General features: G+C 49.7%; 2 protein-coding genes and 1 long non-coding RNA gene across 18 annotated transcripts; 2 read left to right on the top strand and 1 right to left on the bottom strand.

Annotated features, from left to right (window-relative positions):
* Positions 1-111098: 111098 nt before the first annotated feature.
* CUX1 (cut like homeobox 1) lies at positions 111099-476073 on the top strand. 7 transcript variants are annotated; one of them, XM_037054842.1, is made up of 24 exons: positions 111099-111365; positions 188022-188132; positions 274775-274822; positions 305907-305985; positions 327729-327866; positions 331867-331990; positions 335767-335843; positions 337199-337265; positions 375701-375749; positions 383887-383991; positions 390834-391016; positions 400085-400143; positions 403963-404011; positions 404775-404871; positions 405878-406546; positions 407633-407698; positions 408988-409089; positions 411390-412240; positions 414063-414228; positions 414747-414803; positions 434435-434737; positions 438254-438442; positions 444843-445107; positions 450484-459684. In XM_037054842.1, exons 1-24 carry the CDS (start codon positions 111303-111305, stop codon positions 451151-451153), a joined length of 4587 nt encoding a protein of 1528 aa, XP_036910737.1. In that variant the 5' UTR covers positions 111099-111302; the 3' UTR covers positions 451154-459684. The 7 variants fall into 7 exon arrangements, with proteins under 7 accessions (XP_036910737.1, XP_036910736.1, XP_036910739.1 ...); XM_037054841.1 differs by having other exon boundaries at positions 390828-391016; XM_037054844.1 differs by having other exon boundaries at positions 111101-111365; positions 406181-406546.
* Positions 140343-146274, bottom strand: LOC118992838 (uncharacterized). The gene is made up of 2 exons (XR_005067723.1): positions 145708-146274; positions 140343-142101 (listed from the first exon to the last, which is right to left on the bottom strand). It is a non-coding gene; the product is annotated as an uncharacterized LOC118992838 (long non-coding RNA).
* A 1243-nt stretch (positions 476074-477316) lies between the features above and the next one.
* On the top strand, positions 477317-500196 carry SH2B2 (SH2B adaptor protein 2). Of its 10 annotated transcripts, XM_037054838.1 has the most exons (12): positions 477354-477442; positions 483199-483353; positions 487686-487818; positions 488812-488856; positions 488914-489569; positions 492749-492850; positions 494578-494669; positions 495661-495752; positions 495859-496023; positions 496452-496660; positions 498989-499160; positions 499684-500196. In XM_037054838.1, the coding sequence occupies exons 4-12, from the start codon at positions 488841-488843 to the stop codon at positions 500022-500024; spliced, it is 1845 nt and encodes a 614-aa protein (XP_036910733.1). In that variant the 5' UTR covers positions 477354-477442; positions 483199-483353; positions 487686-487818; positions 488812-488840; the 3' UTR covers positions 500025-500196. The 10 variants fall into 10 exon arrangements, with proteins under 10 accessions (XP_036910734.1, XP_036910725.1, XP_036910729.1 ...); XM_037054837.1 differs by lacking the exon at positions 487686-487818; XM_037054835.1 differs by having other exon boundaries at positions 488812-489569.
* Positions 500197-518595: the final 18399 nt, after the last annotated feature.

Here is a 518595-nt window from a genome sequence, read left to right as displayed (position 1 = left end):
CTTTCATTTAGAATGGAAGGACAGATAAAGTGCTTCTCAGATAAGGTCAAGTTCAAGGAGTTCATCATCACCAAGCCCTTATTATATGAAATGCTAAAGGGACTTATATAAGGAAAAGATGATGAATAATATTAACAATGAAAGGACAGCAAACACACAGGTATTAACAACCACACCTAAAACAAAAGCAAACCAAGAGGACAGCTAGATCAGGAGTGGAACCATAGAAATGAAGAACACATGGAGGGTTAGAAACAGGGGGATGGGAGGAGAAGAAGGGGGGAGAAGGCACAGAAAATAGCATAGATGGTAGGTAGAAAATAGAAGGGGGGAGGGCGAGAATAATGGGGGAAATATAGAATCTAAAGAACTTGAGACACGTGGTTATAAACTAAGGGGGGGAGAATGGTGGGGGAGGGAGTGTGCGGGTGGAGGGGAATGAAGGGGGAATAGAACAGCTGTAATGGTATAATCAATAAAATATATTAAAAAAATTAAAAAATAAACAAATAAAATCTTTAAAGTAAAGAAAAGTAGAACAGGATAAAGGGAAGTCAGAAATGCCTGGGAGAGAGAACGCATATGGCAACAGTAAATAAGACGCTCAGAGTAGAACTCACTGAGGATGTCACATGTGGCCCCAAACTGGTGAATATCTGAGGGGTGAATATTCTGGACAGAGTGAAAAGCTGGAGCAAAAGCCCTGAGATGAGCATGTGCTTGGCATGTTCAAGAAACAGCAAGGAGGCAAGCATGGGTAGAACAGAGTATGAGAAAGAAAGAGTACATGAGGCAATCAGAGACAACAGAGAAACCAAACTTTGTGGGGCTTGTTGTCATTGTCGACTTTGAGCAGAATGAGTAGCTACTGAAAATTTTCAGGCACAATGACACTTATCTGAGTTTTTAGAGTCATCATTCTGGCTTCTGTGTTGATAGCTGAATGTAATTTTATTTCAGCACATTGGAATAGTGTATCAGCCAATATCCTCTGGTTTCCACTGTTGCTCTTGAGAAGTCAGCTGTCAACTGAATTGCTTGTTATGGTGATCCGTCCTTGTGCTTTTCCTTTGGAGTTCTGCAGGTTCCCAGCAATGTGTCTGAACACATATTTCCACGCATCTTTCTTGCTTGGAAGTCATTAGAGCTCCTAGATCTGAAGGTTAGTTTTTCAATAATTCAAGAAAGTTTCTAGCCACTATCCATTCTCCCTTCTTCCTATTTCCTCCTTCTGGAACTCTGATTAAATGCATACTAGATCTTCATGTTCCATCCTTTATGTATCCTTTGCTTCTCTTTTATATTTTTCATCTCCTTTGCCCCTTTGCATTATGTGTTGAGTAATTTCTTTGTATCTCTCTTTCAGTTCGTTAACTTTTTTTCTTCAGCTGCGTTTAGTTTTCTTCTTCATTTGTGAACATGTTTGTTTTATTTTCAGTTATTGTAATTTTTGTTAGTAGAAATCCCATTTGGTTATTTGGTTATTTTTCCAAATGTGTTTGTTTCAAGTTCATATTTTCAAGCTAATCTTACATTCCTTTAAGCATATGGCCCTGGCTGGTGTGGCTCAGTGGGCTGAGTACTGACCTGTGAACCAAAAGGTTGCCAGTGTGATTCCCAGTCAGAGCACATGCCTGGGTTGCAGGCCAGGGCCCCAGCTGGAGGCTTGAGAGAGGCAACTGGTTGATGTTTTTCTCATACATCAATGTTTCTCTTCCTCTCTTTCTCCCTCCCTTCCTCTCTCTCTAAAAATAAATAAAATCTTTAAAGAAACATATAAACATAGTTATTTTGCATTTTGTTTAATAATTCCAGTATTAATATCGTTGTGAGTCCATTTTTGATATATTGTCCTGTTAGTTCTCACTTGTAATGCTTTTACTTTCTGTAATTTTTTCTCTCTTTTTTAATAATATATTTTATTGATTACGCCATTACAGTTGTCCCATTTCCCCCCTTTACTCCCCTCCATCCTGCACACCCCTCCCACCCACATTCCCCCCCTTTAGTTCATGTTCCTGTGTCATAAGTTCTTTAGGTTCTGTATTTCCCACACTACTCTTGCCCCCCCTGTCTATTTTCTCCCCACCATCTATGCTACTTATTCTCTGTACCTTCTCCCCCCTTCTCCTCCTTCCATTCCCCTGTTGCTAACCCTCCATGTGATCTCCATTTCTGTGGCTCTGCTCCTGATCTAGCTGTCCACTTAGTTTGCTTTTGTTTTAGGTGTGGTTGTTAATAAATGTGAGTTTGCTGTCCTTTTACTATTCATATTTTTTAACTCCTTTTTCTTGGATAAGTCCCTTTAACATTTCATATAATAAGGGCTTGGTGATGATGAACTCCTTGAATTTGGCCTTATCTGAGAAGCGCTTTATCTGCCCTTCCATTCTAAATGAAAGCTTCACTGGATAGAGCAATCTTGGATGTAGGTCTTTGGATTTCATGTGGAATACTTCTTTCCAGCCCCTTCTTGCCTGTGAGGTCTTTTTTGAGAAGTCAGCTGACAGTCTCATGGGAACTCCTCTGTAGGTGACTGTCCCCTTATCTCTTGTTGCTTCTAGAATTCTCTCCTTCATTTTAATCTTGGGTAATGTAATTATGATGTGCCTTGGTGTGTTCCTTCTTGGGTCCAACTTCTTTGGGACTCTCTGAGCTTCCTGGACTTCCTGGAAGTCTATTTCCTTTGCCAGACTGGGGAAGTTCTCCTTCATCATTTGTTCAAATAAGTTTTTCACTTGTTACTGTTCCTCTTCCCCTTCTGGTACCCCTATAATTCAGATGTTGGAAAGTTTAAAGATGTCCCAGAGGTTCCTAAGCCTCTCCTCATTTTTTTGAATTCTTATTTCTTTATTGTTTTCTGTCTGGCTGTTTCTTTCTTCCTTCTGGTCCACTCCATTGATTTGAGTCCCAGTTTCTTTTCCATCACTATTGGTTCCCTGTGCATTTTCCATCATTTCACTTAGTGTAGCCTTCATTTTTTCATCTAATTCGCAACCAAAATCAACCAGTTCTGTGAGCATCTTGATCACCAGTGTTTTGAATTGTGCATCTGATAGGTTGGCTATCTCTTGGACGCTTAAAAGTATTGGCTCTGGGGCTTTGATTTCTTCTTCTGTTTGAGCCATAATTTTTTGGTCAGGCCACGTCTGTTACGTATGAGGGGCAGAGCCTTAGGTGTTCACCAGGGTGGGGCAACCCAGTTGCTGGGTTGTGAAGCTGTATATGGGGGTGGGATTAGTGGGGGAACAATGGCGTTTATTCCACTCTCTCTTGGATTTTGGTCCCCTCTGCCTCTTCCCACAAGCAAATTGGGCCTTTCTGATGCTGGTTCCCGGGTGGGTGGGCTTGTGTACATTCTAGGACCCTGTGGGTCTCTCCAACAAACTCTCCTGTGAGGCTGGGAGCCTCTCCTGGTACTGCAACCCCCGAAAGTTTTTTCAATCAGTGCTTTTAAGCCTTACTTCCTGGCGCTGGGGCCCTGGGTTGCACGGTCTGTCTCACTGCCCATTTTTTGCCTGGTTTATCTGCATGTGAATGTGTGTCCGTGGTCAGCCACCACCTTTTCCTGCCAGACCCCTCTCTGCCTGCCGCTGGCCACCGACTCTGACCCTCTTACTGGTCTGGATGAATGGTTGTCAGACTTCCATACAGTTCAGTTTTCTGTCTGTTCTGGTTGTGTTTTTGTTTCTCAATCTTTGTTGTCCTTAATTTTGGTTGTGCGAGGAGGCACAGTGTTCCCACCTACGCCTCCACCTTGGCCAAAAGTCTACTTTCTGTAATTTTTGACCCTACGCCGCTCGTTTCCCTTGGAAACTTGTGAAGGCTGTTTGAACACAGAAGATGCTCACCTGAGAGTTTCCGGTGTCACGAGCTGACGCTGCCCCACTGGCACCCTGTGTTCATGCTGCTTCTGCTCCTCACCTCTTTGTATCTCTTTCCAAAACTCCTTTGTCCCTCTCTCGTTGTAAATGTGAGAATAATGCAGCCAATTTTCATTATTCCTGGTAGTTAAGCTCCAGAAAGTTGCCGTAAACACTGAGTGAATATTGCAACATTGCTCCTAGGAGAAATAGGTGCACACACACATGCACACCTCACAGAGATTATAGTCTTAAATCCTAAAACAACTCATCCTGGTAGACTTCTATTTTTTTATTTAAAACAGAGAAAATGAAGTTCAGAAGTGTTTGCTGACTTGCCTCAGGCAGCCCCACGAACAGGTCCCGAGCTGGGACTCCGGCTGACACAGGAAGGCAGTGTGGCCTCGCTCAGCCTCAGCGGGAATGTGCCGTGATGGGCAGATGAGAAGTTCCACCACCCTGCAAACATACCTGATGACAGCAGAAGCGCGGAGCGCACTGACTTTGGGACTCTGAATAGATTTTGGTGAGGAGGTGAATTTGTAAATATGGGACTTGCAGACATCCATTGTATGTAATCTTTTATCCTCTGTCACAAATTAAAGAATTATTTGTCTGATTCTTTAAGTGCATCTCCAGGGGTGGGGGTGTTTGAGCAAAGGGGTCTACACCTCTGTGCTTCGGGGTCTTCATCTATAAAGTAGGAAGGAAAACGCCAGCTTAGAGGACCAAGTAGCTTAATGTGAAAGTGCTTAACAAACAATGACGTACATGAAAGTGCTCAGTATGTGGTGTTACTGCTCCTTGTACTCGTGCAATAGTCCTGAACCCACAACGCAGTGACAACCTGGTCCAGGGCACCGCTCCCAGGGATGCCCACGGAACTCGGGTTTACGTGGTCTGTGAACGTCCTAGGAGCTATCTGAGCCTACTCCCTTCTCTCGTTGACCACTTAAGAAACTTGTACTGAACATGGATTATGAGTTGGACCCAGGGAGCTGCTTGGTGGCAAGAAAATCAGAGCTGAACTAAAGAGACAATCAAGTACCAGATCCAGACCTCGAAGGATGAGGTGAAGACAGACCTGTCCGCAGATGAAAAACTAAGAGAGGGGTCCGTCTACCCAGACTACCTAGGAGGAGGCGGGAGAATGGTCTGTCGTCCAGATAGTGCCCAGGCCTAAAGTCTGTCTGCCCTGCCCACAGGGACTGCTGCAGAGCAGCCGGTGGAGGGGACGAGAGTGCAGGGTCACGGAGGCCACATGGAGAATGTGCTTCCAGCAGGAGAGAGGCTGGTTGGGCCAAAAGTTACTGAGGTGCCCAGGACAATGCAGAGAAAGGCTCTTTGGATTCTGCGTGCCACCTCATTTCATCCTCGTGTGTCCCTGTGGAGGTGGGTTCAGAGGGACAAGTGTCTTACTGATGACCGCACAGGTGGGAAGTGCCAGAGGCGGGATTTCAATGCCTCCAGCTGCGGGCTCCCCTCCAGGCCCATAGCAGCATCTGGGTAAGAACCACACGGGCTCCATCAGGGACTCTGAACTGGCCACCCTAGGAGGACCGCCAGCCCGTGGCAGTCGAGCTTTCCCTGACTGCTGACCACCCCGCAGGCTTGGTTCCAAGGGCTTGGCCCATGCGGACTCTCGTTCTTCACAGGAGTTGCAGAACATTCTGTGAGGTGACACACTGGGCAACGTTGACATTGCCTTCTGAAGAGAGGTCTCAGGGTCCTGCCTCACACCCGTTTCACAGCTGAGGAAACTGAGGCTGATGAAGTGTAATAACTTGTCCAACCGACATCACTCAGCGTGCCAATGGCAGAGCTGGGGCTGGGGCTGGGGCTCAGGCAGTCTGGCTCCGGAGCTCGCCCTCATTGCCCTGAGCGTCAGTCAGGAAATGTTTCCATTTGTCCTTTCTGAGTCAAAATTTTCTTAAATGGCAGAAATTCAGCTCCTGCCTTGTCCTGTCCGGTCCTGAAGGTCTGGGCTACCCTATGAACCACCCAGGAGCCTGATGGAAAAGGGGAAGGAGCTGCAGATGGGAAAGAAAGTGCACTTGTCTGAAATAATCTTAGAGGCCCTTTGCTGCCTAGAGTGGGAAAGGGGGAGGGGTTTAGACACCCCCCACCCCCCACCACTGGCCCTGATCAACACTTGGGTGTTGATCTCTTGGGTTCATTTGCCTTCATGGTAAGGTTCCATTTGAAATAAGGGTTGTTGAAGTGGGGGGAGGAGGAAGGGAAGAGATCTGAAAACCAATGGCCTCATATTCATTAGTTTTGAAACTTGAATGTGATCAGGGTACGTGTTAACTTGCCCATGGGATGGGAACTCTCTCTGCAGTATAAGAGGCTGCAGAGGATTCTGGGAGGCTGGTTGGAGCCACAGGTGGGGAGCTTAGCCTCCTTCCTGATGGACCTTGTAGCTGAGGATCCCTGGGTTCTTCGGGGCTTCCACCCCTGGCCCTGCCTGCCAACACCCATACCTGAGCCCATTATTTCAGCTGCACCCAGGTCTCGCAGCCCTGGGATCGAGGGTGCCCCCTCCTCTGGCCAACCTGGCCCTGAGCTCCTGCAGATGCTCCTCATTAGTGACTGGAACGCCGGCCTCACTGCCTTCCAGACCTAGCAGGGGCTGAGAGAAGTTGAAACAACAACCCAGACCGCCTTCCAGCACTCCATCATTATCCCTTCCCTCCCCGGGTCCCACCACCAGGTAATTCTATTGTTAATTAAAATCCTGCAGCCTTTAATAACACAGTTCATAATTGCTGTTTTCATCAACCCTGGATTGGCTGTGCAGGCCTTGAGGGTGACTCAGGGTTTTGCTCCCTGGGGCTTGGCTGTGATAAAGCTCTCTAGCTATATATCCACCCACTCGCCCTCGGCCAAGAGTCCTCCACAGGCTTCAATAGTGGGGCGAGGGTGATCAGCATTCCCCACCCTGGGGACCACCCCAGCACTCGCTCAAAGTCTCCAAAGAAGGAGGCTGGCTCTCCACTCCCAGAGACAGGGCTCCAAGGCGCAGTACCCAGCTACACACACACTCCACACGCTGACTTCGTCTACACGCGGCCATGCTTTTTCTCCTCCACCTCCCCTTTGATGCATCCCACTGCCAAGCCCCCACTGTGCAAGTGAGGAAGCTGAAGATCAGAGGGGAAGGAGAATTTCCCCAGGCCACACAGCAGGCAGGCACCAGAGCTGGGAAGCCCGGGGTCCAGACCAGCTGTTCCTCGCCATGCTCTCTGCTCGTTGACTTGCAGGAACTTCGCTACTTCCTTGTTCCCAGCCGCCCCCTCCACCCCCTTTCCCACACACTCACTGCTCCCCACCCCAGCCCCTGCTTCTCTTCCTTGGCCATTCTGAGTGAGGACCTGGGGTCCTGCAAATGCCATAAGGAGAGCCAGGATGTGGGATGGGGAGGGAGAAAATGGAAGGGACCAGGAGGACCATGGCTAGAGGTCACGAAGGTCAAAGGTTGGGAGCCCTGTGGCAACAATAGTTAGGGCAGCCACGTTTGGCCCTGACTTAATGACCGACTGGAGCGGACACACTGCTGCCCCGTCCAAAGTCTCATTAAAATCTTAAGGATTAAGATTGCTGGGAAGGTGACTGAATTACTCTCTTCTGAAGACAGCCACCCCACCTGAGGCCCCCAAGGCTGACCCTGTCCTGGGGTAACCTGCATTTGTGAGAGATGGGTGCTGGGTGCTGGGCTATGAAGGCCTCTACCTCTAGGGACTTTTTACAGCGTTCCTTCCCTTTGGGAGTTCAGGTCCTGCTCCCTTCACCCTGCCCCTCCCCCAGAGTCTCCAGACGCTCCAGCCCACTGCCAGTTACCCAGGCCCAGCTCATGCTCCAGGACAGAGGGCATGGATGTGCTTAAGCTGCAAATAACCTCCAGGACGTCTAGCCAAAAGACTCTGAAAGCCAAGGACCCCTTCAGTGTCTATTATGGCTCTGAGTTCGCTGTGTCATCCCCGTTTTGAGGATGAGGGAACTGGAAAAGCAGCCACTTGGCCCAGTCTGCAGAGCCGGAAAGTGCCAGAGGTGGAGATCGAACCTGTCTGCTTCCCATGGCTCACAGCCTCGCCGACCCCCCTCACTCGCTGCTGGCTTTGTGAGGATGTCGGTCCCCTAACCGCCCAGCCCTCACTGATGCCTCAGAGGGAGGATCATATTCACTAAGGCTGCTTTCATCCATTCACTCATTCATTCACTCAACAGATACGTTCTGAGTCCCCACCCTGTACCAGGCTCTGTGTCGGTCATGGGGACACCTTGATGAAGAAGATGGGGGACAAAGTCCATGTCCCCCTGGAGTTCCTATTCTATGGAGGAACGCACCCAATAAACAAAGTAAATAAGCAAACTAAATAGATGACAGGTTAGATGGTGACACATGCTGAGGAGAGAAAGGTGACAAGAAGAGTCCGGGGAGGGGCAGAGGGTGAAATTCAAGATAGGTGGCCAGTGGAGGCCCCACCAGGAAGGCGACTCTGAGTACAGGCCAGCCGCAAGCTGGCAGGGGCTGGTCTCCTGAGCTCCTCCGGGCGGAAAGCGCAGCCTCCCCACCAGCCCTGCCTCCCCATCCTGTCCCCATGGGACAGCCAGCCAGGGGCGCAGCCACACCCGGGGGAGGCTGTTTCGAGCAGGCAGAGACTCCCCTGTTCCTGGGCTCCAGCCCATGCACCCAACTCCAAACGCTGCCCAGACCCAGCTCTCCACTCTGGGTGACCTTTCTGACACGCAGGACATCTAGTATACCCCGACAAAGGAATGCCTGTGGACTTCCTGCAGAGACCACTGTAGGACCTCAGGGTATGCAAAGAATCACTAACCCAGAGGTTGCCTGTTCCCTGGGGCAGATTCCAGTGGGCCCCAACTACTGGGCTTCAACCCATCTCGACAGCCTCCGTGAGCAACGTGCCTGGCACTGCCATCCTGGCCGGGGTTCCTAGGAGGCTCATAAGTGAGTCAGCACATTCTGCAAATCTGATTAGCTAGTTTCCATGTCTTCACCTCTGTCAGGCGCCCAGTGACGAGACCCAGTCCCAGACTGGAGCCTGGTGGCGTGACACTGGAGACCTTCAATGAAGCGGTGCTGGCTGCCCCTCTCATAGCTTACAAGCTTTCTTTCCGGAGGATCAGGGAGGAACGCCGAGCTCTGCCCAGTGTGTGAGCAGAACATCTCTTCAGCTCTTATGTGTGGAGGAAAGGATTGGAAAGGTGCGGATGAAGGTTTAAATGGAGGAGTGAAAGCGTGACTAATGCAAGACAATCTGCCTGGGGTCTTTTTGGAACCATCATGGGCTGATTCCACAGGGCAGAGTCATGGGCTGATTCCACAGGGCTTCCTGGGGGTTACAGGAAGCATTCTGCTCAAGACTGGAGGGCAATGGGAGAGGTTATGTCAGAGTGGATGACAGGCACAAATGCGTGGGAAAGGGAGCTGCCTCGGATTGGGTGGCAGGGACCTTGCCTTGGGATCCTGATGTAGAGGAAACCCAAAGAGTAAGCCCCTTTTCATTCATGAGGAAGCTGAGGCTCCGCGAGAGTCAGCACCTTTTCCCTGTGGTGCAGCGGGATTCACCGGCATTTCTCTGGCTTTCAAGTGGCGTCTCCTTTCCAAGAGCCGGCCAACACCCCCAGATGGATACCTCCTTGTGGGTGGGTGGGCCCTGGTCTCTGACAATGACCCTGCCATGAACCTTCCTCATCTGGGGTTGCAATGAGCTGCCTGAAAAATTGAGGACATGTTTTGTTCAGAACTGTCACGGGAGGCCCTCCTACGGCCAACAGGGTCACAGATGCCTCTTCACTCCATTTGTGTTTCTTTTCTCCATTCCCTCAGGCACCCAGTACCAGGATCTCACCCCCTCCCACCTTGACACCAAGGCCACCTAGAGTGCCAGCAGGGGGCAGTGTGGAGCGGAGGGAAAGAGCAAGGGCTCTGGAATCAGATGGTCCTGGATCTCCACGCTGTGCCCTCTGAGGCAAGTTACGAAGCCTCTCTGAGCCCCATTGTACTAGTTTCCTATTGCTGTTGTAACAAGTTACCACAAATTTAATAGCTTAAAACAACTCAAATTTACTATCTTGTAGTTCTGGAATTGGAAGTTTGCAATGGGTCTCACCGGGCTGAAATCAGGCTGTGTGTTCCTCTCTGGAGGCTGCAGGGAGAATGTTTCCCCACCTTTTCCTTGGACTTTCCAAGTCCCTGGCCATAGCCCCTTCCATCCTCAAAGCCAGCAAGTGGCCTCTTCCAATCTCTAACTCTGACTTCCCCTTTGTTTTAAAGGGCCCCATGATTTTGCTCGGCCCATCCTGATAATGCAGGATAATCTCCTAATCTCAGTGGTATCACTCTGCCCACCACGCCCACTTTCCTGCCTGAGGCTATGAAGTCCCGATGCCTTTGTAAAATAAGGGCCCGGAGCACAGGGCCTGTCTCAGTCCCAAGCAGATGTCTAATCGATGGCTGCTGTGAGTGTATGCTTTTATGATACATTATTTCAGGACAAACAGTTTAGAGAGAAATGTAAATGCACCAGGGAAATGCAAATAAAAGCCACCGTGTGGTAGCACCTCACACCCAAGCCAGCTGGCTCCTGGTCTCTGGAAGTTTTCGTACCTGGGGTCCGTCCACTGAGCCTTCTAACTCTTCCTCGGATATCTCAAAAAACCCTGTTCTAAGTGAATTTGCTAACTTGAGGTCTTGTGCATTTAAGGGAAATTCAAGCCATTGATTGTCACCAGGTTGTTTCACAAAAAGACATGCAAAGTCCTTGAATCTGTCAGTTCTTTTCCTTAAGAGACAGGACATCAGATTTCTCCTGTGAGGCAGGCCCAGAGCCTCCCAAGACGTAGCTTCATGGAGGAAGGAGAGGTTTAGGCTGCTCAAGTTCTTAATGCCAGGCCAAGCTTCTACTTGTGGCTTCCACGGACAGTCAGGTAGCCCGTGCCCGGCATAAACTACTCCCCCCCCCCGCTGCGTGTCAGGGGCCTGAGCATGGGGACTGGGGTTCAGCCCACACTGCACTAGCCAATGGCATTTGGGCCCCTGGGCTGGCTTCTCCCAGAAGGGGGTGCCTGCAGGCACAGAACAAGCTCAAACTCTGCTTCTCAAGCTAGACTGTCCATCTTGGGCAGTATGTGGTTCTTCTGCACAGGGCGGGGGTGCTTCTCGGGGCGATTGTGATGCATCTCGCAAGTGGACAGTGTTCAGTGTCATTGTGCACCATTCTGTATTTAAGGAGACAGGTTTCTGCCTCCAAGCTTAGTTGTCATGGCAATGTCCAATTTCTCTCCAGGTGTCTAGCCATGCTCAGCGTCTGCTGACTGGTCTCGACCAGTCAACTGTTCACATAGCCCTGGGCCTTGAAGCAGCCCTGTTCCCACCCCTTGGGCACCCCCCAGGGATAGCCCTGGGCCTCCTGACTGCACTTTTCAGGGGCTTGTCAGAAACCAAGGCCTGCGAAGGACTTGAGGTGAGGGAGGGCTGTCCAGCAGAGAAGGGCAGCGAGGCCCTCCTTCCACAGGTCCCCTGCACATGCTCTCATGGGCCTCTCAGCCGGCCCTGAGAGGCCGTCTCAGAGGAAACACAGGCCCTCTGCGCTCTCAGAGGCTGCCTGGCTTGTGTCCTGTTTGGGAGAAGGCTGATGTTAAAACCTCCACATGACCTTGGACTTCCGGTCCAGAGCCAGATGGCATCAGCAAAGCAAGGTGCTCTGGTTACCTATCACTGCATAGCAGGTCACCTTAAAGCATAATAGCTTTAAATGCTATATTATTTTCTCTCTCATGACTCTGTAGAGCTGACCAGGTTCAGCTGGGCGGGTGGCTCTGGCCTGGGTTCGCTCATGTAGTTGCAGGTGGGTAGCAGCCATGGCTGGAGTCGTCTACACGCTCAGCGGGGCTGAAAGTCCAGGATGGTTTCTTCACTCACGTGAGGCCTGGCCAGATCCCTCTGTCTCCCCTCCAGACATCCCCAGGTGGCAAGCTTGGGCTTCCTCACAGTGCAGAAGTCTCAGAGCAGTCAGACCCAGAGCAACCCCTCGCTGAGAGCCAGGTGAGAGCTGCAAAGCTTTCTTCTGATGTGGCCTTGGACGTCACTCAGTTGTGTCCACCACATTCTATTGGTGCACACTGGGCCAGCCCATACTCAAGGGGAGGGGCTATCCTAGAGCAAGAACTGCAGGAAGCATGTGGTTCATTGTGGGGGCCATCTCTGAAGATTACCTACCACTAGGGGGCTTCCGATGGCAGGGGCAGGGCTGAGGGAACAAGGTCAAAGGGCCAAGACAGGCCATCTCGACTGTTCCTTCTGATTCAGGACTGAGCTGGACTTTTTCAGGAATATTGTCATTCATTGATAACAACAATTCTCTGTCTCTTGCCACATCGATGACGACTCAGAGCCAGCCCTGTCCTCAGGATGCCCAGAGTTACCAACTCTTAGGAATATAAGTGCCTTTTCCCATTGCTTTATACTTATTCCTGTCTTCCCCACTTAATCCGAACCACTGACTCAAATCTGCAGTTTATTAACTGAAGCCTATGCCATGGTCCAGCTATCTCAGAAATACTCCCCCTCAAGCACAGTCTCAAAATCCTTTAACTCACTAGCAGGTTCACAGCCAGACCGAGGAGGCACACAGCTCTGTATCTGTCCACCCCTGTGATTCTGGCCAAGCTCTTCCCTTTCCAAGCCTCAGTTTTCTCCTGTAAGAGAAGAGGTTTGGGAAGAGAGGTGAGGTTGACCAGAAGACTAGACTCCAAGAGACGCCGTTGTGACCAATGAGTTCCAACTATCCCTATGGCCTTGGACAAGTCCCTGTCATGCTCCTAATCTCCCACCTGTAACACGGGATGTCAGACAAGATGGCTCTGCGCATTTTTCAGGCACCGTCGTTCTTGGATTCAGACTCCCATCTGGACCCACTTAAGCACCTGCAAGAATGTGTTTAGGTTTGGGATTCCAGCCCCACTGCTGAACACAGATTGTCATTCCCGGACCCAAGTGCCCAGCAGTTCAAACATTGCAGACAGGCAGACACTGCCACGGAAACCGATCTGGAATCCATTCACTGGCTCCCAGCTACAGGTGAGTGATAGGCTGGGGCGAGTGGCAGGTTGGTATAGGAGAAAAAATTAAGATGAGGGGTCATCCAGGCTGGATAAAAATCCAGGCTCCTATTTGGTTATGGTATGGCCTCAAGAAATCCCTTAACCTTTCAGAGCCTCAGTTTCCCCACCTGTAAAGTAAGAGCTATAATGCACACTTCCCAGGAAAGGCCCAAGGATTCAAGATCATGCCTGAGAAAGCCTGATATAGTGTCTGTTATTATTCAGACTGCACACTGGAAAGCGACGTCTGTTTCAAAGGCAGTGGTGCTGAATCTTGTCACCAGTGCAGAGCCTTCGGGAGATAATTTAGGAGGTCTGGGTTTGGGAGCGCCCCCCCCCCGCCGCTGAGCTGCCATCTCCCCTGCCGGCCGGGGGATGGATAGACTCAGCGGCCAGGCTGGAAGGACTGACGGTGCTGCCGCCTCCAAAGACGCCCTGGGCTGTCCCACTCTCCGTCACGCTGTGCTAAAAAACGACTCCAAAGAAAAGTAAGCAGACACGCCAGGCCATAAATATTTCAGAGCAAAATGAACGTCCTCTCCCCAGCACTGACTTGCCATATATATTATTTATAAATCCATAACTTGACTTGAAAGGTAGTCGGCGAAAGAATAGGCAGTCTCAGATTCACTTGGTGATTGGAAAAACTATCTAGAAGAGGGGAAGATTGTGTCTTGGCTAGACGGAGGTCACAGGAGGTCATCTGGCCGGGTTCCAGCCTGGCCCAGAGGGAGTCTGGCCAGAGTGGCCAGTCCGAACTGTTGGGACAGGCCCTGGACGCCAGCAAAAGCCTAGGTTCACTCAGCCCAGGGCCTCACTGGCTTTGGGGGAAGCTTCCATTAAATTACAAACGAAAGTCCCCAACTTAAAAGAGAAAAACCACCTTCCATCCACCTCTATAACAGGGAGTGGAGCTGTTGTGAGAGCAGAGGCTGAGAAGAGCTTCCAAAAGCTACTGAGTGAGCAGAGAGAGCCCTGGACCAGGAAGAGGGAGACTGGGGTTCTAATCCCGGGTCTGCTCATTCACGGCGTGACCTCTGGTAGGTCACTGTGTCTTCCCGGGCCCATTGTTCCCATCCATGAAGTGGAGAGCTCAGGAGTCCTCACCCCGTGAGACTCAGCTTTCCTCTCCTATTAGAAATGCCTTGTGGCATCTCCTTTTCTCTCCAGAAATAAAGTTCATCGATGATAATAACCTATCCGCATACATAATTTTACAAATTAGTAAAGTGACACCTTAACTTGCATATAAAGAAAAAATAAAAGGAAAGTGATTTATAAGCAAACAGCATGTGAACAGTGTGGAAACGCTGGGGTGCGTGCACACCAGGGGACAGAAGGAAGCAGTGGAACCCGGCACCTGCTCACACACTTGCCACCGATGCGGCATCTCAGACGCGGGCTGACGTCGCGCTGCCGCATCGGCCACTCGGACACCACGGGCAGCCTTGCGTTTGGGGTGCAGCTGTCTGAAATATCTGTGACAAAACGAAGGACAACCGTCCCTCCGTTTTCACCACCGCTGCGTTCTGGGGAGAGTCGGAGTGTTAAAGTTGTGCAAAGAAAACACTGTGTTAATGTGTAAAACAGACTTTGGTTCTAGGCTCACATTATTTTAAACAAAGTTTTCTCCCACGGGCATGTCTGGTGGGGACCTTTGCTGTTTGAGTGAGAGGTCGCGACCACTCCTCACAAAAGGGGGCCATAGGGCACACTAGGGTCCTGAGCATCCCCGTCCACCCAATGCCAGCCCTTCCGCCCCGGGTTGTGCTGACCGACCACACCCTCACGCACGTCCAAAACCCCCAGGGTGGAACAAGCCCACACAGAGCCACCGGAAAATCTGTCCCCAAGGCTTTTCTGCTCTGCTGTGATTCTGTGACACCATGGCTCGATGACAGACACTAACCTAAAGGCCAGATTGGCCTCCCGGTGACCACGTCATCTCTGCCCTGCCATCACACTCGGTAGCAGGGTGGCCAGACTTGCCAGACGCACCTGGCACTGCATGAACGGAGCCTGGAACCAGCCAACGCACGTGGAAGTGGTCCCTGATCCTGACCCTCTTCCCCTCTGCCTGCTCGGGCAGTCGGCACCTGATGGGCATGGAGGGGAGTCCAGCACCCCACAGGTCTGGATTCTGAGCTGTCTGAATACTGTGCCCAGAGGAGGTGAGGGGCCCAAGCCGGTCTCCTAGGCCGTGAACACCCTCACTGTCCACCCCTCACCCTGCCGCAACTGTCAGCCAGTGGGAGAGAGGGCAGGTGCCACGAAGAGACGACGCAGAGAGTGCAGGGCTCACCCTGAGCGCTGGCTGCCTGCTTGACTGAGAATGCTAACTCGCTCTCAGAGTCAAGGTGTCTTGAAGACAACTGTAAGTGTGCTCCAGAAGGTCCGGGTCTACGGCATTCTTCCTGAGAGAACGCACCCCCCCCCCCCCCCCCCCCCCCCCCCCCCCCCCCCCCCCCCCCCCCCCNGTCTACGGCATTCTTCCTGAGAGAACGCACCCCCCCCCCCCACCGCCCCACTGCCCCACCACCCTGCAACCCCAATCGCATCCACAGCCCCCAGCTGCCTACCCTCCCTCAGACGGGGCCAGGCACGCAGAGTCCTAGGGGCCGTTGTTCAGCCCCAGGAAAGGCTTCCGTGCCCACTGCCTCGGCTGGCTGGGCCTGGTTTTACTTTTTCTATGATGTGCTCATTATAAGGAACTTAGAAAATGCTGAAAAGTATGAAGTAGAAATAAAAGTCACCGGTAATTCCATACCCCAGAGGTAGTTCCAGTTACCATTTGGGGGGTGTGTGTGTAGGTGTGTGCGCACCTATATAGGTGCGTGTGCCTCTACACATATACACATACACACACATAGCTATCCTACAGGATAGTCAGCCTGAACTTGAATTAGTATAAACTGTCCCCGACTTTTGTTCCCATCTAAGGAGACGGTCACCCGGGAAAGCCCCATGGAGGCCATCAGACAGGCAAGTCCAGCGGGAATGCGGGCCTCCTGGTGGGAAGCGGAGGACTCAGAAGGCCCAGGAGAAACCGCTGGCCCCGAGGCCCAGCCCAACTGCTTGGGAGCTGCAGGACACGTGGGGACCGGCTAAGGGAGGATCAGGACCCATTGGGGTTCTCCTGGTGGCGTCCTGTTAAAAGTGAACTGAGCACCAGGCTGCTCAGCTTCCTGGCCAAAGAGGCTGCCCTGCACCTCCCAGCCTGTGCCCATGGTCCGCGAGCGCTCAGGACACAGGCACCGTCAGAGAGGATCCGGGTCTCTAGGAGCCACTGAGCAGTTGCCTGGCCCATGCCAGGAACCAAGAGGGTCCCCAAACTCCGAGGGTCTTCAGACCTGGGGCTCACAGCTACATCAGAGAGGTGACATGCCCATGACACCATGGAATGACAGCAGGCACGTGCCACCACGGGTAGCCAGTGCGGGGGTGCTCAGATGCCCTGCCAGCCACCAGTCACCCTCGAAGCCTCAGTTTGTTTCAGTCAGCTTTAAAATGGGCATAAAAATTGTGCCGACACCCTAAGTTTACCAGGAAGACCATGCATATAAACTGCTCAGTAAATGGTCTCTTATAATTATCATATCCAGAATCTCCCCACGTCTCTCCAACCAGTTTCTGTAAGAAGTCCTGTGTTTGTGACTCCCGGCCCCCACCCCTGACCGCAGGACCCCCCTCCCAAAGCCTGGCGCAGCAGCGGGAGCGCCACGCGCGTCTCACACGGCTCCTGGCCCCTCTGCTCCCAACGAGGCCATCGTGGATGCTGCTTCTCCCTCCCCACCAAGACCACCTGTCTATACAGAAGCCCCTTCCTCACGGCCAGAGAAAAGGGCCTGCCTCTCAGGGCACCCCATCTGTTGGCTAAGGTTGGAGATGCCTCCCCATTCTAAGCTGTCCCCTTCTGGCACTCAGGCCCTGGGCAGAAGGCCTGTACCCGGCTCTTCAGGGTCCCGTGTCCCAGGTCTTGCCTGCAGCTGCCTCCATGTGGACTGGACCCTAGGCCAGGGGCCAGGCTGGGTGTAGATTTTTCCTTTACCCGCTTGCTCAGACTGATGACCCCAGATGGGGGGCCCACCTGCATCCCAAGGGCTGTAACATTTGACCACGCCAGTGGACACACATCTGACATCCAAGGTTAGTGCATCGAGGTACAGAGCAGTGGGAGGTGGGGGAAGGGTAGCAGAAGGTACACGGGCTGCCAACAGTCCAGTCGGAAGGCTTCTCAGAGAACCTGGGCTGGGGAAGCCTGGCGCTGGTGGGGCCCGCTGCTGAGGGAGCATGGACCTCCCAGGAGAGGAAGGATGTTTACCCAGCCCCCAACCAGAGACAGATGTCATCCGGCCAGCTGGCAGCCCACGAGGCCACAACATCCCCCAGGGGCCTGAACTCTCAGGCTCTTTAAGATCAAACACCTTTCGTGCAGGCATTTGAGGGAAAAAGAGCCCTTGCCGTGCCGAGAGGTGATGGAAGCAGGGCCCGGAGCACTGTGCCGCTTCTCAGGGGCAGAGACCCTTCACCTGGGACACGGAGTCTGCGATCACTGACACTTGGGGCAGAGACCCTTCACCTGGGACATGGAGTCTGCGATCACTGACACTTGGGTCGGTTTGGGGACAGAGGCAGAGTGAACGTGCAAGCCGTGGAGGCAGGGCCAGGCCCCACAGGGCCCGTGCAAGTGACCGCAGGCTGGTCACTCACACACAGGCAGGCCCAGGGGCCACTTCCTGACTGTTACCTTCCAGCAATGGGACGACGTGACCCAGGGGCCTGCTTGCCCCAGGAAGCCTCACCCACTGGCTCACTGCAAGGCTCTCATGTTCTTCTAGTTGGTGGGCACAGAAACAAAAAAAGCGTCCAGGAAATGTGCTTTGTGGGCAACAACGTTCTTCAAATGTGTGTTTCCACCCCCACCCCCAGCAGGACCCGAGATCACGTCTTCTCTCAGAGCCTGTTCCCGGCAGCCCTCAAGGCCTCCTCACAGCAGCTGTCTCCGATCCATCCACCGCAGGCCTCTCCCGGCCTCCTCCCCATCTGTACCCACTCACCCCCAAATTAAAAAAAAAACAGAAATAAAAAAACTGGACGAGTTAATTTGCTCAAATGGAACAGAGTGCAATAACTGATTACATTTTCCCCCAAAGGAAACGAGTTAATTTGGCCGGTGACTCATATGCCAGGCTGCCAGTTACGACACCCCATCCCAGACACAACTCCTCACTGGACCCAGCTGGCAGCACCCGCCACTCCCTGCTGCAGCCCCAGCTCCCCTCCTGTGCGGGGTGGGGGCGGGAGCAGAGTGCCCACAGGATAAAGAGCTGTTTGTGGCACTTCTGAGAGTGCAAGACACACACGCACACATACCCATGCAGAAGCACGTGCTCCGACGAAACTCTGGCAGGGGCCACTCAGTAACTCACGCAGCGATGACCTCTGGATATTATACTGGGGGCAATCCAGTTAAACGAACTCGTTACTAAGTCATTCCTATTTTCCCAGCATCTTAAAGCTTCTGGGGAGAACTTTAAGGGGAAGGATGAGCAGGGTGCTGAAGTGACCTTTAGGTGGAAATCCCTGGCTCAGGATCCCGTGGGTGGAGGCCTCAGATGAGCTTCCGTGTCTGGGCGGCATGTAGGGCACATGGGGACCCCACTCCCACCACTAACACTCCTCATGTGGCCACGTCCATCACTGAAGCAGCACCCCGCTCAGGCGGAAGCCCTCAAGGAAGGCCTGATACTGAAGATGCCGTAGGCCCGATCCTGTCACTCACAAGCTGTGTGGTCCTGAGCAAGACAACCCTCTCTGAGCCTCATTTTCTTCTGTAAATTATCTTGGCAAAGAACAGGCTCCAAGTGGGTCCGATGGTGGTCGGGGGCGGAGAGAGCAGAGGGAGGCACAGCACCCAGGACCCGGTGCTATGGAGGCTAAGCCCACTACAGAAGAGAAAGCTGAGAGAGAGGGAGGAGGCCTGAGAGGTCGGCCAGAGCCTTGGGCCAGCCAGGAAGAGGGAGAGGCCACAACCCAAGCCCCTTTGCACAGGTGCAGGTGAGAGAATGGAGGCGCAGTCCACCCCTGAGTTCAGGGCTTTGTGTGGCCTTTCTGCTCATATTGTCTCTTGGGGCCCCTCTGTTAGAGCTCACGATGTGGGTCTCCCTGGGGCCCTGCGGGGGACTGGCTGATCTCCTAGAGGAACACAGGAAGGGCCCCGGTGACCAGTCCCAGACCTCAGAGTGGGAGCAGGGAAGTGGATAGGGATTGCTGGGAAGGGAGAAGGGTGGGGAAATGCCTGCTGCTTTCCCAGGAGGGCCTCTTGCCTCCTTGGGAAACCCAGGAGCTATTATCAAGGATGAAGGGCAGAGACACTGGTCTCAGAATAAGCTCTAAGAAAATCTCTCCCTGGGGACTGACTTTGTGGGGATAGTGATCCCAGAGGCAAGGCCCCTAGACTTCTGCCTCAACACGAGGCCCAAGGCCGAAGCATAGAACAGCGGTTTACCATGACATGGGGGCCCCAGGGTGCCTCGGCCTGGACAGCAGGCACCAGCTGTGCCTGCTGGTGGCATTTCCAGCCCCGCCCTGCCCTTCACATTGATTGCTGTTCCTGCCTCTAGGCACCTGCACAGCCTGAGGGTGGGTCAAGGCTGGCTCAAATCCTCCCTCTGTCCCTTACAGAGGGACCTTGGGCAAGGAGGTGTGATGGCCACCCTAAGGTGTGGCCCCTGACTCTGTAAGGGGTCACCTCACCGGGGGCTCCATGATCTACAGCCCTCAACCAGTGGGGCCCTCTCCCTCTGCCGTGGACAGCGGTGGCCTGCTGGCTCCTGGGAAGGGCACAAAACCAGGACACACAACGCCAGTCAAATCTGTGCTATGCGTCCTCCAGTGTCCACCACATTGTCACCTGAAGACATAAAACATGTGCTGACGTGTTCCTTCTTTTCCAAAAAACAGGCTCTGAGTATGGCCACAAAATGAACAGGCACATAGCTGCCTGTGTCCATGAGGCCCTACTGTGCATCTGGGTCTCCTTTCCTCCTCACTCTCAGGTCTGGAGGAGCAGATCCCAGCCTTCTCCAGGCCCCAGACACAGCACAAAAAATACTCTTGCACCTGGCTTTTGAGAGCACACAGCATATGGCTGCCGAAAATCCTCATATTTCCCACCTCAGTGTCCTCACACAGGGTGCTTGGGCTGAAGGCAGACAACCAGGTGGACCCAGAGCCCAGCTCTAAGGAGGAATTTCCCCTGGCCAAGGCCCAAGGTGAGCATCTGCTGAGAGTGAGACTGTGGGCAGGGCCTGAGGCATGGGCAGGGCGGGGCGGAAAGGAGCCCCCACCTGGAAGGTGTTTGTAGGTCCTTCTGGGAGATATAGGAGGGTACCCAGCTGCTCCAAGAAGGGGTGCAGGGCAGGGAGAGCAGGTTGCCCCAAAATGCATAGTCAAAGGGGCAGCTCTGCCTGGTGCTTCACTCACACAGGCGCACAGAGGTGCATTTGCACACACACAGACACCATCAGACTAATGTCTTAATGTCCTAAAGCAGATGTGCTTGGCCTCGCCTCTCACTGAGGTTCCAGCAGTAATGGGTTCCCGTTTACCCCTGGGCCCCTGCCCACAGGCACTTCCAGCCTTACCAGCAGGAATTACCCAGTGCCACACGCAGGGACTTTGCTAGGGAGGAACTGTGCTTGCCCCAGATCATGGGCAAATTCAGGGCAGAGCTAGAACAACCCTCCCCCCCAGCGTGGGAGATAGAGCACACCCCTCCCCCCATGACCCCCAGTACCAGGCTGGTTGTGCAGCTCCCATTGTTAGCCTCAGTGAAGATGTGTCCGTGTTTCTTGACTCAAACATGGTAAGTTCCTTGTGTAGGGAACAGAGGAGGGACCAACGCAGGGCAGGAGGATCGGGATAGAGAAGGGGCCACTTCCCAGGTCAGGGTTCTGTTAGAGGGGAGTAGGGGAGCACCTCCAGTCTCTGGCCTCTGGCAGCCAGCCAGCCCCAGGCAGGTCCTCGTCCTTCCCACCACCACCACCACCACACCCTCTGCCCCCACCTGCAGCCTGACTCACCCCTCTCTTCTTCCAGCCTCACTCCGGGCCCAGCTTTTGTCCAGAACTCCCCCAGCCCTGCTGCATCCTCAGAGCCTTTATTCCTCCTTCACCAGTCTGGACAACTTCCCTTTTCTCTCTCCTCCTCCTTCAGCCCAGAGGCTGGGACTCAGGAGAGGGTAAACCCCCGAACCGGGGTCAAGGTCAAAGCCTAGTGTGCCACCCAGCCTCCCTCCAGCCTCCTCCTCCAACTTCCATCCATTCAACCCTTTAGATGTCAAGTGTCACCTCCTACTCTTTTGATGAGGTTGGGGGCAGCCCCTATCTCCCTGTATCTTCACCCCTCTTTTTGTCCCTGGGGGCTCAGAAGCCAGAGGTACCAGGGACCCGCCAGCCAGCAGGAACGAGGTCACGCCGCCGCTTCCACAGGACGCCGCTAGGTGGCGCCGCGCCAACGAGGATCAGGACAGAAGGGACTGACAGCAATGTTGCAGCTAGGGCCGGCGAGCTAGGCGCTCCGCCCAGCCCTCCCTCCCTCCAGCACCCACCTGGGTACCCGTGCCTCAGGATCCCCATGTCAGCGACTCCGGCCCAAGCCCCACTCTAGGCCCCATGCTCGCCCTGAGTTTCAGGGCACACACCCTGCGGGTCCTCCATGACCTCTACTCCTGTCTGCCCCTTTCCCCTGAGTCCCCCAGGGCCTGGCACTGCCCCAGCCTCCCGGCCCCTGCAAGGGGAACCCTGCCCCTGGGGTGCAGTGCAGTCATTGAAAAACTAGGAAACTTGGTGAGGGAGATGAGCCTGAGAGTCTGGGTTGGGGCTCCCCACCCCCACCCCCACCCTGGTGGGTCATTCTCTCTCTAAACCTTAGTTCCTTTGGCTGTAAAGCGGAGTTGATCCGGTCCACAGCGTAGACGAAGTCAGCACGCACGAGTCCTGGCACCAGGCAGGGCACAGACTTGGCGCTCAGTAAGGGCAGCGCCTCGGTTTTCCGTTTGCATCTCCCTACATTGTACCTCACCTCTGCCGTAGCCCCTCGACTTCAGGGTTCTGGTGCCCCCAGCCTTTCTCGGGGCAGCACAGGCTGCAGCTCAGGAACACCTAATGAACAGCCACCTGCACCCCACTTTGCCACCTCTATTCTCCTTGGCAAAACTGGCTGATTCCCACCCCTCCAGACTCCAGAGAGACAGAGGGAGGGCTTTTGGACAGCACCCCCATTCGCCAAACTCATTCTGGCCTCTGAGTCTGTCCATCCCCACCTCGGGCCACAGGCTCCTGGGACAGATATCCATCCACTCGGTGTGGCCTGGCACCGGGAGGACACAGTAAATGCTCCACAAATGCTTGAAGTGGATTCACGTGACAAAGAGACAGGGCACTAACAAAACATGTGGGCCCTGCTCTGTGTCAGGCACTGTGTAAGGGGCTTCTTTAATGTATTTCTCACAAACATTCTGTGAGCGGTTTACCAACCAGGAAGCCGAGCCTCAGAGAGCCCCAGGTCACACAGGGGCCGGCAGGGGGGTTGAGGACAGACAGGATTGGAGCTCAGGTCCAGCTGACATGGCTTCCTGCCCTGTGATCATCCCCGGAGCCCCAGACATTGCAGCCAAGAACCCCTCCTTCCCTGCCTGAGACTGAACCCTGGGGCCTGGCTGCCGGGCCACTCTCAGACTTCGCAGCCTGCATTCCACTCTGTCTTCCGAGGCTCCTGCTTGTCCTCCACCGGGAAAGAGCCTTCCCGGCCTCCTCACCTGCAACGGGAAGGCTTCCATGACTAGTCCCTAAGTGGCAGCTTCAGTTGACCCTCCATGGGGCCTCAGCACCTAGCTGGGGTCCCTGGCTCAGACACCTTGTGGACCCCGCCAGCAGTCAGGAACCAGTTGATGCGGTTCAGTGGGGTGGTAGGCCCTGCATCCCAAACCCAATTTACACAGAAGCTTTTAGAAGGGCGTTTAGGGTATAGACTGATTGTGCCCCACCCCGCCCCCACCCCCACCCAAATTCCTCTGCCAAAGCCCTAAGCCCCAGTGGGAGGTATTAGGAGGCGGGGCCTCTGAGAGGTAATTGGGTTTGGGTGAGGTCATAAGGGTGGAGCCCTTGTCATGGGATTAGTGCCTTTATAAAAAGAAGAAGAAGGAGGAGAGACCAAAGCGCTCTCCTCCTGTGCACACAAAGGAGAGGTCAGGTGAGGACACAAGCAAAAAGGTGGCCGGCCATCTGTAAGCCAGGAGGAGAGTTCTCACCAGGAACTGAATCTGCCAGCACCTTGATCTTGGACTTCCCAGCCTTCAGAACTGTGAGAAATAAATGTCTGTTGTTAAGCCATCCAGCCCAGGAAATTTTTTATTACAGTGGTCGGAGGTGACCAAGCTGGGGACATGATGATGCCAGGGCCCAGAGGGAACAGGTGACCAGCACAGTTACACAGCACCAGCGCAAAGACTAGACACAAACTGAGGTCTGCCACCAAGTTTAGAGGAAGAAAAAAAAGAGTGGAGAAAAAGAAAGATGGAAAGGGATGGATTTAAAACACACACACTGTGGAGGAGCAAGACAAAGTTAAGTTGTAGGACGCGCTGAGTGAGGGGTGACTCAGTGCTGGAGTTGCCCTGCACTGGGCCCCAAGCCTCCATCACCCCACCACACATCTGTCACCATTGGCTTGTGTAACAGAGAAAGCTCTGCCTTGCCGTCACTGGGACTCATGCCCCTGAACACCGGGGGCTAGGCCAGCCCGAGCAGCCCACTAGCACCCACACTCTCAGGGGCACAGGCTGAGTCACTGGGCACCTGGACATCATGGAGCCAGTCCTGGGCTGGGGTTGGAAGCCTAGGTTCACGTGCAGCTTTCCTCCTGCTGCTGTAGCCTAGGGCTCTGCTTCGAGCTTCATCAATACCACACAGACAGCGAGCTTGGGTAACTGGGCTTGGAGAGCGTGGGCTGGAGGTGGCTCACACTGCGCTAGAGAGAGATTGTGTACATCTGGTTTTGGCAGGAGAATTTACACCATGAAAAGGGGCAAAACCCTGCTGCTCCCCCTCTCCCTTCCTTCTTTGCTTTCCTTCTTTCTCTCCTTCTCTGCCTCTGTCTCTCTCTCTCTCTTTAGAGCCAGTGTTATTCATTTACCTTCAGGGGCTAGGGGGGCAGCACATTCCTCCTCCCCTGACAGGACAGGCCAGCCCAGGAAGCAAGCCAGCACCTCCCAACAGCAGGCCAGGCCCCTCTGGTGCCTTGGAGCCCACCGGGCGGCGCAGAGGAAGGCGGCAACATCTGTTCTTCCACTTGCTTGATTTCTTCTTTTCCTTGCACAAGGATGGGAAACTGTGTTGATTCCCCACACCCCCCCACACACCCCCGCATTTGACATCTGCCTCAAGCGTGTCTGGTCCCAAAGAGTCCCTGGAGGAGATAATATTTTAACAGAGTCACCTCTGGGCCTCTCGGGACCATCAATCACAAGGGGGGATGGTTTCTGAGGTTCAACACAGGGGACGCAGCAGCAAGCCCAAGCCCAGGATAATCGCACACACTGCCCCCGGCGATTGCAGAGCTGATCAATCAGTGAGGTCGGCAGGCAGGGCTGTCAGGAGTTCGGGCAGCACCGGTATGGAGTTGGCCTAATTTGGACATGGGCTCAGCTCGAGCTGGCCTTTGAACACTCTAAAGGGAAAAAAAGGCTTAGCTAAGCTACAAGCAGGATCACAACAGAGATGCTTAACCTACTTAAGGAAAGTGATTGCTTTCAAACACTTCTATTTTAATGCAAGCATTCAGGTACACCGAAAGCGGGTACCCTGGTTACCGACGCTCTGCCCTTTGTTCCTCCGGATCGACACCCTCCTCAGCTCCATCTAGGAGGCAGAGTTGCTACTTGCGCCGAGCAGTAATGAAACCCCCGTTAAGAGTATTCAGCCACCCATGCAGCCAGCCGTCTTTCCTCTCATTTACTCAGCAGCATTTACTGAACGACAGCTGTGGCCAAGCCCCGTTGTGCCCTCACGCTCAGACACCATCCCTGTCACACAGCACCCCCCACCCCCCCCGTGTGGGGTGTGACTGCAGAGGCCCTGGGGGTGGGACCCGGTCAGACCACACACATCCCCGGCTGGCCCAGGCGCTGTGGCTGCCTCCCCACCCAGTGTCACTTCACCTGGCGGCTGCTCCCTCGGCGTGCGCTGGGTGAGCGCAGACGGCCGCAGCTCCTGGGCCAGGCAGGTGGCTGGCGGGGAGGCCTGGGGGCGGAAGCCAGTAAATGCCTGCTCTGGACGCAATCCGCAGCTTTCGTCGGTTCAGCAGAAGAACTCGCTTTACAAGTGAGGTCACAGCAGAAACCCAGGATGTAAAAGGAACGAGAACAGAGCGGCTCCAGCCGAGGTGCATCCAGCCAGCTGGCCCCACCTGCACCTTCCCTGGGTCTTTCAGCTGCGATGTCTTTGGTTTCCACTGAAGTCAGATCTTCCCTTCATCTGGAAGCCAGGTTTAGAAGTCACTCTAACTCAGCGATATTAAAAAATACAAGGCAAATAACTAGGTTAGAACACTAACCCCCGAACACCATGTTCCGCATGCCGCCCTCATCAGCTTCACCCTCACTCACTCCGTGGATACTCCTGCTCCCGGGAGGCCCCAGGCAGAAGCATCCTCTTTTTCCCCACCTGATGGAGCCCTCTCCCGCCATGGCCACCAGTCGCTGTGGCAATGATGCTTCTGGTTACAGCCTCTGCCAGACCAATGACTGGAACACTGACGCCTACAGAAGATACCATGGCCCTGTCCGCACCTGGGATGGACTGGGCCGAGGAGCCAACCCCCAGGACCACCCAAACAACACATCACTCAGTCTTTCATTCATCCGACCACACCTGCATGTGAGGCCCTGTGCTGGGCACCAGGGACACAGCGGGGCCCAGGTTAGACAAAGCTACTGCCCACATGGAATATCACATGGGTGCCAGGAAGGATGCAGGCAAGGTTACAGCCTGGAGTCTTATGTGCGCCTCTGAGGGCAGGGGGAGAGATTTGGAGCACAAGAGAAGAGCCTGAGGGGGAGGGGAGGCTCCTTTGAGGAGGTAGCCTCTGTGTGCCTGGAGGGTTAGCCAGAGCAGAGGGTGCAGGTGAAATGGGTTCTGGCAAAGAGAAAAGCATGTGCAAAGGCCCAAGGGCAAGCAAGAGTTAGAGAAACTTTGCCAGGCATGTGGGGGCTAGAGTTTGGTGAGGATTAGAATGAGAAGGCAAGACAAGGGGCCAGGCCAGGGAAGGCAGCGAGGGGCCTGCAGGCAGTCCATGCAGATGGCCTGGGGAAGGGGGAACCAGCCTTTGCAGTCAACGTTATTCTCTTAGGGCTCCAGCCAGGGTGTCGATGGGGAAGCCAAGGGCTGCAGCGAGCAGGGTGTGCCTCAGGAAGGACACAGAAAGAAAGCTGAGGACCTCACCCTTTGTGCTCCTGTGTCCCAGAGCCCTTGAGAAGCAGGCCTCCAAGTCTGTGCTGCTCTTCACCACAGCCCTCCCCTCTGCCTTGGCAGTGATCCCTGGGCTCCTGGGCACAGCCACGCAGCAGGCCTCGAGCACTTGCCCGTGGGTGAGGTGGGTCCTTGCTGCTCCAGGATTCCCAGAGTTACCGGCCAAAGCACTGCGACCATGGGGTTAGGCCCTCAAGCCAAGGGCTTGGAGAGGGGGCTGCCCATGCCCCCTGCAATGGGGATGTTGTCTGAGATGCTGCCTTCCGCCTGTCCCAGGCTCGCCTGTGGCAATGCACAGAAGGTCCTTGTCACAGGCTTCAGTCCCTGAAAGGAATGTCCCTCTCCCTGGTAGCTGCGTGGGTCCCCACAGATCTGTGGATATAACGACTGATCAAGTTCTCCTAATCGTCAGGCCCAGCAACTGGCATGCAATAATCACAATTTTAGGGATTGATTATTGATTTATTATTGGCTATATATCGAGGGCTTTATATCAATCGCTATGTAGACTGCTTTACAGGCTTCTTGTTTAATCCTCACACCAGCCCGAGGCCCCATGTCACCCACATTTTGGAGATGAGGGAGAGGAAACCACAGGACTTTGTGGACCCGAGTCTCCAACCAGCCCCTCAGCCTCTGCCGTCTTTGGCCCCTGGGGGCCTTCTCTGTCCTTTATCCCATCATCTACATGCATTTCTGTGTGACTGGTAAGCTTCTTTTCCAGACAAGTAGATATGACTAGGCAGACAAACAAATAAATGTAAAATGACGCCCCCCCACCACCACCAAGTACTGAGCCATCACCCTCCACCTAACGGTGTGTGTCTATAAGCCCAGGTGACTTCATTCCCGGGAAGCTCCAGGCTTCTCACGCAGACAAGCCCAGAGCAGGCCTGACCTCCAGTTCTCTGTGTGCCCCGACATCTCAGGGGGACAAGGCTTGGGACCAAGCTAGGATCTTCCTGCCTGAGCCATCCATTCATTCACTCAGTCACTGGTTTGCACAGCACATGACTGGCCTAGGGCTCCAGTGGGATCGCCACTCTGGCTAACCTGTGTCCAGAGGGTTGGGCCTCAGCTGTTGACTGTCGGGGACAGTGGGGGCAACAACTGCAGCCTGAGACAAGAATCACCGCGAGCCTCCAGGACCTGGGACTGTCCTAGGACCGCATCCTGAAGAAGACTCCCAGGTTGGGCCCCGGAATCACTAGTCCTGCTCCCTGCACACACCTCCCTCACCTGCTCAGGCAGCGCAGGGCCTCGCTGCACACAGAGCACCGACTTCCTGCAGCACCGTGGCAAGGCTTCCCCAGGGGTGGCTGCAAGGAGCCTGCCGGGACCCAGAGCCAAAGCATGTGAAGAGGATTGGAGACTCCCACCTTCAATCCTCCTCCTACGGCAGCCCGGCCCTCCGCCCCCAGAGGAGAAAGGTAGTGGGAGAAGGGAGACTTCCTTTTCTGCTTTGTGTCAACACACAGGCAAACTGGCGCTTGGCACTGCAGGACTGACTTCCAGGCCTGATGAGGACCCTCTCACAGAGCACGGCGGCACCTTTCCTGGGGCCCCCTCGACTGTGGCATTGAAGGCTGGGGAGAGGCCTCTGGAGGGGCAGAGCAAAGGCAGGCACGGTGCTGCCCAGGCCTCACGCTGGGCCGCCTGGGCCGCCGCTGCCTGGCACTCTGCTGGCCCGTGAACTCTGCGTGGCTCCTGGAGGCGCCATTGCCCTCATTTTCCAGGAGGGCGCCTTGCAGGCTGAGAGGTGGGGAAAGAGCGGTGCATTATTGTGCACTTTTTCTTAAGTCTGTGATAAGCTCCTTCTATTAGGCTATAGATCTCGTCACATAAAATAGATTTGTGGACTCGAAGCCAGGGAGAGCTGCGCTCCTGAGCTGCGGAAATGGCTCATTTTTTCCCCTCTTCCTCGAGTAACTGATGGTCATGAATTTTTCACCCAAATGTCACCACTAAAGATGTCACCAGCCTCCCACCCCTAGAGATTTTATGATCTGGCTCTAATGGGGTGGGGGCGGGGGCATGGGGAGAGGGGACGGCTGTTGGCCTGGAGTGGGAAAGGGGACTGTTTCGGTAGGGGAGTGGGGACTGAGGGCAGAGGCTGGAGTTTCACTTCTGGAGACAATGGAGTTCCGTTTGCTGAGCAGGTACTGTGGGCCGACCCTCGCCAAGCACTTCACTCCCACAATCTCCCCTTCATCTTCACAGCAACCTGGAGAGGCAGGTGGCAGATGGGCTGGGACTCAGGCTGAGAAACTTGCCCAAGGTCATAAAGCTTATTAAAGCAGCAGAACCACAGGCAAAGCCACCTCTCAGGGGCTCCGGAGCCTGGGCCATTGATCACTGTTTCCGGGCCTCTGTCACAGACTCAGGACCCGAGGCCAGTTGTCCACCTCCCTTTCTCTGGCTCAGGATCTTGAGGAACACGTCAGACAATCTACGGAACAGCGAGGCGGGGCGGTGAGACTTGCACTTGCATTTTGAGCTGGGGAGGAGGCGCGGGGGGGGGGTGAACTCTCACAGGGAGCAGATCAAAGTCACATTCGATGGAGAAGTAGGCTTTCCTCCTGCAGGGCTGAACTCTGAGAGCCCCAGAGGCTCCCTTTGGCAAGGTGTGTTTTCCTGTTGGGTAACTCGTTAGGGTGACCTCCATGGCTGTTGCTGAGGAGGGGGCGGAACCAGAACTGGAAACGCCATCCTTCTGCTCTGGGGACCACAGGCAGACTCCCCCACACCAGGGGCAGCCCTGGGGGGCCTTCATCGGCTCCTGCAGCACCAGAAAGGAGGGAGCCCTGACGCTGCATCCTCTGGGGAGGGTTAGATTGCCAGATTGAAAGACAGGATTCTAGGAAACAGAAAGAGACAGCTGGGTGGGGGGAGGAAAGATGTCCTTGGGGTACAGCTCCCCCCAAAAGTTGCCACCCAATACATAATCCTTTGAGGTAGGAACTGCAAGTCAGGGTTATTGTCCCCATTTTCCAGATGTGGACATTGGAGGTAGTGGAGGAGGGGGCTGGGAGAGCAGGGCTCTGCCCCTGTACCAGAGAACCATGCCCAGCTCCTGCTACCTCTTCTTTCCAGCTGGTTTCTGGCCCCACTGTGGGGTCAGCCCTGACCATTCTGTACCCTCTGGTCATGCTTTCCCAGGCCTCACGCCCCAGAGAACTGGCTGGGAAATCAGTTACCCAAGGAGGCCTGGGGCGGGAGGCAGGCACTGCCCAAACCTCCACGCAGCCTGCCCAGACTGAAGAGGAGGAGGCCCTGGTTCTAGTCCCTTCTGTCCCTCCACTACTCACCTTGGCTTCCTCCTCTGAAAGATGAAGGGGGGGGCTTCAAAAAAGTGAGGCCCCTCACCTGTATCCTCTCTGTCTCAATAGCAACCCACACAGAAACCCTTTGCAACCTGTTGCCCGTGAAGCTGCCAGGGCCTGGTGTTGGGGGAAGGGATGTGTCATCTGAACCCGTGGGACCCTGGGTAGGCCTGGTGGGCTGCAGGGAGGCACCCAGGAGGGAATGACGGTGGCCCCTCAGCTCTCCAGAACGAGGACCCAAGAGGACAAGCAGAGGTCCAGGCCTTCAGACCCTTTACAAAGCCTTCTCCCCAGAGATGAGGAGGCTCATCTGGGGTCTGCTTGGAGCCTGTGGTAGGGAGCAGCAAAGCTGAGGGGTGGGGGCAATGGGAAGGAGGAGATAAATCCAGCACCCACCCCTAAAGGGAACTAGAAAACGTCCTGGATTGATTGACACTTTACAAGAATCAAACACTTTGCACGTGGCACTCCAGGCTGCAGCCGTGTTATTGCCCTATAAATGAGTAAGAAGAATGTTGACTGATTCACGACCAGGAGGAATGGGGCCCGTGACAAGTAAACATGCGATTACGATGTAGCCCAATAGCTCTAATAAGTGCTCCAGCGAGAGGAGGCAGCTCAGGGTGTTGCTGAGCAAGTTACTAACCTGCCCACGGCAAGGAGATGGCTACGAGTACTTCCTGGAAGAGCGGACAAGTCAGCTAATAAACATTAGGGGCCCTTGGTCTGCAGCCGCCCTGCTGGCAGAGAGTGACTCACACCCTGAGGTGGGCCAGGGGGCGGTGGAGAGGGGCTGAAGGAGGGAGGGAGGGGCTGAGGGCAAGTTCGGACTGCTTGAAGGCTTCAAGTTTTATCTTGAAAATACATTTTCTCATTACTTATCACAGCTATGAGCAGACAGATCAATGGGACAGAGAGAAAGCCCAGGAACAGACCCCATAACACACTGGAACTTAGTGTTGATGGAGGTGGCCTCTTACACCAGGGAGGTACAGATGAAAACTTGGGTGTGTTTTTTTAAATTTTTTGTGTATTGATTAGAGAGAGAGAAAGAGAGAAACACTGATTTGTTGTCCCACTTATTTACCATTCATTGGTTGATTCTTATAGGTGCCCTGACTGGGGATCAAACCTGCAACCTTGGCATATTGGGGCAATGCTCTAACCAACTGAGCTACCCAGCCAGGGCCAAAGTTCAGGGTTTTGTTTTTTAATTTTTATAAGAGTTTATTTGAGTGAAACTGATGACATAGGCCAAGGAACAAGATCTCAAACACTCCCAAGAGGCTAGTGTTAATAAATGGTGTGAGCATGCCTGGGACACCACCCAAAGACCAGCGCACCTGGTCACAGGACTCCAAAGGGCCCCACACCCGGATGCAGAGACTAAAACTGTGACAGAATCAGAGGAAAACATGAGGGAAACCCTTCACGACTGGAGTGCGGGGAAAGTCTTCCAGTAATGATTCAAAATCCAAAAACCGGAAAAATGACAGTGAATTAATTTAATGATAAAGTTCTACATGATAAACAACACCATGAACAAATTCAAAAGACAAACAGGGAGAAAAATGCTCACAACTCATCTCATAGCCGAGAGGCCCATCTCCCTACAATGTGAAGCGTTCCTAGAAAACAAGAAGAAAAAGACTAACCGCCCCATGGAAAAGTGGGCAAAAGATTTGCACAGAGCATTCCAAGGGGAAAGACATCTGAGTGGCCCTTACCAAACACACTAAAATGTAGTCTACCTCATTTGCACTACGAGTTACATGAATCCAAACTAAACCAGGATACCATTTCTTACCTATCAGATCGGCTCACGTCCAAAAGCCTGACAGCAGAGCCTGCTGGCGGGCCCGCCGTGTTGGGAAACGGGCTCCCTCACAGGTTGCTGGTGGGAATGAAAAACAGGGCAGCCCTGGTGAAAGGTGGTTTAGTCATTTCTTATCACAGTTACAGAGGCATTTACCCCGGGACCCAGCGATCCCACTTCTGGGAATTTACTTGACAGATACACCTTGAACTCGTGAGCAATGACGTCTGGACCAGCTCCTCCACCACGGCTGGGTGGAAGAGCAAAAACCTGGCACCAGGCAAGCATCCATCCGAAGGACTAGTGACACGGACGATGGTACATCCACACGAGGGAACACTATGCAGCCGTGGGAAAGGAAGAGGAGAGGGGTAGAGAAGGGGCAAAACTCTCCTGTGTGAATCACTCGGTACAAACCCGAAAAGTGGAACCGCATATGTGTGTGCAAGTGCAGGTGATTTCATACATTTACATACAGAGCACTGGACGGACACACAAGGAACAAACTCAGTGTTTCTCTAGGATCAGGGGGATGGGATGGCGAACACATGAGTTGAAATGGAGCTTGTGATGCCTCTCGATGACAGTTTGGATTTTGAGCCACGTGAGTACATTGCACATTGAAACTTTGATAATGACATGAACAGAAACAACTTGTCATGTATTGTAAGTAATCACTGATGTTTATCAGGTGTGTGTCTGGTGGCTTGTTTGTCCCTAAATACCAAGGCCCAGACCCGTAACGACCTGCCTTTCCCCAGATTTGGGAGAAAGGGCTGCAGTCACTGCAGTGACTGATGGGCTCTGAGCGGGGCAGACACTCGGCACCCCAGGGAAGCCCGGGGCTCAGGACCACCAAGCACCTACAGGGCGAAGGGGCTATGGCCAGAGCCCCGGGGCAGGCCTGAGTCAAAGTGGGACTGCCTAGGGGCCCGAGCCCCCACGCCTGGCATGTTCACTGTCCAAACTCCCAGGAAGCAGTTAGGCACCCAGCTCCTGGCTTCTCTGCAGTCTGCTTTCGGCATTAAGGAAGACGGTTCTCTGATTTGGGGAGAGAGGGGCTACCTCAGTGGGCTTAAGTAAGCCCAGGGTCTAGGGCTGGGCTGGCCGGGCCCTGGGCCCTCAGCCCATATGATGCTGGGGGCTGGAGAAGCAGCTCTGGTGCTCAGTGGGGACCTAGTGGGCGTCGTTCTCCTCCCTCCCTTTCAAGATCAAGACTTCCTTCCAGCAGCAGACAAGGGATAGGCAGGGAAGAAGGGAGTCCTAGGTGGTTCTCCATACCCCACCTCCTTCAGGAAGCTTCACTGGGTCCATCGGGCTGGTGGGACACCTGTTTGAACCCCCTCTGCTGGGCCACAACCAGTCCAGGGCTGGAACCCTTGGTCCTGATGGCACCCCACCCCATGAACACCACCTCAGCACTGGCCTGTTGGTCTCCTGACCTGGAGCACCCAGCCCCTCAGCAGGGTGGGTGGGGCTCTGTCCTTATAAACACATGAGCAAGAACAATTTGCAGATTCTAAAGGGCTTTGCACGGACAGTTTCTTTGGGGTGGGAGGGAGGGAGGGAGGGAGAGGAGGGGCTGTCTGACTGTGGGTCCCCACCACAGGCCTGGGTTTTACTGCCCGAATTAAATGCCATGTTTGCTGGCACCCCACCCAGCGGCCTGTACACACCTGTACACGGAAGGCTATAATTTTTCTGCATGAGTCACAGGTAGGATCACACCCAAATTACCGGCACTCCGCTCCTTAGGGCGGGCTGGCCAGGTAGTCGCCTTTGTCTTCCAATTATGCTGTTTTTTATTGCTCTTTTAACTATAACAGAAACACCCAAAGAGGCAAGGTCTGGAGGGCAATTAATGACATATGGGAATGCCAGCCAAAGCCACCAGATTTGGCGCCCATTGAAGGCCCCGTGTCTGGCCCCAGTGCTGGCCTCTAGTTGGGAATAAAGAGGCCCCGTGGGGTAGTGGCTAGTGAGACCGCTCTGACATCCTGCAAGCTCGGTATGTTCAGGTCTGGGCTCTGGTCTAATCAGCTGTGTGACCCTGCACAAGTCACTCTACCTCTCTGGGCCTCCATCTCCTTTCCCATAGAGCTACTGCTGGTGGGTAACTAGGCTGACATTCCATCAACACTGAGTCCTCCGCAGGCCCTCACACAGTTGGTATGTTCAATTTGGGGGCATATTCCTTTTTCCTCCAACTTCCCATCATTTTCTACAGTCCCTGACACATGCCACACGCACAATCGGCACACAGGATAGCTGAGTGAGCACGGGCTTCTAGTTTCCAGCCATTCCGCAAATACTAACCAAAGACCTTAATGTGTCCAGTGCTGGGGGTCCAGAGAGCCCATCTCTGCCCAAAAGGGGCTCGCCCTCCCTGACCGAGAGNTACTGCTGGTGGGTAACTAGGCTGACATTCCATCAACACTGAGTCCTCCGCAGGCCCTCACACAGTTGGTATGTTCAATTTGGGGGGCATATTCCTTTTTCCTCCAACTTCCCATGGTTTTCTACAGTCCCTGACACATGCCACACGCACAATCGGCACACAGGATAGCTGAGTGAGCACGGGCTTCCAGTTTCCAGCCATTCCGCAAATACTAACCAAAGACCTTAATGTGTCCAGTGCTGGGGGTCCAGAGAGCCCATCTCTGCCCAAAAGGGGCTCGCCCTCCCTGACCGAGAGGAGACCTGGAGCAGCAGCAGGCGAGACAAATCGGGGGGACAAATCGGGGGGGGGGGGCAAGTCCCACCCTGGCAAGCCAGAAGGCATGCCTAAGGTGATGCGTGCCTGAGTCCAAGCCCTGGAGGAAGAGCCAGAGGGAGGCAGGACAGGACAGCCATGTTCTCGGCAGCAGAACGAATGCAAAGGTTTGGAGGCGAGACACAGCCGAGGGAGGTCTGGGAACAGCTGTGGGTTGGAAGGAAGAACAGGGGAAGATGGGGCTCAAGGAACCACCAAAGTCCAATCTGAAAGGGCCTTTTCACCCAGGCTAAGGACTTTGAGCTCAGTTGAAAGGACAGGAGGAGCTCCTGGAAGGATTTCAAGTGTTCCAGGGCTCTAGTGGTGAGGGTGGGAGAAATGCGCATCAGGAGGGTGATGGTGGAGGCTGTTGGGAAGCCGCAGCCGTGATCCAGGTGAGAGATGGACGGAGCCTGAGTCTGGAGCAACTTGGAATCTCTCCTCAGCCCCTTCCCAGCTGGGAGACCTCAGGAGAGTGATTTACATACTCCTGGCCACGGTTCCTCACTCCTAAATCACAGTAGCGATGCCTATTCCCCAAGATAGCAAGATTTAATAGGGATTAAAAGCAGTACTATGCCACACTGATATAAAAAAATTGGATAAATAAATAAATGGGGGGAGAAAGTATAGCTCTTCCATCCACCAGAATGCCAGTTAACACTGTAGAAGAAAATAGGAAAGGGATCTTTAGACAAATACCTGGTCGTAATTGTTGCAAATGATGTCTGCCAGCGGAGGCTACACGTAATGCACAGACGTCTGATAGAACACGACGTGCTTGGTGCCCAATGCGATGTGCTCAGCCTCAAATAGTCGTTCTCCAGTTACTGATAAAATAACAAGGGAAGGAGGACAGCACCTGTGTGGGACGAACCTGGTGGGCACACCGGAGCCAGGTGGTCAGGCTAACGCAACAGGACATGCTGCCATGACTCATGGAGAAGCATGCCACCCTTTGTCTCCAGTGTTCTTGCCCCAAACGTGTGACCTCACTCCAGCCATGAGAAAACACTGGACAAACTAAGATTGAGGGAAATTCGACAAAATAACTGATTGGTATTTTTCAAAAGTGCCAACATTGTGAAAGATGAAGGAAAACCAAGGAACAGCTCGAGACACAAGGAGAGTGAGGGAAAGTGACAGTGGGGGATGGAGTGGAGCCCTGGATAGGACTCTGGGACCAGACGGGGATGGTAATGGAGAGATAAGTGAAATTCAAGTAAGATCTGCAGTTTGCTTAATAGTGTTGTGCCAACATGAATTTCCTGTCTTCGATAATTGTGCTGTGGTTGTGGAAGAAGCTAACTTCAGAGAAAGCTGGGGAGGGACCTATAGGAACTCCACAACTATTTTTGCAACTTTCAGGAAAGCTAAAATTAGCTTAAAATGAAAAGTTTTGTTGTTGTTATTTCTTTCAGGGCTCTATCAGTGGTTTTTAACCTTGGAGACACACTGGAATTAGCTAAAGATTTTTAATGATGATGCCCAGGAACCTCCTCAGACCAGCTGGACCAGCGCCTCCGGGGGAGGGGCTCAGGCACGGGCAGCCTTTGAAAGTCCTTCGTGATGCCGACCCGCAGCCCCGGTGACGGGCGCCCTCTCTGTAAATCACCTGGCCCACGCGTGGGCCTTTAGTAAATCATCCCCGCATATACATGGGTCGGTTCACCAGCTGAAAGTCTTGTGCAGTCAACAAATATTGTCAAGTACCTACTATGTGCACAGTTAAGGATGAGCAGGAGAGACAAGATCTCCATATTCTAGTGGGGGAGACAAACAGTAAGTGTGAGATTATTGCACACATGACAGGGGCTTCTAAAGAAACAAGTGGGTATGACAGGGAGGAAGTGTGGCAGGGGGAGCCCATGGGACGGGCGGTTCAGAAAGACCACCCTGAGGATTTGGCATTTAGGGAGACATTCCCACTGGCAAGATGGAGCAAGAAGAGATGTGGGGTGGGCAAGGACCTGTATTTTGCTGTGAATAATGGACACTTTCTTGCCCAAATTCTTGGAGGAAAAATAAGGATGCTCATTACACATGAACAGTACTAATTCTTTATCTTATAAATGTTTCTTTTCTTCTTTTTTTTACTGTTGCTCAAGTAGGCTTGACTTCATTTTCCCTCCACCCTCTTATAAATGTTTCTAAAGCTTTTATTTTTTGCTTATTCATGAAAAGTATAATGGTAGAAAGCTATAATTATATCCACATGGAAAGGAATACCTCGGAATACAATAACTGGGTTTGTTTCTAAATATAAATATATAAATAATTGAATTTTAAAATTTAAATGGAAGATTTTTTTCTGAAAGTTGGGGCCCAAAGCATGGGTGCACATTGTACACGGGAGCGCATTATACATGGCAACATACAGACCAGGATACACGGAGAACAGCACGTGCCAGAGCCCTGAGGCAGCCTCGCAGCCACGGGGAGGGAGGCGGCATGGAAGAAGGACCATGAAGAGGAGCCTGGTTTTCACTTCAGGTGCAGTGGAAAGACTTCAGCAAGGGCTTAAGAAGGGTGGGCTAGGAGAGTGTTCTTTCTCTGATTTAGGATTTTAAAAGGTCTCTGGAAAACAAAAAGACCACTCTGGCTCCCAGGGCAGATGACCAGTAGAGGGCTCATTAAGAGGCTCCTAGCTCTGTTTGGGAGAGAGGTGGGGGTGGCCTGGACCAGGGAGGTGGCCACCGAGGAACTGAGATGCCAAGTCATTGAAACAGGCCTCTGCGTTGAGCCCAGGTTTGGGGTGAGCGGCCCCTTGGCTGTCCAGTCTCCCCTCCAGCCCCTTTGCTGGGCAGCTGAGCCACTGTTCCTTCCAGATGCAGTCAGAACCTGCTGTCAGAGCCCTGCTGTCCTCCAGACCAGTGCCACATGGCCATGCGACCCCCTCCTGCAGAGGCACGCACATCCCACAGTAACCCCCTAAGTCACGTGCTCTCTGAGTTTGTGGTACTAACAGGGAAACTGAACTCAGACAGGAGAAGGCATTTACTCAACATCACACAGCAGATGGAAGCCAGGGCAGACTGGCCCACTGGCCCAGACTGGGTCCCTGATTGGGGTTCACTTCCTCCCCTGAGCTAGGAGTCCAGGGGGGCAAAGGGACTGGCAGAAAGCTGTCCTGCTGCCCTTGGCAAGCAAGGCCAGACTGACAGCCCGAGCCAGGTAGGGTCCACACAGCCTGAAGATGGCAGGACTGAGAGCCCAGAGATATGGCTCTGGGCTGGTCTCTGAATCCCTTGACACCCTAGCCCTGAGAGATTAAGCTCCCAGGAAAGTCATTCTCACTAAGGTGTGAGTGACTGATAGATTGTCCTTTCCTGAAAGGGGAGAGAGGGCCCGTAGGGACATACATTGGGTTCCAGAAGCAGGAGAAAGGGAAGGCACTAAAGATCAAAACTTTGTCCCCCGACCCAGCTGTAAGCTCTTGGCAGCTGTGGGCCCTTCGGGCTCAGTTACTAGCTGCAAACTCCTCCACTTAATTCTCCGAATCAACAACAGATGCAGGAACTTGGCTTCTCATCCACCCCCCACTAATGCTGGAGTCCCCTCCACCATTGGTAGCTGTCCTTCCTCTGGCTTTAGATGCTTATGTTGTATGACAACTACTAGAAAAATCTCTTAGTACATGTGGGCGACAGGGAGAGGGGTATAAAACAAACACAGGGGGATCTACTGATCTCCCTCCTTTCAATGAGGGAACTGAGGCACAACATCACCCAGAAAAGAGCGGAGTTGGGGTGCAAACCCGGGCCAGAAGCCTGACCTCAGAAACCTGTCTAGTAGATGATGTGAGGGGTCCAGCCTGGCCTGCTTGCCCCATCATTAGCAACCCTTTGGGTGCAGGGCGCTCTCCCAAAAGCCACTGTGAGGTGTGTGTGTGCCGGGGGCAAGATGGTGGCACAGGTCCAAGGTCACAGGCCCAGTTCCACAGGAAACAAGGCAGGGATGTGGTCCTCAGGATACCACTTCTCTTCTCTGAGCCACGCTCTGAGCAAAGCTGGGCCCATATGCCTGGCTCCCTGTGAGCCAGATAGGACATTCCCTCTCAACCTTCCCCCTTCCCGCCATTCGGAGCACACACAGGGCTCCCTGGTGGAGATTCTGGGACTTTGGGATGAAGAGGCGATGGAGGCCCTGACCGCCCCTCTGCCCATTCCCACATTCCTCCAAGGCTGACCCAGCCCCTGCCCTGTTCTAGGGACTCCACCCGCCCCCAGCCCCAGCCTCCCACCCAGGCTCCAGCTACCTCGGTCCAGGCCCCCTCCCTTCCTGCAAAAGGCTGCGAATGCTTCTGAGGGCTGGAACATCTGGCTAATGACGGGGAAAGTGCTGAGACGACAGGTTATTTCAACACTGTCATCATCCGTTGGGTATTTCAACACTCAGTGCTTGTGCAAGAGACATAATGGGACCTATCATAAACTCACACTGTCTCAGAGCTCGGGCACGTCGTGGCGGGGATGATGGGGAGTCGCTGGGGTTTAGCAACAGGCACCGTCTTGGGGCCTGCAGCCACCTTAGGGTTATTTTGGCTCCACCATGGAAGGCCCCAGAGAAAAATCTCAAGGTGTCAGAGAAAACCCAGCGCAATTACCTCTGGGGTAATTAGATGGTGGCAGAGATAGATGGCCCACCTTACTGCCTTCCCGCTTCCCTCCGCCTGCCAAGGAGAGGGACAGGAGGAAGAAAGGACCAGCGGCCCCATCCACTGGGCCAGCCCCCACCCAGGCAGCCTCGTACATGTGGGGACCAGGCTGAATGAAGATGACCTCATGGAAGCAGAAGCTGTGACTCACGGCCCTGACCACAACTTCCCTGGGGGTGGGCAAGCCTGCGGGTCCTCGGAGGTGCAGCTCGACACCCACGGCGGACACCTTCCCACCATGGCGGCTTCCCCAGAGCTGCAGGAAGCTCCAGGAACCCGCAGAACTCTCCGTGGCAGACCAGAGTCAGGGCTTGGGCTCAGAACCCTCAATTCAGCTTCTCCCCAATCCACGATTTCACCTGGTTCCTGACCACCCACCCCTTCAGGAGGCTAAGTGGAGGGAGGAGGGTAGCTCAGCACCAGCTGCAATGGGAAAGCGAGGTCCAGAGGAGGGCGCTGCCAACCATGGGAAGCAGCTGCAGTTGGGAGCAATGTGGGCTCCCCGCACCATGTGGCGCAATGGAGTCGAGGCCCCGAGCTGAAGAAGCTGGAGGGATGAGTGATCAGAGACCCCCCCAAGCCAAGCGAAGCCCAAACACGGCACATCCAGGCTGAGAACCAGCCCACACCCTCATCCTGACCCTCCAATCCATGTCCGCCTTAACCCCAAAACACATCTCCAGAATGTTCTGGGAGAGATGGTTCTGGCTGGGTACCTGGCAAGAGCCCATGGAGATTGGGCTGGGCTGGGAGCCGAGGATTTCCGGATTTCCGCCCCTGGAGAGGAGGTGTGGCAGGTGCCAAAAGAGAGCGCCCAGGGAGAGGGATGAGTGTGGAGGAAAACATGGGGTCTTCGGGAATGTGATGCTGAGCCCAGGCAGGGAGGCCCAGAAACGTGGATCCCTGGGAGTAGGGAGCCACAGAAGGGCTTTGATCATGGGGGTTCCAAGTGCACCACAGTGCTCCGGCCCCTCACAGACTCTGTCTGGCAGCAAGAAGCAGGTGGAGAGTTCTGGGGAGGGTAGAGGAAGGCGGGAGGCACAGAGCATGACCTTTAGTCTGGACCATAGCCAGAATAAGGGGACAGTAGCCAGAACGAGAGGGGGAGGAGAAGGCAAGAGCGGGCTGTGGGCCTGAGGACGAGGGAGTAGATTTCCCAGGACTCAGTTCCATGCTGGGAGGACTGGGACAGTACGAGGTCCTTCTCAGAGACGGGCCAAGCAGGTGGAGAGGGTTCCCATGGGACCCTGGGTCCGTGTGGGAATGGGCCCCTCCACCAGCAAGGACGCTGGTTCACTGCTTCAATCAGAACTTTCGGAGCCAGTCAGACGTTCTCTCAAGGGGTCACGATATCCAAGAAAATGATTCTATATGGTTCTTGGTTTGTGCTCCAGGATGCAAACTGCAGACTCCTTCTCTGCAAACTCCTCTCTCCTGGTCCCACCTCCCAGCCTGTCTCCTCTTTCTCCGGTTTCCCCTCCTTGGCCTCTCCTGGGCTGGGCCCAAGGTGCCCCATAAGGTCACTAGGGCAGCCCCCCAGTCAACCCCCTAGCTGAACCCCACTGAGTCCTCAACACAACCCACGCCTGTCCCTCCCCTGGTCCACCCACCGCTTGGTCCCCACCAGGCCACCTGCTCCTCCCTGGGCTCCTACTGCAGCCCCCTGCCCTCCCCCACCCAGCCCCTGCCCCACCCTGCTCCCCTGTGGGAAGAGCAGCCATCTTGCCCCCTTGTCAGCAGGGCTGTCACAAACCCTCTGCCAGGCTCTTTTCCAGGTGCTATTTTCACAGGAGAGTGTCACCACCTCCAGACATAAAGGGGTGGGGAGAGGGACAGTTTCCTCTCACTGGTGGCCGGGTCTCAGTGATGCTCACCCCCATCCTACGAGGCAGGTGCCATTGTCATTCCATGGAACAGGTGAGGGCCTCGCCGCCCCTCCTTTGTTTCCTGGGTGGGCATCACTCAGGCCCACCCTCCCCAGCACCCCAGCCTGGCTTCCTCTCAGGCCCCTGCCGCCTCTCCATGCCTGACACCGCCCTGGCCCATGCTCACAGGCCCACAACAAAGCTGCTGTGAAGGGGGGGCCCGGCCTCGGGCTGGCAGGCCCAGCTCCACCCTGGACTTTTGCCTCATTGCCTTGGGGAAGTGTCTAGCTGTCTCCAAGCTTTTGTTTCTTATGTGTGAAAAGGAGGCAGTGGTGTGTGTCCAAGGCCAAGGCCATGCACAGTGGAGAAATGCCTCTGAGCGCAGGCTGGCTGGCCGGGTGCGGTGCAGCTCTGCCCCTGCGAGCTGGGCCCCTCGAGGCTCTGGGCCGTGTTTGCCCCTCTGTGCATGGGGTATAATAACGTCACTTTTACACAGAGCCCCGGGAAGGGGCCCTGTGACGGGGGTGCCGTGCAGTGTTTTCAGTGCTGTGGTCATGGTTCTATCTAGAACCATCTCTTGTTCCTTGACAGACGATCTCCCTGGAGCGCTCAGTAGCTCTGAGGCTTGACCCTCCCAATGCCTCGACAAAAACAGATCCGTGGTCTCAGTAAAGCTGCAGCTGCAAACCCAGAAATGAGTGCATTTCCCAGAAGCCTGCAGAAAGATGCAGAGGCCAAGCCTAGAAGGCTGACACTGCTGGAGGCTGGAGCTGGGCAATGGCTCAGCAGGCAGCCCATGCCCTGGCCCACCCAGCAGGGGGTACTAACTCCAACACACTCTCCCGCTCTCACTCGCCGCCTCTCCTGCTCCTCCCACCCCAATGGATGCCTCACGTAGTGCCCCGTCTCTGAACATGACCTATCCCCTCCCAACACAGGGCACCTTTGAGGGATTTGAAGCTGATCCGCACAATGACAAGACACCAGACACTAGGAACTCGGGGTGGGGATCAGAGATGGAAGAGCCAGCCCCACACAGGGTAGGGATGGTGGTGGACAGAACGGCCACGTTCCCTCCTGCTGGCTCCATGTCAGGCTCACGCTGGGCCCTGGTGCCAGAGGTCCCAGCTCCCCCCACCCCAGGAGACATTCTCAGCCCACAGGGGGCTGCAAACAGCGCGAGAAGAGGCCCCAAGCCCCATCAGAATGGGGACTCCTGGGGTGGCAGTGGAGCCCCCATCCGCAGCTGTGGTGCTGTGGGAGTCTAAGAGGTCATCCAGGCTGCCCTGACCCCTGGGCACAGGAGGAGCCTGACTGCCCAGCCTCCAGCTTGGCCAGGGGCAGCCGAGATGCTGCCGGTGGTCCAGGCTGAGGGCCTCCCATTGTCACTTCCCCCACTGCTCTGCCGGATGGCACCGTCTCCTAATGCATCTGCCTGTTTACATTCCCCCAACGAAAAGCAGCTTTGTTTATGGAAAAAAGGCTATTTTGGTTCCACGTTTTCTCTCTCAACTCCTCCGACTCTCAGGCAGAATGGCTGCTGCTCTCTTGGGGAGCTGAGAGGAGCCACGGAGCCATCCCCACCTCCTTGGGGAAGTGCCCCAGGGCTTCCCCAGGTGGAGACCCAGGACAGAGGACTAGGGCACAGGCACAGTGCCATCCCTTCCCACCAAGGCTGCAGGGAAAGGACCCCTGTGAGAGCCAACATTCTGCACAGGGCAGGCAAGTGTTCTCTGGGGGCAGAACAAGGTCCGTGAAAGCCAGTGACTGGGGACACCAGCCCTCAGGGCACCCCACCAGCCCTGGGCTCCTGGCACAGGCCCTTCTCCCCTGCTGGGTGTGTGGGATCATCCCCATTACACAGATGAGAAACTGAGGTTCCCAGAGGTGAAGTGACATCTGCAAAGTCACAAAGCTAGCGAGACCCAGGAGTTTCCCTCTAGACATCATGCCCCTTCCCCAGCATGTGCCCTGGGAGGGAGGGAGTTATGCATGTCTAATGAGGAAGTCCACGACATGGCCATCTCTATAAAAAGCCACAGCAAACATTTCGTTCCGGGCTCAGGAAACAGTGAACCAAGTGGGAGCAGGAATAATTGAGTCCTATGACACGGGCACTTCTCCAGAGGGAAGTTGCCACTTTCCAGATGGGGAACCCAGAGCTCGGCATGGGTAAGGGAAAATAAGTCACAACATCCTTCTGAGAAACAGGTGAGCTCCTTAGGCCTGTGCACCTGCCGCCCCAGAGGGAGAAGGAGTGCGGGGTGGCGGCAGAGGGCCCCACCAAACGTCCGCCACGCAGAACGCCTCTGCCGTCCTCCCTCCCTTCACAGCCACGCTCCCTTCCTCTGCGGAATGTGTGATTTCTGGTGCATGCACATTACCTGGACCACCAAAGCAGGTCAACAGCTGTCACCATGACAACAAAGAAAAAGAAAAAGAAAAGCTGATGAAGGTGGCACACCCCCTACCAGAGACTACAGGGCACCTTCCCGGGCACCTTCCCTAACTGCATGTGGCAAGAGCAGTGATATAGGCCTGGGGCCACCTGTTCTAGAATAAGGCCATCAGCTCTCAGCCTCAGGGAGCACTGCTCCCCTCAGGGCCTTCCACCCTGGACTCCTCTCGACCTGCCTTGCCCACTGAGCCATGTGCAAAACCACAAAGAGAACTTCCAGACCCTCGGTGGAGGGACACACAGCACTCCTGTTCCTTGGGCAGATGGGTGTCTACTCCGCAAAGGTGCTTGGAAGCCGCCCTGGTACCAAAGCAGTGCCACCCTGGACGCCTTTTTGCCATCCTCAGGTTAACCCCTGGAGGGAGAGGAATTGGGGTACATCAGGGTGACTCCCCTAGGCAGGGGGCAAACCTGAAGGGGAAGCTCTGAGCTCATCCGAGGGGCGGTCAGGGCTTGCTTGGTGGGACCTCGGGAGGTCACTGTGACTGGGGCAGCACCCAGGGCCCTTCTGGGAGTGACTTCCAGAGGAGGAAAGAGTGGCCCCCTGGCCTAGTGGCCTCCTGCCCCAGACATTCTCCCCAACAGTGAGTTTTTTCAGCTAACAGTGGGGGCAGCCAACCTGACCCAGGCCTTCCCAGCTCCGTGAACGCACTGCTATGTGCTTGGCTGACGTAGTTTGTAAGTCCCAGTCAGAGTCTCAGCCGGCCCTGTCCCCGCCTTGCATCGCCATGCGTGGGAAGGAGTTCTGTGACTTGGGAGGCACTGGGGCACACCCACATTCCATAGGCCCAGGGCCTTGGTTCAAAGGACCCCTAAACTTGAGCACAGCCCTCTGCAGTTACCGAAAAGCTGTCCCCTGCCTCCTCCCAATTCACCCTTCGAGCTGAATGAGGAAACAAGGTAGGGATGTCACACACCTAGAAAGCACAGCAGCAGAACCCAACTGCCTTCATTCACCTCAGCCCACAAGCAAGTGCACACGTGCCCCCTCAGGGCCTGGCGCTGGGGGGTAGAGGTTCGGGTGGGCGCAGGCCTGGCCCTGCTCCTGCCCCCAGCCCGTGCCATCCAACCCCGCATTCAGCAGGGGGATCCTGCCAAAATCTAGATCAAATCCCACCCCGGCCTGCCCAGATCCTTCAATACGCAGTTCCCGCTGCTGCGGTGATGCACTGAGTCCTCAGCCTGGGGTGTTGAGGCCCCGCACAACAGGTGCCTGCCTGCCTCCCCCTCTCCAGCTCCTTCTTCCTCACTTCACACTCTTTATTTTGGCCCAACAGACCCAATTCTTCCTTACTGAGAACTAATGACATATGGCAAGTACACCCTACTTCCTGTCCACCAGGACTATATTAAGCTGCCAGAATGTTCCCTGTACATACTCAGTGTGCCGCCCTCCAGGCCTTTGCCTGGAGTTTTGTGTTCCCCGTCCAGCTATCCATCCATAAATCCCCCATGCACTCCAATGCCCAGTTCAAAATTCTACCCTCCACCAAGACCGCCCACAATGCACATGACCACTCCCCTACCTCACAGCTGAAGTGGGTCACTTCCTGCCTGGCGTCAGAGTTGCCAGCCTGTCTCTCATTCCCCCACCAGATGATGAGCTCCTGGGGTGGCAGTGGAGCCCACAGTGAAGTATGTGACTCATCCCAGAGACCCTGGGACTCATCCATGGTCCTCCAGAGCACAACTGTTACTGATGATTGACCGAATGAATGAATGAATGAATAGGCAAAAAGAAAACTGAAAGAAGAGGAAGTAGAGTGGCCTGTGGCGGGACTTTGGGGTGTCCATCATACTTGGATCATGCCAGACAGAGGGCCCACCAACCCTCTGCATTACAGAGCACCTGTGCCTCATTCTTTTCCTTCCCCAAGCCTCTGAACCCTCCGCCAATGTCTGGAGAACTGCCCACCTTTTGAGTTTCCATCTTTCCTCATAGAGGCCCGTCACGTGCCTTCTGGCCTCACTTGCAGCTAGGGTTTATTTAATCATGTGGCCTGGGCTCCACCAATCACACACCCACCCGACTCAGGAAGGGGTGACCTGGGAAACAGATGCCACATGGAATTCATTCTGGCTGGCAAGGGTCAGCTCCCATGTCCATTTCCCAAAGGCAGTGCTGTGACTGGTGTGGGAACACACAGGGGCCAGCCTGCTATGTCCAGCACAGCAATCCTGCGGTGGGAACTGGGGCCCCACTCCTGGGTCTGGTACCCTGGCTTCCCAGAAACTTGGTGCTATGGAGTACCCTTGAATAAACGTCTGTCTGCCTAACCTGGCCAGAGTTGGCTTCTGTGTCTGAAATCCCATGACAGTGGCCCAGGAAGCCTCTGCAGAGCCCGGCTTAGAGAGGCATTTGTGCATGAGCAAGACTTCGGGCCAGGCCTTGTGTGGCGCAGCAGGCTGATGAGGGAGGGCACAGAGGTGCACCAGGTCAGGCCCTCCCTGGCCTATACATGCCTAACCACCAAAGCGGGACCAGGACAGGGGTCTGAGAGCAGTTGCCAGAAGTCCTGAGGCTGCCCCACTGCTACGGGCCATGGCTTCCCCTCTGTGCCTTCACTCCTGCTCTTGCCTCTGCCTAAAGACCCTCTCAGCCTCTGCTAGGTCCTTCTCATTATCCTTTAAGACTCAGCTTCTCATCATCTTTTTCAGGAAGCTTCCAGCCCCACCTCTTCTGGGCTAGGTGCCTCCTTGGTGGTCTCAGAGCTCCCAGCCAAATCTGCCAGTGCCCTCTACACCTATGATAACTGCCCATTGCCATGTCCATCTGTGTCCCTACTGGATGGAGACACCTAGGAGCAGGGGTCATGCCTGGGCCATTCTGAGCTGTCCATGCCAAGTGCGGTCTGAGCACACGGGAGATGCTCAGGAAATGTCTGCTGAATGAGTGAATGAGTGGGTAAACATGCTCACCTGTGGGAGGAGCTAGAGGTCTCGGCCCAGTGAGAACCAGGGGAGAGGCGGTTGCCAGGGTGGCCCTGGGGCTTGGTGGGTGTACCCACCCCTTCCTGACCCTCCAGGCCAGCGATAGCCTGCTTGGCTTTGTCTGAGCAGGGGATACGTAGAGCTGGTCAGTGCTGGCTGGTTGACACCCGCCACTCAAGCTTCCATGGGTATCTTAGCAAATCCGATGGAAAAAATATTTCCCAAGAAACAAATCTGGAGCTACCAGCTGGCTCCAAAGTCCCCCTTACCCCACCATTATTTGTATCTTAGAGATTTAAACCTCTCCATTTGTTTGCTTGGGTCCCTTGTTCAATAGATGTCAAGGAAGGAGACAGCGATGCTGATTCCCTGGGCAGCTGTGAGTGGAAGTCAACCCTTTGGAATAGCTCTCATCACTTCTCGGACTGTTGGCTAACTGAGGTCATGGGTGAAACGGCTCTTCTTCCCCTGACATGGGCGGGCGAGGGAAGTTCCTAAGGGGCTCCTCGGGAGCATCAGGCTGTCCCACTGCACCAGCCCCGCTGCCAAAGTCAGTACAAGAGTCCAGGCTGGAGGGCACTGACGCCCTGGTGTTGCAAGCTGGGGTCAGCAGGGTCATGCTGCCGTTGCGAGGCTGCAACAGCGTGACTCACAGCCCACCCCAGCTCTGGCTGGCGGAAGACTCTGAGCTCCTTTCCCAAGACGTCTGAGGAATCTTGAGGTGGGGGCAAGACTGGTCACATCTCATGGTTGCCCATGACCTGAAGCCCTGCTTCCACTGAATTTCGGTTTAGAGACATTCGAGGCTTCTTGCTCAAGATCCCGTAGACCTCCGCCACAGCCATGCATATGTGCGAGTCTTTTTCCTTTGATTCATTCCATCCCCAACCCCCTTCCAGCAGGCCTCCGTGTGGGTAGACACCTACTGGCAGCTGGAGACACAGAGATATCTGCTTTGCAACCAGAAGGCCCTTTCTCCCTCCATGTCCCTCTGTGGTCTCTGCCCTGGACCGCCTTCTGCATCCTTCCGCCCCTCAAACCGTGTCTGCTGTCAGAGCACAGCTGTCCAACCCCTGTGGTCCTGCTGTCTCCCCCAGAAAGTCTAATCAATTTTCCAAAGCAGGGACAACTCCTCTCTAAGGGGAGTTTGGTGCCACGTTTTATAACTACCGTGTTCTACCCCACCCCACTGGCACTGGACTCACCCTCACAGCTGACACTGTTCCTGGAGCCTCTTGCATTCCCGGGACCTGAGTGGGGCAGAGATCTCGACCTTGCAGAGTCCAGGGGACAGGGAGGGGAGCCCTAAGGAGACATGATAGGGTAGACAGGGAAATGCTGGGAGGGGCAAGCACGACATAGACTCAGAGAGGACCAAGGGGGCAGCTCCTTCTACCAGGTGGAGCCAGAAATGGCTTCACCAAAGAGGTAACGGGAATGATGACCTTCAAAGGGAGGAGGCATCTGGAACAGAATCTGCCACCAATACCTCTCTAAGACGCACCGCTCGGGCTGGGCTATGATCGTCAGTTCTTGTGTCTGCCTCCCCCATCAGATTGGAAGCTCCTAAAAGGTGATCTCCCTTCAAAGGCCAAGTTCAAGCAATCTTGGCCTGGGAGGAAGACAAGTAGGGGTGGGAGCTGTGGCAGCAGCATAGAATCCCTGGGCACCCAAAGCCACAGGGCCCCTGACACTGTGGCAGAGACAAGAGGTGGAATTGGATGGATTTGCACCCCACACAGGGCAGTGGACACAGTCACTTCAAACTGAAAGTCAGCAAGATGGGGGCTGTGGGTCCTTGGGCCCCTCCTATGAGAGGCCTTTCTACGAAGCACTTGTGAGCCACCGACAATCCCTTCACAATCTCTGCTCTGACATGAGCCACGTGCTCACATCCATTCAGCACTCTACAGTTAGAAAAAATGTTTTGAAGCCCATGAGCTCAGTGGAATCAAGGTGTGGACCCTATAGTCCGCTTATCACCCACAGAATCGAGGGAGGAGAGGAACAGGAAACACTGAGCCATTGGAGCTGTTCGTCAGTAGGTTTTCTGATCCCCTCAGCCTCCTTATTCCGGGAACTTCCAAATAAGAGTGGGCAGCGTGCAGTGTAACAGCTAATTGCAGGCTGCCTTGCATTGTACTCTAATCACTGTTTCAGGCCCGGAAGGCTCCTCACCTGCACTGGATCCTCGAGTGCAAGGATGTGCCTCCTGCCTCTTCTCCGTGCCCACCAGCCCCCTGCAGCGCCAGCCCCAGCTCCGAATCAGGTCCACCCACACCCTCAAAACCAACAGGCTCAGCTCATTCCTCTGTACATTAGCTACGCATTAGTATCATTTGGGAGGTTTGATAAAACACTGATCCCCAGGCCCCCACCTGCAAGGAGACTGATTTAACTGGTCTGAAGCGGGGCTTGAGCGTCGGTATTTTATTAAAACTGAAATGATCAGTTTAATGTGTAGCGGGGGCTGAGAACCTCTGCTGTTGCATCTTACACAATAAATGCAGCAAATGCCACTGGGAAGCATGTACCTGGAAGACTGGCTCTTGAGACTGTTTCGCCTCCTTTCCAATCTCACCCACCACATCGGATGGCTCCTAAACCTCAGTGTCCAGCCAGGGAGATTTTAGGCTCCAAAATAAACCCCACAGAGACAGGCGCACACAGTATGAAGCTCCCTCAGTAGTAGAGCCGGGGCGAATGGGCCGCCACTGTGATACACAGCTGCATTCATCATACCCTTTACGCTATCAGCAATGGGACACCAACTTGAACTAGTTTAGGCAACGGAAGGACTCGGGGTATCTTCTGTGGCTATGGGCCTAAGGCTCATTAGCACCCCCAAGAACCATATCTCTTATTGTGAAATATCCTGGAGAAGAGCCCTGTTCACCTGGTTGTGCCTGCTCTAGGCCAGTGGGCTGAGACCTGGGGCAGAGGTCGCATGAGCCGGACACGGCTGCTAGAGACAGAAATGCCATACGAGATGGCGAAGGAGATGGGGCTCCACAATCTCTCTTCCTCCCAAGACTAACCACTTACAGTTTAGATGAGTAACAACAACAATGACAAAATACAGAGAAGACATTTTTGCTAACTCGTGTACTAGGGACCTGGTAAGATCTCACACTCAAATGGAGGAATTGAAGGAGTGCAATAAGGCGACTAATGACAAAGCGGAGAGCTAAGAGAATCAACACGGGTGGTGAGGCACCCAAAGATTAAATGTTACACCCCCTTCCCAGGCGCGGAAGGGTGTGGGGAGGCCGGCTGCCCAGCTGGAGGCTGTCTCCGTTGGATGAATGCAGCCACAGACAAACTTAGAAGAGTGGGCGCTGGGGAGACACCACAACCTCACTCTCTGCCTGGCTTCTAGTCTCCTGCTGGTAGCTCGTTGGCTGAACATCACTGGAAGCCAGTGGGAGCACAAGTGTCACCACCCACAGCGGTCGGCCTTCCGGGCACGGAGCAGGTGGAGAAGCAGGGAAAACACATCTGCAGGAGCCAATGGGAAGCACCCTGCACGTGGGGCAGCCGCCCGAGCGGAATCCGCTCTCTGGCCTTCAGTTTCCCAGCAGCTGGAACTCTAAAGTCGCTCTTGTGTCCCCCACGGGGCTTCCACCCTATTCCATCACTAAGTCCTACTGATGTCACCTCCCAACACTTCTGGAGTCTGTCCACTCCCCTGTCATTATTCCCTCTCCCCTTGGACAATTGCAAATGATGTTTCAACTGGCTTGCTTCTCTGTGTCCAAACAAATCCACCCACCAAGAGGCAATTGACCCGACCATGGCCCTCTCCCGCTAAAGCCCCTCCAGGGCCCTGGCTGCCTTCAGCACAACAGAGCCACAGGCCTGCTCCCAGTGGGTCAGAGCAAGAGCACCGAGGTTGGTGGCAATCTGGCTAAGGAACCGGATCTCCTGCTTTGGGCAATGGGAAATAAAGGGAGCTTTTTGGAAGCAGGGTTTTATTGTTAACTTTTCATTTTGAAATAAGACGATCTAAATGTTAACATCTTACACAGCACAATGAACAAAATCAGGAAATGGCACCGCCTAACCCATATATCTCACTAGAATTCCCCAGTGTCTGTTTTCTGATGTAGGACTCAGTCCCGGATCCCCAGCTTTTCGTTGTCATGAGTCCATAGCCCCCTTTAACCTGGCAGAGTTCCTCATCTTGGCCTCGGCATTTTTGAACAGTTCTGGTCGGCGGTTTTCTAGAATGCCCTTCCATGCAGTTTTGTCTGGTATTTCCTCATGGGTAAATTCACGGTATTCATTTTTTGATAAGAAAACCACAAAAGTGCCGTTGTATCTCTTTCTCGGTGCCTCATACCAGGGGGCGCGCGACGTCGGTTTTCCTCAATATTGTTGACACGTGAATTCTGACTGTTTGATCGGGATGTCGCCTGCCCGGTCTCCCGGGGTAACGTTGCCCTTTTCCCTGTGTTGTTAATAAGTACCCTCTGGGGCAAATACTTTAGGGCATAATACCCTGTTTCTTAATCACTTTTTACCCACCAATTTTAACACCCATTCATGATTCCTACCTGAAACAATTTCTACTGTGGCATTAGCCAATGGTGATCTTCAAGACTGTCATTCCTTCTACATTTATTAGTTGAAATTCCACTGTAAGGGGAAAAAAAGGCAAGATATCCATTCACCAGAAGATGGTCTCCAGGGATTAAAACAGCTCACTCAATATATTGCAAATCATTTGCCTGATAAAGGACTCGTATCTAGGATATATAAAGAACCATTACAATTCAATAATAAAAAGGCAAAATAACCCAATTTTAAAATGAGCGAAGGATATGAAGAGACATTTCTCAAAAAAAATTACAAGTGACCAATAAGCACATGAAATGATGTTCCACATCATCGGGCCTTCGGGAAATGAAAGCTAAAACCGCAGTGAGACGTTGCTCCACCCCTGGCCAGATGGAGAAGGAGAAAGACGGATAATAAGAAGGGTTGGAGGGCAGGCGGCAAAGGCTGCAGGGGTCGACTCTGTGGTGACAGAAGGAGATTCGACTCGGGGTGGTGGGTGCCCACCGTGGTCTACAGATAGGGCACCACGGAACTGCACTGGAAAACTGTATGATTTTATTAACCAGTGTTGCCCCAAGAAATTGTACCGATGCAGCGTTGTGAGGGTATGGTGACACCGGACCCCTCACCAGCAGCTGGTAGGAGTGTAAAAGATGCAGTTGCTCCGGCAAACAGCCTTCCCTCAAAAGGTTCAATGTAGAGTTGCCACATGACCCAGCAATTCCCCTCCTCGGTGTGTACCCAAGAGAAATAAAAGCACATGTCCGCACAAAAACATGGACACAAATGTTCACAGCAGCGTATTCATGTCAAAAAGAGGGAACGACCCAAGGTCCATCAAGTGATAACTGGGGAAATAAGACGTGGTCTATCCATACAACGGAACGTTATTCCGCAACACAAAGAAGTGACATACTGGCACGAGCCACAGGGTGGATGAGCCTTGGGACCATTATGCTCGGTGAGAGAAGCCAGACACAAAGGACCACACATTGAATGAGTCCATTTATGAAATATCCAGAATAAGCAAATTTATAGAGGCAAGCAGATTAGTGGTTACCAGGGGCTGGGGTTGGGGAAGGAATGGGGAATGACTGTTAATGGGTACAGGATTTCTTTGGGGGGTGTGAACATTTTCTGAAATTGTGGTAATAGTTGCACAACTCCGCGAATATACTGCAAACCACTACATTGTGTAGCTTAAATGGGGGAGTTGCATAGTATGTGAGTTATATCTCAAAGAGCTGTTATTTTTTTTTAAACCACACTTACACACACACACACAAAAATAACCACCACCCGCCCTCCTGCATCCACACTCAGTCTGAGCTCTGCCTCCAGTGATTCTTCGCATGCCAAGGTGTTTGCGCCCAACAAGCCAAGCAGAAAAACAGCATTCTCTCAGGCTGGGCAAGCCCAGTGCCAACTTGACAGAGTTTCCTGTGATTAAGATGGGGAGATTCGTGGCTACGTTACGACCAGCTATCTCCTTACTCCTGAGTGAAATGCACTGAGCCAGACTGTGGTTTTGTGACTTGAAGTCCAAGGCCATGAATCAACATAATCTACTTATCAAGACCAAAGGCTGTGGTCCCCGTGAATGTAAAAGGAACAAGTCATGTTTCTTGGCGCCTTCAGGCCAGAGGGCTGGGCCGCACTCTGGCGCCCACTGGGAGCCGTGCCCGTGGATCCTGCTGGACTGACCACACGCCACCGCGGCAGCGCCTTTCCCACAGCTGCCGTGGCTGTGCCCTCGGAGCCCGGCAGTCCGACTGCCCACTCGCCCCACCAGCCACTCCTGGTGGGTCAGCCAGGCCTGGCCTGGCCGACGGTGGATCCTCTGGCTTCGGCTTTCTCGTTCTCGTTTACATCGCGGTGTAAAACGTGACTCCATGGAGGGCAGGCAGAGTGGGAGACAGGGGTTAAGAACCACGAATTCCCAGCTATAAAATAAATAAGTCCCGGAGTCTAGCGCATGGCGTGGTGACTGTAGCTAACAGCACTGTCCTGCATGTGTGGAAGAGGCTAAGAGAGCAGATATTAAACGTTTTCATCACAAGAAAAAAAAATTTTTGTGACTGTGTGGCGGCAGATGTTAACTAGACTCATTGTGGTGCTCATTTATTTCACTATCTATACAAATATCGAACCATCATGTTGTACACCTGAAACTAATATGTCAATCATATCTAAAAAAACCATGCACACACAATCTCAATCAGGGGCCCTTCCTTTGGCCTAAGGCCCTCCCAGGATAGAGACGGAGCCCCCAACCTGGCCCTGTCCTCGCCGAGCCTCTGCCAGCTCAGGGTCACCATGGAGCCCCCACTCCCAACCACACGGGCCTCACTGCAGCTTCTCCAAGTCCTCCACCCGCTCCAACCTCCCAGCCTCTGGACAACCTCCCACCCTGCTTTTCTGGTACCTAGTTAATTACTTCACTCTGTCTTGAGATCTCTGCTAAAACCCATCCCTCAAGAAAGCCTTCCCTGCTGCCGCGGGACTCTTGCATGTCTCTTTCCAGCACTGGTCAGCGTGTCAACATCAGTGAGATTATTGAACTAACGCCCGCCACCCCGCCAGGCTGTGCACCCTCGAAAACGGGGGCCTGTCTGCTTCACTCATGCTGACACCTCCCAGAGCCGGCCCAGAGCCGGCCCGGGGCAGACGCTGGAAAAGCTTTGCAGGTAGAATGAAGGAATGCTGTTCTGAAGTCTCCCTGGAGCCCCTTCCTGTGCTCGGCTTCCTGAATCGCCCCACTCTTCCCAAACATAAATCAGATCAGGGCCTCCTCGGCCTCCATCCCTCCAAGAGCTTCCCGCTGTGCTTATTACAATCAAATCCAAACTCCGCAGGGCCTGGCCCCTGCACCGCTTTCCCGTCAGCCGGGGAAGCACCTGGAGGGTCACAAGCAGAGAAAGGCCTTGCCTTCTGAGCTGGCACTTCAACCTGTTCGTGTCCCCGAGCCCCTCCAAGTTCATTTCCAACTCATCCTTGTGCAGTTGAGGTGGAAATAGATCAAAAAGGAGGGCCAGCCCTGAGCACAAGCTGAGGAGTCCCTGCAGCTGCCCAGGGACCTGCACCCAGGTCACAGCAACAGGCAGAGGGAGGGCGCCTGCCGTCCCAGCACAAGGAGTGTCTCATCACCCAAGCAGCGTAAAGGTGCCGACACAGCAAGACTATGAGCAGGCTGAGTCTGAGACGGATTTATTGTTGTTATTCAATTCCTTATGGTGACATGCCCCCCTCCTGCCCGCACCCAGGCAGGGCGGTCCCCACGCCTGCCCCACCAGGCAGGTTACTGTTCTGCAGAACAGCGTCCCCCCCGTCGTTCCCCTCCTGGTCAGGTGCAGGAAGAGGGGGGATACAACCTTAGGTTCACCCCGTAGGGGCTACTTGAAGTAGGTGAGGCAGACACAGGTGCGACTTTGATGTCACCCCACACGGCTGGTCAGGACAGTCCTTTCCTGCCAGGGAGAGTAGTGGGGACTCAGCCACTGGGTCACACTGCAGGGATTCAAGCAGTCTTCACGAGACAGGCTTTCTGGATTGGAACTTGGGAAGGTCTATGCCATTCACATAGGATCTGTGGGCTTTCCCTGTGATAATCATGAGCATTCTAGGCGCTTCCTTTAGCCCCTGTAGAAGTTAGGCTGCTGAAGGCCATGGGAGACGCTGTTCATGGGGTGGGGACAGGAAGAGCCTCTGAACACTCTTCCTGGTTGTTCCCTCTGCCCAGCCTCCCCTCCCACACCAGCCCCTACCACCCCTGGTTCCCGAACCTACACAAATCTCACCCTCGTGTCTGGGAGGCCGAGTTCCTTGATTTTTTTTTTGATAAGTAAACTGGGCATAATTGTTGCCCATGAGAAGCAGCTGGTCATGACGACTCCAGTGGGGGTCTGTGCAGTTTGTCCAACTGCCCCCACCAGGGCCTGCCCCTGCCCCTGTCCCCCTGCCACCCCGCTGCCCCACTTCCTACATCAACAGAGAGGAAATAAATGACAACAGGAGAAGAGGCAGGGTTAGGGTCCGGTTCTCAGAAAGGATCGAACAAGGTCCTGCTCAACACCAGTCAGTCGTGCAGTGGAAATCCCTGTGAACTGTAACATTTCAGCAGAAGCTCCAGGGAAGAAAACTCTGGCCAAGTGAGCAGAGAAGCCTTGGCGGGGAAAACAGCCTCTCAGTTCCACTTCAGCAGGGGGATTAAAGAGCTATTTGGCCACTCACATCAATCCTTTGCCAGGGGCCTGCCACTGTCCCAGGCGTGAGCATCCACACTGTGATTCATCTCGTCCTCATTGAAACTCTCGGGGGGGAGGGTGAAGAATGCCCATTTTACAGGCGATGGAACTGAGCCTCAGAGAAAGGCAGTAACTGTGTAAGGAAGATGAGCTCTCTGCCTTCCAGCCCAGAGCTGTTTTCAGGGAAACCGAACCCTGACCTCCCTACCCACCCTCTCTCCCAGCTCTGGTACCCAGCACAGGCTCCCAAGTCTTCCGCTTCACCCACCTGCCTGCAGGCCCGTGGCTGGCCACTACAGAAGGAATTCCAGGCCCCATCCCCAAATATTTTGTAAGAAGAGAGCTGCCAGAACTTTGGGCCCAACATGAAGGACATTAGTAAGTGTTAGAAAAAATAATCAAGTGTGAAATGAATTCCTGCAACCTCCCGGGCATGCTGAGAACCTTCATTTCGCCATCTGACAATCCCACAGCTAATAACTCAAAGAGGGAGGCCAGGGCTGGAATGACCAGAACAGAGCTGGGGCCAGATCCGCACGGAGCTGCTGAAGGGCCAGAGGGACTTCGCTGGCTGAGGTCCTTTCCTCTTTATCTCCGGCTTCCTGCGCTTTCTCAGTTGGAGGCCTTGCTCTCACAGGTGAACCGAGAATCTGGATAGCCAGGGCTAGGGTCTCCCATCATGTTGGGGTGTCAGGGCTCCTGGATGAACGGATCAGCTTGAGGGCCCCGAAGAGGGCATACCTCCCCCAACAGACACACCACACACACACACACACACACACACACACACACGCACGCGCGCTTGCGCAGTCTCCTAAGACATCAGCTCCCATTACTCATACTCCTAGGTGACCAAGCCCCACCCTGTCCCTTCTCACTGTAAGCTTGTCTAAGTCCCTGAAGCACAGATTTCAACCATGGAATTGGAGAGACTCGTCCATAAACTTACTTTGAGTTCCCTCCCTCTCTAAGCCCTGACATGCTGGGTCTGTGCCTCAAGGATGCATTTCCAAGCTGACTTCTCATGTGAACAGATGAATTCCATCCTACGGCCCACCCAGAGTCTAAGCTCTGTGAAGGCAAGCCTCGGGTCTGACCTACTTTTTGCATGCTAGAATGCCAGCTAGGGGCCAGGCTGTAGAAGGAAACAAGAAAGCGAGAAAAGAGGAAAGGAGAAGACAAAACAAGGCAGGTGGCTTCCTGCAGCCTGTGCTTCTGTTCAGTTAGGGCCATTCGAACACTAGAAACCATCCACTCAGCAAATAGTTACTGAGTGCCTACTGTGCGTTTCAGCGTTCTGTGGGTGCTGAGGTGACAGCAGAGGACAACACGAAGTTGCTGTTCTCTTGGTGCTTATATTCCAGCGGAACTTCCCAAGGGGCCAGCACTTAAAACGCTTTAGGTGCAAGTGACAGAAACCTACCCAGAGTAAGTGGAAGTGGAAGTAGGGAATCTTTTGACGCCGTCGACCTTATGTGGGCCAGGCAGGGAGGGGCTGGCCCCCTGGACGCAGGGCCTTGCAGGCTTCAGGCTCCGCCTCTCTCAGTGGGCCAGCCTGGTTCCCTCTCACCAGGGACCCCTGGCTCTGTGAGGCCAGGGGCGTGACCACTGGCAGCCTCAGACTCACTTCTGATTCTGCAAGCTCTGTGACCAGAACCCAGAGGGGTTTTGGTCTCTCCTCTCTAGATTTTNCGCAGGGCCTTGCAGGCTTCAGGCTCCGCCTCTCTCAGTGGGCCAGCCTGGTTCCCTCTCACCGCGGACCCCTGGCTCCGTGAGGCCAGGGGCGTGACCACTGGCAGCCTCAGACTCACTTCTGATTCTGCAAGCTCTGTGACCAGAACCCAGAGGGGTTTTGGTCTCTCCTCTCTAGATTTTAAAGTCCCAAGAAAGCATGGTAGGTGGTAGGTCCAGACAGTGTTGTGTGAAAACCCACTGGACCAATCGTGATGGTGAGAAGAACTGGATCAGTGAGAAGAAGCAAGGAAAGGGTAAAGGACAGAGAGACCAACACTAATACCCATGGGTATTATTTAGTGTGTGCCTCATGTGATCCCTTAGTCCATTCTGACTGATACAATAAAAATACCATAGGCTGCATGGCTTGTAAACAACAGAAATTCATTTACCACAGTTCCTGTGGCTGGGAAGTTCAAGACTAAGGCACTGCAGATTCTGTGTTTGGTGGAAACCCGTTTCCTGGTGCATGCGCAGCCTTCTTCTCAATGTGTCCTCACATGGAGGAAGGGGCAAGGGAGCGCTCTGGGCCTCTTTTATGAGACTACTAATCCCAGTCAGGAGGGCTCCCCCTCACAACCTAATCATCGTGAAAGGCCCCCTTCCAAATATCACAGTGGGGGTTAGGGTGCAATATATGAATTTTCGGTGGGGGGGACACAAACATTCAGACCACAGCCGAAAGCAAGAAAAAAAATACTGAGGCCCCCATTTTCTGGCTGAGAAACTGAGTCCTGGAGAGCTCTTTCCTACTACACTGAGCGGAGCCTGTGCCTGTGTCAGGCCCAGCCCCCGCTGGCCAGGCCCCCAGAGGGAAATCAGCTGGGACACAGCTCCTTCTGCAACTGCAGTAAGAGAAGGAAGAATGGATTTCAAGTATGTTTTGAGAAAATTCACCAAAATCAAAGTGGCATTTTCTAGCACACATCTCAGCACAAATGTAAACAGAAAGCCTCATTCAGATCAGCATCTCAGAGCCATGGATGCTAGCATCAGAAGGGGTTTTAGCAATAATATTGTGGGTAGCATAATACATTTAGGGGTAATACTATTATATGTTATACAATAGATAATTCTATTATATATTCTATACAATAATGTATGGGGTGGCCAAGGAATTCCATGCAAAGCTGGAAATAAGATAATAGCAGACACTGTTTATTGCATGCTGGACCCCCTATGCATTGGGGGACCTCTTACCACCCACCCCTGAAGTTTCATTGAGAGTACGGAGCCCCTTCTTCACTTCCTGCTCTCCGTCCACTCGGTGAAAAGGATGGACTCACCAGATTGGTGGGTTTGGTAGAAAGAAGTGACTATGTCCACTTAATCCCTTCTGGGCATGCTCCATTCTAATCAGCTGCCCCCAGAGAGGGTCTGACTCCTAAGTATTTCAATCAACTGGGTTCTGAACTTGGGAGGGGAAGAAGTTGTGTTTATTGGCCTCTGTAAATCTCTGGGCCTTTCTAGAATTTAGCCTTCATTCTTCCTCCATGGCACCTGCTCATCTCCTCTCATAGAACAGAACTCAGAGAACATCAGATGTCACTACTGACTTCTAGAAACTTGCAATGAAAACAGACACAATGACAGAAGTCATATCAGAAAAGACTGCCTGAGATGCTGTGTCCAACCTTGTGTAAAAACAGCCTCCTACCTAAACACTTAGAAATAGCCCCAGCTGCTGTGGCTCAGTGGACTAAGTGCAGGCCTGTGAACCAAAGGGTCGCTGGTTCGATTCCCAGTCAGGGTACATGCCTGGGTTGTGGGCCAGGTCCCCAGTAGGGGGTGTGTGAGAGGCAACCACACACTGGTGTTTCTCTTCCTCTCTTTCTCCCTCCTTTCCCCTCTCTCTAAAAATAAATTAATTGATCTAATTTTAAAAAGAAATCAATAGAAATAACTCTACCTACCTCACAGGGTAGTATATGAGCATTCACTGTAAAAATTCACACAGACACAATGATCAGATCTAGGCACGTTATGCAGTAAACATTCAATACAATCTGGCTCCTGCAGTTATTGTCTGTGTGGCCCTGGACAAGTCCCTTGCCCTCTCAGGACCTTAGTTTCTCACCTGCACAATCTGGGCAATAACAGCACCCAGTGAAGTGGGAGGTATGAGGGTCCTACAGAGGAAAGGGTGAAGTTGTTTGCAATGTGTCCGGCTCGGGGCAGCAACAGAGGGCTGGAATTCTGCCGTGTGCCCTACAGCATTGTTCTGCCTCACAGAGGGCCAGATAGCCACAGCCTGGTGAGTGTGGGCGATCCTGGTGCTCAGAGCACTGTGACTGGGCTGAGCGCTCTGTGTCACTCCATCCTCCAGCCCAGGAATGCCAGCAGGCGATTTCAGTCCTCTGATTCACGTTGGTTTCCCGAACCAGTGCGGGACCTGGCGCCAAGCTGGGGCTGGGTGATTAGCTATGAGTGAATACATGAATGAGCTGTCACTGTCAGTAAAGACTGAGATCTGCAAATATTTACTGAATGCCTATTATGTGCCAGGCATTTTGAAGTAAGAAGTGAGTGAAAATGGCCCTGTCCTTGCCCTCAGGGAGCTCACAATCTGCTGGGGTGGGATGTAACAATGCAAATAGATGTATCATGGAAGCCTTGTTGTCTATGGCAAGTAATTCAGATTTCATCTTAAGTCTAATAGAAAAGTTCTAGGCTGGGAAAAATGCCATCTGATTGAAATCTCTTTTAATAGGTGCTGGGGCCGCTGCAGTTGTCCAGATGATGGAGGATGGCAGCTGAGCAGGGAAGGTGGCCGTGCGGGTGCTGAACGTATCTTATTGCTGGAAGGTGAGGGAGAGGGATTCTTAGGCTTCTGGCCTGAGCAAGGGAGTAGAGGGTGGTAATATTTCCTGAGAGGAGGAAGAGAGTTGACTATGGTACCTGGGGAGTTGGGCACGCCCTGCAGCCAGGCAGCCAGGCAGAGGTGCTGGGGGCAGCAGGCACATGGATGTCCGTCTGGTGCTCAGGGGTGAGTGCCAATGGGCATGAAGATGAATGAATGACCAAAGGAATTTAAGGTGGGGGATAGATGAGTGGGTGCCATTGCTAGAGCCCAAGAAGGGCCCTGCTGTCCTTGGAATCAGCTCTTCAGAGAACCTACGAGGTGAGACTCTCCAGCAAGAGAGACGTGGTGGCCCTCACCCCTCCTGCCACATCCCACTTGTCACAGTCTAGGAGAACTCTGGATCCCACTGGGGACTTCTTCTACCATAGCGGTGCACATCCTACCTTTTTGGAGAGAGAAGAGGCACTGACTGGAAGGAAGTCACTCCAGGAGCAGAGGGAGGAGGAGAAAGAAACATGGAGCGGGCCTGGAAGCCCTTTCCTCATTCTCTTTCTGTAGCATCCAGGCCTATGGCTTGCGCCCCACTCCCTCTAGCTCCAGGGGAGAGCAACTTGGGGACTCTGGCCCTGGGGACCCTCTTCCTCCCTCCCCCACCCATGCCTAGAAACCCTCCCCTCCCTGCTCTCTTCCACTCACCTCCCAAGGCCTAGATCCCTTTCCCTCCTTTCTCTCACTTCCCCTCCTGAGTGCACGGTCCTCCTCTCTTCTCCATGCCCCCAATTGCAGCCTGTATGAGAGGCACCTGTCTCTAGTTCCCCATCAGACAGTGAGCAGTCGAGGACGCAGTCTGGGGAGCTCTGCCATCTTTTTTACCTCTCATCCTGCACACACTCGGTGCTTAATGAACGTTGGTGAGTGGAATTAAAACTGCTTGATTTAGACTTCCCTAGTTATGGCTAAGGTACTCCCTCCCTCTCTTTCTCTGATAAGGTGGTGTTCAGGTGAGGGGGCTCCTCCAAGAGGGCCGGCCCAGCCTCTGTATGGTTGTGGACATTGTGGGGGGTGGTTTAAAGATTTTCTTTATTTTATTTTTAGAGAGAGGGGAAAAGAGGGAGAGAAACATTGATGTGTGAGAGATACATCAATTGGTTACCTCTTGTATGCCCCCAACTGGAAACCTGGCCCACAACTCAGGCATGTGTCCTGACAGGGAATCGAACTGGTGACCCTTCAGTTTGCAGGCCAGCATTCAGTCCACTGAGGCACATCAGCCAGGGTGGAAGTTTTTTCCCCCCCACCAGATTCTAAGTCTGAAAAATGCACCAACCAGCCTACCTCCAGCCCCAGGCTTCACTCGGCCATGTCTGAGAAGGACAGCAGGTGCCCTTTGCTGGGCACTCCGAGTCCGGCAGGTGCTGTGCTCACCCCTTCACCTGTATTACCTTGGTGAATCCTCCCCAAAACCCCATGACCCGAGCACTCTTGTCACCTTTGCACAGTTTAAGAGGCACATTCTGAAGGGTCAGGGGACTCAGAAGAGCCCAGTGACTTCCCAAAGACACTCAGCAATTTCACGGTGACCCTGTCTGACCTCAGGGTCTCTGTTCCTGGTAACTTTGCCTCCTGACTGCGTGCCCCTCAGGAGTCCATCAGGAGAGGCCACATAGAGGGGCCTCGGCAGGACCCAGAGTGTCACAGGAGGAAACAACATCACTTGGTGATTCGGTCCCCTGGAACTCCTCCCCCAGGGGCACAGAGATCTCCACTCTGTGACTCCCCACCACGACAGCCTGGGAGCCAACGGCACAGCCTGGGAAAGAGAGACATCAATGCCAGTAACGGTTTACCCACTTGGTTTCCTGTTAGGTTTTTTCTTCCTTTCCTGCAGGGGTGTCTCTTATCTTAAGTTTCTTGGGGGGTGGGGTTGTGCTGGGCTGTTTACCATTTGGTGACAGTTGGTGCCAGAACCAGCCTCTTGGGAAAACTGAGGTAGAGAAAAGCCAGCCCAGGTGGGCCCTCCGCCATCCACACGGCTCAGGGTCCAGACCAGACCGGATGAGCAGGCTTCTCGTAGTCAATGACAAAGCCATGTCCAGCTGTCTTGCCGGTGTCCCACTCCATCTGCATGTGGGCCCTACTTAGGCAAGTGGAAGAGAGCTAGCTTGTCCTGAGCTCCCTGTGACTACAGGGAAGGGACAGGGAGCTGCAGATAATTCACCAAACAGACAGATGAGGGCGGGTGGGTCTGCTGGGCTAAGGGGCTTGCTCTGGTCCCTGAATTAGGATCTCTGGGTTATTCACGACTAATGCAAAGTGAGAGAATCTGCTGTAAAAACAGACCCTGCCTCATCTTCTCTCTCAGTTAAAGATCTGCTGCCCATAGGAGAGAGCTCTCTTTGAGCTGTGGCCCTGTTCCAAGCATCCTGTGTCCTCCTGGGGGCGCTACAGTATAGCCCAGCTCCCAGCCCTGGGCCCGTAACACCCGGGGTTTCAGCTTGACCTTGTCAACCTGCCCAGAACCCTTGGCAGTTTGGGACCTTGTCCATACTTGATCGTCCTTACCCCTCCCAGACACCACAGCCCCATTCTCCACTTCATTCAGTGCTAGGCTCATCGTCCTTCTTCCCATCTGCTCCTGCCTCCAGGTGCCAGTTCACCTGAGGGACCACCTCCTGACCAAACATTACTCTGCATCTCACCCTAGAAGGGCGAGGGCCTGGGGTCCTAATCACCAATCACGCATAGGCCAGCAGCTCCCAAGCCCTCCTAGTCATCCCCGTGGGCCTGTCCAGAGTCCAGTAGCTCAAGGTTGACCCAGATCTAACTAATCTTGAACTTCTGAGATTCAAGTCTTGAACTTCCACTCCTCCCAACCTGTGCAGTGTCTGGGGACTGTAAGGAACAGATGCAATTAACAAAGAGGCAGAGCTGACTTGGGTTTAACTGAGAGAAATTCTCCGAGAGCAACCAGGGGTGAATATGGCCTAGGGCTGTGTTGGCCCAACTCTGACTGGAGATGGGAAAGAGATGCTCTCCTGTGGTTGCCCAGAAACAGGATCCCACAGGCAGGTGGGACTCAGAGAGCCAGACCTAAGATGCCCAACTTTCATGGAGGTGCAACCAAACTCAGGGGATAGGCCGGATGAAATCCCAACAGCTTTACTAACCCACCGGATGGGAGCTCTGAGATCTAGGAAAGAAGTAAGCACTGAAGGGGCATACAATCTCTCAGCCCCCACCTCATGTCCTGGTCATGGAGAAGGTGAATTTTACATGAAAAGGCAATACCTGAGGAGGGAGGAGAAGGTGTGAGGGCCCCAAAAGACCATCCGTAGTGCCTCAGCTGCCTGGCTGCCCTCACAACTAGGCAGGGCAGTGCTACCCAGGTGACTGACGGAATGCTGAGAAATGCAAGGGAAAGAGAGAGACACCTGGAAATGTAGAGAGGGGTATTCACAGAGCACTGCTGCGAAGACACACATGGGCCTGCATGGGCCCAGGCCCATGCGTAAGACGAGGACACCGAGGCACCAGGGAATGGAAGGAAAGCAGGCATGCGTGAAGGCCTCTGAAGTCACTCATTCATTTTCCCATTCCTTCCTTCCACAAATACTTACTGAGCATCTTCTAGGTGTACAGTGCAGTGCAGAAATAAGAACATAGATTCCAGGGCCAAATAACCCAAGTTCAAATCCTTGCTCTGCTTCTTTCTTTCCAGTTTTTTTTATGGCAAAATACACACAACATAAAATTTACTATCTTAACTATTTTGAAGGGAGCACTTGATCACTATCTGTGCCAAGGGACAGTCTGGCTCCCCTAACAATATCTTTCAAGTGCTTTCTGTCTCCTCGTGGGCAAAGGCTGGGAATGACATATTATGGGTAGAAATCCTGGGCGTTGGGAATGCTCCAGCTCTGCCCCACTCTTGGGCAAGTAGGGTAGTGAGTGAGTGAGTGTGTGTGTGTGCGCGCGCGCGCGCGTGCATACAAGGTCGGGAGGGGGGTCCCTGCACTTCACACCTACATCTCTCCAGCCCTCAACAGCCCACCTAACTTTTAAAAAACTAACTTTGAAGAGCTCAGAGGCTCTGCTGGTAGCTTGAGTCAGCCCCCAACCTGCTTCTGCTCTGGAGGCAAAACAAGCCCCTGGGATATGAGGGTGAGGAGCCATGGCCAACTTCAAAGGGGCAAGGGAAGGGGAATGAAGAGGGCTGAACCACTCCGGGAAGGAAATCTCCAGAGGGAAGGTGGAGGGGGAGTAAGCAACAGAGCAAAGGGGCGTTAGGGGAGACAGGGATGTTTGGGGCCTAAGGGAGGAAGGGACATGTTAAACGCCCAAGAGGAGAATGATTAAAATGAGAGTGTGGGAGGGGCAGGGCTCCTCTTTCCCCAAGAAGCAGGGCTCCTGGCAACCCTTTGCATGATTGGAGCACTGACTGTCCAGGAAGGTGGATTTGGCCTCACTCGGGAGACAGACGCTCACCCAGAAGACGTCATTGGCTCTGGAATGTACAGAGAAGGCTGGGAAGGCAATGACAGAGACCTGGCAACCACAGGACAAGAGGAGGGCTCCTCCCTCCCTGCTTGTTCCCCACCCTAGGGCTGGTCCCTCTCCCTCCATCAGGGACACACCAGAAGGGACTCTCAGAGCATCCTCAATGGAAGTATCCTTAAAATCCAGCCACCTGTTTGCACAGACTGGGAAACTGGACTCAGTTGGCTCCCACCCCCTTCCCCGTGCCACTCCTACCCCGGTGTGCGTCTCCACTCTGCCCGCGCCAGGCAGGGGGCGCCCTTCCCCGCCGCCCTGGCCTGTGTTTGCTCGCGCCAGGCAGGTCCCCTAAGGAAAGCCTCTTAAAGAGTTTTTCCTTTCGCGTGAACTCACCGCCTCCATCCAGCCGCGCGGTCTCAAAGGTGAACATCACAGAAATGCGTTACAGATGTGCTTCCTCCCATTTTTGGCTACCGCCGGTGCGGCGCGCCTGGAGCGGCGGCGGCGGCGGCAACAGCGTGATCCAGACCACGTTTTCCATCCCGCCCGCCAACTTTTTCAGGCTGTAGTTATTTGATAATGATTTTTTAAAACCTCTCCCAATAATTGTTATCCAACCCGCCGGTGCAGCACAGGTGATGGGCACAGACTGCAGGTACGTCCTCCTTCGGGGGTACATGGCTGCCGCCCGGTGGGGGCGGGGGGGGCGGCAAAAAGCCACAACCCAGGCAGAAGGACTCCCAACAGCCCCCCACGAGGCCCCTGCACAACCACACTCCCCGCCCTCCCCCCCAAGGCAACCGTCCCAAACCCCCCTCTGCAGGGGCCACAGCTGTCTGATGGATGACTAACAGAGGATGTGCCAGAGTTCCGCGCTGCATTCATTGGGCACCCACTGTATTTACAGGTCCTGAGCAAAGTTATGGCCTCAAAAACAGCCACTGCCCTCAAAGCTCCCGAGTGGGAGCAAACTGGGGCCACACACCCATTATCTGAGAGGCTGAGAGGGGCTTCCAGGGTGGGACTCTTGCTCAAAGTGGCAAGGCTGAACGAGAAGGGCCCAGCTCACTGCGGACCATTGCAAAGCTCTCTCCCACTCCCATAACCTTCGTCCCTTCCTCCCGCCCCTGCAAAGTGTCACCACTGGCCTGGATGAAGGCTCCTCAGAGGCTCATAAAAAAACTACAGAGCTCAGAAAATTGGGCCCAGGTTGCTGGGGTCTCTGAAGCCACTAGCGTTTGGCAATGAAGCAGGCCCCCAACAGAAGCACTAAAGCCGTTTAGAGTTTACCCCCCAAGGGGAGGGGCAGGCCGGTAGCATGCCCGTGAGCTCTCCGCATCCCACCTGAGGACCACAGGTGTTGGAGAGAGCAGAGCCCTTTGCTGGAGGAAATGAGTGGACCCTCAGCTTGGTTACACTCCCAGAAAGCTCAAAATTCTTTAGTTAAATGTAAGTTAACTTTACTTTTTAAAAATATTTTTTTTATTTATTCTTAGAGAGAGAGAAAGTGAAGGAGAAAGAGAGGGAGAGAAACATCAATTGGTTGCCTTTTGCATGCCCCCAACTGGGGACCCAGTCCACAATGCAGGCATGTGGCCTGACTGGGAACTGAACCAGTGACCTTTAGGTTCATAGGCCAGTGCTCAATCCACTGAACCACACGAGCCAGGGCTAATTTTTTAAATGAATACATATGAGGTGGAATTTGGGCAGCCAGCAACAGGGGTGAAGGAGGAAGAAGTGAAAAAGATTGAGAAAGCAGTAGCTCAGTGGATTGAGCCCGGGCCTGCGAACCAATGGATCAAGGTTCGATTCCCAGTCAGGGCACATGCCTGGGTTGTAGGCCAATTCCCAGCAGGGGACTCATGAGAGGCAACCATATATTGATATTTTTCTCCCTTTCTCCTTCCTTTCCCTTCTAAAGATAAATAAAATCTTTTTTTTTTTTTTTTAAAAGAAAGGCCCTGGCTGGTGTAGCTCAGTGGATTGAGCGTGGGCCTGCGAACCACACGATTGCAGTTCGATTCCCAGTCAGGACACATGCTTGGGTTGCAGGGCAGTTCCTGGTTCCCGGCAGCGGACGCATGAGAGGCAACCATACATTGATATTTTTCTCCCTCTCTCCTTCCCTTCCCCTCTAAAGATAAATAAATAAAAAATCTTTAAAAAAATTTTTAAAAAAGAAAGAAAGCAGAGGGGTAGGGTTGGGGCACTGGTAAGAAAGGGGCACTGTCTTGGGAGCTGCCCTCTTCAGAAAAGAGTGTCGTTGGGTAGAATCAAAAAGTCCTTCCCCTCCACCCCTCTCACCACTGCCCTGACAAAAGCCCCCCACCCTTTGGAGGCATGGCACCCACCATTCCCCCATCCAATGGCCTGGCTCAGAGACACAATGTCCTCAAGAGAGACCAGCCAATCCCAGTGCGTCCAACGGTAGCTAGGAAACAGGATGGGAGGTGTGGCAGCAGCCCCAAGGATCATGGTGGGTTACCTGGGGTGGGGGGAGGGGGGCGCTTGGAAGGGCCCTATCTGGCTAACTGATGGCTCCTCATCCTTCATGAGATAATTCCAATGTGGCTTCCTAGGCCCCTCTTCCATCTGTCCCTTCGATCTCTACCAGCTCCTGCCTGGTCAGTGCAGTAGAGTGATAAATCCCTTGCCCTGGAGTCACATTGAATTCAAAGAAGGACATATAGTTACAAGAGCCAGTTACCACCTGAGTAGCACCTTCTCTGTGGGCACACCTGCATCATCACCCACTTCCAGGAACCCAGAACTCTAGCCACAAGGAACCGTTGCCTGCTCAAACGCCCCTGTGTTGCATTTCCTCAGCTCCTCAGGGCCAAATCAGGGCTGCTTCCTCCAGGAAGCTTTGCAGGCTTCCCAGGCTGCGTCAGGGCCTCTCCGCTGTGCTCACAGTCCCCAGGCTTCTGCCATTGCCACCCCAGCACACACTATTGGAGTTGTCTGTTTTCCCATCCCTATCCCTCACTCCTGAGCCCCTAAGAGTGGGAGGGAGGTCTCATTCCTCCACATCCCCAGCAATGCAAGGAAACTGTCAGGGCCCGCTGTGGAACCAAGCCTGATGATCAGGCAAGCCTAAGTGATTGTCGCTTGCTCCAGCTTGCGCCCTTGTGTCTTGCTGAGATAAGGTGTACCCAGCTGGCTGTTCACAGCCTGCCAACTCCCCCTAGTGAATGGTGGGACTCTGTTCAGAGCCTTGGAGAAATCCCTCACTTCCTGTCTCACTGGTTCCAGCTGTGGCCCTCACTGCCCTCCAGGAGGGGGCTCCCAGAGACGCCTCCCCCCACCTCCCGCAGTCCAGCCTGGAGGAGTGGGATCAGATGCTGGGCTGGAGGCCCCTTGTCTGTGCAGAAGCAGGATTTATCTCAGTTTGGGGAGGTTGGGGGCCCCGGAGCCCTAGATCATCATTAGTTCCATCAAAGAGGCGGCTATGATCTGAAGGGGCAAGATGCATGGCGCCCAAATTGGAAACAGCCTGGCAGACTACAGGGCAGGAGCCGAGCGGGAGAGGGCTCAGCTGCCCCGGGGGAGCCCTGGGACACTGGAGGAGTCCCATAGACAGTGCACAGGAAGAGGAGGAGGAGGAGGGAAGAGAAAACATTCCACTCGGGCTCCAGGGAAGAGAGCCGTGTGCTGTGGAGCGAAGCCAAGTCTGCAAGTCAACGTGACCTCCCCAAGGAGGCTGGGGAAGAAGAAGGCCAACCCCGCTCATGACACAAAGGGCCCCCTCATCTGGCCCCACGCCACACACCTGCGTGCGCCCTGTCTCACCTCCCACAGAAGTAGAAAGCATCCTTTTTGCTTTGTGGATGGGGAAACTGAGGCCAAGAAGGGCAATCTGATGTGCCCAAGGTCACCCAGGGTCCCTGGCAGAGCTGGGGCTGTGGCCCAGATGGCTGATCTCCTGGACCTGACCACCTCTCTGGAAAAGCAGAGAGCAAAAGCAATATTGTCTGTAAGGTTCTTCATCCTTTTCTCTTGCTGTTCGTGCCCAGCATGGAGGCAGTGGTTCAATTTTAAACTGTAGGTTTAACATAGAGAAATAAGACAGAAATATCTTCTAGATATAAGGAAATGGCAACACTAGTGGGCAGAAATGGAATTTAAAGACCACATTCAACTATAAAAACACGTTTAAAAGATGTCTCCCCCCCTACTGCTCCTTGACGGTGACTACCCTACGTGTAGACGCCCCATTCACTCCAGAGGATGTCCTGGAAGCCCTGCAGCTACACAGGCCTCTAGATGTCAGCTCATCCTCCCCCTTGTCAGCTCTCTACACATCAAGCTCGTCTCTCTCAGGGACAGAGAGCATGTCTGTGCCACAATCCTCAGTACTACCTGTGTGTCACCTGGGAGCCGCCCTGTGCCTTCCTGGGCTGCAGTGCCCTTCTTGTGTGTGTGTGTGGGGGGGGGGGGGGTCTGTCTTAGTGAGCTCTCCCTCCAGCTCCAGAGGGACCCCAAGTGGGAGCCCAGGAAAAATGTTAAAATGTCTGCAGGGCAGGGTGATGATTCTTGAGTGAGAGGTGTGGCCGGAGAAGTGCTCCCCAGCAGCCGTCCGGAGGGAAGGGGTGTGGGGCTAAGTGATGAGACTTCTGCCCAAGGCCGTTCCAGAGCTTTATTTATAGTGGCGAAGAATGCACTGGTCCCAGTTGTTCGTAAAACAACTGTCGCAACAAATGCATAGAAAAAGGCAGGAGGGAAATAAAATATTGCTGAGTTGTGAGATTTAGGAGTTAATGTTTCCGTATTTTCCAGTTTTTCTATAATGAGGGAATTTCTAAAACTCATTTTAATTAGTTACCTTTCCCTCAATATTTTATTATGAACAATTTCCAACATACAGCAAAGTTGAAATGGTGTCACCATAGGGGACACCTCTATCCTATCCTGTATTTATCCTAGAAGGATAAAAAGGATAAAAACCTCCCCCTAGGTTCTACCAGTAACATATCTTTATGTTATACTTTATTATATATCCATCTATCCATCCCCACCTCCATCCACCCATAAATCCACCTTGTTTTTTCTTATGCATTTTAAAGTAAATTGCAGACAACAGTATATGAAGTCTGTCTGGATAAAGTCCAACCATTGTCAATATAATGAGAACCATTTGTGTGACATCGATATAACCTGACAGCCAAGGAGAGTGGACAGGAATGCACATGCGTGAACAATGATGATTTCACTATGTTAATCAGTGGGGGAGGAAGACGCAGTTGAATGAGCATGTGTACTGTGTGGCCGTCGCATTCAAAATGACTGAGTGAGTAGAGCAATGAATCTGCATCACATTTTGTGTTAAGCTCGAACATTCCACTGCAGAAACTATTAGGATGATTTAGAAGGCTGCAGCTATGGGCAACTGGTGATTGGCAGCTTCCTCACAACAACATAGCTGCTCACGCCTCATGTGTGCAGAGTTTTTTGGAGAAACATCAAATCTCCCAGGTGACTCAGGACCCCTACAGGCCAGATTTGACCCCCTGCAACTTCTGACTTTTCCCACAACTAAGATCACTTTGACAGGGAAGAGATTTCAGACTGTCAATGAGATTCAGAAAAATACAACGGGGCAGCTGATGGTGACTGGGAGAACTGTGTGAGGTCCCAAGGTGCCTACTTTGAAAGGGACTGAGGTGTCATTGTCCTGTGTACCATGTTTCTTGTATCTTGTATCTTGTTTAATAAATGTATCGATTTCTCATAGTATGTGGCTGAATACTTTCTGGACAGACCTCTCATACTTCCCCCTGATGCGTGGCAGGAACCATTGTTTTTATTAGTCATCTAGAGGACAGATGCTGCCCTTACCTCTCAGCAAAGCAACCTCCAAGCCCATCCTCCTTGCAGCAGGCTGGTCAGGAGCAGCCCGGGCTAGATTGGAGAGGCACCCAGCCCTCCTGCCTTACTCTTTAGGTGAGCTGGTCAGTCCCTGGAGCCCTGTGACTTCTCCCCACCTAAGACAGGGAAGCTGCATGTAAATAAACCTCTCCTCTCCCAGTCACCCGAGGCTGTGGTGGAAGTCCCCTGGGAAAAGGCCTGCACTCATCTTGGTTTCTTGCTGGGATAGAGTGGTCAGATTTAGCAAATAAAAATACAGGACACCCATTAAACCTGAATTTCAGATAAACAACACATTTTTAGTATGAGTATGTCCCCAGCAGTGTGTGGGACACACTTATACTAAATAGAATATTATTTGGTCTGTGTTTTACCTGGCCACCCTATGCAAGATGGGAAATGAAAACTCCAGGAAGGGAAATGCATCAGAACTTAGGAACTGGGTTGGGGTTTCTGAGAGTCTAGTTTCCCATTTGTGCTATACTTGACAAAGTGGTTTTCTGTTGGCCAACTTACTTGAGATTCATTGTTCCTCTCCAGGAGAGTATTTTTATTCCCATTTTAGAGTTAGAGAAACTGAGGCTCGGGAAGTCCAGGGTCCCCACTCAGCTGACAAGGTGCAGAATTAGTGGGCCGCCATCCGGGGAGGCTCACCCCCATCATCGTTGCTAGTTTTGAGACCTCAGCAGACCACAAATTTCTACACTGCAACCTGCCCAAACTGGCCTGCACCACCTCTGTGATAGTTAATTTTACGTGTCAACCTGGCTAGGATATGGGGTACCCAGAAACTTGGCTAAACATTATTTCTGGATGTGTCTGTGAGGGTGTTTCCAGATGAGATTAGTATCTGAATCAGTGGACTGAGTACAGCAACTTGCCATCCCCAGTGTAGGTGGCCTCATTCAATCCATCCAGGGGCCCAAGAGAACAAAAAGGCAGAGGAAGAGAGAACGGGCTCTTTCCCTGACGCCTTGAGCTGGGACCCTGGTCTTCTCGAGCACGCAGACAGGGGTTTACACCACTGGCTGCCCTGGATCTCAGACCCCCAAGCTTGGACTGGAACTTACGCCACCCGTGCCCCTGGGTCTCGGGTGCAGCAGTGGCTCTCCTGGGCCTCCAGGTCACAGGCAGCAGATCTCGGGACTCCTTAAGCCTCTATAGTCACATGACCCAATTCCTAGAAAAAATCTCTTTCTATCTCTGTCTATATGCATCCTATTGGTTCAGTCTCTGTGGACAACACTGACTAATGCAATCTCCCTCAGAGGGAGGGAGGTCTCTGGGGGCCAGCTGCTGGCCCCATCCTAGGGAGCTAGGAGAAACAGATGTGCATTAACACTGTCCAGCAGAGGCCTTGGCAGGTCACATGCCACATGGTAGGGCTGAGACTCCAGGGATCATGGGGCAAGCCTACAGCAGGACAGAGGGCACATCTCAGTTTCCCATGTCATCAACACTATATTCAGGTTGCCTTCAGGCCCAAAATGTTGCTTCTGTGGGAGGACACAGCTGGCAGCGGTGGCAATATGGAGTGACAGAAGCTACGTGTCAAGGGCACACAAGCAGGCACTGCAAATGGAAAGTGGGTATCCCTCAGGTGGTAAATCCTGCTGAGTCCTCCTCTGAGCTCCCAGAGCCTGCTCCGTCAGAGGCAGACACTACCTGGAGTCCCGTGCAGCGCCCTTGCAGGAGTCAGACCCAAAATGTTGAGTCTGTGGAAAGGAGGGTGGGCCAGTCTTGCCCAGCCAGCCTGGCTCTCCTCCTGGGCCCAAGCTCTTTGGTCTCCAGCTCATCAGTCCTTTCTACCTGCCTGCAGCCCAGCCTGGGGACTGGCTCATCCATTCATTCATTCATTCAGTAGAATTTGTGTTTGACAGGCAGAAAATGACCATTAGCTTGGACACAGTGCAACTACCCTCTCTACTAGTGGCCCTAAATGAGAGGTAAACAAGATGTCTCTGGTTAACTATTTATCTAAATAGTTACCTTATTTGTTTATTAATAACCTGAAAACTTGTTCACAAAATAACACGGTGATTTCTATTATATCATTCCCACAACTACACCTCATTTACCTGAATCTGGGACAGTCCATCTGGGGAACTGAGAGTTAAAGTTTAAAGAATAAAGTATGAAAAAGAACCCCCCAACCCAGGGCCAGCTTCCCAGGTGAGAAGGAATTCATAAAGCCGCCCACTTCTCAGATAGTTCCATAAAGTTCTCCAAGGCACAACAGAGCTCCTTCCTATCCCTCATTTTGGTACCAACCCCTGCCCAGCTGTTCTCAGTGTCAGCTACCACCTCTAACATGGGGTTGGCAACAAGCCTCTTCACCTTGGTCAAGCCAGGGCCAAGTGCAGAGCCAAGATGCAGGCATGACTGGTTGAAGGTATCAACTCCTGGCCATCGTGGCACAGGCTGAACTCCGTGCAGCTCTGGTAAGACTCAAGTTCTAGGCTCTTTCTTACATCAGGTCTGCAAATGTATCCCATATGTCTGGTTAGCTGCATTTAAACAGTTATTTAAAATATAATTTGTTTTACTCTAATCATTTGCTGAAATGCATACATTTAAATTTAGCAATACAGTAACAAAACATTTATGGGTTGAATATTCTTGGATACTGTTCTGACAGAGTAGAGAAAAATTTACTATCTGCATTTCCAGGATCTCCCCACCGCCACACACAGAAGCATACACCCTGGCCGCACCAAGATTTTTCTTCTCTGAAAGGAGGGTTTTTTATTTTGCTTTGTTTTTGCTTTAAACCCAGGAGATTAGTGTTTGGCAAGTTTCCTTTGCTCCCTGCCCAATGGTTTTCAAATAGTCATCATTTCTCTGAGATGATAAACAGTGAAGATTGCTTTTACTTTTGAACGCCATGAAAACATGCCTATGGTTTCACTTTGAAGCTCATCAGGAAAAAAAAAACTCCTGTCACATTTAGCACACGGGCAGGAATCCTCGATTCAGGGGCCACCTGTGTGTCTGATAATCATTAAATGCTGCTTCCGAAGTCTCAGTGAGCTCCGGAAGCCACTCAGTTACAGCGGATAGAGCCCGGTGATGCATGACCCGATGTGACTTCAGCGAAATCTCCGGCGTCCCGCGTGCTGCTTCGTGACTCCTGTTACACGTGTTTGGGGTAACCGCCAATCTTTTCACAGACGAATGGATAGTGTAGAACAAAGAATTGAACACAGTGAAAGCGCTTCACATCGTTTTCCTTCTTCTGCAAAGGCCTCAGCTTCTCAAAGTCCGACCCATGAGCACAACAATATGCCTAACCAGCTTCGGCGCTTCCTCCGTAGGCCACTGCTGTGCTGCCAACTGTCCCCATGTTTATCAAGCCTTCAGCCGTGGGTCTAACCACCTGTGTTATGAAGCCTTCTTTGATTTGCTGCAGATGTCTTTATGACCATAGAGAGGTCAGTCTTAATCACCTTTTCAATACTAGCAAAATCCACGCACCTCTATAACTGGTAGTGATCGGAGTGTTGCTTACCTAAACTTACTGCGGTTCTTTCACTGCCCAGCCCATGGCCTGGCCACATCATTGAATCAAGAAACATTGATTTCATCTGGCATGCCCCAAAACATTTCAGGTTTTATTTTTATCGTGATTTCATTTTTTGAATGTTTATTTATTTATTTATTTATTTTTAGACAGAGGGGGAGAGGAGGGAAAAAGAGTGAGAGAAACATCAACGTGTGGTTGTCTCTCTCACACCGCCAACTGGGGACCTGGCCTGCGACCCAGACATGTGCCCTGACTGGGAATCAAACCGGCAGCCCTTTGGTTTGCAGGCCAACACTCAATCCACTGAGCCATACCAACCAAGGCCTATAGTGATTTCATTTTAAATTTGCTAACTTTTATAGGCATCGGCAGATTCCTAAGTTGGTATACCTCGCTTTATCTCTTCCAGCAACTCCCTCCAAATTGCCTTTATTCACAGATAAAATACACTTGTCATGACTTAATGATAAACACTATTTCCCAAGGAATAAAATATGTTTAACTCTAAATTTCAGGTATGTTCTAGTTTCCTCCAGCTGTTATGAGTGAGTAGACAATTTGGTAGTGACGGTTTCACTGGGAAATCAATATTCTCTGCCCCGCCCAATTGCAATGATTTCAGATGCATTTCACATCTTCTGTGTTTCTGAATTTTTACAGAAACTTTTCTTTTTCCCAAACAGAAACCCCTCGTGATATGTGAATGGTTTTCCTCTGCAGGCGTATTTTGTCAACAAAACATTGGCCTGAGTAAGAGAATGCTCTATCATCCATTTCCTACCCTTGCAAATCCAAACACCAGGAGTCCTCAACATTTCTAGATTTGCCTTAAACTTCTCATATATTAAAAATAATATTTAGGCTCTGGCCACTGTGGTTCAGTTGGTTGGGCATCATCCCACAAAGCAAAACGTCACTGGTTCCATTCCTGGTCAGGGCACATCCTTGGGTTGTTGGTTCAGTCCCTGGTTGGGGCACATACAAGAGGCAACCGATCGATGTTTCTCTCTCACATCAACATTTCTCTCCCTTTCTTTCTCCCTCCATTGCCCTCTCTCTAAAAATAAATAAATACATATATACACACACACACACATAACATTTAAAAAATAAATAATAAAATTTAATGTATTCATCACAAATGTCAAACTATGCGTGGTCTCCTAGCTTGAAACCGTATTATGGGTATTCCTGAGCAAGAGGTCCAACCCTTGAGGTCCAACCCTCAGGGTCAGGCTGTCCGGCACTCAGCGTATGCATTGGAGCCACATTTCAACCGTGTGCCTGAGTTTTAGATGGCCTGAGCTGAACCCTTAGAAATATGAACGCAAACTGTGATTTTCACATCTTTTTCCAATAATCGCACTTACCAAGACAGAAACCATAGCTGACCATGACCAATATACCTAATAATTGAAGGAGAGTAAGACATTTGTCTTTCCAGCAACACAAAGCTATGCCCTTGTCAACATGAACGTGGGGCGCACTTGCGCGAGTGGGCAGAGTGTTTGCCGGGAGAGCGGGCGTAACTGATGGATTCTGCTGCCGTGCATGTGCAGTGTTGGCTTTCATCTTCTGTCTTGTTGAGAAGATTGCTATTTTTTATGCTACTACAGCGTAAAGAGAAGCACGAATTGTGTTTCACGTGTATGGAGCTAATTCCATGTCTTTTTGACTCTTCTCTGTCATATTTCTGACAGTTCCAGCTGTTTTTCCTTCTCTCTCTTTGGGAAGCTTGGCGGGGGAGGGCAGCGCGGCTCTGTTCATTCTCTCACTCCCTGAGCTTTTCCAAAGCACTCCCGTGCCAGGCCCACAGCTGGGTCCTGGGCATGCTGGTGAACCATTCATCTCACGTCCTGGGGAGCTCCTAGCTCAGAGAGAAAGACAGATGGTGATGATTCGAAACCATTTTTACCTATAACCCTGACACCAAATGTGTGTGTGGTTTCTTTCCTACAACAACCAGTTCTTTGACTTTCTGGACACCAACCGGGTGTCCTACAATTCAATTCAATTCTCACACTGACTACCTGGGGTCGGGGCAGACCCCACAGGTTCAGGGCTCAGTCCCACCAGACTGCCCCCCACTTCAGATGTTAGTTACGTGTTGGGTGCCCAGGGTACCTACGTTTCTGTCGGAGGGAGCTCCAAAGGCAGCGGCTCCTGTGACCCCTCCTCGGGTTTAATAATCTGTTGAAAGGGCCTTGTTATGAATAAAAAGATGGTCCTATCTCTTTTACCACTCGGGAAAGTCCAAAGGTTTTAGAAGCCCTGCATCAGGTACCAGGTATAGAAACCTAATACATACTATATATTTCTCCCTGTGTCCTTGTGATAACTACAGAAAACAGGTCAGTCACTCTTTCTTTCTTTCTTTCTTTCTTTCTTTCTTTCTTTCTTTCTTTCTTTCTTTCTTTTTCTTTCTTTTTTATTTTTAAATTGTATTTTGTTGTTTATGTTATTACAGTTGACCCAGTTTTTCCCCTTTGCTCTCCTCCAGCCAGCCCCCCACTCCCTCGGGCAATCCCCACACCATTATCCACGTCCATGGGTCATGCACATATGTTCTTTGGCTCCCATGTTCCCTATGCTGTGCTTTTTGCATCCCCAAGGCTATTCCGTAACAACCAAGAGGTGTGTCATTTCTTCCCTGGGTAAGTTAGGGAAGGACAAATGAGTCAAGGGTGCACAGAAGTGACTGACAGCGCTGTCATCCATGATCCTACCAGAACCCCCCAAAACCTAGGACTGGAGTAAAAGGAGTGTGTAAATTCAGGTTCAAGACAAGTCCCCAGTCCCTTCACCCAACCTGATTTTGGCTCCGAGGCTCTCTCAGATACTCGTGTGGGAGGAGGGCGGCTGTCTCTCTCAGGACCTTCTGCCCACCACTGAGCAGAAACAGACTCCTCTGCTGGAACCAGGAAGGTGCTAGTGGTGATGACCTCCATCCTTCATATCCAGAGAGGAGCTCCGGCCCCCAGCCCGCAAGGGAGGCCATGACTGATGTAAGGCCATGGAGGCCGTGTTGCAAACACCTGGCCTGGCCCTGGGCTCAGACACTGCAGCAGGGTCTCCGGGCATAGGACCTGGTGTCCTCACTTTAAACAACTGCCCATTTACAGGTTATACCAGCCAAAGTGTGAGAACCTCTGCACAGGGCCTTCTGTTTTGAAAAGTGAGGTGGGTTCCCTGGGAAGCCCCAGGACTTCCACTTAGGGTTGGTGACTCCCATTCAAAGGCTGGAGGTTGCCCGAGAGTAGAAAAGCCTGCCTGGTTGTGACCTTGGGCTCTGCCCAGTTGCCTCACCAGGGAGAGTGTCCTCCATCTGGCCAGCCTGACCCCCACCCAAGTCAATCCACAGAGAAGGAGGAAACTAAATGCAGTGTCTGGATCCATCTTGCAGCTGGGCAGCTGGAGACCTTACCCACTTAGTGATGCATTTACCATGCTTCCATCTGGCCCCTCCCCCCCATTTCCCTCAATGCCACCTGGCCTCATCATCTCCTCCTCCTCGACCCCCATCATCTTCTCCTAGGGCCCTCTGCCCCTGGCCTTTGCCCCTCTAATTCGTACGCTTTACTACTGCCTGGGCAATCGTCCATAATACAAACTGATCTCATTTCTCCCCCATCTAAGCCTTAAGTGACTCCTCATTGTCTACATGGAGATATCCAGACTTACCAGCCTGACATTCAAGGCTTTTCAGAGTTCTGAAAGGCCTTCCTTGTCTCTTAATAACCCCAATTGTGCCCCGCCCACATTAACAGCCCCCCAGCGTGGCATCTCCCAGAACTGCCCGGGCTGTGCAGGCCAGAGCTCAGGAACTCAGCTCTGGAGCCGCACTGCTTGGGTCCGCGTCCTGGAATGCCAGTTACAAGTTTGAGGTTCACTTTGCCTCGCTGCCACACCTGTAAAATGAGGATAAACAATCCTACCTCATGCAGTTATAGTGAGGGCTAAAACACAGGTAAAGCCCTGGGAAGCATGCCTGGCCCACGGTAAGCCTCTAATAAATATTTGTTATTGGTACGCCTTTGATCGCATTGCTCCTGCTGTGCATATGCCTTTCCCTACCTCTCACTTTGTAACCTCTCTTCTTCCTTCAAAGCAAAACACAAAGTGCAGCTGCGGAGCCCTGTCTGACTCCTCTGGGCTATCTACTCACCGCTCCACCTGTCCTTCACCTCCCGGGCTGACCTCTACTCGAGCACGCGTCACACTGAGCCCCAAGTCCACTTGCTTATCTGCCTCCTCAACTGGACTGTGTCCTATATACCCTTCCCCAATGCCCACAGAGCCAGTTTGATGAATGAGTGGATAAAATTTAGAAATGGCGATGGTAGGAGGGTTTTATGTAGTATGGTCTTTGAGAATAAACACTGCTAAAGACCACATTACAAAGGAGAAAAATGATTTATATTTATGCAATCTTTCTTAAAACCATAAAGGACTATTAATGTTTCCAAAAACAAGAAAAATGTGAACTGAATAAAAGGTTGGATTTTTTCTTCTATCAGAGAGTGCCTTTGTTGTTTAATCATTATGGTCAAGGATCTGTGGGAAAACAGATGTTCACACTCACGGTAGAGACTCATCTATTCACTTACCACTCAATGCAGAGGTCAGAGCCTGGAGAGCCAGCCTTCGTCCCTTCAACGAGGGCTTATTTGACCATGAGTGATACGATGAGAACACAAAACTCAGCCTCTGCCTTCACGGGTATCCCAGGTGAACGGGCAACTTCAGCCCACCTGTTCTGACATGGAAGTGCATGGGGTTAAGGGAGCAGGTACCAGGGCATACCTGCACTTCAGTGGGGAGGACTTAGCATAAAGGAACATGAGATGGAAAAGAGAGGAGAAAAAGGTAGGGGCAAAGCCCTTGAGAAGGTTGGCTTGGAGGAGTGGGGGTGTGTTCAATAACAAAAGAGCATGGAGGAAATTTGGGGGTTGTGAAAAGTTCTAGAACTGAGTATGAGGAAAGTTCTAGAACTTGATGGGGTGATGGTTACATGAGTATATACCACTGCTAAAATGTACTTGAAATGGATATGTTTTATTGTATATAAATCACATGTCAATAAAATTGGATTTTAATGAAAGTTTTTGAGAGGAAGAGAACGGCGGTGCCACTTGCCAGTGCTGCGGGGAACCTAGGACAAGGGCAGGAGGGTGTGGAAGGGAAGACACTGAGTTCTGTTTCCCGCATGTTAAGGGTCAGGTTCCTCGGTCTTCTATTGCAAGAGCTGTCCCTGGACCTGCAGCATCAGCGTCACCCAGGGACAAAGATTCCAGGCTTGCCCGAAGTCCCCTCAGGCTCCCCTGAACTCTTTCAACCAGGCTCTGATGTTTGGACTTCCATGTTTGTCTTTTCTGCATATCCAATACTAGCACAAATTCTGCTAAGTTAATTTAACGGGAATCCCGCATCCTTCGTATCCAATCCCCCTCCAGCTCATCCTCTACCACCTCCAGGTAATGCCTGCCTTCAGCAAGAAGCCTGTTGGGTTAGTTGAGCCAGAACCCCGTCCCTACCATTCACCCCTGGTGTTTCCTCTCAGAAACTTTCCATCCACTGACCCTACTCTGCTTCTTGGTGATAAAGTCCCATGTTTCCTCACTGTGTTAAGAGCTGAGCCCAACCCCTCTCTCCTACTGCAAGCCCCCCCTGCAGCGGTCTGTACACCCAGCTCAATAGTGCCCCCTTGAAGAAAGTCTTCCTGACTATCTTTAACAAGTGTCCCTAAATAATATTTTCTTTAACACTGGGAGCTCTTTAGAAGTTTGGGATCTCAGGCACCACCCAGGTCTACTGAGCCAGAGTGATCACGTGATCGAGATCCCCAGGTGATTCGTTCGAGCATTAAATTCTGAGAAGTGCTGAGTTAAAGGCTCCTGGAGTGGCTCCTTAAAGACAAACACACACAGCTGTGAAGAACTTAAGGCTGATTAGACCCTGGCCAGGTAGCTCAGTTGGTTAGAGTGTCGTCCTGATGCACCAAGGTTGCGGTTCGATCCCCAGTCAGGGCACGTGGAAGACTCACACAATGAATGCATCAACAAGTGGAACAGCAGATCGATGACTCTCTCTCCCTCCTTTTCTCTCTTACTGAAATCAATCAGTAAAAAAAATTTAAATCCCTCAAAAGAAAGAAAAGAAACTTAAGACCACAAGAAAGGCAAAAGGAACAGACAGGCCTACGTGGGCACCCAGCCCTTGGTGGCAGCCTGGTCAAAGGGAGCAGGCAGAGTATGGAGTCCAGGCTCCAGCTTGGGTCCCAGTCATTTTCCCAGTAAAAACCAAGCCAGGTATAGGACGGTTAAGTTCACCAAGGGCTTTCCACGTACGTGGTCTCATTTGAGTCTGGCTTAACCCTGCAAGATCAGAAGGAGCCTTTTGTCAGCTTTACAGATGAAGGCGCTTCAGCTCAGACAGCACGGGGCTTCTCAAACGGCCCAGGCAGGGTGGCTGGGTACTTTGCCCTGAAAGCTGAGAGGCTGGGCCCAGTGGTGCTCACTGGGACCCTGGGCAGAAGGGGCCAGCCCTGGCTTGGAGGCCTCCCTGGAATAAGTCCTCGCTTGCCCAGCTGCCTTGCACCAGCTGGCTAGATTTCCAGAAATACCAGGGCAGCCCGTCCCAACCCCACTCAGAGCAAGAAGGCTTGCAGGTGTCAGGCCTGATCTGAGCAAACTACACAGGTGGCTGTGCCTGTCACCTGGGTGTACAGGGGACCTGCGGGAGCTTTATCTCAGCCTCCAATGCATGCTTGGAGGCCCGGCCCTGCAGCAGCCGAAACCTGGGAAAGGGAGGGGCTGGACTCAGCCACCACCATGGGGCATCTCTGTTGCTGTTGAGTGTTAGGGTCCCGTTTCAGCCTCAGCAGGCATGCATCTCACTGTCTGCTCCACTCCTAATCCCTGTGCCGCAGGTCCGTCTGCTGGTCTCCAGATTTCAAGCTCACATGTGTTAGAGCCCACCTGTGGTACTTAGGCTGACCCTTCAATGTGCAGAGACAGAAGTAGAGCCCAGAAAGGTAAAGGAGCCGTGTTTGTCACGCAGCAAGCTGGTGGCAGAGTCAGCCCCGCTGCCAAACTTTCCCTTTCACGGCTCCTGTCTGCATGTGTGCCCCAAGCCGGGCACAGCCAGGGCCCTGCTGGAGGGAACCACTCCGTGGGTAGCACTCCGTGGGTGGTGTCAATGATGGCAATGTTTCCTTCTCCAAACCAACGCCTGCCTCAGGGCCCTCACACCTCTCATTCCCACCTCCCAGCATCCCCAGGGCTTATTTATTTTCTCAGGGCACACAGGTCTCTGCTAACAAAGTCAGCTTATTGGAGAGGCCCATCCTCCCCCTGCTCTGTAAAACAGCCCCCCTCACCCACTGCTCTTGCTCTTCTCATCTCTGAACCCTCCCAGATATTATGTTTTATAGTAATCATTTCCTTTTATTTTCAATCTTCCCTGGCCTGAATATGAAAGGTGGAGCAGCAGGACTTTGTTTTGTTAATTGCCACATCCCCACAATGCCTGAACAGTACTTAATTTAGGAGGTGCTTACTAAATATTTGCCCACTGAGTGAATGAATTCAAGTGTCAGGGTGGGAGAGTAGTGGGGATTTCCCTCCCTGTTGTGTCAGGAGACCTGTGAACACATCCTCACTTCCTCCCTCCATTTCCTCCATGGTGTGCAGACCTCATCATTCCCAGGAGCCTGCAGGTGGGAGATGGGGCCACATGTTCACCCTGCCCTCAGACGGCTCATCTTTGCCTTCCCCACGCAGCCCTGACCACCAGCACTACGCCATCCCCTGGGTTCTTTTAATTAATTACTCATCTGAGACGGTCCTTCCTGCCTCCCCTGGTGAAGTGGCAGACAGTGTGTAGTTCTGTCTTACTGCCTATTTGATCCTCACAACCCCTCAAGGAGGCAGACACAATTACACTGAGAACCTGAAGCTCTGGAAGATTGAGTAACTTCCTGGAGACCACACAGCAAGTAAAGAGCCAAGTGGAGACTCAAACCTAAGTCCCCAATTCCAAATTCTGTTGTCTGTCCTTGTCTACGCCAGCTCTGGGGCCGGGCATGGAGGAGAGAACGCCACACTGACTCATCCCTGGGAGGATAAAAGTGAAGTGCCTAGTAAGTGGTGAGTGCCCAGCGAGGACCTGAGAACCCAGACAGGGCTCAGCTCCTCAGTCTGTTCTCGCGGAATGTTGTCTGACAGGTCTGGTAGCCTCTTCAGCCCCTGCCCCTAGAACCCCCACCAGGGGCAGGTGGGACACCGGGAAGGTGGCAGGAGGCTGCGAGCTTGTTCCACACTGGGTGCTGCCCTCCTGCTTCTTTAGACGACTCCAGTGGTCAGGAGCGAAGTGACCCTGGCTACTTCCCAGGTCGGGTGCACAAGCAGGCAACCCAGGAGAGAGCCTGGCCGCCATCCTGAGCGGCCCGTCTCCCTGGCTTCTCACACTGCAGAAAGGGGCCCCTGCCACATGTCCGTGACTAGCCCATCCCCAGCCTCTCCAGAGTAAGTGGTGACAGACAACTCATCACCCCATGGCATTTCCCGGCAGCTCTGCGGAGAAAGAATGTTCCTCCTTTTACTGAACTGAAGTCCTCCTTCCCAGAAGCTGTGCCCGTGGGCGGGCCCTTTATGGCCTCAGGGGTGGGAAGGTCTCCTGCCCCACTGAGTTTTCTCCCGGTGATGTGACCCTGGCTCCCCTAACCATTCCATACTAGACAGAGCTCCCTCATCAGCCTGTTTTTTCTCTGAGAACACCCAAGTGTTCTAGAGAACAGGACTGTTACCTCCCTTTTTATGGACACTAGGCCTCTAGAAATGCCACCTGAATTCACATTTGCTCTTCAGGCAGCCATGTCCTGGACCGTGAGAGGTGTGAGCTGAGCTTTGCAGAAGGACAGGATTTTAATCCAGTATCCAGCTCAGTGGTGAGCAGGGAGTGGGCCTCAAAGGTACACAGGAACCAGGCAGAGAGGAGGATGGTATGGCCAAAGCTGTGAGGTTGGAATGAACGGGGCCTATTGGAGGAAAAGTAAGTCTGGCTGAGCCAAAGTTTCATGATGGGGGTCCCACACTGAACAGGGAAGTTGGGACAAAGCATGCAAGGCCTTGAATGATGGGTGGGGAGGTTTGGACCCCTTGCAGGCATAGAGATGTGACTAACGGTTTGTTAGCAAAGTGACACATTGGCTCTGGATTCGGGATTATGGGACAGACTGTGGGGGTGGGGAGGGGAAGAAGGGAGCCCACATGAGGAGGCTGTCCTGCCATCCAGTGAAAGGTAAGAAGTTAAGAATGTCACCCTGGGAGACAATCTGTATCTTCCTTCATCCATAGGTGAAAAAAAATTCAAGGCTCAGAGAAAGAAAGTGACTTGCCCAGAGTCACACAGCAATCAAAGAACAGAGAACATGGACCAGACTTGATTTTTTTTAATTTTTAATTTTCAGCCCAGATGTCTTTCTATTACATCAGGCCCTCCCAGGGGGCTACTCAGAGTTTGGCATCCAGCAGGAGTTCAAAAAATGAATGTGGCCTTGTTTCCGTGTGTCACGTGGCCTAGGTTGGTGGCAATAAGGAGGCCTTACTGAATGGGTAGCAATGAGAAGAGGTCAGGGCAGCGCTTCTCTTGTCCCATACAAGGGTGAACTCATCCCAGAGGGTCTCCTCCAGGGATCAAGTTGCTAAGAGCCCTTGTGGGTCCAGATAGTCTCAGGGACCTCCCCAGGCCACAGGGCCAGAGTGTGGGCACACAAGGGCACATCCACCTGACCTCTGGAAGGAGGCAATGCACGCACTCCCCGGAGGGCCTGCAGAGGGACGTCCCAGGGCATCTGCAACCCTCCCTCCACGGCGGGGACTCCGAGGGGGAGAATGGACTTCCGCCAACTGAACCAGTGGGCTCTCTGGGTGATCTTGAGCTAATCACTTACCCTCTTTGCATCTTGGCTTTCTCATCCGTGAAATGGGGATGATGATACTTACCTACCTCATCGTTGAGTTATGGGAATTAATTAATGTTTATAAAGGACTTGGAGATCCACAGATGAAAGGCACTATAGAACTACAAAGTATCATTACTGTAATTATATTACACTATTATATCTCGGGCCAAGGGCCCTCTGCAGCTTTGCTTTATTACTGAGAATGGGCGATGGGGTGCAGATAAAACCCAATCTCCCCCAACCATCGCTCCAAACTCCAACCAAACTCCTTCTAGATCTAAACCCCTGGAGATTCCATCAGGCTTGGAAGACATGACAAGCGTCTCCAGCCCCAGAATTCCCCCAGGGGCTGAGAGACATCGAGAAAGACTGGCTTCTTAGTCTTCTCCTGAAAGCAATAGTTCTGGGGGTCTCAGGAGACCAGGGGCTCCTCTGAACTCACCCAGAGGCTGCACCCCACCAGCTAGGTGGACCCTGGGCCGTCTGGCCATGTTCCCCTTCTCTGGGGAACCTTCTCTTCACTGGTGCCTCTGTGGGGTCCCATCCCACAGTTTTCCTGGCCTCAAGTCAGACTCGACTTCCAGAGGGGAGTGAAAAAAAGGCCTCTTGGCCTCGAATGGCAAACTCTCCCGTGTTTACTGAATCAAACTTCCAACGATTCCTGTGCTCACCCATCATCACTCATTTCACAGTACCCCAGCCTGACCGAGTAGGCGAAAGCTAGATCAGAAAGAAATATAATTACCTTTTTACGAGCTTATGACACGGTTGCACACTCCTTGCCTGCCAGCTTGTCCAGTCACTCACAAATGATGATATACATACTATAAATTATATCATTATCGACCTATAATTACAGGCAACATATATATGAATCCCCCTGAAGGAGTCCAAGGCTCCAAGATTACGTACCCTCACCCCTCAGTCCCTTGGGAAAAAGCCGGCTGCCAGGAGGAGAGGTTATTTCCAAATTTCAAAGACGCTTGGTTAGAACAACAGAGACGGAGGCGCCCCCTCCCGTCTTCACGCACACACCCCCGGGCTCCCCCAGAACGTCTCAGCTCTCCCCACAGATCGCACAAAGCTCGAGGCGCTGGCATGAACGAATCTGGACATGTGAGGGCAAACTCGCAGGGGGAGAGCAGACGCAGAGGTACCTGGCTCAGAAACTCCAGGAGGAGGGCCTGCCATCCAGACAGCAGGAGACCCTAGGACACTCCAGCTGGGTAGCCAGGAGGCCTGTCCCTCCCCTCAAGCCCTGAAGGACACTTCCAAGGACACGTCTGGCTCCCAGGACTAGCTGAGCATTTGTGCCTGCAGAGATGTCCTCACTCCACTGGGGCAATTCCCGGGGCCTGGCAGTGGTCTGGCCTCAGGGGCATCCCTTGGGCGAGGTCAGGGCTAGCTCTGATTGGGGTGGGTTATGGACTCTCCTGGCCCCTTGGCTGATGGCAGGGAGCCGTGAGTCACTGAGCCTGGCTCCGTTTCTCGTGGGATCCCCTGGGCAGGAGGAAGATGATAAGCTGGGTGTGGGAACAAGATAAAGACTGCTCTTCTAGGCGTTACCCTCAGCTCCCTACCAGGCTCTGGAGCCAGCTATCCACTCCTTCCTTCCTTCCTTCCTTCCTTCCACAGGCCTCTTTGTAGCTCTGGGCCAGGCTCTGGGGGCAGACATGAAAGGACACAGGCCTGTCCTTAAGGAGCTCAGAGGGACTCAGCGAGAGAGGCTTGTGGCCACAGGAACACTTACACTGTCATAAATGTGATGGCGGAGCCCCTGGACAGGACTCAGGGTCAGGACGGGGGGAGGTGGGTGGCACCTGTCAGGGGAGGCAGAGTCTGGGCTTTGAAAGATCAGTAGGAATTTTCCAGTTGGGAAGGAAATTTTGAAGAGCAAGAACAATCCCATAAAGGCATGGAGGGTGGATGAAACAGCATGGGGTGTTTGGGTGTCAGGGAGAATTCCTGCAGGACTCACAGGGCAGCCAGGCAGTAGGGGGCGGGTGGTGCATCCTAGAGCCAGGCCCACCCGTCCCGCCTGGTCTGCTCTTCCTCATGGAAACCTCCACTCAGCAGACCTCAGCGCCCCCTCACTTCCCCTCTGACTCTGGGGGTCGTTCCTCCTTCCTCCTCCTGCCAACTCCTTCCTGCGGCCCCTTCAGGCCCCAGCCCTGGGCCCCCCTCCTCTGTGTCATCCCCTCCTCTAGGTCCCACCTGCGTGTCTGGTCCCACTTGGTGTGTGAGGCCCTGGGCAGTTCTCTGCCCTGATCTGCAAATAGCTGGGTGCTGGTCAGCTGTTGGAGCCAGCCCCCCCCCCCCCCCAGCAACAGCGAGGAGCTGGGACGGCAGGGCTTTGCCTGGAGTCACAAGTGGCGGGCTCAGGGTAACCAAAAGCCTCCGCCATCTGGATGGCAGAAGACCCCAACTGTGGTTCGTCCTCGAATCACATCTTGTAAAAAATCATTTGCACATTTGAATTCAAAGCGTCTTAAAACAGTATAAACACCACCATTCTGAGCACCATAAAAACCCCGTTGAGCATTTATGGAAACTAAAACATGTGTATTAACATATGGCAAAAATTTCACTTACTGCATCTTTTTAGCATTGGACTGATGCATGAGGCATCTGTGCTAAAAAACATTTGAATGGAAGCTTCAGAAAAGAGCAGAACGAGAAAAAGGCTGTCGCAAAGCCTGGGCTGTTGGCAGGACTGCGGGGAAGCCTGAGGACTGGTCCCTGGCGAGGGCTGGGGACTTGGGCAGAGAGGCGGGGGCTGGCCCGCCGAAGGGGAGGGCTGCGTGAGCGCGCAGCACGGTGCGTTCAGCCCAAACCCTCTGAGGCAGGCCCTCCCCACCCCTGCCCACCCTCCTTCCTCTTTCTCTTCTCTTATTTTCTCCTCCCTCCTCAGAGAGCAGGTGGGTCTGAGGGGAGACGGTGGTCATATTGGGAACCGAAGAGGAAAGCTCTGCTGGTTCTTTTCTCCCACCTCAGGTCCAGCAGGAGAGAGCTGAGCCCTCCAATGTCCCCCAGCCCCCAGCCCCTCCTCTGCTGAGGGTCCCAGAGCAGAGCTTTTCATCAGCTTCTACCTGGAACCAACAGTCCTTGCGACTTTTTAGGCCACTGCAGCCTCTTTAGTTGCCCATCCCAAAGACCAGTCATGAGCATTCCTTTCGTGGCTTAGAGGAGTGTTCAGGTTCTAGGGGACATGGAGTCCCCCTTACCAGGCAGGGACCTCGCGGTGGGCTCTGTTTCCAGGTGTGTCAGGTCCAGGTCAGACTGTCAAGGCCCTGACAGAACCCAACATTGTCCTGGTCTGTGGGTCTTGAGTACCCTCCCCACACGAGCCTCAGCCTCAACCTGGCAATTGGGGCCCCACCAGCCTTGCAAATGGAGGTCTGACCTGATTCCTCAGGCCTGCACGTGGGCGGGGATGTTGTGGTCAGGGATGCGCTGGTCCCTCTGAATTGCTTAGGAGGAATAAGCCATCTTGCAAATAAATAGCTACTGGCCCAGAGTGAGTAGGGCTGGGATGAGGCGACTTTTAAAATTCACTTTGATTTATTTTGTTACTGTGTGCCTTCGAGAAGAGGCCAGGTGGGCTTTCAACTTCCCAGTAAGTGGGAGACCACCCTGAAGGGGCAGTGCAGAGAGAGTCGCCGGCGGTGGCAGAGTCTGTATGCTGAGGGCGCTACAGCTGATTTGTTCTTCCATGTACTTGAACCTCAAGCATGGAGGTCCTGGAACCTCAGCACCTCAGTTTACACCTGGGGATGGCACTCTGCCATTTGATTGCCACCTCTCCTTATTCGAGGGGGGTGTGGGGAGGCGGCCGGTGAAAGCCGTGATCTCGGTAGCATTCTGGAGCACCACATTCTGGAGCCATCACATTCTGGAGCACCACATTCTGGAGCCATCACATTCTGGAGCACCACATTCTGGAGCCATCTCATGCTAGCTGCCAAGAAGGGCCCCTTCAATGTGGGTGTCAGTGGGCACTTGGGTTTTCTTGTCCAGGGCTGAGCAAATCTCTCTCAGGCGGCAAGACCACTGCCTAAGTTGGCAGTGTCGGGTGGTCAAGCCAGTCTGGAACTGGCATCCTCCACCAACTCTCCGTGATGGCAGCTTTCCAGGCCCGCCCAGATGATGTGCTCCATGCTGGTGTCCTGGTTGTCAACGGACGGTGCAGACTGAAGACGGCTGGCTAGCTGCCCAGCGCCTGTCGATGGACACAGAGGCGCTCCTGCCTGTGAGAACCGTCCTCGCTGCACCCAGACATATGGTTTGCAAAGTTTCACACTCAGGGTCACAGCTGAGATGTACGGTCACCCTGTGAGGGAGGCACCTGATGGTCATCTCTTCCTTACACTGACGAAACTAAGAATCAGAGAATTAAAGCGACCTGACTCAGGCCACGTGGTTGATGGGTGGGCAGGGGACAACACCCAGAAGTGTAAACATTGTGCCCTGGCCCATGGGCCCCTCTCTCCACCGATGACCCCCCAAACCGGACCTCAACTCTCCCACTGCAAGCCTATCTCTAGAGAGTGGATCTCAGCCTCCCTTCCTTGCACAGTGGGCACCAGCTGGTGCCTGCTAACTCCCCACCAGGAAGTGGCCTCTCACAGTCAACCTGATTGCCTGGTGCAACATCTCTTTAGCCATCAGAACCTGGCCTTGAGACAAAATATCCAGCTTTTCTTCCACGCTTCGATAAAGATCAAAGCCCCAAAGGTAAAGTCAAAGATCACCACCACTCACCTGAGCCATCTCCCCGATTTGGGGTTTACTACAGCCCCGTGGGGTCTCTGGCCAAGTGAGAGACACAGGGCTTCCCGCTCACTCTCTTTCCTGTGGCAGAGAGAGAGAAAAACAGACAGACAGACAGACCTGGGTCATAAGCAAGCTGTGAGGAGATAAGATGATACCCTCCAGTCATCCTCCTGGTGTGCTGATGCCCAGAGACGGAGACCCAGTGCTTACATTGGCAAAGAAAGTGGGTAATTGATCCCCCTTACAACACCTTTCAGAATGTGCTCCTCCCTGCTTTGATTTCAGCCTCAAGGTGTGGAGAAGCAGGCTGTTCTCTGAAAAACAAGAAAAACACATCTGCCCATTAACCAGTGTGCAAAATGGCAGCTGGCCTTTCTCCCACCTACAACCTGAGAGGACCCCCAAGAGTCCCCTAGTTGTCCAGGGGGCTTTTCAACTGGACCTGTCCCTACTTTTTCCTGCTGGGGGTTTTGTTCAGAGCAGTGATGGAAAGCCATACTGTGGTCTCTGGAACGAAGGTCTTAGACAAATGCATGGAAGGAGAAAGACAAATGTGGGGTGAGGAGGGGTAGGGGTTGCTGTGTCTCTGCCGTTTCCTGTCCCTTGTGATGGATGCCACATCGGGAAGGCAGGGAGGATGCCCTCCTGATTTCTGAAGGAAACTTCGTGTGACCTCATTGGAAGCGGGCACACAGGTGTCCAGTGGGTGTTTGCCACCAGACTGCATGCAGCAAAGACTGGACCTGGGGCATGGGAGGGGCCTCCTGGGGTACTCACACTGGAAGAAGGGCGCTGCACAGTGGCTAGGCAGGCTGGAGGGCCTACCTGGACCACTTAGCCTGCACTGTTCCATGGATGTGACATGAGAGAAAAAAGGTCACGTTAAGAACCACTGCTGACCACCACTGGCTGGGTGACCGCATGCCAGCAGGTTGGGTGTATGGCCTCGGTGACCTGCTCTGTCGATGGTAACTGCCCTTCTGGAGTCCCTAGGAAGCGCAAGCATGGTAGTGGGCGTGCAGGAGACTTGCACACTGCAAAGCCCTCTTTGAAAGTCGGGAGGAAGCCAGGGTGCATAGACTCCGGTTGAGAGTGGAGTGACATTTCTGGAGTTCCCTGAGGGCTCACCACTGTCGACATTCCTTTGGGAAGAACCGTGTCCTAGGACAGTTACTGAGAAGTGGACGGGAGTGGGCACGTTTATACTTTTCAGAGGAAAAAGATAAGACTTGTCTGTGCTGGCTCATGGTCACACAAAATTTCTGGGTCCTTCCCCGGCAGGCAGAGGCATCTGGTAACCCATTGTCTGCTGTCTGCAGGGAGGAAAGTGTTAGACACGAGGGGCAGATGGAGTTTGCCTAACGTGTCTGTTCTCTTCTTTGCTGCCTTTTCAACTCTTCTTGGGAATGCGGCAAAATAGCAGCTGTTCATAATTTCATGAATAAAGAACTATGTAAATTTCAACTATGAAAATGTGTTGCATCTCTCATGGGCAAAGTGTGGTGGATGCTCCCGCGCCGTCTCTATTTCCATCTCGTGTGCATCTCGGGTTGATCTGAACTGCATTCTCTGGGCCGCCACTCAGTTTCAGAAGCAGCCTTGGCCAGTTGGTGGCAAAAGGCATCAGGACCTCTCCCGACTGGCCGGAGCTAGAGCCTCGTGGGCCAGGCTTCTCCATTCTAATTCCCACTCCATCACCTCTGGGGAGGGTGTCAGTCTATGTGTGTTTTTTTAAACTGATCTGTAAAATGGGTATAATGACATTTTTCTCTTTCACAGAACACGTGCATGATAATTATGCATGTGCGAACTCACTTCCAGCAGCCCTTTGGACAGGGAAGCCAAACATGTTTACAGTTTTCTTCTAAATACCTGCATGAGGCCAAACTTGCCAGCAAAGGATTCCAACCCTGTTTGCGCAAAGCCTCGACTAAGTCTAGACAGGCACACGCAGCTCTCGAGCGGCCCCCCACCCCCTCCTCTACTCCTGGGGGCTCCCGGGCGGCCTCCAGACCCTGCGCTCACCCTGGGTTTCTGAGAAGCACGCCGCACCCGCAGGAGCAATCTTACCAGCTTACCCCCCACGTGGCGGGGGCGTCTTGCTTTCTTTGATGGCTGTCATGTGGCAGAGATGTGGAGCTTACCATGAACGGGTCCCAGGTGTGGAGCTAGGATCCACAGGTAGAAGCTGTAGGAATCCCGTTTGGGCTACCTAGAACGGGGGTCTTCTGGTGGCGTGTCCTAAGGGATGGCCTGGGCTGCCCTGGAAGGATGAGGGTGGAGGACTGACCGTGGTTGGTCAGGGTGCTGTGGGGGAGGACCTGTCCTTAGAAGTGCACATGGATCATCTGGGGACCTTGTTAACACGCAGGTTCTGACTCAGCAGGCCCAGTGTGGGGCCTGAGACTCTGTATTTCCACTCCGGCCCCACGTGACGTACATGCTGCGGGTCCCAGGACCACGCTTAGGGCTAGCTGGCCTTCGGCATCCCTTCCGGCCCCACGGTCCTACGTTCTGTGGTTCTGTGACTGGGTGGTTGGGGGATGTTCCTGGTGGCTCGGGCAAGAGAAGGCAGAAACAGGGGGGACACCAGTTGCTTCCGGCCCTCCTTGCTGAGGCCATGTGGGAACTCCTGGAGTCTGATTGCTTTGGAAAGCTTGGCCCGGAAAGGTTTCCACTGATGCTGGGGCTGGTGTGGTCAGTCCGCTTTGAAGAATGGAGAAGGCAGACTGAAGTCTTTCCACAGTCAAGGTGAACAAAAGAGAATAACCAGCTGACTGGGCCAGGAGACTTTCTAAACAAGACACTGTTTTTGCCAGTTGTCCTTTGCTGCCTGAGGCTCCCTCTGTTCTCCAAGCCCCCTCCCCGTCAACACTGAACTCCATCTCGCTGGTTGAAGCAAGCATATTCCAAAGGTTTCCCTCCCCTTGCCAGGCGTCAGGTCTGGGGCAGGGAGCACAGAGGTGGGCCGGGCACAGGGCACGTGGTGACATTGTACCACAAAGACAAAGTAACCAGTACGCAGAAAGAGGGAAGAAGATCCCTGTGGACTGGAATAATCAGGGAGGACTTCTCAGAGGAGAGGAAATTTCAGATGGGGCTTAAGGCTGATAAAAACCAAGACCATTGGAAACGCGGCAGAGCTGAGGACCAAGGCGAGGGAGTGCAGATGCGCATCCCAGAAAGACCTCCAGGAGACAAGCCTATTCAGGAAGCAGGAGGGTCACCCTGCTGGTGGGAACATCAAATGGTTTGGGAAAGAGTCTGCAGTTCTTCAAAAGGTTAAACACAGAGTTAACCTATGACCCAGCAAGTCCACTCTTGGCTGTGTACCTAAGAGAAAGAAAACGCATGATTCCACAGAAACTTATACACAAGCGTCCATAGCAGCATTACTTACAATTGCCAAACAGCAGAAAAAACCCAAATATCCATCACCTAACAAATGGGTAAACACATTGTGTATCACTGCAATGTTATTTGGCCATAAAAAGGAATGAAGTTCTGATACACGCTACAACGTAGATGAGTCTTGAAAACATTGTGCCAAGGGAAAGAAGCCACATGCAAACGACCAAGTATTGTGTGATTCCATTTTTACGAAATGCCCAGAATAGGCAAATCCATAGAGACAGAAAGTAGGTTGGTGGTTGCCAAGGGCTGGGCAGGAGGCTGGGGCTGGGGAGGAATAGGGAGTGAATGCTAAATGATGTGGAGTTTCTTTTGGGAGTGATGGAAATGTTTTAAAACCGATTGAGGTAATGGTTGAGTAATTGGGTGAGCATGCCAAGAATCACTGAATGGTACAATCTAAATGGGTAGGTTGTATGGTCTCGATATACAAATTGTATCTCAATAAAGCTGTTAAAAAAGAAAAGAATCAAAGGGTTGTTCTTGGCCCGAGTCATCACTCGTGCTCTTAGAGCTTTGCCCTGGACAAGCAAATTGTCCCCTCAGCAGCCGCTTCCCAGGCACCTCCCCTCCCACCTTCCTGCTCTGTCAGGTCGGTTCCCCAGGAAGCAGGCTCTGAGGCAGCGACCAGTGCACAGGGACTCTGCTGGGGATGGATCAGGACTTCCGGATCAGCATTTTTAAGGGAAGTAGATTTGAACAGGAGGATGGGTTGAGCTGTGATACAGCCACAAAAAGGCCTTGGGGTTCCCCGGGACTGGAATGACCCATCAGAATTGTCCCCCCTTGAGGCAAGGGAGCTGGGCCTCCACACCCTCGACACTGACTGCCATGGGGTCAGGCTGCCCCCACCCACACACAGACGGGTGTGACCTTGAGCAAGGTGGCCATCTGTGGGGAAGGGCGGTCTTGGGACAGGGTTCAGCCGAGCACTGTCAGCCACCAGCACTCACAGCAGCTGGGGGAGATGGAGGGTGCCCGCCCTCCAGCAGGGGCCTGAACAGTGCTCCCCATCACGCACCCCATCACACACCCCATCGCTCTTCCTGCAGGCTGGCTGAGCTGCTCTCCTTGCCAATGAGGAGTGGGCTTGTGCCCTCCGCTGGCACAAGTAGAACAAAAGAAAGAAACTTATTTTGAAAGATCCATCCATAGCAGGGCTATTGTCTAAAAAAGTTGCATTATGCGACACTTCTGGAACCCAATCCTTGGATTCTGTCCAGTTTCCCTGTAGTTTTATTCTTAAATGTTTATAATTGAGATAAAAGCCACATAACATAAAAATGTATTCCTTCACGCTTTGAATTTTTTTATTGTTTCCCCTTCTGCTGTTTGAAGCAGCAGCAACTCAGGGTACAGAAGGAGGGTCAATGGGCGGCCTTGAGAGGGCGTCGGCGACCACGGCGATGAGCCGCCTGGCTGCTACTGGGGAGCTGGTGAGGCTGCTCTGTATGCACAGAGATGGCATTCTTGGCAAGGCTATGACATGCCCCTCACGGGTTACCTTCATAAGCCCCCGAAACAGATCAATGTAAATGAAAAGAGGTGGCCTATTCTTTTGCATATTCTTTCACAAGGAAAGAGGCGAAACTGACTTTAGGATATTGTTGCAACTTAAAAAAAAAACAATACATGATGTTTGTTCCACAAATGAAAGCAAATTGGATCATCAAATTGCCTGAGTCACCTGAGAAACCACAATTTAATGCCATCTTCTAATACCCAGGGTTCTTATCTCTAAGTCAAATTAAGAAGAAAAACAAGTTTAAAAAATCCTTCAATAATTATGGAAGTGGGCAGAAGTTTTTTTTGTGATCGAAATGGTTGATAACGCTTGTATAAGGAGCGAAAAACATCTCATATAAAAATTTAATCTGAGTGTTTTTGTTGTTAAAAATCTCATGTGAATCATGAATTATGAAAAACATGACTGGGGAAAGCTGTGAACAAGTTGATTCAAGTGTCTCAGGCATCCGATGATCTCACGCCCCAGTCCAGCTTGGCTGCTGGGACCGTCGGATTTTATCAGGTTCAGAGCTCGCTGATGGCCTAATGCTGGCTCCAGGCCCCGCCCGGCTCCTCTCGCACCGGCGCCAGATGTTTGGAAAGTGCTCAGGAAGCTGTGGAAGAGCCAGAGCTGGGGCTGGTCACCAAGGAACACAGTGAGTGGTGGCTGGCGTCTCTCTCCCACTCTTCCACAAGAAGACAGAGAGAGACTCTGAAAATGAAGGGCACGGCGAGATTGACTTAGACCTCATGACCCTTGACTTTCGACTCTTAACTGAGGAGTGAACCTGACTCCTTCCTTCCTTCATCAAAATTTGTTCATTACCTATTATGTGCCAGGCCTACAGGTGATAGGAATGCCAAGTGAAATAAGACAAGGTCTTTATCTTCAAACAGCTCAGTACAGTGGGAGAAACTGAAAAATAGCTGAAATATAGTCAAACAGATTGCAGGTAACTTCTGACTATAAGATGCAATCTGTGTGACCTGCACTGGGTGCCAAAGGATGGACTTGACCTTGAGAGTCAGGACCTCCCACCTATCCCAGAGAGTGGCTGGCCAACTACCTTGTGAAGGGGCAAGGAAGACTTGCCTGCCCCTTACAGGTGGCCGTTAAACTCTGGGCAAAAAAAGAAGTCAGTGATAAATCTAGTTGTTGGTGCTAAAAAACTCCAGCAATTAACCAATCAGAATAGATGAACCCTGACAAATCAGAGTGGACACTGGCCACTCCAGGACCATCAGAGCCACACTGGTGCATATGTTGGGGAAGCAGGGAAGAGTCTGGTGTGGCTGGAGCGTTGGCTATGGGACAGGGACGAAGTCTTTGTCCTGGGTAGGACGAAGACTGAGATGATAGGTGGGGGCTGAGAGTGTTAACCCCCAAGGAAAATGGGGTAGAGGCTGAAAGATTAGCAGCAGAGAGGCCAGATAAAAGCGTGTCAGTCAGTTCTACCCAGGTGGGCCTGTGAAGTTTTAAGCGGATGATTTGGTCACTGTGTCCTGTGTATTGGAGAATGAACACAAAAGACAAGGCTGAGGGAATGAAGATGTGAAAGCAGAGGGGCCAGGGCCATCGGTCCCCATCTTCCTGCCTTTCTGAACGCAAAGCCAGCAGCCAGTCACTAGATGCCCACTTCCATCACATCGCCCTTGTCCCTGACCTAGAGCCAGAAGCAAGAGTGAGGCCCCTGCAGACCTTATTTCCGCATCATTTTTTAATCCTCTTTTTTCCTAGCCCCACCTAACACCTGGTGTACAGCTCAGCCCAGCCTAGAGGAGAAGTCCACATCAACTATGCCCTCTGGGGGGTGCTGCCTTTACCAAAGAGTGGGTCTATGGAGCCTGGCCTCCTCTAAGAGTGTGGCCAGAGGGCTTGAGACAACTCCCAGCACACCTTGAGCAGACATCAAAGTGGAACCAGAACGATAAGTCCCAGCTCCAAGAATCTAAGCTTCTACCATGCTTAATTATTTCCCCCACTACACATTTTAAGTAGTCACGCCTCCAAATCACAAAGTCACAATATATGCTGTAGTGTACTCCTAAAAGGTACACAGTGTGAGTGGAGCCCAATAAGGATGCTGGACCATATGCTAGATAACTCTTTGGCAAAATGACCAGCTCCTGCGCACTTGCCTGCTGGCGTCCAGTGAAACTGCAAATTAGCACAGATCACAGAGCTTCAGGTTGGTCCCAAACCCTGGAACCACTAACATGAAGTCACCAGTGCTAAGAGTCTACGGAATTATTGCCATTATCTACATAAGGATACTTCCACTAGTGTCAGCAACTTGGGCACAGTCACCCAGCTAGACAGGGGTGGGGTCAGGCTCATACTGGGTCCTGCCCGGTCCGAAGCTGGTGCTATTTTCAATCCCCTGATGCTGCCCTTTGGGTGACTTCCTACCCCAGTGATCTCAATGTCCAAGATGTAAGGCACACGAAATCTCACAGGAGCTGGGTTGCTTGCTACTCCTTTTTTCCTCCAAGAGGGACTGTTAAAATTCGATCTGACCAAGTTCCTGTCTTGAACAGACAGCTCACACGTGCCTCACTTCAGATCAACGCTCCCAGGCTAAGAGCTGTTACCCTACTCTTCAAGCGGAGAACCCAAAGGTCACTCAGCCGGGTGCTGGGCTTCCTTCCCCGACACAGCTCCCCAGTGGTGGGGACAGTTGTGCACTCCGCCGCTGGGCCTGTGCGAGACTTCAGCTACAGCGTTTCTTTGCAGAAGTATCTTTCTCAATCACCAGGCAGGCTCCGAAACCACAAGCCTCCCTGGAGAGCAGGGGTGCGAGGGGAGGGAGGTGTGGGGGGTGTTCTGTAAGATGTCCCGGGGTACCTTGTGAACCATTTGCAAGAGAGTATATAATCCTTAACCGCCCTTTTCTTCTCTCTGTGATTCAGGAAACAGGGTCAAACTGTCTTACCCTCCAAGCACAGGCTTTCGTGGCTTCTTCCTTAATCCTCAGAGCTAAATGCTCTCAGATCAGAACTGCAGACGACCATGCCCCAGCCCCAGCAAGAGGTGGTGCTTTGTCTGAGACCAGCCATTGATGACTTCATTCATTCAGCACGTTGTCACTGACAGGACCAGGCCCTGGAGACAAACCAGTGAGAGGGAGAAAGACGGATCTGTTCCCTTCCTCCCCACTCTCAGAGGTTAGCAGAGAAGATGAGCCATCCAAGGGTGCTTTAAAAATGTGATGTTACACATATCGACAACAGGACAGAAATTAACCAAACCTTAACTGAATTCCACTCTGCAGAATTGCATACATATTTTCTTTATTCAATTTCATTCACTTATATATATATAAATTAAATGTATATTCTGAAATTCCTGCTGTATTGGTCAGAGGCCTAGCAGGAAACAAGAATCAAATGTAGATGATTCAAGATGATTTTGGTATGGCCAAAACTGAGGGAGCCAATCAGGGATGTGGAGGCCCCCACCCCCACCCCAACTAGCAACAGCAGAAAGCTGGTACTCCCTCTAGGCCAGAAGGGGCAGCAAGGGGTTGTGACAGCGAGGGCCACAGTGGAGGAAGGGATGGCCCAGGGAGAGGATGGCCTGGTAGAAGCCACATTGTGAGAGGATAGTTGATGTGGACTCCAGTGGCAAAGCGGGAGGGAGGGAGTGGGCGAGAAAGCCCCAGCCTCTCCTTCCTCTCACTCTACAATCTTCTGTCGAGCAGGAGCCCCCTTAGCCTAACCCAGGGGGAAGCTGGAGTGAAAGGGATCCTGCAAATGGTCTCCCTGGGGCTCAGGGCAGGAGATTCAAGGGCGGAGAGTGGCTGTCAGGGAGCAAGGCGGTAAAGGAGAGCAACCACGAACTGTGCAGGGGGCGGAGGAGGGACTTCCCCGGGAGCAGGCTAAGGGCTAATGGACCAGGGGGAACTCGTTCCTCCTGGGTGAATGCTGCTGGGGAGGCGGTGGTGTTGACAAAGGAAGAGTCTTAGCACAGGAGGACAAAGGAAGTCAGGATAGCTGGTGAACCTGTGCTGTTTAGGTAGTTGAAGTGAACTATTTAGTCTCAAAATCGGGGGAATGGGAGGGCGGGACCCTCCCCATCCTGTCTGCATGGATCAAGTAACCCAATAACTGCCGGCTGGGCCATCCTGTGTGCTAGGAATTCACAGCTGCAGTGTGTGTGCGCGTCTGGCCCTCAGTGAGAGTCCTGGAGGCTCAGAAATGTTTGCATGGAGAAAAAAAATTCTTGTATTCAGCAATCTGATCTTTAGCAATCGACAGCTCGTAATAGAGGAGCTTTCAATCTCTTATTTTATCTCAGGCTGAGCAGCTAAGTCTGCTGTTTAGCTGTATTTTGTATTGATTTACAAAATGACAAGGAAAATTTCCAAAGCTGTCAGACAAACATGAGAAGTTTATGAAATGAAGTTATATTTCATTGCAATTTATGCTTTCTTCCTCATCTATTATGGGTATTTCATTAGTGATTAGTCAGAAACTTTTGAAGTTGGCTTTGGAGTTTGTCATTTAGAGTTTTCATATCAATTTCCTTAAAACACAAGAAATAACATTTCTATAAATAAAGCAAAAGGCTAAGTACGTGGGAAGACAATGCAGTGCAGTAAAGAAAACATAATTTCCAAACATATACAATTATGAAAAATAGAATAACAAAGTAGGCAATATTTCAAATTAAGCTCCTAAATGTACATTTCATTTAAGCTTAACACACTATCATTTATATTGCAGTAATACCATTTAATTATTAAAAACCCTATCCAACCAGATTAATAACTGTGTAAAAGATGCTTGTCTAAATTTCACATTTTCCTCTGCTCCTCATTATGAAGACTATCCCTCACTTTAGAAAATATTTTCTTCTGTTTCTCAAAGGCCTGCTGTTAACTCATTTTTAATGCTTAAATTATTTACAATGCAAAGCAAAACAGAGAAGATGTCATGGATGCATCATTTCGTGTTTTTTACCCACTTTATCTTCTTGGGCTCAGGCGAAGTCTAGAGGAACATCACTTAGAAAGACCTAAAATGTAAAAGCCTGTCTTAAGGAAGGAACCCCATCTGTGCTGGTACGTGTACAAGGTACCTTCCCAGATGCTGGACATGCTTTATGTTAAACACTCTTTGCAGTAAGTCTGTGAGACAAGTGTTATTGCCCCATTTTACAGACGAGAAAAGAGGGGGTTTGAGAAGGAGACACAGCCAGTGAGCAGCCTGGCCCGATCTGGCCCCACATACTCCGCTTCACCATTGTGTGCTTTCTCCGCTATCGCACTGCTAAGGCAACTTGTGCTAATTACTCACCACAGTCTCCAATATTGCTGTTCACATCACATTCCACTCCCTGACGTTTGACTTTGGCTGGATCATCAGCAACCTTAGCTCCTGGTGACAGCAGTGGGGCCAGCTGCCTCCACGACTCACCACGTGCGTGTATTTAAATGGATGGTTTTATTAATCTGTGACATGCCATGGAAATTCAATCTCACAGGGAAAGAGTCTGGGAACTTGGCAATCAGACAGGATCTGTTGGGGAAGTTTCTGTCCATCTTTAAAGGTTTTTGAAGTTTCTGCTTGTTTTGTATTTGTTTTGACTCCACGATTATCTTGGCCCCAGGACACCAGACCATCAGACCGCTATTGCTCAGAGGCATTTGCCACTGGCCTCATCATCGCCTTCAATGTCTCATAAGTTTTGGAGTAAATGGTGTTGAGAGTGGACTGCCCTTACCTCCTGAGGTTTGGTGGGGAGGCTGTTTTTATTTTGTGGGATCCATTGCTTCTTTCATAGAGTTTGGCCTTTGGAGCCTTTGGATTCAAAGAGAAGCGTCAGAGACTCACTGGACCACTATACCATCCACGTCTGGCAGGATGATGAGGCCAGTGGCTCCGGGGTGGAGGCCCAAAAGCCTGGGAAAGACAAGTTCATTACCGTGGTTACCGCAGAGCCCAGGACTGAAAAGGCTGTATACGTGGTTGTGGAGGATGGGGGATAGAAAATGACAGTCACTCTCTCTCTCTGTGAACTCAGTGACGAGGAGGTAAGGGCAGTCCACTCTCAACACCATTTACTCCAAAACTTATGAGACATTGAAGGCGCCTTGCAGAGACCCCCGGCCAGGCCCTCAGAATGGCTTCAGTCTGGTTGGCTACTAACCAGGGACAAAGCTGGCTCATTGTAGTCCATTAGCATATGACCCGAGGACAAGATCACTGTTGTTAATTTCAGGTCATCTTTGAAGGGATACTTTCACTTCCTGGCTGCTGGCCATTGTTTGTGAGTCTGTTGGGAGCAGGTGGAGGCATCCGAAAGCACCTTCTTTCCTTTTTGTTTTTCTTTAATTACTATGCCTTATTTTTTAGAAGTTGTAGATGTACAGAAAAATTGAGCAGCTAGCACAGAGAATTCCATATACCCCCCCCCCACCAGCACACATAGTTTCCCCTATCATTAACATCTTGCATTGGTATGGTACATTTGATACAATTAATGACTCATATTGATGTGTTATTATCAACTGAATGCCACAGTTTACACTGGGTTTCACTTTCTGTGCTGTGTAGTCTGTGGGTTTGGAGAAATACACACTGTCACGCAGCTACGGCACCACGCAGAATAGTTTCCCCACTCAAAAACTGCAGTGCTGCGGATCCGTTCCTCGGGCATTTTCATCACCCTGAAATGACGCAGAAACCGGGCTCCTGGATGGATCTGGGCGGCTGAACAAGACTGTGAGAGTTATGAAAAGAGTTGGAGCAGGAGAGTGTAAAACAGAGTGGTTGAGGGAGGGTGGGGCCAAAGACCACTGTGGAGCGAGGAATTAGGAGGAGGAGGGAGAAGGTCCCTACTGAGTGCTGCCCGAGCCCAAGTCTAACCCTCTCCACGCATTAACCCCCGAATCCTACAAGGTGGGTACAGTAATTGTTCTACTTCACAGAGGAGGAAGTGCAGGCACAGAGTCTAAGCAGCTTATGTCCAAGGACACAGACAACATGTTGAAACTCGGGTTTGAATCAAGGCAATCTGGGATCAGGGAATGTACTACTAACCTCCGTCATTTAGGCAGGAGTTTGCGATATCATTTCATCTCATCTCACCACAGCCCTATGCAATAAGTTAGCTGTGGTTCAGGGGTAGAGCCTCAGAGAGGTTAGGTAACCAGCTCGAAGCTGCCCAGCTTCATAGCTGCAGAGCCTCGCCTCTGCACAGAGGTTTGTCCCATCTGATGTCCTCACCTACGACCTTTTCTGCCCCAGGGTCCATCTCTGAGATGAGGGTGGGTGAGGATTTAGCTCATTCCTTCTTCTCTGAATGGCCCCTACAATTGTTCCAGAGAGGCAGTTTTTAAGAGAAGCAGAGACAGGAAATTTGGTCTATTGTTTGAAACAAGAGGTGCAAACAAGTCTCCGCTTTGAAGTGCTGAATAACAAATTCCGTGGGGAAAGGAAAGGCGAGAAGCTACAAGATTCTTGAGCTGGTGTCAAATGCGCCCAGCGGAGGGCAGGAGGGGAAGAAGGCCCTGGCGAAACTGGGGCAGGATTTGTTTGAAGAAAATGTGTCTTAAATAGATCAGGCTACAGAGGACAGGAGCGGGGGGAGCCAGGGGGGTCACTTCTTTTTGTTTTCTAAGGCAGCCCATTTTGGTGGAAAACACAGCATCTAAAGGTGGGGGTGGGAACTCACTGGCTCCGCAGTGAAACGCAGAGCAGTTCCAAAAGAAAACAAAACCAAACCCCACCACCTGGTCCGACTCGGTTGGTAATAAAATGCTATCGGATAAACGCAGCTTGTGTAAACCAATCCCACCTCCCACTCACAAGTCAGTATTAAATTTAGGAATGAGAGAGGGTAAGATACTGAACGGGGAATGGCTTGCAATCGCTTTACTAAACTGCACGCCTTAGATTAATCACTATCCCCGACCCCACCCTCCCAGGCAGACTTGTAGCCAGAATGGGATTGTTAATCAGATACTTCCCCAGACAGTCTATTAGACCAGACTCCCCTCAAGTGAAGAAGAACCCTGGGCAATTAATTAGCAAGGAGATTCCCAATGACGACTAGGAAAACACATCCTTCTCCAACTGCTTAGATCACCAAACATTCCGTCTGCCTGTACTTAAGAGGGACTCTTTGTACTTCTTAGATTTTCCCCATTGTCTCTTATTGGCAATAGATGTCTCATTCAAGACCAAGGTCAGGTTATCAATTTTTATTATAGATGCGCTGGAACGGGGGGTCTGGAGCCTCCGCTGTTGCAGAGAAATGTCTGGAGACAAAGCCTCCACCGGGAAGGACTGCTGGCGAGCAGGCTGCTGCAAGGTAAGATGGAGGGATCCCTCCTGGGTGAGCAATACCCAGGACTTCCTGAAGGGGGGAAAGAGAGGCTACCTGGGCTGTGTCCCAGGTAGGTTCCGATCAGATTGGTGTGCCCAGGTGTGCCAGAGCAGCTGTATGTAGGTCTGGGTGGTGCAAAAAGCCCAGGCTTCGGCTTACCAGTAAGTCCCATTGGAGAAGTCTCTACCTCTCCGAGCCGAAGTCTTCCTACGCAGTGTGTATAAAAGGTTAATAATGCTTCCTGCCTTGCAAACCTGCTGCTAGGTTTATAGGTAAAGCTGTGTAAAGCACGAGACAGATGGCAGGTGCCCAGTGGATCATAATTGTTGCTATTAGGTGCTTTTACAGACAAAGGTGACTCTTCCAGCAATGTGACTTGCAACTTGGCCTTTGGAGGTCCTTCATGACTCTCTCCCCAATTCCCTTTTAAGAGGTTCCATAATAGGTTTTATTTGTGGGAGGCCTGACCTCAGGAGTCCACAAAGGAGAAAGAAGTATACTTGGGTCCATGACTAAGTCACATGGGGTTGGGTGCCTTGTACCTTGATGTCTCAAGAGCAGAATCAACCAGCTACAGCAACGGGCCGGCGCGTGGTTGGGGTTCATGGGGTCTTTACCTCCGTTGATGTGTTTTCTTGCCGATGCCAAATAACATAAAGGGTGAAACCAACTGTGTGTTTCCAGAGTCTTCTCAGCTAGATTTAAAACTCCCTTCAGGACAAAAATTATGCATTTTATTTGGCTTTATATACACCCCCATCCCCCTTGCCTTTCCTATCCCCCCCACCCCCCTCATGCATGCATTTATGTGTTCCCCTCCTCCCTGCAACAGAAGCTCTGGGAACAGTTGCAGATTTGAGCTGCCTTTATTTCTCATCACATTTAGGAAAGCAGGAAACTCTGCTTCTCTGTATGTGGCTCTGGTCTAGCCCTGATTTCTGAAATAAAAGGTCCGGGATAAACAAGCCTCCGAGCTGAATATGAGAATAGCTCTTGCCAAGGTCAGACCTACCGAAGGTTTCATTCTGGTAATAAGTGCTCACGTTGCCAAAACAAAGAAGGCTGAAGGATTACAACGCTCTGTGGCATGAAGAATGTGTTTCAGGGAGGTGAGAAGAGTTTAACAACCAGCAATGACATGGCACAGGATGAGAAGGCCGTGGGGATGTTCTTCTCTCGCTCTGGAATTTCTTCCCACTGCTCAGCCCTCCGGTGGAGAAGGAGCAGAGAATTCTCTCAGGCTCCAAACCTGGCACAGAGCAGACCTTCCATAAAAGATTTGTAGGAGGAAAGGAAATAAAAGCATCAATTGCTTTGGAATAGCATTTGGGAGAGGGCAGCTGAGATCATGTCATTAAGGTGGTCAGAAAATTGAGCAGGTATTTGCCAGCCTGGCTGAGAAAGCAACTTTCTGGTGCTCTGAGTCTCAGTCTGCTTGTCTGTAAAATGGTATGAAAATACCCATAAGAATACACAGAAGCAAAATCAGGTATGCGGCTGTAATGCAGTTGAATGAGATTAAACAATACCAGTTGACTTTTATTGGGCTTTTACTGTATGCAGGTAGTGATGAAAGCATTTTATGCAAATTTTCTCATTTAATCCTTCCACACACAATAAAGTGCACACTTCTGTTACGGAAACTGAGACTCAGCAAGGTTAGCTAACATGCTCAAGGTCAAACTGTTCTTCATCAGAATTTGAACCCCCATCTCATTCTGTGGTTGTACACTGCTTAAATGCGGACTGGGCGGTGAAGGCCAGGGTCCTTTCTGATGCGCTGAGTTAGAAATGGGTGCGGAAACAGGAATGGGGCACCCGCGGGAACTGCACATCACTTGCAGCACTGTGGCACATCGTCCAGAATGGCAGTCCCCCTCCTTTGCCCTTCACGGCTGCCAGCATCTTGCCATCTAGCTGGCCTCTGAGGCGGCAGCCTGATCTCCTCCTCCTGGGCTCCCAGCTGAATAGCCCACTCGCTGTGTCTCCTTCCTTCCTTCCTCTTTCTTTTTTAATGGAAGTCTGTTTTTTTTTTTAAATTGATATTAGAGAGAGAGGGAGAGAAGAACATCAATTTGTTGTTTCACTTATTTTTGCATTCATTGGTTGATTCTTTTTTTAAAAAAATATTTTATTTATTTATTTTTAGAGAGAGGAAGGGAAGGAGAAAGAGTGGGAGAGAAACATCAATGTGTGGTTGCCTCTCATGTGTCCGCTGCTGAGGACCTGGCCCGCAACCCAGGCATGTGTCCTGACTGGGAATCGAACCGGCGACCTTTTGCCTCACAGGCCCATGCTCAATCCACTGAGCTACGCCAGCCAGGGCCATTGGTTGATTCTTGTATGTGTCCTGACCAGGGATCAAACCCACAACCTTGGCATAACGAGAAGATGCTCTAACTTTAACCGACAGAGCTACCCGGCCAGGGCACTGTGTCCCTTCTTGTGTGGGTTTAGTCAGTGCTGCCTTGTGCATACTTTACCTGACCCCACATACCCTTTACCTTTCTTTCCACACCTTACATCCTGCTCTGGACAAGACTGCATCATTTCTGAAATCTTTTATTCATCTAAACCGAGAACAAAATCCAGTTTGTTGCTCGGATCAACACTAATGCTGTGGAATGCATTAGTATTTCATCAGTTTCTTTCCTGGATATTATTTGCTATGTGCTTAAGTTGAATCTTTTTTGTTCACCTTTATTGCCCTATTCCCAAGAGGATTGTAAGCTTCTAAGGGCAGGGACCTTGTTTACTGCTTCTATGCTTCCTTACAGTGTCTGACACAGCACTTTGCTCAAGATGTAGTGTCTAGTGATTGGACGGTGGACGTCCCAACATTACTGGTGACATCCTGAAACGCCCCCCAAAAACCCTTGTAAAGAACACAAAGATCCCGCAGTCACAATGTAGCACTTGGCATTGTATCCCCTGGGCCTTTCTCCTTTAGACCATAATGGTTTCGATTCCTCTCAAATGCCTTTGTACTTGATATTCATTTCAATTAGCATTAATAGAACAACACTTTCGCCCTTTATAGCATCTTTGTTGGAGAGCTCAAAAGCATTTTACAAGAAAGTATTAATTATTCCCATTTTATAGGCAGGAAACAGAGGCAAAGTTAAACAGTGACTCAGTCGCAAAATTAGGACATGATTTTCCCTCTCTGTTTTCAATTGTCTATTCTAATTACTCGATCATGCTACCCCTTCTAGGTTAGAATTAAATTACTATTTAAAGAAACAACATAGACTTTTTCATACCCTTACTTTAAGAGATATCTGCTGTCTGCCTGCATTATAATGGCACATATGCTCATGTAGAATTCATATTTTATCATGTTAAAAAATACAAAACTTACCCATAAATTCATCGCTCAGAGACACACACTGCTAATGTTTTAATGTTTTCTTTCAACATTCTCCATGTATACAGAATATGCTATTTTTTGTAGCACAGCTAGCGCCATGCCCCATCTTCCTCTTAGACAATAAACATTTTCTCTTGTCACTACATATCTTACCAAACACAGCTTTTAATGGCTACACACTATTTCACCATTTATTTAATAATGTCTATATTGTTGGACATTAGGTCATTTCATTTTTTCGTTTGTTTGGTTTGCTAGCAGAAATACCTTCATGATGAAAATATTTGCATTTTATTCTTTTATTTAACATGTATGCTTTTTAGAGTTTATGTGTGTATGAATATTTTAATAAGACCAAACAAATGTTGTTAGATTAGAGGCCCACTTTCCTGGCTTCTTCCTTCTGTCTCACACACAAACAAAATTTTGACATCTGATGAGATTCTGCTAGTTACTTAAACCTCTAAAGATATTATAATTCGGATTCTCAAAAACTGACACTAAATCAAATATTTAACATGAGTGAAGCTTGAGAGAATGAAAAACACCTTCTACTCGCTGCTAGGAATATCAGTTTTCCTATTTCTCATTGGAACAAGCTTTCAAAATCTTAAAAACCACACTTATTCAGGAAAAAAAATAATATACAAATCTGACAATGCTTATGACAAAAGAAAATCTAATTACATTTCTTGAAAACAAATCTTCATTCAACTCCAACCATACAGCTGCAGAGATGTGTCATAAAAGATCTTGTAGAGAAACAAGACAGTATTTTGCTTAATGTTTTGAATACAATTTTTAAGAATCATGTCTCTCTGTACCCTGTATGTGCTGACTGGCGCCAGGGACATAGCTGCATATTTAAAATAGTGGAGTAAATAGTGCAAGGCTGTTATTAATAGTGAAAGGTCAATGTAAATAGAATGTATGCGGCTTATAGCCCCCAGGAGCAAAGAAAAGGAATTAATCTAAGGTTTTAGCACAGAACTTGAAGTTTACATTAAGCACAATAACAATAATGTTTCTAATACCACTGTACAGGTTTCAAGCTACTGACAATGCAGACTATTAATTTCTAGTGATTCAGCCATGACATCAGTGAGAGTCATCCAGAATGACACTTATCTCAATGGTACACGGGATACGTGTACTATGACATTTACAAGCGCATCTCATGATAAGGAGGAGATAAAAAAGGGAAAATGAGATGTGAGACACCAAAAGACTCTAAGTTTCAAGAAAACTGATATTAGACTATAAGTTCCTTAAAAGAGACTGGGATGGGGTGTGTGCAGCCGGTGTGGTGGGGTTGGAGAACGTGTGGGGTTATGAAAAGCCTCAGGTCGCACTCGGGGTCTTGAAAGTCCCAAAGCAGTTAGAAGGGCTGAGTCCGTTAGGCTAGATCTGTTTTCCAAGTGTGAGCCACCTCCATCTGAAAGACAGAGCTGCAAGTTTCCTTGTTTCAGACAAGCGAAGGGGAACAGAACATAATCATTAGAGGTGTAGAAAGACAGCGAGAGCGAGCCCGTGGCATCAACATATGCCGTCCAGAAGTGCAAGGCGGAATTAAATGGTGGGCCTGAAACTAAGTCTTTGAAGATTCCAAAAAGGGTCTTAGAGACTGAGAGATGCTGTCACCAGGCAGAGGCCGAGAAGGTGGTGAATAGGAGAGTCTACTGTTCAGAAATCATTATAGTTTGTTCTTACAAGTTTGGCAGGTTCTTGGTACAATTATATAACTACACATACATTTGGCGTATAGAGATGAACTATGTACTATGCATGTAATTACACGTAGCAAAATGTGTACTTTTATTTGGTTGGTATTTATATAGTACAGGAAATAGTGTGCTTAGAAATAATTAACATAAAGTATTATTTAAAACACAAAACAAATAAAAGTTTGGTTTGCTTGAGAGAGAGACAGAGAGAGAAAGAGACAGAGAGACAGAGAGAGACTGGAATCTTCCTTTTATTTATTCCAGTAGTCTATGCCAAGTTGTTCTGGAAGGCAGTCACCAAAGACAGAAGGAAGAGAGCATAATTTCCCTCTGTTATTCATAATTTTTAAAAGGTTTTATTTAGTCATTTTCAGAGAGAGGGATAAGGAGAGAGAAAGAGAGGGAGAGAAACTTCCGTGTGTGAGAAAATCATCAACTGGTTGCTTCTCTCACACACCCCAATCAGTAACCTGGCTGCAACTCAGGCTTGAGTCCTGACTGGGACTCGAACTGCAACCTTTAGCTTTGCAGCACAATGCTCAACCAACTGAGCCACGCGGATCAGGGCTCACAATCCTTAGATTTAAGGAAAAGACCTTTTCAAATTTAAAGTGTGTCAAAACTTCTGTCTGGCCTTAGCTATTCCTAAATTTAAAACGTGTACAAATTCAGTCAACTTGAATTAACACCTTGATATAATTTTCTACTTCTGTATTTGCAAAATTGAGATTCCTGTATGACTTATTGGGAGTGTGATGTGTTTTTACCATGCGTGAAAAAGTAGCCATGCCTTTATGTTTATTTGCGAACAAATTACGTGAACGTTCAGCATTATCTATTGTCTCTGTTTATCTGAAAGTTTTCATGCTGAAAACTATTCAAAACCAGTCTAATTTGAATACAAAAATATTCAGAAAGTGAATTAAGGTTTTAGAATGAATTTTTTAAGTTTTCTCTTTAAGCATACTACATAGGATTCAGACTTAGGATTTTTTTTTCATTGTTCTTGGATTGGGCTCAAACACTCCAGATTATTCTCCAACTTTTTCCAGATTATTTTGCAACCTCTCCATTATAAATATGATCTCAGTACATAAAGACTATTTTGTGAAGGATTTTCTTTTGTTTTTGTTTTTTTATCATGCCCTACATTGTAAGAGATTTTTCAGCTTGGAAGAAATTCTTGACGGTTAATTCCTTCAAGGAATTGGGTTAAGTGTATCAAAATAATCACTAAATTAGAATCTTTAGAAAACAAGGTAATGTATTTTCCTTTCTTAGTGCTACCAAAAGAGGACCAATTTTGTAATAATCAACCCATATGGTATTTTAGAGAATTTTTGCCCTAATAGAGTTAATCAACTCTATGTAGACATTGGGAGACAGGAGCACCCACCAAATGCCAGGACGGTAGGAATGTGTGAACTTGGAAGAATGCCTTATAATTTTCTGTAAGTTATAGGCATTGGTCTTGTCACATCCCAGTATGGCCACTCAACTTTTCTTAGGCAAAATAAAATGGGTCAGAAAAGAAATTTGGGAATACTGGGCTCCTATATTAGCTATTTAGTTGCCTTATTTGGTGCTAAGTTGTATTTCATTTAAAGATGTCAGGAACAAATATCCTTTTGCTTAGTCTTCCCCATCTGATTACTTGGAATTTGATTTTTAGAAGCTGAGGACTTTAGTCACATACTTGGGGACTGGAAGTTTTCTTTTCCTAAAGGGAGAGCATGAACATCAAAAAGTGAGAAGAATGCCTCTGGATTGTTTTTCCTGTGCTTCATTCTAACATCAATTTTAAATCAAGATGCTTCTTGATATTGGACCAATTCTCTTGCTAACCTGCCTGTTTCTCACACTCACACTCATCTCTCTCTGTACGATTACAGCTATTATTCTGTCACCTTTGTAGGTGCTGATAGAGAGCTATGTCTTACAAGCTTTCCATTTTCTGAATATTCTATGCAGTATACAACTTTGTGGACTCACTATATTTGGATGGCAGTGAGTCTTCCTGACCCTCTACAGTGGTGAAACTGAAAGTCAATCTGGGGGTTGGGGGGAGAAGGAAAAGAAAATAGCCTCAAGAAACAGATATAATTTGTTCTTATTTGGTCTATGCTCAAGAAAAATAAAATGTACTTTAATCAACAGGTCCCTGTTGATTAATTCACTCAGTTAAGATAATTTCAGATCAGGGGTTTATCTGGATGCCATTTTAAAGAGGTAACATTTCGTGGTGCTGGCAAAGTTATTCCAACTTCCCTGCCTCCACCCCACAGAGACCAAGAAACCTTGTACAACCCAAAACTTTGGTACAAGGTATCTAAATTTTATTTAGAGCTTAACCTTTGAGCTACCCAATGTAATGTTTTTCTAAGTCAAGTTAGCATGTAAATAATGTAAATATAACCAGAAATGTACCAAGGGTATTTAATACTCATCAAATTTATTTCTAAAATATTGCACCAGATTATTCGGAACCTTGAATTCCAACCAGATGTACTTCTGGGGTATTACACAGGCCATATATATTTCACTTTTTTGTTTTTGGTTCAAACCCAGGGGATTGACACGATAATTAGATTGAGAACATCTGCACCAAATCCAAACCATTTCCCTGATCCTTCCTTGAGGCATCCCCAGGGAGGAATTTTTTTTATAAGTCCCTGCACATTTTATTTGTCTAGCCATCGTTAAAGCAACTCTGAGGTCTCATTTGCCTGCCACCACGCAGATAGGAGGGGAGGGCACCCGTACCCACAAGTGTGGGATAGGGGAGGAATAGTTCGATGCAGCATTTCTTCGGGCCTGGAATCGCCAGAGGTGGCAATGCCGTTTACCGCCAGGGGCCTGACTGGGACAGGGCGTGGCCAGGCGCGCGGCGCGCCGGTGGGCACGTGCGCGGGGACCGGAGGACGCGGGTGTCAGGGCGCCGCTGCCCTCTACCGGGCGGCGCTGTGTGAGCTTGCATACAGCGCGGCCGCCGGCCGACAGCTTGCGGACTCCGTCGCCCCACACCCAGGCGGCCCTCGGCATCCGAGGTCCGGGTTACTCTGCAAGTCGCGGCATCAAGGCACGTGGGGCCCAGGCTCCCACGCGCCCCCTGGGCGCCCGCGCTCTCCTACCCACCTACCTGATTCCTGCCGTTTGTGCTGGTCGAGGAGGCAAGGATGGGGATGCCAGGAGAATCCCCTCTCCAGACGTCAGGAATCGCAGGTTGACTCAAGTGAAGCTCCTGGTCAGCAGTGCGAGACCAGGGGGCTCCTGTGTACTCTAAATCCTGGGCACTTTCATTTCCAGTACTTTCATTCAAAAATACTGAATTCGCTCCAATGATCAGCGCCAAACTTTCGAGCTCAGTTGAACAGCAATTATATCTCGTGTTTTATTTTGTATTCCACACATATTTTATTTACATATGAATTTCAAGATTAAGGAGTTTGGGGATTTGTTTTAACTAATTACACTTTAAATGAAGTGCGGGAGTAAAAGTACAGTATTCCTACTGGAAACTCTAAAAACTCACACGTGTATATAATCAATTAAAGATGACGATCATAAAACGTGTGTTTTGCCTGGTTTCTGCGAAGAAAAAAAATCGAGAGAGTTGACTTTTTGGTTTAAATTTCAGCATTTCTGTAGACTAAGGACTATGCTTTCTGTTATAAGTGCTCCCACACTTTTCAAGTTTCTGCACCCAAAGGAATGAAAACCGAGGTGTCTAAAACTACATTAAGTTTCAAGACTATTCCGCTGAAGTGTGTGTGTGTGTGTGGGGGGGGATACGGAGCTGGGATTCAAGACTTTTCCTGGCCTAAACTGGCGTGGCTCAGGCGCGCTGGCCACCCGCGTTTGCGGTGCGGTGCTGTGAGGCTCGCTAGCCACCGGAGTTGCGGTGAGGGGGCCGCGTTGCCACTGCTGCCACTGTGCGGGCCCGTCAACTTGTGCGGCTACAGGAGGGTCAAGGGTCCTTTCCCTCAACTCCAGTCCCCCCAGCATGAAACGCTGTCCCTGGCCGGCTCAGTCTTTGAGTCCCGCTGGGGTACACCTGGTGGGTGTGCGGCCAGCTCTCCCCGCACACGCCAGCCACGGTGGGCCTTAGCGGCGCGGAGTGGGGACTCGGGCAGGTGGTCGCGGCAGCTCTGCGCGCTTGGCGTCCAGCTGGAGGGCGAGCGAAAGCGGCACTGTTTCCTTGCCCGCAGCCCCAACCTAAGGCACCGAAGGGGCGGTCCTCTGCCAGAGACCGCGACCCCCGGGGGCCCAATACACAGTCCAGGTGAGCCGGGCCCCGAGCCTCCAGCCGGGACTCGGAACACCCCTCCCGCTGCCCTTCAGCGCCCCCTCGGGGCCGGGCCCGCGGACTCTGGGGCTGGGGGCGCGAGAGGGGCGGGGGTCGCGGGCGAGGTGTGGGACGCTGGGGGAGGGGGCAGCGGCCGCGCGCGCAAGGCCGGGCGGCCGCCGCCGCGCCCTTGGGCTCTGACTCCGGCTCCGGCTCGAGCTCGCCATGGCTGCGGCGGCGCCGTGAGGAGGAGTCCGCGTCCTCGGTGGCGGCGGCGGAGGCCGGCTCCAGGCCGGGTTTTGGCGCCGCCCGCCTGCTGCCTCCTGGCGGCTCCTGAACTCCAGCCCCCTCTCTATCAGCCTCTCACTCCGTCTCAATATGTCTCAAGATGGCGGCCAATGTGGGATCGATGTTTCAATATTGGAAGCGCTTTGATTTACAGCAGCTGCAGGTCAGGCTTCTCTGCGCTCGGCCTCTCGCCCGGGGGTGGGGGCTGCGGGCGGTCGCGGCCTCCCCCGGGGCCCCGGGCTGCCCGGCCGCCGGGGGGCCGCGGCGGCGGGGAGGAGGGGGGTGCCGGGGAAAGCCGGGCCGAGTCGGGGACAAGTCCCTCTCTCTCCCCGGCCCCCATTGATAACTCGCTTGATCAGAAATTGATCCTCTTTGTTCAATTCATCGATCAGCCCAAGATGGCGCCGGGAGCCGCCGCCGCCACCGCTGCCCCCGGGGTCGGCCCCCACCCCGGGCGCCCCCCCGGCCCTGCGCTGCCGCCACTGTCGCCGCCGCGGGACCGGGGAGGGGGCGGCCCCGGCNCCCGGCCGCACGCCCCGCGCCCCCAGCCCGCCGTATTCCTGGGGAAAGTTTGTGGGGAGTTGCTGTGGGGGGTGAAGCGCCTGCTTCTCCAGGAGGAGCCGCCGCCGCCACTGCCGCCGGCGCGGCGGAGCTCGGGCTGGTGGCGCTGTGGTGCCGCCGGCTCGGGGGAGGGTCAGAGCGGCCACCGGCGGCGGCGCGGCCCGGCTCCGGCCAGGCGGGCGGGTGGCCCGGCGTGCGGGCGTCATTGCTCCACCGCCCCGGCCGGCCGGGGTCCCGGCCGCTGCCACTGGCTGTCAGCGGGCGGGCCGCGCTGGCGCTCCCGCATTAGGCGTTGGGCTCCTAGCGTGGACCCCGGGGTTTGTTTACGCCCGGGCGGACGCCGGGGTCCACCGGCAGACCCCGCAGCCGCCCCGCTCTTTTGTGTGCCTATAAAAGTAGCACGGACCGACTCTTCCTAGCCAGGGAGCCGGGTAGGGGCGCTTTGGGGAAACTTGCGAGGGGTGGCGGGGGCGCCCCGCGCGCGCGGAGCCCGTGTGTCAGGGAGTCCGGGAGCGCCTGGCGGTCACCGGTGCGGGCACGGGCGGGGGTCTGCAACTTTTTCTTAGTGCAGGCCCGGCGCTGAGTCCAGGCGCGCCGTCTGCTCGTGCGGTAGTCGCCCCCTCCCTGCCGCCTGTCCCGGTGGCCCTTGCTCGGCGCCCAAAGTCTATCGAGGCCCTGGTAACTCCCCCACTGCTCTCTGGCCCTCTCCTCCCCGGCCTTGCCCTTCCAGCAGGGTCCGCGGTGCGATGCAGCGCGCAGCGGGTAGGCTCTGAAATGTCTTTTCGGGTCGGGTTCTGGAAAGCAAAGCCCCGGGGGACCCGCCGGACTGTGGTGTGCGGTGTCCTGGTCTGCGCTCCTAGTCCTGGACGCCGCGGCGGGATCATGCCGGGACTCCCCATCAGGCGCCCAAGCTGCCGCGGTACCCAGAGGGCGCGTTCTTGCCATCCACCTCCCACCCGGAGGAGCGGCGCACCCTCGGAGTCCACCCCGAACCTGCCAGCTCGGCGCTCGCGGCGCCTGGACAGCTTCGGTACTCTGCCAGGTGGATGTCGTGCGCAGCAGGAGCCAAGTTGAAGGTGAGCGGCTTGTGCGCCAGAAGCTCCGGGAGCATTGGGGGCAGTCCTCGGCTTGGAAGGGCCCGGGGAGCCTTGCGCTCCGGGGGTCCCTCAGCGTCCCTGGGGGCCGGCTACTGCTCCCAGCTCAAAGGTGTGCGTGAAGGTAAACTTGGCCGAACTTTCGTAACCTGGAGGACTGGTGATTGTGACCTACAGTACTTTTAGGAAGAAAGCAAATGAAATCCAGATGCCGGCTTGTATGAAATCAAGCGGATTGGATTAAAACATATATAAATGAAGTCTGACAACTTTAATTGTATATGCTTGTTTTCTGCCCTTGCCTACATAAGAACGATAACGCAGACTCATCGGCGTTATGAAATTTCTTCACATTTCTCGCTTAACTAGGAAGAAGACTATGTGAAATATGTATATCCGATAAGATTAAAACTTAAAGGAGTTTGAGTATTTATTGACTAAAATAGATTACTCCAAAGTGTCTATTGTGTAAATTAGATTCCTGAATGCAATGAACACAGCCAAATGGCATTTTTGATAAATTGGTCTACCCTGTTTTAGTAAAAATAGCTCCCTTTTACCATAATTTAATTCTTGTGCTTAAAGTAAAACCCGTTGTGGAGTTTTAAGAGACAAACCTTAATTTTCTTTCTTTTTACCTTTCCTTCTTTATTTTTTCGTTTTCTTTTGGTCTTCCTGGTTGTGACATTCTTTTTTAAGCATTCTGGCAAAACTGCCTGGGAAATGCATTTGGTTTCTTGAGCATTATTAGATCTTACGAACTCTTTGATACTTAGAACTCTTTGATACCCCCCCTGCCCCCCACTCTGCCGCGCAGCGGATAGCTACTTGTTCAGGATAGCATAAGGACATTTAACTGTGTAACTCTAGGATTCCATGGAAAGTTTCCCTGTCAGTTTATGTGAATGAACAATCAGATGTTGATCTTGAATTTTAAATTTAAAAAGCATCATTTTGTTTCCTGAGCACTCATTGACTTTTGATGTTAGATGTGATTTGGCCTTAGACGATTTTCTATTGCTGCTTCATTGCATGTTTGAAAAGTTTCAGTTGACTATGGACTGCCAAAATTCAAAGTATAAGGCTGAACTGGTTCTTTCTCTGGGCCCTGAAGAGGCCTTTTGAGTTGATATCTCATTTAGCGTCATCTCTATTCCCACAGACAGTAAGTGACCCAATGAGACTGCAGTTTGAGAAGAGAGAATTCATTAGTTTCAGATTCTTCTCATCTTTCCAGAACCCCTTCCATTGCTATCGGGTTGCCTGCAGAACCCAGTGTGGGTTGTGGCATTGATACCTGAGGGTGAAGAGGCTGGTCTTAACTAGACCCAGATCCATGTTTGAGACTTCAGTGGGTCTGGGCAACATAAGGCCAGATGTGTGCCTCCCACAACCCAAGAGCCAGGGCTGTGTTCTTGACCATCTGCTTGGTCTGTCCAGCTGCCCTGGGTGGCAGAGTGAGTGCCCAGGAAGAGAGTTTCTGAACACTGAGCTCTATTTCATTTCCTTTTTAGTCCCGAAGGCTTGTGGTATGGAAGTTTCGGTGCTCTGGTGTTGCGAAGACTAGTTAGACAAGTTTTTATCCTATCTTACACTTGTAAAAACCAGCCTTTTTAAAAAATAAAAACATGATTGTATAAATTTGCCTTTTAAACACACATTTGAAAAGAGGACACCTAAAACAAGCTGTTGTAACCCTGTATGTTAGTGCAGCTTTTTGGGATAGGGCCTGCCACTGACTTGCTTTCCTTTGGGGCGTTATTCCTGTACGGTGATTAGTGTTCTCGAAGGAGCTTCTCTGTAAAAGTAAACTTGAAACATTTTCCTCTTTTTCAAAGCAAGAAAGCAGTTTCAGTTTTGCTGAAAGTCCATTTATTTTGTTTTCTCCTGTTAAGGAAATGTGTATGTTACCTATCATCCCTTGACTGTTCCAGTAAGAAGTATATTATTTTGATTGAAATAGTGTATCTCATCGAGTAGCTTTTATGAAACAATGAGTAGACAAATCATGGGTTTCTACCGTGGTGGTGGTGGTGGTGCTGTCTTTGTTTTCCTGGTTCTTTTAACATTGGTGTCTTTGAGATTGGGTGATGCTGGGGGCTGTTTCAATTGATTAAAGTTTTTCTCCGAAGTGTGTAGGGGTTTTGTGTGTGTATGCAAGTCAGTGAAGATGAAGTTGTGCAACAACTCCTGACACCGTTGGGTCCAGAGAGGCCCTGTTCGCCTGCTTCCCCAATTTTACCCATCTCCTGCCAGGAATTAGTCGCATGAGAAAATTGGAAGGGGAAAGGGACAGATTGCCAGTTACCTCAGGAATTATTCTCTCCTAATCCACAGAGCTAACCTTAAAAGTGCTGTCTGGTGAACTGATTGAGCCTAAGACCTTTAATGGCTGTTGAAAAGGCCCTCCCCCTGATGTGTACAATTAGAGCTAACCCACCAGGGTTTCTGTGGGAGCTGTGCCTCACCCCCCACATCTACCTGGAGCAGTCAGCAGTCAGCAGTCAGCACTGCTCCTCAGGCTGGCTCACAGTCTGTCTTAGGAGAGAAAACAGGCTCAAAGTAGAAAAAGCCATATTATTTCAGCTGGTTTATAAAGCCCAAGACACATTTGCAGAGAACTGAAGGAAGGACAAAATTGTTAGAGGAAAACTTGCCCTATTTTTAAAAAAATATATTTTATTGATTTATCTTTAGAGAGGGAAAGGAAGAGAGAGAAGGCAAGAAACATTGATCTGTCGCCACTTGGTTGCCTCTCATAAGTACCCAGACCAGAAATTAAACTCAAAACCCAGCCTTGTGCTGTGACCGGGAATCGAACCTGTAACCTTTTGCTTTGTAGGACGATGCCCAACCAAGTGAGCCACACTGGGCAGGCACAAATTGTTGTTTTTTTGTTTTTTTTTTTTTAAGGGGAAAATAAGGTCTCTTAAATTTGACCTTTTTTAAAAAGAGAAATTTAACGTGAAAAATTCTACAGAGCTAGGCCAAATTCCCACTTGTGTTTCCATTATATGGTGCACAGGTTTGGCTTCATATAAATTTCACATATTTAAAGGACAAATGTATCTGATGGACTGTAAAACAAACACTATCTAAAATTTTTTATAAAAGTTATTCTAACATATAGGATTATACATAATTTTAGAAATTATTTTAAAACATTTAAAATTATTTAATGTATAACTTTAAAAATATAATTGCTTTCCTTGTGAAAGGTCTGATTTTTACAAGTAATTGTCAAAGATAGACATTCATATATCTGGTCCTGTTGTTTTGTCTGAAGCTCTGCATTATGGCTGCAGAGAGATAGTTTTGGTTTCAAATGAAATTCCCCTGCCTCTGATTGTTTAAACCAGGCCCGTAATCTTATTTTAACATACTTAAAATGTTCAAAAAACCCGGAAGAATTGTTTTGTATAAGTAGCAAGTGAATGTAGTTTAAACACTCAAGCAATTCTGCTATCTAATTGGAAACAGGTGGAATTCTTGGAATCCTGTGTTTAAATCTTATTATAGCAAAGTACAGAGACATTTTTCACTTAAGGCCATTTGTTTTGTTGAAGCTGTTTGAAGAGGAGCCCCATGACCTCTCATTGGGCCCACTACCATTTACCTGGACGGTTCCGGTCATGCTGGGGGCATCTTAGGAACTGGATGCCCAGACACCCGAGAGAACTGTGTGTGCAAATCATGGAGCAACAAAGAACTTTAATAGCATAAGTAGACAAGCGATTCAATGTCTTTATTATGTAACTTTTACGGCAAGAGGGTTGTGAATTCGTTTGTGATTTCTGATTTAATAAACATTTATTGTCAAGAGCATTTGAGTACATTTATTATACACTGACAATGATTTAGAATTCAGAGAGAAACTGCTTCCCTAAGTGTTCTACATTTAGAGATGTAAGCCTACATAGCACTACCCCCTAAGAAAAACTAATGGTTGGGAGGAGATTTCGATAATGGTGGGTTGCTCTGAGTTGTCTAAGTCATTTTTCCTATTCTAGTTTTCAAAGCCAGTGAATAGCCTGGGTTTTGCTTCATGTTTAAGAACGAAGTTTTGCTTGGTTATTTGGGTGTTGATTTTACTGAAGAGGACGACTAAGATTTGTACTGAGGTCTTGGTCCTGTCACACTTTTGGGTTTGCTGAGCTGTAATCAGCCCTGCTTTTCACCTGTCTTCTGAGAAAGTTAGCAGAGGAGACCAATCTCTGGCTGGGCAGGAGGTGCCCCTGCAGGAAGTTACCTGGGCTTCAGGAGGAGCCGGGGGCATAGCCCTCATTTGGGCCACACCTGAAGCAGTTTTGAAGCACACAGTTGAGGGTGAACAGCTCTTTCTGAAAGATGTGTAATTTGTTGCAAAACCCATCAAGGATCTTTCCCGTGAAAAGTAAACAGCCCTATAATAAAAATAATTCTTATTCTTGCTATAATTAAATTCTGATAGGGTGATTTAGTGCACAAAGTAAATGTCAGTTTCTTCACTTGAATCTGAAGACTCTCTTTACTGCAGGAGGCCCAGAGCAGAATTTTGTGTTTACTGTAGAGCCCTTATATCATGGGCAGCCTGGGAAGTTCCTCAAGTGTAATCCACATGGATTCTTATTCAGAGGATCCCTCTCACCCCGCCCTCACCCCCCCATCCTCAGAAATGCAAAACACCATCAGAGGGGAAAGGCATGCTGTTGGGAGTGTTCATTCCTCCTAAGAATTTGCTTAACACCTGGGAGCCACTGGAAAAATAGCCAGATAGATTTCACATGAAACTGACTGGATTCTTGAACAGACTGGCCCCACACTGTTGTAAAACACAGGAGGCCAGCACAGGCCTCTTGCTCATGACCTGTTAGAGTCAGTCAGCTGACAGTGGAAGTCCTGGTTGCTTTTCACTCTGAATTAGGAAATCAGCAGAGCAAACTCAGAAGCTTGTTTTTTCTTAGCATTACCCTGAGTATGTATCAGTGTGGGGCCTGTTTTCTTAGAAATGTTTTTCTATTTGGTTGTAAGTAAAAGCGGTTACTTTTTAAAAAGTTTTATTAGATTGGCCAAAAAGTAGTGCTTAGTTGTCTTTTACTTCATTGAAACAATTTTGTTTGATTGTACTGAGACAGCTTGCATTAATCAGCATGCGTTAAAAAAACCATATTGGTGAATTTTTGTGCAGCTATTTTAATATTGGAGATGAAGAAAATATGCAACACTTTTTGCATATTATGCTTTATTATTTCAAGAAAGGTAAAAACGCAGCTGAAACACAAAAAGATTTGTGTAGTATATGGAGAAGGTGCTGTGCCGATTGCATGTGTCAAAAGTGGTTTGTGAAGTTTCTTGGTACTACTGAGATTTTGGCCAAATAACTCTTCGCTGAGGGGCTGTCTTATGCATTGGAAGATGTTTAGCAGCACCCTTGGCTTCTACCTACTAGAAGCCAATAGCTGGAGATAAGCCGACATTCTCAACATATCCATCAATAAAGTTATTGGTGGAAAATGTCTTTTATTTTATGGAAAAAACTAAACAGACATTTTGGCCGATGCAGTATATGGTGGTGAGGTGTTTTGAGTTTGGTTAAGGGGAAAACAGATAGAAAAATTGGTTCTTAAGTGAATATTGTGACATTGGGAGACACAGAATGCCATTCTCACTGTCCTAAAATTTTATATGGGTGCTGACAGCTTTTGGCTAAATGTAAAGCATTCAGATCCTGTCCACCCAGCTGTTTAAAAAAAAAATAGCCCTCAAAAGCTTCTTCCCAGTGTCCTCCTAAATGTAAGACAGGCTTTTTTTACATTGGGTCTTTCCCCTCAATTGTTAATATTTTTTTCTAATACAGTTTTATGTGATAAATACTGAAAAGAATGTGGATTCATTATAGGAATTTTGGTTCGTTTGCTGTTTTGGACTTGTGAGGGTCTTTGGTTTATTGCCACTTTCCCTCCTGTTTTTTAGGTGAGAAATTGGTATTTAGATAAAAATAATTTGATTAAGGTTTATAAAGGCCACCAAAGGGTAATGACTCCTTGTCTCAAAGAGCCTGAAGCTGCAAACGTAAGCAAGGCCAGTGGTCTGTAGGCACAGGAAGAGCCTCTGCGGAGCCACCCTACCCTGTGCGTGCTGTGAGCTGGTGCATGCTGTGAGCCGAGTGCCTGCGGCTGTCCGTGCCTGTGGCTGTCCCCGCCTGCCCTGCCGGGCCTGTCCCTTCCTTTTCTGTGACAACTGTTTTTTTTTTTTTAAGTATTTATGGAGCTCTATTATTTTGAGATTCTTGGAAGAAATATACTATGTAAATGAAAATTAAAAATAAAATTGTTGCTGGAGGGAATTGTACATTTAATTTTTGATTAGGTTTGGAAAGGACTTTTTTCTTACCCTGAAAATAGGAACATTCTGTTGCTCCTATCACTATTTTTGCTTCATTCTGAAAGGTGTGGCAGATTATGGTGAGACTGTCCTTTATTTTCTGTTTTTCACCGTGGTACTTGACCTAGAACTTGAACCCATACAGATCAGTATACAGTGAATTATTTCTGTTTCACATTGTTCTGCTCTGCTCTCACTGAACATGTAGATAGCAGTTGCCCATAAGACATAAACCCTTTAAAGGGAAAAGATTTTGAGTCACCACATAAATTACAACAAAAATTCTAAGTAGGCCTGCAAATCAAGTTCCATCTTCCTCCCCTGTTCACACAGCAGAAATGTAAGTAGTACAGTTTTGAAACAGAAAACTGAGTACAGGAGCATCTGTGTGAACCAGTATAGACACATGAATTTCCTGGAGTTGCATCGTTTTAGCTATCCCTTGATTCCTTGCTTATGTAATGCTGTGTGTTGTCACATCATTCAGCCAAGTAGGAGACAAGGTCAGGTTTGGGGGTGTGAGTGGGACCCAGGAGCCAGACAGGAAGCTCAGGCTATTGCAAGGCACCTGTCCAGACGCCTTGGTCTCCCAAAGGCCTCAGCCACAGGCAAGTGCAGAGGACCAGGGAGGTGGCCAGGGCCTGGTGAGTGTTTGCCTTGCAGAGCAGTGGTACACAATCGGGATATCCCCATCTGGAGCCAGCCGTCTGGGAGGGAATGCTGTCATCCTCCTCTACCCCACCCACTCCTCAGCCTGGCACTCCAACTTGTCAGCACTGACGTGGGATTGGAAGAAGGATATTGCCAGTTATGGTTGAATGTCATTGCCAGGGGAGTGTGAAGTGGCTTGCTATTGTTGTACACTGCTCTGTGTTGGTATATAATTATGCTGTCATTTTTAAATGAACTGATACTTTAATAAATCTTTTGTATGTGTTTATGCAGTTAGTTTTGGGAGTTGCTTATTATATCTGAGAGCCAAATCTTTCTAACACACAAGAGCTGAGTGTGTAGCTTTACTTGTTTCAAAACTGTCCCTTCGATAGAGGTTGCAATCCATTATAGATGTGGCTGCCAGATTAATCTCCCCAAACCGTTGATTTCATTGTGTCATTCCTCTCCTTAAACACCCACAGAGGCTCAGTTTAGCACATGGAGACCACATTCTTCAGGCCAGCAGACAGAGTTTCTGATGGTTGTCTTTACCTTACCTAAAGCTTGTCTCCCTTAAGGATCCAGGATTCGTCATCTTCCCTGTGTACATCTGAGTATCAGGCCTTACCGCACACACTCCTCCTTTCCTTCACTTTAAAAGCAGGGCTGCTGGAGAGCCCCCATGTGCCAGATACCACGGTGCAGGACAGGATAGCAGCCTTCTGTGGGAGAGGTGGACGGGACAGCTGGGGTTTGGCTGTGACACGGCTGTGTGCCTGAGGTGTTGGAGGGCTGCAGAGGAAGGAGGTAAAAATAGGGGTTGGGAGTGAGGGGTTGGGGTGGTGAGCAAGAAAGTGCCCAGAGGGGAGGGAAAGCTTGAGCTGATTTCTGTACACCTGGGGGCGCATGGGAGAGAGGGCCTTCTAGCAGCACAGTTGGGGGGTGTGGCTGGTGGTTTCTGAGACCTCCTTTCTGAGCTCTGGCTTCCCTCTTGGCTCTGTCTGACCTCTTACACCCACCATCCCTTCCAGCTGCCCCTACCACTCCTGCTCCTTCTCGCTGCCTTCCGTTGTTATGCACCTGCTGTTTCACCCTGCCCTCGACACCCAGAAAGTCCTGCTGCGTGAGAACTGTGGGCCGCATTTAAGGGGGATAGTCCCACGCGTTCTGATTTAGGACTCATTCAGCTGGTTTAAAGAATGCAAATGGGATTCTTTGTAGGATTGTCAGAGGTGGGTACATTATATTAAAATGGCTGTGTTTTGACAGCTACCGATAGGTACACATTCATAGAACATGGATTTCTTTTTGATTTCCCTTTATTAAATTCTGCCTTTGCAAGGTGACGTATACATTAGTTAAAATATACACAATTGTAGTTGTGGCTCATAAAACAAAAAATTCACATTTTTAAAACTAGAATTGGGCAGGACAATTCTTTGACAGATTTTTCCTGTTCACAGCCTACATGGGAGGAAATGTCCTCACACTGACTGGGGGAAAACATATATTGGAAGGATCAGAACCCACCTGATACAAGAAGAGAGTGAGTGGGAAGAAACACAAACGTCTGGATGTCAGCACTGGAGAAATGTCTTGTGTGTGCTCAGCGCCCAGAACTGCCTGTGGGTCTGGGCAGAGGCTTTGGGCCAGCCCCATTTCACAGCAGTGGCCTTCATAGCCTGTGTGCTTTCTCTGCTTCTTCATTTACAAAGAAAGTACCTAGGATATTTTTGTAAGAGGTGACGTCACTGTCTGACTACATGATCATTTGCATGGATTTGGGGAAGTGAGGGCTGCTGGGACTTCACTGAGAGAGGAGGGCTGAGAGGAGCCACAGACATGAGGTCCAGTGTGGGTGGGGGTGGAGCCTGGCACCCACAGGGACAGGAAGGAAGAAGAGGAGCCACCCCAGGTCAGGGGAGAGGGTGCGCCCCTTGTGGGATGTGTGGGGTTTGGGGTCTGCTGGGCATTCAGGGGCTGAGTCCTGGGGAAAGGAGAGGTGCACCTCAACAGGGAGGTTGGTGTTGAAGTCTGGAAGATGAGCCGAAACCTGAGGCATGAAGCCTGTGGTGGATTTATCTGTGTTTTGGCTGGTGCTTGAGAGTTTGGAATTATTTGAGGTGGAGGGAGCTGGAGGACTAATCTTAACTAGGGCCCCCCCCCCCCCCACGTCTAACTTGCCCAGTCCCAGAGCGAGGACTGCACGCCATTTTAGTAAAAGGAGGAGAAGAAGGAAAGCCTTGTTGGGAGTGTGGGACACTCTACACGCTGTAGCTGGTTTTATGTTTGCTGGTGGCAAGGCAGATACTTTTCAAAACGGGTTTTCGTATATACACTAACAGCTACCGTGTCCTGAGTACTGACAGCGGGCGGTGTTGGTTTAGGGGTTCAGGCCCTTGATTTCTTTCCTGTCATTCCCACAATGGCCTCGGGAAGGAGACAGTACAGCTGGTAGGTGGGAAGCCAGCGAGTAGGTGGGTGCCTGGGTCTCCTGTGCTCCAGTCCCTGCTTTTTGTGCCCTCCCTGCTGTTCCTGAGACCAGCTCTCAGTTGAAGTGGTGGGGTCCTTGTGACAAGGCTGTGGGGGCTTCAGAGGGGGTCCCATGTCTGTGGGCCACCCAAGATGAGCTTGGTGATAAGTGAGTCTTAACGTGAGCCACTGAAGGTGGGAATAAAGCCTGTTGTGAAGTGGATGTGATGGGCCCTGGGTTGACTGGTGGATGGGGAGCTTCTGGTTGAGGCCTTGCTGGAGCTAAACCTCCGTCGCCCTGAGGCTTCAGCATCAGCTCATAGACTCCAAAGAGAAGGATTATCTGACAGATTATTTTCCCCCAGGCCATGAATATGCTGTCAGCAAACTTTATCTGATAATTGAGGTGCAGTTTTGGTGTCAGGCTGAAGGCAGCCCTCCTTATTGTGTCCCTTGCTACCCTCTGGGCCCCATACAGCAGATTTGTTCGAAGTTTTAGGGAAATGGTAGGCAGCAGAGAGGCCCGATTGGGGCACCTGGGCTGGAGGCAGGGAGGAGGCAGGCCGGCAGAGGAAGAGCCCAGCACTGTCTGCTGACACTGTGCTGTGAGCACCAAGCTGGGGGAGCATGAGCCTCAGCAGGACTTTTTTCTGAGACACCTGGCTTGATGCTGGTGCTGGGGAGCAGTTTGCTGTTAGATGCTACTTGTATTTAGCCCTGATGGCCAAGGCAAAGTCTCCGCTCTCTCAGCACCCGGGAGGCTAATTGAATTAGTCACTGCAGAGATACCGGATTCAAACCCGTGCATATCACTCGGAAGCACCGACTACACCCGGTTTTGTTCTCCACCACACCTGAAGGTGGAATTTGGTGAGTTCAGTAGGAGACTGGTTTTGTGAGGGGTCTGTAGGTGCGCATCTCTCCAGAGAGAAGACGCCTACCTGGTCACGTGACACTTCTTAGATCTTAGCTTATGTTCCTCAAGGAATTCGCATGGAAAAATGGAAGTTTTAAGATTTAGATGATATTTTTATATGCTTGATTTTTTGTGATGATGTAGCTTGTTTTGTAATAAAGTTAGAAAATATGTAAAAATGTGTGCAGGTCTTGGAAATAATGTACATTTCAATGAAGTTGTTTGTTGTTTTTGGAGCATCCCATTTTTTAAAAGACTGTTGGGGCAATTCATTCATTCATTCATTCATTCATTCATTCATTATGTCTCCATGGTGCCTTGATCACTGCTTCAGCTCCTGTTTAAGTCTCTAGGGTACCGAAGGGAGTAAGTCTCTGGGACACACAGAGTATCCCAGGCATCATTTTGTAGGGGCCGGGGCGTCTGCACGGGGAGGGCAGGGGAGGGAACTGGAAAAATGGACCTGGGCCATCTTGCTCCGTCGACTTATGTCATCTTCTTCGGTCCAGGCGCACTTCTGGCACAGTATCCTGGTGTCTGAGCAGCAGGCACTCCCTGCCCTCAAGGAACTTTAATTCTAGTAGGAGAGACAGAAAGTAAATACAGAAATGAGTTGTGTAAAGAGCCAGTGCTCAGGGCCTGGGAACACACAGAACAGGACCTGTGTGCAAAGCCCTGTGCAGTCATTTCTGGTTCTGAAGGCCCTGAGAAATAACTGCTTTTTAAATCGAAGAGAGACAACTTTGTCCTCAGAGTTGTCTTTAGGAAAGTCCTTCTGGAATCCCAATAACAAAAGCTGATCGGAACGTGGAGGGAAGGATGGTAAGGAATGGATTCAGAGGGTGGGGCAGTTGTAGTTCCTTTAGTAAGAGATGGAGAGGGACTGGGCCAGGAGAGAAGGCGTCAGACTGAGTGCCTGGGTTGAGGGCGAGGGAGGTGCCCTGGCCCTGGTGATTCTGGGCGGGCCTCTGAGGTCAAAGTGGCTGTGGCGGAGATGGGGTTGGGAGAGTGGCATTGGCTGCCTTTGGGGGGGAGGTGACGGTGGAGGAAACCGGGTCTGGGGAAAGCCTCTGTGAAAGGGGCAGGGAGCAGTGCACCGCATGGGTGGCCTTCTGGGCCCAGTTGACACTGTGCATCCAGCAGAGCAGTGTCACTTGGGGCTGGCCCTTCCAGAGGCGGCCTGTGCATGCGGCTGCCTGGCTGGGCCCCACAGGTTTATTAAAAGCAGGTGGGGCGACTGCCCTGTACTTGATAGTCACCCCACCTGGGTGAGTGACTCAGATATGCATGGAGCCAGCCTGGGGTTTCCCTCTTCCTCCCTATTTGCTTTTTGTTGGTAATCCTTTGTTAATTCCCCAGTCTCATGATGTAATTTTAATGGACTTAAACTTGAACACTTAAAAATTATGTAATTAATTACATTGGGCTTCAATTACAACTAATTATAGTGTGGTACCTGGTGGCAAGTCAGGTGTTCACTGGAGTGGGGGGAGGGTGCTCAGGACCGCCATTTTCTGTCCAGCATCTTTGTGACTGCACCCTGGGGTCAGGCCAGCGGCCTTTGGGGCTGCCCAGGAGGCACCTCCCTGTCCTGCCTCACCAGGAGCAGCTCTTGAACCTGCTAAGGTGTGAGACGAGTGGGAAGTGCAAGGAGGGCGGGAGGGGAGGGTGATAGTGTGTGTGCTTTCTTCAGGAAAGGTGGTGGTAGGACATGCAGAGGCCCGAATGTGTTTGCAGGTTGGAGAGAAGGTCCAATACTAGGAAAGTGAATTTGGGGTGGCTGGAGGGCACAGTGCGTGTGCCTCTATTTTCTCTGGTACGTGGGAGGGAGGTTGCCTTCAAGTGAAAAGGGAGGCTTCAGGAGTGGAAAACACTTTATTGGAGGAAGGAAAAGGTGCAAAAACCACCTTGGGGTAAAAGAAGAAGGTGGGAGCCAGCTTTAAAAAATGTTACTGTACGGTTCTAACTCTAGAAGGTCAGGGCACAGGGCTTCTGGGACTAGTGAATGGAGCCTCAGATGCCAAGATAGCTTTGTTTCTAGACTTCCTCTTTGCAAGTGGTGGTGGGTTTATATTGTCTTAGGAGGAGGGGTCTTGCTAAGAAATCTTCACCTCAGTTGACCATTACCCCTGAAGCCGGGCACTCCCGTCTCCCCCTGGTATGGGGGCCAGCAGCCCATCTCGGAACGGGGTTGCTCAGCTCTCAGTAGGCTGCAGTGCCCAGGGCCTCCTGTCCTGCCCTGCCCCTGGGCAGCCACCAGCTTGTCCTTCCTTGAATAAAGAAGATAGACACACCTGTCATCTCGCTGTTCAGGGAAGCTTCTGGAATGGACTTTAAACAGTGGTGCCCACGTGTGGTATTCGGTGGCCATTGTCCCGCTTTCTGCAAGATACATTGATTTATTTTTCCATTTACTTATGCAGTCATTGGTTGCTTCTTGTATGTGCCCTGACCAGGGATTGAACCCACAACCTTGGTGTACCGGGACGGCGCTCTATGAGTTTTCCTCAGTGTTTCCCTGTTGAATGTGCAAAGCAGACCACCCTGGCAGAGGAGCCTCCAGCTTCTGAAGCACGAGCTGAGGCTGGTGTTTGGGTCGGGGCCATGAGGAGGCCCTGGAGTCTTCACTGGTGTTCTGTTTTTCGAGGGAGAGTGGAACTTGAAAACATCTGAGTATACGACTACTTTAAACTTGGGGGTGCGATGGTGCAGAGCACTCTGGAGAAATTTTTTTCTGTTGAATGTGCTCCTCGTTGACTTGGTGCAAAGTGCTGCTCTGATGTAATGCTTGATACCTCTGTTTTGTTACTTTTTATTTTTTAAGATAAAATTTATATAAAATTCATGATTTTAACCTTTTTAAAGTGTACAACCAATTTAAAGTTCATTGGTTGTCAGTGCGTTCAGTGTTGCGCGCCCGTCACCACAGCCCGTCCAGAGCATTCCCAGCACCTCGACAGGAAAGACCCCCGCACAGTAGCAGTCACTCCCCTCTCCCCTTCCTGTCTCCGGGTTTGCCTGTTCTGGACACTTCACGTGAGAATGGAACCGCACAGCGTGTGGCTTCTTTCACTCAGTGCAGTATCTTCCGGGTCCCTCCACGTCGCAGCATGTGCCGGTGCTCCGTTCCTTTTTGTGGCTGAATACTGTCCCTGGAGTGGCTATCCAGCATTTAGTTTATTGTTGCATGGGCATTTGGGTTTGATGGGCACTTACATTGGTTTCTGGGGGAGCTATTATGAATGATGATGCTGTGAATATCAGTGTACATGTTTTTGTGTGCAAGTATGTGTTCAGTTTTCTTCAGGATGTACTTAGGAGTAGAATTGCTAGGTTATATTTTTTGAATCTGTTACTTTCTCTGACCTCTTAAGTGTTAACTCCTGTATTTTCCTCCAGGGTGCTCATTTTAACGACAGTGGTTGTCCCTCCTGTCTACTGCGTGCGCTCCCCACACACAGGGCAGCCCTACTTTGGAGTCACTGTTACTTAGGGTTGGATTTGGAGAAGCCCTGGGAGAGCAGACACTGTTGGTTGGTCTCTCCCCTCCCTGCCTCCTTCCTTCCTTGCTAACCACTAAGGGGCCTCTCCCCTGCTGGGGACAAAACTTGAAGTTTGTCTAAACTAATTCTGGTGTTCCGGTATTGCCCTTCCCCCCTTCCCACCAGGTGTGGTGGGCACTTCTTTTTGTTTTGGCTGGAGGGACAGGGAATGTCTGGTAGAGTTGCTTATGAGAAGAAGGTGCTGCTTCTCTGACAAAAGTTGATGAGCCAGGACAAACTGCCGTTCTCTGCCTGCGCACACTCCTGTGTGGGGGGAGGCTTTCCACGACGGCCACCTCCGTCTTCACCCCTGTGGGGCAGTTCCGAGGCGAAGTGCACCCGTGGGGGATGCGGAGTGAAAGATGCAAGGGGCCTGGTCCTCAGCCCTGCAGTTGCCTGCCTCCAGCCTTCTGTCCTGGCAACCAAGACTATTCTCGTTAAAATCCAGATCATCCAGCATTTCTCTTGACTGCGTGTGGGTTACAAGTAATGTTTTTGAGATGCACCGGGCCTGGGTGAATGTGCACTTGGGGGTGTGAGGAGGACATGTACGCTCCAAGCTCTCTTTCCTCCCAGCGAGCAGGATTCCATTTGCCAAGCCAGATGTCTCTTAATACTTTAGATCTAGCCAATAAAGCATTAAGCAATTAGAATTGTTAATATTTAGTTAAGTATAATGAGAAGCTGGTGTAAGTTGTGAATGAAATTGACAGGTTCCGTAAGTTACAGCAAAGCACCAAATCTTACTGGGCCGCGTGTGCCTGCTTGTGCACCTGCCACTTAGATAGGTGGATCAGCTCACCTCCTCAGTGGGACAGAAATGAGGGGCCGTTATCAGCTTAGTTCACTGTAATTTTGAAAGTTCAGCAACATCTTGCCAGTTGTTTTTTATCATGTTAAAGATTGAAATCTGTAAGTCACATTGTAAGAGTTTTAATTTTAGCACTCTTCATTTCTACCTCATGGTCAGGAAAAGCAGAATCTCTACTTTCTGCTTGCCCACAGGGTGGATTGTGTGCTGTGTGTGTCTGAGCACTCATGTCTCACCCTACATGTGTTGTATTAAGCAGTCGCTCACTCCTCAATTCACCGCACATCATTATTCATCTTATTAAATTTTTCTCCTTTATGCTCATTCCTGTTTCTAGTCCCCTTCTCTCCTCATTCTAATGTGCTTAGTGTGCCTTTATATGGATGTATTCTTGTAAAGTATGTGGCCTCTTTTGTAGTACTTTTAATTCATAAGTATGGCATTGTGCTATAAATCTTTCTTTCCTTCCTTTTCACTCATCACTGTTTTTGAGATCTGTTCATATTACTCCCTATAAATTTTGTTCATCTTTCATGATAGCTGCATTGGATTCCATCTTAAGAATTCACTTATCTTAGTCAGCTCGGGCAGCTGTAACAACTACCACAGACCTGGTGGCTTAAACACAGGCCTTTATTGCTTATAGTTCTGGAGGCTGCCAAGTCCAAGATCAAGCTGCCTGCTGACTCTGTTCATGGTGAGAACCTTGTTCTGAACTTGTAGTAGACAGCTGTCTTCTTACTGTACCCTCACATCCCCTGCCATGATGGAGGGTGTTGAGAGGGAGCGTGGGAGCTCCCTGTCATCTCGTCTTCTAAGAGCACTCATCCCATCATGGGGGCTTTGCCCTCATGACTCGGGACCCCATCTAAACTAAACACCTCCCAGAGGCCCCACCTCCAGATGCCATCATGTTGGGGGTTAGGGCTTCAGCACTTGAGTTTGCGAGGACACGATTTAGCTCATAGCACCACCTTAGTTCACGTATCCATTTCCCTGTGGATGGTCCCCCTTGGAGGCCTCTAACATCCTAGACACCGGTGTGCCTCCACATCCTCACATCTCTTGACTGATTGATGTTCAGGACTGGATTGTTGAGTCCAGGGTGAAATTGTTCTCTTTTTTTTTTTCCCTTCAGATTTTATTTATTTATTTTTTAAATATATTTATTTATTTATTTATTTTTAGAGAGATGGGAAGGAAAGGAGAAAGAGTGGGAGAGAAACATTAATGTGTGGTTGCCTGTCATGTGTAGGGGACCTGGCCTGCAACTCAAGAATGTGCCCTGACTGGGAATCGAACCAGCAACCCTTTGTTTCACAGGTCCATGCTCAATCCACTGAGCTACACCAGCCAGGGCCATTTATTTACTTTTAGAGAGAGGGGAAGGGAGTGAGAAACACATCGATGTGTGAGAGACACATCAGTGGGTTGCCTCTTGCATACCCCCAACTGGGGGACCTGGCTCACAACCCAGGCATGTGCCCTGTCCGGGAATCCAACTGGTGACCTTTCTGTTTGCAGGCTGGCACTCAGTCCACTGAGCCACACCAGCCAGGGCTGAAATTGTTCTTAATTCACTGACTGAAGACTGCCAAATGGCTTCCCGAAGTGGTGTGCTGCTTCACTGTCCCCACAATCTCATCAATGCTTCCCGAACTGTTGCATTCTTCCTGATGGTTTTAAAGGGGTGTTTCAATGAGGTATGATTTTTCTCTGGTCACTGGTAAGGTTTACACTGGTTATAAATCTCATTTTTATACTTGCTAGATTTTCAGATTTCACCTTTTATAAAGGGTTTGGTCATATATTTTGTCCTTTTAAAAAATGGTTTACCATCTTTTTATTGATTTCTAAGAGTGCCTTGTATGTTTTACAAGCTAATCTTCTGTTAGCTTTTACTGTTGCAAATATCTTTCCCGGTCCCTCTGTTGTTTGTTTATTGTCTTCAGTGTCCTTTAATAAATAGAAAAACTTAATTTTTTAAGATTTTTAAAAAAAACTATTTATTTTTTAGGCAGAGGGGAAGGGAGGGAGAAAGAAAGGGAGAGAAACATCAGCATGTGGTTGCCTCTTGCACACCCCCAACTAGGGACCTGGCCCACAACCCAGGCATGTGTCCTGATTGGGAATCAAGCCGGCAACCCTTTGGTTCTCAGGCCAGCACTCAATCCACTGAGCTACACCAGTCAGGGCAGAAAAACTTAATTTTGATGAAGTAAAATCTGTCAATTTTCATACTCGTGTCTTGTGTCATTTCAGTCTTGTTCAAGAAACTCTTTCCCCAGTCAAGATCACGAAGATATTTATATTTTGATAGTCTTAGAGATTTGTCTTCCACTTTTAGGTTGAGTTGGTTTTTTGTAAAGAGTGAGAGCAGTGAGTTTTTCCAACACCACCTGCTGGTTTGGGAAGCTCCCTTTGTGGTGCCCCAAGTCCCCGTATGTATACGTGGGTGTGTGTCTGAGGTTGTTCTTTGTTCCACTACGCTATTTGTTTCTTCTGGACAAGTACCACACACCGTTTTAATATCTGTGGCTTTATGCCGATTCTTTGTTCCTGATTGAGTGAATTTATCTTCTTTGCTATTCTTTTTTTTTCCCTTATTGTGGTTCGGTTATGGTTGTCGTCATTTTCTCCCATTACTCTCCCCTGCCCTACCCACCCCCCACTTCCCACATTCAGTCCTTCCCTTGTGCGCCCCCCCCTTGTCTTTATCCATAGGTCCCTTATGTATACATGTTCCTTGACTTGACCCTTCCCCTCCCCCCCTCGCTAATCCCCTTCCCCAGTCTGTGGTCACTGTCAGTTTTTAAAAATACCTTGCCCTGACCAGCATGGCTCAGTTGGTTAAGCATCATCCTGCAAAGCCAAAGGTCACTGGTTTGATACCTGGTCAGGGCACGTGCCTCTGTTTGCTGCCTGGTCCCCAATTGGGGTGAGTGCAAGAGGCAACAGGTCAATGTTTCTCTCACACGTCAGTGTTTCTCTCCCTCTCTTTCTCCCTTCCTTTCTTGTCTCTAAAAATAACTAAAATCTTAAAAAAAAATGTTAGCTACTCAAGGTCCATTATTCATTCATGCACATTTCTGTCCATTTCCCCATAAGTACTATACTGCTGGAATTTTTTTTACTGTATTTGGATTAAATACACAGATTAATTTGGGGGGAAATTAATAAATTTAAGTTGTTCTATCCTTGAACAAGGACATTTCTCTATTTAGGTCTTGTTTCTCTCCATAAAGGTTCTGTGTATTCTTTATTCTTTATTAGTCTAATCTTTATTAGATTAATTCCTAGTTCTTTACAATTTTTGTAGCATTGTGGATAGTGTCTTATTGCTTAAATTTTTTTTCTTAATTGATTATTGTAGTACAGGGGAAAGCTACTGGTTTTACTCACTGATTTTGAAACGGGCGAGCTTGCGGAATCTCACATTAGTTTTACTGGCTAACTTGATTCAGCTGTACTTCTCAGGAGACAATACTATGCAAAAAAAGTGACACTCTTTTTGGTCCTTTCCCTTCCAGTCCTTGTACTGGAGTGACTTGTTTTGTCCTCCAGGACCTGAAGGGCAAAGTGGTGACGACCTGTCTTTTCTTTCCTGGTGTTAAAGGTAATGGGTCAGAAGATTTTTGGTAGAAGCTTTAGCCGGGTTAAAGAACTGTCTTAACTCCTTTTCCTCTAATTTTCTGAGAGTTTTTGCTATAAACAAGCATTAGCTCTTAGCAAATAGTTTTTCTTAAATTCTATTCATGTCCATGCAGTTTTATCCCTCAGTTCATGAACGTGTTAAATACATTGATTGACGCTCTGATGTTGAATCACCCTTACCTTTTGGGATAAACTCTTCATTGTCCTATATTTTAAAATATCGATGGATTTGATACAGTTTTGACATTTGTGATATTACGTGAAGTTGGCCAATAGTTTTCTTATCCAGTTAATTGAGGTATACTCGTCTCATAAAATGGATTAAAATTGTTCTGCAGTCATGTGTATAAGACGAGGATTGTCTGCATCTTCAGTTTGGTGGGGCTCACCTGTGAAGCCCTCCCGTCTGACAGCGGCCTGGGAGGTGTTTACCGTTGCCCTTTTCCTTGTTATTGGTTGAGCCGAGTTTTCTATTCTTAGGCCAGTTTTGGCATTTTATAGTTTTCTACAAATATACCCATTTCATCTAGGTTTTAAAAGTCGTGTGCCTGTTCATATTTTCATTATGTTTATAAATCTCTTTTTAGCTCCAGTTATATCTCATTTTCTTTCTACATTCTGTATTTTTTAATTCATCTGACACTTTTACTACTTTTCTGTCTGGTAGAGTTTTGTTTATCTTATTAATTCTAAAAAACAGCTTTTACTTTTTAAAGTCTCTTTGCTTTGTTTTTCTTTATTTTTATTTTTTGGTTTATGTGTCTGAATCCCCACCTTTATTTCACAGTCTCTCTGAGACCACTCTCTTTTCGTAACTTACTTGGCATGCTCAGCTTTTTTTAAAAAAATATTTTATTTATTTATCTTTAGAGGGGAAGGGAAGGAGAGAGGGACAGAAATATCAATGTATGGTTGCCTCTGGTGTGTCCCTTGCCGGGAACTGGCCTGCAACCCAGGCATGTGCCCTGACTGGGAATCGAACCGCAATACCCTGGTTCGCAGGCCCGCGCTCAATCCACTGAGCTATACCAGCCAGGGCGGCATGCTCAGCTTTTAAATCTCATTTCTTTCTCACTTTCTAATAAATATATTCTAAGTATTATTTTAGTTGTGCTCCATAAATTTTGACATATAGTGCTTTCATTTTTATTCATTCTATAATTCTGTATTAGTTTTGTAATTTCCCTTATAATTTTTTCTTTAACCGAAGGGTTATTTAATAGCATAGATATATGAGATATCTCAAATATATATATTTTAGATTTTTGACATTTAAAAAAGTGACTTTTGTTATTGATATTTATTTTTATTATAGATGGTCAGAGAACATAGTTATCATGCTGCCAGTTCTTTGGAATATATGAGACTTTTTGGTGCATTGCACATAGTGGATTTTTGTAAATGTTCTCAAAAAGAATGTGCTGTTTGGGCATAAATTTTTCTCCATATGTATTATTTTGAGCCTGTTCATGTTACATAATTCTTCTGTGTCTTTGCTTGCCTTCTTCCCATAGTTTTGGCAGTCATTACATGGTGTTTAGGCTGTATTGTTAGATGCATATATGATCATCTTTTATATCTTCCTCATTATTGTTCCATTTTTGTGTGTATTATATATAGACTCTTCCTTCATCATTTATGCTGTTTTTCCACCTTAAATTTTGTTTGTTTCAATGGTAAAATTAATCTCTTTGTTTTGGCTTCTGTTAGCCTGATGCTTTTTTCTTTCGTTATTTCTAATTTATCTGTGCCCTTTTTCATGTGCATGTTGAACTAGAGTCCTAGTTTACGTACACGATGCAGGGTCTTGTTTTTTAAACCAGATTGAGAGTCTGATTGGCGCATTTAACTGGTACGCACGTATGGTGGTGGCGTGATTATGTTAGGACTTCCACAGTTTTGTTATTACCATTACTTTGTGGGGGGTACCTTTTTGTGTGAGGTTTTATTGGGTTGAATTTTTCTCTGGTGGATTTTAAAATTCTGCAATCTATTTTATTCTTCTGGAATTCAGAATCTGGATTATTCCTGGAATTATTAAGACCCAGGATACGTTTATTTTTTCCTGTCAGTTTCTAAAGTTTGTCAATATCTCTGTTCTATTTCCTGTTTCCAACAACCTCTCTCCTCTCCTGGTTTTTACTGTGTTCATTTTAAGTTCCTGTTCAGTGGAGTTTGTTCAGTCTGCTTTGTCCGTGCAGGTTTTGGGGCAAGTTGGTCATTTATTCTATTATTTACTCTCTTTCTGGCTGTTTCTGCCTGTGGCCTGTGTGGCCTCCTAGGCCCGAGGCCCCTGCTGGGAGAGTGAAGGCAATAGCATTACCAGCTTGGTGCAGAGGGGCGGTCCTAGGCTTGGGTGTGGTGTGAGGGGTGCAGGAGGCCCCTCAGGGAACCTCCTGGTGCCTTGCTCCAGTCACACCTATTTTCCCAGGGCTACCTCTTTCTGATGGTATTGTCCGATGGTACAACTCTCATTGCCTTTCGGGACCCCCTGGGGTGACGGGAGTCACCCTGAGATTCTGATTCTGGAGTCGAGTATGGTATAGGCTGGCCATGACCTCATAATTGGTGAGCTGAGAGATGGTACTTAGGGGTTCATTATGTTGTTTGTGTATATCTGAGGTACTGTATCTAGCTAAAATTTTGGTTACCTCCTGGCTAAGACCCACTGGCCCTAGTCAGTGGTGTGCGGATAGAGGTGGGGGGCGGGTAATAGAGGAGGCTTTCTTAGGCCTGAAGCAGGCTGCCAGAACATTTAAAGTGATGTACATGGCATGTATTATGTTTGTGTTAAACAGCGGCGTTCTAATCTAGACCATTGCAGCTCAGAGTGGTCCATGACCAGCAGCAAGGACAGAACCTGGGAGCTTGTTAGAAATGCGTAATCTTAGGTTCCACCCCAGATGACTGAGACTGCATTTTTATGAGATTCCCCCAGGTGATTCATATGCACATTAAAGTTAGAGAATCACTGGTCTAAATCCTTTTAAAAGGGATGGTTGGTTTTATTTAATTCATATATTAAAAGAATGACTCCTCCCTCATCTTCCAAGTTGAGCTTTCCAGAAGGTGGTTAACAACCAGTGGGCTGAGCTGCTGGGGAGGGAACGGCACCCTCCCTTCCGTCTGTGTAGTTGTGGGAGGGAGGTGCCTGTGCCCTCTGAGGCCAAGCCTGTTTTAAACCTAGCTCTTTTTCACACACAGTTCTAATCGTATGGGTTATCTGCTTTTCAGTGTTCTAACATATTAAAACAGCAAATTGGAAGACAATAAGGGGAGTTCTAGAGGCAGGACTAGCTGTCAGCGCCAGAGCAAGAGAGCAGAAGGACTCAAGAGTTGCAGGCTGGGGCTGTCTGTGCATGTAGGTTGTAGGGGTTCACTGTGGATTTCAGCATTGACATTCATTCTGATTAGCCTGAGCCACCAAGAAATGACTAAATTTTAAGCCTCCTGCAGCTACCCCGTGGAGAGGGTAGTATTTTCACCAATGCCTGGAGCAAACATTGGGGCCAAGTCTGGAGACTTGTTTGGAAAATGAACGTTGGGGGCCTTTCCTTTGCTCCTTGTGCTGGATCCCTAACACAGGGCCCAGCAGAAGTAACGCCTGCTTGAGTGTTGTTGGCAGGGTAATAATATAATATAATAATTTATAGTTTTAATTTGAACATTTCACCTAAAATGTCATATGGTGTGCTTGAGTGTGATATGGTTATGTTATAGAATTACATGCTTATGATTCTGTAATAAAAGGTTTTATAATAAAAAAGGGGCATTGTTTGTGTGGGACCCCATATATTACCACCTGGAAATGTCAGCTCTTGGTGTGTGAGAATGTGGGGTTTTCTTTTCTTTTTTTTTTTAAAGATTTTATTTATTTTTAGAGAGAAGGAAAGGGAGGGAGAACGAGAGAGAGAGAGAAACATCAGTGTGTGGTTGCCTCTCATGGACCCGCACTGGGGACCTGGCCCACAACCCAGGCCTGTGCCCTGACTCTAAATTGAACCGGTGACTTTTTGGTTCACAGGCTGGCTCTCAATCCACTAAGCCACACCAGCCAGGGCCAGAATGTGGGGTTTTCTAGATTGTGGGCCTTTGGATGTTCCTCAAACCTGCCAGCTGCCCGCTGACTGACTGGCTGAGGGCATTCTGGCCGGGGCTGCAGAGGACCCTTCTGACTTGGAATCTTGGCTCTTCCATTTATTAGCTGTGTGACTTTGGGTGTTTAACCTGCTTCCTCTGTAATGGTGACAATAAAGCAACTTGCTTTATAGGGGCTTTACTACGACTCAGCTTAGGACAGTGCCTGTTATACTGTCCCAATGTTTTTTAGCCTCAAAATGAGAAAGTCAAGGAAAGCACTGTGTTGGCAGCTCACCAGCAGAGCCCGCCTTACAGTGAAAGGATGTAGCAGCAGTAGCCCAGACTGAGATGTCACAGTGTCGGTATTGATCCCTGGGCCCTGGGTCACTGAGTGTATATTGATACATTGTTTACCATTTTTATTTCTTTTATGCTCCCCCACATATATGATTAAAAATAACTGCTTACACGTTAAGGCAAAAGCCTGCTTTTGGGTGTAACTTCCACATCAAATGTTCAGTGGGTAAATGAAAAATGTGAGTCATGCAGTACTTGGCACCTTCAGCTTTTAATATTTGGTGACAAACTTCCGATAGAGAGGAGGGATTTCAAAGTGGAAGTCCTTCCAGATCCAGATGGCAGAAGGCTTCTTCAGATGAAGCAACTTGATTCTTAATGTTGATTGGGACTAGTCATTGTTTGAATTTTCTCCTCCGATTTTCTCAGCTTGCTAGGCCTCCGTGGGGGCCAGATTTAGTTCTGAATTTACCACTTTTGTGCAGAGTGAGCCCCCGCTTGTGGAATGTGCTCAACTTGAAGGATATGAATTATTTCCAGTAGCTTTTTTAATTCACAGCAAATAGAAGACAAAATGTGTGTAGACCAACAGAATACTTGCAAGCCATTTTTCTGCCTGTTTGGAGAGCTTGGGTTTGCTCTCTCTAGTGACTGTCGACAGCCATGAACAGGATATAGCAATGGTGCTGTTTGATTTACATGTCTGAGCTTTGTTTTCTTGGCCAGGATCTTGAAGACTGTTTCCAAAATAGGTGTTTCTTCCTTGGCAGCAGATTTGAGTTCTTACATTGTCAGTCCTGTGTTTTTCTGAAGTGGAGTGGAGTTGGGGGTATGGGAGAAGGGCCAAGTGGCTAATATTAGCACCCCCTCACACATCATGTAATTTTGAATGCAGTGGAACTATTGCCTGAATTGCAAATGTAGGAAATTCCTATAAAACACACCTTGACCTGGTTTGTAGATATATACTTGAGAGAAATATGAAATTTGGAGAACATGGTGAAATAGTTGTATAGAATACGCTCCAGTGAGAATTTCAGAGGCAAAGTCAGAAAGTTCATTGATAAAATATCTTGGATAACAAGGAGAAAAGAAAATGTCTGGTAATGCCCTGATGGTTCCTTGCAGCACTGGTGATTCTAGGTGCCTGATGAGCCCAGGTTTGCTGGGCCTTCTAGGCGGCTGCTGTTAATTCCAGCAACTGCAGGCAGCCTCTGGGGAGGCCTGAGGTCAGGCTTGTGAGTAAAACAGTTATAAGGCAGGAGAAACACTTTTCTGTGTGGTCCTTAAGGTTGTCACAGTGTGGAATTGTTCAAGAAACTAAAAAAAGGAAGTTGTACATCTTAAATATATTTTATTTTAAAATAAATATTGTCTAAAGGTAGTTACTGTTTTTGCATGTTTTCTTTTTCGAAAGACTTTATTTTCATTTTTTATCAAAATTCTATAAGGCTCGGTGTTAAGGAACCAGCCCCTGCCTCACCCCCAGCTCAGCTCCTGCACCCCAGAGCAGCCTCTGCTTGTCCAGGTGCAGGATTGTGCATCTCCCAGCGCTGGGCCTCGCTTACCAAGTGGAACTACGGGGCTTGTATGGGGTGAAAGGCCTCCTCCTCTCCTTTTTCTCAGAGTAGTTATATCTCTCTTTTGGGATCAACCCATTTTAGGTATTCAACAGTTGGATGGCTGTGCCTATGTGCATACTAGTTTTCTGTGCACAATACCTCACTTGTCCCTGAATTCTCTTCCAGCAATACATGTCTCTTTAAAACTTGGGAACCTGTCAAATAAGTAGGTTTTTATTTCTTGGCAACATCCCTCCTGGTCCCTCATTTTTCTGTTCTTTCCAGGACTGGCTGCCGCCAACACCTTCCCCATCAGTTGGGGCTTCCTTTCCTTCTTTCCTGCTTTGGGACCTCCTGTCTCCTGAATTCTGTGGTTTCTTCTTCCTTGCTTAATCTCTCATTCGTGGGGAGCTTCTCTGGTAGCTTCCTGGTAAAGGGTGTTCATACCTGTGGATCTTCATTCTAGCCTCCTGTGGTCATTGCCAAGCTTAAAGTTCGACTGAGAGCAGTGCCCTTGGAATTGGAAAGACACAGCGCCCAGGGCTTGCCTTGTTGAGGGTTTTCTGGCTTCCTGACATTGTGCTGTTTCTCTCCAGTGCCTTCTAGAGCTGTTGCCATACTCTCATTCTCAGGTATGAAAGTGCGCCTTGGTGTGTGTCTTTTTTTTTCTGCCGCTGTTTTCTGCTCTCCGGAACTTGTTATTCAGATGTTGGGCCTCATGGACACATCTGCTGATTTTTGCCTCCTTTCACTTTTCATGTCTGTCTTTTTTGATGTACTTTCTTCTAATCTCTCTGATATTTTATGTTGTATTTTTAACTTAAGAGTTTCCTTTCTTGTCCTCTGAATGTCCCATTCTTATGACCTGTCCTTATTTCATAGATGCAGTATCTTTTTTATTCACTGCCTACATTTGCCAGTTTTTTTTTTAGTTTTCTTCTGTTTCTTGCATTAACTTCTCTTTTTAAAATCTTAACTTTCACTTTATAAAATCTTCATGAAAAAGTATTATTATTACTGTTTTTTAAAAGATTATATTTATTTACTTTTAGAGAGAGGGGAAGGGAGAAAGAGAGGGAGAAAGAGAGGGAGAGAAACATGGATGTGTGGTTGCCTCTCACACACCCCCAACTGGGGACCTGGCTTGCAACCCAGGCATGGCCCTGACTGGGAATTGAACTGGTGATCTTTTGATTTGAAGGCCAGTGCTCAGTCCATTGAGCCACACCAGCCAGGGCTGAAAAAGTATTATTTAGTACAGGTAAACAATTTTTATAACACATTTTGGTTACAAAATGTAATAATGTGACTAATACCCATGAACTCTCTCCCCTCAACCCAACCTCAGCCCAAGAACCAGAGTGTTCCCGATGATTTGCATCAGCCCGTATGCCCTCACCCATTTTCCTGCCGCCCTGTCCAGGACAGGTAACTGCTGTCCTCAATTTTGTATTCATTGTGTTATAGCCTTAAATAATGTTATTTTTTAAAAGATTTTATTTACTTATTTTTTAGAGAGAGGGGAAGGGAAGGAGAAAGAGAGGGAGAGAAACATCAATGTGTGGTTGCCTCTCATGAGACCCCCACCAGGGACCTGGCCTGTAACCCAGGCATGTGCCCTGACTGGGAATCGAACCTGTAACCTTTCAATTTGCAGGTCTGCGCTCAATCCACTGAGCTACACCAGTCAGGGTGTGTTATTTTTTCTTATCACAGTTGTATATAGGGTGGGGTAAAAGTAGGTTTATAATTGTTCCTATGGGAAATAATACAATAATTAATAAATAATAATGTAAGAATAACACTTTGATATACTCAGAATTGTAAACCTACTTTAACTCTACCCTGTATATGCTTAACTACTATATTATTTACTCCTGCTTGGTTTTGTTCGCTATAAAAATGGTATTGTCATTCTTCATGTAGAGTTACAGAACTTGCTCTCTTGACTCAAGTTATGTTCAGAGATTCACCTATGATGTGGTAGTAAACCTGATGTCTGTTTTCGAACAAGGCACTAGCATGTTTACCTGGAAGGGGTGTGTTCATGTGTGTGTGTGTGTGTGTGTGTCTGTATTGGGGGTGGTTTTGGGGGCAGCCTCTTGGTGACCTTCACTGTAAGTGATCAGCCCAGGTGCTTTGGTGAGGGAAGTCCCCAAGTGTCAGTGTCTGTGGCTCTTTTGTCTCGGCCTGACAGTTTCTCCAGTGAGAAGCCGTTTGTTTCCTCGCTGGGAGGAGTGTTTGGGGGCTATGTGTCTGACCACCTGTTTTCTAGGAGCTGGGCTGGGGAGAGGGCTGGGCATGGTCTCTCTTAGAGAAACCCCATGTTCTGCCTACAGGGGGGGGCGGGGGGAGGGGTCTCTAGGTTGTGTGAGGTGGGAGAGGGGTGTGATGGGAGGTTACTGGCATTTTGCTCACCTTGCACCCCCTTCCTTCTGAAATTCTTGCTGCACCCCCTGTCTGAACCTTTCCAAAGTCTGTGGCAGGAGCTCGCTTGCTGCCTGTGGGCCTCCCATCTTGAGGCTGGGCTGTGAGCTTCCTCTGATCTGTGAAGGCTGCTATGGTGGGTGCAACAGCTTTCCAGCGTCTGAGAGTTAGAGGGCTGTTCCTTTGCTCTCCCCTTACTTTTCCTCTTTGTCCTATGAGTTTAGGCCTTGCTGTTCTGGAGGAAGTGGAGATAATTCAGGTGTCAATCTGCCATATTAACCTGGAAGTCACACGTTTTCAGAATGCCTAGATTTATGTATGGGGTAAGGCTATATATGACAACACCGGTTTTATAGATAACACATTAGTTTTGTCTTTCAAAGAAACCTTTTGGGAGCTCCTTCCAATCAGGCTGCCAGTGAGTGAGACATGATTAACATACGCTGGGGATCATCTTCAGAGTGACTTCATGAAGCACCAAAAACACCAGTCTCCATGGTGGAGGACCCTAGGTTGTGATGGGAAGCAGCACAGCATGACTCTTGAGACCTGAGTTCAAATGCTGTCTCTGTCACTGAGTGTGTTGGATGTCTCCACTCTGCTGTCTGCAAGAGATGACGCCTTCCTAACTGGCTTGTTACAAAAACACAATGAGGGAATAGATGTGAGGTGCCTGTGGGTAGCTGCTCTGTTAATGGGAGCTATTATTAACTGTAACATCTTTATTGGACAAGGAAATGACACCCCCATCTCACCTTTATGTGGCACCTCATTCTGAGTAGTGGTTCTCCCACCCGTTTTCATTTTTACACGCTGACTCTCAAAAGGACTAAAAACGGACTCGACTTGGATTGCAGTGAGTTTCTGTGATGGTTACGTATCTCCCTGTCTGTTATTTTGTCCCTACCCCTTCTGCTTGTTATCTTCCCAATACTTTGAGGTCTAATTTCCTGCCTCAGAAATCACTTTTCTCCCCTTGTGCAAGGCGGTGGATCCGTAGCTTGGAGACCCCACCTCAGGCCCTGTCTCCCTGAGAAACCCTCTCTGCCTGCCCAGCCCCAGGAGAGGAACCCTGTCTGCTCCGAAACCCCACAGCCTCCACAGGCCGTTGTGTCCTCTGTGGGGCTCCTGAATCCCGTTAATTTGGCCTGGTGCTCTTGCCTGCCAGGGGCCATTCTGGGCTGAGGGACCATGCCTGCTGTGTCTGTGGTCTTTCTTCTCCACGGTGCATGGCTCTTCTTCATTGAGAAATGGCAGACAAAGCTTAGGATTTTACTTGAATTTACAGGTGGCACAGTAGGAGAGTCGTCAGGGTTTTGCAGGTGTTTTATCACCTAAGTCACAACATTCAGTCTGGCACTTTTTCTGTGTTCTCGCCCTGTGTTAAGGAACAGCTTGGGTCAGCTGGAAGTGTGCAAGTAAGGCATGCTGAAGTCCTCACCGATGTGTACTGGCCAGAATGTTGTGCCACAGTTGCAGTGTTTACTGCATCAGCACTGTATCTTCTTCACCCATTCTCCTCCCTGACCTTAATTGTTTCTCTGAGCTGGTGTTTTCCATTCTGTAATTGAACGCTCTAAAAATGGGGCTGTCACCAAGTCTGGTGGATGTGGAAAATGAAGCGGGCTTCATAGGGGGACGGCACGAGCAGGCGGGTTTTGTTCCTCTCGATGGAAACCCCAGAGGGCTGTGCCTCTCCCAGCCGGGACAGACACTGCGACGCAATCTGTTTCCTGCAGGCCTAAAGAAGTGCTTCCTCCTTGTGGTTAGTGACTTCAAAAGCTGCCCCAGTTAGATGAAGTTCAACTGTTTCTCCAATTCTGATGACGCTGGGGCAGCCAGTCACTGCTGTGCCGCTGCTGCTTGTGCATTTGAGGAAAAGCCGCCTCCTGACCCCCACGAGGCATCTGCAAGGTTTCCTCTTCTCTCTGGCTCCCTTGTCATCATTAGCTGAGACTGCTTTCTTGATGCCAAATTAATTCTGGGATCCCTCTTTGGGCCTCATCCTCCTTGACCTGTCCATGTCCCCTTGCTCTGCTGCTTGCTGCTACCTCCTGGGACTCCCACGCATGCCTGCCAGCCAGACCAGGCCCCTGGGTGTTTGAGCCTGCCCCCTCAGTCACGCTATCTGTGCCTTCTCCCCGAGCGCCCTCTCCATCCTTCTCCTTTAGCCTCTGAAGTCTTGCCCAGCTCAAGTTCCTGTTTCTGTTTGAAGGAAGCCTTTCGGATCCCCTCCAGCGGTGGAATCTGTCCTTCTTTGAACCCCCCGGGGCACGTTGGGCCTGCCCTATATTTCTGCCCTCACTGCACCTAGTGTTTCAGTCATCTGGGTCCTGGTTTTGTTCCTCTTCCAGGCGGTCAGCTATCAGCACAGGGACTGTGCTGGACTCTGAAACTCCAGCACCTCCCACAGTGCCTTGCATATAATAGGCATAGCATTCAATAAATGTCATATTTTTGAAATATCTGTAGAAGTAAAAAGAAATGCTTTTTTTTAGGAGTCAAAATGCATGGCTTTCATCCATTTTCAATACATAAAAGATGTTTTCAACACAAAAAGGCCTTTCACTGCTCTTACTTAATAGTCGGCTTCTGGAATGATGTGAACCAGAATGAAAAATGAGGATGAGCGCCTCTGCAATCAGCTGTTCTGAATTAAAGCCGAGTGAGTGGGACTCAGGTGAGAGGAAAGGACGGGATTCAACCAGTTGAGGATTAATGTGTTGGGCTCCTTTAAACTCTGAGGACTGTCTCCCTGTGAATGAGCAGGAAGGGGTGGACAGAGGTTGTCTGGCCCCCACTCCTGCCCTAACAAAGCTGTGTGTGGCCCCTTACCTTGACTTAGCTCAGAATGACTTAGCCTTTCTGTGGCTTTGCATAATTGCAGGGAGGTTTTATATTTTTTTCTTAGCTGTTCTTCCTGGTGATTTTCAGAGATCATCTTCATCAGGTTTACTTAACAGCAAGGATGCCGAGGCAGGGAGCGAATTGCCCTAACAGTGAGGTTGCATGAGCTGGCTTGGAGGCCCTGGCTGCTCTGTGGAAATCTTTGCTCGCATTGGGTGGATGTGTGGCCGGTCCAGTGCTCTCAGTGTGCCTGCCTGCCTGCTCCATGCTGATCACGGTGGTTTGGATGTTCAGCATGCGGCAGCCCCGCAGCTGACTTTGCAGAGAGACTAGTTTGCTCAGCCAGCTGTGTGAGAGCCGACTAAAACTGAGGATGAAGCAAATCCCACCAAGTCCTTTTAAGACGTGCTGAACTTCACCAACAGATGAGGGGTTCTGGTCTCCATTCTGGCTGTGGACGTGACAGACCTTTGGCTAGCTGATAGAACTAACCCTGGGCGATTTAATTTTGGGTGATACATAATAAATCTTATGGACAGTGGTGCGGCTGAATTTGTTTCCACGTTTTCTCCAGTCAGCCTGGTCCCCTGTGGGCAGGTGGGCACCTGGTGCTTGCAGTTCTTGCAGGAGCTGCCTTAGACCCATGCATTCCCTGGGTGCTGCCTGGACAGTCACTCAAGGCCATTCCAGATAGCTTGGTCTAGTACAGATCACATCATGTGTCAGTGCCCCCAGCCTGATGTTACAACTGAATGCCGAGAGCACAGCCCAGGCGCTCTGCTCAGTCCTGAGCTAATGCCAGAACAAAAAGTATTTTGAAAACCAGACACTGTATTTCAGTTGTCACTGAGGAGTAGGGCTCATTACCAGGGAGCTTGGTATATATTGAAAAAAGAAAGGTATCTAGATTCCTCAAGGTTATGACAAAGCTAAAGCAGCTTTTAACCAAGCAAATAGATAAAATTGTTGCCACAAGTGTTTCAGTTTCTGTTTCTGATGGTGGTGGGGGTTCCATTGTAGTGGCTGACTTTGGTTTGCCTTGGTTGGTTTTACTTCCTTCAGGTCTCAGCTCAGAGGCCCCCTCCCATGCTGTATAAAATAGCACCCCCTCCTGGCCCCTCTCGCCCCTCTCCCAGGCTTTTTTGTTTTCATTGACTTACCGCATGAGCCACTATTTGTAAAGCTGCTGCCATTCCATGTGGACTGCAATGTCTTAATGAGAGCACACTTAGGCCCTTAGAATGGGGATGGCTTTTTAATCACAAGAAAGTCTCCATGCGTGTTCATGGACTGTGAAAATCAGTGCACTAATATCTTTTAAAAAATGCTTTATTTATTTTTAGAGAGAGGGAGAAAGAGAGGAAGAGAAACATCAATGTGTGAGAGAGACATTGATCCACTGCCCCTTGTATGTTCCCAACCGGGGATCAAAGCTACAACCCAGGCACATGCCGTGGTGCCCTGACCAGGAGTTGAACCAACAGTCCATCCTGTAGGACAATGCCACACCAGTCAAGGCCACTAATATTTTTGTTGTTGTTGAAAAAATCCAGTAGCATTAAGCCTTGTAGATTCAAGTAGATCAGATGGCTAATGATTGAAGATGGATTGGCATCCATTATCTTTGGAAATGTAAAGCTAGACTCAAGCCCTGGCTGGTGTGGCTCAGTGGATTGAGTGTGGGCTGTGAACCAAAAGGTCGCAGGTTCGATTCCCAGTCCGGGCACATGCCTGGGTTGTGGTCCTGGTCCCCAGTTGGGGGCCTAGTAGAGGCACGCAACCGATTGATGTATCTCTTGCACATTGCTGTTTCTCTCTCTCTCCCCCTTCTTTCTCCTCCCTAAAAGTAAAATAAATAAAATCTTTTAAAAAATTAAGAATAATAGAATGGTCTTTGAAAAATGCAGAAAAATAAAAAAAAACTAGACTCGAGGTCATATTTTTGTTCATCTTTTTGTTATGGAAGTGACTCCGGTGGCGGCTAGTTTGCAGTTGTCGAACCAGGGGTTAGGGGCAGAGCTGCAGTGAAACTTAAGTCCAGGTGTTCTTCCTGCCACCTGAGCTGGGAAGGAGGAGGGTTCATGGTTAACTCAGCGATGTCTGAAACGCAGTTTCTGGGGGCTGGAAACATTAACTTTAAAAAATGATTTAAAATTACCAATTGACCATATCCTGGGCTGAACCTACATGATTCAGCTCCTTTTAAAAATATCTTTTCTCAACAAATTGCTTCCTTAACATTTTAATTTGTTGATCATAAAGGAAGCTTGCCAAATATTAGCTGTTCTTTTCCATTTCCTACAGCTTCAAGCTTTCCTTATTTGGCATATTTCAGTGGAACTGTAAGGTCACTCCCTATTTTTCTTCCCAAATAACTATATTTATTACTGTCAAGTATTGGCGGGTTTGATCCAGCTGTCATCAGAATGTTTGGAAATACTGGTTTTTGCCAGAATGCTGATTTAATGATCTAACACTGACATGGCTTGTTTTCTCTGCTGATTTGATAGCTTGTGTGATCAGTAAGCGCCCCCCGCAGGGAGCCTCACGGTTCCTTTTGCCCCCCCATAGCTCTGTGGGCAGCGTCTCCGAGACTGGGGGCGGGGGGTGCTTTTTCCCCTTCCTTCCTTTTTTCCTCCCATTTTCTCTTTCTTTCTCTTGCCCTCTCTTCTCATTCTTGATCTTCATTCCTCCTTTGTGTTTTGGAGTTGAGAAGACCTGGATGGTGACAAAGACTCTCCTTGAAGAAGCTAGCATTGCTGCTGCTTAGTATTTTGAAAAGTACTTAAGATAGATTTTTGCCTTATGAAAGATTTCAAACATACTTCAAATCAGAGAGAGAACTATAATGAACCCCCATGTACTGCCACCAGCTTTACCAGTTAGTGGCTCATGGCCAGTCTAGTTTCCTGTCTACCCCCGCCTGCTTCTGGAATATTGAAAAGGACACTAAATTATTTTATTCATAAATATTATAATATATAGCTCTAAAAGATAATGTCTGTATTTTGAAAAAACATCATAGTACCATTATCACACATAAAGAAGGAAATGAACATGAAGAAAGAGTTTTAACTGTGTGCCCCTGGTGAGACAGCCTGGGGGCGAGTCACCTGGGAGAGGTGGTCTGAGGCAGAGGCCCACCCCAGGCCCTGCACTGCTCTGGCTCTGGCCTCCCCAGGGCCTGGGGCTAGTAACTGCCCCTCTGAGGCCCCATTTTCTCACCTGTAAAACCAGCCAGTTGCATTAGTTCTTCTGACTCTCCGTTCGAGTCTCTGAATGGGTGAGGTGCTGGCTCACTTGCGAAGTGGTCTCTCACGCAGCACCCTGGAGTGGGAGGTGGGCATGCATTTTGTGGTGGCTGTGTCAGGTTCCAGTGTGGGAGTTTGAGTGTTTCACTTCAGCTGCATCTGCTTGCTAGTTAAATGGTCATCTTTTATATACTGGCCCATTGTTCCATGTGGCATAGGTTCTGTGTTGTTGCTTGTGCTGATCATCTGAAACTCCGCTCAACAGTCGATTCTCAAAGTGGAAGATCTGGTTCCACATTTAGTAGTTAGCTGTTAAGGGTCAGTAACAGGTGTTAGATTTGCAACCCATTTTTTGCCCCAGTCTTTTGGAACTGAAATGATTGGGTCATTTGAATTTAACAAACTGCCTGGCACTGCAACAGATGCTGGAGCAACAAAGATCCTTCACTGCTGGCTGGACCTCCAGGAGCTCCCACATGGCAGGAAGGGAGGAGGGCACATGTCCAGCACCTTAACTACAGTGGGGCTGCGCCAGGTGTGGGACGAGGGGCTCAGTGCTGGCGGGGGGAGGGGGGGTGGAGAGCAGGCACTGGCCAGTCCTGATTTGGTGGTGATGATACTGCTGAGCCGTGAAGCATGAGCGGGATTTCACCATGTCCAGGCTGGTGGGGAGTGGCAGGCCGTCATGTGTCAGTCACCCATAATGCCACTAGCAGAGTCATAATCACTGTTACGGTTGTGATTAATTTCCTTTGGATATTTTTCTGTGGATATGTGGCTCTATGATATCTGTTCATTTAGTCAGTGACTCAAAAAGCACATATTGAGCATCTGGCCACGTCCTAGACACTCTACTTGGTTCTGAGGTTGGCCAATAGAGGTCAAGATAATTCTTGCCCTAAAGGAGCTTACATTCTGGTAGGTTTTATATAGTAAGTCATACTGTATGCTAGATGGATGACGTTTGTATTCTGTTCAATTCACTTTACAAATCACACCAGGCCATCCATGGAATTATTTGCCTGCCATTCCAGCCTGTGATGGCCCTTCAACTTGACAGAGAACAGCTGCCTGTGATATGTGACCCTCTCAACGCCAGCTCCTGAGGCAGGCACAAGGAGGTGCCCAGGGAAGGCTCTCTGCTGGGCTGGCTCACAACGACTCGCCAGCCCCTTTTCCCTTTGCGGTGCCTGTAAAGGTGTTGGGGTATGTTCCTCTTTTTGAGGAAGTCTATTCACCTGATCTGCAGTGGGGACATCTTGGTATAATTTGCAACCCAGGTATACCCTTAAATTGTTTTCATTACCAGGGCTGGTGTGGGGCAATTGTTATGTTGATTTTCTCATAATTTGTAAGTGCTTACTCAGTATGTGTTCAAAAATGCCAAACCTGAAGTTTAAAGTTCAGAAAGGATAAAGACCTTTTATTGTTCAGCGTATCTAGAAAATGTGGCTCCCAATTCAAATATATACCCAAACAGAAGAGTATAATGAATCCTTTTGTATCTGTTATCAGCTTCAGTAATTACTTGCCTATAGCTAACCTTGTTTTAGCTGTATTTTCTCATTCTCCTGCCCCAACTTAATTTTGAAACAAACCCCAGACCTTATTTCATCCGTAAATATTGTAGTATCTCTAAAAGATATGGACTTTTTAAAAAACACATCCACAATACCATAATCATATTTTCTCCCAAAAGACAAAAAATTGCTAATATCAACTCTCTAGTCATTACTCAAATGTTCCATAAATATCATAATTTTTAAAATTGGAATCAGAATCCAAGTAAGATCCTTACACCGTGATTGATTCATAGGTCTTTTAGTCTTTTAAGTTTCTTAATTGACCAGTTCCCCCGCTACCTCTCTCCCCCTTTTAATCTATTTCTGAATCTGAAGATCTGATTTGGGTCTCTTTATTTTTTGGCTAGATTCCCTCCTAAGTGATAAGTATTTCTATTAGGCGGTCAGAAGGCATGTAATGTGTATGTGATTGCCAGGTTTTCCCCCCATGATTTTTAAACTTGTAAAATGCACATGAAATTTACTCTCTCAACTGTTTTTAAGTGCACAGTTCACTGGTGCTAAGTACATGGACATTGTTGTGCAGCCATTAGCATCATCCCTCCACAGTACTCTTTGAGCTTCCCAGACCCAAACTCCACACCCACGAGGCACTAACGCTCCGTCCCCACAGCCCGCCCAGCCCCTGGCAGCCCCGTTCTACTCTGTGTACCTCCTAGGACTGCAGTCGCACAATACTTGTCTTTCGGTGACTGGCATATTTTGCTCAATGTAACGTCCTCGAAGTTTCAGCCATGGTGTGGTATACGTCAGATGTCCTTCCTTTTCAAGACTGAATAATGTTCCATTGTATGGGTATACTGTATTTTATTCATTCATCTGTCGATGGACACTCTGGGTGCTTCCATGTTTTAGCTGTTCGGATAACTCTTAGAGGTCCCACTTTGCGTTCTTTTGAGTGTGTACCCAGAAGTGGAATGCTTTTGATGTCTTGCGGAACTGTGTACTGTTTTCCATGGTGGCGGTGCCAGTTTGCATCCCCACTGGCAGTGCACAGGGTTCTGATTCCTCTCCAACACTTGTTTTCTGTTCCTTTGTTTTTTTTGGTAGAACCCATTCCAATGGGAGCGATGTGGTATTTGATTGTAGTTTTGATTTTCACTTTCCTGATAATGGTAGTTATTTTAATAACTTATTTAAAGTTTTAAATAAGGGGATGCTTCATGATGAATATATTTACTGAGCCACCTTAATTATTTCTTTAAAAAACAGGATTACTAATTCCCGTACAATATTCACAATGTATACTACTTGTTTGAATTGTTTTATAGAATCACCAAAATTAGACCAGTCCTCTTGATCATGGGGAAGAAACGGACACTCAGAGGGGTTGAGTCTTTGCCCGTGACCTCAGCCCTGTGAGCTAGAAGAGGAGGCTGGGGCCCAAGTTCCTGGGCTCCAAGGTCCCAGTGCCACCCTGGCCCTGGCTGACTCGACCTGCCACCCCGTTTCCAGCCCTCCCTGTGGCACTGCAGCGGGAAGCCCAGGTGCACAAAGCCCTGTTTGTCTGGCTGTGCGCGCCCACCAGCAGTTGCTCTTATTACAGAGTGGTTATTCTTATTTGTCAAGAAACCCAGAACAACTGTTTTTATTCTTCACAGTGGATGCTTATGCATATGACCTTTTGAGAACATATTTCTGGATCCTGTAGAGGCACTAATGTTCGTGAAGATTACTGAAGTTAAATCTTTTATTTCTTTCAGCTGAAATTGCCTGTTTCTTTAAGAATTTCACTGTGTAGAGTTAAATTGTGTTTCTCACACCATTAAATGTTTATTAGTAATCCTGTATAATTCAGCGTATAATTTTCAGATGACAGGAGAGCCCCTTGACAGAGAGTGATAATAAAGTCTGATGTTAGTTAAACCTTTCCCTCCTTCTGGTTGTGGTGGGGGCCGCGCTGTGCTGGGGGCCTAACGCATAGGAGCGGGGCACGCAGGGTGGGAGTCTGACAGCGCAGCTGCGGGCAGCCCTGTGGCGTGTGTCTTGTGCGTGCCCTGGGGGCAGCTGGCTTTCGCTTACACACTTATATGTAGTCTGTAAACACAGAGGTTTGTGTCTGTAGGAAGTGCGTGCATACACCTTGCAAGTACAGAGGTGTGTGAGCGTTATTTATGATGACCATGATGGATGGTACGACTGCCCCTCATTAAACTGGTCCTCCTTTGTTCAGTGAGGGCCAAGCCCAGTGCCAGGGACTGGAGATTGTGACAGTCTCTGCCCTCATGGGGCTTATATTTTAATGTTTTCAAGGGAAAGCTACACCTGTTTTTGAGAGACCTTGGCAAAGTACTAGTAGGTGACTTTGAAATCTACCAAAGGAAGAGATACTTAGAATGCTTGTTTTTCAGTCTCTAGACAATAGAATCATATCAAACCCTTTACTGTAGACAAGAACATTTATCTTAAGGACTCAAATTAAACTAGAGTAGATAATGAGCAGGCAAAGTTGTTTACTGATTATTCATGATTGATATAGTGAATAACTCATTAAATTGTTGATAACAAATGAAATCATGAGAATTTTAACCCTGAGACAGTCTAAATGAGACAAGTCATAACCATTGAGTTAAATGTGGTTCTACTTTGTCCTCTAAGCATTGACTTCAAAGTTTATAGAGAAGGCACCACTGGGGCCTTTGGGGAAATTGCCATATAAGAAGTTTCATGAAACTTATATTTGAAATTTAGTGTGATTTGTGTGTGCTAATTGGTGATAATTAGTGTGTGCTACATTACCACAGCATTTCTGTTTTTCTCTGTATGCTTAATTTTACAAGGTGGAGAAGAGTCAGCAACTGTGGATGAAATGATGGTACATTCTAGAACGTGTGTCATGGAGCCATTCAGGCAGCAGTGTCCTGGTTGTTCAGGAGGCTCCTTGGATGCTCAGTTTTAATGGCAGACTGTTTATCCAGTCTGGCCAGCAAGCAATACGTCCTGTAGCCAGAGCCACATGGAAGCCCCACTCATGCTGGGGTACCAGCAGTGACCAGGATGAAGTCACAGCCAAGTGGCAAGGCAGGCCTAAGGCTCTGTCTCTGGGGTGAGAGAGGGAGGCAGGGCGTGAGGGCTGCCGTACAGTGCGTTGTGTTTGGCAGCCCCTGACACCTGGGTGGCGGGGGCGGGGCACACGAGGGGCCGGCAAGTGTGTCAGTCGAACAACACTTAACTGCTGACTTCTCCTTTCGCTCCTTACATCTCTGGGTGCCTCCAACAGCTCGGACGTCAGATGATTTGCTCTTTTAGAGCCGGTCTTTTCGTAGGGTCAACTTTGTAGGACAACTTTAACCTTCGCCTCAATGTTGAGGCGTCAGAAGTCCAGTTCTGCTGGACTTGGTCACTTGGTGGCCTAACTTCCCTTCAGTCCAGTTGAGACCAGTCTCATCTGGTTGCGTTTCCCTTGGTAGAGCCGGCTCGTGTCCATGCTGAGCTGGCCTCTGCCCTCCTGCTTGTTCTGGCCTTGTTACGGCCCAGCATTTCCTCTGGCCAGCCACTCCGCATCTCACTCTTCCCCACCAGTTGGGCGGCTCTCCCGGTTGCAGGCAGACCATCTCCCTCCTTGGTCTGTCTTGCACTGTGGACGTGCGAGCTGTTGATGCTCCCAAGGTGGAGCATTTACTGGCTGCACAGTGCCGTGATCCATGACTGCAGCCTTGACCTGCTCTTCAGGGGGCCCCTCAACTGCACAATAGGACATTTATGGGAAAACTTAGCTATATAGAACTTGGTGTACACTAACTGCAGGAAATATCACGGGCAGTGCAGAACTCAGAGCAGATAGAGAGAGAGAGTGCTTTAGGAATCTGCAGTAGAACGGTCACTGAACTTAAGGATCTGGATTGTGGCTAGATCTGGAAGGGAGTCTGGGAGAGAGGGCTGGCAGCCTGAGTAGGAGTGTGAGACTGAAGGGCCTGAAGTGCCAGGCACAGTGATTTAGGTCTGCTTGGAGGTGCCACTGGAGATTTTCTACATGGTGTGTTACAGCTCCAGTGAGGTGTCAGGAAGACCTCCCTGCTCACAGAGAGCCAAGTGGCTGGATGGTCTGTGGCCTGTACTCCAGGGTTATGAGGGCCTGTGTCAGGTGTCAAGAATGAGAAGGAGTAAGAGGAACTCCACCCAGGAGTCGGTAACTGGGTAAACTAGTTTGGGGACAGGAGGGAAGAGTCTAGGGTGAGCCTAAGTGTGTACTTTGGCATGACTGGAAGGTAAATTGAGTTCTTCAAATCCCCAGATGGGCCCTGGCTGGGTGGCTCGGTTGGTTGGAATATCTTCCTGTACACCAAGAAGGTGTGGGTTCTGTCCCTGGCCAGGGGCTGCACAGAAGACAGCCGTGATCAATGTTTGATCTACATTTCTCTCTCCCATTGAGGTCTGTTTGTTTGCCTGTCTCTCTTTCCCCCTCCCTCCCCACTTCTCCCTCTTGCTCCCTCTTCCTCTCTCCTTTCTTCTCTCTCTAAAATCAGTTTAAGAAAACATATCTTCAGGTGAGGATTAAAAAGAAACCCCCAGATGGCAGGGGCATCAGCGTGTGGGGAGGCTGTGCTGCCTTTCAAGCATTCTGAACCAATAGAAGTGTTCCGGACAGGGTGGATCTGTCCTATCTGAGCTGAATCCCCAGTGCCCAGGACAGTGCCTGGCACTTGTAGGTGCTTAATAAATGCATGAACCAAACTCATGAGGTTGAAGGGAACTCCAAACTGGCTGCAGGTCTTCCTAACGCTTGGCAGAGTCCCGTTGTTGACACCATGTAAAAGAATGAGTTCCCCGAGGGATAGAATGTAACAGGAAAGGTTGCCAAGGGCTGAGTGCTGCCGCAGGAGTGCTGCAGTTAGGGCTCAGCACAGGGAGGGAGATCCGCGAAGGAGGCAGGAAGGGAATGAGCAGGGGTAGGAGGGAAGCCACAGGGCACAAGGTCAGCCAAGGTCAAAAGGCTCCTGGGAGGCTGTGGTTTCTGTGCACCAGGGAAGCCTTGGGTCCTGGCTCAGGGAGTCTTAGTGCCCTCAGGGTGGAGGAGGTACACCGATGAGCAGGCCAGATAGGGTAGGGTAAGGGCTCGTCAGGCAGTGGCATGACTGGAAGGCTGTACCACGTTCAGGTTACTGGTTGCTTCCCCCTGCTAGTGTTCAGAGCTCTACACATCTACCCCCTCTAGTCCTTCTCCACTGCCTCATTTCCCACTTCTGTTTAAACATGCCGCTTGATGGCCTGCAGTGGACTGTTCACCCCCTCCATGTGCTCCTACCAGCCCCACATTCCACCTCCAGGACCACCACTACCTGGGAGGCCGGGTCCTCATCCTGCTTGGTTTGAGCCCAAGTCCCTAAACACCCTCTCTGATCCCAAACACAGAAGGCAGTGTCGACTGAAGGCCACATCCCTGCCTCCTTTGCCCTGTGGTCCTTTGGAGCACCCTGTTGTTGCTGGATGCCTGTGTCCTCATCCTCCTAGAGCCCCTTTTGAGATCACATAGGCGTGGAGCAGCAGCCCAGGCCTCAAGGTTACTTCTGCAGACAGGGTTGTACTGGTCATTCGCTGCTGGGCCTTAGCTGGGGTGCTCCAGTGAATGGAGAGTGCGCTTCCTCAGTCACAGCTGTGTCTTCACGGCCTTCCGTAAAACTCCCCTCTCAGACATAGTGGGTGAGAGAATCTAGGGAATCTTGTCAGATTATTTCTTGAAGAAACCTCCAGAATATGTCTTAAACAGAAACATCACTGCAGTCTTGAGACTGTAGGATGGTAAATACCTTAACCTTAAGTGGCAGAACTGGTTTGACAAGATTTTTCTCTTTGTGGTATGGAGTTTTAATTTTTCTTTTTTCAAAGTTCAGATAAAGCTGTGAGGATTTTATAAAATTTTGCTTTTTTAGGCTGGTAATGAGTAATTTGGGGGTAGACGCTTATGAAATCTGTAAATAATTTTTCAAAACCCTTTCCTAGTGTCATGCATGCATGGGTTTTATGAATATTTATGGAGCTGGGCCCACCTGACTGGGCTCTGGGGGGCTGAGGTACCCAGTGTGCCTGTCGCTCGGCGCAGGGTGGGAGCTGACGTGCGCTCACTGATGTTTCTCGGGAATTTGCAGCACATCATCATTGCAGCTGTTCTCTGCACCCCCCCTTTATTACTGTTATTGTTATTACCTGATCATAGCATCCAAGGCTGGGGCGATTGTGGGATTAGTCCTCCTGCATTCTGACTTGCTGACACTGTTGGGGAATCCTGGACTCATCAGCAGAATATAGACCTCAGCTCAACCTAACTTGGTCCATTAAGTTGGTGGGGATTAAGAGGGGATGTTCTCAGTTACATGATGGCTTTCAAAAGGAAAAGCCTGTTTTTTTTTGTTACACTCATCAACATGGCAAGATTTTAAGTCTGCCCATATCAAGGGTTTGCCGTGTGAACTCTGTCCCGCCGTTGGATGTGCAAACCAGAAAAACTCTTGGTGAGCAGCTGTTGAGGGCGCGTGCAGGAGGGTGATACAGGCTCCCTCCCAGGCAAAATCAGTGTGGTCTGAGAGACGTCCTTGGCGTGTGCACAGGAAGACACGTACAGGAGCATTCCTGGCAGTGTACCCTACCGGAGTGAACACCTGGGAAGAATGTGCAGGTCCTTGGGGGCATTCTGGGGAAGGGCCGGCCACGTGTCCCTCATGGGGCTGGGCCTCAGAAACACAGCACAGAGCAGAAAAGGCCAGCTGAAGGGCGTGTGCTGAGTAATCCTGTTCATGCGTAGTTACATGCACATGACCATACCTTATCTTGTTATGGCACCAGAAAGAGCTAGTAATTTTAGAAAGATTTGTTGGAATGCCAAACTTTGGAGAGTGGTTATTGAGGGTGGGAGGGGAGAAAATGGGACTGAAGAGGGTTTAATGGCTGTTCCAACTATAATATTGTATTCCTTTAAAAATATCTGAGGAAGCTGGGTGGTAGGTACATAGGATTTTATGTATTCTTGAGATGTGTCAGTATGAAAAAGCAGTATCTGCCACCCTACTGTGTATGTGAATAGGCTTCAGGAACCTATCACACTTGCAGCCTAACTTTTTCAAGATTGGAGTGTTTTATGTGGGATGTTGTGTCTCTTTTTCCGGCTCATTTATAGAATACTAAAATTATGGTGGCTTTAATTTTATTTGTTGGAGAACTTTTATCTTCTGTTTTCTTATTTTAAACATTAGAAGGTAGATGAAACCCTCCAGGTTCCTCTACAATTTTAAGTTGTATTTTCTCTTTTGGATTATGCCTTTTGGCAGCAATGTGAGCCCTTGCATGTTTCTGTTCAATATCAGTGAATTGTCTGCAGAAACGAGGACAGGAGAACTGCTGCAGTGGAGAGACCTGTGATGCCCACATTTCCGTATGTAGTCTTTAGAATATTCAGAATGCCTTGGCAAAGGTTAAACCAAAAGTTATATTTAATATTATCCAGGCCACGCGTCTGGAATGCTTATATATCGTCCCTGAAACGAGAGGCTTCCAGAACGAGATTCTGGCCTAATTGAATTAGGATTATTACAGTCAGGGTGGGAGTGAGATGGGACATTCCTTTCGTGCCGGTCGTGGGGGATGTTATTAAAGCAGGCCGCTGATGGAATAATATCCTGTACTTAACTCGGTGTCTCTCTGAGGAAATAAGAGCTTAATATGCCCCATTCAATTAATCCTGACAACATCCTTTAAGGTGTATGGAAGGCAGGTCGTGTTATCTCCATTTTACTTAAAACGCAGCTGAAACATGTAGAGGCCGAGCTTCCCCGAGCACCAGTCAAGAGCTTGTTACCTCGGCCCAGAGCTGAGAGGAACGAGACTCACAAAGGAGGAAGGACGTGCTTATGGTGTGTCACCTCGGTGCTGGCGCTGTTGGGGACTCTTAGGATTGTGACCTGTTTTCATCCTGCACACAGTTCCGAAAGGGCTTTGATGGTCTTGTCCTGGCGTCTCACCGAAAGGTCCATTCACTGGCCTGAGTCCCCAGGCTGGTCAGTGACAGTTTTGGCTCTGACCCACCAGACTCTAAGTTCATGCCTTCTCACGGGCCATGCATCCAGCCTGGTGGTGGGAAAGAAATGATTGGGATCTGTGGCTGTGGAAGACAGGGGTTCAGTATGTTTGCAGCAAAATGGACAAATTCCGTTGCAGATGCCCACTGACGACAATTTTACCTAAATGAAAAATTTGGGGAACATTGAGTAGTGTTCTGGGGCATTTGGACTCACACTCTTGCTACCTGTGGGGTACCCACCTTAGAACTTCGGGAACAGGTATGCCTTTCATGGAGTCTGTTGAGAGATTTCACACTGCCGCTTTAATGGGGTCCTACCGTGTGCTTGGGGCTAGATGACTTTAATTTTTAACAGTTCTGCTCAATGGCAGGGAGAGGTCACCAAGAGGAACTAAGGCTAATGGGGACCTGCTGTCATTTTTGCTGCTGTGTCCTGGTGCCATGCCAGGGCCTTACATACATCTGCTTTGCAGGCAAGAAAAGGGGGGTGAGGAGGACGAGCTTGTCCAGGACCACTTTGTGTTAAACGCCAGAGTTCAGATCCAAGCCCAGACCTCTGATTCCGTGGTTCTCCCTCTTTCAGATACAATAAACTGTGTGCCACGGCTTTGGTAAGCGGATGTTTTGTTGTTTTAAAAAAATACTGCTAATCACTCATAAGAAATATGGATGAGGGCTTAGATTTCAGCTGTTTTGAATTAGACAATGAGTTCTCTTATTACAAGCAGAGCTCCTTATTAACCTAAAACACTTGGCTGTTAGCTGCAGTGTTTAATTGCTGTTAGAATGTATTTTTGTCACACTGCCCTATAATAAGCTAAAGAACTGTTTGTGCCAAACATAGAAGGGAGGACGAAAACCCTTCTCCAGCTCCCCATCTGAGCCTGCGGTGTTCTGTTTGCTATTTCGGTTCTGGTTTCTGGTTACCACTCCTACCTTGCACAGAGGGAACACCTGGTCTGGAGGCTGCTGGTCAGAGCCAGGGTGGGGGCAGACCCTCCCCTGACACTCAGGCAGGAGGTCTCTGTGCTGGTCTCTGTTCCCTAGTGGAGTGTGCTTCACTGTGGCCTAAGGGCTTGTTTCATTCGCTATTGTGTAGGCCTTAACATTTTGCCTAAGAGAGGAAAAACAGCTACTGATCTGGCTTTTCCCCCTAAAATGGAAATGATTTTATCTCTCATTTTCGAAAGCAAGAAATGCTAGTAAAGTAAATAAACTGCAGGTGACAGAGGATGACAGGACTTTGGGTCGTGGGCGCACAGTGCAATGTGCAGATCCTGTGTCATAGAAGGTACCCCCGAAACCTGGATGCTCCTAGTACCTGATGTCACCCCAGCAAATTGAATTTAAAAATTAAAAAAGTAGGTGACTAAAAACAGTATAACGAAGGAAATAAAAGTCACCACTGGTCCTGTTACTGCTAACCTTTTGGTCTCTCTCCTTCAGGACTCACCCCTCCCTCCCTGGAGCGGGGGCAGGGTGGGGAAATAACACTTCGGATACTGTTTTGTAACAGCCTTTTTCAACCTAGAGTTTACTGTGTCATTAATATCTTTTCAATGTTACTTAAAAATGTTATTTCTTAAAGTTATATTTTGCATAGCATTCCACTGTGTGATTTCCTAAAGTTCATTAAATTTATCTTCTCTTTCTCAACTTTTTACTACTCTAGACTACATTGGAATGAACGTTCTTGTACACATGTGCATGTCTTTCATAATTACTTTTAATGTGGATTATGTCCTTGGGTTAAATTTCTTATTTAACTGTTGAGTGAACAGTGTGTGTATGTTTTTAAGACTTTGGGTGCATGTTACCCGGAATGTCCAGAAAGGATGGACCAACTGATAGCAGTTGTGCCAGACCCTTGTGTTACTTAATTCCGAATAAGGAACAGAATCTTGTGGTTCCCCCTCCCCCTCCCCCCCAAAAGGCATAAAGAGAAGTCTCCTATCGGCCTGCCCCCTCCCTACTATTGCTGTATCTTTTCTGTGTGTCCTTGTAGTTTGCTTGCACACCCAGAAATGAATACGGGCCATCGTTTCCCCTTATATACACATAGTCTAGCGTGTTATACATGCTCTTCTGCACCTCGCTTGAATTTTTTTTTAGATTTCCCTAATCAGCTCATGAAAGCTTAAAAATTCTTATTCCCTCTCCCTCCCTACTTCCCCCGCACACTCTCAGGGAAACATGATATTCCATATTGTGCACGGCCGTGTTTGATGTACCCAGTTCTCCACTGGTAGATATTTGGGTTGTTTCCAGTTTTTGCTCTTACAGCAATGTTGTCTGAAGAACTTGACCTTCATGCATACGTTATTTGACACTGGCGTATGGATATCTGCAGGGTACTTTCCTGCAAGGGGAGTTGTAGGGCCCATGGACGTGTGTGTTTGTGCCTGTGGTCGGTACAGCCAGCCTGCCCGCACTGTCCACTTAGACTCCCCCAGCATCGATGGAGAGGGGCTCGTTCTCTGCCCTAACAGAGTCCACCTGTAGTTCTAATTCTTTTTTGATCACTCTGGTTGTGCAGAAAGTGTGTACAGAAGGAATGCAAAAAAAAAAAGCAAAACCAACCACTTTCTCTCGTAGGCTTGAGTGTAAGTGCCCCTTGAAACGAGGAGTCAGAAGAGAGAATAAAATTGGTCATCATGGGACACCACCCCCTGCATTTGTGATCCACCTCCCTCCCCTCCTCCACCCCTCCTCTCCAACCTGAAATAATGCCACCTCCTTTTATGGAATGGCCAGTGGTGCTCCGTGTGTGCCACCAGAAAGGCAGTAAGTCCTTCGGAGAGTGGCCTCACAACTAGAAAGTGACGTGCTAAAGGTTCACTTAGTGGTGTTTGAGGTGAACATACTACCAGTGAAAAGCTTGAGGGACCTAAATGATTCCAGCTTAGACTGACAAAGTGTGGGTGGGGCCAATGAAGAAAAGCCCGGCCCTCTAAGTTGTCTGAAGCTGTCGCCCCCACGTGAGCCCCCAGTACAGGCAGAGCCAGTGATGCCGTAGCAGCCGGGAGCTGGGGAGGCTGCAAGCCCACCTTCATGCAGTTTTGTTCCAGATAGCGTGGCTCACAAACCACAGAAACAAACTGCTACTTTTGAATACAGTGTGATTTTTAAAAATTCTATTAATAACAGATAAAAGACCAACCAGTGACTTACAAGTTTTTTAGTAAAAGAACCTATTTTCTTCAAAATACTGTTAGGGTAAAAAGATTGTTTACATTGGGACCCTATATTGTCAGTCTTTGTAATTTTCTGTAGTGATACAAGCCTGCACGTCTGAAGTTTGCGTGTCAGGGCTTTTAGAAACTCCTATGGGGACAAAGTGGGGCTGACTTGTGCTGCTGAGCTGAGCCCAGGAGGAGTTTCTGGGTCTGCCCTTGAGGGTGGAGTGGTGGGAATTCAGGGCCCTAGTGGTAGCTCTGGTGACTTCGGCTCCCTCCCTGCTCCTCTCTGCCTCCCCTTCTGTTGGGTTTAACATACGGCAAGAGTGGTCTCCTCTAAACACTTTGAAATTAGGGTGATCCCGCCTTTTTTCCTGTTTTATGGCTTCTAGCCCTTTAACTTTTTGCTTCATTCTTTTAGATAAATACATTCTAACCATTGATGTTTCAATGTTTCTTTCTCAGGGGCGGAATGTCATCCCCTTCTTGGCTGAGGCTGGTCTTACCTGATGAGGCTGGGCTTACTGTGGCTCTGATAGTCTAAAGCATTCTTCTTGGGCTTGCGGCCTCCTGCTCCGGAGGTCCAGTCAGCTGTCAGTCCCCCTGAGCACTGTGACCTCCACAGTGGCTTCCTGAGGGGTGGTGTGCTTTCTTCTGATACCTGGTGTGGTTCACTTCTTCCATGGCCCAGCCTTGCTGGGAAATAAAAGTGGGCTCACCGGGTGCTTAGGGAGCCACCTGCCGGGTTCCCAGTGATGTCCCAGAGGTAGGCATTTGTTCATCTATAGGATCAGCTACTGTGCAGAAGCACCATGGTGGCTCCATGGAAGGCATCAGCTGGGGGAGCCGTGGTCACTTGTGGTCACTAGTGCAGGCCAGACCACTTCCTCCATGGAGAGAGAGAGAGAGAGTGTGTGTGTGTGTGTGTGTGTGTGTGTGTTTGCACTACTACAGGGTCAGTCAGAATCAACTGGGGCTGGGAGGGAAGGGGACGGTGTGTGGGGAGGAGAGGATGCATTTCTGGATTGCAGTGAGCACCTTGTCCAGAACTGTACAAAAACCTGCAGGAAAAGCCTTGCTCTAAAAAACAACTGAAGTCACATGAGACTCAAAGGACAAGAACATCCGGAATGCATTGTAAAGTGCTCCTCTGAAACAGCATTTTGAACAAACTTAGGCAAAAGATTTTTTAAAAAATGGCTTTCATAAAAACCCTACTGGGAACGGGTCATGGGACTTGGACAACTTACCTTCAGAGAGGCCCATCCCTGTGTGCGGTTGTTGGCTGGGGCTTGTTTCAGAACATTCAGAAGTCCTCCTGCCGCAGAAACGGTTGTGTTAGGCGTGACTGTGCTGCAAGTGTAGGGGAGGGTGTGTGTCCCTGGCACGAATGGGCTTTGGGGGCCCATTTCTCCTTATCACACATCCCCCAGACCCCTCTCGCTGGCCTCGTAAAGAAACAGATGGTGAACCAGAAGTAGCTCCGAAATCACATTGGCTCATGGCTATATAAAGAGAAAGGACTGGGACCATAAAAATTTGAAATCTCCCAGGAAAGGAAATCATTCCCTCAATGAAATATTGATGTAAAGGGAACATTTAAAATGACAAAAATTATGAAACCAGATTCAAGTTGAACCAGATACTATACTGTAACCTTTCTGAAAATTGTTATATAAAAGCAAATAGGATGAGATATAGAGTATAAAAGCAAATTAAGTCATTTTTATGCTTCCTGGGTTTTTATGTCAGAAGATGCAAAAGAGCTAATAGAAGAATAGGTTTTGGAACAAGGACCGTGGGGGTCATGCCAGATGGATCACGGGCTATGGCCCTTCAGCAACAGGAAAGATCCAGGCAAGGGCCTGGAGTTGGGAGCCACGAATTCAAAAGAGGCCTGCCGAAGGGACTTCTCTGTCAGGAGCATTTTGTAGAGCAGAAACTGCCGGCCCCATGTCCGACCAGAGGCATCGGATGTTTAAGAAAGGTGTCTTTGTCTGATTGATTTGAGGGGAGCCCCCCAGCAGCTGACGTTTTAGGTGGAGGTGGGGGAAGCTGGGGCTGGGTTACATGTATCTACCTGCAGGAATAAACAATTCTTTTGAAACATCAGTAGGGCAGGGGGAAAAAGCAGCTTAAGATTTATCTGAAAAGGAAGTGGGAAGTTAAAGTTGCTGGAGATCTCATTACTGTCTGTCTCGCTAACCATAATTAAAAAATGCCTGAATGATCTTAATAACACATGATTCAGCTGACAAGCACTAATTGCCCTGTATCAGGCCAAGAGAAGATGAATGTTGTCAAGAAAACCACAAGTCAGACAAGCTGATTCTCTCTTAGTCTGACACCGTGTTCCCTTGTACAGACCAGTTTTTACTGGAGCCCTTCCAGCGTCAGAAGAAGCTCCTCACCTTCCCATTAATTTTCATCGCTGGCAGGCCCGAGTTGTTTGTGATGTGCTGTTCTCTCATTACTCCGCTCGCCTGCTTGGGATCTTGGGTCTGCAGACAAAATGTAAATATGTTTCTTGCTCTTATCTTGGTCCTTTTTTAAGAAAAGAAATCCGTTCTCATTCAATACTAATGCCCCTGTGGGCTTGTCAGTGAATTACATGGCATTTGGGAATTGATTTTCTGACGCCGCCGATTTGTCAAGAATTTCTTCTGCCTTTTCAGCCATTTGACAGAACCTGTTGGGCCACCGAGTCCTGTGATCGGGTCTTCTGCCTGCAAAGAAAAGGGAACCAACAGCTCTGTGATGGCACCCAGACCTCCTTGAAGGGGGGCGACTTTGAGGAAGGCGGGGAGGGATGTTGGCATTGGCTTTACCCTACACCTCTGTACTTCTCTGTAGGATGGCTGAGTCATTTCGTTATGCCGAATCAGAGTCCGAATGCAATACTGAAACTCGGTTCCAAAAAAAAGAAGGCTGAGCGCCTCCGAGCCCTGGCAGCGCACGTGGGGGACAAAGGCCTGCAGCAGTGCAGAGGCCTCGCTGGCCTTGGTCATCCCCCACAAACTGCACATCAGTCTCTGTGTGGGGTGGGGGGAGGCTCCCTGCAACAGGGAGGGAGGTGGGCACAGCACCTGCCCTCCTGGAAGGGAGGCCAACTGGGAGTGGGGAGAGGTTGGTTCTGAAACCTTGCAGAGCTCTGACTGTGGGCTGAGGAGCGGGTTCTGAGCCTCGAGGAGCTAGTGTCCTGGTCTGAGGAAGGATCTCCTAGGGCCTGGCGGGTGCTTGTTGTCATGCTGCTGAGCACAGCGCTCAGCACACCACGGGCAGTGTCCACGCCAGTCTGTTGTTATTGCTTCTGGGGATTGGGAAGTTAGAGGGTTCAGACCGTCTACTAGGATGGATGGCACGTTAGGAGCACAGTAAATTGCTGACAAAGGAACTTCTCTCCTAGTAGAAAGAGGTGGGTAAGGCTAGTGAATAAATAAGTGTGACGCAGTGAATCAGTCTGTCTACGAACTTGGTAGAAGAGGGGGGCTAGTCACTGAGTGTGCCCTGCTGGAGGGGCGGTGGCCGTGCCGTCTGACAGGAGCACCGCAGAGCCACCCCCCACAGCTTTTGGTTTAGCCTAGTTAGCAGAAGTGTTTCTTTTCAGAGGCCTATTTTCCTGAAATTAGAATACAGTAAAAGTTTGTGATGATTATCAGGCACTGGCAACGGGGCTTCGTTGTAGAAAAAGTGCCATGAAGGAAGGTGTGCACGGAAATAAAGCCAGCATGCCCTTTTCGGTCTCTCATTCAGAACCCCTGATTGGTGGCCTCTCTCATTACCTTTTGACTTTGAAATTCACGGCCTTGTGTGGGTGCCCCACCCCCAGCAGTTGTGGCAACTGTTAATGGCCATGATCCAGGAAGAACCAACAAAGACGTCTCTGCATGTGGGTCCCTCCCTGCTCGGAGCTGGGCTCCCGACAGAGATCTTCCTTTCTTGATGACCTGGTGACCTCCAGAGTCGCTGGAGGGCTGGACTCCTGCACAGGCAGTGGGCAGGCTGGCCTCTTTCCCCCACCCTCGCTTTGTCCCGGGATTTGAAAAGCAGGGATAAAGACTTTGCAGACTTCTGAGGCCCCACTGGTTCTGCACGTTCTAAGTAGCAGCACCTCTGTGTGGTGGTAGTCACCTTTGTTGTTCCCTCTGTGAGTAGCCCTGAGTTACTGGAAATGGAACTAGGGAATTCAGATCAGTGACTAATTCCAAAGCTCAGCCTTGTTGGCTCAGTTTTTAAATTTCAGGCTGTGAAAGGGATGGTTGTTTATTTACTCTTTACCTTGTGCTGATTTTTCATTTTTCATTCATTTTCTTTTTTCATTTCATTTGGTGCCCGTTGCCCCAATTTTTTAAATCATGTTATTTACTCGATGGGGTGAATCTGCCACACAGTCTGCATGCAGAATGTTGCCATCCTTTTCATCAGAATCCTGCCAGTAATCTCTGTTTACAATAAAGGTATTAAAAATTATATTGGGAGGAAACTAGCACAATATTGAAATTGTTGGCTTGTGTGAGATTTTTATATGTACATAGAGACAAAGTTGGCTTTAGTTCAGAAGGCTCTTCCTATCTACTGTTGTGCTTTTATTAGCTAATGTGACAGAGCCCCCATGGCATGTCAGATGCTATTGAGAAATACCAGGAAGGAGGTCCCTGGCCACAGTTCTTGAGATCTCCTGTCTTGTCTGTAGAATCCTCCAGATGGATTCCCAGAAATACCTAATCCCAGAACTCCTTGCTCCTTTCCCATGATTCTGCATGTGCTTTCTCTCCAGTAATTGCTGCAGTACTAGTTTGTGGCTGGGGCGGGAAGGCAGCGTGCCAGTGGGGGCCTCATCCCAAAGGCCTGGTGCTGTTTGGACAGGCAATTGCTTAAGCCCCCTGCGGGTAGGTGAGTGTTGAACTCCCCATCTCCACCCCGGGAAAGCAGGCTTCTCCAAGAAGGCAGAATAGTAATAGGTGGGGCTTTGAGTCAGAAATACATGTGATTGTCAATTTTATGGATTATAGTTAATTCTGTTTAATGTTCTTTTTTTTCCTTTTTGCAGAGTTGTGCGTGATAGTACATTGACTTTAGTGTACAAGTGCTTAATACTTGATTTGGCACTTTAATGGGTATTTACATAGTGACACCACAAATGTTGGATAAACAGGGGATTTGTTCTAATGGGATCTTCAGCAATTCAAAGCCGCCACTCCCCGCCCCCCTTCCCCGTCTGTTCTGGAATCCTGGACTCCACTTCTGCCTGGTTTTGATGGTGCTTTAGCAGGCAGAACACCCTTCTCTGGAGCGCTCCACTCACTCCTCGTTTCCTCACTGGGTTTCAGGCCCTTTGAAGCTCTTACTTCCTCCCCTTTCTCTCTGTGCCCTCTGCGGCGTCTATTTCTGTGATTTGCATGTAGCGGAAATATTTGTAGAACCGAATTATTTTTACACACAAGCCTTTTCATGTGGCCAGTGTTTTGAGGTCTCTTTCCTTTGGCTGGAGGCTGGTAGAGGTCTGTTCACTGAGGAGTGTTGAGAGCTTCAGGTGTGCCCTGCTCTGGGCTGGGTGTTCCTCCTCTTGCCCAGGGGATTTCCAGCCAGGAGAGGGGGGGTGAGGCAAGTGTTTAGGTAGAGATGAGTGTGACAATCTGTAGGGGGTCCAGAAGGCCCTGGACTGACAGTGTTGGAGGGGCAGGTTCCCCCTGCAGGCAGCAGTGGGAGGGGGGAGGAATCCGCCCAGGGAGCCCCAGACCTCAGAGGCCCATTGTCCCTAAAGGCCCAGCTTAGTGCTGTTGAGGTTTCCTCTTTGCACCTAGTGAAGTAGTTAAGAAACATTCATGTTTGCCAACTATACTTTCTCTGGCTTTTTCTAATGAGGCTGTTGGCTTCAAGGAACAATAATAATAGCGTCCACATATGGAACACTTACTCCGTGCCAGGGACAGTTCTGAGCTCTCGGTCAGTCCTCACAAGCTTCGTTCACAGAGAGAAGAGAGAAGGGCTGCCTTCCTGCTGCGAGCAGGCGGCAGGTCTGAGCCTAAGGTCCCTGCTCCTCCCGGGAAGACACTTGGGTAATGACAAATGAAGAGTTTACCAGGTCTCTCCCACCTCTTGGTGGATCCAAGTGTCTGTGCCGCTGTGAGCCCAGCTGTGCATGTTCACCTTCCTAAATGTCAGTCTCAGCTTTGGGGAGCCTGCAGGGACTTCCCGGGAAAGGGCTGCTGGCTTTTCCCTGGACTTGGCCACACGCGGTACTTATTGGCACCACCGAGAGCTCACAGTGTGCGGCAAGGACCCACATCTAAAGCATGTGTCTGGGAAGTCCCCTTCCAGTAAGTCTCCACACCAGCCTGCCTGAAGTGGAGCTTGTCCACTAGTGTGCTGCAGCACTGTGGCGGTCAGGAGGCGCCCTGACCTTCGGGGGAGGCCCTGCACAGCCACTCCCACCCCTTTCCTCCCACCTGCTTGAGTCAGGGTCACCTTGTTGCAATTTGGAGGCAGTCTGAGAGCTCACAGGTTTTCTGGCTCACCTGGGTTTACTGCTGCTCCACAGTGACAAACTGAGCCCCCAGAATTCAGCCACAGTGAGCCCTCACCCCTTCCCAAGCACAGGTCAGGGATGTCAGTTGTGCCCAAAAAACGTGTGTGTTCTTTTGAATGGAGTCAGTGATGAATAGCTGCTGGGAGTCACCTCCGGGTTGGGGGACACTGGGGAGTGGCTTTGGCAGAGGCTCTGCTGGCAGGAAGATTTCTGGGGGGCAGCCTGACCAGGGCAGCTGCGGCTAGTATCATCTCCTCCCTTCTTTCCGACAAGGGCACACTCCTGCCCAGTCACTCCACAGTGCCCTCCTCTCCTTCTGAACTGTGTGTTCCCAGAGAGGGCGAGAGCCTCTCGGACACCAGCGTCAGTGTTGAACCCGTGGCAGCGGGTATCCCCTGGCCCCAGTGGGGCGCCCCCAGAGGAGCCAGTGGGCAGGCAGGGTGGAATCCATATCTACTCATGGCGCAAGCCAGTGAAACAGTGTCCTTTGCTAGGGTTTATTCTGTGGCACCTCTTGCTCTCAGTATCCAGGGACTGAAAAACCAAATCCTGCAACTGCATCTGGTAATGTAAATGACCTTCATTTGGCCTAGAAGTTTACAATTCTTAGGGGGTCTTTTGGTTTAGGTTCAGCTCAGTGGCCGTGGAGGTCGTGCGCTTCCCCAGGAGGACGCGTCTGACACCAGGAAACTCTGATGTGTACAGTTGACATTCGGGACTCCCAGGACAGAGCTGTCTGAGGGTCCTAAGTTCAGTAATGTTTTTAAGTGTTTTCCTTATGCCTGGCATTGTGCTTTCTTTCATTTAATTCCATTGGATAATAAACTCATATTTGTTTCTAGATATATATGTATGTATACTCATATACTTATAAATTTGGTTTACTGAATATATTGGTTTATTGTCCTCACTATCTATACTGCCATCTTGATACTGTGTTCATTGTGATGCTTTCAAATTCTAAACTGCTTGCATGGATGAACAAATGAGTGAATGAGAGAATCAGGCTCATTTGGCCCTTTCTCTCCAAGATCTGGCCCATAGGTAGTCATTAAAGGTTGCTGAATTTATTTAATCTGTTCTCACAAAACCCTATGAATTTGGTATCACCCGTATTTTGCAGGTTAGAAAATTAATGCTCAGAGAGAGAAAGGCAATTTCCCCTGAGGATCGTTCGTTGAAAAAACATCCCCTTCCTCCCAACTTTGTGTCCAGGTGCACATTAGTTTTTCCTTTTTCCTCCTTTGGTTTTTTAAAATATACTCTAAGCTTTAAAGGATTCATAAAATAGACTTGAGAAGACTAAAGTCGTTTTTTCTTCTAAAACATCCAGTGCATGTGACATGTTCAGGAAATAATTTCTTAGAAGAAGAAAGTCTGCAGCTGCAAATGCAGTATTTGTGCTGGTTGAATGCGAGGTACTGAAACTCTCCTTTACTCCAAATGTTTGGAGGTGCTCTGTTTTCTGGAGATTTAAGCTTTTCTAGCTTACCCAGCATTCCAGGGTCTGTGGAACAGAGACCTGGAAGATCACCATTTCTGCTGGTGTGTGGCGGATGTGGGAAGAGGGCAAGCTGGTGGCAGAAACCTACTGGGAGAAGAGTGCTAGGAAAAGCACGGGCACAGATCGACAGGTGTAAGTGTGGGGGGCGGTCACGCGGGATGGCAGGCAGGCCTGACATTGTTCACAGTGGGTGACGGGGAGTCTGTCTGCTCAGCACAGGAACCGCACTGTGGGGCGAGAGGCCACGCTGGTTAGAGAAGGGCAGGGCGTCATTTCCAGAGGTCCCAGAGGCACAGAAACCCTAGGCAGGTCACAGGAGGGCTCCATTTCTACCCCCTTCGTCTCTCATCCCCCTCCTCTTCCCCTCCTGCCTTGGGTCAGAGCTGGCTGGACAGCCAGCCCTGTGTCTGTCCTGCACAGAGTGCCCTGGAAAGCCTCGCATTAGGTTTATTCCTGGGATCTGGGTGAAACATGCGCCTTACGGTTTTTGGCTGCTGCTTCTGTGGATGTGGAGCAACACGGCAGGTCTCTCTTATAAAACACACATAAAACGTGGTTGAAAATAGCTTTATTCTACCTCGTGTATTTTCACTTACTGCAGGAACACAAATCTACCTTTCTACTTTCCGCATTGTATTTTTTGGAACTGTCATCTAATCATTATGTGCTTAATGAATTGGGTAGGTTAACCTTAAGTGTTTTTGTGGCTGTGGTTATTGCCATCTACCCCGTCTCACTTTACACGCTAACAGGATCTTTTTTTGTTTCTGAAGTGTGGTTTGACATTGTTTAAGCTGTTGCTTGCTTCTTATTTTTGACTCTTTTGTCACTTAAGTAAGATGTCTTCATTCTTATTTAGTGTTAGATCATTTAGCAGAATTTTTGCTTGCTTTTTTTTTTTAACTTATCAATGTTTCTGTTTTGTGTTTCGAACACTTTCCTGTGGAGGTATCTTTTAGAATTACTATAGATCCTGTAATTCTGTTCTCAGAAGATGTTTAGCTGTTAGATATAGATGTTCAAACCACTTTCTCCGTTTCACTGAGAACTGCTGTCCAGGGAAGCTGGCTGTTCGCAGTGAGCTCCGGAGTCTGCGGCTGGCTCCTCTGAGAACGTGGAGCAGATGTGGAGACAAGTGCACTTACCCATCAGATGTGTGCACTTCCAACTGCTTTAGGTGCTGTGGGGAATCGAAAGATAACTCAGACAGCCGCTGTCTTCTAGGAGCTGTGTTCTAGAAGGTTCAGGAAGGCCCACTGATAACTGACAACCACCCAGAATCTGACACGTGCTCAAGAGGGTGCAGCTGAGGGAAAGAGAGTTCTGACTGGCAAGGAAGAGCAGGGAAAGAGTCGTGGACACAGTGGCATTTGAATTCCGGATTTGGAGTTGTGCCTTCAAATATTAATTTGGGGGCAGGAGTCCTTTATTTTCCCCCTTAAACTCAAGGAAATTGTGATATTTTGATTTTTTTGACCAATTGGTCAGGGTGTTGAATTTCTGTACAAAGGCTGTTTGCTAATTTTTTTTCAGCGTCTCTTCCTTTGCATTGTGTCAATAGATGTTAAATTGAATTACTTTTTAAGGCTTTGTTGTTGCTGCTATTAACGATCTGGGTCGCTCTACCTTACTGCACACAGACCGTCGACTGAAAGCCCTGGTGGGGAGGGGCGGTGCCCGTTTTTCGTTCTTTTGTTCCCATAAACCAGCTTGTTGGAGGTGGAGACTCATTAAATGCTTGTTGCATGAGTCAGGTCCCTGGCATGTTTTTTGAGTTTGTCCCCATTCTGTGGCCCTCCTTGCCCTGAGCTAGCTGGTGGCAAGCTGAGGATAGTTTGACTCCTTAAGAAAACTGCATCTAGAAGCAGTTCGCTGGTCAGATTCTTTTAATTTTAGGTCTAGTATTGTTCCTTTTTTTCTCCCATTTGGTGAAGTGGTGTAATGCTTTAGCACATTTTAAATAAGATCACACAAGCTGCTGTTAGTTGGCATCAAGTGTCTTTTAATCTGGAGAGAAAATGTTACCTCCTTCATTTGCAAAACAGAGTGTTTCTGGCACCATATTTCAGAGTGTCTTCTGGTTGTTCAGTTTTTCAGAACTTACTGTGGGCCTCTAATTACCCTCATTTAGTCGTCCAGGGCAGAAATTGCCACTTCAACAAGAAAATTCTGTAATGAGTGGAGGAAATGGGCTTGTCATTACTATGTTATACGCAGCCTAAAAAATCTATGTGGATTTTTATTTCATGAGAATGTGATGGTTTAATTGAAAAAATGTTAAAATGTGTTTTCCCTTCCCAACAGTCTGTTTTTAATGCTTATATATCCAAGCTAGAGTCAGTTAAAATTGGTGCCCTTTGCCAAAATACTTCTTTTATTTTCATTTTTTTGTGCAGAATTTTGTGATGCTAGGTCTATTTTTGTTTAATTAGGCCCTGGAAGAAATCGAAGGAGAGCTGTATTTAAATTTTCAGACCATTACAACCCCTAAAACTATCCTAGATGAAAGGCACAAAAATTAACTTTAGTATTTATTATACGAATAAAACCAATAGGGAGACCATTTACAGAAACCCTTTCTTTTTCCTTCTTCAGACGGCTGGCTGAGATTAATAGCAGGCCTGAAAGCAGGCATGTTTGCTGCTTTTTCTTGTTCTGTTATTAGGAAATAACTGCAAAAGGGAATAGAAACTCTCAGTCCCCTCGTAACTTGGGGCCAGGTTGTAAACTTTATAACTCACTAATGCAATCGAGTATTTGTTGATAACATCATATTTTGCTCTCTGATAGAACAGTCCTAATTCTGACTTTTATTGGGATTCTTTAAAATTTTTAATATCGAGGACAAAACCATGTGCAAAATACTTGCCTTATAAACAGAAAGTTCTAAAACACCAGTTCCAGGGCTGGGGGACCGAGCTGGCTGGCGATTGGCCCCGGGAGGCGCGGTAGGAAGGACGTTTTGGACACGGCCTCTGGATATCTTTCACCTTTTGAGCAGCTGTACCCCATGTGGGCTGTGGGTCCTTTTGTAGAAAAATGGACAGACCAGGAAGGGGAGATCTCCGCCTAGCTTGGACGCTGGTGGTCTCCTCTACGTGTGATTTCCCGAATTGGATTGGCTGTTGTGATGGAGAAGATTGTCAGCACTATGTAAATGAGAAGTGAAAGTGCATCTCATGCAGATAATTTCTATGTAGATAATTTGCCATAAAAATTTATATTGCAGTCCTTAAAACCTTCAGAGATTTAGTCTGTCTAGGGAAAGGTGATTTATATGGTATTAAAACACTTTTTATGTTCTAGTCCTTTAGATTTAATGTTTATTGCCTATAAAAATGAAATCTTCTTGTGGATATTTAAAAGTTTTGGTACTGTGTGAAATATATATTCAAGTTTGAATCTGAAACGCTTTGGAGATGTAAATAAGCGGCACATTCTCTGATCCCAAGTCCGTGCTGCCTTTGGGGCTCATGTCTCTGCTTTGTCCACAGAGGAGGTTGCACAGGTACGTGTCTTATCATCAGGATGATGTCGCCAGGTAGGAAATGTCTTATGTGGGGTGTTTGTGTGTGTGTGTGTTTTAAAATTAAATTAGTGTAGAAGTATTATAATTCCTCAGAAGGTTAAGCAAGGTATGATCAGAATTTTATTCAAATCTGCAGAGCTGCATAAATTATGGCCCCAGTGTTGAAGAATGGAGATGCTTTGGCAATACGGTATCAAGTGCAGAGCAGTTCTGGGACCTTCACAGGCCTTCACATTCATAAGCAAACACTGTGTTTTAATGCCAGTCTTCAGCGAAACTCTTATGGAGGAATCCAGTGGGGGAGTTCTGCTGGGGAGGCGAACCATTTAAACATTTTGGGGGCTCCTGAACTGATAGCCCTGAAGACAAGGGCCTGGTTTGATTGTAAAATAAAGCAGAGCTTCTGAAGACCTAGAGTGTGCTTTGCTGGACTGTCCCATCCAGATGCCATCTGGCTAGCCACCAGAATGCAGGGATGGTGGCCTTGTTGGACCTTGTTGGACGTTGAGCCCTGTTCAGCTTTCCATGTTTCTTAGATACTGAGAATTTCAGGAATTACCTGGGAAATGCTTTTCCTGGAGATTTACAAGAAAAAGTAGGACTTAATTAGCAGGGCCACCCCATTATAGCCACAGTGGGATTTCCATCTGCAGGGCCACTGGAAAACTAAGCCCAGTAGTTGGGGTGAGCCTGCCCGGGGCACTGACTGCTGGCTGAGGACCAGAGTGGCAGGGAGAAGACAGACACTAGGTGTGGAGACTGCTGTAGGGCTGCTGGGTATGGATGCCGTTGGTGGTAACAGAACCTGAGATTTTGAAATTGCTGTCATGGGTTCTTCTCACCGTACAGTAGAGAATACCCATCCATGGGTCAGGGGTGTCAGTAAACTTTGCTCAGTGACTTCCCTGGAGAAGGTTTTGGCCCTGCCTCCAAGTGCAGGAGGAACCTGCATTCTTAAAGAATCCTAGGGAAGATAGACTGAGAGAGCCACTAAAATTCTGGCCCCACAAGATGGAACTCAAGTGGCTTTCCACAGTAATTGGATAGTCGGAGCCTATCCTTGTCTTGGAGATGTTCGCACAGTGAGCCTTTAGGCAGAGCTGGTCAAGCAGAGGTGATGACGGTTGCTCAGCTATGGTGGAGCTGGTGGCAGTGTGAAGGGGGTTGAACTACTGATGGCTCGGGGGCCACATTTCTTTTCAATCACATGTAAAATAAAGCAAGATAAATGTCTCAGGATGGCAGACTATAACCCACGGCCTCCCAACTTTCAGCTTGCTTTAATCCACACGGATGGCTTTCCGGGCTGGACAGCTTAGTGTGTGACAGGTGAGGCTGGAGAAGGAGATCAGTGAGGGTGCATGTGTAAAGAACCACCAGACGCCTGGGAGCAGTCCTGACTAGAGACAGTGTGCGATCAATGTGCATTTGTTGAAAGGCAAACTGTGTAGAATCAGTATGTATGCGGTGGCAGTCACCTCCCTGCGTAGGGAGGGGACGAAGCAATGCCACAGTCAGTTCTGTGTAAAAGGGCCAGTGACCAGATTGCTAGCTTGGCTCCCAACAGCTCTGTGTGCTTCTCGAGAGGGAGTTGTGAGCTCACCAACTTCAGAACGCTTTTTGTCAGTGTGAACTGTACTATCTGGAAGGAATTCGAACATGCAGACTTCCAGTGACAGTGTGTGAAGTGAGGCCAGTTACACAGCTACATCTACTAATATTTTTGGTATAAAGCAGTTGCTAAAATTAATTCCAGTCTGAAACTTGATGGATTCTCAGTCATGGAATTAACAGGTTTCAAATGAAAAATAAATGAGCTGGATTAAAAATAAATGTTTGTGTCGAAAATTTGGAGCCTGTCCCTAACAAGCTGAATACAAAGTTTTTCGTTTCAGAGGATCTGTCTGCCTTTTTGTGCCCGTGGGAGCAGTGCGTATTCATCTAGAACTGTGCAGACCGCTCGCCGTCACCCACCCCCGACAGTCTCTTATGAGCAGTCAGTAATGTCCTTTATGCCTCAGGCCAGCGGTCAGTGCACATGAAGAATAAGGCATGCCCTGGCTCCCGGGCCCTCTGAGCTGACTGTGAGGGTCAGGGAGTCATGCACCTGCTACTGCATGTGAAGCACACAGCACAGCGCACACGGGGTGGCCCCCTTTCAGCCAGCGCGCACAGGGCCTCTGGTCCTATCAGGCCTTCCTCTGAATGTGTGTTGGGGAAACTGTTGAGGGCACCTGTGAGGGTTTCATCTCATTCTCAGTGTACCACTGCCTGTCTCTGTCCTCCCAGTGACAGCATGGAGCTTTACACTGTTCGATATTAAGCATTTGTGGTTTAATGCCTTTAGAAGGCTTACCCAGTCCTGGGTGTGTCGGGTTAACATAGGAAGAAAAGAACAAGGGGCTCTTTATTTGGAATTTGGAGGTTTGGAGATTCTACACTCAGTTCATTAGCAGATTTCTAACAGTGACAAGTGAATTAGGTTCCTTTTGCTGGTTTAGGGATCACACGAGGGTCATTGTAGTTTACTCTTTTCATGCCCCGCATCAGTGTTGAAGAAGACCTGGAGTGTGGCATGGTCAGCCCACTCCCACCCCCACATCCCAGTAGGTTTAACTGTAGGAACTGAGCATTGAGCAACCAAGTTTGTTTTAGTGTGTGTGCATTTCAAGAGAAACTTGTGTTTCTGGATTCATTTAAGTAGCCATAGTAATGCAAAAGCTGGATTTTATCAAAAGTTTTTGTTTAAAAAAGAAATCCTTACCCATGTATCACTGTAGCACCGGTGCTGTGAAATAAATAGCTGCCAGTTCTGGTAGTACAGCCCCATCGGGCTGTTCTGGCAGCTGGTGGCTGGGTTGGGGATCCAGCAGGGTGAGGTCACCGTGGGAAGGGCAGATGTACTGGGAGGGGAAAGCCCGTTCCCCGCTTTCAACCACAAATTTCTTTTGATAACTAGTAAAATTGGCAAGCAGAGTGATTGAAAACATGTGAGAGGTAACTGGATCTAAGTTTCAAGTAGTACATATTTGAAAAGTTTTCCCCAATGTAAAAGTTACTCTTTAAGAGCCTTAAACTAATAAAAACAAGGAAATTCCATGTTACGGCTGCCACTCGGCCTTTCCATTTCTATTCCAGCAGTCAGATTTGACAGGTCCAATGCTGATTGGTTCTGGGACCTCCGTGAGCATTTAAAGCAGGGGGCTGCGAGCAAAAGCTGGCAACAGCTGGGATGGAGAAAGTCTCCACCGCTTTTCAGTGCCAGGCTCATAATTCCATTTTAGTGTATCCTATTTTCTCTTCTTGTGGCTGCTTCCTGTATTTATTCACTGGAGCAGGGTCAGGACTCTTTCAGAGACAAGTCGTGTTTCTCTTCTTTCCTTTTTCTCGCTCTCATTCCAGATGTTACTGGGAAGCTATCCTCTTATCAGGTGTTCAGTCTGGACCTCTCTGGTCCTTGGTGACCCTCTTTCTCGTCCCATGGCTTCTTTGCTGAAATGCTGAATTGCATGGCCTGCTCTTAGCCTCTTCTGTCTCTAACTCATTCTTTAGTCACTGCCGGAATGACCTTTCCAAAGATCTGCTGTAATTGCCAGGAGCCTAGAGAGTCAAGGATACCGTGACTCAACACAGACTCCCATGCACCATCAGAGTTCTGATTAGATCTGCCTCCACCTTTCTTACTGACCCAGTAAATAACTAGTAACTTCGGCCCTGGAGACCCCACTGTCTTGCCTGTTTCCAAAGCAGACCTGGTACCAGCAACCTAAAGGAACCGCCCCTTGTGAGAAGGAGAGAGAGGACAGACTACGGAAAAGGAGAGCTGGAGGATATGAAGACCACCTTCACCTGCTCCATGGCTCAGCCGTCATCACAGAACCTTAGAAGGGAAAGGAACCCTAGAGTTCTTTCTCCCTGTGTCCCTGGATCTCACTGTCCCCAAGCCTTTTGCAGTTTTGAAAGCATTCTTCTGTGGTGAAGGGAGCACATTTAGGTGTAGAAAATACTGCCTTCTAAATCTCGCTTCCTAAATGCGTGATCTTGGTCAGGTTGCCTTTATCTCTGAACTTGTGTCCTCATCAGTGGAGCGGGCGTACTGACCGAGTTAGCGTCGTAGGAATGACAGAAGTTGTAAATAAAGCAGGAGTCAGTAAACTAGCTGCAGCTGTTTTTATTGCCTGTGCTCATTCTGTACATTCTGGAACTCTCCCACTTTCCTCCTTTCCCCCACATCAAATTTCACCTATCCTTTAAGGCGGGGGTGTCAGACTCATTTTCACTGGGGGCCACATCAGCCTCATGGTTGCCTTCAGGGGACTGAATGTAATTTTAGGACTATATAAATGTACTACCCTGCAACAGTTAAGCAAGAGCTCCGCGTTGCTGCCAGGTAGAAATGAGGAGGGCTGAATTTGGCCTGCGGGCCCTGTGTTTGCCACCTGTGCTTTTCGGCCATCTCTTCCCCTCTTTCCTAGGAGGTCTAACCTGACCCTCTCAGCAGAAGGTCATCTCTTCCCCTCGACTCGCAGTAGTCTTGGTACCTTTCACATAGCATCCTGTCTTATAGTCGTCCAGTTATTTTACCAAGTTGTAAGCTTTTTGAGCACCTGTGTGCTTGTATGCCCTGGCTGGCCCTGTCCCCTGTGATGAATGCAGAGGAAGGATGCCTCGATGAGTGGACAGAGCTGACCAAGGGGCTGAGTGGTAGAGGGGCAGTTTCTGGGAGCATGTGGGCTTCACAGCTGGCCCCTGGGTGTGAAACCTTGGGTTTCCTTGGGCCATAGTTTCACGTAAGTGTCAGATTTAAACCTGCACTGTCTTTTCTTCTGAGAGTCTTTGGGATGCAGGCAGATTTTTCACGATCCCACTGGATCTCCATAATTCAGGCATTCCCGCTGTAGCTGAGATTTTGCTCTTGGTGAGCACGTGCAGTTTCTTTAGTATAATACAGGTGTTTAGAAGTCCAGTGAAACCCATTGAGCAGATATTTGGGGGTAGGGGAGTAGCTAGAAGTAAACTAGGGAATCATCTTTTGTCTCGGGTTTTGTTGAAAATCTTGATAAAATAAATATGTTACTAGATATAATTGGTAGTTTTTGTTTTTGATGATTGGAGATCTGGGTTATCATGTCAGACATATGGCAGTAGTTCCTTTACATTCACATTAGCTTGGCAGAATCAGACATTCGCCGGCTTAGAAGGCAGTGGCTGCTGCTTATACATCATGCCTGTGGCTTCCTGCCTGTGATGGGATGACATGGGCAGGGAAACAGCCAGGGAGTGTACCCAAAGCTCCCTGGTCGAAGTTGCTTCCTGATGCTGTAGGGGCAGTGTCCGGGGTCCAGGCCTCTGGCAGGTGCTGCTGAGAGGATGAGGGGTGGGGTAGGAGGTGACCCTTTGTAGATTGCACTCTGCTGGGGGAGCTGCCTTTTGCCCCCAAACAAGATCAGAATTCTCTCCTCCCCCTTAATCCCTCGAGAAGTCACAAGAGGCACAAACATAGAAGACCAAGAACAAGGCTATGGGGAAATGTCATTCCTGAGCCAAAACAAGTGACATCATTTTGCTGGGTTTCATAGAGAAAAATTTCCTTGCTATCTGTGTATTTAAGAAATAGCATCTAGAGTTAGGGAAAAACAGGTGATGTAAACCTGAACTGGAGCAGTCACAGAGAGACTGGGAATTCTTTGTGATTGTCATTAATATTCTGCCTCAAGAACTATCTCTCCCCTTCTGTGCCTCTCCCCATGGGACACGAGGAGACCATAGCGTCAAGACCCGGGATGAATGGGGACTGTCCACCCTGGGACAGAGCTTGGAGGGTGTTGGAAATTGAAGGGCTGAGGGTGCTGCATGCAAATGAGTATCAGAATCCACTTATGTAGTTGGTAGCGGGTTTTTTTGTTATTATGCTTGTCAATTGTGTTTTCATCCCTCGGTGAGAGTTTAGATAGTTAGCAATAGCTCTCCAGCTGGCTTTTTAATGTCTGAGTCAAAGGGCCCCTCCAGCTGCTTTTTAGAAAGCTCCCTAGATAGGGCGCAGTGCAGCCATCGACTGGAGTCGCCATTTCAGGGCCCAGAGTGGGCAGACCGGCAGCAGCACTTGCGGGGCAGCTGGTGAAGCAACAACCCCGTTTCCTACCTGAGTGTTCCTCACACCTAGTATAGCTAGAGGTGAAACTCTTTTGAGGATTTAAATGGTCCCTTTAAAGTCGCATGTCTGCTCTTGGCTCCAGGAACCTTCAGGTAGTGTCACCTGTTGCCACCCAGCACCCAGGTTTCCTGATGGTGGCCCGTGGCACTCGTGCCAAGAGAGAGTGAAGGACTCACACGGGACATTCACATTCCCTGCCATACGAGTGTCATTCTGCTGGGCCATCTGGCTCGCAGCGGCTCTCAGCTGATGGCAGGACGTTACAAACCATGCTCACTGAACACCCGGAATCTTGAAAATTAACTGCAAAAATAAAATCAAAGCTGGCTCAGAGGTGGCATCTCTTGGCCTGATGTTGGCTCAAATAAACCTGCTCTGTGTTGTTGATGGATTGTTGGTGACTTGTTTGGTTTTCCCCAGCTCTTTGGCGTCTTTTGAATTTGACTTATTCTAGACAAAAACATTTTGAGAGATCTTGGAGTTTTTATTTGCTAATTAAAATGTGAGAAGGAAATGCAGCTACAGGTAGCGTTCTAGTGCAAGCCACAGCTGTGATTTAAAAGAAAAAAACCTGACAGTTTCAAAATGAAGTTATTAGCACTTCACCTATAACTGTGATAGCTTTTAACTTTCCTGATCTGTCTGTTAAGCGCCCCCCCATACTGAAAGGGAGCTAGTGAGGAAGTTGGAGGATATCTTACCCTCGCAGAAGATAAGAACAACTACCATTTCTATGGAGTTTTTTTTTTAACTTACAAGAGTTATTCTTTATGTCATGCAGTTTTCCAAGAACCCTGTGAGCCAGGGTCGGCAGTGTATTTTATAGATGAGAAAACCAAGGCTCGTGGCATCTCAGTGACTTGTCTGAATTCCTGTTGCCAGGGTGGAGCTGGAGCTTCCCCAAATCCTGCTGCTTGCTTTCTGGGTTTCGTGAATACCGGAAGAGACAGGGCTGTGTGAAAAATCACCTAATAGTGCATAACAAGTCTTCTACTACTTGCAAAGTGATTAAATAAAGTATACTCTGATCCTGAAAGTCACGTTCAGTCAGTTGCCCACCAGCCCACTCCTGTGTTTCTAATAACCCCCAGAGCGTCTCTGTCGTAACAGGGGTTGATGGTCAGCCCGATTCTCAGCCATGGCTGTGCTGCCAGATGTTTGTGGCGGGGTAGCCCAAAGAGGGAAAGAGAGAGAAAGGAGAGAGAGCGCGTGCTTTAGGGCAGTGGGTAGTTTTGCCACAAAGCATTTTCCCAGAGAAATGAAAGGGAACCTTTGCCAGAGTGGCTGGTGCCCCAACAAATTGATTCCTGCCAAACAATAGAAATAAATATTTTCAACTGAGAGAAATTTTGGCTCCAAAAGTATTCGAATTAAAGGACTATTTGTGAAACAAATACTTTAGAAGGAAAACATTTACCAATATAGAGATCAGAGTTATTCCTTTTGGCAGTGGCGTAATTGTTTCTGGGATTAAAACACATTTTTTTTGCCCCCGCCTCATTTTTAGCCTCCCGTTTCCCGGGGAGAGTCAAATGTGTTAAGCTGGAGTGCGGGAAGGAGGCCTGGAAGCGGTTTACCGCAGAGCCTCAGCTTCCACCGCACCGATTATCCAGATCTGGGTTGGAATCCTGGCTAGACCCCTCTGTACTGTGGTTTGGGCAGAGCCAGTCAGCTAACCATCCATCCGTTCCCTCAGTGTGTGAAATGGGGCAGCAGCGTCTGCTTCGTAACAGTTAATAATGTCACCTGTAGAACCTGGAGAATCATTCTAGACCAGTGCTGTGCAGTAGAACTTCCTGTGTTGGTGGAATCATTTCTTTCTACTCCATCATATGTAGTTGTCACTAGCCCTCAAAACGTGGCTACTACAAAGAAGAAACTGAATTTTAATTTCATGTAAGTTTTCATGATCATACATGGCTGGTGGCTACCATTTTATATAGTGCAGTTCCCATTTATCCCCTTCATTTAATTCACTGGTCCCTGGTTCCCATTTGTTGGTGGACAGGCCAGCCCACTGAGGATCTCTCTGGTGCCCTCCTCTTGCCATTCCCCCTGCAGCAGCGGGGCTGGGTGCATTTCTCCCTATCGGCGATCTAGGTCCCGCAGCCAGATCAGTGGGGCAGCAACGCTGGGCTGGCGGGGAGTGGCTGTTTTAGCCACAGACAGCCCCACCTCCCACATCAACCTTCATGGACAGGCAAACATTTTAACAAGTTCCCATTTGATTCTTTTTTTTTAAATTGTTGTTCAATTACAGTTTTCCCCATCCCCTCCCCCATTGCTTTCCCCCGCTCTGCCCACCCTGCCTTCCACATTCAGTCCTCCCTCCCACCCCTCCGTTGTCCTTGTCTGTGGGTCCTTTATACTTGTTCCTTGACTTGGTTTTAAGACTTGTCTAATAATGTGTATAGAGTACAAGAAGAAAGATAAATGCCGTGGAGTCAAGACACCTATTCCTTGGGCATTTGTTGGCAGGTAAATCTCACACGAGCCCAACCTTGGTTTCTTCATTTGTGACATGGGACTAGCAAAGCTCCTGTGGCCATTTTTCTCCCAAGTCCGTCCTGAGGCCTGTGGGACTGTTAGTGCCAACAGGTCAGACATTGGCACCCCCTCTCTGGTCCCCAGTGTGGGTCCCACAGAGGAAGGTGTAGGCTGTAGGGAACATCTCAGAAGCAGAAGCCAAGGGACCCGGCCAAGGGGCCCCTTCTTCAACCCGAGGACAAGACAGAGAAGAAAGCTCTAGAGAGCCCAGGCAGATGTGATGGCCAGGCAGCGGAATGGGGAGGCTCAGGAGAGGAGGTAGGGTCTTTAGGCCCCAGGAGGAGTACGAGAGCAGAGAGGGGTGAGGCGCTTCTGTGGTTTGGACCCCGGCGTGTCTGAAAGGCTGCGGCTGGCAGGCAAACTGAGTTTTGTTTTGCGACCCAGACAAAGAGTGCAGCAGTAAAGAGTGCTACTTAGGGAACAGATATTTTTGTAGCTCAAAACTGGTTGGATGTCAGCAACTTCATGCGGTTCAATTAGTAGGGAAAGCTGAGTTCTTCTCATTAGGGTTAAAAGACGTCTTTTCTTCTTCCTGCGACAGCCCTGGGCTGCCTGCGCCTCCTCTCAGTGACATGGGTCTCTCCGCGCCTGAACTCCATTATGCAGCACCGAGACTGTCTCTCACGTCTCCCTGTTTAAATAGGAGTCTGGCGAGTGCTGTGCGCAGTGCGATGCTTGTTGGGTGCATCTGGCGTTCTTGTTTCTGCGCAGTGGGTTTTCGATGGGGTGAAAAACAATTGAAAACAAAATCTTGGTTCTGTTGAAATTCCTTAATACTGAGGACTTCACAAAAAGGCTGTATGAAAACTTTGTGCTCATAGCTTTTGTTAAAACAATTTATTTAATTTTACTCAGTTTTATTTTCTGAGTATGCCCCCATTTGATCCAAAATCAAAGGTCTATTAAAAAATATTCACTGAGAATCCCGCCCCCACCTCTGTCCCTCCCTACCTGCACCACCCACAGTGATGCAACCTTTGGACGGAAAGGCCACAGGTAGCGAGTATATGTTGGAGTGAGTTGCTGCACTTGAATTTCCTAGATTGGGAATTTATATCAAGTCGTCTCCCAGCATCATGAAATACTGAGTACATACTGGATGTACTCTGTTTTAAGAGTTAAAGGGGTATGAGAAAATAATCTTTATTTGAGGTGACGTCAGGTTGAATAGTGAGAGGAAAAATGAAACTAACATCATCACTCATGGTACCAGCACTTCATCTCATCCAATCCTCGTGACAGCTCTGTGAGGCACGTGTGAGTGTCCCCGTCATAGGTGGGCAGCTGGGCTGGTCACGACTGACAGGCAGTGAGAGTCCACATGCACACTGGTCTCCCTCTACCTGCGCCCCCTGCGGCACCCATTCTTGGTCCCAAACACTCTCTTTCTCTGGAGTACTGGGGAAGAGGACCCACCGGAAACAGAGCCACTGCGCACTGTGAGGTCTGGCCAGGAGGTTGCGTGGTTGCATTTTTATCGTTTGACTCTAACTGCCAAGACAGGAGAAGATGGCTGGGTTTGCTGGACAGATTTCAGCGAAGGCTGAAACCCAGTATTTCTCATTAAGCCCCTGGCTGACTGGAAACTTGAACTCTAAGGCCGTCCCTTGCTTGTCCACGTTTTTGTTCCCTGAGTCAGAGTACCGCAGGGAGTGCTTAACCCAGAGAGCTCCCTTCTTGTCCACCCAGTTCAGCCAGCACGAGCTGCGAACCTACTGTGTGTTGGGTTTACTGGGCACTTCAGGAACCTCGCTTTCCCTGCTCTCAGAAAAGCACTTCTCCCCTGAGTGCCCCCACTGGGATCTCCCTCTGGGGTCCCAGAAATGAAGCAGACGTGGGCCACCTGACGGGAAGAACCTCAGCAGTGAACCCTGCCTGCTTTGCTACTCCCTTTTCTCCTAAAAGCGCTGTTGGAATGGCCTTTCCCCGTCCCTGTTTCCGCTTTCCCGTTCTGAGGGTGGAGCTGTGATGAAAAGTTACTTCCTGGGCTACTTCAGCAGGCAGGGGCCGCTTAGCCACATACTCCTAATTCGCAACTCCTAAGAGCACCATTCTGCCACTTGACCCACAGTCCTTTGAGGCTGAGTGAGAGGAGAGTGTGTGTCTCCTCCAGGTCCCCCTTTCCTCTTGCTCATTCATCCTTGCCTTCCTGAGCCGGCTCTACAGGCCTTTCCTCTTCCGCCTCCTGGGCTCTTCCAGACTACTCGCTGCCGTTTAAGGCCTCAGTGTGTGTTTTATTTTACTTTATTTTATTTGCAGCCATCTCTGTTTCCTACTAGAAAGAAGCCTTGCCAGTCTGCAGAATTCTTCAATTTGTCCCCTTTCTGCTTATATTGGTCCCTCTGCCCAGAGTCCATCCCAGCTGGCCTGCAGGCTCTTCTTCAATGTGCTGTTATTTTCACCAAGCTCTTTCTGGTTTTCTCCCAAGGAGAAGTAATTTTCCTCCTCTGAGCCTGTTAGCACTTTTTCCTGGACTTCTGTTATAGCATTTAGTTTATTTTGCCTTTTATTTTTAGCTGCTTCTTTCATTTGTTAAATTTTGACTATCCACCTGTGATGTGCCCCAGCACCCTGTGAGGTGCTGAGAACCCCCCTGGTGAGCAAAACACAGGCCTTGCCACAGTGCAGGGCCTCTGTGAAGTGGAACTGCAAACTGGGGTCCTCGCCAGAGGCACAGTTCATGGGGTGGGGCACGCACCTTACTGCTTCTTCGGGGTGAGGGATCGGGGTAGGGAAGTGGTGTTTGAGCGGAGGTCTGACACAGTTTCACAGAAGACAGAAAGGAAAGGTGTAGCAGAGGAAACAGTGTGCTGAGGGTCTGAGGGAAGGGAGTAGACCCAGCCCCATGTGCTTGAGTAGGGGCCTGGTGGACCCTCAGTGGTCTCATCCCAAGCCCCCCCCCCCCCCCCGGAAGCCTGGGAAGGCATTCAGGCAAGAATGACCAGCTCTGATTTGGGTTATGGCGTGGCATGCCCCCTTTCTTAGGGTATATCCGATCACCTTTACAGTTGTGGTAATTACTACCCGCGAGGGAACGAAGGGCGCCTTAAACTGAACTCCTTGCAGCTCCTGGTACGCACTCCTACACCTCCTTCCTGTCTGCCTTTACTTAGTGCTATTTTCCTCCACTTAGGTTTGCTTTCCCCTGCTTGCCTTCTCTTGAGATTCTCCTGGGCTGCATGCAAGGAGTGTGGGAGCTCATAGTTCAGGGTAGGGGTGGGGTGGGTCTCTCCCTGTGTTCCATCTGTCCACCTGCCACTGGCTCACTAGGGTCTCTGTTGGAAATCTATGTACTTCTGTGGGAACCACGACTTCCTGAGTGGAAGTGCTCACTGCTGGCCCACATGACTGGCCTCACATGATAGAATACTGTAACCATAATTCAGTTTTTTTGTATTACCTGTTGGTGAGATTGTGACTGGGAAAGCGGTGAGTAAGGATTAAGTGTCTGGAAAAAAAAACACTAGAAAAATACAGGGTCAGACTTGATTTTCTACTTAAACTTGTAAAGTAAGTGAAAACATTAACATTGACTTTGGGGATTCTGCAGGGTTCTTCTTTAGGTAGAGATCATTGCCAGTCCACACGCCCATGCACAGAACAAAAGGCACTTCCTTTAGTGCCACATAGGAGCACCTTTCTGCGACTGAGGCGTTCGTAGGTCCTTATCAGCCCTTCACAACCTACACTGTGTCATTAGAGGGAAAAATGAGATTTTAAAATATAAATGTTTACTTTTTAGGAGTAGTCATTACATTTACATGCTCAGAGTTCAGCCTGTACAAAGGGAGACTGTGAGAGGGCCTCCCTGCCCCCAGGTCCCCTCCTGTTGGTTCTCCTCCCCAGGGCACGGGATGGCAGCCGCCTCTGTTACCGGCGGAGCCCTCCGGAGAGATGTTGTGTGTGAGCACAGTATGTGTGCATGCAGATCTCTGCACTCAACGGTGGACGTCCCAGTCACCGTGTGGGGACGTGTCTGGGAGTGGCTTTTACATTTCTAATTGAACACAGTTGTTTTCACGTTGCTACCAAGCAGCCTGCCTCTCAGCGTGCCCAAGCTGTTCTGGCCTCTGCTTACTGATGGCACTTTCCTTTCATGTGCCCCCACCCTCACCCTGGGGAGATCTGACCAGGCTCCTGGCTCCTATGAGCCCTCCTTCTGGGTCTCCAACAGCACCTACCCCACAGGTTGTGCCAGGTGCCCCGTGATCCCAGGCGAGGAGGAGGGTGATAGGGACTGAGCCAGTCTTGCCCACAGGCTACAGCCAAGATGGGCATCTTTCACAAAAACTTGAAGAGCTTTCTTGCTGACCATGTGTTCACCCTTTTCTACCTTCTGCTTCTGTTCTTGTTCCACTGGCCTGGTCCCTTCTGTCTGGTCACTCTTCCATGCCTGCCTAGTTTCTTCGGCTGGATCATGGGCACCTGGGTTCAAGGTCAGCTCTCAGTTCATCTGTTCATCTCTGGTGTCCCCAGCCTAGTTGGGGGGAACTGGTGGCAGAATGAATTGAGGCCTGAGGTCAAGTGCATGGCTCTGATAGTACAGAAAACTTTACCTTGATGGAGCACTTAACATGCGTTATCCTAAAGAATGTTATTTGAACAAAACTACACAGATTGCAGCAGAGGTGGAGCCTGGATCCCAAGCCAGGATTCTCCGAGGCTGCTGTCCGAGGGCTGGCAGTGTTCTGTGTAGGGGGCTGGGGAGGGGGTGACAGGAGGGAGGCTGGTAGGTGGGCTTGGGCCCTTTGACTCTTTATAGCCAGAGGAGCTAATATTTGTCCAGATGATCTGTTGCTGGAAACAAAATAGGAAATGTCACGTGGACTACCTGGTGCGGGACTGTGGCTAGCCTTTCTCTTTTCGTACATGTATTCTTTGTTTTTGCTAATAAATCTTTTAAATTCTTATATGGAATTTGCTGTTTGATTAGTTTACCAGTCCCTAAAGAAGCATCAGCTGGATGAACTCTTTGGGTTGAAGTCAGTGAGGATAAGAAGGCACTGCAGGTGCAGTTGGCTGGTGATCTCTCACCGGGCCAGGGGTGGGGGGGGTGGGGGGGGTGCCGGGGGCGAGGCCTCTCTGCTGGCCTGGCCTGGCCTGGCCCAGCCTGGGAAGAGAGTCTCACAAAAGGGGCACTGCAGATAGTTCCCAGTTTAAAACAGGCAGCCGACACACCCACTTTAAAGGCAAGGAGTTCCAAACTGATCGTTGACATTATTGAAAGACTTGCTTCATTTGGGAAAGATTTTTCCCGCAGTTTCTTTTAAATAGGCTATTTTGTGGTTGCTGTTTATTTTTTGTGTTTAAAAGTCTTTAATACTTGTCTGAGAGACTGAGGTTCGGGCAGAGAGATCCTTTTAGGATCTGTCAGCAGTGGAGAAAAGCACGCCAGAAGCTCTAATCCACGGGGACAATAGGATCGCAGCCATCTGCAGCTCCTCGGCAGTCCCTGCCTTACAGAGAGAGGTGTCCCTGTGCACACCGAGCCCTTCGTCCCGCAGCCAGGGGTCTTTCCGTGGACCTTGCCGCTCCCTGACATCAGTCGTCCCCTAGTCACTTAGAAAGAACACCCCGCAGTTTCTCCAGGTGCCATCCTGACAAGACGCTTTCCAGTACTTTCTCCAGTTCTCCCGGCCTACTTGGAAGTGTCTCTGTGTTCAGGGCCTTGGGTTTGCTGCCAGCCCTGCCAACTTCCTGTCACTTCAGATCTGGGGCCGTCAGGTGTTTGCAGCAGCAGAGCTCTCAGTAGTGCTGAGGGGACACCCTCCTCTGCCCTTCCTCGGGAAAGCCTGGCTCGGCCGAGGGGCGTTTTCTGTGCCTGGGCAGTGTGCAGTGCATTGGGCAAGAAACAGCTGTTGTTTTGACAAAGGATGTGCTCGCCTCACTTTTCCCATTAGCAGAGAGTTAGGAGGTCATCACCAACCCTGGGCAGGTGGACATGCAGACCGTGAACACTTTCTGTGGGGGGGCGCTGGGTAAAATACATTTCTATAATTATATGTTGTGTGTTTTATCACATTAGCAGGATTTTTAAGATTGATATATATTGTAGTTTTTCCAGTTAGGTAATCCATGCACATGGCAAAATGGCCAGAAGATACACACACACGCGCGCACACAGAAGAGCAAGTCCCTTCTCTCTTTTCCTGGTGCCCCCTCAGAGCTGAGGACAGCTCCAAGTGTTATCCGTGACTTGGTCGTGATAGTCGAAGCTCGTGCACGCGTGTGTACAGAGGCTGGCTTACGCAGGGTTGGTGTTGTTCTGCACTTCACTTTCCTCGCTTAAGCATGTCTTGAAGATCACCCCATCTCATGTCGTGAGTGTAGGACTGTATTTGTTTTTAACCGTTGCAGGGTAGGCCTTGAGTGGATGTGCTAGTGTGGCGTTGCTGGATGTTACAGGGTTTTGTTTTCCTTTTCGGTCTTTGCAAGTATTTGCTGCCTTTCAGATGCGGGAACTCTCCGAGCTCATGTGACCAGTGACTCAGGGGCTGAGGGTTCTGTATTTTAGACCCCACTGCCACCCCCCCAAACACATTAAGTTCCCTTGTTAATGTGTCGTTATATTTGACACTTGGAGTGTAGGCCAGCTAGGTAAGTAATAAAAGTGTTTGGCTTATGTTTAATAGCTGTTCTCCCTTTGTGCTGCCCCACAGCCTGAGAAAGCCTTGGTGTCCTGCAGGATTCAGTGGTGTTTTCTCAAGGGACTAGGTCAGAGATTGTGAGGCTTATATCTGGCCGACCAAACTTGGGGAGGTGACAGCTCCCCCCGGACCCCCAACCCCCTAACCCCCCACCCAGAGATGCGGACATTCAGTCTCTCCTCCTCACGGTGCCAGTCTGTTTTCATGGTGGCAGGTGGCAGTTCGGTATTAAATTTTGAGACCCCTGTCGGTTTCTCACGTGGACCTGCGTGTGTCTACATGGGTGGGGGAGGGAGTGGGGCAGGCCCCTGGAGGGTCCCTGACTGCCAGCAGCAGGTCTCCTCAGGCTGCTGGCCCTGCAGCCCTGTGGTAAAGGTGGGAATTCCTACCAGTAAGTGACCTGTCCCAGGCTCAGTCAGGCTAGGGCTCGTGGGGAACCTCAGGGATCAGAGGGTCCCACAGACTAGACGTCTTCATGCTCTCCAGTGTCTTCAAAGTGACCAGCCCCCAGCACTTGGCCACAGAAGTCACCGAACACTGCTGATTTTGTGTCCCTCCCCCCGCCCCTCTTGCCCGGGTCTGGAAGTAGGGCCCCGTTGAAAGCAGTCAGGGCTCTTTGTTTTTCTCCAAGTTTCTGCATCCGTGTGCAATTGGAACGAGACATCAACTTTACATTTTTTGTCATATTTCAATATTGGCTTTTTTCCCCCCTTCTCGAAGTCTCCCTTTATAACTTCTGCTGCTGCTGCTTAAATATAGATGTCTAAGTCCTCCTCCTACCAGATTGTTTATATTTTTGAAAAGCCTTCTGCTTATCTGTGACTGCTCTCTCTCCTCTCTCTCCATCCCCATGTTACCACATTGGTTTCGGTTGCTCTTTTTTTCCTGCCTTCACTTGACTGGGTTGTGTTTCAAATGTGGTCTATCAAAATGTGCAGTGTTTCCCTCTTTTCTGCAGTAGCTTTGACATCTGTTCTTGAATTCTAGCCCACGTTATTCTTTGGGACTTGTTTGCCTAAGATTTGCTGTAATGCCAGAAACACTAAAGGGGAAAGTATGGTGTGGTATTCTCCCCTCACCCCATAGTCCCCCCACCCCCCACCTTTGAAACGGTCTACAGTTTCCAAGTCGACGGCACGCTGGATATTGGTTCCAGCACTCTGTCATCCCGTCTGGCAGTGGCTCACCCCACTAGTGAAGCGTTGACCAGCAGGGCTTACAGACTACCTCAGTATTTCCACCAGAAAGGAAGGCAGGTGGAACTTCATGCAGTGGATGGAGGGTGGGTGGAGAAACTCTCACCTGCTTCCCAGGTGGCTCTGGGTGGGTTTCCACTTTGATTTTCCCTGCCTTTCAGCCTTTGAGGGGGTCTTGACTCTGTTGTGCTTGCGCCTGGGGGAGGCACAGTCCAGACCATTGATTAGACACTTGGGGCAGCTACTTTAATCCTAAGCAGAATGTGCTAGTGTGTCTCTAAAGTGGGCCTCTCGGTGGCTGCGGGAACATGGCCTTGAGGCCCTGCCGTCATCCTGGAATAGGTTTCTGGGCCCGTCTGCTGTGGGCTTGTGTGAAACAGATCCTTTTGGTGGCTCCTCCCAGAATTGTGGGTCTGAGGTCAGGGCACAAGCTCTCTGATGCTCTGGGTGTCAGTTTGTTGTGGATAGCAGAGCCGGGAACCCTTAGTCCCCGACAGGCCCTGTTACAGGGAACCCGCTCCTGGAGTTTCTCAGAGTTGCAGTGCGAGTGAAACAGTTCGGGGCCACCCACTGTTCCCAGGTGCCGCATTTCTGAAAGTTTCCCAGGTATGGGAAGTCATTATTCTTGGGATTTGCCTTATGAAACTTCCTCTGGGAAACAAGTGTCGGGTTAACTTTAATGGTCCTAGAGACGGTGTCTAGCCCCACAATAAATACTTTTTTTTTTTAAGATTTTATTTATTTACTTATCTTTAGAGGGGAAGGAGAGAGGGAGAGAAACATCAATGTATGGTTGCCTTTCGTGGGTCCCCTGCTGGGAGTTGGCCTGCAGGGAACCGGCCTGCAACCCAGGCATCTGCCCCGACCGGGAATCGAACCCCGATCCTCTGGTTCGCAGAATAAATACTTCTTGAATGAAAGCAAATGAAGTATCATTACAGAAGACCCCGGGCCTGCGCCGTTGAAGGACAGCCACACAGAATGCCCCGGTGAGGAGAGCACAGGGCGAGTTGGAGGGACAGAGCACAGAGATGTGACAAGAAGAGACACTTGTTAAGAACAGAAGCGAGTGACTCCAGGGAGGCATGGCATTGGGGCACTGGCCTGGCTCTGGTCGTAGCAAAGAAAAATGTGTCTGCGTGTACTGCTATAGAAACAGTCATTTGTGAGGTGGCGTCGATACCCACATCAGAGCTGAGCAAGTTTGGTGTTCTCAGACCGGCGGGTGGGGCAGGGTGGGAACCCCGTGACTGTGTCCCTTTCCCTGCCGGCTGCCCCAGCGCTGCCTCTGCCGGCAGTCCCCCGGAGTGTGGGGGCTCTCCCCAGTGTTCCAGTCAAATGCAAATGTGATCTCCCCTGGTACAAAGTGCAATTACAATCTTATCTTCCCTTTTTTTTGTTTCTCTCAACAGAGGGAACTTGATGCCACCGCAACAGTATTGGCAAACCGGCAAGATGAAAGCGAGCAGTCCAGAAAGCGGCTCATCGAGCAGAGCCGAGAGTTCAAGAAGAACACTCCAGAGGTGAGGCAGTGTTTCGTCCAGGTCTCCTTGAAGGGGTCTCGGTAGCCTGGTACATATTCAGAAGACGTGTTGGCAGCATTTCATCTCTGTCGGACAGACAGTCTACCTCTTGCTTTCAGTTGCCCTCAGCCCCACACCAGCAGACTGCCTGCGTGCTTCCCTGTGGGCTGGAGGGTGCGGGCATGGATAGGTTGTCTGAGCAAATTCAAGCCTGAGCGAATTCCAGATGCACACGCAGGGGTGTGGCCAGGTCAGCTCCTCGGGCCGTCCTGGCCTCTGGCCCCTGTGCTGCTGCCCGTGCCACCCGGAGTCCACGGAGGATCACCGAGTATGAGGACATAGGGGCGGAGGGGGAGGTGGGCTGTCCCAGGATGCAGTGTGTCAGTCCTCCTTGTAAATCAGACATTTAATCTGGTAAGGCCTTTAAAAGGCCTGTGATTCCTGCAATATGCTTTAAAGGGCACTGGAAATGTGCTTTTCATGCGCTCCTATTTTTATTTTTTGTAAGTTTGTGTTTCTGAGAACAGTGTTTGGAGAAGTTGGGACAGCATTTTCCTGGCCTGCTTTCTAGGTCCTTTTTACCCTCGATCCCTACCAGAGGCCAAGTAAGAAATAAGAAGAGTTTTACAGACGGTTTGCACAGATGTGGGAATTGCTTTTCAGGGAGCTTCTGCCAGTTTGGCCCATGATGGTCCCTGTGCTGTGGGCTCTTCCAGCCCCCGCACCCCCACTCAGGGGCGAATGAGCTGCGGCTGCTCACGGCTTGGGCCCTGGCTCCCAGGCCTCTGGACTCTTCCACACAGGACAAAGGAACAGGCCTGGGAGAAAAGCTGCTTTCTGGGAGGGATGCCTCCAGCTTTTATAATGTACCTCATTTACAGTATACAGAAATCCTGAAGAATGATGTGTGGATCGAATTTTTAAAAGTGGACTCATTTTGAGTGTTCCAGAGGATCTTGCTATTTAGAGAAGAGCTACTGTGGATCATTTGGGGAAACTAGCTAACCCTCATTTTCATAATAAATATGTTGGCAGAGAACATGATATTTCAAGGGAAAGAAAGAGGACTCTAGGGTCAGACCTACCTAAAGGTTTTAAATTTGAGACCTACCACTTACCCTCTTCACCCTACTCTGCCCTTAAGCATGGATCTCCTATGTTTTATCTGACCAAAAATGCAGATCAGAGTAATTTGTGCCTAGGGGTTGCACCCTTTGTGCAGTTTTCGGGGAAGCTTGTGTCCTCTATGTTCCACCTTGTCCTGAGTAAAGACAGGAGCGATGAAAGGAACCAAGGGCGGGCCTTCCTTCTGTTGCTGTCCTCCTCTCAGGCTGCGCCAGAGGAGGCCTTTCCAGAGGGCCTAGCAGTGGGCTCTCCCGAGCTTTCGTCCTTTACTGTGCTCCCCCCGGCCCACCCATCATGTTTATCTCCTGAGCCACTGTCAGCAGTTGCAGTAAGCAGCTGTCATCTGCTGTCCTGTGTTCTAACTGTCCCTCCTTTGGTGACTCTATGTCCAGGAGTGTTCGTAGAAAATCTGAGAAAGAAAGTTAAGGTCATCCTTCTGAGGGGCCAGACAGCAAAAAGTAAATCTAATCAGTCATACGGGGAGCACTGTGGGGAGGATGAAGCGGAGGATTGGATTCTTGGGTGTTCCTCTGGAGTCACAGACTCTGGTTAGCTGCTCGGGGCGTGTTCCCCTCAGCCGCCAAGAGCTGCCTGGGCTGGTAAACTGATTGGACCGAACTGGGCCCAGTCTCTCCACTGACATCTAAACAGGCCTCGTTTTGCTGGAACTGGGGACCAGCTCTCATGGCTTGTGTTGAATCCCATGCCAGTTACTTGAAGAGACCCAGCCTTAAACTGCAATTTGTCTCCTAATCCCCATAAATAGAAGAGCCTTGGGAAGGAACAGCCTGGTTGGTAAATGCTATTGGGGCGCTTCTCAGGGCGCATTTTCAGGCATTGTCTTCTGCAGACAAGGGTACCCAGAAACCCTCCTGGAAGGGGATGGAGGTGTCATCCTGCTTGTTTCTGACCTCTGCCAGTTGTTCAAAGCCGTGCCCACTTGGGTGTGTCCACTGCAGTGGGTCTCGCTCAAATCCCCAGCAAGGGAGGGGGGATTTGTGGGAGGGTGACTCCACTGGCAGGCTCCCCGCCCCTCCTCCCTTGCGTTTTCCTATCCCAGGTCCATCCTAGAAACCTGTGGGCCACTGCAGGAATCCTGGGTGAGACCTGGTGGAGGAGACAGTCAGGTTCCTTTATGCCACCAACCACAATCTTCTCTTTGAAATTTTGAAGCCACCTAAGGCCATAGTGGAGGTAGGGGAGGGGTAGCTGCAGTAGCTGGGGTCCTCTGGGGCCCCCAGAGGGGGAGGGGAGTGTGTGGGGAGTGGCCCGGCTGTAAACATGGGCGCTTTGGTGAGTATGGGGCCTGGGGTCCAGAGAGAATGTTGGATTGTCACTTTGTTTGGAATTTCAGTTCAGAGGGGCCCAACTTTTCTTCAGCATCAGCCACTTTCCTGGCTCTGCTGCTGGACAAATTACTTAAAAAGGAAGGAAACAAATTACCACTTACTGTAGAGGGACCATTCTAGAAAAATGGACCTGTGAAAATGAAGTTTGCTTAGAACTTTGTTCTCAGGAGTAAAAGAGAAATCTGCTTGCTGGCAGAAAGGCATCTCTTCCCGTGGACCTGGACTCGGGTCCTCGGGCCTCGAGTGGCTGGCCCAGTGAGGACTGCCTTGCTCCAGGGGGAGCAACCGAGGCCGACCAGGGCCAGGGGTGCTCTTGCTCGTGCAGCGTCAGGTGTGTTGATTCTCAGAGAAAAAGCTGGGGTTCCTCTTTGTTCTGGGAAAGAAGAAAATGTCCTCCCAGTGTCTGGTGAATATCTAGTAAGTCTAACAGGCAGGATTAGTCACCGGAGGCGAAGGCAGAGGTGAGTGAGGTTTTCTCTCAGCAGAGAATTTGTGTTTTCCTGGGCTGGCCCTGCCCAAGGCATCTGGGAAACCTCAAGTCCAGATGGCCAGGCGGGCTCTCACAACGGGTGGCCTCCGGGTTGGCCGTTCCCTGGGACAAGCCCCAGGAACACAAGAGAAGCTGGCACCGGGGGGACCAGAGCCTTGAATATCTTTTGCTTAGAATAATTTTTTTAGTTTTCAGTTTTATGTCATTAGATTAATATATAGTCAGTTGATATTGCTTATGTCTTTTAACCTCAAAATTGTAGTTAGTTTGCAGGAGATTGTAATGACTTTGCAAATACTTGTAAAGTTTTATGTATTTCTTTGACTCAAACTAAGGAGTTCCTTTCAAAAAAACATTTATTAATTTTAATTTTGTGGCTAATCATTCATTTCCTTTTGAATTAATAATTGACATTTGAATGTAAAAAACTGTGGGGATACTTCTAGGTTGTGTCGCTTTCCATATTACGTCCGCAGGGGACTTACCTGCAGACATTGTACGGCTATTGCCTGTTGCCTTTGGGTAAATTGCTTAGCCTCATCATCTGTGAAAATGTGAGTCCGGCCCGTGTTTGTCACTAGTACTAACTTAGAGTGTTCACTGTGGAATGCAGGAGATGTAGCTTTCTGTTCCTCAAAGCCAGTTAAGGGAACTTTTTTTTAAAAAGCAGCAAATACAGGTAGTTTCAACCACAGTGTTCCAAAAGTTGGCTTGTGATAACAGTCTGTCATTTTACAGACACCTCTGAACACCTTCCGTGCGTCAGACGGTTTGGCCCTGAGGGTAGAATCCTGTCCCTGTTCTTACAAAGTTTCTTGTCTTTATACCACGCAAGTGGAACATTCCGTCACAGCGTGTTAAGTGCTAGGATGCTATAACTGGAATCTCCTGAACGCAGTTGCCTTCCCCAGAAACACTGGCACATCCATGGCGTGAGCTTCCGAGCCACGTGCACCTCAGGATCTCTTACTCTAGGTGCACAGGGCTGCTTTTAGGCCTTGGTTCTCAACTTTTGAAATATTGGTGAGTGTTGAGGACTTGCTGCCCTGAAAAACGCACATATTTGCATGTGGTTTCTCCTGGCCTCTGAGACTCGTGTGGACCCCTGGCTTAGAGGACAGCTCTGGGGAACACAGTGGCAGTTGTGGCATGCCACTCTGGGAGCATCCTATGTGTCTTCTCCCTTACCCTCCTCTTAGTTGCGCTCGGATGGGAGGGATGAAAGGTGGGGCAGGGCCGCATGAGAGATGAGTGCCGACACCCCCGACACCCTTACCTCTGGGCAGAGGCCGCCGTGCTCCCACCTCCAGCCAGGCACTGAGGTGGAGGAACTGGGCCACCCATGTTGTGATGAGGGTCCCTCAGGCTGGCAGCAGGCATGGGCACCTCTGCATTGATGACGTTTTTCTTCTGCTCGAGGCTGGTGAAGGGCAAGGCCAGGCAGGTGGCAGTGTGTGCAGGGGAGGGGAGGCAGTAGCTTTCTCGAGGCCTGGTGGTGTTAGAACTCCGCACCTTTTAGGTACAGACCCTTGCCTTCTGCTCTTCTGTTGCTTTGGTCAGATCTGAGGCACGGGCTGGCCAGGATTGCCTTTGATGCCCCACATGGCATCTGTATTAATAAAGCTGACGGCAAACTGGATCCGTGGGGACACAGAAGTATGCAGGTGCCATGGCCCAGAAACCCCCAGGGAACTGGGCCAACTCCTCACTTCTGGAAACTGAGTTATTTCCCATCAGGGGCCATGAAAGGGACAGCGCTAGGTTCATGATTCTGCCCAGGAATTGCTTTCTACTTGCTCTTTCATTTGGTTAATTTTTATGTTTGCTCCTCAGACCGAAGTTTGACTCGAGGTTCTCATAGCTACTGCTCAGCCAAGCTGAGACTTGATTCCAGGCGGTCTGGGCGCAGAGTCAACGCTCTTAACTCTCGGGCCGTGCTGCCTCCCCAGCGGGCCCAGAAGTGGGAGCGAGTGCCACTGGGGCTCAGTGCAGTGCAGGCCCAAGGTGGAGTCGCAGGATGCTGGCTGTGGAGCGGTTCCCACTCACCGGCCTGTGGTCTTTGAATGAGATAGATGCTCGACTATCAGGAGAAAAGTCTTCAGTGCTGGACTTGCTTCCAGAAGGAGCACAGGGATGTGTTTTGTTTTGTTACAGTTTTTTTTTTCCTGGTAAGGGCAGGACCACCCTTTATGGTGGGGAGACAAGAGGAGGAGAGCCACAGACCTGAGACACAGTGACTTTTGTCATAAAACCACCCTCCGGGTTCATTTTTGTCCTGTCACCTGTGTCTGCCTCCTTCCCCAGAATGTCTCTTAGGTATCTCTCTCTCTGGCTTTGCAGGGTTCATTTGTGTTCCCTGTAGAAGGGACTGTGACTCTTCTGTGAGATTCAAAACTGAGCTGCAATTCTGGAGCTCTCATTGGTCATTTTTTCCCCTGATGTATTTTTGCCTAAACACGCCTTGCTCCGGAGTGTTAATCCTGTGACACCTCGTCTGCTGTGCTTACCTTATGGATTTGTGTTTTCCACATCTGTCCTGCCCAAATGCTGGTGGCTTCTTTCCATGTCACCATCTTTCACTTCTGCCGTTATCAGCAGAGCTCAGCCCTAACCCTGACCGTTTGGGGTGTGGTTCCGCAGGGTCGGCACTGGGGCTGGCCGCCCCTTCCTCACTCACTGTTCCCACCGGGGCAGGCGGCCCTGGGCCTGACGCCAGCCGCACCCTCACAGCCCGCCTCCTGGGTTGGCATGCCTGACGCTGACAGGGAATGTTCTTTTTACTGCTGACATAACTGCCTGTTCCCCGGCGTTCATTTCCTGAGTGCCAGAATCTTAATTTGCCCTTTCTGTCTCAGGCTAGAGGGTTTTTCTGAGTTTTACATTCTTGGGAAACTGTTGTAAAAAATCAGGAGTCGCCTGGAGGTATGACTTGGAATGAAATCTCATGCCATCATTGGAATGGGCCTGGTGTGTAGATTCCTTCAGACTCTGACAGGTGGGTGGGGGGTGCGGGTGTCTCCCTTGGGAAGGTCACCTTTTTACTGATCATGGTGGACTATTTCTGAGAAAGATGAAGTCATGTGCCCCACACTGTTTCCTTCACACGTAAGCCACCTGCTCCCCTTTTAGGTGAAGAGGACAAAAGGGTGGGAAGATGCTGCAAAGTTTTGCCTGTTTTTTCACTCCCTGTGAGAAAAGGAGTCAGCAGGCTGGGGGAGGGTGGGGGGAGTAATATATAGTTGTGGCCCTGGCCCAGATGCATTTAGTCATTGCCTCTCCAGCCTTTATATAGACTCTGCAGGGAGTGACTCAGCCTGGAAAAAGAGAGTCACTTAAAAATAAAGTTGCGATTCAGATGGACACGTCCTGCACAGGCTGCCTTGAGACAGTGTGGCTGGGGCCCGGTGGGGAGCCCGAAGGCCGTCTTCACCCTGCAGGACCCTGCTGGTTCCCCCAGTCGCTCGGGCAGCTAAGGCGAGGACAGTCATTCCAGCGGCATCACGGAACTGGAGTGAGGGTGAAAGGAGCCCGCGCCCTCGCTGTGCTTTCTGAGCTCTAAGGCAGCGCTCACACGTTTTCGCTGTGACTGGACAAGTGTGTGTGCAGAGCAGTAACTGAACTCTCAACCCTTCCCTTGCTTTAAACAGATTGACAGAGGCCCTGGCTGGTGTAGCTCAGTGGATTGAGCGCAGGCCTGCGAATCACACGATCGCAGTTCGATTCCCAGTCAGGGCACATGCCTGGGTTGCAGGCCAGTTCCCCGCAGGGGCCAATTCCCAGCAGGGGATACACAAGGGCAACCATACATTGATGTTTCTCTTCCTCTCTCCTTCCCTTCCCCTCTAAAAATAAATAAATAAAATATTAAAAAAAAAAACTTTAAACAGATTGACAGACTGTGGAAGCCGGTCTGACTCTCTAGTTCACCACACAGCTTTTGCTTTTGCTTTTGCTTCTGTTCTCATAAAAATCTAAAATCGATGTCCATGAAAGACTCAAAACAACAGCATAATGTTTCTTATACCTCATTGGACACTCGAGTGGGCTAGTTGAAACCCACAGCGCTGACTTGAAAAACTGTGACTTTTAAAGGGGAGAGTAGATCGGACATGCCCCCAGGGACACGGGCCCCGTAGGGAGAGCAGTGGTGGGAGGGGGGCCTGCAAGCTTAGAAGACTGGGGGTGCAGCTGGACCCTAGCTAGGAATATGGGTATCCCCCGTCGCCCAACAAATTGCTCACGTTGGAGGTCCAGGAACCTCGCCTCAGCTGGCACCTCAGCCAGACCCGAGGAGCATCGACAGGTCTGGTACCAGTGCGTTCTCCTCCTCGAGAAGGGTGAGGCCCGCCGTGCGGTGCAGCTGTCCCTCCTCTGTGTCTTTGCTCCGCCACCGACCTTGAATACTGTGGACACTTCATGGTGCCTGTAGTATGGAAGGTCCTATCATAGCTACAGTGTGGATTTAGGGGTCTTTTCTTTACAAAACAGAATTTTATAAAATGTAAGTTACATCACTCTCTAAGATTTGTCTCTCAAATAGGCAGATAATAGCGCTGACTGGCATAGCTCAGTTGGCTGAGTGTCATCTGGCGAAGCGAAAGGTTGCCAGTTCAATTCCCAGTCAGGGCACATGCCTGGGTTGTGGGCCAGGTCCCCAGTTGGGGGCGTGCGAGAGGCAACGGCACATTGATGTTTCTCTCCCTCTGTTTCTCCCTTCCTTCTCACTCTAAAAGTAAATAAACTCTTTTAAAGAACAGGCAGATGATAAATTAAACTTTATTTGATACATAAACTTTATTTTTTTGTACAGAATTAAATGAAAAAGAATTCAAGAAATGCCTTCTTTTGGCAGTTCTTCAAAAAGTTAAACATAGCGTTACCCTATGAACTAGCACGTCCACCCCTAGGTACATCATATCCAGAAGGACTGGAACCATGGCCACACGAGGCTCGTGCGCAGCGTTATTCAGAATACCCCCAAAGTAGAAGCGACCCGACTAGAATATTGCTCAGCTATGGAAAGGAGTGGAGCGCTGACACACGGTACAACGGGGATGAACTTGGAAAACATCGCGCCAAGTGAAAGAAGCCAGACACAAAAAGACCACGTGATGTGAAATGTCTAGAGTCTGTAGAGAGAGAAGTTGGGTTAGTGGTCGCCAGGGGCTGGGGGGAAGCAGGGAGTGGCTACGGTGCTTTTAGGGTTTTTTGGGTGTATGAAAACGTTCCGGAATTTGTCACCCGTGATGGTTGCACTGATGCCTCTCTTCGTAGGGGTGCGGGGAATCGCCGCACAGGTTTTTATTCAGTTGTTCTCTTAGACTGCGAAGAAAGTCCCCACCTAAAAGTACCGTGTGAATTTTCATTTTGGCAATAACAGCTTAGTGTTAAAAAGGCTACTCCAGTATTTGGCAAAATTATAAAGCCCAAATAATCAACTTGGATGTTAATCATTCTAGAATTACCCACCACTAAGTTATAATAAGACTTTAACTAGAAAATGTTTAAAAATTAAAAGTGAACTTTTTAACTGTTACCAATTAAACTCTTTAAGACAACTTATCAACCCAATAGGTTACTTTCTGGTTTCTTTGGGGTCCCTAGAAGAGAAAACCTGCCTCATGTGTGATAGAGTAATGAATGTAACTCAAACCTAGTTCAAGCCCAAGTCAGTAAGTGGCTGGTGGCCACATTCTCCCTCCATGTTCCGGAGACACTGCAGCACGCCCTGGGGGAAACACAGAGGCCTGCAGGCAAGGAGTTCACTCAGGCTTGGGCAGATTAAGCCAAGTCCTAGCTCCATGGCTCAGTAGCTTTGGGACAGAAACTTAACCTCTACCGGCAAAACTGTGTTCTGCCTCCTTTAAGGGGTCATGGTGAGGAATGGATGAGATTTCCGGAAGGTAAATGTGCAGCCCTAGGCTGGGAGTGGAGTTGATAGCTAGTAAGTGGTGACCTTGAGCAGGGAGGTCACTGAGCAGTCTGAGAGTTGCACCCTGTATATGTAAATAAGCAGAACCAGTAATGAATGTCCCAGCTACTAGGCATGGATGGGAAATGAATTCATATGCACAGAGCATGTAGTAGCTGCTCAATAAATACTTTTCTTCCTGTGGTGTTCCCCCGCCACCTTTCTTCTACAAGTAGTTCTGCACCTTTCTCGGAGAGGACGGGGCAGTGTGAGGTGCTGAGACACCACAGACTCTGAGAGAGAAGGTTCCGGTTCTCATAGAGGGGCAGGCAGGCGGTGACCAAGTAAACAAAAGATACATAGGTAATTTCAGGTGGTGATAAGAACTTAAATGGGACAATACGGCAGTGAGTGTGGATGGGTGGAGGTTCTTCAGGAAGTCAGGGGAAGTGTCCCTTTGCACATCCTGCCCCGTTGGTGAATTTAACAGGTTGTTGAGCATGGGGGTCCCTGACATGTCTTTCTGCTAAAGGCCTGATTATCTTCTTTTGCTCTTACACCCTCTTTCTTTTGGGCACCAGGTCCAGTCCCTCTACTTTGAGAGACCGGGGATGCTATTTAATTTCGATGTTAGTTAAGAAAGTTTAGTTAAGAAACACGGGTTGGAGGGAGGCCTTATTGAAAAGTGAATTCTTAGGCAATTGATGAAGAGTTAGTCTCTCAGTTTCTTGTTCTGTGACACAGGAACCAGAGCTGTGCGTGCAGCCTGACCTTGGGCCGTGGGGAGGCCTCTGGGCACCCAGGCCGCACTTTGTTCCCGTGCGCCCCGAAGGGCGGTCTGTCCAAACTCACTGAGATGTCGACAGGACTGGCGTTCCCTTTCCTTCCTGAGCTCGTGTGCCGCTTCCTTCATGCGTCTAGCAGCTTTTAAAGGGCTATTTTAAGCACAACAGACAAAGTATTTGAGAGTTTAATAACTGTCAGAAGGAACAGACCATTAGATTGGTGTGGTGCGGAAGTTCAGTCGAGACAAGGCCAAGTTGTGTGGTCTCTCTGAGCCCCCATTTTCCCATCCAGGAAACGGGAGTGAGGCAGCTACTGTGGTGTTACTGGGAGTTGTAGAATATCCAGAATAACCCTGGCAAATAGTAGAAGCTCAATAAATGGCACACTGTGAGTATGTTATGAATATCTAATCTTTGGGGCAGAGAAATTGTGTTCCTGAATGGATTTTAAAGCTATGAAAGAATATCAAAATTCTAAAAAGTACTCTTAAAGCATAGAGTAGGCCAATAAGTCTATAAACTATAGAACTAGTTTCTACTGCAGATCCGAATAGAGTCAGTAAACTAAAAATATGTCCCTCCCATGTGTCCAGGTGGCCATTTTCTCTCCCTTTGCCAGCTGTACTGCTTGTGGAGTGGAAATATTTGCTGCTGGACTCTCTTTGGAAGCTGTTCTTTGCGAGTGGCCAGTAACTTACCTTTCTGGTCAATAACTTCAACTGCCAGGCATTGTGAATGGAAAAAGTCATGCTATGTAGGATGTAATAACAACTTGGGTGTAGAAAGGAGCTCACAGCCTCTTCTCAACAAATACCCTTGTAAGGTGTAGTGGCTGAATGTGAAAGCCATAAAATTTGGTTGAAATTGTGATAAACTGTTACATATTAATATTTGTTGAGTACTGACTGAGAGCCAAGCGTTATGCTAAGTGCCCCAGACGGTTCACTGTCCCTCGCAGTTGTCTGAGCAGGTGGGTGTCATAGGAGTCACATCCGAGTGCGAGCCACCTGCCTCCCAGGCAGACGGGCTCCCAGGAACCAGGCCGTAACCACGGTACCAAACTGTCTCTGTTCAGCTTCCAGAAGTCAATTTTTATTCATTTAACTGTAAGTGGTTTCCTGTTCTTTGGGTTAAAAACAAGGATTTTGAGTGTTACTTTGAAGTGACGTACTCATTCAAAGGCGTTTTTGTGTTGGGAGCGCACCCAGGGAGGAGCAGTTAAGCTAAAGTCTGGCATTTGCTTGGGAATGCTGGTTAACTTATGGGAGTCAGTATAAGCCAAAGCACAGGGAAATCTCCCCTTTAATTTGGAGATTATGTCAGTCAGGAAAGAGACAATGGGGTAACAAGTCCCACTGATCCTGAGATTTGTTGGCTTAGGGTTTTTTCCCTCCCTTTGGCCAGCAGCCCGTGGGTGGGGTTAATCATTGAACATTGATTACTGACTAATATGTTGATTCTTGGTTTTAACTTGCAAATGTGAGTTTCATAGAAAGTATGGTTGCAAGGAGCATTACGTGCCTGCTGTGCAGAGTATAATAATTTTGTCTGTGGCCGGTACTTTAACAAGAAGGCAGACGCCTGGCAGAGTGGACATAATTAAAGGAGTGTTGCACTGGGACTCAGGTCACATGGACTCTGCTTCTGGGCCTGCCGCTGACTGGGTGTGAGTTCTGAGCAGGTCCCCGCCATTGTTTGGTTTGAGAAAGGAGATGGTGACACTGTGCGGGGGGCCGAGAATCAGGGCCCTGGAGCTTGGCCCTCTCCCTCCTCAGGTTGGTTCTGATCTGTCCTCCCCATGGGTCCAAAATGTAGGCGTTGCCCTTCTTAGTTGGCCTCACCTACTTTATCTCTTGGGGTTGTTCTATTCAGAATTCTTTCTGTATGCAGCAGACAGCCCTTGGTGATCCCATCGTGTGTGGGACAGTATATACCAAGGCAGCTCTGTGCTGAGGGTTCAGGGACACCGCAGTCATAGCTAATGACAGCAGCTGACACTCACTGAGCACTTCCTATGTGCCAAACATTGTCCCACACACTTTAAATGTGTTGGCTGGTTTAACACTTATAGGATACCTATGAAATAGATACAGTATTTATCTTATTTTATTTTTTTAAAGAATTTATTTATTTTTAGAGGGAGGGGGAGGGAAGGAGAAAGACAGGGAGAGAAACATTGATGTGTGGTCGCCTCTCTCATGCCCCCTACTGGGGATCTGGCCCACAATCCAGGAATGTGCCCTGACTGGGAATTGAACTGGCGATTCTTTGGTTCTCAGCCTTCGCTCAGTTCACTAAGCTACACCAGCCAGGGCTATCTTATTTTATTTTAAAGGAAGGAAACTGAGGCCAGAGAGGCGGAGGAAGTCCCCTAGGATGTCACAGCCAATGGCCAGTGGCACTGGCTGGAGGTTACTTACCCAGGCCAACCAGCCACAGGTCTGTGCTGCAGCAGCTCTGCTCTGCGGGGAGTGCTGACCGAGTTCGGGGGGGCCGTCGTCCAGGCACACAGAGCCTGCGTGTGCCTCACAAGAGGGGTCAGCCACAGGCGATCACCCTCCCTGTCTCCCCAGCAGATAGACTTTCCAGTGCATGCGGGAGAGAGAACAGTCTGGGTTACTTCTCAAGGGGCTAACCCACACACTGAGCACCATCCAGCAGCAGGACTCCAGTCTTGGTGTTTCCCTGCTTTCCATTCGAAAGGTCGCCATTTTAGTTCAGAAAGCCAGTGGGGGCCCCAATTTCACCCCATATTTATTAGTTTATTTACTGACTCCACACTGAGGACACTTTAAAGAGGGCCAGCTGCAAAGAGGTCTGTGATCAAGTATCCTGAGATTGGACAGTGGACAACAGCTTTCCCCCAGGGTCTCCAGCCTTTGGGGGATGGGGGCAACCTCAGCTCCTCCCACTCTGCCTTCCCTGCTGTGCACTGGAACGTTGCGTTTGTAAGGTGTGGGATACTTTTCAACCCTAAAAAAGATTTGTCAAGCAGACCCTGTTCTTGTCCCAGGGAGTGATGGCTCAGACAGAAAGACTCAGAAGGTCCAGCCCCCTCTGCCCACCCCCCTGAGGGGGCCCTGGCCTCCTGCGGGGCTTCACCTGCAGTAGTGCTTTTGTGCTTGAAGCTCTGCGGGCCTGGGTTGATTTTTATAGTGTGAAATGTTTCTAGCGTCCCGAAAAGTATCAAAAAACACACACAAAGGTATCCATGTCCTTTGCAAAGACGAGGTAGATGTTGACATTCTGCCCATTTGCTTCAGATGCCTCTTTTTTCAAATAGAAATAAAAGGTTACAGTGAAAAATCCCACTTCCATGCCTTCCCTCTCTTCTTCCTCAGATGTGAACCCTATCCTAAAAGTGATGTTTCATTTCTGCGTGCTTTTTGCAGTCATAACAATACTTAGACATTCATAAACAATGATGTTTTAGATGTACATGTATTTTATTATTTATGCAAATGGTTTTATATAAATATATCCTGATATATGTAAAATATCTTTATACATATTTATTAGGTATATGACATATCCTTGACACCTTGTCATCTTCACCCAGCATTACCTTTTAGTGACGTAGCCGAGTGTGTACACGCACCTAGTTTTCTTTATTGAAGCTGGGACACAGTGTTCCACTGTGTCATGAACTGCAGGTGCATCCATTGCCCTATTTAGATGGCAAGTGGATTTTTTATTGTGACATTCATTATTATATGTGTCCTGGGGAGTGGGCTCAGGAGTTTCCATGTAGTTTTTTCTTTCTAATGTGGGCAAACATCCTTTTGTACAGACAGGCCAGTGTGGTTTTCTTCTTTGGTGTCTGAACTGCTCATAGCCTTTGCCCATTTTTCTATTGGGCTGTTTTGCTGTTTTCTTATCAACTTGTAGGAAATTTTGATGTTCTGAATCTGGACCCTTCATTGCAGGTGTACATTGCTGGTCCCTCCTCCCAGGTCAAAGCCTGTCTTTTCACTGTGTTCACAGTGTCACTTGTCACATGGAAGATTTTAATTTTAATGCAGGTGAATTTTTTCCATTTTTTGATACAAAGTTTGTTTTAAACTTAATCCTATCTCAGAAATTGTCCCTATGATGATGTCACAGAGACGGTCTCATGTTTTCTTACAGTAGCTTTTTAATTTTGCTCTTTACATTAGGTCCCTAATGCTTTCATGTAGGTGTTGAGGGTCTGATTTATCTTTGTCCATTGAGAGCCTTTTGTCCCCAAACCATTTACTGTCCCGTCTACCTTTCCCCGGTGGTACCAGCAACCCCCCTCCTCCCCACCCCCCAGCTCCTGGTCTGCCCCCATTGTCTGCTTGCTTGTTCCTGCACAGGCCCTGTCCATTCTGGTGATTGTCGGTACGTAACTGTCGGAATTATTTCCACGTCACTACTAAGTCTTGATTTCTGGTAAGGGAAGGTCCCCAGTCTCATTGCTCTTCAAAATTATCCAGACTATTCTTTCATGTTTTTTTAGAACCATTTGGTTCCATTTAAAAAATTCTGTGGGGGGTTTTATTGGAATTTTGTTGAATGTGTAGGTTAGTATGGAGAGACTTTACAGAGTGTTTAGAGTTTTGATGGAGTTATTTTAGATCTTATTCTTGGATGAATTTCATTCCATGTATGACTCCAGGGATCCATGAAAACCACACACTCTTAGCTTTACTCTAGGTCATTGTGTGGGTACAAAATAGTCAGCATTGAAGGATTGATCATTGTAGTCTGGAGCCAGGCACAAAAATAACCCCCCTCTGTTATCTTAGGTGGCTGTGATTAAGATCAGGGGGAAAGGTCGGCCGTGGGCCTCCTAACATTGACAGTTTCCTTCAGAAGATTAAGTGGTTCTTCATTTTTGGCCCAGGTCATCAGTAGCTTAAAGCCATTACTGTCTATTGGCTGTTTAGTTTGTCTGAAATATGGGGCTGGTCGCAGCCTATTTCCTTGGGGTCAGGTGTGTTCACATAATCAAAGTGCCAGGAACCCATATCATGTGTGTGTGTGTGTGTGTGTGTGTGTGTACACAAATTAGTCTTCTGGGGAGGAATGCACAGTGCCAGAATACAGCGGTGTTCTTTTGTGCTTTTGCATTTAAAATGTGCGTTCTTTCTTAAAGAGTGTTTTTGAGCAGTATCATTGTTGAGATAGGCTTGGTCAGCCACGCAGTTCCGTGTGCTTCTGAAGACGACCATTTGTGAAGCTGTTTACCATTGACAAAATAAAGAAAAAGAAAGATTCCTTTTCTGTTGATGTGTGTTCAGGGATTTTCTTCAGCAGGATGCAGTTCCCATGGCCTACTCAGAGAAGGGCAGCAGCTTCTGTTCCCTTTAATTAAAAGTTGACGACAGGATGTTTTTATTTATTTTGCTTATATGTAAACAAACCATGAAAAGTATTTCATATATATTTAAATGATGACTTTGCCACAGTAAAGAAAAACATAGCTGTTCCAGCAGTGATGCCCTACCCACCCCCACCCACCCCCAAACAATGGCCTGTGAACAGCGGTGAAGAATCAAAGGGAAAATGCCATCAGGGCAGGTTGGGGTCACAAAGTGAAGAATGGAACTTGTGGCTCAGTGCTTTTTGCTGCTATAAGGGAAATATTTACATTTCTTTCTTTTCTTTCAAATTCATTTGTACTTGAAACTAGATTAAATGTTTTAATCTGATTTATTATTGATTATAATGGTGGGAAATGAGTTCCATGGATACGCTTCTCAAGTAAATGAACTGATATGCTAGAACCAGAAAAGTTGAGAGTCATTTTTATTTTAAAATTCTTTTTGCATTAGCACATCTGCAGTGTTGAGGAATATGTGGAAAATTGAAATAGTGCTTCTATCCTGCCATGTCTCCAGCACGTCAATAAATCACCTTTTTTTCCTTTTAAAATGTCTGGCCTTGTAATTTATGTTTGCATAACCCATTACTAAATTCATAGTAGGTGTTTTAGTTGGCAGGCATTAGTCCAGGGGTTCTGAGGATCTTTAAAAAATACAGAGCCTTTGTTAGTATTTATATTTAAGAGGACATTTTCCTTTAAGAAAATAATGAAGTGGATTTTTAAAATAGAATTTGGAGCTAGCTATTTACCTTTTTCTTAAGCAAACAGTAATATTCCCACATTATCCATTGTCATGAATTTCTTAATAGACTTTATGGTTTTCCTTTTTAAAATTAAAATCAGAAGAAAATTATTCTAATAATGAGATCATACTAATTTCTATGATTTTCAGCAGGTTTCATGTTGCACACAAAATAAAAATTTCTGTTTTAGTAATTTTTGATTTCGTATATGCAGTTGACTGTCTTAGTTAACAAGTGAAGACGAATGTGCTCAGGTACTGATGACACTGTTTGGTGTGGGGACAGAAATGGAGGTACTCGGGTCATCCGCATGTCTGTGGCTCACCTTTGAGACTTTCTGACTTTTAACCAGATATTTAAAAATAATCATCATGTCTTCTAGCCCTAAATTAGGAAAATTTTTAGAGCTCTGCTTTGAAATGATGGAAAAAAAGTTACTTCTGTTTTCTGTTGTAAAAATTTTAAGTGATTTTTATGGTAGTTAGAAAGCCGGAAGGGCCATTTATGGTTTTCTGAAGAAGTTTGCTTTATTTAATCAACCCACCTCCTTTCTCTTTCTTCCAGCCCCATCAGCTGGTTAATAATGTGCAATGTAAAACATGCATTGAAATCCCTGTAGCCAATAGAAGAGGACTTGTCTCTCCCCTCGGGAGCTTTAATGTATTTATCAGAAAGTCTGTAGCCTCCTCAGTCTCTCTGGGAAACAGAATGCGTGTTATTGTTCAAAGGATACGGGTATGTTTAAAATTCAGAATTCAGCATGTTCAAACTGATCTCACAGCCCACTAGTGCTGCACAAGTTTGAAAATCTGACTTCCTCCTATTTAAGTTAGGGATTAAAAAATGTTTTGTTTTGTTTTCATTTATTTTAAAAACAGCTAGTTTGACATTTTTAAAGTACCTATTTGCATTATAATATTTCATGATCAGAGATGTGTATTCTGTTGTGTCACTCTGACAGCCTTCTACAGTTACAGAATAATTTCTGTTGAGTTCAAAAGGTGCCTCTTCTATTTCTGCACTTATTTCTGGAAACTTTGGGGGTATTATTCTCTCTTCCTTGAAACTCTGTCTGACTTTTAAAAATTCAGCTCCCAGACCAGATCCTCTGCTGACTCTTACAGGAGCCGTGGAAGTAGATTACAGAAGTGTGTCGCAGCTTTCAGAAGACAAGAACAGCACTTTATGGCTTTCTTGGAAGTTTCCTTCTCCCACCCCACCCTCCCTGGAGTTGGTGGCCCCTTAGTCATGAGCCTTGTGGTTGTGTCCCAGAAAGCGTTTCCACTAGGGGAAGGTGCTGTGCCAGAAGCTGGAAGAAAGGAAGAAGGAGGTGTTTATCGTCTCAAAGATGTCTTCCAACTTTTATTATTAACTCCCTTCCAAAGTAAACTTTCGGGTTTGTTTCAAGTCACTTCTGGCCAAAGTGCTGTTGGGTTTGCTGTGTCCTCTAGGAGTAGAGGTGAAAACAGCCTCGCCCTGGACTAGGGGCGGGTGGGGGTTGTCCTCGCAGTGAGTGACAGCTGGGGGACCCTTTGGACTGGAGAAGGGAGAGTGGCTGAGGCCCACCTCAGTGCGCCTTTCACAGGCTGTGCCTTGTGGTTGCATGGGGCTTCATGGGGCCTCGGCCCTCTGAGAGGCACCAGGGTGCCCAGAGCTCCCCTGAGGCACTTGTGGCCCAGTAGGAGATTGGCGAGGAAGTACTGTTTTGATAGAGTAGTCACTGACAAAATGGAGACAGCAGTGCCCCATGGCTGCCTGGAGCAGAGAGAAGGGGCCCGGGGGGGGGGGGGGGGCATGCAGGAGCCCTGATCTGGCCCAGAACCAGGAAAGGGTTTCACCTGGAGTAAAGAATCCACAGGGTAGGGGTAGGGCTGCCTTGGTGGGGAGGCCTAGGTCGCTGCTGGAGAGGTCAACAGCAAGGCTGAGGAACTTGGACTTCGGTCTGCCTAAGGCCCTGCCAAGTTTTCACAGGGCAGGCGCTTTGGGGTGGCCTGGCCTGGTTTATGCCTCGCACAGTTGGTGCTGCTGCACGCTGTGGCGTGAAGGAGCGGGGACATGGTGGGTAGAGGTGGAGCCGGGCCTGCTGGACCCTGCTAGGGGGAACTAGGTGAGAATGAGCCAGTGGGCTATGTCCTAGTTATTCAGTGAACACCTGTTGTGAGCCTTCTCTGGGCCAGGTGTTATTCTAGTCCCTGAGGACACAGCAGGGAACAGAAGAGCAAAAATTCCTGCCCTCTCCATGCTTACATTTGAGTGAAGGAAACACAACACACGGAAAGATAAGAGCAAGTTCCAGGGGATGCAAGCCTGGCACTCTGGTCATGGAATTGGGGAAGTACAGGCGTGAACTCTGGAACTGCTTGGCTGGGACAGGAAGGAGATAGGGTGGTAGCCACAGAAGGACAAGGTTTAAGGGGGTGCTTTTCCCCACCCGGAGGGGACCTTCCCCCAACCTCAGTCCGCTGCTCTGTTTTCTGTGCCCACGTTTTTGCATTTTCCAGGATGCTTTGTAAACATCCTGAAGTTTTTGAGTCTGGCACAGAGGAAAGACTTCGGCACCGTACATGTAAATGCACTGCGCTGTCGCGCGCGTGCGCGCGTGTGTGTGTCGGTCCTTCCTTTTAGTGCCAAGTAGAATTCCCCTGTGTGGACTCACCCCAGTGGAGAGGGGTTTGTAAAGGTGGCTGGGCTGCACTTGTCCCAGGATCCCCCGAACCCAGTCCCCCAGGACTTAGAAGCCTCATACTGCCCGATACCCTGAGTGGTGTAACAGGGTGGCTGGGCAAGTGCACTTCCCATTTTTACCAAGAACGAGCATGTGCGAAGCCTCCCATTTCTCCTCTGTTTGCAGTGCCTACTTGCCCTCCCTCTGAATGTGTGAGTGGTCGGTCTTCCTTGAAGAGGAAGGGTTAGGCTGGCGCTGGTAAAGCTGACTGACTTCTGCTCCTGTATCCCAAAGGGAGAGTGGATTTGAGAGTGGTTGGGGGACAAGCTCACCCAGAGATACACTTAAGGAATATGTCTGTCCTCCCCACCCCAGTGCTGGAGGCCATGGCGAGGCCAGGAAGCGTACCTGCCCTGAGCACACGTGTGGCCAGATGGAAGGCTGCAGTCTCTTAGTGACTCGGAGTGGCAGCATTACGGCTACAGTGAACCGGAGGCTCAGTCCCTTTGTTCTTTGAATTGTAGATACCCTTCTAGTATTCCTTTATATTGTTATTTAATATCTCTGTCCTTGAACTCTCCTGTGAGTGTGCTTTCTCCTCAGGTTGTGAGATGGGAGCTATACCTCGGGTCCTCCTTAGTTCTGATTGGAGTTGTTGATTGGTCCATTGATTGAATGCTATGCTGCTGCTGTACACACAGCTGGGGCTGGGGCAGGCAGACTTAGCAATCAGTGGTCCATTCTGTCACGTCATCCAGAAGAAAACTAAGGCCCAGAGAGGGACACTGACTTGTACAGAGTCACACGGGATCCATGGGAAGGGCTCGCTTTCTCCTCAGTCCACAGCTCTGCACACCTCATCTTCATGCTATAAATTTGAGTCAGGAGGAAAAGGGCAGCATGCCGGGCTTCCTTAAGGCAGGTGGCTCTTTTAAAGCTGGGGCTTATTGCCAATCTGACCTTGTTTCCATGGAAGCAGCCAGCAGGGCAGCTTGTTCCTGTCAACCTGAGGCCTGGTGGAGCCTCAGCCCCCAACAGGCTCCTGGCCAACTCTCTTGGAGTGGGGAGGTGGGGGCGGACCTGGGAGCCCTACTAGAGTCTCTCTCCTGCTTACTTTTTGCTACAGGAGTTCAGTTTGAAGGGAAAGTTCACTGAATTCAGTTCACTGAATTTCTAGTCCCAGCCCACACTTTCCCCAAAACTTGCACAGTGGTGGCCTTTGTGATTACACTGGGGATCTCTCCTGTGAGGTCCCTGCTTAGTAGTGGGGTGCTCCTGTAGAATGGCTTTTCTTACACTTCCTGGAGAACCTAATAGATGAACATAGAAGTAATACCTAGCACCTAGCGTCTCTGTTTTGTAATACAAGGGAACTCTTCCAGAAAAACAAAATAAAAAGCCTAAGTATCTCAATGGAACCCATTCTTTGAAATTAGTTTTAAATTACTGGATCTTCTCCCTAGCCGAGATTGCAGGACAGCAGTTTCGATCTGATAACCCCGGGTGAGGGCAGGCTCGTCTCCGCACTTGTCCAGTAGTTTTAATGTTTTGGCATTCCCGAGCTTGGTCTGCTTCCTTTCATGCTGGATCACAGCTCAGTAATGATGACTTTATTATATGAGCTAGTCAACAGATACATTCTTTGAAGAATTCTGAATTTTTAATTACTCACATAAGCCTTTAGACACATCGGTTCTAACGGGCGTTTTGCATTGCTGAATTCCAGAGTTCATTGCAAACCTTAAAAGACTAGAAAACTCGGAGAACAACTTGTTAGGTCACAGACCCGAGAAAGGTCCCCATCCCCCGGTCCCTCCCCGTCTCTCCTGTTTTGTATCCTTTGGGTTGGTGGTGAGTGCAGTTTTGTCAGACTCGCCAGCACACATTGTTTCCCAGGTCTGTTTTTGCACTAGTTTGGGTAGAAATGTACCCAACTCCTGTTCCAGTAGGTGGGGAAAGACGCTTAAATCCTAGAAGCACGCTCACCTACCTTTTTAGGGTATTGCAGGTTTAGCTCGAGGGCTGGAGGACTTCCAAAAAAGTATGACTAAGGGAGAAAAAGACTACTCCCAAAGCGAACAGGGTGGAGCACCGTGCCAGGACAGGAAAATTCCCAGCAGGGAAGCTGCACGTCTGTAACACAGACGTATTGGGTCATAGGTTTGCTTTCACAGAATAAGTGAAACGGAACAGAAGTTTTTTGAATTCTCTTTCCAAAAGATCTAGTTCTGCAGGTGTGTCTCTCAGTCTCCACTTGTATTCAGTATTATTTCAAAGGATTTTCACTTAAGACGGTGTCTACTCCAAACCAAACAGCTGGCTGAAAAAGGGAGACATTCTGTCTCCCAACCACTGTGCCAACCACTTGTCTTAGAGTGGCGTCTTTCCCTGAAGATCCTGGCCACCTGGCTTTTCTGTCCCCTGCTGTCATTCTTCCTTTGGCCATTAGTAGCCAACGGCAGTGCACCTGCCTCCCTGAGAACCAGCATGTGTTAGGTGCTGTGTGTTGTTTGTGACTTTGGAGCAACACAGACCTGGGTTCAAGTCTTGCCTCCACTGGCTGCTGGTGGGTCACTTAACTGCTCTGCACCTCAGTTCAGCTGGGGCAGGAGCCTGCCCTTCTTTGAATGGCTGCGATTAAATATCTGAGCTCACATCCCTGCTCAGTGTCACTTCGCACCCTGCATGCAGGTGTCTGGTGAACGTTACTTTCCTTCCCAGCCTAGTAAATGCTTATATACTGAGTCGCAGACAAATGAACAATTTATCTAACTCTGAGCAAGTAGATAGTTGCTTTGCTACACATGCATGGCTGAAGTCATCCTGTCTTTGAATATTTTTTGGCTCAGTTTTAGTGTTTTCTCTCAAGTTGGCTCTTTTCAGTATTATGAGTCGGCAGGATGCAGAGTGAGGAGCCAGGCTCAGAGATAATGGGAGCAGAAGGAGTAGCAGGGCCGGAAGTAGGGTGGGGGCAGTGTTCCTTAATAGTATGAATTTTTTAAGGGCAGTGATTATGTTTGTAGGCACCTTTTGACTTTTTGGAGGTTTAGATTCTAATTCTAATTTTGGTTGCTGACACATCCACAGCATAATGCTTGCTACATAGGCAATCAATAAATATCATTAAATAAAGAATAAGCAAGTTGTGAAAATATTGTTGATGCTCTTGCATTTGCACAGGCAGACCTAATTGCAACAATCTGCTGATTACATCTCTGTTGCACTTATTCTTGTGTTGTCCTGAAGTGACGTATAAAACATTTGCATATAGCATCACCTGTAGGGCACACTTTTGCTTTTTCAAAACAGAGAAAAACCTTTGTTTTTTTTCTCATTATTAAAATAATGTGGGTTAGTTGTTAAACATTTAGCAAATGAAGAAACAAAAAGTCACCCGAAGTTCTGCCATTCCAAGATAACTTATCACTTTAATGTTTTTCAAGTAGCGTTTTGAGTATCTGTATACTTTAATGCATACATAGGCTCAGTTCTGTTCAGTAATATTGAAAAGTGCGTGCTGTGCGCTAGGGACTTTGAGACCATACCATATATATGCCCTTTTGTGAGCTTCTGTGTCAGGGACATCTGTCCAGTCTGTCTGTACTGGCCTGGCCTGGTCGGTACTTCTCATTGCGGTGTAGTGTGCCTGTGTTTGTTTTGCCCTGGTGCATTTAGCCCATCCTTTTTTGATGAAAGTTCAGGTTGCCAGTTATTTTAAGTAAACCACGTCTAGTTAAGCAACACAACAACTTGAGCCCCACACAGGTTTTTGCCAAACCATCCATCAGTGCCTTGACTCAGGAAAGAAAACTTGTTTTTCCTTTAGTTCCAGACGTAGCTATTCCCATGTGTGAGAGCAGGTCATTGACTCATCAGAGGCATGGAAAGGACCCCTGTCCCCACTGTCCAGGCCCTCTTCTATGGCTTTTTCTAGAAAAGGGCGGCTGGCAACTGGGGTGGCCACATCAGAGAGTCCTCTGTGATAGTGTGGGGTGAGCCCTGCAAAGCCTGGTCTGCAACTTCAGCTTTTCGCCAGCCCAGCACCAAGAAAACAGAACTCCCACTGCTCCCTAGGAGGATGTTGGAAAGTCGATAGGGGGCGTTTAACTGTAAGTGGTGTGCCTGGTGGTCTCAGTGGCGTTAAGTGCTAGGTGTTATGGTCCCGGCTCACTCACCAGAGGCTCCAGGGAGATGGGTGCTCGGGGCCTATGGCCCGAGGAGAGTGACTGCCTGTCGCCACTGTGAGGAACAGTCTGTTCTGCCCAAACTCAACTCCGTTTCTTAGTGGCGGCCAGTGAACTCCCAGTGAGTGCACTGGGGTGAGTCCACCCCTCTCACTCTGCAGGTGAGGGGATGGGCCCTGCTCCCGGCTGCTGTTCACTGAGGCAGTACACCTAGTCCGGCAGCTGGACCTGGATCTTTCCACCCAGCTCCCCTACTAGGGTGGTGTTTCCACGTCTCCCTGCCTTGTCACTGTTATCTGGCACACTGTGTCTGTCTGTTGGTGATTCTGTTTTTATTTTGAATAAAACCCTGTGCCTCTTGGTTGGTGCTCTTACCCTCAAGGGTTTCACTGACCTCTAGCAGACACCTTGACCTACCCAGAGAGTAGGTGGCCATACTCAGGTTGCACCTGGAACAGCCAGAGTCCCCACATTGCCATGTCAGGTACATACTGTACTCACACTTTTGCCTGCCATCTGTGAGGTAAGAGAGCTTCCTTTCTGGAAGAAAGTGCTGCAGTTTGGCCTGGGGGCGAGCATGTGGGTCAGGGTCAGCCCTGCTGCATCTGGTACCCCGTGTTAAGACCAAGTGTTATGAGAGTGAGAAAACAAGGGAGCATTGCACTTCTCCAAAACACTGTCGCTCCTGGGCTCGCCCTCACCCCCGAGCCAAGAGACCAGTGAGTCCACGGGGCAGCTGCCAGGTGTGTACCGGGACTGGGGTCTTCATGGGATCTCCTGAGCACGCAGCACTGAGCCCTCGAAGGCCTTGGACCGCAGCCTTCTCTAGCCCAGCCTCGGCCCTGGTTCTGCAAATTTAGCTTCAGGATATGTTTGCTTTTAACACATGCACTATCATTTAGATACAAAGCATAACATGGCTGAAACCGTTCAGTGGAATTTGGAGTTCATTGCCAGGAAAATAAAACAGTCATTAATATCTAAATTGTGAGTAAATTCCCTCTGTTGCACTTTATAAGTTATATGTAGGAATTAATTTGTTGCTATTTCAAACTATACTCACCGAAACCATGTATTTTTGGAGTGTCCTCTCTGTGCCAGGTGCCATGCTCGGAGCTGGGGTGCAGGGAAGGGTCTTGCCTCATGAAGCTAACCTGGGAGAGGAACCCCTGGGGGCGTCCTGAGAGCCTGGCTCAGGCCTGGGCTGCAGGGCTGAGGCGGGTCACTGGGTGTTAGCAGAGGAGGGGCAGAGTCCATAGGATTCTGAACACAGGGCTTTGGGCCAGAGGGAGGAGCTGAAGGTGCGGGCCTGGGCCTGGCTCAGGGAAGGCAGCCTGTCCACGCACCCTGTTTCTGTGGTTGAGGGCTGCTTGTGCATGGGAGAATGGTCCTTACTCCGGAGGTTGTTTCTAGGGTATTCCCCTTTTTCCTTCCCTTCACACGTGGGGATCTGGGAACACCAGAGGCAAAGGATGTTGTTTGGAAGTCAAGATGAGACATTTGCTTATAAATGTAAAGAATGAGTTCTAGATGTTTCCACATGGGTCTATGCCCAGGAGGTGGGGCTTGGAGGAGCACAAACTTGAGTTGTAGGCCTGGAAGGGGGGGGGCCTGGGAGGCCCCAGGTGGAGCCTGTGGTGGGGGCTGGGGCGGTGCTGGTGCTCTCTAGCATGAAGTGGGGACCAGCCAGCATCGCAAGAGCCAGAGACCAGCCGTGAAGTGGCTGGTGGCAGTTCTCTGAGGACTGAGTTGCTTAGGAAGAGAAGGGTGTCAAGAGGGCTCTCAGTGGCGCCGGTGCTGCAGCGGCGAATGTTGGATTTAGAGTTCGGAGAATCACTGGGGAGTGGGGAGTGAGGCTCTACTTCAGTGCCGAGGGGCAGGGGAAGGAAGGGTCACTCATCTATTGAACACCGAGGGCAAGGGCTGTGCTAGACCTATTGCATGTGTCATGTGTCATCCAAGGTAGGCCCTGGCACCTCAACTTTACAGATGAGGAAAACCAGGAATTTGCCCAGGTCCCTCAGGTGGAGTCAAACTTAGTCTGACCCCAGCGTTGCTGCCCTCCCCACTGGGGAAGGTGCGGGCAAGTGACACCCAAGAAGCAGAGCCCTGCACCGGTCTCTCCACAGGCGTGGTGGCAAACAAGATAAAGAGAAAAGGGAACCATGAAAGCGTGGGGATGTATTGTCCATGTTCTCATTTGGGAGGATGGTGCCGATTAGGGGAAGGTAGACGGAAGCAGGTTTGAAGAGCAGCAAAGCAGTGACTGGCCTATATTTTCAGTGCTCGGGTGACAGAGTTAAAACTTGACTAACGTCACTCCAAAATAATTTCACTATCCCTGGAGTGACCCCAAGTTTGAATATTTTTCCTATAAATCTGTAAGTTAGTGCCGTGCACAAACCCATCATTTACAACGAGTGAGCCGTTTGGCGTGGATCATGCTGCTGTGTCAGCCAGGCAGTGGCTTAGACACGGGGCAGAAAGAATTCAATCTTAAATTGGAAAGTGCGCAATAAAATCCCTAAAATTAAAGAAAAAGCCTACAGTGAAGTAATTGTGTCAGTCTGCGGATAGAGTTAATATGGGGAGAATCATGTATTTTGATTTCTGGAACTTTATTAAAGGAAACTTTTCAAACAGTAAATGAAGTACTTTTGGAGTTAAAGTAAGATGACTTAGCCGTGTTACACAGCCAACGTGGAAAGTATGAAGACACATTTTGGGTTAGCAAGGGCACCTCCACAAAGCTTGGCTTTTGCAGATTGTTGACTGCTAGCGGTAAAATGTCTGTATTTTCTTAGGGCCACTGCTTAAGAAATTAATTGAGAATAATGTCTTATGTACCAGATCTGTAACCAGAATGTTCACATTTTGCCTTATCTGCAGAGAGACCTGAGCTGAGTTCTATCTCGGTGTCATTTTGCTCTGTGTTCCCGCTCTATTAACAGAGCTATAATTAACTCGCAGGACGCCAGGCAGCCAGATTCGGCCGGGCGCCAAGAAATCAGCCCCAATTACTATATTCACATTGTCAGTAATGCCCACTTCACAGCTTCTGCTAATTTGAAATGGCAAGTTCCAACTTTCCATAGTAAAATTACCATTTTTGTACTGTTCTATTACATGGTGACATTTGTCCATTATTTTGACTATGTAAACTTGGTATTATAATGACAATTAGTTGTTGAGTATTTTTCTGAAATGATTTGCAGTTACATCTCTTAAACGCAGAAACTCATGTCTGCTCTGTTAGAGTGGGCAGTATGTTTCCTCTATGCTCTGGGTGCCACTTACGAATCAGCTTCTCAAAGAGTGGTGAAATGCCTTGGATTTTTATAATACCGATGAGTATTGGAAATAGGGGGTGGCCTTCAAACGTTACCTGTGTGTAGCTGTGCAGTGTTCGAGTTGTCTGCTCTCTGGTACACAGAGGAGCGTCCCTGCCCCTCTGTCTCCCTGAGATCCGTCAGGGCTGGAGCTCCGGTGGCTTTGCTGGGCCCACTCGTTCCTGCTGTGCTGTACCAACCCAGCCACTGGGTTCTGAACTGTGCCCTAGACAGAGGTGCACAGTGTCTCTTCTCATGCCTTTACTGACCTTCACCCTGCTGCTGTGTAGTGGTAGCTGGTGGGCGTCCTTCTGGTGCACAAGAAGGTCTCCAGCTTTCCAGAGAGGCTTGTCCCTGGGGAATCATGCTTGCTGGCCTGATTGGGTTGTACATTTTGCTCTGTTTTCAGTAGAGAAACTTCAGGAAGCATGATCTAGGCCAGTGTGCTACTCAGAGTGTGTCAGAGTGCAGCCAAAGGACCAGTAAACTGGTCTTTACTGTCCTGCAATGCTCAGAAGTTCAGAGCAGGTGTTTAGAAATGTTTATAGCAGCTTGACATTACAGTGACATGCAAGTGGCACTTTTATTGTGTTTTATAATAATACCAGTCCACAGCAGATTGGAAATGTAGACATCCATGGAGTGACCTTCCCTGCAGATTGAAGGGTGTTGATCATTATTTAAACCCTAATCTCTGATTGGATATCATGAGAATAATTTACCTTTGGATGAGGCAGAATTATTTTCCCCTGCTGGGCAGTGCATTGCATGGCACAGTTAGTTACTAAGGGAGAGGCTTCTAAAAGAGAAGGTGGGAATCCTTGGGGGTAGGCAGGGGCCCTAGGGAGAGACTGATGACCCTGAGTGGCTGGCAGTCCAAAGTGTGGGCCTCCCCGGAGGTTCTGGCATCTCCCAAGTGTGGCTCCCAAGACCTGACAGTTCAGTACAGGCTTCCCTCTTGAGCCGCATACCTTCTTTCACATGCTGGCTGGGCGTCTCAACCCCACCTGCTTACCTGCCTGCCCTGTCTGCCTGCCGTCCCGTTAATCCCTTCCATGATTCTCTGATACCAGTGGGGAGGATGGGAAGCAGAAGCCCTGGTTCCTCTTCTCCCTCAGGGAGAGTCACCAGTTCCTGATCTGAGCTCCTGACAGGGTTCTGCATCTGCACTCTCCTCTTCATGCCCACTGCCCTAGTGCAGGGATAGGCACGCCCTGTGCAGTCTGCAGGCAGGGTCCTGCCTGCCCACCGCCTGTGTTTGTGTGCCCTGCCAGCTAAGTATGGTGTTTACATTTCTAAATAGTTAAAACAGGAGACAAAGATTTTGATATATGAAAATTATATGAAATTCAAATTTCAGTGTCCATAAATACGTTTTATTATTATTATTGTGGTAAAATATACCTAACACATTTTACCGTGTTGACCATTTTTGAGTATATGATTTGGTGGTGTTGAGAACGTGTGCATTGTTATGCTCCACCCCCCCACCATCCATCAACCCATACCGAAACTTCTTAAAAAAGTTTTATTGGAGCATGGCAAAGCTCCTTTACCTATTCTGTGCCTACTTGCATGCTGCCAGGGCACAGCTGAGTACTTGCAACAGAGACCAAATGGCCTGCAAAGCCAAAATATTTGCTATCTGGCCCTTCTCAGAAAAAGTTTGCTGACTACAACCCTAGTGCATATTCTTGTCAGGTCCTGTGTAGTTACCATAGCAACCATCTAACCAGTCTCCTTCCTGCCAGTTCATTCCTTTTCAGTCTGCCCCCAGAGTGGTTTTCTAAAGCACAGTTCTATCAATGAATGCATCGGTTAAAATCCGTTAGTGTCATCCCATAGATGACACTAATTATGTGTTCCTGGGAACACCAGTCCCAGAATGTTAACATTAGTTACTAAAGGCTCCGCAAAGTCCTGCAGTAAAGAAAATTATTGTTTTTTCTCTTCGCCCATGGACATCCTACAGCCCGGGTTGGCAAGCTTTTCAGTGTACAGCAGCAGGTAATAAAACACTGTAGGCCTTGCGGGTCATACCCCCGTCTGCAGCTACTCACTTCTGCTATAAAGTAGCCTGAGACAGCACATAAATGGGGGACATGTTCCAAGACAATTTTATTTAGAAAAATGAAGCAGGCCATAGGCCAGTTTTGGCGTGCTGGCCCATTGCATGGAACAGTGGTTCTCAAAGTGTGGTCCCAGACCGGCAGCATCACAGCGCCTGGGAACCTGTTAGAAGCGCAGATTCTTGGGTCCCCTTCAGACTCCCTGAATGGGAAGCTCTGCGTGGCCCTGCGTCTGTGTCTTAGCTGGCCCTACCTACCTGCCAAGGTGTGAGAACCCAGCTAGAGAACCACAGAACACACTTCAGGGAATGTCAGCCTCCAGAATGAGGGCCCTTTCGGATCTCTGACTTGTTTCCCTCCCTCATTTATTTAGCAGATACGGTGCTCAGGCTGAGCAACCTGAAGGTTCCAGAACATGACATCCTTCTCGCAGCCCACGTATTTGCACAGGTGTCCCTCAGTACAGAATGGCTCCCTTCTCCTGCCACTGCCTTTCTCTTCTCTAACTTCTGCTGGTCATTTGACTCAGCTGAGGTGTTATCTGTTGTGGAGGTACGTTTGGAGCCTCCCAGCCACACCACTACCCCTGCCCATCAGGTTTCCGTCCTCTGCGGTGGTGCACCTGCCCATGCGTCCCCGAGCAAGGCACTTCTCACATGTGCAGCACCGCACTTGTTGGCTCTCCAGTCCGCCTTTCCCACTTGGATGTGGGCTCTTCAAATGGGATCATTTCATTTATCTCTGTACTTCAGGCCCACGTGGGCCGCCCCAAGATGTGTGTTGAGTACTTCAATGAGTGAGCAAAGGAACACTACCCTTTTAGCATGATGCCCAGTTTCTGGTCAAGGCGCCTGGTCTTCGTGTGTGAGAAGGTGGGGAATAAATAGCGTCAGCACCTGGGATTCCAGTTGTTTCCGCTTCCTCCCTTCTGACTCGCCGATTGATCGGAGTTTAGAAATTGAGACTCATCTCATTAGAGAAGGAGAGGGAAATTTTGTTCTCCTCATTCTCCTTCCTTTTCAAATAAGTGATAAATGAAAGTGGCTGACATCCCACTTGGTGCAATGAGAAGCATTTAAATGCATTTCTGGTTTTCATAATTGCTACCTTCTTGTAGAAAGGTGCTTATTAGAAGAAAAAAAAAACTTTCTTGTGTATTTGTTTTCAGCCTTCTCGTCTGTAAAATCAGAAAGCGAGTCCGTGTGGGAATTGGCCCTCGCTCTTTTTAAAGATATTTGTGGCAGTTCGTGTTTTACCAGTGGAGAGTTAAGCAACTTCTCTTTTAGTAAGAAACATGAGGTGTACCCTCTCCGCCTTCAGAGTTTCAAAATGAGTTTACCAGGGTGGTGTGTAATGATGTCTTGAGCCGGTTTATTAAATGCGAAAGAATAAGATGTTCTAGGCTGACATCATGTACCAAATATAGATGAGAGCCAGATCAGCTGGACTTGAGGCGTGGGGCCTGTGCTGGTGCCAAAGCACAGTGGGATCTGGTGATGTCTGCTTGGTTCCCTGACTCTGACTGAAACAGATGCACGGCTTCGCCTTTTAGCAGTCTTGTCCTGGGAGATCAGACGAAGGTGTTAGTTCACTTCTTCACTTATTGCTCGAATACTGGAATTAGAGCTTGGGATTTCACAATGACTTTTATTCTCTTTGTGTTTAATGTCTTCTAAATGTCTTAGGCTCCTGGTTCTGGAGAACATACCAATGAAGTCAGCCTCTTTTCAGATCATAACTCCACGTAAGGGTTTAATATGTGCTAGCCATTGTAATTATTTTATTATTGCCATCCTTGTTGTTTGTTAGACATAACACCTAGTGTCTTAGGTAGCACTTTAGTGTGTTATCTAATTAAAGTGCTCAACGGCCTTATGACGCAGGTGCCACACCATCTCCATTGTAGACAGAGGCCACCGCAGCTAAGAGGGACTTCTGGAATCACGTGCTTTCAGTCACACTGCTGTCAGCAGGAGAGGGCGGGACGCACACCTGGGTGCTCACTACTAAGCAGTGACCAGTTCTTTAGCCCACAGATTTCCCTGATGGTGACCCCAAGAGTCTCACCAAGTAAGACATGTGGCAAAGATAGTGTTTGAACTCAGAAGGTATTTAAATGCAGGTTGTAGGAAGGGAGAAGATGACTTGTGGTCTGCTCTGTGCCTTCTCCCTGGCAGGTCTGCTGTCCCGCTTGTGTAAGCTGTGCGGGAAGAGGAACCTCTCACTTCTCAGTAATAATATTAGTAAGCCCTTGCTGAGATTTTTACATTATGTAGTTCTTATAACTCCCCACGAGGCGGGTATAATGCCTGTTTTACAGATGAAGAAACCAAGGGGCTTGCCCAGGCCGCTCAGCTGGTGACCGGCAGAGCTGGGATCTCACCCAGGTCGGTCTGCTCCCACAGCCAGTGTGCTTAACCTCAATCCACCCTCCTCCACAGCCTGGTTTGTCCTAGGCTTGGCCCTTCCTGCATCAGTTCAAAAGTCCCAAGACTGCAACCTTCCTGCTGACCCAGTTGCCAGGCCCCTCTTGCCATGCGGCTGAGAGCTGTGTAGACCTGGGGCACAGGTCAAAGGCTGTTCCCACTTAGTGGAAGTCAAATGAGGGAGCCTAGCAAGAATACAGGCCCAAGGCTGGGGCCCGGGGATCTGCAGCTGCCCATGGGAGGCCACTGTGAGACAGAGATCAGAGTCACAACTTGTGTCCTCTCCCACAAAGCAATCTAATACTTGCCAAGCCTTGTTTCTAAAGTTGGAGGGAGAGGAGAGCAGCTTCGGAGTGGAGAAAATCAGCACCGCCGTCTGTCCCCATGGTACAGAGGGATGAAACGTACAGTCACATTTGACACGAGACTGGCAGTGCTTCCGTCACATTGTGCCCTCGATGGTGCCAGGCTTAGGTCATTTCCATTTCTGTGTTGGGAGCAGCCTTTTGCAGATACTGGTTATATTTATCACCAGCTAACTTATCAGCTATGACACCAGACACACAGAATTGTAATCTGACTCATAAAAGAATAGATAGTTCGTGACTCCGTGGTGAAGTGAATCAGTTTAGAAAATCAAATGGGTCATCGAAAGGAATGAACTTTTTCCTCAGGAATCTGTGTGATGAATGCTAAACAAAAACCCCGCAACATGAATACTTGCACACACAGCACAACACAGGCAAATACTGTTGTGCACACACACACAAGCTGGTGTGTTTCTACTTACATAAATCCATAGAAAAAAGACTGGAAGGAACTAATTCTAGGTCAAGCAGGGATCATTTCTGGATATTGTGAGACTGTTTCATTTTAAAAAATTGTTATTTTGCTATGCTTTCCCATGAAACTTTCCAAATTTTAGTAACTAAGAAAATGTTCAACTTTGCAAAAGAGAAAAGAGTATTTTGAAAGGCTCTGGTATTTATTCATCTATTCACTAGGCATGTTTAAGTGGGGAAACAGAGGTGGTGTCTGACAGACAGGAATCCTAGCCTGTCCTTCACGTGCTGTTGTCCCCAGGCAAGGAGTCCAGCCTCTCCAAATCTCAGTGTACCCCCGACCATAAAGCTGGGGGAGTCTGACCTCCCCCAATTAAATGAGACAAGGGACATGAGCCCCTGGCTGGGGCACGTGTCTGAAACATCTGCTATTATTACTCCTGCTATTGTTGTGATGAGTGAAGTCCCAGCCGAGTGCCAGACCCCTCGGGAAGGGTGAGGAAGAGTGTCCTGGTGGTAAAAATCGTCCTGCCTCCTCCAGGAGCCTCTGATTTGGAGGTGGGAGTGGGCACTGAAGTCTGGGAGGTGCTCTGTGAGTTAGAGGGTGTGTGCCAAGCCTTGAGGGGTTCCGGGAGGTGGGAATGGGGGTACTGTGTGAACTGGGCCAGAGTCAAGGGGTGGGAGCTTGCAGGAGAGCCAGGTGAGGGCCCTCCTGAGGCCACAGCAAGATTCGAGAGCATTTAGGAGACTGAAGAATCTAGACAGCTTGGATCAGTGAGGGGTGACCAGAAGGGTGTCTAGGGCAGCACTGAGGTTTTAAATGGGGCCTCTTTCCATCATAAAATAAAATACCTTTGTTCTAAGGAAAAACAGACTCTTCCAGAGCATTCACCTGACCTGGGCTGTGTGTGTAATGGGGGAGTGAGCATGGCTATGATAGGGCTCTCTCCGTTTTTGAGTTGTGGTGCTTTGTCCCCCACCCCCAATGCTCTTTAACTCTCAGTGGGGTCTCTCCGGCACTCCTTTTACCCCATCCTGTCTAAAAAGGTTCCTCTTCTATTCTCTTGAGCCCCTTGCTTTTCCAGTCATTCATTGTTTGGCAAGACCAGCGGGCATGGAGGCAGGGCAGTTCTGCCTCCGCAGGGGCCACAGGAGGTTCTTTCTGCTTTTTAGGGCAGGGTGAAGAAACCATGGAAGCCCAAGTAAGATCTCTAATTATTTCTGTTGAAACTGATTATATTGAGGGTGGAGTGCATTGCCTTTAATTTCTTTGTGTGCATGTGTTTTTCCCCCTCACAAGAAATATATTCTTTTCTTTCCTGTTTGTTCCTGCTTGATTTGGGGAGGCTGCTGTTGTCATTGCCTAATTAATGGGAAACGCTCTGTTGAGGATTCCACTGTGTATGTGTTCTCTGTTTGAACATGGCACAACCTGTGGACCCTTTAAAACATAGTTACATGCTTGACTCTTTATAGGGCAATAACCAGATTAATTTTGCAGCACTTTTCAGAATACCATTGTTCTTTTTAAGAGAATAGGTTTGCTGTTTTAATAATACTTGAATGCCATCAAGACACTGTAAATTGGCACAGTTGCTTTATAATAGCATGGTCCCTTAAAATGAATTTTAGAGGACGTTTTATGGCTGCTTGCTTGTTTAAGACTGCCTCAGCTAGATGCTTCTTCCCCCGCAGACCACAGTTACTAACAGCGTTTTATCCTAATGCTCTTTTCAAGTGCATCATTCACTCTCTTTCAAGCTGATGGCGAGTTCATTGTGTTTGTCTCGCCCATTCCAGGTTTCACTAATGAGATTCATTTTGAAAAGGAGAATTGAAAATTAATTGGATGATTAATAGTGAGATTCTAGTTCTTACCAAGGAAAGCTACAGAAGTCCTGGTTTCAGATAAAATTCTCAATGAACTCTTAATATGCACTTTTTTATTTGCTATTTTTAAGAACCTCATCTTGTAAAGTGAATTCAATGAGATGGAAGATTTTTTTCTGTACATTTGCCACAGCTTTAATTCTGTTGCAAGGCAGTACGTTGTTTTAACAAAGTGAAGTGTGTGGAGTTAAGAGTGTTCCTCCCTCCCTCCCTCCCTCCCATTGTCCATTAAAGGTCTCTCTGCTGGTTGCTGTGCCCTATGGTAAGAAGGGTGAGCTCAGCCAAGGCGTTTTCTCTTAATGGGGACTGAGCCTTGGGGATGGCTAGATGTAGGGGTGAGGAGGGGCTAGAGCTTTCTGTCTGGAGCTACTGGGAGTGGTGCTGTTAAGTGAAGGCCCTTAGTTTGGGGTACTGTCAAGAATGAGATTGATATTCAGAGAGTTTGAAATGCTATGGGATACTAGATAGATAAATAGATGGAGCTCTGTAGTGATATTGGGGTACTAGTGAGATCACTCCTAGGTACCTCCAAGCGGAGCTGCCCAATAAATATGCCGGCCCTCAGGAGAGTGGTGTAGATTTGGGAACCACTGACCTGGAGACAGGTTCCGCCTCCTGTGACCTGTGTCACTCCCTGCAGTGCGATCACAGGAAAATCATTCAACCTCTCTTTGGTTTTCTCTGTCTGTAACTTTACGTAGAAAGAACTTCTGTACAAGGTTGCTGGGAGGGTTGAAGGAGCTGAATGCACACGAAAATGCTTCCTAAACTCCAAGCTAGCAATAAATATTAGTTATTATTGTTATTATCATTCTTATGTTAAAATGTAATTTGCCCAAACCCTTTGGGAAGCACTGCATACCGCACACAGCCCCGCACAGAGATTCGCAGTGCGCGATATTATCTGTTTGTTCAGTTGTTTGTTCATTCAGTCACGATATTGATTAGTGTAAGAACAACTAAAGCAGCCTATTTGAGAAGCAACAGAAGCAGTCATTGATGTTTGCAGACAGAGTTTGCAGTGTCTGGGCAGGCTTAAACAAAACAAGCAGCTCTTAGGAAGTATATAGAGAGAGTTAAATACAATTAGAAAAGAAACAGAAAAAATGCTGGAAGGAACTATGCCAAAATAGTAAGTGAGTACAGGTTTACCTCACTTTATTGTGCTTCACTCTATTTCATATCACAGATGTTGCATTTTTTTTTACAAATCGAAGGGAAGACCCTCCACCAGCATAAAGATTAGGACTTGCTTAACTGAGATGGCCTAGAAGCCCAGTGTCTCTGGTGTGTGTCTTTGCCTTAGGAGGTGGGGCTTGGAATAATTTTTCTTCTTTATTATGCTTTTCTACGCTTCAAACATATATTACCATGGCATACATTACTTCTGTAATCAGAAAATAAGTTAATTAGCAGTAACGACAGCAGTCTCCTCCTCCAAAAAAAAATACCGGTAGGCATTAGGTGTCTGAGGAACTGACTAAAAGGACATATGTATTGATTTTATCTTTTTAATATTCTCCTGTATTTATCTTTCTTTAAATACCATTTTTTATCTGGCAGTGAACATGTGAATCTGGCCACACAAACAGTAGGAACAAAACTGAATGTCCCCAAGCAGATCCTTGAATTACTCTGCCCTTTTGGGATCTGCTATTTAAAATTTTTGGATAATGAAATTTGATCTTGATTTCAGCTAAAGTATCGTGTATTAATCTAACATTTCTGTTTAGTGCATGTTTTCAGTAGCCTGTAGAGACCAGAGAATGAATTGTTTTTTATCTTCTATTTTGCCCATGGGTGCTTTGGAATTTGATTTGCAGGCATATATAAATGGATATATTTATGTGTGCCCTTATCATGCATCAGAAGATGGTAGAAGTGTGCTGAATATTCTTTTCTGGGAGAAGTAGATTTCTCCAGTGCTTTCATAATCCTTGACTCCTTTCTTTTATTACGGATACCATATTTATCAATCTGGGATTTTCATTTGGCCCGAGGCACTTACTATTAAATTGTAAGCTGTGATTTTTGCCTCTCTTTTTGCATTCGAAGTCTCCTGGTTCAACCTCTTCTAGGACCCTTGCCCCTGCCTTTCCTCTTGCCACCTACACTGCCTGATTCTGCCTCTTGATGCCTGCTCAGTGCTACCTTCCACTCTCTCCACAACTTTTCAGGAGAACTTCTCATATAGCCCTCACTCCGGCCACTAATTTTGAGTGCCAGAAAGCATGCTGTCCTCACTGCATTTGGATGGCCAGTCTTCCTTGGAACAGGTGTTTTGCTGCTAATTGGGAGGGGATCCTGTTGGTTTATTCACCTGTTCATTGCATACACAACAGGCCTCTGATTTGGGGTGCTGGTATGGTGATGGTAAACGAGACAGAGATCTTGACCCCCACCCACTCCTGTGGGCCTGGTGTTTCACCCCTGGATCCAGGGGTTGGCCTTAGTTCTTTCCCCTCACCTCTTCCCCACTCTTCAGAGGTTATTGCTGCTGTTCATGGGGTGGAAAGTAGAAACGTGATGACATTGCATTAGGGAGGGAGAAGCAGGGGTCAGGATGGAGCAGTGGCCCTGAGCCATGTGAGGACGGTTTTGTTTGGACCAGAGCAGAGGAGGAGATCCCTTTCCTGCTATAAACCTAGTGATGAAATAGGAGTGCTTGTGAAGCAGGCTTCTTGTCTAATTGTTACCAAATCTCAAATCACAGGAGAAGGGGGTCTTTCCCTTCCCAGTGTGTGTGTGGAGAGGGCGGGGTTTAACGGTGGCGGTAGATTTCAGCGGCCCCGTCGCTTTTTGTTCTGTGCAAGCCTAACTCAGAGAGCAACTGACAACAATGAACCTCTTTCCAGCCAAACAGAAAAGTCCTTCCAGTGCTTTTGCCACTGCGCATCCTCAGAAATGGCAGCTCTGTGCCCGAGGGACCAGCCCCTCCTCAAACAGCAGCGTGTTGTTGGGGTCTCTTTCTTGCCTCAGCTTTCTTGATCTCACTAGAAAATGTCCCAAGAAGCAGAGCTGTGACATCCACCAAACCTCCATAGTAGCCTGAAATAATCAAATCATGCTCCAAATTCATGAAAATGTGCATCGGTGTTGTGTCCACAGTGATTACACAGTGGGCCCTAAGGAGCTATCCATTATGTATGGAATCCATAAAGAGCATAACTTCAATGTGTCACAGTTGTGACCTAAAGCAGATCTGTTGAGACAGAATAAATATTAGATATTTAGTCATGTTGGAAGCTGTCTTAGAGTTTTGAAGTACCAGTGGTCTCACACCTCTGGAGAGAGAATCCCTCTGTATTCCTTAAGCCGTGAAGATATAAGGTAATTCTTCCAGCTTTTAACATGTTCCCCAAATTAGGATCATCCTTTTACCAAAATGTCATTTTGAGACTGTACATGGGACTGTCTGTGAGAAAGAGTTGGTGGCACCTAGTTTCATTGGGACGTTCTGGGTGTTAGTGAGGGTGCAGGCGCGGCACTCTGAGGGCATTGGTGCTTCTCTGTCGTCGCACGAGAAGCCAGCTCACCTCTGTTTGCACCGGCTCCCGCACTTTTGCTGCACTGTGATCTGAGCAAGTCTCTGTCTTGGTGCCTCAACTGAAAAGTAGGGTGACTGGGATGTTGTCCTGTGCTTTTGTGAGTCAGTGCAGGGAAAGTGTTTAGAAAGAGTATTGCATGGAGTGAGCCAGGTAGGGCTCACTCCATTGGTTGCCATTGGAGTTGCTCACTCCATTGGTTGCTAATGTGGTAGAGGCTTGATATAACATTAGCAGGGCTCCCAGGTAAGCAGAGGAAGCAGCGAGGATGTGCAGGGAAGATGTACCGCTTGCCTCTGAGATTCAGAGAGAAGCCAGGAGCCTGGGAAGCACCTCCGTGAGTAGTCCGTCTTTCATGGTCACTGATGGTTTTCCACACCAGACAACAGGCGATCTGGGTCCAGAAGCAGTCACTGTTCTTGCAGCACCCACAGTGCTAGGTAGGGGCAGGCCTGAAAACAGACACAGGTTTTTAAAAAATATAGTATGTTATAGTACAAATATATGGCATTACAATGTCCTGAGTGATGGAATAGTATTAAAACTCCAAAGTGAGAGGTTAATTCAACAGGAAGATCTGAGGAGACAGTGTTTGAGTTACACCTTCAGGATGAGCTGGCCCTGTGGCGGTGCTCCAGGTAGGGGATGTCTGTGGGGCCGTTATCTGAAGACACTGCCCAGGAAACACATTTTCTCTCCCTGATTTAGAGCCAGTGAATCTCTCAGGAGGAGATTCAGGCCACCCAGACTCACACAAGAGCCTCACTCACAGCTCGTTGGCTCAGTGCCTTTGTCAACAGCCTGTCCTTCCCTCGCCTCCTCCAGGCTGGCCTTCCCTCCTCCCAGGTGGGTCTGAGGAAAATCAGCCCAGGGCCAGCAGGCTGCGTGGGGGCCCAAGGACCTCAGTGGCTCGGGGCCTGGAGCTGGGATTATTGGAGGCCAAATCACCTCCCAACAGTGCCCACCACCCTGGCCAGGACCGGAAGACCCGCTGTGCCTTCTGTCTGCTGGCACCTGCCCCCAGAGCCCAGTGAGGTCAGCTCAGTGCCCACGCCCAGTTCACCTCACTTGGACTTTTCAGGTTCCTCTGAAAGTTTTCAGCCACACATTCTCAGATTATGGCCTAAGTTACATCTCTTTAGTGGCTACCCTCACTCATTTGCACAGTTTTATTCTTAGAGGATAAGCTTACCTTCTGTGTTTTGGGGCTGTCTTACCCTTGTTCCCTTTGTGCCGTTGGCTATGAGCGTTTAAAGGGGGGGGGCATTCCATAGAAAGGGATACAGTCTTCTGGGGATGGTGAGCAGCCCGGCATTGCAGGGTGTGGACAATACATGAAATAATGTATGCTAAATTAAATGTATGTTACATTATAAAAATTATTTGTGGAGCAAGAGTAGGAAGAGAGGGCGAGTGAGAAGGCAGGTGGGGGTGAGTGAGTATGCAGGGTTGTCGAAGGATGGGGAGGTGTTTTGTGGGATGGTTGTGCATGTCAGGAGGGCCCCTGTCTTGGTGGCACAGTCTGTGTCCTCAGAAGAAACTGGAGTGAGGAGGAGGAGGAATGAAAGAGAAGGACTGCCTGTGCTTGGGTTTCTGGGTGCTTCAGTCCTAAGAGCCATCCTAACGGTCGTCACGATTGTCCTGTGTCTGTCGATCTGCTGTTTCATGCACCATTTGTCTGAGTGTCCACAGTGACCAGAGACTGTGTGTGCTCATTGACAGGGCCTCAGAATCAGAACCTGTTTTTTCTGTCATGCGTGGTGGTAGCATGATTCAGTTTGTGCTCTGGAAAGGCCACTCTGGCCACGCTGCAGACCTGGTGGACCTGAGGAGCAGTGAAGGAGGACTTGCCTGGCATCACACGGCTGGTAACCGACAGGGCCTGGCTGGCAGCTCCCCACTGTGCCATTTCTCTGGGGCCCCGGGTGCTGCCATGTGCCACGGCACCTGCGTTCTGAAGTCCCCTCTGAGACAAGATTGAGAAGGGTGGCCCTTTGCTGCTGCCCAGGTTAACCTGTGCCCTCCAGGGGCTCATTACCCACCAGTCACTGCTCTCTGCCTATTTTAATTGTAATCCTACAAAGCTCCCCTCTGACCAGGTCACACAGTCAGTGTCAGCATGATCCCCTGGGGCAAGCGTATCTGGGAGGGTAACACTGGAGGATGGGCCAAATGGGCAGGCAGAGGGGCTTCCCTACAGAAGGACAAGGACGGACGGACCATTTCTTGCACATTTAGTTTGTAAACCATTTGTGGAATATTTCTGCCTGTTTGAGAGGGGCTTGGTAAGGCCGCCCCAGCGTCAACACCCAGGCCAGGCCCATCCATGACTTGGGTCTCAGCCGCCTTCGGGAAGGCACCATTTGGAATCTTTTTTCATTTAACACATTTGCGACTTAGCTAAGTGTCTTTTTCAGAGGCTAATAAAGCTGTAACAGTTTCTGAAACACCACACTAGACCTGATAGTAGCTGACAATTCAGGTTCTGTCTCCAGTGGGAAAGATTCAAAACTGCAGGTTTTAGAAGCTTTTAAAAGCTCGTAGGTGTAATGTTCATTGAACACAAATTCTTTTGCAAATAATGGTCTGCAACTACTTTAGAGGAATAAGCCCCGCTTGCTTAGCTGGGGTTTGCATCTGTCATTGGTAAAACCACAAACACGTTCTATTAGCTAAATTGTTCAATTAAACCACATCCTTGAAATGATCCACACCCTATGAAGGGATGATATGTGTACCACCCTTTCTGAAAAGATATGTAAAGGGTCCCCAGAAACAAATAATCAGAATTTATCCTAGACAAGTCATTTCCTCTCTCTGGACCTGTTTTCTCATCTGTAAAAAGAGGTAATAGGCCTAGGAAGCCCACTAAATCCTCGGGCTAATGCAGTTTGAAGATTCCGTGTTACTTGAAGGAATTTTAACACCTTAGGGTTTTATCCATTTTTTCCTCTCTGTCTCAACATAAAAATTAAGTGGTAGAGGATTCCCATATCAAATGGATATTTAAATATGAAGGCTCAAGAGGTCAATACCATGGCCTAAGTGCATTTCCTCATCAACCCTGTCCAGGCTTGCAATTGCTTTTATAGGGCCTCAGAACCCAGGGTGTGTGGACATTAAGGCACAGGAAGAGTCTAGACTCCTTCACCCCTTTCCAGGATGCTCCTACTGCCCAAGTGGGAGGCAGAGGAGTCAGGGGAGGGAGGCTGTGGGCTCTGGAGCAGCAGACCCCGGAGGCTGACCCCAGCTCTGCAACCCATTAGCTGCATAGCCTTGGGTCTCCCTGAGCCCCCCTTTCCTCACTGGTAAAGAGCACTGGCCAGGTCACCTAAAGGACTGATACTGACAATTCACGGAGACAGAGCCTGCATGTTATAGTGAGCACCCAAAAGTGAGTCTGTTGTCCCACTAGGGATGTTAAACCACCTAGACTGAGTTCCGGAGGTACCCAGATTTCCCTGAGCCTTCAAGAGGGGAAGCTTATGTTTCAGTTAGGGAGGCCAAAATCCGTTACCCACAAAAGTCACACTCTTTGAAATTTCACCTCCATTTTTAAAAAATGTGGGTCCTCACAATAAAGGAAACTCTGATGTCGAGTTAGTATGAATTTTCAGCTTTTCCAACATGTGGGCTTATGGATTCATACGCCGTCAGTGGTTTAGAGGAACTTAGGATGCACCAGTTATTTCAGAGTTGTAAAGCAGAGACTAAAATAGTTGGGAGCTGAATTTTAAGCCTCTTTTGGCCAGATCAAAGAAACCCAAACTTCTAAAAATACCAAATTAGCTTTTTAAGCATAGTTTCTATCTTTAGTTGGAAAATGTGTGCAGTGTGTGCTCCTGGAGCCTACTTAAATGTGTCCATTGAAGTTAGCATTTATCTTGACAAATGAGGCCTTTGGTCTGCACTAATAAAGTCACTTTCTCTGCCCTCGACCTCCTCTCTCCTGGGTCAGGTTTTCTCAGTACAGACCCAGGCCGCCTCTTTTTTTCTTGCCTAGGTCATCCCTGTCTTCTCACTGCAGTCAGTTGTGGTGTAAGTCATACTCTTGAAAACCAAGATAAATAAACGGGAAACAGAACTTTCAGTTTACCTGTCACAAGTAAAAATGTATATTCCAACATAGGGCAGAATCTGAACTATTTGGATTGCGATTTCAAATGTGTAACATGATGTTCTTTGCGGCAGATTGGCCTTTCTAATTGCTGGGCTTGTTAAAAATTTAAATTAGTCTTTACTTTCCCATCAGACATTGACTGACAGCCACAAAAAGTGGCCCAGAATCTTGTTGAGTGATGGGGGCCAGGCAGCCCAGGGTAGAAAATGTGGGATGATTCCAGTACTTCCATTGTGGATACTCTAGAGACATAGCTTCTTGCCATGGGGGTGGAGGGTGGTGGGAGGGGAGGAGGAGGCAGCCCTCTCCTTGCTGTCTTTGATGGAAACACTACCCTGGATACAGACTCCCTGTGGGCAGGCCATACCACCACCCCCCACACCCCCACACCCCCACCATTCCATTCCACACCCCCATAGGAATGTCAGCAGCAGGCCACACTCAGGATTGCAGGGCCCAGGCTTCAAGAGTGGGCAAGGTCTCCCCAGACCTCAGCTGAGCATCTCAGACCTTCACATTCCTGGCTTTATTGCTTACAAATTTCTAGCAACCTAATGCTATTGGTGTATATCTTCTGGGTTAATAGAGGTAGCATCACATTTATCTGATGGAAGAAAAGAAAATTGCAGGCACACTGTTCAGAGGGTACACTTATTACTAAAGGTAAAAGAACTGTCTGCATTTATGAGGTGTGGATAACACATTTTTATTTCAGATACAGGGTAAGTGTGGTATGTAAAATATTGATCATTAGAAGCAGAGAATCCTCTTTCCCCATTAAACCTGCTTGGTTCTCTCTTGAGAGATACACTGTTTAGAGACCAGGAAGTCTGTATAGGGGTTTTCTCAGCTACAAGTAACAGCCCCTGATGCGGCTGGGTTAAGGGGATCTGTCGGAGGGAGGCCGTTCTCTTCTAGCCCATGCTCCAAAGAGCCTGGAAGAGGGCCCAGAGCTCAGCTGCTCTCCCCGACTCTCCCTTCCTGGTTCTGCCAGGGACCTGTTCTGCTGCATTCACGTGGCGGAACACGCCCTCCGCACGTCCTGTGTATTCGTGTGCTTGGGTGCAGCCTCGGACGGGGAGAGAGGTTCCTTAGTCCTCACAGCCCTTAACTTAAACTTCTAAAACTTCAGCAAAGGACTGCCTTCATGCAGTGTTGATGTTATTTGTTTATTTATCAATCCTCACCCGAGGACATGCTTATTGATTTTAGAGTGAGGGGAAGGGAGAGAGAGAAACATCAATGGGTTGTTTCTAGCGCACACACTGATGGTGATCTAGGCATGCACTTTGACTGGGAGTCGAACTTACAGCCCTTTGGTTTATGGGACAGCGCTCCCACCATCTGAGCCACAATTGCCAGAGCTGATGTCTCCTTTAGACCAGGGTGCTCTGGCCAGTGGAAAGGTCAAGTGCCAGTGAGGTGGGAGCAGGGAGGAGCAGCTCCCAGAGAAGCCTCGGCGACCCAGGACACCTCCTAGGTGCTGTCTATAGAGGTGTTGGTGGGTGTCAGGAAGGGTCCTGGAGCCTGTTGTGGAGCGACCAGCAGACCCCATCCCTTAGTGGCCTGATGCCTTTGTGGAGTCATGACTTCCTGTCACCACTGGCCTGAACAGGGTTCTCATCCGTGACCTTACAGTGAAAAACTCTGGATCTTATTACTGACCAGTCCAGCCAGTTGCCACCTTCCTTTATTTGAGTCTATGAAGGAGGCTTGGGTTTTGGAGGATTGCTTTTCAGGCAGCTGAAATCACTGCTTGTACATTCTGGTATGTTCTAGGAGAGAGGAATCAGATTGCTTCATTTTGTCCTTGTCCAGTCACTCAAATCCATCAGAGTGCCTTCGGGTTTCAGCAAAACTGGGCCTGCTTCTCAGCAGAGGTTGGGCGGCTATTGTTTCCTCGTAGGCTGAACTCACCTCCCAGCCCTTCCCTGCCCGACACACACGGCCCAGGACGAGCTGGGCCCCCTTGCATGGCTCCATGGCCTCCATGGGACTCACCTCACAGACATCACAACCCCTAGAAAGCACATTTCCCACGAGACCCCTCCCCATCAAGCCAGTGCCAGGGCGCAGTCTGCTGTGGGGAGAACTGGGTACAGGAAGGAATACGTTCTTTTTCGCTTAGACCGTAATGAACAAGTTTGATATCCCACAAAAAGGCTCCCACGTCCGTAAGTGTGCAGCTTCCCCAGCGGAGCTCATCCATGTCACCAGCACCCAGATCAGACACTCCTCTTGGGACCCCTGAGTTGGAAAAAGTTTTAAAGAGGGAAAACAAAATGACATTTACTAATTAGCTTTTTAATGGGACAGGTTTTTCGCATACTTTTCACAAAGCCCCAAGTCCTCATTGTAAAGATCCTGAATCAGATCAGACCCTGAAAGGCTGAAGGACTTGACTGCAGCCGAGGACAGACTCAGGTCCCCTAAACTCTCAGTTCGGTGAGAGCTCCTTCATCTAAGCCATGTGAATGTCGGCTTTCATTTTCTGCCTGTCTCTTTACAGATTTTTAGGAAATGAAATACTACATTAATATTTTCATAACTTCTTATGAAATTTGAAATGTTGTATAATGATTGAGATGAGGAAACGAGAGCTTTTAATCCTAGCTTACAGGAAACTCTAACTGGTAGGAGATCTAATTCAGGCAGTCCTGGGAAACATCACACGCTTTGAGATGAAAGTCAGCTAAATTGGGATCTAATTCTATAATCTAAATATAGATGTAGATATATTACAGGTTGGCTTTCTCAGCTTGGGAGGGGATCATTCACCCTAAGAAGTGCCTTTTGTGTTGTAGAGAGGAGCAGCTGGCTGGCTGTGGTAACAGCTCAGGAAGTCAAGGGAGGGATTTTACTTTTTTATTCCTTAGTCTTTATTTTCTTAAATTAATAATAAGAATATATTTGTGTGCCACGTGTGAAATAAACAAGTTGAAAGGACCAGAGGGAAGGCATCGCAGTGAGTGTTTGCAGTGTGGATGGGGGTGATCTGCCGGCAGTGCTGGCCTTCCCTGGTCTTTTGTCCCTTCAGCAACAGTGGCCGTGGAGGAGGAAGGCAGTCAGCTGCCGTCCCCATCCGTGGGATGGAGACCCTGCTTGAGTCGACTAGCAAGTTGGCCTTTTTGTGGCAGTTGCTATTTTATTTTTTAAAATGTTTTGTTACCAGATTGCTACAGCAGTCCCTTCCTCACCCATGGGGGATGCATTTCAAGATCCCCCCTCCCCCGCAGTCCGTGCCCGAAACCACGGATGGCGCTGAGCGCTGTCTGCTGTGTTTTCTTACTCACGCACACCTGTGGCAAAGTTTAACTTACAAATTGGGCACAGTAAGAGATGAGCAACAATAACTAATGATAAAGTAGAACAATTGTAACAATACACTGTAATTAATTTCTTAAAGTCTCCTGTACTGTGCATCCAGCATGGGTATGCTTGACAAATGGCCAGTTCAGGATGGAGTGGGGACAGCATGGGCCTTCATCACGCTGCTCAGACTGGTGCCCAAGTGAAAGCTTATGCCTTGTTTGCTTCTGGAAGTTTCCATTTAATATTTTTGGACTGCAGTTGACTGTGGGTAACTACAACCATGGGTAAAGGAGAACTACTATATGCTCATAAAAATTAAATCACTTTAGACATGCATAACTTAAAAAAATTTAGAGTCCCTCCTCTCTCCCACATTTCAGAGGTCACCACTATAAATTACATAGCATATAATTAAATTTGATTATTGTTTCTTCCCTATTAGGATGTAAGGATAGGCCTTTCTGCCTGTTTTATTCACTGATGTTTCTCAAGCACCAAACACAGTATTGGGCGTGGGGCCTGCACGTCACGTCCATGGGTGAGTGCGGCTGCATCTGTCCACAAGTCCTTGACCCACAGGGCAGGTATCGTCACGAGAGGGATTCTTCGGTGTGAAATTGCTGGGCCACTGGGTGTGTGCTTGTTCTCCTTTTGCTGGTTCTGCCAATGTGGCATCAGAACCGGTGGCCTTAGTTGTCGCTCCTCATCAGGTGACGGGAAGGGCATCAAACTGTTCTTTCTCTCACAGCCTCACCAGCACCTGGTAGGCCAGTTGTTAAATCTCCCACTGGTGGAGGATGTACCGCTTCAGTTCACATTTCCTCAGTCAGCAGTGAGCTTGGCCGTTCACTCACACGTTTGTTGACCAGTAGCATGTCTTGTGGAAGTTTTCTTTTGACATCCTTTGCCGGGTTTTCTCATGGGTTGCTTGCCTTGTCTTTGGTTTTTAATTATTTGTAGAGTGTGTGTTATTTGTTCTTCCTCTCTTATATGTTGCAAATATTTTCCCCAAATCTATGCTTTGTCTTGTAAATATATACATTTTTTGGTATATTCTCTTATAGTAATTGAGGCATTCTGGTTTTTCACCTGACTTTTTAAACTCTGACAGCAGTTTTGTATATATGGTGTGAAGTGTAGGGATCTAACTTTTTTCCCCAAGTCGATAGCTCATTTTCTCAGTGTAGTATTTTTTAAATACTCTGAATAAAAGATAATAAAAATTGGTCTTTGAGAGATGGGGATTGTGAATCAAAACCATGTGTAGCCATTTTTATTTAAAAACCCAGTTTGGGAATAGGAGTTTGAAATTTTCCTTACAGGCCAAAATTTGTAGAAAATTCCCAAGAACTTTCCGGCTCTCTGGAATTGAAGGTCCACAGCACGAGCTTTTCCTCCCCTCCCCTTTCCCTTGCTTGTTTTGAGCAGCCTCTAAGGCTCCGATGACTGGTGTTTAGGATGGCGGCGGATCCGCACAGACAGACAGCTGGAATTTGCACGCGTTGGCCTGCTGTGTCTCGTTACACTGGAGGCGTAAAGATTCCGTGTGCCTCTGCGTAACTGCCCTGTTCTCTCACAGTTCAGGGGAAACAAAAGTAACTGTAACTCACCTTACAGAGAATTATTGAAATTAGACTTTATTCCATTTCATTGGTGCTGAAACAAGAATTTGAGTAGCCTATTGCTTCTCTTCTTTTCACTTCCCCCCAGTGAATGCTGCTCAGATCAGGCAGCCTAGCTTGGACCCTGGACGCCTTCCTGCCTAAGCCCGGCCTTGGGGGCACGGCCACTCCAGCTCAGTCAGCAGTGTTTTGAACTTGCCTCTGTCTGTGCCCTGGGCTTCCTTCCCCCCGGCCTGCCAAGGAATCCCAAGCACTCACATCCCAATCTAGGTCCATTATCCTGTGCTGGTCACACATTGTCTGGTGTATTTCTTTCCTTCCTTTTCTGTCCATCTCTTCCTGCTGGAATGTTAGTCCCAGGAAACCAGGGACCCCTGTTGGTCATCTCAGGCTGTACCTCCAATCCCTGGCACAGAGCCTGGGACTTAATAGGTGCTCAGTAAACATCTGTTGACTGGTTGACCAGCTATTCTTGTGGGCAGAATAATGACCAGTGATCACAAGTTATAGTGGGGCTGCCCACCCTTTCCCATAAAGTCGGGAGTGTCCATTTAATCAGCAAGGAACTTAACTCCCGGACAAGCTGTACAGATGTAAGCTCTCAGAAGAACATTTTTACTACTTAGAAAATGTTCCAGGAGGTGACTAGAGAGACACTGACGTGTCCCAGCCTGTAAGGCTAGGAAATGGGTTCTGGGCTGGAAAAGCAGTCTCCCTGTGGAGCAGGCCAGTGCAAGGGCCCTTGGGGCAGAAGGGGGGCCTTGGTGGGAGGCTCCTGGGGCTCCCCCCCCGGGCAGGTCATCACACACGGAGGCAGGGTCAGGCTGAGTCTGATAGTGCTTACAAGTCAGGATTTTGTGGCAAAAGCTCAAGTTAGTGAAATAGCACAGAAAATTGATGTTACTAGATTTTGAATTGTAATTAGATAAATCACAGAACTAATTCTTGCCATACTGTTAAAACCAAACATTAGGGGAAAGGATCACGTCTAGGATGTAATACTCGTGTAACAGTAACTCAGAAACAGTCCCAAGTAAGAGAGACCTTGGCATGGACTTCCAGTGGCCCCAGTGAACAGGCCCGAGACTTTGGATGGGTAGCCCTCCCCCGACGACCCCCGGGGCCAGGTTTCCTACATCTCCGTTCATGTGTTCGTCCAGGACCTGTGTGCCAGGTGCGGTGGTAGGTGGAGTGCAGGGAGCAGGGCCTCGCTGCGGGGGCTGCTGAAGGAGGGGCTTCTGTCCAGCGCGAGGCCGATGAAGCAGGAACCGTGCAGGAACCGTCCGCGGCACTCCAGGCTGGGGGTATTGTGACAAATACTGTGATAAAAAAGGGCTGCCCAGGGCAGTGAGGTAAGAACAAGATCTTAGAAAGTAAGAACTTCTTATATCGACAGATCTGACCTGTTCTCCACCTCTCACTGGGGCAGAACATGCCCATACAAAGGGAGCCGTAGGCTGGCTCCCAGGCGGCCCTTGACATCCTCTCTCGTCCCCTCTGCTGAACCAAGGGGCCGTCACTGTGGTGTTCGCAGCCTCCTCCCGTTCTCAGTCAGCTGTTCACCGGTTTTGTTCCCAGCCAGCCACCAGGCCTCCGCGTAACCCTGTGGTCCTCGAGGGCCCGGAAGCCCTGGCTCTCTCTCAAGACGAGTGCCTTTCTCTTACGCCAGAATCCAGCCTTTGCATCCAGTTTCCTCCCTACTCAACTCTAGAGAGTCTTTGTTTTTAAGAAAAAAAGTTTACCCACCAAATTACATGCTGTATCTTTTGGGCATTTTGAAAAGGAAAGGAAAGTTAAGTGTGCGAACATCAGGTTTGTCTCGGGAGCACCGTAGTTCTGCGACGTGCAGGTCCCACGCCCCTTCTCTTCAAGAAGCCGGGCCCGGCACTACCCGCCTTCGCCCCACACCCACCTCCTGTGCTTTGCTCCGTTTCCTCCACAGCACTCACTGTCTCTGACTCGTCGTCTCTTTGTTCATCACCTGTCTTTTCCCATTAGGACATAAGTTCTATGAATATGTGTTTCATTTCTGTGTCCACCGGAGTAGCTGGCATGTTGTCGGCATTGAACAAATGATGACGCTCAGCTCAGAGCACTCAGTCTGGCCTGCGCTTCCTGAACTGCTGAATCGTGGCCCAACGAGGTGGTGAGCCATTCCTAGCAGGGGCTGTCAGTCACTCCTTTTGACAGATATGTATGTATTAAATTACATCTAAAGAGTTTGGACTGGTATTTAAATTGTGCATGCAAATGTCAGGGACTCTGAACTTTTAAGTATTGACTCTAATAAAAGCAGGGGGGTTCTGCTTGGTCACACACACTCAGGAGGGAAAGTCAGCTGTTTACCGTGTTCACCAGAATGGCCTGAAATAATAAAGTAGCAAAGTGAAGAAGGAAAACCTCAAACCTTGGGAAGCTGTGCAGCTATATCTTTGATGATGTCTTCCTGACTGTCGATTGCTGGATTTTCATTTAGTGTTTCTAGCTGAAAGGTATGACTCAACTATGGCCGATAAGACACCAATAAAAAGTAGTTCACCCTTAGAGGAGCCTTTTCTTCTTCCATAGTTGGATGTGCAGACAGTGTCCGCAGTGAACAGAGACTGTGCTGGCCCTGGCCAACTCCTTTTTTTACTGAGGCACTGTGGGCTGGAGGGGCCAGGGGAGGCTGGGAGCTGCGGTGGCTTTGTGCCCTTGGCTGGCTCTGGGCTTGCCGGTGTGGGAGCCCGTGCCCAGGACCTGTCAGCCTTTTCCTCCTCTGTCCAGCACCAGCACCTCAGCACCCGAAAATGCTCCCATCTCCTAGACAGCCCTGGGATTAGTGTCAGGACAAGAGAGGAGAAGTCCTATGGCCTCCTGAATTTCCTCGTCCACAAAGCAGGAATGGTGCTAATCCCCCAGGCGCTGACAGAGTGCCCACGGAGGCGTGTGGCTGGGCATTCAGTGGATGTCAGTGCACTATGCCCAAGTACAGCACTTACCAGCTAATCTGTTTATTCATTCAACCAGTAGCTACTAACAGCCCACCTTAACAGGAAGGAATGTTACACAACCACTAAAAACTAAAATCGTGACTACTGTGTAGAAACACGGGGATGGTTGTGTTAGCGATAACGAGGCAGGGCCCCTGTGTTGGCAGGAGGTCAAGGCCTGTGAGCTCTGCTAGGGACTCCTGCTGGATTATGGGTGTTTTGAATATAAATCTTTTTTCTAATGTTGTATATATATTCTTAAAATAACTATTATGTTAGTGTGGCAATCTGTAGCTTAGAAATTAAACCTTTAAATAAAGGGCAAAACGTGGTTGCATAAAACTCAGCCCAGGAGCAGTCTCCTCCCTGGTGCCCTCTGCAGTCATTCCTCCGCTTTCCGGGGGTGCATGAGGGGTGAAGCCCCTTCCTCTGTGCCCCCAGTGCCCCAGTCCGGTGCTGCCAACTGCTCTCAATGACCGCTTATGTGATGGCGGCCAGTACGGCCAGTGTTGGAGATGAGCACTGTGTCTTATTTATTTCCTGTTGGTCAGCACACAGCCATACCTCCTAGGGAGAAGGGTGAGAGGGTAGGGCGATGCACCTTTCTAAACCTGTTTTCTGATCTGTAGAGCGTACCTACTCAGGATCGCTGCAAAATGACGCATATAAAAACCTCAGCACAGGTCTTAATACACAAAGGGCCCTCGGTAATATTCTCTTCCGTTTTTGTGGCCTTATTTTCCAGTGCTCAGATTGTTCCCTAAAAAATTCTCTTGTAACAAGAGTCTGCCCTGCACTGTATTGGGCTATTTTTACTTAGCTGTTTTGTGAGTGTCCCGTGGGACTGGGTTTTGAAGGCCATGCACTCTCTCAGCTGCACTTTGCAAATGCCACCCGCCTGGCACAGGCTCGGTGGCAGGAGGTGGCTTTAGCCCGGGAAAACTAGATGTCAGTGAAAAATGCTGGAGGTGGTTGGCATCTGCAGAAGCTGCTCATAAAACCAGTGCGTTCTCAGTACAAAATGAGCACTGTTAAAAATAAAATGTACAAGAAGAAATATATTTGAATATGAGGGCACTGCAAACAGTTTCGCAAGGTATTAAGATCACATTAATCTTAATTTTATTATATATTAAAGTTTCCAACTTTTCAAATAATGCAGTTTTCGTTGTTTTAAAATGTCTGAGAATTATAGAGCTATTTGGTGTGGCTGTCAGGCAAGGACTCCTGCCATTTATTGGGGCCCTGGTTTTATTTAATAGCCAGATGAATGGAACAGTTAATAAAAGAAATATTGCTTTATTCCCTGACATTTATGTCCTTGGTTTCCAATAAAGAATTGAAATTATGAATAGTTGATGGTTTAAATTGATGTTTTATGTTGAACGCTAGCTATAATTTGCCCTCTGAGGATTGTAATACCGAGAAACAGATGGTTTTTCACAGTAACAAATTGCTGTGTGTATACAGTCTATAGTCTTGGCTTTCAGATACTTTCACCTTCAGTTCTGAGCTGCCCTGCTGCCGGCAGGCCAGGCGAGCCGCGGCGTCTCTTGAAGGGGCTTCCTGTGCTGGGGGAGACACAGCCAGGCCCCCTGGGTTCAAGCTGAGTTTCGGCCCAGAACATGGGGCAGTGCCATGCACCAGGCGCTGCTGGTAACCTGCAGTTCAGGCCTAGTGTTGGGAACAGGGGCCAAGAGGATCTGTCTGTTTTTGGAAATGACTTATCAGAGGTCAGAGCGTGGCCCTGAGGCAGTACCTGCAGCATCACTGTGTATGACTGTCAGACACAATGTACATTGCAGAGTTCACAGCCCTTCTAGACCAGGCAGAAAAGTGCAGTGGAGATGGGTTGTTGTGTTTCGTGGACATCCTGAAGTAGAGAGATTGAGAGCCTGGGCTCTGGAGCCAGGTGGCCTGAGTCCCTGGTTGGATAGCCTCTGGCCATGGTAGCCAGGTAGCCTTGGGGAGGTTTCCTGAGGTCCCCCTCTCACTTTCTTCATCTGTAAATGACAGCAGAAACCGCCTTCTTGTTGTGGGGATTGAATGAAATGACCCCGTAAAACAGCACTTAGCACAGCACAGGGGACAAAGTACAGTGCCCATTAAATGGTGGTGATGGTGCCGAGTGCGAGAAACAAAATCACAAAGCAGACTGATGTGGCGTGGTTGTTAGGGTTACAAAAGCTTCCTTGTTGTTCAGGGGGAGTTCCCACAGGGGTTCTTTAAACAGGTAGGCACTATGGCTGCAGAAGAGTACTTTCCAGAACCTTTTAAAGGATCATGGCTTCCATAGAGCTTGGTATCTGAGGCAGTAACAATCCAGAGTGTCTCGCTGTGTCGGCCTCTGAGGCGCCCCCCTGGGAGGAGGACCTGGGCTGCCGCGGGCCTGAGGGCGGCCGAGACTAATGCGACTGCAGCAGAAGCTTCGAGCTTGTTAGACTGTTGATATGTGAACCAGAGCCCCTGGTTGACAATTCAGGGACACTTACAGTTAGAAAATGGTGCCTAGTTTCATGTGTAATTTTGCATGAGAGATAATAATGCTTGGTAATTGGAATTAGTAATGATGCACTTGGGGTTAGATCTTAATATTTTTGTAAAATTTAATCAGTTGAGATTGGTGCTTCTATTTTCTCCAAGAAGAATGTTGAATTTAGTCTTTTTCCTAGTTCGGGTTGCAATTCCAGAGCTTGTTTTCAAGCATTTATTCATTACTTAGAATGTAAAGCTCTTTTCCACAAGGAAAGAAAATACCATCAAAGAATTTGAGCTCTTGGTTGATGAATAAAAATCCCATTCATCGTATGACTCACTTAAGAGAGAGTCAGCAGCATTTCCTGAACACCTGTTATGGCTGCGCTTTGTCCTTCCACTTGACCCCCGGGGTGGATGAGTGGCAAGGCCCTTCCCGAGGCCCTGTCACTGTGCTGGTGAGTGACCCGGGCCTGGATCAGAACCTGTCCCTGCTCACACTCTGCCTTTTCCACCTTTGTGAGGGATCCCAGGGTGAGCTACGGAGGCCACCCTCTGTGGGCACCATCACCTGAAGCCTGCCTCTAGCTTGGGTTCTAGCTCCAGCACAGAACTGAGCGAATAGCCATTATTCTCCAAACTCCTGTGACTCATTGGTAGTTTGGAGACTGGAAGTACTGGGTGGTGTAAGGAGACCAGAGCCCAACTGTGGACCTTACTCTTCTAAAGAGGATGCCTTTCTGGACAGCTTCCCCATGTGGAGCATGAGGCTATTGATCTGGATTTTTTTTTTTCAGCTCTAAGCTGACTCTCTCAGGGACTCCTGCTTCAGATCCTTCAGCATCTCCCTGCAGCCTATAGGACAAGTCCGGCCCTTCCTGGGAGCCAGCCGTGGTGACATGGCCCTAGCCTGACTTCAGCCTTGCAGACCTTGATGGAATCCCAAGTTTGTCTCCCTGGGCTCTCCCTGTGCCCCATGCCTTCCTCTCCCTGCCCCTGACCCCACTTTGCTTCGCTTCCAGTTTAGCCCTGAGTCCTTCCTGGCTGGGCCAGATGCTTCTGAGGAATGCCTTGGCATTTCAGCCCTCTGCTTACCTTCAGGTGAACTCCACCTCACACTAAGGCACTGCACAGCACGTAGCAGATATCAACATGTAGAATGGATGCACGTACAAATGCACTCATGTGAGCCGTTGGAATGGGCCGAGAGGTGCTGCTTTTATCTCAACCCTGAGATTCTGAAGAGGTGGGTGGGGGGGCGGTGCGTGTGGCCCACTGCTCAGCCACGACTCACTCAGATACCCAGTGCGCACGGTCACTTACTGCACTTACCAGCAGTAGTTACTGATAGATGTTCATATCTCCAGGGGGAAGAAATGGTAAGTGGGGGGCCACTGCTTGTTTTGAAGTCTGTTACAGATTTATGTTTTGGAGATTTTGAAAAAGATGGTTTTTTTACTTAAAAAGAAATTTGTTTTACAAGTTGAGTGTCAGGGGCCTCTCTCTTTGTTCCTCTGCATGACAGTGGGGTCTCTCATGGTCACTTGAATGTCGGGCATAGAAGGTGATCGCACAGAGGGTGATCGGAGGCTCGGGAGTGCTGATCTGACAGGAAAAGGCAAATTAACAGCATCGGTTTGACTCTCTGTCACTCCTTACATGGAATAAAAACAAATACGCAGTGCGTTTTGTACTGGGAGGAGGTCTACACTAACTCTTAACAAGAAAAGCAAGGTCGGAAGAGGTGAAGGTCTTGGTGGCAGAAGCTGTTCCCTGTGAGTCAGCTCTGGTGTCTCCTGAGTGTCCCTGCTCTGCCTCGCAGCTTCTGTCATCCTGGTGTGGGGGCTGGGGCTGGAGGTGAGAAACCCAGGCTGAACACTGCAGTTCTCAGTGAGCCGTGAAGACGGTGTCACCTCTCCCTGGCTGCGAAAGCTTGAAGCGCTATTTGTGGTGTCCACACCGTGGTGTGGCTTACCTTTCTGAAAACTCTTTCATCAGCTGCTGTCCTCTCAGATGAGTCAGCACCACCTTTTCCTCCTCTTCAGCCCCTGCCTCTGGTCTCTCTCCAAAGCCTCGCGTCTCTCTACTGCTGGTTTTCTGTCATTCCAAGTCCACAGCCTTGCTCAGGTTTCCAGTCTCTTGTGTGGCCTGCCGTGAAGACTTCTGACCTGGCAGGGCCGAGGCTGCAGGATCCCTGACAAGGAAGGCTCACTGTGTCCAGGACATGGCTTGGCCAACCCTTTCCGTCACCATGGACCTCAGGATCCCCTGGCTTCCCAGGGCATTTGGGATGAGGCCTCCAAACCCTGACACACACTGCCCACTGTCGGTGATGGGCCCCACACCCTGCTACTGATAGACACAGCTTTTGCCTGAATGCTTCAGACATTCTGTTGTCAGGACGTCGGCATCCCCTCCAGAAGCTAGGGCTCCCCTGTCCTAGGGCTCGGGGGCTTGTTCGTCCTTCTCTTTTTACCTGTCACTGTCCTGCTCATCTTCCAAGGCCCAGATTGGAGGCCTGCTGCTCTGTGAATTTTCCCAGCACCATCCTGACTCTGTCTTGTCTCCCTGCGTGGTGCAGGTCCCATTCCCTCAAACCGTGGAGCCAGTGAGCCCAGATGGCATCTGATGGCTCATATTGTCCCCAATAGTACCACACTAGAACCACGCATGCTCTGAGCAGTGGTAACGGTGGCAATAAGAGGAGTGGCTAGCTTTACAGTGAGACCCAGTGCTCCCCCGTCTACAGCCATTACTTCATTTAACCTCACAGCACCGCACTAGGCTAAGTAATCATGTCTTTATTTCACAGATAGGAAAACATAGGCTCAGAAGCATTAAAAATGTTTGCAGGCTCTCACAGAGCTGCCAAGGGGCAGAGCCCAGACCCAAGTCCAGACCTGAGCTTTCCACCTTCCACTGGCCATGCTTGGCCATGCATTAATTTTAGCTAAAGATCCGGAGTTTGAGTTCAGAGGCACTTTGGGAAGTGATGAGGCTCTGTTTGATGGAAACTAAGACTGGTGTGGCTCTCTCAGTGAGTTGGGGCAAAGCTAGAAGTCTGGCTTTGATAGAAGTCTGGCTTTCGCAGATGATATGATCCCAGCAGAGTTTCCTCCAGCTGGTCCACATTCTTAGTTTCTGCCCCACCCTCTGGCATCCCCACTACACAGACTCCAGGCTCGTGGAGATCAAGAGGGTAGCTTTGTGGGCAGAGCGGGACAGGGGTCACATCCCTACAAGCCTCGCCCCGTGGAAGACACTTGTAGTGTCCCTCTGCATACTTTCTGTGACTGTAATTTTATGTGTGTTCTTAAGCTCTGAGGAGTAACGTTAAATGGGGTGATGGTCTTACCACAGTGGAGACTTGATGGGGAGAGGCTGGGAGGTGAAAGGCAGCCGTCCTCGTCAGGGGTCCTGCAGCCTCTGCCCTGCCAGGAAGAGCGGGTACAAATAACAATTATTTAAGTCCCATTCTGCACGTACCCCCATTAATCTGCCCCATAGCTTCTCCAAGCACAATCTATATGTCCTCTCTGACCGCCGAGGAACCGTAAGGCCTTACAGGGCCTAGGGCCGTACAGTGAGTTAGAATAAAAGCCTGTTTGGACCCTTGGCTCTGGTTCTTCCCTTTCATAGATGGACTGGGCCCATCTATAGGAGACAGATGTTTGAGGAAAAGGTGTTGTGTTGGAATAGCACTTGCAAACAAATAAGAGTCAATGGGGTAGCTGGAGAAAATGAACTTGAACAAGACCAGATGAGTAAAAGCTGCTGAGCCTGAGAACGAACCAGGGTTTCCTGGTGTGTGGTTGGGGAGGAACACGTGGCTGTCTTTCTTGTCATCATCCCTCAGCTCTTAGCCTTTGCACCCAGTAATGCTGCCAGAGTTCCTGGTGGCAAGTGCTGGGGAGAGGGTGGCCGGCGGTAGTAATAGGCCACAGTAGGATTTCGAAATTCCCTTTCTCTTTCAGTGTGTACTTTTGCATCATTACTGAGCCTATCAGTGCTTTTTCAACCTCCCACTGCTGTGAACTAGTGCATGAAGAAACAGGTGGCTGGTCCAGCCATCTAGGTGCTATTGAGGCAGCCCCCTCAACCCTCCCGCCCCAGGTTCAGAAGGAAGGCGCTTCTCTGGGTGGTTCATGCGGTCCAGCACTTCTGATCTCACTTCATTAAAAACACAGTACCAAAGCAACAGGCTGCCGAAACACAAGCAATACTTGAAACAAGCATTGAATCCCCCACCGCCACCATAGGCAGAATAGTTTTTAGTGCCCCAGAATACCAGCTAAAATGTGTCTCTGAGAGGCCAGGCACCTGGGCCAGGTGGCTCAGGTCATGGCCGAGACCACAGTTGTGCTCTGTGTCCCAGGTAAGTGCCACTGCAGTCACAGGATTGGGGAAGAAAGGGGCCCGGGAGGCTAGCTCCTCCAGTCCAGAGGGTTCATGCTGGCAAGTCCCTTAAAGCTCAAGGGGAGTTCCTGTTTTCAACCAGAGTGATTCTGTCTGCGTTTGTCCTACAGTATTTCACGGCCATGTAAAGTTTCATTTGAAAATACTCTTCTACCATTGAAAATACAGGGAAGTTTGAAAATTATAAACTTAAACTCCAGCTCTTTGGTTTTTGATTTGGGAAGCTCAGGTCCACGGAAGGGAGGTTTATAAGAAGAGAGTGACTGGCTGGTGACCTGGGTCCAAGCTGTCACCCTACCTCAGATGCTTCCCGTGGCTGGTGGGTCCCGAGGGCCAGGCAGCATCCTGTGGACCCAGTGCCCAGCAAGGGGACTTAGTGCGTGTTTGTAAAATGAAATAAATAGCAGTTTGCTGAGCGGCCATATGGCCCATAGGTTGATGCTGACTTAGGTGCGCTTGTTTCCGCCTGACTAGAGAAGCAGGCCAGACACGAGTGAGCAGAAGCCTGACCGTCACTGCCGTGTCTGGAAGATCGTGCCTCAGACCCATAACAAGGGCTGAATCTGGAGTGGGGGCTGCCAGAGTTTTGATCTTTTCTGGTATTATTGAGGGACTTGGGTTTACGGCAATTATATATTATTAGAAAACAACATAGTTCTCTTTAGTAGAAAAAATATATATTAGTATATATAGCAATATATTTATTAATTCCTCCAGTCTTCAGACCTGAAGAACGCCCTCATGCTGTCCCAAGTCTGGCCTGGGCTCACCCTGCCATGTCCAGTTCAGGGTTTCGCCTGCCTGGGCTTCAGCTTTTCTCTTTTGAGAAGGACTTGGCCCCAAGGCCTTACCGCTCTGCCTTCCAATGCTCTCTGCCTTCTGTACATGGCAAGCTTGTTGTAAGAAAGCTTTTATGATCTGGAGAATACAGTTGGCTGGTCCAGGGTAGATACTAAGCAAGGTCACAGGTCAGAGTCAGTCGTGTGCAGTTGGGGGTCAGGAACTGAGAGTGGGGGTCATGAGAGTGTTCAGAGTCCCCTGGGGTGGTCCCCAGGTGAGCACTTACTCTTCCATTTCGTAGACGTCAGAGAGCCGCTGAGGCAAGAAAGAAGCAGATTGACACTCAGACTGTGTTGTTTATTAGTTTATTGATTTTTTTCTGCATACCTAGGGCAGATCAGAAGGAGCAGCTCTTCCACTTCCTAGCTGTGTGGCCCACGCAGGTGTCTGAACCTCTCTGAGCATTTGGGCGGGGCTGTTCTCCTAACTGTCACTCTGTCCTCACTGCCCAGTCCTTACCCAGTATCTTCAGTCTGGCCCTGGCTGCAGTGTCTCTAAGACGGAGAGTTCTCTTGGACCTTGTCTTGATCACCTCTTCGTCTGAAAATGCATTCCTCCCTTGGCTTCTAGGACTGCTTCAGATCCTCCCTCCCTCCCTGGCTTCCTGGCTTCCTGGCTCCCCTCTCTTCATCACCATGGTGCTCCTGGGTCACTGCATTAGTCCTTTACACACTCATTCTCTGTCCAGGGCACCAGGCTGTTCTCAGAGCTCCACTATTCTCCGTCCTTTCAGCTCCCAACCCAACCAGCACTGGAGCCATTGTCCCAGCTGCCCCTGTGCATCCAGTACAGCATGTTCAAAGCCAATTCTCCTGTTGCTCAGGCTCAGTGGAGGCCCCGTTGTCCACTGAGCTGCTGCAGCCTGCAGTCTGGCAGTGACCCCGTGACAGCCCTCCTCCTTTGTCTCACCTCCCTTATCAATACCTTACCAAGATTGCCCTTTTTATCTCCTAAGGACCGTGGGTTTGTTCGTGTTCTCTCCATCATACCTTAGGGGCAGCCATTCCTATATCTCTGCTGCTATTACCTTGGCAATAATCTCTGTGAGACATCGTGGCCAGCCTTGCATACCTTTAATTGCCTTTCTCTGCCCAGGAACTTGCATTTGGATCTGGGCTAAAGACTTCAGCTTTCTCTGATGTTGCCTTCAAGAACCTACTTATTACCTACCTTCTAGGAATATTACAGAAGGTCTTGGTTTGGTTTGGGAGGGCTTTTGAGAACTCAGAGAGTTGTCCATTTGTCCAGAGAGAAACTGTAGAATGCCTGTGGACCATTACTAGGAATTATTGGGGATTGGGGTTTCCAGGCACATTTTCCCTGGATTCCTTGGGACCCCTCCTCACGTTCTCCTGGGAAGGCCCATTAGAGCCACCCGGCTTGCTTATTGCTGCCACATGGAATTGAGGGAACTGTGTGTGAACCATGGCAACCACGCGCAGTGACAGAGCGCGCTGTTTACCTTATCAGGTCCTCCCTGTTCTTGATGTCATTCTTTCAGAATTAATGAGTCCGGATCCCTTCCTATAAGAAAACATCTGAACCTGCTTGGCTTAAATTATGGTCTCATGCCTTTTGATTAAATGACCTTCACCAAATATCTCCAAGAGAAGGGTCATTTATGATAAACATTGTCAGAACTTCAGGTAACAGTTTACTTGTCAAATAATTTTCATCACAAAATAGAAAAACAAGTATAAAAAATAATCCTGCAGAGTACTGTAAAATGTATCTAGACAGTAGTCATCAGACATTAGATTTACTTGCACAAAACTCGTGTTGATGTTTAAAAAGCACATTGGTCTGGCCCTGGTCCCATAGGCAAGACGACACCCTGGTGAACACAGAGCGATTTGTGTTTATGGGGACTTAGCAGATTGGTGGGTAGTTTGCAGTCAGCTTGGCAGTGCTTGTTCGTATTTATCCAAGAGCTGCAGGGCCATCTGCCTATTTTACATTTGGTGGAGAAGTCTGACCTTCTGATGGGGGAGAACTCCCAAGGAGGCCGTACACGTGAGGACGGCTGGAACACAACTGTGGGCACTTCCTGAGCCACTGTCGTCTGTTCTAGTCAGCAGTGGGCCCGAGGCAGGTAGGAAGGCTGTTCAGACTTGGGTCTCCTGCTCTTGAGCCTGGCTAACCCTCCTGGAATCCCGCCTTTGGAGTGGAGGGCAGCCCATCACTCCCAGCAGCCAAGCCCAGCTGCTCAGGCATATTGCAGCAAGTCACTTTTTCCTGGCTTATCTCTGCCCAGCCTGCTGTGACCAAGCCTGGAGAGGCCCCAAGCAGCTCTGGAGGTAGCAGTACCACGTGAATGTAGGAGCTGCGTGGTTTCTAAGGGAGAAGGTGAAATGAGCACCAAAGGCAAGGCTTTAATTTTGACGCCCTCCCTCCCTTCCTGCCATCCTTTTTCCCATCCTTCTTTCCGTGCCTTGTCAATATGGCCCCCTTACTGTCATCTCTTTCTCCTCTACTATGGCCCTGTACTTACCTTGCCATAAAATCATGTATCCCCTTCAGTGTTCTGTCCCAAGCAGCCTCCTGTAGGAACTTGTCTGGCATGTTTACCTAGTCAGGGCCGCCTCCAGAGATTTCTCCTCAGCACACCTCGTGCACTTCAGGCCTGTCCTGGGCACTGGTCTTATTTTCTCCCCACTTTATAGACTGTTGCCTAGCCCAGGAATAAAGGAGGCTGGCCGAGCACAGCTCAGAGCCCATGTCTGAGGCAAGGCTTCCTGACAGTCCTCAGGCTCCCCCCTTCCTGGGATGAGGGTCTCAAGGAGGGTTCACTGTGGGTTGGTGTCCAGTCATAAGGGCCTCTGGCTCCTACCCCAACCCCACCCAGTGCCACTGGGCCCTGCCAGCACCCACTGATCAGTTCTCACTGGCCTGGCTCTCATCCCCTAGTCTCAGGGACTCCCTTGCCACAGAAGCACAGGCTGCCCCAGTGTGTCCCAAACCAGGTACCTGCCAGCAGGACTGCCTCTTGGGGCTGTGTGCCCTCCTGCCCCAACCCTAGGACCTAGCACAGAGCCAGGTGCTGTGCCATTGTGAGCTTCAGCAAAGGTTACCCTCTGTTTCACCACATTTCCTGGGCATCCGTTCCCATTGCAGAGCTGGACCTGGGATGCAGAGGTGAGGTGGGCAGCTCCTGTCCCAGGGAGAGAGAATGACCAACCCAGCACAGGACATACCCTGACCCAAGGTCACCCAGGATTGCCTGAAAGGCATTCGTCATCCTAACCTGAGGCAAGTACTGCCAGTCATGAGAAAAGGAGTTTTTCCACATCCCACTTTGGCCAGTGGTGTTTCAGGAAGGATGGTGGTGGGCTCGGGACGGCTTGCCTGACTTCAGTTCTCCTGACAGTAAACCCATCACTGGTGAAAGATTGGCTTTTTGGACTGAAGAGAGCAGCCTCGGTACCTGATCTCCTATCTGGTCTCTGAGCAGGCTGCGGCCGGGTGGAGGACCCACTTCCCAGCAGGCTCTGCAGACCTCTGGGTCTGGGAACTGCCCAACTAATATGTAGGCAGGGACTGCTTTCTTATTTAAATATTAAGGTCCAGCTTTCTTCCTCCCTTTCTTAAGCAGAGTGGTTATGTCAAGGGTATTATAGAAAAAGGCTGCTGGCCTCTCAGGTTTATAGTGGGGCTTTGAAGTGTGTTTCTCGTGGCCCTCGAGCCATACCTCTGTGCGGTGCCTCCTGTAGCATTTTCCTCTTCTGGAGCCCGACCTGCCCAAGGAGAGCCCAGCAGCTTCCTCCGGGTTTCCTGCCCAGCAGGCAGGAAAGACACTTTGGCCTCCACCATACCACCCAGTCCTGTGTCTTAGAGCATCTGCTGTCCCTGTGCCAGCTGGAGGCAGGGTGGTCTGACTGTTCCTAGGGTCTCCGTCTGTCTCCTGCGTGTGCTTCAGGAGAAGCAGCTCTTACGTCCCCTCTCTGAGGCATTGCCTCCGGCCTTATCACAGCCACACCTCTCCGTGGCCCTGGTCACCTCACTGATGGTGACCATTAGAAGGTTGCTTTGAAATCCCAGTTCTCTAGCAGACACAGCAACTTGGTGGGAGCTGCCTTTTCTTTGATTGATGTTGGCTGCAGCCAGACAGCAGGATCGCCACCACTCTCAGAGAGCAGCCCGCAATTAGAGGGTTCAGCGCGGTTCCTGCTCCGCCGAGGCCGGTGACGGATTGCCTGAGAAGACCCCCTGACAGAGTACGACGTGTTCATCTGCAGCAGGGCCACTCACGGCCCAATTGCTTCCAAGATTAAAATTTCCCAAGGGGTCCATACTGCCCTGTGATTGGGCCGGCTGCCTGGTTCAGGATAACTGACAAGTGTATGGAACTGGCTCTCATTTAAAAATACATAGGTTTTGAAGTACTTTGGTTTGGTAGGAAAATGGAATCCCTTCTGCCCCACAGGTCCCGCTGGTTTGTCAGTGTGGTGTGTGTGTGTTTAGAGTCTCTATTTTGAGCCGTTTGGAAGAGCAGCTGCCCCAACTTGAGACACACGTGTCTCAAGCTTGTTTCCTGATGTTAACACTGAAATAGAAGGTGAGCTCTGCGGCATTTCTCACAGGCAACTGGTCAGTGAAACCTCTTCCCAACGTTCTTCCAGACCTGCTGGTTTGACCCAGCGCCTTCTCATCCGTCTTATGTGAGAGATAACGTTTTCCGTTCTAAAGATTCTTAAACAGTTTTCAGACCCGGAGAGCAATGTATATTCCATGTACATCAACACCTGCAAACATTCTTGTATAGACGGCCACCCTCATCCTGTGTTAGACTCCTCCAGAAATAGCCGGGTGGTGGGCACAGAAAGGCCACAGCAGAGCAAGCAGCCTTGCCTCACATGCACCTGATTCTCTTCTCCAAACATTTGTCCGCACTGTAGCAAACTGCTTATTTGGCAGTGTGTGTGCAGCTTCCCAAGTCTGATGGGATGGCCGTGTGTGTATCAGTATTAAGGGGAAGTTAATCAACATTAGTACTTTTGCCCCATGCCTGCAGCTTTCACTCAAGAATTCCCGGGGTAGCCCAGGGTTTTCTTAAAACGACAGAGCTGCCCATGCACTGGGCTCCTGCTGGAGGCCCTGTCCACCTTAGGTGGTTCCCAAGAGCTCATCACCTCTCCCTCCTAAACAAAATTATGTTTTAAGTTTTTGGTTCCTTCTCTTTTAATGGAAAAGCTCTTACTTGTTTATCTGTGAGTGAGGGGAAGAGTAGGGAATGGAAATGTTTTCTCTGCCTTTAAGTTTCTTAATAAACATTTATAATAAACGTGTCCCATTTGCCAGGCTCTGCACTAGGAACAGAAGCATCAGTAAGGCATGGCCCCACCCACAGGGGGCTGTCAGGGGGTCTCAGACCTTTAAACAGGGTTTCCTGGGGGCTGGGGACACTGGGCCAGCGCTCCGTTCTCCCTGGGGTGGGGAGGGCAGGTGTTGTGTGGGCTTCATGCAGGCGACGGTCTGGAGCAGCCCAGGTGTGTCTCAGACCTGCCCCCCCAACGCTGTGCGTCTTGGACAGGCTCCTGCTTTGCTTTTTCATGCTGTTACGTTGACATTATGTTGTGTTTGTCTTCCTTGCGGAGCTCCAGTGTATGAGTCCGGGGCAATCTTCCTGGCCACGTAGGCACAGGGTGCGCAGCAGGCTCTCAGTGAGTGTGTGCTGAGCAGAAATCACTCCTTCCTCCTGGAGAGAGCGATCGCAGGTGTGTCTGCAGTCACAGACCCTGGCCTCTGTTCCGACGTGCCTACGTTCTAATTGTTTTTACCGAACGGACTAAAGCTTGAGACATCACTATTCATTTTTTAGTTACGTCAATGGAAAAATGTGATGAATCTACACAGATTTGACTAAAAAGATGGTCAGAGAACTATTTATAGAATTAGAATAGTGTGTGGTTTCAACTTTTGCATGTTGCCTTGAATTCTGGGTTTGGTTGGGGGTGGAGATTTGGTTTGGTTTCTTCTCTCTTGTGCCAACGGCTCAAGATTAGGGGTTGGTTCTTTTGCTTTGCGGCACATTCCACCTCGTATTTTCTTGCAGGTTTTACCCCATTAGGGGTTTCAGGTCTTGCCTGGCTCTTACCAGTGTGAGCAGACTTTCGGGGGTGGCCTCCCTGGCTATGCCATTCCAAAGATGCTCCGCTGTTTGGCCGCTAGCCTTGCAGGAGCTCAGCCACATCTTTGCTTGAGGCTGACGGGAGGTCTGTGTGGGTGTGTTGGATGAGGCCACAAGGAGTTGGCAGCCTCTGGGGAGATGGGCGAGCTCTGTGCGTCCGAGAACAGCTCCGGGCCATCCCAGTCTCCTCCACCTGTAGCATCTTGTTATTAAAAGCTTGCCTCTTGGGGAGAGTTCTTTCACTCCTCAGGAAGGGAACTTTTAGCTGCAGTACGTATTGAGGGGCTCCTCAGTATTGAGGGGCTTGTGGAGAGGGTCCTATGATCCTTGAAGGGAAGATTTCTGTCCTACCACACCCGACCAGGCTCACTCACCAACTGGGGCAGGCTCCTTCCTAGCAACTGGGGGAAGCTAGCCTAATAAAGGAGGTTACTTCTCAGCTGCCCAAAAAATGACCCGAGGGGCACACACCACCAGCCTTGTATCTGCACATGACAACCTTATTATCCTACTTACTGAAAGGGGCCTGGGGCTGGAGGGAAGGGGGTTTTGTGTGGTGGACAGGGCTGGGCCCTTCCTGGGGTCAGAGGCCTGGGTTCCATGTCAGCATCAGGTCACTCAGGTTTTTTAAGGCTCAGATTCTTCATTCTCAGAGTGGCATACTTGTCCTTCTCATAGGCTGCTAAATGAGAGGGATTCATGAGGTATTAAGATCACCACAGTGTCACTTAAGTTAGACTTAATTTGGGACTTAGAATGACCTTGGATGTGAAATATCACCCTTGTCCCTGAACTACTCCTTGCTTTGTGTTGTCAGACATTTGGATAGTCTGGGTTTCCTAAAAAGTATGGCTCAATCCTTTGTCACCCTTCACATACATCTGGATGCAGGGCCAGAAAGGTTTTCTGGGTAAATGGCAGCATGTAGCCTGGGTAAGCTCTCTCCCACTGGCCGGTGGCTTCTCCCCCAGGCAGATCGGTTTATTGGGGTGTGAACGGAGAGGGTAGCCTGCCCCAGTGATGAAACTGGATGCTGGATGGTGGGAGCACAAGTCAGACTGTTTAGGCCGTCTCTTCGGCAGTTGAGCACCCCCCCCCACCACCACCACCACCATGCCTTTACTATTCTTGTGACCAGAAGAGCATGTCAGGCTTTGTTTACGGGAAAAGAGAATAAATTTTTTGTGGTAAACCAACTCAGTAAGTACAAATGACAATAAACTTTCATCACCAAACTGATCTGAATTTTTTGAAAAGTAGAGTCATATTTCACATTTCATTTGATGTTTAAAGCAGCATCTTAACTGGAGTCATTCCCAGGCGTGGAGACTGAGGGGGCAGGTGATGCCCAAGGGTGCACAGGCAGAGAGCGATGGGGCCGACATGGCTCTGGTCCCCTGGCTCCTTCCACATGGCCTGATTTCCCGGATGTGAGGCCGTGCTCAGCCTTTTCACAGGTACACACACCTGCGACAGTAGACTCATGTGGACAGTCTAAGAGAACAAAGGAATTAATAGATCAGGGTGGCCCCAAATTTTCTCTTCAAGGGCTAGATACTTAATATTGTAAGCCTGGCTTGCCAAGCGGCAAAATCATTTGTTAGGTAGGTACTTATCTAACCTTTTAAAATGTAACCATTTAAAAACATAAAAACCATTCTTAGCTCACAGTTCATAAAAACACCACAGCCACTGGATTGCTCATGCTGGCTGTAGTTTGCGACTCCCCAGGTAGGTAGGTGGCCTGCTGCTTCCCTTGGGTGGAATTCTGCAGGCTGTGTTCCCCTCACACCCCTCCTTTACTTCCTGCAGAAGGCTTGTGACCAGGTGTTACTGGGAGTCAGTGTCCCTGTTTCACGGAGAACCAGGCTTTTAATAGAGTCAGGAAGGGCCCGTGGAAAACTCCTATGGATGCATCAAAACAACCTCTTTCTGACATCATTCTTCTCTCCTCTGAGCCTGGCTGCTCTGCCTGGTACTGAGCCCCAGGGCCCCAGGTCCAGAGTCCTATACTTCTAAAAAGAGGAGTTCTTTTGACCCTTTTCTCCGTGCCTGCTGCGCCATCCTTCCCAGTGCTTTGTTCTCCTTGAAGCTCAGCACTGCCCTGTGGAGCACCTTTGCATCATTTAAGTCCTGTGCCTGGACTTCTGGCCTCTTTCCTCTCGAGGGCAGTTTTCCTGCCGTGTGGTTTGCAAAGCTCTGCCCTGTTGAGTCTGGGTGCACCCCCTCTCCGATCCATCCACCATGGGCTCCCAGCCCGCCTTCTGACTGAGGGTTCGGGCACTCAAGACTACACAGCCTGTGGGAAGCACACAGCACTTTGCCTTCAGAAAAGGTCGTGTCCCTCCTAGAAACTGCTTCTGGAGGCGCAGGTGGTGCAGCTTCTGTGAGGCCCTTTCCCTGGAGAAAGAGCAGCTTACAGGTAGGTCCCCAAAGAGAAAATGGTGGGGAATTGGTGGTTATGTAGGTGAGTTTAACCAGCCAGCCAGTCAGGTCTTGGGAGGTGATGGAAGGTTAGCTTGGGAACGTAAGGCCACAGGAGTTTGAGTTCGTGGTTGTTAGTCAGGGACCTCAGAAAGCAGTAGGTGCAAGATTTCCAGGGGAGCTGCAGCCTTTCAGAAAGAAAGGCACCACCTCTGTCTTGGTCCATTCTTCCTTTTAACCTGGGAGCGAGGAAGGAGGAGATGGTCAGGAGTTAACTGGCAGGCAGATCTTCGTTGGTTTGAACCCGTTTTGGAGGCTCCAGTTGGTAATCCTGTTTTTAAAACAACCAGGCCAGTTGTCTAGTTAATGTTTTGGGTTGGGTTTTTTGTTTGTTTGTATTTTGTCTAGTTACTGTTTAAACGGGGAAGCCTCATTAGCAATCTCTGGACGGCTAAACACACTGCGCTCTTCCCTTAGAGGAGAACCCTGGAAGCCAGTGCCTGTTAGAATCCGGGTAGAATGGGTTTTGTTTTCCCTGGGGAAAATGAAGTTCTTAGAGAACGCGCTTGGCTCTTCATCTTCAGAAACTGATTTAATCTGGAAGGAGATGCCTGTGGCAGGCGTGAAAACCGCTCAGTACACCAGATTAGGCATCGTTGCCACGGCTGCTGGGGACACAAGGGCAGTGAGAGGCGACCCCTGCCTTACCAGTCTAGACTAGGCTGCACTGAAAAGCCTCCGCTTTTCCAGATTTTCCACGTGCAGATGTGTCCCTTGTCGGTCTCATTGTCGTTGTCATCGTCATCACTGCAGTTGCTGTCCACCAGGTGCCTTGGAGTTGCTTTCTTTACCTCTGCTGCTGACCTTTTCAGGGACATGGACTCTGCTCAAGAGCCTTACTTGCTCCCTCAGTCTGAAATATTTTAAGTCTGTTTGATGGCTTTTCCCCTCTGCTCCCTCTCAGGTTATACTGCTCACCCAGGCCTTTGGTTTTTTCATAGTCCTGTTGTCCCTTTTAGTGCCGGTGACTCTTCCATCCTGTGTCCTCTTTCTGTCTCCTGATATGTGGATAACCCTCAAGGGCTCTGTGCATGGGCCCTGTTCCCCGCCCGCCCCTGATTCTACCACCACCACCACCACCACCCCCCCTCCCCCGGTCCCAGGGCCTCATTCCTCCAGATCATGGTTTCTGTTGGAAAGGCCTGCTCGCTCCCAATATTCTCGGGGGTGGGTTTCTTGTGGTCCCCACCGCTCCGGGCCTGCCCCCATCCTCTACTCCTCACTCCTGGCTGGAGGGCCACTGGCCCTGTTACGCTAGCTTGAAGCTTCATCCTGAGTTCATCTCCCCTGTCTCCTTTGTCTTCTTGCCACCTCCTCTGCTGGGCTCTGTTCATCTCGGTTCCAGAGAACACTGTGTTCCTTCTCCCTCTCCATCACTGTTGCCCCAGTTCTGGTTTTACCACCTTTTCCTAGAATTTCTTTCCCAATCAGTGTCCAAACGCACCTTCATGCTTTCTCGCCTCCAGCTCATTCGGTCACTTCTCTCAGGCAAACCTTCCTAAAGCACATCGTTCTTTTCCTGCACAAGGTTCGAAGTGAACGAGCAAGCCCTGCACACTCACCTCTGGGGTTAGAGTGTCAGTCAGCATTTGCCAGGAACGCCGGAACACCATTTTGAGTTCTGTCCTGCTCTGTCGTGAGCACACCTGTGTGGAGACGAGGCCCTCTGCCTTGCCTTGAGTAGAACAAGATGTGTAGGAACGTAACAGCATCAAATTGCACATTTAAAGTGAACAAAAAAAAACATTTTCAAGAAGAAGAGATGAAGGTACATTTATGTGAAACCGTGACTCTGCACAGGCAGGCGCTTTATCAGGATTTTTCTTTTCTTTGTTTTTTTTCTGGTGGGCACAGGTCCATGTGCCCACCAGAAAAAAAGTGATATGCCTCACTTCACAGGTGTATCAGAACTGTACTGGGCTCCTGATCACTCACCAGAGTTCAGGCTTGCCGGAAGTGAGGCCAGAGTTCCAGAAAGCCAGGGGAGGAAAGCAGGCACGGGGAGTCCTTGGCCACGTGCTCCAGCAGGTTCGAGTGAGTAACCTGACTGTGGGTACGAAGACGAGGCAGATCCAAATGAAAGACAGCTTAGGAGACAGCACAGTGTAGCAGCTGTGGCGCCAGCCAGCCCCCGAGTTTGCACCGTAGCTGGATAGGCGCAGCTGAAACACTGCCTCGCCCAGCCCCGGGTTTCTTGCTTCCACAATGAGGACATCCATCTGAAGAGCTGCTCTGACCCTTCATGAGGTGGCGTGGTATAGCACCAGCTGTGATGCCGGCCTCGTGATCATGCCCTTAGAATTCCCCTGGGGGTGAGGCCAGGCGTCACCCATCCCCCTGAAGTACCTGGGAGGTGTGTGAGTGGGTGGGGCAGCAGAGAGCTCAGTTCTAAGAATGCCAAGGAAATGGCTCAGCCCAGACCAGGGAGGCGAGCCTCTTTCCAAAAGTGAGCCCCAGGCTTTTGCTCTTTGCCCTTCACCCTCCACCCGTTCTCTCTTACCACAGGCTCCTTCTGCTTCTCCATGCTCGGGTGGGGGATGGTTTGTCCTTGGCTAGCCTTCTTGACCTTCTTTATCTCCAGTGTGTGTTTTTGTAAATTTAAACTTTCTTAGTTGGGTAAAAGCGTTAGAATTACTAAGATTCCTTTTGTATTGCATAATGTTCTTGCCATTTAAAAGATTAACAGGCATAATTTCTGTGAGCCTTCATGAATGGCATGCCTCACTTAGCTTAATCTCTTCGGTACATGTTAAAACATATAAAGAACGTCTCTAGCACACAAGGGAAGCTTAAAGATAAAAGGTCACTCTGATCCAACCTCTCAGAACAGGGGACTTGTTAAAAAAGAAGCACCACTGTGAATGGCCTCCCTTGCTGGCAGCATCAGATTCCCTGCTGTAAACATGCCGGTGCCCACAGGATGGACATGGGAAGCCATACTCACGCCATCCGGGAGCAGAGGGGCAAGGTACCGAGCTTAGGGTAACAATGGAGGAAACCAGCGACATTAATGGACCTTCCCTGGCTACAAACTAGCAGGCAGAGATCACCTTTGGAAATTTCTGTTTGGGAAAAGCCCTCTCTGTCCAGGCATCGAGAGCTGCGCCTGACAGCCTGAGGGACAGAGTAGGGGAGAGCCAGGGGCAGCAGGGGTTTTTGAGAACATGCTGCTGGCCAAAGTCAGCCACACGGAGGGAACACTGGGTAAAAGCCAAGCCCTTGTCTAAGTGCACAGGAAGAAATAACAGCCTGCCATCAACCAAGTTAGACACCTGAATACCTGCCTGTAACAAAGGAGCACTTTGCAGACCACTTAGGTAAAAGACACAGAGGTTCAGGGGCTCCGAGTAGTGTGTATATAGATGGCTATAATGTCATGGTCATCGCTGTCACTGTCATGGCTATAGTTACATTGAGGACCTACTGTGTTCATTCATTCAAAACTATACTGGATGCCTACTGTGTTCCGAACATTGTCCTTGTAAGACTAGTAACATCATTCCCAACTAATGACAGGGAAAACCGAGGTTCAGGAAGGTGAGAAAGCAGCCTAACTCACACGGCTATTGAATGGCAGGGCTAGGGCTTCAGCCCAGGTCAGTTTGAACTTTTGAAGGATGACGGTGCAGGTGTGCTTATGTGAGAAAGGGATTCACAGTGACTGAGCTGTGCACATGCGTGTGTCTGTAGGCGTGCACGAGTGCGTGATAAAGAGTATCCTTCAGTGTCTCAGGTGAAGTACTGACGGGCTCGGTGGGAGTCGTGTGTGGACACCAGTGACTTGCTGACTTTTCCAGATGATGCCAGTCAAAGGCTCTCTACTTACATCGCCCAGCCCCAGGCATGTATTATGTTTTAATTTATTGAACTTTTTTTCTACAACCCTTCAGAGGGATACTTTGTTTGGAAGACACTCTCCCTGGACATACTGTTTTATGGTGTATCCACGCTGCCGTCTGTTTCCATAGCATCCCTGTCAAGTAGTGGGAATCAGATATGGGCCTCCTGTTACAAAGAGTCAGGAGAGGGTGACATGTCAAAGCCCCGCCATGCCCAGGACTTGACCTTCAGGGAGCATTGGAGGAAGGCGCACTGAGTCCGTGATTCTCTGCCTGGCAGAAGCCGCTCATCCCCCTCAGCTCTCTTCCTAAGACCATCAAGAAATGCCCTTCCGGAAGGGCTGCCATCTCCTTGGGCCCTGCTGCCTGTGCTGCGAACTCCCTTTGTGGAGGCCGGGAACACCTTGTGGAGTTGGCGCTCACGCAGGGCAGCACCGGGAGTGTGCTCCCTCGTTCGAGGGGACAGTTGTTATTATGTTACCTAGACCCTTGAATTTGAAACACACGTTTTGCGACAGATAAGTACGGACCACAGAAAGGACTCTTCTAAAAGGTATTCCCAAGTAGTTTCGTCAAATGAACTTTTAAGCATTGGTTGCCATGTTGTTGATCCCACACTGTTTTATAAACGGGCCTTCAGGTAGTCCTCCGAGTGTATGAACATTCCCAGCAAAACACCCTTTGGTTTACATAGAGCCTCCAGGAGCCACTGGTGGACATGCTTACATATCTTAGGCTACTGTGCGTGTCTGCAGGTGAGTCCTTTCAGCCTCAGATTGGACAGCTGGGTGTTCGAACCCTGGGCCCTACAGCCAGTTTTCTTCACTTTTGTGGGCATTCAGCAACTTTTAAAGGTTATGTCTGCAGACTTTGTACTTCCCACAAAGAGAATATGAAAGGAAAAGGAGAAGATAGACTGATAACTAACTGTGCTTTACCCTGCAGCCTCTCTAGCTGTGGGATTCCCTGAAGTTGTTGTCTGGGGTCATAAAGAGGCCAGGTCCCGGCTGCCTGCGGCAGCATGCAGATCCCCTCTGCCCGGGAAGACATGTGGCCCATTCCACGCCTCTGGAATGGGGGTAGTCTCCCCATTCCTAGTTTCCTCTCCATGCCCACCTCCATTTATTCACTCAGCCCCGCTGAGCCCACCTGTCAACCCAACCAAAGCCATCTCCCTCTGAAACCGGGAGCACTCTGTACCTGCTTCCCATGTGTCCCACTGTGTGCTCTTGGGGGTGGGGCCGGCCTGGGGTCATCCATCTTCACTTCTTTATAAACTTGACGTTCAGTACATGTTTACTTATTGAGTGGGTGAGAGAATGAGTGAATGAATGAATGCAGTGAGCTTTCCCCAGGGAATTCTTAAACTGCCTTAATGGTCTTCTGTGCAGCCAGCTTCTAGAACCCTGAAATTATTCTTATTTATCTCTTTAAAGACTATATGAAAAAAATCATCATCACTGACCACTGTTTTCCAGCTGATCCCTGTGTGTGTGATAAGAAGTATGATTTCTTGGGCAAGAAAATTTGTTGAGGTTAAATTCTTGTGGAATTTACCCTGTGTAAATCCTTATACCCTGTGTTGCTCAGCTGAGGTATAGCAAGAACATAAATAATTCGGTACTTTGGCCTGCCTCAAATATTTACCAATGTAACACTTGCTGTCCTCACACCAAAAAGAAAGCCAAAGCAAAGCACCCCAGCCAGGGGTTACAAACATCAGCACTGTGCTCCGGTGATCTCCCTTATGCGGCTGAGTCGCAGATCAGGAGAAATTTTTAAGGAAGGCAATAAGGTAAGAAAAATGTTAAAGTTCAAGTTGAGATGATTGGAGATAAATGGATCTATATTTGCCATATATGGTAAGAAAAGAAAAGTCTGTGCAAATGCCTTGACATTTATGGACTTCTCTATGATTCATCCAGCAGGGCCAGCAGCTTCAGCCAAGAGATATAGAACTTGTTAAACTGTATGTCTTCCCTGAATTGTTTCACTGCAAAGTAGCCATACTGTGTATTTAAAAGAAAATTCCAGAACTGCACAAAAGTTAGTGTTTGGTAACAGGCCGGAGAAAGATTGCTAGAGGAATTCCAAAACTATTTCAAAGCCATTTGTTTACCAAAAACATGGAATAATTCTCCCTGCATTAGCACTTTTCTACAGACCCAAGTCCACATACCCAGTGCACTTACTTTCTGTGGCTAGTTCCTCCCCCTCCCATACGGGGCGTCAAGGGGTCTGTGCTTTTTCCACTGAGCTGCTCATATGCACATACACTCTTGTAGCTTTAATCTATGATGGAATTAGGTGTAATTTGTTGATTCGTAGTTCCATTCCCTGGGACAGAATTAAAAATGAATGCCTAGCCCTCTGCTTCCCTAAGTCCAGTGGTTTCCAAGCTGTGTCTGGCTCTTGCCATCCAGGGCCCTGGCACCTCACGGGCACCTGGTCCAGAAGAGACCAACTCCTGTGGACTTTACAGTGGATGCTGGTATAAGTGCCTTTAGGCGTTTCAGGTATGGCCTTCCAAAGGGACACTCAGTATACTTTTTACTCCCGCCACAGAGCCACTCTTCCCCACCTAGGATTTTCCATGAAGTGTGCTAATTTTGAAAGCGCATGCATGCTTTGAACTACCAAGTTGGGCATACACATCAATACCAAGAAGACTGCTTTGCGGACATGCTCCTTGAGCTATGCTGACTAAAAAGAGTGAAAAGTCAATGCGTGAAGTATCTTTCGGACCTTGAGGCCATAGCATAACCAGCATGATGAGTTACTCACCTTTTCTCCCCACCCTTGTGGGGCATCATGAACCTCATCCCCGACTTCTAGGATTTCCGTGGCCTGGGACCTCCTGGATGAGACTGTGGCTAAGGAGGTGGCTCCTGGCACCAGGCAGAAGTCCTTAGGTGCAGTGGGGGTTGAGTAGCGGCTCCCTTCCCGGCAGCGCGCTAGTCTGCTTCCTGGGATGCGGAAGTGGACGAGGGCCAGGGAGCTCCCAGGAAGCCCTTCTTTGCCCTGAGGCTTCTGTTCCTCCTTAGTTTCGAGGTCGAGGTGGTCCATAGAGAAGCTTCTGACCATCTTGAAACAAAATCTCATCCAAAGGTTTGATGAGAAAACTCATCCTTAGTTTCCCACTGTCACATGTTTTTTGGACTTGGTTTCCAGTCATGTGACATAAATAATTTCATTTAGAAATTAAGAAATTGGAGTTTACCTTTTGTATTTCCATGGTTCTATAGTATTTTCCAAAAGAAAAAATGTGTGTAAACACTGTAAGGTCCCTGTTCGGATCCCACACCCGTAAGGCCTTCTGGTTGCTCAGGGTTCACCCAGTATCTTGTTCTGCTGCTGAAGATAGGCCCCCGTCAGCAAAGGATTTCAACTCTGTTTCCATTTGTGCGTTTGTGTGAGTGTGTGAAAAGCACTGGTGGCGTGCTCAGTGTCTGCAAGTAGGTTTTCCCATCATTTATTATTCATTACTCCTCTGATCATCTCTGCAGGAGTAAAGTGGGTAAATATTAATAAACAGTATGTGCTGGTTATTCAGCTAAGATGAAGGTGTGTCTTTCCCATGTTGCTTAAGTAAGCTGGTTGCACACAAGTGATGAATAAACTTGAAGTAAGGCCTTCAGGTGGGAACCAAAGAAAACCGAGAGCAGGACTGGAGAGGGCTGTGCCTGCGGTCCGACCGGAAGTCTCCTCTGTCTCCTTGGCATAGTCGTCCTCGTTTTGTGACTTGCCTGCTGAGTCCAGCATCTCCTGTAGGACTGTGCGTGGGCTGTCCCTGCCCCTCTCGTGTTGGGTTGAGATGTTATTTTGAAGTCTCCCCAGCATCGTCTGAGATCTGTGATGTTGTCCTCTGGCGTACAAAGTAGGAATGTTTGTTACAGGAATCTGCATAAAGCATAACAGAGAGCTAAGACACAAATGTTAGCGTGTTGCCTTAGATCTTTCTAGTCTTTTTTGTTTGTAAATATTAACACATTTCAAAACAGTGAAGATTAGGCTGTACATATTGTTTGGTAGCATGGTTTTTCCCCAACCTTAGTATTTTGTATATATTTAAAAAGTATAAAGCTAACGATTGTCCAGTGCGTTTCCTGCTGCCACTTATTGTACTTATAAAACAACTCTCCTTTGGAGGAATGTGTGTGTTTGGCTGTGCAGCCGCAGGTGCAGCGTGCACCGGCCCTCGGGGCCGTGCGCAGACTGGGACGGCACCGCCGTGCGGCCGACCGCATGGCCAGCCGCATGTGGGGACCCCAGCGCTGAAAAGCCGCAGTTGTTCTATAACGCTTTCTTTAAAGAGTCATCTTACTTTTTAGAACTATCACCTGATCCCCATACTCTGTTTTCAAAAGAATGGTTTTGATATCAAAGGATACAACTTAAAGACAAGAGAAATTAAAAATTTGCCACAATTCCAATCATCTACCACTTAACACTGACACAGTTCTTGCCGTTCTCATCCAAACATGTATCTCTGTTCATTTATTTCTTACAATGTGGGGGTCATACTGTGAACTCATTTTGTAGTTTGTGGCCTCCTCTTCCTCCCACTTAGCCTGTACTCCCACTCCAGATACGGGTTCACGTGTGTTCTCAGAGGAGCCCCTGTTGTCCTGGACCAGGCCTACCTCATACATGCTTTCTGCTCACGGGGCTCTGGAGTGTCCTTCTGTAGGCAGTGATTTGACTGATGTCTTGCACCCCACTGAAAGGAGAGCCTGTCCGTTACCTGAGGGCCTGTAAGAGGTACCCCACAAATACTTGTTGAGTAATCCGTGCATGCATTATTCCATGGTATTAGCTACCCTTTGAAGATAATCTTTCGACCTAATAATACACCACTGTATTCCTTTACTAAATTTATTTAATAATTTAGTAAACAGTCATCTGCTACTGTTGGCACCTATGTCATTTTTTATTTTTCTCTCTTATAAACACGTGCTGAGTATTTTATGCACAGATTTCTGCCTACATCTCTGATCATCCTTATAGGTAGTTCCAAGAGGTGGAAGTACTAAACCGGAGGTTTGATCTGCAGTCCGATTTGAAGCAGCCTATTTGTCCGAGTGTTAGGAGGACCTAAGATCTGGAGCGAATTGCACAGCAGGTGTGGTGAAGTAGGAGGCACGTTCCCTGGTTTCTCTCAGAGAGTCCCAGGGCAAAAAGGCCCCTCTGGGGCGCGTGTCTGATCTAGCACATGAGTCCCCTTTGCAGCAGTTCCCGTGAGAGGTCAGCCTGCTGATGAGTCTGAAAAGAGCATCTGTTCGTTCACTCATTCAATCCACAAGTACTCACTGACCATCTACTGTGGACCAAGTACCATCAGTCGTCCCAGGAATGGCCTTTCAGTAGTCTATCAGGAGTCCAGCCTTGGTTCATCATTCACACTAGGATGTAAGGCCCCTGAGGGCAGGGGACGGAGGCTACCTCATCTTCTGCATGTAGTAAATACTCAAATGGTTTTGTAATAAATTATATGTATACTATGTCATTTCTCTCTTTGGACAAACTTAAAACTCATAGATGTGTATATAAAGAAACAAATCACGGCAGTATTTTCAAAGTTCTTAAATAAAACTAAAAGTTTAGATGTGAGCATTTATTCAGAAAGTGACCTGGAAGAATGTTTTAAAATCAGACCTAAAGGCAAATCAGATGCATTTAAATAATTAGTCACAGGGACCCGGGCTGCCTCCTTCCCTGCCCTGCCACGCCACCGAACCCTTGGCCACTGAGAGTCCTGTAGGAAGTCCTTGTGCCACCAAGCAGGGGCGATGGCAGCCCAAGCTCCGAGAACCCATGGTTCCAACCCCTTGGGCCCACAGGCTCCATGAGACGCGGCTGGGCAGGGCTGCCGTGCCCAGAGGCGGCTGCCGGGAGGCCCAGCCGCTTCACGGGACACTGGCTGTTCATCAGGGGACCAGCCAACAGCCTTGACGTCCTGACAACAGTTGGACACGGGTCTCTGCTCCCAGACCAGACCAGAAACCTTTAGAGCGGCCATGCCACTAACATTTTGGTCTCTTAAAAATGAGGACTCCAGAGAGCCTCTGTGTCTGTGCGTTTCTGCCAATACTGACAGTTACACTAAAACAGACTTCTAAAGCACAAGAATACACAGGCGCCTAATGACATCATCACATGGCACATGGCACCTGGAAAATTTCACTGTACCTCTGAGAAAATGAGAGTGGAAAAGACAAAACCACTGTATTCCCCAAGTTTTGACCTTGGGGACCCCTGGGCGGGTCTACAGGAGCCAGGGGTCCCAGACAGCACACTGAGGACCACGGGCTCAGGGACCTTTGCTAAGGTGCTGCCACATGCTCCTAGCTCTTCCTTTCCACCAGAGCCTCTGTCCTGGGCACCGTCCTCAGCCTTTATCACCGTAGGTCCAAGTTCCAGCATTACCAGTCTGATAATCCTGCCACTTTTCATCATCACATGAGTCATTCTATAAGAACACTACCATTCGCTTTTGCCCAGAAACTCGGGGGTCCTCTCCTCTGCGTTCCAGCATCCCGAGGCTTGGCCCTTGCTGCACACCACAGACAGGAACCCTCTGCCTGAGCCCTGCACACCCTCCCCTGTGCTCTCACCTTCCTCTGGCTACACAAACCCAGGCCTTCCCAGCCGCAGTTTTATTAGACACGGTGCTGGAGGCACATCCGTCAGCATTAGAGACTTTCTGCCAAGAAACAGAACATGTTTTAAATGGAGCAAAGAAATGTAAATGGGAAGAAATTATAGCATGAGTGAGTTTATCCCTTTCAAGATAATCTTATTTAATAACCAAAAAACTCACAAAGATATGCATTTTACCCAGCTACAAAGGCAGTGTGGCAGGTTATATATTGTAATTATATGTTTGGGGTTTCATTCCTTCTTTAAACTAGATTTCTATTATTTCAGAAAAGCAACCATTGTAGAAAAGGACTATTCATTTATTTCATTGCTGGGTGGCCTGTACACTGTAAAAATAGGTCAAGAACAGTAATCTAAATTGACTGCTGATAAATAATTAAAGCTAATGGAATTTTCTCAAATCTGTGAACTAAAATCTTTTGAGAAATTGCTGGGACATACTGTCTACTGTTGTATAGAAAGATATTCTTTATTTAACACTTCAGTTGAAAATCTCTCTTTTCTGTCACAAAGGACTGGAAGGAGTGTGTGTTCTATAAAAGGAACCAGAACCGAGGTGCCCCACCCGTGGGCGGCTGCACACGGCACCTCCAGGTGATGAGGCGGCCGGGGAGCAAGGGCTTCAGGGCCTGGGACGAAAAGAAGCCTCAGTTTTCACAGAGCAGTGTTTTCAAGTTGAGCTCTGCTATCTGTGCATCGTATGATATATCCTGTCTTATTTTTAACAACTCCATGCCCGGTCTGTGCTCTTGTGTACGTGATAAGGGAGAATTCTAGCTCTCTGAAATGAAATCCAGGGAAATAAGAACCAAGAGCAATCTTTCTCTTATAGATAATTGTGATTATCTTATCGGTGCCACCAGGACGTTATAAAAATCCACTTGACAAGTAGGCGTAAACTTATTTTTAGAAGAGATGACTTGTCAATAAGAAAGCATTTCGTTATATTATGTAGTCATTGAGACTAGCCTTAGATACGGTGCACTGTGTAGGTTTTTCTTTACTAATAAGTATAATTCTGTCATCAACAGGATATTTTAGAATTCTGAAGACATTAGAAAAATCAGTAGCTAGTTGCTTTTGAACAATTTGTCCTTGGTATTTTGGCTTTAAGTTGTAGAAAAGAGGTCATTTTCTCATTTCAATTTGATTGTCTTGGTTTAAAAAAAAATTACTAATTTGCTATTACTTTTAGAAAAGTTGTAGTTTTTTAACAGCAATACTTGTATCCAATGTATTTATTATGTTTTAACGTACTTCTAAACAGTGGGCTTCATTTCTGAAGTTAATTTTGTTTGCATTTTTCTTTAAGACAATACTCTATATAGAAATTTCTTTAAAAGGAAATTACTGCATTTTTGGACTATAAGATACATGCCCCCCCCCACCCCCCAGTTTGGGAGGAATAATGGTTGTTAATGCTGCTGTTCAGTTCTGTTTACATTTACATTGGTGAAATATTATTTATTTATATTATTAGGTATTTTAGCATATTTTTTGCTTCAAATTCTCCCCCCATCTTCCTCTAAAACCTAGGCATATCATGGTCCGAAAAATACGGTTATTCCATTCAGATTGCCCCAATCTGGTGTCTACATAATCTGGCATCTGAGTATCTGTATTTTTAAAGATCTTGAGAATCCTTTCTTTGGGGCAGCTCAGCTAGCTGAGTACAAGTAGGGAATATATTCAGTGGCTCTTATCAGAATCCCCTTTCTTCTCTAGAACTTTGTTCTAATATGGCCGAGGGCTTTCTGGTGGCTCCTTACACAATGCGAATCTTGAGAGTAAAATTTGGGCGTTAGAGACACTGACAAGGGCTTAGAACAACTAACAGGTGCTGGGTGTCTAGAGCGAGAGAGGGACACGAGACATGGCGTAGCCCAAGGAGCAAGGATCCCAGGCAGGAAGACGTTGCCTAGGATGTCACAGGAGTATGTAGAGTGGTGATTGGTCCAGAGAGAAAGAAGGAGGAGAAGGTTCGTGGAGAGATGAGTGGGCTTGTCAGACACATAGAAGGGCTGAAGGGGGAGAGCTGCGCTCCACTCACCAGGCCTCGTCAGAGGAGGGGAGAGGGGCTGGGAGAGAAGTCTCAGCCATTCACGTTCCCAGGGGCCAACCCAGGTCACTGCTGCTTTACTCTCCCACTCAACAAAATGCATTACAAAGCAAGTCAGTGGGAGGGGAATCACTTCAAATCTGCTCTCCTTCTTTTAAAGTAAATTATTCACCAATGAACTGTTACTAGTTGTATACCTAAAAACATTTTCAAGTTAGAATTTTCTTGCTCTGAAATGGGGAAAAGCGGGGGTTAGTAGTTTCATTTGGAGATAATCTTTTTAGCCCTGGGTGTAACATGTAACCTCCTCATGCACAAACATTTCCTAGGGTTTTCAATGCAAGCCATTTGTTTGTTTTTTGCCTGGCTCCTCTCAGGGGATAAACTGCATCCCCACCCTTTTACCTCCCAGACACAATGAAGAAAATGTGAACTGGGGCCAGGGGAGAGGGAGAGCTGAGGGTACCTGGGCCCAGGCAGCTCTAAAACAGGAGCTGAAGGGGCAAAGCCTCTGCAGCCAGTGCCTCGGGGCTGGGTTCCTACCAGTTCCTGCAGCCACGCCAGGGGCAGGGCATGGCAGCCCTGTGAGAGTGGTGGAGTGGAGCTTTTCAGAGGCGGCCTAGTCCTCCTCTTGAGGAGGCCATGTTGTCCCCAAAGAAGACAGGACCCCACACCTGGGCTGCCACCACAGAGGGTGAGGCACCGCCGAGAGCTGCAGTCACACGGCTGTGCATCATCACTGCAAGTATTGTTTCACAGGAGTGCACGTGAGCTGCTGTGGAGCAAAAGTGAAACTGTAAAATTCCGTAAAACATCCCGAAAAATCTGGATTACAAAATACTTCAAAGATAGAGACATTTTATGACCTAGAAGATGCCTTTGTGGTTCATAGCTCCTTTGGTTTACGAGTAATGTCTGGGTCAGTCATTCCCCTACATCTGTTTGTCCTTCCATACCTGAACGGCATGTCCTGGGTGCCATTCTTTCCTGGACACCCCCACACCTTGGTGGCCACCAGCTCTGAATCCATCGTACGAGAGAGACGCCATGGGGCGTTTTGAGTACCAGGCCCCAAGGTGGGAACAGAGTCTTCCAGAGACCACATAAGTGCCCACCCAGAGTGGGCCGAAAGCCAAAGGTTCACACCATGTGAGTCCATGGACTGTGTATTTTGGGATGTCTCCTGCTTGCACCTCACAGGTACACCTGAGCACTGCGTGGCAACTTTGTGTTTTTGTTTCTCTCTTCCTTTTAAATCAAAACAGTTTTCTCCCACACCCGTCATTACATAGAAAATTCCTGAATAGCATTCTTTTCAATATTTTAATCTAAAAACTGAGTTGTGAATCAGTGGTTTGTAGGATAATGAAAATTCATTTCACACACAAGCATCTCTCTATAAACATTGCTTATTGTTTGCACTGCACTCAAGGGGGAGGAGGTTGAAATGCAGTCTTCTGACTTTACCAACAGACCTCCAGTATTAATCATCTCAGAGATACCACTTCTGCGCGTTAAGGTATTTGTTCCTTTTTGCTCAATAAATGGGACAAGGTGGAAGCAAATTTAAAATAGTGTTGAAAACCCTGTCACTGAATTGTGTGTAACCAAGTTATTAAGTTTTGTAACTGTGTTATATCCCTAATTACAATTCACACTGGTGTGGTTTTGAGTGGCCTGGACCCTACTTTCTTCAGCTTGAGGCTGCACATGGCGGCCGGGGCGGCTGCAGCAACGGGGCCGTCTAGACGGCACTGGGACTCTGCTCTCACGGGGTAGGGAGTTGGGCTTTTTCCTCTCTGCAGGGAGGTGCACTGGCCCCGGGGTCGGCAGTGAGCGCCCTGGGTTTAGTGTCCCCCGTGTAACAGTCGCAGGCAGGGGAACTGGATGAGAAGTTTCTCAAGCTGCCAAAAATAAAATTGGAACGGGTAACTTTTTTATCAGTTTGTGTGTGTGTGTAGGGGTGTGTCTGCATGAATATTTAGTGCTTTTTTCCTCTTCATCTGTCTTCCAAGATGTGTGTGTGTGAGCAGGGCCACACATCCAGCTGTAATATCTAGAAGGTTATTTTAGCAGGTCTGTCATGAGACGGGAAAATGCCCAAAGAAATGACTTGTGAAGTATTAATATATCGTGTGGTGGTGACGGCAGGGACAGCAGAGGTGCGTTTATTTACAGTCATTATCAGAGGTGTGGTTCTCCTGCCTTCCTAGGCGCTGTCATCGGAAGTACCTTTGTCACCTTCTACACTTCTCAAAGCTGATGTTCTCGGGTAACTGGAACTGTGCCAGTCGGCAGGGATGAACCTAGTTAGATAAGAGTTACTATTTTGTGGGCTGAGCTCCAGGGCACCGGAGACTTGTGCCTGCACCCAGGCACCCCCCCACTCCTGCTGTCCCTAATCCGTCCCCCACAGTGGTCTCAAATGCCTTGGCCCCACCACCTTCACCTTCTGTGACCCCATCCAGCTTTGCCATTTCCCCTCTGAGTTGGGGCCTGTTGTAAGTCTTTTGATTGATGTGTGTCAGGCTTCCCACCACCCCCCAAGTTGCTGTCCGAGTGGCCCCTGTATGTCATCCCTACACCAAAACCTGGTCAAAGTAATTGATTTCTTTACCGAGTCTTCTGACCTTGGAAGAATGTCCTTCCCTTTCCGAGCCTAAGGTGTCCTTATCTATGAAATGTTGGCTGTTGTGAAAAGCCAATGAATCCAGTACACCTGAGGCCCCTGCGGCCGCTCACCGAGTGGTAACTACAGCAGCCCCCCCGCCCCCTTGTCCACAGTTTTATTCACTGAGGTTGCAGTTCACTGCAGTCACCCTTGGTCTGGAAGTATTAAATGGAAAATTTCAGAAATAAACAGTTCATAAATTTTAAATTGCTCACTTTTCTGAGTATTGTGATGCAGTCTCATGCCATCCTACTCTGTGCTGCCTGAGACATGGATCGTCCCTTTGTCCAGCACCCCCACCCCGCATACACCACCCACCCCTCAGTCACTCACTTAGCAGCTGTTCCGGTTACCAGATCAGCGTCTTGGTATCACAGTGCTGATTTTCAAATAACCCTTATTTTACTTAAAAATGGCCCCAGAGCACAAGAGTAATGATGCTGGCCATTCAGATATGCCAAACAGAAGCTGTAAGGTGCTTCCTTTTAAGCGAAAAGCTATGTATGTATAGGAAAAAAAAAAACATAGTGTGTATAAGGACTCAGAACTATAACAGTTCCAGGCATCCACTAGGGGTCTGGAATGTAGCCCCCACGGATGAGGTGAGTGGCTGCACTGTTAACTTCTGCCAGAGACACTGCCGCATGGCGCTCTCCGACCCTCGCTGCCTTCCCTCTCCTGGTGCTGACTACAGCCTCTTCCTCGGAACTCCCTCCACCTCAGCCCCTCACGGGCTGGTTTCCAGCCTCAGTGCTACTCAGGGTGTTCTCAGTGCCACCCAAACTCCCCGCTACGAAATCCAGTCGTTTTTTCCGGCCTCTGCGTCAGCATTTAATAAAGCCCCCTTTCCTTCTTGAAACTGCCTCCTCTTAACCTTCCGCTTTCCCAGCTCTCCTCCTACTTCTCTTGGTTCTTGTCCCTTCCCCTCCCCGTCTGACCATCCGAGGGGGGGGCTTCCCGGAGAACCCTTACTTGAGGAGGCCTCTCTCAGTCCCCAGTGACCGCAAATACAGTGACTGTGTGACCAAGCACACCTGGGTGAGTCGGGACAGGTGACATGTGGTCAGTCCAAAGAGAGATGTGCTGAAGTATAAAATACACACCAGATGTCAAAGACCTAATAACCAGAAAAAGAAGGTAAAGTGTCTTGTTAATAATTTTTCTCTGGATTATATGGTGAGTGATAATATCATAGATATATTGGGTTAAATGAAATTAAAATTAATTTCATCTGTTTCTTTTTGCTTTTTGAATATAGCTATAGAAAATTTTAAGCTTACATAGATGGTTGGCGTTCATCTTTGCTGGGCAGCGCTGGCTTGGGATAGGAGCCAGGCTTTAGGCGGGCTCACTTGCCCAGTTACTGATACTCTTTGAGAGATTGTTTATTCTTCATTTATTTACTCATGCATCCATTCCATGTCTTTTTTTTCTTTTGTATTATATTTTACTAATTGTTATTACAGTTGTCCCAATTTTTCCCTCTTTGCCCCCCTTCACCCAACCCCCCCCCAACCCCCCCAGTCCTTCAGGCGGTCCCCACACCACTGTTCGTGTCCATGGATCATGCATGTAAGTTCTTTGGCTACTCCATTTCCTACGCTGTACTGTATATCCCATGGCCATTCTCTAACTACCTGTTTCTACTTCTTAATCCCTCATGTCCTCACCCATTTACCCATACCCCGCTCCCACCAGGTAACCATCAAAACGCTCTATGTATCCACGATTCTGTCTCTGTTCTTCTCATTTGCTTAGTTTGTTTTTTAGATTCAGTTGTTAACAGGTATGTATCTGTGGCCATTTTATGGTAGGTAACTACTCTCTTGCTGCTTTTAAAATTTCCTCTTTATTTTTAACCTTTAGCATTTTGATTACGATGTGTGTTGGAATGTGCTTCTTTGCATCCCTCTTGTTTGGACCTCTCTGTGCTCCCTGGACTTGCATGTCTATTTCCTTCACCAAATTAGGAAAGTTTTCTTTCATTATTTTTTCAAATAGATTTCCAATTTCTTGCTCTTCCCCTTCTCCTTCTGGCACCACTGTGATGCAAATGTTGGACCTCTTGAAGTCGTCCCAGAGGCTGTTTATACTATCCTTACTTTTTTGGGGATTCTTTTTTCTTCTTCTTGTTCTGATTGATTGTGTTTTGGTTCCTTACATTCCATATCATTGATTTGGTTCTCAGCTTTGCACTGTACTATTGTTTCTCTGTAAATTGTTCTTTATTCTAATTAGTGTATCATTCATTTGTAACTTAATCTTTTTTATGCTGTTTAGGTCCTTGCTAAATTCCTTGAGCATCCCTGTAACCAGGGTTTTGAACTCTGCACCTGATAGATTGTTTATCTCCATTTTATTTCATTCTTTTTCTGGAGTTTTGATCTGTTCTTTCATTTGGGCCCTGTTCCTTTGTCTCCTCATTTTGGCTGCCTCCCTGTGTTTGTTTCTGTGTGTTAGGTAGAGCTGCTATGATTTCATAACTCGTTAGTGTGGCCTAATGTAGTGCGTGTCCTGTAGGGTCCAGTGGCACAGCCTCCCCTGTCACCCAAGCTGGGTACTCGGAGTGCACCCTTCCTGCGGAGCAAGTACATCCCCCTCTTGTAGTTGAGCCTAGTTTGATTTTGGCAGGTCAGTGGGAGGCATGTATCCCGGCCAGTCAGCTGCAAGGGCTGGCTGTGACCACTGACCACCAGTTTCCTCTCTCCATGGAGAGTCAGCTGTGCAGAGGCAGTATGGTGGCGCTCCTAATGTGGTCTGTAGCTGTCCACTGGGTGTGAAGGCCCTGGGTTTCCTGGGTGATGCAGGGCAAGGTCAACCTCCACCTGTGTGTTGCCCAGGGCCACCGTACCTGAGCTATAGAGCAATCTGAGACGGCTGCTACTTGTGCTGGGCGTGGAGATTCTCGGGTGAAGCCAAGCTCTGAGTCTAGGCTGGCTGCTTCTAGTGCCAGGCCTGGGGCCACTTAACAAGGGATACAGGTGCTGGGGGCTCACCAAACTCACTGGAAGCTGGCTGTTGCTTGTTTGAGAGGATTTAGGAAGTTGTAAAGCCTGAGCCAAGACCAGCCATTCATATGGAAAAGCCACTGTTGACAACTAAGTTGGGTGGGTAGGAGACTCAGGGAATCTCCAGAGTTGGGTAAAGAGTGTTCATCAGTTTGATGGAGTCTCAGATATAGCACCTGCCTGCCGGCCCTGTGGCTCTGAGTGGGGAGGGCTCAGCAAAGGCTAATGGCCTCTGCCTACCTCTCTGTCTGGAAGAATCCTGCCCCCCAGCTCTCACCTTGATGCCTGACACTTCAGTTCCTCCCCATATTCCACTGGTGCCTTTCGAGCTGCTATCCTGGTGCTGGAGCTCAGAGGTAGTGAGTCTGGGTGAGTTAGTATGTGGGTTCTTTAAGAGGAACTGCTTTGGACTCTAGCAGTTTCTTCCCCCAACTCAATCCTTGCTGGTTTTTGCAGCCAGAAATTGTGAGGACTTATTTTCCTGGCACTGGCATCTTGGGCTGTGGGCCTGGTGTGGGTCTGGGGCTCCTCGCTCCTGAGATACCCCTCCCAAATTCTTATCTGCCACATATGGGTGAGGGACAAGCCTGTTTTGTGTCTCACCTCTCCTACCAGTCTGGATAGATGTGGTTTCTTTAATTCTGTAGTTGTCATACTTCAACTCGATTTCTGCTGGATCTGAGTAATGGTTATTCTATCATTTAGTTGTGATTTTGATGTGGTTATGTGAGGAGACAAGCTATGTTTACTTAAATCTCCATCTTGACCGGAAGTCTCCATGTCTTTTGGTTCTCTCTGTGCACAAGAAGGGAGGAGACAGAAACTAACACTCCCAGAAATGTGTCCCAAGGCCATCCTCACTCTCAACAGCAATTCCCTGTTGATGCTTAAGTCAGTCTTGAGCATCAAGTAAGGATAGTATAAGCAGCCTCTAGGACAACTTGAAGAGGTCCAACATTTGCATCATAGGGGTGCCAGAAGAGCAAGAGAAAGAGCATTTCTGCTGACCAGTCAGTCCATGGGCCACAGAGGACACCTTGTGCCCCAAGCCAGTACCCACACCTGCAGCCTCCCTGTTGTACAGTATGGGAGTGGGCCACTATGAGGTAGGATCAGCCCCTCCAGTAAAAGAGAACATTAGACCTGGCATGAGATGTGACCAGCTTCCATTGCTCACCTTTCTGAAGTTTTGAGGCCTCTTGTGCCTAGGTTTCCTCAGCAAAATATCACCTAGCCCTGCACTGGATGCTGGAAAAGGGGGCGGAGGGACTAACACCCATTCCATGCCCTCAAGCAGCCCCCAGCCTGGAGGGAAGAGGATGTACTCCTGACTGCATACAGCTGCCTTTATAGACTCTGTGAGAAACAGGAAGGAAATCCCGTGACATTGGGCCTGTCTGCGTCCAGTTGTGCATTATCCCACCCAGACCTGCTGGAAGCCTTAGGGGACCCTCTCGAGAGCCACCAGGTGCTACCAGCTGTCAGATACAGCAAGGCAGGCCTGCAGCCCACCCACAGGGCTCCCAAACTCTCTTTGCTTGCTGTGGGACTCAGCTATAGCTCCCTGAGAAGGGAAGGGCTATCCTCAAAGCCCAGGGGTTATCATTCTCACCAACAGGTGGAAGGCAAACGTCACATTGAGATAATTGTCCTTGAACTGTTCACATCTTATTTTTAAAAATTAGATTAGTACAGGGTTGTGACCTTCTGAGAGGTAGATTCGCTTCTTGACTGTGCAAGCCAAGCTTGCATGCCATGGACATTCTGTTGGAACCAGCTCCATGGAAGTGCGTTAGCTCTTTACCCACTTGGATCCGCACCTTGACACCACACTGCTTAGTGAGAACACTGGAGAATATAGCCACACCTCCTTAACGAATTGTCTTCATCAAAGTCAGCAATTTTAGAAAACAACAAACTCTATCATCCTGTGTTTGCAGTGTGACCAACTCAGTGTGACCATCCTGCCTGTTTGTCCTTCCCCGGGAGAGCCAGCAGGAGGGAAGGGTAGCCAACCCACCCAGCCCAGAGTCCCGAGGGCTCTTTCTGTCCTCACCCTCCCCTCCGCAGAGTCCAGGCCATGTCATGTCCTCCACCCTGGTGTATATTGAAATCACTCATGTTTAGACTTCTTGCCTCAATACCTGTAATTGCCAGGTTTCTGACAAAGAAGCGTGGCTTATTCCTTGTGATTAAAGCATAGGCTGTACCACTGACCCTGCCTGGGATCAAGCTGTGATCTCTTTTCCATGATTCTTCTCCCTTTTTATCTTCTTCTCCCTTGCTTCCCTTTAGGTGTGTATCATGTCCTCTGTCTTTCTGAAAAGTACATCGGGCTAAATCAAAATATGTGTTTGTTTCCGGTTGTTGCTGTAACAAACTGGTGTGGACTTGGTGGCTTAAATCAACAAATATTTATCATCCGACCATGTTGGAGGTCAGAGTCCAAAATGGGTTTTACTGAGCTGAAATGAAGTGTTGGCAGAGTTGCTTTAGAAACTCCAGGGGAAAATCATTTCCTTGCCTGCTCCAGCTTCCCGGGGCCACCGTGGGCCTCAGCCCCAGCCCCTGCATCGTTCCCACCTCTGCTTCTACCTCACATCTTCTCCCACCCCCAGCCTCCCTGATAGAAGGACCTGGATCCGCTTAGATAATCCAGGAGAAGCTTCCCAGCTCTATCCCTGACTTAATCACATCTGCGATATTCTTTTTACCATGTGACCTGCTAGAGTCTCGGGTTCTGAGAATCAGGATGTGGGCATCTTTTGGGGGTCATTATTGTGCCATATTTATTTAAGAGGAGACTGGTAAAAAGTGGTTTTGTTTGTCATTGAATTTGGTACAAAAATGTGAAAATGATCCAAAGGAGGAACAGAAAGTATTGTCCTCTGACTTCTCCGAGGAGATGACGGGTGCTGCTGGCCGGGGATAAACTTCTCATCAATGGCATCAAACATGGGTCCAAAACAGGCATCTCTCCTCGGAGCCGTGCGCTCCGCAGTGACACCGGGGTGCAGGTCCATGGCCCACATTCACTTCAGACACAAGCCAAACCTTCATTGTCGTCTTCTATTTTATTGTAGTAAATTATTTCCAACTGACTTTAGCAAAGACTTTAGTCCATAGTCCTTTAGTCCACATTCGAAATGAGGAAGAGTATATATGACCAGAATTCAGTAGAAATAAATCTAGTGGTATCCTCACGTTCACAGAAACTATGGGCTCCAATTGGCATCGTGTTGTGTGAATCGAGGAACAAGACAGGAGAGGGGCTGGGATTGGTTTCTGTAATAATTATCACTGAGTTCAAAGCTGTTTTTGGCAGGCCTTAACAAATGTTTCCTTCTCTTTCCTTCTCAAATGGTTGTGTCCTGACCCACTCCTCTCGCTCCAGGATTTGCGCAAGCAGGTAGCGCCGCTGCTGAAGAGCTTCCAAGGGGAGGTAAGCGTTTATTTTATGTCCTGAGCCCCTTCCTACTTAGTTCATTGCACTTTCTTTTTATTCTCATTGAGTAAATGCCATTAACAGAAGGTGCTTACCCAGAGGGAGACTAACCAGCTACACGGACCCAACCCTGTGCTGATTTTGCACTTCCCGTGGCCGCTGGGTGGGCGGAGCTTGTTTAGACCGCAGCCAGTGAGAGCCCCTGAGCCTCCGTGGGCTCACTGGCCCCTGCTCACCTGGGGCCACCTCCTCCAGGGGGCCTCATGTGCCATGCTTTCAGGTGCAGCTGTTGGGGGAAGAGAAATTTCATTTGACTGAAATTTGAAAAAAGAACAACAGGCGGAAGTCTTAAGGAGTAAGTTTAGACTCAGTATCAGGAAAAGTTTTCTAACACACCCTTCCAGAGAAGGACAGGGTGGGCTGGTGGGCGGGCTGCCCCTTGCCTGGGATGTGTGCCGTGGCCACCATAGAGTTACATCCATGAGGAGGACAGGTGGTGGAGGTGGGTGACACCCCAGCTCCTTCTCAGCCTTTTGTGCAGAGACTTGGTGGATCTTACAAATCCAGAAATTTGGTTACTGTTTGGTGTGGAGTAACTCACTTGGCCCTTAGCTTCTCCTGTTGCAATGATGAAAATAGTAACAATGGTGAAGAAAGGAAGCAGGACTATTTTAAAGTCCTTTAAAGACCCGGGTTGGTAGAACCATAGAGATTCACGGAGAACAGGGGCAAGGACAGGAGTCAAAGAGGCAAGATGGCCTGTTCGGGAGTGGCATGGGCTGCGGGGTGCCTCCTGGGACACATCGGGAGTGGGGAGTGGGAATCCTGGGCCCAGAGCGCCACAGTATGAGGCGAGGGCCACCGTTTGGCAAATTCTTTAGCATGCGGGCCGCAGCAGGGGGTGAGGGGAGGAATGACGTTAGTCAGGAGGATGGCCAGAGAGGAGATTCCAGGACGGTGAGGGGCTCGTGCAGGAAGCTGAAGCAGCAGTGGTTGCTGGTGATGGGGAAGGGGTTAGAACAGCGCAGCGGCGCTCTTCTCCGTGTGCATGACGCCCTGTGTACAGAGCCCCCTGGACTGAGCTCTGTGGAGCACAGAGGGTATCGTTGTCCCAGGTCTGGGAAGGATGTGGATTGCCTTTTCCTCAGAAGTACATCTCCCAACCCTCATTCTATGGAGTGGAACTGTCACCTTACACCTGCCCACATTTGATTTGATCTCTTTCTTTCACCTGTTCAGCAACTTTCTGTGAGGCCCACTGGCTTAGTGTTTCTCTACCTAAATAGCTCAGTGTGCTATTTTTATTGTTTGCTTGTTTTTCTTTCTTTTTGAAAAATTTCAAGTCTATATAAAAGTAAAAAGACTACTATGATGAACACCTGTACACCCTGTGGCCAGACTCACCACTCGGTAATGTTTTGCCACATTGGCTCTCACCCTGGTGTTAAACATCAGAAAGTAAGTAGCAAGTAGCTCGACACTATGCCCCTAAACATACATGTGATCTCCTAAAATTAAGGACACTCCCGAACATTTTCACAGCAACTCCAAGTATTACACCTGGGAAAATGAACATTAATCCCATGATATATAATATTCAGCACCTACATCAAATTTCTCCAGTTATCCCCAAACTGTGTCTTATAACTGCCTTGCCCCCACCCAGGTTCAATCAGGTTCATGCATTGCATTTGTGGGATATATATATATATATATATATCCATCCCCTCTCGCCTTTGTTATTGTTTTATTACATTGAGTTTTATATGGGTTTTTTTTGAAGATTTTATTTAGTTAGTCTTAGAGAAAAGAAAGAGAGGTAGAGAAACAACAGTGTGTGGTTGCATCTCACGAGCCCCCCCACTGGGGACCTGGCCTGCAACCCAGGCATGTGCCCTGACTGGAAATTGAACCTGTGACCCTTCGGGTCACAGGCTGGCACTCATTCCACTAAGCCACACCAGCCAGGGCTGTGTGGTTTTTGTTTTGTTTTGTTTTAGAGTCTAAATTATTTTAAATATTGTCTCACATTCTGGGTAGGTAATAGGTTTGATTCTGGATACATGAAATTTGAAATGCCTGAGAAGCGGCTAGGCTTCCTATTTTGCCCATTTTTTAAAAGGCTATTCATAAAATAAATATTTTACATGCCATTAATTAATATTTACCAAGTCTTTGCTAATTTCTATGTTTAATAAATAATTTCTGCTTACTAATAAGCTGATTTTAGTAGAAGGGACTGAGTCTTCCCTGTTTCTAAAGAACGCACTTCATGGCAGAAGGCAGCTACAGACAGACTGCCCACACGCAGGGCTGGTTTTCTGCTGAGGAGGGTCTGTAGGTGGCGAGTCTCCATGCTCTGATGGGCAAGATCCATTCAGCTTGTTTTTCTAGAACACCAGCTTCTCTAATCAGACGTTTGTCTTGTAACCTTCCTTAGTGTTTACTGAACGCAATTTTATTTATCAGATACATATTTTTAAGTTCATCCCAAGGTGCTTGAGTTCCCCTTGGGAAAATGTGTGGTATTAGTGAAAACGTGTTCTTTGCCACAGAATTTGTATAGGTTACTTGTCTATTTGTGATCCCCAAAAGGAAAAAAATAAATAAATGAATGGGTTTCAGACAGCTAGATATTTCCGTAGGCCTTTGGCATCCCTGCAGTAACGTGCATTTCTCGTATGTTTTAGTGTCATGGGGAGCATTAACGTTGCTGGGTGCCACTTCACCCCTCAGTGTCTTCTTGTGGTTTTCAGGGTAAATCCAGACACCTTCCTTCCTGTGGTTTAGGAGACCTACGGGATTCAACTGCTTTCCTTTGTCGACTTCTCTCACTGCTTACCACCAGACACTGGACACGTAGCCATTCTGCATGTCTTCTAGGCCCTTGTGCGTCCGGTGTGCTCACCAACCTCCCAGCCTTTGCACGGGCCAACCTCTTCCTCAGACACTCCTTCCTCCTCTCATTTCAACAGGCTCACTTCTGCTTGGTGTCACTTCCTCAGGAAAGATCTTCCCTGAGCCCCAGGGATAGGCCAGGTCCCTGTACCATGTGGTGCTCCCATTGCACCCCTCACTGCTTGTAGCATATTTGTCATCATGCCTGAGAGCTGCCTGTGACTTTATTTCTGTTCCCCATGAGTCTGTAAGTGTGTGAAGGCAACCTCTGTCCTGTCTTGTGGGCCATGTGTATTCCCAGTGCCTGGCATAGCAGCTGGAACTAAAGTGTTTGGAGAAATAGAAATAGAAATAGTTATTGAGTACATGCTTGAGCAGTGAGGTTCCTCTGGAGGCAGTTTTTAAAACATTTGCCTCTATCCTTTCTCCAGGGTATGTTGCTATTAATAAGGTGGCAAGGACCCCAAAATATTTGCTTAGGAAATACCTTAGAAAAAATAGTAAATGACTGTATTTGTTGTCCTTGACTGAAAAGTTTGGAATACTATAATTGTAACAGTTACTCGTAATTGTTATAGCAAAGTCATCAAATTTAACTCCCACTGAAATTAGATTTCCGGCATATTTATTTCTCCATCTGAGCTTGTGTGCTGCACAAGCCCAGCCAACTGATCAGTGGGAGCAGGGACATAACCTAAATGGTCAATCCAGTTTGAGGCATATTTTAGTTCAGTGAAATGACACTCCCACTCTCTAGAAAAATGTTAAATCTTTCCAATGATCTCACTATCCCCTTGCCTCTATCCCTGAGGAGGATCATAGGATAGCAGGTTGAGGGATAAGGAGTTGGCTTAGGCCCCACTCCTCTTGCTAGGGAAGCTGGCTGCCTAAACCAGGTGTCCTCCAGGAGGAAAATCCTCTGAAATAGCTGAGGCGCTTGTATCAGAGGGGAAATAAAGTCTGAAAATTTGTGAGCTTAGCATCCAGTTTAAATAGTTGTGAAAGTACAACAGAAAAACCTCAACAAAACTAGGAAGATGTAACCAATCAAAATAATTAATACTAAAAATATATGAGGATAAAAATGAATGAGAAAGAAAACAAAGACCTGAGAAACAACCTAAAAGTTGGTTCATTGCAAAGATTACTGCAATATACAAACTGCCTTCCTAATAAAGAAAAAAATAATTAGGAATGATTATGGGGATAACTTTGCAGATGTAGCAAATAAAAAGATAAGAGGGGAATATTATAATCAACTTTATGCCAATTTAAAAACGTAGACAAAATGAAGCCCTGGCTGTTGTAGCTCAGTGGATTGAGCACAGGCCTGTGAAACAGACGATCGTGGTTCAATTCCCAGTCAGGGCATGTGCCTGGGTTGCAGGCCTGTTCCCAGCAGGGGACTCATGAGAGACAACCATACACTGATATTTCTCTCCCTTTCTCCTTACCTTCCCCTCTAAAAATAAATAAATAAGATCTTTAAAAAAAACAAGCGTAGACAAAACAGATTTCTAGAATACATAACATATCAGAGCTGATTAAAGAAGAGGTAGAAAGCCTGAATAGCCTTACAGCTGTTACAGAAATATTTCTACAAGGTCTAGATATTTTTATGGGGAGCTCTGTCAGTCATTCATGAAATAGTTTTGATCTTTTGCAAACTCCTTCAGAAAATAGAAAAAGAGAACAATTTCGAACTCATTTTATGGGGCTAATTTAACCTTGATGTCAAAATCAGATAAGAACAGTAAAAGAAAGGAATATTAAAGATTTTATTTATTTATTTTTAGAGAGAGGGGAAGGAGAAACAGAGGCAGAGAAACATCAATGTGTGGTTGTCTCTCACATGCCCCCTACTGGGGACCTGTCTGGCAACCCAGGTGTGTGCCCTGACTGGGAATTGAACCTGTGACCCTTTGGTTCACAGGCCAGCACTCAGTCCACTGAGCCACATCAGCCAGGGTATAAAAAGGAATATTGAAGTAGTCTAATTTATAAATAGATATGCAGAGGTCCTTTAAAAGGTATTAGTAAATTAAATCCATCAAGCTCTGTGTATCCCAAGAATGCTTTTTGGTTTAATATTAGAAATATGTATTGTCATTAACAGATTAAAGAAGAAAATATTATCTCAATAGTTATAGGAAAAGAATTTTATAAAACTCAATATTCCTTCATGATTTAAAAAATTACCAGCAAATTAGGACTAGAAGGGAACTTCTTTAAGCTAGGTAAAGGCATTTATCAAAAACTTACATTAAGCCCTGGCTGGTGTAGCTCAGTGGATTGACTGTGGGCCTGCGAACCAAAGGATCGTGGTTCAATTCCCAGTCAGGGCACAGGCCTGGGTTGCAGGCCAGTTCCCAGCAGGGGACTAACGAGAGGCAACCATACATTGATGTTTCTCTCCTTCTCTCCTTCCCTTCCTCTCTAAAGATAAATAAATAAAATCTTTAAAAAATATAAAAAAACTTACATTAATCATCATACTCAGTGATGTTGAAAACATTCCCTTTAAAATCAGAAACAAGACAAGAATGCCTACTAATGCTGCTTTTTATTTAACATTGTAGTTAGTATGGAAGACAAAAAAAGAAATAGAATATAAGTATTGTAACAGAAGCAATAAAACTCATTTTTCAAGTAAGCCTGTTATTTAACAAGGTTACTAGATACAAAATCAATGTACAAAAGTAAATATATATGTCTACATCAAGAGCAAACTGAAGAAGGGTACCACTGGAAACAGCAACAAGAAAACAAAGGATGCCTAGGTATAATGATAGCACTGCATAGAAACTCTTTTGGAAAAAAGAGTAACATTTGCATTGAAGGATATTAAAGATTCACATAGAGAGCGGTAAGGCAGTCAAGGATAGAATTTCCCACTACTATTAAAGATATCAGTTTCCCCAAATTGATTATGTAGTGAGCCGTTGTAGGTCCAGTGAAAATTCCAACAGGATTTTTCATGAAACTTGAAAAGCTGATTCCAGAATTTATATGAGGCTGATAATGGAGGATTGGACCTACCAGATTATCAAAGCTACAGTAATTGGCACCAGGACAGATAAATATACCCATGGAACATAATAAAAAATCAGAACTGACTTGCGCACACATAGAAGCCAAACACATTGCAAAGAGAGCAGATTGGTGAGCAAAGGGTGGACTTTTCAATAAATGGTCCTCTGACAATTGGTTATCCTTATGGAATTATATGAAACTAGTTCCCTACCCAAACCATATGCAAACATAAAGTACAGGTAAAGACTTAAGGCAAAACCTTAAACCCTTTAGAAGAAAATAGAGAATATGATGACTTTGGGTAAGATAGGATTTCTTAAACAGGAAACCACAAAGGAAGAACTCGTTATGTTCAACTACATTAAAATTTAAAAGTAAAAGCTTTTTTATAAATTTTCCCATGGAAAGGCATCCTAGAGAAAATGAAAAGATAATCCCACTGCTGGTTCAGTTTTACCTTTGGGTGAACTAGTAGAAGGATCTACTTTCTCTAGACATTTTATATTACCTGTTGGAGACCTGTCATAACAGAGATCCTGACCTATCTGAATCTTTTTCGTAATAAAGATTCAAATCCCTCTGATGTGCATGGTGCTCCCTAGGGCCATACTGTAAGCAGATCATCTTTTGGGTGACCTTGGCTTCAAGCCACAAACCAGGAGGAGACAGTTGCCACATACATAGCTGACAGAGGGTTAGTATTTTAAAAATATTTTTAAAAACATTTACGTATTAATAAGAAAAAGACAAAACATCTCAACAGGAAAAGGGGCAAAAGCCATGAATGGCATTCTCACAAGAGACCAACAGAATGGTTAGTATCTATGTAAAGATATGCTCAGCCCTCACAGTCACGGAGATGTGAATTAAAGTCCCCTCAGTGCCACCTTCTCATGCCCACCAGGTTGTCCTAGATTCCAGTGTCATTGTAGGAGTGTAAATTTGTGTGACCTTTTGAAAACCTATCTGGTGTCAGGCACTAAAGCTAAAGAAGAAGGTCTACCTTCCTCTTCAGAGCAGTTTTGCCCCTAAGTATATACCCTAAATAAACGGAAACATGGGCCCCCGCAAAAAAGTTGAGGAACGTTTGAAGGTAGTAAGCAAGCAGAAACAGCCCACTCCGTCTGCACTAGGAAGGGTAAGTAAAGGGTGGTATAGTCCCGCATGGAACACAGCAAGCATATCAGGGGAAGGCGGATGGGGTGCCAAACTGCAATACTGAGCTGAGTTTGTTTGGGGATGCAGATACTTAGTATAAAATAGAACCATAAGGAAAAGATTCAACGGGAAGTTCAGAATAGCAGTTATCATAGGCACAAAGGAGGTTTCTAATGCCCTGGCAATATCCCTACTCACAGGTGTTTCTTTTGTTATTTTTATAAGTATGAACTATTTTCAAAAAGAAGTATTCATGCTTACAAGGGAGGAGCTACATAATTCTGTTTTTGCATGTCAGAAAGTAAACATTACCTTCTCCCTTGTCCTTGCATTTCATCTGTGACAAATTTTCATCTCCAGGCAAAATGGATGCTTCCAGTGAGGCCATGCACTCGGGCAGGCTGAGGGGGACAGCGTATGTGTAATAGTGTTCAAAACTATTGGACACTTAGCAAGTCCAAGCGCCGTGCCAGCACTGGAAGGCAGTGCTGCTTCGACCTCCCTGCCACCAGGTCTGCAGAGCCGTGACCGTCTTCTTCGTTGGCTTTTACTGTGAGGGGAAGCGCCCCTTCCTCAAGCCCCTGGCTCTTCCTTATGGGTGCCGGGGCCCACCTTCTGCTTTCTCCAGTAGCTTCAGTCTCCACCTGTTACTGGATTCTTCTCTTCAGCATTTCTATAAGTGCTAATATGTTCCATCTTGAGAGAGAGAGACGGAGAAAGACACTAATCCTTCTTTATTACCCAGCCCTCTTAGGCAGGCTTCTCCAAAGAGCTGTCTCCATCCTGTGTGTGTTCTTCACCCCACCCTGGTCTATGTCCGCTCCGCTTTCCCTTGACCCTTTTGGTACCGCCCCCAACCCCCCCCCCACACACACACACACACCTCAGCGACATTGGCACACCTGTCTATCCTTCTTGTGATAGGTTCTCTTCTCTTGACAGCCTATGACATTTTGCCTTCTGCCTTCTGTTTGGCTATTGATTTTTAATTTCTTTGGGCAGTTCCTTCTTTACCTTCTGACCTCTGAATCACTGCATTTTAGCTCTATAATCTCTTGGTATTTCTGTGCTGCGAATTCAGATTTTTCCCAGCCTTCCCTGTTGTGTTCCAGGGTCATCTAAGACTGCCTGTTTATTGCCTTTTAGGTATTCCAGGGGAAACAACTCATAATCCATAACCGCCCCCCCTTCAACCTTTACATTGCTGAAGTGTCCTTCCCCTCCATCATTTTCCTCCTCAGGAATAACTCCCCAATCCACCTAGTTGCCTCAGCTAGAAATCTGGCCCTCCCTCCTCTCTGTACACCCACATCTCCTTCATACTTTCTCTGAAGTGTACTCAGATCTTTTAGATTCTTTCCACCCCTCCCACCCACACTTGTCCAAAGCCACCATGTGTCACTGAGGCCACTGCAGTGGTTCCCTAACTGCACTTTGTTCCAGCTCTTATCCACCCCTACCTTCCCTCCATGTATCAGCCAGGACCAGGTCATTTCCTTGCTCACAGACTTTCAGTGGCTCCCCAGGGCACTTCAGTGGACGCAGAGCCCTGACCTCGGCCTTCAGGGTGCACGGACGGGCCACAGCTTGCCTCCCTCTGCCCCACCTTGTTCCTCTAGCCCCCTGCCCGGCTCTCCTACTCATCCTTTAGGGATCTCCTCAGATGTCACACCCTCAAAGAGGTCTCTGACCCTCAGACCAAACCACCACCCATTTACTATTTCTCCTGTAGCACTTTGTGCTGTTGTTCAGAGTCAGTGTTGTCCGTTGTGGTTGTGAGCTATTATTCTCTCTAGATTTTCTGTGTCTGCATACCCAGGGCCTCCACTGTATGTATACCCAGTACTTGGCCCCAGTGAACATTCAATAGTTGTCCATTGGGTGGGGGGAGAAGCAACAGCCCATTTTGTGGATGGAGAAACTAAGCCCAGAGAGGGTAAGTAAACTACCCAACATCGCACAGGTGACAGTAGCAGGCCTGGGCTGTCTGGCACCACAGACATGTCTTTTAATGTTGGTGCAGTGTGCTCTGATGTGCTTGGGGCATGGGAGGACCCCTTCCGTCCCTCTGTCATCTTAGTCAACCTCCCTCATCTCAGATAAGGGCCATTGGTGTTCATTTTTGTGTAAAGTGCTTGGCAAACTCAGTTTCAGGCTCCTCCCCTTCTCACCAGCCCCTCTGATACCAGATCTGGCCGTCCACACCTTGTCCTGCCTAAATATCCATAACTGTGGACACACCTTCTGCTATGACCTGATCTGCACCCCTTAGGAGAGGGGGGCCCAGGTTTACTGCAGGCTGTGACTTCATCCCAGTATCACCTGCCGACGTGGCCCACACCAGGGGCCAAGGGATCATTTGCAGCTTCCCTTTGACCTGAAGGCCCACAGCAGGTGTAGCACACCGACAGCATTCAGGCGGTGTGAAGCCCCACGTTGCCTCTACTGCTGGAGTTTTTCTCTCTGATTTTTGCTCATTTTTCATTCAGTAAAACCTTAAGAGCAACTATATGTAGCTCTGGGCCAAATAGGAGCTGAGGATATAGCCACAGATACAATCAGCAAGGCATCTGCTGTCTTAAAGCCTGTGTCCCAGTGAAGAGAAAGATAATAAATATGAGGAGTAATGTCAGGTGGCGACAAGTGCTGTGACGGAAACAGATGGGAAAGTGGAGCAGAGTGGGCAGAGCTGGGCGGCTTCCGCAGAGATCATTGTCCTGGGAGGCCTCTCCCAGCCAGTGATCGAGGTAAGACCTCAGCGATTGAAAACCAGCCAAGCACAGAGCCCGGGAGTGTGTCAGGCCATGCGAGGCAAGTGCCAAGGCTCCGAGGAGGGACAGTGCTCAGGATGACTAGGAGCCCGAAAGAAAGCTAAGGGGCTGGGGCTGAAGGAGGGAGGGAGGAGGGCAGGCCAGTGTGGCCAGGGAAGGCTGGGCAGCAGCAGTCTGGTGGGCCCCAGTGTTCAGTTGCTTTGAAAGGCCCTAGTCCAAAGGAGAGGTCTGAGTGCAGTGGCAAGCAAAGGTCCCGTGCACACTTGACGGATTTTAATCAAATAATAGATGAATGGATTAAGCTGGGTAAATATTCCATGAATTAGTTGAAAGTGACTGAGAGTTTCAAGGATGTCCTGTGGCCCATATCTGTTGTGCTATAATGTATTTAAGTGTTCAGATCTAAAGGCCATGTCTAAATAAAGCCAGGGTGTCCAAGTGCTTTACTTCAAAGAACATTTCACAGGGAGTTAGAGGACCTGGGAGCCTGCCCAGGCTCTGCCACTCACTCTCCCATGACCTCGGGCAGCTCCTGGGCCTCTGTCTGCCTGGCTTTGCTCATCTGTACAATGAGTGGGTGAGCGAGGTAGTCAGCAGGGAGCCCCAGAGCTCCGGAGTCCAGTGTGGCCAGTGGGCTGTCATCAGCAGATAGAAGGGGACTTTTCTAGCAATTAGAGCTGTTCAAAAATGGCATGAGCTGCCATCTAAGGCAGTGAATTACCCATCGCTGGAGGTGTTCAGACAAGGGCCAGAGGACCACCTGTCAGAGATGCAGTCAGCTCTTACCCATTTTTCAAGGCCCAACCCAAGTGCTGTACCCTCCAGGTCATCCCCAAGTACCTACCAGAAACAGACTTCCCCTTCTGATCTCTGGGAGGGCTTCATTTATGTTTCTCTTTTGATTTTGAGCCTGAGGACATTCTGCCTTATATTTCAGATATTGGAACATAGTTTAACTTGTCCTATACCAAGCCTTATGCTTTTGAAACCTAGAGGATAGGGACTGTGCATGTACATGCGCACATGCATGTGCACATTTTCATGCCTCCAGCATGCCTGTACTTAGCAAGTCCTGCATTAAGTACTGTGGGCAGGATGGTATTAGAGAAGATTGGACCAGATCAGTGGTTCCTAAGGCTGGTACTCAGATGGAGCAACTGTCTGTGTGGAATTGACTGTGTTTCCAGAAATTTAGCTCTCTGCACTCACCCCCTAGGCCTGGGGTGGGACCTAAGAGTCTAATTTTACAAAGTCCGTTCTGAATCTCATTTGTAGGTGATTGTAGGAACCACTAGCCTAGGTTCCCTCCGAGGGCAATTGCTCTCGGTTAAATTCCGTGACTCAGTACCCACTCTAGCACCTCAGATGGTATGTTAGGAGTTCTGTGATTTAATTTAAAATGTATTTTCAGGTGTCACCTTTTTGGCTTTTGCTCCCACCAGGCTGGTCTGTTTACCATACCCTGAACATTCCTTGTGGTTTCCTGCTTCTAACCTTTTTCTGAAGTCATGGCCTTGGTTATTATACCCTTTTGCCCTTCCTCACCTGTAAAAATCATTTCCATCCTTTCCTGGTCAGGTATCTCGGTTGGTTAGAGAATCCTCCTGATGCGCCAAGGTTGTTCGTGGGTTCTGTCCCATCAGGGCACATACACAGATCAACCAATGAGTGCATAAATAAGTGGAACAACAGATTGATATCTCTCTCTCTCACTCTCAAATCAATAAATTTTAAAAAATCATTTTAATCCTTTAGGACCTAAGTGAAAGTTCGCCTCCCTCATTCCTTTTTCTCACCATCTCAACCCGTTTTAATTTTCTCTCAGGGGTCCACATTATTTCAGAGGTCTGCATTATTTCCCTCCCAAGCTGTTTAGTAGGTTCCTAGTGACCCACAACAAGCATAAGGCTGATTCCCCACCTCCGGGGCCTCAGAGGTGTCTGCCGAGTTTGGGACCCAGTGTCCCTCACAGGCACATATGGAGCAGATTGGGCCCTGAGGACACTGACTGGCTCTGGCCAGAAGGTGGACCCCATGAGGACCTCAGCACAGCCTCTTGTCCTGACCTCTTTCCTGGTGGGGACTGACTTCCCTCTCATCTAGCACACCATCTTTGGACTCTCGGGCCTTTTCACATGTGATGGTTGGGGTGACATAGTGGTGATGGTGCATTTTAATTATCTCACAGTAAAGCCCAAAAGGCCTTTACAGTGTCTGTCCGTGGGCCTGCTCCATGATGGCTCAATTAGGGGAGCAGTAGGACTGTGGTTCAATATCCAGGCCAGTTTCCTAATTGAAAACACATTTTCCTCTCCAAAGCTGCAGCTGGTTTGGTTCTGCTCATGCAGAAAAGGGTATAACCTTGCATAACATAGGAAATGAACGGTTGAGAGAGAAGCCAAATTCAATTTCAGTCAGATATGTTGAGGCTAAGCCCATGATCTATGGAAGCAGGGGAGCGAGCCGCGTGCATGTGGAAAGGGGCGCACTCAGCAGTCTATTAATCACGGCTGCCCGCCCGGCGCTGCCGCCACCGCCGGTGCCACCATGCCAGCACCGCTCCTCCGACAGCCTGGAGAGCAGCCAAGCACTCTAGAAGTTAACCTCTTAAAGACCCAGAGCTGCTTTCTGTTGAATAAATGTAATTTTGTGGTCAGAAATAAATGCTTGTGATGTAGCAGGAGCTTTGAAAACAACAGAGAGCCAAAGCTATTACAAATTGCTTCGTGTTGTGGAAGTCAACAGCATACATCAAAATTCCGAGTGTACAGCAAATTGATTTCGGCCCAGAGCTCTGCAGCTATTCAATAAAAGTCCTATTAAGCCATTGTATGTAATGAACAATCCAGAGCAAATCTAATATTTTCAGTAGATAATGATTTTTAACATCCTCTCAGTAACCATCGCTTGAGTTCTTGGATGTTTACAGCCTGTAGCCACGTGCGGCAGGCGCTCCTCGGCTTTCCTTTGCCTCTCTGCCGGAGGGCCTGCGCCAGGCACCCCTGAACACACACTCCCCGGGTTCAACAGCAGGTCCTGCTCCCGAAGGAGAGCACAGAGGGCTCTGGTGTCCCAGTGTCTGGGACACAGTTGGTGCCTGGAAAATGTTTGTTGAATTGAAACGAATGAGTTGAAATGGAGAAAAGGGAGCTCGGAGATCTCTAGAATAAATTAGCACAATGATCTGTTGGCAGAGTTGACCAGAGGCTCTGAAGATTAGAGGTTCACAAGTGAGGAATTCGAGGTCCCTCATGATGAAGAGACTGGTACCAGTGCCCAGAGGGAGTCCCGGGACTCACCTGTTGGTCCTTGACAACTCAGGAAACAGGTTCTGTGTCAGGGCACCCATGGCGACAGAGCCCCAAAATGATCCTGTGACCAGCTAATCAGGAGTCGCCTCAGCGGGGACCACCATGCCTTCCTCAGCTGGTGTACTGCTCTGTTTACAGCTGTGGCCCTGGTCACGCTGCATCATGGCCCACTCTTCATGTCAGTCCTTCCAGACCATATGCTTCTAAAGAACAAGGTTTAGTGTTTCATTCTGTCATCCAGTATTTACTGAACATCTACTGCATGCCAGGCTAGACCTGACCTAGACCCTGGCACTTGATAGTGAGTGATTAATGCAGACGCTGCTTTCATGGAGCCTAACAGTACAGCAGGATCTGTATCCTCATGTGGCTTATAGCAGGCCTTTTATAAAGGATGGACGGATGGATGACGGGTGAGTGGATGGATGGATGGATGGATGGGTGGGTGGGTGTTTGGGTGGGGATGGATGGATGGATTGGATAAGCAGGTGGGGGGATGGGTGGAGGCATGGAGAGTTAATACCCCCAGTATATAAATCAGAAGCATTCTCTATCAATAAAAAAGGCTCTGTTCTGTCTGTTTATACTCTCAGCCCCATTTAGGGCATCAGGTGGCACCTGGAGGCAGTTGTGATATGCAGGCAAGAGCGTGAGGCCTAGACTTGGTGGGACTAGGTTTGAGGCCTGACTTGCCTCACGCCAGTAACCTTGGCCTTCACCATATCAGCTCCCTTCTCAATGCTTCTGTTTCCTCATATGATAAATGTAATGGGGGGATAGACTTGAATGAGGATTAGAAGAACTCTTTGGAAGAATAGACTAACAGGTTTTTTTTCCCTAGGCTAAAATTATTCAACTTGAAATGTTCAGTCATGTAGTATTTACTTGAATACCATGGAATTTAAATTACTAGGGTATTTTATTTTTCTGCAGATCTTGCTTCCCTTAGAAAAACTTAATCTGGATGTTAATTAGGTTTTAGTAATGTTCCATCTGTTTAATGCAGTAATTCCTTAAATGGAACTGACACCAAGGACCAGACGGTCACGGTTGTGCCCGTGTGTGTATGACTCTGGGAGGGAGCGAGGGGACACTGGTGGTGATAGCTGAGACCCCGGAGGGCTTCTTTTGCTTGTATGTGGACACTCCGTGTTCCACTGCTCCCTGGTCCGTTTTAGGCTGCAGCCCTGCTCCCTGTGCTAATAATTACTTGCACAGCATTTTACATCTACAAACCACCACATCTGTGACTTTATGCTGCCTTCCCCACCGCCCTGTGCTAGAGATGTTACCGCCAACCAGAGCAAGTGGTGGCTGGGAGGGCAGTCTTGGCGGGTTTGAAGAGCAGAGTAGGCTCCTGGAGGTGCGGCCTGTTGCCCCCCAGTTCCGGCCCTTGGTTCCCTCCAACCTCATTATGTCCAGCCAAATGCCACCCTCTCGTCACTTCATACTCACCACCTCCAGCAAGTGTTCCCAGCCTGAAGGAGCCCACCCCCCAGAACTTGCGAGTGTGCATTGGTTGCCATGGGCACAGACGAGCGGCACAGCCACCCTCACCATCAGAAGTGGACTGAACACTGTCATGGGTTGGAGCCCGGTTGTTTGAATTCGGTCAGATACTCCACTCACGAAGGGCATGGCCGCTGTTAATTTAAAAATAAAAATTCAGGCTTGGTGTTTGTTTCATGTGTGCCCCTCTAAGTAACAACTTCCAGAGCCTTCTAAGTTGCCAGCCAGGGAGAAGCAACCTGGCCTGGTTGGGCCAGCAGCCGCCCGCTCCCTTCTTCCCCGGGGACTGGCACCGACTTCGCCCTCTGGTTTTGCTACCGCTTGGGGCTGCTCCTTAGCCTCACCCTTCGCCCCCTGTCCCAGGCCGTCTGCGAGGACCTAAAGTGGCAGGACTGGGTGTAAGTGCCAGGCCTCTAGAAGGAAACAGAGACCAGGCTGGAGAGCAGGTTCCTTTGAAACATGGCAGACTCTGAGGGCAGCCCTCCGGGGAGACGAAGGAGAATGTCTCTTTAGCTCCGCTGTGTGCCAGAAGCTTCCCGTAAGTTACCCCATGTGGTCCGCACAGCAGCTCAGCCCAGAGAGCTTTTTGTGATCACCCTGTAGAAAAGGTAGAACGAGCCCAGGGAAATCAAGCAACTTGCCTGAGGCCATACAGCTTGTCAGCCTTAGAGCTGAGACTCGAACTCTAGTGTCTGAGACCAAAGCCTGAAAGCTTGAGAAGTGTCTCGAAGTTGCTTCAGAAGTAGGAGCAGAGGGGCAGACCTGTGAGGTTACACTTTATTCTCAAGCAAAGCAAGGAGAGAGGAACCTACCAGATTACAACAGGAACATGAAAAGGAAAAAGACTGGTTTGTAGGGCTGTTTGGGGAGGGAGCCTGGGGACCAACCTGGGATAGGGCAGTGCTCCTCAGTGAGCCCTTTCACTCCCGGTTCAGAGCCCACCCTGTCCCCACAGCACCCCCAGTTCCCAAGCCCAGTTCATCCTCAGGCCTGAGACCATTGGTGTTTGGGAACTTGGAAGAGCAACTCTGGCCCGGAGACACGGGGCCTGGCATCCTTCCCAGCAAACCGAGCGTGTGTTCTCTGGAAGAGCGGCAGACCAGTGCCGCGGCCCTCGGAGCTCGGTAGCGTCCTGTGGCGGGCATGCGGGGCACGCCTGGGAGCGCTTCCTAGCAGCATCCATGTTGGGCCCAGACCCTGGGTGTGGGGCACATACACGGCTCCTTCCCCCCTCACTCTGCCCTGGCTGCTCTCCGCATTCCCACCTGCCCCTTGGGTGGCTCCTTCCTGGGGAGGCAGCTTAGAGTAACAGAAAACCAAACAGACAAATCACAGGTTTTGAAACTAGACAGATCTAGATTTGAATCCTGACATCATCATTTACCAGTGTGACCTTGAATGAGTCATTTTAGCTTCTCTGTGCCTCTTCCTTGTAGTAAAAAATCTGCCCTGTAGAGACATACGTGTATGTTTAAAGGTCATGCTATAGAACAGTGCTGGATAAAGGTCATTCTAGTTGCACCTCTTAAATACTAGTGCTCCCCCAGGAACCAGCCCGTTTTCCGGGGCTCTCACAGCACACCTCTCCTTCTGTGTTCCCTGAGCGACCCCGTCTGGACCACTTAGAGGCTGAGGGTCCCAAACCTTTGTCTAGGGCCTGGGCCTCCCTTCCCACTTTGTGCCCCCTGGAGCTCCTCCTTTGGGCCTCTCACAAACTTAAAACTTTCACCTCCCCCCAAACGCACTTACCTCTGTGTTCCGCATCTCAAGGGAGGTGACCAGCCCCTAATGACCCTGTCCAGAACTCTGGGAGGACCCATGCCTGCCTTCAAGTCCTGTGAATTCCGCTTTCCTCACCTCACTCAGATGGGCCCCTCCTTCCTGACGCCTGGATTTCCCCATCTCTCCTTTCACTGCCACCCTTCCCCGTCTCCCAACCTCCTGTGGAGTTGCCTGCCCTTCCAGAGGGGTCATTTCATGTCACTGCTGACCGACACTCTCTGGGACTCCCAGTGCCTTTCAGTGTAAAGCCGCCGCCCCCTGGCTTACGACCAGCCTCTGCCTGCTGCCCTTCAGCCTCCTGGCGCCCCACTCAGCTCCTCTGCTCCAGGCACAGAGGATCCTGCAGCTCCTCTGAACAGGCTCTGCTGTGTCGGCGAGTCTGCCTTTGCTTGGACTCCCCTTACTCGCAAAGCCTCACCCCTCCCACCATGAAGGAGGCTGATCTTCTGTCATCTTAGAAACTGCCATAAGTGCGTACAGCACAACGTGCAGAACAATACCTCTAATATTCTACCATTTTTAAAGGAAGGGTGTGTATATAGATGCTTATAAATGCATCAGATATTCCTGGAAAGACACAGGAGAGAATCTTTGCCTGTAGGCCAGACGGCTGGGTGATGGGAATGAGGATGGGAAGGAGACCTACTTTTCACTGTGTGCTTGTGCTTTGGAGGGCACGTCCTTTTATTTTCTTTTTACAATTAAGTGGTTTTTAGTATATTCACAAAGATGCACCACCATCACCACTACCTAATTCCAAAACATCACCTCAAGAAGAGATCCATACCCCTTAGCAGTCACTCCTCATTCACCAACCCCCCCCCACCGCCGGCAGCCACTGATTTACTTACCCAGCTCTGTAGATGTGACCATTCTCAACATTTCATAGAAACAAAACCACGTGATACGTGGTCTTTTGTGATTGATTTCTTTCACTTCACATATTGTTTTCAAGATTTATCAGCATTGTAGCATATATCAGCACTTCATTCCTTTTCACGGCTGAAAAATCATCCATTGCACACGTGCCACATTTGTTTATCTGTATCAGTTGATGGCCATTTAGGTTTTGCCACCTTTAACTGTTAAGAGTGACGCTGCTGTGAACGTTCGTACACAGTTTTGTGCATAGATGTATGTTTTCACTTTTATGTGCTTATTTGCCATTTGTATGTCTCCCTTAGAGAAATGCTTATTCAGATCCTTTGTCTATTTTTAATTTAGTTATTTGTCTTCTTATTGTTGAGTTACAAGAGATCCTTACGTGTTCTGGGTACTGATGCCTTATCAGGTAAATGATTTGCAGAAATTTTCTTTCATTCTGCAGGGTATCTTTTCCATTTTCTTGATGGTGTCCTTTGTAGCACAAGTTTTAAATTTGATGAAATCCAGTTTGCTTACTTCTGTTGTTTGTGCTTTTGCCGTCATGTCCAAGGTCATGAAGGTCATTTACACCTGTGCTCCCTTTTAAGAGTTTTATAGTTTTGGCTCTTACATTTCGGTCTTTGGTTCACTTTGAGTTAACTTGTATCCACTGTGAGAGGGAGGGCCCAGCGTGTCCTTGTGCATGTGGGGCACGGGAGGTCCCGGCACCGTCAGTTGAAAACTCCTCTTTTCCCCATTGGGTTGTGTTTCCCTTGTCAGGAACCAGTGAGCCCTGATGTGAGGGTTTGTTTCAGGACCCTCTGTCCTATTGATCTGTGTGTCTGTCCTTATGTCAGTGCCACCTTTTGGTAGCTTAGGACTTAGTTTTGAAATTGTTAAATGTGAGTCCTCAACTTTGTTTTTCAAAAGAAGTTTGTTTTGTCTGTTTTGGACCCTTTGCTTCTCCATGTGAATCTCAGGCGCAGCTTGCTAGTTTCTGTAGTGAAGCCAGTTGCGGTTCCGGTAGGCGTTGCACTGAACCTGTATGTCGATTTGGGACTTCTGCCATCTCATCAATGTTAAGTCTTCCAATCCATGAACATTTCTTAATTTCACTTTCAGATGGTTTATGGCTGGTGTAGAGAGAGACAATTGGTATTTGTGTATTGATCTTATATTCTGTGACCTCGATGCATGCTGCACATGTTTTTAAACCTTAAAATATTCTACTATATACATGTATCATCTGTTCCCAGAAATGGTGTTTTAAAAATCTTGGGCAGGCATTCATCATCTGTGTGCACCTGTGGAGGGGCAGAGGGACAGCACGCTAACCCCCAACCCCCCAAGACCTCCTGAGAGTGGAAGTAAGAGGCTTTGGCCGAAGAGGATGGAGTGGTGCACCCCCCAGCACACTTTAGCCACCCCGGAAATGATTTTATTGATGAAATGAGGGAGTAATGAACTAGTGAGTGAGACAGGCAGGCAGCACGTTCCCCCTGTGAAGCACTCAGCTGGTCCCAGAGATTGTCCTGCTGTGAAGCTGTGGTCTGCCTTCCTGTGCCTTCTACCTGTTGATTCTGGTTTTGCACTCTGGGGAGGGAAAAGATAGCCATGCGTCTTCCCCAAGGAAACCTTTAGGTGCATGTCGACAGCCAGGTGTGAGAGGCACATGAAAAATGTGCCGGTAAAGGAAGGTAGAAATGCTTGTTGCTGTTCCTGCTGTCTTCACTATTATTGTCCTGTGTCCTCTGCCACAGGTCCTCTCTCCATGGCCTCAAATCCTCAGTCCCCACTCATTCTTTATGGCACTGTCCCTTCTTCTGGACTTCTCCAGTTTTCCTTTCTTAGAAAGTTTGTGGGTAGTTAAGAGGTACTTCGGTCAGTGTACGTAAGATGCATTTTGTGTTGTCGCCCAGGCCCACACTGCACTGCCTTTGTAACCAAAACTAGCCTGCGGGGTTGGCTTGTTGGCTTTGGGCAGTATAGGGGTTTCTAGTAAGTCCTGTCTCGTTCTCTGTGATGGGGAGTATTGTGGACGTGACCCTTCCTCACTGAGTTCCATCTGGGTGTCACTGCTCATGAAGGAGCATGACGTGGAGAAACAAAGCTGGCGGTGGCAGTGGGCTCCCATACCTGTTTGCGACCGCTCCTCCCCACATTGCTCCAGAAGGGACCAGGGTCCTGTGAGAAGGGCTCGCCAGCTCCACACCGTGTCTTCGCTGGTCTCCGCACAGAACTCTTACACTGGCAGGAGGGGCGCTTGCCCAGCGTTAAGTAAGTGTGTACCTAGAGGAGAATTGCTGGGCTCTGCTACTGTGATCTTCCTTCAGAAAATATGCCTGCTCCTTTTACATGGCCTTGGTCAGTTAAAATTAGAACTCCCAAGCTGTGGCCACATCCACGCCTGTTTTGGGCAGGAGCTGGGTGATTCTCTGACGACTTCTGGTGGTCCACGTGGCTCTTCAGGTCGTGTTTTGCTCTTGAAAGAATTCCGCAGCCAGACATAGAGTGAGACAGAACTCTTCTCTCGTGTTGCTGCATCTTACTGGTCTGTAGTCCAGCAGAGCGCATCGATTTGAAAATTATGTTAATGGGCATGTTTATTTCTAAATCATTAGCTTGTCAATTCCCAGGGTATGTATAGTCTAGTGGATTGTTTCTGATTGCACTGTTGCCACTGTGGTGTATTAAATGTTGTTTAAGCGTCTGTGTCCCCCAAGACTTTTAATCATTTTGGCTTTATGCTTGGTTTGATAGCAAAGGGGAGCAACCTGTGATGTAGTGGAAAGAGAATGCTGGACCTGGATTTTTGGTGTTTACTCAGTTTCTGTATATTTTATACTGTCCCAGATACTTGCTGTGTGTGGGAGGGTCTTACATTTTTATTTCATGACACCTCAGCAAGGAGGGAACTATTCACTAAACCAATGAAGAGACCAAGGCAGAAAGAATGTAAGTAACCTGCCTTCAGGTCATTCAGCAAGCAGGGCTAGATTCAAACCCAAGGCTCTGTTCCCTCAAAGCACACTTTCTTTCTACTGGCTGTGCCGCCTTGGGCCCCATCCCCAGCCTCAATGCACAGTGCTGGAGTGACCTCAGACCCTTGGGGGAGTCGTATCCTTGCTGAGGGGCCTGGTTCTGAATGACGTCATTGGTTTCTGAATCTGAGACGTGTGGTACTGCTGATATGGCGGCTCCACCATTCACAGCAAGCAAGATTTATTCTCCCCACTTTGCAGAGAAGGAAACTGAGGCACAGGGAGGTTAATTCGGTGGCCGAGGTGCTATTCCCACTGGAGTTGGGACTCAACCCTGCTCTCCTGACATTGTGTCCAGGCTCTTGGCTCTGTGTGTCACTGTCCTGCCCGTGCCTGGCAAGGCTCTGGCAACACCCTGGAAAGATGAGCCTTTGCTGTTTCCAAATACACAGCCATGGGCAAGCATCAAGGCCAGTCTTTCTGTCTCATGCTTTTTTAGTGATTCCAGGGCCCTTGTAAAAATCCACGCCATTATCTGTATCTGTGCCTCACAGCTGATGTGACGGGGCACCCTGTGTGTGGCTGGTGGGAGCTGACCAGCTGGGCAGCCGGGGGGCTCACAGCAGCCCGCTTGTGGTACCGCAGTGCGCATGCGAAAGCACCCTCTCACTGTGCACTGAGTGTGAGGCAGGTACGGCCCCAGGCTTGGGAGGCTGCGAGTCGCCAGTGTACAAACAGAGCGTTCAGTACTAAAAGCAGCTGCGAGAATGTTCTGTGCCCGCCAAGTACCAGGCCCAGTTGTAGGCACTTTGCACACATTCCCTTTTACTACAGTGACCCACGGTTTCACCTTCTGTGGTTTCAGTTACCTGAGGTCAGCCACAGTCCAAAAACATTGAATGAAGAAGTCCAGAAATAAACAATTCAGCAGTTTTCAGTGTTGCGCCATTCTGAGTGGCATGAGCACCGTCCTGCCCCGTCCCTCCCTGGACTCGGACGACCCCTCTGCCCAGCGTCTGCGCACTGCAGACCACCGCGCCCTTCGTCGCTCAGCAGTGGTCTCAGTTACCAGACCCACTATCGCAGCAGCTCGGTGCTTGTGTTCACGTGACTCACTTAACAGAACACTTTCCCATAACTTTCATTACAGTCTGTTGTTACAGTTGTCCTGCTTTGTTATTGTTGGTAATACCTTGCATAATTTATAAATTAAACTTTATCATAGGTATGTATGCACAGGGGAAAAAAACATGGTACGTGTGGGGCTTGGTACTATCTGTCATTTCAGGCATCCACTGGGGATCTCAGAACGGATCCCCCATAGGATATGGGGGGATGACTGTATTTACCAAAAGCCCATGAAAAGGTCTCATTTTTCTCTTTAGAGATGACATCACCTGGCTACTTCATCTCCAACCCCTAAGCCCCTCCCTGCTCTTTCCCCTGCTGACGTGGCCTCGCCAGGGCTCTCTTGTTCTGACAAGAACATTTTGTTCTTCCCAAAACTAGATCAGAGCTGGGCTGTCATGACTTCCCACTTTTTAGACTAGACTAAACTCTGGTGGGTAGTAAAAGCTTTTCTTAAAGCTTTTAATTGTAGGAAACCGCCTTCTTCACTCTGATCTTCCAAATTAATCAAGGATGTAGAACTCACCAGTAAGTTTCGAGGAGTTCCTTGGCCTGTGCAGCCCACTCTGCCTTGAATCCACCCGCGTGCATCCACAGACACTTCCCAGGCAGCTCCGGTGCTAGTTAAGGTGTGGGTGCTGGGACCGAGGGAGAGGTGCTGCTCCGCGGGCCTGGGCCAGACCACAGGGAGGTGGAGAGGAAGCTCACGGACGTGAGTCATCATCACGCAGTGTGAGAAGTGGGCAGAGAGAGAGTTACAGAGAGCTCCGGTGGCACAAGGACCAAGTGACCAGCGGTGCCTGGGGAAGTCCGGGGACACCACAAAGGAGGCGCCAGCTGGACTGACTCGTAAAGGGAGAACTGGATTCCCTGTGCCTGGGGTGAAGGGCAGAGGACCTAGGTGTAAAGCCCTGGAGTCGTGCGTGAGGGACATGGCATGTTGAGGGAAGCGTGGTCAGTTGGCAGCGTCAGCAGTGGCCATATGGGGAAGGGGTCTGGAACCCCAGCCTGAGGGTGTGGGTTATAGTCTGGGAGTGAGGGGAAGCCATTAGGGAGTGGTGGCCACATGTCCTCTCCAGGCTCTAGGGTAATGACCACTGTGAAGGACATGTCATGCTCCGTGGTAAGGGGAGGCTGCAGTTAGGGAAGTCCACTGGGCACTGCACTGTAGCGTCCAAACTGGAAATCATGGGGAGTCGCAATCAAGGCTGAAGCGTCAAAGGAGGGAAAGAGATTTTAATGCTGAAATCTGACTTCTGAGGCCGAATGAGTAGGATTTCTTGGTTGATTGGTGGTTAGGGCTGGAGGAGAAAGAAGATATACACGTTTGTAAATGTTACACTATTTTGTCTTCCTTTTCAGTTCTAAGCAAAGTGTCTTCTGGCTAAAATTGAGGCTTGTACCTGTTCTCCCCACATTTCGTTCTGCAGGAAACTGGAGACTCCTATTGAAAATTTGAAAAACAACCCCCACAGCCTCAAAACCATTCATGCTCTGACTTATAGGTGGGTGAGGGACTTTCTGCAGGGAATATCATTTTAAGAAGAAGCACACCCCCTAAAAAGTTGTAGCAGCCGCTATAAATGCTGTGGAAGAGACAGTCTTCACAGGTTAATTCTTTTAAGAATGGCAGGTTCTTTTGTACTATGAGACTTTGACTGAATTCTCTTCTAACTGGACCTCTGAAATGTTGATGCTTAATTTAGACATATTTGCATGATGTTTCTCCTTGTAAATACATCATGGTCAATAATTAATCACCCTCATTGAAAACTAGCTGGTGAGTAGCTCCAAACTGTTGTCATGCTGTTCTCCCAGGGTTTCTACAGGGCAAGAATTCCTGTCATTCCATTTTCCTAGACATGGAAAATAAACTTGGAAGAGGCAGAGGGTTCACAGCTGGCTCAGTTTCCCCAAAGGTGTGGTGCAGCCATGTCTTCAGTTCAGCCTTCTCATTTCCCACCCTGTGTCTCTTCTACTTTGTTGTGCATCTTTCCCCTGCCCTTCCCCGGCAAAAATAATCAAACTTCAAAACAAATGAAACCCTTTGACCCTCGTGATATCGGTCATTGATTATTTATTTTTCCTTTGTGCTCTCTTAGACATGTGTCAGTCTCCTAGGGTTTACCTGGTCATGCTGCAGTAACAAGCAACCCCTGTCCCAGTGGCCTGTGGAGGTGGATGGTTGTTTCCCCTTCATAGTTCACATGTGGCCATGGGTTGGCTGTGATGGCTCTGGCACCATGTGTTGTCTTCATTCCAGATCGCATTGGAAGAAGCGGCTCCTGTCAGGTCATGCTGGACTCACAGCAGAGGGAGAAAGGGCAATAAATAGTAGAACCACACAGTTGCTCCTAAATCTTAAGCTCGGACGTGGCATATGACACAGTCAATTGTATTCTGTTGGTCACAGCAATTCACGTAGTCAAGCCTGATATCAGCAGAGCAGGAAAGCACCCACATGGAAGGTGCTGTTACAGCACAAGTCACGTGGCAGTGGGCAGAGATGTGCAATGACTCCCACACAGAGGGTGGGCCATGCCTGGGAGCAGTAATTCAGCACACTGCGTGACTCCCCAAACTCCACAGTGCAGCTCTCTGGGCACTCAAATGGTTGGGCACTTTCCCACCCCTTCTAAATCTCAGGGTTCTCGCAGTTGATTTCTGTGAACTTGTCTGCAAACATGTCCTCTGAGTTTTCATATACCGTAAGCAAATATTGATTGTATGAGATTTAGAGCCTTTAAATAGACCTTTATTTTTTTAATTTAATTGATAATACAGAAAAACCAAACTCAGGATTATAATGTGATGTTGCTGGAAGGGCAGCTGAGGGATCCAGGAAGCTTGCAGTAGAAGCCCCTGGGCGTCTTGGGAAAGCGAGGCCGAGGCTCCCCAAGCACTCTGGGTGTGTGCAGTGGGAAAGATGCGTCCAGTGTGCTCGCCCCAGCCGAGAGGCTGTCGTCATAGCAGCACGTGAAACAAATGCTTGCTGAACAGAGAACTCTCTACATATTAAGCATTTTATTTTTTCTTTTTACAAATCTCTTTCTTTTTTAATTTAATCTTTATTGTATTTTTTCCATTACCATTTAGTCCCCTAATATCCTATTCCCCCCCAGCAATCACCACACTGCTGTCCGTGTCCATGAGTCCTTTTTCCTTTTTGCTCAATCCCTCCACCTCCTAACCTCCCCCGCCCACTAGCTGTCATTTGCTCTCTATGAATGAGTCTCTCTGTTTTGCCTATTAGTTCAGTTTGATCATTAGATTCCATATGTGAGTGAAATCATATAATATTTGTCTTTCTCTGATTGGCTTATTTCACTTAGCGTAATGTTCTCCAGGTCCATCCATGCTGTTGTAAAGGGTAAAATTTTCTTCTTTTTACAGCCAAGTAGAATTCCATCATGTTAAGGTCCCATAGTTGTTTTATCCATTCATCTACTGATGGACACTGGGGCCACTTCCACGTCTTGATGATTGTACATAACACTGCAATGAACATAGTATTGCTTATGTTCTTTCAAATTAGTTTTGTGTTCCTTCAGATTTGTTCCCGGAAGTGGGACCGTTGGATCAAAAGGCAGATCCATTTTTTAATTTGTTGAGATATCTCCACATTGCTTTGTACAGTGGCTGCACCAGTCTGCGTCCCCACCAGTACAGAAGCTCCCCCCTTTCCCCACATCCTCGCCAGCACTTGCTCTTTGTGAATGTATTGATAATACCATTCTGACAGGTGTGAGATGGTATCTCATTATGGTTTTAATTTGCATTTCCCTGATGATTGGTGATGTTGAGCATCTTTTTGTATGTCTATTGGTCATCTGTATGTCCTCTTTGGAGAAGTGCCTGTTCGGGTCCTTTGCTCATTTTTTAATTGGGCTGTTTGGTTTTTTGCTGATGAGTTTTGTAAGTTCCTTATAAATTTTGGATGCTAACCCCATATTAGATGTATGGGTGAATACGTTCTCCCATTCTGTGGGTTCTTTTTACTTTGTTGATTTCCTTTTTAAAAGTTTTTTCTTTTGCAAAAAACATTTTAGTTTGCTGTAGTTCTATTTGTTTATTTTTTTCATTTGTTTCCCTTGCCTGGGGAGATATATCCAATAACAAAATTTATAAGCAATATCTGAAATTTTCTGCCTATGTTTTCTTCTAGGATTTTTATGGTTTGGGATCTAACATTTAAGTCTTTGATCCATTTTTTAATCTATTCTTGTGTTTGGTGTAAGAAGGTGGTCTAGTTTCATTTTTCTGTGTGTATCTAATTTTCCCAACACCATTTATTAAATAAACTATCTTTAGCCCATTGTATGCATTTGCTTTCTTTGTCAGATATTACTTGACTGTAAAGGTGTGGGTTTATTTCTGGGCTCTCTGTTCTGGGCCTTTGATCTATGTGTCTGCTTTTTTGCCAATACCAGGCTGTTTTGATTACTATGGCCTTGCAGTATAGTTTGATATTAGGTAACACAATTCCTCCAACTTTGTTCTTCTTTCTCAGGATCGCTATTGCTATGTGGGGCCTTTTGTAGTTTCATATTAACTTTTGAAATATTCGTTCTAGTTCTGTGAAATATGTCATTGGAATCTTGAAAGCAACTGCGTTGAATCTGTAGATTGCTTTGGGTTGTATGGACATTTTAATGATGTTAATTCTTCTTATCCATGAACATGGTATGTGCTTCCATTTATCTGTACCTTCTTTCATTTCTTTCTTCAGCGTCTTACAGTTTTTCGTGTACGGGTTTTTTACATCCTTGCTTAGGTTTATCCCTAGGTATTTTATTCTTCTGGAAGCTAGTATGAATGGGATTGTTTTCTTAATTTCCCTTTCTGTTCATTATTGCCATATAAAAATGCAACTGACTTCTGGGTATTAATATTATATCCAGCTACATTTCTGAGTTCATTTGTCAGTTCTAGCAGTTTCTTGGTGGAATCTTTGAGGTTCTCTCTATGTAAGCATTTTCATAAAGATTTTAAAATGGATACCCAGACTAGTTGCTCACTTGTTGACCAATTTAGATAAATTTTTATTCACAATGAAAATGTATTGAACACCTACTATATTCTAATCTTTGGGAAATTAGGCTTATTAGATGAAAGCATAATTTGGGCTTTCAAGGAATTTGGGGTCTTCCAAGGGAGCGCTGTCTGCAGTTCTGGAACAATCCCTCACGGTGAAGGGAGCGGCTGCAGCCTAGAGACATCAGCTGAGTCTCAAGGATCAGAGGAACATTCCTAGGAGGCGCCTTCCAGGCTGCGGGGAAATTGCTCATTTATTCGGGGAACTGGGAGTAACCGGGTGTGGCTGGAGTGTGAGGTGTGGCAGGAGAGGAGGCTGATCCCTCGAGCAGAACAGGTTTTACCCAGGGCCAGGGCCAGGGCACAGTCAGAGCTTCTCCAGATTTGTCCCAGTTCTGCGACCTGTCCTTGCCCTTCCTCAAAATTACCTTTAAGAGTGGGAATTGTAGGCAGAAGCTGTACACAGGCTGTCTTTGCACATTAAGTAGCCAGAATGTCTAACTTCAGTTCCTACTTTTAACCATCCGTGCCTTAGGACCTCACCCCAAACCTCTTCTTATTCACAGACCTCTTCCCCTCGTGTGAGGGGGCTGCCAAAATGAGCCCTGGCTCGCCATCGCAAAGATGCCAGCACATGGGCCCAAGCACCTGCAGCAGGCAGGCACAGAGGGTGGAGGACATGGGGATGAGGATGGTACTCTATTTCCACCTAACTCACAAAGTGATAAGAGGACAGACAGGGCTCCCTTCCCAGGCTGTAACCTTGGACGCAGAGGAAAGCTCTTGGACATGACAAAGTCACCGTCGTGGAGCCCTTCCCTGTCCAAGCACAAGAGCTCATCTAACTACCCAGCCCTGGGAGGTGGGTGCATGCAACAAGCCTGGCTCCAGAGTCCACCTTCCTCCCTCCAAACTCCGAATCCTGCCAGCTGGAGGGAACCCAGCGCACGTATTCTGGCGGAAGATGGGCTCACACTGGGCCTCAGGGCACAGATAGGTCTTCAGCAGGCGGAGATGCGAGTGATGGACATTAAGGAAGCAAACACACAAAAATAGCACGTCCCAGGCCACAGCAAAGGAGAGTCCCCCACAGAGAAGAGGACAAACCAAAAGTTTAACTCTGAGGCCAAGCCCTGGACATTAGGAGGGGTCAAAAGAGTGAAAAAATATAGAAACTATCAAAATTCCCAGAATCCACAAATTATTCTGGGTTTGAAAACCTTATAAGGGGGCTGGAGGGACCTCTTCAGCTAGAACCTCAACCTCATGGAGTGCTCATCGCCTCTCAAGAAGTCTCCTAGTCCAGGAAAAGGGAACAGGAAGAGGGCTCAGGATCATGGTTCCTGTATTAGTTTGCTAGGGCTGCTGTAACAGAGTGAGCAACTTACACAGCAGGACTCTGTCCCGGTTCTGGAGACCGGAAGGCCCAGGTGGAGGTGTTGGTCTGATTGGTTCCTTCTGAGGGCTGTGAGGGAGAGCCTGTTCCAAGTCTCTCCTCTGGTTTTCTGGTGATCTTTGAGAGTCCTTGGTTTGTGGACACATCACCCCAATCTCCCCTTGATGTTCACATTGAGTTTTCTGCGTGTGGATGACTTTGTGTCTAAATTTCCCCCTTTTATAAGGACACAGCCATGCTGGATTAGGGCCCATCCTAATGACCTCGTCTTTATTTGATCACCTGCAAAGACCTGAATGTAAGGTTGTATTCATATAGGTATTGGGCCGGAGCACAGTTCAACCGTAACTATCCCCAAATGTGCTGTGCAGATTGCCAGCCCGCCCCCCACCTGCCCCCACTTCTCCCCATTCACATCCCATCAACACGCATCCCATCCCTTGTCCGCCACAGAGGCAGCCACCATGTGTACACTCAGTCAGAATACCTGAGAAGCAAAGGCCTCTGTGTCAAGAGACACGGAGAGCAGCCAGGGCAAACTCCCTGCCTTCTGGGCAGACACTCTGCTCCCCGTGGGCACACACTCTCGCGTGATGGAAAGACCTGGCTCACAGCGTGTTCCAGACATCTGGAGAGGCAACTCCAAATCCACTGTCGCTCAAAATATCTACAGGGGTGGGCAAAGCAGGTTTACAGTTGTTTCTGTGGAAGCAGACATGCAACTTAGGATTATTGCAATAGCTTATTAACTCTATTTCACGTACTCACAGCTGTCACCTACTATGCTCACCTCATGTGTGTGTGTGTGTGTGTGTGTGTGTGTGTGTGTGTTAGCTACAGTTGAAATAGTACTACTAAGACATTTTCCAAAATTTGTAATAGATATTTTAAAAGATGAGTGATATATTAGTGAAAGAAAGCACAATATGAAGTTTTACATATGGTTTCATTCAAACATGCATACTTTTTTAAAAGCTTTATTGAGACAATTCACAAATCGTATCATCCACCCATTCAAAGTCTGCAGTTTACTGGCCTTCACTGTACTTATGACATTGTGCAACCATCACCACGGTCAGCTGTAGAATATTCCATCACCCCGGAGAGAAACCTAGCACCACCCCTCAGTCGTCATCCTCCAGGCCCCCGTCCTCCCTGTCCCCGGCCCTAGCTAGATAGCCACTACGTTGCCTTCAGTCTCCATAGTTTCCCTGTGTGCCTGCATTTTCCTAAATTAGAAAAAAAATTGAAGGAACTACAGGTCCAAGGGTGACTTTCACCAGTGCTTATCAGAATTAAAATTTTAATCCTTTTATTTGTATTATTTTTCTAATTCTACAATGAGCATGAATTGCCAATCAGAGGGGGAAACATTTTATTTTAAAAATAAAAAGAACTATCTTGTCATATTTAAGTAGTCCTTACAGATTATTCTGGAAACTTCTCCAACACCTACATCACAACCTTATTTTACGGAGGGGAAAAATGTGTCCAAGTTCCACACAACTAACATTAAATAACAGCTGCGGGGCACAGTTGTTAGACATGGAAACACTCACATTGCGCTAGTTTGCTCTGCACTGGATTGCCTAAGGCCCAGCCCCCACCAGCCTTGTGTCCCGCTCCTCAGGGTCTTCCCATCCTTAATCAGGTGACCTCTCTCAGCCTTCAACAAATTGTTGCTTGTCTCAGGTGAGAGGCCCTGTAATTAAACCACATCCTTTTGCCTCTTTAATAACATTGGAGACAGAGAGTATAATTCTGAGAGGGGATGGAAGGAATATATAATTTAGTGTCCTTTTCCTGAGCCAGTATGAACTTCGTGCATGTAGCATCTTGCATTCTTCAGGTGTAAAAAGTGATCTATTGTCTCAGCAAATGTGTTATGTGAGCACAATGCATCCTGAGTCCGTCTAACAGTCAGAGCCTCTGGGGGTCTGCGTCTGGCGTACTCGGGGGTTCCAGAAGCCACCTTTCTTTGGTGAATAGACATTACACTGAAGGGAAACTGGCTGAGCTGGGTGGGTTCATGAGACAAATTGGTCCCGGTCACTGCCACAGAAACTCGTCCGTTGCCATAGCTAGAAACCCAGGCTTCATCCTTGACTCACCTCGTTCCTCTGTGCCTCACATCAACTCAGCTGGGCCAAGGCTCTCTGATTGCCCTCCCCTTCTCAATCCCACCCCAGCTGCCCTGCACAGTACTCACCAGGGCAGGGGCAGCTTCTGAGCAGTTGCCTCCTTCTTGTCCCCTTCGTCCTTATGCTCTGACATGACTAATGAAGTTCACCCCCTGCACACCCCAACGGCACTTCAAGATCTCACTCATCCAGTCTCACCACCCTCCAGTGTTCCCATGTTTCCAAGTTCCTACACCCTGGGATCCCCATATTCCCCGGTAGGTTACAGCCCCATCCATGGGTTCTTAATCTGAGTTCTATGGACAGGATACTAGCGGACATGTGAGAGTCCTAACACAGAATGCATAACTGTGGGGGCAGTGTGCGTGCATAGGGGTGTATTACTAGGAGGACTGTTCTTGGCTTTCATAAAATTCTTCCAGGTGATCTGTGAATCCCCAGCTTTAAGAGCTGTGTCCAGGGTGTTTGCATGTGTTCTTCCCCTTTCATGTAGTTTTTCACCTCTCCACCCTGGTTAGCAGCTCCTGAGGACCACTCAAACATCACCTACTTTCCTGCTTGATGTCCCTTCTCTGCGTCCCCATGGCTCTGCTTACCTAGCGCTTCCCCAGCTGCGATTTCATCACTTCTTTGCATACCTGTTGCCCCTACTGGCCCACATGCTCCTGGAGCAGAGATATCCCATTCTGCCCTGCTTTCTGCACAGTGCCCAGCACCCAGTCAACTCATAGTAAATACTGGCAGAAGAAGGAAAGAGACCAGGAAGGCGCTGGGCCATTTTCTCTGTGGAATGCCCACACTCAGTTGGGTGATGGAACAGAGCATAGCCAATGGCTTCATCTCAAAGAACTGCCCCTGGCTTACACACCCATAAGAGCTGGGCCCTCGTGGGTCGTCTCCCCTTTGTCTATTTGCAGACATTTGCTTGGAGAGGTTGAAGGCCCAGCTGCCTGGCATTTACATGGAAAAGTCAGACTTCCATTTGTTGTGGGAACTTACTAGATGTGTAATGATTTTTAAATTACCTCTTGACAAATTTTGAGCTCTTTGTTTTTTTTCTTCCATTCCCTTTCAGATTGATGCACTGAGTAAAAGAAGCAAAGAAGCTGAGGCAGCCTTCTTGAACGTCTACAAAAGATTGATTGATGTTCCAGGTAAGCCTGTGCCCTGCTCCATAACCCGTCAGCGGGCATTGTGTCTGGAGAGTTGTTTGGCTTCAGCCTTTCTAAGAGAATTCCACCATCAATGGCAACTTCCCCATGAAACCCAGGAGTTCTGGGAATGTGATTTCTCCTGTCCCCAGCCTTTGGATAGGTATGGAAACTAGGTGCACTTTTGTTAAAGTCATCACATAACCTCTAGTTAATGCTTTTGCAAATGCAGAAACTCACATCTATAGAGCTACCTTTAGTATTGGTATAAAATGCTGCTCATTTCACTGGAAGAAATAGAGCCTATGTGTGTGCTCTGCAAACAACTCGGATGTTCATGGTGCTGGGCTGACTGATTCCACTCTCGGGAACAGCCCTAATAGGGTACCTAGCATGCCTCACTCCCCTCCAGGTCATCCAGGGAACCAGTGACCTCTGGCCAAGACTTTCCCTTAAAGTTTATAGCCAAGGGCAAGTGGTAGCCCAATTAGCTACAACCAAGTACGTGGATTACTGACATTACTAGAACTACCATAACAAAGCAAAGCAGAAACAGGTCTGAACTTGCATTCTAATTCAGGTCAACTGTGGGCTTTGCAGTCCCCTCTGGGAGCTCGGGTTAATAGAGGTCACCCCAAGCAACAGGTGGCAGAATGCACTTTGGACAGGGAGTAGGGAGATTCATGTTCTCTTGCCAGGGCCTTGTTGTATGGCTTTCATCATTCTTTTCCTTTCTGAACCTCAATTGAAAGCATGTAGGAGAAAAGCCTAGTGACGGAGAGTGGTTTTCTCTGTTCTCAACTGATGCTCTTGTAGGAGCTTTTCTAGCACTTGGTTCCAAATTCCGGCCTTTTGACTTCCTACAAGAGTTTGTAGCCAACTAGGGGTTCCTTAAAGATTGACCAAGGCTCGGGGGAAGGCTTCTTCACAGCAAAGGGCTCATTTGACGCCCAGGGTGCAGTCTTTCCTGAGTCCTGGCTCCTTGGTGGCTTCACTGGTGTGACCTTGTACAAATGCAGGTTTGTGTTGGTGACTTAGTTGGAAGGGGGCTGGCTTATTTCATCTATGCCAAAGACCTAGAGAGCCTTCAGCTGCTGTTTACTAAACAGCCTACACTCTCCTTTTTAAAAGTCCAGTTTTTATCTAGGTTTTTCCTTAGTGAATTTCTCAGCTGGGCAGCCACTTTAACAAATTGTTGGGTTTCTTTTTCTGCAATTATTTTCTATCCTAATTTACCGTAGAAAAAGATGAGGCCATTTTTTTCCATCACCGCTCTTCTTCTCCTAAGCAGACTTTACGCATGCAGGTATATGTTTTATAGAATTCTTTTCATCGTAATGTGAGCACATATTTACATTCTGCTTTTTTTCACTTAACATTCCACCATTAGCATTTTCCCTACTTTGGTGATATTCTTTGTAATTATCACTTTTGCCTGGAGAAGTAAAGTTTGCACTTTCAATGTAAGATAGTAGGAGCAAATAACATTTGATGTTTTCTATAATAATAAAAACCAGTCAGAGCCTATCTGCATGCCACATAGATCACTTTTACCCACATCCCAGGTACTTCTTTCTCACAAAGGCTGTGATCTGGCAGTTCTGACAAGTTCCTGGCGGAGCTCGGCACACTCTCCCTGCGTTTTGAAGCCTTACTGCTCAGATGAAGTAATGCTGTGGCTGAGGTTTACAGGAAGGGCCCGGTCAATAGCGTTGCATTTACTGGCAGTCACACTGTTGTGGGGAGTCAGGTGCCTTAACTGTCTACGTGCCTCAGGCCTCAGTCACGCCGAAACCAGAAACAATGATGGTGGTGCACTAGGTCTTCTAGTTTCAAGAAACATCAACTCACGCTGTTGCAGAAAACTACAGGAAGCTCTTAGGAATAACGGGACCAGTGTTTCAGCTCTGTGCCATGTGGACCAGCTCCAGGAGCCCAGGAAGAGCCAACCAGCTGCCCCAGGAAGAGCCAGCGCCAGAGTCCCATTGGCCTTGGAGACTGTCAAGGGAGCCTGACTGAACTAGTCCTCACTTGCTGTCCTTCCAGAAATGTTTTTGTTTCTTATCTGCTGGCCCTACTAGAATGAAAACTCCTTGGGGGCAGTTGGGTTTATCACTCTACTCCCAGCACCAGGAGCAGGGCCTGGCATACTGCAGTTGCGACACGTTGAACAGCCCAGTGAGTCCATCAACCCGGAGCCACACCCCGGAGCCTTCTACAGCAGAATTCATGAAAGGTTGTGTTAGTAGCTCCAAAAGTTTTTACTCTGTCCAGCTCTCACTTTTGAGCATCAGCTTTCATATTCAGTGGCCTCCTGGACATCCCTGCTGGGATGGCCGATGGGCACCCTGAAACCACCCAGTGTGTCCAGAGGAAACCATCTTCTTCAGGAGTTCTCTTAGGGAGCAGCACCACCTTCTGCCCAGCTGCTCACACCGAGCACTGAGTCACCGAGTCCCGGGCATCCGACCTTCAGAATGTTCTCAATTCCATCCACTTCTCCCCAGCCCAACTTCTGCCCTCCACAGTTCAGACTATCCCTCTCATGTCTACAATTCTGCAACTTGAGGCTTCGTGCTTGTCTGCTTCCAGGCCACGTTCCATACCACCAGCAGGCCAGGCCCCTTCTCAGCTCATCCCATCTTACCTCTGCAGGGTAACTTGTTCAAATGCTGCTTCCTCACCTCCCAGGTTCAGTCAGGTTGCCCTGTCACACACATGTTCCTTTCCCAGAAGCCTGTGTTTCCCTCTGTAACTTCTTGGGATTCAGCTGCTTTCTTTTCTGGCTGGGCAGAATGACTGGGGCGATGTGGTCTTGTCCCTATGTATTTCCTGAGTGTCTGTTCCAGTGCCTGCCACGTGGCAGAAACTCCATAAATATTTGCCATATGAATTGATGAATCAAATTATTTCTTCACATGCTTTCTGAGGTTTCTGGGGGCTCAGGCTGTAATTGTTCACAGTGAACTATACTCTGGAGACTGACACTTCCCACTGAGGGAGAGAGAACACTGGAGCATTCTAACAATCTCAATAGCAAGGGAACAGGATGTGTCTTTCATTGAGTTGCAGTCGTTTAATAGCTCTCTGAACAAATGTTGCTTGGTGTCACCCTATAAAGATTTACCTGCCTGCACAGACTTTTATATGACACTTAGCATTTGGGGTTCGTCAGAACAACGTATGTGCCTCAGAGGCCTTCGGTTTTGTGGCTGGTACTGACGTCCAAAATCTGTGTTTGATTTAGCGGCTGTCCTGCTGGCTTCCCAAGCTTTTACACGCAGCACCAAGTGTGGGATCCCCCTCCACCCACCACATGCCCCTCCTGCCCTCCTCTCCTTCAGTGGTATGACTCGGCCATTCGAGGGAGAAGCATCAGAGTTACCCCAGCTTCTTTCCCCTTCTTCATCTTCCAAACCCAGCATCCCAAGAAGTGTTATTTTTTCCTTCCAAAAGCTCCATCTTATTAAAGACACTGAATAAACGTTTGCATACATACTCATCCTAACAAGTCCTCTGAACAGTCAAAATAGTTAAGATCTTATATATATGTTCTTTTTCATTTGCTACCTGATTGCTTCACATTCCCTAGTTAATTTTAGGGTATTTTAAGATGCTTTTTATCCTAGATATTCTGCCTCTTTAGCCAAAGCACACTCTCCTTCCACGCTGCTGTGACCCTTACTCCATGGGATGTCTCAGTCGGTGCCTTATGTGCCGCCCCCTTGCTCTGTCTCAGGAACCATGCCGAGCCGCAGGATAGGGCAGCGAACAAATCAGCCAAATAACTTGCTGGTCTCATGGACTTCGGAGCCTGGTGGGAGTGTGGGCATTAAAAACTAATTGCACAAGTAATTACTGAATTTTAGGCGTAGTAAGTGCTCGTAAGGCAGAGCCCATTGGGCATAAGAGGGTAGAATGGGTAGGGTTGGGCAGGCTCAGAAGGAGACGCCCTGGGGCAGTGAGCTTAGTGAGCAGGAAGAGGAGAGGGCAGTGAGGAAAGTGGCTGGGTACTGTTTTCCACACCAAGGCGCTGTCACTAGTCAGTGCACTGTTAGTAAGACACCGGAGGGAAGGGCGTGTGCCAGTGTGGCCACCTAGCTACAAAGACAAACGGGGGCCTGGCAGATTATATGAGGGATTCTAGACTTCAACAGACAAACCATGAGTGAGTTTTAAGCAGGGAAGTAACATGATCGGGTATATGTAATGAAAAAGTTATCCTGGCTGCAGTCTAGACTGTAGATTTGGAAAGGGGTCTGAGGTGAGGTGGGAAGGGAGGGGGGTCACGTGGTTCGAGTGGCAGGAGTGGAGCCGGAGAGAACTTTCCGCTGTATGTGGCATGGAGAGGTAGAATGTGTGGTCGAAAGGTGAGGAGGGCAGCTGTAGTCCAGAATTCAGTTAACTCAGCATCATTTCCTTCGTTTCTGGATAACAGTTCTTATTCACCTGGTTTGTTTGTTTACATGGCTTAGATAATTAAAAGGAAGACAAACAAAAAGTTTGGAGAATTAGCCTCTTGTTCCTAGTTCTGTTATCTCTAACTGTTGTTCTAATTGAAAATGTTCTTTGCCTTCATTGTAAACATGATAGCATTGGAGAGTAGTTTTAGATTCATAGGTAAGTTACAAAATTTGATGTCATTAACCTAGATGGCTTCATCTGTCAGTTTTATCACAGACAGATTTTTATATCATAATGTATATGATCAATAGGGATGGCCTAAACTTGCAAATGTTTCATTTTTTGCGTGAATGCACCTCTGATTGAGATTTGTGGTTACTAACTCACGAACAGTCAGCCACGGGAAGAGCAGCACAGCCAGCTGCCAACAGCATGACTCGGTGGGCGCCTGGGCCAGGCCCCCGATGGGGAGTCCCTCTAATCAGCCCGCCAGGGGCCTCGTGCACTGACATCTGTACTTGTGGGTAAGAGCAGGAGTTCAGGGATTGTCTGTGAACAACAGTGATGCCAGGTATGCAAGATGAGGTTCACGTGTGTTGTTGACTCATTTTCACGTATCCCCTTGACCAGCACTTGCCTGAAGTCTGTTGCGTGCCGGGCCCTGGACTGTACACTTAAGATGCAAATGCCGTTGAGACTTGGCTGCTGGCCTCCCTCAGGCGGTTTCTGTTTGGTTGTTGGGAGACTCAACTGCACTTTGGAGAAAATATTCCATAATTAAACAGGTTAAACAGGCAGCCTCCGTCTCTTATAGTAATGAAACAAGAAATAAATAAATCTGCTCTTAAAATGTTACCCGCCTCAGATAGCTGAAAATATTCTGGAATGACTTCCTCATACAGGCTCTTGCACAGCTGGAATTTTCCCGTGCCCCGAGCACAGCTGTGACGGCATGCATAATCCGCCGGAAGTTAACCTCGCGTGGGTGCCTTGCTCTTGCTTCTTGATACTTTTCAAATTTTTCACAATGAGCGTGCATTTATTTCAACAACCATGGGAGGGAAGCTTAAGTCAGTAAAATACTCAACTTGCACTTAGTTTCTGAATAGTCCTTATTAATGGATTACAGATAAATCAAACAGTAGTCATTTGAGTATTTGTCTACATTTAATAATTTCTGTGAAAGACAACTGTGACTTTTTTGTCCCAGAAATATCTCAGTAATGGTATTTTCTTTTTAAGTTCTCAGGAAAGAGAAAAAGAGACAATGTTGGTGGCGCTGCCACCCGTGCCCTTAGTATTGCAGAACCCTGCTGTGCTTGCAGAGCTCACGGGAGAACCACTGTGCCAGTTCTCCTTGCCTCTGCCTGTGGCCCCACAGAAAGAGAACCATCTTTCACTGCTTGCTAAGATGTGGTGTTTCTCCTGCAGACGCAAACTATTCAGACACCAAGGCAGTGCCTAGAAGAGTTTATTTTAAGATTTAAATCTTAGGAAGTACATTAGCAGTAGTATAAAAATTTCATCGGTTCATGTAGCACAGCTGGAACTCAGTGTTTCCTAACTGGCTTCTCTCACTTTGTGTCCGCAGAGCACGCGGCCTGCAGTCATAGGTATCAGGCGGTAGTTTTCCAAAGTCCTGGAAGAGAGCTGGCTGAGGAGGGCCCGCTGTGTAGAGCATCCATTTAGGACCCACTCCAGAGTTCTGGGCATGCCCCTGCTCCGAGGTGATCCCGGGGCCACGTGTCAGTTTGGTTTAGGAAGCCTGGTGAATAAGATATTCACCCTCCTGGTGAATATCCTGTCAGCCTAGCATTTGAGAATCCAGAGATAAAGTGGGTCACTGGTGTTTAGAACTGCCTTTTTTAAAAAAAGAAAAAAGATTGATTGATTGATTGATTTTTAGGGAGAGGGGAAGGGAGGGAGAAAGAGGAAAAGAAACATCAACCAGCTGCCTCTTGCACACACCCCAGCTGGGGACTGAACCGCCACCCAGGCATGTGCCCTGACCAGAATCGAATTGGTGACCTTCTGCTGTGTGGGAGGGCGTTCAACCAACTGAGCCACACCGACTGGGGCAAGAACTGCTTTCTAATTGCTCATCCATAAGAATAAAATAGTAATCAGGCCTTTGTACTCCTCATGCAGGTTTCAAGTGAGGGTACCCTTATTGGTTACAATTAGAAAACACCGTCTTTTCATTCTTCTTTATTATTTCTCATCTGTCCTCCATTTCAGGATCCCATAGCAAGACTCCTGGAAAAGTGTCAAAAGCTTAAGATTTGGTCAGACATACCCCTTGCTTCTCATGCCAAGGTTTTCATCGACGGGCCACTTGGTGGCATTTTGGGGGGGGTGGGGTGGTTAAAGTTTTTTTAAAATATATTTTATTCATTATGCCATTACAGTTGTCCCATCCCCCCTTCACTCCCCTCCACACCCCTCCCCCACCATTCCCCCCTTTTGTTCATGTCCATGTGTCACAAGTTCTGTAGGTTCTGTATTTCCCATAGTATTCCTGCCCTCCCCCCTGTCTATTTTCTACGTACCATCTACGCTACTTATTCTCTGCACCTTCTCCCCCCTTCTCCTCCTCCCACTCCCCTGTTGCTAACCTTCCATGTGTTCTTCATTTCTATGGTTCCACTCCTGATTTGGCTGTCCTCTTAGTTTGCTTTTGTTTTAGGTGTGGTTGTTAATAACTGTCAGTTTGCTGTCCTTTCACTGTTAATATGTTTTATCTTCTTTTTCTTAGATAAGTCCCTTTAACATTTCATATAGTAAGGGCTTGGTGATGATGAACTCCTTGAATTTGACCTTATCTGAGAAGCTCTTTATCTGTCCTTCCATTCTAAATGAAAGCTTTGCTGGATAGAGCAATCTTGGCTGTAGGTCTTTGGATTTCATGACTTGGAATACTTCGTTCCAGCCCCTTCTTGCCTATCAGGTTTCTTTTGAGAAATCAGCTGAAAGTCTGATGGGAACTCCTTTGTAGGTGACTGTCCCCTTATCTCTTGCTGCTTCTAGGATTCTCTCCTTCATTTTCATCTTGGGTAATGTATTTATGATGTGCCTTGGTGTATTCCTTCTTAGGTCTAACTTCTTTGGGACTCTGAGCTTCCTGGATTTCCTAGAAGTCTATTTCCTTTTGTTCTCCTTTATTATTTGTTCAAATAAGTTTTCCATTCGTGGCTGTTCCTCTTCCCCTCCTGGTACCCCTATAATTCGGATGTTGGAATGTTTAAAGATGTCCTGGAGGTTCCTAAGCCCCTCCTCATTTTTTGAATTCTTGTTTCTTCCTTGTTTTCTGTTTGGTTGTTTCTTTCTTCCTTCTGGTCCACTCCCTTGATTTGGGTCCCAGTTTCCTTTCCATCACTATTGGTTTCTTGTGCATTTCCCTTCATTTTAGTCAGTTTAGCCTCCATATGTTTCTCTAATTTGTGGCTAAAATCAACCAGTTCTGTGAGCATCCTGATGACCAGTGTTTTGAACTGTGCATCTGAGAGGTTGGCTATTTCTTGGTCGCTTAGAATTATAGGCTCTGGCGTTTTGAGCTGTTCTTGAGTCATAATGTTTGGTCTGTTCACACCTGTTCTCTATGAGGGTCAGAGCCTTAGGTGTTCAGTAGGGCCCGGCCACCCAGTAGCTGGGTTGTGAAACTGTATGTGGGGGCGGGGTCAGAGGGAAAAAAATGGCGCTTTGCTCTGCTCCACTCTCTCTCAGATTTCTGTCCCCTCTGCGGCCTCCCACAAGCAAATTGGGCCCCTCTGGTGCTGGTTCCCGGGTGTGTGGGCCCGTGTACTCTCCAGGACCCTGTGGGTCTCTCCAATGAACTCTCTGTGAGCCTGGGAGTTTCTTCCAGCCTCTAAACCCCAAGAATGTCTTTCCAGTTGGTGTTTTCAGGCTCTAATTCCCGCTGGGGCCCTAGCCTGAGCGCTCTGTCTCACTGTTCACTCCTTTGCTTGGCTTATCTGTGCATGAATGTGTGACCGCAGTCAGCCAGCCACCCTGCGCCCTCACTGGGTCCACCTGTCACCACCCCGTGCCTGGGATCCACCAACCGCCTCCGCCTCTGCCTCTGCTCCTGGGTCCGTCTGACCAAACGATCTTTCCAGCCCGACCCGCTCCGCCACTGACTCCGCCCCTCTTACTGGTCTGGCTGAGTGGTTCATTGTTGTCAGACTTCCGTACAGTTCGATTTTCACTGTTTTGGCTGCATTTTTGTTTCTAAAACTTCACTGTCTTTAAATTTGGTTGTGGGAGGGGGTACAGTGTTTCCACCTACGCCTCCATCTTGGCTGGAAGTCATCACTTGGTGGCATTTTTGAAGGCTGTAGAAATACAGCTGCTCCACTGGACCCTGAAAGGCCGTGCTGGTCTGCATATTCTAGGCCTCCTGGCATTGGCAGGGTAGCCAGCCAGTGCCCCAGCCCCTCCCAAGAGAACTCCGTAACCTCAGGTGCCTGGATGGCAGGATTCCCTTTACACATTCTCAGTTTACCTTCATGAAACATTTTCCTTCTAAGAATCAACCACCAGCATCGTAACAGGACCAAGGTGGGACCAGGGCTGCAGATGGGTCGCAGATGCCCTGAGGTCTCCTCCCTGGGCTGTGGGACTGAGCGGCTCCAAAGCAGCTTCAGACACCAGAGGACAGAGACGCTGTGCTACACCTGACACTGGACCCCAGACGAGGGGTCCACTTTTCTTACCCTCCTTGACCAGGTTGAAACAAATATGAGGCCTGACCAGCCTCTCCTTTTTGTGCACCATATGTCTTCAGGCTGAGGAAATAGCTATAAACATTTTAAAGAAAGGCAAACGTGACAGGATGAGTGTCTAAATTGCTTGTCCCCATTTCTGCATGCTGCCCCGTCCCCAGCGCTCTCCCTCTGCCCCTCGATGCACGGCTGCAATGTGAGAACTGTCTAGCCAAGACGTGGGGAATCCTTGGTTCGCTTGCGTAGGGCAGTGTGTCGCCTCTATCCCACTTTGCCATAACTGGGGTGGTCCTGGCACACTTGATATCTAGACAGCTTTTCATCAGTTGCTCATCAGCATGCTAATTGCTGTGTGACTAATTATGCTCTGAATTCCAGTTGATTTTCTTAATGAGACAGCTGGGTTAATTATGTAATCGTATGATTACATTAGCCTAGAGTGCCCTGGCAAAAAGTAGCGTCTGCTGCGCTGTGATGTCATCACAGGGATGGCACTCACAGTGGGCACATTCAACCTCTGGCTGATGGCAGGGGACAGCCCCATAGCTTGCAGAGCCCTCTGTGCAAACATGGGCTCGGATTTCGTGAGGCTGGTCTTCTCCGTCCTCACGGTATATGGAAAAGCAGTTTACCACTGCCTGGCCTTCTCTCCAACCCACCAGCCTCCCCAGCCCCTCCCAGCACACCTTAGCCCCCACCCAATCACCCACCTAATCTGAAGTCCTGCTTTTCGGCCTCGGTGGCTCTGCATGAAGTCAGCAGTGTCCTCTGCACCAAGTCAGTGAGCTTATCAGTGTGTCATAGTGACCCAAGGAATCCAAAACAAGACGTACCCAAGTATAAGAGGACTGCAGTAACTTAGACTTACATAAAGTCTACACTGTATGGACTGTCCCCGATCTTATGCCCACTGTTCACTTCAAATTTTCTCCCCACTCTTATCCCCACACTGCTTATATTTTATTGGGAATGCACACATGGTCAGACGAGGATGACACCTGCTAGCTCTCTACTCTCCAACATAGCCACAGTCCTCTGAAAGCCAGTCATGCTGCCAAACCCACCCCCCACCCAGTTACACTCCTCCTCCTCCTCAGGTTCTCAGGTTCACCGTGACACCTCTGCAGGACTCAGCTTTTGTTCCTCCTCCACATTCTCCACCCAGGTGACTTGTCACATCTGTTAGGCTCTCAAACGCCATGTGACCACAAGAGAACAGTTGATTTCCCCCAAGGCTTCCCAGGAAGGTGAATGGCACCACCATCCATGCAGCGGCTTGGGCCACAAGGAAGTTCAGGAGTCCGTCTGAATTCCTTCCCTCACACCTGTAGCCAGTATATCAGCAAGTCCTACTGACCCAGCCTCCAGAATGTGTCCCAAATTCGACCCCGTCCTCATGCACCACCACCCCCTCATCCAAACCACCATCACCTGTCACCTCACCAGCCCACCCCCTCACACCGCAGCCTGCTGTCCCCCCTTCGCACAGCAGCCGAGTGGGTCGGAGTCAGTGCTCTGCAGACAACTTTTATCCATCTACCCCAACAGTGAAAACCTTGGGATTTGTAACCCTGGTATGTCATTCCTTCCTTCCTTCTTTCCTTCCTATCTGATACACATGTGTGATTACAGTGTATATTTAATACATTGTAAATCATACTAACAATAGACAGAATTAAAGGGCATGATGAAAAATAAAAAGGACTTTATATTTTATTAGAAGTACAGAAAACTCACTAAAATAGTCTATTTCAAAATTAACTTTATTGAGGCATAATTTATATATAAAGTACACCCACTTTAGGTGTATAATTTGGTACAATGGCCACCATCACAATCAAGATATATAAAACGTTTCTGTCACCTCAGAAGTTCCCTCATGATCCCAGATGCCGGCAGCCACTGCCATGCTTTTCATCACTGGAGCTGAGATTTGTCGTTTCTGGAGTTTCACCTAAATGGAGTCTTTGTGTCTGACTTCTGTCCCTCAGCAGAGTGTGTTGGGATTCTCCTCGTTGCCGATGCCATGGTCCTTCCTATTGAAGAATGACACCCCACCGTGTGGGTGTGTAGTAGTTGCTTACCCACCCACTCGTTGATGGGCGTTTGGATTGTTGCCTCTGTGGCTGTTACAAATAAACACGCTATAAGCATTCATGGACATGGGTTTCCATTTTTCTCAGGTAAATGCCCAGGACTGGCATCGCGGGGCCATGGGCTGGGTGCAGGTGCAGCTGGACGAGAAGCTGCCAGGCTGCTTTCCTCGGGGGTTCGGTCACTTACCCTCCCCTGAGAGCACGCAAGAGCTCTGGTCCCTCCACATCATCTCGGTCGTTTGGTGGTGTCAGTCTTTTCCACTTTAGACCTTCTGGGGAATGCAAAGCATATTTTGTCATGATTTTAATTTGCTTTTTCCTGATGACTGATGATGCTGGATGTTTTTTCATGTGCTTTTTGGTCATTGATAGATCTTCACTTAGAAAGTGTCTATTTAAATCTGTTACCTATCTGTTAATGGGTTATTTTGCAAATACTTTCTCCCAGTTTGTTGTCATTTGAAGAGCAGGATTTTTTTATTTCAAAAGTTCAATTGGTTTTTGTTCTTTTGGGGGGAATTCTTCCTTTTTGTGTTCTAAGAAATTATTGACTAGCCCAAGGTCATAAATTTTTCGCCCTGTGTTTTTTAGTGAAGTTGTATGGTGTTATCTTTTACCTTTAGGCCTGTGACACAATTGGAGTTAATTTTGCTATGTGGTATAAGGTAAGGGTCAAGTTTGGTTGAAAAATTAATGGATGGTATGCGTGAGTGTGTATGGGGTTTGTTTTGGGTTTTTTGTTTTTTTTGATCCTCTTTTATTTCATTGATCTTTGTGTCTATCCTTATGTTGATATACTATCTCAATCACTGGGGCTATCTAATCAGTCTTGAAATCAGGTAATACACATCTTTTATCTTTGGTCTTGTTTTTCAAAATTGTTTTGGCTAGTTGAGTTTGTATATAAATTTTAGATCTAGCTTGTCAATCTAACTGTACTATTAATCAGAGAGAACAGAGTTTTGAAATCTTTATTATGTTATTGTGAACTTTTTCTTTTCCTTCTTTCAGTTCTGTTAGTTTTTAATTCATGTTTGTTGAAGCTTTGTTTTGGAGTATATGTGCTTCTAAGAATGGTACATCTTCTCAGTGATTGATTCTTCTAGGTTACACAGTGATCTGCTTCATTCCTGGGAATAGTCCTTGCATGAGGTTTCCTTTGTCTACACGTAGGAACTTCATTCCTAGCATAGGCACTCCAGCGTTCTTTTGATTAGTGTCTCTTTCTGTCCTTATCAAATACCTTTGTTGCTGTATTTAAGTTGTATTTCTTGTAAATGTCTGTGTCTTGTTTTTTAATTCAGTCTGACAGTCTGCCTTTTAAATGTTAGATTTTTTACATTTAATATAATTATATAAATGGGTTTAAGTCTAACATCTTGCTGTTTGTTTCATATTTGTCTTACCTGTTTTTTGTTTTATTTTCCCGTTTTATTCTGATTATTTTTTATGATCTTATTTTATCTCCTACTTGTCTTATTAGCTATATAATTCTTTTTTTAAATTTTCTTAGTGGTTACTTTAAGGTTTACATTAAGCATCTTTAATTTATCACACTATACCTTCAAATAGTAGTATACTACTTCACATGTAATGTAAGAGTGTTATTATACATTTCATTTTCTCCCTTTTATCCTTTGTGTATTATTATTCATTTTACTTCTACATGTTTTAACATTTCAATACATTGTACTATTTTTGCTTTCAAATAGTCAATTTTTTTAAAGATTTTATTTTTTTATCTTTAGGGAGTAAGGGAAAGCAAGAGGGAGAGAAATATCAATGTATGGTTGCCTCTCATGTGTCCCCTCCTGGGAACTGGCCTGCAACCCAGGCATGTGACCTGACTGGGAATCAAACTGCAAACGTCTGGTTCGCAGGCCCGCGCTCAGTCCACTGAGCTACACCAGCCAGGGCTAATCAATTAATTTTTAATGAAATTTATAATGAGAAAAATAGTATTTTATTTTTACCACTATATTTACCATATGGATGTTTTTTATTCCTTTGTGTAGATCTAGGTTTCCATAAGTCTATAACATTTCCTTTAAAATTTCTTACAGTGTGGTACGCTGGCAATGAATTCTGCCAGCTTTCCATTCATCTGAAACAAACAAAAAAACTTTCTGCTTCACTCTGATATTGGAAGGTTATTATTTTGTTGGGTATAAAATTCTATGTTGGTGTTTTTTTGTATTGGTTTTTCTCTATGACAGGTCTCCAGTCTAATGACAGGTCTAATCTTATCTTTCTTCCTCTACATATTGTATAATGATTCTTTTTTTCTCTGGCTTTTAAGACTTTAAGGGTTTTTTTATTCGTGTTTTCAGCAGTTTGACTTTGCCTTGTGTCCTGTATGTATATCCTGCTTGGATTTTATTGAGTGTTTTTGGATGTTTAGGTTTATAGCTTTTCACCAAATTTGGAAATTTAGCCCCTGTTTCCCCAGATACACCCATAGCCTCTTTCTGGAACATGTATGTGGGATTGCTTGATGTTGTTTCCCAAGTGGCTTAGGTGTTAGTAACTTTTTTTCAGTCTCTTCTCTCTGTTCAGACAGTTTCTGTGACTGTCTCTTCAAAGTCACTGATTTTTCTTTCGTTGTGTCCAGTCTGCTGTTAAGCCAGTCCAGAGGATTTTTTCATTTTAGACACTGTATTTTAAGCTCTAGAATTCTGTTAGATTCTTCTTTATATCTTCTTTCCTTACTGTGTTTCTGCCTTTCTTTAAATCCTTGAGAATGCTTATAACTGTTTTTAACTTTGTCAACTACTCTCATTATCTCATGTCACTTCTGGTTTTGTTTTTATTAACTGATGCCCCCCTCACACCATTATCCTGCTTCTTTGCGTGTGTAGTAATTTTTTATTGGATATTGGACATTGTAATTGTTAACTGGCTTTTGTTGTCTTTCCGAAGAGTGTTGAAGTTTGTTTTGTCCGCCAGTTAAATTACCTGCAGATGAGCCTGATCATTCTGATGCCTATTTTTAAGGTTTAGGCACTGGGTCTGGAGTAGCCTTTACTTTAGGATTAATACAGACCTCCATTCTGGTATGGCCCTTCTGGTGTTTCTACTAAATATCCTGGCTGTTAAATAAGTCTCTCTCCACTGTAGCTCGTTGCAGCTCAGAAGTCTCTCAACCTTCCGTGAACTCTGGGATTGTTTCCTTAGGCTTCGCTGTAGTTCTGTGCCCAGCCTCCCGGAGTTTCACCCCATGCACACTATGCACCTTGTCTTTTAGCAACAGACCCTCACTCACTCTTCTGCGGATTTCTCTAGCTCTCTCTCTCTCTGCATATCTTTTCTTTTCCTGGTGCTCAGCCCTACACATTCCAGAGATGTCAGCCTCCCAGTGTTCTGATCTCGGTCTTAACACAGGAAGACTCATGTGCTTGGGTTTGCCCTTCCCGGTGCTACAGTCTGGAGGGTGCTCCCTGGCAGAAAGTCAGGGTGGTCCTAGGGCTTGCCTCACTTGTTTTCCTGCTCCAGAGACCCCCCCCCCCATCTTGCTCTGCCAGTTGTCCAGTAACTGTGAATGGCTGTTTCATATAGTTTGCCTCATTCTAGTTGATTATGACCAGAGGGCAAGTCCAGTACCAGCTAATTTATCATGCCCAGAAGCAGAAGTCTTCCAGTTTTGTTATTTTTATTCTTGGTTTTAGGGGCTGTCATAAATGGCTGGAAAAGATAAATCACAAAGATACATAGATCTAAACAAAAGCAGTGCATTATTGGCTAGCATTACAAAAAGATGATTTATACTTTTGAAACCTGTGTACCAGTTATAGGATGGTACAATATTTACTGAAATTCAGCTAGTAAATTCTGATTTTTCCTGACATTCTAGTTTTCTTGCTAACTAATAAGAAGATAACTGTATTTTTTATATTTGCGACATATAACTTGAAAATCCTTTTGGCAAGTATATCAGTTTTGAGTCAGTTGACACTAGGTAACATTTTTTTTTTATTTCCCGCTACCCAAAGTCAAATCATCTTCTGGCACCATGTATTTGACCCACTTTCCCCTTCACTGCTCCCGCGTGCTTCTCTCTGATAACCACTGTACTGTTGTTCGTATGTACAAGTTTCAGTTTTATGTCCCACATTTGAGTGAAGCCATGTGGTTCTTGGCTTTTTCTGACTCACTCACTTAACTTATCACAGTGTTCTCAAGGTCTATCCATGTTGTCACAAATGGTAATTTGTTACATCATTTCTTGTGGCTCAGTGATCTTCCATTGTGTGTGTACCACATCTGCTTTTTCCCAGCATCTGTCAGGGGACATCGTGGTTGTCTCCATGTCTCAGCCACTGGGAATGATGCTGCAGTGAACATAGGGGTGCATGTACGCAAATAAGTGTTTGTGAGGTTTTTGGGTAGATTCCCAGAAAAGGGATAGCTGGGTCACATGGCAACTCTGTTCTTGAGGAACCGCCACACTGTTTTCCGTGGTGCCTGTACCAATTTATGTTCCTTTTTCTCCACATCCTCTCCAGAGCTTACTGCCTGTCTTGTTCGTGAGAGTCATTCTAACAGGCGTGAGGTGGTAGTTGTGACTTGAATTTCCCCGATAGCTAGTGAAGTTGAACACCCTTTCATATATCTATAGGATCGTTGTTTGTTTGGTGTTGATTTGTGTGAGTTCTTTACATATTTTGAATATTAACCCCTTGTTGGAGCTGCTGTTTGCAAATATCGTTCAGTTGGTTGGCTTTTTGTTGTGTCGATGGTTTCTTTTGCTGTGCAAAAGAAGCCTTTTGGTTTGATATAGTCCCATTTGCTGATTTTTGCCTTTACTTCCCTTGCCTTTGGGGTCAGGTTCATAAAATGTTCTCTGTGGTCAAGGTCCATAAGTTTAGTAGCTGTGTTATGTAATTTATTGTTTCAGATCTTATATTTAGGTCTTTGATTCATTTTCAGTTGATTTTTGTACATGGAGACAAACTCTAATCTAGTTTCATTCTTTTGCATACAATGTTCCCATTTTCCCGGCACCATTTATTTAAAGAGGCTTTCTTTTCTCCATTGTGTGTTTTTGGCTCTTTTGTCAAAAAATTATATGCCCATGTACACATGGTTTTATTTCTGCACTCTCAATTCTGTTCCATTGGTCTGTGTATCTTTTTTTCTTCCGGGATCATGCTGTTTTGATTTTCGTAGTTCTATAGTGTAATTTGAAGTCAGGTAGTGTGGTGCCTTTGGCTTTGTTCTTTTTTTCTCAGGATCGCTTTGGCTATTTGGGGTCTTTTGTGGTTCCATACAAATCTGCTGATTTTTTGTTCTAGTTCTTTAAAAAATGACAACCAACTGATTCGGGATTTTGATGGAGATTGCATCAAATAAAATGCCTAGAAATAAACTTTAAAAAGGATGTGAAGGACCTGTATACTGAAAAGTACAAAGGATTATTAAAAGAGATTGAAAAAGATACAATGAAATGGAAAGATACTTTGCGTTCGTGGAATGGAAGAATTAAACATTGTTAGAGTGACCATATTACCCAGAGCAATAAACAGATTTAGCATTTTTTGAGTGTTAACTCCATGTTTGGCAGTTTTCTAAGTGTGTGTGCATATTATCTTAGTAATTCAACATTAAACGACTTGTCTAAGGTTGCACAACCAGTTAAATGGCAGAGCCGGGGTTTGAACACATGCAATCTGCCCCACACTCCAAACCATCACGCTCTACGGTCTCTCTCCTATGATAAAAGGCATTGAGACATTTCTGCAGAGAATGTTGTCTCTGCCCATAAGTTTATATAATGATGGGAACATTTCCAAATATCCACTTTTAGAAAGCTGTCGCTATAAATGAGTTTCTTTCAAGAAGTAGTATTTTTCCCACTAAGTATTAAAACATCACATTGACTTCAAAGACATAGACTGTGTTTATTTTTTTTAATGTTTGCCAGACAACAGGTGGCTGATAGCCATCTGCTGTCACAGAACAGAGCAGCTAATTTGGAACATTTAACTTTTTAAAAGAATATTGTATAACTCATCTTTAAGCTTAAAACTCTTAAATACTTTGCAACTGGAAAACTAACACACCTGTTTACGGTTCACATAATTGCAGGTTTTTTCTTCATTCCCCAGTCCCCTGTCTTGCAAGAGTCCTAGTATCTGAAGGCTTTTCCCATCAAGAGTAGAATTGGCCCTGGCCAGTGTGGCTCAGTTGGTTGGAGCACTGGGAAGCGGGTTCAGTTCCCAGCCAGGGCACAGGTGTGTGTGACCCCCAGTCCAATCACTCACCACACCGGGCCCGGGAGCATACCCGGGGTGGCCAGTCAATGCTTCCCTCTCGCATCACTGTTTCTCCCTCTCCCTTCCTTCCCTCTAAAAGCAATGGAAAAAGAAATGTCCTCGGGTGAGGATGAAAACAAACAAAAGAGTAGGATTGAATTGAACCCAAACCCGGTCCTCTGGCTTTCTCTTCAGCATTGTATTTTCATGTGACTGGTGCACTACCTACTGCACAACAAGGCACCTTTACTTCCAGCTCTAGAATTCTGTCTTATTCTTCTTTCTATATTCTATTTCTCTCCTTCATTGTGCTCATATTTTTGTTTAAATCCTGAGCACAGCCTCCCCCCTTGCCATGTGGGCTTTGCCACCCTCCCTTCCTTTTGCTGCGGCCTTCCTGGCTTCTCCCTCGGCCGGAATATGCCACGCACACACCCAGCCCTGGGCCTTTGCAGTGCTGTTTCTCTGGCAGAACTTTCGCTGTCACTCCTCACCCTCCAGATCGGAGGCCTAGTTGCCACCTCCTCCAAGGGCTCCTCCCGGACGGTCATCTCCATTCCCCTCTCCACACCCCGTTTTCTCTTTCATGCTTGGCGGTACTTAAGAGTTCCGTTTTACATGGTTCTGCTTTTTGTCTACTTCACTCACTTCAGAATGTGAAGTCTGTGAGAACAAGGTTTTGTCGGAATCAGCTTCGTGTCCCCCAGCACCCGGGTCGGCCCTGGTGTCATAGAACGTGTACCTGGGCTCCAGCCAGCAGTAGACTGAACTGCGCCTGGCTTTCCCTGCTCCTTTTCCCCTGGCTTGCTGCATCTTCGGCACGGATTGACTGCCCCACCATCTCCGTGGGTCTAAACTCTGTCTTCTCTTTTTAAAAAAAAACCTCCTTTTCCCAGTTTCTCTGCCCGGGAGTGGTCCTCTGCTCATCTGGTCTGTGTGGCCCGTCTTGTTTCACTCTTGTTCTTTGTGAACATGGTTTATCTCCACTGGGAAGCTGGTCCCCGCGGACGTGGCTGTGTGTTCATCCCATGCCTCACTTGGGCCTTACCTGGAGCAGAGAGGTGCTCAACTTGTTAAATTAGGACTTGATGAGACGATGATTTAGTTGGCTGCTAGTTCAGGAAGGAGAAGTCGTCATAAGAATTTTGCAGACCTGTTTGCCTGGCCGACTTATCTCCAACCCCCGGCCCCCTGAGTAAGAAGCCAGCACCAGCTCTGCTTTGGAGCCCCATCCCTGAGCCCTGACCGTGAAGGCTGGAAATAATGAGGTGATGTTACAGGTCCTTAGGAGAAGGTGCTGAGTGACCATGTTGTTGTCTGTTGTAATTACGTTCTTTGAGTCCTGTGTCGAATAAAGAGCTCTGTAGTGCCTCAGAGAGTGTTTCGGGGATTAACTATTAGATGATAATAAAGCACATCGCAAGTCTGTCACACTGTGTGGCTGGAACTGTGTGGCTGGAACAGCGTGCAGAGCTGGAGGAGTCAGGGAAGACAGGCTGAGGGTTTTGTGTGTTCCTGTTCCACGTACGGGCGTGTCCCCGTGCCTCCCCCAGACAACTCCTTAATTGAGCTGCTGAGATCGGAGGCTTGTGACATTCAGAATAAGGCCTAACAATACTTGTGTGGGGTTTAAATGGCATTGGAAATCATTAACGAGACAAAAAAGCTATGATTTCCCCTAGATTAACATGCAGGTTGGGGTTTGGCATCCCGAAAGTCGTTGTTTTGGTCTCTAGCCCAAACATGCTAGAGTCATTATATTGTCATGTGGTAATTAGCTGTTCCTTTAATGCAAGTAATAAAAATTAAGCCTAAGAGGTACTTTAGCAATGCCTTTTACATAATCCAAAACAATATTCAAATGCTGTAGGCATTTAGTCATTCAACTGTACGGTAGTAAAGTTTGAAGTTTAATGCATAGAGATGTTTGAACACTCAGTTCATTCTCTATTCTCTGACCAGTTTTGCTACTTAGGCATTAACCTTTAATAGTGTTAAATTAAACATATATGTGCTTAATGGGTAATTATGAGATTGCCAGGATTTTCGTTTACAATACAATGCTTTGAAACTTTGTCTAAAGGTCCAGAGCTGCCATTCACCTGATAATGTGCATGTTATTTTTATGTCGCCACATTTTTTGCTGAATCAAACAAGGGAAGCTATTTTGTGTTCTAAGCAGACATGGTGGATACCGGCCTTTTAAAAGGTATGGACTGGAAAAGTTTTCAACAGAAATTTTAGGGAGGACAGCTCAGCTCTTCAAAGAGCAGTTGTGCCGGAAAGCTGCACGAACAAGCACTGAGAGGGTTGTGTATGAGGGCAGTGGCTCTCCTTCTCCTCGGTCTTTCCCTGACCTTGGTTTCAAGTTCACTTTGTAGTTCTCTATGAAGGGGCCCATGTGGGCACACCATTTATTTCCTTCAGGCCATTTGCCCCACACAAGGCCATGGAGAGAGGGGTAGAGGGTGGGAAGGGCCCCTGGAAAGATATTAAACGAAAAAAACCTATACCTGGAATGTTCTGAGTAATTCAGTCTGTAGTGTTATCATTACTCCTACTTACAAGGAACTAACTCCACAAAGTAGCTTTTGAAATCTAATTTAATATAAACATTTTAATGCTGATTAAAATAATAATGAAAAGACACAAATGAAAAAGTGATAGAGCCATAAACTGTATGCACACACAGAATACATGCCCCACAGCCAGGGGTTTCACGTGATGGGCAGCGTCGGTGCGAAACCCCAGGCGCAGGGCTGCCACTGTGCTGGACACATCCCAGTGCGCACCTTCTGTAAACTCTGTAAAGACGTTGGCATCTCAGAGAGTTCCTGGCTCCCAGGAGACGCGTCGACAGAAACATGGTGGATCCAGCCCTCAGTTCCAGGAACCAGGGGTGGTCTGAAAAATTAATGACTCTGGTATTTGAAAATTAAGTGAGCTCTTGAACATATACCCTTGTTGATCCACTGTGCTTGGTGTTTAGCATTCCTCAACCGAGACAAAATCCTTGCAGCCATTTCATAAGTGATGCTGGCGTCCATACCAGAAATATCTTTAATAATCTTTTCTAAGCCTGGCAGACTAGGGCATTCTACTCTCGTGGAGCCCAAGCGTTCTAGAGGAAGTATTCCACTGGTGCCCAGCAGGTGGATTATAAGTGCCTTTTAAGCAGCAGAAGAAAAAAATAAAGATCAAATTGATGCCACAAGAATGTTTAATGCTTCTCTATTTTGTGCTAAAGGCCAAGAGTCAATATCATAAATTCTGTGTCTGCAGTCTCTAATTTTAGATTAAAATGCAGGTTTGTGTAAGTAAATCTGACAGCAGATAGTACATTGAACTGGCCACAAGACCTCACGTAACTGGCCCAGGTGCCATCTCCTGCTGTTTACACCGTAATTAGGATGTGGGGGCCTCCTGGCTGCCTGGCTCAATGGCCTCAGAGCAGGTCACAGCGGCTCGGCTCACCAGCCGTGCCTCTGGGGACTATAGAACTTCCCAGGGCAGAGACCCAGCAGTCTCCTGTCTTCAGCTTGCCTGACTCCATTAGGGGATCTTCCTTCTTGGAACAGCAGTCACTTGGAGTTAATGGTCTTGGGTTCGAGTCCTCTCTGCCCACTGACTAGCCGGGAAACCTTGGACAAGTCGCTCAGCTTCCCCCAGCTTTGGTTTCTACTTCTGTGAAAGGACGTAGCGCATGTCTTGCCTCTCTTTCCCAACATTATTTTGAGGCTCAAATGAGAAAATGTCTGAAAGTATATTGTGACACTGAGACACTCTCAGAATATTGGGTGTTTTTTCCAACTTCATAAGAATTATTGTGAATTATTATGGCACCCCCACCCCCACCCCACCAGTGTGGCTCTGGGTGCGTAGAGGGTTTTCCCGGGGCCCCTCCCCTTGCTTCCGCCACACGTGCCCCTCTTCCGTTCAGCTCAGAGACTCGGTGTCTCTATGCCAGAGCACTGAGCAAACCCCAGTGAGCACGTGGCCATTTGCATCCCGTTTTCATGCTTTGGGGGCCCTGGGGTGGGTCGGCAGTCACATCCTTTGTAGGCAACAAAGAAGTGCCCGCATTTCGGCCATGGGGCTCCCAGGGACTTGGAAAGAGGGGGCAAGGCCACAGATGCCCCAATTTCTGGTGGCATCCCCAGGCCTGGAGGCCAACTTCCCAGGCACCCCAAGAGATGTGCCTGAGCCCCCGTGAAACTGTGAGGGTGGCTTGTCTGTGTCCATCAGAAGGTTATGTATCTTTTTCTCTCGTGCAGACCCCGTGCCGGCTCTGGATCTCGGGCAACAGCTCCAGCTCAAAGTGCAGCGCCTGCACGACATTGAAACGGAGAACCAGAAGCTTAGGGAGACTCTTGAAGAGTACAACAAGGAGTTTGCCGAAGTGAAAAATCAAGGTTGGTGGAAGATGCGTTCTTCACTTGGCTTTTTCTTTCTTTCTTTTTATTTTTTAATTGCCTTCCCCATGCTGTTGGGACTAGCTCTAATTGTTACATACGTCATAAAGTCAGGGTGGGGTAAGAATCAGGATCGTTAAAGAGAGATAATAACAATGCTCAGCCATTTAGAAGTAAAACTTTTCCTCTGCGCAGTAACTACATATGATTTTATTGCCCTGTGACGGGACTGATCAGGATTCTTTTAAAATTCTTCCTGTGTCATCATGTGATAGGATCTGCCTTTTAAAAGAGGGATGCGTTGCCTGCGGGCGACACCTGTCAGAGAGCCAGCTGGTGATCAAAGGGTCATGGACAGTAAGTCACTTAATCATTGCTGCCGATACACTGAGGCTTTGGAAGCATCGTGCAGGTCTGCATGTTTAAGCACTACTTTTTCCTTGTCAGCCTCACCTATTCATTACGGATTTAATGAAAGAAAACCACCTCTTGGTGTGGTTGCCCAGCCGTCAACAAGACGGAGAGGGCAAAGGTTGCCTGGCATTTCCTGTCGGGGAAGAACAAAGGAATCACCCCTGTACCTAAAACCTACATGTGTTCAGATTCCGGGAACCTGATGACTTCCTTGTCTCGGAGAAAAATTGCAACCTTATCCGGCAGCAGCCGTAGGATTTTCAGGCAGCTCCAAGTGGAAATGCAGCCTCTTCGGTTTTATCTGGGTGAAGAAAGAGCTGGAAAGGAAAGGCAACCACTTGGATGACCTCCTCCAAGTGGCCTTCTATTTAATGTTCTCCTAGGGGGGATAAAGAATTAACTGATGACGATTTTTAAGTGTCCTCGGGCTTTCAGACTTTTGAAGACAGGCTATGAGGAGGGAGTGTGCATGAAGAGGCTCCAGGGAGAGACTGACGAGCAGCTGGAAGGTGCGGCCTGGGCATTGCGGGCAGCAGTCCCGTGGTTGCCCTCCCTTGGGGGACTAGAGCTTGGGAACAGCTGAGACACCCCCACACACACACTCACATCCATCTGGTGCCACAGGGAGCAGTGAGTCACTGGGACTCAGGGACGGTTTTGTCCTGCTGGAACGTGAGGTGTTGGACTCATAAGGCTGGGGTCTGGGTGGGAGAAGGTGCTGCCTCCCCCCGAGGGGGGGCTGTTTCTTTTCAGAACCACCCAAGTGCCCAGGTGGAAGGTAACCTGTAAATTCTCACACCTGGGTTTCCCTGCTGCCCCACCCAAGAGGAGTGAGCTTTGTTTTTGTTTTTTCCTGCTAGCAACCTCCAGCATCTCACTCTGACAGACCCACTCTTGATGTCGTCTGTTTTGTGGGAGAGTGGTGCAGGTGCTAGTGCCCTGTCCCCACCTGGCTTTGTGAGCGCCTCTGTGGCCAGTTGCCCAGTGAGGACCGTAGCCGAGTGCGAGGGGTTCTGCTCCCCCAAGGCCCCACCTGATGGTCGTTTATAAGTGAACCCATTTGTTATATGGTCAAAGACTTAACAACAAAGGAACCAGGGGCCTACAAGCCCCGTTTGAGTCCCTTCACTGGCACTGCTTGGCTGTGCAACGTTGAACAAGGGGTCTCACTTTGTTATAAGCCTCCTCTTCTCAGGTGGGGGGTTCTCATACCAACCGCATGGGGTTGTTGTAGGTGAAATGAGATGCAGGTGAGACATTGGCGCTATTCCTGACACTCGGTAAAGGTCGGCTGCTCTTCATGAGGACTGTTGTTTTTCTCTAGAACTCCCCCTGCCCCCACCTTTTTTTTTATGTATTGATATCTTAACAGATTTTCCAACTTCCAGAAAACTGTCAAGTTCCTCTCTTTTCTTCCCAGTATAAAAATGATTTTAATGTGGAAGGATTGAGGTACATATCACTGGTTTTAATTATCACAGCCATATTGTAAATTGATGAAAAGTTAGAGTAGGAAAGGAATTTATTATGTGCTATAATTCTTCCCCCCATTTAAAGATGTGCAAATTAGGGGCCCAAGTACAGCTGGTTAGAGCAGGGCGCTTCAGCAGCCTTTCTGCCACTGTGTTCTTTTCCCTCACCCGCCCCGTAGGGGACCCAGGCCCGGGAACAGGAGGCCTGGAGTCAGAGGCTCCAGCACAAGCCATCAGCTCCTGGCTTAGGCTCAGCCAATCAGTGAGCAGCTCACCCGGGGTTGGAGGGTGGCAAAGAGACCTCATGAGACAGAGTGGGAGCCCCCAGCTAGTGCCCCACAGTCCCCTGGAGAAGCATAGGGGTGTCACACTGAGAAACCCCATTGGAAGGAGCACTGGGGCCCAAGGGCTACGCAGGTATTTCCAACTAGTTGTTAGACGCAGAAATGCTTTGTGTTCACATCATTGCATAGACCATTGACTTTAAGAATGTGCAAGCGTTTTTCAGAGGTGATCCATCTCGGAGTTCATTTTGGAGGTGTTCCACTGATGCTCAGCCTTGGCCCTGTCAGTGTGTCTGACAGTAATGCGTGCCGCTAACCATTATGCTCACAGAGCATTTCTTTCAGGCCCAAAATAACCAGTCCCAAAGACAGAAATCCCCATTCTTCTTTCAAATGCTCTGACAGGGTCATTAGTTTTAATTCTCTCTCTTTTCCTCTAAGTAGAACCTTCCAGGTTCCACTTAATAAAAAGGGCCAAATTCTTCTTTTAACCAAAGAGCCTTTAGCTTTTATGCACTAAGCCACATAAATACTAGTGCCCAGTCGGTGTGCTCCTGCCTTGCCCGGCACTCCTGTGGGCTCGGGCAGTCAAGGTGGATATGAGTTACAGCCTGAAGGACAAGGGCCACTGACCCAAGCTCTTCCTTGGGCAGAGATCTGGTGGTGGCATTGTCCTGTGAGCCTGGAACCCCATTCTCATGTTGTCTGGGCCTCATCCTGTCAGCCCAGCCTGGTCTCCTTCGTTCATTTGTGTCTCGGCCATATCCAGAGTTCCAGGTGCTGAGGCCACAAAGAACCTCAACTTTACCTTCTAAGAGATGGACTCGTGCACGGCAGATGTAGTTCCCCAAGCACTCCACTTTCCTTGGAGTTGGGATCACAGTGCTGTGCCGGGGTCTGTCCAGCATGCAGGTGGCATGGCGGGCTCTATGGGAGGGAGCACATGGAGTGGTCCTGCCCTAGAGCCACCCATGGGTCTGAGTAAGGAGCTCACCCCCTTCATTGTGTCTGCTTTGGCATTCCCATTTGGGGTAACTGAAGTGACAGCTATAAACATGCCATCCCTGGTGGTGTGGCCTGAACTTTCCAGGGACAGCCTGCCCTCCCAGTGGGTCTGTGTCCTGAACCTGGGCACTACAGGGCTCATTCTTTGCACAGCACTAATACCCACGTCCTTGACCCTCCCCCTCCCCCAAGAGCATGCCCCATTAGTCTGCGGTACACATAGCCTTAGTCTGCCAGGCTCTGGCCTGGGCAAAGGGTATTCCCTGGGCCCAGGGTGGATTCCTTCCAGCCAAGGAGATCCACCCTGTACCCACGTAGCACATCCGTGGTGTATCACTGTGACACAGCAAAGATGTGCCCACCACCAGGGATGCCTATAGCTGGACATGTGACTGGCTGAGACGGCATCTCCCAAAATGTGCATACAATTGTGATCTGGGCTCATCTGTTTGGTAAGAAAATACTTAAACCCACACTAAAACTTGATTAATTTCCCTCAGTAGAGGACTAATTTAAGACCCATCAATAAGATAATGTTATATTTTACCATGATCCCTCCCCCGCCCCTTTTTAAGTTATATTAGTGAAACCATAGCTCTTCTTCCCAGCAAAATCCATTGATCCTACTCAACCCAAACGTTTAAAGTTCAAGTTAACATTTAGGGAGTACAAGGCCCCTGAAGGGACCCATAACCATTGATTTTGTGTCAGAGTTGAACAGCTAAAGTTAAGGCGCACCAGCCCTGCTCAGTTACGAAGGCCTGTACATATAGCCACATGGAACTGTGCTTCTCCTACGGCAGTTTTTTTTCTTTCTTTCTGCAGAAGTTACGATAAAAGCACTTAAAGAGAAAATCCGAGAATATGAGCAGACTCTGAAGAATCAAGCCGAGACTATAGCTCTTGAAAAGGAACAAAAGTTACAAAATGATTTTGCAGAAAAGGAGAGGTGAGCATGTGCTGGGGTCTGCACGTAACGAACTTTTGTGGTTTACCGCTGAACTTCACACAACAAGACAGTTTTTAAAATGTGCCTGTGAAATATGCCCAGGTTGTAAACCAAAATCCTATGGGCTCTCAGCAAAATTTTGTTTGGAAAATAAAGGCATCTCTTATTCTGTAATGTGTGAGGGTACCTTGAGTGAAATGCATCAGTCTTTCCCCACTAGTGGGCGGTGTCAGTCATTGGGCCGGGGTGTGTCTGTCCAGGCCACATGGTAAGGAGGTTGAGCATGAAGTGTACATTGTTGACACATGGCAATTTTACATCTTTTTTTTTTAAAGATTTTTATTTATTTATTTTTAGAGCGAGGGGAAGGGAGGAAGAAAGGGAAAAAAACATCAATGTGTGGTTGCCTCTCATGCGCCCCCTCCTGGGGACCTGTCCCACAACCCAGGCATGTTCCCTGACTGGGAATCGAACCTGCCACCCTTTGGTTCTCAGGCCAGCACTCAATCCACTGAGCCACGCCAGCCAGGGCCAATTGTTCATCTATTTATTACCTCACTGTGCTTCAGGTAGGAGGTGATATCAGTAAAACATGTTACTGACCCATCCAACTGCTGTGAATTTTAGATCTCTGATGGCCTACTTCACCACAAATAGTGGAATAGCTTTTCACTATCGTGATGATTTCATGAAAGTTAGATTTCTTGTAAAAACCTTAAGCACTGTTGATATTACCAATTCAAGTGACGTAAGTTGGGTTTTAGGAGCTCTGGTGAAATGCAGATTTTGTGTATTAAACCCATCATGAAGAAATCTGTGTACCCATTACCAAGAGGCTCTAAAGTTGTGGTTCCAGGTGAGAGGCCAGGCCTGATGTTGTGTGTGGTAAACTCTGAGGGCAGCTACAGGCACGTGTGGAAGGAGGGCTCCGTGCACGTCTCAGGTATCACAAAGCCCTCTCTGGAGCACTGCTAAGCCAGTTCATTTAGGAAAGAAGACCCACTCCATTCACCTGGTGCCTTCTCCTTACCTGCGAGGCCCTCTTAGAACATACTGCTGAGCCCAGAACGGGCCTGCAGATTGGACATCTCCTTTTACAGATGGAGAAACTGGGCCTCGAATTAGGTGCCCTCCCACCTTGTCAGCCTGAGGCGGGCCTAGGCCTGATCCACCACTGCAGCCCTGACCTCCCAGTGCTCAGATGCGGCTTCATGGAAGTCTGCACCTGAGGACCAAGGCGAACTCTGACTCTGTGTAGGGACACTACACCCACCCTGCTGGGAGTGTGGGGCTGGCACAGACCCTGGCAAAGAAGTCAGGGCTCTCAAAGATGAGGAGACTCTTACTGCCTCCTAGAAAAGCAGTTTATGCCCAAAGAGATTGCTCCCCATGTTAATGATAATGGATGGAGGGGGAATATAAGCAATTGAAATGCTTGCCAACGAGAAATGGATCAGTAAAAGATGGGCCATCCCTAACTAGAACATTATGCAGCCATTAAACTAATAGTTACATAGAATCTGCAATAACACCAGAAATGTATCCAGTATAACATGAAGTGAAAAATGCATGATTAAATGTGTACAGTGCAATTCCATCTGTACAGCACAAACTCATACATTACAAAAGTGTGGAAATAAACTCATATGGCAATTTAATACTTTTAAGTTGACTTTTCTAATTAGGTAAAGGATTTATTTATTTTATTAAAAGATATAAATAGCCTGGCTGGTATAGCTCACTGGATTGAGCACAGGCTGCGAGCCAAAGGGTCACTGGTTCAATTCCCAGTCAGGGCACATGTCTGTGTCGTGGGCCAGGTCCCCAGGTGGTGGTGTGTGAGAGACAACCAATTGATGTGTCTCTCATGCATCAATGTTTCTCTCCTTCTCTTTTACCTGCCCTTCCCCTCTCTAAAAATGAATAAGTAAAATCTTTTTTAGGAAAAGATGAAATAAACTGACCACTGGGGGTGGAAGACAAAGCTAGTTCTTTACCTCATTCTTTACATAAAAAAGTTGAATGGATCTAGGATTTAGATAATAATGATTAAGTCATGTACATAGTAAAAGTAAACGGGCAAATGTTTTTAATAATTTGGAGTGCAGAGATCTCTATAAACATAAAAGGGAAATTATCTAAGTGGGACTACCTAAAATTTAAAACATTTTAAAAACAAATGCCAAATATTAGCACCATTTAAAGAGGGGGACTAATGTTCTTTGTATACAAAGAACTCTTACAAATTAATAAGACAAAATCAAAAGACCACAAAAAACGGGCAGAGGCAATAAGCAGACCGTTCATAGAACAGAAATGCTCAGCTTTACTCAGCAGTAAAATGAAGTTTTATTTTATTCTGTGTTGGAATAGGGAAACAGACCCACACATACTGTTGGAGGGTGTTTAAATTGGTGAGGTTTGCTTTGTTGGGAAGTTTCTCAGTATCTGTCAAAACAAAACAAATTGAACATATCTTAGGACCGTTTTTATCTAACCGACGTACTCTCAGCCTTATGCAGCAAACCTACCTGATGCTCACTGCGGAACTGCTCAGTGGAAACAGATGATGAACCATTGAGACCTTGGTAGAGACCTGGTTATGTCAATTGTTTAGTAAGAATGAAGAAGAACTATATATGCTGGAGTAGAATATCTCCAAAGTCTGAGGATAAATGAAAAAGCAAGCTTCAGAACAACTTGCGTGCCGTCTTCCTTTCTCTCCTAAGAGAAGGGGGCGGGCAGTGTATATGCAATATACACTACAGCGTATTACATGTCAGTTTGTAGTACACTACAGTGACTAGTACATGAGTTTACATTACACTATAGTATATCACATGAGTGTATACTACACTGTTGTATAGTGCATGTTACATTATATTTCTGTACATGTGGGAAAATCTCAGAGGCTTTGAAAGAGTTCTGTGTTAGAAAGAAATGGAACCAAGGAAGGGAAAGGGCTTTTTACCTTCCGTGCTCTTATAGTATCTGTGTGTGTGTTGAATTCAGGGCATATATGAGTTTTGTAGCTGGAGTATGTGAAAACGTGAGCAATCCATTTCCACAGGTGATGGAAATTTGGGTGATTTTTTAAACTTATTTCTACTTGTCTGTATTCCCAGGTTTATTATTGCGAGAGTATATAATATTATATTCCTATGATGTAAAAATGATGAACTTATTTTTGGAGAATTTTCTGCAGATTGGGAGGAAGGAATTGCCCCAGGTGACCAGAGAATTCATTTGGAGACCCTGGGAAATGTAAATATGTAGAACGTGGTTTCAGACACTCAGGTTTCCCCATCAGGCATGGCGGCCACACTCGCATTCCATTATTGTAACAGAAACGCAACAGCCGTCACAGCTGCTTAGTGCATCCTTTCCTCCAGCAAATTCCCTCATCGTGTCAGCAAAATGTAAATGTATCATTCTTCTCGGGCTAACTTTAGAAAACAATGAGTGCATGATGATGATTTTTTTTAATATCTGGCATTTCAAGAACAGATTACATTTAGGATAACCTTCCCCATCAGTTGCCACCCATCAAGCCCCACAGGGTGTCACTTTCTGTGGCACGTGGGTGCAGAGCTGGGGTGCTCACGATCACTCAGCAGGCTCCACGGTTCTTGTGGCAGACGAGCGACACCTGACCATGGGCCTGTCGCTGTCTGTGTGTCATGGTGAAGACCGCTGATGGGCACGGCTCCAGAGCACACAAGATGTTTATGTTGGTAAACAAGTGACCAGTTTGGCTTCATTCTCTTCCCGTTCAGAAAGCTGCATGAGACACAGATGTCCACCACCTCAAAGCTGGAGGAAGCGGAACACAAAGTTCAGACCCTGCAAACAGGTGTGATATTCTTCATCCTTGTCGCATTGATGGGGGGAGGACTGATGTGAGTTTGGTCCATCTCCAGATCCCCCCAGACCCCCGCTGATACCCGAGGCCCTGCCCTGGGGAGCCTGGAGGAGGAAGGGGAACCCACAACCCAGAGTGCCTCAGAGCACCGGCGTCTCTGCCTTGACTTCTTTCATCGCCCACACCGAGTCGTCAGTGTCAGGGTGGGAGGATCCGAGTTGCACTCGCATCCCTTCTGCAAGCCGTGCTTTCTTCCCGCTCTTTCTCCGACAAACACACCTAAATCACCAAAGTGTCAAGGACTGACATTTCATTGGGCGTGATATTAGGAAGAGAAAAACTTATTTCTACCCTTAGTGAAGTTAAGAAGAACAGTAATAACAGACTTTAAAATTTTTAAAGGTAGCAAAAAAGGTTATGCTAAATTTTTTATTACTTTTTTCATTTTTCTTTTTATTCTTAAAGGGAAACAGCACTATATATTTAATTTAAATGTGGAAGATAATCACAACACATTTTAACAGACAAATGAATAATACTGAAAATATATAAAGACTTCCTACAAATCAGTGAAATAAACAGTCCAGTAGAACAGTGGAAAGAGGATGTGCACAGGCAGCTTCCAGAAAAAATGCACATGGCTGATATACATGTGAAAAAATGTTAACGATTTTTAATAGTCTGGGAGATGCTAATTAAATCAGTAAAAGATTAGTTTGCCTATCAGACTGTCAAACAAAATTTTAATTGATAATCTTTGGTGCTGGTGAGAGTATAGGACAATAGTCACACTTGCAGTATTAAGGGGAATGTAATTCGCCCCTTGGGAGGCCAGCAGTTGGACGGGGTGGGGGGCGGGTATCCATCTGCGGGCGGCGTGTTGCCGCTCCTCACTCCAGGCCTGCACTTCTAGGCTGGAGGGCCTGGCTGGCGGCAGGCGGGCTCCACACCAGGGCGTGTGGTCACTGCTACTGCCTGTGTCCTGATGGGGAGACAGTTTCATGCCACTCTGCTGAGGCCAGTCTTGGGGAATACTTATATCACCCTACTTACGGGCGATGAAAAATATATACATATATGTGCAACTATGCATGGCAATACTTTAAATAACAGTATATTTAAAGGAAGAAAATCTGTACACTAAACTATAATAAACAGTGGTTATCTCCAAGGAGGTGCATGGAATGAGATGAGGTGGAGGTGAAAGGGGATTTTCTGTTCTATTCTATGTACTTTTGTAATTTTTGACTCTTTTAAAATGAGTATATGTGACTTGTGTACTGTTCCTTTTTAAATTTAACTTAAACAGTATCTTATATTATAGTTTTATGTCCTGTGCCTTTCAGCCCTGGAAAAAACTCGAACAGAATTATTTGACCTGAAAACCAAATACGATGAAGAAATTACTGCCAAGTAAGTCTCTGCCTGGCTTTGGGTCTCACCTGCTTGTGCTGATCCGCCCTGCTTCTCCCTTCGGTCCGGGGGCTTTGCAAAGTGGTGCAGGGTTCGGAAGGTCCTTGGCCTCTGAACTGCTGAGAGGAATGCAGTGTCACACCCGCGGCTTGCTTGCGTCAGTTTAGTACCCAAGTTCTGGTGTTCTCGAAACAGTCCTCCCACCTGAAACTTTCTTCCCTGATCTCTGTGGAGCCGGGTTAGTGCTGCCATTTTCTAAGAAATGTTGGGAGAGTCGACTTACAGAAGGTGGGACTCATGGGACCTGCTCCGTCTGCACAACTCACACCGCCTTTCACCTGGGCCAGAGTCCTTCATTCCCACGTGCCTTTGTTTGTGCAAGTGGCACCTTGGAATACCGGGTGTCCCTGCACAGGTGTGCACACGTAGTGAGTGTGCATATTCAGTCAGGTGTGTCACACAAGGCTCTCATGAGAAGGAAATCAGTGGTCTGAGATAGGGTCACTTCTTGTCAGCCCAGCCTCTGTACAGAACACCAGAAAATAAAGAATTTTGACATAAATCAAGAAAGGTGGAGAAGCCACAGAGACTGTTCCTGGACAAGGCCATCTCTACTTAAGTCCAGACGGGCAATGCCAGGCTAGGGTTCGAGTCACCTTTTCCTGCTCTGGGAGCCTCTTCCTGTCTCCCCCCAAAACCCACGTGCCCTGGCTATATCTCTTAGGCGGCCTGTTCTAGTAAGAAAGTTCTGGTGTGCTCACTCATGCGGGGCCTTGGGGGTGGGGGGAGGGGGTGCCACTGAATAGTGCCCCCTCCTTCCAGGATGTAAAGTGCAGTTATTCCCGTAGATCCCAATCACAACCTTTTGGAAAAAACACTGTTTTGAGAGTGTTACAAAAATTCAGCTCCCAGAAGACCGCGCCTCCTGCTGTGCTTTCCCCGTGCACACGGGCAGGTGCTGTCAGCCATGGGCGTGCACTGCCTGATGTCAGAGTGTCCACTGAGGCTGTTCCGACGTGGCAGCAAAGAACGCCACTTCTCACGTGGTGGCTAGTACTGTCCATGTTTTAGAACCATCATTATTTTTCTTGCTAGGCTTCTAAGGAGCCGCAAAGAAAATTTGTCTCTGTCTGATCGCCCCATTTTAGGGACTAGGAAGCAACAGAGAACAGCCATCTAGTAAGAAATGAAATTTTCCTCTACTCTCAGGTTTTCGCTCTCTCTAGGTAGAGAACGTGGTAGCTGGGGTAGTGACTGGGAGACAGAACCAGAGAGGAAGGGATGTCTTAGTCCCCATCCCCATCCTCGTCCTGGCCTCACCATGGGCCTGGCTCATGCTGGGGGGTGACTCACTTCTCTCAACCAGAACCAGAAAATTGAATCAGAATGCAGGGGGTCAATTGTTCATCATGAAAATGCTTCAGGACTGGCTGTTGTCAGAAACTGCAGACAGGGGCATGAGTGCTGCTGGGGTGTGTCCCCTTCTGTGATCATAGCAAGAAATTCTCTTGTCCTCCCCAGTGATGAGTGGGGAGACAGGGTGTGGTATGCACATGTGCACCTGGACGTGATCCAAAGGTCACTAGTCCACTCATTAACCCAGCAGACACTCCTAGGGGCCTGCTCTGAGCCTAGCCCTATTCTGGGCTCTGAAAAGCCTGGGATGAAAAGCTCAGAGGAGAGAAAAGCCATTGCCCTACAGTGCAGTCACTGCTGTGACAAAGGGGACCAGTTAGCATGGGCACTTTGCCCATCAGGGTCTCTATAGAAGACAGACAGGACACGCCAACTAGAGCAATCAGAGAGAGTTTAACATTCGGACTGTTTACTGTGGCGTGGGCTGGGAGGAGGGGGACCCAGAGGGAATGCAGCAGCCCTAGCGAGCACTGGCCGAGGCCACCATGCCCAGCTTGATGGGCACCTCGAGAGTTGTGGTGGCCTTTGGGGAGGTTTAGAGATCCAGGGCAGCACCAGCAACCCCCAGCCTTACCCTCCTACCTGTCCCTGCCAGGACTGCCCATGGTGAACTTAGAAGCCAGAGGGCAGGCCTCAGGAGATGGGGGAAGGGAGCTGGAGATGGAAATGGCGGTGTCCAGCACAGGACCCCACCCAGCTGGAGCGAAAGGAATGAACTGTCCAGGAAGCCTTTCTGAAGGGGCTGATATGTGATTGGAGGTTGAAAGATGAGTCAAGGTGAGGGGTCTCTGGAGGCCAACGGAGGCCGTTCCTGGAGGCAGTTTGAGAAAACACAAGGCTGGCGGGGCTGCTCTTCCAGAGGACCAGCCAGAAGTCCCCAACAGCTTCTCTGCAGGGTCAGGGAGGGCGTGGTGGTGCCGAGGGCTGGACTTAGGCGCAGACAGGGATCGCGCTCATCACAATTTGGAGACGGATGACTACTAACAAAATGGAGCCTGGGGCCAAACGCTTACTGCAAATGGTTCCCAGAGTAAGTAATCCACAAAAAATGCAGAGAATGGACTAAGATAATAATTGCTACTTTCTTTTAACTTTGGAGGCAATTGCTTCAGTCTTGGAGATCCCACATGGAGCTTCCCCCTCTGCATTCCTCTCCCCTGTTATTTCCTGGTAAAGGTTTGTCCCTCCGCCATCTGTTTCAGCCCCAACCCACATGTATTTTATTAGACATCTTTTCATTGATACATATGAATATAAGCCCTCCAGGGGCAAATCTTTTCACAAACGGTCTTAAAACATTTCAAAACAATTTATTTTCTGTCTTCAAAAAGAGGGATTCTTATATATTTGTTGACAGAAAACATGGGAAGGGGGTAGGGAAAGAATGGGGGAGCATGGGCCTCGGAGAAGGCTGGCCTGGGAGCAGACCATGGAGGTGCACCGCCCCCGTCCCTGTGGGACCTTGGGTAAGCTCTGACCTCTGCATCTCACTTTCCCCGCCTGTTCAGTGGGCATCAGAATGGAGGCCCGGGGTGGTCGTGGACAGCAATGAGAAGGTGTGTGTGTCTCCCCTAGCACGCAGTGACAGCCCTGCAAACAATAGAAGCTTTTCCTACCGATCTCGCAGGAGGACTCGGGGTGCTTTGCTGAAATTAGCAGGCCTTGAACAAGACTGACCTTCATGGCGTCATCTCTGCCATGAGATGTGAAGAGCATGCGTTGCCTCTGCCCCTCTGTCACTGGGAGATGTGACTGAGGTGACCGTCCCCCACCCCCATTTTGTAAAGAAGCCTGCGGGTCGATGGCACTAAGGCTGTCCCAAGACCCCTGCTTACCGTGTATAGTCATCACCCTGCGTCAGCTGGGACAGCACAGGCTGACTGATGGGGATGGCAGCGGTAAAGTTTTCCATGTGTAGGCTTGAAGCGAAATGTAATTAGCCTTTATGTGCAGAACAAGGACCCATTGATGAATACAGCTGGTCTTTGTTTGGTCCTGTCACTGAGAGTGGGAGGTAAAAGTGTTCTTCTTCATGTTTATTAATGCAAGATTCCTTAGACAAATGGCAAGCACAGTTTAATATTTGTTCGAACATAGCGGCATTTGCCAAAACAGTTGTTGCGTAATAGGATTGCAGGGTTTCAGATTATAACCATTTCTGGGTTAAATAAATGAATTATTTCTCTGCCTTTTTTTTTTTTTTTTTAGTTAAAAAAGTACCTCCTTCTCAGATGGTCACCCTGTGTACAGATCTTCCCACTTCTTAGCAGATGGAGACTGACTTAGCATCCTGATGACTCCAAGTGGGAGATCCTAGCAAAGCAGAGTGATGCAGGTGGTTCCCCAGGTGGACCTGGGGGTGGACAGACCGCCTTCGGTGGGCAGCAGTGGCCCTGGAGAGAGGCCTGGGCGCGTCTTTCACAGCCACTTGCAGTCCTTAGGTTTAGGTTGCTGCTGTATACCACAGGAGGGGTGTGGCCCCCTCAGCCAGGATCCTCGCGTCCTGAGTGAAAGTGCAGGAGTTCCCATTTTAGCTCAAGTCCAAGGCCACCTCTTTGCTCTGTCCCCCAGGAGGCTGGTTGCAAAAGGAGCTTCAGTTATAACACATACAGTCAGCTTATTACATTCCTCTTAACTTGTGGGCTGAGGCTCTGAGCCACTGCTGAAAGAAAATTATTGAACTGCACTGAAATACTACATTTTTTACAGCTAATGTTAGTCTTAGGAGAATATGTACCTCCCAAATGTTTCCTGCCAGTAAAATTCATATTTCTTAAGGTTACTCATGTTGTGTTCCTTTTTAAAAAGAGCTATATTGTGTGTACAAGTACTTACACACTGCATTACAAAAGAGACATTTATGAGGAACTTCACTTGGATTAATTTTAGAGTGCTTTCTTTATTTCAAGTATACGCGTGTAACCAGTATTTTACCACAAAATGCAATATTCTCTGAGAAAGCAGAAAACTTTCCCACGTGAGCTTGGCTTATGGCTTTACTGAAATTGTTTCGGGGAGCCTGTGTCCCGCATTGTGGAGCCAGGGAATTCCATGCCCAGCAGTGGGGCGTGGAGGACCCGAAATGCAATTTGAAGAGGTGACAAAACTGACAGCTCAAGACAGGACTCCCAGGTGTGAAATGGCCCGAACGGTGGTGGGGTAGATGCCTTCTGTGCACACAGGCCACTCCGGACTGTGTCGCAGTGGTCTCTCACACGGCATCTTGTTTACTCTCTCCAACAATCATTGAGGAAGCACTCACTGCGCTCTGTGCACAGACGAGAGAACAGTCCCAGGATGCACAGTCAGGCCCCAGATCTGGTCCTTTGGACTGGAAATGCAGTGCTGCCCTGGAGGCCTGTGCAGGGCCTTTGTGGTGCTTCTGAGTCGCCTGTGGGACCGGCTTCCCCGCAGAGTTCCTAAGTCTCTGGCCCTCTCCCACGAGCCCCGTTGGCTTTACCTGAGCAGACTGATTTCTCTTTTCTTTCTCTTTTTGCAGTTCCTCGTGAAAGACTCGGGCCACGGGGCCAAACAGTCCCGGTGACAAAGCCTGAGACTCACACACTATTTTGATAATCCCATTAGACCAATTTTGCTTCCCCCAACTGAATTTGAAAAGACCACCTTCACTGTCCTGAATTAGAGTCTCTCTGCTGTACCTTTAAGATTATAAAATTTTCTATTTCCTGTTCTTTTGATTAGTCATCAGTTTCCAGTATGGGCTGCTGTAATTATCCTGGTTAGATTAATTTCCCTAAAAATAGCAAAGCAGCTAGTTTTATGATTTCCAGGACATAGACTTGTGTAAAGAACCTACTGCCCCTTAACCTTAGAAATAACTAAAGCAGATTGGAGGGAACACTGAAGAATTCCTCCGACCCCATAACTTATCTTCAAAAGAGTGTGTGCATTTTGTAAAATTCCTGGGATTTTTCCCTGCACAAGTATCGTGCTTCGCACCTTAAAACCTGATGCCCGGGTGAGCCCCAAAGCGCTTTCCTCAGCTTTTGCACTGGCGGCAGCTGCTTTGTCTTCTCTGAGCCATGCAGCCCTGATCTGGAGTTTTCTTCAGTCCAGGGGATTGTGCAGGAAGAAGGGGTAGCTTCATATTTTCAAATTCGAGTAGAAATTCCTCTTGAGTGCCAAGGATTCTTCACCTGTTCAGTGGATCCACACAGGTCTAAAAACTGCATGGCGTCAGTGAGAATCAGCCCCTTTATGCCTCCTGCCTTCAGCTAAGCTTACTGAAGGCCCACGCAGTACTGGTGTGAGAACAATGGAGAAAAGGGGGTGGGCTAGTTACAGGTGTACTGTGCACATGGACACATGGGCTCTGTGTACAAAACACGTGTATGTAGATGTACATACAGCTACCTTGTATGTGTGAGCATATGTAAGCATATTTACAAATGCAGAGATAAAAGTCCTGTTTATCCAGCACCCTTGAAGAGGGTATTGTAGACAAAAGCATTATTCATGGACTGTTTTGGCATGGTTTTATAAAAATTGTGCTTTTTTAGAAGTCTTCAAAGTTTTTCTGATTCACTATAAAGGTAGCTCTTGGGGAACTAACAGTTTGAAGCTAAAGGAAATGGACAAGCAACTTTTGGGAAAAAATGTCAGTGTGTATCTCATAGTTAGTCTAGTGATCTGCAGGGTGAGCCTCCCGCTTCTCAGACTCTGGGGGCCTGGCAAGACCCACCCAAAACTGCGTAGGGTTGACAAGTGCCAACCACACTCCCTCAGACAAGGACCCTTTCTGTCCCCCACATGCACATTAGCGTGGCAGCTAGTGCATCATCTACTTTTATTGACATAATAAACCAGCATGAGCCTTCACTGTGAAGACAGGTGGATCGGGGGTACAGCAGCAGTGAATGACCAATGAGGTTGTTTGCTCTCTAGAAAGGCAAACCTAGGAAGCTGATGTCCTTTAAGAAGAAAGCAGGAGCCGTCTGCACCTTTAAAGTGCTTTGAAAAGGAAGAATTATGATGGAGGCCCGGCCTGGAATATTCACTCCACCTTTTGCCTCTAGTAAACCTCCTGCAAAGGCCGTGCATTTCTGAGTCAACCACGGGACTTAGGTGCTGCTGAGGGCTGTGGCCATGCAGGTCATTGTGACGCTGCACATCTCCTCTGCTTCTAAAGTGACAAAGGAGAGTGTGATCTGACACATACTGACCAGTCAGGCCCTTTTGAAGGATGGCTGGTGGAAGTGAGGAACTATCTTGGCCATTGAACACCCTCAAGTCAATGAAGATTAATTGCTTTTATTATTTTTAATCTAAAATGCCCTGTTTATTATACAAAGTTTAGAAAATCCTGAAGTATTTAAAAAGGCAGATCCTCCCTCATTATCTCGTAACACAGAGATCCCTGATGTCAACATTTTGGCATAGTTCTTTGCACTGTTTTTCTTTTCTATACAGTATTTTTTTTCTTTTTCACAAATGGCATCAAACTGATAGGCAGTTTTCATTTCTTTTCTTTTTCACTACATATGTAAATATTTCTTTTGTCATGACTGTTCTTCAGAAACTGAGCACCATGCAACACAGTGTTCCACCAAATAGGCGTGTCGTAGAGGGTCCCGGATTTTCTCGTTGTTTAGGGGATTTTTTACTACCTTGCTGTCCTTGCCCTCCAGGGTTTAAACTAGGGAGTTTCACACTAGCTCAATCATTTTGTGTTTACAGTCTGCCAGTGGCTATGGCACCTTTAGGAGCCTCCCTTGTGACATCATCAGATGAGAGAATTTGGCCCCCAGAGTACTCTGAGGGCCCCCAGCGACACTGACACGCAGCCTCGTTACTGGACTACTACTTTGTGACATTTTAGACATCAGGGTGTAAATATCCTGATATCCTCTGGCCAGTGGATATGAAGATCACAGAATCCCCAGCTCTGTCACCAGTTGTGGCCTTACAAAATTCCCTCTTTGGCAGTGGCAGTGGCAATGGCAGTGGCAGTGGCAGTGTCCTCATAAGCAAAATAAGAGGATTAGACTGAATGATGGGCATAATCTAAGAGTCTGAGCAGCCTGTGTGTGGAGTGGCCTTCAGAAGGGTGTGGGCGGACAGCTGGAGCGTGAGGGAAGAGCACAGTGCTCCCGGGTCACTGTCGGGCTTGAGTCCTGACTGCACCAGTGGAGGCACCTCCGGCAGGGACTATTTCTTTCCTCGGGCCTTAGTTTCCGAATAAGTGAAAAGAAGCAATGCCGCACAAAGTGCCTGGCACAGGGTCTGCACACACGCCCTTGATCAGTGGGACCTCCATTGCTGCTGGTGTCTGCAAAGTACCCAGCATGCTACCTGGCCCATGAAAAAACATTTCACTTCCCCCAGTGAAAGGTCGTGTCAACCCTAAAGTATCCCATGACTTTTCAGGCCGAGTTTGTGAAAGTCAGTCCATCTGCACCACAGGACCTGCTCCTTGTATTGGCACCTTGCAGCTGTTGGAACAGCTCATTACATCAGCTTCCCAAGGGACTCTGAATGTGTAACTCCTAAGTGCTTACCATTTGGGTGCCGCCAATACAGGGGGGTGGGGGGCAAAAAGTGCAAACCACAGTGGAGCTGTTACTTCCTTCATAAATGGGTCAACTCTGGAGGTGAATACATACAGAGTAGCTCTCTTCTGAAATCTAAACATTGCTTGTGTGTGGGACCCACTTTCTAAAGGGAGACAAGTTGTTCAGTGTGCAATTCCCTCCAGCCACACACTGGGGTGACCTGTAGAGTTCAGGAGAGATCTGATTCCATCTGGCTGGAGAATTTGGGGCTCTCTGAGCTGGTGTAAACCAAATTAAGAGAGGTGCCAAACATCTGGACGCCAGCGAGGATGGCTAGGGCTCTTGTTCTGGGATATCAGAGAAACTTTTTGAACCAGCCGTAAGAATGAAAAGCTTACTGTAGGAAAGTGGGCGAGAGCTAGCTAATTGAACTCATTGATTTCCTTCATGGCTTGTTTGCCCTTTCATTCTCTTCCTGAGGTGATGTCTGTTGAGGAATGTCTCCAATTGCCAGAAAGACAGTGGGGTGTCTCATATTTCCCCTCCAGCTATCCTTCCAGCCAGAGCCAAGTTTGAGGCAAGCCTGCAATATGAATTTTTAATGTAGAACTTTATAGCATCACTCTTGCAGCCCGGCTGCATTGCTCTCCTGAGCGTTCAGATTTAATGCTCCGATGAGCAGAGCAAAGACTCCGGGCACTCAGCATCACTTGAATTAACCCCCGAACGACTGCATGTGTGCCCTCTAATTTCCCTAAAGGTAAACCTAAAGGAGTTGGGAAAAAATTAAATTATGTACTGTTTGGAATGTTATTAAAATAGCCTGGAGCACAAAAGCAGAGCATGTTCTTGAAATTTTACTGGATAGCATATATTTTTACCTTTTCATTTAGCCTTCCTTTGACTATTTTCACACTATTATATTTCTATGATCTTTCTACCCTTCAAGAAGCTGTACAATTTATAGGATTTCCAAAATATAAAGACTATTGGATACTCTTCATTTTCTGTAGAAAGTGCAAATGGAGTTTGAAATCCAAATTTTTCACTGATAATGGATAATAGACCAGTGGTTAACTTTGTGTGTAGACATCTGATTGATTGGATTTTTTCCGTTGGTAGCTTTCTGTATTTTTTAAATTTAAGGAGGGAAAGTTTAGATAAGAAGTTTGAAGTTTAGAGTTTTAATACCTGAGAGAAGGATGGAGTCTTCAGTAAGTGGTGCCACAATAATTAGCTGCCCCAAGCAAAATAAAGTCTAGGTGTTTTAAATATTTAAATGTAAAAAAAACAACACCATAAAAACACTAGGGGAAATTTTTTAATTTTTTTAATATATATATTTTATTGATTATACCATTACAGTTGTTCTATTCCCCCCCTTCATTCCCCTCCACCCTGCACACCTCCTCCCCCACCATTCCCCCCCATAGTTTATGACCACATGTCTCAAGTTCTTTAGATTCTGTATTTCCCCTACTATTCTTGCCCTCCCCCCTATCTATTTTCTACCTACTGTTCATGCTATTTTCTGTACCTTCTCCCCCCTTGTCCTCCTCCCACTCCCCTGTTGCTAACCTTCCATGTGTTCTTCATTTGGTTCCACTCCTGATTTGGCTGTCCTCTTGGTTTGCTTTTGTTTTAGATGTGGTTGTTAATAACTGAGTTTGCTGTCCTTTCACTGTTAATATTTTTCATCTTCTTTTTTTATATAAGTCCCTTTAGCATTTCATATAATAAGGGCTTGGTGATGATGAACTTCTTGAACTTGACCTTATCTGAGAAGCACTTTATCTGTCCTTCCATTCTAAATGAAAGCTTTGCTGGATAGAGCAATCTTGGCTGTAGGTCTTTGGATGTCATGACTTGGAATACTTCTTTCCAGCCCCTTCTTGCCTGTAAGGTCTCTTTTGAGAAATCCGCTGACAGTCTGATGGGTACTCCTTTGTAGGTGACTGTCCCCTTATCCCTTGCTGCTTCTAGGATTCTCTCCTTCATTTTAGTCTTGGCTAATGTAATTATGATGTGCCTTGGTGTGTTCCTTCTTGGGTCCAACTTCTTTGGGACTCTCTGAGCTTCCTGGATTTCCTGGAAGTCTATTTCCTTTGCCAGACTGGGGAAGTTCTCCTTTATTATTTGTTCAAATAAGTTTTCCACTCGTGGCTGTTTCTTTCCCCCTTCTGGTACCCCTATAATCCGGATGTTGGAACGTTTAAAGATGTCCTGGAGGTTCCTAAGCCTCTCCTCATTTTTTTGAATTCTCATTTCTTCATTCCTTTCTGGTGGGATGTTTTGTTCTTCCTTCTGGTCCATTCCATTGATTTGAGTCCCAGTTTCCTTTCCATCACTATTGGTTTCCTGTGCATCTCCCTTCATTTCAATTAGTTTAGCCTTCATATGTTCCTCTAATTTGTGACTATGTTCCTCTAATTTGTGACTATAATCTACCAGTTCTGTGAGCATCCTGATGACCAGTGTTTTGAACTGTGCATCTGAGAGGCTGGCTATTTCGTGGTCGCTTAGAGTATTGGCTCTGGGGCTTTGAGTTCTTCTTGAGCCATCTTTTGGGCTGTTTGTGCCTGTTACGTATCAGGATCGGAGCCCTAGGTGTTCACCAGAGCAGGGCAACTCAGTCACTGGGTTGTGACGCTGTACATGGGGGCGGGGTCAGAGAGGGGCAATGGCGGTCCTGTCTGCCACCTCTTGCCGCTGCAGCCACAGCTGCCACCGTCACTGGGGCCCGCGCTTTTCGTCCCACTGCATGCGAATGTGCCACCGTGGTCAGCCCTCCGCCACTGGGTTCGCCCGCTGGGGCCTGTGCAGTCTGTCTCACTGTGCGCGAATGTGTGACCACGGTCAGTGTGTCCCGCACCCTGACTGGGTCCGTGCCTGGGTCGGGGGATCTTTCCTGCCCGACCCTGCTCCGCTGCTGGCTCCACCCCTCTTACCGGTCCCAGTTGAATGGTCCGTTGTTGTCGGACTTCCATATAATTCAATTTTCTGCTCTTTGGCTGTCTTTGTTCTCCAAACCTTTGTTGTATTGGTTGTGGGAAAAGGCACAGTGTTTCCACCTATGCCTCCATCTTAGCGGAAGTCTCTAGGGGAAAATTTTTGATGGGCGCTTATATAATGTGGAGCGTAGGAAAAATTTTTCTAAGTAAGATGCCAAGGTAGAAATTACAAATGGAAATTCACAGCTTTCTGGTGATTGATAGAGGGATGGGTGGGTAGGTGGGTGGATGAACTGGCAAAAAAAATATTTGCATTGTATATAACAGAGAAAGAGCCTGTATATGTAAAGAGCCTTTACAAAGCAATAAGAAAAAGGTTAACACCCTAAGAGAAAGTTCTGTATCTTTAGCTCCTTACTAGACACTTCTACCATAGGCCTCTCAAACCCAGGTGAACTCATTCTCCTGCGTAACTTCCTCCTTCCGCACAAGCAGCTTTCCTTCCGTTTTCTCCCTCCTCCAGGTGCATATGCTTCTCCTTTATTCCACAGACAGAGGGTCCTTCCTGCCTCTTGTTACCCCTCCTGCCTCGTCCATATTAATTCCGCCTCTTTGAGACATTTTGCATCCCGCACTTTTTTCTCTCCACTGCCACTAACATGATTCGGCTCTTTTCATCTCTTAGCCTGGATGCTTCAGTATCTTTCTAACAGTTTCTACCTGGACTGATCCATCCTCCAAGTATGCCAAAGTATCTTTCTAAAATATAAATCTGATTCTGTCAAAATCTGCCCTCCTCAAAATTTTTCCATGACTCTTTTTTTGCCCCCCTTGAAAAATCATGGCATAGCATACGAGGCGCTTCGTGATCCAGCTCTGCCTTCATAGCCTCGTTTCGCACCAAATCCAACTCCCCCATGGAATTGTGGGCCTTTTCCCAAACTCCCTACCCGCTTACATTCCAACTAATAGTTAACAGCCTTTTCACCAGCCCCTCTATGCCCCATTCCTGCCCCCACACTAACCCTCACAAGCCACGGAGTGCATGTGAGGGGGCTCAGGCTCTCTACCCCATGGAGAGAATTCAGGAGAATTATGCATTTGAACCCAGAAAACATACATCTTTATTTTCACTAAAGTCTGGCTGTGATGTAGCATTTTCTTCTATTGCAAATAAAGCCAACAAACCAGAATAAGAACCAATCTGTGATTCTGTTGCAAGTGGAAATCATAGATAGCTCTACCTCACATTATTATAATTGTTACAAATACTCAATTACTGCTCATATTTATTGCTACTTCAAAATGTAAGTATAGGTTTTAGGCCCAGCACTAGATTTGTTACTTAGTGCGTGAGAACATGTGTTCCTATATCACAAATTTGGGATTTTCAGTTTTATAATACCCACATTTCAGAATACTTGTTTCCCTGTGCATTTAAAACATCCTTCTAGGAAGAGGTCCACACCCTTCACCAGCCTGCCAGAGGGACCGTGGCACAAGAGAACTTCAGCATCCACATTACGTCAGCAACATCTTGCCAGCCGAGACGACCCTCCTAACCTTCTGCCCTAGTACTTTGCACAGCACCCGCCACATTACATAGGCTTTTAATAATAGTTTACTTGTGTGGCTTTCATAAAACCCACCTCTTCCGGGTGTAAAACAGTTACAGCTGGAGGTGGGCAAGGGCAGGTGTTGTCCAGTTGTGTACACAGTGAGGCAGACAGTCACCGCCAACTGTACCAGAGGAACCCTTCCACCAGGCACAGAGGACACCTGCTGGTCCCTTAGAGTCTGCACTGCACATACTTACACACCTGTGTGAAGCAATGTGGGGTTTAGGTCTCAGCCAGGCAAAGCCCATTGTGCTGAGCAGCACATGCCATTAGCTTAACACAAAGTTAAGTAAGCCAGAATAAAAGAACCACATCAGAAAATCTGGGTCTGACTTTGATAATGAACAGGAGGCATAAGAGCGCCTTCAGTCTAAGCTAAGGGACATTTCTCCTTTCATAAAAATGGAGGTAGTGCCACCTGCCTCATGGGTTAGTTTGAACCTTCATTCATTCACTCACTCATTCAGTAAGCGTCTGCTGTGTGCCTGCAGTGTGTGTGCACCGTTGAGGGCACTGGCAGTGCCTCAGTATCTCTGGCTCAGTCTTTGCACTTGCTCACCTCAGTCCCTAGGCGGTTCGCTCACCACCAAACTTTAAATTCTTGTCTGTGCTGATGACAGCCAAGGTGTGTTTCCAGCTCAGGCCTCTCCTCTCAGCACCAGCTGTCCTTAAGACCTGTCAAGCTTCACCTGGGCAAAACCGAACTTCTGATCTTTCCCACCAAAACCTGGCAAAATAGCACCTGAAGCGAGCCCCTCACACTGTAAGCTCCTGGCTTCACTCATCATAGAAGTTTGGCTCCCACTTCTCTAGGAATCAAAGACGGAGTCTGTACAGCGCCTGCGGCTCGCCGTGCAGTTGGCCTCCTCCTCCTGGCCGTCTCCGTCCACTCTGTTTTCCCTGTGGCGCACCCTGCGTGTCCTCACTTGCTGGTCTCTCTCCTCACCAGAATCTAGGTCCTGTGAGTCTTGCCTCGTTCACCACTGTACCCTCAATGCCTAGAAAAGGGGAAGTGGGAAATCTTCCTTTAATGAATAAAAGTGAAGTCCCTGCCCTCTTAGAGGCAGTCTCCAAGTAAACAAGCAGATTTTCATATCATAGAAGTTCAGGTGGTGTCCGATACTGCCAAGAAAATTAAAGCTAGTTAAAGGAACAGGGAGTGAGGGGAAGAGAGCTGCTGGCTTAGTTGGATGGTCTGGGAAAGCCACTTGGTTGAAAATTAAATGAAAAGCCTATAGCAGGGCCTCTGTTCTGTATGGTTATTAAATCAAGTCCATGTGTGCTTGTTCTGCTATTTGTCTTACAATATGAGCATTTACTCATAGATTATTTTAAATGAGAGGGAACCAGCCCCTGTATAAGAAGGTTCATGCTGAAAGGTAGAACTCCCTTAATTTGTTTCAATCAGGAAACATAGGGAAGTTCCAGATGTCCTGTAGGAGGGCCAGGATATATGGTGCAAGGGCAAAGCTAAGCACATCTGGAACTTCAGATACTGTAAGTTGGTCAGTCCTCCTAGCTCCAGCCCTAACTCCAGGAACAGTGGAATTAGGTACATTGTCCCTCATCACACAGGTGGGTGACTCCTGAACTTGAGTGGGATTTCTCAGACCATTGGTTAAAAGCGACATTCCTGGGTCCCACCCTTGAGTATCTGACTCAGGGGTTGTGGGTTGGGACCCTGGACTCTGCAGCCCTCCATATGCGTGGGGTCTGGTGACCACACGTCAGATAACTCCTGTCCAGTTATTCTGTCTGAGGACTGATGCTTGGTTTAAGAAGAGAGTTGTCCAAGGGGAAAAAGACAGCACTGCGCCGGGTCCCCTAGAGCCCCCATCCCTGCCCCACATGTCACACTTGGGAATTTGACCATCCCACGTGCTGCGCAAGACTGCGAGCTCCTCAGGGGCTCGCTCGCCTCTGGGTTCCAAGGGCCAGTGCACCCAGCATGCAGCAGGGGGTCGGTCAGTGTTTGAATGATTCATGAGTTAATATGCCAGGAGGTGTGGACATCCCCCCACGCCATCTGAAATCATGCCTTTAGGACTCTCACTCTGCCACTGTGTCCCACCCCTTATTGAAAAGTCTAAAGAGCAAGATTCTTGGAATATTAGCATGTCCTACAAGCCAACAAAGGTGGGCGTGCAGGTGGAAGGTAAGCACTCAGGGTGTGGGTGGGGGCTGCAGTTGGCACCCTCACTGCGCCTGCCTCCGCCGACTCCACTCTGTGAGGCTCTGCTTTGCTATGTCTGGCACTCTTTGGACTTCTCCCAAGGGATTGTCAATGCCAAGTTTAAAAGTACCAAATGAAGGGTTTTCTGATTCATAATTCTCACAGCATGCATCCAGGTTGCTGGTTCAAGCCTGGTGGAATGTACTTGGCCTGTGAGAGTCTCAGCAACTGAGTGTCTCCAAAGCTGTGTGAGGAGCTGGCCGGGGCGGGGCAGGGTGAAGCCTGCTCAAGTCTTTCTGCTTCTGGTCTTCTAGGACTCACCTTAGCTGGGACTGCTAAGTTAGTCTGCCTTCATTTATTACTCTTTTAAAAAAGAATGCAAAACCTCCTTATGTACTGGTGTGGAAAGATCTTCAACATGCATAAATAATTAAGTGAAAAAAGCAAGGTTCAAAATCATGTGTGCTGTGTCTGCTTGTAAATGAAAAAACAAAATCTCTGGAAGGAGATCTGGGGACAGGAGAGAGAGGTATTCTTTCACTGTAACCTTTTTAAAATTTTGAACATCAGATTAAATTAGAACTTAATTAGTGCTTCTGTAGCCTTTACGTTGCTGAGTCTGCTGGAGCCTTGGTGGCCGTCAGGACCCACCTCTTCGCAGGCAGTTCCCCCCCCCCGCCCCCGGGGCCTCTCTGGAATCACTTGTGTTGTCTGTCTAGTTCTCATCTCTCTCTAGCTCAGAATCACTGGGATTATACAAGCACTTCAGAGCCATCTTCATGAACATGTATATCTTTAAAGCAGTTTGTACTTCTGTGCTGACTTTTAGTTAAACAGCCCCCAGCCCAGCAGAGAGAAGATGGAATGAACAGAGGCCAGGTCTGGGGGCTGACCTGATTCTGTTTTCCACTGAACAGCAGGTATTCAGGCAGGTCAGTTAACCTCTCCTGGCCTGGATTTTGTGTTCTGCGATCAAGACTGCCCCCACATGAGTTCCAAAGAGTTGATAGGCACAAAGTGCTCAGCGACGCCTCTGCCAGGGTTCATGCAACGTTAGCCACCATCCTCATCCTCATCCTGAGTGTCTCTGATGCCCTCTAGTCTGCTCCTGTCAGGGAGCTAGCAGCTTCCTACCATGCAAGTGAACATCCACCGAGTCTGTCTCTGTTAATTAATTGCTATTAAATAATTAGCCCTATGTATAGAAAAAGTAAAATTGGAGATGTGTTTTTCACTACCTACCCAGTTTCACTATCAAGACCACGCATTCGTACATATTTCAGCTGTGCACAGCTGTGCGTACATGTGTCGAGTTGCTGTGCACAGGCCGCTGCTCCTACTGGGCGTGCTCAGGAGAGGCCACTCTGTGTGCCATACCGTGTTGTTTTTCTTGACAAGATTTCATACAGTTTTTACATTTTGATGGCAAATCTTATTTTCTGCTCTTGATGAGTTAGACTTTTCTTAACCATTCTTTGTGGACATTTTGGTTATCTTAGTTCTTTTGTAATGAATTTTTTGTTTAGAAAAATAATTTCTGCCCTGGCTGGTGTAGCTCAGTGGATTGAGCACGGGCCTGCGAACCACACAATCGCAGTTCGATTCTCAGTCAGGGCACATACCTGGGTTGCAGGAGAGTTTCCAGCAGGGGACTCACGAGAGGCAACCATATATTGATATTTCTCTCCTTCTCTCCTTCCCTTCCCCTCTAAAGATAAATAAATAAAATCTTAAAAAAAAAGAATTCCTTAAAATATTTTTCAGAAAAATAGATTATGAGAGCAAAAGAGATGCTATTTCAAGGCTCCTTCACTTGTTGCTTTGTAGAAGGATGCGCCCACCCCCAGCTAAGTTCAGAGGTTAAACCCAGGGCCAACTGCAGGTCTGCCCGGGGGAACAAATTTGTCTCAGACTTTCGTTGCCAAATCCAGAAGGTGAGGTGCAGGTTGCAGTGATTTCTGTTGTTCTCTCTGCCATGCCAGGCAGAACCTCAGATGACTCACTTGGTAGGTGTTAGCACAAAACTCACTGTGTGCCCATCTGTTTCTTTATCCTGTATGTTTCCTCATGTCCCATGAACAAGGGTTCAGTGGGAACTGGCTACATGTAATTCTACATGTGTTATGGGTTTTAACTACCCACTCATATATAGCATTACTTATCCATTGCTTTTCTTTTGTGTGTGTTTTAATGGTTTTTATTGTCCAGTATTATATGTGTGTGTAATTTTAATATATAAGATAGGTCCCACCAACCTTACTGTTAATCATTTTTAATATAGTCTCAATAATAGAAAGTAGTCTTTCCTTCCAAATCAACTTCTTACTTTTTAATGATTTATTATGTCTTTAACCTGTCTGGAATTTATTGTAGCATATATGACATGTGTCTCTATATTATTCTTATGTTAATATCCACTTTACCCAAACATATTTTTTATTTCTTCCTTTGCTGCTTAACATTTATATATATCCAGAGATATATATAGATATATATATAATTATTTCTGTTTGGAATTCCATTCCATTGACGTAATTTTTCATCCCAGTATAAACACCATGCTGTTTCAATAATGTCTCTTTGTTTTCTGTTTTGGTATCTTACACAACCAATTTACTGTTCTTGGGGGAGGTATTTTGTTTGCTTGTTTTAAAAAGAAAAATCATTTGGTATTTTGGTTACCTGATTTTCTTTAGGCATCTTGTCATTTTACCAAGTTTTATAAGTCAACTTGGAAGATAAGTTTATATTTATTTATCTGTAATGCAGCTGCAAATTAGAAATATTATCATTAGCTTTCTTTGCCACTAGCATTTTGTAATTCAATTTTCTGTAGCTGGAATTTATGCCATGTTATTTTAATTCCCACATGTTTAATATTTATATCCCTTTTGTAGATGAGACAGATATTATATTTCATTTTCTAGATATTTATTACTGGTATATGGGAGTTTATTGCTTTCATGTCTCTAGCGAAAACATGGGGCTTTACTGGATTCGTGGAGCCTCTCTGCCCATTCGCTTGTGTGAGACTCTGGAATTGGGTGAGCATGTGACCGTATTCCCTGCAAGTCATGAACTTGGCCCTTTTGTGACAGCGAGAACATCTGATCCTCTTCTTTCATTCCTAGTTTTAAAAGAAACATCTCCCTTATTTCTCTGTGAAAAATTATGAAGAATAACAACAGTTCTGAGTGTCTGCCCCATTCGTGTAAACCAAGGGCTCTAGTCATTCCCCTCATTGAACTTCAGCTGTGGCCTGGGTTTCAGAGTCGAGTGACTGGAACCCCGTAACTGTCAGTCTCGGAGCCGTGCAGTGTTTTCTAGTAGGGCTACATTTCTTCCTATTGTATTTCTTTCCATTTTTATATTAACATATTTTATAAATTTTCCTGTTTGGGATTTAATCTTTATTGTATTTTTCATTACCATTTAGTCCCCTTATGCCCCCACTCCCAGCAATCACCACACTATTGTCATGTATATGAGCCTTTTACTTTTTTGCTCAAATGCTTCTCCCCTATAACCCCCCCATTAGCTGTAGTCTGCTCTCTATCTGTGAGTCCATCTCTGTTTTGCTTGTTAGTTCAGTTTTTTTTTTATTAGATTCCACATGTAAGTGAAATCCTATGGAATTTGCCTTTTCTCTAACTGGCTTATTTCACTTAGCATAATGTTCTGCAGGTCCATTCATACTATTATTGCAAAGGGTAAAATTTTCTTTTTCTTTTTTTATATGGTCAAGTAGAATTCCACTGTGTAAATGTCCTATAGTTGTTTTATCCACTCATCTACTGATGGACACTGGGACTTCTTCCTTATCTTAGCAATTGTAAATAATGCTGCAATGAACGTAGGGGTGCTTACGTTCTTTTGAATTAGTGTTTCAGGTTCCTTCCGATATATTCCCAGAAGTGGGATCGCTAGGTCAAAACACAGATCCATTTTTAATTTTTGGAGGAATCTCCATACCGTTTTCCACAGTGGCTGCACCAGTCTGCATTCCCACCAACAGTGCAGAAGCATTCCCTCTTCTCCACATCCTCACCAGCACTTGTTGTTTGTTGATTTATTGATGAGTTATTTGACTGATATGAGATGGTATCTCACTGTAGTTTTAATTTGTCTGTCTCAATTGATTAGTGACATCGAGCATCTTCATATGTCTAATGGCCATTTGTATGTCCTCTTTGGAGAAGTGTCTATTCGGGTCCTCTGCTCATTTTTTAATCAGGTTGGGTTTTTTGGTGTTGGGCTTTGTAAGTTCCTTATAAATTTTGGATACTAACCCCTTATCAGATGTATGGGTGAGTAAGTTTTCCCATTCTATGGGTTGTCTTATTTTGTTGATGACTTCTTTTGCTGTGCAAAAACTTTTTTGTTTGATGAAGTCCCATTTGTTTCTTTTTTTTCTTTTCCCTTGCCTGGGGAGATATGCAATAAATATTGCTATGAACCATGTCTGAGGTTTTGCTGCCTGTGTTTTCTTCTAGGATTTGTGTGATTTCGGGTCTAACATTTAAGTCTTTGAACCATTTTGAATTTATTCTTGTGTGTGGTGTAAGAAGGTGATCTAGTTTTATTTTTGCACGTATCTGTCCAATTTTCCCAACACCATTTATTGAATAAACTGTCTTTAGCCCATTGTATGTACTTGCTTCCTCTGTTGAATTTAATTGACTATAAAGGTGTGAGCTTGTTTCTGTGCTCTTTATTCAGTTCCATTGATCTATGTGTCTGCTTTTATGCTAGTACCATGCTGATTTGATTACTATGGCCTTTTAGTATAGTTTGATATTAGGTAGCATGATTCCTCCAACTTTGTTCTTCTCTCTCAGGATTGCTCTTTCTATGCAGGGCCTTTTGTGGTTCCATATAAATTTTTGAAGGGTTCTAGTTCTGTGAAATATGTCATTGGAATCTTGATAGGAATTGCACTGAATCTATAGATGCTTTGGGTAGTATGGACATTTTAATGATGTTAATTCTTCCCATCCATGAACACAGTATGTGTTTCCACTTATTTGTGTATTCTTCAATTTCTTCTTCAGTGTCTTATAATTTTCCAAGTACCAGTCTTTTACATGCTTAATTAGGTTTATTCCTAGGTATTTTATTCTTTTTGTAGCCATTGTGATTGGGATTGTTTTCTTAATTTCTCTTTCCATTAGTTCGTTATTGGCATATAAAAATGCAACTGATTTCTGGATATTAATTTTGTATCCTGCTACTTTGCCAGATTTATTTATCAGTTCTGGTAGTTTCTTGGTGTATCATGTCATCGTAAAATGAGGAAGGCCTCGTAGAATGAGTTTGGGAGACTTCTCTCGTCTTGAATTTTATGAAATAGTTTGAGAAGGAGAGCTGTTAGTTCTCGGAATGTTTGATAAAATTCACCTGTGAAGCCATCCATCTGGTCCAGGCTTTTGTTGGGAGTTTTTTGATTACTGCTTTAATTTCACTAGGTGTAATTTGTCTGTTCAAATTCTCTGATTCTTCCTGACTTAGTTTGGAAAGATTGTGTATTTCTAGGAATTTATTCATTTTGTCCAGGTTGTCCAGTTTGTAGGCATATAGTTATTCATATTTTCTTTCAGTCATTTGTATTTCTTTGGTGTCAGTTGTTATTTCTCCTCTTTCAGTTCTGGTTTTATTTATTTGGGTCCTTTCTCTTTTCTTCTTGATGAGTCTGGTTAAAGATTTGTTGATCTTACTTTCTTTTTTAAAGAACCAGCTTTTATCAGCTTAACAATAACCCACAACCTTTGGACCAACTAAAGAACTAGCTTTTAGATTCATTGATCTTTTGTATCATTTTTTAGAGTACTTCATTTATTTCTGCTCTGATCTTATTTTCTTCCTTCTACTCACTTTGGGCTTCGTTTGTTGTTCTTCATGTTTCTTTAAATGTGAATTTAGACTGTTTATTTGAGCTTTTTCTTGTTTTTTGAGATAGTTCTGTAATGCTATGAATTTCCCTTTTAGGATTGCATCCCAGTGTCCCACAGATTTTGGATTATTGTACACTCATTTTCGTTTGTTTCAAGGTATCTTTTGACTTCTTCCTCGATCTCATTGTTGGCCCACTCATTGTTTAATAAAATGTTGTTTAGCTTCCATGTCTCTGTATGTGTTTCATTGTTCTTCTTGTGATTGATGTCTAGTTTCATAGTATTGTGGTCAGAGAACATGCTTGATATGACTTCAGGATTCTTAAATTTATTGAGACTTGTTTTGTGTCCTACATGTGGTCCATCCTAGAAAATGCTCCATGTGCACTTGAAAAGTATGTATATTCTGCTGCTTTGGGGTGAAATGCTCTGGAGATACCAATTAAATGCACCTGATCTAGTATGTCATTTAAGGTCAATCTACTGAAGTCAATAGGGTGTTAAGATCCCTGACTATGACTGTATTTCTGTTGATCTCTCCCTGTATGTCAATCAAGATTTGCTTCACACATTTAGGTGCTCCTAGGTTTGGTGTGTAAATGTTTACAGGGTCATGTCCTCTTGTTGGATTGTTCCCTTTGGCATTATGTACTGTCCTTCTTTGTCTCTTACTATAGCCTTGATTTTAAAGTCTACCTTGTTGGGTATAAGTACTGCTACTCCAGCATTTTTTTTTTCGTTTCTATTTGCATGAAATATCTTTTTTCATCCCTTTACTTTTAGTCTGTGTGTATCTTTCAATCTGAGTTGGGTCTCTTGGAGGCAGCATATATGTGGGTTTTGTTTGCTTATCCATTTAGCTGCCCTAAGTCTTTTGGTTGGGGCATTTAAGCCATTTACATTTAAGGTAATTATTGATGAATATGTATTTAGTGCCACTTTATTGTTAGACTATTTTCCTCTGTTTTTTTTTTTCTCCATAAAGCAAGCCCTTTAACATGTATTGCAGTACTAGTTTGGTATTAACAAACTTCTTTAGCTTTTTCTTCTCTGGGAAGCTCCTTATTTCTCCTTCCATTTTAAAAGACAACTTTGCTGGGTAAAATAGTCTTGGTCCTAGGTCCTTGCTTCTTATCACCTTGAATATTTCACACCACTCCCTTCTGGCCTGAAATGTTTCTTTTGAGAAATCAGATGACAGTCTAATTGGTGCTTCCTTATAGGTAACTCCTTGTTTCTCTCTTGTGGCTTTTAGGATCCTCTCCTTGCCTTTAAGCCTAGTCATTTTGATTATGATGTGTCTAGTTGTAGGCCTCTTTGGGTCCAACTTGTCTGGGACTCTCTGAGGTCCCTGGACTTTTGTGTCTTTTTCCTCTACCACGTTAAAGTTTTCCATCATTATTTTTTCAAATATGGTTTCAGTACCTTGCTTTCTGTCTTCTCCTTCTGGTATTCCCATGATGTGGATGTTGTTACACTTCATGTTGTCCAAAGTGTTTCTTAAGCTCTCCTCATTTATTAAATTCTTTTGCTGCTCTGCCTGAGTGTTATTCTGTTCCTTGTCTTTCAAATCACTGGTTTAATTCTCTACTTCATCTAATCTACTGTTTATTCCTTCCAGTGTATTATTTATTTCAGATGTTTCATTCTTTATTTCTGACAGGTCCTTTTTTATGGTTTCTGTGTCTTTTTTCATGTTGTTGAATATTCTTATAATCATTACTCTAAACTCTCATAAATTGCTTGCTTCCATTTCATCTAGTTCTTCTGAAGAATTCTCTTGTTCTTTCATTTGGGGTATATTTGTCTTCCCATTTTGGCAGCTTCTTTGTTCATCCTTAGTTGCTAAACTAATCAGGAATATAGCTTCTAGCTGTAATCAGCAGCCTGGTTTAAGCACCTGGGGCAGAATAACTCCTCTGGGCAAGGATTTGCTTCCTCTCAGGCTGATGCCACTTGGAGAGGAGTACTCTGCCTGAGAATGATGACCTCTGAAGTATGGGGAATGACTCAGTACAGGGAACTTAGCAGTTGTTCCTTCAGTTCTCTCCGCAGAGCCACCAGCTCCAGGCCCTCCCCAACTGTCTCTAGTCCACTCTGTCCTCCCTCTGCCAGAGCCCAGGGTGAGTGGCTGCAAATGAAATTTTGTGCATTGGCCCTTTAATAGGCTCTCTGTAACCCCAGCTGTCTCTGGTGCTGTAGGCCAGGGAGCCCAGCTTGAGGTTTAGACCCCACACTTCTCAGGGGGAACCCCTCGACTGCTAAAATAAATCTCCGGAACCTTTAGCTGCCGCCTGTGGGAGCCCAGCCAGCCCTCTCGCTCCTCCTCTGCCTCCCCACCAGTCTCGCTGTGGTGAAATGGTTTCTTCTGTCTGTCCTTGGTCATAAGGCTTCTCTCAGCTAATGTGCAGTTAGTTTTATTCAGGATGATTTCTCTGCAGTTTAGTTGTAATTCCAGGTTGGTCCTGGGAGGAGGTTAGTGTAGCTTCCTCTGCCATCTTGGATCCTCTAAATTGTCTTGGTTTGGGATTTAAGATGTGTTCAAGCTTGCTGTGTTTTTTTATTCACTGGGCTTTTTAATATGACTTATTTCTCCATAATTTTGATTTGCTACATATTATATTGTCAAGTGTGGCCTAAAACCTTCTTTAGCCTTTAAAAAATATTAAATCAATCTTTGCCTTTGAAATGTGTTTCTACTACATTTTGTTAGATTTGGAGTTTTCTTCACATATGCAATTTATTTTTATAGGGAATTTGGCCTGGTTACATTTACTGATATAACTCTTCACTTACATTCTTCTTCGTTGTTGATACTTTTCTTTCTAATGCATAATATCTCTGCCATAAACTTTCTGGTCTGTTTAAGGAAGGCAGACCAAAACCTCAACTGACCCTGCCTGTCCTGACTGTCCAGGGCAGCCCTGTCTCCTCTCATACTGAAGTTCACTCTCAGACACAGAGCCATTGAGCCTTCTGACACCTTTAAAGAAACCATATCTTTATTTTCAGTTCCCTCACCATACTGTACTGTCACTACATCATATGCAAGCATACCAGCAAGTTATACTTCCCTACTTTGTTTTATTTTATTTTTTTTTACATTTTTTATAAGAGTTTATTTGCACCAGCACTGAATACAGTTGTCATGGAGCCAAGATTTCAAATGCTCTCTTCCCTACATTGTTAACCCTGCTGTTTCCCTCTGCAGAGAAACCCAGTCCTTTATAAAATGCTCTGAACCTCCAAATTCCCGATGGTAAATTCTTTTTTTATATATTTTATTGATTATGCCATTACAGTTGTCCCATTTCCCCCCCTTCATTCCCCTTCACCTTGTATGCCCCCTCCCCAACCATTCCCCCCCTTTAGTTTATGACCACATGTCTCAAGTTCTTTAGATTCTATATTTCCCATACTATGCTTGCCCTCCCCCCTATCTATTTTCTACCTACCATCTATGCTACTTATTCTCTGTACCTTCTCCCCCCTTCTCCTCCCCCCACTCCTCTGTTGCTGACCCTCCATGTGATCTCCATTTCTAAGGTTTCACTCCTGATCTAGTTGTCCTTTTAACTCCTTTTTCTGAGATAAGTTTCTTTAACATTTCATATAATAAGGGCTTGGTGATGATGAACTCCTTGAACTTGACCTTCTCTGAAAAGCACTTTATCTGCCCTTCCATTTTAAATGAACGCTTTGCTGGATAGAGCAATCTTGGATGTAGGTCTTTGGATTTCATGACTTGGAATACTTCTTTCCAGATCCTTCTTGCCTGGAAGGTCTCTTTTGAGAAATCATCTGACAGTCTGATGGGAACTCCTTTGTAGGTGACTGTCCCTTATCTCTTGCTGCTTCTAGGATTCTCTCCTTCATTTTAATCTTGAGTAATGTAATTATGATGTGCTTTGGTGTGTTACTCCTTGGGTAACAAAGAAGAGTCCACTTCTTTGGGACTCTCTGAGCTTCCTGGATTTCCTGGAAGTCAATTTCCTTTGCCAGCCTAGGGAAGTTCTCCTTTATTATTTGTTCAAATAAGTTTTCCACTTGTTACTGTTCCTCTTCCCCTCTGGTACCCCTATAATTCAGATGTTGGAATGTTTAAAGATGTCCTGGAGATTCCTAAGCCTCTCTTCATTTTTTTGAATTCTTGTTACTTCACATTTTTCTGTTTGGTCATTTCTTACTTCCTTCTGGTCCACTCCCTTGATTTGAGTTCCAGTTTCCTTTCCATCACTATTGGTTTCCTGTGCATTTCCCTTTATTTCAATTAGTTTAGCCTTCATATGTTCCTCTAATTTGTGGCTAAAATCAACCAGTTTTGTGAGCATCCTGATCACCAGTGTTTTTGAGCTGTGCATCTGAGAGGTTCACTATTTCTTTTTTGCTTAGAGTTATTGGCTCTGGGGCTTTGAGTTCTTCTTGAGCCATATTTTGGACTGTTCATGCCTGTTACGTATGAGGAATGGAGCCCTAGGTGTTCACCAGGGTGGAGCAACTCAGTCGCTGGGTTGTGATGCTGTATGTGGGGGCGGGGTCAAAGAGGAGCAGTGGTGGTCCCCTGTGCTGCTTCCCCCCGCCGGAGCCTGCTAGGTCTGTCTCACTGCACTCGAATGTGTGACCCTGGTCAGCCTGCTGCTTTGTGCCCTCACTGGGTCCACCACTGGGGCCTGCGCGGTCTGTCTCACTGCTCACTCCTCTGCTGGTTTATCTGTGCACAAATGTGTGACTGTGGTCAGCCTGACGCCTTGAGCCCTCACTGGGTCCGCCCAATGCTACCCCGGCTGCCTGGGCGCCTGGAGTCAGGGTATCCTTCCTGCCTCACCCTGCTCCACTGCTGGCTCCGCCCCTCTTACCAGTCTGGTTGAATGGTTGGTTATTGTCGGACTTCCATATAGTTCAGTTTTCTGTTCTTTGGCTGCGTCTTTGTTTGCTAAACCTTTGTTGTATTCAAACTTGGTTGTGGGAGAAGGCATGGTGTTTCCACCTATGCCTCCATCTTGGCGAAAGTCCCAAATGGTTTGTTGTTGTCAGACTTTTGTACAGTTCAACTTTGTGTCTGTTTTGGTTGCATTTTTGTTACTAAAACTTTGTTGTCTTTAAACTTGGTTGTGCGAGGAGGCATAGTGTTTCCACATACGCCTCCATCTTGGCCAGAAGTCCCGTTGGTGAATTCTTTCAAGTTACTTGGATTTTCCAACAATTCTCTACTGGCTTCTCAAAGCATAGCTACTATTATTTAGCAGGATTATCAACTAGTGATGAGTTCTTTATTCCCTAGCATACAGTAAATATTTTTTTAAGATTTTATTTATTCATCTTCAGAGAGAGGGAAAGGGAAGGAGAAAGAGGGAGAGTGAAACATCAGTGTGCACGAAAAACATCAGTCGGTTGCCTCTAGCACGCCCCCAACTGGGGACCTGCCACACAATCCAGCCACGTGCCCTGACAGGGACTCGAACCAGCCACCTTTCGGTTAGCAGGCTGGCACTCAGTCCACTGAGCCACACCAGCCAGGGCGCATACAGTAAATATTTTTTTACAAATTTGAGGTCTGCCATGTAGATCCGAAGGGGTGACACACATAGACAAAGACGTTCTTGTCATCATATCATTTAACTTTCACTAAACTCGGCAATTTATCGCCTGGCTGTCCGGAGTTCTTCTCTAAGGGTTAAATCCTCCCCTGTCATTTGAAAAGTGACTAAATCCGGTTTCCTGTCCAGAATTACAACATTATACGCCCATAATTGCACGCATGGCTGAGCTACAAGGCAGTTATCTGTTGTGTGTTTCTTCCTGGTGGAGGGGCCTCAGGACTGTGTCAGCTGACTTTCCCAGCCATGAAAGGCAGTTTGGCTTCTCCAGTAAGTGAATTGAATTCTCCCAAAAGGAATTCTGAAATAAAACGAAAAGGTGGTTTGTTTAACTTAAACTTTTCGTCACACCTCTCTCCAAAAAGTATTATAGGTGCTTTAATACAAGATGCAGAATCAGTAAGTTTCCTGAAGATGGATCTTGAAAGTTCAGGGTAGAGCCCCATAAGGAAGATACTTTTAAGGCTTGGGTTTGAATAAAAAGCTCAACTATTTAATAAGCGGATGCAACTAAGACATTCCATATGTAGGATTTTTGAAAATGCAGTCTTCCTGGGATGCCCTGTTGTGTTTACTGTTTGCTTGGCTACAAGAGAAAACTTTATGTTTCAACCAACCTTTCTATTTTTTTCCCTATGTCTGAGTATTGTGAACTTCCTTTGTGGTATTTTAGTAATTAGACAGGATGGAGGGTGTTCTTAAAGATTCATGGCCAAGTCAGATGATGTCAGAATGAAGGGAAGGGACGGTCTTTGTGGGGCCAGCAAGTCTGGCCCCATCTGAATTGTTTGTCTCACACTTCACAAGTAGAATAGGAACCACTGAATTATTCATGTTTAAGTTGCCCTAAAAAAGGCACTTAGGCTCCCGAAATGCAGACATTTGGTGCCAGTGAGAAGAAGAGGAAGGATGCTGTCTTTCCTCTGAATGTGCCGTTGCCCTCACTGCCTTGTCCTCCAGTTTCACTTCCCAGCCTGCAGAGTGAAGGAAACCACCAGCTGACTTAAGTGCAAGGCCATTGGGGGTGGGGGGAGTGTGGGCACACACAGTGAGGGCCTCTGAAGCCACAGGTAAGCTGAGCATTAAATTTGCTGGAGAAAGCACAGGTAAAGAAGGAGCTTTGGGTTCTAGGGGAGCTGTGTTGTCAGAAGGCCTCCAGGTCGGGTATGGTGGGAAGACAGCTAGAGCCCCAGACAGGGGCCCAGGGCTCAGGAAGTCACTGTGGGCTTGAGCTTGGAGGTAAGGAGGGGGCAAGAACTGAGAGCAATAACTGGTGTGCAATCGGAGGTCTTTTTTTATTCTTAGTGTTAGCTTCTCTGCCACCAAACCTTTTCTTAACAGTTCTATCAAGCAGTACTTAAGGGAGAAAGGGGGTAATTAGAATCCCTTACAGTTGAGAGAAAAAAGCAGGGTTCTTACCCTAGACCATCTGCTCACAGTAGCCTTGAGCTCCTTTGTCAGTACTCCGCTCTGGGCCTCAGTGTCCCCACCTACGACACCAGAGCAGTTTCTCTGGGAATGCCAGCGGTGCATCCTCTGTACGCTGCAGGAGACGCTGAGAGACGCAGGCGCAAGGCCAGGAATCCTGTGGGTTCTCTTGCACAGTCACTTGGTCAACACCTGTTGGCCGTAGGCAGCGTGTTCACAGGGTAAAGCAAACAGGGGAAGGGAAACAAGACCTGAAAGGCAGTCCCAAAAGAGCAGACACTCAAATGGGGCAAGCAGTGCTCCAGCCTCTGGAAAGATGTGCTGACAGATTGGACACTAAATATGTGAAGGAGCCTTTAAAAATACATATCAACAGCCCTCCCAGAACATTTTTAAAAATATAAAGGATCAGCATTCTTATCCTGCTGGTATTGTTCAAAGATTCTGGAACAGTCTGTGCAAGCTCCCTGGGGGGAGAGACACTCGGGGAAAGGTAGGCAGGTGGGCCTCTGTCCACGTGGGAGCAGGTCCTGAGAGCCCCTTTCCTGGCAGGATGAAGGATGGGACTTGTGTCTCCTCCAGCCTGTCCCCTCCAGAATCCTTTCTCCTCCCAGACTCTGTTCTCAGCAAACAATCTCTTCCTATGTCAAAGAAAAATACCCATATGTGATTTTTTTCAATCACATTCTTCTTACAGAGAAGTGCTTTTCATATGCACTTTTTTCTTCCTCTTTGATAAATGAGTAAATTGACATCTGAGAAGTTAACTGTTAAAGTTTGCCAAGTACCCAAGTACTGAGTCTCGGGCAGAACTGGACTTCCAGCAGGGATCCCCCTCTCTGACTGGTATTCCTTCCCAGGGGCCTCACTGCAGCCTCCCCGGCGCTAGCCCGCTCGTCGCCTCAGTTCTGTGCAAACGGAGTAGAGCACAGCGCTCGGAATCTGTACAGGCTTGATAGTCGGCACGCAGTGACGGAGGGATGGATGCAAAACCACCGTGACGGCCTTTGCTTTTTTATCATCTTTTTTCCCACTTGCATTGTTAAATTTCCAACATATAGTAGAGGACAGGACCCCAGGTGCCTCTTCGGCAGTTCCTGCCATTTCATTCATAGCTGATCCTGTTTCATTTGTCCCCACCCCACCCCCATTTTATCCTGAAGCTCCTTTCAGAATCCTTTCATTTTACCTATAAATGTTTTAGCATGTATATCTGTGCAATAAGGACTCTTATTTTTAATACAGCCCCAATACTATTACCACATCAAAAACTAATTTCTTAATATCATTGGTACTTAAACTTTGAACTATCCATAAATGTCATCATGGTTTCATTGTTTAAATTTGTTCAAATCAAGATCCAAATAAGACCCACACGTTACAACTGGTTAGTATGCCTTTTAAGTCTTGTTCATTTTGTAGCTTCCTCTCCCTCTCTTTTTCTTTTCCTTGTGATTTATTTGTCTACAAAACCGGTTCATATGTCTTTAAGAATTTCCCAAGTCTGGGTTCTGCCAACAAGCATCCCCAGATGTAGTTGAGCATGTTCCTCTGTAATTCCTGTGAGTTTGTAGTTGAATCTAGAAGCTTGAACAGATTCAGGCTGGAAATTTTGGGCAAAGGCTGCTTCGTGTCATGAGTGGTTGTAAGTATCATCTAGTGGTCTCAGGTATTGAAAATTCGCTGTGACCAGAAGAGAAAGCTCTTGGTTTTCACGTGCGGCAGTAATAATGAATATGTGCACAAGTCTTTGGCCAGGGGGCGGGGGAATTTGTTAAATTTTTTAAATTTATTTTTAGAGAGGAGAGAGGAAGGGAGGGAGAGAAAAATCAATGTGTGGTTGCCTCTCATGTGCCCCCTGCTGTGGACCTGGCCCGCAACCCAGGCATGTTTTGATTCCCCTGACTGGGAATCAAACTGGCGACCCTTTGGTTCACAGGCCCACACTCAATCCACTGAGCTAGTATAGCCAGGGCTCTTTATGGTTTATGAAGTCCTGTTCTACTCCTTTAATGTTCTTATTTTATCCTATGCCAATTTCTCTTGGAAAGATTGTTCTGTTCCTCCTGTGCACGTGGCTCTCAAGCTCTAAGGTCTGCTCGAAGTCAAACAACTCAAAGGCCAACGGGGAGAATTCGGGTCAGTTTGCTCTGCCAGCGGCGCCCTGCTGGTTCCCTAGACCACCGTTTTCTTAATTTCATCTCCAGTCCCTCCATCCCACTTGTAACCCTGTGGCACCTAATTTAAGGAGGGAATGAGATCTTCACATCCAACCTGCTCTCTGTTGTCCTTAAAGCAACAGTGTTAGAACTGGAGAGAGGCATCTGAAGATTAATCCAGATGCTTAGCCCTAAAGGTTTCAGGTGGTTTCATAGCAAAATGAATTACGCAATCTCATAAGCTAATTCTCTGGCAACAGCTGTTTCATGTCCCTGCTCAGAGAAGATGGAAGCCTGAGTGACGGTCACTCGGGGTCAGAGGTCAGAGAGTCATACTCTGGTGGGTGGCTAGCCTCTTAGAGCTGCCCTATTGGTGTGGTACAAGCAGAAAGTCAACCCTGTGTGGGCTGCAGAAGACCACTTGGTTGTCAGCTAGACTCGGATTAAACTAAAGGAGGATATTATTTATTTATGTCATTTTATATAAACAAGTTGGCTATATAGCGGGGCAAGAAGGGAAATTTTCTTCCCATCTGAGATGGAAAAGAAGAGGCTTAACTAAAATTGATTTTATTGTTACTGTTGTATCATTTAAATTTAATATGATGGTCATAAAAATGAACAAATTGCAGTTGGTTTCTAAGCAGGCAGAGGTTACATTCTGGCCATTTAACTATCTCTCAACACAGTTTCATTTCCAGCTAGAATAAAAACTGTAATTTCCAGAAGGTTATCCCTAAGGGTCAAGCTCTCCCACTGTCTCCCTGCCCAGGACCACATTTGATCAGGGAGGAGTGGGTCCTCTCTAGAGGGACCTGTTCAGTGGGGGCTCGGGAGGATGCCGGGCCGCTTTGCCTCTGCCCTTCCCTCCCACCAGGGCAGAGGTGGCCTAACCCAGGTGGGAGAGGAAAGATAGCACTGGTCATACGGGTGAGCACTGTCAAGAAAGTTTTTCCCCAAGTGACTGATACTTGCTCCATCCCTCCTCTCCCCTTGTCCTCCCAGTCGGGCTTGCTAAGACTCTAGTCTGTGGCCAGCTCTGTGCGGAGCACGAGGATCCCGGCTGAGCCAGACTGACTGGGCCTGCCCTCCAGGAGCTCACAGTCAGTGAAGCAGAGGAAGCCTAACTCAACTCGGGTTTTATTTTTATAATGTTTGCATGCTTCAGCAATGGGTCTTTCAGTACCTTTTTCTAAGGAGACTGTTGCCTTCTTTTTCAAAGGCTATCAAAAGTGATAAGAGAAGGGAATTATTTTCTTCTGCAAAAACAACTTAGAGACTGTTTTCTTAAAAGTCATATTTACAACTTAGCAGAATACCCCTACACTTTTTGCTCTGTAACATACCAGCCGGTGAACTATTTGTCCACGCAGAGTGGACTTGGGTAGCACAGATGTTAGTTTGCGTATCTGATTAATCAGTATTTAGTGGGCGCCTCCTATGTCCCTCTGGGATTATAGCAATAAGTCAACAAGTAATCGATGTATGAACAAGATACCTTGAGATGGGTGTAATAAGTGTAATAAAACTAAGACATGTGGATGGTGGGGAGTGAGGCTGCCAGGAGACCTTTCAGAGGATGTCCACAAGTGCAGAGCCCTGGGTGGTGACGGCAGCTGCCATGGGGACCTCAGCAGAGAGGCACATGTGAGGACAAGCGTGGTGGTCTCAGGGACAGAGTAGGACTCAAGAATCTGTGAAGAATGTTGATTGAGCTACAGAAGGAAATTTACATGGGATGTGTATTACAAATAAACTGTAAAAAACACATCTGCAAGAAACAAAATAAATCTCGGTACAATGGCTCTGATGAGAAAGCAGTTGTGCACTTAGGCATCTTTGTTTGAAAGACTAGGTTGTTTGACACTTGGGAAATAAAGCTGGAAAAAATTGTTTACAGGAGGTCATCCTATAATCGGCTGTTGATCCTCCGCTTCCTGCAGAGTTGGTCCCACAGTGAGGAGGAGAGGACCCTGACCCAGAGGACACCTTGGGTCTAACTGGGAGGGAGGGAGCCAAAAGAAGCTCTTGGACTCCACCAAGCCATCTGAAGCAGACTGGATCCAAAGACCAACCCCCAGGGGAAGGACTTGTCCAGGCAGAAGAGGCCACAGGCCTCGCGGGAGAGGAGGTGTTGAGAAATACAGGCTGGGGGTGACAGGCCGGCTGGAGGAGCCCCGCCCTCTGGGCAGGGCCGTCCAGGCTGTGCAGTTGGGTGCGGGGGTTGGGTTTTCTGCGAGTGATGTCGTCCAATCTGCGATCGCTCACTTTGTTTACAAAGAGAAGGGAGTGCTTTAAAAGTGTTTACATGACTTCGTCTGACAGAAGACAAAGGTCAATCCCATATATAAATATTTATGGAAAAAACACTAATTAAAATATTGGCAAACAGAATTCAAGAGAACATTGAATGTGTTATACACCACAACCAACCAGAAAGCAAATAACTACAATTTACCATTTTAGTCGGTCAGAGGAGAAAAACCATTTAATTATCTCCATAAATACTTAAAAGGTACTTAATGAGATCAATATCCATCTTTTATTTAAAAATCTTAATAAAATAGAAACTACCACATATTTCATTAGCAAAATAGAAACATCTGTATTTAAAGTTGAAAATCAACATGCTTAACAGTGAAACTTCCGGTGCATTGCCATTGCAGTCGGACACCAGGCAGGGACCCCTGTGTCACTCTGGCTGTGACGTGGCTGTGGAAGCGTCAGTCAGGGCTGTCACCCTAGAGAAAGAAACAGGAGGCACACTAGGGGCAGGAATTGCCTAGCCTGTCGTCGTGTGCAGGTGAGGGCACAGGGAACCCTGAAGGCCCAAGAGACAGCCTCAAAGCCGTGACAGAATTTAACGGGCCCCACCATGTGGAATTTCTTCCTCTGTCTGGTTGTTCCTCTCTCGGCCCCACTGTTCTCTGCCCAGCAAACTTGCCTTCATCTTCCAGGATACAGACCCCATTCTCTCCTTGGTGAGATTATGCCTCCACGTGTTTGCAAAGCTTCTTGTCCCTCATTCTGGGCTGCCACTGGACTGAAATTACTCGGGTCTCTTCACCTCCCTGTGCCCACCACTGAGAAGGCAGTAACGGGGTCCCTGCCTCCTTCTTACACTCCGTGCTATTGGTGAGCTCCTAGGATGTACAAGGTATGGCCAGTGTACTGGCGATAAGGCAAATGCCACTGCTGCTAAGCATTGCCGACTCCACTGGGACCTTTGTTTCCCATCAGCTGGGGCCATAGTAGGTGCTCAGTAGGCATTGAGCAGAGATTGTCCCCTGACCCCCTTCCTGGTCTGTGACCCAGCCCCGTCAGGGCAGGTCAGTGCCTGTGCAGGAGGAGGGCACAGCACCACTTTCTCTGGGTACAGTCGTGCTTGGCTGTCATGTGGGACTGCAAACCAGCCTTTCAGTGCAGAGACCACACTTCTGCATTGTGCCCAACTCCCCTCCTCTGTGCCCATGTGGGGGCAGAGAGAAATACCTTTTCCTGAGGATCCCCCACCCCCATTAAGGGGATTCTAGACCTATAGCCAAGAAAGCTTCCTCAGCACCTGACCCTCTAGCCACCTCCTTTTCCTGCGTGCTCTTTCTGATGCTGGTCCAGCGAACCCTGCTTCAGTGTCTCCTCTGCCTCCTGTGCTAAGTGAGCCTGGTCTGATGTGTAAGCTGTCAGGAAAGTGATCCGCCTTCCTGGCAAATGAGGCCACAAAACATAGCCTCCAGGTGGAGGGGGTAGATTTCACTTTATTACACATATCTACTGAAGCTTTTGTTTTTAAGATTTTTTAAATCAGAGAGAATTAATCTTTAGGTATTTCCTCTTTTGATGCTCAAGAACTTTACAACCTAGTATTGAGACTTGGCTTTTGACTTGGATCCAAGACGACTCACTGATCTTTGAAGGCGGCCGGGGCACTTCTTTAACTGCTAGTAGATGCACTTTGTCATAGCAGCTCCTGATGGCAGTGTGAGTGTTTGGGCATTGAAATATGCACCAGCCTTGCCCTGGTGCCGTCCCCTAGCGCTCAGGGCGCTGGTGTGAAAGTAAATACAGAGTTTCTAGTGTAGATATAATTTCCCTTCCATCGACCTTGGCCATGTCTTTTTAAGTTCCTCATAAAAATTGTGTGCTAGTTCAGAGAATACCCTGAAATGATCTGTAGGGAACTGACTGAATGAACCAAGCATTCTAGGCCGGGCTGAAATTTTTTGCTCTTTGAAGTTGGAGTGGAGCGTAATGCCGTGCAGGTTAATGGATCAGTGGGAGCTGTTTTGTCAGCTCATAAAAAGGTGAGAGGACTAAATTTTTAAAATAAATACTTTTGCTGAGCAAACAATATGTGTGGTTATTCAGAACTTGGGAAGTAAATGATTTTAGACTGTCAGGCTCCAGATCCCGATGCAGTAGTTGAGCCTTCAAAATGAAAAGAATGAAACACCTTCGGAATGTTGTTGACATGCTGCTATGAAAGCACCTGGCATTTAATTCATTACTGCACTTTTCAGATAACACGTATAGTTGTAGTGTTAAGTGCCTCTGGGCATTTGTGTATTAGTGAGGGTAGTTTATCTGGGAGGACTGATCTTGCTGAGAGGGCAGGGGTGGAGGTTTGGAGAGGAGTGGGTTGAACAGACTCAATGGCAGGCATGTGTTCTAAGTTGAAACCAGCACAGGTGGTCGAAGACCCCACCATCTTGGTCCTGATCTGCAAGTGCCAGTGGTACGCTTCCCATCTTCAAAAGCCCTGGTCTCATTTAAATACCTTGCCAGATGTACTTTGATCTTTCAAAAAACGTGGACCTTGAAAACAATCACCAGCCGACAGACTTTTAAAATAATAATTTGAACATTTCCTTGCTCCCTGGTTCCTTCCGTTGTCTCCTTCTCTGGTTTCTGGCCCGTTCTGTGAATGGGCTCCTGGGCCCTGCTGGCATCGGGATGCCTGGTGTTGAGTAGCCCTGCTTTGGGACAGCAGAGCCCAGTGTTGTCTGTAGCATTTGAAAGCCTTGGAAATATGAGAGTTGCTCTCGTAATGAAAGGTAAGCACAGTAGTTGTTATCACATTCAATATTTTGGTCAGTTTAGCAGTTGCTTAGTAACTAAAGTTAAACCAACCGCAAGATGGAAAACTTGAAATTCATTTCCAGGGGTTGCCTCAGACTGCTGAGAAGGCATCTTCCTGTTTAATTGTAACGGATTCATTATAAGTGACTTGAAACCTTTTGGAAATGGTACATTATTTACTGGATATTAGGCATATTAATGAGCATCCAAAACCATTGACTGTCTAGGGAGGCCTCAAGCCCATCCAGATCCCCTAAATCTGGCAGAACCTGGACACTACTTCCCAGCCCCCACGGGCCCCCGGCTGCTGATCCAGCTTCTAGGTGAAACCATGCCCCTGGGGCTCCTCTCTTCTCCAGCCTTGGCTTGTGTCTGACCCTGTCCTGGCCCTTTTTGGCCAATGGCAGAGCCAGGCAAGGGTGGGCCGGTGCCCCACCCCCCACAGGCAGCCACACCTCTACCCCTGATCTCTTGACCCACAGGATGGGGGACTTCAGAGAATTAAAGATGAAGCTCTGGCCAGAGGATCTTCCTGTGGAAGGGAGTGATCATTGATTCCTCTGGGACCTGGGGTCACGCTCCTCCCTCCTCTTCCTTCCTTCATTCAGCAAAATACATTGAACACCCTTCATGTACCTTTCTTCTTCACTTCGTCCTGAGAGACACACAGCAGGGCCTATCTGTCCTCCCTCATATTTGCTGCGAGAAAGTAGCTGATGTCCCCAAGGGCAAACAGGCCCCAGAAAAGAACATCCCTCCGGAAGACAGACCCCCTACTCCACGCCCCAGAGTTGATGTGATCTGACACCAAACAGATGGGTGCAGAGTAAGCGTGAGAGATAGACTCAAAAAAAGAAGGGAGGATAACAGCAGTGTAAAGCAAAAACAAGGGATAATTTCTTTAAATGAATGACATAGAAAGAACAGGTACGAAAAGCAGAATAACCGAACTAAGGGACAGAAGAAAAGGTAGATTACAGGCTGAACGCAGCTACAACTGGGTCAAACGGAAGAACCATCCAGAAAGCAGCAAGAAAGGATCAAGAAACACTGAACGATGTGCAGGACAGAAGTAGATGTGCAGCCAATATCCAAACAATAGAGCTGCAGATGGAGCAGAAGAAACATTTGAATGACAAAGACAAATCCACCAGAATTATGGGAAGATGCAAGGGCTCATCGAGGACCAAACAGGAGAGATTAGGGGAACCCCTCACCAAGGCCCACGCTCAGGGGCTCTGCTCACTCAGCAAGGCCGTTCCCCCGCCCAGCTGCCAGATCCTGCAGCCAGCTCCCCTGGTCTCAAGAGAAGTGAGGCGCCACCTGTAAATCTCATTTTAGGTGTTCAGCAGCTGAGCGTTTCCATCCTTCTCTTGTAAGTATGCAGTACTGGCAAGGTCTGCAGGAGTCACGTCTGTGTGTGCCCGTCCCCTCGCCCCTGCCCAAGGCCAGGACCTTGGGGGTGTCAGAAACATTTACGGGATGAGAGCGAATAAAAGATTGATGCCAGTAGGGGGGAAGTTTGCTGTGTATATGTCTGGAGTTTGTAAGTATATAGGTATAACTGTTTGATTAAAGTTCAAACTGTGATTTGCCTGTAGTAGAAGTTTGTTCACTTTTTATTTCATCTCATAACCAGTGAAGATTGCGCTGCACCAGCAGCTTGTCAAGATAGCAGCTTTCTGTACCAACTGTCTGTCGGGCGTCCCTTTCCTGTTTCATGTTTCAGACCCATAATACCTTTTATGATTTTTTTATCCTCTGTCGTCATTAGACTGTCTTTTCTTTGTTCAGCATTTTTTCTGAGATCTTAGAGGTTTCCGTTTCAGATGATGCGGTGAGATGTTTAGTAATTTGAGCTGCCCCCAGCCCTCCCCCTTGCACACAGCATTGCACTGCAGAGGCCCCGCTGGGGTGTGTGTCTTCCAGAGACACTGCCTTCTTCAGGAAGTCATCCTAAAAATAACTTCATTTAACTGGGCCATTTTATGAGTTGTTTCAGACTTGTCTCAGCCCAGTCTGAAAGCAGGATACTATTTCAAACAGATACAATGAGCCTTGAACCTGATCACAAGGCATCTGTTACCTCTTTCGGGCTGCTGGGAGTTGATAAGATTGCTTCCAATCTCACTGTGCAGTTAAAGCTAGAAAAGCCTTGGGTGCAGTAGACAGCAAAAAACAGCCAGCCAGAGCCTGAATATAGTTTGTATAACTCTCAATATTCAGGGTAGTACCAGAGAAGCAGGTTTGGGGGGCAAAAGTCTGGATGCCTCAGGCTGTCCCAGTAGACTGGCCCCCCACTTGGCAGGACAGGCTGCGTTCAGGACTCTGGCCTCCAGCCTGGTGCCAGGCCCTGTGCATGCACCAGAGTTGAGGGCAAAGGGAATACACAGATGTGAGGAGGAAGGGGAGGGGACTGGGCTTCGCTGCTCCCTTAGATGGAGCTACTGGGCGTGTTTGGGAAAGGCTGGCTGGGGAGGGGGCAGAAGTAGGAGATGAGGTCCCCAGGAGTGGGGGGTAATCCAGGCAGATAGCACAGGTCAAGGCTGTTTAGTGCTCCACCGTGGTGGGAGTTGTTGGAGCACAGGGCCATTGGATTGGGTGGTGGACTGCGGGGGGAGGTGGCAAGAGACTTCATGGAGAAAGGCCAAGAGCATAGCACCAAGGGGTGGGACTGAGCCCTGTCGGCAGCGGAGACCCAGGCCCACAGGGAATGCAGCATGAGGAGGCCCCAGCGGGAGTGAGCCCTGAGCCCACTGTAGATCTGTGGCTGTAACATTCCAGTCCATCCTCCACGGGTGTGCAGAGCCTTCCTTGGTTGCAGCCGGTCTTGGTGTGGGACCCTGACGGGGACGCCGTCATCGAGGCCTGTGCTAACAGAAGTTTGGGCCACTGGCTTGTCCGGGTGTCCAGTCCTAACCTCCCATAGACTTTTGAAGTTAACCATGCTCTTCTCAGTGGGATTCTCAGCATTATTCTCTCTCTCTCATTCTCACGATGTTGTATGTTGGAACCACATTATTGCCATCAAATTACTTAAGGATGTGCTTTCAAAATGAGAAATAAAAACACCTGGAAACTGCCTGTGTGTGAGCAGGCCAGATGGTGATGGTGAACTCGGTGGTTTACAGAGCAGACTGCAGTGCCCTCCAACCTGGGTTTCCATCCTCCCCTCCACCTTCTCACGGTTCCCTCTGTCCTAGCAAACTTTTACTCATCCTTCAAAGCCCGGTTCACACATGACCTCCTCTGAAGCCTTTCCAGATCCCCTCTCCCGAGGAGAATTCACTTGTCCCTCCTGTTTTTCGCGAGTGTTCTGTTCAGAGCTCTATTCAGTCTCTTGGCAGAACACCGTATTTTATCTCTTTATGTTCTCTGTCCCTGACAAGACGGGAGCACTGCAGAGGCAGGTGCTCCGTAGGCCCTTCCGCAGTGCTCGCCCACCTCCGCTCAGCGAGTGCCAGCACCCCTCACAGCTGTGCACGGCTCCTCCCAAACTGGGGACTCTGCCCGGAATATGTACCTACAGGCCACTCTGCCAAGCTCAGACTCATGGGCACCCCCAAGCCTGTCTCACTACTGATTAACGCACTCTCTTCCTCTCATCTCCTAGGGCCGACGAAATTGAAATGATCATGACGGACCTTGAAAGAGCAAACCAGGTAGGATGTTTGATAGCTTCAGGCATAAAATTGCAATAGCGTAGTCGTTTGTCTTCTTGGAAAATGCTTCTCTCTAAGTTGGAAGGCCAGTTCTCATGTTTTTATATACAGCCATCAATGGTAACGCTTTTCCTGATGTCATGAGAAGTACATGAAAAGTCACAGGCAAACTCTTGGATGTGGCTCTCGCATCCCCGACATCCCCTGGTGAACGGCCACCGCAAAGTGACTACCCCTTATTCTTTTTCTTAACTCATGTCCTCAACACCCATCTCTGTTGATGTGGCAGCTGTTACGCTGTGCAGTTCATACCCGTGGGTTACGCCCTAGAGAAGTCTGTCACCCCTTCCACTGGGTCGAAGCCACTTGTCTGGAGGGGGCCTCCAGCTGACAGCCCACCACCCAATCCAATGGCCCTGTGCTCCAACAACTCCCACCACGGTGGAGCACTAAACAGCCTTGACCTGTGCTATCTGCCTAGATTACCCCCCACTCCTGGGGACCTCATCTCCTACTTCCTCCCCCTCCCCAGCCTTTCCCAAATCCACCCAGTGGCTCCATCTAAGGGAGCAGCGAAGCCCAGCCCCCTCCCCTCCCTCCTTACATCTGTGTATTCCCTTTGCCCTCAACTCTGGTGCATGCACAGGGCCTGGCACCAGGCTGGAGGCCAGAGTCCTGAATGCAGCCTGTCCTGCTGGCACTTAGTTGCCACAAGTGCCGTGTGGGAACCACCCCACACGGTGTCCGACACGAAGCGGGCGTACAGTATTGAGCAGCTCCAATACTCAGTTGCCTAAAAAGTTTGGCTACCTTGTAGAACCTCTCCCTTCCCCAAGGACTCTGTAGAACGCTAAAACATTTTGCTTCAGCAAAAGGTACTGCTGTTTTGGAAAGAGGCGTCCCTGTTTATTTTCTCTGTAGGGAGAAGCAGCCAGAGCTGTGATGCCTCTCAGCCCCAGAAGGCCACCAGCGATGGCCTCCCCCACTCAGTTTTAGGGCAGCCACAAGCACAGGAGAGCTTAGCGGAGTGCCTCCTGGGTCTGTGATCTCCACTGCCCACCTTTGGGAATTTCCACTGCGTGCCCACCCCTTGACTGGAATTGCTACCCAGACCTTGGCAAATGCAGAAAGAATGTAGTTATCTGTTCTTTGACCCATAACACCATCCTCAAGTCTACTGGAATGTGAAAGTCAGATTATGCATAAGAATAGCCCAAGGAGATGTGTGGATTTCCTTTTTTCTTTAAGAAGAACTTTGTGGGTTCTAAGTCACATACCCAGACTCACCCAGGAGGATCCTGGGCCTGGCCCATGCAAAGGGCCCAGGAGAGAGATGCACGGAGCGAAGCCCCTGAGAGAGCAGCTTCACGTAGCAGTTATCCTGGCAGTAGGAGGAAGAGCTGCCAGTTCTCAAGTAACTGACTTTGTGCCTGGCTCTGTTCTAAGCACCTCACACGAACAGAGTCACTTAAACCTCACCGAAGCCCACTGAGGTCAGTGCTGTTAAGATCCCCACTGCGCAGATGCAGAAGCAGAGGTCCACGACTGGTCCTTGCAGGGCCAGGACTGGAGCCTGTGCTGTCCCTGGCACTCTGGGGAGCAAGCACGGAACAAGGACCGCCTTGGCCTTTCTTTCAGACCGTCTGGTTTCCCAGGTGCGCTCCTCCACACAGCCTCCTGCTGGAAAAGCACTGCTTCTGCTTCACCTCACAGAGGGGCGAAGTGTTTATTCACCTTTACTTGCTAATTTACTTGGGTCCTTGTTTTCACTCAGTTAGCTCAACTTTGCGGAAACCTTAACTCAAAAGTAGTTACTGGCAGGAGTTAACCTTCTCTGTCACAGGATTGCCATTTGCATTTCTCAAATTTCCACCCCTCCCCCCCCACCCCCAGTCATGGGAGTGCCTCCTCTTTTCAGGGCCCTTTGGGGTTAGCGACTGGTTAGACAGATAGTTCTATTCTGTGAACATGCCAGCTCTGGCAGTCCCCAGGTTCCAACAAAGTTGGGCAGAGTTGATGCAGCTCTCAAGGGCTGAGGTCACTTGTGTGGGTCTCTATCCTACAAGACACCAGACAGGACCACAGAGAAAGGTGCCACCTCCAAGTGACATTTTGAGGACATTGTGCTAAGGAAAGTAAGTCAGTTGTAAAAAGACAAACACTGAGAATCCCCCTGACACGAGGCTCCCAGAGCAGTCCCACTCACAGGCAGAGAGCACAGCGCTGAGCACCAGGGGCCCGGGAAGCGGGGTGGGCAGCTGCTGTTCAGTGGGTACGGAGTTTCTGTTGGGAAAATGCCAAGGTCATGGAAACTGGTTGCTGGTAATGTAAATATGCTTAGCCGTGCTGAACTGTATGCTTAGAAATGGTTGAGATGGTGAATTTTATGTTATATGTATTTTGCCATAATTCAGTTTTAAGTGAGAAAGGGGAAGAGAGGGAATGATAATTAGTACTTCCTTTGCAAGGCAGTCTTGAGCATTAAAGGTGAAGTGCCTGGGAAAGAAGTGGATGTTTCCATATTCACTTTGTAGTTTCTAGAGGAGCAAAGATTTGGTGGGAGAATTATAAAGCCCTGTCCCAGGGGAATGCCAGGGTGGCGGGGTGTGGAAAGGCATGGGCAAGGTCTACCAACAACCAGGGGGAGTGAACAGTCTGACATGGCTGCCGCAAGAAATTATTACAACCTCAGGCTACATTAATAGAAATAGTTCCTAGAATGAAGGAGGTGGTGATTCTACACCATCTGCAATAATTGGTTCATTCCCAGAGAATAAGAATTTATCCTGGAAACCACACTGAAAAGAAGGCAGGTACCCAGAGTTCATTCCAACTCCCCTCCATGGCGAGAACATGGAAGGGACCCTAACACAAAAGACAGTGGGGGGTTGGAGATATTCCTAATCTTTGGGGAGCAGGGAAAGAGGACAGAGGGACTTCACACTGAGCACCAGGAACGTGGGATGTTAAATGATTACACCCGGAAGGCCCAGGACTGAGGCATGGTGAATTCTGTCCTCCTCCTAGCTCCTCAGGGCTGATCAGGAGAAGGGGTCTGCCCTTCTCATGGCTGAGTTCCAAGGCTAGCGGAAGGGACACTTGTGCTCAGTTCTGTCTGTCCAGAGGTGCTTAGAGCTGCCACCAAAGGGAGTGAGCTCTGGGAGCTGTGNGGAAAGAGGACAGAGGGACTTCACACTGAGCACCAGGAACATGGGATGTTAAATGATTACACCCGGAAGGCCCAGGGCTGAGGCATGGTGAATTCTGTCCTCCTCCTAGCTCCTCAGGGCTGATCAGGAGAAGGGGTCTGCCCTTCTCATGGCTGAGTTCCAAGGCTAGCGGAAGGGACACTTGTGCTCAGTTCTGTCTGTCCAGAGGTGCTTAGAGCTGCCACCAAAGGGAGTGAGCTCTGGGAGCTGTGCAGGCAGATGCTGCCCGACCCTTGCTGAGAGTATGAGACTGGGCATCGCACACAGAGTGAACTGAAAGTTGAACCAGGTGGCTCAATGGGTCGACAAGGATGACTCACAAAGAGAAAATCTTACCGTGTGCTCATGAGGACATGTTCTAGGCAGGCGAGGTGGGGCATAATGAGCTCTGAGTGTTTTGGACCATTCCATAAAGCTAGAACCAAGAGGTTCAGAGAGGAAGAGTGGACCCCTAGGAAGGGATCCAGCTAGGTGTGTGGAAGGCCTCATCCTGAGATCAGTGGAGAATCACAGGCGGAAGTATGATACCAGATGAGTTCTAGAAGGATCACTCTGGCTAAACATTGGAGAATGTATGGGAGTAGAAAGACTAGAAGCCAGGGGAGCAGTAAGCAGCTGTTTTGATAGATCAGGGCCAAGAAGACTTGAGCCTGAAATGAGGTGGTCCCAGGGGAGATGAGCCGGAGGTGGGCTGGGCAGAGGGAGGGGTACCGGGGGCTGCACACCAGCGTGGGCACAGCCCGCCATCTGGTTCAGCCGCCTTTCCCATCAGGGGACATCCCCGGGAGGAGCAATTTCCCGGCTCATTGGCATATAACATTGTGTTCACACGAGGTCTGCAGCAGTGCTTTACTGAGAGGCCTGAAGCTCTAGTCTGTTGCTAAAGCAGCGGAGCTTCTGCCGTGGAAAAATGGAAGAGCGATCTGCCACCCGCCGTCAGCGAGGCCCAGGTTTCATTCACACCCGTTTGGTAAACGTGAAGGCACTGGCATTAATACTGTCTCAACTGGTGACAGTAAAGGTTCAGAACTTTTGAGGCTTCGTAGGAAATAAGAAACCACAACTGTGCACTCTACAACCACATGAAACTTATCTGTGGGCCTAGTAACTCCGTCAGCTCCTCTGGCTGCACCTTCCCCGCCCCTCCTTGCAGAGCAGCCCTGATTTGAGTTGCCAGGGCCCAAAACCGCAGCAGGGGCGGGAAGAAGTTCTTTCAGGGAGTGGGCCTCCCCTCGCCAGCCTGACTCTTAAGGGGGAGGCTACCCTAACAGAAGACCCTTCAGGTTGAGGTTATGTTAGAAACCACACTTTAATTTCACTGAAGAGACAGAGTCAAATTTGAGAGAAATGCAAAGAGCAAAAAGAATTCAGAGCAAAACAGGCCTTTTCTTTGACCAAGGCTTTTGTGTTCTGAGGGGGAGAGCGTTTGAGTGTGAATCCCAGGTCTCCCACTTCCCATCCATGTGACCTGGAGCAAAGCCTGTCCCCCAGCCCCTGCCTCCCCATCATAGACTGGGGTAATCACTTCCACCTCCAAGACAGCCCCCATTCATCAGACCCACATCCACATAGCGAATATTCATGAGCACCTGCTGCAAGCAGGTGCTGTCGAGATGCAGCCCATCCCTGTGGGCACCTCCTAGATGCTGAGGAGGTGCTGGTTTCGTTCGGGCTCCTTGCCCGTGGGAGAGCCATGTCTGTGTCTCTGGTCACTCCTTGGGTCTCCTGGGAACGCTGGTCTCTCTCTGTAATAACTGGACTCCCAGCCCATGTCAAGTGGGCCAGCAAGGCCTGGAGAGAGTCCTCAGGGCCACCCCTTGTGGCAGGAAGACACAGGGAAATTTGCTCTCTTGGCTTTCCTGAAACCGTGATTTGGGCTATGGCAAGCAAGGTTTCCATGGGTGGCCTGGTGTGGCTCCAGCTTTCAGCCTGGCTGACCTGAGAAAGAAATCCACGCTGCTGTGCATTGCATCCCGGAAACACAGGCAGCAGGTCCAAATGGGGACCCTGGTCACCAGTGCAGGGCCAGTTTGGGACACATGGCAGTAAATTTCTTGGTGGAGCTTTTGACCTCCTCCCTGTAGAATCACTGAAATGAGGTCACCTCGGGGCTCTAGCTCCTTCTTTACTTATCTTGTGCTTCCAGCACTTACTCTTCTCAGAAAAGTAAAGAAAGTAAGCAACAGCCAGCATGAAAAGTCTCCCAGGAGAGCAGCTGAGGCTTGGCAAGGCACTATTCTCATCGTAGGGGTGGCGGCTGAATCACACCCAGGGCTGTTGCCAGCTGCCTGTGGGAGCCCTGGCCTAGGTCCCTAGGCTCTGCCTCTGGAGGGACAGGGGAGGCCGGAGGGGCCTAATCCACAGAAACAGGATTCAGTGTCTCTCATGGCGGCCACATCTCCATGTCTGAGGTTCCAGGTCAGAAAACGCACCCAAGTTTTCCTCCTGTCACAGAAACAAGCACATGTCACCTGGTTGGCCTGCAGGCATCAACGAGCCGAGAGACCTTGGAAACGAGTGGCACCGTGGTGCTGGCCTGGCATAGCACCCCTTGATTCCTGCTTTAGCTGCCAGAGATGGTCCTAAACACACAGCTACAGAATCAGCCACTCTCATCCTGGTTTTATTTTTAATTGTTGAGCTTTGTCCATGTTTAGCTGCATAAACCACCTCAACTTATTTTGTTGGGGTTTTTTTTTTATGAACTCAGGGTATAAAGCCAAAATAAATAATATAAATCCGAAACAATCAAAGTTGCACTGGAGTAACCAAGTCAAGCCAAATGTGATGCAAGTCTGTGACCACCACGGGTAGGTCACAGAGCTACTCTGTACATGAACTTGGATACTGAATAAAGTACAGAAGCTCTAGAGAAGTGAAGCAAACCAAAGGTGAAATCATTAACAGCTAGATTCCTTCTTCTGTGAGCCATGGGCCTTTGATGAGACAGCACTCTGCTCCGAACGGCTAAACGCCTGCCCGAGGTCCTGGGCGGTGGGTTCCCGCCCCAGCCCTGGGGGTTCTGGAGCACTCCGAGCCGGTATTTTCAGGCAGGGCGGTTGGGGCCACTGCTGCTTGGCTGCAACCGGAGCAGCTTCTCCACCAGGCTGAGAAATATTTTTTCTAGTCAGTGAGACTAGAACTATGTCAACATGCACCTTATTCCTGGCAGAGTCATGGAGACATTATGCCCAAGGGTTTAGCTAACTAGAAAGCAAAGAGTAAGCTTTTCCGCAATGTGACATGTTTATTAGCACATTTGGATATAACCTGGGGCGAGGGGGTCTTTTCCACTGAAGAGGAGACTTTCCTGCAGTTAGCATGAACCAGAAATCACCCCTGCCAGCTTCACCTCACCCGTCATATTGCCGCCTTTCCTGACGGGTGCTTCTATTCTAGATTCTGTTTGGAGCAGAGAGGGTGGGAGACGACTGCCCAAGCACAGACAGGCCTGGCCAGGTGCCGTGCGAATTAGATTGAGTGCAATTCCAAGGGCTCCTAGGGAAGCAGGGCAGGCAGCCACCAACACCACCCTGGGCAGGAGTAACTGCTCTTAGAAATATCCTAATTTGTCTCTATGCGGACCAGATACCTTTGCACTGCCGTCACATGATCGCTTAAAGCTGCCAGGCCCGTTCTCATGCAGCTGGATTGATCAGCAAGTACTGGGGCAGGCTCACTTCTTGTTTCTGGTTTTCCGTCTTTCTTAGTGATCAGTAGACACATAACATCACACCACAGAATGCTGAAACACGTGAAATAGCCCTGCTCAGCCAGGCTTTTCCTGTTCATCGTTTCTATGAGCAGAATGTAAGTCTGATAGAAAGAATGAGCATGATACTTCCCAGCCTGCAAGCCCAGTGTCAGTTTAGCCACTGTTTCTCACCCATTGTAGAGTTTCATCTCAATTATAATTGTAAAATCAGGACGAGCCCATTAATAAAACACTTCTGAATGAGCTCTGTGTACAGTGCACTTCCTCAGCTGTTAATCCTTGCGAGGTCTGTGAGAGGGAGGCGGTGCTCCTGCTTGGAGGTGGGAGGGTGGACGTTTAGTGAGCTTAGTTAGGTAACTTGCCCCGGTCCCTCTGTCCCACATGCACAACCCTGCCCACTGCGCCACAGTGCCCTCTCGGATGGCAGGCACCAGGCTGACCTATTCTCACTATTCAATGGGAAATTCTGATTTGCTCTCCCGTGGCATTGGTTTGCTTGGCCAGGAATTACATGCAAATAATAGAAGTGTCTACTCGTTTCTCTTTGGACCCCCTTCCTGCAGCCAGCTGCACTCCTCCCCATTGCCAGTGGGGCCGGGCCACCCCCCTGCCTCTGGCCCCGAATCGGCCAGCTGGCTGGAATGCCAGCATCGGCATTAGAAAACTTTGTCGAGTAAAAGGTTAAATATGTTGAAATAAGCCTGGCCCTCACAAAAGAAGCAGCATTTACACCCTGTACATTTATGGAAATACTTGCAGAAGGAAAACAACCACAATATTGTGTGTGTTTTTAGGAAGAGAATAGCCAGAGTGTCTTTAATTCACTGTTTACCCGTGAGAATTACTCCCAGGAGTAATCCTGCAATAAAATCTTCTTGGTCTATGAGAATAGGAAGAAATTGAATCAAAAGACTCTATTTCCACTTGTATTTATTCAGTCTGGGAAATTCAGTGGGCCGGAGCATTACTATCAGCAGGGGATTCCTTGCTCCTAGCGTTAAATTACTGTCATAATCGCTCAATTATTTCTTCCTTGTACTGTTTAAAATAAAAATCCATCACATTCTATGTTTTTTTTCTAGCATTTATTAGGTTGAGTGTTTAGGAAAATCAATTATAGTCAGTCAGGCATGAATTGATGAATGTTCTTGTAATAATTGTCAGTTGTTAAACTGAATGTACTTTCTCTTCTCACCCTTTTCATTTCCTTCAGAGGGCAGAGGTGGCCCAGAGAGAGGCGGAGACCTTAAGGGAGCAGCTCTCGTCAGCCAACCACTCTCTCCAGCTGGCCTCGCAGATCCAGAAGGCGCCGGACGTGGTGGGTAGCTGGGCCCGATGGGGACTCTGTCTGCTTGGCATCTGTAACTCCGTATTGCAGCTGTTTTCCTCTGCTTTTTAACGTCCATTTCTGGACTATTTTAAGCAGTACTACTGTCCTGGTGGGGAATGCTTTTAACAATTTGGGGATGAAACTTACTGGAGTCCAAGGGAGAGTTTTACTGTTTATGCATCGATGCTCTGGTCAGCGCGACACCCACCCAGTGTGGAGGTGGAGACAGATCCCATCACCAAAGGGAGCGTCTTCCTGGCTGGGCCTGTGGGGTAGCGGCTGGCAGCTGGGTGGGATCTGAAATTGGAGCTTCACCAGAATTACATGGGAAAATTGGGGATGTGGTCTTCTCCGGAATGTGTCTTTCCAGAGTGAGAAGAACTTTGTGATGAGCTTGGAAGGCCAAAGAGGTGATAAGGTACCATGCCCCTCCGAGTCTGTGTTATTGCCAGAGTCCTGCCTGAAGTGTAGGTGTTCTGGAGCCATATGTTCCAGCCCTTTGGCCTCTTGACTTTTTTTATATTAATTAAAATTGCTCTTAGCTGGAACTTTCCCAGCTTGACCAAGGCAGCTTAGAACTATCGGATTCCACACTCTTTCCCTCCATGCTGTGCAGTTATATGGAGCAGTGTATAGTTAAGACCTGGGTACTGGAGCCACACCCCAGGACTCAGACCCCTGCTCTGCAGTTGTCAGCTCTGTGACTTTGGGCAATTCACTTGACCTCCCCAAGTCTCAGTTTCATCATCCGTTAAATTGGTTTTAACAAAGGTTTCAGAAATCTGAGCAAAGCGCTTAGAGCAAGACCTGGCACATAGTAAGCCCTCAGGAAACCTTAGCAATTACTCTTATTGTGGTTGGCATCATCATCCCTGACTCAGGAGCCCTGGTTTGGAAGCTCAGCTCCATTTTACATTTGTTTTACACATCAGGGCAGTGAAACTTCCAGGCCTCGTGTTCTTGTGTATAGTGTGAGGAGTAAGTGATCCTGAGAACCCTTCAGCTGTGACAGCCAATGGTGATGAGTGAATTGCACGCATAGGTGGTTGTTTGTGTGTGTGTTTGTTACAGAGCTCTTACTGTGGGCCAGGGCCCATAGTGGACACTGGGAGAGCAAGGGGAAGGAGCCAGGCCCTTCCCAGAGGTGCACTTGCAAACCCGGGGAGCTCGCTGCTGTTGTCTGTTCATGTGTCACTTTGGCAGCCGCCGTCCCACCTCCCCTATAAAGCGGCGTTGTTACTCCTTTGTGCGGATGAAGAACAAGCTCCAGGAGTTTTAACCCCTTGCTCCGGAACCTGCTCAGCCCTGTGGCCAAGCCAGGACTCGACTGGGGCCCTCTGCCACCTTAGAGTGGGAATTGAATCCAAATTATTCTTCAGTAATGAATCTAAAGCAAAGTTTTGGTGCCAGGACCCCTTTTAACAAGGTTTTTTGTTTTCTTTCTTTACATTAACATTAAGTAAAACATGATTTAAGTGTCTCGAGATATAGAGCAAAGTTTTCCAATTTAAGAACCATTGCATCCTTCATATTTCAAGCACTCTGGTTTCCATTTTACCTGAAATGCCCCCTTGGCTCTGTCAGCGTCGCCCCTCCCCCCGAAGTGTACCTGCACCAGACCCAGCGTCTCGGCAGGAGGAGGCCCTAGAGGACAGAGGGGCAGTGCGGCTTCTCCTGGCCTTCGTAGTGGATCCTAGTCCTCTGGAGAAAGTCATCCGTCCTCATATGTCCACACAGGGCTCCTGAGTTAAATGCCTCAATTGAGAGGATTTCTGGCACCATCCTGGACTGTGGCAACCAAAACATTTCAGAAAGAAATGAATGTTTTTGCAGGAAGAGTAAGTTGTGGATCCTAGGGGTGCTTAAGCACTTCATCATTGGCTGAGTGCAGTGTTTACATGGCACAGGTTCCGTCTTCCAGGAGCGGCCCTGCCAGCGGCCCTTGGGGGTTCGTTCCCACAGTCCGTCAGCTCCAGGCAGCCAGGGAGCAAGCGCAGGAAACTGGGCCAGCAGGAGAATGGCTATTGGGCTTGGCTGGCAGCACCCAAAAGAGAAACGGTAGACTCCATAGATCTGCCGAAGCCCGAAACCCATCTGCTGGGCGTCTTACGGGACTCGCAGGTTTGGGGAGGCGAGCTGCCCCTCAGAGAGGGCCTGCTCTGCGTTAGGGCTGGGCCGGGGCCTCACAGGGTTGCTTCGTTTCTGCCTCGTGACACCCTGGTCATTAGAGGCAGGGTTTAGTGTCCTCGTTTTACAGGGAGGGGAAGTGAGAGGCCCCGAGGAGTGAAAGAATTTGCCAAAGGTCACATAGCTAGAAAATGATCAAGCTGTCATTTGTCCTAAGTTTGTCCTGCTCCAAAGTCCACCTTTCTCCCCACATGCAGCCATCCCGCCTCTGTGTACGTTAAATAGAACAGGGTATATGCAGGTCCTTCATCAGGTATTACAAACAAGCATTATCAGTTCAGGGCTCTGGTGTACCATACCAGGCCACCTTCTTGAACCTAAATAAACAGTGGTATTAGGAAAATCCACCTGTCTCTCAGGTAAATGTGTCGAATGCATACACCACGTAGATCCTGCCTCCTTCAGCTACTAGGAGTTGGCAGGAATAGAAGCGGCAGCAAGGAAGAGAAGTAAAGCTGAGGTTCCCACTCCCTACCCCGCCCCCCCGGAGTAAGTAAAACTAAGGTCAGCCTTGACTTCGTGTGTGTCTCGCAGGCTGGGGTCCTAGGCGCACCATCATTTCACAATGAGGCTTTCCTCACAGAGCCTCGATCCTGCGTCTCATTCCTATTTAATATGAAAATGGCTGCAGGATAAAAGAAGTGATTATCTGGCTTATGTCAGCCTGGATGTTCTGATCTCAGTAGGAGGACTCACTAGACAGTTACACAATCGGGATGTTTCACATGAGCAGGTTGGGGGAGAGGGGAGGCGAATGGGTTCACAGGGATAGAACTTAATGGATTACTACTCAGTAACTTCCGTTTTTACCTTCATCTTTCCCTTTGGAAACACCTCCACCATTATCATCGTAAGCCCTTTTATTTTTTTAATACAATGTTTTTAGGCTCAACAAAGCATTTCCACGTTTCCTCTCCCAGCTCCCAAGCCATCAGAGCCCCCCCCCCGCCACCCCCCGGGGACTGCAGGGCTCCCTTACAGGCCTTGGAGCCTGGAGACTCCGGACCTCGTTCTGGTGCCCACAGGGGAACAGGGGCCTCTTTCACACTTGTTCACACTTGAAAAAAAGTCAGCCCCTCTTTTTAGGGGCTATAGTCTGAGCCAGGACCCTGACCCCAAACACCTTCAGAATCACCAGGGAGTCCTGACCCCCTGAACCATGGTTTCCAGGGTGAGGCCCAGGACCCACATGTTTTCTAAAGCCCCCAGATGATTCAGGTGCAGCTGAGTGGAGTCCTGGGTGGACAGAGGAGCTCACTGTCCTGGCCCTCTGTAAATCCGTGGCTGCTTCACCTCTCAGGTAATTATCTCAACAGCATCCGAGCCTCCTGACAGCGACCACCCTGCATCCGTGAAGGCTGCCCCGCTCAGCACCTGTTCACCGCATCATACAACTTCCTCTCTAGCTGTGCCCTCAGACAGAAGCCAGGGTCACCCCCAGGCACAGGCCTCCGCCTCCTCCTGCAGCCTGTTGGTCATTCCCTGGGCCCTGCTCATTTCTCTCCTAGTTTCCCGGTGTGTCTTCACAATGGGACGAGGGTGCCCTCATGTGTGAGAGGGGAGTAAGCCGCATTTGGGCTTAGAGTAGGGTGATCTTTGCTGCTTCCAAGGCCTTACTACCTTGGGGTGTGTTACCTCATCTCATTTAGTTCATGCAGAACAGAAATGATTTTTGCCACATCCTAAGTGAAGAATCTGTGGTCCGGTTTCCTGAGTTAGTTGATGTGCCCAAGGTCCCTTGGTGGCCAGGCCATAGCAGGCCTCAGGAGTTGAGCAGGCGGTCTGCCCCTGGGTTCTCACCCTGGGCCCACAGCACTGAGAGCTGCAGTTTTTACATATACAGGGTAGGGCTAAAGTAGGTTTACAGTTCTTCGTGTGGCAAATAATACAATGACTAATAAATAATAATAATACAAGACAAAACTCTATTTCACATAGGACCATAAAGCACTTTTGCCCCACCCTGTATTATTAGAGACACTTGTCCCTGATACAGTAACTTGCACTTGCCTGTTTAAAAACCCAGATTGGTCCTGGCTGGTGTGGCTCAGTGGATGGAGTGCAGGCCTGCACACCAAAGGGTTGCCGGTTCAATTCCCAGTCAGGGCACATACCTGGGTTGTGGGCCAGTTCCCAGTTTGGGGCGTGTGAGAGGCAACCACACACTGATGTTTCTCTCCCTCTCTTTCTCCTTCTCTTCCCTTCTGTTTAAAAATAAGTACATAAACTCTTTCAAAAAACAACCCAGATCACCTTTTGACTTGTTTTACATACTCCCTAAGGGCACTTGAAACGGTTTGTATGGCTGGCATCCCTCAGGTTGGAAAGTTAATAAATAAGTTAAATTAGATGCCATGGTTCCTCCTATACCCACCATGGGACCGACCTCCCTGAATACCACTGCCACTGAGTCCCCTCACCGCCCGCCCAGGCCTGCCAGCTCAAACGCAGGCACCTCTGGCCGCCCTTCTGAGCGTTCACCATCAGTCACCAACATGCCCTCTCCTTTTACCAGCTGGCCTCTGAGCCTCGCTGCCTCCCTGTGCCCTGCTCCCTGCCCTTTCCCACCACTATGCCCACCTGTGGAAATGGAGCCCCCCTTCCTTCAGATAAGAGACCCAGCAGCCCTTTCCTGCTGTGCCCTTCTCTCCTCCTCAGAAGGCACCTCCACCGGCTTCTCTCACTGTTGTCTCAGGTGCTAACCCCCTGGCGCTGCTGGAGGACTTGTCTTGGGCCCCCTGACCTTGACCCACCCAGTGTTGTCTAGGGCAGTGCTTCTCATTCTCTCTGTGGAAAAGGACAGTCTTGTTTTGATTTTTAAAATTCCAATCTGTCATATACTAATGGTTTTATAAAAGACGATAAAAATGTCACAGCACTGTTGAATTGCCATAAGCATTTCTAAACACTTACTCTCAGTTTCTGTTCTTGTCTGTGCACCAGCAATGGTTGTGAACTGGCATCTGTCCTTGGAGCGCGCTCTGACCCGAACTGGTCTGGACAGCCTGTGCCTTTTAAATAAGCTGGCAGGAAGGTGCTGGGGCGGGGGAGGGCAGGGTCATGTGCAGATCTTCCAGAAGGCAGGAGAAATGAAAATCTTCTTTTACGGTATTACACAAATCAAGGAAACAGAAAGGAGTCACTTCTTTGCACGTAGAGGCCTTAGTGTCCTAGGAGGGAGATGTGGAGAATGATCTGTCTGAGCAACTGACAGCCCCAAAGGTGAAAAAGCCTTTGACAAGAACATCGTGCGTGGAGTGGCGTGGCTGCCTCCACCACCTGGGGCTGCAGCTCCCATTTTCCACTCTGGTATGGGAACGACCGAGATGGAAAGTGAGTGACCACAAGGCTGGTGGCACTCCACACTGCAGTGCAAGCCACCCCAGGTCTCTGCTGTCAGAGACCCTTGTGCGGTTCCATCTTCCCGGTCCCATCAGCCACACCCAGATGTGCACCTACCCCGCAGAAAAGTTTTCAGAATTCTTTCAGGAGCCGTTACTACTTTCAGAACTTGAAAAAAAAAAGTACTACTTTATTCCTGATGGGTGTGGTTCAGTGGGGTGACTGAAAGGTCACTAGTTCAATTCCCAGTCAGGGCACATGCCTGGGTTGTGGGCCAGGTCCCCCAGTTGGGGGTGTACGAGAGGCAACCACACATTGATGTTTCTCTCCCTCTTTCTCTTTCCCTTCCCTTCTGTCTAAAAATAAATAAATACAATCTTCTTTTTCAAGGCTACCCTTAATCCTTGGGAAGTGGAATTACAGATTTAACTTTTTCTTTTCTTTTCTATACCTTTTCCCTGTTTTGCCTATTTTCCACTATTAATAAATTAGGGAAGGGGATACATTTTTTAGAAATATTAATCAGCATATGAATTTCTAAGCAGAGGGACTCCAAACGTGCATCTTCTACATCTTTTAACTCTTTTTGAATCACTGACTCTAAGAATCAATTTGTCAAACAACACAGCGCCTAGAGGTAGTTTAGTGATGAACCAAAAGGACATTAAATCCCATCTGGTGGGAGATCGAAACACTTTGCAACGTTCCAGAGCCTTCCTGTTTGCCAGTCCCCTGGTTGAGGCAGTCATCCCCCAGCCACCAGCAGGGCCCTTTCTGTCACCTCCCCCAGATCTCTGCTCAGATATCGCCGTCTCATGAGGCTTTTCCTGACCATCTTATTAAAAACCCCACTTGCCTCTCAAGTCTGACCCCATGACCCCTTCTTGCTTCAGCTTTTCTCTGGTGCTTATCACCACCCAACATAATTCATGCTACTAATAAACGCATTAGTGCATCTCACCCACCCACCCACCTATCCCACTGAGTAGAAGCCCTGTGAGGAAAGGGTCTTCCACCCTTTTGTCCCCCACTGCATGCCTGGTACACATAAATGCTCATCGAATGGACGGATCGAGGTGGCGGCTCACTGTGCAGATGGAACAGTGGTGTCAGGGCAGGGGGGGGAGGGGGCAGTCAGCTGCTCCAGTCCAAGTAGAGGCAGGAAATAAAGTCTGACCGTGGGCTCCCCACCACACCCTCCCATCTGCCGGTTTTGGCCACGGTCGACCACACACCTGACCCTGAGCACCTGCCTAAAGCTGGTGCAGTTTTGTCATTTCCTTTCTCCTTCCTAGGAGCAGGCCATAGAGGTGCTGACCCGCTCCAGCCTGGAAGCTGAGTTGGCCGCCAAAGAGCGGGAGATTGCCCAGCTGGTGGAGGACGTGCAGAGACTCCAGGCCAGCCTCACCAAGCTGCGGGAGAACTCGGCCAGCCAGATCTCCCAGCTCGAGCAGCAGCTGAGTGCCAAGAACAGCACACTCAAAGTAAGGGCACCATGGGGCCCGGCGGGCCAGGGAGAGTGGGATGCACGCACACACACCCTATGTCTTCCTCCACATGCATCCCCGGAGGGAGCCCAGGTTCTGCCTCAGTGGTCTGGCTCACCACTGATGCCCTGAGCTCTTCAGTGGGTTGCTTCTGCCCTCCAGTGTGTGGGACGTCTGATGGGTGTAGTAACCGTGACAGAGACCTTGTCTCCAAAGCTGCCTCCTTGGCCCTGCCTTGGTCCTTCCACATGATATTCTCATTTTTTGTGGTCTGCAAAGATAACGGAAAAAGATAAAATTCGATCTCCTTTAAAAGCAAAAATCACTGCTTGGATGTTTCTCAGCCTGAGCCCCAGCCATCAACAACAGTTTGCCTCCAGTGAGAACAGTAGAACAGGCATGGGGCTCCCCTGGGCTCCTCAGTCAGAAGCGTGGGTGAGTAAGCTCTGTCAGAGCCTTTGTTGGAGGGCATCACATCTAGAATTGTCAGTGTGTCAGCCTTGAACCTTGGAGACAGAGTCCTGGAGCCCAAGGAAGGGAGATGGACTTTGAAGCCCCTCTGCCAGCTCCAGCCCGGGCATCACCTCCCTCTTGACCCACCATTTTTGCACACAGCACTTGGTGGAAATCCCCATCCTCAGTGCCCACCCACCCACGGCTCTGCTTCACCACCTGAGAACTGGGGCTGACCTGGAGAGGTGGACCTGGAGATGCTGTGTGCTTCTTGGGTTAGAGTGATTGTCAAGTCCGCAGGCCGTCTGCATAAACATGCCCTTAGAGGAGGCTGCCCATGGGAAGACCCAGCACACTGAAATTCGGGCTTTCTTTGGGCCCTAATGAAATGAAAGCAAGGAGCACGCCAGACCCTGTGGGCCATGCTCGAGCTGCAGGGCCACTTTTGGCCCCTCAGGACTGTGCTGTGCCACAGGCAGCCCAAAAGCTCACGATTGGTCTCTTCCCTCCCGGAGGGAGCCATAGCAGCCCAGACAAAAGCTAGATCCTTCTGGGGTTTCTCATAACCTTGTGTCCCAAGCCCAGAACCTGAAACCTTTTTCATTATGTTAAAACATATGTATATAATATCTAATGTATTTTCAGTCCGTTGAAGTTACTAGTATAATTTGAAGATAGTCCTGGGACCCTCATAGCATGTCAGAGCCAGAAGGGCCTTCTCAGGGTATCTTATGAAGATGAGGATCAGCAAAGGCTCAGGGTCCCTGCTCCCAGGCCAGAGCAGTGCTCTGCCTTCCCTCCCCAGTCTGAGCCATGCCCACTCGGGCCCCCTGCCCCAGCTCAGTGTCCATTTGTGAGGTGTGAGTGAATGAGTGAGTGACTGCCAAGTATAGTCATTGTACACTAGGTAAGGTAGGTCGAGATTAGTTGTAAAAATGTCAAGACAACTTTTTCTTATATAAAGCAATTCTAGCATATAGTTAGGTTCATTTCGATTTCTTTTTTTTTTTTTCATTGAGACCTTTCTGCTCAATATTTGACCACATTTCTGACCCAGACCTCAGTAACTTCCCAGCAAGCCTCTCAGGGCAGCTCACTGGCCTGACCCCGCTGGCACTGGTGGGACCGCGGCTCTCCCTCACTGGTTTCTCCTTTGCCTCCTTGGGGCGGGTTTCCCCACAGCCCGAGAGACTGCCAGGTGCCTGAGCCCCTCGGGGAAGACGGTCCTGTGACTGTGGGGAGGTGGTTGAGACCTGGTCACCTTTATCGTCAGCCATGGCGTCTATATCTTCAGTGTGTCTTTTTCTCTCATCAGCCCACCCAGAGAGTACCAGGGCTCATTTTTTACTTCTAGATTAAATCTAATTTTCTCATGTTACAGCCATTTCTGACCCCAGCATTGGCATTGTTATTAGATAATTCTCCTTTCTCTCCTCTGCTGCCATTGAAGGGTCTGACTCAAATGCATTCTGCATGTGACTGCATGAGAGGGAGGCTGTAGACCTTACATTTTTTATTATAGAGCAATTTCTTCTAAATCAGTTAAGGTTTTAATGTTTGCCTTCACAAAAAAATGAAACGCAGTTTTCACAAATTAATGTTCTTTATCCATATCTTGGGGGAATTCTTTAATACTGTGCAGTTAATGAAACAATTCAGCAATACTTCTTCCAAAATTATTGCTCCCTTATCTTCATCTGATCTAATAATCAAAACATATCCTCTAGTAACAAGACTTCTCTGATTTTAATTATCTTAACCCCTCGTCGCCAGGAGTGGAGCTCTCCGCAGCATCGAACCCACGCACGGGAGGCATTAGCCCTCCCCAAAGGAATAAGGTTAATTGAATGAGATACCTTCCCAGGGCTTTTCCCCCCCTAATGTGTATAATTTATAGTCTCAAGTCTAAACTAAGCAGCGATACAATTATTAGGAAAATATTTTATGAATGAGACCTGTCAGAATGACAGCCTGATGCTTTTGCAACTGGCTCTCTGACCCAGCGCTGGGGGCCACACACAAGGAACAGCAAGCCACACCTGCACGTCCCTGGGTCGCTCCTCTCCTCTCCTCCCTCCCCCACCCTTCCTTGCCTTCCCCCTAGCCCTCTCCTTCTCGGATCACACTGGCCAGCTGTAGGGACTTTGGGACATTCTGTGTGGGGCTCAAATTAGGATCTGTTCGAGGATACTGCAGCTTCTTGCTCTCTCACCATCTTGGAACTGCAGGTGCCTCGCAGGAATATTAGCAGTGGTCTCCAGGACAGATGCTAGTGACAGTCACCCGTGGGGTGTGGGAGGTGGCTCTCACGAGATTCTTGAGATTATTAAAGAGGGTCGAGCATGCAGAGGTGTCCCCACCAGCACACCCTGGTGGGGCACTCTGCAGGGGAGTGGACCCAGGGACTCAGTGGGCACCTTCTCTAGCACCTCAGAACTCTCCATCTCTTCGTGATTGATATTCCTTCCCTTCCCTTAAGCAACTGATTCATAAATTTTTTAGAATAAACTGACAGTTGGGTGTTTCCCAGTCTTTTCCCTCCCTGTGTTCCACTTTGTCGAGCCAAGTTTACCGTGCACACCTCACTCTCCACACGTAGTAGTATGTCCTCTGACCTTTGAAGAGTCGGGGAAAAAGACTCAGAAGTGGGAGATGTTCCTCCCCGCCCGTCCTGACATGTGCTCAAGCACAGTGCCACTTGTAGGGGTCATTCCGTACCCGTGATTAATGAAGAACCCAACTGCCGTTACCAGGCTGCTTTTCTGATGACTCTATTCTGTAGTCTTCTGTTGGGACACTTTAAAACAGAGGCAGTATAATTAAGCAGTCACCTGCACTATGCTCACTGTAGCACAGAAAGCAAAACTACCAAAAGCTTCAATTTAAAATAATACTTATAAGGCCCTGGCTGGCGTAGCTCAGTGGATTGAGCGCGGGCCTGAGAACCAAAGGATCTCGGTTCAGTTCCCAGTCAGGGCACATGCCTGGGTTGCAGGCCAGTTCCCAGCGGGGGAACTGGGAACATGAGAGGCAACCATACATTGGTCTTTCCCTCTCTCTTTCCCTTCCCCTCTAAAGATAAATAAATAAAATCTTTTTTAAAAAATGATACTTATAAGAAAAATTAGCTAAAAGGATGGCAACCTCCCATAGGGAGAAATCACAGTTGTTAGCAGGTATGTTGGAATCACCTGCAGGACTGTCTCCAAATTGTGTGTGGCTCCCCTCTGCACCCCTCACCACACCTCCTGAGGTGCTGATAGGTCCTCTCGACCCACTGCAGAGCATGGTGTGTTCCGCGGGAGGGTAGGACAGGAAAAAAGACTGATGACTGCTTCTCTAGAGTCGATACCTTTAATTCTGGTTGCTGCCTCTTTGGTTATGTAAGTCTCCTCGCCTGGCAGTGTGTTTACTCGGCACAGAGGCTGCCTTCAGTGATGTTTTAACAAGCATCTTATCAACATTTCAGTGTATAAAGCTCTAACATCCACATCTCATTCTGCTCACAGGGCAAGCAGGTGTGGTGTTGGCTGCTGCCTTGTGGAGAAGGTCACTGAGGTTAGGAGAGGCCAGCACCCACCCAACACCGGGGAAACTTACCCTGGGTGGCATGAGTGCATCCTAGCATCAGCATCTCAAAAGCAGAGGAGCCCAGGGCCAAGCCTCTCAGAGCTGAGCCTCCCAGAACCTTGCCCTGGTTGGGTCTGGAAGGCTCTGTGAGCAGATCAGAGGGAAGGACAGAGTGAGCCTTCTGCAGGGAGGAGGAAGGGCAAAGGTGGCCACACTCGGGGAGCAGTGGCAAGGCCCCAAAGGTGGGGCCCCGGGAAACAATCTTAACAAAACCAGGGGGCCTCACGCCGCAGGCCTTGAGGGCCGTGTTGGAGTTGAGGAGAGGCTAGAGGTCACAGGTGTGCCCCTGTGAAATCACTGTAAACCAGCAGGTGTTACTGGGGGTTCACTCAGGGAGCTGATCACTGTGGGAATCTGTGATGCATTGTCTTGGAAAGACACGGTGCCTCTGGTCGCTTGGAGAGCAGACCCAGATGTTTCACTAGCACAGTCCCAGCTTGCAGCACCTGTAACTGACCGTGACTGGCCTTGTCCAGGTGGCCTATATTGGACCAGAACCCCATGGTTTGTGATGACACTCTTACATGAGAATGAGTTGGCTCCCATCTGCCCTGTGCCTGGGTCACACGTAGATCACAGCTCATAGAAGTTAGAGGTAACCTGTGACAGGGTTGCCTACAGGGGCTCCTCTTCTGTCCAGAGTCACACTTCTCCAGCTTGCAGCAAGCCCTCCGGCCTTCCCACCACTCTCCCCACCAACCCCCTACCTGGCCCTGCAGTCTTCTGGCCTTTGGTTCAAGTTCTCAGCATCCATGTGTGCATAGCTCCCGCCCAGCCATCTTTAGGCTTCTCCCCCTTGCACAGCATCAGTAGATTCAATATTTATATACATGCTACCTCTCACGGAGAAACTGTGGGAACTGGAGTGGGTCCGTGTTCAAGTGCACACTGCCCAGTCCTGGACCCCACAAGGGCTGTACCAACCTGAGGGGCTGAGCCTCAGCACCCTCCCCTGGACCAGGGAACTCAGTCACACTTTGCTCTGAATGGTGGCCCCTTAGCACAGGGCCCCAGGTGAGGACCAGGGGTCACACACTGACAGCACTGCGAAGAACCTGGTTCTGATCCCCCAGAGGAGAAAGGTGGAGCCATGTACACGCTGGAATGCAGTCACTTCTCTGGCCCGAAGTTTGCTTTATTGCAGAGAAGCGTCGCTGCCCTCACCGCGATACCTGGAAAATGGTGACTTTCCACGGGCGTTTGCGTTGGTCTCCCGTGCCAGAGGTTCCTGCCTGTGGTATCCCTAGATGCAGAAAGCCCTATTTTATAACTTGACTGGGACAGACATCTTTTATAAATGCAGTGCCTAATTGGCTGCACCCGAAAATACTTTGCGTTTTAAATTAAATGTCCTTATTGTTTGACTCTTAGCCAGGGTTTTAAGAACTTCATATAGATAACTCTTCTAGCAATTCAAGAAACATTTGATGAGCAGCTACTGAGTTCCTGGAACTACATACATACTCTCTATTATTAAATGTATGTGACCTATATTATAAAACAGTCGTGTTTGAGGGGCATTTGGCAGTGTGCATTTGCTTGCCCTGCATTTCCTCACCGCCGTTATTTGAAAACCCTCCCCATTTTTCACATGAGGGGCATGAAGGTCACACTCAGCCACACCAGAGCCAGGCTAGCAACCTGTTTTGGACACTTGGCCATGTCTCACGTGTCGGTGTAAAGCCCACGTGTGTTCTTAGATTAAGTACCTTTTTAGGAGGATAATGTGGTTTCCAAATTCTGCATTCGTGGCACAGAATCTGGGACTGCCTTTCCTGCCATCAGCATTTAATAGTCAGAATTGCTCCCAGTACCTGTGTTTCTTCTCCATGGACCTGCCACAGGACAGTGGGGACTCTGGGAGGTGACAAATTGGAATGTGGAGAGCTTCATAAACAGGCCCTGGATTCAGAACTGCTGAGTCTCTCCAGAAACAGTTCAGTCATATTCAGGATCCCCCACCAAGGACAAAGTAATAATAACCAGAGTAACGATAATAACTGCCCTCACAGAGTGCTCTGCCGTGTGCCGAGTGACGCACTAAGCACTTAATAGGCATTATTGCACATAAAAACACTGCACTGTATGCAGCACTACCCCCGTTTATAGATGGACACACTGAGGCTTGGAGAAGTGAAGTGTCTTGTTGAAGGTTGCCCTGCCTCTACTTGGCTCCTCCCCACCGGCCAGGCTCAGAGCGCAGGCTTGCAGCAGGCACTGGCCTGGCCTCAGCACACAAGCCTTTCACTTCCTCCTGGAATTGCTGCCAGCAGGTCTGATCATAGAACTCAGTGATTCTTTTTCTTTCTTTGTGCAGACAGTTTGCCTCTGCAGGGTGTTGCAACAATTAAGTAAGACAGCAGGATGCAGAACCAAGCGTAGAATGGGGCCCACCCGATGAGTGTGAGCAAAATCTGAGAGAAGAGTCTTTCTCCAGCGAGAATGACAGACCAGAGCATCTGTTGCCCTTTCCAGATTGAGTCTTCGAAAGTAGACTTTCCAAGTTCTCAGCAAGGAGTTTCAGGTCAAAGAACCAAGCTGAGGTGCTTGGTCTTTGCCGTGATGGGCATCCTCAGCCTTAGAGCCAGTGCTTAGCCCCGCACCTCCTGCTGCGTGGCGCTCTGCGGGGACTTCCATGAGGACGAGCTAAAGATTCTCAGGTCAGGCAAGCTTTGTCAGACCTCTATCCATTTGTTCCCCCAGTGAGCCAGAGACATCATTAGAGATTTACAGGCATGGTCTTGGATTCTTAATTTAGCCGCCCCCAAGTAGGTGGCAGGAATTCCATTGGAAGCTGTGTAGTTCCCTGTGCATACTTACATGCAGCCAAATCGAAGGCTGTGGTCCTAAAGTCTTCTGATAAGGGCCCATCTCGGGTCCGCAGAAATGGCCTGCAGCTGTGCTCTCAGGGAGAGGAACTGGGACTTGGCAGTGATGATGGTCCAGCATCCAAGGCCCCATAGTGCCAACATCTGCACCATGTCCATGCCTTGTGCCCTGAAGTTCAACCCTTTCAGGTAATTGCTGCTATCACATTTTACAGATAACAAGTTCATTAACATGTCCAAAGTTACCCAGCTTATAAGGGACAGAATTGACTCCAAGTTCAATGCCATGCTGAGTTCCAAAGTGCCCCATATTTCCTCCTCTCGTTGCCTTTCTTCCTTTCTCCTGATCTCTGAACATGACCACGTTTTATGTGTGTTTCATGCCCAGCCTCAGTGAATTCCTCAATCCGAAAGGTGTTTCAGTATCCCGGCAGCGGTGGGTAATCTTTTGTTAGGGAAGGCTGGCACATTAGTGCTTCCTGCTATTCCACTATAGGGAGAAGAATGAAATAATCACTTTTTCATGAGCACCTTCTGAGAATCTTTTGTCGGGAAATGAGTACATGCTACCCCCTGTTTGATTATGGCTCAGAAACCATTATAATACGTAACATTGGCAAGAGGTCTTAAAAAGGAACTAGGACAGCCCAATTTTACATGATGGAAAACACACAAAACTGCCAGGAAACGCAATAGAAAAGATGGGCTAAATGAATTTTGTTTACAGAACAGCTAAATCCTTGAAATGGCGAACAGGGTGGGATTCAGGTAAATGTCTAGGCCACTGGCCAGAGGAGCACTTCCTCCCTCAACTCGAGAATGTTCCCAGTTGGCTTTGAACCGTGATCGTCGCGGTGGCCGGTCAAGCAGGTGGCAACTGGAAGCCCTGTAGATAGGAAGGTACTTTGATTCAGGCACTGGAATTTGTTCACTCCAGGCTTGAAAATAGCTAAATCATTAGAAACCACCCCCACCCTCCAACAGGCCACATCTTCATGTTTTATATTAAGCTGCCTTGTTTCCCCACAGAGCTCCGTTTGGTGGAGAAAAAAGCAAACTAGTCCAAAACACCTTCGTAACAGGAAGCGCCTCTGCTGACCAGCCTATGCCAAAGGCCCTTCCTGGCAAGCAGGCCTGCAGCGCTTGTGCAGAACCAGCTCCCCGAATGCCACGGGAGCGTACAGACTTCACTAGAGCGTGTCAGAGCATCATCCCACCTGGCAGACGTGCTGTCACCCTTGGGGCCCCCAGGCCAGAGTCCCTGCCTTTCCTCTGAAGGGCCATCGGGGGGGTCCCCTGTGCCCTCTGCAGCCCTGCTAGCCCCCTCACAGGGCCCTCCCCACAGGACGCAGAACTGTCAGGGAAACCACCGACTGCCCAGCTGAACAGGCCTCCACCAGTGCTTTTTCCTGGTGCCTGTCTGATGACCATCTCAACAACAGGCGCTCACAGCTTCCATTTGCAGAATTCCACCAAGGACGTGGGCAACTGAGCATATACATGAATGAGCCAGATGTATTCTGTTCAGAATACTAGGAGAGCTTCTCTTCATTCTGTTTGCCATTTCATGGTATTCCTACAAAATGACCTTTTCCTCATTGTTTTTCACATTTTATCTTACAGCCTTATGTTACTCTGTGTGTGTGTGTGTGAGTGAATGCCTGTGTCCACTGACATGCATGCTCACAGCAGAGCAGAGAGTGACCACCAGACAATTTACAGGGAATGTAGTCAGTGAAGTCTGTTTAGTCCACTCGGGCTGCAATAACAGGGTACCATAGACTGGGGCACTTAACTGTGAACACTTGTTTCTCACAGTTCTGGAGGCTGGGAAGTCCAAGATCAAGGCACTAGCAAGCTTGGTGTCTGGCGAGAGCGCCCTTCCTGACTGCCTTCTTCTCGCTGGTCTTCCCAGGGCAGCATCAAATAGGCAAGGGACCTCCCTGAGGGCACTGACCCCACTCCTGAGGGCTCCGGCCTCGTGAGCAAACCACCCCCAAAGGCCCCGTGTCTGGGTATCGTCACAGAGGGAGTCAGGATCTCAACACACGCAATACCAGGAAGGGGAGGGGAGGACACCAACTCTCAGTTCACAGCAGAGTCTGTTGACCTATTGCAGTCATGGCAACTAATAAAACTCTTCTCTGTTTTCAGCAACTGGAAGAAAAACTCAAAGGCCAGGCTGACTATGAAGAGGTGAAGAAAGAACTAAAGTAAGTGTGGAGATGCCTGCTCAGCCACTCACAAGCCAGAGCTCACTGGGGACATTTGTTAAAAAATGCCTTCTAAGTGGCAGCAAGGGGGCAACCCCGGGTCCTAGGTCTCGGCCTCAGCAGACGCTGCCCCATGGGGCCGGCCCAGGGCTGCTCAGGCTGTGGGCACTCACACATAGGTCTGTGCCTGGGTCCTCTGGACTTTTTATAGAGCTGTGTGTTAAAGTACACCAGTATGCACAGAATCAAGGCAGATATCACTGTTTTAGAAATTACAGAATACAAGCTTGTTGTTCAGTTATAAGTGCCCCCAAGCAGAAGCAGAGCAGAGCAGGGAAACATTTTCCAGGTGAGAGAATGCACCTGGCCTCATACCTCCCTGGGCACCGAGACTCCAAAACTTTCTTCCCCTAACCTCCAACTCCCTGTCTGAGAGGCAGCATCTGAAAGCGCATTGTCCCTTCAGTGCTAATTTACATACTCAAGCTTAGACATTCCCTCCTTAGGCCCCCACCACCCAGCCTGGCCCTCCTGCCTCAGATTCTTTCCCCAGAGTATACCCTTGATCCTCCTGCAGCTCCCAGGCTCTGGTCTCTAACCTGTCCCCCAATTCTAGCACACTCCAAGTTCATCGCCTCTTCCACTAGCCTGGAGTTCATGAGCAGCCCCCTGTAGAGCACACGGCCCCCTCATCCTCCTGCCTGCCCTCGCAGAGTCTCCCCTGCCCATCTCCACCTCTATGGCCAGGTTATCAAATCCTGCAAGGAAGTCACTGGTGTGCTGACCGGGTCCCTACAGACTTTTCTTTCCCCTGCTGCTTGTGGGCTTCGTGCTGCCCCAGGGATCCCTCTGCACCCTCAGCAGCCTCCTCTGTCCCCACCTGAGCCCTGGCCCCCCAGCAGCCATCCTGGTGCTCTGCCTACAGAGGAGACAGACATCTCATATCTTTCCCCTTTGCCTCGAAATCACTGCTTCTGTCCTTGGCTTCTCCTCCAAACTCTCCAGGCTGAGCCCTCCACCTGCACCCTGGCTCCCTTCCTACTCCTTCCTCCCATTCTGTCAGCTCATTTCTCTCTTGCTGACATTTTTAATTTCTCCTTTTAAAATAAGCATACACCAATCAACTCTCCACGCTGTTATTTGTATTCTCAATTCTGTTCCCTCGGGTTTGCTAGAAAAGCACGTTAGAAGGACCCTTGGACCTTCTCGCCACCATGTCCGGGGCCTACCCTCAGCCATGACCTCCCCCAGCCTCCCTGATGAGGTGCCTCCAGGCCTAGTCCACCGCACTCTCTCCCGCTGCCCACACCTAGCCTCTGCCGGACCTTCTTGGACGGCCCCTAAACCTCTCGACAGCTCCAGCTTCTTCAAGCCCTATTTTTTTTTATCTGGTGGACCTTCTGTACCTGCCTCTGTGTCACAGTCTTCTTCCCATTCCCTCATTGTTCCCCCTCAAAAGAAAGAAAGTGTATGCTGTCTGCTAGTGTGGAATCAGAGGAACTTGGACCTCCACTCGGAGCTCCCCTCCATTCCCAAGGCTCCTTGACTTCAGCACCGCCCTGGTCTGGTCCTCCCATCCATCAGCCTGCCTCGCTGGCCCCAACTCCTTCCGCAGCACCCTTCCCGCCTTCCTGCTGCCCTTTTGTTTCATCTGCACACCCCAGCCCCCGCTACTACATCAGCATCGGAAAGTCACCCCACTCCGTGGCTTTTCTGATAAGATGTGACCTCTGCCTCCAGTTTCTTAGCGATCCAAGTGCTTTTTCAGAAACGTGCTCACATTTCCTTCCCATCTCTGTACCGGGACCACATTCCCCCACAGTCTGTAAAGCATCCTGCGCCTTAAAGGCCCGTCCCAGACCCTGCACTGCTCAACACACAGACCCATCTGCAGACCAGTCAGGTCTGTCCAAGGGCCCACGTAGGGTTTCTCCTTCCCATGTTATCTGGATTCCATCTGCTCTGAAAGAGCCCGTGATGTTCGTGAGGATGAGAAGCGGAGTGGTTCTGATTCTCCAGTGTTGGGCATGTGACAGGTCGTCGGTAAATATCTGTTGACTAAGTGAAGGGACGCTGATGCTTTTGGTATAAACTCCAAGACTGTCTTTTACACAATCTAAAGAAGCTCGCAGACAGAATATGGTTGTGAGCAGCGCAAGGTCACTGAGAAAGGACATGTCGCGGGCTTCTGTCTGATGTCACGGGGCCAAGTCCTTTTGTACTTCCCATAGCCTGCTCTGAAAATTGTTGAGTTGGCCAAAAAGTCCATTTAGTTTTTTCCATAAAATAAAAGACACGTTTTTTTACTTTCACCAATAACTTGATTGATTTGGATATTTTGAGCATGTCAGCTATCTCCCGCTATTGGCTTCTAGTGGGCAGAGGCCGGGGGTGCTGCCGAACACCTTCCAGTGCATCGGTCAGCCCCAAAGAGTTATTTGGCCAAAATGTCAATAGTACCAAGAAACTTCACAAACCACTTTTGACACATTCAGTCATTCACAGCACCTTCTACACCGCACAAAAAATTTTTTTGCATTTCAGTTGCTTTTTTACCTTTCTTAAAATAATTAAGCATACTGTGCCAAAAATGTTGTATATCTTCTTCCATCTTCAGTATTAAAGTGGTTGCACAAAAATAAACCAATGTTGATAAGTTTTTAATGCACACTAATATGACAGCTGTCACAATACAGTCTAACAAAATTGTTTCAAATGAAGTTGACAGACAACTAAGCACTAGTAGGGCCATCATATGAAAAAAATAAGCTTTTTGGCCAACCCGATACACAGTTTACTCCCATTAGCTCCTCTTTGTTCTGTTTTGTTGGTTTACATGACAAAGGCCACTGCAAAGGTACACCCACAGAGAAACTAAGAGCAGTCAGCTGCTCACTGAACCTTGTGGTGACTGTGGCAGAAAGAGGTCTCCTGGGGCCTTGGGTATTTTCACATGGTGTGCTCTCCTAGTGACACTTCCATGGAGCTTAGAGAGGGCAGGGACTACAATCGTGGCGTCAGGAATGCTGGGAGAACTCGGGCAACCCCTGCCTGGGGTGCCTATCGTGCTCATTCCCCTCCGGGTATGAGAGACCACCCACATGGACTGGCCCTCTCCCCCCGACAGCTCACAGAAAGCAGTGCGAACGCTGGAGGAGCACTAGAAGCATCAGTTCTGGGCACCTGGACTCACTCAGCTCTCGGACTTGAAACACGCCAGAGACTGATGTGATTTCAGTGATAAGGAGAACAAAGGAGAAATAATCCTGCTCTCCCACACCTTTGCAAGAGTGCTCCTTCCCCGGCCTGGGGCGGTGGAGAAGGTCCCTGCCAGTTTTTGAGCCGTCCAGCCATGGGGCCGTGCTCTTTGCCCATTCCCCCATCCCCAGTACCAGCTCCCAACTGAGCATGTGGGGTGGCGGCACTGGGGTGCTGAGGTCTCTCTCTGAGGTTGGCTTCTTGTACCAGAAGAAGCCAACCTTCTTGGCTTCTTCTCTTTCCTTCTCACTAAGCTTTACAAATACATTCTACTTGCATCAATGTTATGTCTGTGTTCAGCTTTAAAATTATACTCTGAGCAGACCTGGTGTGATTCCATATGGAGTGATTTACATGCCGGGCAAGAAACTTTTGCTGGCCAACTGCTAGTTGAATAGTTATTCTGGAGACATTATCAGATGATAATGCTGCCAGGGAAGTTGTTAAAGTTGTCAGATCCTCCGTTCCTGGAGAGCGGGAAATGCTGATGCCGATGCTTATTAGAATGACTGTTACCCAAGGTACGAGTAGGAAATAACTGCCCTGTCTTGCTCTTCGCAGTATTCTGAAGTCCATGGAGTTCGCACCGTCCGAAGGAGCTGGGACACAGGTACATGGTCTCACTTCGCTGTGGGGGTGTGGGGGTGTCCGTCCTGGGCGAGCGTCACGGCCTCTGTGTTTCTGAGACCTCTCGCCCACAGCTGACAGCCACTCCTCAAGAATGTTTAACCACGTTAAAGCAACTTATCTTTACTTAAAAAGGAAAGTTAGTGTTTTCCAAACCTGGTAACTCAATTTAAAAGAAATTGTGATTTAAGTTGGTACTTGCCAACTTGAACTTGAGTAATAAAAGCTATTTCAGATTGTGTTGAAGATCAGCCCCAAAAGTGCCAGCTTAGGAACCTGTATTACCTGCAGAGGCAAGGTGACAGTGGCACATGGTAACCTGGTAGCCAGCGAAAATTTAAGTCGTGTAACAGAATCCTGCCCCTGGTGCCCAGAGAGCCGCCGACTCTGCATGGCCGGCTCCTTTACAGTGGTTTTCTAACAGGTGTGCGGCTCTGCAGCCACAGAGTGGCTAGTCCTGCACCAGACAAGGCTCGGGTTCAGACAGTTTGAATTAGGAGACAGAAGAGAGAATAATTGTCTAAAAGAAGGAAAATTACTTCAACTGAAATTAATTCTCTTGGAAAGGGTTCCCACACGTGTCTCCATATGTGTGTTGAGTATCTTCAGGGAAGTCCGCATTCATAACAGGCCAGAATGGGATAGAAGTTCAGGTGGGAAGCCGTAGGAGCGGGGCTGCAGGGTCTGGGGGCCTGGGGCACGGGAGCACGGCCCGCCCGCAGTGAGCCCTGCTCTGCCTCGTCTAGGACGCATCCAAGCCCCTGGAGGTGCTGCTGCTGGAGAAGAACCGCTCGCTGCAGTCCGAGAACGCCGCCCTGCGCATCTCCAACAGCGACCTGAGCGGTAGGTTGACAGGGTCTCTCGTGCCGTGCTCGGCCCCTTCCAGGGGTTGAGGAAGAGGAAGGTGAACTGTGTGAGTCTGGGCCGATGCATGACGGGAACATCACCGGTTGATGAGAACCTTGACTAATAAGTGTTTGGTCTCCTCTCGTCCTCACTGCTCCTCTCCCTCCCTCCCTGCCTGCTTAATGATGGTCACAGTGAGGGCTGTGGCCACCGAGTGTCTGCGACGGTCAGTTAGAGCCAGTGTTGCAGGAGGTGGCAGGAGGGACACTCAGAGGATGTTGGCTTTCTGATCTTTTCCTAGTTGTGCGGCCTCTCTCTCGTGGTGTGTTCGGGGGCTGCTGCCAGGGTTGGCCCTGCCCTTCCAGGCTCAGTGGAGCTTTTCTTCCTTTGTCAGGTTTTCCTTGGGAACGCCTCCCCCATCCTTAGCCTTTCTTTGCTCGTCCCAAAATGGTGGCGTCACTGACTGCTTCTGGTTTTGGCAGCTGGTAAACCGTTTAAAAGTGTCTCGGGCTCCGATGATATTTCATTCTTAAAATGTGCGTGCCTTCGATCGAGTGGACTCGGTGCAGTGCGTTCGCCTCAGAGCAAGTGGTGTGAGAGAACCCGTTGGTCCCAGAATGTCAGTGTTTGCTGCTCCTCAGGTGGGCCCTCCTGGTAATAGCACGAGTGCCAGAGGCCTGATCAGAGGCCTGCGACTTGTCAACTCTTTACTGTGTGTGGTACCGGCTCCTTGCCACTTTAGGAGTTTGAATTTATGTCAAGGGGACTCTCCAGGCTGCAACGTACAAGAAAGGTGCAAACATGAAATGCATGTTGCTTGTTTCCGGGGGGCCTCGTTTGGCTGATTTAAAAATTCAATTGAAAAACAAACCAACACTTCTCATTGGCCCTTGTAAAATCTGCACATTTTTTTCCCTTTTGTGGGGCAAACTTTGCATTTTGGTCTTGGTTTTTTTTCCCTTTTGAATCCCCCATAATGCATTATGTTTGCCCTTCCTTGTAGGGTCAGCCAGGAGAAAAGGGAAAGACCAGCCTGAGAGTCGGCGTTCTGGACCTTTGCCGGCGCCCCCTCCTCAGTTGCCCCGCAACACGGGGGAGCAGGCTTCCAATACTAATGGTACACACCAGTTCTCACCAGCGGGGTTAACTCAAGACTTTTTCAGCTCATCCCTGGCAAGCCCCAGCCTACCCCTGGCTTCTACGGGAAAATTTGCACTAAACTCTCTCCTCCAACGACAGCTAATGCAGTCCTTCTACTCCAAGGCCATGCAGGAAGCAGGAAGCACAAGCATGATTTTTTCAACAGGTCCATACAGCACAAACTCCATATCATCCCAAAGTCCATTACAGCAAAGCCCAGATGTAAATGGCATGGCCCCGTCTCCCAGCCAGTCAGAAAGTGCTGGGAGTGCCTCCGAGGGCGAGGAGATAGACACTGCAGAAATCGCCCGGCAGGTGAAAGAGCAGTTGATCAAGCACAATATCGGACAGCGCATTTTTGGACATTATGTCTTGGGACTGTCTCAAGGGTCCGTGAGCGAGATCCTGGCCCGGCCCAAGCCATGGAATAAACTGACCGTTCGTGGCAAGGAGCCTTTTCACAAGATGAAGCAGTTCCTCTCGGATGAGCAGAACATCTTGGCTCTTCGAAGCATCCAAGGCAGACAAAGAGGTGAGAGACTTTCGTGGGTTGGTGCCAGCCCGTCACTGAGTTGTGTGTGTGTGTCTGGGTGCGATGAGACATGTGCACATCACATCAGGTAACGCTCTCTTCAGTTCTACCATTTCCAGAGTTCAGGGGTCGACTGGCATGAGCGAAAGCTGTTAGATTTGGGAGGTCTGGCCTCCGAAACCCGCTCAGCACCTCACACGTAGTGAGCTCGGTATTTCAGTACTGTGCGTTGAATTGAGGGAATTACATTACGTACGGCATCCTCTCGTGTTTAGTGTCCAGTGGTCCGACTGGCCTCGGACCCCACGTGCAGAGGAGCCCCTGGGGGCCGTCCAGCCCTAAAGCAGCAGCAGCACCGGGGTCGGTCCTCACGCAGGGCTGGTTCCACGGGGGCAGTGTGTCCTGTGGTCAGCTCCCTCCCAGTGCTTGTGTTCCGCTGGTGATTTATTTAGCGTTACAAGCAAAACACACCTGCCTTGACTTCCATACATAAAAGTTTTGTTAAAACACCCTTCCTACCCCACCCTCATAAAAAGGTAAAAAGTCAGTGTGGCCCCCAATCGAAAGAGCTCCTTCCCTCCCTAGCGGCAGGGGCTCATCCTGCCAAATCGGCAGTGATAGAGAGAGGCAGTCTTGTCAGGCGCATGTGGAAAACCTTGAAATGCAGCCTCAAAACAGACAGAAGGGAGACGGTTGAACAACAACATCAATTTGCACAAAGCACATCGAGCTTTTCATGGCGATGTTAACTGAAATTGACTGTCTTTGGATGATTAATGTGAGCTTTGTCCCGGGGGCTGGTGGGCGATTTGCTTAGCGGCAGGGCTCCCTCCGTTTGCCCCCGGTGGCGTTGGTGTCACAGGCCGCAGGTCCCTCTGATCACCTTTTGCAGCAGAGCCACGGCCTCTGAGGCCAGTCAGCCAGGGAGGGGCCTCTCAGAACTTTCCAGTAGCTCCCAAGTTGCACAGGAAGCCCTGAGCCCTCTCAGTAGTGACAGGTGGCTCAGATTTCATGTCACGCAGCCCATACCGTCAACACCACCATCCCCCTGATTGTTTTGTTCTTACCACACTTGTTTTTCAACAGAGAATCCAGGCCAGAGCCTGAACAGACTATTTCAGGAAGTACCGAAACGAAGAAATGGGTCTGAAGGTATGTTGCAGGCAGGTGTTTTTCTTTGCAGTTAGTAACCTAGGAAGCAGCATGTCCTTAGCTGTGTATTTGGGTTAAAACTGTGCAGTGTGATTCTGGCCTGGAACCTGATGGAAAAACAGAGCTAGTAAGTATAAAACAAAGCACGGGTTCAAGTTCACAAGACCTCTTCCTCCTGAGCTGCTCGCACTCTACCAAGTGCAGGAGTGGTGAGAAGCTCCACCACTAAGAAATAGTGCCCAGGGATGAGTCCCAGCCCCTTTAGATTCCAAGTACGCCTGTCCCATTTTCTCAGGAACAGGTGAGAGAATAACAGGTGCTGCTCTGAGAGAAATCAGGTGACTGAGTCCGATGAGATACTGCTGCTTCCTTGTACTTTCTTTTAACTCTGAAATATGTTGGAGGTGCTGCGGAGTGGACAAATTCCCGTCACTGTCAGCTTCTGTGGGCCCTGCCCCGCCGGCCCCGGTTGCACTCCTTAGAGCTGCGTCTTTAATGGGGCTTGGTCCCAGTGGTGTGTGGGTTTGAAATGGTTTGGTGCGGCAATTCCTGTTGTAGTAAGGCAGTGAAAAAGTAAAATGTGGATGGCTTCCAGAAAGCACTGGGGCCAGCCCCCGGGCCACAGTAGCTTCAGTGCATCTGTACTTGTGGCTACTCTGCAAAGCATCACCATGTGACCAAAAGACTGAGTTCTCGTCCTTTAGGGATTTCTGTAGGCTCCTCTCCTCGTTCATAAATTTTTAAAAGGCAATACATGATAACAGATTGAAAATTTTAAGTTAAGCCTTCAGCCTCTTCACCTTGTACATCCAAATAATTGACAGGTAACCAGCCTCAACCCTTCTTTTCCACTTTCCCTTTTGAGATGCCAGCCTCAAATACACGTACAGAACCTTGAACATAGAGCCCCACGCCAAAGCAGTTGTTAAAGTTGCTTTTAAATGACTTGCGAAAACCATTGCACTATTTTTTATGCCAGATTAAATGATTTGCTCTCCCTGGTCCCAACCCATGGGTGTTCAGTTTGGGTGAATGTGAGAGCTCGTCCCACTGGCTGAGTAACATCTAGTGCCAGGTAGACTCCGCAGGAAGCCCTTCCTGCGTGGGGTTAGGGTGCCTGCTGTGAAGTTGCACGCACAGCAGGTACAGGAAATGGGAGGCGCGCCTGCCTCCTCCCTGGTACTGCCTCCACTCCCGTGAGAGCTATTTATCAGAGTGACCTCCTCGCGCAGCACTGCCTTTTGTCCGAGGTGTGGGTGTGATGTCATTGGTGCGGCTTCTCCTTGCAGGTAACATCACCACCCGGATCCGAGCCTCAGAGACGGGGTCCGATGAAGCAATTAAGTCCATCCTGGAACAAGCCAAAAGGGAGCTGCAGGTGCAGAAAACCGGTACGGGCTCCACTCCTTGGACTGCTATTTCCCCAAACTTAACTAGGATATTGTCATGGGTGTTTTGGTCAGCATTAGTTAACTTTTTATTTAAAAAAAAAATAGAATGTATATTTTCCAGCATTTAAGCAAGTGCAGAGGGGAGTAGGTCTGTGTAATAATGCGTTTTGCTAAGAGTTACCATTCTTTCCATAATGTCATTCTCGACCATTGACTCAAGAATATATCCATGGCCTAGGGTATTCTTGACTTACATTAACTGGTAGTTTGAATCAGATTTCTTCTTTAAATGCAATGTAGCCTTTTGTTATTTGGATATATACCTAACCAAACACTACTGAAAAAGAGTAAATTCTTAACAACTGCTTTATGGAATGAATGTTGCTAGGGAGGAGTGGGAAGTTTTAAGGGATAGGTGTCCACGTGTATGGTCCATCCGCCTCAGCAGGCGGCCCCGGAGCTCCCTGAGAGCTGCCTTCTCCAAGAGGGGAGAGCTCCCACATTTTGGCATTTCTGTGGTTAAGCTTTCTGACGCGAGCCATGCTGTAGACTCAGCTCAGACCTACTGGAGAGGACACCTCGTGCCCAAGTCCTCTTCCCGGGGTTCTGCACACACCTGCCCTGTGCCCAGGAAGCCCTTCTCTGCAGAGCCCCTCTGTGAAGCCCGTCACGGGGCTCCTGCCAGGCCCGCCCTTGGGGCTATGGCAGCTGAGGATGGGCCACCACCTGGTCGCAGTGTTGGTCACTGGATCCTCTGCCCAGGCTGCCAGCTCCCATGTGGCTTGTTCAGTGGGTGAGCTCAGTGCTCGCTGCTAGGGGGCAGACCCAGGCTGGACCTCCCTTAAACCAGCTCTTCAAACTGGTTCCTCACAACAGCCCTGGATGATAGATTTGTTATCCTATTATCCCTGGTTAACATGCTGGAAGTTAGAATAATTTGCCCAAACTCATTGACTGGTAGGCCCTAGCGGGGAACCCTGATCCCCAACTCTCGTCCTAGCACTTTCCCTCTGTTGCCATCTGCCTCCTTCCGGAGAGCCCGGGGGTCGGGAACAGCTCTTTATGGGATCTGGCCAGGCAATGGACAGAGCCTTCAGTTTGGTGTAGTTCTCACCCTCAAGGCCAGAGTTGAGGTTTGAGCCAGTCCCTCCTCTGGGTAGCTGAACAAACGGAAGGCTTGGCAGGGTAGGAGAGAGCCCAGATTGGGAGTGGAAAGACCCACTTCCGGGTGCCGCTGCAGGGATCGCCCCTTCCCTCCCGGGTGTGGTTTCCCCTGCAGACCGCTGGTGCTGCTTGCCCCCTGTGGAGGCTGTGGGAGTCATACGGGTTGGCCAAGGGAGGCCTTTCTGTTAACCAGTAGAGTCAGGCCCTCCGGAGGCATTAAAGGTTGTCACTGTTGTTTGGGTGTTTGGGGCATTTGTCAGCCTCATTTGAAGGAGAAGGGCCAGCTTGTATGATTTCCTCCCCCAGATAGGAAGGCGTATTGCAGAGCTGACACACCTGGAGGGAGCATTCAGCCCAGTACCTCTCAGCCGGGGCCTCCCTCCCCCCACAGTTACCTGGGAGCTGGTTGAAAATGCAGGTGCTGGTCCAGACCCACACTTGCTTCTCTGTCGGACACTCCAGGGCTGGGGCCCGGGCACGCGCATCTTAACAAGCCCAGTGGGCGATTCTAGTGCACAGCCCTAGTTAAGAATCTTTCAGCTCATCCATCACCCATCCCGAGTTTACAGATGGAGATCCTGAGGCCCAGCCATGCTTTTGACTCCCCCAGGGATCACAGCCCTGGTCCCTGTCCATTGCCCTTTATTGTGGGGCTCAGGGTTGCTGGCCACAAGACAGTCGTCCACCCAGAAGGGAACCTGGCCACTTACACTGGTCTCTCACCACCACTGTTAACACAAATTACATTTCTAACGCTTGACAAAACCACTAGAACTTTGGAATATAATACACAAGGGGAGTGTTGAAAAACCATCAGGGAAAGGAAGTCCAGAATGGCTATCGCTGAGCGTACTTCCTCCCTCTCACCACACTCCCTGACAGCGAATCTTCTCGGTTGGTGAGAGAGGCAGGGGGGCGGGTCGCCGAGCAGTAGGGTCAGCCGTTCCTCACTGCTTGGACAAGGTACACGAATGTCTCACTGACTGGGGATGTGTCGGACAAGAGAGCTGTGCAGTCCTCCCCGGTATTCTGCACTTCAGGTCGAGTTAGGAAGGAGTAGAGTGGAAGAAGCATGTCCCCCCACAGGTGGCAACTCCACCACATCTAACCTCTGCGTTTGCTGTTACTCCATGCAGCGGAACCGGCCCAGCCCTCCTCCACGTCCAGCAGCGGGAGCTCCGACGATGCCATTCGTTCCATCCTCCAGCAAGCCCGCCGAGAGATGGAGGCCCAGCAAGCCGCCCTTGACCCCGCCTTAAAACAGACACCACTGTCACAGACTGACATTGCCATCCTGACCCCCAAGTTAATATCCACATCGCCCATGTCCTCGGTGTCCAGCTACTCTCCTCTAGCCATTTCCTTGAAGAAGCCCCCCTCTGCCCCTGATTCCAACACCTCAGCTCTACCCAATCCCCCAGCCCTCAAGAAGGAGTCTCAGGATGTGCCTGGGCTGGACCTCCAGGGAGCGGCCGACTCTGCACAGGGTGTCCTTCGACATGTGAAGAATGAGCTGGGCCGCAGCGGCGGGTGGAAGGACCACTGGTGGAGCACGGTGCAGCCAGAGAGAAAGAGCAATGCTCCCTCCGAGGAGACTAAGGTCGAGGAAGCCAGCAGCGGGAAAGAGAAAGGCGGTAGTGGCGGCAGCGGCAGCGGCAGTAGCCAGGCGCGGGCGGATCGCAGCCAGCTCCAGGGACCCTCCTCCTCCGAGTACTGGAAAGAATGGCCCAGTGCAGAGTCACCGTACTCCCAGAGCTCGGAGCTGAGCCTTACCGGAGCCAGCCGCAGCGAGACGCCCCAGAACAGCCCTCTGCCCTCCTCCCCGATCGTGCCCCTGTCCAAGCCTGCCAAGCCCTCTGTCCCCCCACTGACGCCTGAGCAGTATGAGATCTACATGTACCAGGAGGTGGACACCATTGAGCTCACCCGGCAGGTGAAAGAGAAGCTGGCCAAGAATGGCATTTGTCAGAGGATCTTTGGGGAGAAGGTAAGGGACTGGGGGCTTGGGTTTTCTCATCTCTCTTCATTGCTTAGAAATAAGTATCTGCAGGACATTGCCATCACCCATGAATTAAATAACCACAGACATAATGAGTTGTCTGCTCCCAAACATCCGGGAAGGCTGGCTGGTGAATGTTTTCATTTGTTGCATCGCGTCAGGGACCAGGTTTCAGGCCAGACCTCCTCGCCCGCTGCGCTCCCTTAGACCACTCAGTCACCCTGCGAGGGGGCGGCCAAGTTGCCCTTTGGCAGCTGAGGAAAGTGAGGCTCAGGGAAGGTAACTAAGTGCCCAAGCTGGTGGGTGACTGGACTCCAGTCCTACCTCTGCTGCCCAGTGCAGACTCTGGTGGCCAAAAAAAGATCTGATCCCAATGTGCAGAGAACACAAAGGCCGTGTAAAGAGTAACGGTGCCTCTCTCGTAATTCAGTAGGCGCTTCGGTGTCATCCACCCAAAGGTGAAGTGACCTGGCCGGGAATGCACAGCTAGAGGTGGCCAAAACCCCGAAAGCCTTGTTTCCGTGCCGTCCTTCCCTGGCTCCCAGCCGTGTGTGGATGAGCTTCCAGGCCCTTTCTGTTCTTGCCACTTCCTGGTAACGAGACTCTGGGTAATGGGAATTCACCAGGCCTATAAAATACAAGATGACCCTGATACCCCAGGATCGTTTTAAGTAATGAACGCTGAGCATAATGAGAAGTGCTCTGTTCCCTTAAAAGGCAGCCACCCTGAGGGACACGGGCTGGGGCAGCAGTGGCCCCCAAGGGGCCTGCCTGCCTAGCTCTTACCCCCCGCCCCACTGTCCTGCCTTCAGGTCACCATTTGCAGCGTATAAAGCTCTGGATCCGTGCAATATCTGACTGTGATCTCTTCGTCCTGGTTTTGCAAAAGGTGATGGGAGGAATAAAAATGAGGATGAGAATTTCAAGTCCCTTGAAATTTCTAGTTCAGTGTTGTAAAAATATCATTTGAGAACATTTAAATAGACATTTGTGCTCATGCCTTAAATTTAGCAGACTTAATAGTGTTGAACTTGTTTGGCCCGTGAGTGCAGTTTATTCTGGAACTTGAGAACTTTTCAAAGAGTGATCGGATGCAGCCCCTAAATATCTCTGGGCTGCATCTGTGTCCTGTGGGGGGTGTTTGTGCCCATACATATGTATGGCCATATGTGAGCATAAGAAAACTCGGGAATGTATGTGCAACTTGTCCACCGTCTGCAGTGAGTTTTACTCCCCGGCTGGCTCCCCCGTTGCCACCAGCTCACCTCTGGGCCCCCGCCGTAGAGCAGGATGTAATCAGAGAGTGCGACTCTTTCTAAATGGCAACTTGGCACAGCACCAGCAAAAGGAGACTGGCTTCCAACATCCCGCCCGCATCCGCTGCTTCTGCCTGTAAAGGGGCCCTTGGCTCCAGCACCTCAGCCTTTCTTGGCGCCACCAGGCAAAGAGCAAGATGGTTTCAGTGTTTCCCCTTAGGTTGTCAAGACAACAACCCTGCAGCCCTGACAGGATGGAGACCCCACGCCTCTCCCAACCTGCCTCTCCCAGGGCACTGAAAGTAGTCACAATGAGTATGGCTCCTAGTACGAGGGCAGCAGCCCACCAGTGACCTTGAAAAGCTTGTTCACCCTCACCAGGCTGCCGCCGACCTTCAGGCAGTGAGTGGTTCTCTGCTCGGCCAGGAGCACTCCCTGCATGTCCTCAGACTCTGTCTCACCTCCCGCACTTTTCTTACACATCGCTAAAACATTTCTGCAGCCTCCCACTCAACCCTGGGTGCTGATGCAGGGGTCTTTGTCTGCCACTCCAGGTGCTGGGCCTGTCCCAGGGCAGTGTCAGTGACATGCTGTCTCGGCCAAAGCCATGGAGCAAGCTGACGCAGAAAGGCCGCGAACCCTTCATCCGGATGCAGCTCTGGCTGAACGGCGAGCTGGGCCAGGGCGTCCTGCCAGTCCAAGGGCAGCAGCAGGGGCCAGGTGAGGGCGGCCCCAGGCTGCTGCAGGGACAGCGGAGGGGCATCTGTGCAGGGAGGTGGGTGGCCACACAGCACTGGAAGCAGGGAACTGTCCCTCCTTCTCCACCACTTGTTGCCATGGGGCTACCTTTAGTTTTTAGGAGTGAGAAGATAATGCCTAGCTAATTTTATAAGCATCAGAAAATGAGTTACCAATTAAGAAAACACTGTTTATACATAAATACAGGTTAAAGTCAAGTAGCTAAATCAGGGAATCAGGAAAGAAAATCAGCCAAAGGCGCAGAGGTGAGACATGCCAGCTTCCGCCCATTCCCCAGCCAGGGTCCTACCTTCTACCAGCAGCGCTTCGCCTGCGCATGTGGACCCTGCGTTCTGGCCCCTCCCCATTACAAGGGGGGAGTCCTCCCTTAGGCCTTTGGGACCTTACACCGTCCCCCCCTCGCTACACTCAGTACATTAGGAAGCTTTAAACTCTTGGGATTTTTTTCTGATTTAATTGTACTCCTTTTTCTTATTTAGTCCTCCATTCGGTGACGTCACTACAGGACCCCCTGCAACAGGGCTGTGTGAGCTCAGGTAACTAGCCGGTTCCTGTTGTTTTTTGTGAAATGCCGTGTCTGTTTCCCTGTCCTCTGGTGTGCAGCGAAGAGACTCGGAGGACCCTTGTTCTGGATCAGGGAGCTGAAAACGTGCTGTCCTGTTGGCAAAGCGCTTTCCTTGTGGCTGTAGTTTCTGATGGGGAGAGAGGTGGCCAGCTGAGTGCAGAGTTTCTCCAGCATTATCTTGTTCCTCACTACATTCTTTCATCAGTCTGTCGTCCTCTAGATGTGAAGCCCTGTATTTGGGACTGAGGGCTATGGTTCGAGTCAGGGACAGATTCTGTGCTGGGGCTTCCATTAATAGGAGGGTACAAGGCATGGTCAGGGTAGGGGCAGCCAAGTTCCTCTGGAAGATCCTGGGCCACCTTCAAGCAAGAGGGAAATGAAGGCAGGTGGGGCCATAGCTCAGTAACAGAGAGTGGACAGAGAATCAGGGACACTCGGCAGAGTGGGGCTGAGCCTGGGGGAGGAGCCTCGGAGCAGCAGCTAGAGGGCGTGGAATGCGGGCAGAGACAGCACCTGAGAACCCCAAGGTCCTTGGGTGGCACTTGCGCTGTAGGGCCCCCTAACTGCAGCGCTTGGGTGCAGCCAGCCGGGCTGGCTCACGTGCCCACGCTCCTGGACTCCCTTCCGTGTCCTGCCGGGGCTCCCGCACGGGCAGAGCTTTCTCACCCAGCTTTCAGGAACAGCCAGCATCACGAGCTGTTCTCTTTTTTTCTCTCTTTATTTTTCTAAACATCTTGATTAGTCTCCATATCCCATTGATTCATCGAAAACACAAACAAAGCTAAGTGAGGAGCGCAAAGCCTGCCAGCCTGCTGGAAGTTTTACGAGGGAAAACATGTGTAGTGAGGGAACAGCTGGGCGGCGGCCGCTGCTGCTGCAAGATGCCAAACCCACGCACAGATGCAGCCAGAGCGTGTCTGTTGCAGCGAAGTTCTTGGTTGGGCTTGTTTGGTTTCAGGTGTCCCATGCTGATTCAGACCAGAATGGAGTTTGGAAGGCTGTATGTTGCCCGAGCTGTAGGTTTCCTGGCTGCACATCTAAATGGAGTGGTTGGCCATCTGAGGAAGGCTCAGGTGGACTCCCTTCTCCCTTCTTCTGGCCTGTTCTATTTGATTAGCAAGTGCTGGAGAACTCGGGCAGGACTGGCCCACGTTCAAAAGTCAGCTGGGAACATACTGGATGCCATTGTTTGTGCTCGAGTTTTGCGGGCGTTTGCATGGAAAATCCGCCTGGCCTCTCGCTCTCACAGAACGCTGGCCTCCTCCTCGACTCTCACAGACCATTTGCTGCCCCATCAGAGTCAGAGCCGCACCTGGCAGAATGTGACTAATGTTTCTTAAATCCGAACCCCTTGTTCCCAAATAAAACAGGAAGTCCCCTGCAGTTCCAGGTCAGTTAACAATCCATGCCAAAACCTTCTCCATGTCTGGACAGACCGTGAAAGAACGGTATTTTGCTTTTTATGGTGCCGCTGCGCGGGAACACACACACAATGGTCATGTTTCCGACCTTAGGAAAGCACACAGGCTCCTGGGAGGGATGCAAGCGATATTTGTAGGGTGTCAAATTACTTTATAAAATGAAGTGATGTAACACTCTTGGGGAGTCTGCAGATTGGAGAGGGGAAGAACGCGGAGGCACCTCTGGGTAACAGTGAGCGCCGTAGACCTTCCCAGCGGTTTCTGTGAAGAGCGGCAGGCAGGCCTCTCCCGTGTCTTGCGGAGAAGACACGGGTGGAGTGCAGACCGCTTACCTGGTGTGCCCCTTTGGTGGTCGGCAGTAGGGAAGTCATCAGTCAAAGCAGTAACTGTAGGGACTAAAAAATACGAAAATATTTCTATATCCTATGAAAATACAGACTTTTAAGTATCATCATGGTAGCTAAGGCAAACTTTCTCTAGATTAAGAAAGTCTAGAAAATGCTTCAAAATGGAAAGAAAGATTATCGTATGATGGCGAGACTGTGGCTGGTCGTTTTCCTTGTTTGAAATGTCTCTACTGTCAGTGTTCTCCTTTCAGGAGTGTTTCTAAAATGTAAAGCAGCTGTGCTTTACAGCAGGTGGAATTTAGATTCAAAAATAGAATTTTAATGATGATAAATCATTGGAATGAATGACTGTAAGAGACTCCAGAACCTTCCTTGACAACTTAAAAAGCAGTGTCTCTGAGGAAGCGTCAGCACTGCTCCCCCAAAAGCGGGGGAGGGAAGCCTCTGTTCCTAGGATTTCTCAGGATTCCGAGACCCTGCTCTCACCGTGGCTACCTCAGAGCCCTTCCGAGAAGCCCAGCCCCAGGAGGGTGCTGTGTCCTTGGTGGCAGCTCCAAGAGACCTCTATCCCGAGGCAGCTTGGCTTCAGGAAGGTAATTCCAACGCTGGGTTGGTTCATTCCTGAATATTGGTGAGAAACACTCAGTGTCTGAGAATCCAGGCCGTCAGATTGGCCTGGAGGTCAGTTCAGACTCCCAGGTACAGAAGGACTTTGAAGACTTGCCTTCTGTCCATAGCCCTTCAGTGAGAGCTACAGATTTGTTGCTAAGATGGTGTGGACCTAATGGGCTCTGTGCTTGGTTACCATGGCGATAAGGTGCCCCAGGAGTGGAATGGCCTCACTCATCTAAACGGCAAACCGCTGACACAAGAATCTATTTTCCTCACTAAAGAATCCCTGTCTGGTTCTTTCTGCCCAGCTCTGTTGCCCTCGGCGTCTCCATTTTCCTTAATGATTTGTATGTCAAACTTGCTGATCAGTTTTACGATAAGGAGAGAGAAATGAAACTGAAGTTGCGATTACATCATTTTTTTCCTCTTGGTGGATATAACCATTTCTGGATGTCCCTCTAATGATCTGAGTATTGGGGTGATGGCCTTGGACATTAAGGAAAGTTAATGCCATTTTCAGCTTAGTGACCTGCGCTTTTTCTTGGAAGCTGTTATGGCCTTGGAGGGTAAGGACCACAAAGGGTTCTGTGCCAATCGTGTGAGTAACTTTTTTCTTGAAGTTTTTAAAGGACAGAACTTCAGATCAGCTAGCTCTTCGTATATATCCTGGAAGACCAGTTTTCTACATACATTTTTACTCTGGCTTCTTTCAATTTCCCAGTGTTCAGTGTTGTGGGGGGTGGTCAGTGGTTGTATACTGATAACCCTGTATATCAAGGACCTCTTTAATCTAATGTGGCAAACCTACATGGAGGCGGAGTCGCAGCTCCCCTTTGGGGATTGGTTCTCTAAGTCCCCCTTTTGTTTGCCTTCCATCCCAGGTATCATCCATCACTTCCTGGCACTGCTTAGCAGTGGCAATGCCCGTGGGAAGGGCAGTAAGCACTTATGCAGGAGAGGGAGGGGTCTAGCAAGGCTTGTGTTCTCTGAGCGCAGCCTGGAGTTATTGCTTACCAGTTAGTGGTGTTTTTAAAGGGAAGAAAACCTTGAGCTACAGTGGAGGGATGTGTTTGTGGGTAGGTACCTAGGTGAGTAGATATGATCTAGTAAACCACTGTTTTTTTTCCCTTTTTACTCCTTAAAGCTCATTTCATATTCACAGTTCCCTGGTGTGATTAATCTTTTTGCCTCTAGGGAAGGAAGAAGACAAGAGACAACTCTAAAGGGGGGTTGCGGGGAGGAACAGAGTCGCCTTGCTGCCACCTCCGTCATCGCATACGGAGATCTGGTAGAGGAGCCGCCCAGTGCACTCAGCTCTGTCACTTTTTCATTCGGGAGCATCCATTACCGCAGCTATCAAGTGTCCCCACCCCAGCTCCCGGTGCGTTACTGCAGGTTGCACACGCAAAAGGATGGCCCCTTCCCCTCAGAGTGGTCATCAGATGTCCAGCTTTTCCCCAGTTTGTCCGTCAGGAACTGCAGGTTCCAAGTCTTCTCCGCCCTTGGAGAATGCCCTGTTGTTATTTTCAATCTGTGGAGTGTCAGCTGCCTCCGGAGAAGACAGCTGCTGCCATCCGTCTCTAACGTGGGTGGTCCCACATGTGCCCCTCCCTGACGTGCGACCACAGGGCTGTGTGCCATGCAAGCCGCACAGCAGGAGCTGCAGTGGCCACAGCCCCTCCCTGCGAGGGACAGGCCAGTGCTCCTTTCGCTGCACACCGTGGCTCTCGCTCTGTGCCGCCGACATGCCCCGGGAGATGTGCCCAGGGTTTCAATGCTCTGAACTCTGTGTTAGGGTTTGACTCGGCCTCCTTGGATAAGCAATTAGTTCCTAGATTTCAAGGACTAAATCAGGGTGGGGCATTTGGATGCTCTACTAGGAAACAGAGGGGCCAGTGTACCCCTAGAAAATTTCACAGCACTTTCTAAAGCAAGAAAAACCCTATTCAATGCCTTAGACTAGCTTTCATCAGAATAACTCAGTGAAAGTAACTATTGGTTTTCTCCAAAAAAAATTATTCGAACCCTTGTTTATTTTGAATAGTAGAAGAGATTTGGGTATACCTGCCTTGCACATAGACATAGACAACAGGACAGAAACAGGCAAGAATCCTGGGAAGTGCATGCGAACTAGAAAGTGCCTCTCCCTAAGCACAGGACCACTGCTCGTTGTTCAGACGGGGGTTCAGCCTTCTGCACCCACTGGATATGGTGGCCAGGAGAACTAAGTCCCCTCGTCACTCCTTTCTTTCTTAGTTGTAACCCGCATTAGGGCTCTTTTCATCAAGAGTGCCATAATAAGGGGATTTTCTACTCTGAGGTCAGGAAGGACGGGTTTCTGGATTCAGATACGACCTACCGTCCCGCTGTCTGTTATCTGGTGTGCATTGCCACTGCCCTGCAGGTAGGCTCCTTGGCGCTGAAGGTGCCCCAGGGAGAGGGCCGAGGGCAGGGGCACGCCATGGAGGGCAGAGGAGTCGGGAAGGGGGCCGTTCTAGAAGGAGAGATCTGCAGATATGAAGTTCGCCAACGGGGAACTGTTGAAAAAAGTAAAAACATTAGAAACCCCGAATTCAGAAGCCTTTTATTTTTCTTTTAAAGTGACAGTAGGAAAGTGGATTGTGGGTGAAGTTTGTCTTTTCTTTATGTGCAACACTGTTGCTATGGCCCCTTAGTCTGTATATTAAGAAAAGTAGGCGCAGCGGGCAGAAGGGAGGGTCCTTACTTTCTGAGGGCAACCTCTGTAACCTGCCCAAGGGGGCATTGGCTCTCCGCAAAGCACTCCTTCCTCCAGTGGGGGCTCTTTCTTGACAGGAAGTGAGCCTTGGCCTGTGACGGGTGGCACAGCCCACTGGGGTTCTCACCGGTCCCATTGTGAAGAGGAGACAGGACAGAAGCTAGAAGCTGAAGAGGGTGTTTGGAGTTCTGGGGTGCAACCCCTTGCCTAAAAACTGAGCAGGTAGACTGCCAGGAGCCAGGCTGTAGCCAAGGAAAGGGCTTCTCCTGCTTGATCATGGAGAGGCAGACGCAGGTCTTGAGACTCAACAGGAGGCAGCGTGGCCTCCGGTGTACACAGTGCAGACACCACCCAGCACATTGAGGTGACGCCAACAACTGCCAGATGTGCCCCAGGCCACCCTGGGACATATTACAGTTAAGGAAAAATTGTCTAGGACTACAGGGTGGGGCTTGTGGGGCTCAGAAAACCTTAGTAGAGAAGCAAAGATGTCACTGGGGAATAATGTGTATTAGTCAGTGGGCTGTGATGGCCCAAAGGGCAGGTTCTTCAGCCCCACATGGAGAAAGACCTTGTTCAAGTGGAAAGACGGATGAAGAGGCTGAGTTGGGAAGAAGGAGTCTCAGCTCAGGCAGGAATTAGGGTACATCCCCCCGAGGGTCTCGGAGGGTCCTTTTCACCGCCGCCGCTGTGTAGGATCTTGCTCTGCCACCAGTGAGCCATCTCCCTGGTGCCTGCCAAGGTGGTCCAGGAAACCGTGCTCAGTGTATTTATTTCTAACACTTCAAGAGCGATGAGATGCAGACTGTGCAGCCTGGCAGCCCCAAGAGCAGCCTCAGAGGAGGGCGAGGCAGTGCATGAGCAGCCTCTGCCAAGCCTGCAAGCTGCAGGAGTGGAGGATGCACTTCTCACGAGTTCCTTTGAAAGGTGATTGGTCAGGATGACCTCCCAGTGTACGGAAGCTGCTTTGTCAGCTCTCCCAGCCATCCCTGGCATTTGTGGGATTCACGGTGGGGACTGGTCATGTGATCCTGAAACAGCCTGCAACATCAACACAGGAGGGCAGAGGGAGAATGGAGGCCTTTCATGCCCACAACGCCTGGGTGGGACAAGTGAGCCCACCCCCCACCCAGCCTGTCCTCCCTTAGAGCACACAGCACCTGCAGACCCCATGCAGGCATCCCTAGGCAGCCAGCCCCTGAGAGGGCCGCTGCTCAGTGTTTTGTCTCAAAGCAGCAGGTCGTCACAATCCCTACGAAAGGCCACTCTGGCATAAATCAGCCCCCAAAGATCTCTGTTGCAAGAGTGAAATTTGTCACTGTGCCTCTCAAAAAAAGGATAGAGTTAGAGTAAGACATTTATTTGACTGATTTTTTCTGTTATTTGTGGGGTTTTTCTAAATAGGGTAAGTGCACCATGGTTATGAAATGCAAGATAAAAGGGCGTATATCTTTTCAAAAAATAAGTCGCCCCCCCCTCACTCGACCCCCAGCCCCAGCCACCCTCCCCAGAAGCAACCCTGCTCCCCGTTTCCCACAGAGCCCATGCATCTAGGTGTTTGTCCCACATGGAAGGCGTGTGCAGGACCCAGGCTCTGGGCTTGCTTTTCTCACCCAGCAGTGGGTAGTGGACACTTTACAAGGCCAGTGCATAAGGAAGTTCTTCCTCTTCTTAGAGCTGTAAGGGATTCCTGGATCTGGACATACCATATTTTATTTAACCAGTTATTAGTGAGAGAGATTTAGATGGATTTTCACAGCAGAGCATAAACTGTCTGGCGGTAGCCAGTACACGTGAGCAGCAGTAAGACACAGCGGGCACCGACACACTGCCAGGGGCTCGTCCTGCCTCTGCTGCCAGTGACGGGCTGGACTTGGACAAGTAACTTGACCTCTTAGGTCTCAACTGCTTCTATAAAATGGGAAAAACAAAGTACCTGTGTCCGAGGCTGTGGGAGGTTTCCATGCATTTGTGTATAAAGCCTCCAGCGCAGGGGCTGCCACGGCAGCCACTCCCATTACGTGTTGTTTTGTGCACGCAGGTAGCTGTAGGCTAGTGTATCTGCACAGGCCTCTGCCTGTGAGGCAGAAAAGGAGTCCAGCCGCCCACTCCTTGGGTGGAGATACCCAGTGCGAACTCCACTGGGTGGCGGCGAGCACCCAGGGCCACTGAAGGACCTATACGCGGGTCCCCAATTCTTGGCCTCTCCAAAGTGCATCCCTCTTTGGACATCGTCTCTCCATCTACGGTTCCTTAAAGCCAGCCCGAATCCTTGAGCTCCAAGAGTAAGATGGCAGGTCAACACTCAGGCCACTGGGGCAAGCTGGTTCGGAAGCAGGCCTCCTGGGCTGCATGTAGGAGCGACTCTCGCCTTGGGTGAGCGGCAGCACCATTCCCACCAAGTTCTCTCAGTGGCTTTGCCTGGACTTTCGGAGTGGGGAGGCCCCAGCAGCCCTAGCCACAGCCTCCAGGCACGTGTCCTTCCTCTCCCTTTTAGGTTCTTAGGAAAGCTGAATTTACAGTACATTGCGCATTTAGTACAAGAGGCAAAAATAGGTCATAGGAGCAAATGAGGACTTCAGCTTTCAATGATTTGGTTCTAGGGAATGGATGAAGAAGCTTAAATGCCTAAAAACCCAAAGGTAATCTTTCAAAGGTGTTGGAGTGCAATGAGGAAACTGGTAGAGTTGCATTGTTTGTGTGCCCTGCACTGTGCTGATTAATATCTTCCATCCTCAATCAGTAAGTGGGCGTGATGTCCCCGTCTGACAGATTGAGAAAAACCAAAGCTCGGGATGAGAGGCAGTTTGCCCTCAGTCAGGAAGGAGGTGGGAGAATCACATGAGATCCTGAGACCGGCGGCCTCCCGGCCGTGGAGCTGCCACACGGCCCGCAGGTCCAGGCGGGTCATCAGCCCTGAGGACTCGATTCCCCGACGATGGGTGAAGGGGTGGTCCTTGCAACGACACTGAGAAAGTCATGGCCATGTTGTAAAACAGGGAACAAAATTGGGTTTAAATTACAAATAGATATCAAAAATCAAATCCAAGACAAAACCAACAATGAACAGAAAATCAGACACCCTCAGTTGCCCTGGGATCCAGCCTGGTGTTCTTCTATGGAACCAGGCAGGGAAATGGGAGAGAACCGGCAACAAATCAGTGGCAGAGTCAGACTGTCAAGTTCTGCCACAGAAAGTGCTTCGTTCACGCAGCCTGTGATGCAGGCTCATGCTGCTTTGCAGCCCCTTCCTGTCTAAATTCCAGGAAAGCGCACGGGGGCCTGAGGTCCTTTCTCTGCTAAAGGACTGTGCCCATTCACTGTTGTGTCTTCTCCCTGCCTGTGGCCCTAAGCTGGCCCAGGACCCCAGCCTTGACCCTGTGTGGCTGGACCATGGGCCCCACTTGGGCTGCCCGTGACGGGTGAGGAAGGGGACCTGGATAGACTAGAGCACCCAGGAGGCCCCTCGCCGACTTCATCTTGATTTTGTCTCGTTCTTCCCTTGGGAACTGGGTCCCTAAATATAGCCAGAGTCTGAATTGGCAGATGTTGCGTCTGTCCTTTACAAGAGGGCCAAAATTAGTCTGTCATTTGGCTCCTAAATAAAGCAGCCAAACTGCCTTTGTACCAACTTCTGAACGAGAAGAGACTGAAGTCGTAGCATTTCATTTGATACTTTCTCAGAAGCCGGAGCAGCCCCTCCGAAACCAAATGACTGAGGAGAGAAGACACTTGGAGTCCAGAGGGACACCTGCCCCCCAGCTAGACCCTCTCCTCCCTGCCCTCAGTTTTGTCCCACGCGGTTTAAATACCTCACAACATTGGGAGGAAACAGCGCTCAGCCAGCTCTGGGCTCCTCTGATTTGGGGAGGAAAAGAACAGCCTGTCCAGAGTGCCGGGGGGCTGGGTCAGCAGAGGGGCTCTCCAGGGGCAACAGAAAGATGTTATAATCAATTACCACATCATAACACTGATGTATGATAATTAGTGAGTGTTTCTCCTGAGATAGTGCAGCATTTGGCTGGGATGCAGTTCTTTCATGGTCCACTGCCTGATTAATATGCAAATAATAGGCTGATTGCATGATGAATGCAGAAAATGAGTTCACTGATAACGGGAGCACTGAAGCGGGAAGATGATAAATTACTTTTACTGACTGTCCTACATTAAGTACCCTTTCTCGACAATTTCATCACAAATTAAGTAAAGCAGTATGGAGAGATTGGGAGGATGTGTAAAATAATGTACCTTAATAGCTTTTGTAATGCCATTGCAGGGGACAGAACATCACTCGGTTCTAATCCTCACAGCCTGGGCCCCTGGGGGGCCAGACCAGTTCGCTCACCTGCCTGTTGCTGGAAGGCGGCAGGCAGCCTCCACAGCAGCGTGTTCATTGTCCATAGTCAGCCATGGATGCTCCAAGGAACGTGCCATCACAGTCCCAGACGTCACCACCCGCACGCCAGGCTGCCTGGCAGTGTTAGGTGAGGGGACAGGCTGCTCTTGGGGCAGACGCTGGAGCCTCAGTATAGATTGGCACTTCAAAGCCTGCTGCCCACTGTGTATCTGAGCTGCTGGCCTAGAAGGCTCAGAAGGCTCGGAAAGAATACCTCTTCTTAGCCCCTCCAGCTCCTGGAAATCTGGGAAAATTCATTTTGCTACTAGGTGTGAGCTGCCTGCCAGAGTGTAACTATTGGTGAAGGATGGGCAGGTCTGTCCAAAGCCAGAAAGGAACCCTGAAGAGCAGAGGACCAGGCACACGGGCCGCGCATGCACACACACTCACGCAGTGATTAATCTTTGGTTACTGCAAAGCAGTTAACTAGAGGGCTTGTTTTCTCCCATCTTAGTAATATGTATGTTTAGACTGTTTGTGTGACATACGTTTTCTCTTAACGCACAGGGGCACATTGATAAGTGTTAACACACACCACTGGCTTGGTAATGAGGTTACTGAAGGTGATTTGGAAGTGTTGTTTCTAAGTCAATATGGATCTGTACAGAAAAGCTGGGGACAGCATGAGCACTGTGCCCCTGAGGCAGGACCAACTCTGTCACCCTGTGTCACTTCTGCAACTTTGCCAGACTGAGTTCACTGCACAAGTTGAATTGTAATTTACCATGTTTTTCGGACCATAAGATGCACCTGGGTTTTAGAGGAGGAAAATAGGGGGGAAATTTTTTGAAGCAAAAAATGTGGTAAAATATTTAATAACATAAACAACATAATATTTTACCGATACAAATGTAAAGAGCTCAACAGCAGCATTAACAGCCATTATTCCTCCCAAATGTAGGGGGATGGTGCAAGTCAGTGCAGATTTGCTAAGATAGTTTTCCCCAGTGTATTTTCCCAGTTTGGGGAGAAAATAAGGAAGTGAAAAGTAACCCTAAGAGTGAGGGAAGCATCGGGTGGCACAAAATGTTTATGATGGAGGGAGCTCCATGTCTGTAGACCCCTGAGGGACCTCAGCACAGTCCAAGGCCAGCACCCCTGTCGTGCACACCAGGCCAAGGTGAGCAGCCAAGGACAGGCGGTCCTGGGGCCTCCCTTGATGTGCTGGCCTCCATCATCAGACCTCCCACCAGACCCCTGCATTCATTGCCCCTTCATCTGAAATACACCCAAAACCGAGCTCAGCCTTTCCGCCCGGAGCGGCTCTCCCGCCGGTGTTCCTTGTCCCAGTGAGAGCTCCCCTGTCCTCCGGATGGCATAAGCCGGAAGTCTGGCAGCCCACCACGACTCCTCTCTCCATCTTACATACCCCCTCCCAAATGCACACCCAGTTTCTATTTCCTAAACGCCTGTCAGATTTTTCATTTTTCAATGTCCACAGCCCCTCCCCCAGCTCACGCCTCAGGGCATTCCTTTATCTGCAGTACTACAGCCAAAACCTTGGGTCTGGACTGCAAGTCCAGCTGGGGCCCACCCCCACCTCAGTCCTTTCCTGGGGCTGAGGTCACACCTTTGTAGTGTATGGCCAGGCCCACCTCTCTGCTTCCCCCCACCTTGGGCCTTGGCACCCCTCCGTGCCCAAGCCAGCCTCACCCTTCAGTGACACAGTGCTGTGAGCGCCCACCACCCTTGCTGCATCCCTGGCCTCGCCCTCGTCACAGGGCCTTTGTGACAGTAACTTAATGACATCTGCCTGGTTCACCTCTGTGCCTTGATACTAGGCACTCAGAGGTTCACTTTTCTGCATGAGAGACACAGGCCCTGTCTTCAAGGGGTTTAGGAGTCATGTTTGGGGAGGTAAGCTAGAAATGGCACAAGTTAAATAGAAACCCTGCTTTTATTAAACAGATTTTCCTTGTTAAGAAAGGTCTGTATGTTGGCTTCTGGGTCACCATAGGAGTTTTTCGTGGGTGTTGCATGCCGCCGAGTTAGCTCTGGCCCCTGGCAGCCCTGTGAATGCGTGATGTGCACAGCATCCTGTGCCCAACAGCCCTGCTCAGCGGCCCATGGCTTCTTCCATGGAGTCAGTCCACTCTTGTTTGGTCTTTTCCTGCCACCTTCCATTTTTTCCCCAGCAGTGTTATCTTTTCCAAAGAAAAGTTCCTTTGGAAAGGAATAGTTCCAAAGGCAGACATGCACCAGCACCTGCTGTGTGCCAGGGGCTTTCGTCGTATCTTATGCGAGCCTTACCTCAGTCGTGGCAGGGGCCAGGCTGTGTGCAGGAGGGAAGCCGCTGTTCTTCCGTTTTATGGAAGAAACTAAAGCTGACAGAGGTGGCATCTACCCTTCCAGGGACCAGAGAGAGTCCTACCCGGCCCCCTGGCTCCCCACGCCCCTCTCAGGTTTTCCCTCCAGCCCCACCCCCAACCTTTGTCGGTTACTCTTCTCTGCTATTGGGGGAGAAAGAGTGATTTGTAGGTTTGCTGAAATTTTTGGTGATTTAAGGCAACGCCCAGGCTGTCTGAGGACCAAGAGTGTCGCCCAACCCAGGCAGCAAGACAGGGTGGCACAAGCCTGGGTGTGGAGAGGGGTGTGTGATGGGGAGCCTCCCCCAACCTTCCAGAGCCCTTGGGAGTGGGACCTGGGGCAGCGAGGCCCCTCCCTTCTCTCCCCGAGGGCATCAGGTGCAAGCCCTGGGAAGGAAGGCTGTTTTGGAGTGCGGCGACTGTGGGCACTTCTGATACACCTGATTGTGTTGTTAAATGGCTTCTGTTTCTCTCCCCTCTGGAAAGTGTCCAGTGGCCTGGTAGAAGGGACATGGGATGCTCCTGTGTGTTTGACATCTATTAAAGTATCCAAGTATTTTGTTTCAAATTCCTACTGATCAGTCAAAATCCCACTCACACTCAAAATTAAAAACCTCTGTGTTTTTTAATCGGCGTTGTCTAACAAAGACACCTGACTGTGGAGACAGGGCGTGGTCCCCAGAGGTGTGGTGAGTGTCTGCTGTCGGTGCTGCCACCGCCACCGAGGAAAGGTTTGGTGTTTGGCGATGTTGGAACTTGTCAGTAACAGGGTCTCACAATCCTGGGTGGCACAGGCCTGACTAATTTGTGACTAAATTAAGTGGCTGTTCATTTTTGAAGCCAAGAACCTCATTGTTTCTAAAGAGGCCATTTGGCCAAAAACCCTTGGGTGATGGGTCTCTTCCTGGAGGAGCTCCAGGAGCTGCTGTCAGGTCTCCCCTAGTTCAGCCCAGGGGTAGCATCTCCATCCCAGTCCTCGTCCGAGCTCGGCTGGGAAGCGGTCCAGCCTGTTGTGGCTTTTGAAGCTGTCAGCACTGTCAGCTGGAAAGGCCCTCAGCTGGGCAGGGTCCTTCCAGGCCACCAGGGCCTCTGTTGGACAGAGGACGCCAGCAGCGGGCACTTCAGAACATTCCGCACGCCCTGGCACCATCGCGCCGCTTGCAGCTGCCAAGGCTTCTGTCCGTCCAGCTCCATCTATCTCTGTCTGCCTCCCTCTGCTCTCCCTTTTCTCTTGTCCTTGATTCCCTCCCTCATTCGCATTTACACGCCAGCCGGGGCCCTGCTGCTCCCGGCTCTGTTCGCTGACGCACTCCCGGGCCCAGTCTTCTGCCTTCTCTCTCCCATCTTTCCAGACTTGTCTGTCTTTACGGGCACTTGGAATTTCCTGGTTTGGCACGAGCTCGAAGCCTAAACTGTGGACATAATGAAAAGTGGTGCATCAGACCAGCCGCCAGTTAAATAATGTTTGGGTTCTTGTCAGAATGTCACAGAGTACCCTGTCATTTTGTTTCAGCAACTTGTCCTTCTGAATGCACAGTTCGCCTTATGGCATGCCAGCAGTAAAAATGTCACTTACAATAATTACTTTTTGGTGAAAATGCTTGCTGACTTCCTACCTTCAAGCTGTTTTTTACACAGTGGGGAGATAATAAGAAATGACTTTATCCTGACTGCTCAAATGAACACTAAATGGAGTTTGGATTATTATTACTGCAGATAGAGGGCTGGGCATGGAAATTTAAACAGATCGGATAAACTGTAGAGATTCGCCTCTGAAAATTATGGTGGGTGTGCATTTTCAGTTGGCTTCTATTGAAACTTAAGGCAGCTGTTGTTTGCCTGCTGTTTTTGGAATGTAATATTTGTCATAATCCTTTCATAGTTCCTGAATGGCTGTGTGTTTCTGAGGCCTTGGGTCACTGGGCCTGCTTTTTGTATCTCACTGACCAGGCGACTCTTATGCCAGGTTCGAAGCCTTACAAAAAATGAATCCACACGGATCACTTTTTAAATGTAACACCTTACTGTTGCTGTTAAAATTGAATAGATGGGACATTGGCTGGGCTTTTTAATATGCAAACTACCTATTTTCCGTTGTTCCGTCCCACACGCTGCAGACTCTCTAAACACAAGGTTTGTGTCTGATTTACCTTCATGGTCTAGCAGAGTGCATGACACAGAGTAGGCGCTTTAGAATATTTGAGTGAGTGAGTGAGTGAAGAGAAAGCAGGAGGCTAGAGGCACGGAGGCTCTCCACAGCTGATCTGACACAGAGCCTCATTCCATCCACTTGCCCTGAGTAGGTCACATCGCTCTCTGAACCTCAGTGCCTCACTTGGAGTGCAGGGTTCGTATTTCCGCCTCAGCACTGTTGTGGGAGTTGAGTGACGCTGTGTAAATACCCTTTGTACACTGCCACATTCATGCGTGGTACTAAACGCACTGCATCCCTTCCCTCACCCTGGTAGTGGACTGGCTTTTTGGGGCTCACCATTAGGTTTTTGCGACTCATGCATGCTGGGAAGTGGAGTGTGGAGAAACAATGTCCAGTCACACCACCGACAGCCACGTGGATGTGGGCATCACCCAGCTGTATGGGTGGGCTGCTTAGAATGTGGAACGTCTGGCTAGCTCCTGGCTGTGTAGCTCTGGGCATGGTATCTTATGTCTCTCAAGAGAGGGAAGCAGCCCTGGACAGTGTGGCTCAGTTGGTTGGAACGTCGTCCCCTACACCAAGAGGCTGCAGTTTCTCCCCCAGTCAGGGCATGTGCCTCGACGGCAGGTGTGATCCCCAGTCAGAGTGTGATTGAGGGGCAGCTGATCTCTCTTCCCTCCCTCCTTCTCTCTTCCTCTCTCTCTAAAATCAATAAATTCTCGGGTAAGGATTTAAAAAAATAAGAGGAAAATGGGTATGTCTGCCTCATGTAGGAAGGCCGTCAAAAGGGTTGGATTAGCGCATTCCAACGAGCCCCGTCACGATGCCTGGCACACAGCGAGTGCACAAGAGATGTTGGCTTAAGTAGGAGCTGCCGTTTAAAATGATGGTAAAATGGGGTTTCTTGATGTTGTCTTCCTTCTTACCCCAAGACTCCCCCGCGGCGGTGCAGCCTCTCCCAGAACCGTACCCCCTGCACCCAGTTGCCCAAGCCCCAGTGCGGGAAGCAAGCATCATCTCCCCCTTCCTCCCCACATTCACTCAGCCCCCAAGTCCTGTGGAAGCTTCTTCCTCCGTCTCTCTTGAACCTACATACTCTGGCCACCCCACTCCCTGCCCTCCTCCAGGTCACTGTCCACTGTCCCTAGACAACACTACTGCCCCCTCAGCAACTCCTGGTCCCGACCTTGCTACCAGCAGGTTCACTCCCTCTACTGAAATGACAGTGCTCTTGCTCGCTTTCTCGCCTTTTGATGTGAGGTCTGTTAAATTTGAAACATAAAATTCCTGAATAATATAATGAATGACAGGTACTAGTCATAATTCAACCCTATGTTTTTAAAAGAAAGAAAACATTAAAGATAGAGCCGAAGCCCCCTCCCCAAGTTCATCCCTCCTAGAAGTCAACGTCCTGAATTTCTCCTTCATCGTCCCTACGCTTGACTTTCGCCCTTGCTGTGTGTCCAGGTGGACACCACGATGTACCGTACAGGCCAGCTTCCAACCCGCACACAGAAGTTAGACTCTGTTTCGTCCCACGCCTTGCTCCGGGGGCTCACCGTCGTGCTCCGGGTGCTGGTGCCCGGGGCTCCAGTCCCGACGTTCCCGTTGCTGTCGCAGCACGTAGTGTGCCGTATGACGTGCCACAATGTAGAGGCCTGGTCGCCTGGTGACAGACCCTCTTTCCAGTTTCTTGCTCTTTCAGATAAGGCCTCAATACCCCTTCTATGGCCCGCTTTGTGTCACCCGAAGAGGAGCATTGCCAGGGGGCAGGACCTTTCCCTGGCTCCCCAGTGCAGGAAGCCACTTCAGAGGCCCTGCACAACCCAGCCCCTCGGGGCCGCCCTCTGCCTGGTGTTCTCGGTGCACTCAGTTCCATGCCTCAAGCCCACCAGACGTCTGGAACAATCTACCTCCCTTTCTTGCTGCTCCTACTCCTCCTAACTTACCTGGCCGATTCCTGCTCACGCGTGAAGTCCACCCGAAATGTCAACTACAGGAGGTCTCTCTGATCCTGATCCCTGGGCCACATCAGCATCTCCCACCACCTTGCCGTGTGCTCCCTCATCCGTCCCCCATCGGGACATTCGTGCCTTTGGATACTTCTGTTTAATGACCACCTACCTTCCCTACAGATGTGAGCTCCCACAGGGCGGGCCCACCTCTGCCCATCCACCGCCACATTGCCCAAGGCCTGGCTCGACAGGCTGAGGGAGTGAGTGAAAGAATGGATGGAGTGGCATGTCTTCATTTATTCTTTCCACCAGCACTTTTTCTCTAAGTTTATGTTGGAATTTAATTTACATGAATTTTGGCGATCGAGACAGAGTAATTCCATCTTCCCCCCAGAATTCCCTCGTGCCCCTTTGAAGTCGACTCCCGCCCCTCACCCCAAGCAATGACTGATCAGTTTTCTGTCCTTACTGTTTGACCTTTTCCAGAATGTCATCTGCATGGTGTCATACAAGACGTAGCCTTCAGGACTACCTCCAGCCCCTCAGTTTTGTGCCAGGCATGGTGGAACAGACAGCAGTAAATCATGAGGAGATTTACATTGAATATAAGGACCTTTATATAAACAAATACATTTAATACAATGAATAACTGTTCTTTTTCTTACCATCAAATTTAGATTGTGTTTCTTAGCAACAACTCTATGGCGGGTGTGCTCCTCACTACAGCACTGTCTGCACTTTTCAGGCATTGAAACCCGGGTGTTCCGAGGGTCAAGAGCAGCGTTCTGGTTAACAGAGCGGGCTCCGAGAGGCAGCTTCCCTCTCTGAGTTCAGGGCCTTAGTGCCAGTCGCAGGACTATTCATTTCTTTCTTTTCTGAATTATTTTTAAACACATGGTGTAGAGTAAAGCCTTGTTCTTTCAAAAAATATATATTGTTTTAATCAGAAGGTTTCATCTTTTCTGTTGACTAACGTTTCTTGTTCCGAGATGATGCTGAGTCAGACAGGCAGGCACCGTGCTCCCACACCAGGGGCCCGCCACCTTGCCAGGGGCGGTGGGGGCTTGTTAATGGGTCTGGCCTTGCGGTGCCGGTCCTGCCCCTGGAGCTGTGATGCTACTGGAAATGGCTTTCTGGAGAATGACCCTCTTTCCAACATGATCCGGGCATGTGGACTCCCGGTGTCTCCAGTGAGCCTGTTTGCTGTTTAATCGGTCTGTGCCTATCCAGAAAGGTGTCCCAGCCCTGGTCAGTGTGGCTCAGTTGGTTGGAGCATTGTCCCACAAACCAAAAAGGTCACAGGTTTGATTCCTAACCAGGGCACATACCTAGGTTGCGGGTTCAATTCCCAGTCAGGGTGCATACGAGAAGCAACCAATTGGTGTGTTTCTCCCTCTCTCTCCTTCCCTTCACCTCTCTCTAAAATCAGTAAGCATGTCCTCAAGGGAGGATTGGGGGAAAATAACCAAAACATGGCCCAGATTCTGCTTTCTGTGACCTGAGACGATGGTGGCATCTGTGTGCACACGTGTCTGTTAGTGAGTGTCCCCCAAAAGCACACTCGGCTTCAAGTTGCCTGTTACATTTTAGACACAGACTCAGAGTGGACATGCAGGCCCAGTACACTGTGAGGCCTGCACCAGGTTTTGATCTTGAGGGTTTGCCTTTGTCTGCAGCCACGATCTGCAGCACAGAGAGACATTGGTCACATGTGGTGAGCGCCTCTGTTCTTTCAAGGGTTCTTTATGGCAAAAATGCATGTGAGTGGCTTGCTGAGAGTGCCTGAAAGAGGGGAATGCACCGCCGCTTGAGTTATTCGGGGAGCTCTCTCTGCCTCAGCCAGCACCCAGAACAAAGCGGGAAGAGCTTTAGGGCAGCGGCACTGAGCTGTTTGTTAGCCAGGCAGCCATGATTTTGACCTTGCTGTAGGTTAAAGGACACAAACCTGAGAAGAAATCTGTTTATCATGTGGGAAATTCATGCCATCCTTGACAGTATACAGTGAGCAAGATGGATGATCTGCCAAATTGGTCCCTCGCATGGGTGAATCAGGGCAAATTTACAGTACAATTCCTTTGCTGCTTCAGATACAAAAATAACATTTGCTGGGTTTTATATCCAGTTGTCTGATGACCTGGGGTGAGAGAGAGAAGAAATCCGATTTGCGGGATCCGCATTGCCTTAAAGATTTATATGGACCATTTCTGCTGTTCTGTCTGTCTTTCTCACATCTTTCACAGTGTTGTTTTCTAACCTGATTTTCCAGGTCGAGGACACAGGTTTGTGCGCTGTTAGAACTCTGTAGCAGTCTAGTACAATAAACAGGCTTATCGGTTGAATTGCAGTTGTTTTTCGGGGGACGGGATTTATTTTTCTAAATGTTACACAAAATATCCTTTATGTTTAGGATACATTCTTCATTCTTTTGGGTTCAAAATAGGTTGTTATCCTGGACATAGTATATTCAGCAAAGGATTTTGTCGTTACATGGCCAATTGTAGTTCACTTATTATTTGGTGTTACGTTTTGTTTAATGAAGCAGTAAGTCTTTTGGGGACCACCTGTATGTGCTGATGTTCACTGAGTGGCCTGGCCTCATGAGCTGTCATCTTCCAGGGCCAGAGCATCCATGTGACAATGCTGGGCCTGGCCCCTCCCACATGGTACTGTGAGGTCTCACTGTGTGCCTTGCTCTGTGGGGGTGGGGGAAGAGGATGACCAAGACGCGGAGCCAAAGGCAGATTTTTACCTTGTGGATAAAACCATGGGGCTATGTTACTTTGTATTTCCTCCTGACACGGTGTTTCTCTACATGTAAAAATTAGGGAGTGGCCAAAAGCCTTTATTCCAGACATCCCAAAACCGGAATAGATGTCAGGTGTTAAGAGTGATCCTAATAGGCCAGAAGGGACCGCCCACCAACAGAGCTCGGGAGGCATTCCCCAGTGGTCCACGCAACAGCAATTTGAAGTCTCTTCTTAAGAAAGGAGCGTGCGGAGATCTGACCGCCCACGCTGGCCCATCTCTTCTGGTGTTGGTGACGGCGCGGCACAGGCAGAGCTCAGTTTTCAGAGGGGCCTCCTATGGTTTGACAGGGAGCAGGATGGGCGCTCCTCATGTTGGCTCCCTCCAGTCTGGCTGCTAAGGGGGCCTTCAGGGATCACAGTGGGAACCAGCCTAGGGTCCTGAGACTCAGCTCTGGGCTGCCCAGTGCCAGTGTGGAGCTTTAGGTCTCCTTGTCAAGGGTCATCACTGTGGTGACCACACGTCCTAGGCAGTGCTCATATAAAATAATATATGCATTTGTTTTGTTCGGGAAACTGTGGACAAATCAGTGTGTAAATCACAGTGTGGGCAAGGTGCTTCCGAATTAGAGAGCTGTGAGGAGGCGTCAGGGGGAAATCACTACGTCAGGGTTGCTGCCACATTTTTAACGGAATACCCCTGTACTGAGTCCTCAGAATCTTTTTCTTTAAACCTGTAGTTCCTCTTCTATTGCTACTTTTTTTAATGCCTCTGTCAAAAAACTATAAAACAATTCACGAAGACCCATAGATTGCGATACTATACCCTACTTATACAGGACATTTACTTACTGTCCTAAGTAAGGAAAGTAGATGTACACAGTGACGTAAGGTTTTCAGCCTCAATTTTCCGGATGCCTTAATTACAGAAAGCACACCAAAGACCTCTGCCAGCTGCAGCCCTGCGCCCGAATCGCCAATGAGCTCCAGTGAATCGGTGAAGAGTTTGACTGAACTGGTCCAGCAGCCCTGTCCCACCATTGAAACAAGTAAGGATGGCAAACCGCCAGAACCCAGCGACCCGCCTGCTTCAGACTCTCAGCCTACCACCCCACTGCCTCTCTCCGGACACTCAGCCCTCAGCATTCAAGAGCTGGTAGCCATGTCTCCAGAGCTGGACACCTACGGAATAACCAAGAGGGTCAAGGAGGTGCTGACTGACAACAATCTTGGTAAGTTCCCTTCTGAACGGCTAAGTCCAGGGGTGGCAGGTCACTTCCTGCTGGAGTTCTTAGGAAGAACAGGTGGAGGGGCCTCAGGCTGAGCCAGCAAAGGTTTTAAACATTCGTAGAACATTCCAGAGTTGTGGACACTCAGGGTGCTACAGTTCCACTGGTCAGTCCCAGCTGGCTTCTCACCACTGCACCAGTCCAGACGGTCACTTGAGCTACCCTGACTGGAGAATGCCTAGTAGGGCTCCAAATCCTTGTGGGCACCAGGGCTGGGCAGGGTCAGCATCAGCCCAGCAGCACCTAGATGGCGTGGTGGAAGAGTGTTACAGACTGGGTTCGAATGCTAACTCTTCCCCTAGTGTCTGTCTGTGGTGCTGAGCAGGCTACTCTCTGTGCCCTCTCAGTAAAACTGGGGTAACGCTGCCCACCGTGGGGTTGTGCGGAGCAGCAATTTCCAGCACTCCGCCTGGCAGCTGATGGTCTGTTGTTGCCATCCCTGCTGCCTCATGAGGCAGCTCCAGACCCCAGGCCTCACACTGGGTGTCACACCCAGGCCACAGTGCTCTGCCCAGGGGGCTCCCAGGGAGGGCTCTGTGGCACCGGTGATGAGTGGCCACAGCTGTAAGATTGTTAGGGTGTTTAGTCATTTCAAACCACCGTGCTTCTGCAGGACAGTACTGACCAGCTGGGGTTCTCCTGGTTCAGGCATCCAGAGAATAGAAATAGCCACTCCCCCAAACACTTCTGACCTTCTCATTGCCCGGGTGTAAAAGTCAATTAAAAGAGCATTGTTCTACATGGACAATAACTAAGGTGGGGGGCAGAGATGGGAGGGAGGTGGGGAGCACTGTGGGGGGTGGGCAGGGCTGGGAATACAAGAAAGAAAACTGTACTTGAACAAGAGTTAAATAAAAATTTTAAAAAAAGAGCATTGTTCTCTGCAGTGCAGGTTAAGATGGTCCCCAGGGGGTGGGAAAGAAAAGAGAAGCAGTGACCTGAGCTCCAGGAAATTTTGCAGTGACCTCACAGCTTGGACGTCAGGCCGCTTGTCCACTTGAGGCCTTCTACACGAGCGCTTGTGCAAAACAGAATGAGAGAAAAGTGACATCCACTGAGAACACTTTTAATTAGTTCTTAAAAATAAAAACTTAGCTGTTGACTTAAAAATGGCCAAGTCCCACGTGTCCATCGATTACTAAGATGTACGGGATTCCTGATTTGTGTCACCCCTGCCTCATGGTCTTACGGCACATCTTGAGGAAGCAGGCCTGACGCAGCACTGCCACCCGCTCCCTTGCAGAACGTAGCGTAGTACATAAAGGTTGAACATCGGCTGAAGAAAACGCTGGTTTTCGGACACTGATACGTTGCAAGATCACATGAGATTATGAACCTGAAAATCTCCTCCTTGGCCTTCCTACCCTTTTCCTATCAGTGATGGAGTCATAGCTGACAGTGTTCATCTGTAGCCATGGTTTGTGGGACTTTGTTGTCAAATACTGTGAAGCATGAATCGGTGCTCTGAGGGGTGAGACTTCCCATGGCACGTAGATGACGTAAGCCTCTGAGCAGTAACTTGCAGAGGGCTCCGCGGCAGTGTCACCCTGGACGTAGAGCTGAGAAGCGGTCTCCATGGTCGCTCTCACTGTCTCAGCTTCTCCAGGGGAGGAGCCGCCTCCCCTGTTGGAATCTCTTAGTGAGTTCACAAATGTAGAGGGAGCCAGATGACCTGTCATTAGGCAGCAAAGACGACTCTTAACTGAGAGTCGACTGAGACAGTCTCTTAACCTTTGGCCTGGGATCTTGGGGTGTTCATTTGTCAATCTCTTGAAATCATATGCAGAATATGTAGTTTTCTTCCAGTTCTCAAATAGGTCTGTGACCCAAAAACGATCAAGAGTCACTGTTCTGAAAACCTCTAAAACTAATACAAATAATTTTCCATTTGAGCCCTGACCAGTATGGCTCAGCTGGTTGGGCACTGTCCCACAAAGCAGAAGGTTGCCAGTTCAGTTCCTGGTCAGGGCACATGCCTGGGTTGCAAGTTTGGTCCCCAGTCAGGGCATGTACAAGAGGCAGCTGATAAATGTTTCTCTCTCACATTGATGTTTCTCTCCCTCTGTTTCTAGTGAGAAAGGGAGGAAGGAAAGAAAAGAAGGGAAGAAGGGAAGGAAGGAAAGAAAATCACTTGACTTTCCTCCCCATACAACTAGATGAATCGAGCAAATAGTACTAGCTGTGTATCACTTTCCTGAACATAGCAAGCTTCTTGAATGAAATGAGATCCATTTGCTATATGAGAATTAGGAAAACTTTAACAACCACATCAAAAAATGGGTAAAAGCTTGGGACATTGGTAGCCTCAACTAACAGTTTGAAAAGCAGAGAAACCACAAGTTTACAAATTTGGTAAATGTGTCTCTAAGTTAAAATGAATGATGTCCAAAAAAATTAATTTCTCAAATCCAAAGCTTTCCATGCTCTGAGCTTTACTGGAGCCCCAGTTCTCACAAGGCAGCCCCCCTCCTTTGTCCCACGGCTACCCCATGAGCACAGGTGGTAGTGCTTCCCTCTCTCAGACAGAGGACATGAGGCACAGCGGGACTAGGCCAGTCATCCGCGGTCCCCTCTGCCCAGGTGTCGTGTCCGTGCGCTCTGCAGTGCCAGACACTGGCCCCTCTGATCCCAGTCTCCATCTCTGCCTAATGAGTCCTGTTCATTTAAGTTGTCCCATCAGGTCGTTCCAGTTGTACCTGATTCACATTTGTATTTTTAAAAGTGGTGTCTCCTCTTAACCTGCAGCTGAGTGGTTCTCAGAGAAGAGAAATTTTCCTTTTAAGCCTCTGATGAGCAGGCCACTGTGCGTTCCAGAGCGGTCGCCCTCTGATCAGCCGGGGAGCCCACTGCCCACCATAGCCCCAGGGGAAAGGCATCTAGAAAAGGCACTTTGAGCTCCAGGCAGCTTAGGCTGCAGGGAACAGACTTCAGAATTGAAAATGGCCTGCTTTTCAGAAAAACAGAGCTGAGGAGTTCTTTCTGCTTCTCTTTCCTGCTGTGACCTTGGGTCAAGTGGCCTCTTTTCTCAGCAAGTCCTCATAACCTTGCAAATCGTGAAAGGAGCTGGTGCAGACGGCCCTGTGGTTTGAGACTGTACAAGAGAGATCTCCCTGTGTGCTACTTAAACCTCCTGAGCTTGGGTTTGGGATTAACCACCTCTGCTAAATGCAGCAGGTGTTATTATCCAGGCCTCAGTCCGTCCAAAGCCTGAAGGCTTTTTGACAGAAACATCGTTGTATATAAGCAGAATGCAAGAGCAAAACTGACTGTCTGCAGTGGCGTTTGTCGCAAGTCTGGTTGAAGAAATGCTTCTACAAAGTCCATGCTCCAAGCCGAGAACCAGCTGACCAGACTGGGTCTTTAAACCCTGTGTCTGATTTTAACCTTGACACATACTTATCCTTCCAGATGCCTGGCTCTCAATGATGACATCTCTCCTGGTTCTTTTTATCTCTCTAGGTCAGCGCTTATTTGGGGAGACCATTCTAGGGCTCACCCAAGGCTCCGTCTCTGACCTCCTCGCTCGCCCAAAGCCCTGGCACAAGCTTAGCCTGAAGGGACGGGAGCCCTTTGTCCGAATGCAGCTGTGGCTGAATGACCCCAACAATGTGGAGAAGCTGATGGACATGAAACGGATGGAAAAGAAAGGTAACTGCCCCAGCCAGCTGCTTTCTTGTTTATAAATGCGCTATTTCTTTTAAAGGCTCCGCGCAGAGCAGGGGAGGAACACCGATCCATGACCCAGGGGCTGTAAGGCAGGGCAGAGGGCTTTTTGACAGTCATCCGCCAAGGATGGGAAGATCTGCGTCTTTTGCTACCCAGCAGCCCTAACTCAAGGACATTTGAGCGCTGGGGAGCACTTTGACAATTCCTGATAGCCATCCTGATGGTCGGTGTACCCTTTTTCTTCTCTCAGGAGAGTAAGGTGGCCAAGAAATGAGTCCCAGCACTTAGTGGTGGCTTGTGTCTGCTGTCCCTTGTCTTGTTGGGTGAGCGGGATATCTCAACATTGCTGTGCGTGTGCCACGTGCCAGGAGCTTTCATGTTCTCTAACTAACCAGATCACTAATAAATGCCTTTGTAGATAAGGACACTTGGATTCAGAGAAGTTAGGTGCCCCCATTAAGGTCACCCAGCCTGGAAAATGCCAGAGCAAATTCCTGCCAGGACAGCTCTCCGGCTGTGACTTTATAGTATCTGCCCGTAGAGGACATGGCCTCCTGGAGGGCTCAGTGCCACACTGTCCTCCAGTTCCTCTGCTCCCTCTTGATTGTTGATTGGCATTCCGCTTGTACCTTGGAGGCCACAGCACGGGAGAGATTCTAAAGGGTCTCCGTGCTGGAAAAGTAATGCCTGGTCCATCTCATGATTTGCACTGCTATATGCTGCTTCTCACTAGTGAGTCCCTCACCTGCAGTCCTGTGAGCTCACTCAGTGGCTGAATTCAAATCCCTCGGATGTGGAGATTTGGCACCAGCTGCTAGCCTGGCCATAAGAAGCTGCAACTGCCCTCCTTAAATCAGCTTTTGCAGAGGAGTCTGCCCAACAACCACCCATGTGGCTGTCCCTGGCCTCACCCCCGGCTCCTCTGAGCCCAGGCCTGCATCCCCTGAATTCACCAGGAGAGGCTGCTGTTCACCACCTGCCAAGCATCACTGTTCTCAATCAAGCAGGAAGAGTGCTAGAGCTCCAAAAAGGAGTAAGGGTCTCTGATGCCTCTCCTAGGAGCTCTTGGGCGGGCTCTTGTACCACAATACACGCTTCCAGTTCCTGGGTGCCAGGCACTGTGCGGAGACTTCACTCAATCCACACAGCTCCATTCCATACCGGTGTCATTATCTGGGAAAGATGAGTTTCTGGCATTGCGAAACTTACCTGATTTATTTATTTTCAGAGAAGGGGGTGAGAAAGAGAGGAAGAGAAGTCTCATTCGGTTGCCTCTCACACGCCCCCAACTGGGGACCTGGCCTGCAACCCAGGCATGTGTTCTGACCAGGAATAGAACCTGTGACCTTTCAGTTCTCAGGCCCACACTTAAACCATTGAGCCATAGCAGCCAGGGTGAAACTTTCCTGATTTTGAGAGCTGGCAAAAGTAAGGAGCAGGAATCCAGACTCGGGGCTATTAGATTCAGAGCTGATGCTCTCAGATAGGTTCTGTGCCGTGAGCTGAGTGCCTGCCACATGGGACCATGTGCCCAGGCAGCAGCCTTCCACCCATCTGGGACCCTTTGGTGGGCTCCTGCCTGCTCTCAGGTGTGTGGAGCAAGGCTCTGAACAGGCCACAGCCTCTCAGGCAACTCTAGGCAGTGCTGCAAGCCCGGAGGCCTGGTGCCACATCACCCCCCCAAGTTTTTTAACTTCTTGTTATGGGAAATTTCAAACATAAAAATAGAAAGAATGGCATATGAACCCAATATATCCATCTCTGAGTTTCAGCAATTATCAGTGCTCATCCAGTCAGTTTTAAAGTGTTCTACATGCTGTCAAAAGGCGATGCCCTTCCTCCTTGGGCTTGCTCAGTGCCAGGACCTTCCTCATCCAGCGGCAGGTCTGCAGGTTTGGGCCAGCTCTCCCAAAAGCCACCTCTCGAGCAGCCTCCTGTTGCTGCAGACGTCAGCAGAGTCGAGCCCTGTTTCTGACACTCCCTGGTGTACTTCTCCTCCTGGGCCAGTGGACAAGAACCTCAGGCCCCAGAAATAGATCTTAGGATTTGCCAGGGGTTGTGGGGAAGGTTTCCACTCCTCCTTCCACACAGGCTGTGGGCGCCATCTGGTGTTACAAAAGAGTTATTGTTTCAGTGGGGCCCAGGCCCTCCTCACATCCCAAGGTCCCTACAAAGCTGTGGCCCCACTGTCTTCTCTCCCTGGTGGGAATGCTCACTAAGGAACCTTCACCAGCCCCAGTGGGAGACCAAGGCACCTGACACATCAGACTCAGCAGCAGGTGGCCCGGGGCACGGTGCTTCCTGTGATCTCTGCAGACTGCTGGCCGTCCACCTGAAAAGGTGGGGCTGGCCAGACAGACCAGGCTCATTTCTTTCTAGCCTCTGAACTCAGTCATTTCAGTTTGGGATGGGGGAGTGGCAGTTGGCCTTCTCAGTTGTTTCCTAGTTGTAATCATAAAATGGCAAGTTAGGTAACTCCCTAGCCCAAGTTTCTACATCTGTAAGGTGAGGGTGATCATGCTAACTTTTTCTGGCTGTGAGGACTAGAAAGAATGTACCTAGCATAACAACCAGCACACATAAGTACTCAGTAAATGGTAGTTATTAAAATAATACCTATCCTTTTAAAATCAATGAAAAGAAGTCGTGCTACTGTTCTGGCCCAGTTTGGAAATTCTGCACCAGGTGAAGAATCTAGACCAGGCTTCCTGCGCACACTGTGCTCCCTTCTCTCCCATTAGGCTTTCCTTCTCCCTTTAGCTTGAATCTTTTATCACTCTGCCTGCCTGCCTTCTGTCCTTCCTTTTTTCTCTGGAAACCTTTCTCTACTCCGGTCTGCCTTCTGCTTTGTGTTCCCTTCATCAGATGGTCCTCGAACCACCCTGCGCACACAGTTTCAAGCACACGGATGCACATGCATGTGCAGCCTCTCTAGTTCACAGGCATGGCTCCTCTCCCTGGAGGGTACAGATGCACCTTGACAGTCCGTAATGTACTCCTGAGACATGTGAGACCCACATCAGTGCTGATGAAGGGCGACTCCCTGGCTGTCTGTGCCTCCCACACTGCAGCCAGACGGGGCCGCCACTGAGCCTGGCAGCCCGTGCTTCCTGGAATGGACTTCGGTCAGGCCTCAGTGCTGCCACTTCCTCCCTGCGTGACCTCAGAGGAGTCGTTCAGCCACTCCAACCTTCAGTTTCTTCATCTGTACCAAGGACTGACAGTGGTCTCTCTCACTGTGTAACTGTGACAGTTAATAATAAATGTTAGCTGCTGATGGTGATACTGCCACTCTTAATACTACATACCATTTGAATTAAATAATATTCCCCATCTCCCATCAGTATTAAGAAGTTTTAAAGACTTTTCAGACCACAGTCGAAACTACTAGTCCACTAGAAAGATCACTGTGGATGATTTATTTGTGTGAAAAGCTTAGTTGGTAACTACTGACACATTACAGTAGGAAGAGCAGGCGATGCCCAGATAGTACTGACAGAACCGAGAGAACCTGAAATCCAGGAATCGCCTCCTATTTGTTTCACAGTCCACTCGGCACATCCCCAGGCAAGAGCCACACGCTGAGTCCCTGAGCCTGTTGCAGCCGGCCCACTCCCCACCACCCCTCCTAACCCTGCTCCACAGTGAAAACACACCGCATCTCCACATGCAGTCCCTCGTCTCCAGCTTCTGTGCCGCCCTGCTCTCTCCTGTGCCCCTCCCAGGGCAGGCCACAGACTTCCCCGAGCTCTGAGCCCTGCTCTTGCCACTTGTCCCCCTCCTCCTGATCAGACCCTGCCTCCCCGAAGCTCTTCCCAGCAGTCTCTCCTGTAAGTCCCCTTCTCATCTCCATCGCCTACCAGCCTCCTGCTCACACTACACTTTCTCAAGACCGTGGCCCCTGGATTACAGTCTTCCTCCACGCTTACATCCTGCCTCACCCAGGGAGAGGTTAGGACCCATCTGACCTGGATATCACCTGGGCTGCACGCTCTTTGACCTTCTCAACCCTTGAATGTTCCCCAAATCTTGTTATCACCCACAACCATTCTACATCTCGAAGCCTGAAGTCAGATACCACATTCACCACATTCCACTGTCCTTCCATCTTTCCGTGTTTCTCTGTTCATTCCACCTTACCCCAGACAGCCCCCAGATACCCCTCCTTGTTTTCCCCATCAATTTGCCTCTGCTGCCTGTAGCCCCTTCCTCAGACATCCCAGACTCCATGATCCGTCACTTCATTACTCTCTGGCTATGATACTCTCTCTCACACCTTTCCATTCCTCATCCCTCCGCAACTCCCAGCCTTGGGTTAGTGCCCTGCCAGTTTTTTCACTCATCCTCCCTGGCATCTGGGACCTGCTACAGAATACCCCAGACCTTGTGGGTTGGTGTCCCCTCAGATTTGTATCTCCAGCATCAGCGGGGTCCTCTGTACTGCTCTCCCCACCCCTAGTTGTCCCTCTCCACCATCCCCTACCACCATTTCTCACAACTCTTCCACTCACAGGACTCCTTTCCCGTTACCTTAGCCCACCTTTCTCCTGTCTTCCTACTTCACAAAGAAAACAAAGGCCACCAACTTGCCCCACTAGTCCCTGTGGGTCTCCCTTTGTCTCCACCCATCCCCGCGCACCTCCAGTGACCATCCTCTCTCTCACCCACATCACCAGCCTTCTTTGTCCCCTGGGTTCAGAGCTCTTCCAGCTCTCTCTCATTTTCATGCAGACCCACCCTCAACCCTACATTTCCCTTCGAGAAGCCATCCTGTCTGTCTCTTTTCTTTTACAGTTAGGCTTCTTAAAATAGTAATTCGTTCTCACTACCTTCACTTCTCACCCCCATTCCCTGTCAGACCTACCGCAGCCTGGCTCCTGCTCCCACAGCTCCACTCTGTTCGCCAAGGTCCCAGCCATCCCCGAGGCACTAAACCCACAGGACATGCGGGCTCTGTCAGACCGTCTTCTCTGCAGCACCAAGGCTGTTGGCCGTCACTCTCCTCCACTCACCCCTCTACTGCACCAGCGTCTCCTGGTTTTCTCCTGCCCCCGTTTCCTTCGTGGCTGCCTCTTCCTGGGTGTCCTCTGTGTGTGGCTGTTTTCCACGCTTTTGTCCTCAGCACTTCTCTGTCTCAGCAATGCCATTGACTTCAACTACCTTTTCTATTTGAGTGGTTCCAGATTCCTCTCTCTAGCCCAGACCGTTCTGAGCTTAGTACCTACCTACCTAACCACTTACTGAGCATCTCGGTGTGGAGCGCCCGAGGTCCCTCAAACATCACACCTGTAAGACAAACCATCATCTTATCCCTTCAATCTGCTCCTCCCATGGTGCCCAGCCCAGAGACACCACCACCCACTACATCCCCAGAGACAGAGGCCCATCCTCAGCCTCGTGGTGGCCTTCCAAGGGCTGAATGTAATTACAGCTCCTTAACAGTTAAGGAGTAGTTACATTTGCACAGTCCTAGAATTATTCTGGCTCTTTAAAGGCAACCACGAGGCTGATGTGGCCCCTGGTGAAAATGAGTTTGACACCCCTGCTCTAGTTCATTGAATCAGCCACCGAGTCCTGTCGGGTCTACCCCTTAACATCTCCACCACCCATCTGCTTTTCTCCCAACCCTGTCACTACTGCCTTATTTCAGCTCTTTATCACGCTTTGTCTTGTGGCCCTTCTCCCTCTAATGTGTAGCCAGAACAGCCTTTCAGAAACATATAGCTGATCACATCATCCCCTTGATAAGCTTTTTGTTTCTTTCCACTGCCATTAAGATGCAGTCCAACCTTTGTCCTGCCCTTTGCCTATCTCTCCAGCCGTGAACCGGGCAGCTTCTCCTACACCAGTGCCCTTTTCACATGCACACACATAGCACACTTTAACGGTGCTGTCATGTGGCTCCACGTCTCTGCACATGCTGTCTCCACTTTCTGGAGCAGCCTCGTACCATCTTCTACCTCATCGCCTATTTTTCCTGATTAACGCCTCCTTGTCCTCCAAGACTCAGGTAAAACAGTATCTTTCCCTAGAAGACTTCTCTGGCCCTCCCCAGGCTGGCCTGCACAACTCCCCTTGGTGCCCCTACTAGGGTTGTCTATCTGTGCACCTGTTTGTGTCATCCCCACTGAACTGCTAGCAACGCAGGGCCAGGGGGAGCCTCCCGTCACAACAGAGCTGGTTCTCGATGAGTGTGTGCTGGGTTTCAGAGTGGCTCTAGTCCACGTGTTTTGAGATGCTCTTGGAAGAGCAGGCCAGAACAGCCTGATGCCACAAGCTTGTAATCTCACTCCAATGGTATACCATGTACTGTGGGGTCAGGGGCGTGGACAGATCTCTCGGCTGGGCCGACCCCTGAGTCTGACCTCTCTCTCTTCCTCAGCCTACATGAAGCGGCGACACAGCTCCGTCAGCGACAGTCAGCCCTGCGAGCCCCCCTCCGTTGGCATTGACTATAGCCAAGGCGCAAGCCCCCAGCCCCAGCACCAGCTGAAGAAACCCCGTGTGGTGCTGGCTCCTGAAGAGAAGGAAGCTCTGAAACGAGCATATCAGCAAAAGCCATACCCGTCACCAAAAACCATCGAAGAACTTGCCACCCAGCTCAACTTGAAAACCAGCACTGTCATCAACTGGTTCCACAACTACAGGTATGCCCCTGCTCTCGGCCCAGAGAGTCACGCTCCCACAGAACACGCTTTGAGCCCTGCACGAGAGGTCGGTCTGTACCTCAGAGTGTGGCTGATAACGGTCCACAGGAATGACGTTCAGTACGCCCCTAGCATACTGGGAGCTGAGAACTTGCTTAGTTCTCAGTGGTTTGGTTAGCTGGGTGGGTTTTTATGTTGTTCTATTGGCCTTCTTAACTCCAAAGATGTAGGGTTATGTAGTCAGAGAAAATTCACATCTGTGACCCCCAAAATTTTTCCTCTTATATCATTTAATAAGGGAGAGTATAGGCATTCATGGTTCTGTAGCAGTGGACATTTCTTAAGTGATTTTTTAATGCTTTCTTGGGGTCTTTTACTATATTGTTTTTCAAATTAGTTTTATTAGTTTTGTAGTTAAATAAATTCAGTAGTGTAAAACGCTTTCTTTTGGGAAAGCTCCGAGTGAATGAAGGTTCATTGAGCATCAGACACTGAGCTAAGTGTTTTAACCAACACTGTATCACTTGATCCTCACAACTGCATAACGCACATAAGTGTGACCAGCATCCCACAGGTGAAAATACAAAACTCAGAGGGGAGCGGCGGGTGCTGAGTGCTCTCCTTGTAGAGCAAAGTACGCTGAGGTGACCTGCTTGGAGTAGATCATGGAAATTCACTGAAAGATCATGAATTATTGATCACATCTGTAATCAAGACTCCCTACTGCCAGAAACCAAGAACGTCCAGGGGCCTGACGGAAATTCCTGCTTGTTTCATGTCTTGTAAGGGGTCATCTCCATTGCAAGTGCTCATCAGAACTTCACGTTGTCTAGGGATCAGTGAAACCAGGGTAGGGCCTCCCGTACACCAAAGTGACGAGGAGCTAGTGTGGGTAAGACCCTCAGTTACTCACCTGGAACAAGTGGCAGGCGGTCGAGCATAGGGGCCGGCGGGAGGGGTTGCGGCTCTGACTGGGCCCTGCCTCATCCGATATAGGTTCTGCTGGTGCTTCTGCAGGGGCCCAGGTAACCTCCCAGTTCTGAACAAATTGGAAAATGTTTAAATATTAGATGGAAGCCAAATAGCACCTTTACTGCTAAAAAAGGCTAAGTTAATAGATGAAGCTGAGTGTGAGAGCCAAACAGACCTGCTACCTGACCCCTGTGTCCAGGCAGATCTGCCCGTTGTGGCGGCACCGGCCCCAGGCAGGCCTCCCCCTGTGCGGGCTAGCTCCCGTGAGGACAGAGAAAGGACGTGAGCTGAGCATGACCAGCTTAGCCATCATTTACCAGTCAGACAGAAACAGGCAGAGTGAGGCCAGCAGTTACAATATCAGAGCTCCCTCTACATGGAAGGAAACCTCAACAGTAGTGAATAAGCGAGATGGAGGAGAATGACTGGAAGCATGAGCAGAGGTTCACCAGAGCCTCTCCCTGCCAGGCGTTATATCATCCCATTTTCACTTTCTAGACCCAAAGGTGCATCTGAATATGTAATTTCAACTTAGGTCCATATTAATGCAGGTGTTATAACACTGGACAGTAGTGCATGAAGCTACTGTGCATGTAGCTACTGTGCAGTAGTGCATGTAGCTTACTGAAATCTGGGTAAAGGTGCTACTAATTACACAAAACATCTCCAAAACCATCTCCCCTGGTCCTGCTGGGACCATCTTTTTCTAAGATTCCCCTTCAGGCTCCAGTTGAGTGTCAGTCACTGGCTCCTGTCCAGGGCACACTCTCTTCCAGTTTCTCAGCTGCTGTCTCTCATCATGGTGGTCAATGGGTCATTGTGGAGAAGCCAATTCAGTTTACACCCTTGGCAAAAATAGAGAAACGGGAGAGATGGAGAATAGCAGTAGGCTGTCAGAACTTAGTAAATGAGCTCAGGTCTGGGTCTAGAGTAGGTACTTCATAAATGATTTCTTTCAAAAATAACTCCACAACAAAACAGTCTGGGCTATGGGAGAGCAAAGGACAAGAGACTGGTTTCAGCTGTGGAGATCTGGAAAAGTATCATGAGATGTGCAGGGTCTTGAAAAAAGAACAGAATGTTGTAAGCCACAAATAGGTCAAAATAGGTCTGAGAAGTCAGAACCATCAGGCTATTGAGATCCTGCTTTGAGGTGTATCCTCTTTTGGCTCAAATATACTTTTTTTAAAAGTGAACATGAGCCCTGGCTGGTATAGCTCAGTGGATTGCTGCAAACCAAGGGGTCACCAGTTCAATTCCCAGTCAGGGCACATGCCTGGGTTGCAGGCCAGATCCCCATTGGGGGCCACATGAGAGGCAACCACACATTGATGTTTCTCTCCCTCTCATTCTCCCTCCCTTCCTTCTCTCTAAAAATAAATAAAATCTTTTAAAAAATAAAGTGAGCACAAAGTCATTCAGAATTAGCATAAAGCCCAAAGAACTGAAGTCATTTGCCTAAGGTCACCCAGGAAGCAGGTAGAGTACCAAGCAGTAACTCAGTCAGAGCAAGTGCTGCCTCCTGGCTTTAGCTCTTCCCTTAACCCCTCAGTACAGGCCAACTTAACTTGCCTCAAAATAAGCCTGGTAAGAAGTGAGCGCCATCCGTTGAGATCTCACTCCCAGGTAGGTGTATCCTCTTTTTGGCTCAAGTAAAACTTTCCCACAGAGCTTCACACAAGGCCGGCACACGGTAGCACTCCCTCAGCACACATCACTGAGTGGGCTTCACTCCTAAGCGCAAAGGCAGTCTCTTACACCCTTTCTGCAGGAGTTAAACAGCAGACAGTGACTTTACTTTCTCTGCCCCACTGGAACCCTTGGGGAATAATGCTTGGATCAACTTTTGCCCCCATCAAAAAAGTGAAACTTTACTTCCTCTTACCCTTTTCCATAGAGAAATTGGAAGTAACTTAGTGTGACCATTTACCTAGATATGGGACGAGGAATGCCAGAACAACATACCACAACACTCCTGGTCTCCTGGAAGGTCAGGTCCACTCTGTAGAAATTCTTTTGAAAGTATTTGTAGAAACTGTTTTGAGAGTTTGTATGACTTGTCTGAAAACCAGATTTGCTCCTGGGACCTGGTCTTTCTAGACCAAAAGACAATATTCCTCATAGACATAGATACAGTACTAGGCTAAGAAGGAGGATGTCTCATATCTTTTGAGCACATAATACAGAGTGGGGCAAAAGTAGTTTTACAGTTGTTTATGGAAAATAATACAATAGTCCTGGCTAGTGTGGCTCAGTGGATTGAGCATCAGACTACCAACCAAATGGTCACCAGTTCAATTCCCAGTCAGGGCACATGCCTGGGTTGCAGGCCTGGTTGGGTCCCCAGTGGGAGGCGCTCAAGAGGCAACCACACACTGATGTTTCTCCATCTCTTTCTCCCTCCCTTCCTCTCTCTAAAAATAAATAAAATCTTTAAAAATAATAATATAATAAAGAATAAATAATAAACTCTGTTTTACGTGCTCACAACTGTGAACCTACTTTTGTCCCACCCTGTATGTGCCAGGCACTGACCATGAGCTTTATAGGTGTGTCATCTCATTAGACCCTCCAGTCAGCAGTCAAGTACAGTGCTGCCAGCCCCATTTTACAGAGAAAGGTTGCACATGCTAGCTGGGCTGGTGAGGGCATAGCCTGGATCCCATGCCGCAGACTTGAAGTTTTCCTTCCCTCCCCCAACCCAACCCAACCCAACCCATCCCATCTACCTCAGCCGTAGTGCTTGTATTTGTCATTCAAAAGGCACCTCCATGGTAAGAAGAGTTTGTTGGGGGGGGCGGGGGGGGGTTGGTCTACTTTCTGTCCTGTATTATACTTTTAATATTTTATTTAATCTTCTTGTCTCAGCAAAAAAGATACAGTTCTCTACATTTTGCTCAAAAACATTAAGGAAGTTATCCAAGTTGTATGGGTAGTAAGTGACAAAGCCAGATTTCAAACTCAGGTTTGCCTGGTTCTAAAAAGCCTGTACCCTGTTCTGGGCCAGTGTGCCCTGGACTCAGAGTTAGTATTTGGTGGGCCTGTGACCAGGCTAGGACCAAACCCTCAGCTGCCCATCTAGCTCCCACTTCCCTAACCAGGGTGGAATGGGCTTGTATATTCACCCCACTGGTAGTTTCAGCTGCCAATAAAGAGCAGGTTGACCCTCCCAGCATAATGCCCAGGAGCCTATTGAGGGAACCATCATTTCACAGGCTCCCACAGAAGCCCCAGGGAAGACGGAACGCCTTCGGTTACCACTAGGGACCTCTAGGGGTGTTCAGGACCTCACCCTGCAACTCAGGCTCAGAAATGGTCTTAAGGACAAGTCTTAGAGCTCACCCTGTACAGAGAACAATCACGGAGCAGACAGCCACCACCAGAGCTGATATACTGGACTAAGCTACAGCCAGATTCTCCCTGGCCCCAGCATTTCCCACTCTATCCAACACAAGACGTGACATAGAGTGCATGCTCCAAAACACATTACCTATATTGAGTTACATGTACTGCAGAAAATATTTTCCTGCATTCCTAATCCAAGGACTTTCTGCAAGCTAATCTCTGCAGGACACTACACTGGATGCTAATATACCTGAAGACACTTTGCCATTAACAGTTGGCTTTTTCAACTCTGGAATAAACACCTAGAGAGACTTCTGATTGAGACTCATACTGTCAGCATGATGGGGGGAGAAACTTCAGCACAGAAAGACTTCATGGGAGCCCTTCCGTGATGTCTCCAAGGGCTCCACAGCAGGGACGGCCAGGGCCCCAGTCATTGACTTCAGACCCAGCACATTTCCCTCCGTCAGCTGCACTCAGGTTGATTAACACATGCTTGACATGTTGGAGCACATGCTTGGCCTGCCTTCTGCTTGATCAAACGTCACCCTTTGTGACCCTTCTCTGGTCTTCTCCTTTCAAAGAAGGACATCAGTTGAAACATAATTTGATGGAATTCCACTTCAGCACTAATAATTGGTTCTGTCAGGAAGTCCTGATGAGGAAGCAGTGGTTACTGTTCGTCCTGCAGTTGCAATTACTCAGCATTCCTTCCCGGTTAACAGTAAGCCCCACGCTCATCCAGGGCATTTGCAGAGTAACAGGACCCGGCCATTGGCAGCCTGGTCGGAGGCCTGGCAGGCTTGGGATGGAGGTGCCATTGGATGTGTAACATCCGTGCTCCATCCTAGTGGATGGAGGACTGGCATTCCAACCAAGGGACGGCTTATGCAAAGGTACAGAGTTTGGGGGACATCAAGTGGAGCCTTTGCAGAGGCTAGGGTGGGTGGGTGAGACTCGGTGCAGAGGAGCGACGGGGCTAGAACGGGCCGCAGGAGGCCGGCGTCCACCTGTACACAGCGGCCACCTCACGGTGCTCTCCCTGCTTGTGTCTCCTAGGTCTCGGATCCGCAGAGAACTGTTCATTGAGGAGATTCAGGCCGGGAGCCAGGGCCAGGCCGGGGCCAGCGACTCCCCATCAGCCCGAAGCAGCCGGCCAGCGCCCAGCTCTGAGGGCGACAGCTGTGACGGCGTGGAGGCCGCCGAGGGCCCGGGCGCCACGGACGCTGAGGAGTCCGGTGGCCCCGCGGCCGCCACCAAGTCTCAGGGAGGGCCTGCAGAGGCCGTCGCGGCCCCGGAGGAGCGGGAGGAGGCGCCGCGGCCGTCGGAGAAGGCGGAGGCGCCGCCCTCGGGGACCCCGGCCCCGGACGAAGCAGACGAGGGCCTAGCCCGGGCGCCGCCGCCCGAAGGCCCCGCGGAAGGCCCGAGGCCTGTGCCAAAACCCGCCGCCGGGGAGGACGCCGCTACCTCAGCCGCCCCGCCGCCCGGGGAGGGCCCCTGCAGGGCCCGGGACGCCGACGGGAGTTCCGCGTTGCCAAGCACCAGTGCGCCGGCGGCCGCCCGCAGGCCCAGCTCTCTGCAGAGCCTCTTCGGCCTCCCGGAGGCGGCGGGCGCCAGGGACTCGCGAGACAACCCCTTGAGAAAGAAGAAGGCCGCGAACTTGAACAGCATCATTCACCGCCTGGAGAAGGCCGCCAGCCGGGAGGAGCCCATCGAATGGGAGTTCTGAGAGGCGCCGCCCGCCCACCGCCCCCTACGGCCGAGCAGGGCGGGGCAGGGCCGAGCAGGGCCGGGCCAAGTCCGGCCCAGCCCACCGAGCAGGGCAGAGGGGCGGGCGCCGACTCCTCGGCCCGGACCGTGTTGCGCACTTACTGCCCTGCAGGCCACAGGGCAAAATCGCCATAGGCCAAGGTGCATATAGAAAACAAAGGAGCATTAAGCCCAATCTATGTCGTGTTTTCAAGGAAGAAAACGGAAATGTGTAGTCGAGCTTTTTTGTACCCTGAAGTGTTTTTTTTATTGCCCGAAGTGATTTCCACAGGTTCTGGAATAACTCTTACAGCTTTGCCTTGCGCCCTCCTCTTTCGTGTGGGCTTTAAAAAAAAAATCAAACCCACATATTAAAAGGGGGCTTTTTATCTGCCATCTAATGGCTTCAGAGCGATAATACACTATTATCTTCTTAAACCAGGAAAAGGGGGGGGGATTTTTCAGAAAAATTAAAAAAGAAAGTTTTGTAGCTGTTCAGTTGCCACTAAGAGATTGCACAGTCAAACCGACTCTAAACACACTAGTTTGGATTCCTACATATTTTCAAGTAAAGAATCTTCTCGTTTGAAGCTTTGAATTAAAATAAAACACATTTACTCCACATATTTTTTAACAAAAAGAAAAGTCACATCAGGAAAATAACCAATTTTGTGGTAGCTGACGTAGTGTTTCTTGTACGTGAATAGAACCTGACCTGTAGTGCACATCGATCCATAGCTTTAACTGGCTCTGGGCTTTTGCTGACCAGGGTCTGTTTAATACACTCCATTCTAGGCCAAATCAGGACAAAAAGAAAAGATCCGAATCTAGGTATTTTATAATCTGCTTTTTAACCTCTAACCGCAGAGCACGCTGATCAGACCTCATATCTCGGAGGTTTAGGAGACAAGTTAGAACTGTAGCACGTACCCGTCCACTTTGTTTAATTCACGGTGTCTACGTCTGTGTTAGTGCGTCTGCACATGTGTGAGCATTTAGAGAAAGGAGGAAAGAGTAGGCCACTGAGGTCACGGCAGGCAGTTCTGGGGCCGAACGGGGCCCACTCCATGTAGGCAGCAGTTCTCCTTGGCACAGAAGGCACCACACCTCACACCACTCTCCCAGGCGCCTGATGGACTGAGCCCCACCAGGGGACGCCGCTCCCCGGGCCTGGGCAGGGCTCCCGCGCACTCTCTCTTTCCCTTCCTTCCCACCACAAGCACTGATGACTGTTGAAGTCGTGGGAAGCGTCCTTCCCTGCAGAAGAGAGAACGTGGCAATCTGGGCTCTGCTCCCACCCCCATAGAGATGGCCCACACTGACACCAAAATGTTGATACTCTTCACTTCCAGACCAGACCATTCACTCTTCATTCATATTGCCTCTCGGGACATTCTTTTATGCAGTCTTTTACTAAGTCTTTTAGGTCAGCCTAAGTACAAATCAAAAGTCTAACTTGTCTCTGATTCCTCCTGTTGTCTATGTGTATATGCGTGAGAATAGAGGTGGATGCGAGTGTGCGTGTGTGCGTGTGTGCAATTTTATACGTCTGTGTATTTTCTTAAGTACCTGTGCACACATAGAGTGCATTACTGCCACCTTTTTTCAATAAGCTGTTCAGTTATGGCTTCTACAAGTTTGCTAATTTAGACTCCTTTATTGCCATATCTTTAAACTAACAATAGATGATTTCGGTATATATATATTTTTTTTTGCTTATTTATAGGTGCTGTATTTTATTATCTGATTGTTAGGAAGGGATGAAAGGGGCAAATATTCTTTAGAGGGATAGACTGCCGGCAGTATTGGGTATAACTTACAAGATGTAGTTGTCATACTGTATATTACTGATTGAAAACTTTTTGACCGTATTGTGTATCATTGAAACCTTTGTCTTAGGTCAACATCTTTGGATGACATTTTAATGGTGCATTCATTATTTCTTAAGTTTAATTAATATTATCTTTTTTGATTTGGGGGTGGGAGGGAGTTATAAGTTTAGAGGTATGCTCCCGCTATCACACCTCAGTGTGCTTGTATCAATTACCTTGTAGGACTTTGACTGTAAGATGTGAAACCACATTTCTTGCATGACATTTTAGAAATTGTATATTTCATTTACAGTCTTTCAACCTGCAACTGCAGCACTTAGTTCAAGTTTTCACAGATTAAGAGTCACTACACTAAAGACAATGCCTTTTCATGAATGAGAAGTTTTCAGAAGGCTCTAGGAGGCTGTGAGGCAGGCCGTTTGTCTTTCGATGGTTGGATCATCTCTGAACTTGAGGTCTGGTTCAGCGAGAAGAAAATTCAAAATGGAGGAGCTTAAGGGGAAACAGATTAACATCTGGCTCGGTGCAGGCGCATTAGGAAGAACGAGTTTGCGTTAGTGACCCTTAGGACAGCGAGGAGCAGAGCCCCCGACAGTGCTGTGGTGTCCTCTCCACAAAAACCTCGAGGGGATTTTGTCATCGTGTGTAATGAGTCACTAAATATCTGATTTTCATCAGAATCAAAAGCAGGGAATTAACAGGAAATATTAGAGTAGTATTTTAGTTTTAAAGGCATGACTGTTATTTATGGAGGTATTAAATGCAAGGAAATTGAAAAACTATAAATTTGTTCATTCTAGTGGCCAAATATTAACAGTCTAAAACAGACACTTTGGCTCTTCCAAGCAATTTAGTCATTTCTGTTGTGCTGTTTTTTTTAACTAGGTTATTGTTGGTTTCCATTCTGTCTCTTTTGCCAGACTTACATCTGGGTGCTCGATACAATCAGTTGCTTAAATTTTTGCTTGCAGTTCTGTATTTGTATTTTTTTCTCTATTTATTTTTTATTGCCATCCCAACCCTGTTCTCCTTTGTGTTTAAGCTGTCACTGTCTAATACTTCTTAGAGCTGCCACGAAGTAACAGAAACCTGCCGGCAGGGGCAAGCGTCCCCTCCTTGTTGCGCCCCTCACTTTGAGTCTAAGGGTTGAGCTTTCATCTTGAGAAGCAATATTCAAGTGCCTTGAACAGCGTCCTCTCCATGGGGTTTTACCTTTGACGGGCTGGCGTTCCAAGCGGTAGCTCCCACAAGCAGCCAACCTCCTCCTCTTTACGCTCCATCAATTTAAAAAGCTGATTTGCACCTCTCTCCTGGGGAAAACGGTTCCATATAAAACACTAACACTTAATTACAAGCTCCATTATACCATTTTAAATGGCTGCTTTTTGTTAATTGGAGGCAGTGTTCATAACTTAAGGTTTTTGCCATTACTTAGCTGGCTAAGTGGAGGCTCGGTATAAAATCGGTGTTGACAGCCGGCCTCCCGACCCTCGGTCCCTGCCCACGCCCTCCTGCGGTGTCTGTGGTGGGAGGTGTGGGTTCTGGCCTAGACCCATGCCCGCCCGCTTCCACCACCCAGCTCCCAGGTGACCAACTCGCTTGAACTTCCAGGTCAGTCAGGATGTCTGTGATTTCTGTCCACCAGACTTCAGCATAGATGACCACAGCCATTACTTCAACTCAGTTATCCTCAGAGCTGCCCTGTCTGAGGGACGCCACAGGCCACAGTGGCTGATGGTCAGCAGATGGCCCTGAGACACAGGCTTGGGAGGAGTCTCCAGGAAATGCCAGGATCTTGACCCGTACGAGTATTCTCAAACCCTGGCCACTGTGTCTGGGAAAGTGACTGAGACGACAGATAACGGTGCGTGCCCCCGCTCTCCTTCCTAAGCACAAATGCCCCCCTGCCCGGTTCCCTTCCTGTTGGCATCTTCGTTCTCTCCCCACGTGGAAGCCATCCTGTCTGATGTGGACATTTAGGTCTGCTGGTCGGTGGTCTCCTCTGGGTCCAGACCCAGAGTGCTGTGGAGCTTCGGGTTAAATGTTGCTCAGTGCTCTCTCTGGCATGAGGGACCCTCCCCTCCCTGGGTCCAGCTGCCCCCTGGACCAGGGCGCATCAGCCGCACAGTACACGAGCAGACGGAGTGGGAGGCAGGTCGTGCCGGCTGGCCTCCCTGAGATCCGGCGGCAGCCCGCCCTGGGCAGCTGCAGCGGGGCCGGCTTTCTCTGTCCCTCCTAAAGTCGTGCCCTTTCTCACAGGAGTGATCAGTGAACTCAGCCAATACTCTGTGCGTTGTTTTTCATTCCCCTGCTTTTAAAGAAACAAACCTCACTGAAAATAGCGGGGGAGTAGGCGCACACCCTGGGGTCAGCTCACCGAGCAACAGCGATCGTGACTTAGTGGACCTGGAGCTGGGGGCAGGCGCCTCTCAGCAGGCCCACAAAAACAAGGGTCTGCTCACGGCCATCGCAGGGCCTGCTCTTGGAGGCCAGCGCGCCAGCTGTGCCGGCAGAGGTGTGGCAAGGCAAGGTTCTGGCTTGTGTGTGGTGGGCGCTAGCCAGGTCCCTTCAGTCTAGTGGTTTGGTTCCCTCCCTGGATGTTCTCAGTTGTTGTCACAATCCTCATGTGTCCCCGTCTACCTCACTAACCCATGCTGCCATATGACGTCACTCCTCCCCCCACACCCGTCAGAACCTTGTGGCCAGTGGGCTGCAGAGAGAGATAAAGCTGGGAGGGTGGCATCCATGACCTTGCCCTGGTGGGCAGGCATCTTCTCCCTTCTGCGCTCGACACGGACAGACAGCTGTGCTCTGTGAGGCACGCGGATTTTTCTCTTCCACCTGTTCTTGAAGATCTGTCAGCTGTTTCCTTGGCAGACAGGGGCGGTCTCAGGCCTCAGAGGGACTTGTCTTTGGCCTGCCTTTGTTTCTGCCCATCCCTGCTCAGCCGTTAGCTCCATCACAGTCGCTTTCCTTGCCCTGGGCTGCCCCTAAATGGCCACCTGAGGACACTTCCCCAGGGTTCCTGCCTGGTATCGGGAGCTCTGTCTTTATTGTCTCTGGGAGGCTGTGACTTCAGCTCCTCCGTGATACTCCTTTGGAAGCATCTCAAAGGCAAGAGAGGATATGGCATCCTGCGGCCCACTTGCCCATTCTTCAGTCACATGGCCCTTTCTTTCCCAAAGAGTATGCCAATTTCCACCCAGCGCTAATGAAAACCAGCTCTTAGGGCTGCTGGTCAGAATTGGGACCATCCACCCTGGTGGCCAAAGCAGACCCTTGTGTTCTGATGGAAAGAATTTGGAAATGGGAGCCTAAGATCTGTGCCATCGTCATGTGCTTGGGCATCACCAGGAAAAGCTCACCAGCAGAAATGCCTGCCGGGCTTCGGGGTTTTGCTTGGGCCTTGGTGGCATTAAGGGAGCCTTCGTGGCCCACAAGGCAGAGCTCCTGCCCTGAAACTCTGATGCGACAGGGTTCCACTTCCCGGCACGTTGGCCATCAGGCTGACCGGCGTGCTCAAGTCATCTGGGTTGACAGTGTGATTCCCATTTCCATCCGGGTGAATCCAGACAGCAGAGGACAGGGCGTGGGGAGCAGCCCACTGGACGAAAATGGGTCCCACCCCAGAGCCTTCCTGCCCCAGCAGCCCAGCTGCCTGAGAGCTCACGCCTGGTCAGGGAAGAAGGAAATGCAATCTCCCCCAACCCCCACGTCGGTCCATCCGGAACTGCTCCCACCCACCCAGGCCTGGCTTCTGCCCTTCCCCCACCACCCCCTCCAAAGAGACTGAGTCCACACTGGCAGTGGCATCACCTCCATTCTCATTTTTGGATGAAGTGACATTTAGCTTTAACAAGACATTTCCAAAGCGCCTAGTCTCCTCCAAAATGCTAACTTCAAAAGTTGGGCATTGTAGGCAAAGAATCCTAAAAAAAAAAGGCTAGTGAGAGAAAGACATTAGGCTATGCATAAATGTGCACTTCCCCAAACCCCCTGTTATTAAACTTAAAATGCCTTTGAGTTCCTTTTCGTGATCATTTTAATTTATCCAACCCTGTTAAGAAGTATAGTCTGTTACTGTAACCTTTGTAGCGTTTAGGCTTTAATTTCTTACCACAAAATATGCTGTTTGCTATATATCAAGCTTTCTGTGAGCAGAAAGGAAAGGTGCCTTATACCCCAATGTCACAGCCACGTCCCCGTGGAAAACAGTCAGAAGCACAGTGTGCGTGGACGCACCGGGACTCCGCCGGCGAACTCAGACTCCCGTCAGCACGACAGACGGGAGTGGCACGGGGCTGCTTTTGTTTCAGAGTTCTCTTCCCCCTTTTTCCTTTTCCTTTTGTCTTCTTTTGTAGTTTGCTTTAAACAGAAAGCACTTAAATAGATGACTATGTGTAAAAGCTCTGTGCAATAGAAATCATTTTTCTTCATTTTTAAGAGATAATGTATTGCACACCAAATGAACTCAAAGTAAGCTTTAGACCAGGACGATTCAGGTTGTGGATGAGTATGTTCACTGTAGTTCCATGTGTTCGTGAACTGAAGGGAAAACAAGCCGCCGCCGCCGCCGCCCACCCACCAGCATGCTTCTGGCTCTGACCACTGAGCTGGGCCGCAGAGTGGGCGGCCAGAACCGCTGGGGCGGGCAGCGGGCGTGTGGGCCTCAGCAGCTGAGGGCCTGCACAGTGGGCCACCACAGCCATCCCTTCCAGCACTTACCCTTTTCTTGTTGAGATGGATTGACTGCTACTGACCTGCCAGTGTGCATGAGGATAATTATAAAAGGATATTTCCTTGAGAAAAAAAAAATTATTTCTATCCTCTTCTATTTATTATTAGGTTAATCATTTAAGTACTTATCAGGAGTATATTGTTGTTTTGTGTTGTGTTGTTGTTGTTGTTGTGATAAATGCTTTTTGCTATCACTCCAGTGGTTACTGTCTTCTGCCTCCTGCCCTCCCCATCCCACCCCCCAAAAAAGAACCGCAGGGCCTGGGGATTTGGCTGGGGGCACAGGGGGCTTCTCCCGCAGAATCAGACACCTGCCTCCAGAGTAGCCGCTCAGAAACTGGTGGCGTCCTCGTGTCTGGCTTTTTAAATGAGAGTTGATGAACAAAAGTCTGCCAGTGTGAGGAAACGCTGAGTCGAAGAGCACTCGCGTGAGATGCTGCAGAGGAGACGTGAGAAAATTCAGTTCCCCAAAGCCTCCTAGAGCCTCTGTAAGACTTCTGGGTTCATGAAGTTTCTGTGGGCCCCGGTCAGAGAGGGCACGGCGGCCTGGCCCGGGCTGTGACCTCTGATGAGACGGTGGTTTCTTGCCGGGCTCGCGTGGGTTGGCGTGTTTTAGTTGGCTGTTGTCGTCGTCGTCGATTTTCTTACATACTAATTTGGTCAAAACCATCTTTTAAAGCAACAGTGTTTCTTCGTTGGGCTGTGGCTTGAGGACCCACACCAAGGAGGCCGAGGGGGGCCCTCCTCCCCTCAAGGCGGCTAAATGCACGGGGAGGTGAGATGTGGACAGAGCTCTCTGAGGCAAGCAGCACAGCCAGCAAGACACCCAGCTGCTTGCGCTGGGCTGTGCGGGTGACGTGGGGCTGGTCTGGGGCCTGTGGGCTTACCCTCGCGGGCACCCGAGAAGGAAGCCCCCCCGGGCCGAGGCAGTGGCCCTGCCTCCGCCCCAGTGGGGCCCGCCGACTCCCGGCTCACTTTTCATGCCACGACTTTTCCCCTTCTCTGAAAACCATCGGAGGCCCTGATTTTGTTCTCATCTTTCTGAAAGAATGCCCTCCAGTGAAATAACTGCCCTCGTCCCCCTAAAAGGGTTTGCATTTCTCTCTAATTAGTCTATGCATTTCTCTCTCTCTCGAGCCGTTTTCTGCCTCTTTCCTTGAGAAAACGGGCATCTCATGTCCCACCATCTGAGACCCCCCCTCAGAAAATGCTGTGCATTTTGGAGATGTGAGGATTCGCTCAAAATTCGTGAAGCATTTGAGGATAGCTTGTTGTAACAGCGGGAAAAGAGAAGGCGGTTTTCCCACGCCCCTTTCCCCTGAGGAAGACCTAGCTCTTTGCGATTGTGCAATAACTACTTGCCTGCGAGCGGGCAGCCACGCCCCCGCCCAGACTACTAAACACAGCACAAGCCCAGCGCTCTTGGAGCGGCGGACTTCTTCCGGAGAATTCTCAATAAGCTCAGCTTCCCCCAGCGTATCGTGGTGTCTTACATTTTAGCAGTATTTTATATTTTCTGTAACGCACTAAGTCTTAGATGTTTTTAGAGCTCGTTTGTTAATACTCACAATCACAGACTTTTTAAAAAATCCTCACAGAGACCCAATTGACCAAAAAAAAAGCATTTTTTTTTGTACAAAAAGCTTTGAGAAGCCTCTGCTGTGACCCATCTCTAGTCACATTTTTATTTCTTGCTATTTGTTTTCAACATCAAGAGTCAGAAGTCGATCCGGCTGGCATGGGGGTGGGGGCGGCGCCTGTCGGCCCCCCGGTGTTGTCCCTTCTGTCTTTGGTTAGCCATACGATGTCCGTTCTCAGCACTGTACAACGGTCCCTATATGATATGGAGAAGCAATATCACTGTATGAAACTCACACCATGTATTATTATTATTCACTAGCACCCTAGGTGTGATAATTGAAGTAAATATCTTTTATACAAACATAAGAATGTGTGGGTCGTTTTTATTTAAAATGCTCTGGCCTGAGAAGCAGCAAACACTGTTATTCGGGGTCGAAAGGCACCTCCGGCATTGCCATTACGAGGTGGCCGTTCCTCCACCTTCCCGTGCTCCCGGTGGTGCGCGGCGTCCTGGCAGGCGGTGGCAGAAAGCCGGGCCTGGGCAGGGTGCATGGGGATTGGGGTGCCAGCAGGCCGCACTGCCCAGTCTTCCTTGCAGGCACACAGTCCCTGCTCACTGCTGTCGCCCTAACTATGTGGGCGCCTTTGAGGCGCTGACTGTTCCGGTGCCCACTCCGCCGTGTGTGAAATGGGGCCTGCAGCACCGTGTGTGGCGAATGGGCTTGGGCACCCAGGGCCACGGCCAGCCGCCTCCGCCTCCGCCTCCGCCTGCTCTGTGAGGGTGTCGGTGCGTCCTTGGCTTGTGATGTGCAGAAGGACCAGCTGAGGGCGTCTGCGAATGCAGGCCCGTGTGTTCCCACTCCAGGAGGGAACCGTGTCGTGTGGGTTTCTGCGATGGTCTGGCCCCTGAAAGGGGTGTCAGCCGCCCTGCTCAGGGCTGGGGTGGGAGAGCTCTGAGATTTGGCCGCTGGTGGCCCACAGGCTTGTGACATGTTCCTCATCTTGAGAGCTGCAGGGTTGGAGAAGAGCCGCCATCCTTACTGACGTGTGACCGGGAGGTGTTCGTTCCTTGTGCGTTAGTTTGTAGTTTTCGGTTGTGAAGCTCCCACATGTGACACAGAAATATGAGTTACACGGGACTCGGGCCTCCCTCCAGAGGGCAGTCCCAGAGCCTGGGACAGTCTCCCGCCAGTGCCAGGTGCCCCGACCCGGCAGCCCCAAGCCTCACAGGGTCACCCGAGGGCATGGGTATGTCTAAAGCTGCACCTAAATCTCTGCCCCCCTCCTACCAAGATGGGAGAAATTAGCATTAAAACCACTAGAGCTCCGTCAGTTGGACAAACCGGGGTCTAACTCAGCTCACATTCTGCTGCTTTTCTGCTCGCTGGTTTAGGTATGCCCCCACTTTTTAAAGACCTACTAGCTAAGTTAAAAAGTAAAATGTAAAAAAAAAAAAAACCACTTAGCACAAAGTCCTTTCACCCAGAAAGTCTCCCTGAGCGCTTGTACAGTGAGATTTAATTAAGCAAAGCAGCCGCCGCCCGTGGTTTTGCAAGCCTGACTCTGTTTCTGTAAACTGCCAGCTCCAGGGCAGCCAGGGAAGCCAGATGGTGCCTCGCAGCTGCGAGTGGGCGATGCCCCACCCAGACCCAGCTCGGTCTCCCCGCGGGGCCTCCATCCTTGCCCTGTGGTGAGGAGGGCCAGACCAGGTGCTGTGTGGCGTTTGATGCCCTGAGGAAACAAATTGCAGGTGCACAGGGCCGGGCGACGAGATAGAGTCGCCCAAGTGAGGGAGTGAGTCTTGGTCCTGTCTGTTGCGTTTCAAAGGGCCTCCGCGGTCTGTCGGGGGCACGGTGGCTTCTTCCTCTGTGGCTCCCGCCTGGCGGCTCCAGGAGGCGCGCAGCCTGCTGCTCTCCGCTTCAGCACGGGTGGGGGTGGCAGGGTGGGGGTGTTGGTAGCTGATGGGAAAGTTCGCATTGTAATACTGGGGTGGGGTGGGCTGGGCCCCAAGCTCCTGACGGGAGTCTGGCCCCCCGCAGCGCAGGCCGAGCTGTGTTATGGATGTGGGAGGTGCAGCCCCTGCCCAGCCTTGGGCAGGGATTCACAAGGCTCTGTCTTTTCCAAGAAGCGGGGACTCTCGGAGCATCAGCAGACAGGGCCTTTCTGGTTTGGGTTTTGGTTTTCCAAGCAGAAGTATTAGTGAACGGGTGAAGCAGAGCTGCTCTGTTCAGGGCGGAGGGCGGAGCTCCAAGGAGTTAGGCTGGAGGCCCCGCCCCATGCACTGTAGGGGGCATCGGGGCCCTTCCTTGCAGTCCAGCGGCATTGGAGTCAGAGTCCCAGCACCTCTTACCAGCTGGTGACCTTGGGCAAGTCTCAGATGGTGCTCGGGAAATGTTTTCTGAAAGAATGAATGAATTTCACTTTTTTGAGTCTTTGTTTCCGTCTTGTGAACGGGAATATAACGACGCCAGACTCACGGGTCTGCTGAGATGCCTAAGCGGCAATGTGCGTGAGCTGCTCAGCCCGGCCTCGCCTCCGTGGCAAGTGCTCGGCAAGTGCTTGTTGTGCCTGTCCACACGGGGGATGCTTCGTCAAGTTCTGTGGCTGCCGCAGCTGCCTCCACTCAATGTTGTTTCCGCCTTGTGCCAGCACAGGAGGGGCCTGCGCAGGGCCAGGCGTCCCCCAGGTTCGCCAGAGCCCGCAGCTGCCAGCCTCACAGCTCAGGAGCGAGTCGCCCACGCCCAGCAGCTCTCTCTTCAGCCCCTGCTGAAGACTTGAGTCTCAGGCTCCTGGGGTGGCTGAGGCTGCCACCCCTGGACTCAGTCACAGACAGGAAGGAAGGTCCCAACCTGCTCCTCGCCCTTGCGGAGAGGGTGTGCCTTCCACAGAGGTGGTTCACTCTTAGGGGCCCATCTAAGTTAAGCATCTGTCAAGGCTGAACCCCGCCCCTTCACAGCCACAGCCAGAAGCCTCCCATGTCTGAAGAGACCAGATCCTCTGGGACCTTGGTTCCCAACAAGGGGTGACTTTGTTCTCAGCACATTCAGCCATGTCTGGACAGCACATTTGGGCTGTCACAAGTGGACAGGGGTGCTACTGGCATCTTGAGAGTGGCCAGAGACACTGATAAACACCCTACAATGGGTAGAACAGTCCACCCCACACCCACAAAGAATGACCTGGCCCAGGTGTCAGTAGTGCTGAGGTCAGAGTGACTGAGCTCCCTCACTGATCTGGTCCGCAGACAACCACTGAGAACTGCTCTGTGCTGGGTACATGCGCCAGGCCAGGTGCAGAAGCCCAGCCTGGGCTGGTCCTCATTGGTATTGTGGGGCATCTGGTCAGCTCCTTGGGAAAGGGCAGGGCTTTCAGGGAGTGGCCTTGAAAGAGGCACAGGCATGTCAGAGGGACCACAAGTGCCGTGCTGGGGAAGGGCGTGCGGAACCACGTTGTCGATAAGAGCGAAGCCAGGAGGGGGCAGCTCCAGGTGAGGCTTGTTCTTTCCGACATCGGGTGGTGGGACCGGCAGAGGTGGCTTGGCCCTGCCAGGCTCTTGCTGACAGAGCCCAGCCAGCGATGCCTCCCTGCTGGGTGGAACCCACTCAGCCAGTCAGCTAACGCACAGTAAGGGCCACCCGTGTGCTGCTCTGGGCCCTGGGGCCACTGCAGGGGACAGACACGGAACTTCCCTTCTAAGGGGAGACAAGCGGTAAACATCATAAGTGAGCAAATGACACAGTGGCTTTGACAGTGGTAAATGTTGTGGGAGAAAGATAAGCTCGGGGGCCCTGCGGAAGCAAGTGGGCAGGTTACAGTGTTCAGTCAGGTGGGTGGGCTAGGCCTCGTGGTGCAGGTGACGCCTGAACAGTCTGTCAGAGGCGAGGAATGAACCATGTGGATCCAGGGGAGGAACATTCCAGGCAGAGGGAACAGCAAGTACAAAGGCCCTGTGGCACATATGTGCCAGGAGCCGGTGTAGCTGGAGCAAAGTCACCACGGACAGACCAGCAGGCTGGAGAGACCAGGCGGACACGGAGCTGGTGGGGCCTCGGGGGCCGTGGCGGGGGCTGTGCTGTTGCATGGAGGGATGTGGGGGCCGCTGGAGGGTTTGAGCAGAGTGCAATCTGATCCTGCTGTTTAAAAGGTTCTCTGGCTGCTGCTGTATGGCTCGGTTTTAGGGGTGAGGGTGGGAAAGGGGGACCAGTGAGGAGGCTGTTGCCATCATTGAGATGACAGGTTGTGACTTGGACCAAGTGGCAGCAGCGCCGAAAAGGGGTTGGTTCTGGATGTACTTTGAAGGTAGAGCCAAAAGTAGGACTTGGGACAGATTAAATGCAAGAAGTGAGAGACAAGGTGGGTACCCCGCAAGGGCTAGGTCTGGACCTCTGCAGGATGGCCTTGCATCCGGGAGCTGTGCACAGCGGTGAAGCAGACTGGGGAGGGCAGTGGGGGGAGGACGATATCAGGCTTCAGTTTGTCCCTGTTAAGTTTGAGTGACACACCCCAGTAGAGAGTGAGCCCCGGCACAGGGGCGTGCTGGAGCTATATGCACTGGAGAGTCATCGGTGTCAGTGGCACTCGAGGTGGCAGAGTAACTGGGAGGGAAGAGAGACGCGTGCAGGCGCAGTGCCTGGGGCAGCAGAGTTCACAGCTTGGGGGAGAAGAGCTGCTCACCGGAAGCCGAGAAGGAGTGGCCGGCAGGGCAGGAGGCCCTGGAGGTCACTGGGACCGGGAAGCCGGCGCAGATGGGTCAGCAAGACGAGGGCTGAGCACACAGCGACGTGCGACCGTGGCAAGGGCAGTTGACGTGGTGGCATCTGAGTCTGCGAGGGTTTAGAGAAGTGGACACAGAATAGACGGCTCCTTCAGGCAGTTTGCTGAAGGGGGCGGTGGCGCCGAGAGGGAGAGTTGGGCGGAAGAAGAGCTTGGCTCCGTGCCGGTGGGAAGAAGAGGCTGATGCTGCAGGACAGAGGGCACCCGCTGGGGGACCCCCTGCACGGGAGTGATGGGCTGGCGCCTGTGGGCTTGGGGAGTGCTCAGCGCTCACCTCTGGCCACCTGCGGGGACGGACGGGTGCAGAGGCAGGGACGGGGTGGTGTGTGGGCAGCTCAGCTCCCCTCGGATCTCTCCCCACAGAGAGATGGTGTACCTGGAGCCACTCCAGAGCGCCTGCCTGGCTGGCCCACGGCTGATTGAATAACGAGGAGCCCCTGCCCTTAAGAAAGCTGTGGACACAATGCCCCAGGCCTTTCCATTGTGATACATCAAGTCGTGATAAGGGTCTGCATTTAATCAGTCTGCAGTCAGAAATGGTGCCTTGACCTTAGGTCATAGTCCAGCCTTCTAACTCTTGACCTTGACCTTGCTTTGATGGTTCTCCCCCTTGTGAAATGTATCCTTTAGGGAACCTTCTCAGACTCTCCCAGAATGGCGTAATTCTGTGGACTTTCTTAAGGATCGGAGGCTGCCGTGGGCCCATCTCACAAGGGCCCTGCCACCTTGAAGAGGCCAGTTCTCTCTCCACTTCCCAACTGCGTGTTCTGTACTCCCGAAGACCCTCCCCCTTGAGCCCGCCCCTTCCACCAGGTTCTGCCCATCTTGCAACCCCGTGGGGCCTCTGTCCAGAGTGGTCCCCAGGTCCTTCCTCCACACCCCTACTGCTTCCTGCCCCACCACTCCCTGGACCAAATTCTCACCAGCAGATTCAATCCAGCCCTTACCTCACTCAGTCTTTCTTTTTTTAATTGAATTGAGAGAGAGAGAAACACCTGTTATTCCATTTATTCATGCATCTTTCTTGGTTGCTTCTTTTATGTGCCCTGACCAGGGAGCCTACCCGCATCTTTGGGGTAGGCTCCACGGTGCTCTAACCAACTGTGCTACCTGGCCAGGGCCTCATGCAGCCTTTCTTGGGGCACCGGTGACCCCTCCTTGCCCATGGGTGGTCCCTATCCAACTTGGTACCTTAATATATTCTCTCAATTTCCATCCTGCCTCTTGCCTCCTCTTTTCCCGGTGTATTCCAGGTCACCTCTGAGCATGTGGGCAGCCCAGGAGGTTCTGGCCACTCTCGCCGCAGCTCTCAATGCGCTCCACGTCTGCTGGGACGGAACGGGGCAGGGGCGAGAGGGCAGTGCTCAGCGAGCCCTAGGCAGGGAGCTCTCACCTGTCCACATCTCCAGCCTCAGGCCCACGTGTCCAGCTCCCCCCCCCCCCCCGCCCCACAGGCTCCCTTAGCTGCTCCTCTAGCTCCTCGAAGTCCTAGAGCCAAACCACGCTGCTGCTCTCCCCTTCCCCAGGTGGGAGGCCGAGCCCAGAGGAGGCACCCCCTCCATCAGGGGTGCCCACGTGGTCAGCCTCCTGGCTGCCTCATCCCCCCAGCATGGAACGACAGGTCATGGCTGGGATCCAGCTGGCCTCCCAGACAATGTCCAGCTTTCCTCGGGTCTCCTTCCCGCGCCCAGCTTCTTTGCTGGGACTCATGGGAAGCCATGCTCCATGTCTGCTATGAATGGCAGCCGGCCAGCCCTCAGTTCACCCAGTACCACCCCTTCAGGGATAGCTACCCCAACACTGGGCCTGCACCCCCAGAGATCAGCTCAGCGCTAACCCCGTGTGTGGGAGCATCGGCTGCGGCAGCGGCAGGCTCCCCAGGCCTGCGTAACCGAGTGTCAGGCACCAGCTGGCTGGGCTGCCCAGGGCGAGAGTCTGCTGTCAGGGACCTGTATGCCCACCTCCTTAACCACAGCGCAGAGGCAAATACACAGAAAAACCAGTCTGGGCACCCCATGTCTCCCCCATGCCCACAGATGGCTTCAGGGGCTGCAAGTCACTCCTGCCACAGGGTCCTGGCTGTGACCAGTGACAAAGTAAAATGCTGGCATCTCACAGCATCCCAGCCAACCCTCACCGTGCTTCCCTATGAGCCATGCCGCATGCACGCCTCGGAGGACAGGGCTCACCCCGCTGGGCCACCTCTCACAGGCTCTCCCCCTCAGCCCTGTCCCCTGTCCCTGGGGGCCCCATCCCTGAAAGCGGGGTGCTTCTCACCTGAGCCTTCTCTGGGCTCCACCCCCTGCACTGGTGCAGGGGCCTGTCTGCCCACCCCCACGGGGTCGGTCCCAACACTTCTGGAAGTGCTCCTGTTTGCGGCCGTCCTTATGGATACCCAGTGGCCGAAACCGAACTGTCCCCTCCCAGGGTCCCTCTCCCACCTCTCACCACGCCTTCTGTCCACCTCTCCTCCTCAGCACGAGTCATGCGTCAAGGTGACTCGACAGTCCCGCAGGCCTGGCACCAAGGGCTCCACCCCAGGCCAGCGGGCTCCGGGGCTCGGGCCTCTCACCCACAGGGTCTGCATGAAGCTCCTGCAGGCCAGACCCCAGCCCTGCCTCAGACCCCTCACTTCTGCCAACACCACCTGCTTGCCAGGTACAAAAAGGGGTCAGTGATACCTGAAGGAAGGAATCCATTCAGGTTCCGAACCAGCAGGGCCTTCCCTGGGGAAGGGCTCGGACGTGGCTGGGGTGGGCACCCCAGGGTCTGGCCTCAGTTCTGAGGATCATCCATCGGGATTGACTGGGCTGTTGTGAGGTGTGTAGAGGGCCTGGCATACAGCAGGCACCTAGGAGATGGAGAAGGTAGGTAGGGGTGAAGCCGGTGCCCCTGCCCTGGCCAGGGGCCTAGCCCAGCCAGGCCTGGGTTACATGCGCCGCCCCCCCCCCCCCCCCCCCCCCCCCCGGATGCATGTTGAGGGGTGAGTCCACCAGGAAGGCTCAGAGCCCGTCTGGCACTGCACAGCCTGGGACCTTCTGGGACATTTCTGAGGCCACAGTGCCCCCTGGTGGCCATGCCATCCACACACCCCCCCCCCCCAAAGGGTGGCATCCTGTGCCTCAAGGCTTGGGCCTCTGTCTCTAGGGCCCTGAGAAAGGTTTGTTGTCCTCGCCATTTTACAAGGTCGACCCAGACCAAGCAGTTCAGCTGCCCAGAGCCACACAGCCAACCAGAAGCAGAGGCAGAGCTGGCACTCCGGGCCGCCCAGCTCTCGGGCCACCACAGTCATCCGTGCCAGTAGCTGCTGAAGGCTCCCTCAGGGGCCCGGTTGGGAGGCCACCCCAACATCTCCCACCTCCCAAAAGGGCAGGAACGTCTCCACACAGAATTATTTTGGATTTGCTTTGTGGTAAAGTCAGCTGGTACTTGGGCGGAGCAGAGAGGGACATGGCTGTGGTTCCAGGGGTTCCTGGGGCTCCACCCCATCCCCGCCAACGTACTGGGGACAATTGGGTGAGAGGCCACAGGTGTCAGCTCCAGAGGTGGGGCCCCTCACACCACCCCCGCACCTCCCACACCTCTCTCCACCTATGCAACCCCCGAGGCCCCCTCTGGGCATTGACCCAGGGCAGCAGCCTGGGAGAAAACTGGGGCTCGTGTTTGACCTCTTTTCCCTGGTGCCAGAGGCAGAGTGAGGCCTGGAGAGGGGAGCAGCTGGCCAGACTCACCCAGCTGGTCATGGCAGGGCCAGAGTCAACCCGCTCCTCCTAAATCCTTGACCTGTGCACCTTCCCCTACCCGGGCAATTTTGTGGGCGTAGAGAGTTCTTGGGGCCAGCAGTGCCCCTGACCCAGCTGACCCCTCTGATGGTGGTCCTGTGGGCAGTGGGAAGTGGAGAAGGAGCCGCTGGCACTTCCCTGAGGCTCCCAGGGAGTCCTGCTCACCGGCTGGAGGTTGGAGAGGCAGGTGGGGGAACAGCACCGGGGTCCCACCAAGCTCCCTCTGATGACCACGTCTTCCTTTGGCAACAGGGCGCTGTGCAGAGCTGCAGGTCCACGTCACCGAGGCCGTGGCCACAGTGGCTGAGCAGAGGGCACTGATCGCCCGCCTGGAGCAAGACCTCAGCACCGTCCAGTCCATTCAGCGGCCAGATGCCGAGGTGAGCCCACCCCCTACTCCCTCCCCCTCACCACCTGCTCAGGGCTCTTCCTCTGGGTTTTACCTGTTCACATCACCTGAAGGCCTGATTCAGGAGGCCAGGCTGCAGGGCAGAGAGGCAGACACGAGCTCGGACGTCTGCCCTGAAGCTCTGGACAGAAGCAAGGCCAGGGTTACCACCCACCTCACAGCAAGAAGACCTGAGGCCTCAAGATCATGGGCGGCTGGAGCCCAAAGGGCCCTTGGAGGTCATCGCGTCACCCCCCCCCCCGACTTTATAAATGAAGAAAGGGGCTCAGGGGGGAAGCTGGACTGGCCCAGGACACGCAGCAGGCTGGCTGGCAGGCAGGGTCACCCTGCCTTGGCTCTGGTGGCCCACGCGCGGCGGCCTCTCCAGGCCCTCCTATGGCCGTCGCTATGCCCACCCCTGCCACCAGACCAGCCCGTCTGCTCCCTGCCCCTACTTCACTTGGCATCTTGGAAGGATGTTCAATGCCGCATGTGAAGGTGCCTCCCCCACCTCTTCCTCACTGCAGGGTGCGGCTGAGCACGGCCTGGAGAAGATCCCAGAGCCCATCAAAGAGGCCACAGCCCTGTTCTATGGTGAGGAGGGGCCGACCCAGCCCACCCGTGCAGCCACGGGCCAGCCAGGGGCAGACAAGGGGGAGGAGGTGGTGCAGCTGGAGCCCTGGTCCCACTTGCCTTTCCAGGCCTCAGCCTGACATATTGCCCCCTGAGGCCTGATGCCCTTTGACCCTGCCAGTGGCCTGTAGAGGGCTGGTGGGTGGGGGCCAGCTCCCCAGGAAGGCCTTGGCATGGAAATGCAGCCAGAGAGCTCCCAGCGCTGGAAGGGAGGCGGCCTCCTGCAGTGCGGAGGCCAGAACCCAGGGTGGGAGAGCCTCACCGCCTCCCAGCGCCCTCAGAGTCCCTGTGCTTGCCCTGGAGCTGGGGGCCCAGTCCGACAGATGCGGGGTCTGCGATCCAAGTACAGAGTACGGAGTGGGGGCTTCGGGGGAGCCTTCCGACAGCGTGGATGGGGCCTCCCCTCCCAGGGCCCCTCTTCTCCCGTTCTACCCCTCCCTGCCCCCCAGGCAGAGCTTCCTCTGGGACTGGGACTGGGACCCCCGAACCTAAGGGCCCCCGCTAGGCTCTGACTCCTGCCACCCCAAGACACTGTCCTCTCCCTCCTAGGACCCTCGGCCCCAGCCAGCGGCACCCTCCCCGAGGGCCAGGTAGACTCTCTGCTCTCCATCATCTCCAGCCAGCGGGAGCGCTTCCGGGCCCGGAACCAGGAGCTGGAGGCTGTGAGTCACGGGCTTCCCTCCCCTACACCCCTTGGGTCTGAAGACCCAGTGGGGGACACTCAGGCTTGGGGGAACAGATGTGTCACAGCCCATGAACTGCAGTGGGACTAGACTTGTTTTGTGTAGTCAGGGGGTGTTTCCTGGAGGAGGCTGTGCCACACTGGGCTTTGAAAGAGGAGATCCCAGGTGGAGGTGACTGGACATCCCAGGTGGAGGTGACTACCTGAGCAGAGACGAGGGACAGGCCAGCGGGAGGGCAGGTCATTCCAGGTCACTTCAGGGCTGCAATGGGAAGACAGAGCTGCCAGGCGAGTGCCTCACCAGCAGGTTAGGGCACCAGTGCAGGAGTTAAGCCAGGGAACAACACTGCCAGCTTGGGGGTCAGAGGACCAGTCCGAGGATCAGCTCAGGACGGAAGCCTGGCCCCAGGCGGTGGCTGGGGAGTGGTTGCCGCCATCCACGAAGAACCACACGAACCAGATGGTGGGTGTGGAGACGAGGCGGCAGGTTGGAGACAGGAGGGTCTGTTGAGACCGATAGAGAAGCCACGAGAGAAGCCACGAGATGAACCATCTAGAGAAGCCACGGGGCTCTTTGCGGCTGAGAGAGTGGGCCGGCAGCCTCCCTGGAGGGGCACCATGAGGAAGGGGCGGCCTGCAGAGGTGCCTGGTCCCAGGGCATCTGGGCCTTTAACGTGAGGCACCTCCGCGCAGGTGCTGCTGGTGCGTGGGTGGTGACTGGGCACCAGCAGGAGAGCGGTGGCCCTGGAGGAGTAGGGGACAGGGAACGAGAGAGGGTCGGGGGCCGAGTCAAAGGAGCAGGAGCACACAGTTTCTTGTAAAGCCTCCAGGGTGTCCCCATTAGATCCGGACTGCGGAGGGCCCAGCAACAGACCAGGGGAACACCCAGAGGTGGCACCATCCTGGCCTTGGGGACTCTGCGAACCCCGTCTCCTGCAGAGCCAAGTCCCCCTGACCATCCTCCCAGGAGGGACATGAGCCAGGAAGGGCTCTGTTCTTCTCCAGGAGCCACTGCTTGCCCTGGTGATGGAAGTTCTAGACCCTTCCTCTCCAAACTCCCAGTTCCCCGCCTGCGGGGTTTCCAGGCTCAGACTGGGGCAGGGGGACATTCACTGAGCACCCCCTGCAGGCCAGACCCTGTGCTGGTCTGGTGACAAGAGTGGGCCCCATCCAAGGGGACCCCCTGTGACCCAGGTCCATGAGGCTTCACAGGAGGGCTGGCCAGGGATACTCCCCTCGCAGCTGCCCCCACAGGCCGTGGGTGGGAGCACCCACACGTCCCCCACACACTCCCACAAACCCCCACACACCCCCACACACCCCACCCCGTGGCCCGTGGACCGAGGAAACTGGAATGCTGTGCAGCCCTTAAAAGAAGACCTGCAGACTAAATCGGATGGGAGAGAAAAAAGTGTCAAGTGTTCCACCTTCTACTTTAAAAATCTAGACTTTTGATCACGTACCTTTTAAAATTTGAGGCAAAAACACATATAACGTAAAATTTGCCATCTGAAACGTTTTTAAGTGTGCAGTTCAGTAGCATGAAGTACACTCGCCACCATCTGTAGAACCCTTTCCCAGCCTGGGACTCTGCGCCCTCGGACACTGACGCCCTGCCCTGCCCTCCGTCTCTCTGAACGACCACTTTTAAGTGCCTCCCAAGGGCCTAATCACACGGTATCTGCCTTTTTGTGACTGGTTTATTTCGCTCAGCACAGTGTCCTCCAGCTTTCTCCTCGTTGTAGCAGGTGTCAGCATTTCTGTCTACTTTAGCTAAGTCTCATTGCATCGCACAGACGGACCACCCTCGTTTATCTGTTTCTCTGTCGGCGACCACTTGGGTCGCCCACCTCTTGGCCACTGCGCCTAAAGCTGCTGGGAACGTGTGTTTACAAACATCTCGTCAAGGCCCTGCTTTCAGTCCTTTGGGCTGTATCCCCAGAAGTGGGATTGCTGGCTCACTCGGTAATTCTGTGTTTAATCTGGGGGGAATCACCATCCTGCCATGTCCTGTTCCAGTCCTGTTTGAATGTTTGACGATGTGAAGGAAAAGCCTATTTAAGGACTTGAGTAAGCTGAAAGCTGAGATCCCATTTCGCTCTGCCCCTGGATTGGCAAACATTAAAATCACAGCGTCTGACTCCCTTTACATGAGGTGTCCAGAGCAGGCGGAGGCACTGAGCCAGCAGGTGGGGTAGCAGCTGCCTGGGGCGGGGGGTGGGGGGGGGGTGGGCAGTGGACAGCTGACAGACAAGGCTTCTTACTGGGGTGATGAGGTGTTCCGGGAGTAGTGGGGATAGAATGCTGAAGACACTAAAAAAGAAATAATGAATTGTGAACTTAAAAGTCATGTTTACATTATTTGCATTCTATGTCAATAATAATTTTTAAAAGCTGAGAACAGGGTCTCAGTAGGTCAAAGAGGCCGCCTGCCCACCCGCCCTGCCTCCCGCAGGAGAACCGCATGGCCCAGCACACCATCCAAGCCCTGCAGAGTGAGCTGGACAGCCTGCGCGCGGACAACATCAAGCTCTTTGAGAAAATCAAGTTCCTGCAGAGCTACCCTGGCCGGGTGAGTGCTCTCCGCAGTTGCAGCCCACGGACCCCAGGCGGGGGGAGAGGGGGCCCAGCACTCCAAGGCAGGGACCTGCTGGGCAGCACCCAGCCACCTGAGCCCCTCTGCCTGCCAGGCATCCACCCAAGCTGGGGAGACCCCCACAGTGGGAGTCCTGGTGGAGAGGTTCATCCATCAGAACCAGCCAGGAGGGAGTGAGGTGCACTGAGAGGCAGGGGACACGCACTGACGGCTGTTGGAAAACCACACCAGAATTTGGTCCAACATCCCCAAAAAAACAGAACAGAGCAGAAAACTACTCATTTTGTTCTGAGCCCAGGAGGGCTGCCCCTGGCTTCGCTCAGCCCTCACAGGGGGATCTCATGCAAGGAAAGCCTTCTGTGACTGTGGAGACACTGGCGGGCAGTAGAAGGGCTCGACCGTCACACTTCCAGCTGGGGGTCTCTGGGAGACAGACCCTCAGCCACTAGCCCCAATTTCACCCGTTGGTGCCCTTCTCTGGCCACCAGAGGGCGCCCATGCTCTGTGCAAACAGGTAACACAGAGGAGGCTGGTTGGGCTTCCTCAGGTGGTTCAGGTGCATGTCTGTCTGCTCCCCTCAGCCACCCCGCACACGCCCATGGAACCCCCTCCAAGCCCACCCGCTCGCATGGGGCCCAGCCCTGTCTCTGTGACACATTCCAGTACCTACCCTGAGGCACTGAGGCCCTGACCTCGTGGGAGAACTCTGACCCTGGGCAGTGCCCCTGGACTCCTGTCCCCAGCCACATTCACCGTCACTGTGGCCCCCCTTCCCCACCTTCCTTGTGCTGCTCAGGCTCCCGCGTGACCCTGTCAGCCTGCTGTCCCTCTGCCCAGGCCTTCTGTTGGGCCCCCGCAACTGGTCTCTCCTCCCCCCGCCCACAGGGCAGCGGCAGCGACGACACAGAGCTTCGGTACTCATCCCAGTATGAGGAGCGCCTGGACCCCTTCTCCTCCTTCAGCAAGAGGGTGTGTGAGGCTAACTCCAGGCCAGACCGGGCAGGGACATCTGGGGAAGCCACCCACGCTCCTGGCCTCAGCCTCCCCTACTCCCCACTCCGCCAGCCCCAATCCTTTCAGGCAGGCCCAGGCTCTGGCTGCACCCACACAGCAGACCACTAGGGCAGCCTGCGTGCCCACAGTAGTGCCATGAAGGCCTAGGGTCCACCTCGGACAGGCCCAGAGTTCTAGAAACGCCTGCCTCATGACTAAGTGAGGGTGCATGACAGCAAATGAACTACCCCAGGTGTACGCCCTGGGGGCACAGGCAGCTGAGCAAGGGCAGAGGTGGCAGTGCCCTGCAGTAGCCTCCGCATCATCGTGACTCCCCTCCCCCACCTCCCAGGCCACAGAAGCCCTGCCCAGAAAGACTGTCCCAGGGCAGAAGGGGCTACCACCGAGAGCAGGAGGCAGCTGTCCCTAGGTGCAGCCTGGGGCATCATGCAGAGTAGGACTGGGCACAGGGAGGCCCCTGGCAGCCCCCCAGCATTCTTCAGGGTCCCTTCTGCAGTGAGCCCAGGCTGCGGCGTCCTTCGGGGTTCTCTCCTCATTATCCCTCCCACCTCAGGAGCGGCAGCGGAAGTACCTGAGCCTCAGCCCCTGGGACAAGGCCACACTCAGCATGGTAAGACCCCTCACCTGTGCCCTCCAGCCTAGCCTGGAGGGGCCCCAGGGATGCCACCGACCCCTCACATGCCCTACCAAGAGAAGCTGTAGGACCCAGAACAGGGTACCTTCCCCTCTGGGTCAGCTCCTCTCAGAGCACCATTTGTGGTAGATTCCGGAATCCTGCTGCGGGCGGGGGGCCATTCCCTAGAATTCCTGGAGCCCAAGCTCCCAGCCAATGCAGTGGAATGGGAACCAACCGCCTTCCCTTCCCCGCCCTTGCTGCCCCGGGGCCTCTTCCGCAGGAGCCCAAGGCAGCCCTGCCGGAGGGGGTGAGGCCTGTCCCATGCCCACCCCACACCTCTCGTTCTCAGGGGCGGCTGGTTCTCTCGAACAAGATGGCACGCACCATCGGCTTCTTCTACACACTGTTCCTGCACTGCTTGGTCTTCCTGGTGAGCATCTGGCCGGCAGTCGGGGAGCATTCACCATACCCCCAATTCCCAGGACAAAAGGGACCCTAATGCTGTGACCTGGCACCCAGGCCATTCCCAAGCCTCACCATCTGCTCTTTGCCACTTCTCTCCCCTTCGAGGGCCTCAGCCCACCCTGGGGTGACAAGCCCACACACTGGGCCCTCTGGCTAGGGCAGCAGCCCTGCCCTGCGAGGAAGAGGCCTGGCCTACTCCATCCAGGGCCTGAGCCTGGACGGGCTTGATGGACTGGAGGGCTGCTGTTGGGAGTCTGAGGGTCTCACTAACTCCTCTAAGGGACAGCCAGGTGGGCTGCACAAGGAAGGGACCTTCTGAAGTGAATCTGCTCAGGTGCTGAGGGGCCCTCCTGTTAGCAGGCACAGCACACTCGGCCACCTAGTGATGCTACATGAGCTGGGGTAGCGGAGAGCACAGGGCTGGCTGCGCAGGGCTCCAGCCTCGGAGACCCCCAGCCCCAGCGGGGCCACGGCCAAGATGGCCCCTATATGGCTCGCCTGAGCTCCCACCCTGACCCCAGGGCTCGGGGTGCCCTGACCCTGCTAGTCTCCCCAGGGCTGCGGGGCCTGCGGGACAGGTGGCTCATGGGGTCTCGCCCGGCCAGGTTCTCTACAAGCTGGCCTGGAGCGAGAGCGTGGAGAGGGACTGCACCACCTTCTGCGCCAAGAAGTGAGGACACCTGCTGAGTCCCACCACAGGCCCCCGTGGAGCCCCAGCAGCGCTCGGAGCTCATCTGTCCTCTGTTCCCCCGGCCCCCCCCCACCACCGCCCTCCACCCGGGTCCCCCCACCGCCCCCACGTGCCCACTCTGCTCAACCACCCCGTCACAGGGCGCACAACCCCTGGGGATCCCTATGCCTCCCACCCACCCCACCCCCACATACACACACACTTCTCTCCTGTTGATACTTGATCACAGCAAAGGTTTCTGTGCCCCACAGGTTTGCCGATCACCTGCACAAGTTCCACGAGAATGACAATGGGGCCGCAGCCGGGGACTTGTGGCAGTGACATCCCAGGGCCACCCGCTCACACCAGTGATGACAGCATCCCCACACCCTGCTTATTCAGCCGCTTCTAATAACTTAGACTTCCCTAGAGAATTCCCTGTAGAAACTGCCCTTGCCCTCTGCCCAAGAGTTCCAGAAGTCCCAGATCCCATGAGCCCCTTGAAAAGACTGCCTCTGCCGCTTCAGGCCTCCCAGGCCCAGAAAGTCCCAAGGCCTGGTCAGCTGGGCCCTGTCTCGGCCAGTGACCCAGTCGGGCCCTGCACCCGAGCCTGACCACTCGCTCTGACCAGTTGCAGAGATGCTGCGACTCTTACTTCCCACTGTCTCTGGCCGTGGTTCATCCTGTTGGGATCCCCCTGGGCCTCTCTGTGCCAGGCTCTGGGATCCCCTAGGGCTCCCTGAGGACCCACCCCTACCTCCCAGGAGATAGAGGACCCTTCCTTGCAGGCCAGCAGTCATCCCCCCAGCCTTCCTCTGTCACATTCCACCCCACCCCCAAAGAGCCCCGGAGGGCATGATAGTTTCTGTTACCCACTCCCTGCCCCCAGACCACTATGATTTTTGCTTTATTCTTTAGCAAGGCATGCTGGTCCCCAGGTGAGGAGTTTCCAGTGAGCACCCCATGCCACGAGCTCTTCAGATCCACGGGCTGGTCTGAGTGGCCAGGTGCTCCTTAGCCAAGCAGAACATCTTCACACGCCACCTCGGGGCCACAGGCAGATCCTAAGTTAAATTTGCGCTCGAGTGTTCAGCTTTGCACGCTTTGAATAAACACACGGTGGCAACCACACTGGTGCCAGTACCCTGTGACTGGGGGCGTGGGAGGCTGGTGGGCACCTGCAGCAGCACACACGGTGGGGCTGGGGCTCTGCCTGTCCTGGCTCTACCAACGTGGGCTGTGGCCCCTGGCACACAGTGGGTCTCTGCCCCTTTTCCCATCCAGGAATCCCACGACTGGGTCCAGAGCTTTGCCAAAACCCAAACTCAGTGTCTCGGTTCTCTTGGGCAGACCAGCAACCCAATAAGAAAGAAAAGTCTGTTCCTCCTTTGAGAGACCCATCGGACTGTGGTTGAATGTGTGACGTGTGTTGGATGTGACATCAACTCCCGGGGAATCCCTGCCTCCGTCTGGGCATCCTGGAGCTGTGCTGTCCTGTCACTCCCTGTCTGTCTGTGACCTTTCCCTCGGGGCCCTGCTTGCCAGGCACTGTGGAGCCCACGCCCACCAAGCCCCCTGAGTGCCAGCCTTGCATAGGGGCACCTCTGAGCCACAGATTCCAGGCTGCTTGNTGGGCAGACCAGCAACCCAATAAGAAAGAGAAGTCTGTTCCTCCTTTGAGAGACACATCGGACTGTGGTTGAATGTGTGACGTGTGTTGGATGTGACGTCAGCTCCCGGGGAATCCCTGCCTCCGTCTGGGCATCCTGGAGCTGTGCTGTCCTGTCACTCCCTGTCTGTCTGTGACCTTTCCCTCGGGGCCCTGCTTGCCAGGCACTGTGGAGCCCACGCCCACCAAGCCCCCTGAGTGCCAGCCTTGCATAGGGGCACCTCTGAGCCACAGATTCCAGGCTGCTTGGCCCCCAGCCCAGCCCCATCCGTGCAGATCCCCACCCACCCGGACGAGGAGCTTCCTCTTAGTCTGTGGTGGCTGGCGTTCCCTCACTGGCCAGGTGGCCTGAAACTCTGGCTCCATACCCAGCTCCCACCCTGCAGCTCACCCAGGCAGAGAGTCCCCCGTGCTAATCCCTGTCTCAGTCCTGAACACGCTAGAGCCTGTGCATCCAGGGGCCCCCTTTGGGGGCGTCCCACTCCCACCCCTCATCATCTGCCCCATCACAACTTCCTCCCAGACCTCAGAACCTCCTGCCCTCAGGGACACCAGATAAAACAATCCTCCCGACCCTCATTCCCGCCCCCAGGACAAAGGTGCTCTGGACTAATCAGCCCCTCCCCTCCTGGCTAACCCTCCCGACCCTAGCCACTTCCACTTCTACCACTAGTTCCTCCTCCTCGGTCAAAGTCACTGAACAACTTGCTCCTCCTCACTTCCTCCTCCCTGGGGATCAGACTTACCCGCTGGCCCAGGGTTCCATACCCCAGGACCCTCTCTGGCCAATGACAGCCCATCAGTGGACCTCAGCCCGCTACTCAGGACCAGGTTAGTCCACTGGGGGCCAGGTTCTCCCATCTCCCAGGAGGGTGGGGTCCACAGCCCCATCACCCAGTACGGAGCCCCCCTCTCTCTTCTCACACCCTACAGGCGGTCTCCCTCCCACCTCTCACATTCCTGCATCCCTCCCAGCCTCATTCATAGGTCTCCTGGTTCCCGGCCTGGCCTCCAGGCCTCTGGGCCAGTGTGGAGCTCCAGTCGATGGCTGGACCTCACCTAAGCTTTCATTAAATGTTTGCTGGCCATGTCCTGCTGAGAGAATAGCTTGTATGTGTGTGGAAGGGAAGGGGCTAGATTTCAGGGCCTCAGACAAAGCCTGCCTTGCTTCAGTGCCCACGTGGAGGGCACCCCAGGGCTGGGGGGCAGGAGGTCCAGGCAGGCTCCAGGCCAGTCTTCACCTTCACCAGGCCACTGTCCCTCTCAAGGCCCCACACCTTCCATCCACAAGACTGAGATAAAAAACCCTTCCTTGCCTGCACTTCTTCCTGGGAAATTAGGTGTGAAATGGCTTTAGGTTAAGGGCACTCTGCAAGAGGAAAGCAACCAATGGAGGCACTCCCTGGCAGGCCACAGAACTGCCAGAGGCAGGGCTGCCCTGAGGGTTTAGTTGGAGCAGGGAAGAGCTGATCAAACTGCTTGTGGGGCCTGAGGGCCTGGGGCTGGGGGCCAGAGGGAGAGGAGGGGAGAAGGACTTCGGGCACCTCCACCTCTCTGAAGGAGCAACAGTGGGTCAGTGACGTCACTGGGCGACACTTCCANTGTGAAATGGCTTTAGGTTAAGGGCACTCTGCAAGAGGAAAGCAACCAATGGAGGCACTCCCTGGCAGGCCACAGAACTGCCAGAGGCAGGGCTGCCCGGAGGGTTTAGTTGGAGCAGGGAAGAGCTGATCAAACTGCTTGTGCGGCCTGAGGGCCTGGGGCTGGGGGCCAGAGGGAGAGGAGGGGAGAAGGACTTCGGGCACCTCCACCTCTCTGAAGGAGCAACAGTGGGTCAGTGACGTCACTGGGCGACACTTCCACATTCCTGTTCACACCCAGTGATGCCTTCCCTCTCCTCTCAGACCCCTTCCAGGCCTGCTGGAGTCCCTCCACCTTCTGGGAAGGCTACTGCAGGCGCCCAGTGCCCACAAGGGCCAGCAGGAGTCGTTTTCTTAGCCAGACTCGTCTCTACCCCAACCTATGCCCTGGTTCTGGGGCTGTAGAGCCGGGCAGGGGTGAGGAAGCCAGGGCTGTAGACCCACCCCTACTAGCCCCGAATAACCTCTGAACAACTGGGGTGGGAGGAGGAGCCGCCTCGGCCTCCCCGGCACAGTGAACATGGGGAGGTGGGGACCTGCTCAGGTCTTCCCAGCCCTGTAGCCTCGGGGCGATTTCCGGCACCGAAAGGGCTGGAGGAAGGGGGCGTGGTGCTCACCCTCGGGGTTTTTGAAAAGCAGTTGTCGACTTCCCCCGTTACGACATCTGGGCCTCTTCGAGGCTCCCATTGCCTTGGTGTCTGAGAGTCTGGGACAGTGGCGAACCCCACCTGGCAACCATCACCAACGGGCGCCCACGACCCACCACTCAGGCTACCCACCCGGGCTTCGCCCGCCATGCTCCAGGAGCCACCACCCCGGGCTCCGGGGGACGCTTCCACGACTGGGGGATTCCAGCGCTTGGCCTGGGGCCGACTCCGTGAGACGAGGCGGTCACGTACTCGCGCCCCAAATGGGGTGGCTGCAGGCTGTTTCCTAACCCCTCTGGGCCCCAGGGCTCCGCCGCCCCGCCGCTGCTGCCTCCCGAAGGAAGTGAGCAGCAGCCGGGCGTACAGCTCCAACTCCACAAGGGGCCGGGGGCGCAGTGGGGGCGGGGCCGGCGAGGCCGGCGGGAGGCGGGACTCGCGCCGGGGGCGGGGCCGGGGAGACGCGCAGCGCGCGGGCTAGGGGCACAGGGGCGAGCGGGCAGAGCGCGCGCGTCGCGGAGCTGGGCTCGGAGAGCGCGGGGCTTGTCTGCCTGGAGAGATCCGAGCCCCGGGCCGCGCCGGGCCCGCAGGGAGCGCACTAGCCTCGGAGGTTGTGAACGAGGGAGTGAGGAGCCGCCTCCAGCGCCGGCTCTCGCTCCGAGGGAGAAGAAACCCGCCGCAGGCCATGAGCCACCCGGCCCCCAGAGCCCCGCCGCGGTCCGGGCAGCGCTCCGCCGGTGCACTGGCCCGCCCAGCCACAGCTGCGCGCCTGTAGGTACGACCTGCTTGTCTTCAGTTACCTCGTCCCCTCGTCCCCTTGTCCATTATCCTGGACCTCGTCGGCCCCTGAGGGCATGCGTGTGTGTGCGCACCGCTGCCCGGAGGAGCGCGGCCGCACGCACCCCAGTCCGCGCGTGTTGTCTTTGTGTGCGCGGGTGGGAGGGAGGTTGACCGGGGACGTGCGCCCCCTGCGGGGATCGGCTCTCCTACCCCCATCCCGGGCGGAGCGGGAGTAACGGGAGGGGCCAAGCCGCCTCTGAGCAGCTGCGCCCCCGCCCCCTCCTAGGGCCCAAGGCCAGGGTTGGGGAGAACGCAGCGGACCCCCTAGAGGAGGGGGTCCCTGGCTGGGGCGGAGGGGCGCCCGTTCTTTTCCCTAGTCTGTGGGGGCTGGGGCGGGGCGGGGAGGGCCAACCTGGAATGAAAGTAAGGATCACACGCCGTCCGTTCTGCCCAGGCCTTCTTTTTTGCGGTCACCATTCTCTACCCGCCCACCCCGGAGCTCTCCTGCAGCCCTGGATAGTAGGGAGAACCGCTGAGTGCCGGAGAAGCCGGCGCCTTTAAGAAGGGGCGGGTTCGTGCCCTCCATTCAGGCCTTTTCGGCCTTAGCCATTGATGAACCTGCGGGCAGCGCGGGCCCCAGAACCGCGCCAGCCCATCAGACCAAGGCCGGACATGGGCAGGGACCCGCCTGGGCCCCCAGCAGCCCACGAAGTGAAGTCTTCAGGGGGAGGAATTTGCAGCGACTGGCCCCTTGGGAGCCGGGGGGGGGAGGGTGAAGGGGGGGGAGGCGAGCAGCCTCGGGAGTCACCGTGGACGTGGTAAACCAAGCTGGTGCAGGGGAGAGCTCCAGGGTCTGGAGTCAAACCTGGGTTGAACCCTACCTCTGCATATTTGAGCCTCCATTAGGTGCTCTGCAAAATGGGGGGGATGCTGCCTACAGCCTAACTGGGTGACCAGCAAGAGTTGCCCCCTCCGTTGCAGGTCCCTGGGTGTGGGGGCGGTGAGGCCCTCTGGGAGGGCAGGAGGAGCAGGGGTTGGTTATCCCAAGAGGCTTTGGCTACCTTTTCGGGTGTGTGATCTGAATCCCCCCCACTGTGGCCCCCACTTTGAATACATCTTTTCCCTCCAGCCGCCCTGCTCCATCCACGATGTTGAATGGGGACTCAGCTAGAACCTTTTAGCTCTAGGAACTTGGAGGGAGGTCTGGTAGTGGGGGCAGTGCTGTTAGGCTAGTGTGGGGGTCTCAGGCAGAATCCCAAGCTGCTTCCTTCTACCCCTCTCTCCTTCTAGAGGGCATGAGTGATGGTGGGCAAGGCGCTCTGATGCTGGTTAGTTGAATGGTTCTAAGTAATGGAGAGTTAATGCCTTTATTCTTACTAGTAGTGTGAAAATCCATCTAAAGTTTCTAAACGTGGTTCTCCTAGAGAGAACCCCCACACTCATGCCCCAGGGCAGACTTCCGAGGGAGCACTGGAGGTCAGACCCCCGCCCCAAGCCAGGTGGAGCCTGGCTTCTGCCAGGGCTGGGTGGCTGGCTGGCTTCCAGCTGACGCCCACCAGGCTAAAGACATCATGCTGTGTCTCATGTAATTTGCACAACAACCGTGTGGGTTTTGTACTATTATTACCCCCATTTTACAGAGAAAGAAAGAGAGGTGAGTTGAAATGACTCGCCCAAAGTCACTCAACCAACAAGCCAGGTCTTTAGACCACTTTTCTCGGGCAAGAACCTGGTTTTATCTCCTGCACGGTCTGTCTGCCTGTATTGCAGGGCATCGGGGGTTAGGTGCCTCCGACCTCTTGGACACTGTCCCCGTGGGTTCCGGTCCAGTCTCGGAGCCTGCCTCACTTCCTGCTCCTTACTGTCCACCGGGGACTGGAAGGGTAGTGGCAGCTTTGGAGTCCAGGGAAGTTTCTCTCCCCTCCACCCCCTCACCTGGTTGGATCTTTTTCATGGCTGTGCTCTGTACCAGGGGAGAGCAGATGTGACTTATCACATCTGGAGGAGGTCACAACCCGAACCTGTTTGGGCAGAGTGGAACAGGGCATCCGTGTGTGGGAGTACCGCATCTTCTGGCTCCTCTAGGCAAAGTAGGGTTTGGGGTCTATTTGCCGGCTACCACCCACCCACTGTGTGTAGGGCCCACCTGGGTGCTATGGTGGGTATAACACTCATCTCGCGGCTCACAGTCTGGTAGTCAGGCCACAGCAATGTGGTGTTGTGGAGGGGGAGGGGGGCCAAGTAGAGGCAGGGACGAGATAAAGGGGGTGTTCCCAAGGCCTCTGTGGCCTCAAGGCTTGTCAACTACTGGGGCAGAGGAGTGGAGCAGGTGGGGTGATGCCAGGCTGGGTGCTAAGACTCTGAGCTGAGGATAAGCAGGGGTTAGAGGAAGAGGATGTACTAGAACTTGGATGTGTTGAGTTTGAGGTGCTGGATATCAGGCAAGCAGGGAGTTCACTTGCTTGAACAAAGGCCCAGGGGAACTTTGTCAGCATCCACAGTACCCAGAGTTCTGGGAGGCTCAGCACTGAGGGGCAGGCATGGTATGAGTGTCATGAAAAAGCCAGAAGACAGACTGGTGGTAGGAGTGGTGGGAGTTGAGAGTGGTGTCCTACAAGTTTGGGGGACTGAGTGAGGGGCCAAGGAGGTCTGGGAGGGGTATCAATCAGGGCCAGGGGGAGATCTGTGTCACTGACAGAGAGGGAGAGACTGCAAGGCTCAGGCCAAGGCTGGAGAGGGGGTGCCTCTGCTCTGCAACCCCAGGAGGGCAAGGCTGGTGCAGCGAGCCATGCCAGAGCCATGCCAGCCTGCTCCGTCTGCAGAGCCTGGCCAGGAACTGTCCAGCACCAGGTGCTCCTGAAGGACAGGCTTTCCTCCTCAGCCCCCAGGCCCGGGTGTAGCTTATCGTTCTGAGCCCCACTCTCTGCTTGTCTGACATCTAAATCCTGCACCGCCCAGCTCTGGATTTGCCTCCCCTCCAGTCTGAGTGCCCCCCTCCTCTGTGGGTGGGCACCTCCATTTCTGAGTCAGGGCCCGGGTAACCCCACTGTGCCCTCAGAGGGAGAGCTCCCCAGGGCTCCGTCGGGAGTAGCATCCACCACAGAAAGGGGCAGATCTAAGCGTGGCCCCTCGGTCCCCTCCCACCCACCTGCGACCCTGGCTCCTGACACATGGAAGCCCAGTGTAAATCCAGTGGCTTCCCGGCAGGGAAGATGTGAGAGAAAGAGGGTTTTGACCAGGGGCCCAGCCCAGTGAGAGCTGGGCTCTAGAAAGACAGGCTTGGCTGCACAAGGAGCCTGGATGNGGTTGGTGGGGGGGGGGGGGGGGGGGGGCGCTGGCAGGGAAGTAAGGAGGAGGCCTCTGCCACCCTCCGCCACCGGGAGCAGTGGGAAGGAAAGGGGATGAAGGCGAGACATTTAGGAACTGGCAGCCGAGGAACTTTATTTTTAAGCAAATTACTTCTTTAATCCTCACGACAGCCCTTCAATAGCGGTCAGTGCCTGTATGGCCCTCTGTGTTACAGATGAGGAAACTGAGGCCCTGGGCATCTGAGTCGCCCACCCACAGCGACACGGCTCGGAAGCAGAGGAGCCGGGATTCGAGCACAGGAGGTCTGGCTCCAGATCTCAGCCTTTTAAGCACTCCGCTGCCCCGTGTGTCAAATGACCAGATGTGGAGGTAGGGAGACACTGAGCAGTGGGCCCCGTGATGGGAACATCTGTTGGATGCAGCTTTGGGGCCCCTTAGGGTTGGGGGTTTGCAGGTCCAAGCCAGCAGGCCCTGTCAAGGTTCGGGGTATCTGTGAAAGCTAGAGGGCTCAGCGGAAGGCCATCTGCTCTCCCACAGTGACAAAAGGGTGGGGTTGTGTCAAAGGCATGAGAACACACAAGGCAGAGCTGCCCCAGCAGCTTTTAACAGCTGCCTCCCAGCAATGCTTTCCACGCTCCTCTGCACAGGCCTTGGGCCCTGCGGCAGTCTGCACGGGAGAGCAGGTGGCCCACCTTACAGCTATACGGCAAGTGTAGGAGCGGCCCCTTCCACCACCCATTCAGAGGCAGAGTCCCAGGGGCATTCAGTCTGCACCTGTCCCTGTCACAGGTCAGAGTGCCCTCCTCCCACACCCACTTCTGCCTTCTGGCATTCAGAGCACAGATATTTGGGGGAGGAAGGGTAGGGGAATTCCAGCCACACCTCACTCTCACAGGAAGCCTTGGTTGAAAACCTACCCCACAGGGACCCTCCTGGTGGGGGGGTGGGCAGTTGGTAAGGTGGGATGTAGACTAGAGAATCAACACCCAAATAGCCAACAGAGAAAGAGAAAAGCGTGCCTGCCCCATCGACTGCACCTCCTGCTGCAGGGGACAGAGATGCAGGCAGCCAGCGGTCAGGGGCACTCCTGGCTGACGCAGCAGCCTCCCCAAAGTTTGTGTCCTGCAGGGGGAGAGGTGCAGACAGGGGGCCAGAAGGGACTGTCCTGCAGAAGCCAGGAGGGCAGCTGGAAGCACAGCAGGATGGAGGACGGAAGGAGCTTTGGAAAGTGCAGGGCTGGACTGGCCAGGCCAGAGGTCCGGAGAAGCCCAGAGGAGAGCACATCAGCGTGCATCCTTAGGGCCAGCTTCCCAGGTGCGGGGAAGAGCCAGATGAGTTCTTGTCTCCTCTTCTTGTACTGGGGGACCCCAAGAAGAGGCCCAAGTTTCCCCATCATGAATGGTTTCTGGGGGGCGGGCGCCTGGGCACCCAGAATAGAGCACCCTTAGATCTGATCTTCACCGGTGTACGTGCTGTTTTGAGCACGCAGCTGCGTGAGGTGCGGGAGAAGGAGGATGCTGCCCAGGTCCTGCTGGGGTGCATCCCCAGGACGCAGCCTTCCAGGGTGCTGCTCATTTCCACTGCAGCGCGTCCTTCGCTTTCCTGGGGCTCCCCAGAAACACTGTTGGTGGGGAGAATGCCTACGGGTGTGGGCCAGGCCCCTCCCCCAAGCAACTGCCCTCCGTGTGGTTAGATCGATTGGTCGTCTGCGCTTTAGCCGGGGCAGCGGCAAAGACGCCTCATTAATATTTTAAGGAATGACCTGGCGGTGGGATCCGGAACTGCGTGCTACGGGGGCCGACGGCTGGTCTTTTTCTTTTCCAATTGTCAGCTCTATTTTTACCACCGGAAGGCCAGCTGCCCCCTCTCCCAGGCCTCTGCTCTGGCGGGTGGGGGAGCGTCTTCTGTCTGGGTTCCTGGCGGAGGGGTTAGGAGAGTCCATGGCTTGGAAAGGCGAGGGGCCGAGACTCTACTAGGCTTCCTCTGCCCCGCCTCCCTGAAGCTCCATCCCATCTCGCTCCAGGCCTGGTCAGATGGAAACAAAAAACATTTTCCCAGAAGCCAGAAAGCCCAGCTGAGCCTAAAAAAGAAAAAAAGAAATAAAACACCCGGTGATGATTGAGGGGGGTGGTCTGCCCACCCAGAGCCCCTGGGGAGCCAGCACCTGGTGCCCAGACCCTGTGGGCTTCCTTTGTCTCCATCCCAATCCTCAGAAAAGACTGGAGGTGAGACGTGGCCCCTGCCTGCCCCTCGGCCCAGTGTCCTGCGACTGTCATAGTCAGGCCCTAGAGGCCACTGCCCCAGCACCCCGCTTACCATAGGATGCCAGGCCTGGGGAGACCCCAGGCCTGGCCCGAGGCAGAGCCCAGGTCTCCCCTCGCCCCATCCTGTGCTGTCTTGCCCTGGCCCACCGGTCTCCTGCCTCCCTGGGGCCACAGGAAGAGGCGCTCACCCAGCCAGCTGTGGGGTCAGGCCTTGCGCCCAGGTGAGCCCAGGCTCCTGCACGTGGTCTCGCCCCAGCGCTGGCCCACGGTACACCCTTGCCCCTGCCGGGCCCAAGCCCTCTTTTGTGTAACCTCCCGCCTCGCCTTTGCAGAGAGCCATGTCCGGGCCCCAGTCCCCCCATCTGTAATGAAGTATGGGGCTCCCTGCCAACCCAGCTTTTACCTTCGGCTTCCCAACCTCTGCCACTTCTTTGTAGCCCTGGCCAGAACCAGGGGACACTGAGGGCTGCTGTGCTGGCCATCAGGCCTGCAGACTGCCGGCCAGCCAGCAAGGGTGGGTGGGGAAGGTCAAGACAGAACCGACCTCCCAGGCCAATCCCTGCCCCAGACATGGCCACAGCCCCGTATTTTTGGAGGGTTCCTCTCTGAGCGCCACCTCTACCTCCAGGGAGGGCACACTAGGCCCCCATCCCCCGCCATGAGAGAGTCCCTCCCCAGGGTCCTGTCTCTCCGCTCTGCCTTCTCTTTGCCAGGCATATTGTCAGCAGGAAGAGCAGAGAAGGCAGGGACTAATGCCTGAGGATGGGGAACTGGGACTGCCTCCCTGTCCCCACCTGCCACCTCTGGGAGCAAGATTATGTCAAACAGGGACACCCCACTTGGTGCTGGCTCCAGTGCTAGCCTTTCCGAGGCTGGCGTGTCACCGGGCGGTCTCAGCGGTGCCAGGGGAGTGGCCACTTTGGGGAGCACTGCCGTGCAGATAAAACAGATGTGCTGGAGCCTGGGGAACAGGCTTAGCAGCAGGGTGTCCTCTCGCTCTCACCCCCAAAGGGCGGCTGAGGCCTCAGCTCTCCTCCTCTGCAGGACTTGGTGGCGGTGGCAGGTGCACTTCTGCCTCCACTTCCATCACCGACAGAACTCGGGCTGCCTTCTGCCCCCAGGGAGGGCCTGTGCCAGATTAGGGCGGCGACATGAGAGCACACCTGGAGCACCCTGCTGTCTGCACCTTGCTGGAGGGGCATTGAGGAAGGGACTTTGGGACCTCAGGGGAGACACTCATGCCAGCTGGCAGAGGGGGCAGAGGTCAGGGAAGGCTTCCTGGAGGAAGTGGGCCTCAATTAATTATTGGAGGATAAGTAGGGTTTAACCAGATGAAGAGAGGAGGAAGAGCAGGGCATTAAAAAGGCCCAGCATGAGCCAAGCTTGTGGGTGCCTCAGCCCCCATTCTCCCCAACCCCTCTTCCCTTGTCCTGATAAGTTTGCCTCCACAGTAATGCTCAAGCCTACGGGGAGGGCCCTCTGCATCCTCTCCAGGCATGAAGCCCGAGGCAGGCCCCACCTCCCTCAGGAAGTCTCCATAGCTCCTTGCGGCCCTCTCCCCCAGTACCAGGGCAGGCGTCTCTGCAGACTTGCCGGCTTGGAAAACTGTCATCTATGCTCAGTGGCCTTTTCCCTCCCTGGGGCCGTCCTGGGATTATTGACTGCAGCTCAGAGCCAAGGCTGCCCCGAGGTGAGAGGGAATTCCCACAGTGCCCTACGGCCCAGAGGCCCCGCACATGATCTCACAGAAGTGGAGCAGCTATTTTTACCCGACTTTAACTAGAGTCTGGATCCCAGAGGAGGGATGAGACGGTACTCCCAAGAGCTGCAAGGGCCACACCAGCAGATGCAGGATCCTGGGAGGGGAGCTGAGGTCGTGGCCCTCTGCCTCAGTTCCCCTGATAGTGGCCCGACCCCCTGAGATGGGATCCCCAAGGCAGGGCAAGACCGCATCACCCCTCTTGTTCTCCATTGGTAAATTCCCCCTGGCCTTGGGAGGGGGTTGCAGAAACCTAGTGGGCTGTGCCCGTGCCCCAGGGTAATGGCCATGTTGGGGGACAAGGAGGCAAAGCCCCCAAGCGCCAGGTAGTTTGGCAATCCAGAAGGAGGGATAGGTCGCCTGGGAATGAGGAGGAAGCTGGGCTTGGGAGACAAGCCCTGGATTGGGGCCTCTTCAAGAGGTCGGATTTGGACGGGCACTAGGGAGAGAAAGGCTCTGGGAGGCAGGGACACAAGCATGGGGTGTGGGCCACTGTGATGGGAAGAAGTCAGAGGAGGAAGCACCTTCAATGACACTGTAGTCAGATCTGAGTCACGCTGGGAGGGGGCCCCTCAAGTCCTGGAGTCAGGGTGAGAGTTTAGGTGGTGACCGCGGTGACATGTCCAGAAGACAAAACACATTCACTTGTTCATTCAGTCGTTCATTCATTGTTTACAGGGCACCTGCCATGTGCCAGACACTGGGGACACGGCCACTTTTGAGACCGTTAAAATACCTGCCTTGTGGAGCGGACATTCTCGGGGGCAGGGGCGAGGAGAGGGGAGAGCACAGCCAAGCAAGTGAACAAGTGGTATGTCAGAGGGGCAGACCCTGCGGAGAAAAGTAAGCAGGCAAAGGGCAGGAGATGCCGGCACGGGGTGGAGTGGGAGCATTTCTTTTCTCGGCAGAGTGGGGGTCAGGGAAGGCTACCAGACAAGACAGCATTGGGGCAGAAACCTGAAGGAGGTGACAGAGTAGAGGAAAGAACATTCCAGGAGGGCAGTGCAAAGGGCCTGAGGGAGGAGTAGCCTTGGTGTGCTGGTGTGGAGGAGTAACCACTGGTGTGCTTTCACAACAAGGAGGCAGGTGTGGCCAGAGAAGTAAATGGAGGCAGAGCACGTGAGGCCAGCGGGGCCCAGGTGGGACTTTGGCATTTACCTTGAGTGGAACGGGAGCCATTGCAGGACTTTGAGCAGAGGGGGGCCTCGATGTGTCTTGTGTTTTAGAAATGATGACTGGGTTCCTGGGTGGAGAGCCGACTACAGAGTGAGGTCGGATTCCAGGGAACCAGGGAAGAGGCTGCTAAAGTACCGGCTACAAAAGCATGGGCCGTGAGGGTCCCTGGACGGCAGGGAGTGGAGGAGGGGTCAGGTTCCTGGCATATTTCAAAAGTAGACCCCAGAGAGTTGCACATGACTTCTTGTCCACGGGGCTTTGGGGGCCCTCAGAAGAGCTTACTTGAGGAAGTGAGGTCACTGGAGGCTTGTGGGGACCTCACTTCAAGGCACCTGTCATCCCAGCCTGCTTTGGTTGGCCCAGGATTGACTTGGGGTTCTCTAACTGAGGCTGCTGTTTGAAGAGAGTGAAGGGGGCCTCCACTCCTGCAGATACTGCCCCATACCTCCCTGGCGAGCCTCTTCACACACTAGTCCCGCTCCAAAAGGCTGCTGTGTTGTAGAACCACCCCCAGCCCCACCCCAACGCACAGCCCCAGGGGGCCTTTGGGCAAGAGGCGCCAGAGAGAAGGCAGGTGGGTGCTCTGGTGAGAGGTTACAAAGTTATTAAGCGCTCTTCTACCCTGCAGATGCAGAGGGCTGCGATGGGACGGAAGCCATGAATGGTGCCGCCTCTGGCCCCGCCGCCGCCGCCACCGCCGCCGCCCCGGTTCCGGTCCCGGTCCCGGTCCCGGTCCCGGATTGGCGGCAGTTCTGTGAGCTGCATGCGCAGGCTGCCGCCGTGGACTTCGCGCACAAGTTCTGCCGCTTCCTGCGGGACAACCCGGCCTACAACACACCAGACGCTGGGGCTTCCTTTTCCCGTCACTTTGCCACCAACTTCCTGGACGTCTTCAGCGAGGAGGTGCACCGCATGCTGGTGGCTGGGGTGGCCAAGCACCCTGACTCCATGGATCCGGAGCCGGTGGCGCTCAAAGCAGCATCCTACAGCCACTCGCGGAGCTCTGAGGACGTGTCGGCGCAAGTGGCAGCCAAGGCCCGCGTCCGCAAGGGCTTCTCGCTTAGAAACATGAGCCTGTGCGTGGTGGACGGCATGCGCGATATATGGCACCGGCGCGCCTCTCCCGAGCCTGATGCCACCCCGCGTGCCATCGAGTCGCCGGCTGAGCCACGTGACAAGTGGACTCGGCGCCTGCGGCTGTCGCGGACGCTGGCAGCCAAGGTGGAGCTGGTGGACATCCAGCGCGAGGGTGCACTGCGCTTCATGGTGGCAGATGATGCGGCCACGGGCCCGGGGGGCGCCGCCCAGTGGCAGAAGTGCCGCCTGCTCCTGCGCAGGGCCGTGGCCGGAGAGCGCTTCCGCTTAGAGTTCTTCGTGCCACCCAAGGTGAGCGCCAAGTCCCACCTGGGGATGGTGGAATGCCGTGGGCACAGGATAGGGTGCCAGTAGCTAGCTTTGGCATTGCCTGGTCTGGTTGGGAAGATGGAGTACTGAGTGTCAGGATCCTGGGGTGTGAGTGCTCTACCAGTCTTCCAAGTCACTCCTCAAGGCCTCTGCATCTGTGAGGCGTCAGAGGGCTCTCTGGCTACAAGACAGGTTCTGAGGTGCTGTTCTTCATGGTGTTGGAAGCCTGACTCCCTGCCCTTCTCTCTTCCTTACCTTATACCCCTGGGTGGCTGGAGCTGCCCAGAGAGGAGGCCTGTGGGGTGAGGGCAGGGCGTGGCAGAGGCACCACAAGGTGCTGCTCCTGGGGAGGTCTGCATCTGTTCTGGTAGAAATCTGTGAATCCCTGGTTTGGCTGCCAAGCTGCAGCTTAGCCCCTTGCCCAGGTGGCCCTTTTTTGGCCTGGATTTCAAAAGCTAAGTTCTAGTTGTCACTACCATTTCCGCTCACATGAGTACACTGTCGCCTCCCCCTCCTAGGGGCTCATCATGAAAGAGCCCTAGGCAAAGCTTTGGGTCTCCTCCAGGGTGATGAAACGAACCTGCCTGGTTTAGAAAGTGGGAATAACTGTAACGATAGTGCCCGATTCTGAGAGCCCGCGAAGCACCTGGCCTGGTGGGTGGTCTCTTCTGGTACTCCAGCAGGGTTGGCCTCCTGGTTTCAAGGTCACAGGAGAGAAAACAAATGAATACTCCAGTGGTGGGTGGAGGGGGGGCTGCTGGAAGTCACACAGCTTGTGGGTGGCAGAGCTGGGCCAATTATACCCAATCCCCGGGGGTCCGAGGAATGAAGGGAGCATCAAGGTGGGAGCTCCTCGTGCGCTGGGAGGTCCAGAGAGGTGGGAGGTTGTGCTGATGTGGTAGCTGGTGGCGCCCCCAGGAACCACCCAGGGTTGCCGCCTACCCCTGGACCCACTCCGCCCCAGTGCCTTTAGTCAGCCTGAGGCTCTCACCTCTGCCCCCATCTGTCAGTCTGCTGGAACTGCAGGTCCCACGGGAGGGGCAGGGTGTGGGCACTCTGGGACTGTGTGCCCATGAGAAGTGACTTCCTAGCAACACGCTCACTGTCTGAAGAGCTTTCTCCCCAAGTCCCAGGGCCCCCGCCCCAGGCTTCCCAAGGGCTGTTGTCTTGCCCAGGCCCCACTATTAGTTCCCAGAGAGAAATCATAGACCATGAAGCTCAACTCTACCCCTTGTCAGACAGGGAGCCCAAGGTCCAGCAGGGATGGGAATGAGGTGGGGCTTGCTCAGGGTCACCCAAAGGGCAGAGGCAGAGACCCAGGCTTTCCAGGCCTCCAGGCCCTGAGTGGCAGGCACAGCTGCCCGGCTGTAAATAGCAGCGGCTGCTGCCCTCAGAGGCGGGGAAGTGGCAGCTGGTGCCTTCCTGGTTATCCCTCTGAGCCCACCATTCACTACTGGCAGAAGGCAGGGTTCCTGAGGGGTCACCTCTGAAACCTCAAAGGAGAGCTAGTCGTTTTGTACCCCCACCCCCTAATCAGGCCTCCAGGCCTTCGTTTGTCATGCAAATGCCCAGGATTCCAGAGTGAGCTGGTTTGGAACTGCTCCCTCCTATGGTGAGGGCTCAGGTCCTGTTTCCCTAACTTCCTAAGGTTCTCCTAACTCCCCCAACCTCTGCCCTTGCTGACACGCCCCACTGCTCCTCAGTCCAGGCCACACCCCCGGAGCAGACGGAACTCAGGGGCTATTTCTGGGCCTCTCTGACTTTCCCCTCATATAGCCCCATGAGTCGGGTCTCTGGCCTCCTGTCCCCTCCTGTCCCCTCACCTGTACCAGGCGAGCCCTGGGGCCCCAGAGAGCAGCACCGCTGGCCCCTGCCCTGGTGGGAGCGGCTGGCAGGCTGGTGTTTGCAGCACTGGGTGGTAACCCTGCACGGGCTGAGAGCTGGGCGTGTCAGGGGCACCAAGGAGGTGAAACCCGGGCCATGTAAGTGCTCACCAGGCACAGGGGCCTCAGGACAGGCGTTCTGGAGTTACAAGCCGAGGGACAGGGGTCTGGGTCATGAAACAGCCTCACGGCTCTGTCCAGAGAAGTGGGAACAGTGAGATGTGGGTGGAGCAGGGTGAAAGGCAGCTGGGCTGAGACAGATCGGCCTCAGATGCCAGGCAGGGAGGGAATCAGCACCTCCAGCCAGCAGAAGCCCAGCCGAAATAGCCAGTCCGGCCTTCACCTTGACCTCTGCCTGCACCACCCGCTCCAGCACCACAGGCCCCCAACCCCAGTGGCCGGCCTAGTGGCCTGCCATGGTCAGCTGAGCCCGTCCATCACCACTCCAAGCCGGCTGGATGACAGCCAGTGCTGCTGGGAATTCCCATCCGCCTGCCCACCCAGCATGCAGCCCTGCCCTTTCCTCCTGAGAAAGTCCCTGTCCCAGAGCCCAAGCCCTGCCGGGAATCTCAGTCTCAAGCCAGCCCCAGAGGGCCTGCAGGTCATGGCCAGGAGCTTTGGGGCAGAGCAGGGAGGACCAGGCACAGAGCTCCCTGGGAGTTCCGCCAGCTCACCTGGGTTGAACCCCACACTGGCCCCGTTTCCTGCATCTGGAAGATACTGCCCTGCCCAGCTCCAGGGGCTCAGAGTCGGGGAGCCTAGAACCGTTTGCTCTGGAACCTCTAGTCTAAAAGGGGAGAACCACATTTTTTTTTAACGAACCAGAATAAGATAGAAAATATCACACTCCATCACACACAGGGTAAATAATGTCTGCTGACACATTCATTTCAGAGATGTAAACTGTATATCCTGGGCCACAACATCAAATATGTTTCTTACTGTAGATCAAGGTCAAAAATGGGGGAACCGCAGGTCTGGTGGGTGCGCTGGGTGGGAGGGCAGCCCGGACACAGTTCACCTGGAAAGGCTGGGGCAGGGGGCCAGGGGAGAGTCAGCCCGGCTCTGCCCCTGACTTGCTGGGTGACGATGGGAGGCCCCTTTGTTTCCCAAAGACTGCCTCCCCTCCCCTGTCTGCCAAGCAGGGGTTGCAACGCCTCTGTGGCGGGGCTGCTGTGCCACCCCAAGCTGAGGGCCGCTCCGGGAGGCAGGGAGCTTTAGAGAGGGTTTCAGGAGGCCCTGTGGTGACTCTCACTGCCCCTTCCTCTGGCCTCCCAGGCCTCTAGGCCCAAGGTCAGCATCCCTCTCTCAGCCATTATCGAGGTCCGCACCACCATGCCCCTGGAGATGCCAGAGAAGGACAACACGTTTGTGCTCAAGGTGAGTCCCGCCCCTGCCGCCCCCATCCTCTGGCTCCCTCGGGCCACCTCCCTCATGGGCAGCACAGCTTGAGGCCATTGCAGGGGAGGGACTCCTGATTGGGAGTCTTAGGACCCTACACAGGTGGCAGCCACCCAGCCGGAACTTAAATCCAGGCCTGGGCTCTAGAGCCATGTGCCCCGGGAATCACCCACCACCTGGGGCCCCCTGTTCCTATTTCCCCCTGGGCCTTGATGAAGCTCCTTGGTTTCACTTCCCCTCCCCCACAGGCGCCAGCATATACCCACCCCCTGGGCTGGCAAGCTGGTAGCCAGCCTGCAGCAGTTACACTCATGTTCCTGTCACAGAGCCCTGGGGTATGGGAAGCCACCTGGTCCCACAGACGGTGCAAAGGGTGGACGGGCCATGGGGCGGGGTGGGGCTCGGGGGGCACCCTGCTGAGGGCAGCTCTTTTGCCAGGACACTTGTCACTGGGGTGGCCTGCTCAGGTTGCTGAGGACAGGCTCCAGGCCACCAGGGCTGTGCCCTGTGCCTCCTCAGAGGATAAGAGGATGTTTGTGAGGCCCAGTTCCCAGAAACCTGGTCCCACCCACCCAAAGCTGCAGCAGCCCCGCCCCCTCCAGGCTCCTGGGTGGGTTTATGCTTTTGTTCTCCCCTATTTGTGGAGTCACGAACTCCCTTGTTCTAAATGAAACACTTGCCAACCCCACTCCCTGAGTCACCCCGGCTGGGGGCTGAGGATGCAGTCCCTCCCTGCCTGGCACTCTCATCTGCTGGGGAGATGGGTCCAGAGCCTCGTTCCCAACAGCCAGGTGGCCGCTGTGCTGCTGACTACACTGTGGATCCCTGAGGCCAGGGAGCTCTGGGTCAGCCCCACTCCGGGCCTCAGTTTCCACATCTGTTCAGAGAGGGGCTAGAGGTGGTCTCCAAGGACCCTCCCAGCTCTGAGATGCTGGGAGTCCAACCAGCTGCTGAGGCGCACAGCAGGAAGCCGAGGACTCACAGCCTCTCAGAGACCCCGGTTCACGTCCCGCCACCGCCACCGAAAACTAGCGGGAAACTTGAACCTGTTACCTGACCTCTCTGGGCCTGTTTGCTCACCTGTGCGATGGGAGCGCAAACTGCCTCCCTCCCAGGGCTGTTTGAATGAGGTCACCAGACAATGAACAGACAGGATGACACTCCTGGCCTGCCCCGTGCCCTGCAAGGACTCTCCCCGTCCTCTTTCCCCTGTGCAAGCCACTTGTCCCAGGGGTGTGGCCTCAGAGGCAGAATTCTGGGCACTGGGCAGGTGAGCCCTCAACCCGGAGTACTGAGCCAGCTGGCCCCTTGGCTGCCTGGAGGGTTGCAACGTCCTTTCAACCCAACTCCAGGGTGCCAGCCCACCGCTCCCTGGCCAGCACGGCCCCCTCTGAGGGTGCAGGTCCAGTTCCTGGGGACTTGAGGTCAGCAGAGCTGAGCATCGTCCCCAGTCATTCCCAGCAGTGGGCCCAGAGGAAGGGGCTGCAAGGGCGTGGGGTGGGGCCAAGGCCCTCCACCCCAGGACCTTGGCCCGGGGTCCAGGGTGGTGCTTGGTGGTGACGCCGCCGTCCTCCCTGCTGCTCACACCCGTGAGCCTCGGTGGGAGGGGCAGGATGAGCTACCTGCCTCGGGTCTAGAGCCCCGACTGAGGGTGGAGGAGGTTGGGGTACCAACTGCTGTGTGGACTCCTGGCCCCCCTTCCCCAGGTGGAGAATGGAGCTGAGTACATCCTGGAGACCATCGACTCCCTGCAGAAGCACTCGTGGGTGGCCGACATCCAGGGCTGCGTGGACCCCGGGTGAGTGCCCGAGTGGCCCTGGGTGAGTGCCCAAGTGCCCGAGTAGCCCCGAGTGGCCTCTGAGGCCGTGCTGGTAGAGGGGCTCATCATCTCCAAGGCTGAAAGAAACTGTGGACTGGGGACAGGAGAGGGCAGAGAGAACAGCCCAGCAGAGGGTGTGGAGGTGTGCGTGAGCTGGGGCTTGCCGGGAACACCGAGGCCTCGGAGCAGTTGGAATTAGAGCTGGAGAAGAGGGGACTTTGATGAGAGCCGGTAGGTCGAGGCCGCGGGGAGCCCCGCACGGCTGGTAGTCAGTAAGCAGAGGGCAGCTGCAGTCAGCTGTGTGCAGGAGGAGCGACAGGGAGGCTGGCTGCACCATCCAGGAGAGACCTTGAGGCCGGAGGAGGGGCAGGCAGACCAGCAGCAGAGCATTTGGCAGCCCCTCTCCCGGCTAATGGGGTGAGCCAAGCCCTGGGGGGAGGGGCTGCTGCTTTCTAATTAACAGTTTCATTTAAGGAAGCACAATTAAAGTCCTGAGCACCTCCCTGGCCCCCTGATCCCCAAAGTGGTTATAATCACTCCCCTGCCGCCCTCCCAACCATCTGCTCTGCAAACTCTTTCCCCGGACCCTGTGAAGGTGAGCCTTGCAGTATTTTAGAGCCAGCAGGGTCCCAGACACCCTGAGTCACAGATGGGGAGACGAAGGCCTCAAGCCGGGAGGGGAGCTGCCCTGGTCCTGCCCCCATTTGTTGGACTATAGGAGGAGTCCGAGGAGGAGACCTGCTCTTTGTAGGTTAGTGGGCGGGGGTCATGTGACCTCTAGGAAGCCTGCACCCACCTGGAGGCCTCTCTTATATGGCCCAGTCACACATGGTGGCCACAGGACAAGCTGAGGGTGTGAAAGGGGGACATGGAGGCACAGGGACCTCAGGTGAGCCACCGCTTGGTTCTGTGAGGAGTCTGAGCTCCAAATCCCACAGCTGAGCGTGGTTTTGCTTTCTCATCTCCACAGGGACAGTGAGGAAGACACAGAGCTCTCCTGCACCCGGGGGGGCTGTCTGGCCAGCCGAGTGGCCTCCTGCAGCTGTGAGCTCCTCACGGAGGGTAGGTGGGCACAGAGCTGGCTGGCGTCGTGGAGGGCAGTGCTGGAGGGGTGGTCTCTCTGACACGGCCAGACAGGCAGGCGTGCTTCTTACTGCCACTTCTCCAGCAGTGGACCTGCCCCGGCCCTCAGAGACAACAACAGCTGTGGTGACAGCCCCACACAGCCGAGCTCGAGATGCCATCAGTGAGTCTCTGGTCCACGTCCCACTGGAGTCCTTCTTGGAGACCCTGGAATCCCCGGGCGGCAGCGGTGGTGACAGCAGTAACACAGGTGCAGTGGGGCAGCCTGCTCTCCCCACCCCGCCTTCCTGCGCCCCCGGCCCAGGCCACAGGCACCCCAGCTCCCTCCAGAACCCTTCCTGAGCCTCGAAAGCTGTGACATTTCCTCCCACCGGGTCCTGTGCACAGCAGCTCAGAATTCTGGCTTTGTAGGCAAGTCCTGGAACAAGACCCTTCCCCCATGCCCTCAATAGAAAATGCTTGCAGAAGGGGTGCAAGGGGTCAGCGCCAGGGGCTGGGGCAAGGAGGTTTGACTTGTCCCCAGGTCGGTTGCTGCCTTTGGAGACCGCCACGGGGAGTCCTCCTCCTCTCTGTACCTCAGGTGGCTGCACAGGATTACCTGGTGGGCGGGACCAGCCCCAACATTGCGTCTCCTCGTCCTCCTGCCCCTCACACCCCTCCCTCTGTCGTCCTCTCCAGGGGAGGAGGGAGCAGAGCCTGACACGGAGGCGGCCCCAGAGCTGGAGCTCTCTGACTACCCCTGGTTTCACGGGACCCTGTCCAGGGTCAGGGCGGCACAGCTGGTGCTGGCCGGAGGGTCCCGCAGCCATGGCCTCTTCGTGATCCGCCAGAGTGAGACTCGGCCTGGGGAGTATGTACTGACCTTCAACTTCCAAGGCAAGGCCAAGGCAAGTGTGTGTGCAGGGGGACCATGGTGGGGAGGTGGCCCTGGTCCTGAGGCCACGCCCACACCCCAGAAGCAGGCTCCATGGGTGCAGGTACGGCAGGACTCTCCGTGGGCCCGGCCTCCCTGGACTCGCTCTCCGTTATCCAGATGGGGAGTCACCTCCTGGTGGCCTAGCACTCAGGAGGCCAGGCCCTTCTGAGAACTTAACTTTGACCCCTCAGAAGCACAGGGGCTTCTGTGGGTTTGTACCAGGAGCCACCTCAGTGTAGGGCTGGGGTCCACCAAGGCCCTTTGGACCCACCTGCTCCCAGACAGCCCTGCTTCTAGCCTCCTCACGTCAGTTCACCACCCCTTTCTGCACCCCAGCCCCAGGCCAGGCCTGTGCTCAGGCCAAGGGACGCAGAAGGGAACCACACACAGGCGACCTTCTAGGGGACAAAATTTAGGAGGAGGAGCTGAGCCAGGCAAGAGGGCCGTGAGGGTCTGGAAGGGGGGTGGGCTGTGGAGGGGGGCTGTATGAGCCAGAGGAGGCTCCTGACCCTGCCAGCCGGAGTAGCAGGAGGCCTTGACCCGAGACATGCAGTGGAGGGAGAACGTTTTCGGTGAAGTGGGAAGAGCGGTCCAGACAGGGCACAGCAGAGGTGCGACGGGCACCCAGAGACTGGACTGTCAAGGACCGACATTGTGTGCTAATGTGCTGGCCTAAGGCACACAGGGAAATATGACCTCGGGGAGCTGTAGTGTGACCAGAATGGGCAGGAACCCCCACTTCCAGCCCCGCCCCTCTCTCCACTCTGAGTTTCTGATAAGGAAACAGACCTAACCCTGGATTCCTCCCCAGAAGTGGCTCCCACCAGTTCCTGCTGGGGGAGGGGCACCCCAGCCCTCCTGCCCCAGGCCCACCCTGGCAGTCGGTGTCCCAGCCCCCCGCTGATCCGCTGCAGGCCCTCCCCTGGCTCCCTGGGCCTGTGTCCTTGCGATGTTGTCACTTTTCTTCGGAGGAGGCAGCCCCTCTCCAGGGACACCTCCTTGGAAAGCAACTGCCCTTACCAGGTCCTCCAACAACCAGGCACTTAACACCGGCCCTGGCAACCCCAAGCTTACTCCTTGCCAGCTCCGCCCCGGCAGCCTCCCCGAAGGGCCTGGGTGGGCCTCGTGCCCGGCCGGACACTAGGGTGGTGCCCGGCCAACCCCGGGGGTGCAGGGGAGGGGGCGGGGGGGGGGACAGACGAGCTGGACACTCCTGTCCTTCCAGGGGGGAGCCCCAGCATCAAACTCACTCACGCCAGCCCCTGCTCTGTCAGAGTGGGGTGAGATGTTAGTGCTGGGCACAGGAGGACCCCCTGCCTTCTGCTCCCGCGCCTCCTGGGAAGGAGGAGGACCTCTGCCCTCTTTTCACCTTCAGTAGTAAATGTCTGAGCTGTTTTCCCAAAGACTGAGATGCGCCCTTGCTTCAGGCTGTGCCCTGCGCCTCTGCCCCCGGAGGCCCTGCCCTGGGAGCCATCCGGCTCCATAGGTTTGCTCTCACTGTTGCGGCAACCTCCAGCCCTGCCGATGGGCACATGAGTCATGGAACCAGCCCACCATTCTAGCCCTCGGCCTCTGTCCTTTATGTAGGGCTGGGCCAGCACCCCACACCCCACACCCCTCACCCCCAGGCTTGAGGCCCTGAAACCTTCCTATCGCTTCCCCTCTTGCCATACCCACCCCAGCGACAGCCACTCTCCGTCCCGTGGGATACCCACCGAGGGCGCGAAGGCCCACCCTACAGGCTGCGGCTCACCGCCCTGAGGCATCTGCCTCGGGTGGGCCCTGGGGGCGGCAGCCCCTGCCCCACATGCAGCCACTCCCGCCACACTGAGAAGCAACTGTCACCCCACCACCCCCAGCCCGCCTTGGCGTGGCTTCCACCCTCCGGGCTCTGGCCCCGTGGAGACAGCAGGGTGGAGAATCCCAGAAACATGAGTTCTGTGCCTTGTGACAGTGGGCGAGTCACTCCTCTGTGCCGCAGTTCCCCAGCTCTAATATGGGGGCAGTCATCTCCCTTGTTTGGGCTTTTGGAGACTCTGTATGGGGGGCGTGAGGGGGCGGGATGTGCATGCTTCCAACCCAGGGGCAGGTGTCTACTCCCTTCAGCCCCAGCCTGGCTCTGTTGCCCACCCACCCCCACCCTCACCCCGAGTGACCCCACCCTGGGATGGGACTCACTTGGTAGGTGCCCGCTGTAACATGACGGCCCCGGGCCTCTGAGAGAGACCCGGTCCTCCTGGTGACCCCCAGAGGCACTTGCCAGTGCAGGCCCCACCGCTGACTGGATCTGTGCCCACAGCACTTGCGCCTGTCCCTGAATGGCCATGGGCAGTGCCACGTGCAGCACCTGTGGTTCCAGTCGGTGCTCGACATGCTGCGCCACTTCCACACCCACCCCATCCCACTGGAGTCCGGCGGCTCGGCAGACATCACCCTGCGCAGCTACGTGCGGGCCCAGGGCCCCCCACCTGGTAAGACGCCCTGCCTGGTGGGAGCGATGGCTCAAGGGGGCAGACAGATGGGCGGTGGGAGACGGAGGTCGCCCTGCAGCTGCGTCCCACCCGGCTGGGCTAGCTCCAGTGGGGTGAGGCCAGGACCTGGGCGGCTGTAAGCAATCAGGGCCTTGAGGATAGGACACGAGTGTGTCCCGAGTGATTCCTGGGGCGGGGGTGGGGGGGTTGCAGGGAGGCAGCACTGGGCAGTCCCTAGACACGGGTGGGGCTCTGCGCTGAGCTGCGGATGGAGGGCGCGGCAGAGGGGCGAGTGCAGATAGATGTCCAGCAACTGCGGGTTGAGCACCATGGTATGTGTGCGGTGCTGCCTGTACCTGTGATATTGTCTGGGAAAGTGGGCTGGACCCCAAAGGGCTGAATTCGGGTCCTGACTCCCTGTGTGACCCCAGGCCACCCCATTCCTCCGGGTCTCTGGTCCCAGGCTGACGCGCTGTGACTAGGGAACCCAAGCTAGGCACTGATGCACTGGGTCCTATTGCAGAGCCGGGGCCCTCGCCCAGCGCCTTACCTGCGCCCCCCGCCTGCTGGAGCGAGCCGGCAGGCCAGCATTACTTCGCCAGCCTCGCTGCCACCTGCCCGCCTGCCTCTCCCTCTGAGGCCGGCGGTGCTTCGTCTTCCTCCGCTTCATCGTCCTCAGCTGCATCCCTGCCCGCTGCCCCGCGCGCCGCCGCCGAGGGCCCGCCGAGCGCGCGCAGCCGCAGCAACAGCGCCGAGCGGCTGCTGGAGGCGGCGAGTGCTGCAGACGAGCCCCCGGAGGCCGCACCCGGCGAGGGATCGCGCGGCCACACGCGTGCGGTGGAGAACCAGTACTCCTTCTACTAGCCCGGTGCGGGCGGCGCCAAGGCCCCGGTGCCTCCCGGACCTGCCATGTGACCGCTCCCGTGTCCATCTGTCCAGCGGACCCTGTTGGCCCCAGTCTGGGCGCTGGGTGGGAAAAGCGAAGCTCTTCAATGAAGACATAAATGTTATTAAAGAGCCTGTTTTAGGGACTGCACCTGGCTCTCCTGTCGTCCTTTCTCCTGCCTTGGCCATGGGCACGCTCCTTCTGGGACCGCAGGGGAGACGGGGATACCACACGTGGGTACGCAGTTCCCACCCAACTCAGCCTTAGAAGACCCTGCTCCCCACTGGCGAGGAGACCATTGGCAGGACCCGAATGGGGCACAGATAAAGCGCTGAGTCAAAGACTCCGAGACTGAGGGGGGGTGTTCAGGAGGGGGCTTTACAGTGGAGCTGTGAGAGAGGGGTTGGGGAAGGGGTGACCTGAGGGGAGGCTTAGGGGAAAGAACAAAGTGGCAGAGGGTAGGGGAGGAAGAAAGGGGATGGGGCCAAGTCCTGGGCCTTGAATGCCACATGAGATGGACTGTGGCTAAGAAGTAGTAAGAGGGTCCTTGAGCGGGTCAGTGGGTGGTAGGCAGGATTCCTGCACATCTGCCCATTTGGGGGTTGGACATTGGAACAGCTGGCTTCCCAACTTTCACCTAGATTTGAGCTTGGAAGTGGCCTAGAGGGCCCTCCTCCCACCTTTACCATTACCACCAATCCCTGCTTCCTTACAGGTAGAGGCTCAGCTGTGGCTCCAGTGTCCCCAGGGCCTGGAGACACACCCTGCTCAGGGTCCCAGCACTCCAACCAGCAGGCAGCACGCCCTCTGAGGAGGATCTTGCTCCTGCCGAGCCGAAGGGCACCTCTGCCTCCCCCAATCCAAGCTCTGCCTCCCGACCTGGGGCCACAGACCCATGGTTCCCCTGACCTGGAGCGAGTGCCCTTGCAGGGCCTACGTCTGTGATGTGCATTTCACAGTGGGCTCCCAGGGCTTTGCTGCTCCAGCCTCCGGGTCCTGACCCACCGAATGACAGGGGGAGTGACAGAGCGGCACCCCTGCGACAGCCACTGACAGGGAGGGCACAAGGCCAGTGTTTCGGCGAGCAGCCTGTACCTTGGCTTCCAGCATCTCCATCCGTGTGGCTGGAGCCCCTCTGCGCTGTCACCCCATGCCCTTGTGGTTTGGGGCCCATGCCAGGCCAAGTGCAAGCCCCCAGCCCACCCCGATAGGAGCAGAGCCAGCTCTAGGATGAGGTTCAGTCTGAGCAGAGGCCCAGGGACTGGTGAAGGCTGTTTGACCACCTCTGCTCCCCCTCAGTCAGCTGGGGTACCCAATCAGTTCCCTGCTCCCGAAAGACAGCTGAGTGGCCAACATCACCTCCAACCCTGAGGCTTCGTCCTCTCCCTCAGTGGGCCTGCCCCTTGGAAGTATTCAGCGTGGCCTCAAGGGTGGGGTTAAGATGACATACAAAGTGTGTGTGTGTTGTCCCTCAGGCTCTACCATTGCTTCCTCCCGAGACCCAGCCAGCCACTGTGGGGGTCACTTTACCGGCCCAGTGCCCAGAGCAGAAACCTAGGCACGGAAGTGTGTGAGGCACCGACAGCTGTTGCTTTGCCGAACTAGGGGTCCAGGGCGTGAGAACGTTGGAGAGTCTGCTCCAACGCCGGGGTGGCAGTCAGGCATTGTTCCTAGGGTGTCCCCAGGTTAAAATGACTTCAGGAGAGAGTAGAAGAGGAGATGATGGCCACCACCCCAGGCTCTCCCAAGGGACGTTGCACTGAGACCCAGCAGCAGGAGGTCAAGTGAAACGCAGGCTGTCCTCACAGTGTGGTCCCGCAACAAAACGCTCAGACCTGTCACTCACAAAGTGGTGCTTCCAGAAAGTCAGACTCTGTAGGACCCTGGAGAAACCACAGCCGGTGCACAGATGGCCCCAGCATTTTTAGGGGGTTCCTTTATTCCTCAGCAAGCGTTTCAGGTGCCCGCTCTGCCAGGCCAGGCCTGTGGGGTAGCTGGGCAGACAGCCAGGCAGGTCCATCACAGAGGGCTGGCCCAGCACTGAGGCCATATGGAGGACATGCCCCGACTGACTGAGGGCATTGGGGTGGGGGCTGCAGCTGCAAGGGACCAGAGTGGGACACGAGACCAGCAAGGCTGAAAGGGCCTTGAGTGCCAGACCAGAACCAGAGCCAGTTTGAAATGGAAGCTGAAATGGGGTCAGTGTTGTGTTTTAGATAGATCACTCTGGGGTCAGGGTTAGGGGTGGGTGCATGGATTGAGGTCAGGGGTCCAGGGAGGCTGGGTTAAGTCTGGGGGAGGGGGAAGTGCTGGGCCAGGGCAAAAGAGGAGGCAGGGAACAATGAAGGATCTCTGGCTGGAGGGCAGTAGGAGCCCGGCTGGATTCCCTTGGACAGCTCCACCCAAGAAGGGCTGTGGGGAACCTGGAATTCAGTCCCATGCGTGGGAGAGGAGGGAGACATCTTGCTGTCTCCAGCAGGGGACCCCCAGGGACTGTCAGCATCTCTCTAGCCCTGGACCATCCCATCCAACACGGCTGTCAGATCCCCCAGTCCTTTCCTCAGGAAAGAGGTGGGGCTAGGTGTCCCCTGCCAAAGCCACAGAAGGGTAACTTTGGCTACCCGAAGTCTGCAAGGTGAAGAGCTCAGAGCAATGGACAGTTAAGCCACCACCCTGGATACACCCTCCTGAGAGGGTTCCTCGACCCGCAGTGAGGCTAGGACTGGGTTCATGGGCTTGACCAAGGGCGACCCGGTCTCAGGGGCTACAGGGTGAACCGAGGGTGCAGGGTCTCCCTGGGAGAGCCCCCAGGCCTGACCACATGAAAGGGTTTTCCCTGTCTCAGCCCACCAGCCAGACGAAGAAACGGAAAATCGCTCTATGTCCCGCTCCCAGGCCTGAAGCTAAACTTGCTCCAAGGAGGCTGTTGCCATGGGAATGCAGGTGTGCGTGCTGGGGGCGGGGTGGGGTGGGCAGGGTGTCCACGCCTGTGTCGGCCCCATCGAAATGCAGAGCCAGGAATTTTAGGGCCCTGGAAGTGAATATTCCTTCAGAAATGAAGTTGATGTACCAATTCAAAGAAACAGTTTTAAGTAAATGACTTGAATAGACAGTTTTCTCTGGCAGGCGCCCTAACTCAAGCAAGTTTGAGGCTTTTGGGGGGTAGAAGAAACAGGATTCCTGGGACCTGGAGGGGTTCTTACCTGCTTAGTATTAAGAGATAGCAAAGCATTGCCCTCATACAAATGTTGAGCCGGAAATCTCAATCATCCTCCCCAAATCCTTTAAAAATGGGGGTGTGGGGGTGGCAGCATCTGACCAAAACTGCCATGCTGAGGGGAGAAAGTCGCTGCAGGAACCTCCCCCAGAAGGTAGGGGGTTCTTAATCCCCTTCGGGCCTCAGACCCCTGGGTGGTCGGGCGAAGCCTAGGGACCCTCACTCAGAATAAGGTTTGAAAACTTAGGAAGTAAACACGTAGAGTCGCAAAGGGAACCACTTCCACTGAGATTCAGTCAAAACATTACATATAATAAAAGGTCATTAAAATATATTTTAAACGTGTGAGGTGGTGACATGTGTGCTTCTTTGTCGGCATTTACACAGCAGCTCCAGCAGCAGCCCTGGTACCCAGCACAGCGCCCCACAGCGGCGGCGGCGGCGAGTGCGCGTGACACCGCCAAGGCCCTGCAACGGCCGGGGTGTGACGGGAAACACTCCTGACTCCCACTCGCGGCAAAGTGACACGTGCCTCTAATACTGCTGCGGTTTCTCCTTCAGTGAGAAGGAGAGGTTAATTAAAATAAAGACAGACTTGTATTCCCATGCAAGTTCATGGGCTTAGTAAGTGGTTTCCTCCAGGAACCATCTCAGGACCTCAGGTTAACAATTCTGTTCTAACCCTTGCCGGTGTGGCTCAGCAGACTGAGTGCCGGCCTGCGAACTGACAGGTCATAGGCTCAAGTCTTGGTAGGGCACATGCCTGGGTTGTAGGCCAGGTCCCTATCTCTGGCACATTGGGGTTTTTTCCCTCCCTTCCCTCTCTCTCTGAAAATAAAGAAATGAAATATTTTTAAAAAAACAGTTCTGGCTGGTGTGGCTCAGTGGATTGAGCACTAACCTGGGAACCAAAGCATCACTGGTTCGATTCCCAGTCGTGGCACATTCCTGAGTTGAAGGCCAGGTCCCCAGTAGGGCGTGCGTAAGCAGCAACCATACATTGATGTATCTCTCCTCTTTCTCCTTCCCTTCTCCTCTGTCTAAAAATAAATAAATAAAATCTTTAAAATAATTAAATAAAATAAAAACAGTCCTGGCTGGTGTGGCTCAGTGGATTGAGCACTGGCCTGCAAACCAAAAGGTCACTGGTTCGAGTCCTGGTCAGGGCACTTGCCCAGGTTGTGAGCAAGATCTTTTCTCTCTCTCTAAAAATAAGTAAAATAAAATATTTTTTATTAAATAAGTAAATGAACAACCCTGCTCTAAAGAGTGGAGACAAATCGCATGCGTCTGAACTGCCTGTTCAGAGATGACAGAGACAATGATGTGACCCTCGAGCTGGCCCCTCACCTGACAGTCAGCTTGCAGCATAAATTAACCTCCTGATCTACTTTAACATGACCAACAATATCGATTTTGCGAGATAAACTGCATGAGGACCCAGGTCTTAGAGGTGAGAGGAGGGTTCTGGAAAATTCCCTATTACTGAACTTATTCTCCCTGTTTTGTACTGGATGGAGAGAAATAATTAAAAGAAAGAATCAGAGGTTTTTATACCTGTGTAGATCTTTGCATTGTAACTTGTAATTTAGAGCTTTGTCCATTGGAAAGATGTTTCGAGTTAAATTAAGACTAAAGTTTGGTGCTTGGGAGCTTTAAAGAATGCCATGAAATTCACAGAGACTGAAAGCAGATTAGAGGTTCTCGGGGGCTCCGGGGAGGGGGCGGGGGGAGTTGCTGCTGCGTGGGCACAGAATTTCTATGTGGGGCGATGGGAAAGTTTTGGAAGGAGATACGGTGATGATCGCATGACACTGCGAATGTACTTAATGCCACCGAATTAGACACTTAAAATGACTAAAGGGGCAAATTGTGTTATTTATATTTTAACACACACATGCCCTGCTAACAAACTACCATGAACTATACACAGAACAGATTGGCAACAATTAAAGCCATTCAGTGCTCTGTGTGGTCAACATCGAATCAATGAGAACTTTTAGTCCCCGGAAAAGGTATAGATTGACACAGTCCCTTGGAAAAGCTTTTGGCCTGAAGCAGTGCCGTTGAAGAGGCATACCTTTTACCCAGAGGTTTCATATCGATGTATACATAAAAGGATGATTTAAACAAACCTCTAATAATTTACACCTTGCTCCTAATCACTGTTTCTTCTCTTATCACTTCACTAATTTCAGCACCTAATTAGGTGCCTTGGACCTTTCCATTTTCTGGTGCCCCCTTAGAGGAAGACTGGAATTTGTTTTTCTTTCCAAACAACAAACCTATAGACTTATATACTGTAAATCTTATTCCAAGAGTATTTAGGCTAAGAATAAATTCCATAACACACACTGTGTGAATTTAACCAAATATTAGATCCCATCAGTTCTTCTAAAGCTTCAAATGCATGGTACATACAGGAAAGGACAAAGTCGAGGGTCTAGACTTCGGCTTCAGTCAAGAGGAGGTAACACGAACAAATGTACCCTCCGTCATGAAACAATGGCACCGAAAGCACCAGACGTGGGGCAGTGAGGATCAGTGGTGTCGAAAGGCAGGAGGCAAATGAGGTGAGCCCTGGTCACAGTGGAGTGAGCGGTGCCCCCAGCTTACAGGGGCACTTGGAGAAAGTTTCCAGGCGGGGAGCAGGGATGGGAGAACCAGCGAGCGCGCAGCAGTCTCCTGACGCTGCGTAGACACACCAGCAGTCTGAGAAGTCAAACCGACTGGGAGCTTGCAGGATGAGGAACAGAGAGAAAGAGCTGCACAGTGGGAGCCCTGGAGACCTGCAGGACCCCCTCCCCAGCATTCGGCCGAGGATTGGGAGGGCATGTGCAGCGCTGTGCGTGGGCGGAGAGTGCCACTGGCCACAGCGCCGGGTGCGTCCGGTAGGCCTAGCGCAAACCTCAAACTCAGAGAATAGCGGTTTCATGTGTGAAGAAGTGTCTTGCGTCATTACTGCGGAGAATCAGACAAAACAGCTCTGGTTCCACATGACAAAGTTTCAAAGCAAGACCTGAAAGGAACAGCATTCTCCAAGTAACTTAAATGTGTTCCAGAACAAGAAGACTACAAAAGATATTTAGAAGACTACAAAAATATCCAGCATACAACAAGATGAGAACTACAAGGTCTTGCTTCCAATTAAAAATGACCAAGCATGTGGAGAAAAAGGAGAGAAAAATCACTCAACCAAACTGCCCCAGAAATGATACTGGTGGTAGAATCAGTCGACAAGGGTGTCGAGGCAGCTGCCGTCACCACACTCCACGTGCTGGAAAAGCTGGAGGCGGGGTGGGACCGGCAGGCAGAAATCTGGGAGACAGCAAGGTTCCCAGATCAAGCTTCTGGAGATGAGAGCTACCACAACTGGAAAGAAAAACACCCAAGGTCAGACTGATGGCAGAGTGGGCACTGCGAAAGAAAAGAGAAGGGAACTCGGACAGCAATAGAAATGACCCGGAGTGAAACACAGGAAAAAAAAAAAGACTGAATAAAAATGAACAGACAAAACACAAAAGGACAAATATTGTACAATTCCACTTACATAAAGTATCTAGAATAGGTCCTGGCTGTTGTGGCTCAGGATTGAGTGCAGGCTGCGAACCAAAAGGTCACCGGTTCGATTCCCAGTCAGAGCACAGGCCTGGGTTACAGGCCAGGTCCCCAGTGGGGGCCACGTGAGAGGCAACCACACATCAATGTTTCTCTCCCTCTCTTTCTCCCTCCCTCTAGAAATAAATAAATAAAATCTTTGAAATAACAACAACAACAACAATAATAAAGTATCTAGAATAGGCAGATACATAGAAACAGAAAGCAGGGTAGTGGTTACCAGGGGAGGAGGGAATGGGAGTTATTACCAGTTGCAGAGTTTCTGTTTGGGATGATAAAAAAAATTGGAAATGAATCCTGATGATAGTTGCACAGCATAGTGAATGCACTTAGTGCCCTTGAATCATACATTAAAAATGGTTAAAATGGCAAATTTTATAACATATATTCACAAAAAAGCAATGAAATTAAATAAAATAAGCTGTTTTTAAAATAAACAAAGCAGCCCTGGCTGGGTAGCTCAGTTGGTTAGAGCATCCTACTACACCAAGGTTCTGGGTTCAATCCCCACTCAGGGCACATACAAGAATCAACTAATGAGTGCATAAGTAAGTGGACAGCAAATCACTGTTAAGCCCTGGCTGGTGTGGCTCAGTGGGATGAGCTCTGGCCTGTAGACCAAAGTGTCGCTGGTTCGGTTCCCAATTAGGGCACATGCTGATGTTTCTCTCCCCCACTCTTTCTCCTTCCTTTCCCCTTTCTCTAAAAATAAGTAATTTTTTAAATAAAAAATTAAGAAATAAACAAAGCATCAATGAACTGGGGTAACTTCAAGCGCCTAAATCTACATATAATTGGAGTCCCCAAAGGAAGGGAAAGAAGAGAAAGAAGGAATCAAAAATTTGAAAAAAGAATGGCTAAAAGTTTTCCAAATTTGATGCAAACTGTACACCTATAGGTCCAAGAAACTCAGCAAATCCTAAGTGCGAGACACACGAAGAAAAGTATATCAAGACACTTCATAATCAAATTGCATAAAGTCGGTAATAGAAAGAAAATCTTAAAAACAGCCATAATGAAAAAGACACACGAGGCACCAGAAACAGAAGTGAGGTGGGAACAACCCAAGCCCATATACATCAAGAGATGAGTGGAAGAAGGACTATCCCTAGGATGGACTATGACTCAGCCTTTTTAAAGAGGAAGAATGTCTGCTCCATTCATTCGAATGAAACTGGAAACATTGTGCTACGGGAGATAAGGCAGACACAAAAGGACAGGTAGTGTGTGATTCTACTTGTATGAGGGCCTGGAACAAGTAGAGGCATAGAGACAGAACATAGAAGACCAGAGGCTGCAGATGAAGGGAATGGGGAGCTGCTGGTTACCAGTTTCAGAGTTTACACTGGGGGTGGAGAAGTTTTGGGTGTAGATAGTGGTGATGGGTACGCCACATTAGCAATACATGTAATAACATTGAATTGTACTTACAGAGGGTTGAAATGATAGATGTGATGTTATGTATATTTTACCATAATTTTTAAAAAAGACAAAATAAGACTTGGCTGGTGTAGCTCAGTGGATTGAGTGCGGGCCTGCGAACCACACGATAGCGGTTCAATTCCCAGTCAGAGCACATGCCTGGGTTGCAGGCCAGTTCTCAGCAGGGGACTCATGAGAGGCAACCATACATTGATACTTCTCTCCTTCTCTTCCCCTCTAAAGATAAATAAATAAAATCTTTTTAAAAAATTTTAAAAAGAGACAAAATAAAACTATTTCAGACATATTAGGACTGAAATAATTCAGGGCATTTCTGCCCTGTGGGAAACAAGAATGTTCTTCAAGCAGGAGGAAAATGACAGTTTGGAAGCCTGGATCTGTGTACAGGCATGAAGAACACCAGGAATGAAAATTGTGTGAATACAAAGGTTTTTCCTTATTATTTAAAGCTATTTGAAGGGTCAACAAATGCCCTGATTGCTGTGGCTCGGTGGACTGATCTCCAGCCCGTGAACCAAAAGGTTGCTGGTTCGGTTCCCAGTCAGGGCACATACCTGTGTTGCAGAGCAGGTCCCCAGTCAGGGCCATGTGAGAGGCAACCACACACTGATGTTCTCTCCCTCTCTTCCTCCCTCCCTTCCCTTCTCTCTAAAAATAAATAAATAAAATGAAAAACAAAAACCCCTAAAGCAGTGTGTGACCTGGGGAGAGGAGGCTGCCCGTAGTTCCTCTGGGAAGAGAGACATGAGCTCTTCCTGTGACTCACAGAGAGACCAGCGCTGGGTCCCCCAAGGGACACGAGAAAATGCCCACAACAGGACTCATCTCTAGACTTTGGCCAGGCTCAAACATGCCACAGCACCCAGCCACGAAGGAGCCATCTCTTTGCTCTACGTCTCCTACATTCTGTTTTTGGGTTTTTTTTTTTTACCTTACCAGGGTCTCTAATGAGAGGGGAATGATGTAAGAAAAGATTCTGTGGGCAGAATCCACCCACAGTCTCCCTCCTGGACTGAAGGCTCTCTCTCTGCCACCAGCCTGAGCTGGGGAAGGAAGAGAAGTCTTAACACTCAGGAGGGAAACGTGCCCTGGTGACCATGCACGTCCCTGCACGGGCCAGGTACACAAGGCTTAACCGCAGCTGACCTGAACCACGGCAGAATGCCCTATGGCCCTCCCAGGACACAAGAACGTAGGAAAAGTGTGAGGAGCTGCCTCCCTATGTTCCAGGAAGGCTGGCCTGAGCTGGATTTCCGTCCGCCACCCTAAGTTCTAACTCGGCCTGAGGTTCTCCGCCTCCCCCGTCCTCAGGCACAGACAGCAGTGGAGCCTCGGGGCTGCAGCGGGAATCGGCTCCTGGGCTGCAGGGCGCCCGGCCCTCCTGCAGCAATGTCACAGTGCGTCTCCGTGTTATCCTGCCAAACAGGGGGCACAGGGAGCCGATGCCTGAGCTGATCCTGCTTCTGCCCTCTATGTAAATGAGAAACTGTCCGAATCTAAAAAGGTCTTGTTTTTTCTTTATCAGTCAAATCTGCCAGCCTTGCTTGATACCCCTCAGTGAGTTTGAGGCTGAGTCATAGCTTGATCTAAATTGGGACTGTGTTTTGTGACTTACATTGACAAGAGGACACTTTAGGGGCAGGCAGGAAAATGGCACCTGCTTAAGTTTTCATTCTGCACCAGGGGACAGATGACCCGCCGGATAAGTTTTTATCATTCAGCTCTGTTATCAGATCTACTAGAATTCCTGGTGGCAAACAAAAGTGATGTTAAATGTTTCAGAAAGCAAATTCTCAGACAAAGCCCAGTGGTTTTGTTCTCTTGAGCATAGTAATTTTTTTCGTCCTCACCACAGGATATGTTTATTGATGTTAGAGCGAGAGGAAAGAAGAAAGGGAGAGAAACCTACCCACAGCCCAGGTACAACCAGAAATCAAACCCGCCCCCTCTGGTGCACGGAACAACGCTCCTACCCACTGAGCCACCCAGCCAGGGCACACAGCGCTTTGATTCAGAACTGTGTCCAGGCGGATGCCAAATCCTCCTCCAGAACTCACCTTCACTGCCTTCCTCAGGGGAACCTTGTCTCCAGAGGCGGGAGTCTCTGCAGGGCACATGGAGAGTGCTTCCTCTGTGAACTGAGTGCTGAAAGGCTCCCGCAGCAAGTACCTCAGGCTAACAGTTCAAACCTGTTGTCCAGCTCTCTGGGAATCCACGAAAAAGAAAACTACCACAGAGCCATCCCTACGAGTGGACAAAAAATGAAACAAATACTCTACGCGTCAGGCCAGTGGCATAATTAAACACAGTCATTTGCTAGCACACTCCCTGAGCACTCTGTCCTAAGGATAAAAGAATTACAAGGAACTCTTTTATTTATTTTTTTAATTTTATAAAAGATTTTATTTATTTATCTTTAGAGGGGAAAGGAAGGAGAAAGGGAGAGAAATATCAATGTACGGTTGCCTCTCATGGGTCCCCTGCTGGGAACTGGCTTGCAACCCATGCATGTGCCTTGACTGGGAATCGAACCTCGATTGTCTGGTTCACAGGCCCGCACTCAATCCACTGAGCTACACCAGCCAGGGCAGAACTCTTTTTTTAAAATTTAAATCAATTTTTATTTTTCAATACAATTGGCATACAATGTGATATTAGTTTCAGGTGTACCCCAGTATTTAGACATTATTTTTAAAAATATTTTGTTTACTTTTTAGAAAGAGGGGAAGGGAGGGAGAGAGAGAGAAGGAAACATTATTGTGGGAGAGAAATATCAATCAGTTGCCTCTCATGTGCCCCCTACTGGGGACCTGGGCCTCAACCCTGGCATGTGCCCTGAGTGGGATTCCAACCGGTGAACTTTTGCTTCCCAGGCTAGCACTCGATCCACTAAGCCACACTCACCAGGGCTAGACATGATATAACTTACTATTGATTATCCTGGTAAATCTAGTACCCATCTGATACCACACATAGTTACTAGAATATTACTATATTCCCATGCTGCACTTTACTTCCCCTTGACTATTCTGTAATGACTAATTTATACTTCCTAATCCCTTCACCTTTTTTTTACCCATCCCTCCTAAACCCCTCCCACCTGGCAACCATCAAAATGTTCTCTGTATCTGTGAGTCTGTTTCTGGTCTGCTTCTTCATTTATTTTTTAAGATTCATTTGTTACAGATATGTATTTATCACCATTTTATTGTTCATATTTTTTCAAGATTTATTTATTTATCTTTCGAGGGGAAGGAAAGGAGAGAGGGAGAAAAATATCAATGTATGGTTGCCTCTCATGTGTCCCCTGATGGGATCTGGCCTGCAACCCAGGCATGTGCCCTGACTGGGAATTGAACCATGATCTTATGATGCTCAGGCCCGCGCTCAATCCACTGAGCTACACCAGCCAGGGCTATAGTTCATATTTTTTATCTTTCTTCTTTTTCTTAAAGAATACCCTTTAACAATTCATGTAATATCGGTTTGGGGGTGATAGACTCCTTTAGCTTTTCCTTGTCTGGGAAGTTCTTTTATCTATCCTTAGATTTGAAATAATAGCTTTGCTGGGTAGAGTAATTTTGATTGTAGTTCCTTGATTTTCATCATTCTGATTATTTCTTGCCAATCCCTCTGGCCTCCAAAGTTTCTGTTGAGAAATCAGCCAACAGTCTTATAGGAGTGCCCTTGTAGGTAACTAACTGCTTTTCTCTTGCTGCTTTTAAGAGTCTCTCTGTCTTTAACCTTCATCATTTTAATTATGATGTGCCTTGGTGTGGGCCTATTTGGGTTCATCTTGTTTGAGACTCTTTGTATTTCCTGGACTTGAATGGCTATTTCCTTAACCAGGTTAGGGAAGTTTTCTGTCATTATTTTTTCAAATAGATTTTCAAATTCTTTCTCTCTCTTTTCTGCTTCTACCACCCTCATGATCAAATGTTGCTGCATTTGAAGTTGTCCTGGAGGCTCTTTACACTATCTCCGTTCTTTTGGATTGTTTTTCTTTTTGCTGTTTTTTTTTTTCAATTGGGTGTTTTGCTTCCTTATATTCCAAATCACTGTTTTGATTCTTGGCTTCATCTGCTCTACAGTTGATTCCCTGTAAATTATTCTTCATTTCAGTTAGTATATCCTTCATTTCTGACTGATTCTTTTTTATGGTTTCCATGTCCTTTTTTTATGCTGTTGAAATTCTCACTAAATTCAACTACTCTTCCCCTAAGTTCATTGGGCCTTCCTGGAGGTGCAGGCCAGGGTCAGTTGCCACTTGCATTCTGCCCAGGGACACCTGGCTTGAACTACTGAGTGATCTACAGCTGACTGCTACTTGTTCTGAGTTTGTCGGTGACCGGGAGAGGCCAAGCTGCAAACCACAGCCAGCTGCTGCTGGTGCCAGGCCTGCGGCCGTTTGGTGAGAGATGCAGGAAACACTGAGGCCAGGTGCTGCTTGTTCAGGAAAGTTTAGGAACGTCTGAAGCATGAGCCAAGAAATGAACTAAGTGTATAATCCAACTGTAAAACCACTTTTGAGATAATTAAGCAAATTACAACATCGACTGGGTATTGGATGATGCTAAGAAACTACTGTTAATTTTTAGATGGCTTATGTGTTTTTTAAAAAATGTTTTATTTATCTTTAGAGGGGAAGGGAAGGAGAGAAATATCAATGTATGGTTGCCTCTCGTGAGTCCCCTGCTGGGAACTGGCCCCTGCCAGGAACTGGCCTATAACCCAGGCATGTGCCCTGACTGGGAATCGAACTGTGATCATCTGGTTTGCAGGCCCGTGCTCAATCCACTGAGCTACATCAGCCAGGGCCGCTGATTCAGTCTTAATTGGCCCTTACAACCACAGCATGAGATAAGTATAATCATCCCCATTTTACAGATAAGAAACTGAGGCCCAGAGGGACTGATGATTCACTCGGGGTCAAATAACCTGTGGATGGCAGATTCAGGATTTAAACCAAAGTTGCTGTGCTTCCAGGGCTGGTGGTCTTCATTGCTGTGAGGAGGATGGAAAGAGAGTGATGAAATGCCAACCATTGGAGGGGGAAGATAAGCAGAAAAAGCATCCTTCAAGACTGATGGCCGCTTTTCCTTGTGAGGTTGGACAGGAGGTTCTCAAAGGCAACAGTGCAGACCCTGCTGGTTACACTGGGGCTTCCAGAAAGCTGAAGGGGATTGAGTCACATTTCTGGTCCAAGATTATATGGGCCAGCCAGTAAAACAGAGGTGTCCTAACAAGGAAATTCAACCAAGAGAATGATCAGGCCCTCACGTAGCCCCCTCCCACTCTGCGGCAGCTTCCGAAGATGTGGATGGAATGACAGAGTGTGAGTTGACCCAAGCTGCCTGTGAGTCAGCAAAGGGTGGAAGGCTTCCAAGTAAAGCTCGTGCTAACTCAGCTGCTACTCAGAGCCCCAGTAAGGGGAAGCGACATCTAAGCCTGTCCCCATCTCATCGTGCTCCATTGCACATGGACTTCTATTCTCTGCACAGGTCTGCCCTGCCCCTGGGTCAAGGCCTGCATGAAGGGAAATGAGGGCAAAGGAATAGCCAAGGAGGATGGCTGGGTTCTGTGGGAGTCATGGGCATTAGAGAAAGGAGAGGTGAGGCAAGCTGCAGGGGAGAAGCAGAGCCCAACACATCAAAAACTTTAAGCTAAGGAGTTGGGTTGCCTAGTGGCATTGGAGCATGCAAGTTAAGAACACAGACTCTGGGGTCGGACTCTGTGGGATTATCCCAGCCCTGTCACTTACTGCAGTGCAACCTGACACAAGTTACTCAACCTCTGAGAGTCTGGTTTCTTTATCTGAACATACAAAGATAAAAAATAGTATCTATTACTAAGGTTTTCATTCCTGGAAATGACACATTAACTTCAACCAACCCCCTCAGTCAGGAAGTTAGAAAAGCAAAAATATTTGTTTAAATCTGCTCCAAGCACCAGAGTGTTAAGGAGGTAGTAAAGAATTATGAGGCTAAGGTCCAGGAGACATGAGAAATTCAGAGATGAGCCCAGCATTTCTCCTAAAATTGCCAATTTGGAAACAGAAGATGAGTGTCTGAGTGCCTAGGGGGCTTTTTGGCAGCCCTGTTGTTACAGTAAATAATAATTATTTTTTTAATTTTTAAATTTATCTTTAGAGGGGAAGGGAAGGAGAGAGGGAGAGAAATATCAATGTATGGTTGCCTCTTGTGCATTCCCTGCTGGGAACTGGCCTGGAACCCAGGCGTGTGCCCTGACTGGGAATTGAACCGCGATCCTTTGGTTCGTAGACCCTAGGAAATAATTATTTGAATATAGGACCCCCAAAGACAGAGTTCACTATTAAAGTCTCTTTGCTTTGGAGTGAAAGCCACAAAGGGCTACATCTTAGGAGTCAGAGTGAACCAGAAACAAACTAGCTCCCACGGGGACCGAAGGCTACAGCTCCCAGTCGCCTTAGCTCCTGAAACTGAGCTACAATCATCGTGGACTGCTAGAACTCACAGCGCCAGCAGCGCGTACCCTGGCAGAAGCAAGTATAAATCCTCTCTGGAGGAAGTCAACCTGATCCTAAATATCCATTTAAAAATAACCAGGCGTACTAGCAGGTAAGATATCTCGGACGGAATCCAGAAGAAACAACAGATAATAGAAACAGATGTGCGGGGCCTCCAGATACTGGAATTATCAGCACACACAAAAAATGTTGATATGCTATGTAAGATGAAATTGAAAAGTTCAGCAGAAAACTGGACACTATAAAAAATACATAGCAAATTGAAAAAGAATCAAACAGAAAACTTAGAACTAAAAAGCACAATGACTTAAATTAAGAATTCCATGAATCAGTTTCATGACAAATTATATACATATGAAGAGAGTATAGGTCAACTGAAAAAATATCTATCAGAAGACAATATACAGATAAAACATGGAGAAATAAAATTACAGAAAATACAAAAGTGAAAATGCAGTATATGGAGGTGAAGTGTTCTAAGGTCTTTGCATTATTCTAAAGAGGGTAAAAGTACACCATTTACGTTTAGACGAGTCTGTCATATACTGCAATCTCTAGGACAACCACTAAAGAAACAATAAAGGTATCTAAATTCCAAACTCCCCTGCTCTGGTAGCTCGGTTGGGTAGAGTGTCATCTGAATGCGCCAAGGTTGTGGGTTCGATCCCTGGTCAGGGCACAGACAAGAAGCAACTAATAAATGCACGAATAAATGGAATAACAAAACAGTGTTTCTCTCTCTCTCTAAAATCAATAAACAAAAACTTTTCAAATTGTTGTTCAAGTACAATTGTCTCCATTTTCACCCCAATAAACAAAAACTCTTAAAAATTCCAAACTAAAAGATGAGGGGAAATGAAATAAAGTAAAAACACAATAAACATTGGGCAAGAAAACAAGTTCAATAAAAAGAAAAGTAGAACTACAAGGATAAATAAAAAGTACGTACATGGTAAAACAATGATTTTTAAAGTCGATAAATTTGTATTACATAAATTTAATCTCCAGTTAAAAGACAAAGATTGTGCCTTCAGCCCCACATACAGCCACTCTGTTTCCAGGCCAGCGCACGGTCAGAGGAGTGGCCTCGGGCGGGGGCTGGATGACCTCCGCGGCACACGGCACCTGGTCAACCTGCCATCGGACGCCTCCTCTGATTGCCACCTCAGATGCTTTCTGACTTGCAGAGCCTGCCTTGAGTCGATGCTTGGCTGACCTGAGCCTTGATTGTCTCCTTTCAAGCCCCTAAAGCCATGAACAGAAAGCAGCCAACAGCAGTTTCTTCACTCTCCCTTGCCTTCATGCCTTTCAAGTGTCATCCGTGCATGTAAGCCAAGGCGTCACCTTCTACCTGCATCTCACTCAACTCAATCATAGCGGACAGTGTCAGTCATCACATTGCTGCTGCGTGCCAGGAGTTTTCACCAAGCCAGCTACCCCCAGTGAGAGGCCCTTGCTGCGTCCCGGCCACTGAGTGATGCAATCCCATGATCCCACCGGAAGGGACTGCTTTCTTGGGTCATTCCCAGTACCAACTTCCTCAGCCTGGGTTTCCTCCAGAAGAGTGAGGGGTTTATTCTGGGAGGTTACCCAAAGGGACAGAAAGTACAAGACTAAGATGAAAACAGTGAAGGGAAAAGAAGCCCAATACGAGAAGGAATTATGGGGCTGTGCACTGCTATGAGCATGCTGGGGCTCAAGCAACCGAGACCCTCTGAGAGGCCATGCAGAACACGTTTCAGAATTTTTTACCCATGGACAGGGAGAGAGAAGCACCTACCCACCAGTTCCTGTCTCCATTGGTTAAGCGCTCCACGTGTAACGTTCACCTCCTTGCATGGCCGGCTCTGGGCACATGCGAATACCAAGTGGACCCCAGGGCAGAAAGCAAGAGATGTGCAGTGCACCTGAAGCAAGGTGCTGTTAGAAATGCCTGGAATAAAAGTTGGATTGAGAAGATTTCAAGTGAAGCACAAGAGCAGTGAGGAGAGGCAATTTTTTTTAAGATTTTATTTATTTATCTTTAGAGAGGAAGGGAAGGAGAGAGGGAGAGAAGAAATATCAATGTATGGTTGCCTCTCGTGAGTCCCCTGCTGGGAACTGGCCTGCAACCCAGGCATGTGACCTGACTGGGAATCGAACCTCGATCGTGTGGTTCACAGGCCCGCAACTCAATCCACTGAGGGCGATTTTTTCAATAAATAGTTCTAGATCCCCAGCCGGTGTGGCTCAGTTGGTTGGGTGTAGTCCAGAAATCTGACAGGTGCTGGTTTGATTCCTCGTCAGGGCACAGGCCTGGGTTGCGGGTTCAGTCCCCGGTTGGGGAGCATGTGAGAGGCAACCAGTCAATGTTTCTTTCTCACATCAGTGTTTCTCTCCCTCTCTCCCTTCCTGTCCTCTCTCTAAAATAAATAAATAGTTCTGGGAAAATTAGATATCGATACGGAAGGAAATGATACTAGGCCCTTATTTTACACCAACCCCCCAAAACAACTGAAAGTGAATTGTACATCTTGATAACCTTAGGGTAAGAAAAGATTTTTAAAACTAGGATACAAACAGCTCTAAACAAAGGAAATGGTGATAAATTTGATTGCATTCAAATGAAGAGCTTGTTTTTGGAGACTAGTAAGATAGTAAGCAGGTGAGCCACTCGGTAAAAGGAAGATATTTAAAGGTACAGGGAACAAGAAGCATAAATGGTGGGTACAAAATAGACAGGGGGAGGGTAAGAATATTATAGGAAATGGAGAAGCCAGAGAACTTAGGTGTGCGACCCATGGACATGAACTAAGGGGAGGGTGGAATGCTGGAGGGAGGTAGAGGGTGGGAGGGGATAAGGGGGAGAGAAAAATGGGACAATTGTAATAGCATAATCAATAAAATATACTTTAAAAACAATAAAAAACAATGCATTCTGATTGAGTGTAAGCATGTTAGAGTTCCCCAAACAGTACAAACTAAATGAGTTTCAGAGATTCATGGTGCAGTGGTAAATATATAAAAATATAAAGAAAAGCAAGGACGCAACTACCATTCAAACCAGGAGAGTGCCTGCCCCCGGAGGGACACAGAGCAGCCGTTCAGGGGTCAGCAGTGGGCTCCGGGCCGGCCGTGTTTCACTTCGTGGCCCGAATGGTTTTGCGCTGGTGTTTGCTTGTGACATTCGTGGAACTGCATGCTTTGTTTTTGTACATTTTTCTGCATGTACATTTTATTCCATGAGATAAAAGTTTAAAATAGATAAGATAGATATATTTCATAAGAGCCTTTGAGATCGTTCATAGGATCCAGTTGCAGGGAACCTGGCGTACGAGAAGTGCCCACTAGAGCCAGTGACTCCGATCATCATTGGATTGGGGGCATTTTGAATGTGACCAGCTCGAGGGTGTAGAGCTCAGCAGAGGGTTTTTGGGTGGCCCACATAATCAGGTACGTGTGTGAAACACAGGTGGGGTGTGCAATGTCAGGGGCTAAAGATCATAGGTCAGCCCGGACAGGGCGACACATCTCTCCCACTGAATCTTTCAACCAGCAGGCCACGGAGTCCCCTGAACATGGGGGTCCAAGGTCAGGGACAGGAAGGTACTTTAGTGAGTCAAACTGAAAGCTCTGGAGGATGGGGTCCAGCCTGTTGTAGCTCTAACCACCTCTTACCATTGCTCATGAGGCCTCGTTCAGAAAGATCCCTGGCCTGTGCATGCTAATCAGCCTTGGCCAGAGCGGCCCAGACCCTGGCCTCTTGGTGTGGTCATTCACTGAG

This window comes from Sturnira hondurensis, unplaced genomic scaffold (assembly GCF_014824575.4).
Source record: "Sturnira hondurensis isolate 20B ecotype Veracruz unplaced genomic scaffold, ASM1482457v3 Scaffold0008380, whole genome shotgun sequence".
In the NCBI taxonomy this organism is placed as follows: Eukaryota; Metazoa; Chordata; class Mammalia; order Chiroptera; family Phyllostomidae; genus Sturnira; species Sturnira hondurensis.
The sequence above is the reverse complement of the archived record's forward strand: the minus strand, read 5'-3'. Positions and strand labels throughout refer to the sequence as shown.

Excerpts from the sequence above, each read along its gene's own strand:
- CUX1 (XM_037054841.1), top strand. The coding sequence starts at position 111,303 with ATGGCGGCCAATGTGGGATCGATGTTTCAATATTGGAAGCGCTTTGAT. Across the intron at positions 406,547-407,632 it reads CATCCAAGGCAGACAAAGAG|AGAATCCAGGCCAGAGCCTG; the intron begins GTGAGAGACTTT and ends GTTTTTCAACAG. Across the intron at positions 414,229-414,746 it reads AGGGCAGCAGCAGGGGCCAG|TCCTCCATTCGGTGACGTCA; the intron begins GTGAGGGCGGCC and ends TTTCTTATTTAG.
- SH2B2 (XM_037054839.1), top strand. The coding sequence starts at position 477,400 with ATGACAGCCCATCAGTGGACCTCAGCCCGCTACTCAGGACCAG. Across the intron at positions 489,570-492,748 it reads AGTTCTTCGTGCCACCCAAG|GCCTCTAGGCCCAAGGTCAG; the intron begins GTGAGCGCCAAG and ends CTGGCCTCCCAG. Across the intron at positions 495,753-495,858 it reads CTGTGAGCTCCTCACGGAGG|CAGTGGACCTGCCCCGGCCC; the intron begins GTAGGTGGGCAC and ends CCACTTCTCCAG.